The 576,716-nt window shown below is 36.5% G+C and overlaps 1 protein-coding gene and 1 pseudogene across 6 annotated transcripts; both read right to left on the reverse strand.

The window, feature by feature from the left end:
* Positions 1–53,976: 53,976 nt before the first annotated feature.
* Positions 53,977–275,490, reverse strand: CBLB (Cbl proto-oncogene B). Of its 6 annotated transcripts, none has more exons than XM_036930770.2 (19): positions 275,332–275,490; positions 273,810–273,984; positions 261,248–261,498; positions 174,327–174,473; positions 161,612–161,768; positions 156,261–156,382; positions 152,777–152,914; positions 149,648–149,735; positions 147,987–148,118; positions 137,063–137,266; positions 119,998–120,183; positions 118,083–118,448; positions 110,698–110,792; positions 103,708–103,854; positions 100,553–100,650; positions 100,306–100,437; positions 97,612–97,752; positions 71,339–71,458; positions 53,977–56,252 (listed from the first exon to the last, which is right to left on the reverse strand). In XM_036930770.2, exons 2-19 carry the CDS (start codon positions 273,975–273,977, stop codon positions 55,993–55,995), a joined length of 2,952 nt encoding a protein of 983 aa, XP_036786665.2. In that variant the 5' UTR covers positions 273,978–273,984; positions 275,332–275,490; the 3' UTR covers positions 53,977–55,992. The 6 variants fall into 6 exon arrangements, with proteins under 6 accessions (XP_036786665.2, XP_036786661.2, XP_057358391.1 ...); XM_036930766.2 differs by lacking the exon at positions 275,332–275,490 and adding an exon at positions 274,723–274,857; XM_057502399.1 differs by lacking the exon at positions 53,977–56,252 and adding an exon at positions 67,823–70,106.
* LOC118934862 (elongation factor 1-alpha 1-like) lies at positions 200,093–201,774 on the reverse strand (annotated as a pseudogene).
* Positions 275,491–576,716: the final 301,226 nt, after the last annotated feature.

Here is a 576,716-nt window from a genome sequence, read left to right on the forward strand (position 1 = left end):
TCATTTCAGAGAAAAAAACTATATAGACCAATTGAAGCATGAACTTGGATTGTATTTAATACATATACAAAGACATTGACAGCAATTCATGGCTCAAGTATTAAGCAGTTCATTCAACCAAGCTGTCACAGGATTTTAGAGAATTATCTCAAGTAAAACAGTGAAATGAAATTGCAAACAGTAACAACAAGTTTTGGCGACCATGATAATAGGTCATATGTTGTATTTGGTTTAATTTTTTTTTCTGTAAATGTCTGCACTGAAGATTTCCTTTTGGTTTGCCTTTTATGTAAATTTTTTACGTAGCTATTTTTATACACTGTAAGCTTTGTTCTGGGAGTTGCTGTTAATCTGATGTACAATGTAATGTTTTTATTTCAATTGTTTATAATGGATAATCTGAGCAGGTACATTTCTGATTCTGATTGCTATCAGTAATGCCCCCAAACTTTCTCACAAGCACCTAAATCCCAAAGGTGGCAGCTTGTGAAGATTGGGGAACACACACATTGCCCTATTCAAAAACTGTGATTTTTAACACCAGGGAGGGGAAGGCAGGGAATCAGATTGACATTCACTGGAGGAGCTGATTCTGTGTATGTACCACCAGCTGACTCTCAGAAGTATATCACACATGCATATGGACACACATACATAATGATAGTACTCCCAAACTGATAATTTTGCCTGTTCTGAAAGTAACATAACAATTTGGGTAGTACTTACCTTTAGAGACACCTGCTAGTAAATTATTTTCTGTCAAAAGAAAAAAAAAACAATATGTGAGATACAGTTTGGAAAAATCATGGATAACATTCCCATTTTCATAAATCACATTGTAAATCACTATAATTAGAAGTTGGTGTTAAATCCTTTGGGTTATCCACTGCCTTAAAATTGTAAGTATTTCCTTTAAAAAACAAAGATATCAATCAGAATTGGAGATTTTTAACAGTGGTCATTATCAAAGCTGTGTTATTTTCCACAGAATATAGAATATATATTTTTTTCGTGTGTGTTTTTGTTAACTACGCTACAGATAATTGAATGCACCTTGAGATAATTTAGTGTTTTTAACTGGTACATAATTTATCAAGCAGTACATGAAAGTGTAATAATAAAATGTCTATGTATCTTTAGTTACATTCAGATTTGTAACTTTATAAACATGTTTTATGCTTGAGGAACTTTTTAGGGTGGTAGTACAAATGGAAACTTTTTGAAGTAGGCTGGATATGGGCCAATAGCTACTTGTGACTAGACTTTTAAACTTTGCTCTTTCAAGCAGAAGCCTGGTTTCTGAGAGAACACCACACAGCCTTTTTTTGTCCCAGGATTTATATAACTTTATAGAAAAAAAAAATGAACATCAGATTTCCAGGTGTTCTGTGTTCTTTGGGAGGAAAAGGAAAACTGGTGTTTGTTTTTTTTATTGTGATGGAATAAAAAATTATGAAGGCAGTGAAAAATCAATTGAAGGTTAAAGTCAGATGGAGATTGAAAATAATATTTTGCCACTTCTGCATTATTTAGAAACACATGTTATTGTACATTTGTAAACCATTTACTGTCTGGGCAATAGTGACTCAGTTTAATACAAGCTTCCTGTAGTGTATTGGTATGGATTAAATAAATAAACTATCCTATTAGACTCGATGCTGTATAAAATATTATGGGAAAAAGCAAATATGTTATTTTGCCTCTAAACTTTGATTTATTGAAGTTTTATTTGGCAGGAAAAAAAACTGAATCTTTGTCAATATTTAAACCAAAGTGAAAGGGGAAAACAACCAAAGTTATTTGTGTTGCATGGCTAAGCCGTTCTGTTATCTCTGTAAATACTGTGATTTTTTTTTTCTTTTTAGAATTTTGTTAAAGAAATTCTAAAATTTTTAAACACCTGCTTTCCACAATAAACTATGAACACTAAAATGAAATTACTTCCATATAAATATTTTTTCTTTTTTTTCTTTTTGGTGTGGGAGATCAAAGGTTCAAAGTCTAACTCCTAAGTTATATTTGCAGAAAGAAGCAATGTGACAATAGAAAGAGGCTTATACTACAACTATTTCTTGGCTTCCATTTGGTATGAGTACCTAAGTCCAAAAACAACTGTCAGAACCTAGAGAGCATAACATCAAAACTCAGAGCTATGGACGGAAAGCAAAAAGTTTGCTGGGAAAAAGGGGACAACATCATTACTATTAAATCAATGCCTGGATAAAAAGGAAAGCTTATTTGTGCAACAGCAGCCCTATGCACAGCGGAGGCTGGGAAGGAAGATAAATGCACCATTCTCAGCTTTTGAGGTTGCATCTCTTCAATTTAACTCTTTGGCAACAGGAGACAGATTTTGCCAATTCAAGTTTCACTTCCTATCTGTGATTACAGGACTTGTATGTGGAAATGGATTAACACACCCGTCTATGCCTAAAAGATAATAAAACAGAAATATGTCTTCACATCTCTCTCACGGCTGTCTGCCTCTTGTCTAAACAAGGATGTTCATGTATAGAAAGTAGTTATCTTTATGAAAGACTGGAAAACTCATGACTGTCCATCTATCTGAAAAGGGAATGCAGCAACATCAAACTGTCTATGTCTTCCTGTTATGTCAGGTGGCCCACCTTAGCTAGTCCTAGATTTTACCAGTGATTGGTTCTGTAAGGGTGTCTCTATCTTAAATGATAGATTACATTTATTGTGGGTGCCCTGTGTGACTGCTCTAGGAACTTAAGAGAACACACTCTTTCTTCACTTCCGCCATTAACACACCATTCAGCTTACCATTTGGAATTAACTGGGCACAAACTTTTATAGAAGTTCTCTCCCTTCAAAATAACATAAAGACAACTATGTACATTGGAGAGAGAAATTAATATTTATTGAGCTCCTAGTATGGACAAGGGACATCCACACATTACCTAATTCTTAATAGTTGTAAATAGTATTAAATATCCCGCATTTAACAGCTGAAAACTAAGGTTTACAGAGGTTGCTTAACCCCCAAGTACATTTAGCTTCTAATCAGGTAAGTTGTGTATCAAACCAGATCTGATTCTGAAGACCATGCTTGCCCCAGCCTACTACATTCCCAAACTTCTTTATAAAGCAGTCCTCCTTTCATAATAGGTAAAATTGGGGAATAGTAATTGACATATGAATGTGTTATATCCTGTATAAAGGATTAATCTAAGATGTTTAAATCATATAATAGGCCAATAATTTTTTTAGTAGTTGGACTAGCTCTTTCTAAATGAATTTAAATGAATTTCATAGTTTGATAGAATATCCTAGGAGGAAAGTTTTATTCTTTAATAAATGGTATCATACAAAAAAAAAAACCTAGCTTGGGGAGGCTATCAAAAGAAATTTGCATTGAGTAATCACAGAATTTTTCACTATATTTGATGATTAGACATAAGTCATATGTTATATACATGTGTATTTTTAAATTCATGTGACGCATAGGTCAACTGTGTCATAAAAATGTGATGTGTCCTGTCATGTGACATGTCACATTTGTAAACATACATATATTGCTATCATATATTAAGTGCCTGTTAAGAGATTGGCACTGTATTCATGTCTTATTCACACTGGTTCATTTGAATCCACTCAACATCTTGTAAGAAGGAGGGGTATCTCCATCTTACAGATGAAGACAATGTGAATAACTGTCCACAATCACAGACATGGGAGGTGGTTGAGCCAGGAACTATGCTCAAGATAAGTTCAAGTTTCTATGCATTGTATTTATGCTTGGGGAGGCTATCAAAAGATAAATTTGCATTGAGTAATTTACATATCCCTTAAGTAATTAATGTCAGTCAAAGTAATATGATAAGAAATATGTGAAAACTGCTTTGAAAACAAGTTATGTCAGTATTAGTTTTTTTATTATTATATGTCTAAAGAATCAAATGGAACTAACTCAACCATTTTAAAAAATCAGTGCAGTAATTTTGGCTTTACAAATATTATACTTTAATAATAAAAAATCACTTAAACACAATGTGTATTTTTTATCTAAGTTAATACAAATATTTTTAACTGCATTGTAGCTGGGAGACATGATGTCAGAGAACAGTGGCTCATTTTTTCTCAGGCACTGTCTTCACCTATTCAGCATCCTCATTCTAATCCAATTTCTTTTTCTTCCCCAAATCTATCCCTTCTTCATTTTTCCTTAAAAATGCTTCTCAAACTCGCAAGTATTCTTTGGGAAATAAACACACAGACATACATCTCCAAAAGCAGGTTACGTTCTTAAATTATCTGTCTTGAAATATTTTATTAGCTAGCTCTGGAAAAGGTTCTACTTTGTGATGGCCAGACAGCTGAGTGAGAGAAAAGATAATTCAATTGCTTATGCATGTGTATGCGTATCTATATGTGCACCTACACACAAGACACACAAACACATTGTGAGCTATTTTATTCCATTACCCTGGAAGGGACAACATAGAATTTGCTTATCAGAAAAAGAATTGGAAGAACTGTAAAATATTTGTAAAATAGGAAACAGCTATGTGGTGAAAATATTCATGATACTTTGATGGGAGACATAAGTATAACAAATAGGTACAATAGCACATAGTGGACTCAATAGTTTCAATCAAATCTATATGAGTAAACCTAATTATATAAACAAATGAGGGCCTCAGCCTCTTAGAGGCACAAAATAAATTATTAGTTTCTTTGATAAACTTGTATTAGAGAGCAGAGGCTATGGGCTGAAGGTACAGCATTTGATAAACGTGCATTTGGAAGCTGACAGCAACTCAACTTGGGATAAATTTAAGGGATAAATAATCAAAATGAAATCTCACCTTTTCTTATATTTTCTTTCTGATTATATTTTCCCAGGTAGACGAGGAAATATGGAGCTTCAATTAGCAGTGTAAATTGATGGTTTGATTCACATGCCATCTGAGATGTTCACATTCACACAAATGATAGTTAACATTTGGGCAGTCCTATACAGTTCTTTGCATTCTCATGAGTAAGAATTATTAGTGCAAAACGATGCAGCTACCACTTGAAAAGTGATTCACAGCACTCTCCCTGGAATGACTAAAGGGAACATTTCTGTTATAAAAAGGTTGTGTCTAAGCACTGGAGTCCTTGGAATGCTCAACTATTACTAAACCAATTTACCCAGAAATTTTGGGCTTCTACATTGTTGGCAATAACAAGTTTCTTTTTCTTAGCTTGATTAGAATTGTCCACCAAAAGCTTTACAATTGTCTTGAGAAACAATGAGATGTTACTGATTGTTGAGTCTGATTCTAAGAGGGAAAGTCATTTTTAAAAATATTTTCAGGTTCGTTTATAGGAGTCATCTTCTGTGACTTTTCTTAATTTAGAGAGCTTTGTTTTTCATACATGATAGTTGCTTATGAAGTGCTTAAAAGATGATGAGTTTTGGGGCACATTGGCAATACCACAAAAACAACAGGTAGACCTTTCCCCATATTCCTAACTGATACTCTGTTTTCAGAGTAATGCAATTTAAAATGTTGCCTGTAGTGACTTACTCCTTCATTCTTTTGAGTTTAATTGTTCTTGAATGTATTAAAATAGTTATTAAAATATCAGATTTGTACTTCACAGTTACCTACACAGAACTCATTATTGTTTTATTGTCCTGATGATAATGACAATGTGTGGAATCAGTGTTCAATTCATAGAGTTGCTCAGATTTATAAATATTAATATTGTTTTTATGGGATTTCTGCAATGTAGATGGAGTGAAATCTACATTGATTCCCTCAGCATCCTTGCCCAGGAATTCTTAGCATTGCACTGAAGAGGAACTGGCAGTGAGGCAGTTTTTGTTGATTTATCTCCATTATTCCCCACTCTCACTATTGAAACTAGGGTATGTATGTGTGTATAGGTTGGGCATGGGGAATCCACTTATCAATTTCTCCTCTACTGTGATTTTTCCAAGCATTTGATCTATTGGGGAAATCATGTGGTTGGGAGAAAAGTCAAATGGGCTTCACCAAAATAGTTTATACTCCAATTTAGATAAGAATGAAAGATCAGAATGGAGCAGCAAAGGTTTAGAAAGTGGGATGAGCACAGGAAGCTGTTCAGTTATGATTTGGTTCTCCAAATCAGCTCATATTTCCAGACTTAAAGTACATATATTTATAATTACAGTTAACTAATTTTTTGCCAAAAGATGACTTTGTGTGATGATGCACGTCAGTAATAGTTTGCACAGGTTTTGGTTTTTGTCCTTGGCTCATATTTTCTTCATAGAAGAAGCCACTACAGGTATGTCACAGTGTAGGCCCTTTCTTTCCACCCCTGTCTGTGTATGTCTCAGAAGACGCTTCCTAAAATTAAACGCTTTTGCAAAAAGCATCCTGTTCTGTTTCTTTCATGGTCCATTTGTTGCATTAGATGTCCTAATTCTTTACCCTTACCTGTCTCATATCCAGTGCACGTGATTTTGCCGTTCTTTCTCCACATGTCAGAGCATATTTTCCCCCACCCCCCTTGACACTAGGTTCAGCCATATGTGTGCTTTAGCCAGTAAAAGCATGTAGGAGTGACAATTGTCTAGTTCTGGGGCTAAGCCTCAAGTGGCCTACCATGTTTCCGTGTGCCCTCTTGTCTCTGTCATTGTCATGGGAAGCCAAGCTGAGGCAGGCCTGTTACTGCCAGGAAGAGTCTGAGAACACCCAGAGGAGCTCTGCACCAGGCAAAGTGCCTCAGACAAGCCCAGGCTAGAGCAGGGCTCCTGGCCAACCTATGACCACACAAGTAAGCGAGCCGAGATCACCCAAGCCCAGTCTACATCAGCAGTCAGTCAGATGATCCACAGACACATGGACTACAATGATGAATGAGTATTGTTTTAAGCCATTGAGCTTTGAGATTGTGAGACCACAAGAGCTAATTGATATACCTCTTCAGGGGCAACTGAGCTCCTGGTTGGCTTATTAGTTCAGCATAATACCAAGAACATTCCTTCCACAAAAATCTAACACATTTTATTAAAGCTGCAATAATTAGACTTATGTGTTCTTGAAATGTTCCCCTCTTCGCTGACCTTTCTGGGACCAACATTCACTAAGAAGGGCCACCAACCTCTCTATATATGCTATTAAATATATTTTGGCATCAACATACAAGAATTATCTGTAGTAATTCCAAGTAGCTGTTTAGAGACTTTAAATATATAAATCATATACAAGTGTCTTAGAAGACTGGGCCACTATGTGTTCTGTCTGGTTCTGGTCCGTATTCATCCTTTGTCATTGTTCTGAAAGTTCAGCACTCAAGACAGGTTCATATAATTGCTCTTTCTGTATGCCCACATAATTATGTGCCAATACCTTTCCCAAAATTAGAAATTATATTCAGGCTAGATGTTCTGCTGACACCACATTCCTCACCAAATGTCAGAGTCTCTTAAAAAATACTTCTCAGCTCAAAAGGCCTAATTAGGTTTTCAGTAATTCATGTCATTGGTCATTAGGAGAATCATACAAATCAGCAAGCACTCAGGTACTCAGGCACTAAATCAGAACATGAATCTAAAAGATCACAGGCAATATCCTAAAAGAAATCAAAGAAGTTTTCTCACTGCTTTCATTAACCTTTTCATTATGTTTTCATATTTCAGTCATAGGTTCTCTGGACCTATAAAACTGCTCAGTGGGAAGATTCAGTATAAGGAGAGAGAAATAGGGATAGGACTACTTAAATAAGAAACAATTAGGGTGGAGTTATTAAGTTTACCTACATATACATGCTTCCTTACCAAACTTCCCTGCAAGCCAGGCAGATTCTGACTGTCCCCTATACCCTGAGTGGTGTAATGGTGGTGCTGGTATGAGGACAGAGGTGGGTACTGTGTATTTTGTGCCTCCCAATGGCACAGGGCATTGTTGAGGGACAGATATACTTACTGGTTTAATGGAAAAATTATAGTCTTTAGAAACATGCAGACTTTGAAGAAACAATTTTATGTTTTTTAAATATTAAAACTAAAGGCAGTATATTTTCCTAAGTTGGGAAATCTAAGTCTCTGACAACTGCTAACTTGCTGGTGGTCTCTGGTCTAATCAGTCCGTGAGCAAATGCTGGCCTACTGTTGGTGGTCATTCCTGGAAGTGGTCTTTTCCACATACATGAAAGTGTTTCATTTTAGCTCACATCAGGTCTGTCTTGCTCTCTGGAGGCTAGATGGCAATGTCAAGGTTCAACAAGGGCAAGAGATAGCATAGCAGGAGCTCAGTGTGTGTATGTGTCCCTTACTGTGTCCTCGTCTCCTGCAGGTAACAGCAGTGCACACGCAGGTGGCCCAGGACAGCTACAATTGATGGAGTGATGTTTGGGGTGGCATCACCTCTTCCAATTCAACCAGTTTAGTTACTTGCTTCATTTGTGTCTTAGTCCAGTGCATCTGCATGACCTGGTACACCACGTTGGAGAAAAATAATCATTAGATAATGAAAACAAACAGCTTTAAATATCCTCCAAGGTCAGAGACATTGAAGCCATCAGAAAATAAGAAACTTCCTGTCTTCCTAACTTTTCTCTCCTCCTTTCCCTTGCTCCAAGTCCAGACCATCCAAGCTGCAGACACAGAGCAAGGATCTGGTAGGAATGGAGAAAAGAGCAGTCACACCTTACTTCTGTGCCCAAGCCTTAGAACAAAATGAATAAGGAAAGCCTTACCTCATAATGCTCATTAAATTGTTGATTAATACTTGAGACTGGACATTCTTACTGAATGAAAACTATGTTTTGTGATTTCAAGTGACAACAGAACTATTATCTCCCAGTGAACCAAAAATTCATGAGTGCTGCCCAAGTTTCCATCCAGGGGCAGGGAACTTAAAAAGAACACTTTTTTTCTTTTTGGGCATCTGGTTCTTTAGTCTCAAAGTCACTGAGTAGATAATAGAGCAACCAAAACAATTGCTAATTTTGTCCCATTATTATTTATATCTATATTTAAGAAAGAAAAAATGATCATCTATGTTCTGGATTCCATAAGTGACATCAGGCCACTGAAATAAACTAAATGGTTATAGATAAGAACTGTGAGTGGTAATTTCTTACTGTTCCTTCCACTTTTCTCCTTTTTTGAAAGTCTTATATACACCCAAAATACAGGATGACATAAATTAGCTATTATCTTCCCAACTAATGAGATGTGTCTATTCTATACAATTACAAATTCGATGTTATAAATAAATCCATCTTCTTTTGTATCTTGATAGGAAACTTTGTAAACAGCCTTATAGAACCCTCACAATTACTGCCCATGATAGTATATTTAAAGGATAGGGGATCATTGATCTAAATTAATGCATGGTCTGATTAGAAAATGCATTGCAATGCAATTTATCCCTTAAAGGATCTTTTCCAAAATTAAATTAACACATGGTTAGAGAATCATTTCCTTGAATTCCCTCTCCATCTCAGGTGCTAATAACATGCAAGGACAATCATTCCAAATATAACATTTAATACCACTGGCCTGTCCCTCTCTTAGAAGCTAGCAATTTTAACCTCCTTACTATTAATCAGATTAATGCAACTGTATGTGGCTGTGAAAGAACAGAGGCAAAGTTAACTCTTTGATTCATTTAAATTTAAATTGCTGAAAATGATATGCTCATTGGCCTGTGATATCAAGCAAAGGAAAAAATAACCCTATATAAAATAATAGATTTGTTCCTACATGAAGAATTCAGGGAAATAATCCAAATTCAAATGACTGTGTGCATTTTGGGATGAGATATATTCTCTGTGGACTTAAGGAAAGAAAAATAAAATCCATGGCATGCATGAATGATAGCACAGTGACAGCACAGTAACTCCAAAGGCAACTTAGTTAACCAAGAACTCGTGCTAAATGAGAGGGTCATCTGGGCTGAAAACAACACCTTAGAGAAATATAACCAAGATAATTTTATAAACCTTGTTTGTATTTCATTTTCCATGCTGTTGCCCTTTTTGCATTTCACTGATCATTTTAGGCAGAAGTTTTTCTTCTCCACCTTGAAGAATACATGATATTCTATAAGAGGTATCTCCATCTGTATTTTGATTTTAAAATGTAATATACACATACACACATACACACAAATACACAACTTATTCATGTAATATGCAAATAAAGAATTTAAAGTTCAGAAAAGTAATTTCTGAAGAGTCTAAATTGATATCAGGGAAAAACACTTATTTCAATTTTGTTGACTAATGGTGTTTCACTCATCTAAAATGTATTTCTTTTTCCCTATAATTATCAAATGCTTCTCTTTAAATGAAATTTAAGCTGCAAAAGGATATGATTCTTATTTTATTTTCTAATGGCTTCCATTAGACCTATACTAATGTCTAGTTCAAGACAGACACTCAATAAATATGTATAGGAAAGAAGGAGGGAAGATGGGAAGACGGTGGAGAGGAAAGGAGACTGCCACTGGACACACAGTAACTAATGGGACAGAGTTGTTAAACCCAGGCAGGCCACTTGCTGTATACTCTAGTTAGATGCTGCCTCTACATGCTCTCATGATGTTTGAGTGAATCTTCTATTTTTAACTACCATATTCTAAGGCCTGCAATCCTAAGGCCTGCATTTTTCTTTCTCACATTTTAACATCTCAGTAATCAAGGTACAGGTTATGTCCAATGATGCTTTATTTTGCCTGGCAGCAGTCACGACCTAGCTGTCGTTTTATAAGAAAACATGAGAAACTCCAGCATTGAAACTTGCAAAATTAAATTTCAGCACATTGTAGGAAAATCAGAAACACTTTTTAACAATACAAACACTTGCAAGAGATGATGGGAAGAACATAGATTAAATGGGTTAAGTTCCAAAGGGAACCCAAAGGTAGGTTACCTCTGTATCATTGAAAAACTGGCTCTGGAGCCCAGCACCAATGTACTTTGATTGTATTTCGTCTTTTGAGCACACAAAGGAAAATATGTGGGAAAACATACACCTTGATGACTGAATTTAAAAGCAATGTGGAAAAGTCAGACTGAATGGCAAGAAATTGTAGGAAATCATAGGCAACATAATTTGCTAAATTGCTGATTTTATATATGATAATAGAGATGTATGATTCAAAATGAATGTCTAAATAATACTTTAAGAATTCCTTCAATCCTTGAAATAAAAACTCTAAATGATAAAACATTGTGCTATAATTTAATCAACAGCATTTTTTTTCTGGTCCATTAAAAAATTGTCACTCTTGCAAATGATGGCATTTTGAATCAATGAAATGCAGTTTCTGGTAAGTAAAAAAGCCAAGGACAAATCACAAAAATGGATATGCATTAACTAGAGAGATATAAACAATGTCCTTGGGGAAGGTATTTAACCTTTCTTAAGCTCCAGGTTCTTCATCTATGAAACAATGAAAATAATGCCTCCCACAAAAGATTGTTATGAAAAGTAATGATACAAGAAATCCAGTTCCTGGTTCCTAGAAAGCCCTCATAAGTGATTGCTGTTATTTTTATTTCTGTCTACACACTTCTCAGTCAGACGTTCAGGGTCCTCCAGACTACAGTTCAATGCTCGTTTCCCACAGGATAATTAATATAATTACCTAGTTTTATCTTAAATGTACCTATTATAGTTTTAAAATAAGAATATAGTACTGCTAAAATTAGTCACTTAAAGTTTTTTTCCCCTGAAGGTAACTTTTGTCTCTGTGTTGTTATACAATCAACAGTCGAGTCTATTTATTTCAGTCTGTTTTTAATTTAAAATTTTTCTTCCTATTTATTTGTTCTTAGTTACATGAAACATTTACACGTTTCCCATGTCAAAACTGTAATGTAAATTCATATTTCAATCCTATCTCTTTCTCTATCCTATATGCTTCCTGATAGGTAATGAGTATTATTGGATTTTTTTAAGTTGTCCTTCCATTGTCCCTTTTTGAAAATATAATATGTTTGTGTATATATATATATATATTTATATAAATAGATACCTATATATACACATATATGTTCCTATTTCCATATTTCCTCCACTTTGACACAAAAGGTGTCATGCTATAAATACTATTCTGCCCCTTGCCTTTTTTCACCTGGAATATACCCTGGCAATCACTCCATATAAGTATGTAGAGATCAGCCTCATCCATTTTTTCTACTCTGATTGTACCATGATTCAGTCAACTGGCCCTATTGGTAAATGTTTTGTTTTGGTTGTTTACAGTTGTTTGATATTACTAATAAAGCTTCTTGTGCACACACCTTCATATTTTTTACCAGTGTATACTTGGAATATATTCCTAGAAGTGGAATTGTGAGTCAAAGGGTAAACGTGCATGCAGCTTCCCTGGGTTTTATTACCAAGTGGCCCAGCGCAGAGCTGTATCATTCTTTTGTTCCCACCACCAATGTCTGAGAGTCCTGTTTCCCACAACAAATGAGTGTGACCCAGCATTACACTTTTTGTTTCTGAATATATAAGAAATCATCTTAATTTAGCTTTAATGTGAATTGTCTTATTTTGAACAACATTAGATATCTCATTTTCTTTTTATGTGAACAATCACAGACCAGTCACTTTTTATTTTTACTTTTGGAGAAGTCCTTGGCCTTCCTGGGCTGGGCAGGCTACTCGAGGCGGAAGAAGCAGAAGGAGAGGGTGGTCCGATGCTAGGCCGCCCTTGCTGCACCAGGACAGAGAACTCACCCAGGCAGTGGCCTATCATCTCAGGCTTGATGTCCACCTGGGAGGAGGTCTAGCCGTTGTAGACGCCCACCATGCGGCCCACCGCCTCAGGCAGGATGTACAGACCCGCAGGTGCGTTCTTAACCACCTGGGCTTCGGAGGCCGTGCCTCCCTCCTGGCCTCGCGCAGGCGCGCTGCTCCCCCGGCGGCCGCGCTCACCGCTGCAGTTCCAGGGCTAGTCCGGCGGAGAGGCGAGGCCCAGCCCCGGTAGGTGAACTTGCGAAGGTCCGCTGCTGCTTCTGCTCCGCTGATGCCCAGTTTATTCATGGGTTATTGGCTATTTTCTTCTCAGTCTTAGATACAGTTTTTATTTCAGGAATGTTTTATTAATGAAGATTCTCTGGAAACTTATGTTAAGGAACTGGTTCACGTGACTGTGGAGGCTCGGGAGTCTGAAACCCCTAGAGCAGTATGGAAATTCCGGGAAAAGCTGTAGCAGTGTTCTGTCCAAAATCTGCAGGCTGGAGTCTTAGGTGGAGTTTCTCTGCTGCGGTCTTGAAGCAGAATTGCTTATTTGAGAAACCTGTCTTTCCTTTTAAGGCATTCAGCCGATTAGATGAGGTCACTCACACTAGGAAGGGTAATCTGCTTTACTCAGTCTATTGATTTGAATGTTAATCACCTCTAAAACATACCTTCATGGAAACGCCCAGAGTGGCCTTTGACAAGCAACCAGACACCACAGCCTAGCCAAATGGAAGCAGAAAATTCACCATCACAAATATGAATGATGTTTCTCCCTAAATGGTCAGCTCTCTTACTATATTTTCTAGCTCAAATCTTACATGTACTAAGTATTCAAATATTTCTTCAAGTGACATCCATTTTCAGATATTAGCCATTTTTACAGAGCCTAACATGTCCATTGTGAGTTATTAAATCTTAGAGTCTTCCGTGTACTTCCATTTGAATATTAATAATTTACTTATGGGAAGATTATTAATAAATAATGCTTGCATTATTTTTTTAATCCTATGACTGAAGTTAAACGAAAACTTTTTACAGAAAAATATTTTTACAGAAAAATATCCACAGAAACATTGGATTTCTTTAAGAAAAATCTGTTACAAGATATTTCTACAAGAGGAAACATCCTTTTAATTCTCAACTCTACAGATAGGTGGTTCTATGGTGAATGAAAACATGAAAATCTGAGAATTCCCACCAAATAGTCTTTAATGTGTTGTCTCCTCAGAACCACACCAAATCTCCCCTTTTTTTCTGGGAAATATATACTTTCCTACCCTATGGCATGTAAGTGGTCCCCACTAGCATCTAGATATTCTGCCTCTTGACCAGTGATTGATTCTGATCAACACAGGATGATCTGTGTCCTTTCCTGGGCCTTCCTGGGAAGGCAGAACCAGTTTCAGTTCCTCTCTAGGATGGGTGATGTAACTGTCTGAACCTGTGTCCCCCTCTGTGTGTTTCAAGGAAGTGGGTCAGCTGGGTTGAAGTGAATAATGTCCTTCTAAAGAAGAAAAAGCCACTAGGTGGAGTGAATACACCTTGGCTGTATTCCAAGTCCTGGTTCCACTTGTCCCCAGGGTACCCAGGTTTCCACCTGTACTTTATTCATTTAAGCTCCTTTTTGGGTAAGTTAGTGTGAGTACTGTCTCCTGCAACCAAGAGAGTTCTCATATACACCAGAAGTTTTACACATTGTTTCAACTTTGTCTGGAAGCCCATCTTTGAACCGTTATCTGTAGTCCTTCAATGTGAATCTCTGTTCAAAGCTATCCTTCAATTCTGTGAACTTTAGTCTCTATATGCTATTTATCCAGGAAAACACTAATTATTATAAACTCGTTCACCTGGTAGATTTCATGCACACGATCCTGTTCAATTCTTATAATCACAATTCAGATGAATAGGTATCTTCGTCCTTGTTTTATGGCCTGAAGTCACTGAGACTGGAAAGATTAAGTAATATTTTCTTCAGTGGTACAGCTGACCTAAACCTTGTATTTCTGTCTCAAATCTAGAGTTCTTTCTCCTATACTAAAGTTGCTTCTCAGCATTATTTGACTGTTGGTTATTTTTAATTATTGTTTTAAGTTACAACTCTGAAATTTGCCTTTAAAAAAATTAATGTAATTGAAACAGAGAAGTATGTGCTGTTGGCAATATAAAATCATAATGGAAACATGTACAAAATGTAACTTTAAAAGAAACTTTTAGATTGCTCATTTGCATATCATTTCACCCCAATTTTTATTGCTAGCTGTGATGACTGGCAATATCCTTCTAAAGCATGCTGAAATCAGGAAAATTCTTAGAAGAAAAAAGCTATGGTCATAAAAGTATCATTATAAATAATTAGAAATGCCTGTCACACATCTGCCTTCAAAGGTTTGTATAAAATTGCTGACATGTAACCCACCTGAATTAATCTCGGGGCTTTGGTTTAGTTTCTACAAGAATCTACTCCAGAGAGCAGAAAACCCACAGAAAAAAACCATGAGAACAAAGCCCACGACTATGTGGGAGGGCTTGAGTCGTTTCCCTAAATGTAAGCCCTTGAGTTGGCTCTTGCAAGTTTCTATTTCAGAAATAATTGAGACAGCAGAAGAAATCATGCTCCACATTATCTCGGAGGGAGCAGCCGGCTCTCAGAGCTCGGCGCTGGCCAGGCGGGAGACAAATCCACAGCAGAGCTGAATACGCTCTTTTGGCCTCTGCATGTCTCCCCTGCCACCCCCAGCCCCTCTCCGGTGAAACAACACATGTTCCTTTGGATCAGTTCAATATCCACAAATGACAAATCAGAAAACTTTAAAAGGACTGAGGAAGAAAAGACAACAGGAAGACTTTGGCATAGCTGGCCTGTATTGTAACTGCTGTCCTAGATTTTGTCCTCTCCGTGAGGCAGTGGCGCTGCGTCTGCCTTCCCTCGGTTTACAAAAGCTTCTATGCACCTTTGTGACTGGAATACATAGTCTCCCTGTTCTCAGCAGAGGTTGCAGTCTGCTTAGCAGCTCTGTGATTTACAAGTCCTCCTGGGTGCTTGGATGTGCTTAACTCCCAATTCCCTTACTCCTGGAATGAATATTTTCTGTGTTAATGAACAGAATACTTGCCAGCTTAAAATTAGCTCCTCTTGAGTGGAATGCATTGTGGTGTGCCATCCTTCCAGCTAACCCTGACTCCCCTGCGTCTCTCAGGCCTCCAAGCCCTTGGCAGAGAGAGCAGCCAGGCAGGAGGCCCATTTTCTCTTTCTGTTGTCATCCCTTACTGAGCCTAATCAGGTGCTGTGAGCCCAGTAGGACCCCCAGAAAATGTGCCACCTCTCCTTCCCAGGAGGGCTCTGTTCTTCCCAACCCCACCGTCAAGCACTGAAGCTTTGGAATTATACAGCTGGAGGCATTTCTTCAGCCAGTTGCTCACCACCTGCTTCTCTGACAGAACTGGTTGACATGGGCGATAGGTTTGGAATAAGAGTTTTTAGCAGAAGGTGGATCAAAATGATAGACTGAGCAGATTTGTGTGTAAAAAAGAGCATTAAAACATTGAGTATCAACTATGTGTTCAGAAATAATTGAGACAGCAGAAGAAATCATTTTTAATTCATGCATTCACTTAAGCATCAATAATTCTTTACCAGAATGCAGCATTATCTGCATTTCACAGTTGAAAGAATTGAGGCTTACCTGATGTAAGTCCCATGCAGATAGACAATAAGGACTTCATCATACTGTAAGCCCTATTCCTTTGCCTCCAGGATCACTGTGCCTCTTTGAGGAATGACTAGTACGGATTCACATTAGTATTCCCTTCAAATCTCACAGCCGACATCTGGGTGGGAAATAGAGCAGAAAAGGGTTGTGGAAGGAGAGACGAAGTCATATAACAGCTTAAATCCAGAGAGCGGCTGGAAATTTCCTGGAAGAAAATGTGCAAAACCAGTTTAGGTATATATTTAACTTTAGAGATAAACATAAAAGCTGGAGGCATTTTAGGTGTGTAATTATGATGAATGGGTTTTTCAGGGCTGGGTCAGCATGCAGAATTGCAGGAAATAGGTTGTTAAGGATGTGATCACTCGTGTATCCATCCGGGACTGTATTTGGAATTGGTGGGCAGCCCTGGTTCACATGCTTCATTTGGGTTCCTCCAGAGAAGTGGTCAGCTGACTGTGGGTAATGAAGCATCACTATCTGCCAGCAGCACGTCCAGGGAGCATTTGTGCAGCAGTCAACCGCAGCTGCTGCTCAGAAAGCGATAACAGGTTTCCATCAATCACTCAGTAGAAGGGAATGTCTGGGGCTACAACCCACTTAGTCAAGTGTGGCATCCTCTTGTCTAGACTGGAGACTGCCATAGCGGAGGTTTAGGAGGAAATGGCAAAAGGCATTGACATTTATCAGTCACCTCCTACTTCCTACTTACTTTACATTAATTCCTTACAACACTGAGGTTGATGTTACTGCCCCATTTTACAGGGGAAGAAGTGGAGATTCGGAAAGGTTAAGTTAGCCAAACTCTTTTGGTCATCAGTAAGTGGTTTCAAACTCAAGCTAATGTGATTCAAGATCAGCTCTTTGCATTATACCACAACTGATTCATTATGCATAATTGTTAATACCTAGATTATCTATTGCCTTGGAACTAGGTAAACCCTGCAGCAGCAGCAATTTTAGTGGGATTCCCCTGAGCTAGGCATTTTATAAAGATTGGCTCATTTAGTAATCGAAACAAACAAATGAGGTAAATATTTTTTGTTAGGACTGAAGACATGAAGAATGTTGTCTTTTCTTCCCCTGGGCAGGGTGGGAGCAGGGAGAAGGGGGAGTGGGGGGAGAGAGAGGGAGATAGGGAGGGGAGGGAGGGGGAGGGAGGGGGAGAGGGAAGGAGGGGGAGGAGAGGGGAGGGAGAGAAGGGAGAGAGAGGGGAAGAGAGGGGGACAGGGAGGGGGAGGGAGAGAGGGGGAGGAAAGGAGGGAGAGAGGGAAGGAGGGGGAGAAGCAAGGAGGGAGGGAGATGGAGAGGGAGAGAGGGGGCAGGGCATGTCTTGCTTATCCTGTAGGGCATTGATAGTTGGGTGTGTATATAATGGTCTTGCTAATTTTATCCTACATTCTGGGCCTGTGTATTAACTGAAGAGTCTTATAATCACAGGTGATTTCTTGTGTTATCTTCATCCTATGTATACACTTTAAAATATTTATATTTCTGAGGGTCATTTTCTAAATAGTCACTCACTAAGCACATCCCACAAGCATTTGTATTGACAAGTTTGTATTACAAAACCCAGGGCATTTTGTGAAACCATTACCTAGTTGCAGAGAGGACAGAGGGTCCCATCAGTGGAGATTCTCCCTCCTCAGTCCCTTTCACAGACTGGGTCATCCCCCAGAGTGGGAGCATTAGGGCCCCTGTACAGGTAGGGTCCTGGCCTTCTTTCCCTTCCTGGCATGGGACTGAGGAGATAACACTATCGTTAGGTCCCTTGTGTTTTTCTCAGCTAATGTAGCATTAGATTCCCGCTCAGTTATGTCAGTTACTAAGCATTTAAAATTCCAACACAGGTCATGTACTAAACTTACCCATATCTGTCTCTTCTGTCCTAGTTCTAGCAGCTGCCTTCTGCTCAGAGATGGGGACTTCCCTGAAGGGAAAGACCAGTACCCGTCTGAGAATCATCCACAAAATCCATTTTTTACTTCCGTTCTCAACTTGCCCTCAAAACACAGATGCTGTGCTTAAAAGACTAATTGAGCATTTTATTTCAATTGCACAGAAATGATGTTGAAAAAGCGAGTAGACCTCAGGCCTTTAGAGCTCAATACTTGGCAAAAAGCTACCTGCTTATCAATTAAAATTAGAACCTCAAATCCCCATTGTTTCCAATCATCATGGTAAAAAAGAAAAAATGTACCCCAAGTGGTACAGTATTGACTACCAAACTCATTCTCATGAAACACTGTCTAACGCAATGCTTATAATATTCACATTGTCAATTACAGCAACCATCTGCTGGCTCTAATAGCTAATAATTTATATATATTTTCCTTAACCACTGTCCATAAGTTAAATGTAATATTCTTTATATGGTATAGATCTGATTCCTTTTTCTACCACATACTTTGCATGAAACCATTTGCCATCATTATCATTTGTGTGATTTAACAACTTTCTCCACATATTGTTTTTTATATTTTACAAATGAAATGGCACTGGGTTCATTAGAAGTGAAAGACCAGGAAATCCAAACAACTTAGAAAAAAAGGCAAGAAAACAGGATTTTTGTGACTGAACTATCACATCTTTCATCTATTTAATCACAGTCACTGATCAACGTTCACTCAGTTCCAGTTAAGTGCCATGCACCATGCTTAGCATTGTAGTTGAATCACAGAAAAATTAACAAGGGCCTCAAGGAAGATAGAAACAGGTGCGACAATTGAGCTTCATAAAAGGCAAACCAGGATCCACAATAAGGTACTTGCAGGGAGTTGTTGGAATACAGAACAAGAAGGGATTCATTCTCATGCAAGGATATTGACAGTATTCGTGGAGAAAGTAATAGAGTCTGGTTGAGAAATGAAAAGGACTTTAATACAGAGAAAAGGGGAGGTTGGAGTCCCCACCCCACCCCCCGCAGAGATGCAGCTGCACTCTGGGGATGGGTTGGGTTTCTAGGTCTAAGGACAAGGTGGCCCCCTCAGATGAGTTAAAAGATGAATCTGGAGAGGAAGGTTTGGCAGATTTTGAAAGGCCTTCAATGCTGGGGCAGATTGCAAAAGAAGTCACAAAACATTCTTATGCCTTTATGTACCCTTCTCTCCCACTCCTTCTTAAAAGAGAATTTTTTAGAGCCTTTTACGTTTACAGAAAAGTTTTGGTGTGGTACATTTGTTACAATTGATGAACCAATATTAGCACGTTATTATTACCTCAGTGAGCCCGTAGTTCACATTAAGATTCACTCTGTGTTGTACATTCTGTGGGTTTTGATAACTGCACATGTCATGTGTCCACCATTCGTATCATACAGAATCATTTCACTGCCCTAAAAGTCCTCTGTGTTCCACTCATTCATCTTCCCTTACTCATAAACTCCTGGTATCCATTAATGTTTTGCTGTCTTTGTAGTTTTGCGTTTTCAAGAATGTCATGTGCTAACATCACACTGGCTTATTCAGGCTGGTTTGTTGCACTTAGCTATATGCATTTAAGTTTCCTCCATGTATTTTCATGGTTTGATTTTTCTTTTTATCGCTGAATAATATTCTACCATATGTATGTACCCTGTTTGCATATCCATTCATCTATTGAAGGACACCTTGGTTGTTTCTAATTTTTGGCAGTTATGATAAAGCCTCTATTACCATTCATGCCCATCCATTTTTAATGTGACTTCATTGTTCCTCTCAGCAAGATATGATGTCTGTTTGTCTACCCCTGTGAAGCCATCTTGGCCACTGAATAGTTTTGGCCTTTGGCTACTAGGAACCTGACAAACACACATTGGGACTTGTCTATTTGCTGATTTTGAAATCCTTCAACAGCATGTGAGGCAGCCTGGGCTGATGTACCCCATAATGAGACAGGAGACGCTCAGTAGTCCTTGGTAGTCTGACTGACAGTCAGTGAGGCCATCCTAAGCCATTCAGCCACAAGCTGACCCGCCAGCTGACTTCAAACACACGAGACACCAGCAGAAATCAGCAAAGCTGGCTCAGACCAGAGGAGTCCCTTGACTAACCCAAGAATCTTTCAACTAAATAAATGGTTGTATTTTAAATCCCTAATTTTGGGGGTGGTCTGTTATCTAGTGAAAGCTAATAGACTGATCCCATGTTAAATGTGCACTAGGCTGTGTTTTATGATAAAAAGAAAAGTTAGACACTAGAAACAATAAGATTATTTAGGAAACTATTGCCATGAGTTCACAGGAGAGACTGAGGGTCAAAACTTTTTGATGATCATCAGAAAAGTGGTGTGAAAGTGACTGCAGCAGAGAAGATATGGAAAAGAACATTTATCCATATCTTCAGAGTTGAAAATAAAGCATCATCCATAAACAGGACAATATGCAAATATCAATGTACTATATATTAGTCTCATTTTTTTCAAGAAGAAACACAGAACTATGATAAGAACATTTCAATGAAACTTCTTCAATCATACTGACCAATTTTTTTTTTGCATACACACACCTCCTTGTATTAGAGGATCCCTGACCCTGAGGGTCTGGAAATAAACACTTCAGCGCAAGTATATGGTCTTACGTAAGAAAATACAGACATAAGAAAGCTCAAAATGCCTACTATGTTTTATCTGGCCAACCTTAGGACAAAATCAGGAAACCAGAGTTTAGTAGTATAAAGAGATTTATAATTATAAAACTAACAGACACTCTGGGCAGGGACTGATTCATGGGAGCGGACTCGGCCACAGATTGGGGGAAACTGCAGTAGCACTAGTGAAAGGTGGCAACTGACTATTGGCATTCTAGAAAGGTGGTTTCTGAAGTGTCAAGTCCAGCATGGACAAATGTGGTACCCTGGTATCTGAGAGTGGACAGAGCCTGGCCACAGAGAACCTTGTGGTCACTTAACAGGTGGATGAATAGAATGGTGTTGGTGATATGGTGACCTGGTTAATGAAAGCCTAGCCACTGGGTCACTGGATCAGATGCTGGGCCTGAGAGAGTAGCTTAATCCTAAATCTCACATTGTCTGGAATGACCTTCCTCCATGTATGTACATGGGCACTCAGCTTCAGTTATGTAGCCACTGAAATGTCACCTATCACAGAGACCTTCTGAGATCCTAAAATGTCCCCCATTCCCCACAGACACACTGTCTTATCCCATAACCTGTTTTATTTTCCTTCTAATCACTTCTGGTATGTTTTTTACATATAATTATTTTCTCTCACATTTTTCCCCATGAGAATGCAAGATCCATGAAAGCAAGGACATGGTTCTCTGGTGTATCCTCAGGGCCCAGGGCAGTACTTAGGTTTAGGCACTCCAGAAATATTTTTGAATTATTGAGCAAATGAAAGAATAAGTTAATGAATGAATGAGTTGAGCCCATGCAGATTGAGCATGGAGCTCTGTCCTGACTCATTCCGGAGTGGCTGAGGTCCTGGGGTTCTTGCAAACCTGTATGCAGGCAGCATCTATGGATCATCTGTAATGAAATAAGGCACATGAAATTGGGCTGTTATCATATTGACAGGTAATGGTAACCAAATGTCTGTTTGCCAGTTTTGTTGATTGTATTGATACTAAGATACATCAAGTGAAAAGGTGTGTGTAGGGGTACCTCTTAGAATCAATAAAGTGCAGTGCTATCAATTTCATAATAATTTTCTTAGTTAATTGTTATTAACGGGAGGTTGAAGACTGAGAGAATTCAGATTGAAATCAGGTACCCAACTATGGTAGAGACTGCCATTGTCCTACGAATATCCGTTCTTCCTGTCCTCCTGAGAGACAAGTCCCTGAGTGTTACCTTGAGCTCTTGCTTCTCAGAATTGACAATTGCATTCTCCAGATTTGCCAGCCACCCTTATAGTGAGATGCGGTCATATGCTAAATTCTCACCTAAGAAACGCAGATGGAAGTGTTGTGGGGGACAGCAAAGAATTGCTAAAAAGCATGGTCTCAGGTGGAAGCGTTCATTCTCAGCAGCATTCTTCACTTCTCTGTGTAACCCGCAGCTAGGAGGTGGTGGTGGGAAACCCTGGAAAACCAGCTGTCTTCTTGGGATATTAGCTGATCCTGAGGATGGCAGCCATGTGCTAGCTCCGTGAGGCAGAAAGGTAGGTGCCTGGTTGTGGGGAAGTTGGGGTTCCTAGGGCCAGGATCCTCACTGAACTTAAGCCACCTGATGATGTAACTGGCCTGTTGCTAGGCTACCGCTTCCACACCTTTAGGCAGTAAGCTATTATTGCGCTGTATGGAGAGCTCGGCCCAGTGCTCTGGGCGGAGGCAGAGACGCTGGGAGAACAAGCCGGTTAATAAACCCTTTCACCCCAAAGAACATTTTGCTGTCAATTTCTTTGGTCACATTGAATCCATAGCACACTTGCCCGGGGCTGCAACCCATTGGCAAGACACTGGTCCCTGCTGGTTTCACAGCGGCACCGTGCAGCTCAGGTGGCCCTCCTCCAGAGGGAGGCAGCAGTGCCCGCGAATGCCTATCCTGGAGCTGCTGCTCTTACGCATACGTAGCTGGACGTGATCCCAACTAATATACCTGGCTTCAGGAAATACAACAAGTAGGTTATTAATGGAAAAAATACTGTTTATATTCAGAAAACATGTCTTCCTATTGCAGGTTTCCCTGTAATCTTTCTGAGATTCTGCTCCTCCATTTTAAAATTTGGAAAAATAATACATAGTTGTGAAGTTGTGGAAATTTTGTGTAAAACTGTGTATGAAAGTGTATTATATACAGTATAATAGTAATTATAAATTAATGAAGGGTCTTTGCTAAATAAAAAAAAAGAAAACAAGTCCTCAGCTGGCCTATTTAAAATCCTAAGAAGTAATCAATCAGTGTCTCATGCAATTGAACTGACAATTAGGAACCACCTACTAAGTGCAAGACAGTATTGGATGCTTTGATAAACAGACAAATTATGCCAGCTACCAATCACCTGAAATCTAAATAGAAAGGAGAATTTTTTAATAAAATTGCTATAACCTCATCATGAATTGCTACTGCTCCTGGCACAAATAGACAAAACGATGAAAACAACAAAAATTAAATTTTGTTTCTATCCACTACAAATCTATTCGTGCCTATCCCTCCCTGAACCGTGGAATAGTGTGATGAGACCAAGAGTCTGCTGATTGTTTTCTGACAATTCCCATGAAGGAAAGTTTTCAAACCACATTTTGTGAATTTGGCAACATTCCACATTTCAACCTCAGGCTCCTCTATAGCATGGATAAAGTATTTTATTGATAATACTTAGAAAAAGGAAACAGGAGACTAAGAAGGGAAAAAGGAGATTATATGGATGGCAGATAGTAAGAACTGTTTTTGCAATGCATCCTTGCAAGTTATAAAATAAATGGACAAGGGGCAAATAGTGCCAAAACCTTAGACCTACATTTATGCTTTTGTGGGGGAGAAAAATGAGAGGTTGGTTAAGAAGTTAGTAACAGAGTGGTAATCATTAGTGATATTTTCAAGTATTTCTGGCTTTCCACCTTCTGGACACACATGTGCCTTTTGGTCCCTCTGTGGATGGGGGATGAGATGTGAGAAGACAGATATCACTTCTGAGCCTAAGCATTAAATTATTGGTGCCAGACACCCCCCTCCCCCCCTCCCCCATCCCCAGAGCTCTCTTTCTCTCTACCAGTGGCCCACCAGTGTTTGAGATGGCCTTTGATTCATCAAATGGGGCTCTGGAGTTTGAAAAGAGCATAACCCCAGGTGAGCCACAGTAGATACATAGAATGAACAAGACACATATTTAGATTTTTCTCCTGTCACTGAGATTTCAGATTTCTTTGTTATGGCAGCATCATTGAGCTTTTCCTGACTAATCTACACAATATTAGAAGTTTGCCATGATATGTCATGGAGAAACCAAAGGCAGAAGTAGAGCTTTACACCATATAATTAAAAAAGAGAAAGAAAAAAATAATTGTTAGTCAGTGGAGATTTGCTCCACTAGCTATGTGTACTAATTAAGTTAAAAATATGATAGAAAAAAATTATGGTGGAAAAATAATCAGGTACTTACTGACTCCTCAGAGGAATGGAGTACAGGGAGGTTGTGTTCTTTGCTGAGCAAATGGTGAGGCTGGGAATGACCTTTGAATTGTTCTATCTAGGGAAAAAGAGAAAAGGAAGAATTATTGCAAGACTTAAGGGTGGGAGTGGTGGGAAAAACTAAAGCCAAGATAACTGGAGGAGTTGGGCTGTGGAAGAGTGGAAAGAAACGACATGACTGTGGATGGGTTAGGACTGTCAGGGAGGCCTGAGATGGCTCACGGGGAGTTACCTTAAGTACTTTGCAGTGCCGTGCGAAGGTAACCCTCTCCTTGTTCCTCAGGATCTTTACTTAATTCCCCAGAGCAAATTTAATTTCATAAAGCCTTAGGTACTTTTACTGAAATGTTGATGCCTGCTCCAAGGTAGGCATAGGATAAAGACTACGAAGTCCTTATGGGGCCCAGGCATCATCGGTACACAAACATTCTGAGAGTGCATTTCCAGCATTCACAGAACTCTGTGCTTCTACAATCACACTGAGACCACTTTGAGATTGCAAAAAAATGAGTCAAGAAATGTATAACTACATAAGTCAAAGCTATAGAAGAAGAATTTATAGGTATCTTTTGATGTTATTCAAATACATTTTTGGGAAAATTTAGGTTGTCTTCCATTTTAAGTCATTATTATTATTTTTTAAATGTAGCAGTGATCTTACTCAATAAAAGCCTGGGTAAACACTGACTGTCTTCAGACCAGTGGCAGCAGAAGGGTAGGGAGGAGGCCCCGACAATGGAGCTCTCAAGGGCCCACCATCACTCCCATCCAGTAGGTGTCTTTGCTTTTATATATTTTAAATATTAAAATTCCAGATGAGAATTCATAGTTTTTTTAAGGAAAATGTTTAAAGGTTCAGTTTTTTGGGAAGGTTTGAATAATTCTGTGTGCATTTTCTTTATTAGACAAAACACAGTCAGTAATATCCAACCTAACCCCAAATTTCGAATACTTGATTGCCTGCTATCTTGTGAAAAATCTCCCCAGTAAGTTCTTCCCATATTTTCCCCCCAACGCCCTCTACTTCACCTGTTACAAAGCTCTCTTTATTGCACCTGCAAGACAAGCGCAAATCTGCCAAGCGGCCCTTCTGTGCTTTGAACATCTGTGGCATTTATCTTCACTTCTGCATCTCTCTCTATTGTCTACTAATGATTTTCATTTCACATTTTGATTTTAGACTTTTATGCCAATCTTGGTAATGTCCCATATGTCTCTGACTCCTTCAGCCTTTCAAGGGATTTGTGAATTTGTCAAGATCAAGCACCATGACTTCAGCTATCCTATCTTCAGTTATAGAAACAAACAAAATAAAAATATTGTCTTTAAAGCAGAAATCAATTACAAGTTGACACATACACTTTATGGCTCAAATTTAGAGCCCTGAGAAGGGCTATATTTAAAGCATAAGCAATTCTCATGCCAGAACAGCTCTGCCAGGAGAAATAGCAACAAAGGCACAAATCTTCAGATCTTCTAAGAGGGCAACAGTAAAGCAGTCTACCAATTTTTATTCTTTAGTCAACCTGTTCACTTTCTCGCAGAACCAAAAAATGTGGGCTGAGAGAAATCAGTGCATCAGGTTTAAGTGTGTCATGGCTATCAGTCACCTGCTAAGGCAAATTTTTTGCAGCACTAGGAGCTGCTCAAGCCCAGTCTTAAATATAACCACTTCCCTAGATAATGGACTTGCTCCTGCACATGCCCAGACATGACTTAGTGGGATGAGTGACAGTGTAAAATGCGTAGTTCAAGTCCCTGGTCACTTGTCCTATGGTGACTGAGTTCTTCAGTCTCTACCAGCACGAGGAACAGTCAGAGCTGTATCTCAAGTGGAGAACAGTTGCTGAGGAGAGCATTTTATCAACCAAAACTCAGAAGCGCTCAGGTGGGGGTTTGCGGCAGGCTCCATTTAGCATTCCAGTAGCCCACAGGAAATGTAAGTGCCATTAGATCCACTGGATGTTAACGCTTCAGTGACAGAGCCCTCGTAAGGCCACCTGGGACAGCTGGGAGGCTTCTCGAGCCCATATCTGAAGTTGCAGAGGTTGCTTGGTAAGTGGTCAGAGTGGCCCACCCAGCTGATTTATAGTGCATTCAAAATCAAGGGGACCCACTGAGTATTTAACTTTTTCTCTGTGGTTGGTCGGACAAAGAGCCACAATGGTCAGTCCCTTGAAGGATATAGCGTGGCTGAAATGACATCCAGAAATTTCACTGAACTGGCATGTCTTTGAATTTTCCTGGGGTTTATCGCCCAGAATCTTGCATGTAATTGCACATACCTGGTATGTGTATTATGCTCACCAAGTCTGATATGCACGATGTCTTTTAATGTAATGGACAGTGAAATGTCCTGTGGAAATGGGAGAAAATTCTTGTGGACTTAGTTATGATAGAGAACCAGAAAATTAACGTAGAGATGAGTTAAGATGGTAAAAAACTAATGTTGGCTCTCACAATTGAAAGAAATTGATTCTGATAGTCTTGGTTTATTATTATACATAAAACAAATTCACTTGCGATCTCAGTAACTTAATACCAGTTTCTAGACGCTTTGTTGATTTTCTTCAGTTAAGTGTCCATATCTGGTAAGTCAGCTCCAGGTGAAGTTATTACCTGATCTGTGAAGATATTCTGTTGTTGTTCTCCAAGGCTCATCTACATTTTCCAGTGATAAAACAGGGAAGTTAAGTGAAGTTTTGAAAGGAATACCACCTGTATTAGTTTCCTGGGGTGGTTGTAATAAAGTACCATCAACTGTGTGGCTATAAACAACAGAAATTGATTGTTTCACAGTGTTGGAGGGTAGGAGTCCAAAATCAGGGTGTGGTGGGGCCATGCTCCCTCTGAGATCTGCAGAGGAGAACCTCTGCCCTCCAGAGCTTCTGGGTGGTGCCCATTGATCCTTGACAGTCCTTGGCTTGCAGCTGCACAGCCTCTGTCTCTGCTTCATCGCACCTCCCTCTGTGCGTTTCTGCTTCTCAGTATGGCTTTCTCTTCCGTGTCTCTCTCCTCTTCTCGTAAGACACCGGTCATACTGGATGAAGGACCCACCCCACACCAGTATGACCTCATCTTAATTTAACTAATTATATTTGCAACATCCATATTTCCAAATATGCTCACATGTTGAGGTACTGTGGGTTATGATACCAACATATCTTTTGGCGGAACACAATTTAACCCATAATGTCATCCCTGTTTATTCTCCAAACTTTGATGTTGGTACTCATTTCTGATATTTCCCCAAAGATTCATTACTGTGTTTTGTGCATAAGGATTATTTCAAAGATTTTAAATATGCCCTTTGTATTTTAATAGCCTCTACTCCATTGGTCAGGGAGCCAATACTGGAGTTGTGCTAATTACAGTTTATGTATATGCCTACTATGCTGTTAGAAATAAGGTAAATAACCTCAGAGTATATTTACCAACTTGCTAGGCCTATTCCAATGTGGACTCAGGCTGAAATGATCTCCTGCCCCCATGCCATAAGTCCTCCATCTGTCTGGTCTCATGGTGATGGTGGTGTTCGGACTCCCAGAGCCATTCACCTGAATGTTGCCCTTTCCTGGTTGATGGAACTCTAGTAAAGAGATGCAGGACCTTCTGGGGAAGGCCATAAAGAAACTGCATATTATATACTTGTGACAATGTCAAAGGGACAAGTTACCTCTTTATTCAAAGACCGCTAGATAAACCAGGGCTGGGCAGTGAGAGAGAGACAATAATTTATTTTACTGAAATAAATGAAGGGAATCAATAAGTATGAACTTTCAATTATAAAATAAGTAAGTCACATGGATGAAGAGTATAGAATAGGAGACTACAGTCAATAATGTTCTAATAACTTTGTGTGGTGGCAGTTGGCAACTGCGCTTACTGTGGTATCATGATATTATACATCTGAAACTAGTATTATGTGAACTGCACTTCAATAGCAAAATTTAAAAAAAAAACCTGCACAGTAAGAACATGAAGTGTGGAAGGGCACTGAGCTCTTCCTCACAGGTATGCTGGTATACCCCCAGAATGATGAGCCTAAGCAGGCTGCCCTAGTTTATTAGTATGGGTGTTGACCATAGGCATAGCACATGAACATCCTTCACCTCTATAGGGCATTCCTTCTGGCAGGACCCTAAGGCACTTACACAATTTGGGGGACCCCTACCCTGGGATGGTAAAACAGCTTTGCAGGGATGGGAAACCCTGACTTGTGTTTTTGGTTTTCAGAGTATAGATTGCCCCTCTGACATCATGGCTGATGCCATTGACATGGGAAGAGGTGTGCGTAGTCAGCTCTTAAGAACCTTTGGGAAGAGGCTCCCGCACTTCACTGACCCTCTGGCTTCTGGCCGAGTCCAGGAAGGGTTCCCTGAGGTACAGCTGCAGTTCACTCTGGAGGCAGAGGAGGCGTGTTAGCATCATGCCCAGTGTGGTTCTGAAGTGAAGGGAGAGAGGAAGAAGGCTAGACTGTAGTGCTTGATTCAAGTTGCTTGATCCAGTCCTCCTGCCTATAAGATAAAGGAAACTGCAGATTACATTTACAGGAAGCATGTCATGTGGAGGAATCCCAGAGCACTTTATAACCTGGTTAGAAAGTGCACATCTAGGAATCAGTGCACCTGCAACTGGAATGCTGCTGCCTCTGGGCCTGTCTGGCAACTATTTAGCAAGACAGCCATGCCACACTGGACAGGGGCAAAGAGGCCCCAGCCTAACCAAACCACACATCGGCTCCCATTTACTGCGGTGGAGCTGTGTCTTACAAAGCATGGTCTTCAAGTGAAAATGTCTAGGATCACATTAGGACCAGCCATCCAAGAAATGATAGTGTTTTTCACTTGCAGCAAAGGGGATAGAACGCAGGCTTGGGAGTCAGACTATTCTTTGGGCAAAGTCCAGTTTGGCCATTTCCCAGCTCTTTTAGATTACCAGCAAGTTATCTAACTGCTCAGTCTCAGTTTCCTTACATGAATTGCTTTTTGTAGTAAATGAGATGATACAAGCTCTTAGCCCTGTTCTTGGAATATAGCAAATGTTCAGTAAATCATTGCTTTCTTCTTTTACTTACCAATTAGAAAAGCTCATTTGTTTTTAAACATTATTATATACCTAAATTAATTTTCTTATTCATGTTGGTGTCTTCCTCATCACCACACTATATTATGTATGATATGTGTTTATCAATACAATTAATATAATTTATTTTACTGTATATGGATAATATATATAATGCACACATATATAACACACACACACATGCACACATACATATAATGTGTGCGTATGTGGAGTGGACTTACATTTGTACTCTTGCCCACATTCCACCATTGTTAGAGGAAAGCTGGGAAGAGAACGCAGTCCGGGGCATGGGTAGAGGGGCTGACTTCACATCAGATCAGAGGCCCCCCGTGCTGTCAGGTGGGCAGGCCGAGTCTGAGTGCAGATGCTCCCAGGGGGGTGGATGTGGTAGTGGGACTCTTAGGGAGGTTTTACTGATTGCTTCAATTTTCTCATTTTTCCAGTGAAATGGAAGCAAAGTCACCAGCTGAGAGTGAAGGTAGTGCAGGAGGTTTTAGATGTTTGAGGAGAAAGATAAATATTTTAAAGTGAGACCAGTCAGCATATTTGTATTTTTCTTTTGCCACGTGCAGTCTCCTGGCTGCGGACATGGAAGGAGGCAGAGAATTTGATTTAACCGGGGTTGAAATGTAATCAGTGATTAATATAGCCAAGAAAATACATGACAAGAGAGGAATAAGGGACTGAGAGCATGTGCAATGAGGGTTATAACGGGTGGCCTAGGATTTGAGCTGTGAGGTAGGGGAAAGAGGGCAGCAAGGGTATGAGGGAGAAGGGCAGGGTGGAGGATCCACAGATGAGAGGTACTGGAAGTGTCAAGGAATCAGGAGGCAGGGTTCCAGAGGGAGCCAATATAATAGAGAACTTGCTGCATGAAATTGAGATTACCCCGGGTCGCAGTTATTAGCAAAGATGAGTTTAGGTGTGACCCTGGACGTGAGGGACACGAGGCACTGAGGTAGAACAGAAGACAAGATCATTGGAACAGAGAGGATCAGAGTGCCAGGAGGCCTCTCTGTTAGAAGGATTGTCAACTTGTGTATTAAAATCATTAAGATTTTTAACAATAGCAGTGAGAGAATTTGATTCAGCTAAGACTAAACATACTGAGAAATGAAGGAGAATGAGCCAGGAGTAAGGTAAAGGACTGCAACAATTAGGGGAAGTCTTTGATTTAGTATAGTTTCATGAGATTCAGATCTGGTGGAATCTGAAGGTCCTTCTTGAATTCTGTTGATGGAAATACAGAGATCTGGAGAAAAATTAAGAATAAAAAGTTATCTTACCACCCAGAAAGGATGTTTTAGAATGTATGTTTGCAGATTTGTAAAGATACTTAGCCATAGTGACTGGAAAGAGTGATAGAGTCAGTAACAGATGGTCTGTCTGTGTGTCTGCTGCCCCCTTCACCTCACCGGGGAAGTCAGGCCCCTGCCAGTGTCTGAAGAAGGCGGCTGAAGAACATGGAGGGCGAAGAGCATCTGGGAAGAAACTGGAATCCTTCCTCTCTCTGGATATTCATGTGGAAGGTTATTTTCTTCTAGTCGTCTTGGCTTAAATTGAATGACCTAAGCTTTTTTTTTTTCTCTGTTCTGTTTCTTTTTGGATGGAAAGGGAAGCTACTTGTAAGATTTTTCTCTCAATATTTGTTTTTCAGAATTGACAATTGTGTGACTTAGTGTGGTTTTCCCAGTGGCTATCTTAGGACTTGTTGAGTCTCTTGAATCAGTGTCTACAGTTTCTACCAAATTTCAGATTTTTCAAGTGGTATTTTTTTCATGTATTTTTTTTTATGTCCCTCTCTCTTCTCCTCCTGAGCCTCCAATTATATACGTTAGGGTATTTAATCTCCAAAAATATACGCAGGTCAACTGATGCTCCTTCTTTTTCAGTCTATTGTTCTATGCTTCATTTAGATGTATGTTGTTGGTATATCTTCAAATACTGTGTTTAATTTGCTGTTAAGCCAGTTCAGTGAAGTCTTCATTGAAGATATTACACTTTTCATGTTTGGAAGTTCCCTTTTTTGTTTTTTTTTTCTTTCTTTAATGTCTAATATTTCTCCTATTTTACTCATGTTTGCCTCTAAGTGTATAATAATACATGTAAAGTTATAATAGCTATTGTAATAAACTTTTATGTTTGTCTGTCATCTCTGGCACCTTTATATCTGATTTCATTGATTGAATTGCCTCCTGCTTATGAGTTATCTTTTCCTGATTTTTTTTTGTTTTTTTTCCCCAGGATGCTGGACTTTGTGATTACTTTGTTGAAGGTCTGGAGTTTGTTGTCTAACTTGAAAGACTGCTAGGCTTTCTTTTAACAAGTAATTGTTATAGATCAGTTTGTTGCCTTTGAGTCTTGGCTTTTACACTTTGTTGAGGTGGGTCTGGAGTGGTCCACACTGTGGGGATAACTCAGCCCTCCTGCTAAGGGTTGATGCAGCTCAGGCTCCCCTGAATAACCTGTTGATCACTGAGAACTTTCCACTCTGGCTGGAACGCAGATAACTACCTACCCACTGTGCTTTGGGAACTGTGCTCCTTGCAACTCCTTGGTCATTCTTTATTCTGGTTTGCAGATTTTATTCTATGCATGAGAGCATGGTCCTTAGCAAAAACTCAAGGAGGACCTAATGCAGATACCTGGGGCACTTCTTCTGAACAACTCTCTCCTTCTCTGTCCACAAATTTCATTTGCATTCATCTCCCTTCACACTGATCTCCAACTTCTCAACTCCATAAGATGCCACAGTCTGTTTGGTTTCTACTTCTCTCTGTCCATGCTCTGGAGACTGCCTGTTGCCCAAGGTCTGAAAAGAGTTGTCTTTCAAACACATGCAAGCTTAGTTTCCTGGTTATTTATTTCAGGAGGTTAAGTCTTATTCTTGTTATGTCTTCATTGCTGGAAGCAGAAGTCAAAAAATTTCTGTCACTCTACGTACCATTTGCGTGTGATTTTACTGCTATATTTACTTTAAATTCTCTTCCATGACCTTTAAAAATTTTACTGCAATGTATCAGATCCACCTTTTGGTTATTTAGTCTCTATGTCTAGATGTTCTAATTGGTCCATATCCAAATTTTTTATTCTTTCTTTCACCTTTAATGGTTTTTATTTTTTCTTTACCTCAGCAATTATTACTCATATTTATTTTGTGCAATTTTTCAGAATATACCCTATCATTTCAAAGGTATTGTGATGTCAAAATCTGTATATGCAGGATTTCCAAAATTCAGCTCTGCAAATTTTCAAGGGATACATGTTTCTGTCTTGAGTCAAGGTTGAGACAGGCAAGCTTCTTTTTCAGTTTCTTGTGTTCATGTGCAGACTTTTCATAACTTGCCTTTTGTTGTGTTTTAGCCCCTTGAGAGCCTAGTTTTATGTAGAAGTTCTAGCTCCTACTTTATAGGGGCCCATAACCCTATCAACTCTCTTTGCATGAGCTTTGTAAAACTAGCCCCTCCAGGATTCAGAGCCATAATAGTCTCTTGGGCAGCGACAGTGTAAGTTCACATGTTTATTACCTTAGTTTTCAATTTCTTTCTTGCACCTTCAGATTTTCTCTCTTGAAAGTTGTTATGAATTCCAAATTATTTTTGTTTTACTGTGTTCAGCATCTCTACTTACTTTTAGAAGGAAATGTTTCAGTTCCATGGATGATCATATGGCCTGGCCAGAAATTCTATATTATTTCTTAAGGCATCAAAAATTAAAATTGCTTCTCATGTGAATCATGTAAAAATGAACGTCACAGTGATAAAGATTTCCTGACTCTACTGTACTTTGGATTATCTACTGAATATCATTTTAGGGAGAGTATTTTCACTACATTTTTTGGCTGATAAAGTATGTTATTGAAGTCAAACATGCCAGGGATGTGCTATCATCAGTTTTTGAATGCCACTGTACAAGCTAAAGGGTGATAAAATGTAATTCCTAGTTTAAAACAGATGTTCGTAAACCTGGCTCTGTGTGAGAAACAGTTTTGATACTGAGGTGATTTTGATATGGATAGAGCTTGATGAAAATAATCTGAGGTTGTGATTCAGTAAACCTGGAGTGCAGCCATGTATAAATGGAATTAAGTCTTAATCCTACTCGAAACAACATGTCCTAAAACCCTCATGGCCTCAAAATCCTTATGCCCCACTGAGTCTAAAATGTTGCTAACCAGCATCCAACCAGCTTCAGAATTTAATAATAGGAAAAAAGAAAACCAGAAAATTATTTTTTTAACCATAATGTTTTTATTTAGGTCATGCAAACTAGTATTTTCTACCCCATCACTCTATGTGGTAAAGTGCAAGTTGGCAATATTTAGTTTTTGGAAGGTGCAGAAATGTAAAATTTTTATCCTGCTGATAACTGAAATTAAATAGCCTGCTTGTTTGTTTTATTCAAATCAGTTTATTTCAGATGGAAATCGGTTCAAGCTCAATATGTACATGCTGAGTTATACTTTGTATTTTTTAAAAATATTTTTACTTTAAACTGCTCTGTAGCACTTGAATTTTTATTTATAATTTTCCATTTAATTGTTTTTTAATCAAGAATACTGTTAATTTCTTGGAATCCAATACCCCGAAATAAATAGCCTTCAGTTCTACCACTATGTCTAGTATAGCACTTACACATGAGTCCTCCATAGATGTTTGACTTCATAGTCTTTATTTGATATGCATTTTCCACATACTTACCAAGTCTGTACTCTTTCCAGTTCATTTACTCATCCTTTTTCTCACTATACACTTTCTCAAAGCCCCAGATACATGATTATTGAGAAGCTCTTTCACATGTATGTCACCTGAGTGCTACCCCTGTGTCATATCTAGCTGTGCTATTCCCAGAAGCACCAAGGATTTCCCTAGTACCAGAAATCCACACTCATTAACACTATTTGACCAAGGCAATAGTCTACCTACTATTAAGCTTCATATTGAATTTATTTGTAGTATGTTTTCTAACTACACTGAAATTAAACTAAAAATAAAAAATACCTAGAAAATTTCACTTGTTTATGAATTAAGCATTACACTTCTAAATAAATAATTCCACTCAAGAGAAATTAATGAATATGTTCACTAAGGACAGATATAAGAGAATTCATAGCAGTTTTATTCATAATACTCCCAAACAGAAAACAACCCAAATGCTCTTCTTTGGTTGATGAAAAAGGAAATTACATGTATATTCATACATAGTAAGTAAAAAGAAGAAAGTTCTGCACCATAGAACCATATGGATGTATTTTTATATATTTATTGTTGACCCAAAGAAGGCTGACACAAAAGAGTACACACTGTATGACTTCATTTATATGAAGTTAAAGGAGAGGAAGAGGTTGTCAGCTAACATAGTGGTTATTTCTAGGGAGAAGATAGTATTGATTGGGATAATGATGGAGCATTTGGGGAAAAGAAAATTTTCTACATCACCTTCTAGGAGGTAATCACACAGGTGTGAATGTGGATTTTTGTGTGTGTAGACTTACTTTATACCCCTGTTATGACTGCATTTGTCCTCCCCAAATTCATATGCTGAAGTCTGAACTCTCAGTACTTAAGAATGTGACTGTATTTGGAAATAGGCCTTTAAAGAGGGAAATAAGGTTAAATGAGTTCATATGGTGGGCCATAATCCAATCTGATTGATGTGCTTACAAGAAGAAATTTGGACACACAGAGAGACCCCAAGCTCATGTGCGTACCGAGGGAAGACCCTTTGAAGATGCAGCAAGAGAATGGCCATTTGCAAGCCAAGGAGACAGGCCTTAGGAGAAACCAACCCTGATGGCACCTTGATCTTGGATATCCAGCCTCCAGAACTGGGAGAAAATACATTTCTGTTGTTTAAGCCAAGCAGTCTGTCGTATTTTGTTATGGCAGCATTGGCAAACTAATACAGCCCCAAAATAGAAAACAATGGCTAGTATTTCAAATGAACATTGCTATATGTTCATTTAATCCTTTCAACAACACTGAAGTAAATACCAGTATTATCCTTATTTTACAGGTAATACTCAAGTAACTTATCCAAGATCTTGAAGGTAGGAAGATGCAGTCCACTGGTTTGATTTACACGCTGCCTGACTCCAAAGTCTGTGTGTTTAATTCCTAGACTGTATTCATCACACAGTTTTGTTTATGTTGTTAGCTAGCAGAGAGCAATGGTTCTGCAGAAAATTTCAGGGAGGGGCACTGAGAATGAGAAAATTCCAGAGCATGGGGGATTGTTAAAGAAGGATTAGAAGGGCCTTGAGCACATGGGTGAGGCTGAGTTCCCCGAGAGCCCCATCCTTTGGGTGCCTATCAGCAGAGGGAAGAGGCATTGCACACTTGTAGGTAGACAGCTGGTTCATCCCATCCTGGCTAGTCACAAATGTTTCCCGCCACAGCCCAGAGCCCCGTGAGGTAAGGACTGTGCCTCATTTTCATTATTTCATTACTTTATATACTATGGGACACTGGATTAACACCCCACAAATGTGTGTTGAATTAAATGGAAAGGACTGACAAATCTTCCCAAATGACTTTGCCCTACTTTGCATTTTTTTCCTTGAAACTAGTCTACTCTCATCTTACATCTCTAATGTTGGAAAATGTATTGCAGGCTCACATCCTACTTCCAAAGTTCTGTTAAGTTTATTTATTAATGTGAATCAAAAATGCTAAATCTGCCAAATGTGCCTATTGAAAATAAAATGTGATCCAGCAGTGAATTTTTGGTGCCATGTTTCCTCTGTCCTTCTCATATCTTTATTCCCCTCTAGAGCTTTGTTTTATCTCTGTTTTGTGCATTCCCCTGCTGCCTTCCTCACTGTGCAGTTGTCTCCCTGTCTTTTTTCTTCCATTTCTCCTGATTTACTCCCTTTTTAGGGGGTTGTCACTGGTTCAGCATCTAGAGATTGATAATAATGTCTTGTTCTTGCACTGTAATTGCTGTGTCAAGGCAGCACACTCAGCAGGCTGCCACATTTTAACACTGAATAAGGAGATTTGCTGCTTGCTGTTAATTTCAGGGAGGAAGGTGGTTGCCGCAAATGAGGATGTGACTTTCAAAAAGGTCCTCCCTTCCTCACTGTAAAGACAGAGTCACAGTACACTAACACACTCATTCACAGTGGTCAAAGCAGTGTCTCTTTCAATATATGATTATGGTTTTGAATAATCTTCTGAAACTCTTCAAGATAATGCTTATTTGATTTTTCCCAAGTTCTTTTAAATAACAGTCTGTACTACCATTTTTCTTTATAGACAAGGAAACTAGGTCACAAATAGTTCAATTATCTTTCTCACTGTCATGTGAAGAATCATGAATGATCATACAGCTAGAAATGCAGGATATTTTTCCATTAAACCAGTTTCATACTACATCCTCCCTCAACACATATAAACCCACATAGTGAGTTAATTTAAAAACGAATAGAGAGATAATTTATAATAATTTATCTCTAATAATTACATTAAAGTTCATCCATAAAATGTGGAAATTTAGTGTGAAATTTTGTTGGGCTAATGTACACATTCTATTACATTAGGCAGTAAGTCCCTAAGGTAGATACTTTTGAGTGAAGCAATTGCCTTTGGGGTCCTTAACAGTAGAAGTAGCATTGTCAAAAATGAAGCATGGTGTTGTAACTGGCTCTATGTTGTACTCATAGTTTGAGCCAAGTTTGAGCAACCCTCACTGACAATATCTGAAATATAGGTAGCCAGAATATATATACCCCGAGGGAAACTTAATTGTGTCTAAATAGACTAAAAATTTGCACATGACCAGAATGTTGGATAGTCTCGTAATATGTCAAGAATATTTCTTTGCTTTCAATTTACATGACTAAAGTAATATTGTGAGTGCTTTGAATTCCTTCTTAGAGTTGGAAGGAATGTTATGAAATGACCAAGAACAGCAAACAGTTCTTAGTCAGAAACCCAAGCAAGCTCAGGTCTGGATTGCACAGGGTATGTGTCTCTCTTAAGACAACGAGGACAAAGCAATGAGGCCAGGAAGCTGAACAGGTTGAGCTCTTAGGGCTCCTTTAAGTCCATCCATCTATGAAAATAGCTTGTCAGTAATGCCTCAAGTAAGTTCACATTTAGTACATAGGCTTTGAAAGTTTCTTCAAGTGAGTAGGTTTGTAGTATGTGCTGTGGGTGTCTTAAGATAACCGGAGAGAAGGCAGAGCCCTCAATAGCTGCTTATCTCTAGGTTCCTAGAATTTAACACAGGGATTTATAGCAAACTCACTGCCCTAATGGAAACAAAAGGTCACTCATCTTGCCCAGAAGTAAACAAGCAAGTGCTTAATCTCCCTAATAACACACCAAAGCCAGCAGTGTGGGAACTGACAGCTAGTGAGAAGTCTCCCAGCAATCCTGCCTTATACTGTGTTGTTGAAGTTAACTGAAAATATACCCTTGCCTACAAAAGTGCCACAGTGTTGTTTCTGGATGATTCTTCTTGGGGAGCCACCAGTCAGATTGAGGTATATAGGGCTCATGTGTCATTAAGCTAGTCCCACCATCCTCTAATGGAAAGGAAATACAAGTTTTTAACCTCATAGAAATGTAAGGTTTGACTGTTTTCATAGTGCTATTCAAGAGATTTAAGCAGTTTATGCAGGATGTTTTTCCCCATATAAATTTATTTTTTCACAAATATGATTTTTTTTCAGTTTTATTGAGGTATAATTGACAAACAAAATTGTATGTTTAAAGCATACAGTATGATGATTTGATATATATAGACATTGTGAAAGGATTCCCACAATTGAGTTAATTAACCCAATGCGTTCCTCACATATTTTACCTTTTCTGTGTGTGTGAGAACAGTTTCTATTCCACTGGCACATTTCTGTTATACAAAATAGTATTATCAATGATAATCACATTGCTATACAGAAGCTCCTCAGATCTTACTGATCTTATAACTGAAAGTTTATACCGTTTCACCAACCCCTTTGCTCCTCAAAGAAAGGCCAGGAGCTGGGGGTTCCCTCGGGATTGCATGGTGCTGTGCTGGCACATGGGGTCTGTTGCAAGAGTGCATCTTAGCCTTTCCTACCTGTGTAGACGTGGGTATTTTTTCAGTCACCTGATATGTAGGAGTCAGTTATCTAGTTTCTGAATTTTTCTCAGAATTGATCCATGTGTATCGATGTGTCTTTGGGAGGAGAAAAATCCAGGAGCTTCTATGTTGCTAACTTGGTGACAGCCACCTCCCTGTATATATTTAGACTTGAAAGAATCTATAGATAAGGTTTGTCCAAACTTGATAATGTTGTAGATGAGGAAATGAGCCTAAAGTGATGACATGACTTGCTTATATGGTTCAAAAACAAACATGGCAGTCACCAATCTGATGAGCATTTTTCCTACATCTTTACATGACAAGGAAGTTAACAGAAGAATGATATCATGGGCTAATGACCTCTGCAGTTATGGGTGAACATTAGAAGCCAGAACTCTTTCTGGGGCCCTTTCCCACTGAGACAATCAAGTTTTTAGAAATTCCCTCTAAGAACTTGGATGAGATGAAACTACATATGGAAGCTGCATATTAGGGAAATTGGGAAAAATAAGACTATAAGCCACCAATGAAAGATAGTTCTGGTTCCTGATCTCTGTAAAAAATGTAAAGAATTGAACAGCACATTCTTTAAAAAATGTACAGAGCATCCCAAAGCCATTTCAAGTTGTTTAAACTTGCCTCTGGATTTTCTCAACATTATGGGGCATATATTAACGCTTCTTTAGAGATGAAGAAATTTGGGCATGAAGTAAAATCTGAGGATGCTAGAGTTTAACTTAGCTAAGGAACACAGAGTTAAATAGAGCACAAGCACCACCTAATCGATGCCATGATTTGCATTTTGTCTGTCATGTTTTATCAAATCCCTGACTGTTCCCCTGAGGAAAGTGAAGCTTGACTCCTAACTGATATCAGAACAGATTTGAATCAACAGTGGAGGGCTTGGATACTTCTGAATTTTCCCAGGTGGACCCATAGTGTGTGAGACCTCTAAAGGGAAGCAAGTGCCCTTGTTTCCATCTTCAAATCCAAGTGAGTTTAACTTAATGGGTTAATATCGCGAAGGATTGACAAGTCACACATCGAAGTGGTAGTGGTCCTTTGAGAGAAGAACAAGGACATTGGTCTTCTCAAGGTGCTGAAATGAGAGGCTTAAGTGTCCTTACATGCCATTAATGTGAAAAGCAAAGTATATTCAAGCTGAATTTGCAGGGTCCTTAACATGACAAGTTTATAGCCTCTTGGAGATTAATAGCTTGGTGGCCAAAAGTGCTTTTGTGTTACACACTGGAGCTTCACAGACGAAATAGATGCTTTTGGATTTAACTTGTGAGAATATGTATGTGTTCCTCTTCCCTGTGTAGTATATTGTCACTGAATCAAGCAATTATCTGCTTTTCTTTTTCTGAGATATGGTACACTGTAACATAATTTTCCCTCTTTTTAATTACACAGTAAAGTAATGAAAATACAGGCATTTATACGCATGGAACATGACTAGCTGGAGTGACCCCATGCTGCTCAGCCACGTTGGAATGCAGATGGATTGATTCCTGAACAATTTAGCAGAATTTGCAGTATATAGTTCAGCTTCAGCTACGTGATTCTGTTTACTTGGCAGGATGGTGTTGACCAATTGCCAAACCATTCTTAATAAAAACCATATGGCCAATAAGTAAGCATGTTTCTCTTTCTGGCCCATTCTGGCCATCAAACCTTACTGAGCTGACAGCCCATCAGAGTTACCATCATGCAATAATGAAAATAGGTGAAAGCCACTTGCTCATTTTCAATTCCCTTTCTTGCTCACAAAAGGATGGCTTAGATCTGACTGATTCTTTTTAGGTCTATTTTTAATGTCTGATGTGTTAGAGTGGAACTAATTGATGGATTATAATTCTAGCTGCTCTTGTGAATTGTTGAGTGACCCAGGGAAAGTTATTTTTGTTCTCTGGCTTATAAATTCTCTTTACATGCAAAGAGAAGTTACCAAATATAATGCACCTATTTCAAAGGAGTTTTGAGAACTATAACTTGGAAAACATAATATAAAGCTTTCCTAAACCCAGAGTGCTATATAAATGTTTAATTATGTTAGCACTGATTAAAAAGCCCAATTGAGATACATTAGTCTTGCTTTTGACCATCTATTCTCCCTTATTTTGCAGGCAATTCCAGATAAATAACATTGTACATGACTTGTTATTAAACATTTATACAAATAAGTACCCTGGTACTGCTATTTTTGATTCATGTCTGAATAGCTTAGGGCCTAGGTACTTGTGGTTAAGTTTAATTTTCTGCAGAGAAACTTTACATCTTCCACTGGAACATTTCTTCAGGGAAAAGTACAGTTCCTTTTGAGAGTAATTTCTGCACAGCCCCTGACATTCTAGGTAAGGTGCTGCCAGGTGTTTTACTTCATGCCCCCTATATTTATGTTATAAACAAGCTCACCAGTGAGGTTTGAATAGTTTTCTGAAGGAGGAGGAGTGTCTGCCAAGGAAGAGTAGGGGATGAGTGGGACCCTGCACTGCTGGGTAACAAAGAGGAGAGGGTCCCTGCTGAAGAGACTGTCAACCAGAGTTTGTGACTTGAGTCCTGGACAGAACAGAGCCTGCCAGGCAGGAAGTTTTCCCAGAGAAATTAAATGGGTCTGCCTGGCTCACAGCATATGCCCAGAGAAGGAACCTCTAGTGATGGCTGACCGACTTTGAATACTTTATTGTTTTGAAGCTAAGGAAACCACCAAAGTCCATGGGAAATGAAAAGATTGTTTTATTTTTAGTAACACGTTTATTGAGCCCTTTGATGGGCTGCCAGCATGGTGAGGTGTGATGGGTTCTCTAATCACTACTTTTGACTATCGATTCTCTCGTGACTGCCTGGTCACCAGCATTCCAGTACAGTCTGTCCCGCCCACTGTCCCCCCGCCTCATCCAGGCTCCAACCTTAGTGACCAGGAGAAGAGAAAGAGCAAGATTTCTTCTCTGCCATCCTCTTCACTCAGGTTTCTACCTCTTCGGCGTTGGGAGAAGATGGGAAGGGTTCAAGGAAGAGAGCAAAACCCTTTTTAGTTCACAGACTTACTGTAGTGCTTCACAGAAGCTGTTTTTTTGTTTCATCTGTGTGGGAAGTCCCCAGATGTGGACACCGTCACCGAGTTCGTGTACGACTTCTCCAGTCGCTCACCGGGTTATTGTCTGACGCCTAAGCTCCCCACCGGCGGACTCCTTCAGGGCCGGTCCGGTGGCATGCGCCCCAAGTTCTGCCGCTCGAGTTCCAGGAACACCCGGCAGGCAGCCTTTGCAGGGCCTGTCAGGGCGGCGGACGCTCGGCTGCCTTGCTGGGGTCTGCTGGTCCCCGGCGCCCTGCTCCCCCAGGGAGGTGGCGGCTTGCCAGGTGATTCTTGCAGACTCCTCCTGACCATTGTCTCCACTCTGCTCACCTACAGATGGCAGATCTGTAAGTTGACTGCATAGGTAGACATCCGATAGAATGAGACGACCCTTTCCCAGTCTCTGTGGTTGGCTGTCCTCCGGAGATACCTGCTTGGATTGGGAGAGGTGGATTCCATCCACAGCATTCTCACCCTCACTCACTTCTCTTCGGTCAGCCCTTGAGTCCATCACTTTCGGCTTACATACTTTTGGGGCTGCGGAAGAGAGTTCTGCCACCAGCCTCTTAATGGGTCCTTGCTAGGTGGGTTTTTAGAATATGGAGGCACTTAACATCCATTGTTTTCAGCTTCGGGCATTAGTCTCATTCTAGAAAAAAAAAGGAACTGTTCTCTTCAACATCCTGCTACGTTTGGTGTGGGGTAGGGGGCAGAGTAGCTGCAGGAACCCACTGGTCATGCCACTTTTCTCCACACAACAAAAACAAAATTAGTTTTTGTTCCTGAACTATATTTTAAATTAAAAAAAAGCCTTTCATCTATTAATAAAATAGCTTCTGAATATTTGTCTAGGAGGCGGTTACTGGGGAAGAATGCAGCCTGGCTGCAGTGGTCTAACCAGCTCCCCATCTCCAGCATTCACCTTCACTACATGGGGCTGAGAGTAGCAGGCAAGCACAGGAAGAGTGCTGATGGGAGGGAGGTTTTATATTAAAAACTCAATTCTGCAATTTATCAGCAGAATGTGCAGCTCATTATTCCCCGAAGTTTCAAATGTCCTCAGTTTTAGTCAGAGCAATCGTTTCCCCTCACTGTGTAAACTGATAGGCCAAGTCGGACAAGCTTCTACTTGCTGTCTACTCTGGGGACTGTGGGAGATGAAATGTGGCTTAAGCTCCTGGATACATGGTATTGAGAGCTGCCTCTCATTGGTCATTCCCTGGTACTAGGTATATTCTAAATTTTTTATCTGCATTTACTCAATGAGTCCCTCTGTCAGTCCTTTACTGGTAGATATGGTTGCTATTCCCATTTTACAGATGAGGCAACTAATGCACAGAGAAGTTAGGACACTTGCCTAAAATCACATAGCTTGGAAGTGGCAGAGGTAAGAATTTATCCTAGGCAATCTGGCTCCAGAGCCTGTCCTCTGAACCAGTATTATAGCATTGTGAGAATTTGTGAGTAGTAGTCTCTTACAGATGTTTGTCATTACCTCTTTGTAAAGAATTAACTGTTCTCTTAGCCTCTAATTACTAGAAACAGATTTGAGCTTTACAAAAATAAATTTTAAAATCTTCTGGCTTTTACTTTGTGAATCTGGTTTTTTTTTTGTTATTCAATAATTTTTGCTCCCCATTTAAACAGTGAACAAAAACTAAGGCATCTGCTATAATCACATTGGTGAGTAAGCTTATGTAACTTCTGGTCCATGGGTGAAGAAAGGAGGATCAGAGGAAAGAGATGCCATTGCACACAGGTGGCTAGTGGTGGAGCTCATGACTGTTACCACTTTTGGCTGCTTAAGGGTGCAATTTTTATTTGAAACATTTTTTTGTGTACTGTGTGCTGGGCTCTATATTAGGAGCTTGGGACACAGACAAAATTAGATATGCTTCCTCTTCTAAGGAAGTTCAATCTAGTCGGAGCCACCTGTGGAAGAAAAAATTGGGAAACCACATGGCAAGTAGTCGTAATGATGGTGCTGTGAGAGACACAGAGGATGGCTGCTCAACCCAGCCTGGGGGTGAAGGCAGGAAATGCTCCACAGAGGCAGTGCCTGAGCTGGGTGTCCAAGACAAAGAGACAGCTGCTGGAAAAAGGGAAAGGAATGTCAGAGGACTAGCATGTACAAAGACAGGGAGCACACGGAAACTGCAAGCTCAGCAGAAGCGAAGTGGGCCTGAGGCAGGAGATAAGGTTGCAGAGGAAAGCTGACATGCAGTTCCTACCCTACAAAGTCATACTTCTTATGACAGAAGTAACATTGGATTTGGATTTCAGAAACTTGATTTGGTTGTGCACTTAGAGCGATGGAAGTTACTTAGAGGCTATTTAAAATTCTACAGGAGTCATAATTCAGACCCAAAAGAGGGTAGTGGCAGTAGGGATAAAGAAGATACAAAAAATGAATATTCAAGAATACTGCCCAGGTTTCCCTTGAAAATTAAACAAAAGAGGAATATGAAGAAAAGGCATGAAAATTGTTTCCCTTTACCTGTTGCCTGATTGTCATTTGATATGGCAATTCCTGGTAGGCACACCCTAATGCCTCCAGGTACTTTCATGGTGCCCAGTGACCTCTGACCTCGAGCAAGTGATTCCCTAGTCCTGTGGATCCTAGGATCTTAGAGTGTCCTGCACAGTCCTTTACCTTCAGGAACCAACATACCTCACTAGTCCCTTCTGTGTTCTTCAGTCCCCACTACTTCTTAACCACGCCTAAATAACAGTGTTTTATCATGTGTGCTGTTCTTAGTTGAAAAGCTTTACCTCTGGAGTTCTTGCATTTCTTGTAGGCTGACAAAATGCTGGCCAGCCTCATCACTTGTCTTTCTAGAAGGAATGTATCATACCCTTCTTCCCTTCCACAGTCCTAGAAGGGCCATGATGTTTGTTGGGTTAAATACTTTAACACTAAATTCTTGCATATAGTAAGGGCTCAGTAAGTTAGTTCTTAAGCACTTACCATAAGCACATGATTCCAGTACAGTGTGATAACATGTACAGCATTTATTGTATTGGACTTATGTGTATTTCCCATTTAACTGTATGTACTTTGAGGGTATAGTGATTACTATGTATGAACCAACTATTTTTACAGCATTCTATGGTTCTTGATACAAAAGCTATTAACATTGTTTTTATTTCCATTGTTCTTGTCCCACTATATACTGGCCAGTAATGAATTATTAGAAAAATCAAGAATTTAGAGAATAGATGTTGCGAGTGTTGATTAGGAATGGCTTTATCAGATATGGTATTTCTTAGAACCTTCCTGTAACTTTGACTTTCAGTTCTAAGACAGGGTGTAGCTTTTTATTTTTTATTTTATTCATTTATTTTTTTATATCTTTTCCAGTTCTGACATGGTTTCAGACCATTTCCTTTTCATTTAAGTGCTTGGAGCCTAGAAACTTTTTCAGAAAGGGTGAGATTGCCTTTTCTTGGACAGTTTTCTAACATGGAAGATTGCTTATAACTCTGGTGTTCCCAAACCTGTTTTTATTCTTAACTTGGGAGCATAATATACAGAAATTTGAGAACAGGAGTTACAATAGCTTACAGATATGTGACCCTCAGTATGTAATTGTGCCCCTAAAACTGAACATTTGTAAGTTAGATAATATATTCCTGTTGTTTTTCATTGTACCTTTTGGATATATGTTTACAAGATTGTGGGGTTGATGATACTGGGGGAATGGTACCAGTTTGTAATAAAAAAAAATCACATTTGAAAAGTCTTACATTTCAGGAAACATTTTGCTTTATTCAGTCCTCATTATACAAGTATTTAGTTCTCGGTACACATCCTAAAAGCTACTCAAAGTTACAGAAATCTCATTTACGTGTGCAGTTTCCCAAAGTCGTGTGTGTGTGTGTGTGTGTGTGTGTGTATGTATGTATGTATGTATGTATCAATCTATCATCTATCTGACTTCTGTTGATTTGTCTTCATGGTCGTACTCTCTGGTCTCATGGGAGCTGATTAATTAAAACCGCCACAAGGGGTATGTATGGAATCAATTCTCTATCACATCTCTTAGAAAGAACCAACCCTATTGACACCTTGATCTTGACTTCTAGTTTCCAGGGCTGTGAGATAATGAATTTCTATTGTTAGAGCTACCCAGTGTGCAAACCTTTTTCTTTGTTGTTGTTGTTGTTTTATTATTACTAAGGTATCATTGATATACACTCTTAGGAAGGTTTCACAGGAAAAAAAATGTGTTTACTACATTCACCCATATTATCGAGACCCCCCCCTCCAATATCCCATTGCAGTCACTGTCCATCAGTGTAGTAAGATGCCACAGAGTCCCTACTTCTCTGTGATACACTGTCTTCCCAGAGACCCGACACACACCATGTGTACTAATAATAATACCCCTCAACCCCTTCTCCCTCCCTACCCGCCCGCCCTCCCACACCCCTCCCCTTTGTTAACGCTAGTCCCTTCTTGGGGTCTGTGAGTCTGCTGCTGTTTTGTATTTTCAGTTTTACTTCATTGTTATACTCCACAAATGAGGGAAATCATTTGGTATTTGTCTTTCTCCACCTTATTTCACTGAGCATAATACCCTCTAGCTCCATCCATGTTGTTGCAAATGGTAGGATTTGTTTCTTTCTTATGTCTGAATAGCATTCCATTGTGTATATGGACCACTTCTTCTTTATCCATTAATCTACTGATGGACACTTAGGTTGCTTCCATATCTTAGCAATTGTAAATAGTGCTGCAATAAACATAGGGATGCATATGTCTTTTTGAATCTGAGTTTTCTTTGGGTAAATTCCTAGGAGTAGAATTCCCGGGTCAAATGGTATTTCTATTTTTCGTTTTTTTGAGGAAACTCCATATTGCTTTCTACAATGGTTGAAATAGTTTACATTCCTACCAGCAATGTAGGAGGGTTCCCCTTTCTCCGCATCCTTGTGTGCATTTGTTGTTCCTAGTCTTTTCCATGTTGGCCATCCTACCTGGTGCGAGGTGATACCTCATTGTGGTTTTAATTTACATTTCCCTGATAATTAGTGATGTGGAGCATCTTTTCATGTGTCTGTTGGCCATCTGAATTTCTTGTTTGGAGAATTGTCTGTTCATATCATCTGCCCATTTTTTAATTGGGTTATTTGCTTTTTGTTTGTTGAGGTACATGAGCTCTTTATATATTTTGGATGTCAACCCCTTATCGGATACGTCATTTATGAATACATTCTCCCATACTGCAGGTTGCCTTTTTGTTCTACTGATGGTGTCCTTTGCTGTACAGAAGCTTTTTAGTTTGATATAGTCTCACCTGTTAATTTTTCTTTTGTTTACCTTGCCCGAGGAGATGTGTTAAGGAAAAAGTTGCTCATATTTATATTCAGGAGATTGTTGCCTATGTTTTCTTCTAAGAGATTTATGGTTTCATGACTTACATACAGGTCTTTTCCATTTTGAGTTTACTTTTGTATATGGGGTTAGACAATAATCCAGTTTCATTCTCTTGCATGTAGCTGTCAAGTTTTGCCAACACCCACTGTTGAAGAGGCTGTCATTTCCCCATTGTATGTCCATGGCTCCTTTATCATATATTAATTGACCATATATGCTTGGGTTTATATCTGGGCTCTCCAGTCTGTTCCATTGGTCTATTGTTCTGTTCTTGTGCCAGTACCAAATTTTCTTGATTATGGTGGCTTTGTAGTAGAGCTTGAAGTTGGGGAGTGTAACCCCCAGCTTTATTCTTCCTTCTCAGGATTGCTTTGGCTATTCAGGATTTCTTTGTGGTTCCATATGAATTTTAGAACTACTTGCTCTAGTTTATTGAAGAATGCTATTGGTATTTTGATAGGAATTGCAATGAATCTGTAGAGTGCTTTAGGCAGGATGGCCATTTTGACAGTATCAATTCTTCCTATCCATGATCACAGGATGTGTTTCCATTATTAATGTCTTCCTTAATTTCTCTCATGAGTGTCTTGTAGATTTAAGGGTATAGATCTTTCACTTCCTTCATTAGGTTTATTCCTAGATATTTTATTATTTTTTTGATGCATTTGTGAATGGAATTATTTTCCTGATTTCTCTTTCTGCTAGTTCATCATTAGTGTATAGAAATGCAACAGATTTCTGTGTATTCATTTTGTATGCTGCAACTTTGCTGAATTCAGATATTAGATCTAGTAGTTTTGGACTGGATTCTTTAGGGGGGTTTTATATACAATATTATGTCATCTACAAACAGTGACAGTTTAACTTCTTCCTTATCAATCTGGATGTCTTTTATTTCTTTGTGTTGTCTGATTGCCATGGCTAGGACCTCCAGAACTGTGTTGAATAGAAGTGGAGAGAGTGGGCATCCTTGTCTTGTTCCCAATCTTAGAAGAAAAGCTTTCAGCTTCTCGCTGTCAAGTATGATGTTGGCTGTGGTTTTGTCATATATGGCCTTTATTATGTTGAGGTACTTGGTCCTCTATTTCCATTTTGTTGAAAGTTTTTATCATGAATGGATGTTGAATTTTGTCAAATGTTTTTTCAGCATCTATGGAGATGATCCTGTGATTTTTGTCCCTCTTTCTGTTGATGTGGTATATGATGTTGATGGATTTTCAAATTTTGTTCCATACTTGCATCCCTGGAATAAATTCTACTCAATCATGTTGGATGACATTTTTGATGTATTTTTGAATTGAGTTTGCTAATATTTTGTTGAGTATTTTTGCATCTATGTTTATATGGGATAATGGTCTGTAATTTTCTTTTTTTTTTGTGGTGTCTTTGCCTGGTTTTGGTATTAGAGTGATGCTGGCCTCATAGAATGAGTTTGGGTGTATGCCCTCCTCTTCTGCTTTTTGGAAAACTTTAAGGAGGATGGGTATCACATCTTCACTAAATGTTTGATAAAATTCAGCAGTGAAGCCATCTGATCCAGGTGTTTTGTTCTTAGGTAGTTGTTTGATTACCAATTCAACTTCACTGCTGGTAATTGGTCTGTTCAGATTCTCTGTTCCTTCCTGCGTCAGCCTTGAAAGGTTGTATTTTTCTAGAAAGTTGTCCATTTCTTCTAGGTTACCAGTTTGTTAGCATATAATTTTTCATAGTATTCTCTAATAATTCTTTGTTTCTGTGGTGTCTGTAGTGATTTTTCCTTTCTTATTTCTGATTATGTGTGTACTCTCTTTTTTCTCTTGATAAGTCAAGCTAGGGGTTTATCTATTTTGTTAATTTTCTCAAAGAACCAGCTCCTGCTTTCATTGATTCTTTCTGTTGTTTTATTTTTCTCGATTTGATTTATTTCTACTCTAATCTTTTTAATGTCCCTCCTTCTACTGGCTTTGGGCCTCATTTTTTCTTCTTTTTCTAGTTTTGTTAATTGTGAGTTTAGGCTGTTCATATAGGATTGTTCTTCTTTGCTGAGGTAGGCCTGTATTGCAATATACTCCCCCTAGCACAGCCTTCACTGCATCCCACAGATTTTGCAGTGTTGAATAATTGTTGTCATTTGTCTCCATATATTGCTTGATCTGTTTTTATTTGGTCATTGATCCATTGATTAGTTAGGATCATGTTGTTAAGCCTCCATGTTTTTGTTGGCTTTTTCATTTTTTGTTTATTTCTAGTTTCATACCTTTGTGGTCTGAGAAGCTGGTTGGTACAATTTCAATCTTTTTGAATTTACCAAGGCTCTTTTTGTGGCCTAGTATATAATCTATTCTTGAAAATGTTCCACGTGCACTTTAATGTGTATCCTGCTGCTTTTGGGTGAAGTGTTCTGTAGTTGTCTGTTAGGCTCAACTGTTCTAATGTGTTGTTCAGTGCCTCTGTGTCCTTACTTATTTTCTGTCTGGTTTATCTGTCCTTTGGATTGAGTGGTGTGTTGAATTCTCCTAAAATGAATGCATTGCATTCTATTTTCCCCTTCAATTCTGTTAATATTTGTATCATATATGTGGTGCTCCTGGGTTGGGTGCATAATTATAATGGTTATATCCTCCTGTTGGACTGACCCCTTTATCATTATGTAATGTCCTTCTTAGTCTCTTGTTACTTTCTTTGTTTTGACATCTGTTTTGTCTGCTATGAGTACTGAGACTCCTGCTTTCTTCTCCATATTAGTTGCATGAAGTATCTTTTTCTATCCCTTCACTTTTAGTCTGTGTATGTCTTTGGTTTTGAAGTGAGTCTCTTGTAGGCAGCATATAGATGCGTCTTGTATTTTTATCCATTCAGTGACTCTATGTCTTTTGATTGGTGCATTTAGAACATTTACATTTAGGGTGATTATCGATAGGTATGTACTTATTGCCATTGCAGGCTTTAGATTCATGGTTACCAATGGTTCAAGCATAACTTCCTTACTATTTAACAGTCTAATTTAATGTAGTATGCTATTACAAGCACAATTTAAAGGTTTTTTTTTTCCCGTCCTTTTTCTTCCTCCTTCATTCTTTGTATGTTAGGTATCATATTCTGTACTCTTTGTCTATCCCTTGACTGACTTTGGGGGTAGTCGATTTGATTTTGTTTCTGCTTAGTAATTAATTGTTTGACTTCCTTTACTGTGGTTGTATTTCCTCTGGTGACAGCTATGTAGCCTCAGAAATACTTTCATTTAGAACAGTCCCTCCAAAATACACTGTAGGGATGGTTTGTGGGAGGTAAATTCTCTCAGGTTTTGCTTATCTGAAAGTTGCTTAATCCCTCCTTCAAATTTAAATGATAATCTTTTCTGGTAGAGTACTCTTGGTTCCAGGCCCTTCTGCTTCATTACATTAAATATATCATGCCACTCCCTTCCGGCCTGTAAGGTTTCTACTGAGTAGTCTGATGATAGCCTGATGGGTTTTCCTTTGTAGGTGATCTTTTTTCTCTCCCTGCCTGCTTTTAATAGTCTGTCGTTATCCTTGATCTTTGCTATTTTAATTATTGTATGTCTTGGTTTTGTCTTCCTTCAGTCCCTTGTGTTGGGAGATCTGTGCACCTCCAGGACCTGAGATACTATCTCCTTCTCCAGATTGGGGAAGTTTGTGGGAGCTGGTTGGTACAATTTCAATCTTTTTGAATTTACCAAGGCTCTTTTTGTGGCCTAATATATAACCTATTCTTGAAAATGTTCCACGTGCACTTGAATGTGTATCCTGCTGCTTTTGGGTGGAGTGTTCTGTAGCTGTCTGTTAGGTTCAACTATTCTAATATGAGTCTCAAACCTCCTCAAAGACACTTTCTATCCCTTTTTCTCTCTCTTCTTCTTCTGGTACCATAATGTGAATATTGTTCCATTTTGATTGGCCACACGGTTCTCTCAATATTCTTTCATTCCTAGAGATCGTTTTTTCTCTCTGTGCCTCAGCTTCTTTGTATTCTTCTTCTCTAATTTCTGTTCCATTTACCATCTCCTCTACTACATTTAATCTGGTCCTAAATTCTTTCATTGTATGTTTCATTTCAGATATTGTATTCCTTAATGATTGAATCCCCTGAATTCTTCTGAGTTCCTGAATATTTTTCTATACCTCCATGAGCATGTTTATGATTTTTATTTTGAAATCTCTTGCAGGAAGATTGATAAGTTCACTTTCTTTTGGCCCTTTTTCTTGTTTGTGGGATTTTGGTTTGAACCAGGTTCCTCTGACTTTCCATATTTGTGTGTGGCACCCTCTGGTGTCCAGAAGCTCTACTCTCTGGAGCTGCTCAGCCCCTGGAGCAATGTCAGGGGTCTCAGGAGAGCAGCACTGGTGCCCTGGGGGGAGGTAAGAGCTGTGTCCTGCTTCCCGGCTGCTGTGCCCATCTCCACTGTGAGAACCAGTGGGCATAGCACAGGTGTAAGCCTCTATGCTTTGCATTTGTAGCTGCCATAGATGGGGCCTCCCTCTGGAAGACCTGACACCAGTGCAGGGGCTGCCAGTTTGAGAGCCAATGCCGGCCAGGAGGAAAGCACCACAGGCTATGTATTACAGTGGGGGCTTTGGAGCTGCATAGCCAGCCAGAGGGATGGAGCGCTTGAAGTTCCTGAATGTTCCCAACCTGCTGGGCAGAGTGTGCCTAGACAATTTTGTCCACATGTGTTTTCTCCTGAGTAGGAAGCTCTGTGCAATCCTTGCCTCTTTAGCAGCCCTCTAGCTTTTAGGAAGTCTCTGCCTGTCTTTCTTTGGCCCAGAGCAGCCAGATGTGAATCTGTGTTTTCCACAAGCGGCTGGAATCTGTCTCTCCAAGTATTCCACCTCTCTGAGCCTTCCAACCTGAGTAATCTCGAGCACCATGCAATGTAGGTTCATACTCTCAGGAGAGTTCCAGGGCTGGGTGTTCAGCAGTCCTTGGCTTCCACCCTGTTCCCGCTCCGTTTCTGTTCCTCCTGCCAGTGACCTGGGGTTGGGGAATGGCTTCAGTCCTGCCGGTTCATGGCTTTGGTACATTACCCTGTTCCACAAGTTCTTTTCTCCAGGTTTATGCAGTATGGCACAGCCTTTTTTCCTCTTGCTCCTTTAGGATGAGTTGTATTAACTATATTTTCATATTATATGTGGTTTTGGGAGAAGGCCTCTGTCTCACCTCTCATGCCATCATCTTTGTTAACTGGAGTAGCTTTTGTGTGTATCTTTAAATGATGTGGTTTAAGTATTTTAATAAATAAATCATCTGGGATGACTACTACCATTTCATCCAGTTAGCTCTTAAATGTCTTTTACTTACCACAAATAAAATTACAACACAGAAATGCTCCAAAAGAAATGTTTGTGTTCACTTGAAAAATAAAATACCAACTCTGGTTTTTTGTTAATATTCATTTTATAAAATACCTTAAAAGAACAGATAAAGTACTTGAGTTTACATAACCAGAACTGAAAAAGGATGAATAAAATATAAATTAATTGAACACATAACTATTTTGCCACATCAGACAAGTTTAAAAAAGACATTAAAAAAATAAAATGGTAATTGGGAAAAAACAAAAAAACCTTCACTCAATTGCTTTTTATAGAAACTTTTCCTAGAAGCACTATAATTCCAGGTCAACAGGCAGTACCTGTATTATTGAAAATATACTGTAATTTGCTTCTAAATCTGTCATCTTAAGAGAACAAAATAAAATTTTAACCAGGCTAGATAATTCAGTGCAAATTAAAACTTCAAATTGCAATCTGAGATGAAAAATAATGTCCAAACTGTAGGAAATGCTTCTGGAACTGAAAAAGAAAAATTCACATTATGAAGAAATATTTGCAAGTCTTCTTAGGTGTGAAATACTGAGTTAACAAATGGGCCCTTTGACCTTGAATTAGGGCTCTATTATTAAGACTATTTCCAATGTGTGCAAGGGGAAATGGACAAGGGCTAAAGGTCTGTGGAAGAAAGTTCAAGGTAAACATAATCACTGCTCTGGTTCAAGTCCAGAAAATCTGGCCAGGATATTATAGACATTGAGGGAAGAATAAAGACTATGCAGGTTAAATTTACTGGACTGTCATTGAGGATACATACTTCCACCCCCACAACATGTTGGGGGAGACGGGGAGAGCAGGTTAATGTTGGTCATGATTTATTTAAATTATATGGATTATATGGTGTACTGGCTTAATAATCATATTACCAAGTCTTGAGAAGTGGAAAGAATGTTTTACTTTTCAGATCACAGTGAAAGTCTGGAGCATTTCCAACCATTAATGGGTAATAACTTTTATAATTAAAAAAGTGTTTTGGTTTATCTCCTCAAAAAATGAGTTTGGTCTGTCATAGGTAATACGTAGCAAGGGGTTTTTCATGACAGCGTTGGTAATAAGATTCCCACTTTCCATTCTATTCTGTAAGCTTTTCATGATAAAACTAATGGTTGCTGTTAAGTACAGGATGCACAGATTTAAGTGGAGGCTAGTCAATTTTCTTTGCAAAACAGATTTTAAGAAAATTTCAGGTCTTAAATTTATCATTACCAGTCTTTTCTTTTTCTAATTCTCACTGGGAATTTTCACACATTATTTGAAAATCAAATGAGAATGTTTTCTAAAGTATGTTTTCTAAAATTTGTGTTTTACATTCATTTCCTAATCTATTAAGAATGTTAGTATTGTTATCACAATGAAGTGGCAACTTTTGGCTTTTAGACTGTATCTATGATCAGAATATCATTAAAAAGCCATAATATGCAGTGCTATTCCAATGTGAATCAGAAATTGATCAAATAAGTGAATAATCATGAGGACAGAACATGGACTTTATAAAGCGATGAGGAATTAGCCAATTCAAGTTTAAAAAGTATAAAAAAAAAACCCTGCACTCATATACCTATTCACAGGAAGAACATCTAAGGTAAATTAGAAATTCTCCTCCAGGGACATTAACCAGCTCAGAATCACCTGAAGAAATTAAAATATCAGCACAAACTACCCACAGCCTGTGATTCCTCAAGTACTCATAGCATGATAGTCAAACTGTCAAGTAAGGGCATGTGTCCCTTTGCAAAGTAATGCATTAGTTCCCCTCCCCAGGTCAACTTGGCAACTACACAAATCTTGTACAACATTGACTTCCATGGGACCTGTTAGATGTTTGGTCGTGTCCTTTCAGATCCCAAAGAGGCTCACTATCAAATGCATCTTTTTACATCACGCTCAAGTTAAGAGAGCAGTGGTAGAAAAGTGCACAAACCTGAAATTAGTCCATATTTAGAAAACCCTCTGTGGGTTCAGTCATTTTACACATACCTGATTTTGTCTCATTTCTCCACTGACTTAAAAATAGAAAAAAAAAAAAGCAAATTTCTTGAAAATTTTGAAGCTGTGGTGGAAACCTTGCAGGCTTTGTCCATCAGAGAGACTTTCACCATTAAAAGCGCAGATAAAGAATAACAAAACATTATACTGGAGTCAGCTTGCAATAGTTTGTGCTTTTAAAACATAGTGGCTAACAGTGCCAAGCTCATCATAGATTTTCAATAAATATTTGTTGACGTATTAAAAGTAGTAACATGGTTTCTGAAGAATCAACCTCCATTTTGCAAAAAAGGCAAAACTACATAAATTTCTTTCACCTGACTGGATGGAGCAATGTGGAGCAATGAATGAGATCATCTACAAATTAAATATGAGGTCTAATTTGATTGCAGAGAGAAAATCACTAAGAACTTTGGAAAAAAAAAACAAAAACCATTTTTGCCACAGTAGCATCAACACTTAATAGTGCATCCAAGATCGAACGTTTCCACCGCTGTATGTGCTGGTTCCTAAGCCAGTTAGGTACCAGCGTGTAATGACTCAATTAGGAAATGCTTTCTTCTCCATTTTTGGGGAGGGAAGACCATAATTTCATCTGGCAGTTATTAATATATTTCAGGAAGATGGCCCTCTTATTCAGCATGCCCCAAAGTAATGCAGGCATCAGCATCGGGGGGCCTCCTTGTATAACTCTAGTACAGCATTGTCAAGGGCAAGTGGATTCCCCCTGCACCTGCAGTAGCTGTTCTCTAGTATAGAAAGTTTTCAGAGTTGTGATACCCCTGGGATGACGAGGACTAGAACATGGCAAATTAAAGATCACAAAACTTAGACTAAAAAGGGACGCTCCTCTATATTATATGAAAACCCCTTATAAAAGACAGTTAATTGACAAAAAAAATGCTTTATACATTCAGATTTTTCCCATCTCTCAACAGCGATGGTATCTAATGAAAAGACTCAGTAGTGAAGGCCACACACTTTTTTTTGCATTAGTTTGATATGTTGAAAATCAGAACTTTTAAAGCATCTTGTAAATGGGAGAAATGGTATCGGACCTCAGTGGTAGTGGGGGGTGGGCGTGACGGGAGAGATCAAAATGAGTATGTGATGCAGCTGCTGATGTGCACAGCAAGGGAGCTGAAGGGAAATGGTACAGCAGACCTGACCACTCCACAAAGGGTCCATCAAGAACACAGTACAGGTATTAAAAAAAACAAAAACAAAACCAAAAACCCAAAACAAAAACAAACTGCAGTTCTGCCAACTTGTAAACAAGGAAAAAGCATTTCACAGATTCAAAGTTCAAGGGAAGTAAACGTCTTTAAATTATTTTTGTCAGTTCAACCCTGATTTAAAAGTATGGCTAGCAAAAATAAGGAAGCCGCACCCGCTGACATCCTGAGCAAGTCTTCTGAGAAGCAGCGCTTCCAAGCCTCTTTCTTCTCAAGATGCCACGTGAAGAGGAGACACCCCCTCTCCAGAATTCCATCTCGCTTCTCTCCTTTCCACACTACTGGAATATTCATGGAATGCTTTACATTTTGGTGTTTACAGTCCTGGTTGCTATAGATTTAGACGTGGGGAGACTGGAGGGGGGAAGGCAAATTCTCGAAGGATGCTACGAGCCACTTCGACATTATTCTGGGCTATCTCTAAGGCTCTCTTCACTTCTTCAAAGGCATAACCCTCTCCCATGAGTTTTGCGATTTTTGCATCTACGTCTTCCAATGCTGCCTCGGGCCCGTGGGGTTTTCTGTGGTGAACTTCCGGTGCAGTCCTGCGGGGTCGTGGTTTAGGAGGTCTGGCTGGTGCTTGTGAACCATCTGTGTAGTTTTTAAGGAGAGATGTGATTAAGTAAGATAAAATAAAGACATTGCAACAGTAGTACCATCCCATTTTATATGACAACACTAGTTTTCATTATCTTTAAAAATAAACTTTTTCCTCCATTTTTATATATTATTGTAGTGTAAGTTATATTGTCTCCATTTTGAACATTAGAAACTGAAGTAGAACTGGAAATCCAACTGAGAAATTGACACAAATTTATTCCCAATTCCACACAGTATTCTTGAAATCACATGAAATAAAAAAGATACAGAAAGAAGAAAAAAATCAAACAATTGTCTGGAAAAGAAAGGCTTTTTCCTTTTGGCAGTACAGTTCATCCTTCCCTACTATGGCGGAGGAACTTTCTTGGTAAGTTTCTACTGGAAGAAACCCTGTTACAAGCTTGTAGGTGGACCCAGCAGACTGTCTCCACCAGATCCCCCATCCCACCCATATCACAGCAGAAAACTGCTCTGAGAAACATGCTTGGAAAAGTCTCCAGCTCTCTGATTTCTCAATTTACTAATGCTGTGAAGTGATGGCTTACTGATGCTAGGGTGGCGGGGGAAATACTAGATACTTCAAGAGTCCTGTCGGTGGACAGGCTGAAAAGAAGTAAACTCAGTGCTTTGCTCGCATACTCTCTTCAGTCCAGTGCAGGCAGGTTTGCCTGAGAAAAGGCAACAGTCCATGGCCATATCACCCTGATCATGCCTGACCTCGGGAAGTTAAGCAGTGTCAGGCCAGGTTAGTAGCTGGACTGCAGAAAAAGCAAAGGGAGCAAAAACATTAGCCATGGAGAATTGGGTTCCAGATCAGTACCTTGAGATAACAGTTTCTCAAAGTTAAACCAAACAAATTGGTGCCCATGAATAGAGAGTAATTTTATTAAGAGAAAAAGAAAATTAATTACAGGTTGCCACCACATACAGATCACCAGAGCATGGGCTAGTAACTTGAGTGGGACTTTTTTTTTTATCATGAATTCCCATGTATCTGTATTTGGTATGTTATTTCAAAAGCCTAGATTTTAAAACAGATTAAAATAAAAATGTTAAATTTATGCCACGAAACACATTTACTGATTGAAGACTATGCCGACATTAAAATATCTTTCTTTTAGACCACTGGCAAATGCAAATGATAAACAGTTAAGTAAAAGAGAAAGTGAGGCTAGAACCCAAATGCCTCATGACCCATCCCGTCCAGTTCCTCCTGGTCTCTGCTGCCTTGCCAAGCTTTCCCAAAGGCTTCAGGAGATAGTGTAAGCTGGTATTTTTAATAATAGTCAAGTGTAAATCATAAAACTTTATGATGCATTATTTCATATTTTTCTTTTAAGTACAATTTTCTATGAGAAGGTAACATATATAAACCATCATCCTAATCATAGTTCTAGCAATACCAATATAATATACATAAAAGAAAAGTCTTCAGGGTGAAAATATTTGATTGCACACCAAATTTTATGATAGTCTTATTTTTAATTTTTTCTTTCTCATAGGGTAATTTCCAGTTTGAAAACTATTATAGTTATAGGTAAAGCTTATTAAGTTATGCTTATATACAAGAACACAGTAATTTCTGGTTCTTGCTGAAGTCTGTACTGTTTCTTATATTTGTAATATCTTGAATTATTATCATCTGCTAAATTGCATTACTTACTGTTTTGAAGTTCCGTTTATTTTTCTATTAAGAATTTCATTATATCATGTAGAGATGGACAATAAATTATATTTTGAATCCAATCTTTCCAAAAAAGATTATAAATTCTATTAAGTTTTCCTTTACTTTAATCAATTACCACAGAATTTATACATTTGCATTCTTTTCTAATCTGATGTAATTTTTCAGTAAGAAGAATTTTGTTAAGTCTAAATTCCTTGCATTCTGGTAATTTTCTATTCCTTGTATTCTGGTAATTTTCTAAGAGGTTTTCTTTCTTTTCTTTTTTTATTTTTATTGCAGTATAGTTGGCATAAAAAATTAGTTTTAGGTATATAACATGGTGATTTGACATTAACATACACTACAAAATGATCATCACAATAAGACTACCTGTCACAATCTGTCACCATAGAAAGTTATACTATTATTGACTATATTCTCTATACTGTACTTTACATTCCCATGATTTATTTTGTAACTAGAAGTTTATAACTTTAACCCCCTTATTCTACTTCACCCACCTCCCCTAATTCCTCCCTACCTCTGTTAACCAAGTTTGTTTCCTGTATCTGAGTCTGTTTCTATGTTGTTTTGTGTTTTTTTAATTCCACATGTAAGTGAAATCATAAGGTATTTGGCTTTCTCTGACTTATTTCACTTAACATTATATTTGTTAGGCCTATCCATGTTGTCACAAATGGCAATATTTCATTTTTTATGGCTGAGAAATATTTCAAAGTCTATATATACCACATCTTTTTTATCCATTCCTCTACTGATGAACATTTAGGTTACTTCTATATCTTGTTTATTGTAAAGAATGGGGCAGTGAACATAAAGGCACACATATCTGGTGTTTGGTTTTCTTTGGATAAATTCCAGAGGTGGAATTGCTGAGTCATATGGTAGTTCTATTTTCAATTTTTTGAGACACTGCCATACTGTTTTCCATAGTGTCTGCACCAATTTACATTCCCACCAACAGTGCATTAGGGTTTCTTTTTCTCTACATCCTTGTCAGTACTTGTGATTTCTTGTCTTTTTGATACTAGCCATCCTGAGAGGTGTGAGGTGGTATCTCACTGTTGTTTTGATTTGCATTTCCCTTAAGATAAGTGATGTTGAGCATCACTTCAGGTGCCTGTTGGCCATCTGTATGTCTTCTTTGGAAAAATGTCCTCTCAGGTCCTTTGCCCATTTTTTTTTATCAGATTTTTAAAATATATATATATATATATATATATATATATATATATATATATATATATATATATATATATACAGGCTATTAACCATTTATTGGATTTTTGATTTGCAAATATCTTCTCCCATATCTGGCATTTTTGTTTTGTTGATAGTTTCCTTTGCTGTGCAAAAGTTTTTTAGTTTGATGTAGTTCCAGTTTATTTTTGCTTCTGTTGCCTTTGTTTGAGAAAGATCCAAAAAAATTTTTTGCTAAGACTGATGTTCAGGGCCTTACTGCCTATGTTTTCTTTTAGGAGTTTTATGGTTTCAGATCTTGTATTAGGTTTTTAATCCATTTTGAGTTTATTTTTGATATATGGTATAAGGTAGTGGTCTACTTTTGTTTACATGTTGCTGTCATCTTTCCAGTACCATTTTTTGAAGAGACTGTTTTCTCCCCATTTTATATTCTTGCCTCCTTTGTTATAGAATAATAGGCCATATAAGCATGGGTTTATTTTGGGGCTCTCTATTCTGTTTCATTGATCTGTGTGTCTGTTTCTTTGTTTTTGTTGCATTTTTTTTTTTGCTGGCACCACACTGTTTTGATTACTAGCTTTGTAGATTAGTTTTAAGTCTGGGATTGTGATTCTTCTTTGTTCTTCTTTCTCAAGATTGCTTTGGCTATTTTGAGTCTTTTGTGGTTACATATAAATTTTAGGGTTATTCTAGTTCTCTGAAAATACATTTTGATAAAGATTGCATTGAATCTACAGATTGCTTTGGGTGGCATGGACATTTTAATAATATTCTTCCAATCCATGAACACAGTATATATTTCCATTTATTTGTGTCATCCTCAATTTCTCACTAATGTGTTACAGTTTTTAGAGTACATGTCTTTCATCTCCTTGATTAAATTTATGCCTAGGTATTTTATTCTTTTTGATGAAATTGTAAATGAGATTTTTAAAAAAATTTCTCCAATAGTTTTAGTATATAGAAATGCAACAGATTTCTGTATTTAAATTTTGTATCCTGCAACTTTACTGAATATATTTATTAGTTCTACTTGTGTTTTGGTGGAGTTTTTAGAGTTTTCTACATATAGTATCATGTCATCTGCAGATAGTGACGATTTTACTTCTTCCTTATCAATTTGGATGCTTTCATTTCCTGACTAATTGCTGTGGCTAGGACTTCTAGTACTATGTTGAATGAATGGTGAAAGTGGCCATCTGTTTTTCTCATGATCTTAGGGGAAAATCTCTAAGCTTTTTACCATTGAGTATGATGTTAGCTATGGGTTTATCATATGTGGTCTTTATTATGTTGAGTATGTTCTCTCTGTACCACTTTGTTGAAAGTTTTTATGATAATGGGTGTTAAATTTGGTCAAATGCTTTTTCCGCATCTATTGAGATGATCATATGGTTTTTATTCTGGTAATTTTGGTAATGTGTATCATTTTGATTAAATTTGTGGATAATGACATCCTAGCATCCTTGGAATGAATCTTACACGATCATAGTGTATGATCCTTTTAATGTACTATTGAATTTTGCTTGCTAATATTTGGGGATTGTTGCATTTATTTACCAGTCTGTAATTATTTTTGGTAGTGTATTTATTTATTTTTTGTATTAGGGTAATGCCGGCCTTGTAGAATGAATTTGGAAGTGTTCCTTCTTCAAATATTTTGAGTTTGAGAATAGTTTGATAAGGATAGGTATTAACTCTTCTTTAAATGTTGGGTAGTGTCCACCTGTGAAGCCCTCTGGTCCTGGACTTTTGTTTGTTGGGATTTCTTCTTTTTTAATTACTGATTCAATATCCTTATTACTAATCTATCTGTTCAGATTTTCTTTTTCTCCCTGGCTGTCTTGGAAGATTGTATGCTTCTAGGAATTTATCCATTTCCTCTAGGTTACCCAATGTGTTGGCATATTATTGTGCATAGTACTCTTGTATCTTTTGTATTTCTATGGTTTTAACTTTTTTGTGGCTGTATTTTTATATTTCTGTTAGTTGTAACTTCTCTCTCATTTCTGATTTTATTTATTTGGGCCCTCTGTTTTTTTCTTTACAAGTGTGGCTAAAAGTTTATCAAATTGTTTTACCTTTTCAAAGAATCAGCTCTTAAGTTTCATTGATGCTTCTATTTTTTTAAATCTCTATTTCATTTATTTTTCACTGTGATTTTTATTCTTTCTTTCCTTCTACTTTTTTTCTATGTTCCTTTACGAGTAAGGCTAAATTGTTTGAGATTTTTCTGGTTTCTTGAGGTAAGCCTGTATTGCTATAAACTTTCCTCTTAGAACTGTTTTGGCTATGTCCAAAAGATTTTGGAACACTGTGCTCCCATCTTCATTTGTCTTGTTATTTTTTTTTTCATTTCATCTTTGATTTTTTTGTTGAATGATTGGTGGCTTGATATTATGTTTTTTATTTATTACAGTTTTTTTTTCTTGTAATTGATTTTGAGGTTCATACTACTGTGGTCAGTAAGATGCTATGACTTCAGTTTTCTTAAATTTACTGAGATTTGTTTTGTGGTCTAATGTCATCTATACTGAAGAATATTCCATGTGCGCTTGAAAATAATGTGTATTTTGATCTTTTTGGATAGGATGTTTTATATGTATCTATTGAGTCCATCTGGCTTAATGTGTCATACAAGGTCAGTGTTTCCTTGTTAATTATATGTCTGGATGATCTACCCATTGATGAAAGTGGAGTGTTGAAGTCCCGTACTATTACTGTATTACTGTCAATTTGTTCCTTTATGTCTGTAAATATTTGCTTTATATATTCAGGTACTCCTATGTTGAGTACATGTTTACATTTGCTGTATCCTCTGGATGGACTGATTCCTTTATCATTATATAATGCCCTTGTCTCTTGTTATAATCTTTCAAAGTGTATTTTGTCTGATATAAGCATTGCTATCCTAGCTTTTCATTTCCATTTCCATGTAATATCTTTTTCTATCCTTTAACTTTCAGTCTACATGTAACTAGGTTGGAAGTGAGTTTCTTGTAGGCAAAAGATAGATGTGTCTTTTAAAAAAAATATCCATTCAGTCATCCTATGTCTTTTGATTGTAGCATTTAGTCCATTTACATTTAAAGTAAATATTGATAGGTATTACTGCCATTTTCTTCATTGTTTTCTGGTTGTTTTTGTAGTTCTCTTGCTCCCTTCCCTTGTGATTTGATGGCTTTCTTTGGTGTTATGCTTGGATTCCTTTACCTTTATTTTTTGTTCATTTTATCTATTATAGGTTTTTGGTTTGTGGTTACTATAAGAGTCATATATAGCACTCTGTGTATAAAGCAATCTATTTTAAGTTCAGGGTCACCTAAGTTAGGGCATTGTAAAAGCACTACATTTTTACTACCTCCACCCCAAACTTTATATTTGGATGTCATATTTTACATTTTTTAATTTTGTTCATCCCTTAATTACCGTAAATACAGTTGATTTTGTTACTTTTGTCTTTTAACATTCACACTAACTATATAAGTTGATCTACTACCTTTACTCTGTATTTGCTTTTACCAGTGAAGTTTTTTTCTTTCATAATATTCTTCTGGTTATGGCCTTTTCTCTTCCTCTTAAAGAAGTCCCTTTAACATCTCTTGTAAGGCTGGTTTAGTGGTCATTAACTCCTTAACTTTTGTTTGCAAAACTCTTTCTCTCCTTCAATTCTGAATAATAATTTTGCCAGGTATTGTTGGTTGTAATTTTTCCTTTTAGCATTTTAAATATATATCACGCCACTCCCTCTGGCCTGAAAATTTCTGCTGAAAAAAATCAGCTGGCAGCTAGTCTTATGGCAGTTCCCTTGTACATAACTAGTTGCTTTTCCCTTGTTGCTTTTAAGATTCTCTCATTATCTTTACAGTTTGACATTTTAATTATGTTCTTGGTGTGGACCTTTGTGGGGGTCTTTTGTGACTCCTGGGTCTGGATGTCTCTTTCCTCTCCCAGGTTAAAGGAGTTTTCAATTATTATATCTTCAAATAAGTTTTCTGCCCCCCACCCCTTCTCCTTTAGGGACCCCTATAATGTGAGTTAGTACACCTGATGATGTTCTAGAGGTCCCTTAAACTATCCTTCTTAAATTTTTCTTTTTTTTATGATAAGCTTTGATGACTTACAGTACCATTTTCCAGATATGTGATCTGTTTTTCTGTATTCTCTAATCTGCTGTTGATTCCCTCAAGTGTATTTTTCATTTCAGTTATTGTATTTTTCAGCTCTGTTCTTCTTCCAAGTTTGGTGAGAATCTTTATGACCATGACTTCAAACTCTTTTTCAGACAGACTGCTCACCTCTCTTTCATTTAGTTCTTTTTCTTAGGTTTTGTCTTATTCTTTCATTTGGAATATATTCCTGTCTCGTTTTGCCTGATACACTGTATTTATTTGTATGTATGTTGGTAGATCAGCTATGTATCCTGAATTTGAAGGAGTGTCCTTACATAGAATTGTCCCGTGGGGCCTGGAAGTGCAACCACCCTGGTCACCAGAACAAGGTGCCCCAGGGTGTCTCCTGTGTGGGCTAAATGCACCCCCTTGTGGTAGTTGGGCTGTGACTGCAGTGGGTGTGCTGGTGGGTGGGGCTGGCTCCCCTCCCCCAGGGGCAGGAGCCACTTTGGAGGGGCTCTGGTCCTGGCTGAGGTCACCTACTGTGTGTAGTGGGGTGGGAGTTATTTTGGAGGGTACTCCTCGGGTGGATGGGACAGAGTCACAGAGGAACATTGGGGCAGGACAAACAGTGCTTGCAAAGTGGATGTAGAATATTAGAAATGGTGCCTGCCAGAACTGGGCCAGCTGAGAAGGAGGGCAAGAAAAACGGCACCTGCCAGTGACTCTGTTCCTGGACAAAGTTCCTTCAGATCTCTGCCCCCAGCACAAAGCCTAAAATTAGTCAATAAATCTTCACATATGCCCCAGGCACTTTTCAAACTACTGTGTCTGTGCTGGGTCTTGAAGCAAGTGAATTTGTGTGTGGATCCTTTAATAAGGGAGTCTAGGTCTCCCACAGCCCTCTTGCTCTCCTGGAGTGAAGCCCTGCTGATTTTCACAGCTAGACATTATCGAGTGGGGGGGTCATCTACTCAGTGCAGGTGCCCACGGTGACTGTTCCCAGTGTGGAGCTTGAATCTCTTGCCCCTCAGGAAAGACCTAGATGCCTGTGATATTCCCCCACTTGTGGGTCACTCCTCCAGGGGATTGGTCCTTACCGGATGGCATCTCTGTCCACCCTTGTCCCCCAACCCTTTTTGATATGGCTTTTTCTTCATGTCATTTTCAGAGAGTTTCTCTGTATGTAGTGGTAGACTTGATGTGTTTGTGGGAGGAGTGAGCTCAGGATCCTTCTACTCCCTGGTCTTGATCCTGTCTGAGTTTTTGTAATACTGTTATTTTGTTTCCAAAATACTGAGAGGGCCAGATGACTGCCAAGCATCTTTGACAAGAACAGCTATATAAGCAACTAAAGAAGTGTCAGCCAGAGACACATCTATTATTGTAACTGGCAATGAAGGATTAAAATTTAGATATTTTAGATTTAATAAATTTATGTATACCTTTGATCTTGGTAGACGGCACCTATCATCAGGAAAAAAAAAAATAAACACAAGAAACCTACCCACTGTGAGGCTGCTGTCCAAATGCAATGGAATTTGCAGATGACTAATTTTATTTCAGAGAAAGCTATTCTTTGCTTGTTAAAATTAGTAAACATAATTCAGGAAGCCTAAGTTAGCAGGAAAAACATATATATATATACACACAGACATAACAATTAAAACTCTAGTTAGGGTACTGGAGGTATTTCTGATCCTGGAACTAGTTATTTTTTTTTTAAACACAAAATATATTTGAAATTTCAACTAGAGAAAATGATTCAAACAACCTCTAGAAGGAACCATCACAGATTCTAAAGACATTTTCATTAAAAAAGAAAAAAAAACTTCTTGAAGCAAAGATTTTTCTAATAGGTAGATTTTCCCTTAAAATTCAAAACTCATATATCCCAATTTATTTAATCCTAGTCCTCACTGCTCTAACTCAAAACTGTTTCCCCAAAACAGTGCTGACACTTCTTCAGAATCTTACAAATGCTCAGAACTTGAACTGTATCATGTATGAGAGCCTATAAATGGAAGCAGAATGGAATCTATGTTGCAACTTTTTGCCACCTGTTACATATAAATTTCTACTTATTGCCAAATATTTATTCAGCTTGGAGTATCTTGATTTTTGGTTTGTTTTAATTGGTCTGTACCAGGCAACTGACAACTACAACTAAGACTTTTCTAGATATGGATGAGAAACACCACACAAGGACTTGAGTGGTCAGATACATCTCAGTTTGGCTACTAAGATTTTGAGTAACCTTGAGCTAAGCAATTTACTTTTACAATTCTCACTTTCCAAGTCTACTTTTGTATTAACATTTTTAGAGGTATTATTTAATACTTCTCAGTCACGTAGTATGCAAATTAATTAATGTAATTTTCAGTATATATGCTAAGGAGACCATTAGAAAGAAAGGGCAAAGAATTCACATCTGTAATAACTACTACACTCAAATGCTGTAGAAGAGCAATTACTGTAAATCAAAAGGAATGCCAGAGAAGTGTGGAAGAGGAAAATCATGGAATTCGTTGTGAGTGCCTAGTTCTATGGAAAGCTTTTAAGCAAGATATTAACAAACAAGATCTGTTACAACCTGAACTAATAATGGAAGCTGCTAAAAAAAGGACAAAACATATCATTTTCATGCTGATTATTAGAGCAAACATTGAAAACCAATTCCTCTTTTTATAAATCTCTTCCCAGACCTCACAGCCAGGCTCTCCTTTCCCCAGATACTCTTTTTTTCACTACCTCTAAAAGTAGTAGACACCAGGTCCTTATTCACTTTAGAATATGTAGGCAATGGAAGGCAGCAATTAAACAGAAGATAAACTCTATCATAGCCCCCTAAGTTATATTGTAGTTTGGAGTAAATTGGAATGACTCTGAATTTTACCAGCTCCATGGCAATTTCTGCACCTGAATAAATCACAGCCTGCAAAGCACGTGTTTGCTCTAGTACTGCTGTCCATGCTCATGCAATTTTTCAACTCCAGTGAGCAATGGCTACAGTATAAAAGTAAGTGGAAGAATATGTACAGCCATACAATATAAGTAGTATATCTTCCTGGTGCACCAGTTTTACTTGAGGCTGTAAGGAAGTTCATACTATTAAGGAGTAAAATGCAAAATTTGCATAAATTTCTGAGATAAAAGATTTTTAAGCAGATTTCATCATGCGATTGTCCACTTTTAGTTAAAGCGGACACTTAACTAAGTGTCCACTTAGTCCCTATGTTGTTCAATTAACTCTCTGGTCGGGAGAAAAATATGAGAAGCACTGTTACATAGGGTAAATCTTGATTCAGTTTTCATTTTTGGAGCATATAAAATACAGACATAGAGAAAAGTCCTAGATAGCAGGGGAATTAACCTGATGAAAACACAGTTAGTCTAATACCCTGCATGATTACTCTAAGTGTGGGCAGCAGTATCATCCTAAGATGGCAAAAATAGTCCTTGAGGGACAAAAAAAGTATCTTACATGCTAAAAAGGGTTTGTGGCCCTCCAGAGAGCCACAGTATATAAAGATAAGTTGGTGATATTAAACTTTCATTCTTGCAGGTGATTAGGGGAAAAATGCTCTAATAAGGCTTTTCAGCAGATTATGATTTAAAAAGGTGAGACACTGCTCTTATGTCCGTATCTACAGGAGCTGGTGATCCTTCCACTTCAGTGGCGACCAAATATTTTACCACAATGGATCCTTATTACTTCCTTCAATATCTGAATTTTGGTACTTTTTTTATTAGTTCATATTTTGAAAGAAGTGTATAATAAGCAAATATCATATTGATGAATACACTTTTCTATTATTTTCTATTTGTTATATTAAGTCTTATTTAATAATAACACCACCAAGTTTCTGTATTTCTAGAGAAAGCAAAGGCACTTATTATGTTAGTTTTCTTGCATATATAATTAGGGGTTGTTACACTTTTAAAATATTAGTGTTTGACAGCACTTAAAAAAGATGGATTACCATATGATAACTTAAAATGGCATTTAAAAAGTTTAATGATGTGGTAAGCTATTTATGATACTATGTTAAATGGAATTGAGATATAATTGACATACTGAGTATGATCTAATTGTTGCGAACATGTACACAGACAAAACATTAGAAGGAGATACTCCAAAATAGCAATAATGTTCCTTATTGGTGATAGGGTTATAGGCAATTTCTTTCTTTTCTTTTTTTTTGGATTCTTTTTTATTATTCTCCACTGTGCATGTACTAGTTTCATAATTATGCAAAAAAAAAAAAAGCCTCAGATACTATCTGCCAGTTTTTAGGTCTGAGCAACTCTAGGATCTATGATGGAGAAACAGAGATTTATTTTTCAATAAAAAGTGTAGAAAGCATATGGTGAGTGGCTATCTAAGGTTATAGGAAAAATGGTCAGAATCCAGGTTTTGAAATCTCTAGTACAAGTGTACAATTTTTAATACCCTTTTTTCCATTGCTTTGTCATCACTACTATCCTGTTTCTGTCTTTACTTAATTTTATTTTTGGGCATCTCCAACATCAGTTTAGCAACTGTTGTTTTATATATGTGTGACTTTTTAAAACTTTGTTAGCAAACTTTATGTTATTATCCCACCAGTAATAAAAACAGGTAAATGTGTGCATAGCTCACAGACAAAAGAACTGATTCAAATCCTATCACACTGATACAAGCTTTGAGACCTTGGTTAAATTACTAAACTTTGATATCTTTCTTCTATAAATTGACACTCATCATACCTATTTTAAATTGGTTGTCAGGAATAAAATTATTTCTGTTATATAGTAAATTTAATTCATAAATATTTATATATAAAATATATTTGTGTATAAGTATTACTATGCAAACATAATTATGTGTTAACTATTGTATTATCTCTATATAATCCCTAAAGTTGTTTAACAATTTAGTGACAATACTTGGGATGGACATCATGACTCAGGTTACTGATTTTCTTAACTATATTCAAAGAAAAAATATAAAATTAACCAAGGCACTAAGGAAGTCTCAAACACATTATCATTTTGACTTTGTTATTCTAAGTTGGATCAATCAATTCTGGAACATTTTATGCCATAAACTTCAACTGCTGCTATGATTGTATATGCCATTTATAGTTTTCACACTAATTGCAAATGCAAAAATCTTCACATACTGTAGTAGATAATTATGATAGTTAAGGCTATAAAGGTTTTTTTTTAAGTACACCCAGAAAATGGCTATAAAAGAATTATGTATTAGGTATGTAAAGTAAAAGTAGTATTGGAATTAATTCCTTTTGCAATGAGACCTCCTTTGTTTTGTTAGTGTATTTGGCAATGAGATCTTTTACTAGTTATGAACACATTTAACACAAGTTATGTGCTGAAATTGTTGCAGTATTTTCAAGTGTTACCTTACGTGCCCTCTAAATACTAAGAATATGAAAAATATTCTCAACAAATAATGCTGCACTTCATCAGCACAAGCAAGAATACATCATTATGATATTGTTATTCTACTGTAAATTGGATCTCTGAGTTTTGAAGGAATGATATTCAAACTAGTATACTATGTCATCTTACAACAAGGGAAAAGCCACCTGGAAAATCTGTGAAAACTCACTAGCTAGGATAGACATGAACTCCATGTGAATAAAATACTCATGTGATGAAATAAGCAGATTGTTAGCAAAAAATGTTTGCCCCATATATAGGTATATATGAATTTAACCTAGGTTGATAAAATCCACTTGTTTCTGATTGTCATATCATAATTTTCTTAATGTTTTAGAGATAACAATTGATATATCAATTTTTTTGGGGGGGAATAAAACATTTGGAAGCCCCTTTGTTAGACATACATACACATGCACACATCCTTTTTAGATAAGAGGATAAGAAAAATACATTTAAATCAATGAAGTCATATTTTCCAATTCTGTAGAAATAATCCTTTCCAGAAAGCTTATATATATAGTCATAATCAATTATTTAGATCACTATAAGAGAGAAGAGAAATTTAATGTATAAGGTACAGTAATTATACTAGAATCCTCAACAATCATCTAAATAAGGCCTATTAGGATCCTAAAGGCACACAGCATCCAGGCTCAAGTTCTTGATGGGAAGATCTAATCCAGAAGGCACACTCGGTCCCTCCGCTGGTGTGACATAAACTAGTAGATAGCCTGGTAGCCCTGTGAGCTGAATGTGAGCAAATATCTTGTTGGAAAAAACATTTTATTTTCTGTGGTGTCCCTGTGTTTGTAAAGACAATTCGGGGAGTTGGTTGAAATAGCTGATGTTACAGCTAACTGAGGCACTCAGTAATAACTGGGACTAATTTATCACTCAGGTAAAAGCAAGTGCAGGTTTCAGGTAAAGGCCTATTTGGGGCTATTTCAACAAGGTTTGTGAGTCAAAGTTCTTCCTTGAAATTTCTAGTATAATGCCAACTGGAATTCCTATCACCTGAAACCATATATGTGAATGATGTTCCTCTGGGCTCTATAACACCCACAGAATATGGAGCAAACAATAAAGCAGCTGTAAAAATAAAGCATTTTGGCCACAACTCTTCCCAAAGCTTAAATATGTTTCTTTTAATCCAGACTTGGTTGTCCTGAATATGTTATTTTGAATCAGTAATGACAGTCTTCATAAAGTTGTATTTTAACATTATTTTCTTAAGGGAATTGCTTCCTTTTCTTACATAGAGGGACGCTGATACATACTGTCTTTTCTTCTTCTTGACTTTCACATTTTTTTTTCATCACTCTGGAAATATACCTTTGACTAGAAATACAGTGTGTCAAATGGATACCCATGGATGTATCTGAAATCTTGGAATGACTAGAAGAAAATGGGTAAAAGAGCATGGACCAAAATTTGTAAAAGTTAATACCATTTTCTATGCTGTCCTGAGTTATACTCAAGTGTTAAAACTTATGAAAACTATAGAGGGATTTCTACATCTCCCAAGCATGTCATCAAGTACATAATGTTGATTAATTCTCAAAGTTGCTCATTAATTATCACTATTAACAAATCTGTGAACTGAGGTTTGAGCTTTACAAACAAAACCCAAAAATCTCAAAATAGGATAAAAACCCACATAGGAAAAACTTCTAACTTTTCAAATTATGAGACAAAAAAATATGCTCGGAAAATGTGTGTGTTGGACATAATACAGACATCAGCTACTCTTCCTTCCTTCATTCTGTCCGTCCACTCATCCAACAAACATCTCCTAGGCAGTCTTTGGACACATGGGGATGTAGCAGTGAGTCAAAAAATGCTCCTATCTTCAAAGCACTAATACACTAGCAGAGGAGATAGATCAATAACAACCAAGCAAATGAATGAAATATCAGGCAGGGACAGGTGCTCTGAAGAAAGATAAAGCACAAGAAGGGACACAAAGTGTGTAAGGTAGAGGGAGCTCTGGTAGATATAGATATGGTGACAGGGAAGGCTGGCCTCTGGAAGAAGCAAGCACTGCCATGTCATAATTAATGGTTCTTAGTATGACTTGTATTTACTAAAATGGTAACATCCTTCTACTTAATGGCTGGCAGTGGAACACTGCATGGTAACCCTAAATAAGCTATGAAAATTAATAGCTTGATGCTAATATTAATTCTAAATATAATATTAATTAATAATTCTAAGAATATTAATTCTAAATAGCTTGATGCTAATATTAATTCTAAAGAGTTGTTTTTTCCTTTAATGGAGAAATAAGGAAATGCAGCATTTTAATGTACAAAGAGATTTCTCTCATTAGTCATATCTGATAAGGCATAACAAAGTTAGTGAATGAACAGATTTTGAATCAGAAGACTGTGCTTTACAGACTAATGGATAAAAATAGTAAGGCCTGATGTTTTTTCCTTTCCATGAGGCAATTTTGAAGGGACTCTGCCCATAACCCAAGCCTCATAAGCAAAATGCAAAGGTGATAAAAATACTATCTTAGGCTGGCACTGCTCATCAAATTATATAATGAATAAAGAGGTGCTCCTAAAAGCCAAAAGCCTTACTCAGTCCTAAGGTAGTATTATTACTATTATTAGCCGACTCACCTGAAGATGAAGGAAGCTGATCATAGTCCTGTGATGTTCTATTGGATTTGACATGTTCACCTGGTAATCTCCTAGCAGGAGGCAAAGGAACTTGGCCACTTGCTGGATCAAAAATGGGATCTTAAAAATAAAGATAATTTTCAAATTAGAACAATTATCTCTACCAAATGGCTGAAGAAAAAATGCTAGAAATCCTCTAGAAGGATCACTGTTTTTGAACATAGACAACTAATGTTATGATTGATATTAGCCATTTTCTAATGTGCCTGTATATTTTCTAATTTATTCTTCACTTGTTCAAATATGTTCTTCCCATTTATTCCTAGATGATAGACTACTAATTTTATATTTATATTTTTCAGGCCTCTTATTTAATTGCAAAATTGATGATAAAAACATCTAATTTTTATTTTCTGTCCCAATCTGTCCTATACAATAGACATTGTCACAAAGTAAAAGAAAAAAATGAGTTTTTAATTTTGCCTATAAAGCTATTATCAAGTCATTTAATCTCTATAAGTATTAGGCAGACATAATCTATAAAATGGACCTGACATTTGGGATTTGTAAGGATTAAGTGTATTCATGTATGTGAAATATGTACATTTAAGGTCTGTTTTAAAATACTACTGTATTGGGTTCAAGATGGTGGCATGAGAGGTGAGACAGAAACCTCCTCTGAAAATCACATATATTATGGAAATATAATTAATACAACTAATCCTGAATAGGCAACAGGAAAGAAGGCTGCAACAGACTGCATAAACCTGGAGAGAAGAAGAGACCTCACGGAACAGAGTAATGTACCAAAGCCTTGATCGAGTGGTACCCAAGCCCTTTCTCCACCCCAGCTCACTGGTGGGAGGAAGAGAAACAGAGCGGGGAGAGAATGGAGGCCTGGGACTATTGAACACCTAGCTCCGGAGATTTGCTCTGGGAGCACAGACCTACATTGCATGGTGCTCTGGTGATTACTGAGGTTGGAAAGCTCAGACAGGTGGAATACTTGGAGAGACAGATTCCAGCCGCTTGTGGAAAACACGGATCCACATCTCGCTGCTCTGGGCCAAAGAAAGATAAGCAGTCAGAGACTTCCTAAAAGCTAGAGGGCTGCTAAAGAGGCAAGGACTGCACAGAGCTTACTAATCAGAAGAAAGGACAGGTAGACAAAAATGTCTGGGTGCACTCTGCCCAGCAGGTTGGAAACTTAAACGAACTTCAGGTGCTTGATCCTCCTGGCTGGCTATGCAGCTCCAAGGCCTCCCACCATGATACTCAGCCTGCTGCACCTTCCTCCCGGCTAGCCCGCACACGGCTCGCAAACCAGCAGCCCCTGCCCTGGCATCAGGCCAGCCAGAGGGAAGCCCTCCAACAGCAGCTACAAACACAAAGCATAGAGGCTTACACCTGTGTGTTCTGCCCACTGGTTATGGCAGTGGAGACAGGCATAGCAGCTGGGAAGCAGGAAACAGCCCTTTCCTCCCCCCAGGCACCAACACCATGTGACTCCCGACATTGCTCCAGAGGCTGAGCAGCTCCAGAGAGTAGAGATTCTGGGCACTAGAGGGCACCACATACAAATATGAAACGTCAAAGGAACCTGAGTCAAAGCAAAATCTCAACACCAGAAAAAGGATCAAGTGACACTGAATTAATGAAACTTCCTGCAAGATATTTCAAAATAAAAATCATAAACATGCTCCTGGAGGTACAGAAAAATATTCAAGTACTCAGGAATGAATTTTGAATGGAGATCCAACTGTTGAGGGACACAGTGAAGGGTACTAAAAGCAGATTAGATACAGTGGAGGAGATGACAAATGAAATCAGGGAAGAGGAATACAAAGAAGCTGAGGCACAGAGAGAAAAAAGGAACTCTAGGAATGAAAGAATATTGAGAGAACTATGCGACAAATCCAAACGGGACAATATTCATATTATAGGGGAACCAGAAGAAGAGAGAGAAAAGGGGATAGAAAGTGCCTATGAGGAAGTAATTGCTGAAAACTTCCCCAATCTAGGGAAGGAGATAGTTTCTCACCATGGAATGCACAGATCTCCCAATACAAGGGACCCAAGGAGGACAACACCAAGACGTATAATAATTAAAATGGCAAATATCAAGGATAAGGACAGACTATTAAAACCAGCCAGAGAGAAAAATAAGATCACATACAAAGGAAAACCCATCAGGTTATCAGAACTTCTTAGCAGAAACCTTACAGGCCAGAGGGGAGCAGCATGATATATTTAATGCAATGAAACAGAAGGGCCTCGAACCAAGAATCCTCAATCTGGCAAGATTATCATTTAAATTTAAAGGAGGGATTAAACAATTTCCAGATAAGCAAAAGCTGAGAGAATTTACCTCCCACAAACCACTTCTACAGTGTATTTTGAAGGGACTACTATAGATGGAAGTGTTCCTAAGGTTAAATAGCTGTCACCAGAGGTAAGAAAAAGGGATAGACAAAGAGTACAGAATATGATACCTAATATATAAAGAATGGAGGGGGAAAAACAGAGGGAAAAAAAGAGAACCTTTAGATTGTGTTTGTAATAGCATACTAAGTTAGTTAAGTTAGACTCTTACATAGTAAGGAAGTTACCCTTAAACCTTTGGTAACCATGAATCTAAAGCCTGCAATGGCAATAAGTACATAACTGTTGATAATCACCCTAAATGTAATTGGTCTGAATGCACCAATCAGAAGACATAAAGTCACTGAATGGACAAAAAACAAAATCCATCTAAATGCTGCCAACAAGAGACTCCAAAACCAAAGACATACACAGACCAAAAGTGAAGGGATGGAGAAAGATATTTCATGAAACTAATAGGGAGAAAAAAGGAGGTGCTGCAGTATTTGTATCAGTCAAAATAGACTTTAAAACAAAGAAAGTTAACAAGAGACAAAGGACATTACATAATGATAAAGAGGCTCAATCCAACAAGAGCATATAACCATTATAAATATCTATGCACCAAACACAGGAGCACCTACGTATGTGAAACAAATATGAACAGAATTAATGGGGAAATAGAATGCAATGCATTCATTCCAGGAGATATCAATACACCACTCACTCCAAAAGGACAGATCAACCAGACAGAAAATAAGTAAGGAGACAGAGGCACTGAATAACACATTAGAACAGATGGACCTAACATTCATCTACAGAACTCTTCACCCAAATGCAGCAGGATATACATTCTTCTCAAGTACACATGGAACGTTTTCAAAAATTGATCATATAGTAGGCCACAAAAAGAACCTCAGTAAATTCAGAAGATTGAAATTGTACCAACCAGTTTCTCAGACCACAAAGTTATGAAACTAGAAATAAATTATGCAAAGAAAATGAAAAAGCCCTCAAAAAAATGGAGGCTTCACAACATGCTCCTAAATAAACAATGGATCACTGACCAAATAAAAACAGAGATTAAGCAATATATGGAGACAAATGACAACAATTCAACACCGCAAAAATCTGTGGGATGCAGTGAAGGCCATGCTAAGAGGGAAGTATATTGCAATACAGGCCTACCGCAGGAAAGAATAACAATCCCATATGAACAGTCTAAACTCACAATTAACAAAACTAGAAAAAGAAGGACAAATGAGGCCCAAAATCAGTGGAAGGAGGGACATAACAAAGATTAGAGGAGAAATAAATAAAGTCGAGAACAATAAAACAATAGAAAGAATCAAGGAAAATAAGAGCTGGTTCTTTGAGAACATAAACAAAATAGATAACCCCCAAACCAGACTTATCAAGAAAAAAAGAGTCTACATACATAAACAGAACCAGAAATGAGAAAGGAAAAATCACTACAGACACCACAGAAATACAAAGAACCATTAGAGAATAGTATGGAAAATCATACGCTAACAAATTGGATAACCTAAAAGAAATGGACAACTTTCTAGAAAAATACAACCTTCCAAGGCTGACCCAGGAAGAAACAGAAAATTGGATCAGACCAATTATTAGCAACAAAATTGAAATGGTAATCAAAAAACTACCTAAGATCAAAACTCCTGGACCAGATGGCCTCACTGATGAATTTTATCAAACATTAAGTGAAGACCTAATACCCATCCTCCTTAAAGTTTTCCAAAAAGTAGAAGAGGAGGGAATGCTTTGAAACTCATTCTATGAGGCCAGCATCACCCTAATACCAAAACCGGGCAAAGACACCACAAAAAAAGAAAATTATAGACCAATATCTCTGATGAATATAGAAGCAAAAATACTCCACAAAATATTAGCAAGCTCAATTAAAAACCATCAAAAAGATTATCCATCATGATCAAGTAGGATTTATTCCAGGGATAAAAGGATGGTACAATATTAGAAAATCCATCAACATCATCCACCACATCAATAAAAAGGACAAAAATCACATGATCATCTCAATAGATGCTAAGAAAGCATCTGACAAAATTCAACATCCATTCATGATAAAAAGTCTCAACAAAAGGGGTATAGAGGGCAAGTACCTCAACATAATAAAGGCCATATATGACAAACCCACAGCTAACATTATACTTAACAGCAAGAAGCTGAAAGCCTTTCCTTTAAGATCGGGAACAAGACAAGGTTGCCCACTCTCTCCACTTTTATTTAACATAGTTCTGGAGGTCCTAGCCATGACAATCAGACAACACAAAGAAACAAAAGGCATCCAGATTGATAAAGAAGAAGTTAAACTGTCACTGTTTGCAGATAACATGATATTGTACATAAAACCCCTAAACAATCCATTCCAAAACTACTAGATCTAATATCTGAATTCAGCAAAGTTGCAGGATACAAAATTAATACATAGAAATCTGTTGCACTCCTATACACTAATGATGAACCAGCAGAAAAAGAAATCAGGAAAACAATTCCATTCACAGTTGCATCAAAAAGAATAAAATACCTAGGAATAAACCTAATGAAGGAACTGAAGGACCTATACATTGAAAACTACAGGACACTCATGAGAGAAATTAAAGAAGATACCAATAAATGGAAACACATCCTGTACTCACGGATAGGAAGAATTAATATTATCAAACTGGCCATCCTGCCTAAAACAATCTACAGATTCAATGCAATCTGTATCAAAATATCAACAGCATTCTTCAACAAACTAGAGCAAACAGTTCTAAAATTCATATGGAACCATGTAAGAAGACCCTGAATAGCCAAAGCAATCCTGAGAAGAAAGAATAAAGCTGGGGGAATTACGCTCCCCAATTTGAAGCTCTACTACAAAGCCACAGTAATCAAGACAATTTGGTACTGGCACAAGAACAGACCCAAAGACCAATGGAACAGATTAGAGAGCCCAGATATAAACCCAAGTATATATGGTCAATTAATATACCATAAAGGAGCCATGGACATACAATGGGGAAATGACAGCCTCTTCAACATCTGGTGTTGGCAAAACTGGACAGCTACATGCAAGAGAATGAAACTGGATCACTGTCTAACCCCATACACAAAAGTAAACTTGAAATAGATCAAAGATCTGAATGTAAGTCATGAAACCATAAAACTCTTGGAAGATAGCATAGGCAAAAATCTCCTGAATATAAACATGACCAACTTTTTTCTGAAAACATCTCCTCCAGCAAGGGAAACAAAAGCAAAAATGAACACATGGGACTATATCAAACTAAAAAGCTTCTGTATAGCAAAGGACACCATCAACAGAACAAAAAGGCACCCTACAAATGGGAGAATATATTTGTAAACGATGTATCCAGCAAGGGGTTAACATCCAAAATATATAAAGAACTAACAGGCCTCAACAACCAAAAAGGAAATAACCTGATTAAAGAATGGGTGGAGGATATGAACAGATAATTCTCCAAAGAAATTCAGATGGCCAACAGGCACATGAAAAGATGCTCCACATCATTAATTATCAGGGAAATGCAAATAAAAGTCACAATGAGATATCACCTCATACCAGTTAGGATGGCCAGCATTGAAAAGAGTAAGAGCAAGAAATTCTGGCGAGGACGTGGAGAAAGGGGAACCCTCCTACATTGCTGGTGGGAAGGTAAGCTAGTTCAACCATTGTGGAAAGCAGTATGGAGGTTCCTCAAAAAACTATAAATATAAATACCATTTGACCTGGGAATTCCACTCCTAGGAATTTACCAAAAGAATATAATTTATCAGATTCAAAAAGACATATGCACTTCTATGTTTATTTCAGCACTATTTACAATAGCTAAGATATGGAAGCAACCTAAGTGTCCATCATTAGATGAATGGATAAAGAAGATGTCGTACATATACACAATGGAATATTATTCAGCCATAAGAAATTAATCCTACAATTTGCAACAACATGGATGGAGTTGGAGGCTATCATGCTCAGTGAAATAAGGTAGGTGGAGAAAGACAGGTACCAAATGATTTCCCTCATTTGTGGAGTATAACAATGAAGCAAAACTGAAGGAACAAAATAGCTAGCAGCACACTCACAGACTCCAAGAAGGGATTAGGGGTTACCAAAGGGGAGGAGTGGGAGAGGGCAGGTGGGGAGGGAGGAAGAAGGGGATTCTGGGGTATTATGATTGGCTAACATTATGTGGCAGAGATCATGTGGAAGACAGTGTAGCACAGAGAAGGCAAATAGTGACTCTGTGGCATCTTACTACAATGATTTGCAGTGACTGTAATGAGGTATGGGGGGGACACGATAACATGGGTAAATGTAGTAAGCACATTGTTTTTTCATGTGAAACTTTCATAAGAGTGTATATCAATAATACCTTAATAAAAAAAAGACTACTATATTGGGCAGCCTATGCTAAAAGGTATTGTTAATTAACTCACCGAAGAGTAAATTTACTTGTTAAAAGTTGTGCTATTGGGGAGAGATCGGAAGATGGCGGCATGAGTAGAGCAGCAGAAATCTCCTCCCAAAACCACATACATCTATGAAAATATAACAAAGACAACCCTTCCTAGAATAAAGACCAGAGGACACAGGACAATATCCAGACCACATCCGCACCTGAGAGAACCCAGCGCCTCCCGAAGGGGGTAAGATATAAGTCCCGGCCCGGCGGGAGCCGAGTGCCCCTCCCCCCAGCTCCCGGCGGGAGAAGAATAGGCTGAGCGGGAGGGAGACGGAGCCCAGGACTGCCAAACACCCAGCCCCAGACATCCGGGCCAATTTTTTTTCTTTTTCTTTTTTTTTTTTTTGCTGTTTTGTTTTGGCGAGCACTTCTTGGAAGTCTTAAAGGGATAGGGACCCCAATACTAGGGAAACAGGGCAGCAAGAACAGTGAGCTGGCACTGGAGGACACCAGAAAAGCGAGCGACCATTTTTTTTTTTTTCCTGTTTTGTTTTGGTGAGCGCTTTTTGGAAGTCTTAAAGGGGCAGGGTGGGACACTTAATCCAGAGGTAGGGAATCCGGGGATCTCTGGCCACCCTAATCCCCTGGGCTGCAGGGAGCAGGGAGGACCCTTACGGAGATAAATAGCTTCCTGGCCACTCCCCCTCCAACGCGACTCCACCACTTTGGAGCAGCTGCCCTGAGCCAGGCCACGCCCATAACAACAGCGGAGATAAACTCCATAGCAGCCGGGCAGGAAGCAGAAGCCCTGTCTGTGTGCAGCTATCCAGCACAAGCCACTAGAGGTCGCTGTTCTCCCAGGAGAGGAGGGCCACAAACCAAGAAGAAAGGAAGTCCTTCCAGCTGTCACTCGTTCCAGCTCTGCAAACTACTCCTATCACCATGAAAAGGCAAAACTACAGGCAGACAAAAATCACAGAGACAACACCAGAGAAGAAGACAGACCAAGCCAGTCTTCCTGACAAAGAATTCAAAATAAAAATCATAAACATGCTGACAGAGATGCAGAGAAATACACAAGAGATATGGGATGAAGTCCGGAGGGAGATCACAGATGCCAGAAAGGAGATTACAGAAATGAAACAAACTCTGGAAGGGTTTATAAGCAGAATGGATAGGATGCAAGACGCCATTGATGGAATTGAAACCAGAGAACAGGAGCGCATAGAAGCTGACAGAGAGAGAGAGATAAAAGGATCTACAGGAATGAAACAATATTAAGAGAACTGTGTGACCAATCCAAAAGGAACAAAATCCGTATTATAGGGGTACCAGAAGAAGAAGAGAGAGGAAAAGGGATGGAAAGTATCTTGGAAGAAATAATTGTTGAAAACTTCCCCAAACTGAGGGAGTAAATAATCGAACAGACCATAGAAATACACAGAACCCCCAACAGAAAGGATCCAAGGAGGACAACACCAAGACACATAGTAATTAAAATGGCAAAGATCAAGGACAAGGAAAGAGTTTTAAAGGCACCTAGAGAGAAAAAGGTCACCTATAAAGGAAAACCCATCAGGCTAACATCAGACTTCTCAACAGAAACTCTACAGGCCAGAAGAGAATGACATGATATATTTAATGCAATGAAACAGAAGGGCCTTGAACCAAGGATACTGTATCCAGCACGATTATCATTTAAATATGATGGTGGAATTAAACAATTCCCAGACAAACAAAAGCTGAGGGAATTTGCTTCCCACAAACCACCTCTACAGGACATCTTACAGGGACTGCTCTAGATGTGAGCACTCCTAGAAAGAGCACAGAACAAAACACCCAACATATGAAGAATGGAGGAGGAATAAGAAGGGAGAGAAGAAAAGAATCTCCAGACAGTGTATATAACAGCTCAATAAGCGAGCTAAGTTAGGCAGTAAGATACTAAAGAGGCTAACCTTGAACCTTTGGTAACCACAAATTTAAAGCCTGCAATGGCAATAAGTACATATCTTTCAACAGTCACCCTAAATGTAAATGGACTGAATGCAACAATCAAAAGACACAGAGTAACAGAATGGATAAAAAAGCAAGACCCATCTATATGCTGCTTACAAGAAACTCACCTCAAACCCAAAGACATGTACAGACTAAAAGTCAAGGGATGGAAAAACATATTTCAGGCAAACAACAGCAAGAAGAAAGCAGGGGTTGCAGTACTAATATCAGACAAAATAGACTTCAAAACAAAGAAAGTAACAAGCGAGAAAGAAGGACACTACATAATGAAAAAGGGCTCAGTCCAACAAGAGGATATAACCGTTCTAAATATATATGCACCCAACACAGGAGCACCAGCATATGTGAAACAAATACTAACAGAACTAAAGGGGGACAGACTGCAATGCATTCATTCTAGGAGACTTCAACACACCACTCACCCCAATGGATAGATCCACCAGGCAGAAAATAAGTAAGGACACGGAAGCACTGAACAACACAGTAGAGCAGACGGACCTAATAGACATCTATAGAACTCTACATCCAAAAGCAACAGGATATACATTCTTCTCAAGTGCACATGGAACATTCTCCAGAAAAGACCACATACTAGGCCACAAAAAGAGCCTCAGAAAATTCCAAAAGATTGAAATCCTACCAACCAACTTTTCAGACCACAAAGGCATAAAACTAGAAATAAACTGTACAAAGAAAGCAAAGAGGCTCACAAACACATGGAGGCTTAACAACACGCTCCTAAATAATCAATGGATCAATGACCAAATCAAAATGGAGATCCAGCAATATATGGAAACAAATGACAACAACAACACTAAGCCCCAACTTCTGTGGGACACAGCAAAAGCCGTCTTAAGAGGAAAGCATATAGCAATCCAAGCATATTTAAAAAAGGAAGAACAATCCCAAATGAATGGTCTAATGTCACAATTATTGAAATTGGAAAAAGAAGAACAGATGAGGCCTAAGGTCAGCAGAAGGAGGGAAATAATAAAGATCAGAGAAAAATCAATAAAATTGAGAAGAATAAAACAATAGCAAAAATCAATGAAACCAACAGCTGGTTCTTTGAGAAAATAAACAAAATAGATAAGCCTCTAGCCAGACTTATTAAGAAGAAAAGAGAGTCAACACAAATCAACAGTATCAGAAACAAGAAAGGAAAAATCACGACGGACCCAAAGAAATACAAAGAATTATTAGAGAATACTATGAAAACCTATATGCTAACAAGCTGGGAAACCAGGGAGAAATGGACAACTTCCTAGAAAAATACAACCTTCTAAGACTGACCCAGAAAGAAACAGAAAATCTAAACAGACCAATTAACAGCAAAGAAATTGAAGCAGTAATCAAAAAACTACCAAAGAACAAAACCCCCGGACCAGATGGATTTACCTCGGAATTTAATCAGACATACAGGGAAGACATAATACCCATTCTCCTTAAAGTTTTCCATAAAATCGAAGAGGAGGGAATACTCCCAAACTCATTCTATGAAGCCAACATCACCCTAATACCAAAACCAGGCAAAGACCCCACCAAAAAAGAAAACTACAGACCCATATCCCTGATGAACGTAGATGCAAAAATACTCAACAAAATATTAGCAAATCGAATTCAAAAATACATCAAAAGGAACATACACCATGACCAAGTGGGATTCATCCCAGGGATGCAAGGATGGTACAACATTCGAAAGTCCATCAACATCATCCACCACATCAACAAAAAGAAAGACAAAAACCACATGATCATCTCCATAGATGCTGAAAAAGCATTTGACAAAGTTCAACATCCATTCATGATAAAAACTCTCAGCAAAATGGGAATAGAGGGCAAGTACCTCAACATAATAAAGACCATTTATGATAAACCCACAGCCAACATTATACTGAACAGCGAGAAGCTGAAAGCTTTTCCTCTGAGATCGGGAACTAGACAGGGATGCCCACTCTCCCCACTGTTATTTAACATAGTACTGGAGGTCCTAGCCACGGCAATCAGACAAAACAAAAAAATACAAGGAATCCAGATTGGTAAAGAAGAAGTTAAACTGTCACTATTTGCAGATGACATGATACTGTACATAAAAAAACCCTAAAGACTCCACCCCAAAACTACTAGAACTGATATCGGAATACAGCAAAGTTGCAGGATACAAAATCAATACACAGAAATCTGTGGCTTTCCTATACACTAACAATGAACCAACAGAAAGAGAAATCGGGAAAACAACTCCATTCACAACTGCATCAAAAAAAATAAAATACCTAGGAATAAACCTAACCAAAGAAGTGAAAGACTTACACTCTGAAAACTACAACTCACTCTTAAGAGAAATTAAAGGGGACACTAACAGATGGAAATTCATCCCATGCTCATGGTTAGGAAGAATTAATATCGTCAAAATGGCCATCCTGCCCAAAGCAATATACAGATTTGCTGCAATCCCTATGACACTACCAGCAACATTCTTCAATGAACTGAAACAAATAATTCAAAAATTCATATGGAAACACCAAAGACCCCGAATAACCAAAGCAATCCTGAGAAAGAAGAATAAAGTAGGGGGGATCTCACTCCCCAACTTCAAGCTCTACTATAAAGCCATAATAATCAAGACAATTTGGTACTGGCACAAGAGCAGAGCCACAGACCAATGGAACAGACTAGAGAATCGAGACATTAACCCAGACATATATGGTCAATTAATATTTGATAAAGGAGCCATGGACATACAATGGCGAAATGACAGTCTCTTCAACAGCTGGTGCTGGCAAAACTGGACAGTTACATGTAGGAGAATGAAACTGGACCATTGTCTAACCCCATACACAAAAGTAAACTCAAAATGTATCAAAGACCTGAATGTAAGTCATGAAACCATTAAACTCGGAAGAAAACATAGGCAAAAACCTCTTAGACATAAACATGAGTGAACTCTTCTTGAACATATCTCCCCGGGCTAGGAAAACAACAGCAAAATGAATAAGTGGGACTATATTAAGCTGAAAAGCTTCTGTACAGCAAAAGACACCATCAATAGAACAAAAAGGAACCCTACAGTATGGGAGAATATATTTGAAAATGACACATCCGATAAAGACTTGATGTCCAGAATATATAAAGAGCTCACACACCTCAACAAACAAAAAACAAATAACCCAATTAAAAAATGGGCAGAGGAACTGAACAGACAGTTCTCCAAAAAAGAAATACAGATGGCCAACAGACACATGAAAAGATGCTCCACATCGCTAATTATCAGAGAAATGCAAATTAAAACTACAATGAGGTATCACCTCACACCAGTAAGGAAGGCTGCCATCCAAAAGGCAAACAACAACAAATGTTGGCGAGGCTGTGGAGAAAGGGGAACCCTCCTACACTGCTGGTGGGAATGTAAGTTAGTTCAACCATTGTGGAAAGCAGTATGGAGGTACATCAAAATGCTCAAAACAGACTTACCATTTGACCCAGGAGTTGCACTCCTAGGAATTTACCCTAAGAATGCAGCAATCAAGTATGAGAAAGAGCAATGCACCCCTATGTTTATCGCAGCACTATTTACAATAGCCAAGAATTGGAAGCAACCTAAATGTCCATCGATAGATGAATGGATAAAGAAGATGTGGTACATATACACAATGGAATACTACTCAGCCATAAGAAAAGGGCAAATCCTACCATTTGCAGCAACATGGATGGAGCTGGAGGGTATTATGCTTAGTGAAACAAGCCAAGCGGAGAAAGAGAAATACCAAATGATTTCACTTATCTGTGGAATATAAGAACAAAGGAAAAACTGAAGGAACAAAACAGCAGCAGAATCACAGAACTCAAGAATGGACTAACAGGTACCAAAGGGAAAGGGACTGGGGTGGATGGGTGGGTAGGGAGGGATAAGGGGAGGAAGAAGTAGGGGGGTATTAAGATTAGCATGCATGGGGGGGTAGGAGAAAAGAGAGGGCTGTACAACACAGAGAAGGCAAGTAGTGATTCTACAACATTTTGCTATGCTGATGGACAGTGACTGTAAAGGGGTTTATAGGGGGGACCTTGTATAGGAGAGAGCCTAGTAAACATAATATTTGTCATGTAAATGTAGATTAGTGATACCAAGAAAAAAAAAAAAGGGCAGTTCCTGTGTGGTAACCTCCAATGAGTTCTACACAAGGGTATAAAGGGCATATAAAAGTGTAGGCAAAGGGTCTGTTTTTGTTTATACAGAGGATCAAAGCCTAATTGGGCTACTCCGAAAATGAACTAAGATACGATATGAAAAAGAACTTCCAACATCAGCACTCTCTGGAAGACTCATGCCAGAAGATGATCATCAAAAAACCCCAACAAAGATCCACGCACTGCTACAGCTGTAGATGCACCCATCCCACCAGTTCCTGGACTTGCCATGGGAATGAGGAAGGAGATATCTAAGCTGGCCTGTGCATACAGTAAAACAACAAATTTGACTGGATCTATACTGTTGGAATTCAATCAAGAATTAGGAGAAGTGCAAATTGTAGCGCTCCAAAATCTTACAACTACAGACTATTTACTGTTAAAAGAACATAAGGGATGTGAACATTCCCCAGGAATGGGTTGTTTTAATTTGTCTGATTTCTCTCAGACTGTTCAAGTTCAGTTGGACAATATCCACCATATCATAGATAAGTTTTCACAAATGCCTAAGGTGCCTAACTGGTTTTCTTGGTTTCACTGGAGATGGCTGGTAATTACAGGTATGCTTTGGTTATGTAACTATACTCCTATTATGTTAATGTGTGTGCGCAATTTAAGTAGTAGCTTAAAATCTATACATGCTGAAGTTACTCTACAAGAAGATATGTCAAAGAAATAATCAATCTTCCCATGCTTTCTTCTGCCTGCTACTTCTGTAGCTTTTCTTCTTCCTTCCTAATTACAACCCTTAAATAGGATTCGTGCCTCATATCAAATTTACCAAGTATCATAATTCTTCCAAGTGGTAAAGATACCTTAAGACAAATGCTGGGCATAGAAGCTACAGGGCATAAATATGCAAAGAAGTAAAAAGCTAACCATTTCAAACAATAAGGCTTCTCTTTCACTTACCAACTTTACATTTCCCTGTATGGCCCCAGAAGATGATTGGTTAGCCAGAGACGGGTAAGATTCCTCAAGGGAGGAACAACCTAAGACAGGCACAGTCGCAGGGGGGCCATCAGGTGAGAAATTGGGGATCAAAAGAGGTGAGGCTTAGAACCTCACCCCCCCTGTTCTGAGAGAAATCTTCTGCATACGTGGATGTTTTATTGCCCTTGTCTAGCTTGGATTAACACATAGTCTACAGGCACACACCTGATCATCTACATTTGCTCTCTTACAACACTAAACTATGTTTTCTACCTTTATCTTGTATCTACCTACCACTTCAGCATTTTATTAAAAATAATAATAATAAAGAGAGAAATGTGGTATTCACATATAAATCAAGTATAAAAATCAAATGAGTATTCATATTTGAACTGACTGTTTATAGTTCATAATGCATGAGCAAAACCGAAAGTTTCTGTGATGACTGCCCTTGTAATGTTCACCATGTAACTTATTCACTAGGTAAGAATTTGTTCTCCATGTAAGAACTTGTTCATTATGCTTCAGAAGATTGGAGACTGATGAAAATTAGGCTTGGGGTGGATTAATGATTGTGCATTGAGCATTGACTCCCCTATACAGAATTTTATTGTTGTTAACAACCATTTGATCAATAAATATGAGAGATGCCCTCACAAAAAACAAAAACAAAACAAAAAAAAAGTACACACTTCCAATTGTAAAATAAATAAGTGACCGGGATGTAATGTATAGCATAAGGAATATAGTCAAAATATTATAACAACTTGGTATGGTGATAGCTGGTACCTAGAATTATCATGTATATAAATGCTGAATCACTATGTTGTACACCTGAAACTAATGTAATGTAATACTGTATGTCAACTACCCTTCAATAAAAAATAATTTTACTTCTAATGATATTTATTAATTGGAACTAAAAGCAAAAAGAGATTTTTGTCAGTGGTATTATATTAAACTGTTAGAAATTCTAACTGCTTTAAAATTTGTAGTTTAAATCCAATGGGTTTAAATCCATGGAACTGATTACTGTTTTGAGTAGATGAACATCCTTGGCACTGATAATTTATTTAGCCACACTTCCATCTCAGTCTTCTCCGTTTTCTTCTCTCATTTTACTTTTTCATGTGTGCCAGTGTCTCAAAGGTACTCTGAGGTTCTTCTGAAGGCAGGGGACTTATCTTACTCATCCTGTTTGAATTCTATCTTCTAACACACAGTACCAAGTGTACTGCTTGGTGAATAGCCTGTACTTCATAAATATTTACTTTTAAATACCAAAAATAAATCCAGACAGATTCAGATATTTCCACAATTCAAAAACAGTGACATTTAAATTGCTAACATAAGGCGAAAATTGTAAATATTAAAGAAAACCTGACTATGCTTCATTGTTAAATGTCCATTTGAATTTGTCAAGAATATTTAAGAATTTGATTAAGAAGGAAATGCATACCTATGTGTACGAAGTTTTGCCTAGATAATGTAAGGCAAGAAGCAAGTTATTGGTTATTTTTTCCCCTTATTTGAGTACAATAATTATCCCCAGCTTTGCTGGAGATTTTTTGTCCTACGTGAGGCTACTTAACTTGCTTTCATTAACTTTAAGATTAAAATGAAAATGAACTTTAGATTTTTTAGCTTTCATTATCTGAAGAGTCAATGGTTCAGCCTCATTAATTTTGCCAAAACACTTTAGGAAGCAGTAAGATAAATCAAAATCCATGCAGCAAATGTTAATCTTTTGATTGGCAGAATAACCAAAGGAACCAAATTTGGTGATTTCTCAGAAATTTAGAAATATAGATTTAAACAGTCAATAAAATTTACTTTCAGTTCTTGTGCATTCTAAAACATCACTTATATAACATTAAGTCAGAGGAAAGATAACCTTTACAATTTAAACACTTTTATTTACTTAGAAGTAATTTATAGGTTTGTCAGATACCTATTTCTAATCATGTTTACGACTCTGCAATGTATCCAGAATCTAATGCTTAGCCTTAAAAAGATTACAAAATATACAGTTATATAGCATTGCCCCATTAGCCTCATTCCCTTAAAAAGTCATTAGGAACACTAAATATGGTACCCTAAATAGCAAAAATACTTATAGTCAATTACAGATACTACCATGTTCTGCCTTGCTTTGTGTTAAGTTTGCTATTGGTCGGATTCAGGGTAAAAAGGGCTTCTGTATCAAGTTATAAAGTTGGAAGTATTCATGCTTCAATGGGAAAAGATATATACAACACAATTACTACAGAGAGTACAATAATTACAACCATGTGCTGATAAGGAAAATTTGGAAAGCAACAAGGTTGAAAAAAAATACTTCAAAAACTAATTGAAGTTAAATTTTATACAAATTGAAAATACCATATCCAATGTACTATTTATATAGTGATAAATGTTGGAGAAATGGATGAATAAACACGATGGGATTAATCTAAAAAGCAAAGTACTATGGCATGTGATTTATAGTGTGGTAATGCTAAATTGAAAACTTAATGCTTCTTTTAGAGGTTATAAAAAAACACTGGGAGGAAAGGTTTGCTAACTGTAAAAGAAGTGGGAAAATATGCATCAATCAAAATTATGCTGTGTAAGAAGAAAACCTAACAAATGGTTATCTCTGGGAGAAGACATCATAGAACTTTTTTCTTAATTTTTCTTCTTAGTTTTTGGAACACTTCCAAAACTTTTACTCAAGTATGGAAAAAGAAGAAAATTAAATCGAACAGTTAAAACAGCAGCATATTTCCTTGGGGGCTGTCCAGACACCATCTGGCAGGTTTATCAGTAATACTGAAACATTTAAAAATATCAAACAGGATCTAATTGCTGGAAATGGTTGAAAGAGCTATTTAGGTTCAACAAAATTCCTCCCTCTCTGCTGCCTTCACTCGTTAACTCACATTCACAAAAGCTGCACCATGTGATCTGGTCACTGATTCAATACTCTTTCGCTGGCCAACTCACTACCTCTGAGACACAAGAATTATTAACTTAGAAGCTTCTTTTTATGATGAAGAAACTACATTCTTAATTCTCACTGGTTTTACTTCTACCTTTTGATGAGACACAGAGGAAAGCGAATCCTTTTTCCACAAATACTGTAACTGAAGACAACTCTAGGAGGTCCAAGGTCTTCTCTCCCCTTGGTCACCATCTCAGTTCCTATAGCCTATGCAGTTTATATGCTGTGGGTCGGGGCCCTGTCACCATCCTCCTGGCTGTACTCTTCTGGGACACCCCAGCCTAGTGTTTCTCAAATTGGATCATGTATCAAAGTCATCCCACAGGCCTGTGGCTCTCAGATTATTGGATCCTACTCCTAGAGTTTCTGATTTAGTAAATCCTGTGTGGATCCTAAGAATTTGCTTTAAATCCCTAGGTAATGCTGGTGCTAGTCTGAATTTCATGATTTGAGAACAACCACTGCTCTAGCCCGTCAATTCTTCAACTCTTGAACAGATCTCTCCACACTGGCTGAGCACTGGGCAGGACGTCACCTCATTCCTCCGATTTGAACTCTGTGGGTACGACCTCAAACGGCATGAGCTCCCTCGGCAGCCACATCATTGTACTGTTTTATAAAGTCACAGTCAACAAAGCCCCCTAAACCCTTTCTAGTAACTGTTGCTAATGATCCAAATTTTCTTCGTGTTTTACTTACACAATTGCATTTGGATCCAAGTGGGAAACTTTCATTTAACTCAAAGCCAAATTTTCTAGCTTTTAGAATTGAATTATGACTAGATAAGGACTTCAAAAGAGATTCTAGGTTTGAAAAACAGTGAAAGGCGCAGTAAGGGCTGCCAAGTACGCTCTGTATTTTGTGCACCACAGCGACTTGCAGTTCTGGGCAGGAGCACATTTACATACAGCCCTGCCTGTATTCCTCTGGCACTGGCCCTGGTGCAAAATAGAAGGAGGGGTGCCTATGCCAAACCCGCAGCACAAAGGAAGTGCCATTTTGTCATTTGGACAAAAGCACACACATGCTAACAGCAGCCCTGGGTTTGGAGACAGCAAAGTGTAAAGCTTTTTTGAGAACTCTTCAGCTTTCTTTAAGATACAACTGGCCTGTCCAGATAGATGGCTCATGTACCGCAGTGGGCATTACTATGTGCCAAAAGAAATTCTGCATGAATACCTAAAGAAGAAAACAGATAAAAGCAGCTTCAGAGCTGGGCCCCTGTTTGCTTCCCCTCTTGACCCTAAAGGAGTCCTAAAGCCCCATTGCAGAGACATGGGAGCCGGCAATCTGAGAACTGCTATTGTAGAGAAGTTATTGTGCTGTAAGGCTGGATAGGTGGACCCGACTCAAGAATGCAGGGCACTGAATGCTGGAATAAAGAGGTAGGCTTGATTAGGTATTTAATACAACATCATGAGAATATCCAATTTCTTTGTCTTTAGTTAGTGATAATGATTTCCTCAAGGAAATGAAATCTCAATTATGCCAGGAAAGATTATCATGGCACTGGACTAAAACCGAACAATAGTGAAAACAATAGCAGTAAAATGCTCTTTCAGGTGGTTTAAATTTAGCAATCATCTTTGTTTACCTTTTAAGGTTCTAAGACTATTGAGATAAACTTTTGCATTTATATTCTTTCATGAAATTTAATTCTTAGAGTGAATAACTGCTTTCATGAATCTTCTATTATACATTAGATAGTATAATGTATTAAACACTTTGCAAAATGATATTTAAATGCTTAAGTCAAAAGAAACTTTTATATTCTATGTTACTATGTAAGAATTAAAATATTTCTTTGAAAAGGAGAGCCAATATATGAGGTTTAAAATTGAATAAAAACAGTTTTTTCAATGGATCTCATAGAGAGAGCTCATCCATGCAAATAAAGGATTTGGCAACAGATTAGAAATGTGTCATGTGCATGATATGAAAAACCAGAGGAGGATAAAAAAGTTGCCATATTTTTTATTAGCAGTATTTTTTATCAAGGGATGCCAGCATTATTGGGATGGAATTAGAAAACTTCTATGGATGAAAGGAAGTCAGGAGAGGGTCAACAGATGCAAATGATACTGCTCTGGCCCTATTTTAGTCTCACACCCTAGGTTAAGGATACAATAATGCTGCTGAGCTCCCTGGCAGACAAGCAAAATCAAACCCCAGCAAACCTGTATGTGAAATAAAGTAAAAGTTACATAATCTTGAAAGCATTGCTTCTAAACACTTTTACATAAAGTACAGTAAATAAGAAAACATTTTACAGTTCTTTTGATAAAAACAGGTAAAAATGTGTATTTGTGTAAAATTTTCTCTTCCAGCTCCTGGAAAACTTGACTTAATTTTAAAAGAAGGTGCTACATTGAGCTTTCATATAATGGGGTTTAAATCACTTATGTAAAAGGTAATAGTTACATTGTAGGAATCCAGCCAGAAGCTATCTGTGAGCCTTGAGAAAGATTAACCAAGATTTAGAATGATTCATTTTTAAAGAATACTGAAGTTCCTGTATAAAACAAAGATTTGAGTAAGAGGAAAAGCTTGCAAACTGTTATTTGTGTTTATGAGTAAGGGCCTAGTAGTTAGCCATGCTTTCTGCTTGGACTAGAAGAATTATAACCCTCACTCTTTGGTAGGTAGCATCCAGTGGATTCATGTGCTTCATGAGGACAGGAAGGCATCTAACAGAGTGGGTGACATGGGGCAATTCAATCAATATTTACTGATGAAAAATTAAACTCAAAACAATTTATTGAAAATAAGCTGTTAGAAACTGAAGTTGTATGTCTATAATTTGTGTCTTATCCATAAATTGCCTCAAACCTTCTAAATTATCAAATTATGTGGGGAAAAAAACCCAGGAATGCTAACATTAAATGATAATGGTTAAGAATCTTGAGTTTTCACTGAGGCATACAGGTGGCCACAGTACAAACTGAACACTTGTTAAAGGGTTTTGGTGACTTATGTCATATGGAAATGTAAGGAAATTGTTAAAAACAAAAATCTTTATGCTAACCGAACCAAATCATGGAGGTCCATATTTCAGAAGACATTACAGTATTACCAACAGGACAGACTGGAACAGTTAATATCAGCAGATTCAACATAACTGAATTTTTTTCATGATAATTCTAAGGGTTCAGTGGATAGTTTATTATGTCTTTTTAAAAAAAATTTCTACTCCTCACTTAAAATGTTGAAGAACTGCAGGAAATTGGAGGAAGGTGCTGTAGAAAGAGCTTGAACCCACCTCCTCCTACTTATACACTGAACTTACACCTACACACAAAGCAGTTAATTTTGAGGAAGAACTGAGGACTAAGTGAATATCTGCATAACAAGGGATAGAAAGATCACATTAAAAAAATGGCAGGAGAGAGGGAGACATGGTAACAGAGGGAGCCCTGCTGCCAACACGGTGAAGCACGGTGGGAACAGATAAGCCTGAGGGCTTAGTGCAGAGAAAAGCTGCACTTTACAGTGTATCTAGACTATAACTAAAGCACCTGCCATTTGGCAAGGAAATGGCTGGAACTCTCTCTGGATTGGAGGTATGTGAGCACCATCATTTGCACTCTTTCCCCAAATTAAGAGTGGGGGAACAGGATTACAGCGCACATTTCAGATTTAGTCTAGGCGGTTTCCTAGCCCCCAGACTCACCAGCCAGAGTGCACTTGGGCTATAGTAGCACTATGGGTACAGAACTGTCACTTCTGCCCCTGGAGAGCACACCCTGGCCACCACTGCTCCACAGATGCTGCCCCAGTAGCTGTGGAGGCTGGGCTTTCCTGGAGGCTGCACCTGGGTCTGCTGTCTCCCTGCCAGTGTGGACACCATCAGTACCCACTCAGTGGTCCCTCTGACTGCATCCCACTCCATCCATGCCCTAAGAGCCCTGACACCAGGGCATCCCCAGCTCACTCATTAGGACTCCAGTCAGCCAACCAGCCAAAACCACCAGGCACATGCAGTCTCTCCAGGGGACTTTTCCTACACAAGGCCAATCCTTCCAGACTGTGAGAGGTAGCCCTTTCGACCAATTCACAGAATCCAGCACAGAAAATCAAACAAAATGAGGAGACACAGCAATATGCTTAAAACAAAACAACATGACAAAACTTCAGAAAAAGAACTAAATGAACCAGTTAAACAGCCTACCAGACTAGAGTTCAAAGTAATGGTTATAAAGATGCTCACCAGACTTGAAAGAGGGGTGGATGAACTTAGTGAGAACCTCTACAAAATATAAAAAAGAACCAAGCAGAGATAAAGAATACAATAAATGAAATGAAAAATACACTAGAAGGAATCAGTAGAAGATTAGAGGATACAGAAAAATGTGCCAGTGATTTGGAAGGCAGAGTAATGGAAAGCACCCAAGCTGAACAGCAGAAAGATAAAAGAATAAAAAGAAATGAGGATAGGTTAAGGAAACTAGAACAATATCAAATGTCCAAACATTCACATTATAGAAGTCCCAGAAGGAGAAGAGAGAGAGAAAGGGATTGAAAGCTTACTTGAAGAAATAACACCTGAAAATATTCCTAACCTAGAGAAGGACAGATATGCAGGTCCAGGAAGCAGAAAAAGCTCCAAACAAGATAAACCCAAGGAGGTCCATACCAAGACATGTCATCATTAAAATGTCAAAGATCAAAGACAAAGAGTCTTAAAAGCTGTAGGAGAGGAAAGCAACAAGGTACCTACAAGAAAACCCCATAAGGCTCTCAGCTGATTTTTCAGCAGAAACTCTGACAGAGGTTCTCAGGACAGAAAACAGTGGCAAGATATATTCAAAGTGCTGAAAGAGAAAAACCTGCAACCGAGAATACTCTACCCACAAGGTTACCATTCAGAATGGAAGGAGAGATAAAGAACTTCACAGATAAACATGAATTAAGAGGGTTTGCCACTAAACCTTATAGGAAGTGTTAAAGGGTCTTCTTTAAGTAGAAAAGACAAGACCCCAACTAGAAGCAAGAAAAATATAAAAGGGAAAAACAAAATATATCAGAAGTAATAGATAAGGTACTTAACAGCTAATATGAAGGTCAGAGACAAAAGTGGTAAAATAAATTACATCTAAACATAGTTAAGGGAATCACTAAATAAAATGGTGTGAAAGAAGGCAACATATACATGAAATATAGAGGAGGGGGTGTAAAAATTGTACTGTTAGAATATGAAGTTAAGCGACCATCAAGTTATTATAGATTGCTATAATAGGATGTCATATGTGAACCCCACAGTAACAATAAGCTAAAAACCTATAATGGATACACAAAAAATAAACAGAAGGCAATCTAGCCATGAAACTGAAGGGATGGAAAAAGATATTCCATGCAAATGGGAATGAAAAAACTGGAGTAGCAATACTTACCAAAGTAGAGTTTAAAACAAAATAACAAGTGACAAAGAAGGACATTATAATGATTAAGAGCTCAATCCAATAAAAAGGTATAAAAATTGTAAATATCTATGTACCCAACAGAGGAAAACCTAAATCTATGAAGTAAATATTAATAGACATAAAGGGGGAGATTGGAATACAATAATAGTAGGAACCTTTAATACCCTACTTAACATCACCCAGACAGAAAACCAATGAAGAAACAATAGATTTGAATGACACATTAGACCAAATGGAATTAACAGATATATACAGAACATCATATCCAAATATAATAGAATACACATTCAAGTGCACATTCTTTTCAAGTGGAACATTGTTCAGAATACCTAAAATGTTAGGCCACAAAGCAAGTTTCAATAAATTTAAGAAGACTAAAATCATATCAAGCACCTTTTCTGACCACAGTGGTATGAAACTGGCAATCAGTCACAAGAAAAAAAGAAAAAACACCTGGAGGCTAACCAGTTACTAAACAACCAAATGGATCATCAGAGAAATTTAAAAAAATACTTGGAGAACAGTGAAAATAGAAATATAATAGTCCAACATAATTAGGATGCTGGAAAAGCACTCCTAAGAGGGAAGTTTATAGTGATACAGGCCCACCTCAAAAAGTAAGAAGCATCTCAAATAATCTAACCTGGCACTAAAGGAACTATAAAACAGAACAAACAAAGCCCAGAGTTAGTAGAAGAATGGAAACAACAAAGATCAGAACTGAAATAAGTGAAATAGAGATTAAAAAAGCAATGCAAAAGATGAGTGAAACTGAGAGCTGGTTCTCTGAAAAAGATAAAATTGATAAACCTTTAGCTGGCTTCATCAAGAAAAAAGAGAAAGGACTCAAAATCAGAAATGAAAGAGAAGTTACAACTGACACTACAGCAATCCAATGACTTAAAAGAGTATTATGAAAAAGTGTGTGCCAAAAAATAGGACCACTTAAAAGAAACAGAAAATCTGAACAGACTAGTAATGAAATTGAATTGATGTAAAAAAATTCCCAACAAACAAAATTCTGGGACCAGATGGCTTCAGAAGTGAATTCTATCAAATATTTACCAAGAAGTTAAAACCTATCCTAATCAAACTATTTCAAAAAATTGAAGAGGAAAAAAAGCTTCCTGATTCATTCTACAAGACATCACCCTGGTACCAAAACCAGATGGGGACAGAAAAAAAAATAACAGCCCAATATCCCTGATGAACATTGATGCAAAATTCCTCAACAAAACATTAGCAAACACATTAAAAAGATCATTCACTATTAAAGTAGGATTTACTCCAGGGACGAAAGTATGGTTCAATATCCACAAATCAATCAATGTGATACATCACATGAACAAAAGGAAGGATAAAAGCCATATGATCATCTCATAGATGCTGAAAAAGCATTTGACAAAGTTCAACATCCATTCATGATAAAAACCCTCAACAAAGTGGGTATAGAGGGCACATTTTTCAACATAATAAAGGCCATATATGACAAACCCACAGCTAATATCATATTCAATGGTGAAAACCTGAAAGCTTCTCCTCTAAGATCAGGAAAAAGACAAGGATGCCCACTTTCACCACTTTCATTCAACATGGTCCTATACATCCTAGACAAAGCAGTTGGACAAGAAAAATAAAAGGCATCCAGGTTGGTAAGGAAGAAGTAAAGTTGTCACTTTTGCAGATGATGTTATATAACCTTAATGACTCCACTAAAAAATGGCTTGAACTAACAAGTGAGTTCAATAAAAGTCAAATGATACAAAATCAATAAACAGAAACTTGTCACATTTTCTATATACAAATGATGAACTAGAGAAAGAGAAATGAAGAAAACACTCCATTTACAAATGCATTGAAAAGAATAAAATAAAAGCTACAGTAGTCAAAACAGTATAGTACTGGCACAAGAACATATACACAGACAGACCAATGGAATAGAATGGAGGGCCCAAAAATAAACCCACACCTATATGGTCAAGTAATACATGACAAAGGAAGCAAGAATATGCAATGGGGAAAAAGATAGTTTCTTTAGTAATGGTGTTAGGAAAACTGGAATAGCTACATGCAAAAGAATGAAACTGACTTATACCATACACAAAAATGAACTTAAAATGGGTGAAAGACCTAAATATGAGAACTGAAACCATAAAACTCCTAGAAGGAAACAAGCAGGAAACTCTTGAACATCAACATTAGTAATTTTTTTTTCCTGGTTATGGCTCTCCAGGCAAGGGAAACAAAAGCAAAAATAAACTAAACATCAAACTAAAAAGCTTCTGCATAGCAAGGAAACCAGCAACAAAATAAATTAAAAGTCAACCTACTGTATGGGAGAAGATATTTGCAAATGACATATCTGATAAGGGGCTAACATCCAAAAAGAACTCATACAACTCAACACCAAAAGAACCAATCTGATTTAAAAATGGGTAAAGGACCTAAGATATTTGTCCAAAGAAGACTTACAGATAGCCAGCAGACACAAGAAAAGGTGCCCAACATCAGTAATTATCAGGGAAATGCAGATCAAAAATACACAATGTGGTATCACTGCATACCAGGCAGATTGGCTAATATCAACAAGACAAGAAATAAGTTTTGGTGAGGATCTGGAGAACACAACACAGAACCATTGCACACTGCTGGTGAGATTCCAAATTGGTGCAGGCAGTGTGGAAAGTGGTATGGAGATTTCCCAAAAAACTAAAAATAGAAATACCATATGACCCAGCAATTTTTCTTCTGGGAATGTTCCTGAAGAAAACAAAATCATTAATTCAAAAAGATATATGTACTCCTATTTTATTACAGCATTATTTATAACTGCCAAGATAATAAATCAAGCAAAGTATATATCAATACATGAATGGATAAAGAAGATGTGGTACATACATAAAATGGAATATTACTCAGCTATAAAAGTGAATGAAATCTTGTCATTTGCAGTAACATGGAAGGACCTACAGGATATTATACTAAGTGGAGTAAGTCAGAGAACAACATATACCTTATGGTTTCACTAATATGTGGAACTGAAAAATCACAGAAAAACAAAACAGAAACAGACTCATAAACAGAGGTAATGAAATTTTGCTTATCGTCAGTTGGGGGGAATGGGTGAAATAGGTGAAGGGGGTAAGGAGGTCTAAACTTCAAACTTATATAAAGTAAGTTAGTCACAGTAATAGAAGTACAACATAGGGAATATAGCTAATAATCTTGTAATGTCCTATATACTGTCTCTAATGACAGTAACTACACTTGTGCTGAGTATTTTGTAATGTATATAATTGTTGAATCACAAGTTATTCATCTAAAACCGATACAATATTGTATATAAATTATATTTCAATTAAAAAAACAGGGAAAAAAGCTGTGCATTTTTTCCTTGAAAACCAGTAATTTGAGTAGATATATTGAGACACTAACAATAGAAATACAAACAAGAAAATGCAGATATTTCAGAAAACCTTCTATTGTTATAACAATGTAACTTACCAAAATACTATCTTTTTGAATAAAATTATGACTCTAAGGCACATCTAGTAATATTTTAAAAACTTATTAGAAAATAGTATTGTACTCAGATAGGGAGACAGAGTCTAAATTGTATCCCTTTCACTATTAGCCACTCATGGCGTCCTTCTGGTTCTCAGGGTGTCTGGTAATCCAGGCATGGTGCTTGCTCTAGGTAATCTCTACTGCACCATTCCAGAATTCTACGATTCCTTACTGCTTTTGCCATTAAACTGACTGACTGACTGACAAACCCACCTGACTGCTATTTTCCACACTTAAGATTTTTTTTTCTAGGAAGCCAGAAACCAATGAATTACTAATATGTACTTGACAGTAGATCTTAGGAATATTTTTGCTTAAAGTGGAAAGTTTTCCTTGGCTTTTCTCCCCTACCTGAAGGAAGAAGGAAGAGGTCCTGTCCTGAGGGTGGCCGGCTACCGGGGCCAGGAGGTTTTGGATGTTCGGTGAGACTGTGCCTTGCAGGGGGTGGGGGAGGCGGGAGGGATGGGGGGAGGGCCTCAAAAGCATCTTCACCTGTATTTAAAGAAAGGCCAGTATTAACAACATAACTTCATCACCCAAAACACAGTATCAGGCCAAAGTAAAGATTTGATTTTTCTCTTGTGGCTTATAAGGAATTTTACCTGCAGCATTTATCCAATTCATCAACTTTGATAATGAGAGCTAATTATTTTGTGGGAATGTTTGAAGAGAACACAGACACAGAAACACACACACACACACATGGGCGCAGGTGAACCTTCTCTCCCAGGCCTTTCTATTAAAAGGCAGCATTGAAGGTTATGAAGCAGCTTATTATTTAGTTGTTAACCTTTATACTATTAAGACATGGTAAGTTTGAACAACAAATTATTATAAGTCACACCACCAAAACAGAATTATTCATATAATGATAAGAGTTGATAGCTTTTAATCAGAAAGTCACATTATGCACAAAGAATTTAATGTCATGGAATTTTAAAGTTTAGTCCATTGGATTTTAATTCACTTAAACTAATGTTCCATATGTTTCATTGTCAAAATATATAGAAAATGTGCCTACAATAAAGAAATATAGTATTTTTCTCCTTATCCACTATCTCTGAAGAGGAACAGTTAAATATAGAACTACCTTTTGTGGTCCCAAAGCTGGTTACTGATATTTGCATATTTCCCAGTATTAGTAACTACAGAATATTGCAGCATGCTTTTATATCTACTTATTTTTCCCTGCCACTTCTTACTCTTCTACTCATATTTTCCCTTATCTTGATTAAAAAAAACCCTGCAGTGTATGTATTTTTCTAAGTGATCTCAAATACCCTGACTGAAACAGGATATAAACAAACACCTACATATTCCAGTAATAAAAATTCATACATATTTAAATTTACTGATTTAAACATGAAGGTGTACTTAAAGAAAAATGGTTTTACTATTCATCCAGCTTGCCTTGTAAAAAAATACTCAACATGTTTTCTTTAATGATTATGTTTTTTCTAATTTAAAATATTTGAAGGTAAAGGGGAGAGAAAGCTTTGTCCCCAATCTTCAACTGTTTGCTGTATTAATCTAATTCATGCAGATCCTTTTTCAGCCCTAAATGTCAGGCACCGCATGAGGCACATGGGTAATGTGAAGATCACAATCATAAGGCCCTGATCCAGGGAACTTAGATTACACAAAGAGATCTAAGTTCACAAACAGGTATGATTCACAGGTGGAAGTCCCATAGGTCCCACAGAGAGAGAGAGATGCATTAAAACAGGTAAGAGACATGTGGAAAGTGGCATTCAGCAAAGTGCTACTGTTACTAAGAACAGAAAGGCCTGGGATATGATGCACTCAAATACATTTATTCATTAAATGCAAGAGTGGTGTCTTTGAGGCAGGGTGAACAGTATAAATAGCATGAGATGTACATGAAGGTCTTGAGGAAGGTCTAGTTAAAAAGACAGGTTGGAACATCTATCTGCATTGTCCAATGTGGTAATCACCATCCGCATATAGCTATTCAGTCTCAATTTATATCAACTAAAAGTCAGTTACATGGTTGTACATGTTAATATATAGATCATTCACATCACCACATAAAGTTCTACTGGACAATGCTGATCTAGATCATGACGACTTGGCCAACAGGCCAGAATCCAGCACACAGAAAGAAGTAGAAGGGGCAGAAAGGGCTGTAGGTAAAGAAAGAAGTTAGGATGCTCTTACAATTCATGTAGGGGAGAATAAGTACTGAACTACAGAAAGAACAGGTACAAAATATATCACAATTGTATAACTGGAAACACTGGTTGATGGGGAAAACTGAAAGGTTCATATTTCATAATAAATTCAGATAAGCTTATAAACAGACCTTCATCATACATTGTTTTGTTATGGTGACTTGTTACTGTACAGCCTTAAAGTGTGTGGAGGTTTTGTCTTCCTCTAAAAGTAGGGTGAGAAGCTTCTTAACCAAGAATTAATGAAATAAACACAGACCCCAGCACCAACCGGCTTTAACATGTACACACCTGTGTGCACCTTCGCATGTGTGTATGTACATACGTTAGTGTACTTCATATTGAAATTTGAAACAAATTGAGATTCTTTGGATTTGTTGTAATTGAAATGATTATAAACATTTATTCTCAGCTCCCACAAAAAAATATATGATTTTCTATAATGTAAACAGCTAAATGGAAATGAGTCATTTTATTGTGAAAGAAAAAGTAAGTACACATGCATTAAGAATTGTACTTAAAAGAAAATCTCAGATGAACACTTCAAATCTACTAGAATATATGCCTGGGGAATGAATGATGCTCTTAAGGTTTTTTAGACTGCATTTAATACATGAAGAGACAACTTGATAAAACGCTGACTGATGATCAGCTATTTATACTGTTGCTTCAAATCATCTAAATAGAGTAATAGTCACATGAACTTGAGAGCCACCATCACCTGGAAATCCATTCTAATTCAAATTCATAACCCTGTGGGTCTGTGTTGCACTGAACTCTGAAATCTGATAATTCAGATATTAATAGAAAGAAGAGCCAGGGTGGCTTGTTTGAAATTTTTAAAGGTTTCAACCTAATGGAGGGATGAGAAGATCATAATCAGAGGGCGTCCTGTTGAGTGAAGACCCATGCTTTGGATTGTCCCGAGTTGGAGGCCTGGCAGGTGGTAATGGCACTGGATCAGAGGCTGAATCAAAAACATCTCCTAGAGGATAACACAAAATCTTAATGTATTTTCAGTACAACAATGGCATGGAATTTTGCCTTTAAATTCTGACCATTAAGATGTAGAACACAAAGAGAATATGATTTATACATACCCTTTAAATATATGCCTAACTCAGGGATGTTTGATTTTGTCATGTCTGAAGATGTACCATGTGTTCCATTTAATATACAGTGACCATTATCGCAAGACCTAAAGCAGGGATCAAAGGACAAAAATCATAAGGATAATCACTTTCCCTTTAAAAGTCACTTGGAGGGGTGATGGAAACTATCAACCCTGCTCACATGATAAAGTTTGAAAATAAACAGAATTTCCTTTTCTGGAAAAAGTATAAGTAATACTGCCTAGATACTCTTACCCAAATACTTTTACAAAGCAGAAATAAATATCCATGGGAGACAAATAATCTCCCTTTTTTTTTTAAGTGAAACCAAGAATTGCAAGGGCCAAAAAATTGTTGATACCCTAAACACATCTGTGAAGTTAACATATTGTTTTGGAAGAGATAAATACTTTGTCAAGTTCTTGAAGAAAGAAATATAATACAAAAAATATGTAACAGTCCCAATGACTTCATTATTTGTTCATGGTATTCAACATTCTATTTTTATTTCTATAATGTAAGGTTTCCTTACAATAAACTAGAGCTCATCAAAGGAGAATTATTAAACATTCCATAAGTCCATTATAATTCTGATAGGCCTATTCAAAGACCTAGAGTCTATGATGTAATTTAACTACTGCTATGAACAACACTGGCACTTCCGACAACTGTAGAAAAACAATTTTAGCAAAAGCCTTGGGTACATGACAAATATTTTAGTCTGAGGATCTGTAAATGATAATACTAAAAACATTTTTGTTGTTATTGGCACTAATACTTTCGGATCATACTATGGACACAGTGGACAAACTGGGTCACGGGGGATATGTAACAGCAGGAAAAGATAATGGAGCATATTTTGTTTTCAGAATATAGCTGTTCAACAATGAACTCTCTGTTCATCAAGTTATCCTGCTCACAAAGAGCTACAGGAAACAGGGTTTATATTTTACTTTTTTCTGATTTGCTCTGAATTCTTGGAGCAAAAAAAGTACACACATAATGGAGGAGACAGTGGATGTCTGAGTAGTTACTGCAGCAGTGCTTCACCTGAAACTCACTTCCATTCTTTCTGGTGGCTGCGTTTCTTTAAGGGGCCAGAGACGGTTCACTTAAAAATAGTTATGAATTGAATTTTCATAATGAGTGATTTTTGCTGAACCTGAATTGAATTAATTCATCTACTATTTAACTTTTTCCACATATTGACAGTATACTTCTGATACTTCAAATGGGTAAAATAAACATAAGGAAAGGAACTGTTTAAGCTTAAAGAGTGCTTAGGAGAGGATATAAGGTAGTTCATCCATTAGCTTTCAAGAAAAAATGAGATAAAAAAATTCACCCCAATTAAGTTTAGGGATTATCAACATTTATTACTTCTCTGTAATAGTCGGAAGAGGGTAATGGTGGTCATAATTCAGATTTATTTTCAGGATTTGGGAGGCCTGCCACCAAAAGTATCCAATATGATGTGACAACTAAAACTGAATATATATAAAATACCCCTCACTTCTCCAGCAATGAAAAAAATGAGATCCCAGGAGACCAAGGAAGCTCATCTTAGTTCAGTTTTTAAAAATTACTACACATTTGTAAGAGCCAAAGGAACTGAAAATTGTAACAATTTATATCTGATGTGAAGGAATAACGTTTTCTGTAATAAGAGTGGTAGACATTTGGTTCTTCTGATACAACAGATTGCCTCTGTGTTTGTCTGCTAAATGATAGTATTTTATCAAAAATGTGTTAAACACCAGCAATTAGCAAGAAATGCCTTGGTTCTTGCTTTGAAATACAAAGCCTTGGACTGCAGTGTTAATAATCCTAGCTAACAATTCTGCAGAATGCTGGTAATTCTAACCAGGATCTCTCATTAACACAGATCTCTGGATAAAAGACAGATTTGCCCCTCTTTTCCACATAATGCATTTTCTACCTCAGTATGATACTAAAAAAAAGCATTGGAACTGTTTTTAGATTTTTCATCTGAAAAGAAGGGAACACTCCACTCATAAAATACTTTCCACTGATTGACTTGACCTCAAAAGAAAACGGAACACTTAGTAAAGATGACAGATGAGTGAAGTGTTCAATGGCTCTCTTGTTCCCTAGTCAGCCAAGGAATACTGCAAGGCAGACGGCTGGACTACCAGTACACAGTGAGCCTTCTTCTATGTGCCAAGCCTAGCTCTGGGGATGCTATTATAACAAAGGAAACTGGGGCTCAAAGTAAATTTTGAATCTGAGTGAGACTTGATTTATTGAATACCTCCTATAAATCTGCTAATAAACAGAAATTATATTATTTTAGATTATGGTTTACTAATTCAATTATATAAATGTAGAATTATCCTTCTACTTAGAGACAAAATAGTATTTCAGTATATACCACCCATTTTCAACAGTTTTTATATACCCCAATGGGGCTGCTACTTCAAAGACCAAGGACGTTTCCATTATAAATGTGAGTATAAATAACTGACAAGAAGACAACACTATTCCTCACATTGTTATTTGATCCAAGGAAATCACATTGTTATTTGATCCAAGGAAAAGTAAGACAGTACCTGACAAACAGTTAAGAGAAATAAGTTTAGGTATTTTCTTTTTTTTTGTTGTTGTTGATTGGTTTTTATTTCTTACAGATCTGAATAGAATTAGGTAGCATATCAAGAATATAAATTTCTACTCTTCACATCATGAATACAAATTCTAAGGTTGGCATAATATCTTAGTTTCTGAGCATTAATTTTTCTTCATGAGATGTATGCTTAGAACTGATAAAATACATTGAAATTAACATATTGAACATTCATGCATTAATCATTGCTACATGTAACCTACAGGAAAGTTTTTATTAGAGTATAATTTGTTTTTTGGGGAAAGAGGGGCAATAAAATGTTCCATTAGATATACTAGTCAACTAATTTAATTAAATGACTTCCCAATTAATGAGAAATCTGCATCTTTTAGTTTTCTCTGAAAGTAGTGCAGAAAACAGTATACAGGAAGAAGCAGCTTTGTGTAAGAAATCAAGGGTTTTTAATTTAACAGATGTGATTCAATTACCCAAAAACAAACACCACAAATGATTATGCTTCTACAGATGTGAGGTGATAAAACGCTGTGCGTTTTCTTACCTAAGAGGGAGCTTTACATTATGACAATGAGATGGTTGCGGATTCAGGGCAACAGGGTGGGATGAAGGCATCTTGTATTCATCGGCATCTTCCTCTACTGGGTCTCTTGTTTTCTCTGAAAGGGAATTTGCTAATGGACCAGTACACCTACCAGAGGAAGGGAAAAAAATCTAGTCAAGTTTCAGCATAATAATTCAGAACAGGCAAGTCCAATGTGACACAGTCAAATCAAAGAAGCTACTTTGCACTAATTTTCATTTCTCAATTACATGGTAACATCAGAAGGGCTGTTCTTACACTAAATACAGAAGAAAAGGATTTTCAATCTTCTGTTGATTCCACTGATGGGATAAAATAATTTTCATAGAATAAGAAAAACTGGTAATCTGACACCAAAACATGTCTTGGGAGTTGTAAGAGAATGCATAAAATTATTCAACCCAAAGTTATTAAAATATTAATACTTTGTTCCAATGTAACTTAAAATGGGTAAACTAAGATGTAATATATATTCATGATAGTTTTATATATTAATGAAATTTTTACAGAAAGGTCCAACTCTCTGTCTCTTGTATTACATAGTTGAAAAAAAAAGTTTAACTAAATGAAACAATTCTGTGAAGTTCAGATGCAATTCAAATTCTTAATTTTTTTTCCAACAACAAGAACTAAAAAATGACTAGAAAATTAGAAGTAGATAATAAGAGAACTTATTAAGTCTTTGAAGTAGAATACTTTTTTTAGACTTTAATTCCCTGGCTAACTAAAAATGAATGGAAATGAGTAAAACAATCACCTCAAATCAAAAGAAGTTTTGAAGCATTTTACTCATTCATGACAGTAAATAAAACAAAACAACCCAAAACAAAAGCCTAGTGTTCTCGGTTATTGCAAATGGAGTTTAATTCTTGCTGATGCCAGTGAAAAATACCAAAGTAGAAATGCACAAACCTGCCTGGACCAACTCCAGTTTATAAGACACTGGAGATACATATGACCCAAGGCTTTTTGTTAATCATCATGGACCTAATGATAAATATGTTTTATTAAAAAAAATTTTTTTTAATCTTTGAGACTGCAATTTTGAAGCACCTTCTGTAGAGGGAGCAAGAGGCCTTTGGTATATGAGTCATCAAGCCTGAAATAACGTTTTCCTTTTGATTTCTCACTAGTTAGAATAAAGACAATTTTAAGCGCTTCTCTTTGTGTCCATTATCTAAAGGTTTTCAAATTTTAACTCCATATCTGAGTCTCTAGGAAGTTGAGATTAAAGAAAAATCTCTCCTAAGATTTTTCAAAAGTGTGTTTTTACCCATTTTTGAAGACTTGATTTCAATACCGATTTTTGAATTCATTTGAGTGACCTCTGATTCAAATGACAGTTTATGGTGAGATGAAAGCACAGTGACAGAAAGTCCACTGTCGCTGCACAGAGCACAAGCTGCCAACCTTACTAATAACCTAAAGGTCACACCTACTGTGGTATATGACCTTGGGAGAAGTACATTCCAAATGAGGCCTGTGGGTATACATTAGGGCATGACAGCAGGAATTTCACCATTACCTTTCTCAGGTTCTTACACACACGGATATCAATTTAGCTGACTTGAGGACCAGAATGGACTCCATTAACAAATGAAATGTGAAAAATACACATCCTTTCTATGTCCTAATATACTCTGATTCCTAATGAATCTTTTTTCCTATACAATTCAAGCAGATACTGTAAAAGACATATTGACCAGATATTTAACAACCTCATCAGTGTCAAGAGTATTCTATAATCTGCCTGCTGCGGGTTACATACATCCAAGATTTAACCGTTTCCAAAGAAGCACTGCATTCTGAGGCAAGAACAGACGGTTTCTGAAATCACATCTATGTGGTGCATTCTGTATTTTCTCTTCAATAATGAGAAAATTCATCTGGGTAATAATCACCCCTTACCTTTTTGCATTACTGCAAATCAACAGATGGGATATTTCTGAAGGAAATGAAAATAAAGCCCATCTTATATTTTATGGAATAATAGGAACTTATTTCTAAAATAATAGATTATTAGCTTAAATGGATTTCAGTGAATTCTGTCCAGAAGTAAAAAAAAGTCTTAAAGTAGTATTTGAATCTAAATCTGAAAAAACTGCTTAGATACCCATTTATCACCATTTTAATAAAATTCTAGAGGGTCAGGTTTTTTCTTCTCCATTATACTTTTAAATGAGAACTTATTGTATCAGTAAATAATTCTAGTTGGATTAAAGATAAGCCGATTTATAACTAACATTCCAGTGCATTTTATTCAATAATAATACACACATTTTATATAAAATTGATCCTATCCAGTTCTGATGGGAAAATAAAAGCAGTTTCTATCATAAAAAAAAGGGAATGCAAACTATGGACTTTGTGTGGTTACGTGTCATTGTATGTTCATCGGTGGTATGAGATGTACCCCTCTGGTGGAAGGTATTAAGGGGGGTAGGAGGTTTATGGGAACTCTTTACTTTCTCCTCAATTTTGCTGTGAATCTAAAAGTGCTCTACAAAATTAAAGTCTTAATTAAAAAAAAATAGAAGAGGAAGTACAAATAAGATATAGTAGTTGTACATAAAATACAAAATTTCAATTCATGCAAATAATTACAGTATTTGTAATTATATGTGGGATTTCTTTCCCCTTCAAAAACTCATTAAAAAAGCAGGTTCAATTTTACTTAAACTAAATAAGCATCTTTCACAAACAACTATGTTGAATATTCTTAGTGGCCTTCAAATATCACTTATTTAATTCCATTTGAGTCTACAAAGAAAGGTTAACAGGAACATAAGAAATGTTTGATCATGGTGGAAAATGTGAAGATGCCCTCACTTAATATGAAAATAAAATCTCATTCCAACCCTACAGTTTTTCTGTCACTGGATCAATATGCTCACGGATGTTGGAGAATATGGTAGATTATGTGTCTGTAGGACAAAAAAGAGACACTGTAAGGAATATAATTTAGATTGTGTATTTAAATAGAACTTAATGGCTCACATTTCTGCCCAAGGCTATCTAATTATTTGTTTTGATAAATCAATTTTGTGGCAAATTAAAAGTAACAGATTTGTAAGACCATTGGGATTAGTGTTAATATAATTTCCCATCATAATTTTTAGTCAGAAAAAATTAAAGATTAGTGGAATTAGTGGCATTCCCAGGACCCAGATAATAGCCATTCACCAAATGTCATTTTCCCACAAAAGATGAGAGGGGGATTACAATTGTCTGAATTTAGAAAATATAATACTAAAGTAAAGAGGAGAAAAATAATGCCCACAATATTTATTTTGTATCCTTTCGACACATTATTGCTCTTTCTGTTGAGAGTACTTCAAAACGATATACTTGCAGCCCTCAATTCTTTTCGTCAATGTGTCTGTCATCTGTAGTTGCTAAGGATCCACCACAAAACACTAGAAAACCCATGTTAGTATAATCAAGCTGTTTTGCAGGAGATTTGAACAAAACTTAATTTTTTCTCCATGATCTCACTGATTTAAAAATTAAGTCTGACTTTCAAATACTGAGCCTCATCAGTAGGTCAGAACCAAACGCACAAGCATTTCTACGTAATACGTCAATGAGAAGAATGCCAAAGCAACCACGGTGACCGGACTGAAAAGCAGGGCCCATCCACATGATCCTCTATCTGTCCTGCTAACTGTTATTCACAGTGGACTGCCACCTTTGATACCAGTGCAACTTTCTGTTTACCCAAGGTAAAACATATGAACAAAAATAGTGCATCATCTTGGCAAGTCTTAAAAACATTTTAAGGTATTAGAATGAAAGCTGGTTCAAAAACTAATAGAAGAGCAACAATGTTCATTCACTGGGGTTAAGAAAATAGAGCAGCTCTAAATTACAGCTTTATCTTCCATTTAAATATAAGAAAATATGATAGAAAACTTTAAAATCAATGATGCCAATTTCTTTTAATTGAGCATAAATTGGGTTAATGTAAAACTGAAGTACAGTTATTGTCTACACAAATCCTCAGGTGAACAGTAACATGTATTTTCCTACTCTTTTGACATTAAGCACAGGTAATGAAGCCTTGAAAGTACGATATACAAGATGACAAATTTCCATCAAGCTCATTCCCCTTAAGTCTTTTAAGATTACAGTGTGATATTTGTTTTAACAGCTCTCCTGTGGCTGAGTACTTTTTTTTTCTTCTGTCATTCGTTCCCTAGTTAAAAACAAGGCAAAGCAAAACAAAACAAAAACTTTCCCCTCTACCATGAATTTGCCCATCATTGCAGTCAAATTGGTCTAGCTTTATAATTTTACCCTTACCTACCTATAGACCATTTCGGCCACTATTCAAAGACAAGCACACTCACAGGCACACGGACACCGACGTTACTTCGAAGTGTGGATCTCTCAGACAGCTCTCAGTGTAAAGGGCAGTAGTTGAGGCTGTGTTCACAAATCCACCTTTCTAGTTTATTTGCCCCCAGTAATTTGGTATATAAAGGGAGATTATGATAACAACCAATAATATATACTGTTTCCTAAAATTTTACTACACGAATGTTTCCAATATCAACATTTCAGGGGTAAATGGTATGGTCTTTAAGGTGATATTTTAATATATACTTTTATAAATCTCACAGAATTACATTCATAAGTCTAAGAGTATATAACCAGTCCACTGAACTTGAGTGCTGGGCATACAGAAATGAATTCATCAGCTTTAGATTGTACCTAATGAAATATTTACCTTAATATAATATAAAGTTTAAAACTTACATGGAATGTCCAATTGTCCCCTCAACATTTCTATCTGGACATGTGTGTGTAATAGGCATCCCACAGTTAGTAGATCCTGTCTTAATTGTACCACCTTGCCCCTTTCCCACACCCACTCCCTCTGCAATCTCCTTCACTTTGGTGAGTGGCACTAAGCATTCACCCAGTGCCTTCAGCCAACACCCTGTGTAAGGGTCATCCCTGATGTGCATACCTCACAGACATCCAGTTTACTAACGGGAACTGTTGGATCAAAGGATGCCCAAAGCTGACCTTGTACCTCCATCACTACCACTCCGGTCAAAGCCCTAACCCCCTCTTACCAGTTACTAGGCGGGCGACTGTACTTGCCACTGGTCTCCCTTCTTGCACTTTTGCTGTCTTAAAAACAGTTTTCCACATAGCAGCCAGTGAAACTCTTTAAAAACACAAACCAGCATCATGCTGCAATACTGATCAAAACCTTTCATTGGCTCCTAAAACTAACCAAACTAACCAAAGTTCTTATCACGGCCAAAAAGGCAGCACAATTGACTCTTGAAACACATTGGTTTGAACTGTGTGGGTCTACTTATGTTATTTTTTTTTTCAATAAATACATTGGAAAATTTTTTTGAGATTTGCTTCCAACTTTTATTCTTCACATTTGGCAATTCCAAGAAAAGCTGCCACTGGAGAGAATGGTACTATTAGCTTAGTTTCCCACTGGGCATGCAGAAATGAATTTATCTCTTAGTTTCCCACTGTTCCCTGAATGACATCAAATTTCACCCTCTTGCTTGTTCTCATGCGCTCCCTCTTCCAACTGTGCCCATCCTCACGACTCAGAAAATGTCCAACCTCTCTGTGAAATATCCTTGCCTTACAAAATCTGTTAACAGCCTTTCCTCCAGGCTTATATATAAACTGACCCGTTAGAATCAAACAATTTAGTGCAAAATGATTCTAGTGATCTCAAGTATGTTATTTTTATTTTCTAAAGCAGAGTGTAAATATCTTGGGAAATTTGGCTCTGGGATCTAGATCATCCTTCTTTTGCATTCATAGGCATAGTGGAAATTCAGTGGCCAACAGAGGAAGGAGTGAAGGTACTCTAACACTTTCAGTTACAAATGAGGATCTTACCTGGCAATAAAGTCAATCAACTAAGAATCAGGTATCCTCAGTGTACTCACTAAACAGCAAAGAAAGTATGGTGGCATGAGAAAAATCAGAGAATACAAGAAGAGGTTTTTCCCTCAAAACCTTGGTCTTTTTAATGTGGCAAGGCAGTTTACAATTGGAAAACAGTGGGGCAGAATACTCAATCAAATGTGTAGAAAATAAACTCTAGGAAGAGGAATGAGCATCAGTCTTACTACTACCATTGTAACTGAATAAGTCACAGACATTTTCATAAGGAAATGAAGCCTGAGACATGGACCTTTAGAGTAAAGATTCTTAAAAGGTGGTGCATAGAAGGTAACAGTATGAAAAACAAAGCCAGAAAAAATTCAAGGCAAGATTAGAAGGCAAGGATTAGGTATTACTGAACAATATTTTAGTTGGGTAAAATTCTGTGGATCTTAATGTTGGCAGAAGAGCACAGAATAACTTAGAAGAAAAAAAAATGCTAGGTTTTGAGTAGGAAAGTGATCTGGGGAAAGCAGAATTTAAATTAATTCAGCTGTGTAAATAAAATATATTGGAGGAAAGGCAGGCGGTCTGATTTAATAGAGCAGGAAAATGAGAATCAGACTTGCTTTTATTCTGGCTTGACATGGGTAGATATATCACTTAACTATCTAATGTGCCTCTGTGTCCCCGTTTTTCAAGTGACACTCTGGTTAACTCATTTTTCAAGCTTCAAAATCCATTGGTACTACTGAGATTCTCTGATCAGGTAATAAGACTCTTATAAGAGAGATCAATTGGAAGGGAAAGCTCATTGTGCTACTCTATCCCCTTCTTGGACATGTGAAGACTTGTTTTCTCCCCCTGTGTAATCTTGGAGCTTAGGTAAGTATCATAGATGCTGGGGTTATCAGCAAAGAATCGGGAGAGCTCCTGATGTCTGGGACTAGTTTATACCTCTGGTGGACCATTGTTATTGACGTATTTATCACCTTGTACTTTCTGTACTGAGAACCTCAAAACTATTGTTTACCCTACCTTTATGCATGGACTAATAATCTACAAATTCAATGAACTCACTTGATGCTAGGGAGAAGGGTGGAAGCTGGAGGAGGAGGAGAAAGCCGGGGAGGAACATCATATTCTTCGTTTCCCAGGTGACCATTGGAAAAGACCTGAAAGGAGATCAAAGGGTTAGATCAGCTTAACTTCTAGAGACGTTAAAACAGTAGCAGCTCATAGGAAATCTGCAGTTTTGGAAAGAATATATAATTTCAGTTTATTTAAACAAGTGAAATATCACATAATTTCCTTAGGAGGCAGTAGCACAATAATGATTACTCACTACCATCCAAAGTAGTAGCAAGTTCCATGAAACAAATATAACATGACTCTTTAACACATTCAGAGGGAATATATGTCATAATTTCTATAAATGAAATATAGATACCTAGATGCACAGGTAGTAAAAGCCCCCAAATATGATAAGGTTTTGTTGAAAAGTTAGCATTCTCTGTAGGATTCAGTAAAGAAAAAAGCAGTACTTGTACAATTCTTTCCAAATAAAAGAGCTCTAAATTACATTTTTATGGCATTAACAGAACATTTTTAATCTTCTCGATTGAACGGTACATGAGCACAACCAGAAATGCCTGTGTTCTTTCAAGGCTGAAGCTTCAGCACTACTGGTAACTAGAGACCTGTCCTGGCTTTCAAAGTGCAGGCGATTCTCAACAAAATTTTCAACGGGTGAACAACAGCAACCAATATTGTTACGTTGTGCGTAAAGTACGACAGAGAGCCAGAGTTTAACTACTCAGAATTCAGGAATTCTAATTTCTGGGTTGCTCAACTACACTACAGAACTGTCTGAACAACTGCTCTTCACTAATCCAATAATTTGAAATTAAAGCAACTTAAAAGAAAAAAAAACATTGCAAAGAGAACACAGATTAAACATATTAAAAAAAAACCTTTAAGTAATCATTAGAGTGTTCATGGAGCTCTTTCCAAAACTCTTAACTGTCTCGTATTTAAAAGGCAGGCTGATGTTCGGGTACACAGGCTATAATGTGATTTGAGTTACCTGGGACAACTCAAATCACATTACAGCCTGTGTTAAGTGACCTACCAGTTTCTTTCCCCATTTCTAAAATGCTGTTAACATTTTCCAATGCAGTATTGACAAGGCCATATCCTTCTCTAACAACTTAAATTAAGAAGAGGAACATATTGAAATAATCCATTTGAAATATATCAATGTTTGCATTTCAAAGCTACACATCTTAATTTGATAGCACTCACATTTTACTCTAAAACTAGGTCTTGTGCCATAGTTTCCATTTCTCCTTTTCATGTCTCCCCTCATTAGATTCAACATACTACAGTTACACTCTGAAAAAATATATCTTTAACGTTATTTCATTCTGAATTCCACGTTCCCACCTGTACCCATTTCATTAGGCTTAAAATCACTTCAGCTGCCACCACCTGAGGGCGTGCAGTAAATTACAACTTTCTGACTACACATATTTTATGTCCTCTGGAAATCTGAAGTGCCTATTTGCAAACAGGAGAAAACAACCGTTCCTCAAAATGGGCAGATCAGCAGTATTAACTGAAGCAGTTCACACGGAAATCTCACGGACTCAGGCTTTCCTTAACTTCTCAAGTAAGGAAACACCTTTTTCCTCTCTCTCCTCATTTCACTGTCCCAAACCTATGCAATTCCACTGGAAAAGCAATCAGCTTAAATAATCTGATTCTATTACTCCTCTGCCAAGAAAATGTTAAAGCTCCATTCCTGTCTACCAAACTAAAGGTAACTGTGTAGAAGTAGCACTCCGTAACTGGTTTCACTCTACACTGCCATCCCTTTACCTACCTTGCCTGCTCAGTCTCTACAACCTCTCCAGCCAAACCGGACTTCCTCCACTTGGCATGTTTGCCCATCTCCATGCTATTCCTTCCCGTCCTGTCTGCAAAACATCAGTCTCGTCATGTCTACAGACAGTGGGCTTGCTTGACATTTGCTTTCTTTCTTCTTTTACCCTGCACAGAATTTTTTTCTTCTTGAGGACCCCACATAATATTTTGTGGGTGCTTCTGTTCCTCAGTTAATCATATACCTGTCTCTTCCTCACTACAGTGTACTTTATTCATTTTGTAGTCCCCCACAAGACTGTAGTCTTAACATCCTAAGTACTCGTACAGCCTGAAAGAGGTTGAAGGAATGAGAATACATTAGGCAAAGTTTAGACTTGTGGAAGAAGTATAATCTGAGTTTCTGAGTTGCTACACAATTTATTATAAATTCTAGGTTATCCTAGATGAGTATTTTTCTACATGCCTCAAGCCAGCATTTAATCCTTCCTAATTCTGAAATTTGAAATGCTTTCTTATGATTCAGATATTGTCTAAAAATGAGGGTTAAAGCATCAGGAAACAGAGATACAGAGAAAACATGTACTTTTGGATTAATCTTAGCACAATTAAGAAAAACCTATTTATTTGTATAAAACCCCAAACATAGCCCCTTTTCCCCATCCCATACATGTAAACCCACAAATACACTACCCCAAGAATATTGCTTTAATTTGTCCTTCAACACCACCAGATGGAACATGAAACCAGCACACACAGAGGCCGCATCTTCTGGGTCAGCCCATAAGATTCACAGATAAGTTTAAGGTCATTCATGTAAACATGTGCCTCTCCACCAAAAGAGCAAAAGCCACAATCTCAAAAAGGGGAATCATTTGATGTATTTATCTACCAGTAAATACATCAAATATCTTCAACATGTTATACTGTACACAGGGTCATTTTAGAATAATGTCACTTTAAGTAACTTAAGTCAGAGATAGTTTTTATCACATAAGAAACAGCAGTATGCTTAATCTTTTAAGAGGAACAAATACAGTTGGACACAATATCAGTATCTAGATATAAGCAGATAAATTTCAAGTTTCAATGATAAAAGGTTTTAAAACATTTTAGCACAAATGTTTTGACCTTATATAATTAAAAAAGACAAACCAACAATAAATACCTAGCTAATGTAATATTATTAAAAAACAGGTTTATATGTGGCCGGAATCTGAGGACTTCAGAGAATGGAAACAGTGCCATAGGAAAGAAACCCCTTACTCATGAAACAAGATAAATAAATCTAGTAACTCTTAGCTTGCAGATTCATGTTCAAACTAAAGTATTACCTTGCTAATTTGATTATGTCAGGTGGAAGGGAGAAGAGAAAAGGGAATAAATGAAAGTCATAGAAAATTCTTACCTCTCATTTTAACTATGAATTAGAGAGCTCTTTTCCTCAGAGCTCTCTACAAGTAGCAAATGGAGTAATTAGAATTTAATTTATTCTTGCTTCCCTTACCATTTATCTAGTGAAGATGCAAATGAAAAGAGCAAATGGTTCAAAGGGATGATGGGCACTGGCACACTGACAGAGGACACAACAGACAGGGGTGAGTTGTCACTCCATTTACAGGGTGTTTAGCTTTAAGTATTCCTCTTATAGTAGTCCATATGGACATTTAATTTTAATTTAAATTTTTAGTGTTTATCCAAGTTTTATGTTTAAAATAGGGAGATAATATTTAATGTGAAGCATTCCCTCTAATGAAAACAAGTCTAAATGATAGTTGTTCCTATTCCACACAAAAATGTACAGACATAACTCATTTAATTGTGCTTTGCACATACTGCACATAAATTGAAAGTTGATGGCAACCCGGTTGCCTAGCAAGTCTATTGGCACCATTTTTCCAACAGCATTTGCTCACTTGGTGTGTCTGTCACATTTTGGTAATCCTCCCAATATTTCAAATTTTTTCCTTCTTGTATTTGTTATGGTGGTCTGTGATCAGTGAGTACAATGCACTGAAAGCTCAGATGATGGTTAGCATTTTTTAGCAATGAAGTATTTTTTAATTAAGGTATGTATATTACTTTTATAGACAATGTCATTGCACACTTAATAGAAAATAGTAAGTGCAAAAATATTTTCATATGTACTGGGAAATCACAAAATTTACTTGACTCACTTCATTGCAGTATTCGCTTCATTGTGATAGTCGCCTCATTGAGATACTCACTTCCTTGCAGTGGTCATAATCTCTCGGAGGTATGCCTGTATTTGCTTACATTTGGAGAGACTGATGGGTTATGTGAAGATAATACATCAGCCCCCAAATATCTAAATCCCCATACCCTTTATTCCCATGATAAAATTGGAAAAAACTGTACACTAGGTATGGAGAGTGAGGATACACTGTAACATTTACAATGTTCATTAAAAAAAGAAACCTTTTCTAAATCAAAATCATCTTCCCTTCCTCTTCATCCCCTCTCCTTTGTCATACCCTCTTTATTGTATGTGATCTACCTAGCGAAAACTACTACTCTTTTAAAGAGAAAAAAAAATCCTATTTTAAACAAGAAAACTACATTCTACTGAAGGCCAGCTGGAAAAATACATAAAAAATGGTACTCCTCACATGTCATGGATGTCCTCTTCCTACAAGCCCTTTCCACTCTATCCTCGCCCACCCTTGCCCCAGCACACACAGACTCTTTTCATCTCTATTAGCCTAAGTTTTGTAATTACTCACCAAACAAGATATCGAGTGCTTACTTAGTATTCATTAGGAACTACGCTGAATAAAAGGAGGAAGGGCAGAAAGAGAAGATGTTTTTGGTTTTAAATTTTAGAAAAAGACTATTAATGTCAACTGTTACAACTCATTTGGACACTCCATGTCTAGCTCTTACTTTTGGTTTTATTCCAGAACTGAGGAGTATGGGGATTTACATATTTAGAGGGTAACTATTCTCCTAGCTGCTAGGTACTGTTACTATTCCATTTTATATAAAGTAAGAAAAGTGAATGGAGTTGGGAACAAAGATGTAGTAAGTTGCTCACATCCACAAAGCCAGTAAATTCTAAATCAGAAAGTAAAATTCAGGTCTGATTCCGAGCCTGCTTAATCTGTGTTGGTAAGATTTTCAGTTCTGGTAAAATGCAGCTAAGAGGTTAGTCTTATAATTTTTAATTCTGCCTAAAGGAGTTGAACAGTTACTCTTCTAAGATAATATTTTGTTCAATTTGAAAGGGGAGAGAACATTGGAATTCGAGCTATCCTGAATATGAGGAGAGTCTTGCACATTGGAAGTGCTTATAAATGTGTAATTAACCAATTTGACTGAGGAGGAACTACAAAGATGTGCCATGAGAAACAAACTTCAATCCAGGATCACAGAAACCAAGAACTACAAGATCCTAGATAGATACAGCCTTGTGTTACTAACCAAAGCGAGCCTCTGAAGTCTCTCAACAGTAAAATGAGAAGAGGAATTAGTTTTTTTCTACTTAAGTTGTGATTTACCCTTGGTCTATCTACTAAAAGGAAACCATTTTTCTTTCATAAAGATAATAACAGGAGAAAAAGAAGAGACATCTGTTTAATAGCATTTAATATATTAACTATAAATCCTTCTGCCTTAGAAATCAAACTAGATTGAAATTAGAAATATTAGATGTCTAATTAAAATGGTGAATTTAATTGGAACATGAAATTAATTTTGAGAATATAAACACTGCATTATTAATACACACAATTCATGAGCTTAGACCTTAAAAACAGAATTAAACAAGATTAAAACCCAGCTTTCAGCAAAAGATAAATTTGCAATTCACTCAGTGTTCTCTGGTAATATGTATCAATGACCAAGACATGAAAGTTCACATTGAAAATATTTAAAGGAATCTTCGTAACAGAAGTCACTATTAGTATTTCATAATTGCAGTTAATATAATAAAAAGTGAAATTTCACACCTATAACCTGAGAAATTGTAACCTTAGTTAAAAATCAATAACATTCCATACAAAAATAAAAAGCCAGCATTCCAGGGCTTCGAAGGGCAGGTTTATATTAGTGTTAAAACTCTAACATATTACATAAAAGAACCGTGAAGTAACAGGTCTTCAATGAGTTGGCTAAGATAATTATTACATTTTGGGTATTTCTGAAGTCCACTCAGGAAATAAACTATAATATGTTGCCAAGATATGACCAGTCAATTCATGTCAGAGCTCCTTCCAACACTTTCCTTAAGACAGGTGTGATCTTGTGTGAATGAAAAGTAATAGAGGTTAGAGGAAAAAAATCACTGGAAAGAAAAAAAAAGCAGGTCCCTCCAATTAAGATTCTAGGTTTTGGAAACACACTTTTGAGGATGATAAACTCTCCACTTTCAGAGAACATAATAAAAATGCTTTTATAAGTGCTTTCACTTCCATTTTCATATTTAGATGGCCTTGTTTGAAACCCTCACAGATTTTTGTATTCACAACAGATCAGAGGCTGAAGGTACCAAGGACACTCCCTGGCAGGACTCATGGAAAACCACCACCACCAGTCCCCTTGGTCTCGAATGCCACACTAGACATTTTGATTCTTTTTATCTTGGTTACCCTAGAATATCACTGAGGTTAAATATTATCATACAAAGTTTTCATCATCACTCTACCTTCACACATGGGTGTGCACATGTGCATGTCACACTTCACAGTTCATTATTTCCTGACCATACGATTAACTCACCAACAGCAAAACATTATTTTGAAGGAATAGGTTACTCCCATCAAATAACAATTTAAGATCAGCAGAGTTGGAACCACTTTTATATTACAGTCCTCAAAAAGGCAAAGCCTCCTTCAGCTGAGAGAAAATGGCAACACTCTTTACCTCAGAGCCAAAATAATCATGGAAACAAATACCAGAAAATATTACAGTACAACTCAGCCAAGGGCCTACGAGGAATTCTAAACTCAATAATTTCTGCTGCTGCCTCTTTGGTTCCCTGTAGATTCAAATCCTTCCCTGGATACATAAATGATAGTAGTGATAACCTTTAAATTTAAACTCAACACGTGTGACAGTTCTCAGGTTTATGGAGAAAGACTTTTTTTAAGAGTGAACTGGACTTGGTGTTTTATGTATGTGAGAAGTTCATTTTACCTGTCTAATGTATATTGGTCCTAGGCAACAATGATTCGTGACTTAATTTATGATATAATTATCCAACTTTTTTTCAAATTAGAACCAGGAGAGTTAAAAAAAAAAACAACAGTTCTGATTCTCCCACCAACATGTTAATGGGGAAAAGAAATTGGGCAGATGACATAAGGGAAAGCGAAATAAATCTCTGGCAAATTGTCTAGTCTCTTCATACTAAAATTAAATCATGACTTAGAACCTTCTTCCTGACATCTTTTAAGTTCAAGTTTTAATGAGCTTCTGATTATTTATAACTGGGAGATAATTAAAGATCTGCAAGGAAGAAGCACGCTAGGAGAAAAAAAGAAAACACTGCCCAACCTTTTATACCAAGTCCTGTCAGGAGAGTTTAAGCAGATTGGTTAGCTTCTGCTTTGCATGTTTCTTACCTTTGCTCCTTCTAAAGGCAACTCATGGCGTCTGTGTTTCCGCATAAGCACTGGGTCAGAGCCCATTCTACTGTGCCGTCCATTTACATTTGAACCGGCTGTGATCCCGGGCTTTGGAGAGCCATCCGCTAGGAGTCGGCATCCCGCGGACTGATTAGTGCCGAACACCTCCCGAGGGCACCAGGCTTCGAGAGGCGTCGGCTGGTCTCTGGCGGGCACGCTCTCCGCAGCATGAAAGTGCCGACTCAGTCTATTGTCTGGAGGGATCGGGGGAGGTCTCTCAGGTGGAGGCGGAGGGGGATCTCTTAAGGGAGGAGGTGGTGCCGGGAGTGGTTTATCTTGTTTTCTCACCATGCAAGGAGAGGACTAAAGAGGCACAAGAGGGGGGAAAAAAAGTTGTACCATGCACGGAAGTGATTTCCAGACAATATATTGTTGCTTTTGTTTTCTAAGGCATATGGAACTTTATATTAGATTCCTATGCCATCCTTTAATAAGTTTCTTTTTATCACCAATTAATGACATTTAAAAAATTTAATGAAAACTTATATGAGTGTCAGAATGTCTTTGTAGAAAATGAGTACCTAAACGCAAATATTAGGAGTATAAAGACTACATAGGAAAAAGCAGAATATCAAAATCATATAATTTTGGCTGACATTAAAATAATATCAGGTCATTAATTTATTTGCACATTTCTTTGACTTAGGTAAGAGAGAAGAAATCATCAAAGGTGTAGCTGTTTTACTTTTTTAAAGAGCAACTTGATTTGTGACATCTCTGGGAATGAAAGTGTTGGTTTGGTATTTTTGTGTCTGCCACTGCAATACGGAGCAACTAATAAGGGGGGCAGCTCCGCTCTGGGTATTTATCAGTTTTTACCAGAACACTGAAAAATCACCAATAACAAAGCAGCATTATTCATAGATGTTACTTGAATTTTATGGACCGTTAGAATGAAAAAAAATCAGTCTGAATCTTATGTGGAAATATGAAGGTATATGCTCCTGATCTGAATCTATATGGCTTTCATAGCTTTTATTTTTATTTACATGGTTCATGTGATGATGATGTACTTTCAGTTTTAGAAAACATTTCAGAAAAAAGAAATTTGCATGTTTATATAATTCTGACTAAGAAACATTCTAAAAAGTCTTACTGTGATCTTAAACCCAAGTTAACTGCAATGTAGAAAAATCAAATACTAGTTAAATATTGTGCTCCAACTAATTTTAGACTATAAAACATATTACCAAATGGAATTAACTTTTTTAATCTTGTATTTAATACAGCAAAATATGCCTTTATCAATTTGCAAAGAAATCTGCAAAGAACTAAAATAAACTGGGGGCTTAGATTTACATTGTTAGAATTATGTCTTTACTATTATACAGTAATGTTCTCTAAACTCTGCAAATACTGTTATTCTTTGTAATTAATTCCTTCAGGTATAAAAGTACTGAACAAATAATTCCTTCTTCTGAGTCACCTTGAAATATGGGTGATAATTTATCACCCCTTAAGCCCTTATGCAAATCTACTCCCATCACATTTTTCCTGTCATGACACTATGAAAATGAGTGTAAAATATCATTTGATAAGAGCATGCAATTTATTTTAATACATATGATGACCTTTTAAATCTATTTTACAGAATAACTACACTTACTCTGCTATTTATTTTAGCAAATCAGGTGGCTGTTACAGATGTATGCTCTCTCTGAATAATTATGTAATTTTTACAGTAATAAAGCAAGGAATATGGTAGTGTACTCACCATAAAAATATGAGAAACATATCAAAGGTCTTCATAAATAATTAAGAGCATATGATATATAAGCAACGGGATTTAAAAGAGCTTGAACAAAATAATTATCATGTAAAATTATCTGTGTTTCTAATAAAATTGATTTACCTTTGGCGAACCAGTTGGGCTGCCACAGGGAGACCGAACTATGCCTTTCTGAATGAGATCCAGGCGAGGTGGCACTGGTGGCAGGCTTAGATGTGGGATCTGGAGAGGGTCTGGGTGTGGCTTTCTTCTCTGTGCAAGGGGAGAGGATCCTGGCGATGTGACTGGTGAATTCTGCCTGTCAGTGCACTAGAACAGAAAAAGAGAAAGATGCTGTTTGTCTGATGTGTTAAGTGTGTGCCTTTCAGTTCTTAAGGAAGACATTTGGCGTTGAGGTGTCCGCCACTGGATATCTGTTATAAACTAAACTCAGTTTACTCTGATTAAAAGATGGAAAGAGTTTGCATTGTCCCTTAATTAAGGACACTGGTGTCCTTCAAGTATTAAGTAAAAAAGTAAACAGATAAAGTTTCTCCTATATATTGCAGAAAGGGCCTATAGGAAAAGCATAGTTCAAAAACAATTAAATACAGACATTCTTCTAGAAATCTGTCTGAACTTTATGGGGAAATCAGAAACACACACACGGTGATGCACAATGCTCTTGGGTTATCTACACTATAGAATTTTTCTAAGTCATTGATTTACAGTACATTCTAGAACTTATCAGAAATCATTTTGTTCCATAGGAAATAGGAATTCAGTGCATAATTTGCTTTTCCTACATACCAATTAAATCAGGCAGGGTTAAAAAAAATGTGTATTTAAAATAAACAGACTTAAGGCCCAATAACTTTTTTTCCAAGTCTTCACATGGACAATAAATTTTCTTTAAAAACAATTAAATCTAGGAAAGTCTATACTTTTGCAAAATAATGGATATATTTCTATACTACTACAGGTTTTCCATCTCACCTGGTAGATAAAATGGTACCAAAAAGCCAGAAACAAGTACTCTGATTTGAACAAAGTAACCCTTTCTATTTTGGAAGTTTTTTTTTTAATGTGACATAACCTGATTGCTATTTGGTATAAAAGTCTTACTAATTAATCAAATAGCCTCACTAGAATAAACAATATTCTCTTTTGAAATATAAGGCAGTTTACCTTTTCAAGGCTAAATTACTGGCTCTTTGGAGATCTAGCTTAGTTTTTATATCTACTACATTAATCTACAATGCTTTGATATTCATGTGTTTTCTAATGCTAGTATTTATAGAGAGTTTAAAGCCTGTTGTTAAGCCATTTTCTTCCTAACATACTCATCTTTATAAGAAGAGTCAATCTCAACAATTGACAATTTCATTCAAACTCCAACAACAGTGAGAATGATTGAGCCTTTCTGTCTTTACCTAACTAAGATGTGCTAATAGATCTGTATTCACATCAACACTTAGTTACACTGTGTAGGGCCTTTTTTCTAATTAACTAAAGTTGGGGTTTATCTGGTGATTTTCTCAAGATTAGATGGGGTGATTGTGTTTCTGGAAAGAAATAGCATGGAGATAAAGTAACATTTCAACATCACATCTAGGGTCCACACTACCAATATAATTCATCATGTCTGTTGTTGACCTTGATTACCCAGCTGAGGTCTTGACTGTCAAGGTTTCTTGACTGTAGTTACTTTTTTCTCCCCCATTCCCCATAGTACTCTTTGTAAGGAAGTCACTATCTGTAGACCACACCACACTTATGCAATGGGGAGTTATGCTGCCCCTTGTAGAGGCTTTTTAAAAATAAATTATGTCAATTGAGTTGAAGTACCCCAACATGTGTTCTAATAAAGTAAAATTGTTATTTTAGCTGCTAATTTCAAACATCATATTTTTTCTTCATAATTTCCTATGTTAACTATACTTTATAACAATGAATAATATCTAAATAAAAAATTCAATATTTAAAAAAATGACATCCTGATTTAAATATTAAGCCCTAAACCAATGCCAACTTCAAAATAAGATATCAATTGTAATTTCTAGTATTATTTTAATTCTTAAGTATGTTGATGTATACAATTTTTAGGGAAATTTCTATTTTTGATTACACATAAAAATAACTTTATAATGAAAAATAAATAAATTAGAGTGGCTAAACAGAAGCTTCTAGATCATACCTCAGATATGCTTGAATATTTTTACATCTTCACTAAACTGTCAATTCTGTGTCTCTTTCCATGGGTGCCAAGTAACTTAAAATACATCAATAAATTTAGACATGATTTTACATCACATTTTAAAAAATCTTTTCTTAATTTCATGATCCTTTTTTATATCTATCTTGTGATAAGGCAAAAAAAAATCAATTGTTACAAAGTTAGAAATGAAAATGTAGAAACTTATAGTCATAATCTGATTTTAATGTAGCCAGTGATTCTTAATAATAACAATTCTACCTAAAAAGTCATGGATGGAGTCTTACATGGTTATGAATGTGAACTTTGTGAAGTAAAACCAATCCAAATGTGTCCATGGACAGAACAGAATTCCTGATGTAAATGATGTGCATCACAATGTCATAGCATTTCAGATCAGATGTCACAGGACATCTGATTCTCCATAATTCCCATTAGGATAAAATACATTCTCTGAGAGCTAGTAAAACTGTTACTTGATAGAAGTGCTTTGTTGATCTGATTATCTTTTACAAAAAAGACTCAAGAAGCAAAGCTATCTACACTGTTCCTATCCCAAGAAGAGACAGAGTGTGTGTGCAAATAAAATATGAGTAATGGAATTTAAAAGAACCTGGCCAATCAATAATTATCATATAAAATTATCTGTGTTTCTAACAAAATTTATTTATTTGGTGAACCAGTTCAGCTGCCACAGGGAGATCTTTCTGAATTAGAGCCGGGTAAGGAGGCAGAGGTGTATATATACAGGTGTGTGCATAGATAGATACAGGGAGAGAGAGAGAGAGCATACACACACACACACAGAATACATATCATTTGTTTAGTTACTTGCAAAGAAATTTTTCAGCATTATGCGCACACAGTGCAAAGATGCTGAACTAGACCTATGCTCATCCAAGCACTTTCCTTTCACAGCTGTTTTCCTGCTTCTCTCATTACCTGAAGCAGAATTCTGACAGAGCCAACAGCCCACATCACCATTAGAACTTGATTTCCACTTAAATTACTAATATTTTGGCAGTTACCAAATTTCTAGTTTGCTTAAATAATGGGATGGATTTTATTTGAAATGGGTGAAATGTTAGATATTGAGAGTATCCTGAAAATCCTCAGGGCACGCCAACCAATGTGTGTGGTACAGCAATAACCTTGAACTTCTAGATATTTCCATACAAGCACCCTTTCTACAGCTTTGTGAATGTAATTGGAAGCAGACCTTGCTTCTTAGCACAATTCATATTGTGTTTTCAAGGTGATTATATATTGTTCCCCTGAAAAATGAATTCATTTTAGGGCATTATAGTATCATTATAAGTTGGCTTAGCTGGAAGAATTTTATGGAGGATATATCAGTATGTGAAGGAACAAAAACTATTTCATCTCCATTGATTATGTGGACTAAATTCACTATAACTTACTCATTTTACTGAGTTCTAAATTATAGCAAAATTCCCATGTAAGAGTAGATAATTAACAGTGCCCTTTAGATAACAATACATTATTCTTTGCTGAACCTCTTGCTATCTCTATGAACAATTCTGCAATTAGAGTACTGAAACTTTGCGTTAACTTTTATTGCTGGTAAAATTTAATTCCAGCTATGAACATTTGTAAACATTTTTAGTAGATGGTTTTAGTAGATGGTCACATAAAAGGTCACCATTTCTCTTTCCTTTCTGTGTGAAAGTCTGAGGAGACAAGATGACTAACACAACACCTCAGACCCCAGCTAATAATCAAATTCTTAGATGAGACATTAAAATGTATATCAAAACTTATCAGTCTAAATAGGAAGTTTCCATTTTTTCCCTTCTGAAAATAAAGCAAAATAGATTGATTTAATATAGATCTAAATTATTTTTCCTTTAACTATACCTGACTCTATATTTGAATATTTAATGGCTTTTTAAAGGACTCATTCCTAGAGTATCAAACTTTTCCCCTGTGTAGGCAGTCATCAGGTACAGCAAATACCTCTAAAGCCTTAGATGTGATAAAGGGGTGTGGCCAGTTATCTTTGTATTGTTTTATATTACTTTTAATGTATTATTTGTATTATTTCACTATCAGACATTTCCCTCAGCCCTTCTCCCTGCCTTCCTCCACAGATCTAACCCTCATTCCAAGATCACTCAGGCCATTTATCCTTCTCTACTTCTTACAGGCAATAAAGAGAGTAACGGCAACACAACCACCATCAAGCAGCTTGGCACCAATCCTCTGGCTCAGGTTTAATTTATGACTATAAACTGTGTTAGCTTAATTACCTCTTACTGATTTATCCAGTGTTCCTCATAGTCACTACCAAATCCATTCTGCATAAAAATGCACATTTAATACACATATATAAAACATCTTGAGTAGAAGAGTAGTAAAGTACTTGTTTAAATACTGAACAATAACAGGTAAGCTTAGTTGATAGGGACACTTGATTGGAATGTGTGAATTCCATGTGTGGCTAGCTGTCAAACTAAAGTTCTAATGCCAACTAACCATAATGACCAAGGATTTTGATAAAATAGCCATATAATCAAGTGTGTAATCTAACCTCATATATACGTATGTCCTATATGTAATATTTATTTCAGCTAGACCTTTTAAATGCCATGTAGTCCTACACCAGTCATCATCTACCAACACTGTTATCTGTGGATGATAGAATAAGGTTAACCCATTTCATGGCGACTTTATGGGTTAATAAAATTAAATGAAATTAGGTGAAATATGATAAAATAAAAGCTGCTGCAAAACATTTAATTTTTATTTGGATGACAGAGTTAGGAATATCGACTATTTTGACACAGAAGTGACAATACAATCTATATACCTCCAAAGATCCAGTCAAAGCTTGCACATCTTCACTATCAAAAGATAGCTGTATTAAAGACATCTTCATACAAAATGTTCCTACCCATCTTATTTCTTATTTTGCCCTAGACAATTCTTCTATCAGGCCCAAACAAAACCAAATATTTAAACAAATAATAAAAGTCTCACAATTCATTCAAAAGTCAAGTAGAAATGCTGTTATTAATATTGTCATTAACATAAAAATCTAGAATTGAATTTAACACAAATTTTTATTTTTTCATCTTGATATAAGAGTGTCTTATGTCAATATAGAAATAACAAGTAACAAGAAACAAGAGGAAAAGCAGCTTAGGAGTAAGAGTAGGTTTGTGAGTTTAAGGGGTATGTATGTTTACCATAACAAATGAGTTTTACTGATTTTGGTACTCCTTTCCTTGGTATCTTTTTCAACTGTGTTTTCATTTCACTTTTTTCCTCCTCATTATAAAGAACATAATTTCACTGCATACAACATTGGCATTACAGGAAAACATCAAGACGTTTTGAAAACATCTAAACACAGCCATTGGTGATACTTCTTAATCACATACACAATTTTTAATCTAGTCTATCTCAGTTAACACTTTAACAAAATAATTCTAGTTGCCATTAAATATTCTTCATAAATATAATCTTAAAGAATAAATTATATGTGTATACCAATATTTACATAATAACTGTCCCATTGCTATGAACACAGGCTGATCTCAGGTTTTCTCTCTTATAAAGTAGTAACATAAAGATATATTTGACTATATACATTTTAATTTTTAAGGGCAGAATCAGAATTTTTTGAGCTTAGGATAATAGATTAATAGATAGGTCAAAATTTATAAATATTTTAAAGATATTTTTGGTATCCAGATAGTAAGTAAACCCAATTTATTCTTCTACCAGTCATGTGAGATGGTTACGACTACACAAGCCTTGAAAGCATACAGTATTTTTAGTTTTGAAGTTTTGTTTATTTTTATACTTGGTTGGCATTTCAATGGTACATGTTGATGGTTAAATCTGAACTTAAACAAATATTACAAAAAATGCAATATTTGCTTGCATGTGTATTTCTTTGGGTTACTGGCTTTTTATGTTCTTTTATTTGGCCCTCGTTGACTGGAATGAGCTCTTTATACGTTAGGACAGTGACCAGCATGCTATCTATATGTTACAATTGTTGTAAATACCTTTTCACAGTTTAATTTATTCTCTAATTATCTTATGGTAGAGATTTTATCTCCCACTCTTCTGGTTTTAATCTAATAAATAAATAAATTCTAATTAGTATAATAAAAGAGCATTTTAATCAAGTATTCTTAACAGGATCATTTGCTTTCTGCCACTGCCTTAAATGAATTCCTTGCTTTGTAACTCCTTCATCTTTCATCTGTTCAGTCTATTAAGTTAGGATAAAGAAATGAAAAGCTATGGAAAAATTAACTAGTAAAGTACAGGAAGCAGGATGTGGACACAGAATTAACTGAATAAAACTTATTGTACAATATAAACAATCATTTATATAGAAATAACTGCAAGAATTAGGAAGGATGGAACCATCTTTTCAAGTTAGAGGACACCTAATTTGTATAATTACATTCCCTTGTCTTGATTTTAGGTAATTCTCACTCTTCTAGTATTACACTTGCTTTCAGAACCTTAAAAATATATCTATCTTTTTTTGTTTCAGCTCCTTTCAAAATACAAAAGCTGGGTGCCTTAATTCCTGCCTGTATTATCATTACCAGTATATTTGTCTAAGTAACAATTTCTCTTGAGTTCCATAATACTGGTAGCTGATGATTATGTCATTAACAAATTGGAATCCTGGTGCTCTAGAAATTTAAAGACTACATTTGATTCTTTTACGTCTACCTACTCACTGATTTCCCAGCTCTTTGCTTCCTGAAAGGAATAAATGCTATTCTTTATTTCTCTGATAAAACTTACAGAATTCTTTGGCACTTACAATAGGATGCTAATGACTACCATAACGAAGAGAAATCCAAACCTACAATTTTAACAATAAACCCTGAGAGAAGAGGCCCAAGAGGTAAAGTAGTCAAAAGCCCATCTCAGCACACTCAGCAATTATAAGTAATAGCCAGGAACTCTTTCTATTTTAGTCACTCTTCATTTTATTGACACCTTTTAAAGAGTGATTTTATAAAAGCTTTAATAAGATTATTATGGAAATGGCAAAGTATTTGCTAAGAAACTTCAAACCGAGGCATGGTATTATTAAAAACAGGACAAGAGAAAACCTCCCCAATTACTACGAAGATGAAAATTTTGACAGTCCTAGAGATAGTCAATTTTATAATATTTCTAACAAGATTTTTGCTTAATGAATAATATCTGAACAAGATACATACATGTATTATAAGGATGATGAGAAGGCTTCTTAGAGTGTCAACATTTTTCTCTAAATGCATGAAAATGAATGACACTGATAAAACTTTTTTGACTAAAACATACTCTTCTAAGTATGTTTTCCTTGCTACCAAGTATACACTTGATTCTTCTTTTCTCATATTAATTTGTGAATGTAACAAAATATAAAGTCTTTAAAATAATAGCCTATACAAATGATTATTCAGAAGATATCCATTAAGAAACATTTATACACACATATCCATATGTAATTTATAGCATAAGTGACTTATGTTATCTTTTTTGGAGTATCTGTACCATTGTTCCCTTTTAGATAATAAACAAAAGTTTATATCAGGAATGTTGTATAAAAGCAATTTATCTAGTAGCCTCAATCTGTAAGAATTTAGGGAGAAACTTAATAGTGAAAAGTAAGCCTTCCTAACTTGATCTACAGATTTAATACAATCTAAATCAAAATCCCATCAAGTTATTTTGTGGATATTGCCAAAGTGATTTTAAAGTTTGCATGGAGAAGAAAGACCCAGAATAACCAAAGTGATACTGAAGAACAACAAAGTTGGAAGATGGACAGTATCTGACTTCAAGACCTACTAGAAAGCTACACCATGTGATGCTAGCAGAAGGAGAGCCAATACATCAGTGGAACATAATAGAGAGCCCAGAAATAGGTCCACATAAAAAAAGTCAAGTGATGTTTCACAAAGGAACAAAGGTAAAGGTAATACAATAGAAAAAACAGTCTTTTCAGAAAATGGTGCTTAAACAACTGGACACCCACATGCAAAAAAGAGAATCTAGACACAGACCTTACACCCATGGATCACAAACATAAATATAAAATGCAAAACTATAAAACTCCAAGAAGATGACACAGGACAAATACAGATGATCTTGGGTTTGGTGATCACTTTTTAGATATAATACCAAAGATGTGATCCATGAAATAAATAATCAATAAGCTGGACATCATTAAAAGTATAAATTTCTGATCTGTGAAAGAAGCTATCAAGAGAGTAAAAGGACAAAACACAGATGAGAAGAAACATTTGTAAGGACACATCTGATAAAGTATGGTTACCCAAAATATACAAAGAATTCTTAAAACTCAACAGTAAGGAAACAAACAAATTGGATTTAAAAATGCACTAAAGACCTTAACAGGCACCTCTCCAAAACATACAGATGGCAAATAAGCATATGGAAAAGATGCTGCACATCACAGCTCATGAGAAAAATGTAAATTAAAACTATGAGATACCACTACACACCTATCAAAATGGCTAAAATCCAGATCACTGACAACACCAAATGCTGATGAGAATGCAGAAAAATGGGAAGTCTTACTCATTGCTGGTGGGAATGTAAAATGGTAGAGCCATTTTGGAAACATGTATTTGGCAAAAGAATAGCCAAACACATTAGTGGAATATAATAGAGAGCCCAGAAATAGGTCTGCATAAAAAGAGTCAAGTGATCTTTGGTAAAGGAACATAAGGTAAAGGTAATACAATGGAGAAAGACAGTCTTTCAAAAAATGGTGCTGAAACAACTGGACAGCTATATGCATAGCTGGATAGTTGGAAAACAGTTTGGTGGTTTCTTAGAAAACTAAACATACTATTATCATACAATACAGAAATCACACTCCTTGATATTTACCCAAAGGAGTTAAAAACTTATGTCCACAGAAAAACCTAAAGAGATATAACTGCTTATATCTGCTTATTTATACTGTTTTATTCTTAATTGCCAAAACTTGGGAGCAAAAAAACGATGTGTCCTTTAGTAGATGAATGGACAAATAAATAAACTGTGGTACATATAAACACTGGAGTATCATTCAGTACTAAAAATAATGAGCCATGTTAAACCACACACAGACATGGAGGAATCTTAAATGCATATAACTAAGTGAAAGAAGTCAATTTGAGAAGGCTATATACTGTATAATTCTACCATATGAGTTCTAGAAAAGGCAAAACTAGGGAGACAGTAAAAAGAGCAATGTTTGTGGGGGTTGGAGGCTGGGGGGGATTGAGTAAGCAAAGTACACAGGAATGAAATTATTCTTTGTAATATTATAATGGCAGATACAAGCCACTACACATTTGTCCAAACCCACAGAATGTACACCACCAATAATGAACCTTAATGTAAACTATGGACTTTGGATGACAATGATGTGTCAATGTAGATTCGATCAATTGTAATAAATATGCTGATCTAGTGGGGGATGTTGATAATATGGGAGGCTACATATCCAGGGGGCAAGGAGGTACATGAGAAATCTCTGTACATGTCCCTCATTTTTGCTGTGAACCTAAACTGCTTAAAACATCTTAATACAGAAACAGAATAAAATTTTAACCAAAAAAAGAAAGAGAATAAAATTCCTCCAAGTGGGGGGGAATTCTGTTGCATTTCTCTTGTAGGGATGAAATGTGGGCACCTTGATAACTTACTAAGAATATTAATATTTGATTTGTGTGTACAATGATGTTCACTATTGTAAATTCCTATTATTATTTATGTTCCACTAATAATTTTTGTCAATTTTTAGATACTACAAATTAGAAGCAATGTGGAACAAGAAAAGGTTTAGAAACCTAGACTTGAAGAAATGTTGACTGGAGTATGAGCTGACTTCTCTTCAAAGTTTGACAGGGAGGTGGTCAAAAAAATTGCACTTAAAAGAAGTACAAGTGGGAGAACCCCAAGGACACTGATTCATTAAACTGTTAAACACTGTTAACTACACAGAGCTACGCTGCTTCTCCTTGAAGCATCTTTCATGTGGAGGACGTAATCTCCTGGCTTGCAATCAGCCTCCATAACCCTGAAATTTCTTTGAAGTTTCATATTTTGAACACTTACATGAATTTTGCATCGTGATCCAAATATATATGTGATTTTAAATTAAATTTATAGTTCCCTTCTCTCCATGAAACCTCCTAACTCCTTTAGCAAAATGTAAGCTTCAAGAAGTTTGTCATGCTGATTGTAGTGGTTTCTTATGTTAGTTGGTTCACTCAGCTGCATAACCAATTTTGAAAGTCAGGGAGGGTGACATATAATTCAGAAACATTCCCACAAAAATGGCCAAGAAACAAGAATATTTTGGGGATTAAAGGAATAAACTTCAGTCACTGAAAAATGTGAAACTCCCGTTGCTCACAAAATACCAGGTACAGCTGGTTTGAACAAGAATTGATTACTATTTAGTTACTGTTGTTCTTCACTGTACTTCAGAGACTAATCAGTAAAATTTAGTTATGTAGAAAATGAGACTGCTGTAAACTCCTCTTAATTATTTAGTCCTTAAAATACTATTTTAGCTGTCATGTTAACAAGTTTGTATTTTCTATGAATTTTAAACATAAAAGATGGTTTTTATAATAAATTATTTTAGTATGTCCATGCAATGAAATCATAACTATGTAGTTACTAATATGGTAAAGTAATTCATCCAACTGCTTGCCAAACCAATACACATTGGTTTCTAATTCTTCCTCAAGAATGATAGGTAAGAAAGAGAAAAACTTCCAGATATCTCAAAAATACTGATATTTAGTTTTCAGAACTACAGTAATATTTCAGGAATCTTAACACTATATATAATGTTAATAACAACTAAGGTTTAACATTTATTATGTGTCAGCACTGTTCCAATGGCTTTACATATATTAACACATTTAATCTCAATCCTAAACGGTGGGGCTTCACAAACACGGTCACAGGGGCACAGGGGGTTGTGTGCAAGGCACACAGATATGCAGCAGCCTGACTAGAATCTGATCCCAGGATGCCAACTCCAGGGACCACAGCTCTCTTCAGAATAGTACAGTTAAGACCAGTGTCACCACTGATTATTCTCCTTGGCCTACTGTGTGTCAAGCACTATGCAAGTCTCTGAGAATGAAGAGAAGAGCTAGGTAAACCCTCTGCCCTCTAGGAGCTCATAATGTACTACAGGAAGGTCATCCCAAACCAAGTACAAGACTTTCAAGTGCTTGCTTCTCCTAAACTATTACATATTCAAACCATTTTTGAAGAATACGTAACTATGTCTTTAAGGTCCCTCTAACATCATATAGCACTTGGGCAAGGAAGTTTTTCCCATTGTTGATCACAGACTAGAAAGAAAATGCCAGTATTTTGCATGCAGAGTTTTAAAGAAAATCAGTAAACAGAATGCAATTAAGTGGTAAACAACAAACCGGTGCCTTTGGATAGCTTACTGTCACCCATGACTAGACCTGTATCGCACAGCAGGAGAGGTCACTACTGGCATATCGTCAGGGTAAGTCCTCTTGGGTGGGACTGCCCTATGCACTGTAGAATGTTCATGCCAGCACTTTCCTCCACCCCTCATCATGAAAACCAAAATGTCCCTGCATACTTCTGAATACCCTTGGCAGGTAGAACTGTCCATACTTAAGGACCGTGTTCTACGTGCTGAATGTCTATTACTACTTTTGTACTTTTTGTGTGCGTGATTTTTGTCCTCACTGCTTCAGCATGGACTCAAGCCATGGAGTTTGGAATCTAAGTCACATGAAACAAGGCAACACTCTTAAAATGCTGCAAAAACACTGATCTGTACACACAAACTCTTTCCTCAGGACCAGGAATACTATGGATCCTTTCTTCAGATATTATCATTAGGAAAAGCAAGAATTAGATGATATATTAAGTGTTTAATAACAATATGTATTTTAACTAATGATGGCAACACTAGAATGTATAAAAAGAGATAAAAGAAGAATTCCCTTAACCTCTGGTCACAGCTATTTTTGTTCTTAAATAACCATTCATTAAAATTTTAAACCCTGTTTTAAGAAAATGTTTAATACCAAAGGAATTAATCTCAGGTCATACATTAGGCCAGTCTGTGAACATTTTTATTTTGTATGCAAATATTTGTTCATGATTTTACATATTTGATGAATAATATATTCTATCAACATAACTGCTAAGAAGCTGTGTCAAAAAGGAGATTTCACAAAATGAAACAAAATTCTGTCTAGCAATAGACACTTCCTTAGCTCTGATCTGATGAAGTCAGAGCAAAGGATATGTATGATCTTACCAATCATACCCTGGACTTCCTCTGAGGGTTCACTCAGATCCTATTATCCTGTAACTACAGACAGCTTGAGAAGTTAGGCAGTGGTATAATTTCAAGCAAAATCTAAATCATCTTCTAATTGAAAATCATAAAATAGCCTATGTATCTAGGAAGACAAACAGTACACTGCATTATAGATTTATAGGCTCTTTCTACTTCTGAAAGATAAGCATTACTAAATATACCTATAAGAGAAAAAATAGAAATTCATTCTATACATTCACTATGCTACTTTCAGCCCCATGTGTGGGATATCGCCATGGTAATAGCAATGTATACACAGCTCCGTCCTCTATGTTATGATGGAAGCATTACTAATTTAAAGACTGCAGCATGTTCAAGACAGGCAGAAATGAATTCACAATATAGGCATCAACCTGCTCATAAAAGAAGAGAAAGATGAGATGAGAACTTGAAATGGCAGATAAAAGAAAACTGAATCATTCTAATAGACAATGGCCAACAGTCACTCTTGGAGTTGAGAGAATGAAATGTTTTTAAAGTGAATGAATAAATGAATGAATAGACAATAGAATGACTGAAAAAACAGAAAGGAAGAAAATTCAGGTAGAAGAGCTATTGTGTGAAAATGGCTGTAGGATATTTGTTTATGGCTTCAGCTATAAGACAACTAAATAGAACCTATAATTCGATATTTTGTACATATATATTCAGCCTTCAGATAGGAAGACACAAAGATGCATAAAATCAGGTCACTGCCCTCAAAAAACATTTGAGCATGCATGTGAATTTATCATTTTATTTAATAAGTACTTACTGAGTGTGTTCATATGCCAGGAAACACAAAGATAAATAAGACATTCACACTGGCCTTAAGAATTAATACTCTAATGGAGAAGACAGTCCTCTCAATAAAACATAACAATTTAGTGTAACCCCTGAAACAGAAATACACATAAAGTGCTATGGGAACATAATGTCACAGCAATATGTTCCCCAATCATTCAGAAACAACTGATGCTTGCATCTACACAAAAGTTTAGGTTTATTGAAAGTTAAGCGGCAGTGATTAATGAAATATTTTAACATTCACAATCTGTTTAATTACTAGAAGCAGATTAGTGCACACAATGACATTTAATTGAAATACGATGCTTAAACTTAAAAAGTTACAATTTCTTTAAATCTTTCCCATATCTAAGTGCTACAGGAAAGGAGAGAAATAGCACTGACTCTAGTGAAGGCTTTATTAAATGACACTGTTGCCTGCCAAGTAAGCCACTGAAATGAGACTGCCGGGACAATAATGTCTGAGAGCACCATTCTTTTCTTGGGGAAACTAAAGAGAGGATCAGTGTAAAAATCTCTCAGCTCCCTTGACAGAAAGCTCACAGTGAGCCAGAGAACAAAACATGCATGGTCTTGAGAGTGGCTGAAAAGATCAAGAAAAAGCCACTAGAGTCACCTCTACACATTCTGCTGCTCATTTTACGGTACCAGTGGTTCCTTTCAACTGTCAGTGCCACTGCTGAAACAGAAGCTCAGCTTGCCACTTCATTCGGTGGAAAACAGTCCTAGTCTACAGCTTTTCCCAAACTCATATAGGGCAAACACTGTTTTACCCCACGCAGTAAGGTATACAAAGTTCTTCAAAGAATTACTCTTAAGGCCCCACTCCTCTCCCCTAACACAAATCACTGAAAGAAGAAAAACCCATTTAGTAAAAAAAATTGAAATGCCTTTTCCTAGCTAGAAAACATTACCATTTAGGCCTCCTTAAGTACCTGAGGTGTGTATGTGTCTGTATGCTTGTTAAATACTTTTCTGTTCTTCCCTATTATCTGTGCATTCAACAAACATTCTGTAAATGCTTACTGTGCCCTAGACCTGGGGATGCAATCTTTTTCTTAGAGGGCCAGATAGTAGATATTTCAGACTTTGCAAGCCAAAATGCAAAATCAAAGAAATTATGTAGGTGCCTATAAAATCATTTAAACATATAACCATTTAAAATGTAAAATCTTTCTTAGCTTTCATAAAAACCAACCAAAAGAGGCCATAGTTTGCTGATTTCAGTGCTCAACTGTAGTTAATTACCCAGAACAAGCTAAGACCAGTTATTAAATAAAAAGAAAGGTCTTTTGCACCAAGACAAGGCTTCTTCCAGTAAGAACTTGAAGGAATGAGCTAATAAATCTCTATCCAATAGAATTATCTATTGGATAATTATCCATCAATAATAGGTATTTCAATTGCTGTAGAAAATGTTCTGTATGTTCATTATGGTAGCTCCTAGACACCAGTGGCTATAGAGCAAAATGTTGAATGTGAATGAGAAACAAAATTTTAAATTTTTAATATTTTAAATTTACATTTAAAAGCCACATAGCTAGTATATTGGAAAACAGATTTAATAGCCACCTATATATAAATTAGCAGGGCCTAACTGAATTTGAGTGTTTGGTGGCCCATTATGCAGGTGTAGGACATAATATTTTTATAGGTTAGTACCAACAGATCATAATTCAAATTATTGTAAAATTCTGATTAAAACTTTATTGTGAGTTAATAATTATTCATGATGTATATTATATTATAGAACTGAAAAGACCTTTAGAAGACAGGTGGTGATGCTCTATCAAGTACAATGTGTGTGACACATTCCAAAGAGGCTAAAGGAGGCATACTACATGACAGTTCACAACTAGAACTCTGAAGTTAGGAAGACCTGGAAAAGAGCACCAGTTCTGCTACAGAATAGTTCCAGGATCTTATGCAAATCTTAGGTAAATTATTTCACCTCTTTCTTCCTCCATTTCCTTCTTCATAAAACTTTACAATAACAGTAACTTATCCATTGGGTTGATATGTTGATCAAATGATATCAAAGAATTAAGAACGTGGAACAGTGCCATGTCATTAAAATCACAAATGTTATTATTTTATTACCAGTATTAATTAAAATGGATAATATTATATGATAAAAATTCTAGGACATATTCCATAATTTGACTTAGAAACCATTTCAACACTCCGCATGTGAGGGCGCTACACTGGGGTGTTGGATATATGGATGTGTCATTATCCAGAAAACAGCTCTTTCTATTTTACAAAGTTTGCATGTAGTAACTCTACCACCTACTGATGTGTCATGACTAGTCTGAGCCTCATTTCCCTATCTGAAAAAATGAGAAGAGTATTTACCTCTCCAAGTTGTTGAGAAAGTATGTGAAAAACTTTGCCCATCTAAAGACGTTAGTACTAGTTTACCGATTAAGAGTTTATCTTAAAACTTAAAATCAAGTCTCAATTCCCTGTATCAATTTAAGGTTTTTTTTTTTTTCCTTGTTCATCCTTTAGGATTACTGAGGAATAACTTCCTCTCTTCCATCTCTTGGGTCAAAGTGATAACATACTTCAAAAGTAAAAACTAAATGTGGTTGCCATGACTAAAGGGTGGAATCAAGAGTAGTTTCTCTGAAAGTTAAGTTATGACACTGATGGAAAAAAAAGAGGTTGGAGAATAAAAATCACCCCAGACCAAAGCAAAGTTTGAAGTAGCCATGTTGGTGATGGTTCATATGAAAAACCCATATGTAAAAATCTTTGGGTATGTCTTTGATGAGCACGGAACCTTAGAACAAAGAAAATGCAGGAGACCAAGAGATAAACTTTGATACCCTGAAGTGGTAACCCAAAGAAATGTATCATCAGTTCTCTGCACCAAGTGTTTCCTACCACAGAGACAGATGCACACGGCAAATACAGTTTGATGCCATAACTCATTTCCATCACTCCACCTAGACAGCACATAGGTTTCGTGTACCTGCCAAATCTTCATGAACTGCAGTGAGGGCTCTATAGGGCTGTGTGGGCCAAGTCTGAACTCAGCAGGGATGAGTGCCATGACTGATCAGCCATATCTGCCTGAGTTGGAGGGTAGAGGGGTACCTGCACACAGTATCTGCAGACCTTTCATAGGACTCCCTGCCATTTCTCTGACTCTGAGAGCACAAGATTTCTGAGTGTAATCTGAATCTCACATATCTTTCTGATTCTAAAAGTCCAGCTCTCTTGATAGTTATTTCTGGTTTGTAAATGACTCAACTGGCATTCTGGTTCACTGATTAGTCTCTTGTGAATGGGGTTACATAAACTCTAAGTGGGCAGTAGCATTCATTCTCAGTGAACTGACAAAGTCAGTTTTCTCTGTCAGCAATATTGATAAGCAAGCGCCAGACAATGGAAAAAATTCAAAGCCGTAGATTTTATGTGACCACTTAGTAGCCAAAAGGAAGGCTGGTTTTTCCTTAAAAGAGAATAACTCCATCAGACACTTCTTTTAGACTTCAAGAAAGACTATTTTTAGCCAATTTCATCATCTCCAATTTTAATAGTTGTCTTTTTCTTCACAGATCTACTATTGCCAGTCTCAGATGATCTTTAATGCCATATAAAAACTCCCACCACCTCTCATTTTGAAATTTAAAACTCTACTTTGTGTCTTGATTTAATCAGCCTGTCGACACTATAGCTTCACCTTACTTTTGGTTTCTGAATCTTTCCAAACCCAAATATACTGTCACACCCCATTTAGACAGCATCACTTCTTCTGCAGATCCACATGCCACCCTAAATAAACCTATACTGTCTAGTTTTACCTTTCGAACATTTGCCAACCGATTCATCATCAAGGTCTCTTCACGGTCATCGTCATCGTCCAAGTCCAGCACGGGCATGCCAAAGGGGTCAATGATGCTACAGCACCTGGAGCCTTCATCTCGCGGGTCAAATGGGTCCACGATGATGGGCTCTGTTCCTTTTATTTCGCAGCGACAGAAGGGGCAGCCCTGGCCATCTGATTCCTGGAGAAACAAAAAATGTGACTGATCTTTGTTTAAATAAAACAGAACTGAGAGGGGCTGATGTTCTACAACTGTAACAAAATTTTGCCAAACAGGTTTTAGGGTAGGTGTGGGAATGAGGGAAGATCTGTCTTGAAGAGGGAGTGGAGCAGAACAGGAAGTCAACAAAATCCATTATAAGTGTTTAGTATTTCAAATTTTCAAAGAAAAATTTCTCTCAAAGTTTGATTTGCCAAAGAAAGGAACCTAACTTTATTGTCCTGAATGCTCACGTAGTATTTTAATGTATCAAAACTTAGAGTCTTACAGAAAACTAGAAATTGAGTCATGTTCCTCTTTACCAAAAGGCACCACTGCTAATCAAACATTCTGTAAAAAGAGTTTGATTAAAAATTCATTATTAGGAAAATAATTGTATCAATTAGAACAACATATTCTGCAAAAGCTCCTGGGTATGTAACTTGGGCCAAATATTTCCAGTTTAATTGCATACATCTTTTAAAAAGCCATCAGTGTGAAAAAAGTAAATTTATATTCAGAAAACATCATTTGTCCTGGGAGCCTATCATTCTAACGCACCTCATCTGGAATATAACACTATGTGAAATATTGTTTCACCCCTCCCTGTGCTTTGAAACTAGATACTGCAAAAAAGATTTGTGCAAACACTTTTGGGTCAGAAATTTATTGGTAATAATTGAAGGTTTGTTCAAAGTCTCTTAGTTCCCTTTCTCAAAACTGCATTAAGAACTCACAATTGGCAGGGAAATGGGACAAGACTGTTTTCTTGCCCTATAAATAATGCTGCCTTCTAGAGATAGATGGTATATGATATTCACCACTTTATTTTTGCTTCTGCATTATACACTGACCTTAGTAGTGTGTTAAAAAATAGGAAAATCATAAAATCATTTTAAGGTAGAAATGAGATGTATTAGAAGCATTTTAGAGATGATAAAAGGGATGCAAAGAGAGCAAACACCCTTAAAAAAACCACTTAGTACTTAAGTCATGACTGTCGCATCTACATGGTAAGATGGGGAAACTGGTGATCGGCCTGCCCTATGCTAATATTCTGATCAGTGGTGGAATAACACCCCGCCTTTCCTTTCGCTGTACAATTACTGAGTAACCACTCTGAGGCAGGTCCTGTGGTAGGTAGATCATTCTTTCCCAAACATCACTCAGATTAAAAAACTGAACCTTTCCTTTGCCACAAAAATTGTCAAAAGATGAAAAACACTTTTGGACTGCTTAATGAAAATAGATTGCAATATATTCTTATTCATCTACTTTTAAATAATTCGGGTAAGGAAACTAGAATGGTTAAATAGCTGAACTAAGTTGGTATGAAGAAATACAGACATGCTAACACAAAATCCCTTGATGTTTATTGCCACATATATGCAGGTCTGGTGGGCTTCAAGGCAACTTCAATATTTTGTTCCATTATTTTATATATGATAAAACTGAGACTTAACTCTTCTGTTACATTCATATTTTATAACACAGGAGTAAACAGAGAAAACTAAACCTTTTTCCTATCTGTCACTAACAAGAACATTAAAAGAAGTGCACATTCAATATATACTGTCATCCAGGTAAAATCCTCTTATTATAAAAGTCAAAAGAGGTCCCTATTGTGTGACCATAATGGAATTTCCTTACAGATCTATGTAAGATAATTTCAAAAACATAGTTCTGATATGAAAGAGCAAGATGCAAAAGAGCTGATGTTTCCTGTGTCTTTAATGAGTAAGGATGGAAAGTTGTACTCTGGGCCCTACATAGACACTTGATTCATTCGTATGTTTAAAAAAATATATCCAGAAAATGTCAAACATAAAAAAGGCAGGGACAAAAGTGTAACAAATCCATATGTCCCTAACATCCAACTTCAACAAGGATGAATTCATGCCCAATCTTGTTTCATCTACACTTCCACCCTTGGATTATTTTGAAGCATATCCTACCCATTACATAAATTCATCTGTAACTGTTTTAGTGTGCATATGTAAAAACAAAATCTTCTAAAACCTAACTGAAATGAAATTATCATAACTAAAATTAATCCACTCTTTCTAAACATTATAGTTATAATATTTTTGAGTGTAGTGGCTAGAATGTGTAAGCCACTGTGTCTGGCTACAAAGGCTTCTTTTAGAACTTTCAAGGAAATTTGCATGATTAAGGACGACTTCTAGTTTATGTCACCTATTTCCTGAAATGGCTAACTGAAGACATTGAATTTGGAAATGGGGAAGAGGTGAAAGGCAATAACAGCATCTTGATGATACAAGAAAAAGTCTGGGAATAGTTCATCTAAAACCAAATTGAAGTTTTTCTCCATTTTTTCTATCTGAAAGTTTAATGCTATACAAATTACTGATGTGTTGGAGTAGCTGTTTTATGAGTACCTGTCACAAAAGACATTTTCTGTTCAGATTTATCTTTGAGTTTACATTACTCACTAGATCAGAAAAACAGATGCAATATACATCCATTTTGATTAGCAAATATAGATCATGCTGAATATGTCTCCTTAATTGTATTTACCCTAATATGACTTCACTCATTGTGCTTTCTCTGTAAAATGACTACTTTCATGTGCAAATAAAGTTTAACCATAAATTCTCAAAAGCCACTTTGGTATTCTGCTTTAGTTTCTGTCAGATGGTTGATTGAATACACATGAAAAATGTCATCAACAGACATATAACTCATCAGGATTGTGCCTTAGTAATTAAAATACTTTTTCTGTCAACACATGCCTAATATAAGATCAAGGAGCATATGGTAAAATAAAAAAAAGCCCAATAAATAACTCTCTTTCTAGTCCCTAATATGTTCACATTCCAAGAATGTAAGAGGAAGTACTTGGGATTCCATCCATTCTAATTGACTCTGTAGATATCACTTCTCAAATAATAAATACTTCCAAACCAAAGAATACAGAAGTTATCAGTGAGTACTATAGTCATCTGAAACATAACAATAATATGCTCATGATAAAATAATTTAGACACATGTGCCAACCATATATGTTCATGATATGCTATACTTAATAATACACTATAAGTTAATGATATTAAATAAATATAATGTTAGGTAAACTGAGAACAAAATAGCTGACAGAAAAATAGAAAAAAATGTTACCATCCAAAAATATTTGTAATTCCCCAATAACACCCTATGTAAAAAATCTGAATAAATATTATCAGTATCATCTCATCATCATGCAGGCACTTTCCATATTCTGTTTAAGTATCATTTAGATGGATATTATCTCTTAAATATCTTCTTTAAATTTTTAAGATAAATATTTTACATAGCAAAATTTATTTACTCTCAGGATAACTAATTGAGTGCATGCTTTAATTTAAGGTCAATCACTTCATGCCTTCCCACATATATAATATATATGGAGGGCCCTAGAGAATACACAGGACTTCATGAGTTTCATTTTGGAGTACATTTCGTATTTTTATCCATGTGCATATGTGTGTGCTTTCCATTATCAGTAATTTTTAATTTATATTGCCTTGCTATTTCATGCAGATTTGAAGTTACTGTCTTTTTTAAAAACATGTAACAATTATAAAGAAATAACTGGACAAATACATACATTGAGAATAAATTGGGTCCATACTAAGCATTTTCAGTGCACAATATTGCCCACAGAAACTTAATAATTTCTTGTTAAAAGAATGAATGAAAGAATGAGTGAGGATGGTTAATAGCAATCTCATACTAAATACCCCAGAGCAGGAAAGGTCTTTGGTTTTGGTGCTTTTCTGATGGGCAAGGGAAGATGACATCAGTGAATCTATCTAGTTTTATTTTGGGAAATCCATGAAAACCATGAATCAGAAAAAGAGCACAGGTACTCTGAATCAGGACACTTGGACTGGAATTCTACACCTGTCAATTACAACTGTGTGACACTGTAAAAGCCACTTCATCTTATATATAGGATATAATGAGAGAATTTACATTTCAAGGGACTATTTAAAGATGAGATAAATTAATTCAAAGGTTTCTAATGTACTATGCAAATTCCAGTAGGTATAATTACTATAAAAAATAGTTTCAAGAACAAAGAAATATAGTAAGGTAACTATGGAAACATAACATTTGAAAAAAAATGCATATATCTGTAAGAATTCCACCTTGTAATGAAATGAATACAATTTAAAAACCACAGGATTATTAGTGCATATAGATTAAGAATAATCAGAAATATGGGATATCTTCCTAAGTGATACTAGCATTTCTTATCAGTGCATATAGACTAAAAATAATCAGAAATATGAGATATCTTCCTAAGTGATACTAGCAGTTCTTATATTAGGAACAGTAATAACAACTAAAATTTTAGGCACTGTTTTAAGCACTACCCACACACTAACTCATTTACTCCTACAAGGTTGGTACAGTTATCCCGATTTTACCATTAAGAAAATTGAGAGTCCACATAATTTGATGGAAGTCACAGTGAAGCAATACTGCATAGGAAATTATATCCAGGAGGTCTGTTTTAAGAGCATAATCTTTTCATCACAACACTATCACTATATTATACTATGTATTATGAGTGTATTTTTGTTCCTCCATCTCAGATTCATAGCCTAGGTTGAAATAAAGCTTAAAAATAGCTGCCTACTATTGATAACTCAAAAATGGAAAAAAAATAACTATTTTGTTCAAATTGCAAGTTTTAAAATCAAACTACTATTATCAATGAATATTGTTTGCTGTAACTGAAATGTTTCAGATTTAATAGGAAGATGCAAAACTTGTCCTAGTAATTACAGTATCCCTTGGGATATATTTTTAATATAGTAAGAAGCTTCTTTTTCATTATTTGTTACTAGAATTCATTTATAATTTTAACGCATGAAGTTTATGAGTTTACATTCTGACGATGTTTGTTTAATGGAGTAAACTTTCAAAACACCTAATTAAAGGCCTTGCTAGAGTCAACTGAAAGTGTTTCCAGAGTGCCAATACCTGCTATTGTCCAGGCACATCACAATAAAGTGTCCATTTAATTTAGACACTAAACTCAGAGTCAAGCATTTGCTCTGCCAGATTCTACTTTCTCATATCTGTCATCTCCTTTTCATTCCTTCTGTCATCACTGTAGTTCATGACACCAGTGTCACATTTTTTGGACACCTCTAGTAGACTCTACATTACTCCCAAAGTGAAAGTGGAGCACCAGCATTTTATTTTGTTCACATTTATACAAAAGACATAACATTTAATGAAAGAATACCAATTTATAACAGTCTTAAAGGTAAATAATGTTTTCTTATTTGTAGTAATAAGGTTACAAAATTTCACTGAAGCTAGAAATTTGAAGGTTGGCTGTTTTTGAAGAAAGATATAGTAAAAGATTATTTCTTAGGGCCTTAAATATATCATTTGAGCTGGCTTCTCATGTTTCTCAGGCAACTACATTTTTTCCAACCATGTTCTCTAAAAATGGGACATACATAAACCTCTATAATCACACATCATATTAAAATCCAAGCTTACTGATTTTCATCTATTGACTTTTTTTTGTGAATTACTATTTTGAACACTTCAATACCTTTCCTTTAAATCATTTTGAAAAAAATATGCAGAAAGAATAATGACAGGAGAAAATTAATTTTACTTTTAATTGAGTTAAAGTCCTTGGCAGTGATTGAAAGCAAGGATGCACATCCAACTGACACATGTGTATCCATTTTTATTTTGAGAGAAAAGAAGATTTGAAAAATGCATTCTAGAGTTTGGCCACTCATGAACTCAGAAGCCATTTTCTAGATTTCTGGAGAAAACACAGAATGAAAACAATTCCTTACTTGACACCTTATGTGTCAACCCTGCAATATGACTGCTGCATAATACATTTTTGGTAGCAATATCACTAATACGAAAAGAAAGATGTGGAGGATTTCAGGGTGAAGAGGAAAGATGTTTTGTTAATATCCATGGAATAGTGTGGAAGTGAAAGAAAACTCTAAGTTTTATTGCCAAAAGTAGAACAGAAATGCTGCACCCACAGCAATGTGACTTCAAAGAATGCCTCTCGAGAGGTGATTATTCAACTTAGTATTCTGAGCAATCTCTGGCTTGCTTATTCAATTTATTAAATAACATAGATGTTTCAGAAGGAGAAAAAGAGTCTGACACCTCTTCGGAAGCATGACTAATGGGCCATTATGATACCAGCTAGAGAGTAGTCGCTTGCAGCCTGTAACAACTGACTGACACTACCACTGTGCATTTCCTAGGGTTTCCATTAATTACATACAATTTAAGTCTCCAATGAACTTCAATTAAACCAAAGTAGGGCATCGGAAGGAAAAGTTGGTGAAGAATGGCTTGCGAAAAATGACACAGACTGAGTGCACAGTGTTTCATGGTCAGGGTTTACTATTTCCTCCTGGACTCTGACAGATTTATCAGAGTTTCTTGGCAGACATGCAAGCCTTTAAAATCCTTTTTATATCAGCATGCCCAACCAAAGTAGCAGAAAGTAACAAAAAAAGTCTCAAATCCATAATTAAATTAAAAGGGTAACAGGATGCTCACTTCATATAATTATTACATATCAATAATTTCATGTAATTATTAACACCTGACCTTTTGTAAATCTTTCTGACTTAATTTTAACTTCCAGAGGGTAGGGGCTATGTCACATCATTGTTCTTAGCCTGCAGACTAATACAGAACCTGGCATATGGAGCTGTTTAAGGAATATTTCCTAAATAAATAAACAGATGGATTTGAGGTTCTAGGGAATGATGGATGAAACAACCCATGTCTGCTTCCACCAAACCAGTTACGAAAAACAAAATAACAAATTATCCTTCTGTATAATTAAGTTTGAAAAGTTCAACTTTTCCTCTATAAAAAGAAACAGACAAGCACATACAACAAAAACACTGGCTTTGAAGTCAGAAAATATGGACTCCAGGCCAGCATCGTTTCAAATAAGGAAAAAGTTGAAAATGACATATATTACTACATGTATTCATATCCAGAGACTTAATATGCACATAACATTTCCCATCACATCTACAAGTGTAGATACTATGTTTGGCAATGTATTGAACTATGGAAATGTTCAATAATTTTGTTCTGTTTTGAAATTCACCATTAATGAGGTTAAGTTCAATAAGCAGTTCGTTGAGGCTATGATATGAGATTTTTAGCATATCTAGTGATTGTCAACTGTGTTTCAACTGGATTAACTATATAAGACGTTTATTTTTATTAAATAATGGGGCATTTTGCAATAACATGTCTAAACACTGCTATTCATACAACAATATGAAAACTGCCAAAACGGTTGGTTGGCAGCACCATGTGAAATCTATATATCAATGTAGAAATATTCAAATTACCCAAAATAGTTAATGTTTTGAAGTTGAAGCTTTCTTTAACCATTAAGGTCCCACTGAGATGCAGACTATGGAATATCACTTTAGAATTCTCCAACCTTAGCTTAAGAACATTTTCTTCAGGGTAGAGAAAACCTGAACCAGATATCACTGGACATGCTTTTGGTGTAAAAAAAGCAGTAATAAGAAAGTCTTACTGCTTCTAGATTAGTACTGGTATTATTGCAAGTGAAAAGATAAACTAACAGTCCAAAAATAAGTGGAAAAAAAATCAAAGTGTGAAAAGCTGAAGGGAATCACGCAGCAGCTACTGAATGGAACCAATGATCTGAATTTAAAAATTCTTAGGCTTCAGTCTCAGATCTTGAGCATGACAGCAGGTCTGAAAAGATCACAGATACTTCTCAGAATTGAAACGGACAGAACTAAGACATTACAAGGGCTTTTCACAATCTATTTACAATATTAGCCTTTTTGTATTTAATGTAATCTTAGTGTTCTTTTTCTCTTCCCTTTACGTTATATAGCATATTGTCTAGGAGTATTTACTGAGTTACTATCTGTTGTAGGAAGGTAGTATGCTATAAAAGAGAGGGGTTCTAAAATATGTAAAGCAATCCACATTCTAGAGGAGAAGGAGATAAATGTGTAAATGCTTACAACATGAATAAAATGAGGTAAGAGTTTGCAAGAACATACAAAAAGTAACAGAAGACAATCCATGTTGAACTTAAATGCAAATTAAAAAATGGTAAAATAATGCCTTTGAACATTTTTTCATTAATCTATATGCAAAATCCTACGATCAGAGTAGGATAACATTGTTCACTAATGACATGAGAGTAATCTAACTGGATTATTATTTCACCCTTCTGATTACTTCTGAATTTGTCAATTTTGTTACACTTTATTAGTAAACTGCTATTTTATTATTACTTTCTCATATAGCTTCTTCTAAAATTTTACTCAGACTGTGTTCAGTGCTCGACAATTTATGTACTTCCTCAATTTCTAAAAGTAAAAGAGAAGTACATCAAAGTAAAAAAAAAAGCAAATGTTAACAATTTATGAATATGGCTGGACATAACTTCATATAAGGCCATTAAACCAATATGAAAAATCATGAAGTGAATCAAGGAATTGGTTAGCTACTAGCAAGAGGAAATGAACCATCTGGAGAATGCTCAGTAATATATAGAAAAGCTGTGGAGATATAAAATGTGACGGATTAATTAAAGCCATGACAACTGGAAATATGCTTGTGTCTTTTGCATATAACATACCTTTGCAAATTGTTCACAAACTTACTAAATGAAATATTAATTATTGGACCTCAAATTTAAAAAAATAAATTTCTTTCAAGAAATTAAAGAAAGTAAAATAAATAAACTCTTTTTGCTTGCTTTATATTCAGCCATACTCTTTTACTCACTCTGGGCCACAAGGTAAACAGTTATTTTGAAATATGCTTTATTCAGTAATCTTTACTAATCAAAGATTTATGTCAAATAACGGGAGATTCTGACTTAACACATATAACTTCCAAATACTAGGTAAGTATCAAGTTAAAGATACCCATTTCTGCAGTACTTATGTTTGTGTATGCACCAGGGACTTGGCCCTAAGAGAAGAGACTGAAATACACAAGCCATGCAAGGAGATAGAGTACTGGGAATTTGTACCAGCCACAAATTCTGGTTTCTTTAGGGAGAAATGCAAAGCTTTTAGTTTCTCTGTACCTGTAAGAACCATACTACTACACTGCAGGCACAGGTCAGTCCAAAGGGGTGAGAAACACAATGGCCTCATTTACCCTGAAATGCTGACCCAGGGAAAGCAAATCATTCTCAAATAGCCCCTTCCCAGTCCAGCACTGAGTCAATAACGTCCCCATAACACTTTCTACTGATACACTTGAAATACAAGTGCAAACATAACTAAATTTACTGAAATTTATTTACCAGCATGACTAAATTCATTGAAATTCGCTTATACAGAGGCATTGCTAAATCTGCAGAACTCTTATTGTCAACGTAACTTAAATCAAATCCCTATATGTTGAGAATGAGTTTGCTGGTGCCATACTGAGCATCCCTCTGCCTCCAACTTCCTGTATTACACAAAATTCAGCATCATGAAAGGATAAAGGAAAATCAGGAAACCCTAAAGTAAAATATGAATATTGAAAGAGGGAAATGGATGGATGTTGAACAATTTTTCCTGAGGTATCAAAGATGTCTAGGAGTTCAGAAATAGCTTTTGTAATGTGGATTAATTATAATTCTTTTCCTAGTTCTTCCTCTATTTCTTAAATCTCTCCAAAGGAAGAAGGAGGTCCTTTATATAGGATTACAAAAATGGTATTTCACTACCAAGTAATAATGAGCTCAACAGATGTCAGTGTGCCTCTGGTCTGCACCCCCTTCCTGGCCCTCTAGGGCCAACATCATTCTGTAGGCAAAGCAGAGTTTTGTGCATGACCAGCTGAAGGATTATGAGGGTCAGGAGTGGGAGGTGATGGTGGTTATACCACCAGTAGCAAACTTTTCTAAAAGACTTGAAAATTTAATTATTTGCTTTCTAACCCTATCAACATTACTGACTTCAATATTGGCTGTCTAAAATATCAGTTAAAAATGGCTTGATCAAAACATTCTATGAATCCTCCAAATACTTAAAACAGGAAATCTGTCCAAAGGTCCATTTTAAAATCCCCAACCTCTGCCACAGTTAAAGAAATACAAAAAAGTCCGTCAATTTATATTTATTCAGTGTCTGCCTACAGGGGGAAAGGCACTTTGTCCTAACAGTCTGCTTCTGTACACTAGAAAATTTAATGCCTGTTTTTGTGGGAACTAGATGTATTTGAGCAGTTCTTCCTGTCTGATTCTCCTATTTTAGCCTTACACAGCAACTGTAGACATATGTGAGACCAGCCATACCTCCTCAGGAAAACAGGGATGGTTGAAATAACAGCATAAGATTTACTACTAGGGTTTGCATTGCTACAGAATCTGACCTATAAATTGTATAAATACAGTTAGCAGTAAGATTGATAAGTAACATTCTAAAATAGTGTTACAGAACTATTTATGACTGATAACATAACATTATACATGTAAAAGAAACAAAATATAGAACAGCAAAAAAAGAAATCAAATTATACAAACAAAACTCAAACACATGATTTTTTAAAACAAACATTCTAAGAAAGCACTTTATCATTACTTCCTGAATCATTAAGATGGAGAAGACCGAAAATAGAAATATTAATAGGGAATATAAGGAAGGTATCAATTTCGCTAATTAAGCCTTGATTGTACCTGCCAGGCTGTAAGGCACGAGGTGCACATCAGATGCCCACAAGGTTCAATCTTGACATCTTTGTCGTTCTCAGCACAAATTTTACAGAGCTGAAAAGTGGAGCCCATTTCACAATATAATTCATATTGTTCCTGGAGTTTGCAGAAGAGAAAAGTCAATGTTAATGTATTTCTTGCATGAAATGTTAATATTGAATTTTCTCAAATTCATTGACTTACAGTAAATGCCTCACACTTGATGCTATCAGGATTATTTACCATTTAAGACACATTTGAATTTAATAATCAGAATTTGGTCTACAGACCAATTTGCAATTACAAAAAAATTTAAGTAAGCTAAAATCATAGATGCAGAACTTAATGCAACCTAAGGGGTATGCTATTCAAATACTTATGAGAAACTTAAGAAAATGCTACCCCTCCTGAATATATATTTTTAACTGTGGCTTTCTAAAAAATTGTCTTTTTGAGTGTTCTCCTGCATATCTTAGAAAATACAGAATCACTAATTAATTCAAAAAATGGCAATCACATATTAAGTTTTTAGAAATGTCCACAAACTGTACATATGAAAGAGTGTTTCATATAATAATACCACTGAGACTGCAATCTGGAGAATTAGAAAGAAAATGAAAAATTATCTCGTCTTCCCCAAAACCTATTAATGTCTGGGTTTAGTTATTTATTATTTATTATAGGAAGCACAAAAATGTCTAAGTTATAAAATATCTTCTAACTAGATTATGTGTCAAATAAAATATTCAAGTTCTCCCTTTCAGTCTCTCCCTGATTTCCCAAAACTTTTCACTTCATCCATTAAACACTGCTATTAGTTTGGTGTATTTTTTTTAAGTATATTCACATGTTCATATATGGTAATTTCTTATTAATTTACAGAAACTGAACTTCCATAATGGAACTTCACAAAATGAAATGTTATGTAATTGAGCTTTATATAAATAGAACTTTTTTAGGTAATAAGATGTAGACACTCCCATTTGAGTATATAGGACTCCCCTTCCGCCTGTTAATGACTTTACAGTGGAGGGCAGTATGAGTACACTATGGTTTAATTAACCAATGATTGAATGTTTCGGTATTTGGTAATTTTTCATTTTTCTGAAAAATGCTGATAAGAGCACCTAGCGTGCAGACCTCTATGTGCATATGCCAGTGACACATATGAAATGTAGAGTAAAAGATGTATTTAGATTTTCATAATTAATGGAAACCCCCTCAAGAAAGGCTTTATACCAAGTTACACTTCAATTCATAATCTACAGGGTTGCCAACAATGATTTGTAAGTATATAATTATTACCTTCAATAGGCTTTAATTACTCATTTGACTCTAAAGCTAATCCATATAATTATTCTAATCTTCTAGAGTTTTCTAAACCTAAAGCTCTCTCCTCCTATCTATCTATGATCTATGTACATACAGATTTATCTATCTGTGCACATATATGCCATTATGCTATTGGAAGCAAGAATGTTAGTAGCAGAAATTTTTAATTTAAAAATATAATGTAATTGCTTTTCAAACACACTTAGAATTCCTCAAGTACCTTTTGCATTAAATACTTATAGTACAAATAGAGAAACTTATTCAAAAGCATTACATTTATTAATTATAAATACATTTCCAGAAATTTTCCTTACCTGTGTAACTTTGATATGATCATGGGGTGTAGGTTCACATAAACCAGTTAAATCGGGATTGTAACTCCTTCCGTCAGGATAAAGATAGCTGGATTATAAACAGAAATTTTATTGTTACAAATATACAAGTTTTAACTGCATTTAAAGCTATTTAAGTAGGTTCTTCTACATGCTAGCACACATTTTGATGTTTCCTTTTTATGTAACTTATATTAAGAACCTATTTGTTCATTGTTTCCATATTATGAATTATTTTTAGAACATTTAAAATCTAGAAATCATTTTAAGAAATGAAGAATATGGACTCAGACACTAAGCAACCATTTTCAATTACATACACTTATTACATGTCCTTTAGGTAAATTATAATTTTTATTTTACCACTTATGTTCTATTCCAAAACATTTCCAAAATACTGTGATTATACACGTATTTGCATTTACTATACCTGTCATCTGCAGCATGGTTAATGTTAACAGTATCATTTTATGCCATGCTTAACAGCACAAGGAGAGAAAAATGGAATTAAAGCCCACAGTTTTCCCACAAAGTTATGGAAACACTTCTGTGGTGTTCCTGTTTTATCTAGTTTCCCATCCTCTTTCTTTCAGTCTCACCTTCCACTCACTTCAAAACACACACACACACACACACACACACAGTCTTAATAAAATGAGAAAAAATGTTACAATTCTGTATTTCAGTTACTTTAAATCAAGCTACAAACACAGAATGGTTTATAAGCTTGAGGTTCCATTATTAGATATAACTGAAATAAGAACTAAAAGTAGACTAATAATGACATCTTGCTGTGCTGAAACAGTTTTTACTCATTCATAAATCTACTAAAAAATGAAGTTTACTGTATTGGTAAATACCTGTTTTAGACTAAAAAGGTAGTATTACTGCTGGATCTCATCAGTTTATTAAGTTGTAGTTAATTTGTTTAATATCTTCCTAGTCTAGATAGCTTGAATGAATAATTTGGACCATAATACTACAGTGAATATTTTAAAGAGCAAAACTATACTAAAACTATTCTGTGAAGGAACAAGAACTATTTACGCTTAAATAAAGAGTTGATAAATATGTTAGTAACTGTTCAAATTTACCCAGGGAAAGCAGAAAAAAATGAACTTAGGGGAGAGGTAATTCTCACCTGGTCTGGAAGAGATCAGTGAGAGAACTTTTTTACATGATATAGAAAAAGGAGTCAACTACATCTGAATATGATACAAATTAGTGTCTTTATGAGAGTGGTTAAAATTCTACAAATATTAAATGAGGAGTGATAAGCAAAAGTTGGTAAGTAATTTTCTTTTTATACCCTAAAATGGCCAGTTTTTAAAATTACTATGTAACATGTTATTTATCACACTTCAAAAACATATAGAAATTCTAAGGAGAACTCAGAAAGGAAAAATTACAAAAATGAAAATAAGGCTATTAGAGGAAAACTTTAAAGGTTCTGTTTAATGTATAAGGGGCAATTCAGTAATTATTGTACTTGGGAAACTAGGGTGCTACTGATGAGCACTTTTTAATGACAATGAAAGAATAATGAATCTTGGCTGGTTGTCAAAGTAAACATCACTTGTGTCAGACAGCATAAGATCCACTGTAAGGAAGGGACCCTGAAATAGCTGGACCAGACATCTTATGCTTTTATTGATCTTAGGAGAAAAACTTAAAAAAAAAAGCCTATCTAATGAATAGTATCTGTTTTAATCTAATCTAAACATCTGATTTCCAAAAAGATTAAAATTTTAACATGATCTATTTTAATGTAAGCTATCAAAGTTTACTCTGTGTGTATAAATATTAATAAGTGATTTGCATAGGAGTTCAAAGGCTAGACTACTGATTACAGTATGATTTCTTATGTTTTGATTGACTTTAGAAAAATAGCTGCAGAACACTGTAACAATTTAAATAAGATGTCAAAATTACTCCATTTAGATTACCTGCTTGTAATTTCTATTTATAATTTAAAACTTGAAAGCACATTTTCTTAAAAGCAAAAATCCTATAATCATAGTGAATCAAAAGCTATACATCTGAATCTTTGATGAAAGATATAAATAGCAGAATAGCATATTTATGATAATTATTAAAAAGATAAAATACACACTTGGTATCAGTTTGCCATACAATTCTTATGTAACTATTTCTTGAAAGTTCACAACTTTTTAAAAAGCATTCTTTTTCTTCACACAGTTCCCATCACTTTTTCTTTTCTTTCCTTTTTTTTGCAATTACTTTGGAAAAGGTAAAACTTAAATCGTTTGCTCTTTGCTAACTCTGGTGGACTTCCTCCTGCTAGTTTCCATCACAAGCCATGCTATAATAGGTGAAGCACATATGTCTCCAAGTTACTCATTAAGGGCAAGGGGTAAGAAAGCAGGATGAAGTGGCACAGAAAATACAAGTATGAAGGGGATGGCACTGACTAAAATGAATGAGAGATTATATTTACTAAGAAGGGATCTGTCACATTGTTTAAACTTTGAGTGTGGAGAAAAAAGGCATTCTTAATCTAAAAAACCAAAAGAGAACTAATCTTTAAATGTAAAAAAAGTTTAAGATATACTGTATTTGACTATTAACATGTAATTCTAGAATATGGATTTATTATTAACGTGAATAAAAGAAGGAAGGCATGAAGAGAAAACGAAGTGAAGGCCTGAGAAAAGGATAAGAAGAAGAAAAAGATAATCTGGCACTATTTGTCAAAATAAAAAGGAAAACTAGCAATTTGAGGGGCCTCTGAAGCAACAGAAGTCAATTATTTTAAAGAATTATCTCTTAACACATACACACTTCTACATCTGTTTTTAAACTACTTTTAAGACCTAACTTCTTTTCCTATGAAAGACACAAACTCATGTTGCAATTTGATGTTGGGATTTATTTGCTATAATAATTAGTTGAATACAAATAATTGGGTTACCTTAGCCTCTTAATTAAGAGAAGAATAAAACATCCAGAGCATCCATTTGTCTTGAAATAAAAAATTAACAGCCAAGTCATCAGCCTCACTATCCATTCTCTCCATCATGAAGCAATCTTTCTCTCTCTCTTTTAAATCTGTGACTAATAAGCACTTTGACTCCCATTTCTCATACTCACAATCCTTCCCTGCTCCCGTCAATCAGGGCTTGAAATAAGGGCTTATTATGTGGGATGGTCTGTAAGATATTGCCATCCCCTGTCACATAGCCAATGGCCCACTGTCCCAATCTAGTGCAGCTTAACCGGAAAATGTAGCTGGAAAACAGGAGAAAAGTATGTTTTATTACATTCAAACTGTAAGTGACCTACTAAACAATTTGTCAGATTTTTTAAAAGTAAAAGAATAAATAGAATCATTTAGAATTTCTGATACAAATTTCTGTCTTCTAACTTATTTTAACATCACTGTCCTTTTCCATGTACTGATCTGTAAAAGAGGCACTGGCAAGGCAGTACAGCACAGGGAAGACAAGCAGCGACTCTACAGCATCTCAACACGCTGATGGACAGAGACTGCGATGGGGTGGGGGGTGCGGCTTGATCATATGGGTGAATGTAGTAACCACAATGTTGATCATGTGAAACCTTCATAAGATTGTATATCAGTGATACCTCAATAAAAAAAATAAAAGAAAAAAAGAGAAGGCACTGACAGCAAGTTCATTTAAGCATCTCCAGCCATGAGAGAAAGTAATTGTTATAAACTATCATGGTTTACTGTCACCACCACCAAGGGAGGGTTGTCTCTGAAAGTGTTGGTGGTATGTCACAACAATGACATAAATCATTTTTGGAAAGTAGAAAGTAAATTAAAGGAGTAAAAATTTAATTTATCTACCTCAGACAGAAATTGAGCTAGTTTCTACTGTGGAATTCAATATAGTATTTTGTTATATAAAAATTATGCATTTTTAGTTGCTCATAAGTTGTTTTAAAAATAATACTTGTTCTTTCAAGCATTCTAGCCATTCATATTTAAATAAAATAACTGAACTATGTTACTGAGAAGGCAAACTAGATAACTTCATGGCTGCCAGCTAACCCTGTTAAGTTCAATGTCTTGTAACAGGAAGTTAAAATAGTTTAAAATATAAATCAAATTAATGACAATGACAGGAGATACTGACTTGATTTTTAAATTGTTATTTATTTATTTATTAGTTTGGTTATCTGTGTATCTACTTATTTCATTTTTTGATCATTCTTCTTTATTAAAGTGTATTGCATTCAATTTTTCCATCAAGACATCCATATCTGGAATTTATAATCCCTTCAGCAGATCAACTTAAATCTGTTGGTTATATTTGAGTACCCTGATTGCTATCTGTATGTGGCAGAAATAAGTATTTCTTAATATACATTATTTATTGATGAACCAAGTAAAAATAACTTTACAAGAGAAATTAGCAAATATAAGAGCTACAGTCATTGGATTTAATTAACTTGCATATTTAGTACTGTGTGTGGCTTCATCTTGGAAGAAAACTGTATTTTTTAAAGAAAGGAAAAGTTGTTATTTTTAAAGAACATATTGGTTATAGAACCTTTGGAAAGAACTTTTCAAGAAAGTCTAAAATTTAAAACATATTCTCCTAGAAAGCCTGAAAATAGAATATTACTCTGTCAGTTACTGGCATCCTTAATTAGAATCAGACAAAATACTTCCTCATGGACTATGACTGTCAGTTGGATTCCAAATAAAGCAGAACCTGAGGAACTCAAACGTCCTTGAAATAGGCTCAGCTCTTTTCTTACATGAGGCCAAAGAGAGGAAACACTTCCCAAGAGAAAGGACTAGTTAAACACAGACACTCCACAAAGCAAATCAAAATCATTTGATTTGTTCACTTGGTTTTCCTAAACATATTTTAAATACCACATCACACTTTACATATAAGAATTTACCATAGATCAATCACTTCATCTTTACCTAAAACTCAGCAGAATAAATTGTTAATAAATGGTATTAGAAGAAAAAGGTAGAGCAAGCTGGGAAGACAGAGTATCTTTCAGAGGTCCCTATCCTTTCTAATTGTAAGGCACTTGGTTTTGCTCCCAACAATGTCATTAATTATCTCCAATGATCTTGAATATGAGAACACAAAAAAGACTCAGTTTATTATAGTTACAGAATTGGAAAAGACAGTTTCCCAAATAACTTCCATATTAAATTTGTATCACTGCATAATTCCAACCACATCACCTCTTTCAAATTATTATATTCCAGGAACAAGAAGATACTTTTATGCCAATCAAGAGAGTAAAAGCTATAGAAAAGTCTATTTAATAGAGATCCTTGAATGAAAAAAAATGACTCCTCTAAGCCACTGTCAATATGCAGAACATCTGACCTGCTTGCATGGTCACAAGAATCAACTCTCCTTAATCTAAACAGAGACTTCAACAGGAGACAAACTTTTCTGTGCCCATGACCTTCTTCTTATATACCATATAAACTCTTAAAAATAAAAAAGATAGAAATGTCATTATGACAAAGGAATCAGCAATATCAGCTTGTACTTGAAAAGACTTTATTAAAGTATGAACACCATTTGCACCAAAAATCAAATAAAAATGGTATTAGAAGAAAAACGTAGATTTAAAAAAACAACGATATTCATTCCTAAAATGAAGTGACCTCTATGTGATGAACACTGCACTCTTGGACATTGGAGTGACATCTCCTACTAAAATATAAGTGTGTGCAGACACATCTCCACTGTCATTACTGCCATACCCTGCATGCTGCTTGCCACAGCACAAATGGCCACTATGTACTTAGATATGAACTGGGGAAAACTCATGAACCAGGAAAGAGTCAGATTTGCCATTAATAAAGTGCAATTTCATGGCCAAGGCCAGAGGGGATGAACAAACAGCCAACTTCTGTGAGTCTCATGCAATTTCACTCTCTGGAAAATAAATTCTGAAGCTATAACAAAGCAAGATGTATTATGGAAGAAGTTCTCAAGACATGAAATTGATCTGGCTTGCAACAATGGGATTATATATGTTTATGTACTTCTATGCATTTATCATGTTTGTATGTGTATACTTGGATATACTGATGTGTTTATAATAATTATACATTTATCATAGAATGAAATGAGTATCTTGAAAAATACCCTAAAATAATGAATATGAAACTAATTTGTCTTTAGCATAATATTCAAGTGTTCAAATATACACATACAGTTTTGAGTACCATCATCAGTGTCATGGAAACAGTCATGCTGATAGTCTACTACAGTTTGAAAATTGGAACTCTCAGACATAATGAATCTCTAAGTTCACCAAACTGCATAGTACCATATCCTCTGTCACTTTATGAACACTAAGTTTCAGAAAAAATACAATGAATCAATTTAAAGGTTCAATTAAGAAGCACCATTTGGCCTATTAGCATTTTCCTCTTCATACCCATGGGTGTTACTGATTTACTTAGGAATGCACCAGAGGACTTTATGTATATGTGTGTGCATGTGTGTGCATGTGTGTGTGCGTGTGTGTGTGTGCGTGTGTGTGTGTGTTTGTGTGTGTGTATATATGTATAAATATATCTTTAGATATATGACAAAATATTACTGCTTAAAAGTCTTACCTTCCAGGTTTGGTGCTGTATTTCTGTAGTCGTGCTTTAACTTCATCATATGTGAGAAATGCCATGTAACCCGGATGTGTTACAGCTAAGAAATTCCAATTCCGTAAAATAGAGCCCCAAGGCTAAAAAATATAAATAAATGAAAAGATATCATCTAGAGAATATCAGCTATCAATCACATGACAATTTATCATTTGATATACTTAACTAAAATTCTCCTGGGTATTTTTTAAGTGATTATGAGCTTAGGTAGCTTAGGTCAACCTTTATTATCTAACAGCAAATATGCAATAGCTTCTCTTTTTGGAGAAACGTGATTAGGCAGAGAACAGATTTCTTAGGAATAGAATATAGAGAGCAAAAAGGAAAACCACATCATCTCTTCTCTACAAATTCTATTCTCAATACATCACTTGTGATCATTCTGAAACAAACCACATCACTCATCTGCTCAAAAGTCAAAGTCCTTATGAATAGCCTAGAAGGACTGTACATAGTTGATCCCCAGTTCCCTTTCTGTCCCCCTCTGCTGTGACTCTCCCACTTTCTGTCTCCTCTCCAGGCATCCTGGCCTCTTTGCTGTTGGGCTTGAACACAGAGGTACTCTCTCATTGCAGAGCCTTTACATTTCCGATTCCCCTACCAGAATTCTTTCTCTAAAACAGCTGTCATTCCTCTCACTTCTTCAATGAGGACTTCTCAGACCACCCTATTAAAATGATTTGTTCTTGTCACATTCCTTATCTCCTTGTGTGTCACTAGTGTACCTGTAGGCATCTCATTTTATAGAAGAAACCATATCACAGAATTTAAATGATTTGGCAAAGGTTATACATTAACCATAGCTACATAAGAGTAAGAACATGCCTGTCTTGCTCACCAAGGGACACCAGCACTGCTACACATGTCACAACACAGCGATCAGACAGAAGTCATTGTTGAACAGCTCCTCTAGTTAGTGACTTTTCTAAAGGGTCTTGACTCCCAGCCTAGTGTCCTTTCCATGATAGCATACTACTGTGCTCACATTTGTTTAATCCTTGCACAATTGTAAAATTAGAACAGGTTTATGGCTTAGAAGTGAGTTATGTAAAAATCTTTCATGGTAACACATACACATAATTTGTATCATTCTTTAATGTGCTCATTTGTCCCTCCAGCTACCAAGGCAAGAGAAAAAAAAGGCAGTCAGTGACCGACAATTTTGCTTCAGGGTGCAAATCAATCACCTCTGCCATATTTTTAAGGAAAAGTTACATTTATTCCAAGGAATTGGCAGTACCCTCTATCTGATGTGCCAGACTATAAACTCAAATCTTCCACGTTAAAAAAAGGCATTTTGTATTTCCAAGTGGAAGTTGTTTAAATAGTCATCCTTGTTATGATTATTGGTAGAAGGTTCCTGCTTTTGTTTTTCAGGTTTTTTTTTTTGAGACTTGTTCCTCATTATTGTTAAGCAAGTTTCAAATGTACAAGGAGGAATTCTTCTAGGATTATACCCCTTGAGCTGAGGATACCAAGGGAAAGAACAATTTGGTAACAAAGTTTTTAAACCTTTTCTGACACATGAAAAATCTTCAGGGTATTTCCCCATCACACTAAAATAACTAATTGGGCAAAAAGAAACTCTAGAGAACACTATTATGAGAGGTTCTGTCTACATATTTGAAAAAAAGAATGTGTTTTTAATTTTCTTCTTAAGTCATGACTAAAAATTGCATAAACAGTACTTGGAAGAATATCAGCTTATGTTTAAAAAATTGAGAAGTAACTATTACAGGCATTGGGTTTTGTTTTGTTTTGTTCTTCCCCATCTACAAAGGACTAGGACGGAAAGAATATAAGATAATTGGGTCACCTCCATTGAAGTCAACACCAATTAATGGAAGAGCTATTAAAAAAAAAAGCTGAACTTTACAGAGAGCCAATGCACGTATCAAAATACAAGTGAAAAAAAAAATGAAATTGGGGTTTTCAGCCAACTGCTGCAGTATTTAGCAATCGTTCCTTAGTACATTATCCAGAGGGCCAGCTTCTAATTGCAAAAATATTTATGTAATAGAAAGAGTCTGTGTACTGTTTTCCTTGTGAATGCAACCCACAGGCAGAAACACATGGCAGTTTATGTCATTAGGTTTCTTTTTTAAGTATTTTTGCCAATTAATGGCTTATAGAGGGCAAAATAAAGTACTTCGGAGAATAAGAATTATTTTGCAATTTGTCTTTAAATTAAAGGAAATGTATTCACACACACCAACACAAAATTATTTGGAGATTCTTAAATGACCACAGAAATTAATTAAGTGAATTAAGGAAGCTCATCCCTTCATTCTCTCCCAAATGCTACTTTTTTCAAGCATAGCCCTTTAGTGACTTCCAACTTATGCTGAAGAGGGGCCTCAGAGGGCCTGCACAGATCCTCTTAGTCCTTGCTACAGCAGGTGACTTTCCCCCTTTTCTTTTGCTCCCTGTTCCACTGATGCTTATATTCCATAGTCACTAGCATATTCTGCCAAATCATTCACTATGCTGCCACTCCTAGTTTACTGCTCCATTTCTCAACAACCCAGTCTTCTCTAGAAATGGGGAAAGTGGAGGAAGAGGAAGGGGACCAGTAGCCTCAGGGAGGAGGAAGAGAAGAAAAATCCCTTTATTTCCATTCCAGGACGTGAGCACCTGCCAGTCCCAGCACCTCTGAACTACCAGAAAAGGAGGAAGATAGGGTTAAAGACAGAAGTAAGAAGAAATGAGGAAAGGAGCCATCACAAGATTGTTCCAAATACTCACTGACATTTGTTCAAGTTCTGCCAGGATATCAGGGTGAGGGAGGAGAGGAAGAAAGGGTAACTAGTAGCCAGCTTCCTTCCTTCTTCCAAGCCCTAGGCAACTCTCCACTGCATCTCCTGGCCCCTGCCGACTCCCTCTTCAAACCCTTATGCTAGTTCTCTACATCAAACCCCAGTCCTGTGAGCGCCTTGTGCCCACTTTCAGAACCCACTCTGCTAAATGCTCCACTCCCAACAATTTAGAAGAATTGACTGCTAATTAACTATCAGTATCATGGCTGCAGCTTATATGTTCCTGCAGTTACAGTACTCACGGACATATTTTCCATGTAGAATATATAATTATAACTTTAAAAAACTATTACTCAATTGTTAAAGTTGTATAAAAATAAAAGATCAGTGAAAGTTAATTCATCTTTCTACGCATAGAACCAATTTTACCATATATTAAGGCACATGTAGGATTCATCAAAGCATTTGAGTAATGAAACCAAAAGGGTGAAGAACTTCAGGAGTATATATGGGCTAAGGAGAATTCTTTAGCTAATTCTGTAGTTACGTGTTTTAAAAAGACTAGACATTCTCTGGTCCACAAGTAAGGTGTTGGTTTTGTTATCTAAAACTTTCACAATAGCGCTACTTAAAAGGCTCATTTCCTCTCCCATCCTAAAGAGCATAAGTAAGATACACATAGAGTATTAAGATTACTCGGGTTGTTTTAAAAGTCAAACAGCTTGTAAGAAAATATGTACAGATATTAAATAGCAGATTGAGTACATGTTTAACCAACATTAAGTTGCCTTCATACCTTTAAAATATAACTGAGGCTTTTTAACATTTAGTATTCACACTAAAAAGTCATCCATTCTCTCCACAAAAACACACACTTTCTAGAGTGAACAGTTAGCTTAAATGTCTGATAGTAACCTTTTTTCCTCACGAGGGGAAGAAGCAAAGCTCTTACTACTTAAAATGTCTTTGTATCATGTTAAATAAAGCATTTGTAAATTATCAGAAATCTTTAAAGAAAGGAGAGGTTCCATTATAAAATCATCAGTCTCAGGTAACACAACCTTTTCCTAAAATGTATCTTAAAATCACTGAAAAAATTACTTGATGACCTATATATACAAAGGGAATAACCATGAAACTGCTGTAAATTGAAACTAAGCAAAAGCACTCTCTCTGCAGGCACTTATGCTAACTTCCCACCTGGTACGCCGAGGTAGAATTATGATTTTAAAGTTGTGATAAAGTAAAATGTATTCTATAGGTATTGTTGACAAGAGGCAATTTGCTTTCTGTTAACAGGTTCTTTCCTAAATTGAAAGTTACTCCCATACAACCTTGTCTTCTTGCATAAATCAGTCACCCAACCCTAGTGCCAGGCAGAGTCTTAAATCAGGAAAGCAAAATTTCTGTAACACAAGAAACCTGAAAACCATTATTATACACTAACTTTTGTTGAACACGTGTTTCAAACTGAATAAATATTACTGTCGACTAAAATAATTAAAAAAATGTTTTAGAATATAAACAAGCTTGGTTTTTGATCAATTCACCTCAATTACTATATAATTTGTTTTACTAGAATCATAAAGATTTCAAGTGGAACTCTTTCATTTTGTGACTATTTGAACTGAGTCCTACAGATGATATACAAATTAGTGGAAAAGCCAAATTCAAAACACAAATTTCAAATTTTCTGCTTTGGGGTAATTCCATCAAGATGTACAAAAGAACAAATGACAGCATCCAGCTTTCATCATATAATGATACCTGCTTCTGAATGGCCATTCTGAAGACGATTAGAAAGAAATTAAACACAAAGAGTAAACAGGACAAGAGAGTCTCAAAGTCATATTTATGAGAGAAAAAACAGAAACAAAAATCTAAATTTTCCAAAAGAGATTTGTTAAATTAGTAACACACTATTTTGATGGAATATTAGGTGGTAACTTAAAAATGACAGTTATATATTGATAAAGTATTTACTTATTTACTGGCATGGGGAAACATTTATAACATATGATTGAATGAGCAAAGTAAATTGTAAAACAGCACACACACCAGCAATCTCCCATACGTGACATGATAAATTTGTTATTTATGTCCAAGTTTACTATTTTTCTTCTCACCTAATGAAGGTGGGAGGCAAAGGGGAGAAGTTGGGATACAACCCCAGCAACTGCCCATCTGTAAAAGTCATATTCCCATCAGTACTGGGCTAAAAGGACAAAGTGAGAAACTAATTAGGGAATTTAAAACAGAGCTCCTTTGCATGAATCTTCTCATAGTTAAGAAGCAACTGCAGGTTCACAGTACCAGATATGCCAAACTTAAACTCTCAACTTCCAACAGTCACCAAAAAATGTATACCAGTGACTTGTTTTACAATTCTGACTACGAAAAATGAGACTACTTCCCATATGTCTGTGTGTGTTGAGTGCACATGTATGTGAGAGACACACACAGGTATGCATACAACTGCACATGTGGGCACCACATGCACATGAGGGAGGGAGGGCATGAGAGAGGGAAGGACCAAACAAATAGAAAACTTACCTGAAATAGCCTGGTAAAAATATCAAATTCAAAAACTGAAATGTAATCATTACAAGTTAAATCAATTGTTGATTTCAGAGCCATTGCTTCCAGGCCAGAGCTAATCTGATGGACCTCATGAAGGCACTGCCTGAATACTTTCCATGGTACAATAGTTCTGTGCAAGGAAAAAAGGGAGTAATTGAATTAAGTATCATTTAAGACATACCTTCCATTGAAACAGCACAATTCAATCATGACATTAATATAACTGCATTTGTACTAAAAGAAAAATAGTTGAGAATATTGTTCATAATTCAGAACACATGTAATGGGCTTTGCTAACTGGATTATTTTCCACTTGCTAAGAATGTGACAAAAATCTAAATCAATTTTTCTCTCGAATGGTCCTTGGCTTTGAAGATATCTCTAAAAATACATCTGAAAGAGGAGTTAGCTCAAAGTTCTGTGACCTCTTCATTTGTGTATTACAAGACTATTTAACTTTGAATCAAGTTAAATTCTCCCCTTCTATTTTCTTAAAATAAGTACAAGGTTATGGGTTCATATAATACTAAGAATTCTTTGTTCATGGCACAAAGAATAATTTATAACCACCATTTCGAGAAAGCTCAGGTGGAAAGTCATCTAGACATTTTGGCCACTACCCACATGTGTTCTGCAGAGATGAAAACCACATGTTATCTAACATTTCATATTAATGCAAAGGGAAATTTTAATATTTTTAACCAACCACACTGGCTAGCATACAGACATGTATTTATTTACTCAACACTTACTAATTTATTACTAAATCAAAATTTTCATTGGGTAATGCATTTACATAGTTCAAAAATACAGAAGAACATAAAATGACATGCAGAGAAAAGTCTCCCAACCTGTCCTCTACCTGACCAGTTTTTGACAATCACCCACCTCCTCCCCATGAAAATAAGTATAGTCATTATTCATTCCTTAGTTTTCTTTCTATTGAAATGTTTAATGCCTATTCCTGAATAGATGTAAGAAAGAAATCATTCACATTTTAAAATTCTAAGCTGTAGTTTTCACTTAGGACAGCATTTCACTTAGGACAACTTCTTATAAAACTGTAACTATTTAAATCTCAGGTTTTTCTTTACCATATCACTTAAGAAATAAAAGGCTCAGGCAGAATGGACTAAATTGGCCCCATCTTATACCATTCTCCCAGTGAAGCATCACCATAAATGGGCAACTTTCATATTCATTAATTATCTGTTGCAGTAGTTGTCAACCTTTAGCATGCACCAGAATCACTGAGGGACTTGGTAATACAGAATGTGCTGGTCGCCTATGCCTGTTTCTTCAGTGTGACTGGGGTGGGCCTGAGAACTTAGGAGGTCTAACAAGTTCCCAGTGATGTTGATGCAGCTGGTCTGGGGACAACACTTTCAAAGTCACTGATCTGTTGTATCTATTAGCTGCAAAGCAAGTCACTGTGGAGGAATATAATTATGGAAATACAAGATACTATCTCTTGAAGAACACACTTATAAGGTAGAAATAAGATTTGTAATGCTAATATAGAGGCAGAATGTTTAAGGAAGTGCTGGAGGAACTCCAGAAAAGGAGAATAAGATTAATAAATTAATGGTGAGACAGGCTTACAATACTATGCTGTATTTATAGGAAAGTTTAGGTTTGATATACCACTAACAGAGCAAAACTATGAGGCTGAGTACATCAAAAAGTTTCTATGTATGAAAAAAACAGGAAACCACAGAGAACTGAAGGGAACCACCACATCAGACGCCATTTAGAAGAAACACACGTCAGGCTCTGATTAAGGTTAACAAAATGCTGCATTTTTAAAAAAACAGGGAAACCTTCTGATGATGCTAGAAGGCTACTGATTTATGGTGAAGTGTAAATATGCAATTATATCCAGCTTCATTACAGTTACTGAGGAAGCAGTGCTTAAAAAATACATTTTCTTTTTCAAATTAAAGTCTCAAATATTCTACACACAGAAATAATACAAACCATAATATTTAAGTAAGAAAATTTAAACAAAGAACTACTTGTTTAAGAAAGGTATATGTTTTATCTTTCGTATGGAAATGTTAAAAAAATTTGTCTTATGTGTAAAGCATAAAAAGTAAATAAATTGGTCAAGCAGAAATCGTTATCTATATTACCATAAAAATTATCCTTATACCAATATTGATTAAGGTACATGCAGATCATAACTCCTTTGAATACCCAATAATGATTTAATTATAAAAATAATGCTTTTTATGAATTAGAGCAAATTATTCAAAACTGTACAAACTTCTAAAATTGCAGTGTAATATGCCACTTGGGAACAACAATTTACAAAAGGCCAAACTACATTTTCATAGTACTTATACAAATAAGACTTTTTCACAGTTCACTTTTGATAAACCTAAGGCCAAAACAAGCAGTCACTGGAACCCTTAATTAAAGGTAGCAACAAGGATTAAGAAGAAAGGGCACCATTTGGTTAACTTATTATATACAAAATTTGTACATTGATACCTTCCTTTGATCAGCTGAGCCAAATGCCCACCATGGGGAGAAGATGAGAGAATCATGGGGAGGAGGAGGTTTCATGAGTGAAGAACAGAAATAAAAGGCAATGACTTCATAAAAAACAAACAAAAAAACTTACAAAACTACTGCATTAAGGCGCTAACCTTTCCAAAGAGGATTTGGAGTTGCTATTACATTCTTTTTTGAGGTATGTGGGGGCAAGGGGAAAAAGGAGAGGATGACTTTTCACACCTTTAATTAAATTGTAGCAACAAAACAGAATGGTGGTTTCTATTACTTCTTCCACTAGAAAGCAAACAAGTGAGAGAAAATGTTAATGTCAGATTGTTTTACAAATATGCAGAAACTTCAGTGTGCTGGCAGAGACCTGGGGAAAAGAAAGAAGATGAAAAAGAAAAGGGCATTAAAGGGCCAACTAACCTCAAGCTCTTACACATTCAAAAATATTTCAACCTGTCCTTTTGTCATTTACAATCACAACTCACTGTAATTAAAAGTTCAATTAACTTTAAAATCCACTGAGAAGCACAAGTAACTATAAATGCACCTAGAATGGAATAAAGACTAATGGTTAGGCACCTGTAATAATAATTATATGATTTCAGGATCTTTATATTTCCAATAGGAAAAAAAGCTGCCACTGATGGCTTACTGTCTGTGAATCACCAAGTTAAGGACTTAATCTTATGTCACAGTAACACTATGAGGCAGATAATGTATTCACCTTCATAATATAATGGAGAAACTAAGGCTTAAAGAAGTTAAGTGATTTTCTCAAGAAAAACCCTGTATGTTCCAGGCACTGTACTAGGTTCAGAACAGAAATATAAATTAAGTCACAATGTAGGAAGTGTAAAGACATAAATAAATTATGTTGTATCATGTCCTAAAATTATGACAGAAAAAAATGCATGCACCACGGGAACCTCAAGGGATGCAGTACCTTAAGAACAGTTGTATCTTACTTACCTCTGCCCAAAACAAAGTAGGCAAGTAAAATTTGTGTAGTTAAATTGTGTCTAAGGAAGGCAAGGGAGTGCTTCAAGGAGGAGGAGCCTAGGAATTTTATTGTGCTATCACTAGCTTATTACACAGAAATCTCTTGATGACTTATGTGATAGTCTGTTTGTGTAATGTCAGGAGAGATAAGAATGTGATAAATATAAGGCTATATTATAATTTTGTCTCTAGGTTTGCTTACAAAAAAAAAAAAGAGCAATTGTCCTTATTAAGGTCTTAAAAATAGGATGCCCTTTCAGAGAAAACAGTATTAAAATGATACAGGGGAATGAAGCTGAAAAGGTGTCAGCAGGTCAATGACTGACAAATCACTCAGTCTTCCAGGCTTGACCCCTCTGTAAAAGCAGAAGATTGTATTGGATATTCTAATTTGAAAATCCTGCAGTTTTAAGACAAAAGTAAGGGAATGGAAGACAAAACGTTATAGATGGTTGCCAGTAAAAAAAGGGGCAAAATATTTTCATGAAACCACAATTCATAAAAGGCTATATATTTTATTTTTAACTCATATAAAAAAAATCCATATAATAAAAGTGTGAATCGCAACAAAGACTAGGATGTTTGGAACCAGGAACTTTAGTATATACTTTTGGTGTGACTGAGAATTTACATAGCATTTCTAGAAGGCAGTTTGGCAGCAAATTTCAAAAGCCTATATATTTTGACCCAGAAAGCTTACATCTAAGGATGCCACCTAAGAAAATTATATCAAAAAAACAGAAGTGCAAAGACTTACCCATAAATCTGTTCAATATAGCAAAATATTAAAAACAAATATGTTCAACAGTAATAAGACATACCATATCCATACATTAGAGTAGTGCATTACAGTTAATGACTGTGCAGAAAAATATTTATTCTCATGGAAAAGTATTAAATGGGAATAACATTAAAAAAACTGTATGTTCTTTATGATTCAATGCTAAAAACTATCTAGAATGTCTGGAGAGATCAACACAAATTTTAATTGATAATAACTGTATCAGTGTATGATCATAAGTGATCACAGTTTTCTATATTTCTAATGGCTTAATGGAATAAAAGATATACTAAAATTATCTTAAAATGTGTTATGTAATCAGAATTAATTAAAAACAAAATTATAATAGTATTTGTCTATGACATGGTTTCATATGTAGGAAATACAAAAGAATTTACAGATTAAACTATGAGCAGCAGTTAAGAGAATTCAACATGGTTGCTGAATATAAGACCACTATACAAAAATCAGTTATATTTCTACATATAAGCATTACATAACTGTAAAGTAAAACTGAAAAATACTTTATTTTACAAAGCATTTGAAAATATAAAAAAATAAGAATAAAGGTAACAAAAGATAAGCAAAGCCACAACATAAAACACAAACACACAATAAGAGAAATAAAGACACAAACGAGTATAACACTTTAATAGATTGGCAGACTCAATATTATAAAATGTCAGTTTTCCACAAATTGATACGTAGATGTAATATAACCCCCAATCAAAAGTAATCAAGCCAAGAGTAATCAAGCTAATCTTCAGTAAGAACAACATTGGCAAGCTTATATTTGTTACATTAATTAAGAAAGTATGGTATTAGCACAAGGATAGACAGATGGAGCAAAACATACATTTTAGAAACAACTGCAACCATATCTGGACACTAAATATGTAACACCAATTATATATAAACAGAAGTGGAGAATAGATAATATTTTTTCTAAATGCTGCTGAGTCAAATGGATATACAAATAGAAGAAACTGAATCTTGACTCTTACCTAATACCACATAAAAATACATTTTAGATGAATCTTAGACCTAAATATGAAAGAAAATAAAGTTTTTTAGAAGACACATACAAGAATATCTGCATTACTTTGGAGCAGGCAAAAATTTAAACCAGACCTAAAGTGCTCAAAGGATGAAGGATAAATTAAAAACCTGTGTTCAAGAAAAGGAATGATTAGAAAAGTAAAAAATAAAACTGCTTTGGGAAAAACTATTCACATACATAAAATCAACAAAAGATTCACTTCTATAATACACAAAAACATCTAAATATTAATAATGATTGCTATTGTGGGTGGCTGTAATTCATCAACAGTCTTGGTAGAAGATCAGAAACTCAGTGCACAGCAAAATCCAACAGGGTGAACCTCATAAGCACTCACCAGAACCCAACATATGTACTCAGTGCACACCAAAAAAACAACACATCTACTCAGTACAACATGTGGAGCCTCGTAAAGCTTTGGTTATAAAGGAGACTTAATACGTTTTTTGAAGAAGAAATAAATTAGGTTATAAATACCTTGTTGTTACTACATCTAATGAATCTTTTCTGTTTTCATCTAGTTTGATCTTTCAGTACTATTATCTGCTTCATCTCTCTCTTTAAATCCTATCTTTCTTTAGCATCTATAATACAACACTCCCCAGGGTTTTACTCTGGGGACTCCTCCATTTCCTTCAATTTCCTCTGTGCATACTTCATTCATCAGAATTCTTTAAAGGTCTGTCCTCTTCATTTCCCTGTACATTCTCCGTGGTCTGTATCAGTTAGTCCAATGGCTTCACATAGCTTTCAGAGATTATGAGCTCAAATATCTGGGGACCATGCAGACAATGTAAATGAGTAACAAGGTTCAGGTAAGGAGTGCAGTGAGGAGGGGGAGAGCACATCTAAACTGGGCACCTGGCACAAAGGTCTAGCCAGTTTTTGTCCTGTCAGAATTCAGATCTAGTTTTGCCATCACTCCAATTTTTCAATGAAATTCAGTATTCTCATGTAAAACCATTAAGTTTAAAAGGTTACCAAATTTTCAAAAATTTACATAGAGCATGAGGCCAAGGAAAACATTCCACAGACTGTCAATCTGCCAACTCTCATAAATGTTCTGTCAGTTCTAAAATTATCCCTATTCTATCTTCTTTCCACAGGCTCAGGATTGTATACTCAAACTACTAACAGATACTCCACGTGGACTTCTCTAGGTGCATGCCAAATGGAACTCACCCGGCTGTCAAGTCTCGTCTTCTTCCTGTTTTTCTTCTCTTGGTGATTGGTACCCAGTTGTTCAAATCATGGACAGAGGTATAGCATTTGACTCTTCTACTTCACATTCTTAATAATTAAGTATGATGAAGGTGATCCTCATATCATCCTCAAATTAATGTACTTCATATATATATATATATATTATTTGTATATTGATTATTTTATCTATTTTTATTTTATATAGTGATTATTCTAAGTATATTATTATAATCCCATCTAGTTTCCTACAAAAGCCTCCTACCTATTTCTCTACTAATTTATCAATTTCTAAAGTGTGTGGGAAGGCCTGGGGAGAAGACAGTCATGGAACCCAGGGGCAAGATGATTCTTTTTCAGGATGAGAATACTAAATTCTACATGTTTGTTATTTAAAAAATGTATAATATATCCTTTGTTTTTATTGTATATGAGGTTACACATTATTTATATACAAGTAGATATGTATTTATACATACATACATACATATATGTATGTATGTATGTATGTTTGCTGATAATAAATAGATGATATGCCCAAAAAGTATTCAATAATAAGTTAGTAATAAAAAGTATAACTGAATAGGTTTGGAAACCACTGCTAAAATTCATTATTCATACTTCAGTAAGAGTGACTCACCTAAAATGCAAAGGTGACTTCTTTCCTACTTAAAGCCCATCAGTGGGTCCCCACTGCTCTCAGGGCTCCAAAGAACAGAGATTTAAAAATGTAACTTTGCATATGGAAAAAGAAAATCCAAAAGGGCAGAAATGGATAGCACTTTCAAAGCACAGTCCAAGAAAGGTAATAACAACTTTAAGTACTTTGGTTTTGGTCCTTGAAGCAGGGGGATTCCTACAGTGCATCACAATCCACCACCCCTTATTTGAATTCCATGTTCACCAAGGGATGTTCTGGATATGATATGGCTGCATATATGATTTATGTACAGTGACCCAAGCATCCTCATATGCCCGACAACAGCATTAATCATAAAGGTTTTTTAAAAAGGAAGCATTATTCTGGGTTACAGATCAGTTTGAGAGCTCAGTTAAATTGGCCCATTCTCTAAACATACTCTTGGTTCTAATAAAATCAGGTTTTAAGGACAAGAACCAAAATCTAAATCATGGTGATTTCACTGAGGTAAATGTCACGTACTGAGGGGTTCAAAGTGAAGAGAAAAGTGAAAAGAAAAAACAACAAAAAGGTGAAAAATGAATGGCATTTCTGTAACCTTGAAGTTACCCTTTACCTTTCTTTAAAACTACAGCAGATTCCATAAAAATTCAGTTACAATTATAACATTCTCCACTAATAGACTGCTAGACTCTTTATAAACGTATGAGTAACCTATACAAAACTCTAGCTCCTCCACTGAGCCTGAGCCTTCCTCTGACTATTGTAGGAAATAATTAACTTATTATTTGTGACATTCCTTAGGTGCTTTTCTAGTGGGATACATATTGCTTAAAGACAGAAAATGGTCATTTGGCATCTTATTTGTTTTTTGTATCTAGAATCTTGTTACCCTGAGTTGAAAAAGACCTGTAATTTTATTTGCCTTATTTTGAAAGACACAATTTTTAAAGCAGGCAATAATAGGGATTGACTAAATAATAGAGTAGAATACTAAATAGCATTCCTTGAGTTCTATTTCACTTTTCTTCCTAGAACTGTAGTTTCCCTGTGAAAGTCCTTAATTTCTATTGCACTCCCCCTCTTTTAATGAAATATGACTAAGTTACCTTTTCTTTAGAGAGAAAACTGGTTTATTTTGTATGCTAGAAAAACACATATCTCACTCACGGGAAAGGTAACAAAACCATTGTCCTCTGTTTCTTATTAAAAGTGAAAGGAAAATACAGGAAACCAAAGAAGGTCCATACCACTTCCCCAGGAAATCAAAGGCAGAGTTCTAAAGTGAGCTTTAAATAGATCATTTTTTTCCATGGTAAGTGGGACAGTTTCTTACATTTTTACCCTACTTTTATACAGGGATACACACAATTTTAGAAAACTTTTCATTTTTATTTTTTGGCTTCTGCATTTCTACGTACTACAGAAACTCCATCATACAAAATTAAATATTTATTATATTATTTATAGAATGAATATATTCATGTCATGTTGGGCAAGATTAAAAGTTTAAAGTGGTTAATTATTCCACAACATATACTGTGTGCCAGACAGTTATGGGCCTTATTGGTAGATTTGAACTCTTTTAACCTTCATGAGAACCCTAGATGGCAGGTATCATTGTCATTATCATCCACATTTTATAGATGAAGAAGAACCTGATGCACGGAGCAAGCAAGTAGGTTGCCCAAAGTCACAAAGCTAGCATGTCGGAGGGTGTATATTAGTCAGAACAACCCAGAAGGGAATTTCTGAACAAGACTTGACAAATTCTGGGATGGCAGAAAAGAAAGAAGAGGCAAGAAAAGCATTCCAGGGAGAACTCTGGGGACTGATGATCAAAAAAATAAATAAATAAAACCAATTTTTAGATAATAAAGCAGAGAATAAACATCATCCATTCATCCACCTATCCATCCAACTGTTCATACAATATGTTAACATTTATTAGTACCTACATTTTCCAGGAAATGTGCCAGGCTATGAGAGATAAAAATCAGTATGACATGGTTCCTGACCTCAAGGAACCTTTCCAGTCTATTGGGAAATGCAAACACATCAGCATTCTTTGCAGTCTAGTATGACAGATGCAAGCACAATGACTGGCAGCAAAGAGCAGGGCTGTGCACCTCAGACCAGGCTGGTCAAGGGAAACTGCCGAAGGGGCAGCACCGGGTGGGGCATGGGTGACAGGCTTCCCAAGCAGTGGCTGCAAACTAGGGAAACACAGACACTGCTGTGTGAAGAAAAGAAGCATCTTAGGAAGTCAGTATACTTTGTTTCTTTGAGGATGAGCTGAGTTCAAAGAGATGAGGCTAGAAAAAACCATTCCTAAACCTTGTCAGGTAAATGAGAATTTAGACTTCAACCTAGAATCAATAATGACTTATAGAAGTATTTCAAACAAAAAATTAGAATGATTAGTCCAGCTTTTTAGAGAGCTCACTGGTCTCACTAAGAGAAACAACTGAATAGGTTGCTACTGAAGATAGGAAGACCACTCAGAAAACTTGCAGAAATCCAGGGAAGAACTTGAATTTGAACTTGAAATTGAACAATAGAACTTAAAGTAAGGATGGGGAGGAGAAGATGTATAAAAAGATTCATGAGTTAGAATCATGGTTCTTTCTGAATTACAATTTGGTTGGAAATGCATGTCTAAATCTCCTGAATGCCAAGAAGCACTGAGCATGAGTGAGCCCAGGAACTGCTACCTGACTTGCTTAGAAAAATGTCACCCGAAGTCTAGTCACATTACTAGATATTTTCTTTTTAAACAGCTAGTAATACACTTCTTGAGCCTCCTGATGAAAGTTTCTGGATTATAAACTACTAATCCAGAGGGCAAACATTCAGTTTGGTATTGGTCTCATTTTGCAGATCTACTTAGACATATTTATTCAATGATGTCACTTCTCCTTTACTACTTATTTCTACTCTTTCTTGGTCCACAAACTAAGAAAGCAAAACAGGACTCAACTATTTAAACATTCAATGAATTTTCATAAAAATACAGCAGATGCAGAACTTCCCAACCAGTTTATCATGACATATAATGTGTTACTGATGCCCTCGGGACTCCAGACAGGCAGAGCCTCTTGGTAGTTGGGCTGGGGTCCTGAGTAGAAAGGTGGGCCCTGCTATGGCTTCCAGAAGGTTGAGAAGCACAGAAATGAAGCCTATGACACCTAAAGATTTTTGTCTGCTGCTTCTTTTCATGATGTCTGAAACCTAAAATTGGTCATCTGAACAGTAGCTTTCCCTCAATTCTAATCCAATCTTAATATTTTGTTCTTGCTGACAATTTCTTTAGGGAAAAAAGTGACAATTATACTTAAGCTAAAAGCTACTTTATAAAAATCATAATCTGCTTTACTGTTTTTAGAACTAACCTCTCAATAGTTGTTTTTGGGAACAATACAGCCTTCAAGTTTAAAGGCACAGTTAGGCCAAATGAAAGCATTCTCACATGGCCTCAATGTGTACAAGATAAATGACAGGATTGCTTCTGTGTAAGAACTAAGTTATGTGAAAATATAAACCACTATTAGAACATAAGGAAGATGAAATAATTCAACCTTTTGAAATGCTATATCATTCATTCATTTACTCATTCATTCAATAAAATATTATTGAACTGTAAGCTGAAACCCACAGAGAATATAAAAATGGTTTCTCCAATGATCTAATAAAAGAATCATTAATTTTGATGACGACAGAAATATGTCTGAGTTCCAAGAGGATCTTTAAATTTGGCTCTCATTCCAAAAGTAAAAATTTTATAGAAAAATTAAACAGTTTTCTCAAGTGAAGACAGAAGACCACGGTACAAAGGTTTAGGAGGTAGGGAGAGTATTTAACCAGTATTTCAAGAATCCCGCATTTGATTTAGTAGTGATTTCACTCATATAGCAGTTGGACAGGAATTTCAGCCCCTCGATGTCTATGGTTATAAATAAAGGGAAATAAAGATGCCTCAAATGCATAATTCCCTGTGGCTTGAGGTGGCAGCAAAACAAACTCCTCTCTTAAAAAACATGTAAGTAATCTCTCCATTTGTTACTGACCTTTCGACAAGCAGAGAATTTTATAACTCACCATAATGTTCAGTTTTCAAAAAGAAACACCATAATTTGTCCTACACAGTCCTTTTTAATTTTAAGATAAAATTTATCTTGAAAATTACTAACTGTTTGCATTAGGCCCACAGTGTTAATAGATGAGCTGTAATTTCAAGAAATCCTGCAGTTCTTACTCCCAGAAGTCGGTAATACCTCTCTGCTCTCTAATATTTATAAATATTTAACTAGAATACCTTTGAATGTTTTAATTTGGATGGGGATGAACCTTTTCTTTTTAAACTCCTCATTTTTGAAAGGATAAAGGAACATTATAAAAGCTAGATCTGTGGAACACAGAATATCCATGTTAATGACAGTAATAGCATTTCCTCCTATAGGGCCTAAACATAACTCAGAATACATTTTATTTAAGAAGTGGAAAAAAGGCTTTAATATATTCAAAGCCAAAAATTATGTATCTAATAAAATGTGCACTGCTCTGTGTAAGTATATTCTAATCATGGTGTAAACTGTAAACATAGCACTTCATAAAGGAAAAAAAAAGGAAACTCAATGTTACAGTTAATTCACCAGCAACAGAGGAACAATACCATCAGAAGTATATACCAATAATTTTTACATCTCATTTCACCAGTTAATGTGTAAATAAAGACTATTAACTAGAGAATGAAAGCAAAATCTATGTGTAAGCAATCATTCTTCTTTTTTAATACTCAGCCAAGGTTCTGCCTGCATTCAAGAACATTCTGAGGGTGCTCATCTGAATTTGTGCTTGGGCAAAGGATATTTTTATCTAGCTATTTTGTGATATAATGTAACTTGTCAGAACATTATCCTCACTTCTGCATCTTATTTACACACGTATACACTCTGTGCATTGGTATAAAGGAAGCCTGAATTGGGATGCTAAGGCCTCCTTCTACCCTCTATTTCAGATTTTAACCAAGCTAACATGCTACCTCCTCCAAGCAGTCTGCAGTCCTGAAGCAACTACTCCCCTCTCTCACTTGACAGAGCAACTTATTTATGCCATTTCTTAAGTATCTATCCCTTTCTGCCTTTAATTTTATATAGTGTCTTATGTGTATACTCAGTTATAAAGTTATGAACTGCTCATGTATAGAGAGTCTATCTTATATACCTCTGCTCATTGTAGCAGACTAATTCAATGAATGCTCAAACAAATAGATTTTGTAAAGCTGATAGTTCCCTTGCAATAAAATCAAACAATTCTCTTGGTGGGATATAGTTTTGGTGGCTAAATAGAAAATTAGCCAAAAGTTAGCAATCAAAACATTTTCCAAGAAAATTCAAGCACATTCTCAAAATATGCAAGGAAGATCTATACCATATGGAACTGGAAGCAGTACTAGCTCATTCTTCAAAGACGGATCCAAATTATAATGACTGGTACTTACTTGTCTCCAAAAAATTTCCTCCAGAATTCAGCAGCATCTGCTTTGGTAATACGAAAGTTATCTCCCTGGAATTGCCCATTGGGAAAGATTGCTTTGATTTCTGCCAGCATATGACTGAAGATAAGGGACAGTTTCGTGAGATTTCGTCTGTAGACAGAGGGGGGAAGAAAATGAAAGCAAGTAAATAAATAAATAAATATTTAGATATATATGAAGGTAAATTTTAATAGGTATATATATTACAAAAAATAAACATGAAAGATAGAGTAACTGTTTCCACAGCGGGGAGTAAGGGAAGATTTGTCCTTAGAGGAGAGAATGTAGGAAGATTAAGTAGTTGTTTGACAGATGAAAGATGTGGAGTGGAGAAAAGGGCAAGAAAGGAAAAGAAAGAGAATGTGTTTTGGATAGTAGGAGCGCTTGTATAAAGGATAGAGGTATGGAGTAGAACTGTTTGTATAAAATCTAGGTTTAACATGGCTAGGGAGGAGCAGGTGACTTAAGAAAACCATAGGATAAGAGAGTCTGATGGGATACGACATAAAATAAACAATGAACAAAATTTTTGCCAAATACATTTTCCATTCCTGCCAAAAAATCAGAGTTTCTGATGATGGGTTCTAGAAAAATGCACATTTTAGAAGCTCCTGAAGCAATTTTAATGTATGACCCTTCGTAAGAGCTTCTGCTATAAGGAATGGGGAGCCAAATGGATTTAAAGGACTAAAGACATGATCAAATCTCTGTTTTAGAAAGATAAAGTTATAGTAGTATGAAAAAATGGTTTGGAAGGGAGGGAACTGCAGGTGTCATCTCAATTCAAATTTCTACGTTAAGTTCTGGGGATTCTGACATGACTCAAAATATGACTCACACTTCAAAATAATAGTATCATCTGCATTCCCTCCTACCATTTCATAAATTTACGATATTAATTATGTTTTCAGCTCAGAACTGATGGCAAAATAGCAACTGGAACACAAAATACTAAAGAGCTATTTAGGTTTGAACTGACCTTGCTTCCTTTATATGCCTATTTACTCAAAATCACCAGAACTCAATAAGTACATATGTAGTATCTTTCCATTTTGACACTTTAGCTGCTTCTATGTGTGTTGAGGGGTCAGGGTATTGGGTAGGGAGGAGACAACTGTTTAGAACTAAAAGTAAACATAGAGGAAAATTATCAGAGAAAGCCATCAAATCTGAAACGCATGTAAAACCATACAATGTTTCAACAGGTTTTTGTGGTTGTGGTTTTTTGCTTCAATTTAATCACAAACCTATGTTTATTAGCTCTCAAATAACATGCAAAAAAACATGTTAGGGTACCAAAGAGATTATATTATACAATGTGCACCTGTCACATTATATAAAGTCAGTGGGTGCCAGTCTTTCAAAAGAAACATGTAACCTCTAAGATAATTACAGAATAAATGAAGGTTTTGGTGCTAAGAAATGGGGAAAGTAGTAATGAAAAGAAAGCAATAAAGCAATCTGTATCTCAACAAATTCACCCCAACTGGAACACCCAAAATGTCCCAAAATCCATAGCCTTTACTATTCATAAGATGATTTATAGAAAAAGAGGGGTCAGAACTTAGGCCTTACTTCAGTGCTTGACCGGCAACCATGAACAATCTGAAAAATCATTAGGGTTTATATCCAATGTTCCATCAATTTCTTAGATTCAGCCACACTTCCACACAACTCAGCCTAATTCAAATGTAAAACTTTTTAAATGTGTTGAATCTTTTGATCTTCTTGTTTATGTCAACACAGCCTCATTTAGATGATGGTAGATATAAGAAATTAAGTCTTAGGAAATGAGAAGTCTTAGGAAATATCAAAGGAAAAAACTGTGGCCAATACAAACTGCAACTGACTTTTGAAATTTGAGTTTAAGGAAAAGCATAAAGTCACTTTTGAAAATCTGCAATGAATTAATTTTTATAATTAGGCAAATGGTTAATTTTCCACCAAAATTCCAACATACATACAGAAGAAAAAAGAAAAATCAAGATGGCTATAATTAGGGTAAAGCAACTGTTCCTTATTTTCTGAATTGGTTGCTCTCCATCTCCTTGTTTCTTTGTTCTTTAATCATATCCAAATGTTTTTCATTTTTATTTGTTAGATCTAAAGTCTGAAGCAAAATGCCAATAAAAATCGGGTAATTTTGATCCACTGGCTACATAGGCACTTAACTTAAAAACAGAAATAGTAGCATTTTATTTTTATAGTTTATAGTCTAGAAGTCTAGTAATCACTAGTACCTACATAATTAATCACTGTTTACTTAAAAATGTGTGCATAGTTCACTTTCCTTGTTCCTTCAGGTGGATCACCACATATTCATGTGACTTTTTGCATAAACTAAGGCAATGAAAGGATATTCTGCCTTTTAAAGAAACTCAAATTCAAGTTGTTTAAAAATGTGAATGCAATAGTTTCATGTTACCTTATTTTGCACATACATCAGAATATATAATTTTACATCTACTTTTAAATATATACACACACCACAAATATGTAAATGATGGTTTTGGAAATCTATTACTTAAAGAGATTAAAAGCTGCAATCCACAGGAAGATGTGAAAATCCCCAGCTAATCCTGCTATCTGATGTCATTTAAATTTATTATCACAGTAAATAGGTTTTGTCTTTTATATGATTACACAGTAGTTTTTTTTGTTCACTATATCCTTGCTATACATTATGTGCTTTAACTTCACACACTACTCTGTACCCTGAGATACCCATTTTTATTTTTAAATAGCCTCCAGCTTTCAAAGTAAAATCCCAGAATACAATCATTTCAAACCATCTAAACACAGAGGAAGAAAGGCAACAACTATACATCTTCTTTGCAGATGAAATGTTTTTCTTATTATGAAATTTCTCCATACTTAGCCAATTTTCTCTGGGCCCACTTTATTGCCCCTCATCATAAGACCAAAACTGATGACTATTTAATAAAGCACTTGATGCTACTAAATAAGGGAAGGTTCTATCACTAAAACTCCCTTATCTAAAACAACTAAACAAATTAAAAGTTTGTCCACAAAGAAGACTCAATAATCTTGTAGATGTAACTAATTTTACAAGAAATTCTGCAACACTTCCTTTCATATGAAAGAGATGTTTTATTTTGACTAATTACCACAATGTATGTCCCATTAACCATCACAAACTAAACCATTAAAAAAAAAGTTGTGCGAATTTGGTTAAAGACATAACTTTGTAATAAAAGTGTTTTGAAATTCCAGATAATCAAAAAGTAGCTTCCAAATGGCAATACTGGGTGAACCAGTAAAATGTTAATATTCAAGAAGCCTTGAAGAAGAGCTTCCTTAGGAAGGGAGAGAGAAGCAAAGACAAAGCAGAGGGGAAGAAAAGGAGGAGAGTTGGCGAGGTCAAGAATACCACCTTTGAAGCAAGGCACCTTTGTTTATCCTGGATTTAGTGACCTAATACTGCATTTCTTTAAAATGGCATGAATCAAATTCTCCAAAAGCCAAGTAAAATTACCGCACAGAATGTGAGGTTGAAACAGAACAAATTAGCACAATTGTTGGAATGATGGTGTCCTACTGTTTATAATTACATCTTAGTAATTTAAGGTGCCTACAGCCAACATCATAAGGAGATTGGAGGTATAGAAGGTTTGATGTAGGATGACACAACTCTAGCCTTAATAAATTTATCACACCGTATGGGAGAAAGAGACATGAACAGATTATTATGATACAATATCGTGGGGGCAATGCACCAACTATAGCCATCTAGATGTGATTAATTAAATGTGAAACATGAGTAAAAAGTGTATCAAGATTCGATTAGGGGCCTCCACTAATGGGAAACACATAGAAAATGTAATCTAATTAGATTGCATGTAGTCCTTGCATTTTCTCCAGTCAAGAAACAGCTATGTCATAAATCAAGGAAAAAATATAAAGCTTTGAAAGCTGATTTAGTGAAAAACTTTAAAAGACACTCTGTATTAGTGAGGTCTAATATTTGAGAATGTACTACTTTTGGTAGAAGAAATGGGAGACCATTTTTTATCCAAAAACTATTAATAATTTAATTCTCACATTTAAAAACTAGAACATGCTCTTCTTAATATTTACAAGGTAAAACAAATTCAACATAAAAAGAAACAGGACATAAAGAATATAAACAATGGCACTTAAAATGTGACTCTGTCCAGTTAAAGAGCAATTTCCATTTGCTGTATTTCTGATGTAGTGCCCTCTAAGATGGGTTTAAAGAGTTACTTCTCATTCTTTTTGATCTTGGGATTTGGATTCCTAAGAAAATGAGGAGACCAGGCTGATGTAAAACCACTGCCTTTCACATCTCCCTCTTGGGAACAAAAACTATAATTAAGATGGATCCTGAGAGTCTTAAATAAAATTGGATTTTACCCATTCCCCTTGCCCAAATGCTTTAACGTTTTCAATATTTCTAAAGGAGTATAAGGCAAATCTTAAAAAGTCCAAATACAAATGAAGTCTCAGAATCTACCCCAAATCATAAGAGAAGTCAAGAGTATGCACAGAAACAATTTAAGCTGAGATGTAGGCAATATGATGATTTTTTAAGCTGCTCCATGTTACTTCTTAGAAATCGAACTGCTCACTTAAAAAGGAATTTAGCAAACAATGTCAGTCCAAAACTGCACTAAAATAGATAACCAAGGAAGGTCTCTTTTCTTTGTTAAAGAATTTATCAACCACCACTAACATGAGTAGGGAGGCCAAGACCAAAATTATGGCTGGGAAAGATGAACCCTGGGCATCTTCTGATCTCTCTGGAGTATATTTTTCAATGTGTTAAGTGCTAAGGTCTATAAGAGCAAGAAGCTCTTCCTCAAAATAAGAATGCTGCTTTCAGGATAAATGCATTGGCTTTCCAAAACAGTTTTAAATGCATAATTTATAAATGCTTTACTTAAATATAACTCAAACATGAAATATGCCTATCATGTTCTAATGCAATATTGTTTGACAAGTTACCAAGAGATACTCAAAAGATATTCTGCTTAATTTCTCAACTATCCTATATTAAGGAATTTGGCCTTGAAGTTTGGTAGTACTGAGTTTATATCCTTACTCTGCTGGTAGTTGTGAATAAGTTACTTAATCTCTCTCTGAATCAATTTCCTCACCCTTAAAAATGTTAAATAATGCCTGTCTCACTGAGTTGTTGTGAGGTATAAGTAAGGCCTGTAAGAGTCTAATCCATCTCATTTTAAAAACACTTAATGCATAAAAACATTCAACTGATTCTACCTACCATTTCTGTTTAAAAGTAGACATATTACAGTGGTCTTCTTTTTCCTGTGATTGTCCACTAAACTGATGGCCACCTTAATAAAGTTAAAAGTCATCATTTTCACTTAAGAGCATCGACTGCCATGGTGGCCTTTTATAATTCCACAGTGAGCACTGAACAAGTATTTGATTCATCCATTCAGTCATTTATTCCATGTGTCTTGATTGACTATTATATACTAGATATGGTCTAGGCACTGACAGTACAAATATGAAGATGACACAATCTTACTCTTAAGGCATTTAAAGGGCACAGAAATCTCCAAAGGTACAAAACAAGCTAGTATGAATAAAGCTGAGATAAACAGAACAAAGGTGGTAATCAGTGAGAACAAACAGAAGCGTTTACAATTTCTGGGGCGCTGCAGTTCTGACCAGAACATGGCCCTGCAATGGGAAGGTGCAGCAGGGCAAAGGTAAATTTGGCAAGGAATTAGCTAACTCCAAAGTGAAATGGGGTCATTCACATGGATTTTGAAGTTCCCTATGATTATAACAGGAGATTGTGTGAAGATAAGGACTACAATAATCGTATGTCAATATGTTTAATAAATCTTTCCAAATAATTTTTTAAACTGTTATTTTAACTTACAGCAATGCCAAAGTTGGATTAACAACACCCCTTTGTGATTTCAACAAATAGTTTTTTATAGAAAATTTATTATGAGAACCTACTATACAGTATTATATGATCACAGGTACTTTCATCTGGTTAAAAGGCTAAACAGTATCTACTTCAATAAAGAAAACTCTTTTGTCTTTAGTATTGGATTTCTTTTGATTAAACATCATCTGTAATAAGCATCACTTCGTAAAATAAATCTTAAAAATGTAGACCAGTCTATCACTTAAGAGAAAAGAAAAAAGTCCAGTGTTACACATTTCTTTTTACTTAAGATAAATACAAGAAAAGTTTTATGAACTGAGCAGAAAGTCATCATTGTATAAGATCCATATAGAAGCAACCAGAACATTGCTTTCTTTTCTTTGTTGGATTTTCTTTGTCAGGTTACCTTTAAAAAGAAACAATTAAGATGTTCAAACTATGCTTTTATGACCTGGGGTTCTTTGATAAAAGAAGTGTCTCATCAACAAACAAAACAAAATTGACCTTGAAGCAATAACATTTTTAACCTACAAGCACTTTTTGTTCTTTGCAATTCCCAGAAGACCAACTTAAAAAAAAAAAAGTATAGTGAAGTAACAATCTGAATTATGTCAATTAGTATGTATTGTTTCTAACAGAAAATTATTAACTTTCTTTTACTTGTTTCATTCCCTACTCCACTATTTTTATTTTTAATCACCTTTGACACTTCAAGGATGTCTTTTGTTTTGTTTTTACGCAATAGAATACAGTTTAAATTTCTCTGAAATGGTATTTTCTTCAAGGATTCTTTCTGCCCATGGGACCAAGCTGCCGTCCCACCATTTCTCACACTACCTCTTGTGCTCCCTCAAGTTATTCGAATAGTCTCCTGTTTTTCTTGATCCACACCTTGGGTTAATGATCCATCTCTTCCTCCTCTTTGATACAAAGTTCCTATGCTTCAGCCTGTTGAACTTTCACCTGCACCAGTTTTAAGCCAAATACTCTTACGATATGTTTTTCATACCTTTCCAGATGTGATCTATCAAGCTATTAAATGCCACACCACTTCTGCCACTTCACGTTACCTGCTACAGCACAACGGATTCTCTGAAGATCATCATTGTTATTTATATATATATTGCATTTCACTTTTATCAGAGCAAAAGTGTTTGTTGAAGAAAAGTCTTACAATACCCACAACAGCTTCTTACACATAATATATATCTACTAAATGTTAATCTTAAGTACCATGAAAATATTCAAAGAACTATAAATATGAAAGGATTTCCTAACCTCAAAGCTGCTAATGAGCAGCCAGGAGTATACAAAAAACAGATTAAAGAAACACTACACAGTAAGACATCAACTTTCTAAACTCTGATGAAAAGGAATTTTACCAAAAGCTGCTTTCATAGAAAATTCAAAACCTAGGGTTTGACTCTAAATTATAAAAAATCAAACAACTTTGCTCTGTGAGTTCTAAGATCTTTTTTCACTCCCTATCTTTTTGTAAGATTTCCTTTGTAAATGGCAAAATATAATATCAGCAAGCTAAAGGAAATTAATGCTATTCTCCCATGTGCAGTTTCCAGAACCTCAAGTAAATTGAGCATATCTGTCATATTTTCTGAAGAAGTATAAAGTAGTTTCCCATCATGCTACCTTTTCCCTGACAGCTACTTCCTCTTTTGGTTCTGGAATTTTCCTTATTGATACCTTTGTCCCACTTCAACTCTGCTCTCTTGGAGTGGAGCCAGTGAAAAAAAAATGAACCACAGATAGTAAAAAGCTCTCATCTCTCTGGTGCTCATGTTGTACATTACTGAAAGAAAACTAAAATCATGAGATTTATTCCAACTCTTCCCATGGGGTTAAAATTACCTTTATTCAAATGATTAGGGCAAATATAAAAATAAAAACAATTTTGCCAAGAATTCTCATTTATTTTTGGTATAGTCACTTCACACTTTGTTTTTACACACATAAAAACAAAGTGTGAAGTGAAAAAAGCTAAATGGTGTCCCCAGTGGTTTAAGTTTGATGATAAAGTTAAGTATCACAGTATAGATAAATAGAAAACGATTTAGGATATACACAAGAGATATAAATAATAATTGCTAGATAGTTTATAAATGGCTTTTTCTTTTTCTTTCTTTCTTTAAATTTTCCTATTTTCAAGAAGAGACAAAAAATGCCACTAAAAAGCCATTACACTGGTTTCCTCAGGCACATTTGCAGTGAGCCTGCCAGAGGGCGGCTACACTTAACACCCCCTGCAATGGCCCCAGCCTCGGACAGGCCCCACCAGCATCCAGGCTGCTTTGACTTTTAGGTGAAGACAGCACCTCTGGTGGAGTAACACTGATCTTTTACTTGACCACTGATTGTCAGTTTTCCAAAAAGCATTACCCTTCTGCAACAGTACATTCACCAAAGGTACACTGGTATTTTTCAAATCATTCCCTAAAAGGACTCGATGATAATTTTTTAGAATATAAACAATAAACACAAGGGTCAAATAGTCCAGTAACTGCTAAAAAGGATCAGAAGTCATCTCATTCTGTTTAAGTCTCATTATCCTTAAATCTAGCTAGTAATAGTCTCCCAAACACCACAATATAAATTGAATTATTTTTAGGAGCAAGAGGTTCCTGATAGCTATTCAGATAAATTAGCATGTCGCATGGGTCCTCTGTCATACAGCATCATAAAAGAAATCTATAGCTACATCTGAAAAATACATGAGTAGAGGACTCACTAATCCACGTTTTCTTCAGCTTGCCAGGTACTTTAGCCTTCCAGAGAAATACTGGAGGTTTTTAAGCAATGACAGTATATCAAGACTTTTTTTCTTTCAAAATGAAAGCCAACAAGGTAAAGAAAGTAATCATAGAAAAACAGGGCTGTAATAGTTGTTCGCTGTACAATTTCCCTGGACCACTATAAACTTCTTAAACTCTCTAAATAGAGCAACAACTACGTTTTTTGTTTGTTTTTTTATTTAAAAAGGTCTAAGATTTTCTTAAACTGGAAAAAATTAAACTGGATGTAACTCTTCTGTAGCTGAGTGGTGGTGACAGGACCGCCTAGACGCATGGTTTCTATACCGCCAGTAACAAGCTTTACTACGGAGATACTGGGAGACAGTGGAGGAAAACATACCACCGGTAGCATGGGCTTCAAGACATGCGCCTTCTCATGACGCCATTATAGGAAACAGAGTCGAAAGCTTCTCATGTAAAGCTTTTTCCTGTATAAAATGAGGTGATTGTGGTACATAATTTCTGAGGTTCCCATAACATTCTACAGGGCTATCGTCGTTTTTATTCCAGCCAGTAGGAGGTCACTAGATAGATTTGGCACTAAAAAGCCTATATGGTTTAGGAAAAAACTGAATCCATTTCATTACTTGAGATTAATACAGAAGTACAGGGTGCTATAAACATTTTCAATGCACAGACTTTCCTTAGGATGCCTCAGTCTGAGATTGAAGAAATCCTGAAACCAGGATACAAAACTTTAACTTAGAAAATTGAAATTATAGTAAGTATAATAATTCATTAATATATTTGGAAGCCTTTTAATTTTGTTCTTTACTATAATAGGCATCTCTGACATTTCTTTTTTCCTTTTTTCAACAAGAAAAATCCTTGAATACTGGCTTTCAAAATAAAGAAAACCACAAAGCTAGCAGAAATAAAAATAAATAAATAAATAATAAAAAGCTATTTAAAAGCTCTGTGTTTCATGTTAAAGAACAGTAAATGCTAGAATATTGAAGCCATATGAATAATGTAGACTAGAACAGAGTATGCCACTGAGAAACTTATGGTTTAAAAATTTCATTTTATTTATTTGTTCTTGGTAAATGTGCTAATATATATAGTAAGCATAGGATAATATCAGGTTTAAGAATTTTAACTTTCATCTCAACCAAGAGTTTAGAAAAATCTAAATTTACCACATGAAGGCTAATCAATAATATGAATTAAATCCCTTTATTATCTCAGTCTGACTGCAAATGGAATTACCCCCACATCAATAACACCACCCTCAGATACTGGCTTTGGAGTAGAAAGACAAATACCTTATCTGTTTATACCCTGAAGGCAATAGTTACAATTAGTTAAAAGGTCCAGCTCTACAGTCAAATTAATCTAAACTCCAGCTTAAACCACTCAGTAACTGAAAGACCTTGTATACTTAGTTAACCCCTCTAGGCCTTAGTTTCCTGATTTCTAAAATATGAATTCTAACAGTACTTATTTCACAAGATTTGTGGAGGATTACCGATGGCCCAATTCTCTGCCACCCTTTCCACCACAGAGTGGAGTCTATTTCTTGTCCCCTTGTACCTGGGCTTGGTTGTGCCCTGCTTTGATCAATAGAATATAGCAGAAATGACACTGTACATTCTGAGGCTAGGCCTAAGAGCTCTGCAGTGTCTGCCTTTGCATCTCGGAAACAGCTCTTGGAATTCAGCCACCATACTGTGAGGAAGCCCAGTCACACAAGCCCCAGTGAGTCCCCAGCTGCAAGGTGGGAACAACGCTAGGCCTGAGGCCACTGGACCTTCCAGTAGAGCCACTACCCGCCAGCACCACATGAAGAAGTCAATCCACAGAATCATAACAAACAGTAATTGTTGAATTAAGCCACTAAGTTTTGTAGTGGTTTGTTACACAGCAGTAAATAACTGGCTTAAAAACAGATACATAGCAAGCATTTGATAGATGTTAATCATTACTATTAGTACTATTAGTGCTATCCACTTACTACTATTATCATTATTGTCATTAATGATAGCAGTTGAAAGGATAGGACCCTCTTCTATCAATATGAATAAGTAAATAACCTGTGGATAAAAAAATCAAATACATAATTTAAAAGTTGTACTCCTACCTAAGAAAGTAATTTTACATTGGAAATTACAAGATTTATGTTGTCTGTATTTTTCCTGATTCTAAAACAAACTAATGAAGAGAGGTTTTTAGAAGAAGTCTGGATAATACTAATTGGAAAGCAGTCCATTCAGAGTTGGATCAGAAGGAATTTACTACAGTTAATTTCCAAAACATACTTCTTTAGATAACCACACAATGAATTGAACTGTGGAAATATCATTAGGGTAATCCACTGACGTACAGTGACAAAAGACTTGATTTCTACAAGTCTTAAATGTTCAAAGGTAGTGAATTTCCTTAATATCATCTGTATGTAAAATGAAAGCAAAGGCATGGAATGTTTATAGACTATACAGCAGTCTTTAAATTGGGCTGCCATTTAAATCACATATGTTCTGAAGACAATTTAACATAACCAGATTTTACATATGTCTAGATAAGCAATCACTCTGGAGTTTGACTTTTCTAGTTTTATTCATGGGGGTATCTGTTTAAAAGTCAACCACTATTAATAATCCCTTATCAACAGTGAAGTATACGCACTGATTTTTTTCTTTTAAGCATAATTCATTTGACTCCCAGCTGAACCTAAACCATCACTATAAAAATCTGGAGAAGACATTCAAAAATATTGCTGTGCAGATCACTGTACCTGTCTGCCATATAAATGCTTTTAGTGAAATAGTTATTCAATAGCTGTATTGCTATTCCCAACACCTGTAAGATTTATACACTAAGCATGAGAATCAATCATTATACCTCTCCTGGAGCTAACTACAACTTAAAACATAATATGAATAAGAACATTCAAATATTTTAAAAGAAGAAACCATTTTTAATATTTCAGTTAAACATTAGAATGATGGGAAAAGGACCATGTATTTACTCATAAAAATTTTATTTCCTGCTTAATTATTTCCTGATTAATTGAATATTTCTTTAGGAATCAAATATTAAGAGAAAAGCTACATATGACCCACAAAGATATGGCTGTAAAAGCTGTACCTGTCACCCTTTTCATTTTCTGGCCTATCTTTCCCAGGATCCAACATGCTGCTTTTCAGTCTGAAAGTCTAGCTTATTGCACAAATGTCAGTTCTCCCTGTTTTTTAGAATAATTTCATATGCACAGAAATTATGATCTACATAAATGGAATTCCAGGGATGTTAAGATAAAGTTTATTGAACTCTAATATTTTTTTGAGACTCTGCTATGATGTGCTATGACCTGCTAGACAACAGGGATAATAAGATGAAAACCAGCTATGTTCCTGGCCTTCTGGGAGTTTATAATCCAAGTGGACAATTATATAGGAAAACACACATTAAAATACAGTGCAATTATATAGTTGAAGTACATTCAATGTGCTTCAGGAATTCAGGAGCTAAAGAGAGAAAGTACTCAGTTCTGGGCCTCTTAAAAAGGATTGTGAGAGGCAGGGGAAAGGGAACAACATTGCAGATAAAGGCAACAAGCCTGCTAGAAAAAGCCTGTGGGTGTAGAGCAGTTGGCAACATGACAGATTGCAGGGTCAGAAGTGATTGGTGTTCAGGGAAGGGCTGATGGGGTAGCAAGACCATGCTATAGAAATTAAACCACTTTCCTTCTCCAGGCCTGCTCATTCTGCCATCCAGGCCCACCTCTACCTGGGCTGCTCAAGGATGCAGGAGTCTACATATTCAGTCATGATTCTACCAGGGAGGACTGCATCTAGGTTGAGTTTGAAAAAGAAAACCACTTTCCATAAAATGTATCACAAGGTATAATTTAATGACTAGGAATAGTTAGATCTTCATCCATACTTAAAGTTTTTGTTCAAGATTTCTCTTTTGTTAAGATAATAATTGAATTTTGAGCGTTTCTTCCTTGTGTTCTGAATGGAATATAATCTACATTTAACAAATTGAGAAAACAAGCAAAAGAAAAGAAGAGCACACAGAGAGGAACACACCAGCAGCCTGTCAGGAGCAGATGTTCCACTCTGGCAGACTTTCAGCCCATGGTGTATTACCATTTGAAACAGTCCCACATCACACTGCTGATGATCACACTGCTGATGCACATCTGAAAGGATTTGTTTCCATTTCAAAATACCACAGTAATTCCCTCACTTCCAGAAATGATTCGCCCATTAAATATTCAGTGTAGTAAAAAAATGTATCCTTTTTCTGTGATCTAAAATAGAACACTGGGCTGAATATGGCCAACCCCAAACACAATATTATCAATAGCCAATCAAATACCCTGCCACTAGGTGACACTCCCACAGAATTCTCTGAGTAGGGAGACTCTGCCAAAGCTCTCAAGAATAGGACCCATTTGATTCCCTGAATGCACTGCAATCTGCAATCTGTTCTTTAAAAATGGACTGTAGTTAAGCAATACATTTTTCCATCAAGTTTTATGGAGCCTGATGTATTTCCTGTGTCAAAATCTGTCTCAAAAATCTGTTCCTCACACATGTTTAGTGTAACAGACATGCAAATATGGTACCACACAGAAAAGTCTACAAATAGCAACGTATAGCCTAACATTTGTTTTCTAATCAAAAAGAATTTCCAGTATGTTGGTTAGTGAATTTAATTTGGACCCTATTTGTATCTATCATTTATCATGGTTCTTACCATAATACACCTTTAGTATGTATGCCACAGGGAAAAAGAGTGTTTGTTATTTTCTTCATTATGAACAGTGTTTTCACAGTCAGGTGTAAAGAAAGACCAAACAACAAGAAGAAGAAACAATAATACTTATGTACTCGGTCTTAAAGTTCAATTTGGCATTGAAGATCCAGGGCAAGAAAAGAATAAATGTCTAAGAATTATACTTGTAAGTCCAGGGAGAGGAAATTCTGGGGCAAAATATCTCTAAAAACCAAAATAAGTCAAAGGGAGAAATAAAAACCCGTTTATTGCTTAAAAACTGCAGTCCAGAGCCTTCTCTCTCTTCTGCTCCTAAAGAAGCATGCACATAAGCAAGCCAGCGCCTCCCTTTAAACTCTCAGGTTCAGACACACCCTGGGTTGCCCAGATAATTACCCACTGCCATGGAGATGAACTTCTCTCCATCCCTGAGGGTATGCAAATGCACTAAAGTCAGGTGTGATATTCTGGAAATGTTACAATTTTACCCACAGGCCACCCCTACAGAAATTTCACCTTACAATCTACTCATTCCCTTTCTTCCACAATGGTCCCTGGACGAGAAAACTGGAGCATTGTGACCAGACTAATGACATAACAATAGCAACAAAATAAATTATGACAATCCTCAAGCCAGAGGATTCAGCTAGGTTCAAAGTCTTATGCAGATTAAGTCCATGGCTCATCTATTCCATAGGCAGGCAGTAGCTGAAGGTTCGTTCAGAGCAATCATCATGCGACAGACAGCTGCAGTCAGGAGGCGCGTTCAGGATGCAAGGACTGTAGGAGAAAATAACCTTAAGAGCAATAAGATACATGTTTTAACGACACCAGCATAGGCAAATCTTGTCCATCAGGTAGGATACATGCAAGAGAGTGGTCCTGTGATAGGACAGTGGCAGGAATGGGATCTCATCCTGGTCTAGTATAACAGACTTTCACCCCACCTCCCGGTGGGAGTTACAGATAGGTATATGTATATATATAGGGTTACGGGAGGTACACGCACAGGCCATAAAGATAAAACAAAACTTCCCCGCAAGATGTTTTTACCTCCTCGACATTTGGGGTACACTACCATGACCTTTGAGGGCCATTCAGCTGTTATTCCAGGAATACACAGGAGGCCAGCTTCCGGGCCTTTCCCCCAATGTGCCAAAAGGGCCAGCCATCACTGGTCCATGTGTTGAAATGTCCAGGGCCAGGTCCATTTAACAGTGTCTCCAGGGCTTAATGCAGTAGGGGCTGGCAGCAGGATGTTGCTCTGCTAGTCATATCCTGGCTTCAATAGCTCTTCTTTGGTTTGGATGTAAAATTGTATAGAAGAGGCAGCAAGGTGTCTGAGCATATCCACCGGGCTCAAAGCTCCTTTACGTGGCTTCTCATTCAAATGCTGCAGCACCGTCCATAGGCAAACCGACCAACTCTGTAGACTACCGGTGTCCGACTTCAGGCCAGATTTCAACAAAATGTTGTACCTCTCTATCATGCCTGCCCCAGTAGGATTATATGGTACATGATATATCCACTTTATTCCTAATTGCTGCACCCATTCTTGTAGTGCATGTCCAGTAAAGTGGGTGACTTAACCACTCTCAATCACCTGCAGCTGGCCATAGGCTGCAAAGAGATCCTCCAGGCCCCTCTTGGTGGTTTGCTGAACTGCACAACATGCAGGAAAAACAACCAATAGTCCAGTAGCCGTGTCCACACAAGTCATGGCATACTGATATCCCTCTGATATGCGCAGAGGCCCAATGTAGTCTGTTTGCCACCTGACAAGGGGGATTGGTCCCATTACTACTGTCCCATGTGGCTGTGGGACTCAGTGTAAGTCCCTCTTAGAGCACATAAGGCACTCCTTCAGGCTCTGCTGACTTCTTCAAAGGTCAATGGCAAGCCCCACCTATAGACTACAGCCCACATTGTCTTTTGCCCCGCGTGCAACAAAAGCTGGTGTAGCCATTGGGCCACATCAGAGGCAGGCTTTCCTTCTAGCCAGCACACCTGGGCCAATGTGTCTGCTTCATCATTCCCTGGGGATGCCAAAGACAAACCGCCAGTCACATGATATACAGTAACAGTCTTAGTCTGACCAGAGGCCCAAAGGTCTTGCCACAACTCTTGCCCCCAAAGGGGCTGGTGACCAACCATCCAATTGGCATGATACCATGTCGGTAGGCACAGGGTGAAGCCCTGATAGATGGCCCAGCTGTCAGAGCAGACAACTATAGGGGAGGGCTCCTGGGTGATCACAAGTGATACTGCCCACAACTCAGCCCACTGACTGCTCTTCCCCTCTCTATCCTCCATCCATAACGTCTCAGTCTTAGGATGGAAAGCCACAGCCCTCCACTTCGGGGTCTGCCCATACCATCTGTATACCAAGCATCTTCAGGTATAGGGGCTTTTCACTCCTGATAAGGAGTCTTGGCTACCAAGGGTTGAAAAGCAACTTCTTCCTGCTTCCCACTGGTATAGGTCACTGGCCCCAATAAGCATTGGAGTTCTCCACTAAAGGGGCTAGTAGAGAGAGTGCTGTGCTGCTTTAAATATGTGCCCCATTTGACCATTGTAGGTGTCTTTGCCATGCCACTCCATGGCCTTTGGGTCCAGTCTTCCACCCATCCCACGATGGGATAGGTGATTATTACCTTGGTTGGAGCTTTTCCAGCAATGGGCTCAAGGTATACTGGACCTCTGCTCCTTTCCATAGTTGTGACCAGAATCCAAAAGGTAGGCATGTCCGTTCAAGCCTCTGCCAAAGAACCCATCCATAACCATCTTCGGTTACATGAACATCTAGTTCCCAGGGCCTTGATGAGTCCATTACATTCAAGGCCTGTACGGCCTTGGCTGGCCACTTGGCAGCAGTAAAAGCAGATGCACATATTGCATCCCAGTCCCGCCTGATGCCCTTTCATACCAACTGGTATAAGGGCTTCAGAATTTGTGCCAAGTGCAGGATAAACACTCTTCAGTAGCCCAAAAGACCAAAAAACTCTTGTAACACTGCCACAATGGTAGGGGTGGGGAAAGCCTGGACCTTGTCTATAACTGCTTCAGGAACAACTTTAGTTTTACCTGACCAGACAACCCCCAAGAATTTCACAGACAAACCAGGTCCTCGAACCTTGGTGCTGTTCACAGCCTATCCTTTCTCCTGTAGATGTTGCAACTGCCCCTTCTAAATCTGAAGGAGAATCAGATGTGAGCATAATACCATCAATGTAGTGATAATCGCATTGTTTGTAGTTTCCTCCATGTGGCCAAGTCCTGGGCTACAAGTCCATGACAGATGGTGGGACTGTGGAGATATCCCTGTGGAAGGACAGTGAATGTCTACTGCAGGCCTTCCCATGTGAAGGCAAACTGTTCCTGGCTTTCCTGTGCTATGTCAATAGAGAAGAAAGCATTAGCAGGGTCTACTACATAATGATACGTTCAGAGTTCATGGCTGAGGGTGTCCAGAATGTCTGCTATAGAGGGCACAGCAGCATGCAAAGGGGGTGTGACTTTATTCAATTCCCCTGTAGACTGTAATCTACAGTCATTGGCTAGGAGCCATCTGGCTTTTTCACTGGCCACACTGGGAAATTAAAAGGACTATGAGTGGGCTTTATGATGCCCAGCCTCTCCAACTCCTGTAGAGTTTCTCCAATTTCCTTGTTCCCCTCAGGCAATTTATACTGCTTAGTATTTGTCACCCGCCAAGGTTCAGGCAGAGCTACAGGTAGGTGCTTAGCATGTCCCCTCAGAATTGCCTTTACCACACATACCCTCAGTCTTAACTCACCTGCAGTGGTCTGTAACCACAGGCTCTGAAGGATATCCACCCCAAAACATATTCAGGGATGGGAGAAATGTACACAGTATTCTCCTTTAGTGGTAAATGTCCTATCCCCAATAAGATTTGGGCTTTCTTCATTCTAATTACCTTACACCCAAAGCCATGTATTACAGCAGAGGTCCTGGGAAAATGCTCTCGGTTGCTATTAATCAAAGAACACTCAGCTCCTGTGTCCACCAGTGTAAGGACACATTGTACATTCACAGGGGACCAATGAACTGCTAATTCTACATGTGGCCTCTGGTCCTCATCATGTCCCCCAAGGTGGGACATTGACACCACCCCTCAGTCGAACCAGGATGCCCAATCAGCCTCCTGTGGGGGTGAGGGCTCAGGTGAATCCTGAGTACTGTCTCCCATGAAGTTTTGCAGGGACACAGGCCGGATATGAGGCCTTGACTCTTGTTTCGGTGTCCTGGGCCTCAGTGGCTGGAACTGCTGCTCTGGCTCTAATTGGTGCCACAGTTCTAAAAATATTCTACTGGGCTGCCCATCGAGTTTTTCTTTCCACTACCCCAGCCTTTATCAAATCATCCCACATCTGGGTCCTCGAGACCTTCACATGGCCCTCTGCACTTCTCCTTTCTGTCAGGGCTTGTACTTCCCTCCATGCCTTTATTGTTTCAACCTCCCCCAGATCTGTTAAAATACAAGTAGCCTCTCTTATGGGTTGCCTTAGGTGGGGGGGCAAGAGTATTCACTAGGGACCCAAAGAAGATGTGGGAGCTGTATGCAGCACCAGGTTTCTCATTCCTATAGTGAACACCTCCTCATCAGGGCCCTAGGGGTCCATATTATAGATGTTTTTCATACCCAATTCCCGCAGTACCTGTTGGAGTTCCACATACGTTTTCCAACTGCTGGGAAAATATGGTAAATCACCCCGACTAGGCCAAACTATCCTGATGGCAGCTGTCAGCCATTCCAGGAGTGCCTGACTCTCTGAGGCGTGACGGGCATTTTGCACCCACTGCTCCAAGAAAGAGTGAGTCATCAGGGAATCCATCCTACTCATCTGAGTACCTGACACAGCAATGTTTTCCACCCCCATATCCCAGTGATGTGAAGGTCATGTAGGCAGAGATTCCGATGGTCTCTGTCTATACCAGATGCTCATGTTCACCAGCTCATCCTGGGTATAGGGGCAGAGCACGGAGTGCTCCACAACCTAGGGAGGGGGCTGTTCCTCCCCCTGAGGAACCTGCGGTTGTTTCGTTTTTATTTTCTTAATTACAGCTGGGCAGGCCTTTAAAACAGGAGAAGATGTCACCTCCAGTGGTAGCCTGAGTAGCAAATCTTCCAATGGCCCAGCCTCCTCCTCGTCTCCCTCAGGCTTCTCCACCAACGGCTCCTCCTCCACCATTTCGGGGGCCAAAGGCACTAGTCTTTCCTCCCCCTTCCCCACGGCCTCCTGCAATGCAGCTTTTCCTGCTGTTTCCCCCCTCACCGATGCTAAGGAATCTTGTAGGAGCATAAAGTGCCTTTTCAGTAACTGACTCTCTTCTTCAACAGCATCCCATAGGTTATCGCCCAGCTCCTCCAGGCGATGCTGAAGTGTGTCTCTCTCCTGCCTAAGTCCCTTGATAATCCTCTCTGTCTCCTGTATAACATTTTCCACTATCTCGATGAAAAAAGACCCTACAATGCCAACCGCTAGACAGCCCCCTAAGGTCTCCAAGCAGTCTTCCAACTCACAGAGGACTAATTCTGCAGCTTCCGGTGTTTCCACCCTTCCCCACTTCTGGGGAAGGCCCCACTCCTCTAAGAGGTACTTTACCCTAGACTAATTCCCCACTAGAGGTTCCCAACTTGGAAGTCCCACAGCTGGGGGAATAATAACAGGTAAAGCAGCACCCTCTGCCACTGCATCCACTGGGGCCTCCACACCATCCACAGGAGCAGCCCTCCCAAAGGTCGCACCCATTATGACAGATTTCGGGTTCAGAGGTACCCTGACAACTGCCGCCAGATATAAGTCTGGGTAGAGGAAATTCTCGGGCAAAATACCTCTAAAAATCGATATCAGTCAAAGGGAGAAATAAAGTTTAAAACTTGTTTATTGCCTACATGCAGCAGTCCAGGGCTGTCTCTCTCCTCTGCTCCTGAAGAAGCAAGCAAGCAAGCAAGCCAGCTCCTCCATTTAAACTCTCAGGTTCAGACACACCCTGAGTTGCACAGGTAATTACCCACTGATACAGAGATGAACTTCGCTCCACCCCTGAGGATCTATGCAAATGTACTAAAGCCAGGTGAGATATTCTGGAAATGTTACAATTTTACCCACAATACTCAAACTTCAGTGCTTGGACCAGCAGCACAAACATCACCTCACAGCTTATTAAAAATGCAAAATCTCACCCCTCACCCCAGAACTGCTGAATCTACACTTTAATTGGGCCCCCACCACTACCTCCAGAGCATGTTTTGAAAAGCACTGGGTTAGCAGGTACCTTAAAAGTTCTTTTATTTTTCATTGCTCTGCCTCTACAAACTGCATCTCAAGCAGCCTCAAGATCTACGTACCTATTTAAAGATTTGTGAAAGATTCCACTCTGTTGTCCCATGTATCTATCAGACCCTCTCATGACATCACCAGGGTGCTGGGAGTCAGCCAAAAACATTCCAGGGCTAGTGCATCATTGCTTAAGGGTGATTTAGCTCTCCTAAAGGACAGACTCAAGGGCAGCCTTGTTGATGGGGCTTTGTCATCTCTCTTGCCTAATAACCCTAAAGAACCCACCCTCGTATTTGATGGCCCAGCCCTGGGACAGTCTGTACTTTTCACATTTGTAAATAGCAACATCAGACTGATAATAACCTCATCACCACACCCCAGTTCAGCCCCAAGTCTCTATCTTGGGAGAAGAACTGAACTCTTCTGAGTGGCTAACATATTGTCAGAGGTCAGAGAGAGGGCTTGCACTTGCTGCGACAGGAAACTGAAGATGACCACACACATCGCCAGGTTGGTGACAGTGTGACTCACCTATGCACAATTGAGAAAGGAATCAATTGGTTCCCCCTTCAATCATCTCCCTCCATCACCATTAGCCTTGGAGATTCCTACATGCAAACAATGCCTTTGCTATGTTTGGTTCTATCCTTAAGAACAGCAAATGGGGGAAAGAAAGTAGAGAAATTTCTGACAGCTGAGAAATAAAAAAAAATATCTTCTCCAAATGCCACTTAGGTGCTTTCTCCACTTAGAACTGATTTTTTCCACTCTGTTATCTCCTTGTAACTTAATAATTAAAGAGCAATCAGGGCCTCCCTGCCTACCCACTGCATAAATACCCTTGGAAAATGTTAATCAAACACCACTAACTAATTTTATCCTGAGAACCTCTAATCACAGAGAAGATCTTGGCACTGCCTGAGGTGGAGTGATGGCTGAACCCACAGGCTGGACCACGGCCAGGAGTGTCAACATTTGAAAAGAGCAGCTGCTGAATCCTAAGGGTGATACTGCTCCATTCTGACACCTGAGAGAAGGAAAGTGAATGGCAGAGCCTCTCTTGGCAGAGCACATAAGCATGCCTAGCACTCTTCAAGAGGCCAGCTTGGAGTGATAAATCAAGGGTAAAATTAACTAACTCTGACAAACTGTGGTGCAGAGAAGCTACCCATGGGTAAAATTGTAATATTTCCAGAATATCTCACCTGGTTTTAGTACATCTGCATATCAACAGGCACTCAAAGGTGGAGAGAAGTATAGCTTTAGTTCATTTGCATCATTCCTCAGAGGTGGAGAGGAGTTATCTCCATATCAATGGATAATTACCTGGGCAAAGGAGGGCTTATCTGTACTTAAGAGGTGAGGGGAGGGCTGGTTTTGCTTCTGCAGGAACAGGAAAAGAGGGAAGGAAGGGCCCAGACTGCAGTTTCTAAGCAATAAACTGGTTTTAAACTTTATCCCTTTGACTGATTTTGGTTTTTAGAGGTATTTTGCCGCAGGATTTCCTCTCCCCAGACTTGCATCTGGCGCAGTCGGTAGGATCCCTCTGAACCCGAAATCTGTCATAATGGGTGCGACCTTTGGGAGGGCCGCACCTAGAAATGATGGGGAGAAGTGGCGTTCACGCCGAGGGACATGCGTATACACTCATGTGGTCATGGAGGCGCCAACACTACTGCTGGCCATGCTGACTCCAGCCCGTGGCCTGAGCCTAAGGCTATTGCTTCTGCCACTGCTGCTGCTCCTGCTGCCAGGTGGAACCTGGTCACAACTATGGAAAGGAGCAGCGGTCCGGGTCACCTTGGTAGAAAAGCAACTGGATGCTATGTACCACACTTTGCTGGCTATGGAGCCCATTGCTGGAATAGCTCCGACCAAGGTAATAACCATCTATCCCATTGCAGGGTGGGTGAAAGACTGGACCCAAAGGCCATGGAGTGGTGTGGCACAGACATGTACTGTATATCATGTGACTGGCCATTTGCCTTTGGCATCCCCAGGGAATAATGAAGCAGACACATTGGCCCAGGTACACTGGCTAGATGTGGCCCAATGGCTACATCAGCATTTGTTGCATGCAGGGCAAAAGACAATGTGGGCCCGTCGATGGGTTTGCCATTAACCTTTGAGGAAGTCAGCCAAGCCTGGAAGGAGTGCCCTGTATGTTGTGCAGATCAGCAAACCACCAAGAGGGGCCTAGAGCATCTCCTTGCAGCCTACAGCTGGTCACCAGTAATTGAGAGTGATCAAGGCACCCACTTTATTGGACATGAGTTGCTAGGATGGGTGTAGCAATTAGAAATAAAATAGACATGGCCCTGGACATTTCAGCACATGGACCGGCGACGGCTGGCTCTTCTGGCACCTTGGGGAAAAGGCCTGGAAACTGGTCTCCTGTGTATTCCTGGCATAATAGCAAAGTGACCCCCCCACAATCACAGTTATTTGCTTCTACCATCCTTGTGTCCTGGATGCGCCCCCTGGCTGCAGCTGCTGCACGATGGTTGGAATGGATGAGCTTTGGACTTAATCTGCATGGGACTTTGAACCTAGCTTAATCCTCTGGCTTGAGAATTACCATGATTGTGTTGCTCTTGTCAAAAAAAAAAAAAAAATATTTAAAGAGAGGCCTGACTTTGTCTAATGTTCGGTAAAAGTTTTGTGAGTAATCTAGCATGATTGTTAGGAATGAGTAAACAAGTGTAGAAACATTTTGTGCTTGGTGAGAGATTGTGCTGTAAAGTACATTTACTTAATCTGCATAGGCTGAATCCTCTGGCTTGAGGATTATTATGATTTTATTGCTGTTGCTATTGTATGTCATTAGTTTAGTTGGAAGAGGGGGAACAAGTAAATTGTAAGGTGAGATTTCTGGAGGGGTGGCCTGTGGGTAAAATTGTAATATTTCCAGATTATCTCACCTGGCTTTAGTACATCTGCATATCAACAGGCACTCAAGGGTGGAGAGAAGTATGGCTTTAGTGCATTTGCATCATTCCTCAGGGGTGGAGAGAAGTTCATCTCGACATCAATGGGTAACTACCTGAGCAAAGGAGGGCTTATCTGTACCTGAGGGGTGAAAGGAGGGCCAGTTTTGCTTCTACTGGAGCAGGAAAGAGAGAAGGGCTGGGACTGCAGTTTGTAGGCAATAAATGGGTTTTAAACTTTATTTCTCCCTTTAACTGATTTCAATTTTTAGAGGTATTTTGCCCCAGGATTTCCCTTTTCAATATGAAAGGATTGATGGAGGAAGATATTCCATAAACCACTGGTTTCCAGAAATTGTTATTTAAAAGGTCTTGAAATGTTTAACAACAAACATAGGGAAACTAACATTGGTGCCCTATTTATTTCACTAAAAGGACATTAACACAAAACCTAGCATCTATTTGACATTAAATAATATTTTCATACAACAACAAGAGGGATATAATTTCAGAAAAAAAATGTATTCCTTTAAATTGAATAAATTTGACTTCACCGAAGACTCACTAAAATGCCTGCTCCCAGTTGCAGTTTCAGGCCACAGAGAGGTCTGAGGCACCCTTGCAAGGAGTTGTTCAGAGAAATCACACTGAGCATAGAAGTTTTTCTCTGTGGGGCCTCCACATGTCTGAAAAACTGAGCTAGGAACACCACCAGCTTTGATAAAGAAATGAAGCAAAAAGTGACAAAGAAGTTACTCACAAAAGTGAATTAAATAAATACGGCCTAATAACTAGTTACCATTCACCTATGAAATATTAGCTTATTTTTCCCAACTCTGAAACTGACTTGCAAATACAGATTATACATGGGAAGAGGCCATGAGGGAAAAAGAATAGTCCATTAAAATATACCAATCTGACACTAAAAATAAGACTGCAGACAATGGTTCCTCATTTAATTAATTTACTTCAACTGAAAGTTTAACACAAAATACAAAGATTTCTTTGGACATTCAGAGTTCCAAGTTACTGAATCATTTGGACAGCAAAGTTTAGTGCTCTATGTAATTTCAAATATTCTCTGTCATTACTGTTACCATGTCATTATTATTCTAAGATGGGTTATTATTCTAACACGGGTCTTGTGTGACTTAGCCTATTACTAAAAGTCATGCCTACTTACTGAATATCCCAAATAGATTTCTACTACTTAATTGTTGTGAAAATTATGTGATCAGAGATTAAGTTTACTAGGTAGTTTTGTTCCTCAAGTGAGCAGATTATCAAAAAAGTACACTTACGTAACATTCTTTTAGGTTACTTCAAAATAATTACAGAAACATGGAGATGAAGGAACATTAGAAATCAAATAATTACTTCTATCTTCTCGTTTATAGAAGTGGAACCACAAACTTTTAAAAGCTGTGACAAGCGCAATGTCACAGACAAATTAGTGGTTAGAACTGAGTCTTCAAACTCCTGGTCATACTGAAACCACACATACATTTTGCCGCCAATATAAAAAGGTACTATTTTCTTGTGGACTAACAACTAATCAGTCATAACTCATTTTTAAATAATCAAAAAATAAGAGATACCATATAAATATAATGAAATAAGTTAAATATATATATTCTCCTAAAATGGAATTCATACATACCTTATGACCCAGCAACCTCACTCTTAAGCGTATATGTCCATCAAAAATGCATGCAAGGGAATGTTCTAGAACCTTCACAGCAACATTATTCAAACCAAACTACTCAAATGTGCATAACAACAGAATGGATAAATTGTGAGATATTCACAAAATGTTATACTAAATAGTAATGAAAATGCACAAATTGCAGCAACATGTAGAGGTATGACTCTCATATGCATATTGTTGAGCCAAAGAAAACACTCTGAAGTATCTACCATGGGCTTTCAGTTCTTTAGTAATAATTACTTATTGGGATTATATGTGAATATGTTACCTATTGATGGATACAGATAACTATAAATATATAGATAGTGTTGATTGTGCACATAGAATATAAACAAAAAAATATATACATGTTATTTATTCCCCCATTCTCTGGGTAAAGGGGGAAAAGATTTCTACTCTTTGCTTCACATTCACTCCTTGAATTACAAGTGTAGGATCTCAAGAGACTTACTTCCCCACTAGCTACTTTTTAGTCCAAGGCTACCTCCTGTTAAAAACAAGACAGCAGGCCCAAAATGGAGTTGCTTATGCCAAGCCCCATGTCACCAAACCAAGACTTAACTACAGTTTCAGCTCTCCCAGAAATGGAATCCTAAACAGGAATTGCCTGATAACACTAGTGAGGTCACCTGCCCAGCAGACCCCTGCCATCCCCTAAAGGAAAGGAACCTTACAACAAACAACCCACTTTTTTGCCCAGGTTAGTTCCTTGTACCTCCTGCCCTATGCCTGTCAACAGTCTTACCTCTTGTGCAGCTCCTTTCTATCTTCCAGGTTGGACACTGCAGATTCAAACTGATTTCTGCTCAAATAAACTCTTAAAATTTTTAATATGCTTCAGGTTATCTTTTCACACCCTGAAGCTAAACATGAAACTGCCAAAGTCCAAGAATTGAGGCTACTGTCAGAAAGACAGCTGTCTCATCACTTTTCCATCCTCCATTGTGGATCCTATACTTGGTTGTTTTTTTAAATTCACCTTCCATGGAAAAATCCAACTACCAACTTCACATAATAAATTCAGAATGCCAAAAGCAATTCAGCTTTCCAACAAAATACTTTTGAATTTCTTATATAAGTATGCAAAATAATGTAGGTAAAATCAGGCCTAATTAAGTTTTAATTTATAATCTCAGATATCAGAACAACTTGAGTTTCTTGAGTATGAATCTGTCTCCCGCCAGGCATCCGCTAATCCTGTACATTGACGCAGAAAGAATAATGGAAAGTGGAAGCTTTATCCTTTTCTTTTTTTCTCACTAAACTTTTGTTTTAATGGGGAGCAAAATTCTGTGACAGATTTTAATGGGGAGCAAAATTCTGTGACAAAATTCTGTGACAGTTTCCATTAAAAAACACTGATTTTAAAAACTAGTAACTTAAAACCGCCACAAACACACACATAAAAAAAGGTTCACAAAATATCCTCCTTTCCTGCTGAAGGTTTTTCAATGTGTTGTCATCAACCAGTTTTCTACTATTAAACTTAAATGGCCAATTGAGACAAAGAGTTCTGAGACTGTCCTCCCACCGCTGATTGAGACTGAGGTGACAGGGACTGGAGATACTACTCAGCCTTCTGAGCCTTCTGGGCAGACTTGGTGGCCTTGCAGCTCCAGCTGCCTGCTTGTCCACTGCTTGGATGACACCCCAGCAACTGTCTGGCTCATACCATCAACAGTAAAATAGCCCAGAGGAGGACAGTCAGAGGAGCTCTCAAAGCACATGGTCTTGTCAGGGGCCATATCAATGATGGCAGCCTCACCAGATTTCAAGAATTGGGGCCACGTTCCAGCTTTTTTCCAGAACGATGATCAATCTTCTTCAGCTCAGCAAACTTGCAAGCAATGTGCGCTGTGTGACAATCCGGCACAGGTGCGCATCTAGCACCGATTTGGCCTGGATGGTTCAGTGTAATCACCTGAGCTGTGAAGCCAGCTGCTTCCACTTGTGGGTCATTTCTACTATTGCCAGCCACACTGCCATGGGGAACATCTTTGACAGACATGTTCTTGACATTAAAGCCCACACTGTCCCCAGGAAGAGCTTTGTTCAAAGCTTTGTGGTGCATTTCAGCCAACTTCATTTCAGCTGTAACACTGACTGGAGCAAAGGTGACCACCATGCCAGGTTTCTGAACACCAGTCTCCACTTGTCCCATGGGGCCATTACCAATACCACCAATGGTGCAGACATTCTGGAGGGCAGGCACAAGGGCTTGTCAGTTGGACAAATTGGTGGCAGGATACAATCCAGAGCTTCCAGCACTGGATTCCACTGCCATGACCATCTTTAGGGGTGACTTCCTATTCCTTGAACCAAGACATGTTAGCACTTGGCTCCAGCATGCTGTCACTGTTCCAACCAGAAATTGGCAAAATGCTACTTGTGTCAGGGTTGTAGCCAATTTTCTTAACGTATCTGCTAACTTCTTTATCAATTTCCTCACCTGACTTCTGGGTGTAGTAGTGTGGCTCGGTGGAATCCATTTTGTTAACACCAACAATCAGCTGTGTCACACCCGGTGTGTAAGCCAGAAGGGCAGGCTCATGGGTCTGCCCATTCTTGAAGATACCTGCTTCACATTCACCAACATCAGCAGCAACTACCAGGATAGCATGATCAACCTGCAATGGGCCTGTAATCATCTTTCTGATAAGGTCTCTGTGTCTCAGGGTATCAACAATGGTCATGTAACACTTGCTGGTCTAAGGGAGATATCAGTGGGGATACCACCCTCATGTTCTTCTTGCAGTTTCTCCAAGACCCAGGCATTCTTGATGGAGACCTTTCCCATCTCATCAGCCTCCTTCTCAAACTCTTCAGTGGTTCTTTTGTCGATCCCACTGTACTTGTAGATTAAATGGCCAGTTGTAGATTTGCCCAAATCTGCTTGCCCATTGACGACAATGTTGATGTGAGTCTTTTCCTTTCCCATTTTAGTTTTGATTTAGCAGTGGTTCACCTGTGTGCTGGCAGCACCCCCATTGCGAAAAAGGCTTTATCCTTTTCATGAACCTACTCAAGCTCTAGCAAGGCAGTCTGCCCACCCCCACCCAATTTCCACTGCCATGGAAAAGCACAGGGCTAGTTACTGAACTGTGCTCAAGTGCAGCTGAGGAGCCACTTTAGACCACCTCATTCTGGACATTCCAAATTTTAAGGTGACATCCATTATCAAAAAACAAGTTTAGTTTTTATAAGAGAGAAATGAACCTACAGAATAATCTCAAGAAATTATAAAACAATTTTTCAAAATGCTACTTTAAACTTATTATATTGAACAAAGACATATAAAACACTAGTTGCTTTTTTTGAAGTGGAATTCAAAAAATAGATAACCCACAGCAATGTTTGAATTCTGTCCAATTGAATTACCTATTCAAAATCTAAAATAAATTAAAATATAAAAGTAAAATACCATCAGTAAATTAATGAAACATGTTTTTTGTTGTTTCTAAAACAAGAAACACATAGGGTTTCCTTCCTTCAAAGTTTAATGAAAGGATTATTAAATTTAACTCTACTCAGAGATTTGACATGTTGGCATGTTACATTATAACCACACAGAAAAATATAAAGACTTAGGCACAACCTTCAGATCTCCTGTTACAAGTCATTAACCAAAACATCTGACCCTACAGACCACAATAAAAACAGAAATGTTATCAGAAATCAAACTCTTTGTGGGTGAGAGCAGCCTGCATGGGGATTTGAGTCTGTTTCTTCCCCATCTGTAGTCAGAACCAGATGTAGGGGTGGGGAAAGAAACTTCCTCTTTTAAAACCCGAGAACTACCCTTTTTCCCCTCTCACTGCTTATTTTGAGTGACATGAGTTTATGCAAACATACAAGTTTTCAAATGAAAAGTTGCAGCCTAGATGTTAAAATCTCCTAACTGCTAGTGAGTGAGTGAGAGAGAGAGATCAGGAATTTAAGGAGGTACTTATGTTTTTGTTTTGTTTGTCTGGGGATGGTAGGGCATCACAGAAAAGCCTAAAGTGAAGCTGGACTCCTCAGAAGAGTACCATGTAGTAGAAGGGCTAAGCAGCAAGGAAGTACCCAGTTCCTTTTGAAAGAAATATCAGTACATCCCAAAAGAAGAAATGGTGAAATAAAATGAGATCCAGGCTGATAATTTGTTGGCAACCTCTCAAGATCTAATAACATGTCTAAATTGAAAAATAAAATATGTAAAAATGACCAGAGTAATGGAGATGGAAATGTAGGAAAGGAGAGCAGCAGTAGGAAAAAAGAACATATGATAAATAAGAACAAAGAAAGGAAAAAGTCCTTGCAATTCAGATAATGAAGAAAGAAAGGAAAAACACCAAGAGGGAATTAACAAAATAAACAACAACAAAATGAAGGGAAAAATGAAGGGTAGGGAAACACAAACAATAATTTTCATGTAAAAGTTATGAAACAGAACATTTAAACATGGAAAAGCTACCTTTTAGCAGTCTTCATGTTTTTATTAACTGCATATAATGGGCATACTCAGTACACATTTGTTAAATAGACAAGGCAATAGCTGCATGTGGATAAAATGAGAGTTCCTGTAGCAAGGATTCTCATCCAGCCCTGGTTGGCTAGCTCACTACACATGTGTGGGCAATATGTTGCTATTGACTCTATATAAGGAGCTCCACGCAGTGTTCTGCGCAACACAGTGGCAGGGCTCCAAGGTTGCAGGAGAGCAGAACAGAGATTGGAGTGGTGGCAGCGGCAAAACAGAGGCTCAGAGGACAGTTGTGTGGGATGACTGTGCAGGCACAGAGGCCCAGGGGACAGATGTGTGGGACAGCTGTGCGGGACGGCTGTGCAGGCAGAGAGGCCCAGAAGCAGAGACCGGCTTGCTGCATGCAGACTCACTCTGAGTGAGCAGGATTTTAGTGAGTGACCTGACACCGTGGAAGTAAAGCTGGGTATAACCCTTTCACCCCAAGAACATTTTACTGCCATTTCTTGGTCAAACTGAATCCACAGTACTCTTGCCTGGGGCTGAAACCCACTGGCAAGACACTGCACCAAGAAGTTTATTTCAGTATCTTATAGATACAGACTAGTCCTATCCACAAGTAAAATACTTGCACAATAACCGGAAAAAAAAAAGACATTTAAGACAGCATTTGATTCAGAAATAACATTTGTGCTGTGTTACCTCTGGGTGGTAAGATTATACAGATGTGATTTTTACTAATCATTTTGCTTATACTTCAAAATGTTCTAGTCACTCTACAATCAACAGAAATGTATTTTTGAACAGTTTGGACACAACATAAAAGAATGTTCTCCTAGCAACTGGGGTTTTACTGTGTACCTTGAATGGATGTCTATACCAAGCACCCTTCCCCACCCTCACAGCCCCTACTAAGAATTAGGTGTGTAGTAGTCTTTAGGCTACTGTTATATCTGAGAAATCTGCTCTAAGACTCCAAAAAAATCCATATAGTCATATTTTTTAAAGTATGCTATAATGGAACATCACAAATTTGAACTTGTCATTTATTATACCCATTTTTTAAAAAAATTATGTCTCCAAAGACATTTCCATAGAAGGTGGAACTAGAACAATTCTCCATGACAAAAAGAGCAAGATATTAGCAACTGGTCACAAAGGTAATTCTCTTAAAATGTCCTTTTGTTTTCAAAGAGTATCTTGTACTTTTAGATCATTAATATTCCATGGAAAAAAACAAGTTGTAATCCACTGAAAAATATTTACTGAATAAATTATAAAGCAACTACAAATTCCTCCCATCCCTGTAGGCATGTACCTTTGCAATGTAACTGCCCCTTCCATCAAAAAGTGGAATCTCTTGCTCCACTCCTTTCTAAGCAAGGTTTGGTCATGTGACTTGCTTAGGCCAATGAGCCATTAGTAACAGAAGTGATGTTTATCCATCTCCTGTGCACTGGTGGGTCCTCTGACTGCTGAGAGCCATTATGCAATCATGTGAATGTGCTCAGGCTATCCTCCTTGAGGATGGAAGACACATGGAGTGAAGCTCCAGCTATGTAGGTGAGACCCTAGACACACCAAGTGAGTCCATCCTAGGCTGTCCAGCCACAGCTGAGCAGCCCAGACCACAGGAACCACCCAGCCAACCCAAAGAATCATGTAAATATATAATCGTACTCTTATGTTGCTAGGTTCACCATGCAGCAAAAAGCAAACTGATTCTAAGTCCTAAACATTGTAATAGCACCTGTAAAATACCTACTATAGTGGCATCTATGACTACTTTATAAGTAATAGAATCTTATTCTTTGCTTTTGGTCCTTCAGAGAATGCAAAAAGGCATGGTATCTCACCTTATGACAGCATCAGAAAATCTGGAGGCTTCTTAAAACTGGTGACAGAGCTCCACCTCCAGAGTTTCTGATTCCCTAACTTTGGAGTAGAGGCTGACAATCTGCTTTTCCAAGTGTCCCAGGAGTTGCCGTTCCTGATCCCACTGGTCTGCAGATCATATTTTGCAAAATACTGCCCAAGAGCTTACAGTCTACCTCATTCATTCAACAAATACTTCTTAAACATACACTATGTCCATGAAGGTGCTAGGCTAAAGACTACAGAAAAACAAGGGTGATAAGTAAAACAAGGTGCAGGTGTTATGGGGTGAGAGGCGCACCGAGATAAAGGCTTGTGTATTTAGGGATGTAATTAGATGCGGGCTAAAGAGTAACAGCTACTTACACCCTCCTTCTGTCCAAGGAGTACCAATTACACATTTGTTTCCCAACTATGAGGCTAAATAGCCTGTCAGCCTGCAGTGTTTTCTCAGTATGTCCCTGTCTTGCCAATGGGTTTCAGCCCCAGGCAAGTTCGCTATGGATTCAGTGTGACCAAAGACATCGACAGCAAAATGTTCTTGGGGTGAAAGGGTTATACCCAACTTTATTTCCAGGTGGCAGGTCAGTCACTAAAATTCCATTCACTCAGAGCGAGTCTGCACGCAGCAAGCCGGTCTCTGCCTCTGGGCCCCTCTGTCTGCACAGCCGTCCTCCAGGCCTCTCTGCACAGTCATCCCGCACAGCTATCCTCTGGGCCTCTGCACAGTAGTCCCACCCAGCCGTCCTCTGGGTGCGCTTGCAGCCCTGCCACCGTGTCGTGCCCAGAGCACTGGGCAGAGCTCTTTTTATAGGGTCAACAGCCATGTATTGCCCATAGGTGTGCAGTGAGCTAGTCAACCATGGCCAGGTGAGAATCCTGGCCACAGGAACTCTCATTTTATCCACAATCCCCTTTCCTGACAGTTCAAAAATTATATTTCTAAACCACTGCTTCGATTTCTACCTTTGCTAGTAAGGTTTTTGATAAAGTTCACTCTGGCCAGGTTCACTGTGGATTCAATGAGACTGAAAAATGACAATGGAATATTTTTGGGGTGAAAGGTTTATATCCAACTTTAATCCCATGGTGGCAGATCAATCACTAGAATCCCATCTGAGTTTGCATGCAGCAAGCCAGTGTCTCCCTCTGGGCCTCTCCGCCCCCACAGCCATATCAGTCTCTATCCTTGGCGCTGCCACAACTCCAGTCTCTGCTCTCCTACAGCCGTGCAGCCCAGAGCACTGGGCGGAGCTCTTTATATAGAGTCAATAACAAAGTATTGCCCACACGTGTGAGTGAGCTAGCTGACCAGGGCCAGGTGATAATTCTGGCCATAGTAACCTTCATTTTCTCCATAGCAAACTACTGCACAAATTAACTAATCTGTACAAATTTATAAAATAAACATAAAAGCAAACTATGAAAGAACAACGCATGCTTTATTAAAAAAGAATGTTGAGAAATTTGGCTTATTAAACCACTTGAACTGAGAGAAGGAGAGGAAGAAAATGCTACCTGAGCATGTTAAAAAAAAACAAGAAATTTAAAACACACTTCTTGAATGTTTCACTAGAATTTTCATGAAAAAAAATTTTTAATCACTCATGACCTGAGCAGGCTTCTGAGAGCTGGATTTTAGAGAATATTTACCTCTCTCTAGCACAGAAAAATTGGCTTAAGAATAAAAATAATCTTGAAAGCACCCAGGAAAATAACATAAAAAGTAGCAGCAACCATCATTAACACATATATGGTCTGTAACTTTAATAGGCTGCAAAACCCAAGGAGAGGAAACTAAAGTGATACTGAAACACTGTCTTAAACACTGTACTTATAAAAAGTGGGAAAAATAGGATTTTTAATGAGAAAGCATATCATATTTTTAATATTTCCATGTATTATAGACTATGTAAAATATGTTTAGCCATTTAAAAGATAATGAACTCAAAGGTTAAAGTGAGTAATTCTCTAACAAATGGTCAAATTAGTCACTTAGCTTTTTAAGTGAGCATTAAGCATTAAGATGGGTCTGAACAATTTTAATTTTCATTTTATAAAGAACTTTGTTGCACTTAACCACATCACTGAATTCATTTACATGAAATGGTCTTCCTCCTTCAGTCCACGTGGCACAGTGAACAGCAGGGGACTTCCTAAAACAGGCTGTGCCTTGCCCGGTGCTCATCCTGATGGTGTCTTCGTAATTTGTTGTCATTTGGCATGGGCAAGGTACAATTCTAAGCTAATGACAGCCACCACCAACAGTTTTTTGGAATTCCTAAGGTTAAAAATTAAGAATAGTAGGAATTCCTCAAAAGCATGCTTCAAAAATTGTGACAAGCTCAGGACTCTACCTCTGTCAACAGGACACTTTGAGCTGTAATTTAGGCCAGAATCCTGAAAGATCCCAGGGATTTTGAGGGAAGATGAAACAGTTGCCTGAATTATAAAAAGGATTAGAAACAGCGTTCTTACAATATATAAATGAACATACACATATCTGAATCAAAGATGATAAAGAATGTCAATTTGCCAAAAATAATTAGCTTAATCATATTAGTAATTCCCAAGATAATCCTGTAAGCAAGCCACTAATGTGACATAAATCTAAAGTATTTCAAGGAGATATCCACACACCCACCTACACCACATCACACCACACTGAAGGCCAAATTCCTGCCCTTCTTCATCATTTGGCCCTACCCCTATCCCCATTCCTTCCTGCCACCTTCACACACACAATTGCAGTTACTCAGGTGGTTCTGTTTCAGGCACCAGTGATCCCCCTTCTCACAAGCAGTACTTTCCAGCTTGAACAGTTCCCAGTTTACTTCTCAGTCTCATTAACTCCTCTTTGGCCTTATGCAAAATTGTGCATGTGCTCAGGTACATTTTCTGTAGAAGAGAATCCACAGATCTCTACTAATTCTTAAAGGTTCGTAAGCCAAAGAGGTTAGGAACCAGACTTGCCAACTAAAAATTCCAATGAAAGTTCTATAATGCATGGGTGTCAAATACCAAATTAAGGGTCCAACACTAATGATTACTACCAAGGCAGGTCTCATACAGTTTCCAAGAGACTCATAGACAGAACCAAAAACAATTTAAAAAATGTTCAAATCTCTAGAGCGTCTACCCAGAGTCATTTGTCCCATGTTTTGGGAGGAACAGTCAGAAGAGGAGGAAGATGTTTAGCTGGCTCACATCTTCAGGCTCTACTTCAGGATATAACTAGCTCATGTGAAGCAGCGCAGACATTTTATAAGATCAATGGATTCTACTATTAAATTAATTGCTATTAAATTAATTGCTATTTAATTAATTGCTATTAAATTAATTGCTCCCTAAAACATATAAAAGACATAGAAATTTTCATTTAATAATGGGAAAAAGAAATAATAAACTTCATGAAGGGATTAAATTATGAATGAACTAGTTAATATTTTGTTGGAATTTATAGATACATGTATATATGTCATTTTAATATAGTATATGCTCTCACCAGTTCACTTAACTGCTTCATTCTAAGAATAGGACAACTTTATGGCTTAGATACTGAGGCAAGTAACATTTAAACCTGTACTGTTGATGAAAATTAAATTGGACAAATCAGTGAAGTCTTCATACCAGCCAATACTAACAGCACTCTGTTATAAATAGCTCTCATGCATAGTCATTTTATGTACAAATTTTGGTTACTAAAAGATATTCACTAAGCAAGCAATTCAGGTGATTTGCTAGTTGTGATTACTGTAATGTGTAATTTTTAGTTGTGATAATTACCCAAGAGATTTATAATACACAATTTGTAGAATAATTATGGAACCTCTATTTATTTCTTTAGGTTCAGTATTCGAGGAGAGAGACTGAATTTATGAGGCCTGAGATTTGTTTTTCAAGCCCCTGCTGAGTTACCTTTGTAAGGCCATTTGTATGTATCCAATTCCCCACCAAAACTGCTATTTGCTATTAAATACAGCTCCTTTCAAAGTGTCAAGTGTATCATAAAGACATTCAGAGTTTATTTTCACGAAGTTAACTGCTTCCTCACGATTCTCAAAGTTCAGTAAAAAGAGGCCTCAGGGCACTCTATTCATGCTCCTGTCTTCCAGGGGTTAAAGTCGGGGGAGAGCATAGTGGGGTTGTAGCTCAAATGTTCCCTCCTCAGCTGTCTCCTAAAATTCTTTCCAGGGCTAGTTTTTAATTATTTGTTTTATTATACTAATGGAGGGGGGTGGGTGGACTGTCAAATTAAAATGATCTGGGAGCTGATTAATATGACAAAGTCAAACTTGGGCATATATTTTTAAGATAATGGTATGAACTTAAATTTATTATGTTACTTGAAGAGGTTATTATTTTTTCATTATGCTCTTTTTTAAAGTTACATTTTCCTCTGAAAATGGTATTGATGGCTTAAAAATTTTTCAAACTTGCAACAAACAGCATAGGAACTAGAAACACATTCAATAATTTGAGTACTTTTAGAGTAATGCTGAAAGGAATCTTCCATTCACTCAATCCGTGGCTTTTTTTCTTAAGCTACAACTTTATATCACAAATTAGCAGTTCTCATATAGCATATTGCTTGCACACTTACACTCCCTAACTCCAACATTTTTAATCTGTGGAAGTTATAGACAACTTAAAAAAATGACTTCCTAAACCTGCACTGCCCTATAAGGGCAGTCACTATTCAACACTTCAAATACAGTTAGTCTAAATTAAGACCTGATGTCAGTGCAAACACCTACTGGATTTACAAGACATAGTGTACAAAAAATAATGTAAAATATTAATTTGTCATATGGATTATAAATGAATGTATACTGTTGAATTTATAATATTTTAGGTATCTTAGGTTAAATAAAATATTATTAAAACTAATTTCAACTACTTTTTTATATATAGCTACTTATTTCAAATTACACGTGCCTTGCCTTATATTTCTATTAGTGTTGTCCTTTGAGCTCATCTACTTGCACCTTGTTGTATTAACTGCTTTATTTCTATTTTTCTTTAGTTTTTCTCTCCCCTTTAAGGATCCTTGAATCCACTCGGATATTCTCCTACAGAAGAGCTGACCCTCTATCCTCACTGCAGTGACAGAGCATTCCATCCCTAATACCCTTCGCTAACAACTATCTCAAAAAAAAAAAAAAAAAAAGCAACACTAGATTCATCAGCTCCTCTTCCTCACCACACCATAGCTTCCACATTTGCCACTACAACTGTTCCTCAGCTCCTCAACAACTCCCATCCAAATGATAGCCACAGACACCTACTGGTTCCCCTGCCTCCATTCCATTCCCTCTGATACATTCCATACTTTCCCATGATCAACTTTCTAAAGCACAAGTTAGATCACTTCACTCATCTTCTGACATAAAGGTCAATAGTACCCTAATCTGTATAGTCCACATTTCTGTGTACTGCATTCATTCTCTCTAGCCTGAACTGACAATCTCAGCCACAGTTTTCATTATATCTCTTTTTAAAACATCTGACCTAACTTATACTATTACTTGGAATTCCCTGGAATGACCAGTACATCCTGAACCCCCTCTTTTTTATGTATTGCTATTGCTTTAGACTGCAAGACCCTCCCCTCACAGGGTGCCCGCCTATCCAAATCCTACTCATCCTTATGAAAACTATCTCCAGGCCCCGAAGCTGCAATTAATCACCCAACTCTCTGAAGCCCCACACCACTTTGCCAGTATCAATAGTGCAGCATTTATAGTTTTCTTCCCTTAAATTATATTCAGGTATCTGTCTCCTCTACAGTGATTTTTTTTCTAAAGAACAAAGAAATGAAAGTGTGAAGGGGAAAAATAAAGAGATTCTTAAGGACAGAAAGCAAGTCATGCTAATCACTATGTTTCCATATTACCTATTCCCATGATTTGCACATAGCAGGGACTCAATGGGAAAATGTTTGCTACACGAAAAACAGTAATATGAAATTTGTTCTGGTATTAAAAACTCAGAAATTCAAAGAGATTTTTAACTCTCACCTTAACATGGCATTACATGTAGCATGTGTTAAGTTAATTAATAAATGAAATAACTTCTATGTATGCTGTTGGATACCTTGGCCTGGAAAGGTCCCAACAAACATGACTATCTTTACCACACATATAAAATTTCAGGAAAATGAACAGCCCTCAAAGGGAAACTGCCTATATTCTCGAATATTCCCCAAACTTCATTTCAAGGCAAAAGCAGAACTTGTTATCTTATTTAGATGGTCTAATGACCTGACTCATTAAAACTTCTCAAAAAAGGCAGATACAGCAAGTATGAGATCCCTATCTGTTATCAGCAAACAGACAGTCTTTTTAAAGGTCACAAAGATATGATGAGCCTTAACCCCCTCACTAAGCTTCACCAAATAGCTGACTGAAAAGCAACTCAAAGAAAACAAGAGATGCCACAGGAGGCAGCACATGTTATACCAGGTTATATTTAATTTTAAGTAAAAAATTAATGAGTAGAAAATTCCAAAAAAGCAGCAAAAAAAATAAACTGTTACAATATAGAGCAATAATACAGAAATGTTTAGAAATGAAATCTTAATTTACCAGAATTAAGGAACCTTAACCGGCCAATTCTAGCTATGGATTTGTGTAAAACATTCATTGTTGCTTCCAATAATTTTTTCAAACATTTTAAAACAACCAATTCTCATTACAACCCTAAAAATGGAACCATATGAATTACTGAGCTACTGTTATTGAGCTATTCATAAACACAAATGGAGATTCTTTGATGCTTACTCATTGTCTATCCATGGCAATGAGTTAATTGAGTTAATTTTTGATTTAAACAAATACTAAACTAAACATTTAAGCCAATTAGTACTTAGAACAGTACATCATACATATATTTAGTAGAATTCTATTATATAAAGGGAAACTTTAACTTTTCTAAGCGAATTTCTATTTATACATCCAAATTCCACTGAAATAAATTTTACCAAAATTTTACAGAAATATTAATCACTTACTTTCCTAAGATTCTGCTTTTATCAAAAAATCATGATAGGTTGAGATATCTTTCATTATTGGCAATTTAATTACTGTACTAACTAGCAACATAATCTTGTAAAGAACCCTGAGAATTTGGTAGATGCCCAGTAAGCATTTTTAATAGTTTGATATATAGTTTTATTTATGAAATTACATCAATATTCAGGAAATTACAATATTCAGGAAAACACATGCAATTAAGGATAAATATACATATTAATACAAAATAATATGTATATCATATTATAAATATATAAATTACATATATATGTAACAAAGAATAAAAATAATTTATAGCCAAAACAAAAAATCTTATTTGCTTTAAATTAAAAAAAATCAATTAGGATCTTTCTCAAGATTATGCTGTTAGTACAACGATTATTCAGAATTACTGCTTTTGAGGTGGCATCTAGTATATTAATACAGAGCTGGAAAGGACCAGATGTCATGTGGTATAACTCCATGAATTTATATATAAGTAAAGAGGCCCAGGAAACTTGTCTGACATCACACAACTAGTCGGAAGCAGAACCAGGACTAGAATCAGAATCTCAAGATACCTCAGTCAGTATTCATTCGTTACACTATCATTGTCTGTGTAGTAAATATGTAACTGCTTTATGTAATAAAATCAGAAAACAAGCCAACAAGGAACCTATAATTATAGAACTTTTCCCAAAAGATATTACTGATCCTTTGTCTGTTTGGCCAGCTTGTTTTTAGGTTTCAGTACTAACATTTTTCTTCTACTGAACCTTCTAGGAGCAATAGGAAAAGGTTTTTCCATATACATTTAAAAAGAAAAAAAGTAATTTCTCATCTTTCTACAAAAAATACTCAATTTTTCATCTAAAGTGGTACTTTGTTAAAATGCCTAAAGACCTCCCAAAATAAAATCTATTTGAAACATCCTTAGAAACACATTAAAACTACAAAAGGCTAAGTAAATTACTAATTTTATTCTCCCCAATCTACCTGGTTATTATGTCCAATCCTGTCCCATACACTTTAGTAATATTTGTTTCTCTAAAGATCTGTATGTGCATTTGTTTTGCAATCTATTTTAGTGGTGAGCTGTTCAAGTAATCATTCATTCACCAGAGACCCCATTGGGGCAAAGTCTGTGATTTCATAATATAAACTTCACATCAGTTCCATGCTATATGCCTTTCTATGTCACTGTACCATACTTATCCAACTATGATAAGTTTCTTGAAGATAGGAATTATAATTTCTGTTTCTTCTGTTTTGCCCCACATGTTCTGTACATAGTAAATACATAGTAACTTAAAGATAAAAGAATCTATGACTTAGATCTCACTCTTTGAGGCACCAACAATAACATACATTCAGGTTAAAGTACTTTAAAGCTAAGAATAGCATTAGTAGATATTATACATTGCCAATATTTCCAAAAATTGAGTTACTTGTTTATTCGGTTGGTTTTACTTTGTTTATGTAAACTAGAACCTTTTGATGTAAATACTTTCATGTGACATTTTAAAAATCATTTTAGGACAAACTCAATACTAAATTATATCCACTAGGAGCACTGAAAGCAAATGAAAGAAAATTCCTAAAACTGAGTAATATGTTGACTAACTTAATTGTCGATTTTAGATTATAAGATCAGAATCAATGCTTTGCTGGCTTCTTAAATGAAAACAAAAATAACCCAATAATTCATTAATTGATTAATTCATCAAATTTTTATTGAGTTCAGCTATCTAACATGTACAATTCTGGGCAACAGGGATACAGCAATGAACATATAGACAGATATTGGATAAATGAATGAATGGAGAGTCATATGTAAATAGAAAAATATACACATGAAACAAAGTTTTAGGAAAATAACTTTAGTTTAATTAAACTCTTACATTGTCACAATAATATCAGAGTAGTTAAAAAATATAAGTATATAAGCAACACATTCCATGTTGGAAGAGCTCAGGAAATAAACACACCCAATATTTGAGTTTAACCGTAGACGACTGTTAATATAGTCTAACTGAATGAAACAAATGGTCTATCACTATTTTATTAAATACTGATTATTGAATATTTAATATTATTATTTAAAATTGTGTCAATAATCATTTGACTTCTATATGGAAGCCTAAAAACTGATGGAGAGTTAGGACAACATACAGCCAGCTCAATGGGATGTAACTGTCACCTGTAGACCTAGAAACAGCACCTTCAGAGTTTAACTTACTTTTACACATACACACAGTCTGACAAGAATAATAAGCAAAAGAATAACCTAAAGAAAAACTAGGGAGACAGTAAGAAAAATTAAGGTTGCTAAGAGTTGAGGTTGGGAGGATGATGAATAGGCAGAGAACAAAAGATTTTTAGGGCAGAAAAAATACTCTGCATGACACCACATGATGGATATACGTGTGTCCAAACCACCAAGAGTGAACCATAATGTAAACTGTGGATTTGGGGTGATTATGATGTGTCAATGAAGGTTCAGCAATTATAACAAATGTGCCACTCCAGTGGGGGATGATGACGACAGGGAAGGCTATGCATGATGAGGGCAGGGAGTGTATGAGAAATCTCTGTAATTTACCCTCAATTTTTCTGTGAACCTAAAACTTCTCTAAAACGTAAAGTCAATGAAAAAAATAATAACCTCACCACCATCTTGTATTTTTAAAACTCCAACATATCTAATAAATGGTCTGCTTTATGCTCACTCTTGTTACAGTTCTTAGAGTCATAAAATCAAGGACTAGAAGATAATAATGTGTACAGATCCCAGGCAAATCCAGAGAATGACCAAACACTGTTCTTATTGCTTTCCTTTGCAAATCCTGGTTGGTTAACTGCTTCCTCAAACAGATGAGGGCTCAACTGGGGTAAAGGTCATGTACACTGTTTTTAGTATGTAGCAGACCATGAAGGAATGGTAAACTATACATATGGTTTTAATGTCCCATTATTATCTTCTGAAATGAAGAGATTCAGTAAAAAATGAAGATGGGACATTTAGAATAAGAGAATCATCACTTGCTAATAATGCAGTATAAGCTAATATAGCAAAAACAGCAAGTCTAAAATTCCTAAAGAAACACATTTGTAGACAGAAGGAAAAAGAAAAAGAAACTCTAAAACTCTCCCGACTTCAAGAAGAAGCAATATAAGCTAATGATCCGCCAACTACAGAAAGTACACACCCAGGAACATGCTCTAAGCCTTGCTAGAAGCTCTACAAATTAAGTGAAACTGGTTTTGCTACGGATTTATGCCCATTTAAAATCAATGATTACCTGGAAATGGTGCCAATTCAAAGACATTTTCTTTTGGGGAATGTTTTTTCCTCATGTTTATTCAATGACATTAATGATATAGTTTATATTTCTAATTATATTCACTACAGCGTTCTCTATTTTATTTCTAAAATAAAAGTTTCTTGACTGAAATCTTTTTTATGTCCTGTAAAAAGTTTAAACATTCAATTAAAATACCCAGAATTATTATTTTTTTTGTGAATCAGATTTATTTAAAGCAGTTTAATATTTTTATTCTAAATTCATAACATTCAACAGTTGAAAAACAGGGTAAATTCTGTAGTCTACCAACTAGCCCATTCTTGTGAAATTATAAAAACAAATTTGGTATAACTTGAATTTAGGGGAGAAAGAGCCAATCTTGGTCAAACTTTATTTCTAAATCTCAAAATTAAAAATCAGAGACAGTTTAGAAAACTGAACCACCCTAATCAAAGATATTCCATAGTTTGAGAAAATAACCAATAGTTATAAACCACTTTTTGTACAATCATAAACTGTAGAAAGATTAAACAGAATTGCTTGCAACATAAGAAGAAATTTGATTTTTTATCAGAGTCCAGCACCAAATCAAACTCTTACATTAATTTCTTTATACTTCTTGGTAGACATAAAGGCCTACTACTTTCAGGAAATACTAAGGCTGCCCACTGATCAATTATACACCTTAAGTACCTCATAGGCATAAGTTTAAAACACTGCTTAATGTATTAAGCATATATATTCTAAAACATATATAGTGCAGAGACCACAAGTTTAATATCCATTAAGCCTCCACTTCTATTACTACTTTTTATTAGCAAAGCAATTAGCTATCAGAAGAAAAGCATTAGCAGATATGTATATGATTAAATACATTTTAAAAAATTCTAATCCAAATGATTAAAGAGTGATTTCAGGAAACCTTAATTAGGCCTTTTCCTGAATACTAGAGAACTCCTGCTGGGCAAAAACAAAAGTAGGGCTTTAATCCAATTTTTGACGTAGATCCTAGTTGATAAATCTAACTATTTGAGTCCATCTGAACATAACTGGCTAAGGGGCATAGTTATTTAGTACTTCCCAATTTAGGAAGACTAGTCAATTTTGGCACTAATGCTAAAGAACAGTCTCTAAAATTTACAGAATTCTATGATAAAACTCCAGAGCAACATGGAGTTTAAGAATCAATTATTTTGTCTCACAGTTTAGTGACCTTGATCAAATCACTGAAATATCCCTATACACATCTATCATTTCATCTTAAAAATAACTGACCTACACACCAACATGCACACTCCAACGGGGCAGACGATCCTGGAGAGAATGCAGAGAGCGAAGGGGTGCTGCCTGCATCCTTTCCTGCTGCTGATACGGGGCTATGGTTTGCAACACTGTGTGGAGTTTCAAAGTAAAAAGTTGGGAAATAAAGATTTGCCTGGACATATTCTAATATTTTAACTAGCTCTGAAAGTCTATAACCCTGTAAAAATCCCTTCCTTTATTTTTTAATACTTGATTTCCCTCCCTTTCTTCCATTCCCCCTTCATAAACTTTGTTTGTTGTTTTAGCTTAACCGCCACTGACTTAAACCTACCAGTGATAGCCACATTACGCTGTAAAAGACACCTAGGTAAATGAGGTCAGTATGAGATAGTCAAGAATCAAACTATCATGCAAACAAATGAAACTATCAGCGTGACAGTGCTAGGGACTACTCAAAGGAATTTGGCCAAGTGAAGCCTGGAACATCTTTCCTGAGGAAGATGAGGCTGAAGGAATAAACTGGAGTACTGATCTCGAAAGGAAGTAGTGAGAGCGCTCAGCAGAAATGAGCATGCGCAAGCCCTGCGGCAAAAGGGAACACAGTGATTCTGACGGACTGGAATAAAGGGTCAGTGTGGATGCAGCAAAGAAAAGGAAAATCTGGTGTGAGATGCAGCTAGAGGGATAAGAAGGGACGGACTCAGGAGGACATTGAAGGTTATATATAATTTTTCATTAAATTTTTTATTGTATGTCGACTATACAATTTAATTAGTTTCAGGTGTACAACATAACAGATTCCACAAGTATATGTATTACAAAATGCTCACCACAAGAAGTAGTTACCATCTGTCACAATACAAAGTTATTACAATATTATTGGCTATATTCCCTCTACTGTACTTTTCTGAATTACTCAATTTATAATTGGAAGTTTGTATCTCTTTATCCTCTTCACTTATGTTCAATTTTTGAGACCTTATTCTTTGTTCTCAAATATCAAAGATTTGAGACTGTTAAACTTTGTTCTTCCTATTTCTATAAAAATTTTAATGTAGGATAACTGGTAAGCTTCTCCTTGATTACTGTTTTAAATAAAATCATTATCTTAATTTCAGAGTCCTAATTTCTTATTTCAACTCAGCCACCTAAGGCAGGTCATTTAAACAGTCTATCAATTTTCTTATCTATAAAATATAAATAAAAATCATCATGCCCATTTATGTCTTAGTTTTATTGAGAAAATTAAATGGCAAATTGTATTTCAAAGGATGAAGCAAAGAACCAAGTATAATATAAATTCAAAAGTGACACTTCAAATACTATTAAACTAACCTACCAAAGCAATATTATCGAATGGGTAAAATTTGTCTAACTCAGCAGATACAAGGAAGTCATTTTCTCTAGAAGGAAGAGGAGGGACAAAATGATTAAGAAAAATCTGTAGAGAATATATTACTAATTAATAACATGCTTTCTAAGTGACAAATACAAACTTAAAACAGGAAGAAGTCAAATTAAAAATCTCCAGTATGGGTATCTTAGAGCTTATCTCTGTTGTCTTGTTTCATAGAGTAAAATATTTTAAAAGATTGGTTATGACAGACATTAGAATAAAAGAAAACCCACTTTGTGGACAATAGTTCTTGATTATTCTGTTATTACTGAATACAAAGTGGGTGCTGGGCTCCTTAACCACTTTATTATATTTACAACATAATTTCTATGCAGAGGTTTTTTTGAGTAGGTATAAAAAGCCATCATTTCTCCTTCTTCTAAATGTCAGCACTTTTTGACTTTGAAAATATTAGGCCAAATTACAATTATAAATTCATCTTTCGAGGTCTTATGGTTATATCGCCAACAGCCAAAAATAATATTGCATTTATAATTTATCACAGAAATATTAGAGAATATATAATTTTGTGAAGAAAGATTCACATCTGAGGCACAAGTAGGCAGCTACAGAAGTAACAGAGAACCAGTATTAGGAGATAACTGGTAAGCCTACCCCAAAAAAATTCAGTAACAGAAACTCAACTTCTCAACCACTTAATCAATCAATACTCAACCACTCTCGGAATACTGTGACTACTCACTTGCCTGCCCTACTCGGGCCAAGTCTGTGTTTCTCCTCCCTCTCATCAAGGCCAGCATTTCAGTTAAGAAAATTTGTCTTATGCGCTGCCTGCAAAGCCTGTTAAACTCTCCCATGAAGAAATATCCTAGGACAAGAAATGCTGATTGATAGTATTGAAACTTACGGGCAGTTTGGCTTAAAATACAGTTCAATTAAGTACTTTTTAAAAAAATTATCTCTAATGAAAATAAAAACAAAGATCTGACTTTTATGTTAAAACACTCGTGCCCCAGAATTGAAGACATCAAGGAGTGAGACTCAAAATCTGAAAAGCATTTTGGATAAAATTAAATTGTCTCAACCAAAACTTTTATATACTTTATGTTTATTTGTTCATTGATGATATAAGAAAAATACTATAATTTGATGAAAAATAAAACAGGATAGAATGTACATATGCAAATTTGTCAATATACCTAAATCAATTAGCAAACATCACTGAGGCTAAGTAAACCATTGCTTTCATTTTGCTTTGTTGTGAGCAAAGTAGTATATTTAACTTGATTTAAATTCTGTAACAAATTTGATCTAAGTTATTTGTCATGAGTAACCAGACTTTGATGCTACAGGTAAAATCTTTTAATCAATTACATATCTTCCACTATTCATCATATTTGAGGTGAAAAGCATAAGTGTATAATATATGCCCCCCAAAATGACTAAATGAATCCATGGAAGCATAAATGTGGCACCAAGTTTCATTGCTTCTTCTGAAATCACTCTTGTGACCATTCCTTCTTTCTCATTCTCACTCCGTTTAATTACTTATTTATACTACCATAACAGTCTCTATAGAAGTGTTCTCAGCAGTTTCATCAAACTCCAATTTGAACTGCACAGTGTTATCAAATCTTCATAAGCACACCTCTGGTAATGTTACTGCTCTTCAATTATTCCTCATGTCCTCATGTCCTAATGACTTTAAGATTTATTATTCCTTAGTCTAAGATTCAGGTACCTCCAAGATCTGGTACTACTACCTCCAGAGCCAAATTTTCTCCCTCTCCCCACTACACCACCACATAACCCTGAATCTGCTGCCATGTGCCCTGTACAATACAGTCTCCCCATCTCCCATCCTCTGCCCACTAATACTCATTTGTTGACAATGATATTAAATGCTCTCCCCAAATGCTCCATGACCAGGCCACCCAGGCATAAGAAATCGCTCCCTCTTCAGGAGTTCTTCCTTCATACTTCTTTCAAACTTTCCAGTACCCTTCTATGCAAAACCATAATGTCTTTTGCATACCCACATTATTTCCCTAATTTGATAACTCCTTCAGAGCAGACTGAGTTTTAAATCTAAAGGGAGTGCCTCATATACCTGTGGGTACTTATGTCTTTATTGAATGGATGATAAAAATGTCATTGTTCTCTTTGAGTGTAGTAGTGAGAGAGAAATGAAAGCATCTATCCCATTCAAAGAATGAAAAAACCACAGGAAGAAAGGCTGTTAATGGAGTTATATTACAAAGGAATATTAATGATAATTTTGTCAGGTCCACTGAAACATACACAGATCACATGGTGTCATCTGTTTAATCTTGCTTTCTACTTTATTAAACTATGAAATTAATAAGAGCAAGCTGACTGTCTCAAAGCCACTTGAAGTGACCCTATTAATCAATTTCATCTAAACATTGAGACAACTACTAAGCCGGTTTGCCTAGTCTTCATATTTAGTACTTAAGCTTCTCTTTCTTCAGAAGCTTAATTTTGATATGTTAAATTCCAGGATATTTAGGTGCATTAATAGAACTCTTACAAATACTACAAAAATTAGAGAAGCAAAAAGTGTCTTTTAAAAGTACCTACAGGAATGAATATGTTGTGCATATTCTTAATTCTACTTTATGTGTTGGCATACATGGACTGTACACCTAATGTCAAGCTAAGTGCCTTTTAAGAACAAAGTTTGTATTTGAAAATTGAACTCTTACCTCTTTAGTCAGTCAATTCAATCAATCAAGTTTTCTGAGCACTAAAACATGGGCCCAGCACTACTGCAGTGGATACCAAAACATAAATGATCTCTGCCAAAGACTCTAAATTTCAACTGAAGTGACAAGTCCCCAAAATTGCAAGCAACATAAAACAAAGTAAATACCTCACTCTTAAGAGCTAAAGCAAGTTCAGGGAAAGGAGAAAACAGCAACATGGAAAGACTCATTCATGGAAGAGCTTGGACAGGAACTGGTGGGTAGGATGAAGAGATTCTAGATGGGTAGGAGGGGAAATCGTGACCAAAGACACAGTAACAAGAATTAGCAATATGTAAAGCACACCATATTACAAAACATTTAATCTATTGCAACAGAGGCAAATTCCCACAATGGGGATTAAATGTTAAAGAATACTTCCCTTGCTTTACAATGGAGGGACAAGATTCTGGAAGGCCAGCCATTAACAGTAATCTAGCCATGAGTGAGGGAAAGCTGAAATAACACAGTTGCATCAATAGGGAACAAGAAGAAAGAGCAAAGGTTATTTTTAAGGGAGAGGAGCTTCTAAATGAAGAGGGAAAACAGATGAAAAGGATGAGCAGTGATAGATGACCTGCAACTTGATGACACTAGAAGCAAGGACATTAGGCAATAAAAGGAGTTCAGGTTCATTAATTTGAGACACGTCATGATTTTCCAAGCATACAGATTAACAGGCTACATGGATCTACAGCTAAGTTGAACAGAAAGAATTAGACATAACAATAACAGTAACCATAACCATAACCATAACCATAACCTAACAACAATAATTGAATTCAGTGAAACGGCCAAGAAGAGGATGGACTTGGGTCAAGCACTGAGCCTTAGGGAATACTGGCATTTAGGAGGAAGAGAATCCAATAAGAGGAATGCAGATGGAAAGGTGTATAGTTAAGAACGGAATTGAGACAGAGAAGTAACTGAAAACCAGAGAAGTGAATATTTCAAAAACCAGTGGGAGGTGCAGCAGAGACCAAACCACTGGGTTCAACAATAAGATCAAAAAAAAGTCTTAAAGCAAGTTCTGAAAACTGGAAAATACCAAAGTCAAATCCAAGAAATAACAGAAGGCATTGTTTAGGAAAAATTAAAAAGTTGTGTGCACCACTAGTCTGACAACAGAGGCAGGCAGAAAAGTGACTAATGCATTTTCAGGTTGATGCGAGAAAGAAGGCATTTAATAAGCAATCTGAGTATCCAGGGTACTATACACACATATATAAAGCAAGGTACATTGTCAAGCCAATACTGTCTAAGTTGCATTAAGTTTTATGTCTACTGATTTATCATTTTAAATCATTATGCTGAAACATGTTTCCTGGAATAATAATAGTACACTTCTGAAAATAAACAATTATTATTTCAAAAGGCTTAATTATATTATCTCTTGTTTAAATATTGTGGTTTCCAGAAATCCATGTGCTTTCATTTAAATATGTCACAATACTACTGAAGTGTCTTTTTAAAAAAAATACCACAAACTTCACCAGAATTAGTGAAAACTTGTCCTGAAAAAACTTCAGGCAATACTCTTTTCAAAGAATGGAAACTAATAAATTGGCAATAATAAAATGTGTTTACAGATACAATCTTGTAAAATCAGATTCTAGACCTAAACAAAAAAACCCTTAATTTCATAACAATTCAATTTAGTAAATAAGCCATTAATTTTAATGGTTCATTAGCAATGTAATCATTGAGATTATATTCCTGTACTGATAAAAAGGTTTGAGGCATAAAATCTCCAGGTACTTATAATGCAGTTGAGGAAACTGGAAAGACATTAAGAAGGTAATGAAATGGATTCAGGTTGATAGTATTCCCTATTGAAAGAAAGAGAGCAATTTTTTTTAAACACAAAGACTATAGTTTTTTCACATCAATAAAAATGCTGAGAAACAGCACTGACAATTTTTAAATTAAGGCAGCAAATTAAATCTCAAAATTAAATTAAAAGCAAAACAATCATGTGTGATTTGGATTACTTTCGATAATATACCATAAACACAACTTTGAGTTTCACCATTGAAGTGCTTCACCATTGAGTTTAATGCAAATACTCTTTAATTCTTCAATTCAACAGAATACTTTAATTCAACAGAAACTATAAGAATTCTTCAACCAATAAATTAAAATATGAAAAGTTTACAGAAGTTTAGAAAAATGGATAATTGTGAAGGTTAGTTTAAATTAAACAACTATAAACAATATATGGCTATTGTAAGGTACTCTATCACTTCAAGATCTTTAGTAGTTTATGAAGTACAGGGTATAGATAAATTCAAGTCTAGAGATTTAGATTTAGCAAAGTGAGGATTTGCCCTGTGCTACTGACTTATAAAAAAATCCTGAGAGAAACTAGTTAGGTATGTGAGCCGAAGGAAATTTTAAAAAGTGTGTTTCAATTCAACTCGCTCTGACTTAACTTCACAGCGGCACCGGTCAGTCTGCAAAACAGAAATCCTTCCACTTACATGTAGATAGTAGCTCCAATATGCACCAAACATACTTGGTTAGCTGTAACTTGACTAAGTCTAGAGTCTTCTATCAACTAAATACAGTGAACTGTGGTGAAAACTACTTTAAAAGTATAAATATAAATAAACTGGAGCATAAAGTTTCTATGAAAGTCAAATTAACAGATTCATCAAAATACATAATGGGGTGAAAGGAGGTTTAATACAAGTTAGTTTCTACATTCTGTGGTTGCACAACTCAACTTTTAGTCAAAAGTGATCACTAGTATAGTTTTCTTGTGTGTCTTTGTTTCCTTGCTCCTGAAACGTTTCGACTCTCATTTCTAGAAATACAGTACCATTAGAACTTTGAGCTAATTGCTGTACAGAAAAATTCTTTAAATGGATGCCATGCTTCCTTTCAGTTTTACTCATCACTCTACATACAGAATACCAAACAATTCCAAAATTCTGTTGGTATACTATTTTCCTATTATCACATAGAAATAAAAATACTGAAGTGAAAACATTATCTATATATGAAATCCACTTATCCTAACTATATTAGGGTTCAGAAAGAAGAATATAACAGAAAAAGTTTAAAGTAGTAGAAGCAAGAGTTGGAATGAGTTACATTTAATATGATTCTATGAAAAAATACATCATATATAAATGGTAAGATATCAATGCTCGTATTCATCAATTAGCAGTTCTCCCTCCACCCCACTCATCCCCTTCATTGTTCTTAAAGTAAGGAAGGAAAATAACCTGTTCCATTAGAGAGAGGGCAGCTCATTTGCTTTATACCCATCACCATAATTAAGTTGCATGAATTTCACACACACAAAATTTAAAATGTGGAGCTTCAAGAGGTTCTTTGGATAAAGAAATTCTTTAGGATAATTCTAAAGAATTTTATACCATAAAATCAAGGAAATATATACAGAAAAGCCAGACTTTGTGCCACTGTAAGGAAATCAACAGAACTGATGACCTGAAAATTCACGTGGCTTAAAAAGTCCTGGACAGTTTGTTTTCCATCTTTGCTTCTCACCACTCTATTTTGTTCTTTTCTAGGGAAAGTGAAATTTTAATTTTAGAAAAACTAATAATTCAACAATTGTAATGGAGTTTCTTAAGATCTACTTTAAAGAAAATATTTAACCATACATCCTTAAAGGCAGGACAAGATTAGTGATGGTTTTGAGGTACCATAAGATGCTATAATCTCCAATACTTAAATTGTTACAAATGACAAATAAGAACTAATATAACTCATTGCTTCTATTTTCCTAATTCTATAGGACTTAGAAAATTGATCTAGGTATTCATTATCTCCCTTACATCCAAAGTTAATAAAAATTCAGGTGCCTGCTTAACATTATTCAAAAATCCAAGTCCCTTAAATATTAGAGACACATAACCTACTATTCAAATGGTGACTGTCTGCCTAAAAGACCCATCAGTTTTTAAATGTCAAACAGTTCAAAAGTTTATACATTCACCTTCCTAAAAGTCAACTGCCAGAGCAAATGTGCTAATGAGTAAGTCCTTTCCAGTTCTACCATTGGGTAGTAGCCTACCACAAAACACAGTCTACAGACAGGATAGTCATAATTCAAAGTAAGAATACAGATTCATACAAATGTTACTGCCAAAGAAAGACAATTCCTTGAAAGCAGGTGGAGAAAGAACCTGATTACCAAAGTGAGTGGCCCTTCAGCATGGTGGGTAAGTGTGCCTTTGTGCTCTCCCCCCTGATGGAATGAGAAGGTGCTGCCATCACCCAGCTGGGAACCCTGCTGTCTCCAGACCCCCAGGTATCAAAATGTACATTAAAAAAGATACAGGATTTGTGCTCATTTTCCTTCCTTGCTTCCTCAACTAATTTTTCATAATTTTAATAGAGCTTCTCATTTCAAGGGTTATCCTTCCATCCAATCTCACCTCTTCTCATGGATCAAATATAAATAAGCAGAGATATGAACATGTGTCTGTGTCAATTCTGTTCACATCGTACTACCATACTAAACACACTTGTCACACCTTGTTTTATGTTTTGATAAAACCTTGAAAATTGTCCCACACTAGCATATACAGATATAACCTACTATTTTTATAGACAGAAATATTCCATTGTATGCTCGTACAATTTCTTTAACTGATTCTGTCATTTGCTATTATAAATTACAATTACAATTTTTATTTACAATTATTTTATTCACATACATTTTTATATGAATCCATATGGTGCATGCACGCTCTCTCTCTCTCTCTCTCACACACACACACACACACACACACACAGTGAAAGTGTTTAACCTGTTTAACAAATTACACTTTTGAATGGGCTAATGTGTTAAGTATCTCTAAATGTGTAAGAGGCACAGGAAAACTATTCAAGAAAAGTTAGCAAATGTGAAATAAAATGCCTTACCAGCTCTCAGGCCTGCCAATTCTTTCTCCAAGAGCTCAGGACCTGTTCTTAGGATGTGCTTGCTGAAAGGCAAGGATTCTAGGTCTTTCCATGACTGGTCATTCTGAAATGAACTCGTACTCTCTATTTTGGGAACTGTGAATGGGATCTCCTCCCTTTGAGAATGAACTAAAACAACGTTCTCACTCAGATACATTTGCCAGGGAGGTAGTATCTCTTCAGGCACACTCAGAGCCAAAGTAAGCAAGCAACTCTAAAATAGATGGAAGGGATAACAGTAGGACTCTTTCGGACATGGATGGGAAAATAAACCTCCCATGCGACAGGATTTAAGATTTTCTTCAAAGTCTCCTCTGCTATTTTTAGTACCCAAACAATTCAACCCATTTTGTTTTGCCTTTCCATCTTGTGGTTTCTTTAAAAAGCAGCATGTGTTTATTCAACATATAATACTATTCAGATTTACCCAGCAGCTCTGTCTAGAGAACTGAATAATGGCAGTTAGGTACATCAGCATTTTCTGATGTATAACTTCACTGCTCCTTAAAGACAACAGAGATGCTTTTTTCCCATTGGGAGCACAGTTCTCCACAGCCTTAAGCCATGTCATCACATCCCCTATCTTGTTAACATGTTATCTTTGTGCTGCTTGTGTTCCTGTTTATGGCTTAAAAAAAATGCTTGTTTATAGAACCCATTCAATGCCCTATTCATCCCCAGAAGTTAAGTGTGTTGAAATTAAAAGGCTGTGTTTGAATTTGATAAGTGAAAAGACAGAGGACAGAGGTCTAAACAGCTTAATCTTAGACCCTTACAAAAGGCCCTAGAATTCATACATCACCTCTGACATTCTTCCTGCTTCTACTGAAAATAGATGGCAAATTTGAACTTCACTTAAACAGCTGTTTCTGCCTATGATCAGTTTCACTGACAAACAAAACCACACAGAACAGAAGGCTCCTGGGCCTGATCTCGTCTCTGCTTCTCTTGGAGACCTTCCATCCACACCACTAAAGGGAAAGGGCGAGAAGCAGCCCCCTCCAGACTCAACCACTAGGATTTGCGTTTCACTCGGTACATCAAAACCCCCTCAGGCCATAGCAGTTCAGCACAGACATTTTCATATCCAGAGACTATTTTTACATCACAAGAAAATCTTGAGCTCAAAGTAATCAGTTTAAGAAACATAGGAGGTTTTGTGTCACTTGATTAGCTTATATCCTACTTCCAAGTCAGTCAATCTATTCCAAATCCCCCTATTCAATCGCTCTTGATAAACAGGCTATCTTACCTTTCCTAGTGGGTTACTCTTCCTACTTTTCAACATGGACTGAGCCATGCACCTCAACAATCCTGACCTCTGAAAAGGAGGATGCTTTTTAATCTCAGTGACAACTACACTCTTTGTTTCAAGCTTCAACTGATCTTCTCTTGCACTGAGCTTTAAGTTGCCAAAGCCCCCATAACTCTGCACCCAGAAATTCTCCCCTGCCCAGGGTAAAAAGCACCCTGTCAGGCTCCCTTGAGCTTCCATTTTTATCATTTCTCCATTATTCTCCTTCCTCAATGACGCCCTCTCCCCAAACCCTGGCCCTATATTAATTCTAAATGGCTGACTCTAGATCTCTCTCCCCACTGTTTCATTTTCTTCTTTAAAAAATCCAAATAAGCTCCTTTCTTCCCATTTCTGCCTACATGGTTACCACTCAGAGGTTCTTTAAAACTCCCCCTGTCATAACTCTTGTTCCCTTATCAGTCCTCCTGAGGAATAGGCAGGTCATGGGGAACCTAAAACATAAGCCTACTGGTGGTTTCCTCCTGTAGCCTCAGAAATGCCCCAACTCCCCTATCACCAGAATCCCCTCTGTAGTTCTGGTCTCTTCAGGGATGAATATAGTAGTAATCTTCTTTCTTTAAAATGTAATTTTATGTAATTTGTGGAGACTGTCACCACAGGCTCAGATTCAAATGTCAGATACTTCTGCTGCTTATGAATGTAAAACGGACTACAGCTGGTTTTCTGCCATCCAAGCAAGGCTGTTTTGATTAACAAATGTGTACCCAGAACCTAAAGCAAATACCACATGTGTCTGTCATCTTCCAAGAGCTGAACCCACACATGATATTGGCTCACGGAAGCAGTGACGTATACCCAGACTGTCTTTAGTGAATTCCACCCTCCACCCACTGGGCCCCTTTCATTCATATGCTTCCGTGGTGCCCATCACCTAGCCCACTCGTACTCATAACTGGCTTAAGATAATACCTATTTCAAAGAGGATTCTGATATCAACTGTGGAATCAGGGCTGTGGAAATGGAGGAGGACGCTTACACTTCAGCCTGGTACAGTGACCCTGAGAAGGTAGCAAGGCAGCTGAGAAAAGAGGGTGGTCTCCTACATCCTTTCACTTACACCAGGCACTGAGAAGGAGGTTTTACTCTTTTGCCTTTCTGATTTAGACCTCCAGAAGAAGAACTGCTCCTACTCCTCACAAAATTGTTAGGAAATGACAGAGCCAGGCACGCAATACTAGAGTATAACCAGAACAGTACCTTGAGCATTCCTATAAAGACTTCTTCTCTCTTTCTATCCTCTTACCTTAGACTGCTCTTCTCCATAGGACTTAATATGAACTGCAATTAGAGCATTTTGTGTCTGTTGATTTCCTGGTCTGCCCTCCACCCCCTTGGAGTGTACACCCAATGAGGACTGGAGCCGCATCTGGTTTGTTTACCACTGGCACCCTCGTGCCTGGACTACAGCTGGCACAGTGAGAGCCCTCAACAGGTAATAGTGGGATGAAGAAATCATCTAGTCATGGTCATCTCTTCCTTTCAGAGTTTTGCGGCTAATGCCTTACCTGACAATGTGCCAAGATTCAAACCCAGGGTGAGAAAACCATTTCCTTAAGCCAATCTTCCACTCCAAATCCCATTTTCTCATCTCCTTGAGCCATGAGATGGGAGGAGAAAGGAGAAGCTGGAATGGAAAGGGGAAAGGAAGAGGACAAAGGGGAGATGGAAAAGGAAAAGGAAAGAAACATTCAAAGCAAAATGTAGGTATTGTTAAGTTTTCCTGATATTTTCTGTCTGCTCTCTAATCCATATAGAAGAGGAATCAGGTTTAATAATTCATAATTATCCTGTGTGACTAAAATAGGTCCAGGACAGACTAGGTACTCAACAAATGATGTTGAAGGAACCAATGAATAAATAAATTACTTAATACAAATTTGAGAGTAAAGTAAATTAACAATAGCAGATTTTACTGCTATGCATCTTGTGCCTCAGTTTTCAGATTAAAAACAACTCCTCACTGAATTATTTTAAAGACACAAAATGCTTTGCCATTAGTTGAAATTCTAGATGGTTCCAGGTGAAAAGGCGTGAAGATAGCAGTTTAAGAAGGTATTATGTCACCAGCCTAGGCTGATGTTAAGCATTCACTTTCTAGGATAAAAAACAATGCATTGCACAAGTTAACTACAATTATTTCCACTCATATTTCATTTCAAATCTGAATGGCATCCTTGAGAGTATTCTGATAATATGAATTCATGGAAATTAGAGAAAACTGACTTAATAAGATTTAAATTCTTGAGAAGATTGCTTGAATTAAGCACCTAAACAATAAATCCAAATGCTTTTGCAATTTAAAGCCAAGCACATTGGGCTTCTAAATGGCTCTATATGTCCCCAATTTTGTTCATGAGATTCAAGTTCATGGCACAACTCAATTAGGGCAACAAGATAGCAGATACTTCAAAAGAAATCCATTACTTCTTGACCAGTGAAATGAACTCACATTTATCACACATAAAATATGCTCTATTAAGTCATTTATAAAGAAGTAATAAAGCCATGCAGCAATACAGTATAAAACATGATCTACTTTAAAAAGAAATAAAATATTAAACAAGACACTAACCTGGGAACACCATAGCTTCAGTATATAATCCAACAAATTCCTTATTCTGTTCTGTAGTCTTTACCACTATCACATAAGCTGAATTAGAGTAACCTTTCCTGTGAATTGAGCCTACAATGGTTCTCCACAGCTTTTATAAGATCAAGTCTATATTTCTTAATCTTCCCTTGCTTTGTTCCCAACTTCATTCACCTTTTCATCTTCTACCATTCTCTCAAATAATATTAAAGATAGAAGCATCTTCCATGAATAACCACCAATTGCCTTGAACTACTTTAGGCAGTCAACCAATATTTTTCTATATACTCTCAACCACTCCACTAGATGGATATTACAATATTCTTCTTACAAGGAAGGATACTAAGATGCAGAAAAGTCAGGTTAAATTAGTTAAGTTATAATTAGTAACTCGGAGAGCTAGAGCTTGAACTTAGATCTGTCTGGTTAATGATTAATGAGATCCAAACTGGGTATGGAAATGAGTGAAGCCTGAAGAGAATCAAGAGGCCAGAAGAATGGAATAGCAATAGCAGAGAATACCAATGAAGTTTAAGAGCAGATTTCATGGGAACAAGGAAATAAAAGAGGTGGAAGGTTTGGAGGTGGTTTGCAGAATGAGATTTTGGCATTAAGGATTCCAAAGATAGCAGCAAAGCTTGGCCAGGGACACACATGGTTGAGTGGAATAGTGGTTACAGTCCCTGAGAGTGAAGTTAATGAGGTAAGAATCACAGTTTCCCAGAACATGTGGAGTGGAAAAACATGGCAGAAAGTTCCCTGCAAATGCTGGAGCGTGCTATGAAGACTAATACTGACATCTACAAGGATGTGTCTCCTACAAGAGTCAGATCAGAGTGAAAGTCTTGATATAGCAGTTTTTAAAAAATAAACAGAGGAACAAGGGTACGTACATGGCTCATCAAATAAGGGACTTCCAATACTGCTCTTATGATCAGGACATGGACTGTGGTGCCAAAAAGTTGTGTACATTGATATGGAAGGAAATCTTCCCTCTACTTTTACATTCATATACAAAATAAATTTTAAAATGTGGAAGAATCACAGGCAAGGAAGATTACATGTGGCCATTCCCTAGTTTTCCTTAATGCAAGATATCTGGTATTTGTAAGCAGTTACATCTATGCATACAGAATGTGATGGAATTAGGCACAGCCAGAGAGAGCTTGGAAAGGCCACCACCAGAAGGATGCGCACTGTTCTTGTAGTACAGTACTGCCCTTCTTTCAGCTTGCACACTTAAGAGCTTCACACGTAATTTACAATGATTCTGCAGGGACTGAGTATTTCAATAAAATGTGATATAACTAAGTAACATGGGAGCAGATCATATCATTCAAAGAAGCTGTATCTCCTCCCCAGTGAAATGATGTAAGTTGCCTTTTGGACTGAAAATGACAACCTAAACAATGCTTACTGAAGATCTCTCACTCATCTTTATGAAACTTTTTTTTTCCTCTAGTACTCATCTCCTACATAGAGGTTGGTTCCTATGACATTCACAATTTCTTGTAAGTTTTGTTACTTGGTCTAAAAGGTCACAAAATACAGGGCATGTTTCCATCCATTATAACATAAGCCCACAAACTCCTAAGCAAGTAACTGAATTTCACCAGTGTGTGTGCTCAGGAATGATGCCAGGCACCCGGTCTCTACAAAGGTCTGAGAGCTCTGGTGAACTGGCCAGGCAGAGCTGCATCAGAGCTTCCCCAGACACCAGCCAATGTAGACGGGAAGGGCAAGACATGGGGGATAAAGATAAGTAAGGAAGGAGAGTAAGGCAGACACAAAGACTATAAACAAAGGAAATCTGGACTAGTAACAGATAATATTCTATTTAACCCTCAATGGGTCATAAAATCCAACAGAATTAGGGCCAGTCACAAAATGGTTTCATGTAGAATAACTGCATAATATAAATCACAACAATATAATATTAAAGATCCTAATTAGCATGAATTTAGTGCTTGCTTTTAGCTAAGCAAGGTGTAGTTACTAAAGCTTTATTTCACAGGGCCATGCCCTCACTTATTACTATTACACAAATTTGAAACTTAACTCTCAAAATAATGGAGCAGAAATGGTGAATACTTGAAGAACCATGGTGTATTTTAAGCATGTAGTTTTTTGTCTGTGTGTGCCAGAGATACAGAATAATAGTGGCTCAGATGGATGTTTACTACCCTCTCACCTATAAGTACAGCAGGTCTGGTCTCTAAGATGGTCAGTGACAAGGCTCCTCCTCCCTTGAAGTTCTGCCATTCCTATGCCATTGCTGTCCTCCACATGGCCCAAGGTGACTCATCACCATCTCCACGTTCTAGCCAACAGGGAACAGGAAAAAAGGGGGAGGAAAGGGCATGTGGCCTCCCTTTAAGGGCATGATCTAGAAGCTGCACACCTCATCTACTGACATCCAATTAGTCAGACCTTACTCAGAGGTCCACATCAGCAGCATGCCAGCACAGGAAATACTCAATACTATAGTAGATAAAAGTGGAGAAAGAAATTATAAAAAATGATAAAGAAGGAGCAAAATGAATTTTGGGGGCAATTAGCAATCTTTAATAAAGATGACAATGGAAACTACAAAATAATTTCAGTAGTTATTAAATGAAATTTCACAGAAAAAGCCAAATTAGATCATCTTTCCTTAAAGAAGATAATATTAAGATAGAAACCAAGACACATTAAAAGAAAGAGTATAGGAAATACTAAACATTTTTAAAAACTAACACCAAAATGAGTATTTTTCCCATTTTAGTCTCAAACCTCTGTTTTAGCATACAATGGAAAACAGATATGCACAAGTTTAAATAATATTACTCTTGCACCTGGGACAAAATACTGTCTTTTTTTCTTTGAGTAATAAATTTACAGGCAAGAGATGATTATATATGAAATATAAACTGAAGTAGTTTAATAAATAAACATACTTATCTGAACACAACGTACTTGATTTTGAAAAAAACCCAGCAGATCTAAGGTAGCTTAGCCCTCAGTCCATTAAAGGTCAAAGGAAGTTTTACACAACTTTCTCTAGGCAAATTTCAAGATACCGCCTGCATCAGCAGTAATGAGGCAGTTCAGAAAGGTGAGAAAACATTTTGACCACAATGGAACAGAAGCTTCTAGGGAACTTCTATACCACATTTCTAAGACCAGAAAATTTAACAGGCATAACTTGTTGCAATTCTTTTTAGGTTATAGTCTTCCTGAAGATAAAAAACAATTTAAGTAATAATCATTTTTTTATCTTCTATCCTGCTATGTAATAACTGCTAAAGAGACACTGTAATATCCTCTAATATAAAGATAAAGTGATATATTAAAATACCATTTTTATAAAGCTCATGAAATATGCCTACTTCAGGAAGTACAGGTTACTTTTCCAATCTGGTTGTGTATATTATGACAAAATAAATTAGTATCAAACACACAGGTAAAATAAATGTAATGAATACTGTTTATCTATATCTATATCTAAACTATTTTCTCACAGTGAAGGTAGAGCAACTCCTACACACAAAACGACAAGTATCTTTATGACATGGAAGATATCCTTCCAAAATCAAATATTTCTTTTTCTTTAATAAGATTCCTTTATCAGTTATTCCTCATTCTGTGTCACTTCACAATTTCCCAAATTATCTTTAGGGTGAACGAAAGAAAATCCTTATGTTAATTTGCATTTATTTAAAAATTTTCCATCACTTAGCCTAGCATGTCACAAAAATTTTTAAAAGATACATCATTATAATTTTGAAATATTTCTTCACATTTCTAATTGATTATCCCTCTGCAGGAGAAATTCCTGCTATTGAAAGCCATTCTGAATAGAATAAAATAACTTATTATTGCTGAAAATTTAACTCAGTATAGCCCCAGTAACAGTATTTGGGGTTCTAGTTCCAAGCGCTGTTCTGACTTAAGGGGATGCCTCAATCTGTATGGGAGTAGCTGTGTCTAGACCCAAGAGCTCCAACCATCAGGTATATTTGCCGTGACTCCATTTTTACTTGGAAAACTTGGGAATTTGACTGTTTTAGGTGGTAAGAAACAAGTAAGAGATGGATAATGGACAGTTATAAACTTTACTTTCTACCCCTCCCCCATGTACTGCTGTCAACATCAAAACAACTTGTAAGGCTGTCTGTGGTATAATCACCTGATAAATCCTCAAGAATCTTCGTGGGAAAAAGCTTTCAAGTAAAGACAGAATAGGTGTCCAAAATATCCTAATAAGGCTGTCCCTTGTTTATGTGACAGACATTTACATCTTTGTACTTCATTTCCTAGAGGAAGCAACATTTCCTATCACAGGCTTTTCCTCTGTATGTAATACTTTCCCCAGAGACAACAATACAAAGATCTGAATGTTTTTCTTCTGTTGGTATCCTTGACACAGGATCAATCTTATAAAGCATCATATAATAACAAGGAAGATTAATCATATTTTGTTACAAAAGATAGGAGACAGATGACAACTACATATTTTTTCTTTTAAAGAACCATCTGTCGCTAAAAGTTATAAAAAAAAAAAAAAACACCCTACATTCTGAATTTTGAAGTTAATGTTACAAGGTAGGAAAATATCTGGTTACATAATTTCAGAGACAAAGGCATTTTTTGGGTAGCCAAGTAAGGCATACACCTGCAAATCATCAAATACATCTCATGAGCCTAATGTGAAGCACAATGTTTACTGCAACTTAAATTAGGGCACAATAAAGAAAAATCATCAAACTTAATACCAAACTCAGTTCTCAAACGTTGACAATTTTTCAGGAGTTAATCTGAGTGCTCACTGTACATCAGGCACAAGGTCTTTGGTGAGACTAAAACAAGTGAAGCACCAAAACTATGAACCAGTAGCATCCAACTTCAAAATGAACAGCTAACATGTGAAATGTCCAAATGCCAAACTTTGTCATTTAAATATGAAACTATGTGGAAGTAACAGAGTAACTTCCTTTCTTGGTGTCTTTTTTTCCTGATATATATTCCCCCTTCCCCCATCAGAAACATACCTATGCTCATAGTTGAAAAGTCAGAGGAACAGAGAGAGAAAGTTTAACAAGGAAATCCAGATCACCCAATGCCCCCCTGCTAAGAGCCCTAAAGCCACAGACCCCAGCACAGTATGTTTTCACATACTCCTGAGCTGCGTGTGTACTTCCCACTCCTTTAACATCCCTTCCACTACACCCTCACCCTGCCTGAATCTAACTGCTCCTCAGCCCTCAAGCATCAGCTCATACATAATCCCCCCTAGAAGTCTTCCCTGACCCCCAGGTGGGCTTGGGTGCCCTCCTCTGTGAGTTCTGAAGACCCCAAGGGTCCCTCAACTAGAGGTTACCTGACGAACCCAGAGGGAGCTGTTTTTACACCACCAACTACTCAGTGTTTGGACAAATGATAAAAGCTCAAAACCAAATTCTAGCACTCAATTATTCACAAAATGCTTCAAGAATAAGAATTTAAATTAGCCTTGAAAGTAAGTGGGAAAAGAAGCAGCAGTCAGCAAACACTCAACATATTAACTGGAACAACCTATTTTATATAAGGTAGTCAAAGAAGACCCATCTAGGGAGAGGATACATACACTTATATCTTTGTCCCTATCCTAAAAATGTGGAGTCAGAGGTAGTGCTTTTAAAGAAAGGGAAGCAGGAGGGGCGGAAGATGGCGGCGTGAGTAGAGCAGCGGAAATCTCCTCCCAAAACCACAGATCTATGAAAATATAACAAAGACAACCCTTCCTAGAATAAAGACCAGAGGACACAGTACAATATCCAGACCACATCCGCACCTGAGAGAACCCAGCAGCTCGCGAAGGGGGTAAGATACAAGCCCTGGCCCCGCGGGAGCCGAGCGCCCATCCCCCCAGCTCCCAGCGGGAGAAGAGCAGGAAGAGTGGGAGGGAGACGGAGCCCAGGACTGCCGAACACCCAGCCCCAGCCATCCGGGCCAGAGCGCAGACACAGTACGTGTACGGGGGGCCCTGGATGCTAGGGAAACAGGGCAGCAAGAACGGTGAGCGGGCACCGGAGGCCGGGCGCCGGAGGACATAAGAAAAGTGCGCGACCATTTTTTTTTTTTTTTTTTTTTGCTTTTCTGCTGTTTTGTTTTGGCGAGCGCTTTTTGGAAGTCTTAAAGGGATAGGGCCCCCAATACTAGGGAAACAGGGCAGAAAGACCAGTGAGCTGAGGCCTGAGGCTGGCACCAGAGAATAAAGAAAAACGAATGACCACAGTTTTTTTTTTTTAATTAAAAACTTTTTTTTTTTTTAATTTAAAAAGTTTTTTCTTTTTTTTTTTTTTTTTGGTGGTCATTGTTTTGTTTTGGTGGGTGCTTTTTGGAAGTCTTAAAAGGGCAGGGCGGGTCACTTAATCCAGAGGTAGGGAATCCGGGATCTCTGGGCACCCTAACCCCTGGGCTGCAGGGAGCACGGAGGCCCCTTACGGAGATAAATAGCCTCCCAGCAGCTCCTGCTCCAACGCGACTCCACCATTTTGGAGTAGCTGCCCGAGCCAGGCCACGCCCACAGCAACAGCGGAGATTAACTCCATAGCAGCCGGGCAGGAAGCAGAAACCCTGTCTGCGCGCAGCTGCACAGCACAAGCCACTAGAGGTCGCTGTTCTCCCAGGAGAGGAGGGCCACAAACCAACAAGAAAGGAAGTCCTTCCAGCCCTCACTCGTCCCAGTTCTGCAGACTATTCCTATCACCATGAAAAGGCAAAGCTACAGGCAGACAAAGATCACAGAGACAACACCAGAGAAGGAGAAAGACCTAACCAGTCTTCCTGACAAGGAATTCAAAATAAGAATCATAAACATGCTGACAGAGATGCAGATAAATACGCAAGAGAAATGGGATGAAATCCGGAAGGAGATCACAGATGCCAGAAAGGAGATCGCAGAAATGAAACAAACTCTGGAAGGGTTTATAAGCAGAATGGATAGAATGCAAGAGGCCATTGATGGAATTGAAATCAGAGAACAGGAACGCATAGAAGCTGACATACAGAGAGACAAAAGGATCTCCAGGAATGAAACAATATTAAGAGAACTGTGTGACCAATCCAAAAGGAACAATATCCGTATTATAGGGGTCCCAGAAGAAGAAGAGAGAAGAAAAGAGATGGAAAGTATCTTAGAAGAAATAATTGCTGAAAACTTCCCCACACTGGGGGAGGAAGTAATCGAACAGACCACGGAAATACACAGAACCCCCAAAAGAAAGGATCCAAGAAGGACAACACCAAGACACATAATAATTAAAATGGCAAAGATCAAGGACAAGGAAAGAGTGTTAAAGGCAGCTAGAGAGAAAAAGGTCACCTATAAAGGGAAACCCATCAGGCTAACGTCAGATTTCTCAACAGAAACCCTACAGGCCAGAAGAGAATGGCATGATATATTTAATGCAATGAAACAGAAGGGCCTTGAACCAAGGATACTGTATCCAGCACGACTATCATTCAAATATGATGGTGGGATTAAACAATTCCCAGACAAACAAAAGCTGAGGGAATTTGCTTTCCACAAACCACCTCTACAGAACATCTTACAGGGACTGCTCTAGATGGGAGCACTCCTAGAAAGAGCACAGCACAAAACACCCAACATATGAAGAATCGAGGAGGAGGAACAAGAAGGGAGAGAAGAAAAGAATCTCCAGACAGTGTATATAACAGCTCAATAAACGAGCTAAGTTAGGCAGTAAGATACTAAAGAGGCTAACCTTGAACCTTTGGTAACCACAAATTTAAAGCCTGCAATGGCAATAAGTACATATCTTTCAATAGTCACCCTAAATGTTAATGGGTTGAATGCACCAATCAAAAGACACAGAGTAACAGAATGGATAAAAAAGCAAGACCCATCTATATGCTGCTTACAAGAAACTCACCTCAAACCCAAAGACATGTACAGACTAAAAGTCAAGGGATGGAAACACATATTTCAAGCAAACAACAGTGAGAAGAAAGAAGGGGTTGCAGTACTAATATCAGACAAAATAGACTTCAAAACAAAGAAAGTAACAAGAGATAAAGAAGGACACTACATAATGATAAAGGGCTCAGTCAAACAAGAGGATATAACCATTCTAAATATATATGCACCCAACACAGGAGCACCAGCATATGTGAAACAAATACTAACAGAACTAAAGGGGGATATAGACTGCAATGCATTCATTCTAGGAGACTTCAACACACCACTCACCCCAAAGGATAGATCCACTGGGCAGAAAATAAATAAGGACACGGAAGCACTGAACAACACAGTAGAGCAGATGGACCTAATAGACATCTATAGAACTCTACATCCAAAAGCAGCGGGATATACATTCTTCTCAAGTGCACATGGAACATTCTCCAGAATAGACCACATACTAGGACACAAAAAGAGCCTCAGTAAATTCCAAAAGATTGAAATCCTACCAACCAACTTTTCAGACCACAAAGGCATAAAACTAGAAATAAACTGTACAAAGAAAGCAAAGAGGTTCACAAACACATGGAGGCTTAACAACACGCTCCTAAATAATCAATGGATCAATGACCAAATCAAAATGGAGATCCAGCAATATATGGAAACAAATGACAACAACAACACTAAGCCCCAACTTCTGTGGGACACAGCAAAAGCAGTCTTAAGAGGAAAGTATATAGCAATCCAAGCATATTTAAAAAAGGAAGAGCAATGCCAAATGAATGGTCTAATGTCACAATTATCGAAATTGGAAAAAGAAGAACAGATGAGGCCTAAGGTCAGCAGAAGGAGGGACATAATAAAGATCAGAGAAGACATAAATAAAATTGAGAAGAATAAAACAATAGCAAAAATCAATGAAACCAAGAGCTGGTTATTTGAGAAAATAAACAAAATAGATAAGCCTCTAGCCAGACTTATTAAGAAGAAAAGAGAGTCAACACAAATCAACAGTATCAGAAACAAGAAAGGAAAAATCACGACGGACCCCACGGAAATGCAAAGAATTATTGGAGAATACTATGAAAACCTATATGCTAACAAGCTGGGAAAACTAGGAGAAATGGACAACTTCCTAGAAAAATACAACCTTCCAAGATTGACCCAGGAAGAAACAGAAAATCTAAACAGACCAATTACCAGCAACGAAATTGAAGCGGTAATAAAAAAACTACCAAAGAACAAAACCCCCGGGCCAGATGGATTTACCTTGGAATTTTATCAGACATACAGGGAAGAAATAATACCCATTCTCCTTAAAGTTTTCCAAAAAATAGAGGAGGAGGGGATACTCCCAAACTCATTCTATGAAGCTAACATCACCCTAATACCAAAACCAGGCAAAGACACCACCAAAAAAGAAAACTACAGACCAATATCCCTGATGAACGTAGATGCAAAAATACTCAACAAAATATTAGCAAACCGAATTCAAAAATACATCAAAAGGATCATACACCATGACCAAGTGGGATTCATCCCAGGGATGCAAGGATGGTACAACATTCGAAAGTCCATCAACATCATCCACCACATCAACAAAAAGAAAGACAAAAACCACATGATCATCTCCATAGATGCTGAAAAAGCATTTGACAAAGTTCAACATCCATTCATGTTAAAAACTCTCAGCAAAATGGGAATAGAGGGCAAGTACCTCAACATAATAAAGGCCATCTATGATAAACCCACAGCCAACATTATATTGAACAGCGAGAAGCTGAAAGCATTTCCTCTGAGATCGGGAACTAGACAGGGATGCCCACTCTCTCCACTGTTATTTAACATAGTACTGGAGGTCCTAGCCACAGCAATCAGACAAAATAAAGAAATACAAGGAATCCAGATTGGTAAAGAAGAAGTTAAATTGTCACTATTTGCAGATGACATGATACTGTACATAAAAAACCCTAAAGACTCCACCCCAAAACTACTAGAACTGATATCGGAATACAGCAAAGTTGCAGGATACAAAATCAACACACAGAAATCTGTGGCTTTCCTATATACTAACAATGAACCAACAGAAAGAGAAATCAGGAAAACAACTCCATTCACAATTGCATCAAAAAAAATAAAATACCTAGGAATAAACCTAACCAAAGAAGTGAAAGACTTATACTCTGAAAAATACAAGCCACTCTTAAGAGAAATTAAAGGGGACACTAACAGATGGAAACTCATCCCATGCTCGTGGCTAGGAAGAATTAATATCGTCAAAATGGCCATCCTGCCCAAAGCAATATACAGATTTGATGCAATCCCTATGAAACTACCAGCAACATTCTTCAATGAACTGGAACAAATAATTCAAAAATTCATATGGAAACACAAAAGACCCCGAATAGCCAAAGCAATCCTGAGAAAGAAGAATAAAGTAGGGGGGATCTCACTCCCCAACTTCAAGCTCTACTATAAAGCCATAGTAATCAAGACAATTTGGTACTGGCACAAGAGCAGAGCCACAGAGCAATGGAACAGACTAGAGAATCCAGACATTAACCCAGACATATATGGTCAATTAATATTTGATAAAGGAGCCATGGACATACAATGGCAAAATGACAGTCTCTTCAACAGGTGGTGCTGGCAAAACTGGACAGCTACATGTAGGAGAATGAAACTGGACCATTGTCTAACCCCATATACAAAAGTAAACTCAAAATGGATCAAAGACCTGAATGTAAGCCATGAAACCATTAAACTCTTGGAAGAAAACATAGGCAAAAACCTCTTAGACATAAACATGAGTGACCTCTTCTTGAACATATCTCCCCGGGCAAGGAAAACAACAGCAAAAATGAGTAAGTGGGACTATATTAAGCTGAAAAGCTTCTGTACAGCAAAAGACACCATCAATAGAACAAAAAGGATCCCTAGAGTATGGGAGAATATATTTGAAAATGACACATCCGATAAAGGCTTGACATCCAGAATATATAAAGAGCTCACATGCCTCAACAAACAAAAAACAAATAACCCAATTAAAAAATGGGCAGAGGAACTGAACAGACAGTTCTCCAAAACAGAAATACAGATGGCCAACAGACACATGAATAGATGCTCCACATCGCTAATTATCAGAGAAATGCAAATTAAAACTACAATGAGGTATCACCTCACACCAGTAAGGATGGCTGCCATCCAAAAGACAAACAACAACAAATGTTGGCGAGGCTGCGGAGAAAGGGGAACCCTCCTACACTGCTGGTGGGAATGTAAACTTGTTCAACCATTGTGGAAAGCAGTATGGAGGTACATCAAAATGCTCAAAACAGACCTACCATTTGACCCAGGAATTCCACTCCTAGGAATTTACCCTAAGAACACAGCAATGAAGTTTGAGAAAGACAGATGCACCCCTATGTTTATCGCAGCACTATTTACAATAGCCAAGAATTGGAAGCAACCTAAATGTCCATCAATAGATGAATGGATAAAGAAGATGTGGTACATATACACAATGGAATACTACTCAGCCATAAGAAAAGGGCAAATCCAATCATTTGCAGCAACATGGATGGAGCTGGAGGGTATTATGCTCAGTGAAACAAGTCAAGCGGAGAAAGAGAAATACCAAATGATTTCACTTATCTGTGGAATATAAGAACAAAGGAAAAACTGAAGGAACAAAACAGCAGCAGAATCACAGAACTCAAGAATGGACTAACAGGTACCAAAGGGAAAGGGACTGGGGAGGATGGATGGGTAGGGAGGGATAGGGGTGGGGAGAAGTAGGGGGGTATTAAGATTAACATGCATGGGGGGGTAGGAGAAAAGGGAGGGCTGTACAACACAGAGAAGGCAAGTAGTGATTCTACAACATTTTGCTATGCTGATGGACAGTGACTGTAAAGGGGTTTATAGGGGAGATCTGGTATAGGGGAGAGCCTAGTAAACATAATATTCATCATGTAAGTGTAGATTAGTGATACCAAAAACAAAGCAAAAAAAAAAAAAAAAAAGGGCAGTTCCTGTGTGGTAACCTCCAACGAGTTCTACACAAGGGTATAAAGGGCATATAAAAGTGTAGGCAAAGGGTCTGTTTGTGTTTATACAGAGGATCAAAGCCTAATTGGGCTACCCCGAAAATGGACTAAGATACGATATGAAAAAGAACTTCCAACATCTGCACTCTCTGGAAGACTCATGCCAGAAGATGATCATCAAAAAACCCCAACAAAGATCCACGCACTGCTACAGCTGTAGATGCACTCATCCCACCAGTTCCTGGACTTGCCATGGGAATGAGGAAGGAGATATCTAAGCTGGCCTGTGCATACAGTAAAACAACAAATTTGACTGGATCTATACTGTTGGAACTCAACCAAGAATTAGGAGAAGTGCAAATTGTAGCGCTCCAAAATCTTACAACTACAGACTATTTACTGTTAAAAGAACATAAGGGATGTGAACATTCCCCAGGAATGGGTTGTTTTACTTTGTCTGATTTCTCTCAGACTGTTCAAGTTCAGTTGGAGAATATCCACCATATCATAGATAAGTTTTCACAAATGCCTAAGGTGCCTAACTGGTTTTCTTGGTTTCACTGGAGATGGCTGGTAATTACAGGTGTGCTTTGGTTATGTAACTATACTCCTATTATGTTAATGTGTGTGCGCAATTTAAGTAGTAGCTTAAAACCTATACATGCTGAAGTACTCTACAAGAAGATATGTCAAAGAAACAATCAATCTTCCCATGTTTTCTTCCGCCTGCTGCTTCTATAGCTTTTCTTCTTCCTTCCTAATTTCAACCCTTAAATAGAATTCGTGCCTCATATCAAATTTACCGAGTATCATAATTCTTCCAAGTGGTAAAGATACCTCAAGACAAATGCTGGGCATAGAAGCCACAGGGCATAAATATGCAAAGATGTAAAAAGCTAACCTTTTCAAACAATAAGGCTTCCCTCTCACTTACCAACTTCACATTTCCCTGTATGGCCCCGGAAGATGACTGGTTAGCCAGAGACGGGTAAGATTCCTCAAGGGAGGAACAACCTAAGACAGGCACAGTCGCAGGGGGGCCATCAGGTGAGAAATTGGGGATCAACAGAGGTGAGGCTTAGAACCTCACCCCCCCTGTTCTGAGAGAAATCTTCTGCATACGTGGATGTTCTATTGCCCTTGTCTAGCTTGGATTAACACATAGTCTACAGGCACACACCTGATCATTTACATTTGCTCTCTTACAACACTAAACTATGTTTTCTACCTTTATCTTGTATCTACCTACCACTTCAGCATTTTATTAAAAATAATAATAATAATAAGAGGGAAATGTGGTATCCACATATAAATCAAGTATAAAAACCAAATGAGTATTCATATTTGAACTGTTTATAGTTCATAATGCCTGAGCAAAACCGAAAGTTTCTGTGATGACTGCCCTTGTACTGTTCACTATGTAACTTATTCATTATGTAAGAATTTGTTCTACATGTAAGAACTTGTTTGTTATGCCTCAGAAGATTGGAGACTGACGAAAATTAGGCTTGGGGTGTATTAATGATTGTGCATTGAGTATTGACTCCCCTATACAGAATTTTATTGTCGTTAACAACCATTTGATCAATAAATATGAGAGATGCCCTCACAAAAAAAAAAAAAAAAAGGACAGACTTCCAATGGTAAAATAAATAAGTATCCGGGATGTAATGTATAGCATAAGGAATATAGTCAAGATATTGTAACAGCTTGGTAGGGTGATAGCTGGAACCTAGAATTATGTATATAAATGTTTTATCACTGTGTTGTACACTTGAATCTAATGTAATGTAATACTGTGCGTCAAGTACCCTTCAATAAAAAATAATTATTTAAAAAAAAAAAAAAAAAAAGAAAGGGAAGCAATTTTGAAAAGTCAGTAAAGTGGAAATGATCTCGGCCCAACCCAAGAATTGAAACTAGACAAGTGACACTGAGGTTTAAATGTTATTCAAGAGTAAGCATCAGAGTAACATGTTATTTCTTAAAATTATTTCAAATGAAGGGAACCAAATAAACAAAGCTATAAGGACCAAATACTTAGTATGGGACAGTGAGTAATAGAGGAGATAGAGAATATGGTTCAAAAAAGTAGGAGCCAAAAGTTAGGCAAGGCAGATTCAGGTTGATACAACTAGGAAGAAGGAATCATTAAAAAAATTGTTATAAAAATAATTAGGCATGCTATAATTATTGAACAAAAGATGGAAATTCTTTCAAGAAGGTATAAAGTAATGCCTAAATACTACTCAACTAATTCATGAAGACATATGTGTATCAAAAACTCATGTATACATTCATAATATTATGTTCATTAACTTGAGTCATAACCAAGAAATTACCCAATAGCACCCTTGTTCTAGGGATTTTGAATTTTTAATTTGCATCAAGAAGAAATACAGCATAGATGCATCAAGTTCCAGTTTCATGCTTCTCAGCAAAACCCTCAAATAAGCTAATTTAAGCAGTAAAATAGAACAAATAATTAAATATGTGGAAAGTGTTTCACTTGTCATCTGACGTTTCTATGTTGTTTAGTTCTATGCTGAAATAGACACTGGTTCTAATTACAGATCAGCAGGCAAAAGGGGTACATGTGGCTCCCAAGGTCCTTTTCATCCTTTCTGAAATGTCACATTAAATAAAATCCTCAGCTAACCAAAAAAATATCTCTGGACCATATAACACTAACAAACACAAATTAATTTTCTCTGGCTTAATAATTATTAAATTTTCTGTCCATATACAGGTTTAATAATACCTTCCAAATTTTATGATGCTTCTTAAATAGCAGATAGCTTGAGATTCATGAACTTCACCCCTTCATTCCTTTACTACATGGTTATTGAATACCTACTCTTTGTAGGAACTAGAGTAGAGCCTGGGGAAAGAATGGTAGAGAAAAGAAAGAACCTTATGTAGATTATGACAGGATCTGGAAAGAAGAGAACAGAGTGCTATGAGAGAAAATAATGTGCAGAATAATTTAGAGTGACTGGTCAAGGAGGCCCGTTTGAAGAACTGGCATTTTAGTTATGGTTTGAAGGATAAGTAAGAGTTAAATAACTGAAAAAAAATTTTAGGTAAATGAAGCTGCAGTGTGGAGGTCCTGAAGGCCTGAAAAATTGAAAAATGGTGAGTGGAGAGAGCAAAGACCTGAGGGAGATTGGGGCTGGAAAGCAGATAATGAGGAATACAAATTATAAACCACTCATATGAATAAATAGTGCTTTTTGTTGTGTTATTACTCAAGGTTTTAGCCATCAGTTTCCATGCACTTCAACCATATGGTCTTGTGTAATAAGAATAGATTCTGAAGTCAGCAAATAAAAATGACAACTCATTAGGCATGTTTCTGGAGAGCATTCCAGTCCTGCTTCAAGCAGAGAAGTGAAAGCAGACCAAATACCTTTCTCTAGGACAAAAAGGCTTAATAATTTTCAGTTAAAAACCAGTTAAAAGAAAAGACAAAATTAAAAACTTCAATGTAAGTTAAACATTACTGATCCTTTTTTACATCTCATTTGGCTTTCAAACACTCAGTATGATATTTTTCCTTCTGCTTACAGTCAATTTCATTTTCCAAATAAGAAATGTTGTTAAGGTTATTTTCAGTGTCCAGGGGTATTGTTCAGCATAAATGTTTGAGTTTAATTCTCATTAAAAAAAAAAGACACACAATCCTAGGCATTTTCTTTATAATTCAAATAATCTTATTATTCATGGAATTTTCAAAAATCTAATAAGCTAAAATTTTAAATCTACTGATGCTAATCATGAATAATTTAGAGATTAGGCTTTCCTTTAATCTTGGAATTGCATAAATTTGAAAACAAAAATTATAAACTTTATATAACAATTTCCTCTGAGTCAGATAAAAAAACACACTAAAGATCAGTATCCTAGAGGAATTAGAACTTGATAATTAAGTAAAACTTCTAATTTTTAAAAAAATCTGAAAGTTACTGTTTTCCTAGATTTTATGATTGTCAGGTCCAGAATAAAGTGGCCCTCTCAATCTATCCATTCAATAACCCTTCTCTGTTTTACAACTGATGTTTTTGTTTGATTTTCTTTCTGTTTTCACTGCAAAAGTCATCATTAACTCTACCTCCTTAAAAACTACATTGATCAAAACTTCCCCACTGTATATGAAAAGGAGCTCAAGAATTTGGAAACAAAATGTTAACACAGTGGTTAAACTCTGATAATAAAAGAAAAGATTACATAGGGAAGGTAGAGCCTGAGTAAGAATGTCAGGCCTCTGGACTTTAACCCTCTTGACTTCATCTAGACAAACAGCTCTTAAAACTTCACAACATACAGCAGACTTCATGATGGTGATTCTTCTAGGGCTTTCACTCAGAATCCAAGAAAGTATTTCTTACACAGTTGTACACAGTAGATGATATTTTCCAATAACACAATGAATGCTAAGTGCTACTTAAACCAACTAAAGAACTGAAGGAAATACAAATATATTTCCAGCAATTGAAGAGAAACAAGAAGATTAAAATAACCAAATGAAAAAAAAAAACCACTTAATACTGATACCATGTTTTATTTATAATAAATTTTAGCACAAAGTTCGCTATATATAGAAGTTGATTACAAATCCAAAATTAGAAGGAAAAAACAATGGACTTACTCATCTTAAAACAAAACAAAACATAATAAAACACATACTGTATGCTGGTTTTTCTCAAAATTCTGTTTTCTTCTCTAAGTTTATACTAATTAAAGAAAGTCGCTTTTCAACTTCAACTTTACTACTTCTATGTCACGAGACTGTAATTCTTCAGTAATGCTATAATCTCGAGGGGAGAAAAATCATCTATTGGATCTTTAATTGGAAACTTTTCTTATTCACCAATTAAACTATGAATACATGCTGTCCCCAGAGCTGGTGAGTTGTACAAATTGCAACACTTTGCAACTGAAGGACAGTCAGTCTTTTCCATATCACTTGGTAACCTCATGAACTATCAGTACCAGTTGCTTTCCAACACCCTTAATTTTTATTTTAATGATGAGAAGCAAATATTTTTCCAAGACCTTTATAATTACTTATGCAAATGAAAAAAATACATAATTCTACAAAGAATAACCTGAGAAGTCTTCATATATGAATTTATTTTCCTATATTATGAATAGGTCTAAAAACTAGCTTCAATGGGAAAAAAAAATTCTGAAGTCATATTTCATAGAAATTCTTTGTGAAAATTAAAGAACTGGATTTTGAATTATGTGTAACAACTACTATATCACAGTGAGGAAAACCTCCAGTAGAGCTGTGGGAAATTAATCACCATGAAGAAAAATGAAAATGAGCTTATTAAAAAGGAGAGGTAAAATATCAGAATAAATTTTTAAATCTTTAAACTAAACCAACTTGATTCTGAACTCCAACTAGAAGTTCAAAATAGCATTCAAATTAAGAAGAAAAATAGTTTTGCTGGGCACACTGGGACCCAGTAAAATTTTGGCATTTTTAAAAATATGACCTACTCATTCCAGATGAACTTAACAACCACATGTAGTAGACTACTGATATATTAAAATACTTGGTATGCATTCTGCTTCTGTCTAAGCTTCAGTGACCTGCAGTGAATTGGAAACTTCCTAAAATAACATCTGATTAAAATTCTTTACAGTAGTTTGAGATTATAATACAGCAAATAAAGTCCTGCTCTTAACTTGTTTCCTTGCTATCTCTTTCTTAAATATCAAGTACTGAAAATGCCAAAAGAATTCTAGTTATTTTAACACCACATAAATGATAGTTTATAATAAATGCTTAACAAAGAAGAATTTAAGTTGCTGCTGGAATGATACCACACATATAGTAGAGGAAGTAAATAAAGAGCAGTTACATAATGGAAAGTAAGCAGGGACTCAAGTCATCTATGCTGATCTTTAAATGACGGTTACTTCAGGTGACTAAAGGAAAACATTGTTTGCCTTTTGTGTCTCATCTATAAAGCTTTGCTCCGATAACCTTAAAGTTATGTCAAAGATATACTCCCTAGACTGCCATTTCTTTTAGGAAACAATAAAGGGGTCAAGACAGACCTGCCTAAGCTACCTTCTTTTTATACATTCTTTCTGAAATCAGAAAACCTATTCAGTCAATTCCAGGAGCCCCATCCTCTCTTTCAGGTAGAGCTACCAAAAACTTCCTCATCCCTAATCAAAACAACCTACCATGGTTATCTGTGAATAAAACCACCTCCCAGGAAATGAAATATGGATTTGTCCCCAATCTCTCCATAATAAATTAAATTACGTTATGTAAGAAAAACTTTTCAAGATTACTTGAAAAGGACAACTCAAGGAGATTCCCAAATTAGTATGGGGAAATACCATGAGCACATCACAAATACAACATGAAACAAAAAAAGACTATGTATCTTAAGGATCAGGTTTCTACCTCTAGAGCTATAGGAAGAGAAACTATTTGGCAGTATTTTTAGGGCAAGTTTCAGTACTAAAATATGGCCTAATAAATGGATGGATCATGGCCAATCAAAATGGTAAAGTTGAGATTACTGACATCCCACACTAGTTAACTTACAAAAAACACACAAAACCACCCCCCACCTTGATACAGTGAGTCAAAATAAACTGCTGACAAATCCTCACAGCTATGTGAGGGGGCTCAACAATAATACACAGTGAGAACACACATGCCTCTGTTTTCTTTCAAAGTCTGTTTCTAAGTCTACTTGGTTGATGTAGGAGAACAGCAATTCCTTTCTTTAAAAGCCCTGTCTACATACCAAAATGTCTCAGATGTCCCTCAGAGATGGTATTCTCATGCCAAAAGAAAAAGAAAAAGAAGGGAGGAAAAAAACAGCATATACAGCAAGAATACCAGATCCAACCATCCAACCTTGCCTTTTAAAAGTAAAGAAAAAGACATAGCATTTAAATATATACATAAATACAAAAAAAAAAATCTTAGCTAATACCTGAAAACTAATTTTCAAGTTTGGAAACCTTATCTCTGTCAGGGAACTACATCAGTAAGAATACAAGATGATTACCATGATAAGACCACTTTTATCTGTGCACATGTATAGATGCACTCCCTGAAGAATCATGAAATAATGACCACTGGCTGCACAGCAAGCTATAAAAAGCAAGAAACACTTATGTCAGTATTTACCAAACAAAATTGGACTATTCATGTTGAAAGCATAGATTTTTGGAGGATTCCCCAGTTGCTGAAAGGTCCTACGCATTCAGAGTCATAAATACAACATAGCAGAGATACAAAAACAGTCTTTGAAGAAATGTTAAAATAAGAATAAGAGGAAGTGAAAACACTCATCAGAGCACAGATGGAGAACTAATAAGTCAATAGGAAAGCCATGAAATATGCTCACTGCCATGTGTAGTTTGTGGATACAAGCAGAACTGTGAGGCTGTAGATTTTTCAGGGATTTAACTTATAGATGCCAAGGGGTAGCTACAAGGACACTCCATTAAAGAAGTGATTCCAAATCATAGCTTCCAAAAATTTATCCAAAATCAGCACCACATTAAAGACATCTTATATAAACACAGAATTAAAAAGTGCTTTAAAACATAATTATAATAAATAATAATGGTGTTACTATGCTTATGGACATTCTTCCTTCTAAAATCAATAGCACTCATTGCCAAATCTGAAGCTGATATTCAGAATTTATCTACAAATTCTAAAAGCTGGCCTTTGGACACTTCACTGGACAATTTTCAATGTAACATTTTCACTTTCTCTTCTTTCCAGGCCTCAATAGCTCATAATCAAAGAATAAATCAGGATTTTCAAATAATCCTACACTCACTCTAGAGAAATAATCACCTATTTTTATCAGTGTTTGTCAACCAGGAAGCAGTGCTCTGGATACTGTGGGAGATACATAGGAGCAGTGACATTGCCTTCAAAGAACTTGTAATGAGACATTTAAAATGACCTGTCCTAACACCGTTTTTAAAATAAACAATATTTAACAATATAAAGCTAAGCACCCCGTGAAAGGCCTTGATAAATGTTACAGTCAGACAATAAGGAGACATTTTGGCTAGAGTGATCAGAAAATGCTGAATTAAGATGGGGATGGGGCAGAGTTGGAACTTCAGCTAGGTCAATAATAAGAAAGAGGCTCTGCATAAACAGGGGAAATAGGAAAATGGAGGGAAAATGGCAGTACCAAAGGCTAGCATGCAAAGGTAAACTCTAAGGACATAATTATCCCAATAGGAAATGAATATAAAATGATAATTTCAATTATTTTCTAACAAAATTATTTCAAAGCCCTTACAGAAACTGACCTTTTTGGAGATCCTTTTAAAGGACTTACAACTGAGAGTGGATCCCTACAGTGGTGATAAAAGAAGCTTAGTAAAGAAAAGGAGTTTTGAACAGATCCAGGGATTCTGGTCCCACCTGGGCCATCTCAATGGTCCCTGATAATTGCATACATGAAGTGGGATGATGTGACTCAGGGGGAGTCTAACAACAGGCAGGACATCAGAAATAGCTAGGGCATTTTTAGAAATGTGGATACTCAGATCCCAAACGGTAAAGACAGAGGCATCACACAATGGCAGGGATCTGCGTTCAATCACTCTAGAGGATTAGAAAGTACCATCTAGTCCACGGACTATGTAGGGAAACCACTAGATTAGATGACTGCCAAAGATATTAGCAACATATCTTACGTGAAAAAAAAACCTATGAAAGGTTTACATTTATTGCACTTTAAAATTGTCATATACATCAGAATTACCTACACAACATAAGAAACAGAGATCTCATAGGGCTTTTAGCTCTCAATCATTGACTACCTGCCATTGACATTTTATTGCCCTTACAAAAATCATAAAGTATCACTGACAGAGAAGAAAATAAAAACAAGGAAATTGTTTCAGTTTAAAAATGCCAAGTTTCTAAGACTTCCATAGGAAATTATATCAACAGTGCAGGAGTTGGCAACCTTTTTCAATAAAGGCCCGATAGTAAATATTTTCAGTTTTGTGGGCCATACACTCTCTCTTCTCTCAGAAGTGAGCAACTACTCACTTCTGTCATTGTAGCCATAGAAAGGGCATGTCCAGGTGCCAATGAAATTTTATTTACAGAAAGAAAAGCAGGCTGGATTTGGCCCACAAATTGTAGTTTACTAAATACTGATAAATTAGAAAAAATCATTGTGATAAATTACCTTCAAGACTTCAGTTGTTTTATAAAAACATGATTTTTACATATCCAATTTGGGAAGAACAAACTAAAATCAGAATTACAAAGGAAAAAACCCACAAAAATGTGGTAAGGAGAATTTGTTGTTTCTTAGGACTCGAATCCATACAAACCCATTTTAATTGGATAAATGACACTTGAATGGAATCTTTAGTCAAGTTAAAGTTTTCTGAAATTTCTGGTAAAAGAGTAAACTTGACAGCTCCACTTGTCACAATCATAAAAAAATCAATATACCCCATGAAAAACCTTTAGAGCAAAAATTGAAGTGTTTGCAGCATCTGTAAAATGAGCTAACATTTTATTTTCATTAATACATTTCAGAATAAAAAGCTTAAAAAGGCACAGACATTTCACACACACACACACACACACACACACACACACACACACACACGCACTGAGAAATAAAACTTAGTCCTGGATTTAACTAATAAATATAAGCTGTCTTGTAGAAAAAAAAAAACTTGCATTTATTTACCATTTGACTACAACATTAATACTGGTTTAGTGAGGATGAGAATAAACCTCATTTTCACAAGTATAAAATGTGCTAATTGTTCAAATGAGTCCTGCTGGAGCAAAGTTGAAAAAGGGTTTACAATAGTGATACCCTTTGAATGCCAACCAGTAATGAGACATCATTTAGAAATACATCACTTGTGAATCTATACAATTTCTATTAACTCATGTAACTGCCAATCAATTTAGCCTTTCCAGATAAAAAATGGAATTGGAATATTTACCACTCATCTCTGAGGTACAGACATTGATAACAAAGATAAATAATATATTTCTTATAAAACATTCTAGTCTTCGTCATCTACTGGAACAAATTATTTGTCTTCAGTTATTTGGGTCTAAACATAAGTTTACAGCAATCAAAGTTTAAAGGAAAATAAAGTATTGCTCAATAAAATAAGGAAATTGAATTGTTTTCTCTTTTAAAGAATGAGTCTGAGATGAAATTTAGTATATTTATTCATTCCTTTAAATATTTTTTCCTATAAAGCCAACAGGAATGGAAAAGTTTACACTAAAAAGTTTTCGCTATTCTGGATGTCACAATTATTTCATTATTTCATATATATACACATATATGCATGAGATTTTAAATATATATATCACATATTTCATATATGTACATGATATATTACATATGGTAGATAAGATTTTAGTCTAACAATATGAAAATACTGTCATAACATCTTAATCATAAGTAAGACTCAAAACTTCTAATTTAATATATAATGATAGTTTCTAGGAAAGAAATGAAAACCTATTTTGGGAGAAAATTCTCTGTGGGTCTTTCACATGTCTGTCTTGTGACCAGAGATTCGGACACTCTTTGTTTGGGACTATCTATCCTCCTTTCAGGAACATTCGTATAGCAAACAGCCTTGGTGTTAGATGTAGTGTCTCCTCTGGGAAAAAAAAGAAGTTTAATATCCAGTAAAGGAGTGGGGCAAAGGCTGGCCCATTTTCTAAGATGCAGGTTCCTTAAACTCTAAGTTCTTCTGTAACGCAACCCATTGCATGGGCAGATGTCCCCTCCTTTAGGAAACGAGAACCAGGCACCAGGCACACACATGATGATACCCTTGGTAATGCTATCACCATGAATAATAAACAGTCCTTTTTCTCCAGCCAAAGATTCTTGTGTCTTCTGCCAGCAGCTATGAAAGTGTGGCGGATTAACTTCAGAATCTTCACAGTTCTTGACAATGTATTTTTAAAGAAATAAGCTCTGAAGCCAAGTCATACCATAAAATACGTTTGAATAAATTTTGTCTGTGGATGTCTGGTTATCTATTTTGACAGATTATATAAACTGACTAAAACTCTTTCCCTTGCCTGCATTTAATATAAAGGCTGAAATCTAAAATTTTCTATAGCTCAGCCACCTATGTCACAAGGGGAGACTAAAAAAACCTACGAGAAACCTGCTGGAGGGAGGAAGTCAGGCAGAAAGGTTCCAGGTGGCTTTTTGACCTACAATAAAAAGACAGACATATGCTGCCCTTCATTCCCCCGTCATGTAGCCTTAAAGAATAGGAAGCTGCATCAGGAATCCTACAGCCATGAGGAGATGAGAATGCGGACAAACTCACACAGTAAGGAAGGAGATTATAAAGCCAGAAAGAGCTTTGGGTCTCTGACAACACTGAGAAGAAATATACATTCCTGCAGTTATAAACTACTTTTGGTTGGGTATTGTGACATCCAGCCAAACACAGTCCTAACTGATTCAACTTACATACTCAGTCCAGGTTGATAAAAGACTTTTAAAATTTTACTGTTCAAAAAATTAAATTAAGACTAAGTCAAGAGTTGGCAAACTATGGCCCATAAGCAAATTCAGTATACCTCATGTTTTTGTAACTAAAGTTTTATCGGAACACAGCCATACCAATTCACTTACATATTGTCTGTGTCTGCCTTCCTGCTATAAAGGCAGAGTTGAATAGTTGCCAAAGACCATTTGACAAAGTCTAAGATATTTACTATTCAGTTCTGAACAGTTTATAGACCCCGGTTTAATCTACTTTTAGAAACATTATTTACTCTTGTTTAAACTAAAATCGTTGAATTGATTCCCTAAAACCTTAATTTCAAACCATAATATTTTACATTCTAATATTAAAAACACAAGTAGCCTTCTCTATGCCACCACATAAAAGACACTTACCATCTCTGTTTTTTTATTTGCAATAGAGAACTTTGTAAACAGATTTAATGATGATGATGTAAGTCATAATTAACTATTTTAATTAAACCTCCAGAGCTTTTATCACAAAATAAAAGAATAAAAGAGGTATTGTTAAATCAGAGGATAATCGGGACCATTAATATTATAACTTTTAATTAAACATACATATTTACAGAATTAATATCTAAAAGAGCATTTTATACACTGAAATCAAAGAAAGTCTGTTATAACAAGGTAGCTATAAGTTCATTTATGTCAATATATGTGAAAATTTTATTGAAGACTGGTGAATTCATGTTTCTCAATATATACATAAAAATTAAACAATAAATTCACCATGCTTTTAATATGCATCTGAAAAAAACTACAAAAATTATTTGAGCTATAGGCCCTTAAAAAATAATTTAAGTAATTTTGTTGTGCATTATTTTCTATGAGGCAAAGTTTTTCACACATTCATGACATATGCTCTAATGAGTTGCCATTTTCTTCCCCTTCTTAGCACAAATTTTATACCGCCATATATGGTCACTGTTATGGATTGAACTGTATCCCCTAAAAAGATAGGTTGAAATCTTAACCTCAACCTGCGTTGTGATCTTATTTGGAAATAGGGTATTTGTAGATGTAATAGAGTTAACATAGGGTCATTAAGCTCTGTCCCGATCCCATAAGACTGATATTCTTATAAAAAGAGGGAAATCTGGCAATGAGCAGAGAGGAGAACACCTGTGACCACAGAGGCGAAGATTAAAAGTTCTGTTGCCACAAGCCTAGGAATGCCTGTAGCTACTAGGAGCTGAACAACTACGAGCATCCTGCCTAGAGGGTTTGAAAGGGCAAACCAGCTGATACCTTGATTTCAGACTTCTTTAAACAACATACACTCTGGTTTAAGCCACTCAGTTTGTGGCATTTTTTACAGCAACCCTAAGAAACTAATACAGTCACACATCTATGATTATATGTGATTATATGACCACATGATCAAAAATTCAAATATATTTCAATAATAAATTGAAATTATCTTTCAGTTTAATCTGTTTCTCAATGGTTCTATCAAACAAGACAGGCAGCTTCAGTCTTTATTATCTGAATCTATCAGTAGGTACTTTCTGTAATGACCTCACACTGGTATCCTTCTACAATAGCATATCTATAAACAATTGATGTATAAATGCAAAATCAAACAAGAATTCATGCCCTACCATTAATGCTTTTAAAGAGACAAGAGATTAATATTGGAAATGGATTTAGAAAACTGAATATTTCTGAAGCATTTTATTTCAAAATAGTCAAGACATGTATATTATTTTACGACCTACCCAATTAGTGCTGGATGCTAATCTGTTTGGATTCCTGGAAACTCCACTTCTTTGTTAAATCACTGGGAAAAAAAGATGCTTCTTGGGCTAGATTTCCAAGCATTTTTCAGGCTATAAGATTATCATAACTGCAGCTTGTCTGTTTTATAAACAGACTTCAATTTAATTTTGTAATGAACTGCCAAAGGGGCTTTCTTTAAATAACAAATCTGCCACCTGAAAGACATCATTCATCAACCTTCTTCGTAGTAGAATTGTTATTATGAAACTAAAAACAGGCATTCTTTCTTGAGTGCTTCCGGATTTTAATTATCAAATTTGACTGTCACCAGATATTTACTGAAAGAAATATTAATTTTAATAAGCTGCCTGAAGACTAAAAAACATGAAAGGTATTCAACCATAAAGCCAAGCCAACCTGAGTCTTATGAGTTGGCTTACTGTCTTGTAACACAATGGCTATCATTCTCAGGAATTTACAAACATTTAAGAAACTGTAAACTGCAGAAAAAAAATTCCCCAATTTTAAAATCAAAATATCATTTGTGTATAATATATAATTTGACTTGGAAGGAACTTAAATAAGCTGCAATAAAATTTTTAATAGCTATTAAGCCAGGATTGAGGGTCTGCATGGTATTAACATAGGACTAGAGAAAAGTAAGTAAAAGGATTAAATGTAAACATTTGAAATTAAGTAACAGTGAATTCAGTTTTAAATTATACCTGAATAATTTGTTTTCTTCTGTATCTTAAAAATGTACCCCAAGAGGAAATTGCTGGAAATACCCCTTTCACTTTTCACTTACATGAAAATTAACAAGAAAATTACTTAGTATCTAGTTAGCAAAGCAGCACGGTTACAGTTTACTGTAAAGACTTAGAGAGTCAAAGATTCAGCAAGCTTTCACCTGCCCACTTTAACAGACTCCCTTTGTTTAAGTTTGGAAACATTAGTCAAAATCACTTTCTTGTGGCCTCTACTTTCACAGTATGTTAAAGAATTAAGCCCCTTCATTTCCAAACTTCAGAAAAGTATATTCACATTTCTCAGATGCTTGAAATGTGAATGAAAGCATTCTTACCAAGACTAAGTAAACTTTCTATTCATTTATGGTCAGGTCTTAGGAAGATATTCAAGTTTTCTAAGAAAAATCCATTTCCTACCTAGTAGACATACTTTTACTTAAAAGACTGACTACGATTTGTCCTCTGAATCCAGGTTTGCATACTATCATTTTAAAATTTCAAAAATTAATCTTTTAATTCCTCTACTCTTCCACTTGACAAAGTGATTAGAATGCAGACAAATGTAGAAAAAAATTAATGGCAACTTATTTCTCTACATACATCTCAGTATGAGAATACTGGTATTCAAAAAAATAGGTTCCTGTGACCTACTTTGATTTATTCATATATCACTTCTCTACTTGCAACTTGTCTCTTGTCCTCATGAAATGGAAAGGGCTGTAATTTTCACCATTTGTAAACAAAAAAAAGAGACATAAAAAAACAGGATAAATTTTAGGATGTTAGATTGTATTTAAAAAGCACATAAACCATAATCCCTCTCATGCATCATTAAACAGATATTTCATAAAGTAAGTGGGATGCATTACCGTACAAATAACTTACAAAAGACATGACTTCCCTAAGAGTAAGGAGTTCAAGTGATCATCGTAGTAACAAAAACAGTATTTTTACTAGAAAATACTACTGGATTTTAAAAATTATTCAACGGACTAATATAGCAACAGTAGCATCCAGGCTAAAACAAACTACATCTTCATTTTCTATTGTTGAAATGTCTGAGCCGAAAATACTGTGAAAATAATTTAAAATATCCACAAAATAACTTAAAGACTGAAAAAAATAGGCTGGAGTCAGGAAACCAACCAAGGTTTCAAAGAACAGTTGGAGCAGAAATGGTGTCAGACCATGAGATTCCTGCCCTCGGTTCTTTCCTCGTTTCCTTCTCACGCTGTGCAGAGCTGCCTACAAGGAATGCAGAGCTCAGTGTGGCATGATAAGCAAGGCCGTTAACCTGTGAGGTCATGTCATAATTAAAATGATTATAGAAAGCCCAAATTGTGCATACATCTCTTCATGTGGTTAAACTGAAAACCCAAGAACTTCAAAACTGCATCCGTGACCACGTAATCAACATGCATTTGTGTTTATACAAATCCAAATTTAAATTAATACCACATTATTCTTTGGCCAAAGCGACGCTGTCCTACAGCGTCAGGAGGAAAGCAGGTAGGTTGGTTCGCAGCTTTGTGTTCTGTTGTTACTATTATTGTAGCTGATGTTTTTGATTTAACTATGTACTTTTAATATCTCGGTTCCAAAATGTTCGTGGCACATTAATTCATAAATTACAACCTAGCCACAAACAGCAAGCATAGTGACCTGTAATCCTTTCCGGGGAAAGGCACTTTATTAATGTAGCAGGTTATGTATTTTCTTTGTTCAGCCAAAGGTCAATGGAGAAAAAGATTTTTGCCTGATACTCCTGAAGGACTTTTAAATAAAGGCTAGCATCTTCAGGTCTAATTTTCCTATGTTGAAATACTTTTTAAAAAAAATCTTAATTGGAATGAACATTACTATACAAGCTAAGCAAACTGTAATTTGTTTTCTGTAATACATGTGCATTAGGAACCATCTAGGGGCTCTGGAATGACATTAATAACAAGATATCTATGTATCATTACTCGCTGGCATGAATTTTTAAAAAGCCTTTATTTCCTTCACAGATAGATTGTTGAACGCAGAGCTATTTTCCACCTCAGCTGACTTTTGGTTTTGTTTCAGTGGTTGTAAACCAGAGTGTGGGAGGGAAAATGGGTTGTAGCTCTTGGTTCACTGAAGCAGTTCTGAAGTTTGGAAAATCTGAACACCATAGAACACCATCACCCCTAGGTGTTCTAAAAAACAATATCCAACATCAGGCCTTGCAGAGCAGAGGATTAACATGACTTTTTATATGAAAGAGTAAATCTGACTATTAAAAGGCTCAATTGATGAAACTGCCAGTCAAATCACTGCAGAAAGGCACCTCCTGTCAATTTTGCATTTGTCAGCTATAATGACCTTCACACCCATTTTGACCTTTGCAACTAGAATTTTAAGCAATGTGATTTAAAGTTTCTCCTCTTCTCTGTGCTGGAACTATAAATTCTTCCTTCTCTACATGATCCCTAACCCCCACTCCACAAATACACATGGAAAACTTTATGCCAGATATCACTGAATTACTGAATTACTGTTCCCAGAAACACCAGCTCAGAATGGAATAGACACTCAGCTGAAGAAGCACCACCTCAATGTGAGGTTTAATTTTTTTGTAGGGGAAAAAGAAAAAAAAAAATCCCTTGGGAAAAGTGTTAGTACAGAAGGAGGAGGTTTACTGTAAAAATCAACAGGCCATGGAGCATGCCTCAACCAGAAATCATTATTCTACCCACTCTCAAAGTAAGAGGCTTGCATTATGCCCATAATATATATTTCAGTAGCAAATAAATTTATCTAGCTGTAATTCTTACCTCTTGCCTTCTACATGAGACATACATTGTGTGCCATTTGCTTCATTTATTTCTTATATTTATCATATTTATTGTGAAATTGCTTTAAAAATTCAGGCACTCATAGTACCAATTAATTAAAACAGACCTAGCTCAAAACTGATACCTAAATTTTTTCCCATTTGTCCTTACATTTAAAACAAATCCACAAGAAGTTTATTTCTGACACAAGAGGAACATCAAAATAAACATTTGACTCATGTACACACTCAGCATAATTTTCTTCAATGAAGTACATAATCACTCAGGGCAGTGCTAGTTTACTTCTTCTACCATTACTGTCCCCTGTATTCTTACCTTAGTAATACTAATGTCCCCATCACAGTATTCACAGAATCAAACATTGCTCAGAGAATTTATAATATTCCCAATAGTGTGTCATACATGTTAGAAAAGAGTCATTCTACTAAACAGAATACTCTTCTGACTAACAACCATGAGAGCATTCTAAGAAGTTTCTTTTATAGTCTGTAGAGCAAATGTCCCAGCGCTCCAGTACAATGGCACATTTTAGCCTCACTCTGTATTTTGGAATCCTAAGGGAACCTAGAAGTGAACGTATAAAAATATATTACTACCAAAAAACAAAATCAAAACTTTATATCCTTGTTATGGTGTACCAAGAACCATACACTATTATGAATTATGATCAAACATGTATCCAATCCAAGTTCTGCATAAACACAGCTCGTCACAGGACACTACCAGAAAATGGAACATGGCTGACAGTAAACCTCAGTGAGGTATACACCATGCCAACACAGGAACTAATAAACTTTGTCTTAGGGTTGAACTTAGGAGAGTGTGACAAAATTTACTTGGACACTTAAAACAGAATTTACAGAATTGCCTCAAAGTGCTCAGTCAACATTATGAAATCTACCATCATTTGTGGAATCTACACACAACCAGCCAAAATTTAGAGAGATTTCCCCATGATATTCTCCTACATAAAAAGCCAAAAATATCAAAACATACAAATGAAATAATAATTACAAGACATCTCCTCAGTTAGAAAATGTTTCCAGTTTCTAAAAAAAGATGTAAAACTGGTGTACAAGTTTACCGCATCATATATTACTGTATCTCATTAAAATACTGTATCCACTCAAATTTCTAGACCTTGAAGCTATACACTTTCTCACTGTCCTGATACTCTAAAAAAAAGTAAAATTTAATGGATTACTTTGCTGGAACAGAAAGAACTTCTGGGCTAATAAATTTGAATAAGTAAAAAGATATTTATAAAACTACTTTTACTAAACCAATGGTAGAACTACAAAGTGAAAACATAAATAGGTGGTTTTCAACATCAAATAGCTAGCTTCCCATAACCTTGGCCATTCTTGAAAGATGCATTAAGAAGAAACAATCACTATGACATTTCTCTACCTTACTTCTGGGTACCCTTTGGCCATTCAAACTCTCTTTAGCAGTCCCAAGTCTTAGAGCTTTAAAATGAAAAGGCAACTGGAAGATTCACTCCCCTTAGGATGTGTAAACTATGGTCCAAGAATATTGAATGACGAGCTCACAGTTATAACTGGTTAGACTACTGCCATTATGTTAGGAGTCATTGCTGATTTAGAGAGCAAATTACAAATAAGTAAACACTCATGCCACTTTACATCTGGCAGAGGGTTTTTTAAAGTTTCAATCTGATGGTTTTACTCTGGGTATTTGGCCAGTATTCACAGACAACTTCAGAGTCTACATACCTGGATAACTGCATTTTCTATTATAATGACCCTATTTAACTAAATAGGGTTAGTTTTTCTGACCTGAAAGAACATTATAGCTTTCTTAGAGGTTTCCTACCATGCAAGGAAACTAAAATGCAGAAAGGTTAAGTATTTTAAACCAAAATTCAACTTAACTATGTTAAAACATTATCTATTTTCATTAATATTTGTTTTCCAATTTGGAAATTTATACTACTACCAGTGAATATTCTAGAGATATTTAAAATATCTCAGAAATAGAAAACTAATTTTCTTTATTTGGTTTAAAACAGATCATGAAATTTAACACTGTAATGAAACAACAAATTTTGATGAGGAGTCTTTAAGTCAAGAATCCTGGCTATAAAATAAGGACTTAGTCGATGTCACTTCAGTTTTTTCCACTGCAAGTTCAGTTTCTCACTTACTAGTCAAACTCTGGAAATTTAGCTACATTTCCCACCCACACATACCACAAGCAATATCCAATCAAGACTGTGTCTTAAAGACATTTTCTCCAGTACTAAATGCTGAAGGATGTGGAGCAATAGGAATACTCATTCATTGCTGTGGAAATGCAAAACAGAACAGCCACTTATGAAAACAGTCCTGGAGTTTCTTACCAAGCTAAACACAGGCTTACCATCAAATCTAGCAATCATGCTTCAAGGTAGTTTACTCAAATAAGTTGAAAGTTTATGCCTGCACAAAAACCTGGATACAGATATCTATGGCAGCTTTATTCAGCGCTGCCAAATATTGAAAGCAACCAAGCTGTCCTTCAACAGGTGGATGGATAAACTGTGGTACATGTAATGGAGCGTTATTCACTGCTAAAAAGAAGTGAGCTATCAGTCTACAAAAGGACAAGGGGAATGTAGATACATATCCTTAAGTGAAAGAAGCCAGTTCTGAAAAAAGTTACATATTATCTGATTTCAACTATATGACATACTGAAGAAGGCAGAACTACAGAGATAGTAATGAGTAGTTTGATGTTAACATTAAGAAAAGTAAAATCTGAAATATTCTTACCTGTCCTGTGATTGTTCTTCATACATCCTCTCCTTGCCTTCTTTAAAGAGTCTTATTGCTCGTTTTGACTTCTTCATTAGACTATCAATGTAGATTTTAAAATATTCATTCTCACTGAGTTGGGCAAGTTTCTGGTTGTCATCATATTTACTCAGTATAAGTCGCAAATGCTGATATGTATCAGGTAAAATGTCAAGTATATATGGAGGGCTATTTTTCAATTGAAGTTTGGGATTTTGGCACAGTCTGACCTAAAAACAAAGAAAAAAAAGACATTTTCATATGAACCTCAGCAATTTCTTTCACAGAAAAATGAGAAATTTATGGAACTATGTACTGTTTATTTTTCATAACATGATTTTTATCTTAAAATTACTGTCTAATCTACAAAGAATTGGCAAATATTTGCATCTGTCTTAATACGATTAAATCCTATTTTCTTCTCCTCCCATTCAGTTTTTCCTATGTCATACCTTTACTTTCAATCACTGTAATTTTCATTCTCTTTCCTACAATGTCCTACTGTTCATGGCTTAGTAGAACTCCAATGTGCTAATTATTATATCCCACTAATGGTCTCTTTTTAAAATTAAAATGAGGATATGAGCCTCTTCTGGCAATCAGTGTCTCATATTTAGATATTATTTTACTACACTGAATTCCCAGCTAAAGCTCTTTCACAGGTTTTAATTAAGGCTTTAGTGTATTGTTCCTGAATCCTATGGAGAATAAAACAAAACAGTCAACTGTAATAACTGAGTTACTAAGTACTAAATGGGTGTCAGGTCAGAATGAGTCTTTTCCACCACCCCATACTACCTCTCTTGCCTGTAAACATGTGTTTCATAACGGTCCAGTCATTCTATCAGGTGCCACCCAACCACTGGGGCGTTCAGAGCTGCCTGCAGAACTGAAAACATCTTCTGCTGGCAAGAAAAGGGAGTAATTCAATGACTGTATTCCATTCTACTTATTCATGTGACTTAGTCAAAAGTAAGTTAACCCATCTCGCTCTTACCCCTGGAACCAGGTCATAAGGAACCATTTGATTAAATAAAGTTTTAATGAAGTCATGGGAAATTAACTAAAGAGCATACACAGGTGTCACACTCTTCTAAAAGGCAAAACATACACATGACAGACTTACTGAGAAGCTAGTGAGCACAAGCTTGAGGGTCCCTCAGATACTTGGCCCTCTTCTAAGGCCTTCGGCATATGTCTTTTTGGAAAATTTTCAAGAGAAAGGTATTTTAAACAAGTTAGTTGAGACTTCTGTTTCTAGTATGCCTTACCTTCCATCACATTTAACCTCCTGTTGGGTAGCACCAGAGCCATGAGCATTTTTGGAATGTGGCTAATGGGAATCTGAGTTAGAGATACATTTAGTTTGGCATACACATGAAGTGCACAGTCACTTCTGAACCTAGTTAAATTATTGTCAGCCACTGTGATAAGAGAATGGCCTCAAGAATATTCCAAGGGCCCAAGGTGCTGATGACTCCAGCACAGGGGCAAGAAGGTCCAGTTCAAATCTGGTGATTTGAACATGTCCAATGGTACCCATGACCAGAAGCATAAGTGGGAAATAGAAGAGAATCAAAGTATAAAATATATAGAGTTGAGATTATTTATCTGATGTTTGTAGATTAATCAATTGTTTAAAATTTATAACTTGCTGTGACTTTATCATTCTAAAAAAATTCACTTTCATATACTCACGCTCAATTTTGTATTTGCATTTTTGTACTATTTTTCTTTAAAAACCCCTCTAAATTTCAAGTTCTACAAATCATGTATCCACTCCTGGGTACTCATAAAAGTGCCTGTGCCAAATAACCAAAAAGAGTTGAACAATAATAATTTCAATAACCACAAACACAATAAATCAAGGAAACAAAAAAAGTACTTTTAAGCTTACTATCTTAATTGCTTTCTTTAAGAAATAACCATATTGTATATTTTGTGTGTGGGGAGAAAAGTCTGATTAAAACTATCAAGCATCAGCCCCTAATTTAAGACAACCATTTCTTACATTAACTGAGGGCATTATCCTATCTTCCTCCTCTTCATATACAGTATCTAAAACATAATTGTCTAGTTTATAGTACAGAACTAAAAAATGGAAGTATAGCTGGCTTGGTTGATTTTAGAATACTTTATGTATTTTTTTACACATAAATAATTCCTTATTACATAAATAATTCCATATTACTTTCTTATTTTATGATTGAACTGTATTAGTTCAAATCACTAACACAAAGGTGTAAGCATAGTTTAAATGTAAGATTATTTTGTTCTCCTAAAGAAATTTTCAGAAAGGTAAGATAGCATCTAACTTATTAAATAGTGCCAAATCTTTACAGAAGTATAGCTGAAAGGGCTGATAAGGCTTTTTTACCCTCTTTTTATTTTTGTGGCACTTTGATATAAACAGAGAAGCTCATTCTGCCCTAAAGACTGAGGAAGTTCCAAATATGTCAATGAGTTAACAAATCCTGGTTGCCAGAAAATAGTTTTTCAAGTTTTAAAACTAAAAGATAGTATCACAAATGCTCACAAATTTCAAGAATATTCTCACCAACATCCTACAGCAGGCACAGTTTAATTTCTGCAACATAAAACTTGGTACAACATATCAACTATTGGTAAATTATTAACTTGTAGTTAGGGGACTAGGCAGTTTTAAATTCACTTCCTCCACTGGTGAACATTTTGACAGATAAATAAAGGATTTCTCTCAGGTGTTTTTTTCAGACATTTCATTTAACTGTTATTTAATAGATTTTTTTAGAGTGTTACAAATTTTTAACTTACTTTTCTCCACATGACCTTTTTCTCATCTGATTTAAATTGTAATTCTACCTGGTAATTTATTGCTTTATTCGGTAAAACTGTTTAAATAACTACTATATGCCTGGTACTCAGCTCAGTGCCAGGAAATTATAGATGACTAGAACATACCTCCTGCCTCAAGGAGTCTGGCAGAAGAGACCTAGTTCTCTATAATTAACTTAGGAGCAATGTAATTCTTGCTCTAAGGGATCTTAGTAAAGATCCTGTCCCATCCATTCATTTTCAGATAAAGAAACTAAGAACTACAAAGATTAAGGAACTATTAAAAAATCATTAATCCTACACAAGAGCCTGCATCTTCTGAATCTCAGGCTGATCTTCCTTCTAACTATATCACAATTTAATTAGAATTAGGCATATAATTAATGATCCCTGGCTAAATTCATTTCCATTTTTATTTTATTTCATTTGCAAATTTACATGAACTTCAAGACCCATTTGTTAATTCTACAAACGTTTATGTGTCAGGCATTGTTTCAGACCCTAGGGAATACAGAATGGAATAAATCATAGACCTGTCCTCGAGGAGTTTCTAGTGAAAAGACTGGTGGCTTAAAAAAGAATTACAGGGGACTCAGTGCTATAGTGGAAGACAGTACAAAGTGCTAAAGGAGAAAAGCAGCAGCTCACTCTCATCTTGACATGGGATCATCAGGAAAGGCATACCTCAATTTGCAAAAGGAATATTCCAGGCAAAGGTGTATGCAAAGGCTTGCGAGGCACCAAAAAGCAGGGTTTGTTAAGAGATGAGTCACTGAAGTCAACAAGGTCATTCTAAAAGGTAGGAGCATTGGAAGCTTGTGGGTGAGTGATACACTCACCCACAAAGTAGATTTGAAATAGACTAGAGTTAGTTCATCAAGGCCCTTGTGGACCACACAGTTTTCTAAATTTGCACGTGGGAATGTGTAACCTACAGTACTGAACTATGATAGGCTGCTGAGTATGCAGTCCATCAGCTGGATTAGTATTAAACTCCTGTGATTTATGACAGCTCCTGCCCAAAATGAATAACCCTACACCAGAAGTGACTTTGAAGCAGGTCAAATTCAATTCAATTCAATAAATATTTATTGAGTGCTTGCTATGTGCAAAGAACTGCGAAAGCCAGGGAAACAAAAATTGCTTTTCTAAAAACAGTACATTAAGGAGAAAAATCAAGCTCACCACAAAGGTTCAAGATTAAATTCAAACAACTTAGACCTCTTCTACAAATATCTAAATCACTCCCTAGAATGAAAATGGGTCCCCAAACAGAAGAGCTTTCAAAAAGAATAACCCTGCAGCCACATTATACAATGATGAACTTTTTAGGGCTCAGACTAGTACATAAAAGGATTGGTTTATTAGCAATGTTACTCTTTGCTTTTGAACTAAAAGACAAAACATTTGGTATTGGATATATTAGGATATAAATTCCATCATAGTTATTGACTCAAAGGATTTTAGAGCTAAGAGGACCTTGCTGAACTAACTCTTGGAGATCTCCAAAACTAACTCCTCCTTTCGGCACAATGATGTTGAACACAGCAGGGTGACCTAGCTGTGTTTACTGCTCAGACCCTGATGCCCGCATGTAAGAGTCAGACGCTCACTCCTGAACAACTGCCTGCTGTATTTGTTTAAATATTTTTAAGGATTTTTAAGCAGACCTCTCTGTATATGTCTGCACTGTTTCACCTACATAAAAACATATATCTATTCATACCACATATGTATTTCAAAAATGTAATGAATATGAATTCACACACATAATACATGAATATGTATTCACATACATAAAATATATATTCAACTATATCAAAGCACAGGCACAAATATAAACACAGGATTTACTAGTGCTCTAAGAATTCTCAAAGCCATTAATTATTCTTTGAACACTCTTGCATTTAAGAGTTTCCTCACTGTGCTTTAATTAAAATTTCCAGCCCAAAGGTAACAAAGAGATGTTAGGCCAGTTAACATATTTTTCAAACACAAGGTTTCAACCAGTCCCCAAAACACATCAAAGAAATTCTACTGAAACAAATGGAAGCTTCAACAGTAAGGAAACGTGTCTACATGAAAGCAGAAGTTCATTATAAAATACACCTCACTTCATGGAGCATTCAGTTTTATTCAATCAAGTAATGTACCCATGAAATGAAATAGCCCATTTTTTAAAGACAGTATGGAAAAGCTGGAATAATCCCTTGTCTGTGCTCCTCACGTAAATGTCACAAGAGGATTCCTGATTGCAATTACATGAAAGTATGTCGTTTTGATAAAAACCATCTATGGGTTCCTTGGGTTCTTTCCATTTTAACTCAGCAAATCATCAGTAAGTACATAATAGTATAAAAATGTACACAGTAAAAAATGTAAAAAGTATAAAAATAATACAAAACTCTACATCAAATATTAATTGGGCAAAAGAAGAAGGTTAGCATATAAAATTGGTTCTGAGTCTACCATATTAATTAGAGTGGGATTTGGGAAAAATGACCAATTCCTTTATGGTTTTCAATGAACGTTACTGTAGAAATTATTGTACAATTACCATTAAATAACTGACAGATTGCAATTAAATTATCAAATTGTGTATTCATTTGTTATCTACCTTTCTTCCACATAAGAATGGAACTTCCTTAAATGTGGCGACTCACATTTAATAGCTATCTTACTGTTTTGTCTACACCACCTAATGTAGAGTCTTGCAAACAGTAAATGTGCAATAATTATTTGATCAGGGGTAAGAGAAATAGAAAGAAGAAAGGAACAAAATAAGGAAGAACTCTGCAGAAGAGGTAAGGCAATATTTAAATAGGATATCCATATCTATATTGAGTAAATCTGTCTAAAAATGAGTACAGAATTTGCAGAAGAGTTTGATCTTTAGGGGGTAAAGATCCTTTTGAATTATTTCACATGGAAAGAAGAATCAAATTATTCCTTGGCACAATGTGCCTGAATCTTCATACTATGAAGGCAGGCATTAGAACCAATCAAATCTAGGATCTGGTTCTTCTATTTGCTATCTTACACAACTTTGGGCCAGTTTCTACTCTTCTGGAAACCTCTTTAGATGTTGTAATTTTTAGAAGAAGAAATGTAAAGTACTCTACACGGTTACCTAGCATGTAGTTGGCACTCACTATTTCTCAGTATTTCTTCTCCTTCCATATTTCATATTATATATCATAACATGGAAAAATCCCTTTGGGTATTGCAAAGGTATGAGAATTAGACCAAGGGCACTGACCACTTTGGTGGGAATCACTGAGTTCTTTTAGCTCCTAAAGCTCCTTAAATAGTGTAGAATATTTTGTGTAGGAAAACAGCAAATAAGGCTCATAACCCCAGGTCAGTATTTCTGATAGGGAATGAGCTACTGTGGAATCTTTTATGGGTAGAACATTCAATTTAATAATTGTTTTTGTTACTGCTATTGGAATACAGTGTAAGTGTATAACAATTATGTAAGTATTAATATGCTAAAGAGCTAAAAATTTAGCCAGATATTCATAAAATGCTTCTTTCATTACTAGGAAAAAATCAGCAACTTACAAATACGTTTGGAAAAAAAGCCTTTAATATATGCCCAGGGAAAGTAGATAAAAATAGCATCGAGGCATTTTTTAAGTCATAGTTTGTTTCTAAAATGATCCTAATATACAGGATGGAAACTAATTTCCATTTCAATTTTTTACTTATTTACCCATTTAACTGCTAGAAAACTGGATAAAATAAGTATTACTTATTCTATAATATACAATTATATTAAAATATGGTTTAAACATTACAAATGTTATGCCTTAAGTCAATTCCTGACAAACCAACATAAAATTTACACATTCCCTCAAAACTTCTCTGTATATTTCCTTGTCTATGTGGAAGTTCGTTATCTACCAAGGTTTACTTTTCTACTTCTTCTTAGCCTTTTCCTCCCACACTGTAATTTGGGATGCTACCTTATCAATGGTTTCTTCTTCCCATACATCTTAAATCATTCCCTACCTACATCCTTTCCCCCCAATCTATGAACCACTCCAAAAGCTGCCACACACAAATTTACACTCTGCTCAAATCCTGAAGCTATCTGCCAGAACTTTCTTGCTTTTCACTAGTTATAGCACCTCTAGAGCAATTTTTAAATAATCCACACACTCTTTTTAATCCAGCCCCCATCACATAAGTGAAATTACTCTGGGAAGTCAACAATGGTCCCTTACTCATGGAACTGAATGACTTCTCACATTTTCATCCTGCTTGGTTTTCTCCACTTGAACTTGGAATTGGTTTTCTCAGAATTTGAAATTATCTCCCTGTTGAAAAGCTGTCTCTACTCAGGAAATCAATATATGCTAGTTCTTTTCCTATCTCTCTCACCACTTTTCTTTGCAGGATTCTCTTTACTTCATAGCCATCTAATTATAAATGCAACCCAACACACAGCCAAAAATTCCAATCTCTAACTTTTGACTCTCACCTACTTTGCCTTGCAAATCTCTTGCTGTTCTGTCACTTGAAATGCTACCTCTATGGGTATATCCACCAAACATATGTCTCTAGTTTCAACTTCTCTCTTGAACTGCACATTCAATTTTCTGCCTTCAAAACGGATTTCACTCTGGCATTTCAAGCCCAACATGGCTAAAAACAAACTTACCATGCACCAACTCCCAAGCTTCCTCTTTTTCTTCCTATTTTCCTTATCTCATTAAAGGCATCACCGCCTTCAGAGTCAACTAAGCTGAAAACCTCAAGAGTCACTTTCACTCCTCTGCTCTTTCGTTCTCTCTCTCTGAAGGGTCACCAGACCTACAGACTTACCTCCAAAATGCCTCCCACGTTTGAACCAACACTTGCTATACCTGCTGTCAATTCTCTAGCTCAAGCCTCCATTATTTCTTCCCCCACCTGTTTTAATTCCTCTTGATCATTTTTCCTGCTTTTAAGTTTCTTTTCTCTTAAACCATTGCTTGTACTGTCAAGAGAGTAATGTATCACAGCACAGCTTTGAAATTTTCCCACTCTGCTCAAAGATTTTAACAGTTCTTTGTCTACCAAGTAAATAAAGTCCAAATTCTTTGACAGAGAAGTCAAAGCTTCTCGATCTTCTCAAACTTACCATGTCTCACTCAACAATCTCCCTCGACCTATCCTTCCTTCAGCCTGCTGTATCCTCTACCTCACTGAAATCCAACAAAACACCTTCTCAAGTACAGCTGGGTAGTCTCTGCTGAGCTGCATTCGACACCACCTTTCCACCCCTGGCATGCAACACTCACCCCAAGTGCATACTCTGTCACAGCCCTGTATTTATACCACATTTACAGCACTCGCTACATTCTACAGGATAGCATGGTTATTTAGAAATTTCTATTTTTCCATTGTTGGGACATGGCAAATGAATGATGAAATCAAAAGATGGCATGTAAAGCAACTTTAAAAGAAGAGAAGTTGATTTAAAATCTGAATGGTAACAATTTCATAAGAGCTAAAAGATTACTAACTCATTAAGGCTTCTGTTAAACATATGCCCTCTTTCACAAGAATGAACCAACATAACTTTTGGTAGGATTCCTTTAAATCTTTTACTTTATTATAAGCTTTTCCTAGAAGTGGCAAGTGGAAAATGTGGGATCATTTCAGTTATCCAAGTATAAATTCAAAAACTAACTCAGCGCTAAACAAAACTGTACAGACACTGACTATGTCACCACCTGTCCCGGTGTGCCAGTGGTCCAGGATCCTGCTGACACGGAATGACCTCTCTACAGGGAAGGGAATGCGTGAAGGGTGTTCCCTAGTCTGAGGGCCCATGGAAAGTGATGTTCTCCAACACAAACACAAACAATGGGCATCCAAGACCTAACTTTTACTCCACCATTAATATTTTCTACCAGAGGTATGAGGAATTTGTCTTAGAAAAGAATACCTACTCTTCATTTTTTTTGTAATAGCTGTAATTAATCCAAACACCTTTGACAGACAAACTTTAAAAATATATTATGGTCACAGTGAAATTATAGAGAATGAATTATGTTCAAGCTTGACAAAAGTACTAAATGTACTGAAGGTAAAAGGCAGGAAAAGGCTGTTTGGCATCATCACTTCTCAAATGCTTTTAAAACTCTTTCAGTAATGTAATTTCAAATAAATGACAAGGACAGCAAGACAAAAATGTCGGCAGGTACTCAACTTGCTTTGCTCCTTGGCATCAATTCATTACTTTATAATTTCCTAAACATCCATTTATGCTCAGTACATTTGTATCTATTAGACAGAAAATTATTTCTTCCATTTTCTATCACCTGGCTACGATGATGAAAACCACGCTCCAGAACCTCACATTAATAAATTACCATTCCTACCATACTGATTAGCAATCATTTCCTTCCCCTCACCTCAGCATTTCCAACAAGAGTACAATAATCTGTTCTTAGAGGCAGCGGCCAGCAGAACCCAGACAGACAACTGTCTGAACAGTAGCCAGAAAAACAAGGTGGAAGTTCTCTACTTTGCGCCCACCATACTCGGTATAGGTCTATATTACAGCCTTTCCATACTGCATGGCGATTATCCATTTACCTGCCAGGCTCTGGATAATCAGCTCTCTTGAGTTCTTTGACAGGTCAAGGGCAAGGGCAGAGTTCTATCTTATTGAGCTTTGCATCCCCAGTAATAAGCACTCAGTGGGAACATGGTAGGCCCTCAATAAATGTTAATTAAGTGCTTAAGAAACCCCAAGTTTGTAATAGTTTCAGGAGACACACCACATTGCAAGTGTGTTAAACCAAGATGTGTATTAATGAGCAATAGTTCTGTCACCATATCAAATAGGCATCCACTGACTTGAAGAGTTTGGGGTCAGGTATTGACATACACTTAGCTCTATGTAGAGCTAAGGCTAGAAATACATCTAAATGGGATGATCAGAGATATGCTACTAATCTTTGTCTCAATAAATATACTATGCTAACTGTGTGCCTCTGATATTTTATTAAGAAACACTTTACATCTTATAAGGAACACAACTGAGCAATTATTACTCTCAGTGACCTTTTCTAGAAAGTCTGACTTCTGAAAACATAACAGTTATTTGGAACTGGAATCTCAGTTGATGGTTTAAAATTCTAGAGGCCAGGCAAAGAACAAACTACACTTACTAGGTAATTTCCTCTACAGTCAGATACTGCTTCATATGCCCTGTAAAATAAGTTACTTTGTAGTAGCTGAGACATTCCAAAGAACATGAAGCTTTTCATATTTATACTCCTAAGATCTACCCTTGCTGAAGAGGTTAATAAAGAAAATATGCTAACTTAACACTTAACCCTGTCTTTTATTTACATAACAACCAGTTATTCTACTATTTTCTGTTACAAGCTCAACTCATGGTATTGCAGTCATTTTATAAAACATGTAATGTGTCAAGGGATTAACATTTGGACTAATAATAGAGTTACTGATGTAATCACCAGGACAATGTTGATATTATCAACCACTTCCTTCACCACTGACAAAGAAGAAAAGATAAAACATATGTGGGGGATGCTTCTGCATTGCACAATTATATAAAATATACTTCCAATTAGTAATTATCAATGCCTTTTTGTTTTTATTACTGTGTGATAGAGTAGCAATAAATATACTAAACTCTCTTATAATGATTTGATTCCCCTCCACAAAGCCCACATATACGCATTCATAATGTAGACTAATATGGAAAGCCATACAGCACCTTTGCTAACACTGGCACCCACATTCCACTAAGTAGAGACTTTAGATAATAGGTTTCCTTGTGAGTGAAGTTTCTCAATTGGAGAGGCTAAACGCAAACTCACAAAAGAGTTAATGAAATAAACAATGGCAGAAGCTTAACTATCAAATAGCCATCTATTTTACCATTCCTCATGGTGAAGTAATTAAAAGTGGATAAAACTTATGTTAACAATCAGTTACAGACCAAAATCATGCACACATTTTTTAATGTTTCAAAACAATGGGTTTATGTTAACTATAGCTGACCACTTCTGTATATAAATATTTCTCATTTGATACTCTAACATTCACTCACAGATGTACAAATTCTTACCACTCAAAGAAGGGGGCGGGAAATGAAGAGCAGCTCTTTGGTAGAATCTTACCCATTTGTTGCCTACTCATATAATGTATTAGAGAAAGACCTTGAATTCCTTCTTACACCCAACTGATGATTTGTACAATGAGAGTGACCTTAAATTGCATACTCTTCAGAAAAACAAAGACAGCTAGTATTGTGACTGCCAGATATATGCAATTTTTCCAACTGCATACTTCTCATTCTTAAGTATCCAATGCTAAAATCAAAACCTGACCTCAAGCAGCAAGTTGCAGTTTTCTGACACTATGACATCATTCTGTCTGGGGCACTTTAATATCACAATTTGAATAAACTGGCTGAAGCTTAAATAGGTCACACTGAAGCCCAAAACTAAGGATATTTATCTGGCAAAAATATTCTGGCTCTGCTTTTAGCAAGACCAACCATAGAAAGACAGGCCTATCATTCATCTAACCATCTGTACTCTCCAAAAGGATAAATGAAAATTAAGTAAATCTTATCACCTTCCTGTATTGATAATACCACTATCAGTGGCTTTTTGTGGCAAATATTTGCACACAGGTGCAAACCAAAGTAAAGTGACTGCTACCATATGACATTACAGGGGCATTAGCACATCCATGCCAATAAATATTTTTTAAAATCTCCATTTCTGCTGTTATAAAGTTACCAAGAGCATCAACTGAATTTATAATAAGCCTCAAATATCTATGAAATAAAAACATGAGGTGCTACAAATATTTAGCGATATACAGGGAACAGTGCTACTGCTTCAAAAGCAAGAATTATTAATTATGCACAGCAGCAAGCTATATGTTAATCATATTTATTTTATAATCCTACTTAGTCAGAAAGGACACAGACAGCTACAGTTTCTCAGTAGACCCCCCTATGAAATATTCCGGTAGTGTGGACTACTCTGGGTACTGACATCCAGCTTGATTTCTTCTTGTGAAATTGTAGTTCATCTGAAAGCAACATGCAGAAACCACAGAGGTTTCTGATACTCTCAGCCCCACCACCTCCATCATAAATTTTCCTTTCACAATAAACAATGTGCAATCGAAAACGTTTCCTGTTTCAAATGGAATAGATGAAAGAAACTGTAACTCTACCATTAACAACAAAACAAAGTTTCTTAATGAAGACGAATTCTCAAAGGTGAAAATGGAAACTCTCAACTACTGCTTCCTCACTCAAGGACTAATCTGGCTCCTTCCCCAGGAAATATCTTCATCATCACTGTAGTTGTCACAGTGGTCCATCACAGACTGTTTTTAAATTGTTTGCAACACAACCTCACATAAGACAAAATAAACACTTCTAAACTACTCTATGGTGGTGTACCAACAAAGAGCAGCCAACAGTGAAAACTTTGCATATCTGAGTCATATAGAGGAACTCTGAACCTTGAAGAGTAGGACAAAAGGTAAAAAACAAGTCTTTGCCCTGAATCCAACTTTTTCAAACAGACTGAGAGGATATAAGAAAAATAGTCAATCCAAATCAAAAGAACTGTTGTCATAACAAGAGCTTTATTGATTAATAGTATGAATAAAACTGGATGAAAAAAACCCAGGGTGAACAGTGCTATCTATGTTCAGGCACAATCAGACTCACCACTTTGTCCATCAGTTTCCAAGTTTTCTCCACAGTCCGGCGATCTGCTGCTGCTTGCTTAGGGGGGCCAACTGCATCTTGGATAGCATCAATAATGCCCAAAATTCGTCCTTTTCGGGGGTTTCCTCCTCGACCACCAGGATTTCTGCCATTCATAGAATTTGCCATCTGGGATCTTAGTTATTTGAAAGGCAGATTAAAAAAAAAAAAAGTTAGTCAGTCATGAAAATATTTACCCAACAAAAAGCTGAACAGGTTAACCCATTACATCCTCCTCCATCAGTAAGAACAAAATTTAGGGTCCCAGATGAAACTTTTCAACAGCATGTGAATTTGCATTCTCAATCTTTACACATAGCCAACAGGTTTAGGGGCAATGACCTCACATTTGCTTTTGAAACACTAAGAGTTAATGATGCATCCTTCTCACATTTCACGTAGCAAACGCTCGATTAATATCCAACTCATAACAAAACAAACCACTTACACAGGTTTCCTCCAACTAGATTAGAACACAATGTTCTCTCCCTCCTTGCCTTAATCCCATTCAAAATACTAGAATCGAAGCCCCAAGAACACATTTTACGAGTTCACTCAAGAACCGCACTTTCACTCTGGTAGATTTCACCAAGTTATATAAACGTAAAGATTATTCTACTCCAGCAGAAGGGACACGTCTGTTGTCAACAAAGGCTTAGGACTTGGATTTTCCCCACTAAAACCACCAAGTTACGGACACAAGAACACGGGCATATGAACACAGTTTTTTAAACCAACGCGGTGAGGATTATCCCCAAGTTAAAAGCCAAATAAACCAACAAATAACCCTTTTTAAAAGAGAGAGTGAGAAACTGACAGAAGTGGGCACAGAAGGGAAGAGTTCACTTCTTTGGCTCCTAGCCTCTCGCCTCACCCAAGGGGTGCGGGGTGGTGGTGGCGGTCCACGCTTTGTTCTGGGACAGCTGTGCCCCCTCCCGGCTCAGGCCCCTCCCCTGCCGCTCTCGGACCTCGGCTGGGGAGGGAGCTGGACAGAGAAGGACAAAGTATCCCCTCGCGCCTCCAGCGCCCGCAGCCCGGTCTGTCCCCGGCGCTCCGCTCCGTCCGGCTCCCGGGTGGAAGCGAGTCCCGGGTTGTCTGCAATACCAGCCGCCCGTCTCCCTTTCCTGCTCCTCCCCTGGCCCAGCTGGGGTTCCGGTCTTTAAATACCCCTCCTCAAACTGTGACGGCGGCGGCGACAGCAGCTGGGAGCCGGGGATGTCCCCTCTTCCTCCGTGACCCGCGCCTGGCTGCCCCAGGGGCCCCGGGCTGGAGTGAAGCGTTGAGCCTCCCCGGCGCCCCCTTCCCTCCCGGCCTCTGGGCGCCTCAGCCGACCCGAGACACGCGTGTGCGCGGGTCCGACTCCACGCACGAGCCCAGCATGCGGGTAGCCCGGGCAGGCAGTGTGTAATCGCCGAAAAGCACGCTCGCGAGGAAGAAGGAACCCGGAGCGCAGGCCACCGAGAAGGGGAAGCGCAGCAATTACCGTCAAGACCAATCCACACCCGCTCTGCCCTCCCGCCCGACTCTCCGAGAGGCCGCGGGACGCGGCAGCCGCACTGGCTGGAGGAGGAGACCACTCACTGGACACCCCACCCCTGGAGGATACACACAGGGAGACCCAGGAGCGGGGCGGGGTAGTGGGCGGGGTCACGCGCGGCTGGGCCAATCCTGTGCGCCCTTGCGCTGCCCGACAGCGGGTGTCACCAATGGGCGGGAGGCGCCCGTCCTCCTCACCCTACCCGCTCCACGTCTTCCTCAGTACACAATGGCCCCTAAGGAAAGCCCGATGGCCGTTCGTCCCAAATGGAAAGGGATTCGGAGGGAAAGAGGGGGATGAACTCCCCCAAGAACAAAAATTGAAAAGGGAAGGGAAATGGATACAAGGCACTAGGAAGCTGACCAATAAGGAGTGGGCGGGTGGGCGTGGGCGTTGGGAGACAGAGCCAAAGCCAACTGGGGATAAAAGGCGGGACTTCCTGCTTCGCTCACCTTCCTAGTCTTTGTTTCATAGCAACAGAGTAGTTAGTGGCTGAGAGGGTGTTGCTTCTCAACTCTGGGCGGGTCCCAAGCTGAAGAATTTCATCTCCTTAGGGCTGCCAAGCTCTTCTATCCAGGACAGCAGCCAAACAGGTCTAAGGCACTGCTTTTTGTTGGCTATCAAAAAAGAGCAGCAGTCACTCAGCTACTAAGACGAAGTATAAACCTCGCATAGAGTAGACGAGGGCTAACACCTGATTGCTAACCAAAACTTCCTAAATTTCTTAGAGTTTTCCTTTTACTGTTACAGAGGGATTGCAGATCAAACATCAGGCTGATAGAAAAGCAAATAGTTCACAAAGCTGGCCAAATATATTAAAATCATGCCAGGGCAGTGAAAGAACCAGACCATGGGAATTGCTAGTGTATGCACTGCATCTTTTAATTTAGTACAAGTTTCTACATAAATGACTGAAGAGGAAACAGCTTTTGTATTTTGCCGAGTCTTAAAAACAACCTTATTGTATCTACCCTTCTCTCCCAGCATTTGTAGTTCTCTTTGTGGCTCCATCTCTATTCCCTTAGAAAGGCCCACATCTGGCGAGTCTTAAGAATAAAAAAAGGTACTGTGCTGGGACCCTTCTTTCAACAAGATCCTTTCAACAAATGCCTTCTACTTCTTTCTTTAACTTCCATCCTACCACAGCTGTTACTAACAACTGCTCTGGATTGTCATGCTTTGGAATTTTATTTCCACTACAGTTGGTAGTGTTGAATACACTTTACACCTTGTGCTTTTCAGATGTTGTGACATTTTGTGTCTTTATTTAAAAAATTATTTCTATTCTTTCTCTAACCAGTTAACTTGAGAAAATGTTTCTAAATGGTTCTACTAACCACTTTCTAAATCAATTTAGTACTGTGATTATTACTGTCAAGGATCCTGAGTTGCTACAAACATACTTTACAGCCCTAAAATCAAACGGTTAAGATTTTCATTAGATTAAAACAGGCAAACATGCTCTTTGCAACTAGTCAGGTGAAAAGATGTCATTCAGGAAGTAATTTTGGTTTTTTGCCATTTCTGTGTCAATAACTAAAAAGTAGTTCCTTGTTTTCACACTGTTTACCTACAAAAGTGCTGGCCTCTCCATATCTCCCCCACCTATGCATATCTCCTTTACTCATAGTAACAGTAGCTACGTTTACTAACGGGAGGCTGTAAAAGGGGAAAACTTATTGGGTCACCTTTTAAGTAAATTCAAAAAGAATATCAACTCTGCATAGAGGTTTTTCAGAATGTCTGAAAACAGTGGCTTAAGGGAACATTTTAACTAAGTTCATTACTCATGTTCTTATGTGGATAAATGTGGAATAAATAAAATACATGTTATAGCATGTGGCATTCCTTTTATATTAGTTTGGCAACTGAGAGAGATGACTTAATGAGAAAATGACACTGCCTATGGTTTCAAGTACATTGCGTTGATACAAATTAGAAGTTTTGTGCAATACTGTAATACATATATGTGTATATACACACATACACATATAATATACACATATAATATCAAGAAGTTATGGTTTCATTCTCAACTAGCTATTCTGACAAACCCATCTAATGTTCAAGTTAAATTCCAGTGGAGCAGGGTTCCTATTTGGGCTCAAGTTGGAATTCAGTGTTTGGTTATGTCTGATGAACAGATTGGGCAGTAGCCCTCCCTGCAAACGATTAACATAAGTTGATGCACCTTGGAGAATAAAGAACTACTGGGATAAAGATTAATAAAAACCAATGGACACACAGAGATGGAGCATAATGAGGGACTGCATATTTAGATGCTATAAATAAGAGCACAAAGAAATGTTTTCATAGGAGACTGTGATCCTCAGAGCATAAGGAGTAGTACTTCAGCACAAGGGTTGGCTAGAGAAATACTGTCTTTATTTTGATGTAAAACAAGTCAATCTCCAACACAGTGCAGTTGAAACATGAAAGCAGCACCCTTTGGCAGTGTGGTGATTTATCACCTAGAAAGAACATGGATATAGCTTCTTTATAGGACAGCAGTGTTCTCCTGGAAGATCTTGACATGAGGCAAAAATGGTGAGACTCCTACCTAAGAGCCTCAAGCATCATAACAGCCAGTTAGTGAGTGATATGAGCAAACTGATCATAAGCACATGCAAGACCCTTCCCCCAGGACTCCCAGAAGAGACTGGGACACTTTGTGTCAAGGCAACTTAGGAATTTTGTAATGACAGCTATGTACTGACCCTTGTAATCTGAGCTTTAATATTTGACATTAATATTTATACTCACAGCCTGGTGCCATCTGAGAAAATGTATATTAAAACCCTGTCCTTAAACACAGGAAATATTTTTTTTAAAAAGAGGACAACTATTTGGGGCAATTGTTTAGACTTTTTCCATTGGTTTCAATTTTTCTTCATTTCTTTTTCTACTTTCTCCAAATTCACAGATTACCCATGTTATATTGGGCATGAGTTGACTAAATAACAAAGTCTTCCCATAATTTGTTTGACTCAGCTACTTAAAAAATGTTTGTTGAATGAATGAATTGACTATTTAAGGTATTACTTAGGAAATATAAGGCAGTTTCCTGTTTCTGTTCAATGGAGAATCCACTTTATTCACAATTCCAAATAAGATGTTACTTTTCCTACAGGGTGAATTCACAACACCCCTCCTAACACAAAAACTGAGAATGACACAACACAGAAAACTAATCTCCCAGAAAGAATGTATACACAAAATCACAGGCTAGAGAGAAATAAGAGCATTATTACCTAGTCAGTTATATCTGGATTTAACACATCACTCATAACAAGTCATTCCTGTTCAAAGGAATAGATTCTCATCCATCCTTAATAACACATACTAATGGCTGGTAGTGAGGGATGCTGATCTGTGGATTCATCAGTATAACCAGACTCTGAATACTAGTTTGGACTCAACTGGAATTGCTTAGCAAAAAAACTATAATAATGACTTAAACAAGATAAAACCTTATTTCCCTCACTTATAGAAAAAGTCTGAAAGTAGGAATTACAGGTAGAAATGGTGAGCCCATGATTTTCTCAGAACTCAAATTCCTACCTTTCTTTGGTATCTTCCCCTCACCTCACTTCTTACTCAGTCACCTTCTGTCCCAAGAAGGCTTCTGGGGCTCCACCTGTCACCACTGACTTTCAAGCTAAAAACTAAGAGTAAAAGTGGGAGGATATATATCAGACTTCCAGCTGAGTCAATTCCCTTTAAGCATTTTTCAGAAAACTCCCACAAATATTTCTCTTTAAAAGCTCAAAGCTAGAACTCAGTCTTATGGCCAAACTCAGCTACAAAAGTATCTGAAAGATAATGTGCTTTTTATTATGGGAAGCATATAACCTTCTAAAATTTCAAATTTTGTTTCTAGAGAGAAAGTGGTGAATAGATGTTTGGCAAGAAACTGAAAAATCCTGCCACAAAGACCTTGTTCTAAGAAACTTATGATGACTAAGTCAGTTCTTAAAGCCAAAAGTAGATATTCCAAAGCAGGTAATGAAAATTTGGAATACCCAGTTGAAATCCAGAACATACATATAATATACATATGTCATATAAATAGTATATATAAATACATATGTTATCAACTCCTTAGCAGAAACTAACTCTGCTTTACCAGACACATAATGTGCTTAAAGATTATTATATGTAAGTATATATAGTAAATTATATACAGTTCTCATTACAGGAATGGGCTAAATAATCCTGAACAATTCAATATCACAGGGTGCAGAATTGGCAAATTAAGTAAGCAGCAGTCTTAGTACATTTCTATCATAAAATGTATTATCAGGTTAAACAGTTAAATATCAGAAAAAATAACATCTTCAAAATTATTTCTTTGTGATTTTTCTTTCCCAGACAATTGATTTTCAGATCAATTCTTTTCCACACAGTCACTTATTTTGCAGTTATCCTTTGTAATAAAAAGGATGTATACCAAAGTATTAAATAGCCTCTTCAAAACTTGGAATAAACCTACCACTTTATCTCAGTTCTGTATTCCTTCATACTCCCATTGCATTCTTCATATTTCATGCTACATTTTCCATGTTCCCCTAACATGCCTTGATTCAGAAAAATGTAGATAATTTTCTTTTCTCTCAAGAGTTTGTATGAGGAATATAAAATTTGATAGAATTTGTCACAATCATTTCTTTATATTTCCTATGCATTTTGATTCATACCCCATTAATACACTGCATTTTTATTTTTCAATTAAACAAAATATAAATTCACAATTTCAGGGCTGAAGGGGACCTTGGTACTGATATCATTCAGTTTGGCAGATTTGGAAATTGACAATTTTATCTAGGGTGATTGGACCCTAAAAATTAAAATAAACCCAGTTCACAGTAGATTAATGTGTAGTATAAAAACTATAAATTGTGTGAAAAAACAAGAAGCTAAATTAAGACCAGATGAGTTCCAAAATGAATGTATAAATTAGAAACAAATTACCTACAGGATTAACACTAATAAAGTTTAATGCAGATTTAACATATTCTAAATCTACAGAAAGTCTTCTCTTTTGGTTTCTGACTTCCCCATTTTCAATGTACAAAAATTAAATCTCTGGATTGTTTCAAGACACAATACCTATTAGACATCCAACTTTATTTTATTAGTTATGACTTTTCACTGCTCATTCACTTGTTTATTCAACAAACCTTTTTTCAGCATTTAATGTATTCCAAAAATTATGCTAGACACCAGGGAATATAAAGATGATCAAGCACCGGTCATGGTTTCCAAAGAGAAAGCAGGCATATTAAGTGATCATTAGAAACCCAAATAGTAAAAGCAATAATTTATTTAGGCAGAGATCATTATGAGAAATTGAGGGAGGACACCTGTCCCAGCTTAGAAAATGTGATGACATATAAGCCAAGACATATAAGATAAATAGGACTACCTGTTAATCATAAAAAGGTCATTCTCATCAGAGAAGACTTCATGAGCAAGGGAATAAGAGAAAAAAAAAACTATGTATGCACAGGAAGTAAGCATGTACATTTTCTGGGAAGTAAAGAAAGATAAATAAAAGGTAAAAAGTGGCAAGGTGAGAAAATTAAAATAAGGTCTCAAGTGCCCAATTAAAGATTTTGCATTTGATCCTTTTTTGATGGAAAGCCACTGAAGTGTTTTAAGACAGGGGACAGTGCATAGGATTAGAAGAGCAAGGGAGATGGCATTGTAACATTTAGTTGGGAATGTTCACCCTGATGGTCATACTGGTAATCAATTGGAAAGGGACAAGACTGAGGGAAGGGTGGGCAGTTAGGACATGGGCAGCAAGTGATGATGAGGACCCAAAAGGGGCAGTGGTGATGGAGGTAAAAAACAAGTGACATATTTGAGAAAATGTTGCTTTTTATACATTTGTGTATTTTAACCACTACACTAATTTTGCATGTGCCCTTTCACACCAAGTGTAACAATAATCATATAGAAAAGTGGCCTTACAAGATGACATACAGAAACACAGGACACACATGGACAAATACACGCCTGACTATCTGCCATTTTAATCTCTTCATCTATGGGTAAAGGGTATATATTCACTAGTGGGATTCATTTCCATTAACTTGGTGCTGCATGTTGAAGAATCAGAAAGGCTATTAATTGAGCAGCAGCTCTGTTAAAGCATCATCTAAAAAAAAATCAACACTTCTAAGTCCAACACCAAAGCTCGTTTCTGTAAACTCTCACCATCTCTCAATAGAAATTTTGCCAGCATATGACATTTATAAGCTAGATTTCCAAAATTTGCAATCAGGGTTAGACCAGGATATGATGAGAGTCAACATATTACTTTCAATAGTTCCCCTACTTTGCACTCCTTTCTCACTTCGTGGTGTTGCCCCCCACACATTTGATGTGTGTATACATACATGCACATGTATGCTTTTATGTGGCCATCTGACCAAACCTGGATTACTTAACCAATCTCAAGTTACTAACTCTCAGCTGTCTGTACTCTTTAATGTCAGAGTTTATGCACATTGTACATATTGTTCTCAGATTGTGCTCAATATTTTCAGGCAAGTTCCTGTTCTCTCTCTCTCTGCCCTTATCTCTTTCATGTCTCTCCTAACCTCCAGTTGCCTGGTTGAAAAATTACAACAAATTTTCTCACATGGTTGTTACATAAGTTCAACATGTTAATCTTTTTACAAATACTTACATTTTGTTCCAGGATAATGGTCTTCATTGGGAAGTGCTTTGTGAAGTATTGGGCTTAGGTAGGATTGATGACTTCGGTTATTTGTACCCAAAGTCAAAACATCAAATACTTCCCCAGAAGGAAGTCACTTGGTCCACTTACATACATTCTTCATTTTTTCCCAGCCACATCTTGTTTTTGTTTTGTGTGTTGACTAGAAAAAAGTATCTATTTACAATATTAAAAGAAATCTGGAAAGCTTCATGTTGCTATTTAATCTTTGGTATTAATGGAAAAACAGATGTACCTTTTAAACATAATTTCATGACCAGCAAGCAAGGATGAGAAATATGTGCAGCTTATGTCCTCTATAGTAATGGAAAGGAATAGTCACATGAATAATACTTACCTATGAAATATAGATCACAGTGTTTCTTGCCAGCTAGAGTTGCATCCAAATATGAAGAAAAATGAATTTTAAAATAAAAGGTGACATTTTGGAAGGCATCCTCTAGGAAAGGACTGAGGTGATGAATACAATTGCTTTCCTATTCTTTTTGCCCCCTGCCTGCTCGGTAAATGACCCCTTTTCAGTTTTCCATCTTACTCTTACAAGTCAGCAGAAGATTTCTGAGAAGACAATCAAAATTGTGAACATTGATCTTTTTAAATGTACATAAAAGGATAAATGAACACCTAACTACCACCTACTGAAGTCAGTCAGTTTCCTAAAGAAACATTAGAAAAGAATGTTTATGAAAAATCTTGGGGAAATAAACACATCAGTTTTTCCCAATTGCTAAATCTCTTGACAATCTTCCCCCACCAATCTCCCAGTTACAAATAATTCTGTGAAAGAGAGAGAGAGAGAGAGGAAAGGAAGGGGGGATAGAGGGAGGGAGGAAGACACATGGAAAGAAAAGCTGTTCTTACCCTACAAGCCTCTTCTTTTTCTCATATGCTTCCTTACTGTGTTTTTTAAAGCATTATATAATTCTGATGTTGCATCAACATATATAAAGAATGGAAAGAAAGTCTTTGCTCTGTCAGGTGCAAGGTAATTCTTGCATGAAATCAGCTACTTCTTGGCAGAGCTAAAAATAACAAACTGCTTGAGATGTTACCCTGGCTCATCCAGCTTTCAAGCAAACTTCTTTTCTAAATTCCTACGTGGATAGCTTATCCTCTGCCTCTTTGCCATGAGGCACTGAGGGAAGCATTTTCTCCTACCTGTAGATATTGACAGAGAATCACCACATGTTCTTTCAGGGTCTGATAGGAAATAAATGTTATTGTGGAACTGAGATTACATATGCACAGTTAAGCCATATTATTAGTAGAAAGTGAACAGGACAACATGATATATCTGGAGCTTCTCTCATACTTACTGTAAATTGGCTACTATAGTTTATTCAAGTGTTTGATGCAACTATGTAACAGTGGCTACTATAAAAATTAGAAAAAAATGCATGTTTAACTTAGGCAAGAGATGTGAGAGAATATATCACATGGAGAAAGTAAGCTAGGTCCTCAAAGATGCCCCTCATAAGTTTGGAGATGGGGGTTAAAGGTTGAGGAATGGAGTGCACACATGAAGCATAACAATTAATCAAGTCTGTATGACCAAAGGCAGGAAAGGTATCAGCTCCTATGCCAGGAATTTCACATTGAAAATGACAAAATTCAATATATAATAAAAATTAAATTATGGGAAGTTTTAAATGTTATGATTGCAAGTTTGTATTAATTCTGTAGTTGAAAAGGAACTTTACAGGTTACTGAAGAGAGTAAAGGTAAAATAAAATCAGTACGTGAGGGAAATCATTATTAGTATTATGGACTTAGAAAATATAGAAAGAAGGAAACTAGTAACACAAGCTTTTTTTAGTTAGCAGTTGACCTGGTTTGGGGTTGTGTGCCTTTGGGTCTGGAATGATGTGATAGTTCTTCACAGTGGGAAGAAATTAAAAGGATGGACATTAGACACAACTTTAAAGAAGGATCATGACTTTGATTTTAACTGAATATGACCTTAAAAAGAAATTTAAAAATGTAACATATTTATCTACATATATATGTGTGTGTATTTGATAAAAATAGAGAAATTAAGAAAGGGAACAGACTAGGAGTAATAATGAGTTCATTTTCATATTCACACAAGTTTTTTTATGAGGCCATCTATTAGGTGATAAAAAGATCTTTTTCATGGAAGTTCACTAGCTTCTATTTCACAATATCCAACAATATCTGGTTAAATAATCATTAATTTGATATGCACACACCTGAAGTCTATAGATCGATATAGGACCATTTAATACACAGCAGGCCCAAATCCAAGAAAGTTTTTTTTTTAAAAAAAAGTATACCTTAAAGGATGCCTTTACCAGGATCAAAGGAAGAAGCTTCAACTCCACTTCAGATAATTTCTCTTACCGATTAAATTTGACATTTATGTAACATGAAACGTCAGATGACATTTTGCTGATGATTGAAATGGGTAATCCCTGTTAGGAATGAATGCCTCGACATTTTTTTTGAAGTGTCATCAAAGGATAAGCTTTAATAAGGAATAGAAATTCAAGGAGAAAAAAATTTACCATAACTTCATATGTAACACATAATGAAAGAGACATTCTGAATCAGGATTTGACCAGACTGTTCTTATTCTGTATATTTTAGGTTTGTAGTTTTCAATACCCAGCAGCTTCTAATATGTAATACTTAACTAGTTAAGGAAACACCACTGTGGAAAAAAAATGTTTATTTTAAGTCTGAAATGGAATGAGTGGGATTCATTCCAAAGAGGCCATAATGTTTCTTGTATCATAAAATCCACGTTAAAAATAGAAAAGGAGTTAGCGTAGTCATTAAAGCACAATGTGTGAAAATAAGTATTTAATAAATGCTAGCTTGTTCAAATAGTGAAAAAAATAGGGAGGGGTATTGAGAGTGAAAGAAACTGCTTTATACTAGTATAAATGTAATTAGTAACCTGACATGGAAAAAAAAACTTGATCAAGTCAAAAGTGCAAAAAGAATTTGAATTAATAACTTCTAATGGAACAAAGAAACATAGTAGTAGAAGGAATGAGCTATGCAGTGACTAAAGTTAACTATAGTGCTTGTAATTGGTAGTTCTTGGGCTTCAGTGGAACCCACCCTGTTCATGGCTAGACACCAGATTCATTTATAGTTTCTGATGCCAAGACTTTAGAAGTATAGAGAACATGGAATGTAGAATCACAATATTAATAGGCACTGGAAGTGGGCACTTACAAAAATAGAATCCATAGGGTGTTAACATTTTGCTACCTCTGTCCTTAAGATAGTCCCAGAAAATACGGGATTACTTTCCCACTGGTAATTAAAAATAAAGTGTCTATAATGTCAGAAGGTAAATTAAAAAAAAATAATAATGGCATGAAGATGATTGGCACTATATTCACAGATGGCTATAGTAGTCATATTTTTTCATTCTGATCCCAGTGAAATAAGGAATATTTGAAAACCCTACTGTAATCTTCACTCAATGGAGAATCTGTACTTCTAATTTCTGTTACTCACAAAATAGATCAGTACAGGCTTACAGAAGTAGAATTTTCAAAACAACTGGGTATAATAAATAACTGTAACACTGGTTGTATCAACAGACATAATAATGCTAACTTTTTTTCCTTAAGTTTAAACATTTATTTGCAATTTAGGGATATAAAAGGATTGCTACCAAACACTTATGGTGAAGACCAATTTATCAGGTTGTATTTCAAGAGGCAGCAAACGTAAGAAAGAAAGCCAATGTGATAGCACACTAAAGGCTAGACAGAAAGGCCAATGAAACCATCAGGACATAGCCCTGAAATATTTACTCATGTATCTGTCAAACTCTGAAAATAAAGGAGAGGGGAAAAAAAGAGAATTTTTAAAAAGGCTAACATTTTGAACTTTGAATAGACCAACATTTTGGTTGAAACAATTTTTCTCATGTAACTGGATCTTTTTGAGTAGTAATGAAGAAAAGCTTTTAAAAGCCATTAATTTGTCTATGTTAAATAGCTAAACTGGTTGCCTAATCTTAAATCAAGATACATAATCATTAATCACTGACACTCCTATTTTATTTAACGTACAAATGGAGTTATGCTGGTATATACAGTAGACAAGAATAAGCTTTCTACTAGAAATTTTTTGGTTTTAAGTGGTAAAAACCTAATCCAAACCAGTTTAACTAAAATAACAAGGGTGGGAATGTGGGGAGTGTGCTTTTGGCTTAGGCCCAGAGAGATTTCCAGGGTCTCAAACAGCCACTGTATTGCCCCTGTGTGCTGTTTGTAAGCTGGTGCTCCCATGGGTAGCAAGCTAGCCACTGGCAGTTGGAGACTTTCCTCATTCTCACAGCTTAGTATCCCTTTGAAGAGTCTCTCCTTCCCAACAGTTTGAGGAAACTAGTAGGAAAGGCTCTGATTAGCTTGGCTTGTTTCACTAATCCATTCCCAAAACAGTGACTGGAACCAGAAGCTTGTAGGGGTGATTCAGGGGCCTCACTCCAGGACACAGAGTGAGAATGGAGTGGAGAGGTCTAGAGGCTAACTAAAAAACCAAGTGTCCTCTCGGTGTCTCGTGGCTACGAGACTCTCTAAGATGATTAAGATCTAATTTTAGTCCCCACTCTACTGATTCCCACCTTGTAATTTATCACCCAATCAAATTAACTTTTGGTTTCTTCTCAGTGGATACAAATAGCTGGTCTCACATGATGATGGAGAACTCTGTTCATTGAATGACAACTCCAAGACAACTCTCCTAGTTTTACTTCTACCTTGCCAGCTATTCCTTCTTGTTGTCTTCTGCTGCATCCTCCTCTCCTTATTGATCTCTAAATGTGGAACTGATGAGCCCTATATCCACCTCCTGACCTTCCCCATCCACAACATCTCTAAATGACCTCCTCCACTCTCATGGCTTCAAACACCATCTACATGTTCAATCTAAATATCTGTCTCCAAATTCTGACCTCTCCCTAAAACTCTGGACTCAGATACCCGAATATCTACTTGATACTTCTATGAGTGTTTAATAGATACAAAATAGAATTTGCTACTGTAAACTCTCAATCCCTTGTGTCCCCCTTATTAGCAAACAGCATTGCAACTGGTGCAAATACAGGAATTATTCTTTCTGCTGTTTCTTCATTCTTCAAAGCCACATTACTGGAAAGTCATGTAAATTCTTTCAAAACATTCCAAAATTCATCCTCTTTCTCTATCGCTACTATTAACAGCCCAGCCCAAGAAACCATTGTTTCTTGGCTTGACTGTGAGCCTCCTCACTGATCTTTCTTGCCTTCCTATAGCCTATTCTCTGTAGAATAACTAGAATTCTATTATTCTGTAGGACATGGAACTTAGCACGAATCACACAAAACTCTACCTCATGCAGCTTCCCATCTCACTTGGAGTGAAATTCATCATCTCCAGTATTATTTACAAGGAGGTACTTGATCTGGTCCCCATTACCTTCCAGATTTCATCTCTGGCCATTCCTATCCCACACCCAAAGTTCATTCTTGCCCTAGGGGTTTGATTCCAGCCTCTCCTTTGCCTACTCTTTTCCTTCATCTTCTCAAGTCTGACTCTTTCTTGTCAGCTATCGGTTTAAATGTCAGTTGGGTAAAATGCTTTCTAGGAAAAACTCTTCTGTTATTTCACTTCTACTCACTCAATATTCTGAACCCCAAATGTGTGCAGGTTTTCTCTCACATTAAGCAATTCTCCAGTTCTGACAGATACCAACTAGGTGTCCTGTAATTCAATTCAGTTCTGACTCAAAGTTCAAATCACCACAGAAAAACCAAAACAGCACCTCAGTGTGTTTACCTAATATTTCATTAGGACAAGAATGATTAGGAAATTATTGCTATAAATAGATGATTTTACTATTTTAAAGTTTCCATTTATTCTTTAGGTACACCTATGCCACATGACAGAAAGACAAAGGGAAATTTAATCATGTTTCCACAGTATGAATTTTACAAATTCTATTCATTTTTATTTTACATTAAGGCACTTGTCTTAGGCCATTCTCAACCTGGTGTTATTTTGCTTCCCTAAGGGTGCTTTTGGCATTGTCTGGAGAAATTGTTGCCAGTACCACTGGTATGTAGAGGATAGAATTTGTACCACTGGCATGTACAGGAGAGAAGCCAGGGAAACTACCAAATATCCTGTAAAGCACAGTACAAACTCCCACAGCAAAGAATGATCTGGCCCCAAATGCAATAGTGCTGAGGTTAAGAAACCCTGCCTCAGGCTTGTTTTCCATGAAGTTAGGTCTTTGTTTATAAGAAAGTTCTTACAGAATTTCAGGATGCTACCTAAATCTGTAGCCTTGTCTAAAAAATTTGTGAAGAAAACAGGTTGTATTCCTTAAAAGCCAAAACTCTTGTATGAGGTGCAAAGCAATTCTGAAGGGTACATTTCACTTGGGGGAAAAAATGACAAACCTCACTGTAACATTTGTATTCCAAGAACATTCAGCCAATCTGATAACCTCCTTAGAGGCGTCAGACTTCAGACCGCCTGCTTATGGGTTTACACAAGGTTAAATGCCTACCACATTTCATGATATTCACTGGCCAAATGACAGCAATGACAGTAAATTACAGCTGACATCCTATGGCAGCAACAAAACAGGAAAGGAAGGAAAGAGCATTCCAAGGGCAAGAACAATACAGCAAGTATCCTTTTATAGTTTTCGTGTAAGCCTGTGACTTTGTGGTTACACGCTGATACCACCCATTGTTGAGTTAAACTGGCTCTATGCCACAATATCTCTAGTTAAGCTCAGAAAATAGCCATAATTTCTTGATACTTAATGCTAGAGGTAATTTTTCACTTACTTCTTTTTTTTTTTTAATCTCAAGATAGCAAGAATTGTTGGTCTAAATGCAGACCTGTTACTGAGGACTATAAAGAGTAACTTTCATAACCACTTTCTCAGGCTTACCTACCACAGCAGGGGAGCAGGTATGTGTGTATGCATGTATGTTCAAGTTGAGGGGAAGGATATCTAGAAGACAAACAAAAGCAGTGTTTGCACATTTTGATGCTGTTCATATCATTAAATAAATATCATGAACTATGTGGGCATTTACATCTTCATGAGACTCAACAGTGTTTCATTGTTCAGATTCTACTCCCGTCTCTGTGATGATTCCTTTTCTGTCCCCTTCCCAGAGATGTCTTCCTTCTCTTTTCTCATGAGAGTATTTCTTTTTTTTTTTTTTTTTGGTAGATAATAATTTTTTATTGAAGGGTAGTTGACACACAGTATTACATTACATTAGTTTCAAGTGTACAACACAGTGATTCAACATTTATATACATGATAATTCTAGGTACCAGCTATCACCATACCAAGTTGTTACAATATTTTGACTATATTCCTTATGCTATACATTACATCCCGGTTACTTATTTATTTTACAATTGGAAGTGTGTACTTCTTTTTTTTGTTGTGAGGGCATCTCTCATATTTATTGATCAAATGGTTGTTAACAACAATAAAATTCTGTATAGGGGAGTCAATGCTCAATGCACAATCATTAATCCACCCCAAGCCTAATTTTTGTCAGTCTCATGAGAGTATTTCTTAAAGTTCTGTCTTTGGTCTCCCTCATTTAATTCTGCATTCTATTTTAGGATTTCTTCTACTCAAATGGCTTCATCTCTCACTTTCCTGCCAGTGGCTTTCAAATCTTTACCTCCCTTTTTCACCTACCTCGGGAACATCTATTCTTCAATTTGAATAGCTATGGATATATCTATTTGGAAATCTTGGTGCCTTAAATTGCATATCATCCAAAACTTGCACATACTTGTCTCTTCTTATGTGGACTTTCCCACTGATTTCCATCTCATCCATTTTGCTGGGTAATTCAAAAATATGGAAGTTACTTTGACCCTCTATTTTTCCAATGCATAACTTCCTATCAATCATAAAATACTACTCATTTACCTCTGAAATATTTATTAAACATGTTCATTTCTCATCTGTCTCCTGCCACCACTTTGGTCTATGTTACCACCTCATCCTCTGATTATGGTACTTTAATATGTAAACACTTTTGATGTCTTCCTACTGCTCTAAGGGTAAAAGACCTTTTATCACAGACTACAAGGATCTGCATGGCTTAGCTCTTTCTTACTCCCCATCTAGGATGATGCCTCCCCTTCTCAAACTTTCTACTTCAAAGACATGGCCATCTTTCCATATTTCATATGTGCCATCCTCTTTCTACAAGATACTATAGCAGTGATAGTGAGTGGTAGTTTTACATTTCTCTTTCCTCTCTCTCTCTGCTTTATTAGGGCCTTTGCTCTTTTCTTCTATTTTACTTCCACTACTCATCCTTCAGATCTCAGACTGAGTCATTTTTGTGGGAGAAGCACTCCCCTAGGATCACCTAAACCACACCTTTTATGGCAGCCTTACGTGTAACTAGGTAGCTTCCCTTTATGGTACTTGTCACATTTGTTACATTTTTAAGTTTACATTTGTTTGTATTATCAAACAGCCTGGCTGTCTTCTTTAATAAATTATTACCTATCTGTTTATGCTTAGCATTTTATCCCTAGCCTTTGACTCAGTTTCTGGCACATAATAGGATATTAATAAATAATTGTTAAAAGCATGAATAAAACTTAAACTCATCAATTCACTCCCCAAATGCTTACATATCTGATTTTTCTAATTCTGTTAATGTTACCATCACCTAGACTCTAGGCCCCAATTTTTGGTTTCTCTCTGTCTCCCTCTTCTTGCTGCCTACATCCAACTGTTTGCCAGTATCATTGATTTTACCCCCAGAGCACATTTTCCGTAAACCTTCCCAATGCCATTACTGCTCTTTCCTGGGGCAGCTCTCCCAATCTTGTCTGTAGGCTATTGCAAAATCACCCAACTGGGTTCTGCATCTAATCTTTTCTTGTCTCAATCTTTCTTCTGGGTTTCCGCAAACACTGCTCTTATTGTTCCTATTATCAAAACGATTTTAGGATTCCCAAACATTTAATACAGTATTCAGCATGCAGATTTTCTATGATCTTGACTCAATGAACATTTTGCCAATTATCTCTAAACATTCTCTTTTTTCACGTTTTATATTCCAACTAAACTGAAATATTTCATGTGCCTAAGCCTTTCCTTATATTGACTACTTTCAGGACTTTGTCTATAATGCTTGCCCCCTAGAGCTTTTTGTCCTTCAAGCACAAATTCTACTTACCTTTTCTACACTACCTTCTTACATTCAGGGGCTCTTTCTTATAGTAATTAATGTCAGGGCTTTGAACACATGGTGTGCAATGCATATATTTAAGAAATTGCCTTATTCCATTCTCTTTTTACTATGTAGCTTTAGTCTATGAAGGGTAAATATTTTATAAGGTAGTTTATATTGTTCTTTCAGTTTTTCCATGTCATTTTTTTAAAGAGACAGACAAAAAAACCCAAAAGATTTTATGAAGACTGCCTCCTTTGCCTTTTAAGAGCACCCCCTTTTTTTTTCAAAACTGCAAAACAGTAAGAACAAGATTTTAAAATTATTACCTAGGAACAATGAGCACAAACACTTGTTAAAAATGTGTGCTTTTCTATATTTGAAGATGACATGTACTTTTTAAACTGGTCAAAAACTGGAGGAAGATGAAGTTTATCTAAATTAATAATACATACTATAAGTACTAAAATAGTAGCCATGGAACACTAAGTTGGCTTTTGCTTCAATAGCTATCTTTCATCTCAGAAAATATCTCAACTGTTTCTTGAGGATATTAACCATGGGTGTTCTTGGCACTATAAGCTAGGACAACTTACCATAATAATGAATTTTTAAAATTTTATTGGTAGTCAACCTAGAAACTCTAATTTTGAATGGAACATCACAGATATTTTTCTTTTCTGCAAAAGTATGAATAACTGAAAAAAAGATTTTTTTAACAATTATACATATACTCTACCAAGTGCTTTGCACATATTTTCTAGTAAGACTTCTATATTTTTAAAGCAGTTTTTGTCTTCCATTTTAAATATCCCTTCTACATAAACCATATAGTGATTACAATTTTTCACTGCTTATTTACTTATAATTTTTGTACCTTAAATGTCTTTTTTATAGCTCATTTCTTCAAGCCATATGTGTGCACAACATATAGCTCAGTATAGTTAGTAAGGTGCATACAGTATAAAAGATTTATAGATTAAAATGAAAATACAAAAGTGTATAGCAAAAAGTTCAAACGCCATCCTTAAAGAGTCTTCTCTGAAAATCATAGTGGTAAAATCATGAACCAACCAATGCCTGGAAATCTTTCTTTTCAAGTTTCAAGGCTTTTCCAAACAGAATTTAAAGCCATTGAAGGCTTTCCTGTGCAGTAAACTTAATGTGCATGTGTGAGTGTCTAAAAATAAATAATTCCATCCTTGCACCATTTTAAATTAACTCTTATGATCATGAAATCTAGAGCAAATGTCTTTCAAAATGGAGATATAGTATGGGAACTATACCATTTAAAGACCGTTTAAAGACCTATTAAAATACATGGCGAGAGGAAAGTTTACTTAAAAGTGAAATTATAATAAGGAAATCCTATTCTATAAGGTTTATTTTAACATTTATTTATTAATGCTTCCTCACATAGGTAAAGATAATTCATGAGAAAGAAGCATTAAAATATTGGCAATCAGTTAAATGTTGAGAGAAAGACTTTACTAGCAGCTGAATTGAGCTAATGGACTATCTCACTCCTTAATAAAAACAACAGTGGCAATTATTACTCTCACTGTTACTTATGCATTTGGCAGCATTTTATAGTTTTTATGTTTTAGTTTATGGAACTATGGAAGTAATTTTGTAGCATACAAATTTGCCTTTGGTAGGTCATGTAAACTTATTAGCTTGCACTTATTGAATATTTAATGGGTATCACGCACTATGCAAAGCATTGTACTTGTATTTTTTCCCCATAATTCTTTAATTCTTACAACACCCTATGAGGTAGCAGCTATTATCCTGATTTAAAGGAACACATGTTTAGAAAATCAAGTTTCCCAAACCACAAGCTAGTAAGCAGCAGAACTTAATTCAAACCCAGGTCTTCCCGATTCCAGAGGCCAGGTTTCCAACTTTCTTACAACAGTGCCTCCCTAAACTGACATTTCCTGACCTATGTCTGTTACAATATTTAACCCTAGCAACAATGACAAGAAGTAGAAAATGTTACCTCTATATTAAAAATAAAAATTGTGGCCCAGATAAATTAATTAGATTGTAGTGTTAAAGCTGAAGATAGAAACCAAGGTTTGCTTAAATTTAGAGCTCATGCTGTTTTCAGTGTAGCAATCCAGTCGGATGGCAGTGATGGCTCTTGCATCTCCAATGAGGTGCTACTAGCCACATGTGGCTATTGAACATTTGAAAGGTGGCTAATGCTACTGAGGACCTGTGTCTTAAATTTTACTTAATTTTAATTAATGAAAACTCAAATTTGAATGCTATATGTGGCTAATGGCTACCATCCTACACGGTGCAACCAGAGTTGAACCCTATTATCCTGACCTCCTAAGCAATATATAAAGAGAACTTTATGAAAAAATTTTAAATGGACTTAATTATTAAATAAATTCAATTTTAAATAAATTCAATTATTCCTCATTAGCCAATCCTTTAACTCAATATAAACTGGAATTTCCAAGTAACCCAGCCATATCCAACATAGGATTCAATTTTTTCCTTCTCAATTCTTGCTCTGAGATGAATTCTTTTCTAGCTGTTTATTTTCTTTAACTTCCTTTCAGATTGCTTAAAAGAAAAAAAATAGACATTTTAAATCACATTGGAAAAATATTTTACCATATGTCCTTGACAGTAAGGTTCTTTTATATTTTTATTTTTTATTTTTTATTTTTTTTTTTAATAATTATTTTTTATTGAAGGGTAGTTGACACACAGTATTACATTACATGAGTTTCAAGTGTACAACACAGTGGTAGAACATTTATATACATAATTCTAGGTTCCAGCTATCACCCTACCAGGCTGTTACAATATCTTGACTATATTCCTTATGCTATACCTTACATCCCGGTTACTTATTTATTTTACCATTGGAAGTCTGTCCTTTTTTTTTTTTTTTTTTTTTTTTGTGAGGGCATCTCTCATATTTATTGATCAAATGGTTGTTAACGACAATAAAATTCTGTATAGGGGAGTCAATGCTCAATGCACAATCATTATTCCACCCCAAGCCTAATTTTTGTCAGTCTCCAATCTTCTGAGGCATAACAAACAAGTTTTTACATGTAGAACAAATTCTTACATAATGAATAAGTTACATAGTGAACAGTACAAGGGCAGTCATCACAGAAACTTTCGGTTTTGCTCATGCATTATGAACTATAAACAGTCAGTTCAAATATGAATACTCATTTGGTTTTTATACTTGATTTATATGTGGATACCACATTTCTCTCTTTATTATTATTATTTTTAATAAAATGCTGAAGTGGTAGGTAGATACAAGATAAAGGTAGAAAACATAGTTTAGTGTTGTAAGAGAGCACATGTAGATGATCAGGTGTGTGCCTGTAGACTATGTGTTAATCCAAGCTAGACCAGGGCAATAAAACATCCACGTATGCAGAAGATTTCTCTCAGAACGGGGGGGTGAGGTTCTAAGCCTCACCTCTGTTGATCCCCAATTTCTCACCTGATGGCCCCCCTGCGACTGTGCCTGTCTTAGTTTGTTCCTCCCTTGAGGAATCTTACCCGTCTCTGGCTAAGGTTCTTTTATATTTTAAAGCAGTTTTTACCTCCCATTTTAATTTATTTCCTTTATTTTTCTACATCTAGAAAATATGAACTCAGTCTCCAGTCCTTCTACAGTAAATCTGTTTTGTATTTTACTGATCATTTTGTGACATTCACAGATCAGTAAATCCAATTTAGTGACTAGGAGTTATAGATTAGGCAGTTAAATCAAGAGGGGATTGAGTTTAATGTCACAGTTCCTACTCTGGGCAAATATCCAAGGCCCAAGGCTTTTGGTTTTTCACTCTATCAGTAACATGGGAAAACAACCCAAAGGTTACAGAATTAAATGATTCCCCCGGCTAGGGTCTGCAAGAAAAGTTACTTGCAGGTGAGCTGCCTCAGCAACAGCTTAAGCTGTCTGCCTAAGACGGAGGACTCTGAAGCCGACCCTGCCCCCTTAGTACTCTCACACACATTATAGGACCTGAAGCTATATCAAGATGTTATTTATATCTTAAAACTGGTTTTAGAATATGGTAGGATAACATCTGGACTTCTGAGAATCTGCAAATAAAATAATTTTTTTTAGTTAGTTGAATTGCTACAGATCCTGTCTAAGTCCCTTTCTTTTCCTCTTGTTCTACTCTGTTTCCAGAATCCAGACAGGCCTCCCAGAGTCGCCTGGTCCGGAAAAGGTACTGACCTATATAGACTAATACACATTCATACTAGCTCAACAGCTTCTACCATGCACATTTCCTTGATTTTTAGAATCCAAGTACTTTAGTGTAAACTGTAAAATCTTTAATCATTGGAAATAACATCTCCCTATCTTCATGATTCAAAAACCAAGCACCTTTCTTCCTATCATAATCATTTCCTTTAGGTCTATTTTTAAACACCTGACTCCAGTTTAAGATATGCAAAACTTTCATAATATAGCTCATATATCAACAAGGTGGAGATGATTTTGAAATCATTAGCCACATTTCTTCTCGTCACTCACCTCTTTGGACCTCCTGTGAATTTTATTGTGAAATTAGACTGATTAAATGTGAACTTCATCAGATTTCTGCTTGGGTGTAAATCCTGACTCTGACGCTCTTGAGCCACGGCCTTGTTTAGGTTGCTTTTGTCCTCTGAGCCTTGGTGTCTTTATCTGGAAAGCAGATGTATACATAGTACTTGCTATATGGAGTTGCTGTAAAATTAAATAAAATTATTTATGTGGATGACTTAACATAGGGCTTGGCATATTGAAAATATGAAAACAACAATAAATATTATTATGTTTCTATTGTTCGTGTAAATAGATGTAGTTTGTAGACAAACTATTGACAACTAGTAAGTACACTTAGTCTATTTATATGTAGAGCAATGTACAGTAACGCATAATTCAGCCAAAACCAAGGAGAATTTAAGTTGACTAAAATGACCACATTTGAATTTTTCTCATAGTTCTAAGGTTAAGTTCTTACCTAAACTAACAAATATTACTTAAGTATTAGTTGTAAGGAAAAATAGTTGAGAGCATCTAGCCTCTATAAAGTGTTGAACCTGAAGACAGGCTGCTAAATCACTAAAAATACATTTTTCCTACTATTTAAGAATAAGCAAACATGAATTTAAAAAATTACAATGGTTTTTCCTGAGGCTTTACTTGCAGCTAGTTAATAGCAATTTGTATATTTTCAAAAAAGAAATAATTCTCAATGTATGAATCAGAAAAGCACTACTTCTTATTAATCAAATAACTTCTCTTTTCTAGTTTCTTTATTTTTTTTTTATTTGCTCAAGAAAGACTTCTTAAAGGCTATATCATGAGTCCCGAGTTGAGATGACGTAAAAACCCAACCTCTTGACTACATGAAGAGAGGAATTAGAGTGAGCTTGTCTGTGTAGTTAGCTCTCAGTCAACGTGATAATAAGGCCTATTTTGACTACATTCTGAACTCAGAGATTATCTCAAAATGACATTTTTTAATGAATTTCACCTCAAATTATTAGAATTTTATTTTAAAGCTTCCATAACTCAATTCTTAAAAGTAAAATGGACACAATGTAAAAGTTGTGGCAATACCAAAAATCTTGAGTGACCCTACAAATTTTTAAATAAAAGTAGAGAAATAATTATATGTTTAGACCCTTGAATATCATCCAACTTATCTATCTATATCTATCCACATAAACATATAAATAGGCTGTCAGGTAATAGTGCTCTTCCATCTGACCCTGGGATGGTGTATGGGTATGGGACTTCTACAGCTTATTTGCTCAACTAAAACACATTTCTATGTTTTCCCCTTTTTCAAAATGAGCTCTGAACACATTTATAACATTAGCAGTATGTCTATGTTATGCTTTTATATCTATGGACAAGAAGAGATGAGAACTCTTATCCTCCACCTTCTTAGAGACACATGCTACAGAGAAGTGAAAAATGGCAGGTAATGCCTGGGAGCATTTTGAAGCATTAAACATTTTTTATAATAATTAGTGTTCTTCTTCAGGGTGTAATGATATGTTTGGTTTAGGCATTAACTATTCTTTTATTTTTTTTAATTTTGTTGTCATTAATGTAGAATTACATGAGCAACATTATGGTTACTAGACTGTCCTCTTTATCAAGTCCCCACCACATACCCAATTACAGTCATTGTCCATCAGCATAGTAAGATGCTATAGAATCACTACTTGTCTTCTCTGTGTTATACTGCCTTCCCCATGTCTCCACACACACATTATGTATGCTAATCGTAATGGCCCTTTTTTCCCCTTATCCCTCCCTTTCCACTCATCTTCCCAGTCCCTTTCCCTTTGGTAACTGTTAGTCCATTCTTGGGTTCTGTGAGTCTGCTGCTGTTTTGTTCCTTCAGTTTTTGTTTTGTTCTTATACTCCACAGATGAGTGAAATCATTTGGTACTTGTCTTTCTCCACGTGGCTTATTTCACTGAGCATAATACCCTCTAGCTTAATCCATGTTGTTGCAAATGGTAGGATTTGTTTTCTTATGGCTAAATAATATTCCATTTTGTATATTTACCACATCTTCTTTATCCATTCATCTACTGATGGACACTTAGGTTGCTTCCATTTCTTGGCTATTGTAAATAGTGCAGCGATAAACATAGGGGTGCATCTGTCTTTTTCAAACTGGAGCGCTGCATTCTTAGGGTAAATTCCTAGAAGTGGAATTCCTGGGTCAAATGGTATTTCTATTTTGAGTTTTTTGAGGAACCTCCATACTGCTTTCCACAATGGTTGAACTAATTTACATTCCCATCAGCAGTGTAGGAGGGTTGTTCCCCTTTCTCTACATCCTCGCCAACATTTGTTGTTGTTTGTCTTTTGGATATTGGCCATCCTAACTGGTATGAGGTGATATCTCAGTGTGGTTTTAATTTCCATTTCTCTGATGATTAGCGATGTGGAGCTTCTTTTCATGTGTCTGTTGGCCATCTGAATTTCTTCTTTGGAGAAGTGTCTGTTCAGCTCCTCTGCACATTTTTTAATTGGCTTGTTTGCTTTTTGTTTGTTGAGGTTCATGAGTTCTTTATATATTTTGGATGTCAACCCCTTATCAGATATGTCATTTATGAATATATTCTCCCATACTGTAGGATGTCTATTTGTTCTACTGATGGTGACCTTTGCTGTACAGAAGGTTTTTAGTTTGATATAGTCCCATTTGTTCATTTTTGCTTTTGTTTCCCTTGCCCAGGGAGATATGTTCATGAAGAAGTTGCTCATGTTTATGTCCAAGAGATTTTTGCCTATTTTTTTTCTAAGAGTTTTACGGTTTCATGACTTACATTCAGGTCTTTGATCCATTTCAAGCTTACTTTTGTGTATGGGGTTAGACAATGATCCAGTTTCATTCTCTTACATGTAGCTGTGTAGTTTTGCCAACATCAGCTGTTGAATAAGCAGTAATTTCCCCATTGTGTATCCATGGCTCCTGTATCATATATTAATTAACCATATATGCTTGGGTTAATATCTGGACTCTCTATTCTGTTCCACTGGTCTATGGGTCTATTCTTCTGCCAGTACCAAATTTTCTTGATTACTGTGGCTTTGTAGTAGAGCTTGAAGTTGGGAAGTGAGATGCCCCCTGCTTTATTCTTCCTTCTCAGGATTGCTTTGGCTATTCAGGTTCTTTTGTGGTTCCATATGAATTTTAGAGCTATTTTCTCTAATTTGTTGAAGAATGCTGTTTGTATTTTGATAGGGATTGCTTTGAATCTGTAGACTGCCTTAGGCAGGATGGCCATTTTGACAATGTTAATTCATCTTACCCAAGAGCATGGGATGACTTTCCATTTATTAATGTCCTCTTTAATTTCTTCTAAGAGTGTCTTGTAGTTTTCAGGGTATAGGTCTTTCACTTCCTTGGTTAGGTTTAATCCTAGGTATTTTATTCTTTTTGATGCAATTGTGAATGGAATTGTTTTCCTGATTTCTCTTTCTGCTATTTCATTGTAGTGTATAGAAATGCAACAGATTTCTGTGAATTAATTTTGTATCCTGCAACTTTGCTGAATTCAGATATTAGTTCTAGTAGTTTTGGAGTGGATTGTTTAGGGTTTGTTATGTACAATATCATGTCATCTGCAAACAGTGACAGTTTGACTTCTTCCTTACCAATGTGGATGCCTTTTATTTCTTTGTGTGGTTTGATGGCCGTGGCTAGGACCTCCAGTACTATGTTGAACAAAAGTGGGAAGAGTGGGCATCTTTGTCTTGTTCCCAATCTTAGGGCAAAAGCTTTCAGCTTCTCACTATTAAGTGTTATGTTGGCTGTGGGTTTGTCATAGATGGCCTTTATTATGTTGAGGTACTTGCCCTCTATATCCATTTTGTTGAGAGTTTTTATCATAAATGGATGTTGAATTTTGTCAAATGCTTTTTCAGCATCTATGGAGAGGACCAGGTGGTTTTTGTCCTTCTTTTTGTTGATGTGGTGGATGATGTTGATGGATTTTCTAATAGTATACCATCCTTGCATCCCTGGAATAAATCCTACTTGATCAAGGTGAATTATTTTTTTGATATATTTTTTAATTCTGCTTGCTAATATTTTGTTGAGTAGTTTTACATCTATGTTCATCAGGGATATTGGTCTGTAATTTTCTTTTTTTGTGGTGTCTTTGTCTGGTTTTGGTATTAAAGTGATGCTGGCCTTGTAGAATGAGATGGGAAGTATTCCCTCTTCTTCTACTTTTTGGAAAAGTTTAAGGAGGATGGGTGTTAGGTCTTCACTAAATGTTTGATAAAATTCAGTGGTGAAGCCATCTGGTTGAGGGGTTTTCTTTTTAGGCAGTTTTTTGATTACCAATTAAATTTCGTTGCTGGTAATTGTTCTGTACAAATTTTCTGTTTCCTTCTGGGTTAGCCTTGGAAGTTTGTATTTTTCTAGAAAGTTGTCCATTTCTTCTAGGTTATCCAGTTTGTTAGCATATAATTTTTCATAGCATTCTCTAATAATTCTTTGTATTTCTGTGGTGTCCATAGTGATTTTTCTTTCTCACTTCTGATTCTATTTATGTGTGTAGATTCTCTTTTTCTCTTAATAATTCTTGTTCGGGGGTTGTCTATTTTGTTTATTTTCTCAAAGAACCAGCTCTTGGTTTCATTAATTTTTTCTCTTGTTTTATTCTTCTCAATTTTTCATATTAATTTCTTCTCTGATATTTATTATGTCCCTCCTTCTGCTGACTTTGGGCCTCCTTTGTTCATCTTTTTCCAGTTTCTTTAAATGTGACTTTAGAGAATTCATTTGAGATTGTGCTTCCTTCTTTAAATAGGCCTGTATTGCTATATACTTTCCTCTTAGAACTGCCTTCGCTGTGTCCCACAGAAGTTGGGGCTTTGTGCTGTTGTTTTCATTTGTCTCCATATATTGCTTGATGTCTGTTTTAATTTGGTCACTGATCCTTTGATTATTTAGGAGCATGTTGTTAAGCCTCCATGTTTGTGAGCCTTTTTGTTTTCTTTGTACAATTTATTTCTACTTTTGTACCTTTGTGATCTGAGAAGTTGATTGGTAGAATTTCAATCTTTTGGAATTTACTGAGGCTCTTTTTGTGGCTTAGTATGTGCTCTATTCTGGAAAATGTTCCATGAGCACTTGAGAAGAATATGTTTTCTCCTGCTTTTGGGTGTAGAGTTCTGTAGATGTCTATTAGATCCATCTGTTCTAGTGTATTGTTCAGTGCTTCTGTGTCCCAGCTTATTTTCTGTCTGATTGATCTGTCCTTTGGAGTGAGTGGTGTGTTGAAGTCTCCAAAAATGAATGCATTGCATTCTATTTCCTCCTTTAATTCTCTTAGTATTTGTTTCACATATGCAGATGCTCCCGTGTTGGGAGCATAGATATTTACAATGGTTATATATTCTTGTTGGACTTACCCCTTTATCATTATGTAATGTCTTTCTTTATTTCTGGTTATGTTCTTTGTTTTGAAGTCTATTTTGTCTGATACAAGTACTTCAAAACCTTCTTTTTTCTCCCTATTCTTTGCATGAAATATCTTTTTCCAGTCCTTCACTTTTAGTCTGTGTATGTCTTTGGGTTTGAGGTGAGTCTCTTGTAAGCAGCATATAGATGGGTCTTGCTTTTTTATCCATTCTATTACTCTGTGTCTTTTGATTGGTGCATTCAGTCCATTTATGTTTAGGGTGATTATCAATAGATATGTACTTATTGACACTGCAGGCTTTGGATTTGTGGTTACCAAAGGTTCAAGGGTAACTTCTTTACTATTTAACCATCTAACTTAACTCACTTCTTACACTATTATAAACACAGTCTGATGATTCTTTATTTCTCTCCCTGCTTTTTCTTCCTCCTCCACTCTTTATATGTTAGGTGTTTTATTCTTTACTCTTTTGTGCATCCCTTGATTTTATTTTACATTTATTAGTGTTATTTTGGTCTATTGTCTTTGCTGTGGTTTTATTTTCTCTGGTGACATCTGTTTAGCCTTAGGAGTACTTCCATCTAGAGCAGTCCCTTTCAAATATACTGTAGAGATGGTTTGTGGGAGGAAAATTCCCTCTACTTTTTCTTATCTGGGAATTTTGAAATCCCTCCTTCAAATTTAAATCATAATTTTGCTGGGTACAGTATTCTTGGTTCAAGGCCCTACTGTTTCATTGCACTGAATATATTATGTCATTGTTTTCTGGCCTGTAAGTTTTCTGCTGAGAAATCTGATGGGTTTACCTTTGTAGGTGATCTTTTTTCACTCCCTGGCTGCTTTTAATACTCTGTCCTTGTCTTTGATCTTTGCCATTTTAATTATTATGTCTTGGGGTTGTCCTCCTTGGGTCCCTTGTGTTGGGAGATCTGTGGGCTTCCATGTCTGAGAGACTATTTCCTTCCCCAGCTAGGGGAAGTTTTCAGCAATTATTTCTTGAAAGACACTTTCTATCCCCTTTTCTCTCTCTCCTTCTTCTGGTACCCCTATAATGCGAATATTGTTCCATTTGGATTGGTCACACAATTCTCTTAATATTCTTTTATTCCTGGAGATCCTTTTATCTCTCTCTGCCTCAGCTTCTCTGTATTCCTATTCTCTTATTTCTATTCCATTAATAGTCTCTTACACCTCATCCAGTCTGCTCTTAAATCCTTCCATTGTTGGTTTCATTTCTGTTATCTCCCTCTGGAATTCATCCCTTAGCTCTTGTACATTGCTCTGTAGGTCCATCAGCATGCTTATGATTTTTATTTTGAATTCTTTTTCAGGAAGGTTAGTAATTTCAGTATCACCAGATCCTCTTTCTGGGGTTTGAGGTATTTTGGACTGAACAAGGTTCTTCTGCCTTTTCATGGTGATGGTTGTGTTTGCCGGTGAGAAGCATGTGTGTTAGCAGATAACAAAGTCCCTTTCTGCTTGCTGATCACCTTGCCCATCTCCGTTGTCTGTGCCAGGCAACTGCACACAGGGAACAGCCTCTGAGTTGATCCCCTGAGCTGCCTTGGATGGGGCACAGTCCTCAGGATGGCTTAGGGCACTTGTGGTGGTTACAGACGATCAGTGCATGTTTGCTGAAGAACAGAGCTCCTACATACTTTCCTGACTCTGCACTGGCTTCCTTTGCCTGTGCCAGTCAGCCACGCACAAGGGGCAGCCTCTGGGTTAATCCCCTGAGCTGTTGTAGGTGGGGTGGCCCTTGGGATGGTCTAGAGCACTGGCAGGGTTTGCAGGTGAGCAGCACATGTTTGCTGTGAAATTAACTACCTTTTATGCCTTCTGGACTCTGCATTGGTCTCTGCTGTCTGTGTTGGTCAACTGTGGGCAGAGAGCAGCCTCTGGTTCTGGCACAGTTAGCTGCATGCACACTGGGAGAGCCTCTGTGTGGTTGCTGTGGGTGGGGCTGCTCCCCGGCTGCTTCCCTGGAAGGGGGGGGCATGAAATGAGCAGCAGGCTGTTTATCACTGTGAGGGGCTTAGGTGCTGCCTTGCCACCCAGGGGTTAGTGTGCCTGAAGTTCTGGTTATTTAGCAGTCCTGTGCTTCTACTCCCTCCCCACTCTGATTTTTTTCTCCCACTGGTGAGCTGGGGTGGGGCAAGTGCTTGGGTCCCCCTGGGTCACGGCTTTGTATCTTACTCTTTTTGTGAGATGCTGAGTCTCACAGATGTCGATGTAGCCTGGCTGGTGTACTGTATTTTCTGGTCACTCTTTTAGAAATATTTGTATTTGCTGTATTTTCAAAGTATATATAGTTTTGGGAGAAGATTGCTGCCACCCCACTCATGCCACCATCTTGAGAATCCCCCCTAACTATTCTTTTAATATAGAGTTTTACTGCTCTATTCTGTTGAAAGAGTCAATGGTTAAGTTATGTTTACTCAAAGGAAGGAGATTTGCAACCTGTCCATTAGCTATGGCAACTGCATTCTTCTGCTCATTAAATTAATATATGCAAGGAAAAGATAGAAATTTTGTAAATGATTAAGGCAAAATATATTTATTAAATAAAATTTTGGAAAGTACTAAGTTGTATTAAAAATGTCACCCCCATAATTCTTTCACCGAACATACTGTGTTAATATTTTGAAATGTTTCCATTTTAGTTTACTGCACATTTTTCCTTGCGGAAGTTGAATTTGAATCACGTGTGAAATTAGACATTTTTATATCATTGTTTTTCAGCTAACATTGTATCATACTTTTTCATTAATGTTATACATCAAAAAGAAACAAATGGGCACAAGGCACATAGGATTACATACTTTTTAAGTATCCTTTTGCCATCTTGCATGTTAATGCCTTTAAAACAATCTGTGATAAAGTACATTTATATTCCTTCTCCAAATGTTTTTTCTAACACATTTTCTCTCAAAAATTACTCCATTTTCTGGTTCATAATCCACCTCACTCTACCACCACATATCATACTGCCATATATGGCTATGTTTATGCAAGTTTTACTCATGGTTATGTGTCAGACTAACTTGTAACACAAATATACTTTTGGAGAAATTATCTGCGGTGGCTACACCACATCTCTATTCCTGTCTGTTTGTTCATGTCTCTCTATGATTGTTCTTTATCCTTTGGCTCCAACTTCCATCCATTTACTCATTTGGCAAGTATATCTGGAGCACGTTTGGGCCAGGCAATGTGCTAGACAATGGTCTATAATGGTGAATAAGACACAATTTTTGACAGTCAATTACAGTATAATGTGGTAAGTGCTGATTGGCATGAATAGAAGGTATTATGGCTGAAATAGAACAAGCAGTCCTAGGGGATCAAGAAGAGCTTTCTTGGGAACATGTCTTTGTCAACTGGAATACTGCCAGCCAGGATATGATTGATGGCCAGAAAAGGAAGATTTAGTTGCAATGAAGAATTTTCTTAAATATAAATAAGGTAACTCAGGTAGATTCAGGAATAAGACATTCTACAACTGGGATAATGCAAGGTGTTAAGAAAAAGGTAATCAATCTCCCATCAAAAATTAAGTCTGGGAAGGATTTTGGCAAACTCACTTAGCCACAGATGCTGTTTCAGAAAACTGCCCCATGCATCAGCTGCACCAAACATAGTGCCTAATGCAATAGCAAGCTCTTGTGAACATAACGTGTTCATTGATATCAGGCAGGTTAGCCTAGAGGGTAGGATGGTGCAATAGAGAATTCTGAATGCAGCACTGGGCATTAGGAAAACTTCTTATATACATAGGAGAACTGTGGACACACATATGAAGACAGGATCCAGACTTAGGAAAGTGCCACAGTCCTCAGCTTTAAATTCAGTAGACTTCATTGCCAGATGGATTAGCATTGGAGTTCTGAAGAGTTAACATACAATAGAATCCTAGGGAAGGAAACCCAGGCTGAATCCTGTGGATCAACACATGGAGTATATGGAAGATGGTTTTCCTGGGAAGTGGACACATTTCAGGTACCAGCTATACTAAAATGCACGAAATGGTAAGGGATATTCTTTCCTCCCAAAACAAAGTCTGCTTGCAGGCATACTAATTCCTTCTGTCTGTAATTCTTCATAGAGTCTCACTCTATCAAGTTTCAGTAATATTTTCAGTAAAATGTTGTGAAATGATTACTCTGAGAGTCAAGATAGGAACTTAAGTAGAAAAGCATTATCAGAAAAAAACAGTCCCACAAAAATTCCCAGTTTCATTAAATTGGAGGAGTGTGCTGGGTCCTACTACAAGCTGTCCTGTAGGAGCTGGGATCTTTGGAAGGAAGCCTGTGGGGCTTCTAAGAAGTGGCTAGGAAAGAGTAGGACTCTACTCTCTGCTGTTTACACTGGTTTGCAAGCTCTGATGGTAGCTGTTGACTTTGTGAATCATGACATACAAACTTAGGAACTGAGTAAACTTTTGAGATCAATTCTCTCCCTAAGTTCTACTATGGTAAATAATTTCTGCTGATGGTCTTCAAAAAAGTATCTGAGAAGGACACAAGAAATTCCCACAGACTGTTAACTCAGGAATTCACTTCCTGACTCAAGAATCCCAGTCTACTAAACAAAAGGCAGAAGCCTATGGAATGGTTTCTGTGACTCCTGTGAGCAGTCAGACGCACAAACTTCCTCTGATCAAGATTTTTCCCTGACCTTAAAATCCTCTTAAAGTCCATAATTTTATTATTAACTTTACAAAAACTAGTTTTCCAATTAATATATGTTCAAAATAAAACATTTTGAAGGTTCAGGTTAAATGAGAAAGAGGGAAGAAATATCTATCTATAATTATACTGGCTTTTTCAATTTATTATGTCAAGGATCTAAGTGTTTTGAGAGTCTGTTTTCTTGAGATTAAAACTCACCAAGGCAGAGTATCTGAGACTCCCCCATTTTTTTGATAGGGGACTCTTTACCTATAAAATTATTCAGAGAAGTGAAATGGAATTTAGACTGATTCAAATGCAAGAGGATTTTCTAATCTAAAGCCTTCAGAGGCCACCACAGTTTCTAATTAAACATATATCATGTTTAGGAGAAGGCTATTTCTAAATTATGGCTCATTCATACAATGGAACACCATGTTTGCACTATGAAAAGGAAAAAAAAGTGATTCTTTACTCATTAGTATGAAACAATATTCAAGATAAATTCATTGAAAGTAAAATTAAACAGCATAATGATGTGGTCATACTTATGTTAAAAAGGAGATAGATAGACCTATAGATAGTTTATGCGTATCTAGAAGGTTTTCTAGTAAAATATAAAAAATCCTGATAACGGATAACAGTAGTTCCTTAAGGGTGGGCTGGGAGAGAGGAAGGTTGGGGAGGCTGCATTAAATGGGTACCGGGTGGCTGGGGTGGGAGGAAGACTTAATTCTCATTTAATTGTCTTTCTTCTGTTGGATATTTTTAGTATATAACTATATTATTTATTTTATTAAAAACTAGTTAAATAAACATATCACTCCAGATGTTTTATGGCATGGTATGGATTTAAATCTGTAACTTACTCCTTCAGCATATGAGCGTTGTGACATATCCAAATAACTATTTAACATTGAACCTATGAATTAAGACTGGGATGTTTGCTCATTTCCAATAAACTACATATGTGTAGAAACTGGATCTATGGGAAACTACAATGCAATCTCAGGGAATAATATAGTAAATTTTATCTATTCTTTCAGGGCAAAAGTTACTATAGTCCTAAAAATTATTATTAAGGAATTTAAAACCTTGCTGGAGTTCTATACTATGTAGCCATTCTCTGTTTATTCATATTTTTTATACTCTTGGGCATTTAGATAAACTTAATTTATCCTTCACTTGTACTGCCAAAACAGAGGTCTCCTTGGAACATCATCCATTGCCCAGTCTGTAAAAACTCTAAGATACAATTGAATTCCTTTTGGAAATGCAATATTTATTGGATGTGAATAGTTTCCCTATAGCAATTGATGACCTTAACTACATGAATCAAGAGAGAGGTAGAGCATGTTCATTTACTTATTTTTAATTCCCTGAAGAAAAATACAGCATTTAAGGCTTTGTCATTAGTCATGTAGATAATTGCAATTTAATATCCTGAGTAATTCTCCAAAAATTTTTGATGATAGCCCAAGAAGTAGGCTATCTATAAAATCTTAAGATATTGGTGAGTTTCTGGATTTTTATGTTTAAGGATATATTTCTCATCTATTACTTAAAGTTTTCTTATTTTAGAGTCCATAAAAAGGAGACAGATCTTAACTAAGGAAATTTTATCTCATTGTGGAAGATATGTTGAAGCATCAAGAAACAATGTTTCACTGGAAACACAACCTGATACTTGACAGAATAAAAATATGTCCTGGTACTGAGTAAGCACAGAAGAGGGAAGTGGAAGAGATTGGCCTGAAATAGTCTTATCTTTCCACTAAGAATTTGTTCCTTTATTTCCTGGCCCTGGACTTTCTAAATCTTATTTTTGATTGCATACCCACCTTTCATGGATCTTTAGTCTATGCCAAGTTTCCTCAACTTGGGCTAAAAAGTAAGTCACTCTATAGCAAGCTTATAAATAACCACATACATAACTGATTTATAATCACACTCCTTGGAAACAAAAATAAAAGAGCAATTTCACACCAACTACATTTTACATAGCAGTTCTACTTTCATGTAATTTTGTAAGATTTTGAAAAATCTATCTACTCCTACAGGACCTTTTACTAGCTTTGGAAATATTCCATAAGAATTGTGATCTTATTGTCCTGTTGAGGCCTTAAACTAAACATGTCCCAAATTAAATTCAGTATTTCCCCCTACTCACTATCTGCTCAACTCCTTTTCCTGCCATGTTTCTAGTCTCAGCAAAGGGCTCTACCCTTCCCTAGCCTTAATTACTCCTCCACGGAGCCTTAATTACTCCGTGGCCTCCACCTCCTCCAGGAGGTCCTCCAAACTGACCTCCTGCACATCTCTTAGATCTACTCCTTTCTTCTCTTCTTTTAACCTTTTCCTAGTTGAAGTTCATGAATATTGCAGCAGTATGATAATTAGTCTCCCTTCTTGTCTAAAGTCTTTCCACTAAAAGTCCATTCTACATAATTTTTTAAAGACGTAGAAAGGATCATGTTGCTTCCTTCAAATGACTTCTTTACAAGAGTTCAAAGCTCTTAATCAGCTGACACTTGCCTCATTTTCTCTGATCAAATTTTGTCCTATTTTCCACACATATTCTGAATCCTCAGGCATTTTCAAGTACACTCATTTTCCCACATTTTTCAAGTAAACATGTGACCTCTGCTTTCCTGAATGAGACAATTTCTCTTGATTTCATGGAGTTTAAAGTGTAGTTGAACAAACGAGTCCTAAGAAAGAACTGCAAATATGCCCAGGGATAGACTGAACAGCAAATAATTAAAAAAATAATACATATGGGAAAGATTGGGCTTACTTTCTAAACAAAATGAAGTATAAACATAAGTAAGCCTTTGTCACCCAAAGATAGATATTTAGTAGAAGACTACTGAGAAATAAATCTTGGCTTTGCAAGAATGTACCTTTCTTTTTGTGAAGAGAAAAATCCACTAAACAATAATATGACTCCGTTTCTGTTAGTGTCTTGACCTTGAAGGGGAAAGAGGGTCCAGTATGTAATTTGTATAAAAGTATGAAGTCATGTCCTGGGAAGGAAGAGGCACAATGGTAACTGAGGCAGAAGAAGAAATCCACCTTTTCCTTGCACCTTAAATTTCAGGCAAACCACACTCATTACCTGAAGCTCCCTGTGGTAGAGCTTTCCCACACCAGGCGTGCTGCTCTCTCTCTGCCTGGAGTATTTCTCCCTCTCTTTGCCTGCCAGCTTAGCTCCTATTCATTTTTCAAGTTGCTGTTTCAGTATTGCCACCTCTGTGACGCTTTCCCCATCACTCTGTCCTGCTGTAACATTTCTTACCGTGTACTGAAGCTGTTTACTCATTTGTTTATCTCAAGTATATCATGCTTTCCTCAAGGACACTACCATGTCCTTGATATCTGTCACGAGGTAAGAATTCTATAGCTGTGGAATGAATAAAGGACTAAATCCGCCACAAACTCTGAACAAAGAGACAAATAGCATTACTATTAAAATTATTAGAGTAGCTCAAGGTTTTATAATCACTAATTTGAAAAAGTTAACATGTAGTTCATAGTACAAATTCACTTTAATTTGCTGTAAGGTGTCAGCCTCATTACCATTCTAAGAGAAACAATCAGCAACCTCTCCCCATGTTATACTTCGTTCATAAAAAAGGAACTTCCACTCTCTCAAAAATACAATAATGAGACCATTTGCCTTTCTCTGACCTCTCACCTGCTCCTTTCCTTGGAAGGAGAAGTGATTTATATGATGAGTGTGATAGTGGGAGTCTGACTTATAATGATCTGTATCTCTTCTTTCTATTGCTCAATGTCAATATGCTCAAGGTTGCTAAGCATGTGTGACCTTTCCTCCCGAGCTCTCCAGGTGTAGCTCAGTGTGAGGCAACTTACAGAATGTGTGCTAATTTGCAGACCCAACTTGCTCCAAATATAAGTCCCAATGCCTAGACATGTGAGGAAGCCCATTTTGGTTTCAGGGGTAAGAGAGGTTTTCTAATCCAGCATAATCAAATATAAATCAATCACATGTTTTCATCTAATCTGGACCTTCTGTTTATTTCTCATTTGGGACAGTGTGGGGCGAGAATCTACTCTCAAAACCAAACAACTTAATGAACCTCATAAATAAACATGTTTATATGTGGTAAAGCAATCATTTGGCTTCCCAGATGGCCCAGCCAGTAAATGTTGAAATCAGATTGTAACTAGGGGTTACTTTGATGAGTTGGTGGGAGGTAGTCCATGGAAATAGGATAATTAGATCCTACTCCCAAGAAACCTATTCAAACAAAAACAGAAATCGGAGCTGATAAAATTTAGGCACAACTCTTCTCCCGCAGCACCACACCAGTGAAAACCACTTAGGCATTCCAGCAGTTACTCTCTGTGGCTGACACTGCAGTCAAGACTTGGCTCTGCTTATATGATGCTTCAGTTGGCTCCTGCACTTTATTAGCACTTTACTAGCAAAATCTAGATTTTGGTGAGCTCTTATTTTCCTGACCTACTTTCATGTAGCATCTCCTTCCTTCACAAAGGCCAGACACCTTCAAGTGACCAGGATAGTAGAGAAAGGTGGGATAGTATCTTGATCTGAACATGATCTTCACTTATCTCATTTTGGACAAAGGTAAGGACTTGGGGATGGTATCATTTGTTTTTCTCCTACATCCTAAGGAAGGGCCATTTGGGTAGCTACTTGGTCTCTGTCTCTTCATTACATGATCAAAATCCCTCCCATTCAAGAATCCACACTATAACTCAGATATGGGAAAAGGCACTGTGGAAAAATATATCCAGGGAAAGGATTGTGCTAAAGTTCCTTGGAAAACAGTGAGTGAAGATTAGCCAAGAGAAGTTTTGGAAAAGGAAGCACTAGAAGGGACAGCTAATAATCTTATCATGAGTGGGAGACATGAGTTGGGGAGCATGGATGGGTCTCTCTGAGTGGACTCCCTTGCAAAGAACTCGACTTTTATGTTTTCACTTTGGAAATTAAGAATATACTACTTATCATAAGCTTTAGTTTTTCTCTTTTGCTTAGTTATATTGTCTTAAATTACACCAACACTTCTGTAAAGAAAATCATAAAAAGCTGCATATATAGCATGATGGAACTGGGAGGCTAAAAGAATGAAGTGGCAAAAAGGGAGGATAACCCGGTTTATCCTCGTGAGAGGCAGCAGCTTCCCATGCAGACAGCGGCCATGGCCTCAGGAAGAGTGTGACCTCAGTCCTTTCCACTTGTCCTTTTCTCTGAAGGACAGGGTGTGATGCACCCTATCTGTCTCATGGGTAAAAAGATACATAAGGCAGAAAGTGTAACAATGAATTTTAGAAAATAAAACTATGGTTAGTTTTCAGGTGAAATATTGACTTGAATGAACATGAATACATAAGTAAAACACTGACTTCCTTCACAATTGAGAAGGAGCTAATGATAATGTAATATGGAATCACAGAATTTAGAGCCAGAAAAAGCCTTAGAAATTATTCAGTCTTCACTCCTGGTTTTGAACCTGAGGTAAAAATCTTGTCCCAAGATCACACAGTGTGATGAGGGGTAGGGATGTAGTTAAGCCTGGAAACCAAGATTCCTGTCTAACACCTGTGACCCTTGCAAACCATCCTGTGCTTACTCCCAATTGGCCCTCATTAGCTGTGGCAAAAACCAATTCATACCTCAAATCAGCAGGGTCCAAGAATGTTCAGTTTTCTAAGTAACTCTGCCTGGTGAGCTCTATGACCTGGATTTCTCCTGTGATGTCTCAATTTTTCCTTGCCCAGTTATTTTTATGACCTACTTAATAAGTCATAAAATTATATACTAAGTTAAAAAGACTATAGCTAGTAAGACTGTATTATGAGGATAATGACATTAGTAAGGAATCCTAAGTAGACTGTTAATTTTTTAATTTCACAGATATCTATAAGTTCTGCTTGGGAGAGCTGGTTTGAACTTGATACAAAGAAATTAGTCATATAACAATTTATCTCTTTGGCAAACCCATTTTCTAGTTGCTTTTAACCACTCTCACTTTGGAAATGAATACATGACCAAATCCAGTGTACAAATCTAATGGTCATTACAATACTCTTGCAAAATATCATCTGACCTGCCCAATACATATTTTTAGACAGGTCTATAAATGGCTCCTTCCCAGGGGATACATATTTCTATTCCTTTTTTGTGAATGAATGTTCCCCTGTCCTGCACCCTTCATTAACAGGAAGAGGAAGAAACATTGGAATTACTAAATGGTGCATGACTCTTTTTCCAGACAGCAGGCCCGACCATGAGAATTAGAATGTCACTTGGCAGCCAGATCCCTTTTCTATCCTCAGAGATGATGACACTTCAGGAAAACTTCCTGGAGCCTTATAAGGTCAGGAGTGTTTTCTGAGAAACATTCATTTTCCTCTGCCCAATTTAAAGGCATCACAATCTTTTTTCAGAGACGTTTCAACTCTACAAAATAATTCAATAAAGAGACTTTGGATCTAAGATTGGTCATATTAAAAAGTACTAAAATAAGTTCATTGTAATTTGCTCCAATTAAAAATAGTTGCTATGAGAGTATGGTTCTCATATTTTTGTGCAGGTTTTTAAATCATCATCTTTTAAATTATTTTAATACTTTTTTATCCTAATTATATTAAGATTAAGAAAAGGCACAGTTGTTTTTAAGCTTAATTGGCAAAAATGGAGAAGAGTACAAATTTTAAAACATAATTGATATTCAGAGTAAACTATTAAAATAAAATGTTCCATTCATCTCATAAGTAAACTGTTATTTGCTTATAGTCTTTTAGAAATACAGCAGGAAACCCTGTCCATTAATCTGACTTGACTGTACATTTAGGGTCCTTTATAGGAACTCTGCCTACTTAGTTGTTTCCTAATAAATGCCAAATCCTCACTAATAAATCTTGATATCAGAAGAAAGTCACTGTGAAGCAGAAAAGGAAAATATGCATTTTCCTTTTTGGGTAAAATTGTAACATTTCCAGAATATCTTGCCTGACTTTGGTGCATTTGCATATCCTCAGGGATGGGGAGAAGTTCATCTTAATGTCAATGCCCTGGGCAACCGAGGGCATGTCTGAACCTGAGAGGTTAAGGAGAGGGGCTTGTTTGCTTTTTCTGGATCAGGGAGAGAGACGGCCTGGACTACAGTTTCGGTTTTTCGAGATATTTTGCCCCAGGATTTCCTCTCCCTGGACTTACATTTGGTGGAAGTTAACAGGATTCCTCTGAACCCGAAATCTGTCATAATGGGTGCGACCTTTGGAAGGGCTGCTCCTGTGGATGGTGGGGAGGCCCCAGTGGATGCAGCAGCACAGGGTGCCTCTTCACCTGTTATTATCTCTCCAGCTGTGGGGCTTCCAATTTGGGAACCCCTAGTGGGGAATTGGTCTAGGCCAAAGTACCTCCTAGAGGGATGAGGCCTTCCCCAGAACTGCGGAAGGGTGGAAACAACAGAAGCTGCAGAATTAGCCTTCCGTGAGTTGGAAGACTGCTTGGAGACTAAAGGGGTCATGTGGCGGCTGGCATTGTAGGTTCTCTTTTCATCAAGATAGTGGAAAATATTATAAAGGAGAGAGAGGGACTTAGGTGAGAGAGAGACACTTCAGCATTGCTTGGAGGAGCTGGGCGATAACCTATGGGATGCTATTAAATAAGAGAGACAGTTGCTGAAAAGACAGGTCATGCTCCTAGAAGATTCCTTAGCAGTGGTGACTGGGAAGACAGCAGGATAAGCCCTGTTGCAGGAGGCTGTGGGGGAGGGGGCAAGAGTAGCACCTTCAGCCCCAGAAATGGTGGAGGAGGAGCCATTGGTGGAGAAGCCAGAGGGAGAAGAGGAGGAGGTGAGGCCATTGGCAGATCTGCTACCAAGGCCACCGCAGGAGGTACCATCTTGTCCTGTTTTAAAGGCCCACCCAGTTGTATTAAGAAAATAAAAACGAAACAACTGCGGGCTCCACAGGGGGAGGTGCAGCTCCCTCCCCAGGTTGTGGAGCACTCCATGCTCTGACCCTGCACCCAGGATGAGCTGGTGGACTGGAGCATCCAGTATAGGCAGAGGCCATCGGAATCTCTGCCTACATGGCTTTTACATCTCTGGGATATGGGGATGGAAAACATTGTTGTGTTCCAGTCACGGGGAAGGCTTCCCTGACAACTCACCCTTCCCTCTGGGAGCGGTTGCAAAATGCCCATCAGGCCTCAGGGAATCAGACATGCCTGGAATGACTGACAGTTGCCATCAGGGTAGTTTGGCCTAATCAGGGTGATTTACCATATTTTCCCAGTAGTTCGAAAACATATGCAGAGCTCCAACAGGTACTGCAGGAATTGGGTATGAAAAATATCATCTATAATATGGACCCCTAGGGCCCTGATGACGAGGTGTTCACTATAGGAATGAGAAACCTGGTGCGGTGTACAACTCCCACATTTCTCTTTAGGTACCTAGTGAATACTCTTTCCCCCCACATACAGCAACCTGTAAGTGAGGCTAATCGTACCTTAGCCGATCTGGGGGAGGTTGAAACAATAAAGGCACAGAGGGAAGTAAGGGCCACGACTGAAAGGAGAAGTGCAAAAGGCCCAGTGAAGGTCTCGAGGACCCATATGTGGGTTGATTTGATAAAGGCCAGGGTAATGAAAGAAAAACTCGATGGGCCGCCCAATAAAATATTCTTTGAACTGTGGCACTAATCAAAGCCAGAGCAGCAGTTCCAGCCACTGAGGTCTGGGATACGGAAAGGACTCATGCCCTGCCTGTGTCCCTGCAAAACTTCATGGGAGACAGTACTCAGGATTTGCCTGAGCCCTCACCCCCACAGGAGGATGATTGGGCATTGTGGTTCAACTGAGAAGTGGGCCAAAGTCCCCACCTTGGGGGACATGGTGGGGACCAGAGGCCACATGTAGAATTAGCAATTCATTGGTCCTCTGTGAATGCACAACATGTCCTTGCACTGGTGGACACAAGAGGTGAATGTTCTCTGATCCATGGCAACCCTGAGCGTTTTCCCAGGACCCCTGCTGTGATAGATGGCTATGGGGGTTTGGCAATTAGAGTGAAGAAAGCCCAAATCTTATTGGGGATAGGGCATTTACCCCTAAAGGAGTATACCGTGTACATTTCTCCCATCTGTGAATATATTTTGTTGGTAGATATCCTTCAGAGCCTGTGGTTACAGACCACTGCATGTGAGTTAAGACTGAGGGTACGTGTGGTAAAGGCAATTCTGAGGGGACATGCTAAGCACCCGCCTGTAGCTCTGCCTGTACCTCGGCAGGTGACAAATATTAAGCAGTGTAAATTGCCTGGAGGGGGCACAAGGAAATTGGAGAAACTCTATAGGAGTTGGAGAAGGGGGGCATCACAAAGCCCACTCATAGTCCCCAGTGTGGCCGGTGAGAAAGCCAGACAGCTCCTGGTACATGACTGTGGATTACAGGGAATTGAATAAAGTCACACCCCCTTTGCATGCTGCTGTCCCCTCTACAGCAGCCATTATGGACACACTGAGTCATGAGCTGGGAACGTATCATTATGTAGTAGACCCTGCTAATGCTTTCTTCGCTATTGACATAGCACAGGAAAGCCAGGAACAGTTTGCCTTCATGTGGGAATGCCTGCAGTGGATATTCACTGTCCTTCCACAGGGAAATCTCCACAGTCCCACCATCTGTCATGGACTTGTTGCCTAAGACTTGGTCACATGGAAGAAACAACAAACTGTAGTTGTATCACTACATTGATGATATTATGCTCACATCTGATTGTCTTGATTTAGAAGGGGCAGTCCTAGACTGCTGCAATATCTGCAGGAAAAATGATGGGCTGTGAACAGTACTAAGATTTGGGGATCTGGTTTGTCTGTGAAATTCTTGGGGGTTGTCTGGTCAGGTAAAACTAAAGTTGTTCCTGAAGCAGTTATAGACAAGGTCCAGGCTTTCCCCATCCCTACTGCTATGGCAGTATTACAAGAGTTTTGGGGTCTTTTGGGCTACTGGAGAGTGTTTATCCCACACTTGGCACAAACTCTGAAGCCCTTATACCGGTTGGTATGAAAGGGCATCAGGCAGAACTGGGATGACATATGTGCAGCTGCTTTTACTGCCGCCAAGCGGGCAGTGAAGACCGTACAGGCCTTGAATGTAATGGACTCATCAAGGCCCTGTGAGCTAGATGTTCATGTAACTGAAGATGGTTATGGATGGGGTCTTTGGCAGAGGCTTGAATGGACATGCCAACCTATTGGATTCTGGTCACAACTATGGAAAGGAGCAGAGGTCTGGTACACCTTGATAGAGAAGCAACTGGCTGCTGTTCACTACACCTTGCTGGCTTGGGAGCCCATCGCTGAAACAGCTCAAACAAAAGTAATAACCACCAATCCCATCATGCAGTGGGTGCAAGACTGGACCAAAAGGCCATGGAGTGGAATGGCAAAGACACCTACAATGGCCAAATGGGGTGAATATTTACAGCAGTGCAGCACCCTCTGTACTAGCCCCTTAAGTGAAGAATGCCAACACTTATTGGGGCCAGTGACCTATTACAGTGGAAAGGAGGAAGAACTTGCTTTTGAGTCATTGGTAGCTGAGACTCCTTAACAGAAGGGAAAGCCCCTATACCTGAAGATGCTTGGTACACAGATGGCTCCAGTCATGGGCAGCCCCCAAAGTGGAGGGCTGCGGCTCTCCATCCTAAGACTGAGACAATATGGATGGAGGATGGAGAGGGGAAGAGCAGCCAGTGGGCTGAGTTGTGGGCAGTATGGTTTGGGATCACCCAGGAGCCCTCCCAATAGTTGTCTGCACTGACAGCGGGGCCGTCTATCAGGGCTTGACCCTGTGGCTACCGACATGGTATCATGCCAACTGGATGGTTGGTCACTAGCCCCTTGGGGCCAAGAGTTGTGGCAAGACCTATGAGCCTCTGATCTGACTAAAACTGTTACTGCATATCATGTGACTGGCTATTTGCCTTTGGAATCCCCAGGATATGATGAAGCAGACACCTGGCTCAGGTTCGCTGACTAGAAGGAAAGCCTGCCTCTGATGTGGTCCAATGGCTACACCAGCATTTGTTGCACATGGGGCAAAAGACAATGTGGGCTGTAGCCTGTCAGTGGGGCTTGCCATTGACCTTTGAAGAAGTCAGCAGAGCCCAGAAGGAGTGCCTTGTGTGCTCTAAGAGGGACTTACACTGAGTCCTACAGCAACATGGGACAATAGTAAGGGGGCCAATACCCCTTGTCAGGTGGTAAATAGACTATATTGGGCCTCTGCCCATAACAGAAGGATATTGGTATGCCATGACTTGTGTGGACACGGCTACTGGACTATTGGTTGCTTTTCCTGCACATCGTGCAGATCAGCAAACCACCAAGAGGGACCTGGAGCGTCTCTTTACAGCCTATCCTGGCTGCAGGTGATTGAAAGGATCAAGGCACGCACTTTACTGGACATGCTTTACAAGAATGGGCACAGCAGTTAGGAAAAAAGTGGAAATTTCATGTACTGTATAATCAGGGCAGGCATGATAGAGAGGTAGAATGGTATGTTGAAATCTGGCCTGAAGTCAGACACCAATAGTCTACAGGGTTGGTCAGTTTGCCTATGGACAGTGCTGTGACATTTGAATGAGAAGCCACGTAAAGGAGCTTTAAGCCCTGTGGATATGCACACACACCTTGCTGCCTCTTCTATACAATTTTAAGTCTAAATCAAAGAAGAGTTACTGAAGCCAGGATATGGCCAGCAGAGCAACATCCTGATGCCAACCCATACCGCATTAAGCCCTGGAGACACTGTTGAATAGACCTGGCCCTGGACATTTTGACACATGGACCAGTGACAGCTGGCCCTTCTGGCACCTTGGGGGAAAAGCTTGGAAGCTGGCCTCCTGTGTATTCCTGGAATTACAGCTGAATGCCCCCCAAAGGTCATATCATCCAGGAGGTAAGAGCATCTTGCAAGGACATTTTGTTTTATCTTTATGGCCTGCGCATGTATTCCCATAGTCTTATATATTGACCTATCTGTAACTCCCACAGGGAGGGGGTGTGAAAGTCTGGTGAACTAGATCAGGATGATGAGATCCCATTCCTGCCACTGTTTTATCACAAGATCACTCTCTTCCATGTATCCTACCTGATGGACAAGATTTGCCTATACTGGTGTCATTAAAATGTGTATCTTATTGCCCTTAAGATTATTTTCTCCTACAGTCCTTGTGGCCTGAATGCATCCCCTGGCTACTGCTGCCACATGATGATTGCTTTGAATCCTCAGTTACTGACTGTCTATGGAATGGATGAGCTATGGACTTAATCTGCATAAGACTTTGAACCTAGCTAAATCCTCCGGCTTGAGAATTGTCATGATTTTATGTTGTTGGTATTGTTAATGTCATTAGTCTGGTCACAATGCTCCAGTTTTCTTGCCCAGGGACCATTGCGGAAGAAGGGGAACAAGTACATTGTAAGGTGAGGTTTCTCTAGGGGTGGCCTGTGGGTAAAATTGTAACACTTTCAGAATATCTTGCCTGGCTTTGGTGCTTTTGTATATCCTCAGGGGTGGAGAGAAGTTCATCTCATGTTAATGGGCAATTACTCCGGCAACCGAGGGTGTATCTGAACGTGAGAGGTTAAGAGGAGGGCCTGGCTTGCTTGCTTGTTCGCTTTTTCTGGATCAGGGGAGAGAGGCGACGCTGGACTGCAGTTTGTAAGCAATAAACGTTTTAAACTTTACTTCTCCCTTTGACTGATTTCGGTTTTTCGAGGTATTTTGCCCTGGAATTTCCTCTCCCCAGACTTACAACACGTCATAAAGATATTAGGATTTACTTGGAAAGACAAATATAGAAAGCAAATTAGTGGTTTATAAATATTGAGAGGTCTTTAATGACTGAAGTCTCATATATTTAAATGTCATTACCACAGATGCATGCTGCTGGGAAGCCAGTTGCTGGTAGGATTTGTTGAGCTCTTATGATACGATGTCATGAAAGCTTTTGGAAACTTTAAAACATGAAAGTCACCACCCCACTTTCTTCTGAGAAAAATTCTAAATACCACAGAAAGTTCAAGGCATTAAAATGCCCTGACCTCTTAAAGATCTTCATTCCTGGAATAAAGAACCAGAATATTTCAAATGTTACCTGGTTAGATTGACAAAAATAATCCTTGTCTTAGAATACTCTTGATGTTAAACTTATTTCTTAAACTCTGTCATGTTACAGTGTTATAAAACCACATAGACACTGACTGTATCCTCACAAATAGAAACAGTTGAGCTTAATGATTAAAGTTTGATTAAATTTAATTTACCCTTATTATTTTTTATTTAATTCTTTTTGACATGTGTTAGTGAATTTATTTTATAGGTGGTTTTCCATTTTAAAGCAAAAAATAAAAATGAATCTGAGTTTCTTTTTGGAGATATTTTATGAAAAAGGCAATTTCTATGTCTTTAAACAACACTGTATTTTAATTTTTTAAATTATAGGGACCTGTGGTATTGAATGGTGCTGTTTCACTGTTTCTTCTAGAGACAGGGCTACTGACCATGTGTGGAATTGGAGCTGAAAGTTTGGATGACCTCAATTCAAGTAATACAGTTTTGTTGACTGGGCAGTTTTAACTTGATATCACTCAAAGTACATCATTTGTCTTTAAATTCAGGTCCTGCCCCTACCAAATATTATTTGCTTCATTAAAATTCTTTCTTGGCTAATGAGGTTTCTGTTTTACAGGAAAAGAGATCCTTAAGATTTTATCATTTAACTAAACTGCACAGTTCCTACCTATATTACCTTAATATTATCTTAGTCAGAAGGCATTCCCCTACTGCACATTAAATATATATAAAAAATATATATATAAATCTAAAAAGAGGTTTTTAGTAAATTGTTTTCAAAATTTCTGATTCTTTGTTGTTTCTTATTTTCTCTGTAGCAGTCTGTATACCTTCACACATAAAGTAGGGAAACTTAAAGAAATTTAAAGTAAAAATTAAAAAAATTTACCTTGGATAAGAGGCTGGGTGCAGAAAGAATCTACAATTAGCTAATAATAAACTTTTAGGTTTTCTGTGTATTTTTATCATGCATTCTTTCACTTAAAATGTCATTTTATCACTATCATAATATTTTTCATTATCATAAAATTGTACAATTTTTTTTACAATTTTATAACATCATTTTATATTTCCATATGTTATGGCAGGAGCTTTTCTAGAAGAAAAGCATAATGGCTCAACATTAATTTATTAAAATCAACCTTTATGATCGATTGTAGAAGAAAGTCAAATAATAATAGCTCTCTCAAAAATACATAGAGATAGCTAGATTTAGAGCAAAATAGTTCCAGAGGAGATTTGAGGTTAAATTTGCTACATCAATGTAGTTCTTATACAATACATTTATTCATTCATTCATTTTTTTCAAATATTTATTAAGTGTTTATCAGGCTTTGTGCTAGGTAATGGAAAACTATGGCTGCTGTTCTCAAATAGGGCAAGGCCCAATGAGGAGCTAAGCACAGCAAAGTACAGTGACTGAGTGTTTGGGAAGAGACTCTGACCTGGATTCAGGATGATGGGGAATACAGGAGGGGCATCTTCATAGGGGGGTTTTTTAATTAAGGAATTGGTCAGATAAAAGTTAGTAGGCATCTGAGACCAGGAATTGAGTCAGCAAAGATAGAGAGATTAAAAAAAATGATTCCTAGGGAATTCCACTAATTTTACTAAAGCATTAAGTAGAAAAGCTAAAGTGGATGACTAGAGGGAGGGGTAGAAGGTGAATTATGGAGGACCTTCTACGTCATGTTTGGAATCTTGGTTCCCTTTCTTATAAGCAATGGAGAAACGTAGAAGGTTTATAAGCAGGTGTAGACATATGGAGGATGAAATAAGTAGTTTAACTTGGAGCCTATTGGGATGCTGCTTAAAGAACCCATTTTAAAGATAATGCAATAATAGTGGGAAAGAAAAGGACTAGATAAATTTGAGAAATATTTTGTTGGTAAAATCAGCAGGATATTTATTAAATGGGAAATGATAGAGGTTAAGGAATAATTAAAATAAATATTTATATTGGTTTAAAGACCTAAATATAACATCTGAAACCATAAAACTCCAACAAGAGAACAAGCAGTAAAGTCTTGAACATCAGCATTAGTAATTTTGCTAAATATGTTTCCCCAGGCAAGGAAAACCAAAGCAAAAATGAACAAGTGGGATCACATCAAACTAAGAAGCTTTGCAGAGCAAAGAAAATTATCAACAAAACTAAAATACAACCTACTGAATGGGAAAAAGTATTGGCAAATGATATGTCCAATGAGGGCTAATATCCAAAATATATAAAAAACTCACACAATTCAATACCCAAAAAGTCAGATAATCCAATTAAGAAATGGGCAGAGAACCTGCTTAGACATTTTTCCAAAGAAGACATGCAGGTGGCCAACAGACACATGAAAAGATGCTCAACCTTGATAATCATCAGGGAAATACAAATCAACCATAATAAACTATCACCTCACACCACTTGAAATGGATAGTATAAAAAAACAGAACACAAAAACCAAGTGTTTCTCCAAGGATGTGGAGAAAAGGGAAGGCTCAAAAACTGTTGGTGGAAATGTAAATTAGTGCAGTCACTATGGAAAGCAATATGAACTTTTCAAAAAACTAAAAATAGAAATACCATATAACCTAGTTATTCTACTTCTAGTAATTTACCTACGAAAACAATATCACTAATTTGAAAATACATATGCACTCCCATTTTACTGTAGCATAATTTACAATAGACAAGATGTGGAAGGAACCTAAGTATTAACTGATAGATAATTGGATAAGGATGTGATATACATATGAAAAGAAATATTATCCAGCCATAAAAAGACAATGAAATCCTCCCACTTGTGACACCTGGATAGAGTGAGAGGGTATCATACTAAGTGAAATAAGTCAGACAGAGAAGGACATATGATTTCATTTATAAGTGGAATCTAAAAAATACAACAAAGGAACAAACAAAACAGAAATAGACTCATAAACACAGAGAACAGACTGGTGTTTGTCATGGGGAGGGAGGTGCGTTGTGGGCAAAATAGGTGAAGCAAAATTGGAAATAGATACAAACTTATAGATTTAAAATAAATTAGTTATGGGGATAAAAGTCCAGAACAGTAAGGAATAATATTTACTTATCCTCTGATAAAGAAGTCATTACTATCTTAGTGACAGATTGTCCAGGGTTGTGATGGGAAAGTATCCTTATTTCTGTGCAGTAGGAATGATTGCATGGATGACAAAGTAGAGATGGAAATATACACTAATCTTTTGAGAAGTTTGAATGAGAAAGAACTGAGAAAGATTAGATGATTCTTAGAAGGAAATATTGCATTAAAGGGAAGCTTATTTGTTTATAATGGAGAAGACCTGAGCATATTTATAGGCTCAGAGATAAAAGTTGAAAGGGGGAGATTGAAAAAATAGATGTAAGATGTGAAATAATCCTTAGTTAACAGAGCAAGTTTCCAGAAGAATCAGGAGGGCACAGACTTAAAAACAGATGGGAAGCCATTGAATTCTTACATACATGGTGGAAAAAATGAGCTTGGGTTTTTATTTAGACAGATTTGCAGTTCTGGAACCTGGAAGTAGAGACAGGTCATATCTGACAGCTTCAGTAGTATCAGTGTAATTGGAAACCAAGTCCACTGCTGGAAAGAAGGTGGGATTTGATTTACAAATTAAGAAGAGAGATTGGAATCTGGAATAATCACTGATGGAAATGGAAAAAGGAATTGACCAAGAACAAATAAACACTTTAACTATTGTTACAGAGGATCTAGCAGAGATTTAAAACTACTAGAGATGGTCACAGTCTGCTGGGTTTGGTAGTTTTCTGCTTGATTGCCCAGTGTCTTGGGTATAGGAGCACAGAAGGCATATTGTAGCATTAACTTAATTTGGACTGTTTGAGCAAAGGGAGCAGAGGAAGAAGAATGTAAGGAAATTGTTGGTAATCTAAGAGTCATTTAGATAATCAGATAAAGAGTTGGAGATAAGTAAAGAAATCAGAGATTGTAGGAGAGGCCTGATAGCTTCAGAGAAAATGGAGGGAGATAAGAAACTAGAGGATCAAAATTGTTAAGGACAGATGGACATAAAGAAGGGAGCAGCCTAAAAAGAAGAGTTTGTGGCCAGATTAGAATATTGAACATACTATGACTAAGAGGTAATTTGGCCAAGACCATAATACTATCTACCATTTGTAATATTCATGTTTCTAGGGTGCTTTGTTCTCATTAGTTACTTCTCACTTAACTTTTGTTCTATGAGAAAAAAAAGGTATTATTTTACACATAAGAAGACTGAGGTAGTATGTTCTGTTAAGAGGCTTACCAAAGATATTAGGGGGTTAGTGAAAAAGGAAAATGTAGTCAAGATGTTTTTTGGGAAATTAGGCTAAAGGTGTCACTTAAACACTTGAATAAAATTTCACAGTTTTTTCTTGTTTGTTTGAGAAAGACAGTTTTTTTCATAAAACAGCTATAGAACTCTACAGCAGTACTGAACTAAGGAGGCTTAAAAGGGTAGCACAAATAAAGATGTCCATGTTATGCTTGGTGAGGTATTTAGAAGAAATGGCAACACTACTCCAATGTTAGAAAGAAAGAAAGAGACAGAGAAACAAGAACAATCACTGAAAAGTCTAACAAAGTCTATCAAAATACTACAAAATAGAGAGTTGAGGTACAATGCAGGATTTCTTTTATATCACAGAACAAAACAGCCTAGAGTTCTATGCCTCTACCTTACAAATCCTTTTCCATCCCTGTCCTCCCTCTCAGCAAACTTTAAAAAAAACAACAAAAAACCCTCCTCCCCAAACTCAGGCTACAGTGGCTAATCTCTTTTTTCCCCATAGACCTTCTATTCTGTTCTCTAAGGCAACTCTCGGCCTTCCTCTCCACTAAAATTCATTTTACTGGATTGCAGATAACTGAGCAGGCAAGTAGGACCCACCAATGTAGTGGATTCTGATTGTAACTGTGGAAAGGAGCAGAGGTTCATACACCTTGATAGAGAAGCAACCAACTGCTGTGTACCCCACCTTGCTGGCTACGGAGCCCATCACCGGAACAGCTCTGACTAAGGTAATAACCACCTATTGCATCGCATGGTGGGTGCAAGACTGGACCCAAAGGCCATGGAGTGGCATGGCACACATGCCTACACTGGGCAAATGGGGTGCAGAGTTACAGCAGTGTAGCACCCTCTCTACTGCCCCCTTATTGGAGAATTCCAACACTTATTGGGGCCAGTGACATAAACCAGTGGAAAGCTGGAAGAACTTCCTTTTGAGCCATTGGTAGCCGAGAGTCCTTAACAGGATGGAAAAGCCCCTGTACCTGAAGATGCTTGGTATACAGATGGCTCCAGTCATGAGCAGCCCCTGAAGAGGAGGGCTGCGGCTCTCCATCTTAAGACTGAGACAATATGGATGGAGGATGGAGAGGGAAAGAGCAGCCAGTGGGCTGAGTTGTGGGCAGTATGGCTCGTGATCACCCAGGAACCATCCCCTATAGTTGTCTACACTGACATCTGGGCCGTCTATCAGGGCTTGACTCTGTGGCTGTTGACATGGTACCATGCCAACTGGATGGTTGATCACCAGCCCCTTTGGGGGCAAGAGTTGTGGCAAGACCTATGGGCCTCTGGTCAGATGAAGACTGTTACTGTATATCATGTGACTGGCCATTTACCTTTGGCATCCCCAGGAAATGATGAAGCAGACACATTGGCCCAGGTGCGCTGGCTAGAAGGAAAGCCTGCCTCTGATGTAACCCAGCGGTTACATCAGCGTTTGTTGCACACAGGACAAAAGACAATGTGGGCTGTAGCCTGTCAGTGGGGTTTGTCATTGACCTTTCAAGAAATCAACAGAGCCCAGAAGGAGTGTGCTGTGTGCTCTAAGAGGGACTTACACGGAGTCCTGCAGCAACATGGGACAATAGTAAAGTATCCGATACCCCTTGTCAGGTGGCAGATAGAGTATATTGGGCCTCTGCCCATATCCAAAGGATAACAGTATTCCATGACTTGTGAGGACATGGCTACTGAACTATTGGTTGCTGTTCCTGCATGTCATGAAGATCAGCAAACCACCAAGAGGGGCCTAGAGCATCTTTTTGCAGCCTATGGCCAGCAGCAGGTGATTGAGAGCAATTAAGGCACCCACTTTACTGGACATGTGTTACAAGAATGGGTGCAGCAATGAGGAATAAGTGGGAGTTTCTTTTATCATATAACCCTACTGGGGCAGGCATGATAGAGAGGTACAATGGTTTGTTGAAATCTGGCCTGATGTCAGACACCAATAGTCTACGAAGCTGGTCAGTTCATTTATGGACAGTGCAATGAGAAGCTCTGAAAAGGAGCCTTGAGCCCTGTGGACATGCTAACACACATTGCTGCCTCTCCTATACAACTGTATGTGCAAACCAAAGAGGAGTTACTGAAGCCAGAATATGACCAGCAGAGCAACATCGTGCTGCCAGTCCCAGCTGCATTAAATCCTGGAGAAACTGTTGAGTAGACGTGGCTCTGGACATTTTGACGCCTGGACCAGTGATGGCTGGCCCTTCTGGTACCTTGGGGAAGTGGTCTGGAAGCTGGCTTCATGGGTATTCCTAGACTAACAACAGAGTGGCCCCCAAAGATCACGTCAGTGTACCCAAAACTTCCAGGAGGAAAGAGCATCTTATGGGGAAGTTTCCTTTTATCTTTATGGCCAGTGTGTGTACCTCCCGTAGCCCTATATATTGATCTAACCTTAACTCCCACAGGGAGGGGGGTGAAAGTCTGGTATACTAGACCAGGATGAGATCCCATTCCTGCCACTGTCCTATCACAGGACCACTCTCTGGCATGCATCTTACCTAATGGATAAGATTTGCCTATGCTGGTATCATTAAAACATGTATCTTATTGCCCTTAAGGTTATTTTCTTCTACAGTCCCTGTTACCTGGGTGCACCCCCTGTCTGCAGCTGCTGCGTGATGATTGCTCTGAATGCCCTACCTGTTCAACTACTGACTGCCTGTGGAATGGGAAGCTACGATATTAATCTGTTTATGACTTTGAACCTAGTTGAATTGTCTGGCTTGAGGATTATCATAATATTATTGCTGTTGCTACTGTATATTATTAGTCTGGTTACAATGCTCCAGTTTTCTCACAAGGGGGCCATTTTAGAAGATGGGGAATGTGTAGATTGTAAAGCAAGATTTTTGGAGGGGTGGGCTGTGGGTAAAATTGCAGTATTTCCAGAATCTCTCCCCTGGCCTTAGTGCATCTCCATATATTAGGTGTTTCCAGGGGGTAGAGAGGAGTAATCTATCTCCATATGAATAGGTAATACAGGGGTGAGCAACTGCTTATTGGACTGGGGAGGTTAGGTGGAGCCTCTTCTTCTACTGCTTGGTCCTAAGAGACATGGGGGAGCAAAAGTGGATGACTACTTGTTAGAAATAAACTATATTTCTCCATTTGACTGATTTCGGTTTCAGATGTATTTGCCTGGGATTTTCCCCCTGGAGTTACAGAGCAAACTCTCTTATTACTCTATAATAAGTAACAAACCAGAATAGCTGCTTCTCTGAATTAATCCTTTGGTATTCCAGGCCATTTGTTACTCACTGTTTATTGTTTTGTACTATCATTAATTTTCTTTGGTTTATTACTAGATTCCTCATATGATACGGAAGTTCCTTGAAAGCAATATTATGTGGCCCCTACTGGTTATCTAACATGCCACTTTATACTTTAAGCGAGTTTGAATCATAAAGAAAATAAATAAACATTTTTACCTACAACTGTTTTTTTTTTCCTGTTTATGCACTCTCTAAGGGCAGGGACTTCACCTTCATGGGCTCAGTATTCAGACCTGGCACCATGCACACACAAAATAAATGTATTAGGTGTGCAGAAAGAAAGTATAACCATTGGAAGGTTGCAATTTAAACAGTATTCTTAAGCAAAATTATGAAGTGGATTGGTCTTTGATGTTTCCAGCCTTCCCTTCTCCTACTCTCCCATTTCAGAGACCTCTCTTTTCTATCCTTAGAAGTAAAGTGGCACAGACACTGAAAAAGTGGGTCAAGTGTCACTTGCAAGTGTGTTGGCCACTAGGCTATCATACACTAGAAAAGGAGGGGAAATTGTAGAACCCAGTGCCTAAGCATCTTTAGATTGAGTCAGGCAAGTGTGAGCACTTGCACCAAAGAAAAGTTGAGTTTTTTCTTTCCAGGTCTATTTCATCGAGGGGAAGTTGCTCTGGATTTTAATTTCTCATGGGGGTGGATAGAAGGTTTTGTGTATTTTTTACCAAAACAGATAGAACATCACAGAATTCTAAGACCTCCAGGAACTGCTGGTTCTGTTGCTTGACATTCAGAAGAATATGTGGTCAGTGCTGCAGCCAGCATGTCCCTTTGGGAGACATTAAGTGTTATCATTTTTACTTAATTCATATATTCTTGACATCTATGAAGAATAAACATGTTTCATATGTATATCATCCACTTGGATTTGCTCTTCCATGAATCATCTACTTGTATCCTTTTCATTTGTCTTTCAGGTTAAGCTTTTTGTAACCATTTTGCAAAATTTCTTTATGCCTTATTGATATTTAGTCTTGCCTGTCATCTGCATTGCAATATTTTCTAAACTAGTGTTTTTCTATCAATATTAATATATTTTTTCATAAAATTTTTATATAAGATCTGTATTCTTTTTCTTGGTTTGAGATCTTTTCAATCTCTAGGTTGTAAATAGAGTTTCCTAAATCCTTTTACGATTTTTTATTGGGTCTAAATTTGTTGGTCATTTAAGTTGCTTCCATTTTGTTTGCTTTTATAAATAGCAGTGTGTACTTAAATAAGTCATGGTGTACATCTATGATGATCACCCCCTAAATCATTACAATGGCTAGTTATTAACCCCTCCCAAAAAACCCTCTAAATCATAGCAACTTCTCATATTAATGTATTTAAACATTATTTAAAAGTCTACCCTGATTAAGTCAATGCTAGGAGAATTTCTAGTCATTATTGTGTAAATGAAATAGTCATGAAATTTCATGACATAGAATTATCTTAAAAGGTTACACAGAAGAAGAATAAGTAGGTTATAATTTTCATTACTCCTTGAACCTATCCCATGATAAACCATCATTAAATTTTCTATAATATACATTATAGAAAATAAAATTTCTTGAAATTCTTTTTTTGTAGTATTGGCCACCAGAAGCATATATGAAATATATGCATATTTAGGGGGAGGGTGCATTAATTATCATAGAGAGAACTTCCACTTTATTTGATAACATAGTAAACTATACCATTCAAAATATGACAGGTTTAATAATACTTGTGAAGATAATACTGTTCCACTGTAAGGTTGCCAGCTATAAATTTAAAAGACGAAATAAGTGCTTAATACTTATTAGCAGATAATGATGAATATAATTGCCAATACATGTAATAAGTATTGTTGGAAAATTTGTAAGAAGTATACCATACCCTTTCAAATGATAAATTGATTTTTAGATGTGACTAATAATAGTAGCTGACATTTATTTCATGGCACTATTCTAAGATCTTTTCATGTGGAAATTAATTTTATAGTCACAACAACCAGAGAAGTAGACCCTATTTTTCTCATAATTTTGTGGATGAAGAAACTGAAGCAGTGTTGGGTAGAAGTCACACATATAGCAAGTAGTGTAGTTAAACCTAACCAACACTCTATTACCTGTCAGAAATACTAAACACAATACATTATCTAGATTTTTAAATAGTGCATGAATTAAATCTCACTTTAACAAGGACTAGAATAAACTGAATATTTCAACTAAAAAACTTAAAAAGAATCTATAGTTGTTGTTTCTATGTACTTAGTGTAATTATATTTGCAATACAAGATTTCATTATTTGCACTTATCATGCTATAGAAGTTAATTTTCAGAAATACTTCTAGAAAAAATTGTCATTAACACTTAATTTTGAAAAAAGTGAAATATAATTAACAGAAACTTTACTGAACAGTACTAGCTTTGGCAGTAATTGCAACATACTCTTAACTTATAAAAGTTAAGACTTTCAGGGAAAAAATTTAGACTTTAAGGGAAAAATAAAATGACCATTGTTCATGATTATTAATTTGATTAAAAGTTCTGAGAAAATTGGTTTTATCATGAGCCAGAGGACAAATCGATTTATAGAAATATATTGTCTTCATTTAATATGTAAAAAATAAAGCCATTGTAGTTTTTTTCCCTAAACCACAATATTTTAGAGGACTCAGATTTACAGAGGAACCCTGATGAGTAGCATGTGTTGATTTATAAAGCAGGGTTTGGAAAATTATACAACATACACAAATTCTTTCATACAAAGCAAAACCTGTGTATGCTTACATGAATAGACAATGAATGCTTATATTAATCCTTAGAGCTCCACCTTTGTTAAATGATGGAAAAAAGAGTATTATATACTATTATAGAATTAGATAATACAAAAGTTTTTCAAGTTCAGAATTTTAGTGAAGAAAATGGTTCCTCTGTATCTACAGGATAAAGTCCTAACTTCTTACTATACATGAAAACCTCTGGCATGTGAACCTTTTCTACATACCTTACCTGCTGCTTCATAGCTGCTTCCCAATTGCAGGAATAATAAACTCGAGGAAGTAGTCCTGGTATTTATAATGTGTTTCAAGGAAAGTCTATATTTTTCACAAACTCCTGCTAAAATTTTGAATCAAGACCTGGTTTAAGAAGCTCCTTCTTTTAAAATTTTCCTTAAGTTGTTTAAGTAGAGTGAGTCTTTATTTCTTGGATCAGTTTTATAAATAGCCTGTGCTGCTATTGTTATATTTTCCCAGATATTCTTAGTTATATAGGATATATATGCTATGATGTGTATCTAGTTGGTTGTAAACTTTTTTATGTCAAAACTATGTTTTATTTGTCCTTGATGTGAGAACTATGTTCTGTTTGTCTTTGACTCCTAAATGAAACATATGAGACAAAGCAGTATATCAATTTATCTTTGTTGATAGGATCATTAGAGTTATTTCCTTTGGAATAAAACTAATTAAGAAATTCCAGCCATCACTTCAGGTCATTCTCGGAGGAACTATGATAGAGGAGACCCACCTCAGTGGGTCAAGATCAGAAATCCTGGATTATTGCTTGGCTCTCCCACTAACTCTCCATGGCCTTGGGTAATGACACAAAATCTTGAACCAAAATTAAAACATCTATAAAATATGGATACAATTTACAACTTTAAATGTAGGTGATCTTGGAGTTGATAAACAATGTATAAATACAAGAGTTATTTAATTCAATAAAAACCAAGCACTTTCCTGGAGGGATAATTTGTGAATGAAAATTTAAAAACTATATAATAAGGATTAATATAATTTAAGATTTTTGATTTTTAAAGAAATTAAATGTTTTGAATGTTTAGCATAATTATTCCATATGAAATTTCTTGAAAATTACTCAATTTATATATTCTCTGAAAAGTTTTATATCATGTAATAAGACATGAAGTCTGTTGTATTAATCTCCTTTTCATCTATTAAATTGTTATGTAAATTTCAATTGCTATGACTTGATTGGGCATAATAATAAATCTTAAGACCCTTGACCTCAAACAAAACATTTTTTATAGATATTCCCATTTATTGATGGTTTTGACAGGCTTCCTTAAATATAGCACCTGTCTTCTCTGCTTGTGTTCTGAACCAGTTGAGTTAAACACAGATGAATAACAAAATATTAGTTTTTTATGACCAATATAATTTTGGGAAAGTATGGTTTTAGGTCTGTTACTGTTAGGCAAGTAGATTTTGCACACACAGCTCTTCAGAACTAACTGAACCTACTAACCAAGGTAGACAGAGGTGGGAATCCACAAGCCTTTCATTTAAAGAGGACAAAGGAAAGGGGTGAGCTGTTTCATGTCCTGTTTCTCTTCCCAAACTATAACAGATCTTATCTCCTAGGGAGAAGTGAATGAGAGGGTGGAAAGGAGCCAAGAGCATCATGGTAACTTTCACATAGAGGAAAGTATCAGTACTTGATGCTTGGCCCAAATACAATCACCTATGACCACCAAGCATGTGCAGAAAGTTTACAATAATTGTTTAAAGAGACTTGTTTAAAGAGACAAGTCTGAGAATTTATAAAAACTCTTAGCATGAAAATAGGGTACTGGGAAGTCTTTATTACTGGATGAGCATCATAGAAGGTAAATCTGCTATGCTGTATTTCTAGTATGCTCCTGGCTACCTGTTGCACAAAATCCTCCCAAGGAGCATTAGCAGATGACACAAAGGCAGCAACAAATGGCAACTTAGAGCTCCTAAGTCTTCACCTCTGACCTCCTCTACTAGATACTTTTCTTCAGAATTCTCCAATTTTCTGACCACACAGGGCAGGGTCCTGGGGGACAATATGTAAATAAGGACTTTCAAACCAGTGGCTCACAGACCAATTTCAACTACTGACATGTTTTTGTTTGTTTGAATCATTACTGTGCGTTTTATTTTAAGTACATTTATTCATTTACTATTGGATCTTAGGTAAAGGAAATTGTATAATCATATTCCTTAGTCCATAGCATATTATCATCATAGGTCCATGTAGGACTCTTCCTGATTAAAATTTTTTTTTATATAAGATTTCTCTCTCATTTCTCATAGTCAGTTTTGTCTACCATAACCAAGGCAGGATACTAATGTGCTTATGTCATTTAATGCTCATGAAACCTTACAGAATATTCTATTTATTTTCTATGAATGTGTTTTTAATTTATATAAATGACATTATGCCATACATCTCATTCCTTTTCTTTTTTCTCAATGATATGTTTTATAAATCCATGTTGCTGCAGCATAAACTATTTTTATAAAATGAATCAGTTGGATGAATCTACCAATTGGAAGACTTTACATACAGATGCAGAGTGTTGGCTTCTCTCTGAGCCTGGCAAATGATCATAAGCGCTGAATTGACTGCTGTCTTTAGAAGGGCATATGCTTTCTATTTTCCCATTAGGCCCCAGTCACTTATTACCTGTCACCTGTAAGCACTTCGATTTTCAGCTCCGAGAAGCCATGCAACATGAGCACGGCTCATGTGACACAGTGGCCTTTTAAACTCATACTTCCCTCTGTCTCCCCTCTCTTGCCTCTCCCACAGTCTCTAGTTCAACTTTGAACCAGCACTATCTTCTTGGTTCCTAACATTTTTCTCTAAGAACAAAGAGTGCCTCTATAATTCCTTTCCATTTTCACATTAGTATGTAATTCACTCCTCTGCATTCATTAGGCCCTCCCATTGTGTTCTATGTAAACACCTGTTCCTTTGTCTTTAACTCAAATGTGTGTGCTTTGTCCTTATGAACCAAGACTTCCCTCTGCAAATATCATTTCCCATACTTCCATAGAAGCCCTGCCTTTTCTCACTTTTCTATACTCTCAATAGTACTTCCTGTTTTGTCACTGCTTTTAAAACCTGAACCCTCTACACGCTCACACATTCCTCTTGATGTACAACATACGTTCTGCTTTTACCCCCCATTCATTCCTTCAGTCAGCCAGTCAGTCAGTGAACAAATATTTATTGAGCCACTAGCTGCTAGAAACACTGTTTTAATTTCTGGGAAATGAACAATGCCCCCCCACACACATACACACACAAATAAATCTTCACATCCTCATGACTCATAGATGATATCAGTAGTTGGGAATAAGTGTTGGCCCAAACACCATCACTCTCCCACACTTTTATGAGGTCTTAACAACTGGTTCAAAACATTTGAATGCACTAATTGACTTTTATAATTTTCATTTAATGCTTAAAAAATAAGCAGAGGACTTGGAGTCAGAATGGCTAGTATCAAAGAGACAAGAAATAACAAGTGTTGGCAAGAATGTAGATAAAAGGGATCCCTTGTACACTGTTGCTGGGAATGTAGAACATTCTATTTTTCATGGATCCAGCAATTCCACTCTGGGTATTTACCCAAAGAAAACAAAGACACCAATTCAAAGAGATTCATGCACCCCTGTGTTTACTGCAGCATTATTTGCAATAGCCAAGTTATGGAAGTAATCTATATATATATATAATGAAATATTATTCATCTATTAAAAAGAAAGAAATCTTGCCATTTGTGACAACATGGATGGACCTACAGGGTATTATACTAAGTGAAATAAGTCAGACAGAGAAAGAAATACCATATGATTTCACTTATATGTGGAATCTGAAAATAGAAACAAATGCACAAACAAAACAAAATAGAAACAGACTCATAGATACAGGAAACAAACTGTTGGTTACCAGAGTACAGAGAGGTTGGGTGGATGAAATAGGTGAAGGGCATTAAGAGGTATAAACTTTGGGTTACAAAATAAGTGTCATGGGGATGTAATATACAGTATAGGGAATATAGTCAATAATATTGTAATAACTTTGTAGGATGACAGGTGGTAACTACACTTATATATGGATCATTTCCTAATGTTTAAAAATATTGAATTACAAACCAAGGATATTTTATGTCAAATACACTTCAATAAAAAAACAGGCTGAATTCAGATATTAGATCTAGTAGTTTTGGAAAACCACAATGAGATATCACTTCACACCAGTTAGGATGGCCAACATCCGAAAGACAAACAACAACAAATGTTGGTGAGCATGTGGAGAAAGGGGAACCCTCCTACACTGCTGGTGGAAATGTAAACTAGTTCAACCATTGTGGAAAGCAGTATGGAGGTTCCTCAAAAAACTCAAAGTAGAAATACCATTTGACCCAGGAATTCCACTCCTAGGAATTTATCCTAAGAATGCAGGATCCCACTTTGAAAAAGATATATGAACCCCTATGTTTATCACAGCACTATTTACAATAGCCAAGAAATGGAAGCAACCTAAGTGTCCATCAGTAGATGAATGGTACATACACACAATGGACTATTATTCAGCCATAAGAAGAAAACAAATCCTACCATTTGCAACAACATGGATGGAGCTAGAGGGTATTATGCTCAGTGAAATAAGCCATGTGGAGAAAGACAAGTACCAAATGATTTCACTCATATGTGGAGTATAAGAACAAAGAAAAAACTGAAGGAACAAAACAGCAGCAGACTTACAGAACCCAAGAATGGACTAACAGTTACCAAAGGAAAGGGACTGGGGAGGATGGGAGGGAAGGGAGGGACAAGGGGAAAAAAGGGGGGGCATTACTATTAGCACACATAATGTAGTGGGGGGGAAGGGAAGGGCAGTACAACACAGAGAAGACAGGTAGTGATTCTATAGCATCTTACCACACTGATGGACAGTGACTGTAATGGGGTATGTGGGGGGGACTTGTTAATGGGGAGAGTCTAGTAACCATAATGTTGTTCAAATAATTTACATTAACGGTACCAAAAAAACCCAGGCTGGAAATCCACTTAACTGTCAACATTTATTGGAATTCTTAATCAGTTCGGAGAATGGTAGTTTTAGATTAGGTTCCAGGTTAATTTCACTTCAGTTTACAGCAAAAAAGTAGTGGATACGATATACTCAGACTAAGGATAAGTGTGGAAACTTCTCCCTATGTCTTCTTCATGAAACTAGACTCTAAGTTCTGCGGTCACTGCAGCCAAAATGGAATGCGGAATCTGCCAGGTGAGAGGATCCAAGGACTGGTTCTGCTATACTCTCAGGCACCAGGCTGGGGGAGGAGTGGCTTGCTCTGCCTCAGTTACTTACTTTTCTTTTCTGTTGCCAAAGTGTCACTATACTCACAGCAGGCCTGGCCATGCTATCATCAGATCCTTCCATTCTCTTTAGGTGAGAGGACATTTGACTTGAAAGTGCTTGAGCTGAAAAGGGAAGGTCACTGATGAAGTTGTAGAAGAATGCATTGAATGGTTTATCTCTTCCTTAGAGTAAGTAGATACACAGACATGAGAGTTATCTGACAATTTGCCTTATGCATCTGGCAATGCTATCCTTGGCCTTAGTCATGGATGACCAGAAGCAAGGTATTTTCCTTTGAAAGCCCTGTGTCATGAAATAATTTCTTTTCTTCATCTGACTCTGTATCTTGTTTGTAAAAGTCCAAGGCAACTTGCAAGATAAAAATATGTATATGCCTCTTACTACACTGATGGACAGTAACTGCAACAGGGTCTGGGGGGGTACTCAATAATATGGGTGAATGTAGTAACCAAATTGTTTTTCTTGTGAAACCTTCATAAGCATGTATATCAATGATACCTTACTAAAAAAGTATGTATATGCCTATAGAAAAATGTATATACCTATGTAAAATTTTTATATACCAATTTTAGATTGGATTTTGATGATGTATTTTGTTACTACTACAGCTTTAATTGACATGCTTCTGTAATGTACATAACATAATTCTGATATTTTTAAATTAATTTCTTTGTTTTGAGAGCATTGTTTAGAGTAAGAAAGTCAATGAATCAATTTAACAAGACCACACATGTTGACCAAATGGTTTGTTCAGTGTGTAATTGGATTATATTTTTGTATTTTATTTATAAAAATAAAATTTTGTTAGTTTCAAAGAGACAGGTACATAAATAAAACTGCTTTATATTCAGTGAAAGGATCTAACATTTATTGACTATCTGTGTATGTGTCAGGCACTATACATGTTGCTATACATATTCTATTTAGATTAATTCAAGTTAAATTGACGGTAGGACTATCTTTCCTACTTTAGATTTGAGAAAAATAAGTCTCACAAAGAATAAGTAACCCCAAAAGAAATCACACAGATAGAATATGGCAGAACTATAATTAAATAATAATATTTTTAAAAGTCCCTCCCCACCACTACACACACTTGAAGATTAAGCCAACCATTCAGAACTGGGTAATGAACCTATCTGATTCCAGATCTCATACTTTCCCTACTTGAGCAATGATAGTGTTACAAGAAAGGGACAACCTATTTACTTCTCCTTCTCCAGAGCTGGCATGGCAGGGTGAGCATAGCTGGTTTGATTTATTTCAAGAGCATGAGGAAGGAAGCTTACTCAGACCCAGACTAGCTCCAGTGCAAATCCTCATCTGAAAGGCCACAATTTAAGATGTATTCCTAGGGGGTATTTCCCGAGGGCTTCTAAGTCTTTTCAAGTTCCTTAGTAAAATGTAAATATTCCTAGAGTATTATGCTTTGAGTCAACATCAATAAAACCTCAGGGGATTTGTTGATCCAAGCCATTTCTCGTGGTGACAGATAACAGAGAGTACAGTCCCCAAGGATTAAGACACAGGATGCAATATGGGTTTTCCTATGGGAAGGCAAGCATTAAGTAATAGAACAGAGCCATGCAACAGATGTGAGGCAGCAAATAATGAACTGTGCTTATTCATAGTTTTCTCATGTTTTATCTGCTCAGGACATAGACAGCCATCAGTTCTGACCTTTAGGTAAATATTAAGCTAATATGATATTGTCAATTTTCCATAGTAATCATTTAGGAAAGTAAATACAGTACCCTACAATGTCTTGCTTTTAAAAATGTTCAAAGTAAAGCATACCTGCTTCAGATGTCAGAAGTGTTCTCTTCTGGTAATGTGTGTTATCCCAAGGTCAGATGAATCCCAGCAGGGAGACCACAAATACCCAGCATTACAAATGACCTCAGGAGAACAAAAAGCAAATATTAGTCAATTTTAAGCACTCCAAGACAGCAGGAGATTATTTTGGCTAGATTGCATGACACTTTTAATGGCATGACTATTTGACAGCTCTTTCATTTCAGGAAAAAAAAGTTGGACAAAGAGTCATGGAGGTCGTAAGTCAAATCAGAATCTCAAAGGAGAAATCAAACCCTAGAAGTACTCTTTAAAAAGATGGACAGTGTTATCCAATATAAAGGCATATTACACTGTCTCATATTTGATTTTAAAGTGTTATACAACCAGTTATTGAGCATCAATATCAATTGAATGAGGACAATGAAGATCTGGCAAAAAGAAAAACAAACTAGAAAGACTGCTCAAAGCATCTAGTACATTAGAGAGAGCAAAACAAAGAGGAGTAGTTAGAGTTTTTATTTTTATTTCCTCACCAATAACAATACAATGATTGGCATTCTCTGTTGAAAGCAAAATTCAAGTTCCTATTTTAATACTCATTCATCCATTTATTCTTTCAACAAGCACAAAAAGTTAGCTCTACCAAAGTCACTAGGATTATACAAGTACCAGAAGATGGGAACTGGAAAGCCAGACAAGAAATGGAAAGTTTAGTCCCTGGAGAAGGAAGCAACGTGTAGATCAAGAGAAAGAACATTAACTGAGTGCCAGGGGATCAAGGGTGGAACCCAAAAAACAAACAGGTGAAATGGTTTAAGAACTTCCTGCATGTCTGGTTGCACTTTTGAGGTCTTGCCTGCTGTGGTTGCTGGGTTCCATATACTTGTGAAAGTTGTACAATATCCTGCCTCAAGGATTTTGTCATGTATCTACGCTGTGTTAACCCCAGTAATTGTCAAAGGCTGGTCAGAAATGCTTATAATTTTAACAATGTAAATTGGATCGTATTAACATCACTACTTTAAAAATGCTTCAAAAGCTTCCCACTGCATTTGGAATAAAGTACAAACTCCTTAGCATGACCTGTTAGGTCTTATGTGACCCAATTCTGGACCACATCTCATCTCATTTCATTCTTTATCGCTCACTCCTGATTCTCCTTGTTCACTTACACTAGCCTCCCTTTAGTGCCTCAGACATAGTGAGGCCTCAGTGCTCCTCCCTTTACCAGGAATTCCCACTCCTATGCCTGCCACTCCATTTGACTAACCTCTATTCATCTTTGTGATTTGAGTTCAAATGTCCTTTCTTTGAGGAAGCCTCTTCTGACCATCAAGTTTAAAATAAATTACTAGTTAGTCCCTCCTTATTTACTCTCATTGACTTTGTTCTTCTTCTTTATAGTGCTTATCACAAACCGAAATTGTGTGATAGTGTACACTGCAATCATACCACATAACACCTAGAGGGATGAAGACAGGGATCCTGTTGTTTTTCATTTACTTTAATCATAACTTATAAGAAGTACTAGACAGATGTTAAAAGAGTAAAAACTGGACAATCACAAATGGCCTTGAAGAATATAGATTTTGGAGTCAGGATGTTATTTTGAACTCAAGATCTCTAGAGAGAAATAATAAATACAAGCCCCTGGTGGTAAACACCTGAGCCAGATGACCTCCAGCTGTCCCTGGCACAGGCTCCCATCTAGGAGAGCTGTGTGCTGTCCTGGCTCTGTGGCCCTGCCCCATGACTTCTCTGGGTCTCAGTTTTCCAAAGTGTTAAGAGTAGTTGAATTGGATGGCCTTTATGACTTCTATATTACAAATTAAAGAAAATCATATCTTTATGTAGGAATGTTAGAAAAATTTAGAAAAACCCCTATGAGGCACTAAGGATTTTAGTGTTCGGCAGCCTCTAGCTTTATCAGGCTGCTGGCATGATGTCTGAAAGTTAAGGACCCAAGTCCACTTACTTACTTTTCAACCATTTCTCCACCTAAAGAGCACATCTAATTTCTCCAAGCAGAGAGAAGAAACACGTATGGGCAAGTATTTTTTTTAAAAAGCAACCATTTAACTTTCTAAGCATCCTTATCACTTCAATCTAGGTTTGGCCTGAAATCAGAGAACTCTCTACACAGCAGCCGCCTTCACTGTCATGTGTGCACACTGCCGAAGAGATTTCTGCTTTACAAGAGCTATTTCAGAAAGTCAGACATGGAGCTGCTCTGTCTTTGCATGTCACTACCTTAAGGAAGTCACTTTATAGATGTTTGTGGACTTTTTTCTCTTTCTGGTCTGCACTCACAGATCGGAAGTGGATAAAATCAAATATATGATCCCATACTTACAACATGTGTTTGTTATTGCTACAGTTAAGTCTTTTGATTCTAAAAGTACCATTCTGCCAACACAGTGGCACTACCATTTCTCAAAGCATCAGAGAGTTGTGGAGTACCTGCCAGGTTGTTATGCATGGTTCTGTAATCACGGTTGATAAAGTTCAATTTATAGCCATTAAATAACAGCCTTCAAGGAAGGTTCACAAATATGAGTCTGAGAGTAAATCTATTACTATAGTCACCTGTAACTGAACATAAAGAAACTTTCTAAGCTGAAGCATGGCTTGCCCTGAGAACCAAAAGATGTCACAGACTCATTTTATAACGAGAGGGAAATGAGTTTTGTAAGGAGAAGGATATTTCATTCTTAGTCTTTCTTCCTTCAGAAAGAGAGATGATGTCTTGCCAATGGGTTTCAGCCCTGAGCAAGTTCACTATGGATTCAGTGGGACCAAGGAATGACTATGGAATGTTCTTGGGGTGAAAGGGTTTATTACCCGGCTTGTTCTCCCGGCGATAGGTCGAGTCCTAGAATTACGTATGCGTCCAACAGTCTGCAGGTCTGTAGTCCTCCTTCGTCCCTGCTTCGGCCCAGAGCACTGGGCAGAGCTCTGTGTATAGTGACTCAGTCAATAATAGCTTATTGCCTAGGGTGTGGAAGCAGTAGCCTGGCAGCTGGCCAGTTACATCATCAAGTAGTTTAGGTTCACCTGAGGATCCAGGCCGTAGGAACCCCAACTTTCCCCACAGATGATAATATCAGATACATGTCCCGGATGCAGAAATATTCATTATATTTGTGAATTGGTGGGCTAAACCTTGACCTGACAGATAACTTATGACTGTAGAGCTGAAAGAGCATTATGGATAGGCTAATGGATGTCAGGTGATTAGCTTGGCAGTGAGACAGTTTAACAAATTACTGTATTAGTTATGAGTTGAAATTGAATGAAATAGCACTGGAGGTACACCTGGGCTCTGGTGAGACTCATGATTTTAGCTTATGCTGCTTCACCTTTTGTCTGGAATGCTGTTTGCTCTTTCTCTTCCCAACATGAGCATCACCTGTTCTGCTTTACAAAGACTTTCTTGACCTTGTTTCCTCCAGGTAAGTCAACCCTTTCACTTACTTCTTTTTCTGTATTCCCTCCATACTCTGCACATGCCTGTTATAAACTTTAACTACTTTGTTTAATTGATTTCTTTTTGGCACTTCTTAAGTTTCATGAAGGAAGTCATCATTTTTTCATTTCTGTTTACCTTTGACTTATCTCACTACCATATGCCAGGGCTAAAGAAGATGAATAAAGTATAAACTTTGCTTTTAGGTTTTTCAGGAATGCAGAAAAGAAAAAAAGACTGATTTACTAAGGTATTGTGGATAGACGAATAAAAACAGAAGCCATACATCACCTGTATTTGAATTTCAGTCTTAGATTCCAGTGCAGGGATATGCACATGGACTGTTATCCTCTACATTGTATAGGTCAGTGATGGGCATTGAGTCAATTTCCATTGTGTGACTGTCATAATTTATGGCAGCTGTATCCTCAATGATTGGCTACTTGTTCCATGAAGTCATAAAGTCTTGGTTGACTGTAGTATTATTTGACTGAACCAGTTTTGGCTCACGGTCCTACAGCAGCACCCCTCCTCCTCAGACCCTTTCAATGCCCCCTGTGCTTTAGCCATCCTCAAAGCCTTGTCCATCAAAAAGTAGATTTTTCCCCTCTAGATCCACTGCCCCAGTTTCATTCTTTCATTCCTTACTAAGATCCACTTTAAGAAATGGTTATCCAATATCATCATGGAAATTTATTTGTTCTTACAAAGACAAATATCACAATAGTTTATAGGGGGAACTTAAAGGAGGAATTGATTTGGATTTGTTTCATTTAATATTATATCATATGCATTTTCTTATATTATTTAATATTCCTGTAAGAGATCCTCTTGGTGTCCTCATATTCCATAGTATAATAAAACATTCCAATTTACCAATTTCATAGTGTTAGACATTCAGTTTCTCTTTGAATGTTCAGTTATAACTAATATTGAGCAAAATTAAAATATTGAAACTATCATCTCATTTCCATGCTTTTTTTATTGATGACTTAAATGTAGTTTACTTACAAGGCACTAATTGGAATACTGAAAATGACCTTGGTTAGAAGGAAACTCGTGTCCAACTATGAATTTGCCACCTTCTTGGCAATTGAAAAGACACTATGAGGCCAAAAGAAAGTTGCCTTTATTTACTTAATCTTTTCAGTTTACCAGCATTCTTAGTGTCCTAATAGTGTGCCTTCAAAGCCTTAGCAGATTGAAGTAGTGAGAAACCCATATGCAGAACTATCCTTTTAGTCATGTGTGTAACTTTTGAGAGATTAGTGGAGTGTCAACTACATACTAATAAAAAACAGAGGAAAGGTTAATTATAAATTTGATCGCCAAATATAAGAAAAAGGGAACCATTTCATCTCTCTATATCCATTCATCTACGTCATCTATTGCCTTGACAGGTATTTAAACAGGACTCTTCTGCTCTTGAGAAAGACCATATGCTTTAACATACAAACCTCCAGAAGGTCAGAAACATAGCATTTCTGTGGAATACTGCTTTGCATAGGGCTATTTCTGTTGGAGCCAGGAAGCCTGATTTTAAGGACCCAGGGGGACTGTGGGCCTTTTCTGCTGGATCAAGCTCCTGGTATCACTTTCACTGTGTTTCTGGCATTAGCAGAATCTGGAACAGACTGCAGGCTGGAGTGTGTTGGCACGTGTATGCAGCTCTACCATCTGTTTTGCTTCTTTAATTCATCAATTTCCTCTATTTATGATCTCGCCCATCACTTAATCCAGTTATGAAAAATATGTAGTCTGAGTATTTTGTCTTTAATTACTTTTATAGATCTTTTCAAAAGAAACTGTGCTGTAGTATGTAAGGATAAAGTAAAATGTAATTGCAAAAAAAGCAGTAAATCATTCAAATTAAATATTTAAGCCTTAACTAATTAACAAGTCAATGGAAGTTGTGGTCTTGCAGCCTAATGAACAGTTAAGAAAAGGAAGCTGGGCATCACTTTTGTCTTTGACAAAAGCAGGGTCTGCTACTGTTCTGCTGTAAGCTTATCTTTTGTTAACAACTTAAGATTTATGTTCAAATCTTAGGAAGCTATTTCCTCTATACATATTATTTGAAATATTTAAATGTGAATGTGGACTATATCTGTCTCTTACAGAAGCCAGAGTATGATAGCTCCCTTGAGAAAAGAACCACTATCATTTATAATATCTGAAATAATTGGTGAAGCCTGAAACCATTTTGACATTTTGGAAGGCATATATCTATGTTAACATAGTAATTATATTTCTGTCATGATCACACAAACGTAAGTGCCACTCTGCCAGGGAATTTTTCCAAACCTCTTCACTTCATTGCAAACAACTGCCAGATGTGTAGTATTATAATTCTTTCATAGAAAAAAAAACTGGGACAAAGAATCAGCTGGAATAATCAGAGAGAGTGAACAACTATAAAGATAAAAAAAACGGGCACATGAATATATTTTGGATTCTGTAAGTATCCACAGAAGTTGCCCTGTCATAGTAAAAAGTATTTTAGAAGGATATTAATACGCCACCCACAGAACTGCCTGACAGAGAAACTGTAACTTGCCAAATATGATGTGATCTAATGAGTCTGCAGCAGAATGAAAAATACAACCTGAAATTCCTGACAGAAATCATCAATTACCAGAAACTGCTCCCCTTCACATCATTTTAGTTTTAGTACAAAGAATGCCTTGTGGCCACAAAAGCTTAAATTAAATTACAAGGTGATGAAAATTCTGAAGGCAGTTACATTTGTATTTTTCCATTCCTCATAAAACTAAGAAAGGAAATGAGAAAAATTGCATTGAAATCCCTGAACTGTTCTAATCATTCACTAATAATTTTAAGTAAGAGTTTACAATTTGGCTTCGGACCTGAAGGCAAGCACAGGATGTAAGTATGTATTTTGCTGACCCCTTCAGACACACGCACACTTCCTCTGCCTGCTGACATTTGCTGCAATCACTTGAATAGATTGTTCTTTTGTCTTATAAGGTGAAGCTTATTAGATTCAAAACCAATTTACTCTACTTCTCCTCAATCTGCTTACCATTTCTCTTTCTTTATTTTGCATCAATTTGCAGAAGATGAAAAAGCACGGAGGATTGTGCAATAAGGTGTTTTTAACAAGTCAGGCCTAACAGGTGGCACATCAATTCCTTTCACGTTTCATTGACTAGAACTCAGTAAGATGACCATACATGACGGCAAAATTGGCTTAGCTGCATGCACAGGGTGGAGAGAAAAAGGTTACTCTCTGTCTTAGGTGAAATTGGTATATCCCTCCAAATCCTGGAAAACCCTCAGTCTGAGATGGAGAGAAAATATTAGTAACCAGAGCTGATTTGGAAACTTAGATAGTGATAAATCAGTGTATCAATTGAGAAGACAGAGTCAACAGAGACTAAAATAAGGAATAATAGACAGTAGTGTGCATTGAAGTCAAGAGCATGCTTTCAGGATTCATAGAATAAAGTGCTAAGGTATTTCTCACTTTGGGGCACAAGTGTAATGTGATGTCATGGCAATAGGTACCTAAGGAGTCTGGAATAGTCATTGATGAGTCCATTTGAATTTGAATCTCTTCTTGCCTCAACTAGTTTTATGAGACCAGGTATGTGTGCAATGAATGCTACTGTTCTCTGTACTGACATTAGATATTTACAGACCTATCTTCTCCACTAGACTGAGAACTCCACAAGAGCCAGAAGTATGTCTTATCAATCTCTATGTTTGGAATCTGACATCTCAAGAAAAGAAACACTTTGTAAACTAAATTGAACTGATTCTGTAGGTGTATCTTAAACATGTCATGTGGCCTCTGATAGGCATGAAATAGGTTGGTGTCCATAAAATAACTTCATTTTAAATAAAATATTACAGAACTTTCAGCTTTCAGAATTGTTTATAAAATTTGGATCCTCAATATTAAAGCACATTCAGAGTATATTAAAATATGTTATCACATCCAAAAAAATACTGAGGTCCTTGTCTATTAAGTATCTTAAATACCTTAAGTTGACATTTATTGACATTAAGTACAGAATTAAATCCTTAAAATGGGGAAGGGGAAGAAAATAGAACTTCTGGGTAGAAGAATAATAACAAAGAAGATATCTCAGAATCTAGAATTATGGTGAAGAAATACAAAGTATTAAAGATGACATAAAGGTTTATGTGCATTGACTGTCTTAATCTTTTTACTAAAATATTTTAATTCTAAATATTTTACTTGGAAGCTCAGTTCTAATTTTATTATAGAAGAGATCTTGCAGATATTCCCTGGATAACCAATTTTACTACAACCTGTAGCCTGGAAGGAACTGACAATCCTATAAAAAGTTCTGCTAAGGTGTCTTGATTTTGAAGGTGAATATATAGTGGATGTAATAAAACATTTTAGTGTATATTCTCATAAAAGCCACATAAACCCATATTCCTGTCTCATTTTTAGATGGAGTCATTTTGGGGTGGTGCAATCTACATTCAGTTCAGAGTTATGCTTCTTTTTGGTCTGGGGAAATTTCTGTTGAGTCTCGGCGAGTTTATTATACATCTTTTAATTTGCAGATTAAGGGTTTCATTCTCTTTGAGATATCTCAGTGGATATACATCCAACCAATTATTTCTTCATTTTCTTTTCTCATCCCTCAAGAGTACAAAAATTGTGGAGTGTTCTGCCTAAGGCACTAAAGGATTAGGAGTCTTTACAATCCCAACTGTAATTCCCCTCTTCTCTCCAAAACTGACTTCCTGTCTCTACTTCCCTCTTAAAGCCCTAAAGACCTGATCATTGGTAAATATGTTCTAAGAATTCTCAAGAAACTTAAGACAGCTTTTCAAGGTTCCTTTGTGAAATCACTTAGTACTTAAGCAAAATGTGTATCAACAAACCTTTCCTTTCTTCCTTCTTTGTTTTTTAAACTTTTTATTTATGTTATTATTATTGGATTGAATTTTAACAAAATTCATTAATTCATTTTTTTAAGTAAATAGAATTGTAATTATTTAAGTATATATTTAAAGATAAAAAGGAATGGAGTGAAAAATCTCCCTTATACTCCTGTTCCTCCTTCAATAGTCCACCCAGCCACTACTGTCATTCTACACTTTTTAGTATTTTTCTTTTATTTCTTAATATAAACCTGACCTACAGACTTTGGCATACAAATGGACTACTTCTGTGCCCTTCAACTTTATTTTTATTGAAGTGGCATTGAGATTTACTCAGATATATATAATATTTTCATAAACAAAAAGTAAATTGGAAGGATTCATTGTGTGTGATAGAAGATATATTGGTAATAAATTTAAGATATGCTGAATCCTTGACAAGAGCTTTAATTTAATATAAAAATTTATTCCTAATATAAATTATTTCAAGATTAGGTCATAATGGAAGAGACTATAAAAATAAAAGCAGAGTTGATATCAAATCCATTCATTCCATGTCAAACTGGAGCTGATATCTAATCCATTCTTTTCCTTGAAACAGAGGCATAGTTGGAACATACATGTTAATCAAATGGTGGAAAGAGACCATATTATGATATTTTAATACCTTCTGGGCACATGGAAAAGCATAAAATCCTTGATCAGCAATATAATATTGGATGGACAGAATTTTGCACTTAAGGAGCTTATGGGTTTAAGAAATAAGTATTATCATTATAATAATATTTTATTAACTCTTACAGAGAAAGATTTGTAAACTCAATAGAAGAAGAAAAAAGGAGGAGGAATTTCTTTTTTTACTGTACTTATTTGTAATCAGGAAGACCTGGGTTGGAAAACAAATCTCCCATTTACTAACTGATAGTATTTAAAATTAATCTTCAGTAGTTTCATATTTAAAATGAGAATAATCATAATACCTATTTTATATATGAAAAAGTGCTTTGCAAACGATAAAGTGTTAAAACATTATTTTGAAAATGTAATTCTATTCTTTCCAACTTATTGTAGTAAGCTACTAAATTCAACGTGAGGAACCTAGCATTAGAATCACTGTCATGCTAACTAGCACACATGGCATCTTTATGCAAATATCTCCTTTCAGTAGACATTCACACTGTGGAAGGGTAACTCAGCAAATATGGCATCTTTGTTTGATCTAGGTACCTCATTCCCAGCCAGATCTGCATTATTTTGCAGGTTGAAAATGGTCCAAATTTCAGTCTCTACTCACCTCATTGGCTATGTATGGTTTTGATCAGGACGAAACCTGCAGAATTGTGGGCTGGACTTTGGCAAGAAGACTTTGTGGAGGCCAATCTGGTTCTTTCCCTCTTGAAGGCACAAGTAGAGTGAGGGACTCATTCATTGCGTGGCCACTTCTGTTTGTTACTGACTTGTTGTATATTCACCTTTAACTTCCAAACATTACTCTTTGATTCCCTTCTTCAAGTCAAAAGATACATTTCCATATGACAACTCCTAAATAATTGAAAACTACTATCAAGTTTTCCTTAGGACCTTATGTGGTGGACCTGGTTGGTGTCCTCTTTATTTCTAACATAACTCTACATTTTGCTCAAATACCTGTTTCTTCCCTCATATATCACTATGTCTCAGAGCAATATGACCAGTCCCCCTTTCTGGGGAGTCCTGGCTACTTTAAAAGTGGTATGTCAAGGAATGGTAATGAGACACAGTTTTGACCAATGCAGTCACAAGAGAAATCTTCTTGAAAAAGTTTTCTTTCTCTTAGTAGTGAGTCAGAGGAAGAAGTATTGCTTATTGGTTGTATTCTGAGTCTGATGCCTTGATCTGTCTCTATCATGTGAAAGCTACTTTAATTCTGGACCTCCTATTGTGAGAGAATATCCTATTTCTTATTTTTACAATCTGAGTTGGAGTTGCTGTTACTTGCACTGAAGGGCATCATAACTGAGGAGCACATACTTCTCTGCCGGCAAATAAGTCTCCATGTTTTTTCCATTAAAGCTTCCATTATATGCTTTTTTTCTGAGCCTAGATTATCTTGGTTGCTCTCTTCTGAACACTTTTTAACTTGCCAGAGCCCATGATTGAATGCAATAGTTCCTTGTTGGATGTCCAGTTCAGAGCGTTCTGCTGACTCATGTTGAAGTTAGGTCAAATTGAAGATCCAAGACATTTTGTGCTTGCTCTTGGGGCACCACATCTCCTTCACCCTGTAAAAGTAAAGTTTCTTGTTTGTTTAACCAAAGTTCATGATTTTTTACAATTTATTTTTATTATATTATGCCTGGTGAGATTCAGTTCATCATCCTATTCTATTGCGATACCATGCAAATACTTCCTGAAAAATTGTGATTTGCTATCTCTTCCACATTTAATCCATTTTAAATATAATAAACATATTCTCTATATCTTTGCTGATAAAACTTTGATCCAGATAGGTCTGAGAGGAAATCTCTGAATCAGGTCATTAAAAACTTTCTTCTGATTGACATTGCTCTATCAGAAAACTCTTTTCATAAACACGCACAGCCACTTTAAACTCCAGTGGAGTATACTATTCAGTCCATGGTCTTTCCTCCATTCCATAATTCCATAAATGTTGTCTATCTATCAAAAAGGATTTTTTAAGCATTAGCATTTATTTTAGTACATTTTCAATTTTATTTTCTCTTTCAAAAACTTTAATAGAAACTTTATAGGATATTCACTTTCTAAGAGAATCAGTCTAAGAGTTCTTTTAAGTATTGTTTTCACAATAGACTTGCTCATCTCTACATTTACTACTAAGCAACATGATAGCATTAAAGCATGATTATAGAAAAGGAAAAAACAATTCACTTGTACAAATAGCATCCTAACCCAAAATGTTTATTTTTCTTTGTTCTTTCCCAGGCCATATTAATTTTTACAAATATTTTAACATAGTAGAGCTCACGCAGCATCATTAAGTGCCATTTACTGAATGCCCACTGTGTACCAAATGTGGCAGTACACATTTTGCTTTTTCTGTTATCTTTACATCAACAGCTCTGCCAAGTAGGTGGTATTACTCCATTTAATAATGGGGAAGTAGAATCAGAGGAGGTAACTTGCCCTAATCTAGGTCTCACTGGTTGTACTGGTATTTGAGCCCAGGTTTGTCAGGTGCAGAAGCTTCTAGTTTTCTACCTAGGTTACACTTTTCTGATATTCTGGTTCACCTCTCCGTTTAGAGCTTCTGTTTACTTTTCTTCTTTTTTTTTTTTTGTCGACTGTATTTAATTAAATTATTTTTATTTATTTTTATTTTGTTATCATTAATCTATGATTACATGAAGAACATTATGTTTACTAAGGCTCCCCTCCTTCACCAAGTCCCCCCCACAATCCCTATTACAGTCACTGTCCATCAGTGTACTAAGATGCTGTAGAATCACAACTGTCTTCTCTGTGTTGTACAGCCCTCCCCATGACTCCCCCACATTATACATGTTAATCGTAATTCCCCCTTTCTTATTCCCCGCCCTTATCCCTCCCTTCCCATCCATCCTCCCTAGTCCCTTTCCCTTTGGTAACTGTTAGTCCATTCTTGGGTTCTGTGATTCTGCTGCTGTTTTGTTCCTTCAGTTTTTCTTTGTTTTTATACTCCACATATGAGTAAAATCAGTTGGTACTTGTCTTTCTCCACCTACATTTTCAATTTTAAAATATAAATACTCTCATGTGTCATGTCTCATTCTTAATAAATAGAAGCTGATCTTTACTGACCAACTTATACATTTTTAACCTTTATTGAAAGTTCATCTATACTTTTTCCTAGGTTGTACATAACATAAATAGCCTGTTATTCATTCAACATCAAATTGCCCATTATTCTGGAAGCCTGCAACAGCATTTATTTGACCCTAGTCTTTAGGTATGAGATGACTGTTCCAGCGTTCTTCATAGATCACCATGAGAAGTATAGTGGTCTCCTTGGTATGTTAAATTAGTTCCCTGAAGGGTAATTAATCTTGACTAGGGGGCTGAAATTCATTTAAAAAATCTAGATGCCTCACAGGTGTCACAGACTTCAATACTCATACTCATGGTTGTTCTATCATCTCCATTCTGAAGAATGATTTCTTTTGATGCAACAGATAATAGAGTATAGTACCTAAAAGTGAGTTCTGGAGTTAGGCTACTTGACTTCAAATCCTGTCTCTGCCACTTACTAAATGTGTGTTTATGGACAAGTTATATAACCTCTTTAAATTTCAATATTTCTCTATTTGTGAGAAAAGTGATGATAATATTCATATCATTGTGTTGTGTTTAGATTTGAATGAGATAATTTGTTGAAAGTACCTAGTCTGATGTCCAGCACATGAACATCAACTCAGTAAAGTGTAGTTATTACAAAGAAGATAACGGAAGTTTACCTTCTAGTTCTAAGTAACATCACTGCTTTAAGCAATAGATTGGTGTTTTCTTATTCTTGTACCAAGCAAATATTTTTCACTAGTTGCAGCTTATTCTTATAATTTGAATCCCGTCATGATATCTGCCCATAACTTTGGGAAATGTGCCTTCCTAAATTAGACATATTACATGCCCAATGCCCCCCCTTATTTCTAAGTTAATATCTTATTTACCCATGGTTTCTATCTCCACTAGGACATTAAACAATTTCTCATGGTAGGTCTAAATTAAGTCTAGACTGCCTTTTGTAACTCAAAACATACACCTGTGTAGAACAAAACTGTTTATTAGACATGTCAAAAAGTTATCAGATGTGAGTTTTAGCCAGATTCCAAATGTATTTTCCCAGAAGGCAAAGTCCCTTACCTCTCTGCAGCAGCTCAATTACTACTGAGCAAAGAAAACTCTTTGGTTGCTGTGTTCTTGGCAATGTGTGTCACATCTCCAAGCTCTAGAGAAATGTGTTTGTATATTTAATGTCCTAGAATTAGAAGCTGGATTATTTATTTACTATTCCTTTCATTTGCTTCAACTTTCAGCTGTCTGGGACCATAAAATTTGATTCCAATAGTTTTCTCTCTTTCTGTTTTCTCCTATCAAATATTGGATAAGTCTTAGTTCATTTTTTATTATATAAAAAGTCCTCTACTTCTCCTTAAAATATATTTAACCAATACCACACAGTCTTGATTACTGTAGTTTTATGGGACGTCTTGAAGTCAGATTGTTGGTCCAGCTTTGTTATTCCCTTTCAGTATTGTGTTGGTTATTCTGGGTCTTTTGCCTGTCTTTATAAACTGTAGAATCAGTTTGTTGATATCCACAAATAACTTGTTGGGATTTTGATTAGGACTGCATTGACTATAGATCAAGTCTTGGCAGTGTTGACTGATTTTTGAGTATTAAACAAAACCTTACATTCTGAGGAGAAACTTGTTCATGATTTATTATTATTTGCATATATTATTTATTTGGTTAAAATTTGTTAATTTTTGTATCTATGTTCACTGGAGATATTAGTTTGCAGTTTTCTTTCCTTTTAATGTCTGTCTAGGTTTGCTGGTGAAGAATGCCGACCCCAATGCGTGACTGGGTAAGTATTCTTTTGTCTTCAAGTGTCTGCAGATATTTATGTAGAATTGGTATTATTTCTTCCTTACATGCTTGGTAGAACTTCTTTATGAAGCAGTTTGGCAGTTTTCTCTGGGGAATGTTTGAACTACAAATTAAATTTCTTTAGTAGATGGTAGGCTATTCAGTCTTTATCTCTTCCTTTTTGATTGAGTTTAGGTAATTTGTATCTTTCAAAGAATTTGTCTACCTAATTTATATTTTTAAATTTATTGGCCTAACATAGTTCTTGGTATTTAAAGATTCTCTTTTAATACCCATAGAATCTATTGTGACTTCAACTCTCCAATTCCTGATATTGATAATTTGTTATTTTTTTGCCTCATGAGTGTGGTTAGAGATTTATACATTTTATTGATCTCATTTTCTGTGTTATGTTTTTGTTTTCTGTTTTATTGATTTCCATTTTCATTTTGATTATTTCCTTTTTTCTGCTTCCTTTGGGTATAGTTTGTCCTTTTACAATTTCTTATGGTGGAAGTCATTGACTTGTGACCTTTCTCTTTTCTAATGTGGGGAGTTTGTGATATACATGTCTCTCTAATCACTCTTTCAGCTGCACCCTACAAATTTTTATTTGTCATGTTTTCATTTTTATTTGTTAAAAATACTTTGTAATTTCCTTTTTTATTTATTCTTGGACCCATTTTTACTTGAGTGTTACTTCATTTTCAAATATTCAGGGATTTTCCCAGATAGCTTTCTGTTGTCTATTTCTAACTTAATTCTATTATGATCAGAGAACATGTTTTGCATGCCTTTAATTCTTTTACATTTATTGCAATCAGTGTTATGGCCCAACATATTGTCATTTTGGTAAATGAATTTTGTGATAATATTGTGAATTACTGCAATTAGTGTTTTGTTTTTGCTTATCCTTTTTCTGCTTCCACAAAAGTGATAAGGGAAATATTTAGAATATTTACTTCTTTAAAAAATGTATTTATTTTACAAACCAAAAAAATCACTTTGTTATGAAATTCCTGTTAATATTTTTGAATTGAATTAATATATCTTGTCTCCCTTAAGATTTGGCTGTTTTCTTTTTGCAGCTGATGTCATACCTGTTTTTATACTATTTTATGTTGGGCCCCTAGTAATACATGATCTTTTTAGAACTATAATTTACATATGGTATTGGTTCAGTTAATAATCCCTTCAACTCTATAGCAAACACCTTTACTTGGAAATTCTACCTGATGTTATATTCCAACCACTATTTTTAAAATTTTTCCTTCAGGTATCCATTGCTTCACTGATATATAACCTTCCCAAGGTTAACTATAATTTAATTTCTTCAAAAGAAATGTAAACAAAATGGAGTTTTAGATGCCATATTAGGATAATTTTTAAGAAATATATTTTCATAGGTTTTTTTTGTCCTGAACTATTTTTTCATAGTAAAACATAAGTTACTAAGAAATTCTTAAAAAAAGAAAAGTCTCGCCATTCAATAATTTTTTTTGCTATTGAAATGATATATATAAAGATTTGAAAAAATCTGCAAATATTACATGGTATTCAAAATAAAAACTTTTTATGAATCTAATATAAGCCTATTATTATTATTCACTATCTATCAGGAGTCCCATATCTTTGATATCTGATATTCATAAGTCTTTTCTTCTTCTGTATCAATGAAATAAAATTATCACAAACCAGGTGTGCCTGAATACAAGTACTATAGGTGTGTGTATGAATATATATTACTTATAAAAGCACAAAGACAAGATTCAAAGTTTAAAGGGTGCTGCGTTCACTTTTGAAAATGAGAGTGAATCATGCTTTTGATTTTATCTCTAGGATTCAGAGAATTGCTGGAGGCAGTGCTATTTAAGAATAGAAGAAATACATCTTCAAAAAGCTTCACAGACTTTTCTCATTTTTCTTTGTCATGGTTTTATCTCATTCACCAGCTAAAACTTTCTATGGTATTTGAAAACTAATATCACTAAAACCGTTGAACATATAGTATTGTTTTAGTATCATTTATCTTCAAATTAAGGAAATAAAGGAATAGGATCAATTACTCTAGTTTGCTTTTTAATCCCACAAATCAAAAAGGTCCCCTTTGCAGCAAAAATGTTATCTTGACTTACATAAAATACAAGTGACCAGGGACATTTTTTTCACATATCTGAAACTTTAAAAAATTGTATGAGTGATATATTTGCATTATGAATAAGCAAAATACAGCAAATAAATATTTTCTATAACTACACCATTAGAAATGACCACTAGTAGTGTTCTGGTTTGTAGTCTGTTATAGACAAATAGATAGATGCATTCACTTAAGCATTAATTCTAGATAAGCCTGCTAAATTAGTCATTTTCCCAACATTTTAATTCCCTCCCTTTCTCTGACATAATACATCCATGTATTACACAGCAATGTTTACACAGCAAACATTGTCGTGTCCACCTTTTAAATATATCTAGTACCTGACCAATTCCCTATACAACCCCACCATCCTAATCTAAATCACTGTCATCGATCAATAATACAATAGCTTTCTATCTGGCCTCTCCAATTCTTGACGCTTGCAAAGTATTGTTTGCATAGCAAGAAACTGACATTTAAAAATATAAGTCAAGTTACATGGTTCTGCTTTCCTCCTTCAAATGGCTTTTCATCTGACTCAGAGTAAAGACAATATTACAATGACCTGGACAAGCTTGCATGATTAACTAACTCTTAGCCATTTCCATAACTTTAGATCTATCCAACTTCTCTCCACTTACTTCATTCCAGCTGCACAAGCTTCCTTGCTATTAGAATGTATCATGTGTGGTCCTCCTGAAGGAGCTTTTCTTGGGCTACTCCCCCTATGTGAAGTGCTCTGAGGCACACATGGCTGAATATACCTCACTCCTTCAGGTCTCTGCTGCAGTGACCTGAATGAGAGAAGCTTTCTCAGAACACCTTATATAAGCTAGTTCCCTTCCCCCATTCTCCTTCCCATGCTTTCTTTCTGTATCTGATTGATAAAGATCTCCTTGATCTTGTTTTTCTCCTCCCTTAGTTTGTCTTACTTTTGTTTTCCTATACCTGGAACATTGTCTGTTACATAGTGGGCACTGAGAAACTATTTGTTGAGTAAATTTAACTATTATAGATACAAGGACTATATGTGCTGGTTTTGATAAATATGAAGATACTTACAAGGAAAAAGTAATGGAATAGTTTTAATATTAGTAGTTTAAACAGAAACTAATCCAAAACTCTTGGGAGTGCCATTACCAGGAAAAGAACCAATCCAGACTCAGAAAAGGTATCTGAAATCCAGCTATCTGGATAATGGAATGAATTTTCTTGTAGAAACAATGTGATAAAGACAATAAGATTAGAAGCCAGGACACAATATTCCTGTTATAGCTCATTTTGTAGCTGTAAGAGTATGGTAGCTCCAAATAGCATCTTATCTTCAACTTCAGGCTCCACAGGATTCATATCCCACAGCTTTTCTGGGACCTGAGTTCCTTAAAACTTGAGCAGTAAAGTGCTATTAAGGTTTTAGTGCCTGGAAGAGGGTCTCTTGAACAAGGAATACCTAAATGAACTTTGAAAAAAAATGTATTTCAAGTGAGATTTGAAGAAAGTCTGCATGAGTTGCCATAACAAAATAACATGGACTGGGTGGTTTAAACAACAGAAATTAATTTTTTCATTGTTCTGGAGGCTGGACCAAGATCAAAGTGTCAGCAGGGTTGGTATCTGGTCATGCCTCTCCTCCTGGGTCACCTCATTCTTACTGTGTCCTCTCATGGCCTTTCCTCTGTGCTCTTGCAGAAGAAGATCTCTTGTGTTTTGTCATTTTCTTATAAGGACACCAATCCTATCAGAATAAGGTGTCACTCTTATGATCTCACTTAACCTTTATAGCTTCCTTATTTTCCCAATCACATTGTGTGGTTGGGGCTTCAATATATGAATTTTGTGGGGGACTGTGGTGAAAATATAAGTTCCTATGGCAAGGATCATCACCTGAGCATAAACAACTTGATGATGGAATTGGCCTACTGCTAGGCTACTGCTTCTGTACACATTGGCAATAAGCTATTATTGACTGAGTCACTATGCAAAGAGCTCCACTAAGTGCTCTAGGTGGAGGCAAAAGATAGGGGTGGATTATGGACCTGTATGCTGCTGGATGCAGATGTGATTCTAGTGCTTGACCTACCGCCATGAGGATAAAGCTGGGTGTAAATTCTTTTACACCAAGAAGTTCTATTGTCATTTCTTAGTCTCACCGAATCCATAGTGAATTTGCCCAGGGCTGAAGCCCTCAGGAAAGACAGGGACATAATTCAGACTATAACCAAAGGCTTTTGCACAAGAAAGAGGGAGAGGTCTGAGAAAGCAGTTCAACAACTGGGGACAGGGAAATTGTCTGCCTGGGTGAGGGATGCCTGCTGCAAATGGGTATCTTGGGGCTTGGAGCCTTCAGAGAAGTTTGGCAAATCTACCACTTGTGCTTAGTTCCTCAGACATTTCAAGTATAAGCAGCCACTGTTTATCATCCCTCCCTTCTCAGCTGGCAAATCTTGATAAGCACAGGCTGTTTATTAGGGACAATATAAACCTGCAAAACTTCTTGAAGTGTAGTTCCCCCAGGCTATTGACACCAGAAATGCCTGGGGAGAATGTTAGAAATGCACATCCTAGAGACCTAATTCAGACCTGTTGAATCAGAATTTCTGGGATTGAGGTTCTACAATTAGCAGCTATACCAATTATCCATGGTGTCATGTATGCACACCAAAGTTTGAGAGCAACTGAAGAGTTTTAGCCTAATTGCCATTTGGTTGCACTGCAGTTTTGTCTTCCTCTCTCTCTCCCTTCCTCCCTTTCTTTCTTCCTTCCTGCTTCATTGCTTCCTTTGTTTCTTCATTTCTTTTCCCACTTGAAGTCCTAAGCCAGGAACTTAAAACAATATATGTATTTTACTAGAAAAATAAATAAATATTCTGTGTGTTAATATATCCACAGTGACTGTCAGAGTTAAGAAAGTGAATGTGCTGCAGCAGTGTTGGGTGATGCTGAGCAGCTGGCAAAGGGAAGGAGAAACACTCAGAGAGGGGCTACAGATTGGGAGAAAACAGTGATCAAGGGCGGAGTAGGAGGGCTGGTCAGAAAATGCTAGTCTCATCATTAATTAGGAAGCAGGTAGTTCCTTTTTTGGAAAGAGGGTAAAAGCTTGGAAAGAAAAGCTAAAATAGACACATTTGATGTATATTCCATTTGTCTGATTTTTTTTCCAGTTCCTGTTTGTGTTTAGAAGCTCTCAGGAGGAAGGACCCTCAGTAGAGGGAATAAGCCTCCAGCTGGCTCGTGTGCAGGACTTCTGTTTGTTCATAAAAGCCCCTAAGCCTCAGGAGGGTCAGATCAGTTGCTTAGAAGAAACACTTTCCTCTAAGGCTGGAGGTATCAAGCTTCATAGATAAAACAAGTAGTACTTTCCAACCAGAAAGAGAAAACTGGGTTTGGAAAAGCATTCTAATCAATTCAGACAAAGCCCCTCTGATGGCTAGAATTCCGAGCTATCGTGTGTGATTACAAAACAAATCATCTGTTTGACAGGCCCTTCAAATTTTGTATTATTGCACAAAGGCTTTCTGATGTATGGATTTTATCCAAGCCCTTTAAGCATAATTTGGAAAATGGGATGAGGCGGGAGCTGAGGCAGTATTTTCTATTCTTTTTTTGACCCAGAATGAAACACAATTTTAAATGATTTGGTTAGCTAAGGGAGCTTCTCTTTGCTCTGTCACCTAGCTTTTGTGACCTCAATTCCGCTTATTAAGTGAAGCCCAGGGAGCCTGCCTGAATGCTGTCAGCTTATGGTTTATCCCAGGAGATTCATTACAAAGAACCAAGGATCATGCATAACTGGCTAAGACTAAACTCCAGGCAAACCATAACTGTATAGCTGGGGTCAAGAGAGAATTACGTGTAGAAGCACACTGCCCCAGGCTCCCCAGGCTTCCCATGCCACTGACGCAGGGGATTCAAGCAATTCAGTGACTTTTGGCATGACCATCAATTGGATTGTTTCTCTATAGTGATTTTTTTCCCCTAAACCAGTGTGTCCTTTATGGTGCTATATGGAGTAATCTTCCTAAAAAATTGTTCTGATTAATGGCCCTCTTCTTGCCTAGAAATTGGATTTCTAACATCTTTCCAGGCATCTCTGATTCCCAAAAACTGGTCTTAAAAATCTTGTTCACAGACCAATAGCATCAGCTGACACTTGGGTATTTTTTTAAAAATGAAAAAACTTAGGTCTCATTTCAATAATACAAAATCAGAAACTCTGGATGGGGGCTAGTGATGTCTATAAAGGGCCAAGTGATTCTGACATGGTGAAATTTCAGAAGCATTTCTCTAAGCCCTAGCAGCCTACCTTTCTGAAGTTTCATATTCCACTTCCTCCCCACTTAAAAATTTGACTATTCACAGTTCTTTAAATGACCTCCATATTTTCTTATCCGTTTGTCTGCATATGGCATTTCCTTTGACTGGAAAATTTTTCCATGTATGCCATACAGATTTTACCAATCCTTTAAGGTCTAACTTAAATGCCAGTCTTTCCCCAAGGTTTTTCAACCTCTGTACTATTTACATTTGGGAATGGGGATGATTCATTGTCATGGGGTGCTATCCTGTGCATTTTAGGGTGTTTCACATCACCCCTGGGATCTACCCACTAGAAGCTAGTAGTATGCCCAGTTATGACAGCCAAAAATGTGTGCAGACATTGTCAAATGTTGATAAGGAGAAAAATCTCCATTGGTTGAGAGCCAGTGGTATATCCTGTCATTCTATCATCTACCCCAGACCCCAAAGTCAGACTAAATCTCTCCCCTCTCTGTGCTTCTAGAGAAATTGGGCTCTTACTATTTTGCTAAGCCAGAATCAGAAAGTTGTATCTTTTAAAGACTAAAAAAATTAGTTTGTATATATAAAAGTCTTCTATAAACTATAAAATGGTATGAACATGCAAGACATAGACATTTTTTGGATGCTCCTTTATGTCATTATTCATTCATTCAAAAAACTGAGTACTTATGTTTTAGTTACCACATTATTTGGCATAATTAGGTTCCCTAGAGCAGAATGAATAGAGTGGATGTAGTTAAGAGCTGTTATTCAACCTTCTTTTAGTATGAGACAGATGCTGGGAGTGGAGATGAAACCCATTCAAGTGGGCAGATCATGGTGGCTGGGGCATGGGGCATTGTGATGGTTAATTTTACAGGTTAACTTGGAGGGTGTTTTTAGAAGAGATTAACCTTAAAATTGGTGAACTTTGAGTAAGCAGATTCCCCTTCTGTAAAGTGGATGGACTTCATCCAATCAGTTGAAGGTCCAAATACAACAAAAGACTGGCTTCCTTGAGTTACAGGGAATTCTCCAGCAGACTGCCTTCAGACTGGAACTGCACCATCAGCTGTCCTACCTCTCCAGCCTGCTGGCCCACACTACAGATTGTGGATTCACTAGCCTCCATAATCATGTGAGCCAACACCTTCTAATAAATCTCTTATATCTATCTATCTATCTATATCTATCTATCTATCTATCTATCTATCTATCTATCTATCTATCTATCTATCTATCTATTTATCATCTATCTATCTATCTATCTATCTATCATCTCTATCTATCTATCTATCTATCTATCTATCTATCTATCTATCTATCTATCTATCTATCTACCTATCTCTATCTATCTATCTCTATCTATCTATCTATCTATCTATCTATCTATCTATCTATCTATCTATCTATCTATCATCATCTATCATCTATATATCTCGGTTCTGTTTCTCTGGAGAACTCTGAGTAATTCAGGCATCCAAGGGAAGTTGGTAATTAAAACTGGCAGAAAGCATCAATGTATCCCATACTAATTGAGGAGTGAGGTTCTATTATGAGGCTGGTGGTATACAGTCATAGGGATTTCAGAAACAGGAGGCTTTTAGAAATCCAGATAGTTCACTGGCATCACAGCAGTATTTCAGTAGGTAGCAATACCCCCAACCCTCTTTCATGGGTAAAGAAACTGGCAAATTAGCTATGGTCCTCAGGATTTGTCAGAGTACTAACTTGGATCAGGTAACATATGATAGACTGAGGGTTGGATCCCTAAAGAACAAGATAGGTTAATGAGTAAAAGAAACTTGAAATCACATGATACTGGGTGTGTCGTAATTGTTACAAGAATTGTTAAACAATAATTCGAATAGTGACTTTTAGAGTGGACATGAGAGTCAGACACGAGTAGAAGATAAATTCATACATGCCTGCCTAATATAGGGTGATTTCTCAGTGGTAGATGTAATATGTTTTTTCAGAGGAGACAAAAATGAGCTGCTAACTTCCTGTTGCCCTGTACTGAAAATGTCTTTGCAATTCCTAAAATCCCCACTGACAAAACTGTCCTTTTTTTGGGAAAACACCAGAAAAACCAAATTTTTATTTGTTCAAGTTATTTTATGCAATTTATTGTAAGTCTTGATTTATAAAAGCAAAGATCAGCCTCTTATCATAGCCTAGAATATTCTCAAGTCTCACTGTTAAATATCATAAAACTTAGTTATAAATAGGCATATTGAACTCAGTTTATAAAGAATCTGATCTTTTGAGACTCTGAACTACTAATAATATGTTCTGAAGTAGTCCACTTATTTGCAAAAAGAAGTGATTTCTGGCCTCACATTTTGCTTTCTGGGTGCCCAGTGACATCAACAGACTACCAGTGGACTTACCTGTTCTATTTGTTGCTACTTTCCCTGGGCTTTACCTACTTTGTTACCTTTCTCTTTAAACTGTTGTATCAGTATCACCTCCTTCCTGTCATCACAGAATTTAAGAGAGTGGTTCCCAGACTGAAAAAGACTATGGAAGCATGATAAAAATAGATTTCTGAGCCATATCCTTTTGAAGATTCTGATTCAGAAGGTCTGGAACAGTCCCAGCATTTTGCATTTTCACCGGTCACACTAAGTAACTTTAATATTAGAGGATGTTGAACCATAACTTACAACTCAATGTAAGTAACAGTCCAAGCTCCTAATATGAAAAGCAGCAGATAAAACCATTAAAGGCTTTGGCATAAACATGTCATAGATCAAATGCCTACAGAAGGGAAAACAATTTATTTTAGCCACTAAATTCTGTTTTTCTTTCCTCCTCTTTTTTTTTCTTCTTTTTTTCAAAGCCTCCCAAATTTATAGCTGTTTGGAAAGTTTTAACATAGCAAAGAAGGTTCCATCACTTCAACTATTTACAATTATCACTTCAATTATTATTTTGATGCCAATACATATTCAACCCGAGTTGATACCAAAACATAGCCTTGGGTTATTAAGTAAAGGGACAGGTAAAATTTCCAATTTAAAAAAGAAGAGCATCTCATATATTTCATTTTTCAATTTGCTTGATGCTTTGCATCAAGGAAGATTTGTATGTCACTACTGCACAAATTTAACATTCTTAAGTTTAATGAGTGGGAGGAAAATATTTCAGTGTGCAAGCCAGAATGATTGCTTGTCGGAAAAGAAGAGGAATATTCCTGAAAACTCCTTTCTAATACCAGTGTGGTATAAGGCCAAGGAATGAATAACATTTCCAAGAAAAACAATTAGCATCAGGCAGTAAGAAAGGCATTAGAAAAGGAAAAATCACGAACACAGAGACATACACAGTAAACTGTGGAATTTTGAGAGTGGTTTGTATGCCTACATAAAAATACATAGAGATGTAATGAGTACTCCCAAACAAAATAATTAATTCTCTGGGCTTGACAGAAGATGTTTGGTATTAATAGATAGGAAAGAGGAAATACTGGTTTTTAAGAGCAACAAAAATGATCTGTGTATCAGTTTGCTAGGGCTGCTGTAATGACATATCATAGACTGGGTGGCTTTAACAATAAATACGTATTTTTTTTCCAGTTCTGGAGGCAAGACATGCATGATTATTGTGTCAGTGGGGCTAATTCTGTCTGAGACCTCTCTCCTTGGCTTATAGATGGTCATCTTCTCCTGTGTCTTCTTCCCTCTGTGTGTGTTTATATCTTGATCTCTTCTTATAAGGACACCAACAATATCATACTGAATTAGGGCTCACCTTAATGACCTCATTTGAAAAAACGATCATCTCTTTAAAGACCCTATCTCCAAATATGGTTTCATTTTGAGGTACTCGGGTTATGATTTCAATATATGAATTTTGAGGGAACACAATCAGCCCACAGCAGTCTGTCACAAATGTATGCCTTTTAGTATCATCAAAATATGCTCTATGTAAAAACAACCATGAAACTGAGGTCTTTGATGAATTCTGACAGTTCAGTTTTGGAATGTCAAAATGCCTATCAAAATTATTCCATTTGTACCTTTTTCCGCTGCTCCTGTTACTTTGTCCAACAGGATCTTGGCATAATAACAATTTGGCTGCCACAGACAGATTTCACAGCAGGGATAGCATACAAGAGTTAATTTACTATAGTCAGGCATTAGACAGCCCAACAATGCAGAAGATTAATTTCTTGCCAACAAACTCACAGAGGTGCTATCATGATGACTTGTCTTATGGGGCATGATAAAAGTTTATGGTCATGTACACTGTGCTATCCACTATCAGTGGGGGGTAGAAAGAGAGTCTATACCATCTGTTACTGTGTAAAGAAGCCTGGAGACTCTCAGCCTTACTCATATGCTGGGTAATATATTAGCTTCTAACACACAAGTATGCCATTTAATCTAGTGCAACAACCTTATAAACTTGATGGTTTTTATCACCACTTTACAGGTGAGTAAACTTAAGGTTTAGTAACTTGCCCAAGGTCATATAGATTTTTTAAAACAGGTTCATGAAAGTATAATGACATACAACAAACTGTACATATCCAAAGTGTACAATCTAAAACACTTTGACATGTGACTACATCTGTGACACCACTAGCATAATCAAGGTGTTGAACATATCCTTTACCTCCAAACATTCCCTCATGCTCTTTTGTAATACCTCCGTCCTTTACTCTCCTACAACCACCACCTCTTGACATATCCCCAGGCAACCACTAATTTGTGTTCTGTCACTATATATTAGTACGCATTTCCTAGAATTAAAAAAAATGTAATGTTACAGTATACACTACTTTTAAGCATTGTTTGGCTTCTTTTGCTCAACATAACTATTTTGAAATTAATTCATATTATATAGCATTAATAGTTTATTCCTTTTTATTGCAGTGTAGTATTCCTTTGCATAGATGTACCATCATTTGTCCACTTACTTGTTAATAGAATTTTGCGTTGTTTCCTGTTTTTCTTTGTCACAAATAAAGCTGGTATATACACTTTTTAATACATGTCTTTGGATGGACATATGGTTTCACTTCTTGGAAAAATACCTAGAAGTGGAGTGGATAGATCATATGGTAGGTACTATATAATTGGGTCTTGCTTTTTTAACCAATTTGACAATTTCTGTTTTTAATTGGAGTGTTTAGACCATTTATACTCAGTACGATTATTGATATGGTTATGCTTAAGTCTATAATCTTGCTATTTGTTTTTTATTTGTTTCATCTGAACTTTGTTCCTTTCCTTTCTTTTTCTGTATTCTTTTGGGAATAACTGAGCATGTTTTATGCTTTAATTTGATCTCCTTTCCTCCTTATTACCCATCCCAGGGTAAAAGTAACTCTTACTTCATTTATTTCCCATGTATCTTATGATGCCTGATGGCCTGAGTCAAGAAAACCACTTATTTCATCTGTTTTGTTTGGGAACGGTTTGTTCAGACAAGACAGTTAATTCAGTCCATTACTCTATCTTGGCTGGAAGCTTCTTATGGCTGCAAGAAAGATTTTAAGTACCAGATTGGAATCAGAAACCATATCTCTTATCTACTACATTATACTGACAAGCACCATCAGAGCCAATTTCTACTCTAGTGTCACTCTGCTCACTTTTCTGTGGTGTTTATTCCCCCCAAAAGTGACTTTTGCAACTTATTATTGCCCTCTATGTGCAGGTATATGTCAACATAAAGTATTATTTCTTCCTACCTTCTCTCCTTAAGACCAGTGTGGCTAAACGTTGAATGTGATAATAAATAAGTGATAGGTTTGTTAAAATAAAAAATGAACAGAGCAAACTTGAAAATTCCCTAAGCAGACAGTTTAGTCATAAAAACAAAGCTTAATTTAGCTTATTTTGTAAGACTAACTTGACAGGGGTTATTCTTTGCTTATGCCTCTGAAAATCTTAAGTGAAACTAACTATTTCCCAAGGTTGATATGAGGTAACCACTGACCAATTCTCTATTATTTAATAAAATTCTAATGTTATAACCAATCACCATGAAGAATAAACAGCCATTGCTTTCTCACTATGTAAGCTGCTTTATAACAATATACCCTTGACTTATTTGGTGCATGTTTTGGTTTGAATACTCCCAGTTTACAAACTATTTTTTGTGGTGTGTGCACAAAAAACTTTTGCTAATTATTACATCAGTGATACATTGGTTTTACTTCAGCTATTTCTGATCTTTTGACAGGTGTTTGCTAGGAATTCATGTAATTTATAGCTCTCTTAAGGATCCAATTAATACAAACAAATGCTGGAAGGTTTTTATGAAAGTTCTTATAAAATTGGGTTAACAATCATCCAAAATTTTCTAAAGAAGGATACCATGTGAGAAAGTGATGAAAATTATGAGTTATCAAATACATGCTATGAAAATATCTTTAACAGATCAGAATTTATTATGTAAACATTAGGAATATTTCTTAAATTCAGATATAATTTTTATCTGACACACTTGAGAATTTATTTTTAAAGGATCATTAGCAGTGCTGCTATTTACTGAAGCATGAACACAGCTTCTCTTTTTTTCAAGAGGAGACACGCACATATTAAGAGTTCTCTCATTGTTTTATTTCCACATAACTCTGTAGGTGCATTTTAAAATATGATAAATTTCTCTATTTCCATGGAAACCGCAACTGCAGGTACATCTGAGCTCAGGCTACCATTTGTAGTCACACATGGATTTTTACATGTTCATAGAGTTGGAAAGCATTTAAAAATAGCAGTACCTACCCAAGGACATCACTCTTATTTAAGGCAATGTGAAGAGCATAGATAGATAAGCTGGATATAATGGCCTTCACTAACTGCTTTGCAGAAGCTGTGAAAGGCATCTTTGAAAAAGATGTATCTTTATCTCCCTTATAGTAATCGGAGCATTTAGTTTTAGAAAAACAAAACAAAAACACAACAAAATGAGAGAATACTCAGTCATCGGACAAACTGCATGCTTACTCTGAGTGAAGGACCTACATGGTCACAATACAGCTATATTGTGAAATGGTTTGTGATGAGAGGTAGAAGACCTCAGGTGTCAGTCACTTACCAGCTTATACTATTAGGCAACCACTGAGTATCTTTGAACATCAAGGTTGATAAGAGGTTAAACTGAAGTAAGAGATATGAAAGTATTTTGTAAACTGCTGATTATGACAGAAAGGAAAGGCATTTTATTAGAAATTACCTTTTTCTCACTTCACATTAGGAATTGCACATTAATTCCCCCCCTAAATTTTCCATTCTTTAGTCCTAATTGTGTGTGTGTGTGTGTTTATAAATCAAAAGGTGATTTGATGGATTGATGGAGGACTTAACTCAAACTGATTCTGGAAAAAATATCTTTTCAACCTGATCTTTCTTTCCTAGTAGCCATGCATTATATCCTCCCATGCCTTTATATACACGTTGTCCTGACTTTTTTGTAACACTCTTTACTCTTCCAGTTCTCTTCTCCCTTTATACAAATTTTACCTACTCTTCAAAAATAACTGAAATCCCACCTCTTTAGTGAAGATGGTTTTTATGTTTCTGGTTAATGATAAGCTTTCCCTTCTTGGAATTCCTTACAGGCTTAGCTTCCATGCAACTCAGTTTTGTACCTAGTATTTACTTCTTTTCTCTCCCCAACTAGAATACCTAGACAATTCTCCTGAGAAGTGCTTAAATGTATTTGTCACTGACCACCACCATTCAGAAGTCCTGTAGACACTTTAAACTCAGTAGAGCACATAAGGTCTCCAAATCTATGTTTCTTCTTTATTTCCTCTCTCAGTGTATAGTGCACATGTCCAACTAGTTTTGCAAGCCAAGACACCTCAGAGACATGCTTGATATCTCCATTACTTATGTTTTCATTTCAGGATAAAAATTGATATTTTTAGCATGGAATGCAAAACTCTTTGTGATCTGACCTCCACTTCTCTCCACATACCTTTTCTTAACTCCAAATTTATTCTATTCACTACTGTACCACTGTTATGCTCTTAAGGATCAAACTCCCCAAAATATTTTTCTTCCTCCTCATCTTAGCTTTCTCATCTCTTACTCATACATTTTAATGTCCCAGTTGATTTCCATATCCATGATACCAATGAAATAGTCCTTGACAAGACATAATTGCTGTTTAGTAAATCTAGCAGACCCTTTTTAGTTCAATCTTTATTTGCTCTTTCATCAGATTCAATGAATCATTGTACCTTTCTGAAACATTACCTGACTTTGACCTCCTTGACCATACTTTAAATCTGGATTTCCTTACACCTTGCTAGTTGTTTCTTGTCTATTTCTTCTTCCAACTCATTTTATTTTATTCGAAGTGTTGAAGATTCTCAAGGCCCTCTTTTCATCATCATTTTCCCATATAGGTGATTTAATCCATTCTCTTTTATAAACTTACTATCATTTATCCTTTAATGACTCTCAAGCTTTTATCTTCAGAGGCAGTCTTCTTGAGTTCCTGAACCACACATCAAAACAGTCTATTCAGCATTTCTACTTGACTCTCTCATGGACAGCTCAACTTAATACATCCAAAATCAGATCACTGCTTTTCCTCTAAGTCCTCCCTGTTTTGGTAAATGATGAATGACCTGTTTACTGAAGCCAAACCTGAGGATACTAAACACTTGCATCTTTCTCACTCTTTAGATCCAGTCCACCACTGAGAATTGTTGATGTATCCTCCTAAATGTTTTTTAATCTTTCCACTTATTACCCACTCTATGGCTGCCTTCCTTGTATAAGTTATTGTCTGACATATTGACATCCTTCTAAATAGCACCCCATATCCACATTTGCTCAACTACAATCTATTCACCACACTGTGACCAATAGATCTTTACGAAATTGAAAATTGTATCATATTATTCTCTAGTTAAAAGTCCTTCTGAGTCCTTCAAGGCAATCTGTGAATCATGCCGAAGTCTTAACACAGTCTATGAGGCTTTGCATGGATGGGGTGCTTGAGCCTTCCTCCTGTGCTTCCTTTCCTCTAAGGTAATGCCTACTCATTCTAAATTAATCAGCTGCTTTATAATTCCAGACTGGTTTAACCACCTCTCCTTTTGTTGCCTTTTTCTTTATTATAAGCAATAATTGATTTCTATAATTACTTACGTAAATTTTATTTGACCTGATGTTTAACGTTTCCTAAAGCCAGGGATTCTCTATTTTACCAGTGTATCCCCAGCATTAGTGAGGGTGCTGGCCTACAGCCACTTCTCAATATGTATTTCTTGAGTGAATGAATAAATACCTGGATGCGTAAGTCTCATCTCTGGCCATTTCCTACCTCTCATTCTCAAGCCTGGCCATACATATACATTTGTTAGTTCTGAACTGTGTCATGTTTCCCCTAACCTTGGCACCTTTTCACAAACTATTCTCTGTGTCCAATGCTCTTGTTACCTTTACTGGCTGATTGATGCCATCTTTCAACCCTCATTCCATGCCTTCCCATCAGGAGGCTTCCAGCAAATAGGTCTCACACTCTTCTCACCTCACAACCCTCCCACCTGATGTGACTGCCACCAGGGCTCACAGTGCTAACTGCTGCCTTAGCCGCTCACCTCCTTCTGGGTTTGGCTACCTGTGCTTTCTTTCTCTCCTGAGCATTGAGTTTCTAGAGAGTGGACTAGTGCCTTCTAGACTTGCATCTTCAGGATCTAATACTGTGTCTGGCACTTAAACAATGACGAATCCATAACTATATCATACTTTTTGAATAAACAACAGCTGGGACAACATATTTGACATCTTTAACATCTACCACTAGGCTTGGTGAGGTTCTAAATAAGAGATATTCAGTTAATATCAAATGGTTAGTTATCCACTGATTTCTTTAGTATCTGTGAAGAGCTTCTCATTCTCTTCCTTACTCTCTGTATTTTTCTCCTTCGTATTGTCCCTATACATCATAAAGCTCTTTACGCAAGGAAAAGGTTTTGCAAGAAGAGAAATGCCAAGGAAAAAATATAAAACTACCAGTAATCTAGAGATTTATGTCCTTAACAGTTTGTCTATTTAAAAAGGCTCAATAAAATATTAAAGCTAGGCAGACATTTGAGGTGTATTTATATACCCAATTCAACCTAAAAGATGTACCATTTTTGTCTTATAAACCCATATTTTTTCTTTTGTTATAAATTCATACTACACATTGTTTAGGTTGGTTTTTTCAACACATACCCAGATATGTATTATCTCCCTTAATTTTGCCACGAGGGCTTTAAAAGTTTCTAAAAGTCTTCTGAAATGTGACCCAATGTTACCTTCTGTTCCTGTCTCTCGTGATCTGTGTGACTTTAGTGGCCATTTATGATGGCTACGGAGAGCTAGCATTCTCTGTTTAAAAATAAAAGTTGCTGATAATACAATTTCAAGTCCCTGTATGTTTGATCAGAGGTGTAATTTTATAGTAAAACATAAAAATTAGTTGCTCTTAAAATTACAGAACCATTGAGACTGACAGATTTCAGTAGGGCCATAATCTAAAAATTCTATTTTATAATTTGATCATTATTTATTCAGCTATGCAATCACATATGGTATCTTAGTAATCTTTAAAGAAAGATAATTTATTGAAAATGTGAAATATAGCCCTAATTATTTCTTAAATAGCAACTTTTAAATCTACTGAGACAGTTTGTATGCAAAAGTCTTTAAAATGATAATTTAAACATTAAAAAACTATCACATTGAACATTAAAAACACTAAAACACTAAACACTAAAGCTCTATGTCAAGCCTCTCCACAACTAACAAATGAATTTTGATCCTATTTGGTGCCAATATAACTTGGTTGAAACTTTCTAGGCACTATCAGAGTTTTTCCACTGAGGTTCCTGAACTTATTCAATTTAAAAATGAAATTTCCAAAGTGCAGAAGTGTTTTTCTATCTTGTTCCTACCTCATACAAAAATCCAAAGTGAATGCTTATCCTGGTTAGTCTATGCTCTTATTTTATATAAGGCTGGACTTTTCTGGCCCCTGTACATTTTGGAATAGCTCCTGAATGAGCACAATTGGCCCAAATTAGTGTGAAATATATTGGTTTATTGAAATACATTCCCCTTGGGACATTTTCTTGGCTAGAGGAGCTGAGTTAAGTGGGCCTAGATATTTGATATTAGTAATGGAATTTAATGTAGAGTCAAACTCACTCATAGGTGTTGTGTAATCCTTAAGAAAGACACTCTTTAGACTAGAACTGTAAATGGATTGATAGGATGAGGGAAGTATGCTCCTCTCCTCTTCCAATTAGTGCCCCTTACTTTCATCTTGTATTTCCCTTCTTTGGAGGTGCTTGGTGGACCCACAGATAGAGTAACCCTCTGGAAATCCACCTGCAATATACTGAGCATAAAAACTTTAATCAGATTAATTTACACGGAATAGAGTTATTCATTTGGACTGAAAAGATGCATATTAACATCTGAAGTTTTACTCTTTCTTGGTATTAATTTTAAAATCACCTAAAATATCTTCAGAGTGATCTTTTTTAATGAGTTCAACAACTGAGGGACCCCTTATCCTCAAGCAGTGAGATTTTAGTAAGGGGGTAACTGAGTAGGTTTGTACTAAGTATGAATGTATAAATAAAACTTGTAATGAGTGTATACTGAGCTGCCCAGTGAATCCAAAGTGAAGGCTGCTGTATAAGAAGTAGTATGTGGCAAAAATGGAGAAAACGTGTTGGAGCCCCAGGCCTTCAGGGGTTATGACTTTATTTCTTAGGTAAGGAAGAGAACTTTGGGCAAGAGGGGTGATGTCATAAAAGCAGTCAAGTATTTCATTGCCCTCAGCAATCTTCAAGTTCAACAATGACTTTTTATCATGCTGTGAAGCAAGATGTTTTTAATTCAAATGGCTCCGGAAACCTCATGAAACCACTTGATAAGTCTGATCATTTCAAATTGATTTTAAAATTCATAAGTCCCACCCTGGGATTAATAGCTCTACTTCAGTTTTAATCTCTAGTAAGATCCAAGAAGCTCCTGCTTGCTGAAATAGATGTACACTTGAAGTGAAAATGAATGACAGGAGGAAATTTCACAAATTACCCAGCAGGAAAGGTTGGAAAGTGAAAGCAAGAAGTCAAGGTTAAGGGATGTGAGCACTGCCAACCTATTCACAATAAGAGAGGGAAGATAAAACCATGGTATATAATGACATAAAGTGATATTAAAAAGAGGCCAGGGAGCCATTATTTCTTCTAGACAAGGGGAAAGGAATAGGATGTAATGGTCATGTGCTGCATTAGGGAATATTTAGGTCAAGCACAGGGAAAATTTCAACTTAAAAAACATTTAAACATGTATTTACTGGAGGATTGAGAAACCATTGTTATACAACATTTTCAAGATACTTGACATTTCTTCTTAAGAAAAATTAAACAATAGTCCCCTACATGCTAAACTGACTCTAAGTGTCTTTAAAAAAACACTCCTTTGACTATTTCATTATCAATAGGATGGTGGATGGAAGGAGAGCACAAATTTTATAAACTTAATTCTTATGAACTTTCTCACAGTATGATTTAGATTTGCTATCGCTAACTAAAACAGAATTCAGAAGCAGAGACTGTGACATTATAGAGCTTCAGTCAGTAAGAAAAAAATAGCACAAATGCCCAGTGGAAACATTAAAAACTGAATATAAGCCTTATGATTTTCAATATCTGCTAATCTAATTTGGCAGTTTTTTTTCATTCACTAGAAATTGGCATGAATCTCAGTACATAACTTGGTTATAAAAGAGAGATCCTTTTATTTTCTATAATCACTTAATTTCTGACCTTCAATTTCAAGGACTTATTGGAAAATGTTAACCTCAGTTCCTCTTGGGGCTCTTCCACTTGCCCAGAGTTGGGCTACCACCCACTTTTTGAAGCCTTATTCTTTGCCTCTGATCTGCTGCTGGGTCTGTCTGCTTACCCACCTTGCTGACTCAGCTGGCTAGCTACACTGCTAGGGGACAAGTCTGAGTCCTGAGTTTTGGAGAACCAAAACCCCAAAGAATTTGTTTCTAGGAATGACAGGAGAGGTTAAGCCCCCTTGCTTCTTCAAGACACAATTTTTTATTCCCAAGAAACCCCCATTTCCTCTTTACTTCCTTCACAATTAAACTGTTTTTTCTAAGGGTTTAGCTGTACAGTGTATCTCCTCAAAGCCAAGATAAAGGAGATCCATTATAGCTGAATGGCAGGAAGGGAAAGGAAGAAATACGTTAAGAAATAAAATGTATCTCAATATCTCCAAATATTGTTCAATCTCCATTTAATAGCTATAATTGAGTGCCAACAGTATGCCAGGCACTGTGCTGTTAATTCAGAGATAAGGAAGGCATTCACCATGATTGGTGTTTCTCATAGTCTTAAGTAATATAAAAAAGAAAAAAGATCATTGCTGAGGAATGACTTTATCTTCAGAGTGTATTTTTTGTAGTCTTATTTAGATTGGTGAAATTTTAGGACTAAGTGGAGTCAAACTATTAGAAACACTTCAGAGCCTATTTTCACAGAATCTCAAATTCCAAATGGGATTGGATCTCAAAAGTCACTTGGTATACTCCTTATATGGTATCCAAATGCCCTCAATATCACCCATAAATTATCACACAATCATTACTTGAAGATTTTCAGTTTTGGGTATGTCCATTCAATTTTTCCAACATTTCTATTTCTTAGGAATGCCTTTCTAAAAAAAAAGAAAATTGTACTCTTTATAATTTCACTCCCTGGGCTTTACTCTGCTCCCTGGAGCCAAACAAAATAAGCCTAATCATTCTGACATTGTAGAAGTCTTATAATTAATTATGGAGCTATGTTTGACACTAACGTATTTCTCAAAAATTGTATGCTTAACTAGATGTTCCCCAAATGCAGAAATTTATCATGATGATTTGCCTAGTAATGTCTCATAATTAATGTTTAGGAAATAGGATGTGATTTATTATTCATTTTTGCATATTACTATATCAATATGAAATGCATTATGATGAATGTTCTGAATGAATATCATTAACATATTCATATGTGATAAAACAGCTTTTATTGTAGCCAGAGATTCACTGTCACTTTTGTAATATTTATGCTTTCCAAAACCCAATAATATTTTGTTCACCAAATTGGGGAGTATAAAGATTCTAATATATGTATTTTTAATTTCAAAAAAAAGAAAATGTACCAAACTGCTGCCTAAAAAAAAAAAAAGATGGTGAACAAAGGGTTCACTTAGCTTGCTAAGTCAGGGGCTCTTAAAGTGGTGATAAATCTGGTATCATCATCAGGGCACAGGGCATAGTATATGACTCATAACTTTGCTTTCTCCAAAACACAATCTTGTTAGCCCCAAATTGAATAGCTTTTGGAAATGGAGTTTCATTAACCAAATTCTCAAGATGGGCATTGAAAAGTGGTTCAGAGGGCATAGTCCAAGAGAATTTGCTTCTAGGAATGATGGGAGAGGTTAAGCCCCCTTAACTCCTTGCTTCTTCAAGACACATTTTCTATTCCCAAAACACCCCATTTTTCCTGTTTACTCCCTTCATAGGCTTTAAAGTATTTTTTTTAAGGACCTAGATGTTTCCACATGTCTCCTCTGAGTCAATGCAATAGAGATGCAGTTTCTAGGTAATTGGCAGAAAGGGAAAGAGGGAAATACAGTTAGATTTTGTAATGTTAGAAAACCTCCTTTTCTTGTGCATGGAATCCAGGCAGGTATATCCCCAGGAGCCATATGGAAAGAGAAAAAGTGGAACCTGATTGCATTTCTCAGAGACGTGGATCTAGCCTTGCCTACAATGTATTTACAAGCTGGGTCTGTTCAATTATCACTCTTCACTGAACCCAGATGTAATGTTAGAGAACCAGGGTACTGCCATTATTCTCTCATGGCATCCAGAAGGCCAAAACAAATAATCAGAATAAAGCTTAACTCAAGAAAATCATTTATTCACATTCTTACCAGGTGTTTTCTAAATACTAAGGTTAACCCTAATGGATTCTCCCTGTTAATTAAACTACTCCTCTCTAGTGTCTTATGTCTACCAGATATATTAACCTCATTTTCTGGACAGTACTGGGTATCAACATATTATTACCCTTCAATTATTTATTTTTGTTTTCTTCATCCAGACCACCTCCCTACTTAACTCAGCATCATATTAAGAAGGTAATAACCCAGCTTTCTTCTTCCATGGTTAAATTGCAGCCTTGAGAATCTATTCTGGTCACTTTGAGACACTTCAGGTCTTTATTAAACATAGGATATGACTTGCTGGTTTTTGCTGAATTTCCTTAATATCATCATATAGATGGCTGCATCTATTCATTTTACATTGATTTTATTAGGTTATATTTCAAGGAGTGAGTTTTCTGACCTGACCTTGTCACTAAATTAAATATATGATCACATAGTCTTTCTGGAGATTCTAGTCAGAATCAACAACAGTCATTAGCAAGAATGACTAGATGATAATTGGGAACTTCGTGGTCAATCAAGCTTGTATTTAGACTAATCAGACTTGTTATTCCAGCCTTTCTTTATATATTTTCCTTGAAATCTCATCAAAGATTAATGTAATCATTTACCTTGTGATTCATGTAACGAATGAAATATAAAAATTATTACATAGTTGTTTAATGTTTAATAAATTATTAAATAATAATAATACTAAATGAAAATAACCAACATTTTAGAAGTTGCACGTTTAAGATTATCAAGCACTTTAATACATATTATCTCCTTTGATCCTTGCAGCCCTGGTAGATGATGATAGGTACTTTTAACCTTTAGACAAAGGGTTCTTGGCATATGGTGCCCCTACCCATGGGGCCAGCATCAGCTGGGAGTTTGATAGACAGCAAAACTTTGGTACTATCCAGATGTACTGAATCAGAAACTCTGTTTTTCTTTGTTTCTTTGTTTTGATATCAGAATGTTTTTCTTCGTCATGAGGTATTCAAATCTCTTGGCACAGGGTGAGAGATTCCCCACCAACATGCCTTCCCATATGTAGAAGACATCTGTTGTATTTGCCACTCAGCATTCGTTCACCATCTCCTTTTCCCAGTTTCCTCCTGTGAGATACTCTTAACCCTCACTTACTTTGAGTGAGCTACATTCCACAGCACCCCCTGCCCACTAGCTTAGGTGTAAGGATTTATCTAGCCTGAGTGAATTAGTCCATCATATTCCCCTAATGCAATGATTGTACGTCAAGGGGCATATGGGCAAATAAAATCCAGTGCATAAAGGATTTTGCTGGATGGTGCTCCTAAATATATATACTAGGGAGATTTTCTTGCAGATCCAAAAGTTGCCATGTATAAGGATGTTTATTGCAGCCACATCTGTTTTGTTCACTGATGTGACTCAAGTGCCAAAAATCACTGGTGCATTGTAGGGGCCATGATATTTGTGAATAAGTAAGTTATTTATAACCTAAGTTATCTGGGAGCAGCCTGAATGTCTATCACTGAAAGAGATAGGGAAAATATGGGAGATATGCACTGATTGATGCTATATAGTAAAAAGAATAAACGGAATGGATGCTAAAAGTAACATAATTGGAACATAGAAATTGAGTGCTTAGTGAAAAATAGGATCTGTAACATCTATTTAGTTAAGGTAAAGCACAATTACACAAAATAGTACACATTTTGTAAAAGCACAATAGGACAAAAAGGTATACATTAAATAAATTTAAAAGGTTTTCATGGACAGCAGAATGGGATTGGCACATAGTGATAGATATACATAGATAAGTACATAAATATATACTTAAAGCTTGGGCACCTGATTTTTAAAAATGTTGTTGTAAATTCTGAGGAAGTTATTTTCCTTTTTCATCTGCATGGAATCCAGGCAGGATATATCCTCAGGAGCTACACGGAAAGAGAAAAACTAGAACCTGATCTCATCTCTCAAAGACCCTGGATCTAGCCTTTCCTGAAATGTGTTTACAAGCTGGGTCTGTTCCATCACTGCTCCTCACTCACCTTTTCTTCTTCTGTTAAGATCATTTGAATAATGTTTTCTTTCACTTGTAACCAAGGAAATTTGGACTGATATATCATCACTTTCTTTGCTTCCCCTAACCAACTTGTGAGAAGAGTATCGGCATTTGCTGCCTCCACTGTACCATCACATGCTCTTGCGCATGGCCAAGCCATCTCATCTGGCACTGGTCCCCTCACCTCTCTTCTGAAATATTTTTTATTGTTACCAAGACTCCCCTACATTTGATACCTTCTTAAAATGCTCTCCTCTGATTGTTATTATTTTATTGATTGTTTGTCCGAAGACTTCATTACTGCATCCTATATGAGGATTTTCAGTCCATGGTAGCTGAAGATAAATATTCTCATCAACTGTGTGTCTCATGCCCTGTGAATCCGAGCAGACACACCAACCAGTGGGAATAGCCACTGACCTATAAACAATGGGCATGACCTTACTGGGTAGTGCTGGTGGGATATCAAATTGGGTGGGAACTATTTTTACTATTACTTTTAGTATTAACCTCCAAGCTACTCTATTTGCCGTCTATTATATTTTCTTCTTCAACTAAACTACCCAGTGAAATAAATTACTTTAACTTACCTCAAAACTAAGGACTTCCAGATCCATACTTTTATCCCTGACTTATCCTGAACTTCAAACCTGAATTTCCTGCTAACACAGAGACTAAGATTGAACACTTTAACTCTTAGCATCCACTGGAAATCTCTCCCAGGCTGTGACTTCTCTGGTAATGCCATTATCAAGGCCCCAGTTTCAAAAGCTATAAATACTAGTTTTTCATTTTTCTATTTGCTTCAACTTTCCATAACCCTCCCACCCATGAAAATAAATCAGTAGCCATATACTAAAGATTCTACTTTATTTTTCTAATGGGTATGTCCTTTTGTCCACGCCTCACTGCTATTATGCTAATTTAAACCTCACAATTTTTTGTTGAGCTATATGCATTAGTCATTTAATAATCTCTCTTTGCTTCTAATCTCCTGACGTTCTAATTCATCTTTTGCATTGTTATTGGGATTTTTTTCCCCTAAATCACAGGTTGGATCTTGTCATATGTTACTTGTAGTCTCAAATAATATTCAGGGGTTGCCTACTATCTGCAGAAATCTATACACTCTCATGTAGTATTCCAAACATTGTCAGAAAAGGCCCCAAAGGAAATTTATCTTCTACCACATTCTTTCATGAACTCTAGAATTCAGTTGTATTATGTTGCCATCCTGGAGGATAATGAAATTCTAAGGCAATGACTTTTTAAAAAATATTATTTCTTTCTTGAGTCTGGATTGTTCTTCTTCCTTTGAGTTAAAGAAACCTCCTTGCTCTCTAAGGTCCAATTCATGTTTACTGTTCCTTTATGGCTCCTCCAGACAGTCCAGCCACAAAGATAATTTCTTCACTTATAATCCTATAGCACATCTCTTCTGCTCCCCTTAGCACTTATTCAAATTAACCTTGTAATGTGGCTTTCCCCCTCATAAATATCCTTACCCATACTCCATGAGAACCAAATTCTAAGAAACTTTATGATCTGTCTTATGCATCTTTAGGCCCCAATTCCAAGAAAAGTACTTGGCATATAGATGCCCAGTAAATATTTAATTAAATTTAACATTTATAAATGTTCATTAGGCTTTCCTGGATCATGGATCCACTGAGATTATGAGTAAAGTTATATCTATATTTATACAAATATTACTCTATATTCAATGAAAATATACTATAGATATATTTTATATTCTATAAAATATTATATATATTCTATAAGAAATAAATAGACATAGACAGAATTTTGCATATTATTTAGTGAGATTTGTGGTGAACATTTGGCCTGGCATACTCAACATTTCTCTTAGACCCATTCCAGTTTATAAAGGCTAGAGAAAGTTAAAATTATTTTCTGTAGGCTCCTTTGAAGCTTTTCATCTCTGATTTTGGACTTCTATTTTTCAAAATTTACTATCCACTCTCCCTCCTTATTATAGTCATCCTCAGATGCTACTGGCATTTCTTAAAGATTTTAGCTTCTGGCTTTATTGTCATTATTTCTAACACAACACACTTTATAACTCATAATAATTTCAATATGATAAAGATACTCTTCTCATATGTTTGATGTTACCATTTCTCAGCCTTCTGTCCTCCAGTGATTTTTCTCCTTGGCCTTGTCTCAGTCCCTGATTATTAAGGTCTTAACGCTAGATTATTTCACTACCCAAACTACCTTAACACCATGTTCTTAATTTCAAACACCTCACTCTGTCCACTCCCTCCTATATTTCTAGCACACTACTTCTATTGTTCCAATTGCCAGAATGTTATATGACTAGGACATAAAATGCAATGATCCCATCAATGTGCTATTATTATAGCATGGTTCATCTTTCTGAGAGCACCTTTGCTTATGACTTCAACTGTCTTGCTTCTCTATTTGTCTTTCATTCACTTGGAAAAGTACTAGTGCTGTCCAACTCTCTTCATACTCTGCTAGAACCTAAGCAGTAAAATGGTTGCAGAAAATCAAATAACCACGTCAGTAAGTTTTACTTAAATTCATGACCATTAGCCTCACTGTCCTCTTTGTGCTGCCTTGTAATTCTACATTTCACCATCCTATTCACTCTTCAACCTAGATGGGATATTACATACCTTTGCTCCTCAAACCTCAAAAAAATCACCACCTCCACCCTCTCACATCCTCACTCTTAGCCCACTGAATATACAGGCAATCAAAAAAGATTTTCTAAATACTACCACCATATAGACTCTTCTTGTTAGTTTGAATGCACATGCATTCTTTGACATTTTGTCTTCTCAATATTCTTTTAACTTTATCCCCCTTTATCTCTGGCATCATCAAATTTTTACTCTACTGAATCATTACATTAGAATATAAACATGTATAATATCTCCTATTTTAAAAACTCATTTGATTCACATCCCTTTCAACTATAGCCCCTTGAAAGAACTGTCTATACTTGTTGTCTCCTATTTCCATTTCTTCCTTTCTCCCTCGTAGCTACTCTAATCAAGATTCCATTCTTATAATTTTCCTGACTCAGTTGTCAAGATTACCAATAATTTCAACATAGCTGCATCTAATGGTGAATTCCCCATTATTGTTTTATTTGACTTGTCAACAGCATATCATTTCTTCTTGAAACATGTTCTTTACTTAGTGTTCAGAAAATTACTCACCTTGATGTCATTCTTTGTCTCATTTGCTAGGCTTTTCTCCATCCCCATAGCACTAAACCTTACAGTATCCTGGAGTTCAGTCCTTAGGTCACTCTTCTATCTGCATGTACTCCCAGGTAATATTATCTAATTCATGGCTTTAAAAACTTTCTATATGCTGACAAAACCCAAATTTGTATTTATCTCCCTTGAACTCCAAATGTATATCCAACCACTAATTTAACATCTCTACTGGATGCCTATTAAACTTCTCAAATTTAACATGTCAAAATGGAACTCTCATTATTTCCTCTGTCTCGAGCATGTTCTACCTCCTGTCTTCATCTCAGTTAATGGCAATTTTATCCTTTTAGATTTTCAGGTAAAAAATGTCAGTGTCACACTTGATTAATTTCTTCTCTTACATTTAATAGCCAATTCTAAAGACTTTACCTTCAAAATACATCCCAAACTGATGCTTTACTGCTTGCATCATAACTACCCTAATCCAACGCATTGTGACCTATTGACTAGATTACCTCACGTCTTCACTTGCTCCTCTATTTCTCTGCTGACCCTACAGCTCTAGTCTCCACAGAGCAGTCAGAATGAAATGACTTAAAACTGTTAGATGATGTCACTCTTTTACTGAGGGTCTCCCAATGCCTTCTTACATCATGCAGAACAGCTAAAGTTCTTAGAATGGTTTAAAAGCTACTACCTAATCCAAACCACTTACATCTCTTCCCTTCACACTTTGCTCACTCTGATCCTCCTCAACAGGATTTCTTCACTATTTCTTCAACATAGCAGGCTTTTGCCTCACAACCTTTGAATATGTCCTGCTGTCTTCTGAGAATCCTCTTCTGCACTTATCTTTAGAGCTTATTCCCTCACTTCTTTCAGGTCTTTCCTCAAATGTTACCATAATTACCACACATCACTGGTGCTCTCCCTGCTAGGGCACACAGAATGGTAATAACTCCTTTTAAAACAGGTAGTCCCTTCCTGTATCCTACTTCAATTTTTCTCTGAATCACATATTATAATATGGCATAGTATATAAACAAATTTCTATTTGCTTATTTCCTGCCTCTATAAGAAGAGATTTGCTTGTATTGTTCACTACTGTAGCTCCAGCACTTTGAGCAGTGACTAAATATATGGTGGATGTTTTAGGAATAAATAAATTAATGGATAAAGGAGACACAATCTCCAAAAATTTAATTAGGAATTGTATCATGTTAAGAAGGGGAGAGGGTAAAGTATCCATTTTTTTCTGGCCTGGATCGTGGCAGTCAGAGTCTTCAGTCTTTTTGATGGGGAATTCTAGATAGTGAGGGTTGTATTCAACTATTTCCCTCCATTAAATCCCTTCTGTTTGAACTACCTAAAATGAAGTTTGTTGACCATCTGCAAATGAAATTTGAGTGATGCAATAATTGTTTCATCAAGTGGTCACAGGTAATCAAAATTCAAAGAAATGCAAATCTTTGCTTGGATATGTGACTAGGGTTTAGTTATCATTAGAAGTTGGATATGTTCCCATGAAAACCAGTGGTAAAAAAGTTATTTAAATTATTTCTTCTTTTGATCCAGAATGCAGTCCTATTGAAGACAGACTGAGTGACTAATTGGGATAGTCTATTAATGCTAGCTTAGCATAAAAGGACTGTGTGGGTAGAATGGTTAACTCTAACTGCACTGTAGAGCTTTGAACCTCAAAATATCACCAGATAATTCAGGAATTTCTGTGACAGGTTTAGGATGAAATCTTACTCTTAAATCAGCAAAGTTGAAGCAGCAAAAAGATAAGAAGATTTTTGACTTTCCAGTGTTTTGCAACTGTGCAAAGTTGGCCTCTATATATTAGTCCTCTGTTGTTTACTTGTTTATAGCAGACTGAGTCCATTGGCTCAAAAGCCCACCAGCACCAATCTCAAACTTTAACACATCAAATTACTTTAATCATAACCCAAATGAGCATATTTTTGACTACTGAGATCCTGTCTGCTTTCCATACCTCATGAAACTATACACATAGCCACAGATAAATCCTACAGGTATGAAAGATGCCAAGCTCCTGCTGCCCTTCAAAGCTCTGACTCAGATTCCATGTTGGTCTGTTGAGTGAAATTACCTAAACAGGCAAGCGTCCTGCACCTCCAGCCCCAATCTCTTTTGCCCCTGGGGAGTTCTCTTACCCTCCTATCTTTCTGAATAGTGTCCCTGATGGTCTCATGCTATGATGAACTTCCCCCACATGCAAGTCTGTCAAAGTATGATCCAGGTAAAATTCATTGTATGGTACTGCCACCTCATTGTCATCTTTTTTCTTATTTTGATCAGCCCCAAATCCCTCAAGCTTACTACACCAAGAGAGCTGAATTGCACTGTAGATAGAATTCACAGCCACACCAGGTCTCTTCAGTGAAAATTAAGGCAATGCCTGGAAATGAGAAGGGCCTGGAATGCCGATCAATGACATTTGGTGCACTGAATGACTGTGAGTTCCTTGGACCCCCAACTCCAGTCTGTCTACCGGGACAGCACAAGCAACCTCTCCTTCTTTGGCTCATTTGTCTGGTGCTTTCTTGCATTGTGACACAGCAAGTGCCTCACATGAAATAGTTATCTTGCCAAGTCTCCTTATATCAATATATCTACTTCCATCCTTTGCCTCAAGGCCTGCAAGAGGAGTCAAGTTTCAATATGCCCCAGGGAGGCAGTCACAAAGTAAACCAGGAGAAATAGGTTTTCCACATAAAGCAATTGAAAGATTTTTTAAATGTGTAAAGCAAAAATCTGGAGATATTTATGGAAACAGACTCTAAAATTCTAGGGAATGGGAAGGATATCACTTTTTGATAGCCATGATACTGTTAATATGGGTTTATATCAATAGAGTGTACTTAACTAGAAATTCTTGATTTAGAGCTTCAGTCTGAGCAGCAAGGAGTCTTCTAAATATTTACTTAGTGAACTTATTAAAACTAGGACTCAGTATTGGCCTCTGATGAATGAAGCTGGGAATGTCAGAATTTCTTTAGTATAATGTAGAAAAAAAATCCAAAGTTTTAGGGAAATGGGACTGATGAAACGAATTATTTTTATAGGCAACTTGCTCAGTCACCCCTTAAATATAACTTCTGAGAGGGCCTAGTTTATAATCCCTTCACCATAGATTTGAGAAATAAGTCTGTGTAGATGAATACATTAGCCAAAACCCTGTACTGTCTGTTCTCTAAAGGACATGGATGAAGGTGGGAAATGATGGCATTGAAACAGACTCTGATTCCACTGGGGTTACAGAATCCACGGGGGACAGAGGCAAAGCAGCGCATAATGAAAAGGGACAAGATTGTGATAGTTACTTGAACAGGCAGCAGAGCCAAGGTGGAAATAAAAGTGCTCTGATCTGCAGTTATTTTTGGTGGTAACTAATTGTACATGGCATTTCTATAACTGAAATAGATGAGCAGTCCATTAATTCCCTCTTTCATCTATATTACAAGAGGGGAGCAAAATTTATCTGTATTAGGAAGGCCAAAGTGGAAGTCTTTGCAACTGGAGAAATTGTCAGAAGTACAGGTTTATGGTGATTCATGAACAGAGAAGAATTTCTTTGACCAGATGGACATGGAAGTGAAGAGAGGGCTATAAGATTGGTGACAAGGATCTTTGGGGAGGAGATGCATGAAGGGATCTTGTAATGGGACCAGATAGAAGATGATTTGTTTTCAGTGTAAATAATCATCAGTGGACCCCTCTTCTGATTATTCTCAATTAGGTAGACCATATGATTCACACTGTCAACGTTAGTGTCTTTCTTGAACCATTCCAGTTCATGCACACTGGGCTTGTGAACAAAATGGACATAATGGCAGGGACTCAACAATTCTTCTCATTGAAGTTTTTATCTGATGGCTTATCATATAGTTTACCAAATACAGCATTAATTGAGAATACTGGGGGGCCCCTGATATAGCAGCATATCACAGGGGAACCAACCAGCCACCTGGGGGAAAGTGAACTCATTTCATTATATTAGGGACAGACATTTTTCATCCTAGAATTGACTAATATCCTGCAAATGGATGCAACCACTGACAGGATTTATTGAATACCATAAAGCATTCAATAACTAAATGAGAACAATTCATCTTGTCCCCACAAATCTAATGAGCATTATTACATGGTTCTAAGTCAATCACTTTATTTAATATCAAATTACAGTCTAAGAACTAGAGTGAATACAGGTTCACAGTTGCTTGAAGCATTGGAAAGTGTTCGTGAGGACTGCCCTTTAGTTCTTCTTACCCAAGCTGGGTATCTGTAGTAGTCACGAGAGTATGGGTTATGCTGCCATAAAACACAACCCCACATCCCAGTGCCTTAAAATAATGTAAGTTTATTTCTTTCCCACACTGTTTAACAACTGCACATTGCCAGGTACTCATCATGGGTCCTCAGGCACACAGGCTAAGTTGAATAGTCACTAGTTTGAATATTGCCTATTATGCCAGAGGGAAAAGACCACTCTGGGGAGTCTCACTGTAGTCCAGAATTGGCATACTTACTTTAGCTCACAGTTCATTTGCCAGACTAGTTAGATGGCCCTAGACAACCATACAGAGTAAAGAATTACAATCAGGTAATGAAGTTGGGGCAATGGGCATTAATATTATTCTGGGAAGATAGCTGATAGATAGCTTTCAAATTTTGAGAACTGACAAATTCACTTCTCTTATACTATTCTAAAGATTTTCTTGGACATATACTGCCTTGCTTGATTTTCCTTTTTTTTCCTTTTTCTTCATTTTCCTTTTTCCCCTTTGTCTGGGGCAGTCATTCCAAGGATAACAAATTCAGGGTGAAAGCATAGGCTGACTCAGTAATGCAAGGGAAATGTTTCCGTTGAGAAAAAGTCAAGGCCTTAAATAAAACGATTCTGCAATGGCCTTTATTGAAGGGTGAAGAGCAGTGCCTAAAATTTAATGCTATCCTAGCTATTTTAAAGGACTTTAAGAATAAAGAATTAAAAGATGTGTTAATAGAGTGACTGTGGAGGAAAATGTGGCCTCCATTATCCACTTAGCAATAGTTCAAACAGAGATGTGGATATTAGAACCTGGTTTTATATTGCATTATGAGATGCTAGCCAGGCCACCTCAGTTATTTCAAAGTGCCATGGATCTCTTTGCTTCCATCTGATACCCAGATGGGCAGGAAGGACTGTGCAGATGGGGTGGTAAGTGAGGATTATTTTGGAGTATGTTTTTCTGGGAGTGTGGGAAAGGGAGAGAGACCTAAGGAATGTAATTCTGCCATAGATTGCTAGAAGGCCTAGATATCCACAAAGCACGCTAAATTGAGGACATTTCACTTGCATATGACTTTATTATTGTTTCCTTTTAATATTACTGTTTAAAAAGCCTTCATCCTAACATTTTATTTAATCAATGACTTAAGGGATATTTATTAAGTATTTGTTATACACATACACGTTGTAGTGGTCAAAAATGTTTCAGCTTGAGTTGTCCTAGAACTTCATCAAGTCTGGGAACTTCATGGAAGTGCTGCAAAGGAGATCACATACTGCAGAACTGCACTTACTGAATTAGGGTAACAAAGATAAAGACTGGAAGCATGCTCCCACTACAGAAAAAGAACAATGGGAACTGCAAGAGGAATGCAAAGCTATACAGGGGCCAGATTTGAAGTGAATGGTATGATTTCCCCAAGAAATCTTAAAAGCAATGGATTCCAAACTGTTAAAATGGGCTATGTGGTCCTGAATGTGTACACTAGCTGGAATCTTGAAGCCTTGAACCCTGCCATGACTCAGTCACACAGCTTTCGACTTAACACAGTATCTCTCATTGGATAAACTCAAACACATTCATTTTATTAATGTTTGCTCACAATATACTTAAGAACCACAAAATGGGGGATTAAACCTTCAAATTAAAGACCAAAACTGAGACCAGATGAGAGTTAGTGGCATGCCCGAGATCATGAGAGCACCACCTGAACTTGAAATAGAATTAACTTTTGTTTTCCCAAACAGCAATCTTCCCCTGCGTCCTATTGTCCAAACAGTTCCCAAATGACTCACTCTGCTGATAAACTGAAACAGTGTTGAATTCCATATAATTATGCTAACCAAACAAGATTTAATGATTGTGTGATATCCATCCCTCCAGAGATGTGAAGGACATGCCATTAACATTAGAGCAAATTACTAAGCAGCAACTCAAAAGGAGTATAACTCTAATTGCCATGCTTTGGAGTTGATATTGTAAATTCTGTAGTTCCATTTTCCATCCCCAAAGATTACCGAGATGCAAGGGAAAAGAGTTGCCAGAACAGTCTGCAACCTGATGAAAATGACAATTCTAATGAAAAAATCTGAAACAGTAATTGGCTTTTAAAGTTAAAATCAAACTAATGCCCATAAGTAAAAATGACTCCTTCTTGGTGCTTTTTATGGTGTACACTGAATATTGTTCTCTTTTGATGGTGGAAATTTAGTTTCTCTTGCTAGATTCTGAATTGCTTTCACATAAACTACCTGATTGATAATGAGAAATAGAAACATTTGAACCTTCACCTACATTAACTCACAGGAATAAGTTCAGTGAGTAGCCTGACATTTCATGGAGGGTACCTGATTATCAGATAACATTTGGATAGATTTTAAATTATCATAGTTTGTGATTATGCGGTCAGGTGAATTATAGTTAGAAGATGTTTAAAATTCCCATTCAATGATGGTCTTACTTTAATAACAAAAGTTATTTAACTTGTAATGGCTTACAAGGGATCTATGTAGAAAGGAGGCATTCATTATCATAAGCGGGAAATCCAAGCTTTGGCTCATGTCAGGTGCACAATGGCATAAGAATAAATGTTTTATGGTTATTATACCATTAAAAACTAGAAGTTGGTAAGTGCTTCAGAATGTGGGTGACAGATATCCCTAAGTCTATAGAGATAAACCTCATTAGTAAAGTTTAAGCTTAAATTAGTGAACTTTCAACCTAAATAGTGATTTCACATATCTACAGAAAGTATCCAGGCCCTTCTAATAGCAGCAAAATGTATGAAAGTTGACATGGTGAAAGTGAAAAAATATGGAAATAAAAGACAGGAAACCTGAATTTTAATTGGTCTGGATATGTCACCTTGGATATTAATTATCAAACATATTTTCCTCATCTATAAAATGATGAAAACGAATATAACAATTGTAAGTGAAAATAATAAATGCATAAATGCTATGCAAATATAAAACATGATACTAGTAAAATATATGTGTCAATGGGACATTAACACATAGTTTTGTCATAATTATTTAGGCTAATGGTTATTTTTATTTTTATTTGAATTACAATTACATTGCTTTACCTGTTTTCAAAAACATTTCTCCAAAAGAAAGTTTTCCAACAATTGATGCATTTACACTCATTTACCTCAAAGACTCTGTTGGAAAGATAGAAATGTCGATGAGTTAACTGTACTTGTCTATATTTTCCATGTGGGATAATAAGGTGTTACTGCTAGCAAACTACTAGCAAACTCCAACAAACAGATCAATTTGTTGTTTGTTGAAAAATACTATTTGACACAGGTAAAATTTTGCATTTCTTGTACATATCATCTTACAAGTACTATGTGAATTTGGGAATGGTGTTTACTAAGTGTTTTAAAATTTCCAATTATAAATAAAAGTTTCTGATTGATGAAGCATGAGTATGTAATCATGTGATATATGGGTCATGTCACTTATTCATATATCTGGAAGTGACTGATTTATTTATCCTAGGACTTGTTTCCAAGTCATGCAACTGCTTTGAGAACATGACTGATTTATAATCTTAGGAAATAGTGAATGGTTCATGCACTTGATTTATAAGATGCATTACGACTTATAATTCCTCTGGTTGAGGCAGAAGTCAGTACTTTATACTTGGGATATAAGTATCTGTTTTATTAATAAAATAAGACTGATGTATTACTTACTTGTGTACACAGCCTTTGAATTTTTAGCTATAGTCATCTCTAAATCCCTGTGATTCTCAAACAGGTCTCTTCTGTAATATAGAGATTGTATAAGTACAGTGTAGTTTGTGGAAATATCTACTGTATGCTGCACAATGTTCATCCAGAATATGCTCTGACCAGATGAAGTCTTTGCTCATTTCTTTTTCCTTTTTGGGTTAAATGCATAAGTCTTTGCTTGTTTTGCCTGTCACCTCTTATTCTCTGTTACTATTTTTTTTTTTAATGTATACAAACATAGCTGACACTTTTGGGCTTTAGCTGCTGTGTCAGAAGCCAGAGGCTGGCTTCATGGTGGACTTGTGAAGGTCATTGCTGCATGTAGGGCTGTCTCATGAAGGACAGGGTAATAGTCCCTTGGAGAAACATGGCTGGCAACTAGCACAGAGCAAGCTGAACATGTAGGGGTCAGGGACAGAATAAAGTGAACTGGTGGCAGATACTCACCTTGAAAAGGGCAACAGGGTTCTGGACCAAGAGTTTAAAGGGATCCAAGTCTGAATTTTTTTCCAAAATTCTTGGACAAGAGGGCATCTAAATTCATGACTAAGGCACAGCATATATAGCAGCTTAAAATGCATATGGTGATCAGGTCGTTGGAAGGAAGGTGTTGACAATTCTGAGAAATAACAGTGGTTAATATTCGCTGAGTGCTTATTGTATGCCAGATACTGTTCCAAGTGCTTTACATATACAAATTCAGTCCTTGTAATAATCTTTTGAGGTCCATATTAACAAGACCATTTTCACAGAAGGACAGAGACCCAGAAGTGTTATGTATCTACCCAGTGCACCCAAAAAGAAAGTGATAGATCCAGGATCAAATGCAATCTGTTCTCTGCTATCTCTCCTAAGGGCAGAGAAGATGGGTAGTGGGCCTCAGATCCAGAAAAGCGAGTTTGAAAGAAAGAGTAAGCATAAGAATTTCAGAATATTAAACCTTTAGCAAAATGCACTAATAATTAGCATAGAGGTTAATCCTTTGGAGGGAGAAGAGTTTGAATTGTGCTCAAGATAACCAATTAGAACTAAGGAAGAGAACTGTAGCCTGCTGAGATGTGGGAATTTAAAAGCAGGCTTTGAGTGAAAAGAGTTCACCAGAGTGAAAAGGGCATACCAGAGCTCAATCAGAAGATCGTTCATTCCTGTAAGTGAAGAGCACCAAGTACTGTGCCTGCAATAGAACTGACTCAGTAAAACTTAACCAAACAAATATTGATGAAAGAAAAAGACTTGGAGAGAGTCACCACAATCTATGCCAGGTATTTTGAAGCCTCACGAAATCTGTCAATTTGTACAACTATGAGTTGGCTGAGAAGCTAGGGAAGGTAGAAGAAATGAGTTAGGACAAATGTTTACCATAAACAATTTGAAAAATACACATATTATAATGTTCTTATAAAATACCCATTGATAAATATTAGCTGTTTAAATTGATCATTTAAATCCTAAAATTTGTTCATTACTATGGTAAAAATAAATGTCAATGTTTAAAGACAGAACTTTTGTCTTCCTGCCATAGAATAACTGGGCTTGGATCTAACCTCTCATCATAAACAATTAAAAAAATGTTCAAAATACATAAAACATCTGTTTTTCAGATATTGGAAGAAGGGAGAACAGATCTGTGGTTGCTGTCAGAAAGGAAACACAGATAAAGTAAACTTTCTGTCTAAAAGTTCTTTCCAAATCTCAAGCAAACTACAGTGGGCCTGTGGAATTGAAGAGATGGAGAGTAGACATAGAGGAAACAGAGGTGACTTGAATTTTCAGGACAAATTACAAGACAAGATGGAACTAGGAGAGAAAGAATTCCAGAAATCCACGGAGGAGTTATTTTGAATCTTTGCGCAGTTCTAATACATGAATGCATAGGGTATTGCTTAACATATATAGCCAAAAAACAAAACCAAATAAATCAAAAGCAAGAACAGTGGAGCATGAGCTGCTGAAGGTGGTCTCCTTAATAAGTAGTCATGATCCTTCACTCTGTTCCCATATTTGAGCCAGTTTTCAGACCCAGAACCCATTGACTGAAAAGATACCTAGGTTTCTGGGAGGAAGGCCCCTGACCTGACAAGACCATGGCAAGTACACACCAGCACAGTTCCCCCAATCCTTCCCCAAAGGGGCCTATGGCTGTCTACTGGGATGCACATCTACTTTAGGGAGTTTTATTGGACACAGGGTCTGAGATGACTTGATACCCAGAGATTAAAAAGATCATCACAGTACCTCTTCATAGTGGGTACCTAAGGGAGCCAGGTAATAGAATCCTGACTCAAGCCCAGCTCACAGTTGGGGCCACTGTAGTTATTTCCCTAGTTCCAGAGTGTATACTTGCAGTTTCTATATTTGACAGTTGGAGTAGCACCAGCAGGAAGCCCCTGGTCTCTGGGTTACACTCTATCATAATATGGAAGGCATAGCTGTGATCATGGCTATTTCGTGTTTAAGTAAGGGATAGTCTATGGTCACTTCCCAGGATCCATCTGTTTTGTTCAGGGGTCAAAAGGCAAATCAGATGAGAACATGACTGGGGCCATCACTCTTGCCTCCATTTATTTTTAATGGTGAGACCAATCTCTATCACAATCCTAAACTCATACTGGACTATAATATTGTTTTTGCAAACCACTGAATTACCTTTACTTCAAGTTGACTAGACAGGAAAAGTAAGAGATGTCTAGTATGCTGGTAACCTTAGTAAGACACTCTAGAGGGTGGGACATAAATCCTACATAGATACAGGGAATAGCCACTTCAGTGAAGTTTTAAGGGTCTAGTGGTCTGTGCTAAAATATCCTTTTCAAAGTAAAAGACAAATTGTTGTGTTTTAATCCCCTACTACAAAATAGCCTGGTAGACGTCTTTGGGATCTGGAGGCAATATATTCCTACCTAGAAATATTACTCCACCCCTTATGCCAAGTAGCATGGAAAGCTGTAAGCTCTGTGTGGGGCTTCAAGTAGGCCCATACTCAAGTGCAATCATACTACTGCCTGAGCTATCCAATCCTGCAGACTTTTGGTGTCAGAAGTGTTAACTTTAAGAAAAACGCAGCATAGAAATTATGATAAACTCTAGTGATAGGGGCTGACTCCTGGAATTCTGGATCTATTCATGTTATCCACAATGTTTATGTGTATAGGACCCTGGTAGACATAGGTTATTTAACTAGGGAAAAATCAAGTGATGTATTGTTGAGAAGCAAGTCTCCATGAGTCTTTGCATTTCTGCGTATTTTAGCAAAGGCACTGAATACATGTGTTCTGGACTATCTTTACAAGGATGTTTTTATAGCAAAAAGTCATGGAAAATGGAGATAGCCTCCCCACCCCCTCTCTCTCACTTTCATGTGCAAAAGACAGGTTTGCTTATTGTCTAGTATAATAAAGATAATGTTTCCTTTCAAGACAAATTTCAGGCAAGCTTACTATCTATTACAAGATGTTTAGATTCTTTAACCTCAGGATCCCTCTCATGCCACTGCCATATACAGGTGTGACCTGGTCTTCTATATATTTCCCTATGAGAACTGGAGCTCTGGAAGCCAATGCAAATGTTGATTCTTTGGCTACTGATATTACTGTGAGCAATAATATCATTTGTCTCTTATCCAGGAATCTCACATATTCTGCCAGAACTCGTGAAACTGTGGCAGGATAACATGTTAGCCTGCATAGAGAGTAAAATCTCATTTTCTTCATCACTTTTGACAGCCTGGATACTCATTTGTTGTTTATTCCGTGAGTACATTATATTATTGTTGACTCACAATATATGTTTCAAGTTTTAGGGATCTCTGTGGTTTTACGAAACACTCATTTCAACTAGGCCATCTGTTAGGGCATGAGACCTTTAAGCTCATGTCATCTTGATAGTAGAGATTTTTATGTTATCTTTTCACACATCTCTTGGTTATATTCTTCCTCTCTCTACCAAATTTAACAAGTACGGTTTCACACCACATAGGTCATGAAAATGCTTCACCAAGACTGTGGGAGATTTCCACTTCTCTCATACTGAGGTGAGGCAGACCTTTTCTGTTGAGGTCTTGTACAACCCTGAGTTGTGTTTCTGTTTGGTGATTCCCCTCAAATAAAGAATTCATGTGAAAGATGAATTCATGTAATCAGTGTCTTCTAAGTTTGAGGACTTTAGAAAAGCCATTTTGGTGAACATTTACTGAGAAACCACAGATGATTTGGAACACTTTCCCAGTTTTTATGATTTTTAATCATATATTGGTATATAATGTTATTTAATCTTAATACATATTGATGCAAACTAGAACACAGATGTGAAAGAATACTGATAATAGATAACAGAGTTCTCTGGAAGAAAAAAATAGAATAAGCATTAAAAACTTCAGATAAATACTTAAATACTGAAATTCCACTCATAGTTATTTATCAAAAAAAAAAGAAAATGTATGTCCTCAAAAAGACCTTTTTCTTTTTGGAAGTGTTTGTAAGTGTTCATAGCTGCATTACTCATAATAGCCCTAAATTAGAAACAACCAAATATCTGTCAAAAGGTGAACAGGTAATCAACTGTGGTATGTCCAAACAGTGGAATAGCATCAGCAGTAAAATAAAATCTACTGATACATGCAACATGGATGGATCTCAAAAACATTACACTGTTGAAAGGAAATGAAAGAAGGCAGATAAAAATTACATGCAGTATTATTCCATTCATGGGAATTTCTAGAAGAGGCAGAACTAATCTATGATGACTGAAAACAGACCAGTAATTGTATGAGGATGTGGGGTAATAATTGCAAAAGGGCAGGAGGGAGCTTTCTGAGGTGATACAAATGTTCTACAACTGGATAGTTGTGGTGGTCACACATTTAAACATGTTTGTTAAAACTCATCAAACTAGAAACTTAAGAGATGCATTTCACTGTGTGTAAATTATACCTTAATAAAATTATTCTCAAAAGAAAAATGTTAGGATTATAAAAAAAATAAAGATGTTAACTGTCTTTATTTACAGTGTTATATACTTGGAGTTAGATATATATTTTTTATTATGCAAGAGAAGTTTCTGAGATAAGTGCTGGACAGCAAGAATTGTGGTAACTGTGATGTGATGAAAATGGGGAGGTAAGTCTTCATCAACTGAATTTCAATGAATTGAAACACATGCTTAAGGAACAGAATAATTTGTGATGCAAAAGCACTTTTATGTATATGTAGCGGCTTCTACTTTGTAAATTCATTTTTTTTCCTATTAAAAAATTTGCTCTTACTTTAAAAGTGTGAGGGCTAATACTTCAGAAACACTACTGTCACATATGTTCACACAGGTTGTGCACTGTAAAACTCCAGGAACACTACAATTTTACCACAGTTTTACTTGGCATTAGAAGTTTTTTCCAAGCATTAAGATGAAGACTGTCCCTGACATTCCTGACTTCAGGGTCCCTTGGGATCAAATGCTCTTATAAGCTTTCTTAAAGTAAGGCCTGAGTTTCCTTGCAAGAATGCTGTTAGCTTACAAGTTAACTGAGAAAGTTTCTATTTGTTCTTCCAATGTTCAGTCTCCTTTTTTAAACTTCAAAAAAGGAGAGGAATTACAAGAAGAACTGTATTTCAGTTGATATAGATTTCATACTTCCTTATTGCAATTTTTACATTAAGTAGGGAGAGAAGGTTCTTCATTACATGTGACTAATTTGTTTTAAAGTCTTTCAATCTTTTCTCATTGATAACTTGATGCTGCATATAATGTTAAATTCAATAAATGCTAAGTTGCTATAGGTTACCTGACCCTTTGATATCTGGGTCTCTGAGAGAGACCATAGAGTTAATGCTCTTTTCTCATCAGATATACGAGTTCAATTTTATTTTAGTACAAAGGGGTAAAGACAATTTTCTCATATATTTATTAAGGTAAAGCAAACCTGACCATATTCTTGGAATTTTAAGATATCATATAATTATCAGTTTCTCTGGAGCTGTCTCCAACAATGATAGAAAATGTTAAATATTTTGTGTTTTGCTTTTTATATAAAACATAGGGGATAAACGAGATCACAGCTCAGCAAATCTTTTCTTAAAGGGCCAAATAGTAAGTTTTTCAAGCTTGTGGGCCATACAGTCTCTTGTTTTCTACTATTCAATGCTGTTGTCATAGTGGGAAAGCAACCACACATACTGCTTAAAAGAATGGAGGTGTCTGGGTTCCATTAAAACTTTATTTACAAAAACAGGTGTTTGGCCCATAGGCCATAGTTTTCAGAACACTGATATTAATATTTAAATTCCCCTAATAGTCCAACATATTACAACTCTAATGAAATAGAAAATATTCTAGAAAAATACTGTGTTGTTTGATAACAAAAGTTGTTTGTCAAAAAACCAGAATTGTAAGTTCATATGCCAAGATTTTGCTTGACAAAACATTAAGCATTTAAGATTGTTTTAGAAGCAAAAAATTCAATTTCTTATGTCTATCATTATGAGCACTTTCAGGAAATGTACTACACATACTCTGATAGGAATTAAGACTGGATATTATTCAAATTAAATGAGCTTGAAGTGCAAGGTGTATTTTAAGAGGGCTCTGATCAAGAGCCATGTTACATTATAAAGGTAAGATGCTATTATGAGTAATTTATGGAATAAGAATTTAATACTCCAGTGTGGCAAATTTAGGGCATAACTCGCTTGACATTGTCACAGAATATAAGTGACCTTTCTGGGGTGGTATTTTTTTAATAAACTATGAAAATACATACTGTTCTTTATAAAATGCAAATTCATTTCAAAGTACATTAAACTTGAATAAATACATTTTTAATGAAACAGAAGGATTTTTTTGAAATTCACTGTTCTCCAACAGACTCTAACTGGTTTCATTTCTCTGTGCTTATCCCTTTTTCATAAGGTGTATGACTACTATTTTATGATTATTAAATTCTGGGCAGTTTCTTGCATCTCACATACAGTTTGAAGAAGGAATTAATGAGCAACATGCCTGCAAGTTACTTGCACAACTTCTCCTATTAGGACAAGTCATCAGATCACTCACAACAGCTGTGCACTACAAGTCATAAATGGTAGGGCATGTGTGGTGACTAAAGGATGACTCGTAGTCAGTGTTCATGGAGAGGTACTCATCAAGAGTGATATTTTCACTGTGGGAAAAGTTAATTCTAAGGGACTTTATCATGACTGAGTTATTTGAACCTTATATAGCCCCTGACAATTTAAAAAATGACCCAGACAGGAGTTCATTTACTCTTTCCAATCACAGGAAGATCATAAACCAATTTAGGGCTCCAAGATCTCCATGGACAGGGTTCATCTGTCCCTTAAATCCTTTTCCCCTCTTTCTGGAGTCATTTGCCTTATAGATAAAATACAAAGTTATAACAGTGTCAGTAACTGGAAGCAGAGCAACAGTCTCCATTCTCCACCCCAATCTTCATTAATCTTTGATTTAATGTAAGTAGATTCATCTTGCCTGAAATTCTATCTCAGGAGACTTGGAGTTAGAGCTTTGGATGGCAATAATGCTTGGCAAAATAATACTGTAAAACTGGTTTGGAAGACTCAAGGGAGAACTCATTCACACTTAAGACTTAAGACCAGCTATTTCCTGGTTCTAGTCAGGGCTGAAACTCCCACAAATATGAACACTTTTCCAAATTGTGTTTTGGCACATGCTCTCCCAGTTCCAGCTGGATTGAGGTCATGTGCCAGAAAGAAAATAAAACGAATTAGAGGAAGATTTTCTTTCTTTGATTTTTCTTTTGTCTTAAAGAAACTTCAGGACATTGTCAAACACAGAGGCATGTTTGCTTTTTTGGGGCACACATTACATTTTTAGAATTACATTTTCAATCTATGATAGAACTCAGAGTCAGGATGGTGTGTGGGGGTAGGCTGTGTGTATACCGTATGAAAAGTGGGGGAAACGGGTGTTTGTAAATGGTAGCTGACTGGCAGTATTATACTATCTACATTTCATCCTGGCTTATGTCTTCAAAGTACAGAATGTAAGGCCAGCCCAGAAGATACCCAGGACATACACTTACACATGTGACCTATGTTTTTCCTTCCTATCAGAGCTGTGCATCCTGTTTTTCTCTTGCAAGTGTCATATACCATCTGTAGGACCTCAGCCTTGCCAATGGTTACCCAGCAAGATAGGATGTTACCAGTTTAAGAAGATAAAATTTAGGAACAGTTTTAAAAACTGGAATGGCAGCTTCTTATAAAGGTAAACACACAGTCACCCTAAGACCCAGCAATCTTGTTGCCAGGTATTTTACCCAAGACAAGTGAAAACATGTACCCAGTAAAAATCTTGTGCACAAATTTTATAGCAGCTTTAATCTTAAAGTCAGAAACTGAAAATAGCCTAAATGTCCATCATTTGGTGAATAAATAAACTGTATTCAGACAATGGAGTCCAGCACTCAGCAAAAGAAAAAAAAAAGAAAAGAAAAGAAAAGAAAATCAAAGCCAAGGTGGGAACTACTGACATGTGAATTACAGCTACAGCATGAATCTGAGAGGCAGTATGCTAAGCGAAGTAGGCCAGACTCAAAAGTCTATTATTTGATTCCATTTATATGACATTCTAGAAAAGTCAAAACAATAGGGACAGAAAACAAATCAGTGGGGATGAAGGAAGAGACAGAGAAAGAGCAATGAGGGAAATTTGAGAGGTGATGGAAATGTCTTCTATCATGACTGTGGTGGTTATGCCTTGGTGTGCTTGTCAAAAATCACAGAACTGTATACAATAAGGACGATTTCTTGCAGTATGTAAATTATATCTCAATAAACTTGACAATAAAAAATAGAGCTCCACTGCAATACTGAGAAACGATGTACACTTCCTGTGTCTCTTCTGGTTTCCTTTATTTGAAATTCACCTTCTTCCCCTGTCTCTCCTTGAACCAGAAATCTCATCCCCTTGCCATTAGGACAAGCCAAGCAGAACATTAATTATTCTTGACCAGTGCTTAATGTATTGCTTTCTTTTAAGTCTCCACTTAATCTCCTATTACCCTGTTGTCTTTTTTCAGCAACCTGCTATTTCTGAATTCCCCCACCCTCTGAGAACCAGCACGGGATTTAATTTTTGGTTCTGTCATTTAAACTCTCCAGAGAAGATGGATTGGACCCAAAATAATTCCCTTTGTCTTTACAGTGGCTGTGAAATGTAGATACAGCCAATTTATTGAGTCCTTCAGCAAATATGTATTGATGACACACTGGGTGCCAGACAGTGCTAAGCGCTGGTAATCCACATATGTAAGAGAGTACATCACTGCCTCATGTTGCTTCCTGCCTAGCACTAAAGAATTATAGAGACAATTATGATATGTACCAGGACGGGAAAAGAGAGCAATGTGAGTGATTAGAACAGGGTTCACAGCATTTTTCCTGTCTAGACACACTATTTGGGGTGATAGTAAATTATGATATGTGATTAGCAGCTAAAATCAGCAAAGAGTGAAGGAGGTTAATCCTTCAGTTTATCAGCAACTCATGTTAGGCTGCAGCAACTGGTAGGAAACCTCTAGCTTTGAGGACTCATCCTGTCTGAGACAATAATAAGGCTGAGACATGAAGGACAAGTCTTAGCAATAATAGCAGCAGTGGTCTTGGTGGTAGTGATTGGTTGTACTAGTTGTAGTAATAGTGGTTACCATAGTAATGGCAACAGTAATAGGGGGAAGCTGTGTAAGGGGAAGCATTTCGGGCACAGAAAATACTAAGTGGGGGCTGTCCTAAGATTAATAAGTATTATAATCAAAAACCCGTGATGGGGCATATTATGTAAGAATTCATATGTAAATCTTTAGAAAATAGCAGTTAAACTAGATTAGATATTGTACTAACAGATCATTTTTCATTTTTACTCAAATTAAGGTATTACACATATGATAACTTGCATGATTTGTATAGACATTTCCTACTATTAAGGCATGAAGTTACTGGGAAATAAAGAGATACCCACAAAGGAAGCAATTGAAAAATGAGATAAAGTAGAACTACTTACACCCTAAAACATCTGATAAAGAAAACAGGAAAGAATTAACCAGTGAGAAGGGCCAGAATAGCTTTATGGGCCAGAAGAGCACTGTTGCAGGGTGTGAGACAATCTATTTGGTTAGGTGAAGTAAAGTATAGGCCTATCCAGTCACAAGGTTCTCCTGCTACAAGCCCAGAGATGCAAGAAAGAGAAACTTACAAAAGGAGCTTATTTTGCTGAAATTATTAAGATAATTTGTTTGTCTGCTATTTCAAAATGGGTTGTCCAGAATACCATGTTCCATTTGCATTAGAATCTTCATACTGCTTTTTGTCATTAGGTCTTGATCCTTCGGGGGAAAAGGCATTATTTTCCCATTATGTGTGTTCTTTATAATCTCACCATAAAAAGCACTAAATGTTGTGATGAAATTAAAAAGATTAACATCTGTAGCAATAAAAGGTACATAAGCACCAGACTGAACCACTTTCATATTTTTAATATCATTTGGCTTAGACCTCCTATGAGGAATGCACATGTGAGAGGTGTTTTGTCCTGGTTTGTTCTGTACTTCCTGCTCATTATGCAAAAGAAAATCAGAAGCCTTTCCAGGTATCTTCCCAGAGCCTTGGTAGTGGTTCCATGTCTGAGCTAAACTCCATGTTGATGGTCTTTAAAGGGCCTTTACTCTTCAGGCATCAGACCCAGGAAGCACAGGAAAGGGTAAAGTCATATTGCCCGTGAGTGAAGAGTTTGTGATCAAGGCCAGAAACCATTTTCAAAGAGTTAACAAATCAACTTCAGAACCCAAGGCACCAGCAATGAGAAAAAATAGCTTGCTGACTGAATGTTTCTCTGAAGAGTTCATAAGACTTTCTGAATGATAAATTTCTGATTTCTCCTAGTACATTAAAAATTTCTCCTCAAAAGACAGTGACTCTGGAATCCTACATCCTCTCAGCAAAGTGGCCTTTCATAGTTGGTCACTGTGCAAAATGATCACATTATGTGAACCTTAAAATACAAAGAATATATAAATATGTAAAATGAGGCCAGTCCAAATTTTAATCTCATTTGGCAAATGTTAACCTATAAATTAGATTCTTGATATCTTCTGATGTAACCCTTTTTAATTCATGTTTTTCATCCTTAGCCCTTATGAAGCTCTCATAGGGCTGGTATAAATTTTTTGTTTAATCACAGGCTACAATTCCTTCTTAAGAAAAAATTACACTTTTTCTTCTCAAAGGCTTCTTAATACTTGGTCACCCACTTAGTATATATCTCAATTCAATTCACTTAACTTGATTTCAACCTCAGCAAAAGTGTATTGAGTACCTACCATGACCTTGGAACTGAGGGACTATAGAGATGACTGATCCTCATTGCTTTCTATTGAGGAGCAAAATCTTCTTCTTTTTTGAAGAACATTATGTTTACTAGGCTCCCCCCTTCACCAAGTCCCCCCCACATACCCCTTCACAGTCACTGTTCATCAGCATAGTAAGATGCTGTAAAATCACTACTTGTTTTCTCTGTGTTGCACAGCCCTCCCTGTGCCCCCCACACACTATACATGCTAATTGTAATGCCCCCTTTCTTTTTCCCCACCCTTGTCCCTCCCTTCCTACCCGTCCTCCCCAGTCCCTTTCCCTTTGGTAACTATCAGTCCATTCTTGGGTTCTGTGATTCTGCTGCTGTTTTGTTCCTTCAGTTTTCCTTTGTTCTTATGCTCCACATATGAGTGAAATCATTTGGTACTTGTCTTTCTCTGCCTGGCTTATTTCACTGAGCATAATACCCTCTAGCTCCATCCATGTTGTTGCAAATGGTAGGATCTGTTTTTTTCTTATGGCTGAGTAATATTCCACTGTGTATATGTACCACATCTTCTTTATCCATTCATCTACTGATGGACACTTAGGTTGCTTCCATATCTTGGCTATTGTAAATAGTGCAGCGATAAACATAGGGGTGCATCTGTCTTTTTCAAACTGGAGTGCTGCATTCTTAGGGTAAATTCTTAGAAGTGGAATTCCTGGGTCAAATGGTATTTCTATTTTGAGCATTTTGAGGAACCTCCATACTGCTTTCCACAATGGTTGAATTAATTTACATTCCCACCAGCAGTTTAGGAGGGTTCTCCTTTCTCCACAAACTCGCCAACATTTGTTGTTGATTATCTTTTCGATGATGGCGATCCTTACTGGTGTGAGGTGATATTTCATTGTGGTTTTAATTTGCATTTCTGTGATGATTAATGATGTGGAGCATCTTTTCCTGTGCCTGTTGGCCATCTGGATTTCTTCTTTAGAGAACTGTCTTTTCAGCTCCTCTGCCCATTTTTTAATTGGATTATTTGCTTTTTGTTTGTTGGGGTGTGTGAGCTCTTTATATATTTTGGACGTCAAGCCTTTATCAGATCTGTCACTTATGAATATATTCTCTCATACTGTAGGATACCTTTTTGTTCTATTGATGGTGTCCTTTGCTGTACAGAAGCTTTTCAGCTTGATATAGTCCCAACAGAAGCTTTTTAGCTTGATATAGTCCCACTTGTTCATTTTTGCTTTTGTTTCCCTTGCCCGGGAAGATATGTTCATGAAGAAGTCACTCATGTTTATGTCCATGAGGTTTTTGCCTATGTTTCTTTCTAAGAGTTTTATGGTTTCATGACTTACATTCAGGTCTTTGATCCATTTCGAATTTACTTTCATGTATGGGGTTAGACAATGGTCCAGTTTCATTCTCTTACATGTAGCTGTCCAGTTTTGCCAGCACCATCTGTTGAAGAGACTGTCATTTCCCCATTGTATGTCCAACATGGCTCCTTTATCATATATTAATTGGTCATATATGTTTGGGTTAATGTTTGGAGTCTCTATTCTGTTCTACTGGTCTGTGGCTCTGTTCTTGTGCCAATACCAGATTGTCTTGATTACTGTGGCTTTGTAGTAGAGCTTGAAGTTGGGGAGTGAGATTCCCCCTCACTTTAATCTTCGCTCTTTGGGGTCTTTGGTGTTTCCATATGAATTTTTGAACTATTTGTTCCAGTTCATTGAAGAATGCTGTTGGTAATTTGATAGGGATTGCATCGAATCTGTATATTGCTTTGGGCAGGATGGCCATTTTGATGATATTAATTCTTCCTAGCCAGGAGCATGGAAAGAGTTTCCATTTATTAGTGTCCTCTTTAATATCTCTTAAGTGTGTCTTATAGTTTTCAGGGTATAGGTCTTTCACTTCCTTGGTTAGGTTTATTCCTAGGTATTTTATTCTTTTTGATGCTATTGTGAATGGAATTGTTTTCCTGATTTCTCTTTCTATTAGTTCATTGTTGGTATATAGGAAAGCCACAGATTTCTGTGTGTTAATTTTGTATCCTGCAACTTTGCTGAATTCTGATATCACTTCTAGTAGTTTTGGGGTGGAGTCTTTAGGGTTTTTTATGTACAGTTTCATGTCATCTGCAAATAGTGACAGTTTAACTTCTTCTTTACCAATGTGGATTCCTTGTATTTCTTTGTTTTGTCTGATTGCTGTGGCTAGGACCTCCAGTACTATGTTGAATTACAGTGGGGAGAGTGGGCATCCCTGTCTTGTCCCGATCTCAGAGGAAAAGCTTCCAGCCTCTCGCTGTTCAGTATGACGTTAGCTGTGGGTTTATCATATATGGCCTTTATTATGTTGAGGTACTTGCCCTCTATTCCCATTTTGTTGAGAGTTTTTATCATGAATGGATGTTGAGTTTTGTCGAATGCTTTTTCAGCATCTATGGAGATGATCGTGTGGTTTTTGTCCTTCTTTTTGTTGATGTGATGGATGATGTTGATGGATTTTCAAATGTTGTACCATCCTTGCATCCCTGGGATGAATCCTACTTGGTCATGGTGTATGATCCTTTTGATGTATTTTTGAATTTGGTGTGCTAATATTTTGTTGAGTATTTTTGCATCTACGTTCATCAGGGATATTGGTCTGTAGGAAAATCTTCTTCTTTATCTCTTATGCTATATCTTGGGTGCTTGCAAATTAAATTTACTAAAGACAAATCAGCAAAAGACATAGATTTTTATTAACATAAGTACATATGAGAATTCACAGAAAAGTGTGACTCAAGGTGTATTTAGGTGTTTAAGAAAGATAAATGGGCTCTTGGGAGAATAGTGGGAGATATGATAGTTTTCTGACAATGTCTGTTCAGGTGTGGTATTAAGACCACCCATCTCTGGTAATAAGAGTCAGTCTTCTCTGCTCCCAGGGAGAAAACTTATGCTAATGGAGTTCTTCTGGGAGATGCTACTCTTAGGAAGATAGATTCAGGATCTCAAGTGTCTTCTGCTCAAAAGAAGTTTTACACCACAGTGGTATATTCTGGACCCCTTCAATCTAGTTGGGGAGAGAAACACACACAGATCACTGTGTCACAAGTGCAACATGAGAACAAAGGAAGGAAAGATGAATTTTGACTGGAAGATTTTTGGAATATTTTATGAGAGTCATGGGATTTCTAAACAGCCCATAAAATATTGGGTAGGACAGAGGAAGTTGGGACATGAGTCAAAAGAAGGACAAGAGGGAAGGGAGTCTGTTGGTTTCCTTGGAATGAGGTTCTTTTGAAATATACCATCTCCTTGATACTAATTCATAGAATTTTTTCTAATCCTAGTTTTCTTTTTTGTTGTATTGTTCTGTTTTATAACTCTCACTTTCTCTATCCAACACAGTTTTCTTCTCAGTCCTTTTTTTGAAGTAACATTGGACTTAGCTCTGCCACTTTCCTGCTATGTGAACTTAAGCAACTTTGAAAATTGTAAACTAATGGCATAGTGCCTCACACACACAGCACACAGAGTACATGATAGCTAAAATTCACTGCCACTTATGCATCGTATTTAAATGATTACCTTGTAAACATGTATACTGTCTAATAGTACTTCATTAATATTATGGGTTAGTCTCGATTCCAGTTGATTTCAATATTCTTATGTACAGTGAAATATAAACTTTTATAGCCAACTAGGTAGGATTAGAAACCAGAAGAATGACTGAGATGAATAACTGTGAAAAGGAACGACAGACTGGTCGGAGGCTGTGTCCAGTGCTGAGGGTATTTTTAAAAGTGACTCTTTAGGCTGCTTAATGTAGTTGAAGAAGTCAGTCAGTAGTCCCAGCATTTGGACGAGACTGGTCTCAGTATAAACCACAGATTCTTCTAACCCAGGCCTCAAACTGCAATCAAATATTTCAACCCACAGGGATTTACAGTTCAGCAAACCACTGCAGTCTGATCATGCTTGAATTTTTCCAGTCCATTCCCTATGTGAGTGACACTCCAACTTGTAGCTGGTAAGTCTGAATTCCTAAAATAAGCCTGATCCAGGAAGAAATCCTACATATGGCTCAGAGAGAAACTCCTAAGAACCTAGACAATACTTATTTCTTGTGTAGATACTGTAGTTGCCTTTACACAGTTCTTTTTTTTTTTTTTTAACTGTCCTTTCGTAGATGAGAGGAGTTTTTGTTCCAGAATTGCCTTTCACTCCAGAGGCAGGATGCCCCTGCCTGCATGGGCATGAATAGAAAGAGGAAATGAGTACAATTGGCATTGTGCTTTTTCTTGTCACCTTAACACACCCTATGAAAATAAAGTCCATATGCTAGTAGTGTTTTAACTCAGGGATGACTTCCCTAAGGTTTAAAACTGAGCTTCACAAATCAACTCAAACAGTTTATTTAATGCACCACCTTCCCCTTAGTACATATTCAAGATACTTAGTACATATTCAAGATATTTAGTACACATTCAAGATAATCTGAATTTGCCATGTTTTGCCTAGGTATATCTAAGTATTGATAGGTTGAAACTTAGCAAAATGACAATGGTCAACCTAATAATTTTTCCCCTTTCAAAGTGAGTTGGTCTTGCAAAAAACTCTTTGCATAAGTTAATATCCTTTAAGTAAAACAGTGCATATGAATTAGAACAACAAAAGGATTTTGGATAAGAGCAGATATTTAAGCACAGTTAGGTATGGAAACTATCCATCATGCTTTTTCACATGCAGCTGGGTAGCATCTTAGCACCATCAAGTCCAAATAGTGCAAATCCAGGTCATTCATCATCAGTGACAATTCATCCAACCTGCTACCAATATGCCCACTTGTGTTATTCTCTCTTTTCATTTTGGCAAGTAATATGCAATCCTTTTCATACACATTATTTTTAACTGAATAGAGGTCGCCTGGAACTAATGGGTTGTGGATATCAGCAGAATTGGGACCTGACATGACCTTGTACTCAAAATGATGAAAGAAGTATATTCTTTCATAAAAAAGAAAATATTTTTACTTATTAAGAAGAAGATTCTTTTCTCTTGATATGTCTTTCTCATGTTTAGATTACTTATGCCTACTGTAGGGTTTAGAAATTGAGCTAAAGACATTTGTTGAACTAAAAGGAAGAGAGGCTGAATCTTCTATGAAGAATCTGACACAGTGCAAGTCAGACAAAGATAGGCAGGGCTGTGTGTGTGTGTGTAAGCTATGCACAAAAATGTAAAAAATGTATGTGTATGTGTGTATGGAGGAGGGTGAATTAAAATCAAGATATAATTAGAGCTCTCTATTCTTCCTTATGATATAAAACAGTGAAAGCATATTATCTTTTCCCTTCTTATCAATGTGTATGAAGAGAACTTGTGCATTATATTATAAAAGAAATAATATTATAATAATAAAAATAACATATTAAATGCCAACTTGGATATACATCATGGTTAAAGGCTCAAATATCAATTTAGATCTTGCCTCTACCATCTACCTCCTGTGGGAACCTGGACCAATCACTTTATTATTCTGACACTTGCCTTCCATATTTGTATAATAGAAATAATAATAGTAATTCCTATTTCTTAAAGTAGTAATGAGATTAAATGTAATGATTCATATAAGGTACATAGCATAGTCCCAGCACATTGTAAGTCCTCAATATATGTTAGACTAATATTTTGTGTGAAATTAGGCAAATTAATGAACTTTGGTCTTCACTGTACTTGCATGAAAGGCCTACTTCTTGGATGCTGAAGAGAGCCCAAATACCTTTCAGATACTTGAACATTAAGAAGAGCATCAATATTAATAGTTTTCTGGAAAGTTTTTTTTAAATTCACTTTTTTTAAACCTGAGTATATCCTGAGGATTACTTGGCCTTAGAGAACCACAAGAATATTTTTTAAATCGGAAGGAAAGTACAGACTTTTAGGTAAAATATATTTCAATAAATACATTTTTATACCAATGCAATCATAAAATAACATTTAAAATGCTTTTTACAGATGAAGGGGCCTAAGAAGGCAAACCTGCTGAAGGCCTATGACAGTCTTAAAACAGCTCTAATGAAAATGTGATTCCAGACTACAGGTGGCAGAACCTCCCCTAGGTGACCTAGGAGTCCACTGAAAAAGGAAACAGCAGAATTTCCTTTGTTATTTTTCTGGTTGATTGCTGGTGGAGAGGGGTGGAAAAGTGGTGATGGCTAGGTGGAGTGGTGGGCTTGTCTTGTTAGAGTGGACCAGGCATATTTTTCTTAGACTGGTAACACTGGCATATGGAAGAACACAGTAGAAAGAAATGTAGGTGAATAAGGCCAGAGCAAGTAATTCAGAAAATAGGGAAAGGGTAATAGAAAAGAAGTGATTTTTATTATTCTTCAGATATAAGGAGCAGCACCTCATTTAAAATTATACACATACAAATTGGAGAGCTGAAATATAAAACCATAGAAATATGGCCATAGAATATAAAGCCACAGAAATATTACAAAATATTTTTGAGGAACTAAGTTATATTTAAAACATGCTGACATGCAGATCTAATGTCTGAGCAGAAAGAATCTGAACTTGTTGTTAAGGCAAGCCCTGTGTTTAATCCTTTGGTGTAGTTATTTGGGTTCATATCTGATGTCTCATGAGATAATTTTGGACATATCAGGACATGTACTTAACCAAGAGTAAGGAAGACTTTCTTTTCTTGTGCTTGGTTTTGCAGTATTGTACAAAATTATGTTCACAAATTACTCCTAATACTAGTTTGGAGTTACTTTTAACAGGTTGTGAGGTGCTAAAAATCACTAAAAGAAGAACATAAATAATAATTTCTTATGAGACAAAGGCTCAGCAATCACTAGTGTTCACTACATGCCAAAAACACACATTTCAATTGTAGTTCAAAACAAGAAGCTTCCAAGAAATCTTAAGAATACTCTTTTGAATACAGTGTATAGCAGTCAGTTCAGTAAATCTTACTCATAACCTGCAGTTAAAAATTAAACACCCACAGTGTAGATGACATTGTGTCAGGCACTGGAAATTTTGATCAGCCATTCCAACTATAATACAGATGAAGGAGCTCCAAATTACTTGATAAAATAATGTCACTTCTTTCAACCTCAGTTTCCTTATCTGTGTGCTAGAAGTAGTAGTTCCTACTTTATGAATTTATTCTGAGGCTCTAGCCAGACAATGCCTATAAAGGTGTTTTAGAAACTGCAAGGAACTTTGAAAAAATAAGCTGTGGTTATTACTATCCTTTGGGCTTAGTTTGATACCTTGGCAAATAATTATGATTATTTCTTAAGAATAGTATAGGACTGGGGGTTAATTTGTGGGCTTAAAAATATATGAATGTGTAATTTAAGATTTAGTTCAATGGCAATGTACAGGGCCGGCCATGTTATTTCTCGGAGGACTAATTAAAGCAAACACCTTTACCTAGCAACAAACTCAGTTGCCCTTTGTCACCTACTTAGCCATTTTACAAAGTGATTTGTTTTGCTTTTTTGCAAACACGTTAGTTCACAGAGTCTCCACTGGAAGTTAACTGTCAATGAAAATAAGTAATATGCAATGACAACAAATTGATTCAAAATATTTGATTTCAGTGACAAATCAGTAATCTAAACCTATTCAATTTGAATGTTTTCCTTTGCAGCCATGATTATAAGATTTTTAACTAACAGGCACACCTAAAATTAATAACCAGGTGTCTAATTTTTCAGTAAAGGATCTAAATTATTTATGTAGATTAGCTTTATGGAATTTGTAACCAAAATGGGCAAAACTAAGTAGGTGACTTTGGAAACCTCTTTGAAGCTCCAGGTTTCCCTGTCCTGTTTATTACTTTCTATCTTTCAGCTAACATTGACTGAGTACCTAATATAAACAGTGCTACATGTACCATTTAATGGTAATCTTCATACTGATTCCATTTTAGAAGCTAAGGAAACCCAACTTCATAGAACTTAAAAATCTCTCCAAGATGGCACAGCTCTAAGTGATGGCACTCCTACTTACTGACTCTAAGACCAGCATTCTTTCAAAAACAACACTATTTATCATCCAAATCTACACACTAGACAGAGGGCATTCTCATATTTTTTTGGTCCTTCTAATCAAAACTTGATCTCAGGAAAGAATTTGACAAACTGATTAATAATAAGGCAATAGTACATAAATGATTCATGAAGCTTAAATTCATATCTAATACAGAAGATGTATATTTTACCAAGAGAAAAGACTATTTGTAATTTTATGGCATTTGCTTGAAACTCTTCCTGAAAATTCAGACATCAGGGTGCAAGTGGGTTAAAGGAACTAATCAATACTTTGAAATCATATTACAAAAGTGATCCTCCCCAATTAGATAAGTGGCACCCAGAATTGTAACTGTGACAGAAGGACTGATCCTTTACTACTTGCATGTAAAGCTTATATTTGTAACTACTTCTGATGGTCTTTACTTGTTTAAAGTCACCTGCAATGAAACTGCTTTTCAAGCTACCACTAGCAGTTTGTATAGAATGATTCCCCTGCTCCTCCTCCAAAAATCATAACAAGTATTTTAAAAGATATGGCTACAATCAAAAGATACATCTCTGAAAACCAGGAGCTGAAGAAAAACACGTAACAGTAAGTGTGATTTAATCTCAGGACAAGAAACAAATAGTAGTGGCCACGTATTCAGCTCCTGAGGATCAGAACTGGTGGGAGAACAGAGCCAAGTTCAGTGTGTGAAATTGGAAGCTAGACCAGGGTACTCATGGTCAAAGGTCAATATTAAGTTATTTCCTGGGAGGCTGAGGAAGCATAAACAGTTGCTCGAGCAAAGCTGGGCCAAGCCCTAAGCAGCTTAGTAATGCAGCTATAATATCCTTGTGTTATGAGAGCTCTGGTTGCCAATAAAAGGGCAAGGCAGGTAGAGACAACGGTAAGACAGTCACACATGAAGAGGTGAGAAAGGAGAGCTTAGAAACAAACAAAGGAACCAGGAAAGCCACTTTGGAGAAAACATACTAAAATTTCAAAGCGTACAAGAAAAAAAGTTAGTCATGAAATACAGTCATCAAACAGATGTTAATCTAATAACATAATTATGTCTGAGCAATTTGAAAAAGACTTAAATTTGTCTATTTAAGATCTTAAAATGCATGAGTGAAGGAAAAAACAAATGATTAAAATACTAAAAGATGATTAAGAATCAAAAACACATGGCTATAAAAAGTACTCAAGAGAGATCTTAGTGATGAAAAACATAACCCTTGTAATTAAACAACAATAACCAACAAACCTGAGTAATGGATAGAGCTGAAGAGAAGATTAAGAAATTAGGAAGAATGTGGAGGAATTTACCTAGGATGTGTAAAATAAAGATAAAAGAAGGAAAACTGTGACAACAAGGTTATAAGACACTTGGAGAATAGTCTGACTTAATTTTTCACAACAAAATCTTCAAAAGAAGAAAAAATGACAATATGTAAAGAGATAATAACTTTAAAATTTCCAGATTGAAGAACTGAATCTTCAATGAGAAAATGCAGATAAGCAAGATAAAAGTAAGCAATTCTGTACTTTGACAGACATAGTGAAACTAAAATATCATGGCATAAGAGAACATCTTAAAACTTGCCTGGGAGAAAAGCCAGTTATCTGATAATTAGGGTGAGAGCAGGCATTTCCTAGAAACAGTAGAAGTTGGAATGCAATGGAGCAATAGATTCAAAGTGCTGGAGAAGAAGACACCAATTACAATTATGCAAACACCTCTAAATTCTAATTTATAAGCAAGGATGCTAGGATAACATTTTTAACACATAAACGAGTAATGAGATTTTTCACCCATAAACCTTGACTTAAGAAATTCTGAAGCATTTACTTTATCAGAAAGAAAAGTATACCTAGATAGGAGTGGGATGCAAGAAGCAAATGTGAGAGAAAAAAATATAATACATGTTTGTACATTATATTAAAAATACATAGTTTCTGTTGAACTTACTTTTGTTTCTATTTTTAAAAAGCTGAAACTAAAATTCTAGATAGAATTAATATACATGAGGTCTTCTTTGAGAGGAGGAAAGAGATATTAAATTGCTTTAGATTTGTTAGAGAAATCTGAAGTTTAGAATACATAGATTTGAATTCAAGTAGTTCATTTGCTTAAAGTGGGCTTTACTTCCTGCTAAATAGCACAGGCCAATTCAAGTTCTCTGACTTTCCTCGTTTCCTACAAAAAACAAATAATAACAGACAGATGTTGATAATAGTAAAGAAAAAAAAAACAGGTAACTCAAGAGTTATAACATAGTAATTATGTATCTAAATATATATCTAAAATATGTAACCACTAAAACAATAGAAATACTATTAAATCCATACAAGCAAAAATATAAAATGCAATTTAAAAACTTAATCAATGCAACAGAAAGGAAAGAAAAGAACCTAGGAAAGTCAAAGAGAAAAAGAAACATATGCCATATAAGTTAAAATCAGTAATATACTCACCTATTAAAGTACTGAATCTTATCAGAATTATTTTAAAATGTCCATATTAAATGCTGTTTTTAAGAGACACAAATAAGGTCAATTAATACAGGAAGTTTGAAATAAAAGAGCATAACAGGAAACAGGAATAAAAATGATAAGCTTATGTTTATTATACTAGTCACAAGAAAGCTGATATAATATTATTAAATAATGGAATTATTTAATTAACTAGATTTTAAAGCAAAAGCCCTAACAATGATGAAACTCTCCATAATGATCAAAGTATTGACAAATACATACAAATACTATAAATTGTGATACTCTAACAATATATAATTAAAGTACATAAAAATTAAAATTGACAGGATTGTAAGAAGGAATGAACAAATCCACAGTCATAATGGGGAACTTTAAAATATTTTCCAAGAGGTTCACTGAACAAAATATGTTATCAAGGCTATATAAAATATAAGCATCATCTGTTTATCTCTGTATACCTGCCTACCTATCAAATTCTACATCCAAGAAATAGTGTACATTCTTTCCCGCTCATAGGAAACCTTCTTAAAAAAAATCAGTCAGTACAAGCCATAGGGAGTCTCAAATCCAAAAAAATCAGTTTGTATTATCTGACCACAAAGCAATAATAAGAAATCAGTAACAAAAAGGTAGTAAACAAATACACTAACAATCACATATATGGAAATAAACACACATATACACACACTCTGTAAATAGCTCAGGTTAAAGAAGACATCTGAAAAGAAATCCACAAGTATTTAAAAATAAATAGCAGCAAAAAAAATTACATATCAAAATGTGTGGAATATGGCTAGAGTGGTAACTAGCAGAACATTTATTGGCATATATATATATATATGTGTATATATATATATATATATACACGTATATTTATGTTAGAAAAAAATAACAATTTAAAATACATGAGCTATGTGGTTATCTTAGAAAGTTAGGTGAAGGTAATATAAAGGAAATATATTCAAAAAAATAGAAGGAAAGTAGTTGTCAGAACAAAAATATAATAAGATACCAAATAAGGAAATAAAAGATCCAAAACCACAAGCTAGTGTTTTGAAAAGAAAGTAAATAGAAATTGAATCAAAGCTATTTAAGAGAGAAGGCCTAATAATCAAATTACGAAAGGAAAAATGGAGAGTATTTTTAGAGTTATAGTGGTGACTTAAGAATCAAAAAGAAAAACCGAATGACTTAATGCCAAAAGGAAAACATTTTGAAAATATTTACATTATAAACATGAATCAAGAAGAAATAGAAAATGCACAGAGAAATATACCATTAAGAAATTGATTCATCCTCTCCCCACTTCCCTTCTCACGCAGAAAAAGAAAAGATGTCAAGCCTAGAAAATTAAATAGGTAAATTTGGTTAAATAGTTAATAAACATAATCTCTGATAAAAACTTCATAAGAAATAAAAATATAGGAAATCTAACTAAACCATTTCATAAGGCCAATATAACCTTAATAGAAAAATCAGGCATAAATGTATGAGGAAACAAAAAAACCAATCTTACTTATAAGGATGGAGAAAATACTAACAAATGAGCCCTAGCTATGCAATAAAAATATTACTATGTCTCAATCAACTGGGGTTACTTCAGAGTAACGTATCATAATCTATTAAGGAATAATATAATATGGTTATTCAATGCACGCAAAAAAAAAGTCAATAAAATTTAACAGTGGTTCAAGATTTTTAAATCTTAGATTTCTATAGAATCTTACTTTTTTGGTAGATAACTAAATAATTTACTGCAAACATCATACTTTTCTAATATTTAAAAATTTCTTTTTCTAAAGTCAATTTTGGTCTTTAAAATTGCAGACAGTATATTGTGTTCAGAGAAAATTCAAGGAATTCCACAGAGAAACTTACAGTGAATTAAGATATTTTATTAAGTGAATTGGAATCTTGATATTAAAATCAATAGTATTTCTATATATCAGCTATGCCAATTATAAAATATAATGAAATAACCCCACTAATAATAAAAATTATGATTCAGAATAATAAATCTTATGAAAAATATACAATGATTTATAAAAAATATTTAAAAAGTGAATAAATAGAGATATGTACCATGTTATTGAAAAAGGAAAACTTAATATCTTAAAGAATTTTTCAACAAATTAATCTATATAGGCATTGTAACTGACAAAATCTTGGATCCTGACAAAATATTCTAAGTCAGTTTTGAAAAGTAAGAAAACTGGAAAGAAGAAGGACTTGATCCATTCCCTATGATTATTTTAAAGCCACAATATTTAATAACATTTCCTTGGGACAAGAGTCAGCAAAAAGTGCCTAAAAAGAGACCTAAACCCATATGGGAAAACAAGGTATCACAGAGGTGTCAACACAAAACAATCGTAAAAAGATGAACTGTGCAATAATTGGGGTCAGGTCAACTAGCTTTGCTTGTGGTAAGAACATAAGATTCACTATCACAAACTGTATCCACCAAAATAATCCTGTTAGATCCAAGACCTAATGATGAAAAGCAAAATTTTAAAACTTAGAACAATATGTATGAGATTATTTTTCTTATAATATGGAATGGAAGAATTTCTTAAATAAGACAAAAGAATCATGAAGGAATTATATATAAATTTGACATATAAAGACATGGAAGAGAAATTTTTACTAATGTAACTAATATTAGGTAACTATAATGTTAAAAAGAACTCATAAAAATGAATAAGAAAAAAAGCATAACCAATCTAGTATATAAACAGATATACATGGAAAGCAAATCAGAGAAGAGCAAATTGAATGTTGAAAAAAAAAATTTTTTTTAATAATGCTCAATCTCAGTAACTGCACCATTTGGGGTGAGGATTTAATAAAGCGGGTAATTGTTGAACCGCTGTGTCATATACTTGAAACCAATATAAGACTATATTAACTATACTTCAATAAAATAAATAATGGTCAGTCTTATAACAAGAAACTAAAACAGACAAAAATGCTTTTTTCACCAAAATGGAAAAAATTTTAAATTTGACTCTTCCAAGTATAATGTAGAATGTAAGTAAATCAAAACTCACATACTGGAGCAATTGTACACTCTAGGGACCAGTTTTGACTGGCAATGTATCATAAAGATGAAGATGCTTCTGCCTGTGTCTTAGCAATTCTCCTCATACCTCTACATACCAGGGAACCTGCACATTTCACAAGGATATAAATAAGGAGGTTTATTATAGAGTTATTTGTAGTAGTAAAATATCAGAAACTAATAAATCAGTATCAAAAGGGGAATGGATAAAAAAAAGCCAATCTTTACAAGTGACAACATGAATAGATCTCAAAAATATAATATTGAATGAAAAACAAAAACAAGTTGCAAATTAATACCACACAATCTAAAATGATAACATTTATGGACATTTAAAATATACAGTGTTTTGATAGTGACAACACAGTAGTTTACCATTATCTGTGGGGCATATGTTCCAAGACCCCCAGTGGATGTCTGAAACCACAGATAATACTGAACCTTATATATACTGTTACTTCCTACACATGCATTCCTATGATAAAGTTTAATTTATAAATTAAGCACAGTAAGAGGTTAACAACAATTATTAATAATAAAATAGAACACTTATAACAATATAGTGCAATGAAAGTTATGTGAATATGGTCTCTCTGTCTCAAAATGTCTTATTGTATTGTACTGTATCTTATTCTTCATGTGATGTGAGATGATAAAATGCCTAGTGATGAGGTGACATAGGTAAGGTTCAACCTACGTGAGGTGAATGACGTAGGCATTGTGATGTAGCATAAGGCTACTATTGACCTTCTGATGATAAATCAGAAAGAGGATTGTGTGCTTCAGGATTGAGGTTGACTGCCAGTAACTGAAACTAGAAAGAAAAACTGTAGATAAAGGGGGACTACTGCATATGAGATAAAAATGCAAAAACACCAACTAACTGAACACATAAGGCAGCCTCTGGATAGTTATGGGAAAAGTAAAATGATGGGGGAGAGGAAAGGAGACCAACTTTATTTATAATAATTTCATTTCTTTAATGAAAACGTCTGAAGCTAATATGACACAGAGTAAATAAATATTTGTCATCCTAGTATGTATGTGTATGTTACTTTCTTAACTTTTTCTTAAGTTTAAAATTGTCTTAAGAGTTGACATAATAAACCAAATAAATCTACTAGGGCATTTGCAAAATGACGTGCTTATAGTCAGTCAGAGCACTCTTTAGTTGTATCTCACACTTTCCTTGAGTGATATCTTTTATTAGAAGAAAGTAATTGTTGCTTTATTCCTCTGGTTTTGAAGGAGAATTTTCTCCAAACATTACTGCTTTTTTGTCTCAAACTCTATTGCCCCTCACTAGACTATAACTCAACTGCTTCTCCTCTTTCTCTTTGGAGCCAGTGCCCTGCAGTGAATACACATAATATGTTCTCCTTTCATTCATTTTCTGTTTTCTAGGTTGTTAAAGCTATCTTCAAGTTTGTATGTTATGTAAGAATATTTCCTTTCAGGCTTATGATCAGAAATTTTATATAAATGAGGGGGAATGGTGCGCAAGGTAGTATAATAGTAATTTGATCTCATGTTTCCTGTAATTCTCAGACAATTGGTATTTCAGCAGCCTTAACAGAACCTGAGTGTTGCATATAAAATGAAGAAAATAGCCACACATTCAGGAATGTATATAAGGATATTTGTGCTACCTGTAATTTGTATTCAGTTCTAAAAAGAGCCTTAAAGCTAGGAAGATATACAAGGTTATCTAGGATAAAAAATAATTTTCTTTCAGATCTATTATACATGTTGTAAGCACTTAGGAATTTTTTGAAAATTATAGTAACTCATGTTCCTATGCATTTTGGTTAGCACAAATGGAAACATTCAAGATTTATGTGATAACACCTTATACATTATGTAATGACTTTTTCTAAAGAATGCATTTCATTTTGTGAACATTCTTTCAAAAAGTCAAAAAATGGCACATATTCGAATAACAGTTTTTAGTAACGAGATTTGATCTAAATATTTTGGTATGCCAAATTTTGATGTGATAGAAATATTCTAATGAATGCACGAGATTTTTGTCATTTTTTGCCCATTTGTGGTATTGTAAGAAATGCCAAAAGTGATGGAATTATTTTAAGATCAGAATTCATTCCAGAAAAATAAAGGTATCTTTCTTTCTATTTAAAAACTCTGATCATGGGATAATACAAGTTGGGGATCTCCATATTAGTTCCCCCCACCAAAAAAAAACAGATAAAGCCTATAATTTCTATCTCTCATCCATGAAGAAGTTATTAGATTAACTACCAGAATCTTTTGCCACACTATTTGGATGATCAATCTGAAGGGAACCACTTTTAAGTAGGATTTATAGATAGTTCTTTGTTTTTCCTAAACTAATGCTCTTTTTTACAAAAAGCTGCTGGCAAATATTTTTTTGTGACATGCACAATGTTAGTATGGATGAAAAGAAACATTAACGTGTTGTATCCTCATCCATCCCACAGTCCCAAAGTCTTCTGGCAAGCTGCGCCTCCGATGCTTGGATATGCTATCCGAAAAGGGTCATGTTGGGAGGAGTACCTTTGGAGTGCCTTGTGCTCCAGTGCCAGTACCCTTCAGCCTGTCCATACAGGCCAGTCTATGGACATGACAAAGGAGATACACAGGGCTCTGGCTGACTACAAAAAAATCTGGCAAAACAATCACAGATCCTCCACTCATTCCCATGAAATTCTGTACATCTTCCACTTTCTAACCCAATCTTCCACTTTGTAACCCAATCTTATACTCCTTGCAACCTGTCAAACCCTCCAACTTTGTTACCTAAAACTTGAGCCAGTCATCAACTTACCCTTTATGTCCAGCCTTTTGTAGAGTCTTCATTCCTATACTTAGCAGAAAAATGGCTCACCCCTGGGGACTCTGCTTTCCCTGTGACTCCTTCAAGTAGTGGTTGTTTTCTCTCTTATTTTTTTCATCCTTCTTCTTTGTGACCTTTTCTGAATATTCTCTCTTCATTCTTCCCCAAAACCCCTAGCATCTTTGAAGATTATGTTATCAGTGTCATTCTTCCGACTGTGGTCATCTCAGTCGCTGAAGATTTAACTACCCAAATTGCAATCTCAGTCTCTCTCATTCCAAAATTTCTCCTGGACTACACTTCTGCCTCCTTTGCTAGTGCCCTTGCCAAGCTCCCCAGTCTCGCTGGAATCCAAGTTGAAACCCAGAGCCTGTATACTCCACACACTGTAAACACTATGACCCTTCTATACCCTACTGCCTTCACTTCTGCTCTTGGATGGATGGCTACTCTGTTTAATAATAAATATTGGAGCTATGGGGGTCAGGTCCCCATGATATGAACCTTGACCAATGGGAAAGGAAGGTGAGAGAGAGCAGGGCACATAAATACCCCTTTATCTCTCCCTTTCATGGCCTGCTCCAATGTATGTTTTCCACTTGCAAACTTTCCAGGGAAGCTGCACATAATAAGTGAAAACACCTGCTGATTGAGTCTCTCTTTCATAGGTGTACTTCTTAGCACTGCTTCTCACTATATCACTTGCATTTTTCTTTGACTCATCTCTCTTATATTTTTCATCTTCACTGTCCTAGACTTTCACCAACTAATAAAGTGTAGGCACTTTAATCGGTTTCATGTTCTATTTCCTGAAAGCTTCAAGCAATGACAAATAGTTAATATCTGTGAATATATTCTGTGGAAATCAGAGGGAAGTCAATAAGAAACTTCCAAGATGAAATAAAAAAGATACCATATTCTGTTCCAGTGGACCCTTCATTCTTCATTATGTGATTAAGAAAAATGCCATTCAATGCTTAATGAGCCAAGACACCATCCTTTTTGTTTTCCTTACTAGCAGATATTCTTTGAGTTCTCACTGGGGATTACATGTTATTATTTATTGTTTTCTTAATAAAAAAGGAGTAAGAGTCTTGTAGGAAATGGATCAATGTAAGGCTGGTCACTGGGATCTCTCTGCTTCCCACTGCCAATCCAGCACAGATTTTGATATAGCCATTTGATTGGAGGTTTCATTTTCTGAGTCACAGAAGCCACCCAACTTTATGTACTGTAGACCCATGCTGTGCAATAGAAATTTTGTTGGTGATGTATATGTTCTGTGCTGTTCAATATCAGAGCCACTGGCCACAAGTGGCTCTTGAACACTTGAACTGTGGTTAATGACAGTGAATGAAATTTTTAACTTTGAGAAAAATTTAATTCAAACATAAATAAGCACATTCAGCTAGTGGCTATCATGATGAACTGAACAGTTATAAATTGGAAGAAGTTATGTTTTTGTAATCTGAAAAACATGACCCAAATCACCTATTTCAAGCCCAACTCTGAAGAAAGCCTGATATTTCTAGCATACAGCGTGCATTAAACTACAACTGAACAATGAGAAAAACCTCTAATATAACTGAAAAAAATGATTGTGTTAAAGCTCTATAAGCCTAACCCTCAGAATAAAATAATTTGGTAGACATTTTCTCTATCAAAGATTGCTGAAAAGATTAATAAGTTGAGTACCTGCAATTACTTATGTGCTTTGATAATACAGGTTTGCAAGGTATCCTGCTCATTTAACTTTCTACAATGCAAATTAAAATAATACAACTGACTAATCAAAACCTAAAAAATAGCTAATTCTTTGTATTTCTCAACAATAATGTTAAAGTCATGTTCTTAGAAAAGTTTTACATGGAACCTCCTCTCTCTTCCTTTAGAGCCAGAAGACTTTTTTATATAATATCACAGTATCACATTTATTTCATTCAATTCACTTTTCTTTTTACAATTATATATTCACTACTATGATTATTTGATTAAAATCTGTCTTTTTTACTAGATTCCAAGCTCTATGTAAGTAGGAGCATGACTCTTACACTTGGCACAGGGCTGACATGTAATACATGATCAATGAAGTGTTCAATGTGTGAGCAAAGTTTATCACCCTTTATGGGGGTGGGAGGGTTTGGGGGGTCCAGTTTATCAATTTAACTTATCTTCCAGTATGCAAAATACTCCAAATGTTTCTCAATGGTTCTTTTCAAGAATATGCTTTGCCAGTCAACTATATTTGCATTTTTACTTGCTTCCCCTCATTCCTAATAAAATGGGTAAAGAACCCTCTTCAAATTCAGTGCTAATTAATGGGAAATCTGAGGAATATAACCTGAATTAGCTGAAAGGTTTAAAAAATAAATAGTTGCTTTGGAAAACTGAATGTCTATTAAGTATTTATTTTATAAAAACTGGCCAGATAATTAGCTTCAGAATTTCCAAGATTAGTAATAGTTTCTTGGTGTTGTAATTCTTGGGAACTTAACCTACCCACTCAGGCTGGAAAAAGACCACAGACAAGATTAATATTTTGTAAATTTTCCCTTTGTCCATTTATACCTCCTTGTTTTATCCTATTGGATAGTATTTTATCATTGAAATACTTTAAAATATAAGTTCTTTACAAATAATAAAGTTTCTAAATTTTGTTGGAATGAGTTACTGACTATATATAATTTCATAGCCAAAATAGCCAAAATTCTCATTTATTTTTTCTTTCTTGAATTTTTTTCTAATCCTCTCAGTGGCTGAACATAACTAAATATACTTCAAATCAATAAAGCCAATATTGGCTAAGAACACTCTACATTTCAGGACTATAATTTTATAAATCTTCAAATATAAGGCTAAACTGGACTAGTTAGGTTAAGATTGAAGATACTGTCTTTTCAAGTGCTGGTTGCTAGTAATCTCTTGAAATAGGCCTTGCTGCCCTACATGTTCACATCTTTTAACTATCCCAGATGTATTTTTCAATAAACTTTTGAACTCCTACTATGCCAAGTCCCCTGTTACTCACATGAGATAAAGAGATAAACAGGAAAAAATCCTTCATGAGCTTATAACATAGTAAGGGATAATAGCATAGACTGCTAGGGACCAAGCTGATAGCCATTTTGTCTTCATTTTATAGTAACTGAGCAATCATTTGGACAATAAATTTTTGAGCAAAAGTCTATATTCTCCAGCCTTACTTTTAACAAAGCCCTGCCATGTGATTCATTTTTGGCTGCTGACATGCATGCAAAAATATCCTGCAGGACTAGCTGGAATGCTCTATAAAGATATCTGGGATATGTATCCTTTACCATGATTATTATCTCTCTTCTTGCAACCTGAAAAACAGACATAATAACTAGAGCTCCAGCTAGCTTGAAACAACAGGTGGCTTTGAAAATGGAAGCCACACAGGATTAGAATAGAAAGATGATAGATTTTGATGATTTACTGGAAACTTTTGAAGCCACAACATAGCCACAACTTATATCCTGAAAAACTTGCTTTTGTCTAATCCTGTTATTTTAAAGTTGTCCTATATGTGTATATTGAGATAAAATTAACTTATATATGTTAGAAAACGGTAGATACGTAGTTTTTAGGGCTGCATAAACAAAATGTTGGGGGAGAGAGTATTTATATCTTCTTGGTAATGTCAGGAGTGTCTACTCAGAAGCATGACCATTTAAATTAGTTCCTGAAGGCTGAGTAGGAGCTCACCAGGTGGAAAACAGAAGAAATGACATTACAAATTGATGAAAGAGCACACAGTAAAACACAGAGATTAAAAGAGTATTGTTATTTTGATAACTGTAAGTACTTTAGTAGTGAGTGGTTGGCTTAATGACATATTAAACAGTTATATAAGGAGGTTAAATCATCAATGACTTTACATTTGAGATTTAGCTATAGGTTATAGAAGGTTTTTAAATCAGAAGAGTGATTTGATCAGTTTGGGATTTTACAAAGATGGATTGTAGTTATATTAAGCTAGAGACTGAGATAACAGAAGACTAGTTAGTGTAAAATCTAGGGCACTGTAGTAGGAGAGATGATGACATATGAATTAATGTATTATTCATGGAAATGGAGATGGGTGTTTAAATGAGGATAAAAAACAATAAATCAGTTACTTTAGAGGTTGTTTTGTTAGAGATGGAGGAATGAATCCTAATATTCATCCATTTTATTTCTATATGCCATCAATAAATAAATGGAAAATAACAATTTTAAATGTTACTGTTTTTAATCACCAAAAGTAAAATTAAAACATCTCAAGAAAAATGTAAGAAAATATGTATAAGACTTATACACTGCACATAACTAATGTTTACTGACAGAAATTAAAGACAAAGAAATGAAGGAAGACAGCATATTTACTGTTTGAAGAAGTAATGGATGCCAATATTCCCTAGGTTACTTATGGAGTCCATAAAATTACAATAAATTCTTAATACCTTTTCAGAAATTTTTAATTTTATATAAGTAGGTATGAAATTATCCAATATAAGTTTGAATAAAGAATTGTACTACCAGATATCAAGATGTATTTTAAAGCAATAATAATTAAGACATTATGTTATTGGCACAAGGTGAGACAAATAAACCAGAATAGAGAGAAAACAGGTCTGAGATTATAAAAACAGACCCAAATATATTAAATGATGATTGCAAATATAATATTACAGTGTAATGGAGGCAATAATGGTCTTTTCAGAAATGGTGCTCAGTCAGAGAGCCATATGAAGAAAAATGAATCTTGATCCCTACCCTTATACCATACATAAAGATCAAATATGAAAGGTAAAAAAAATTAAACGTTCTAGCAGACAATATAGGAATATCTTCATGAACTCACAGTACTTAAAGATTTTGTTAAAAAGTGCACAAAGCATTAACTATAAAGTCAAAGACTCATGTATATTATGGTACACTAAAACTGAGAACATATTTGTCAAAAGAGTAAAAAAGCAAGCCATTTAGAAATTGGAGAAAGACTGGAAAATATATTTACAATATAAAAAAATATAGTCCACAAAAGACTCATATCCGAAATATATAAATAACTTCTACAAATAATAAAAATGAAGAAAATTCAATGATATGGGCAAAAAACATAAGCCGTCACTTCCCCAAATTGTTCAATAAACCTACATAAAGACATTCAATTTCATTAGTTATCAGAAAAATGCAATAAATCCCAATTTGTCATTATATACCAACTAGAATGACTAAAGTGGAAAAAAAAAAAAAGACCAAACAACTATTGTATGGATCTGAAATGATGGAAACTTTGAAACATGGCTGTTAAAAGTGTAAAATTGATAGAATTATTTAGAAAACAACAGTACCTACTAAAGTTAAATTTGTTTATCCAATGACCTAGCAATTTCAAGTATAGGTATGTACTCAATCAAAATATGTATAAATGTGCACCAAAACACATGGACAAGAATTTTCACAATATTTTTGTAAGCATCCAAAACTAGAAACAAACTAGATGTTCAATTTAAGTGAATAGGTTAAAAAAAAAGTGCCACTTAATACAATAGAATACATCAAAGAAAATGAATACATTGCCGCTACACACGACAATATAAATATATACTGTATACTGTGTACTGTGGCAAAAAAGGTGAGAGAATAGCTTCTGTATGTTTCCATTTATACAAATTTCAAAAACAGCCTAAACAGACCTCTGTTGTTAGAAATCAAAATAGTGCTCTGGAGCAAGATAATGACCACAAGGAGGCAAAAGGAGTATCATCTGGGGCTCTAGTAATATTGAGATTTTTCTTTGTGGTCTGGTTAAACAGGTATGCTCACACTGTGAAAATTCTTTGAGCTTTGCACTAGTCTTTTATTTGAAAAGAGAAAATAATTCTGTTTTATTTGAGGTTTCTGATATGGGTATTTCCTCATGGTCGTATTGGAGACAGAAGTAAAATGTAAAAAACATAAACAATTTAAGAATATGGAAACAAAACATTTAAGATTTTTGGATTCTTAGATTATTAGTCTATTGTCTCTTAGATTTGCTAGACTCATGAACGCCACATTGTTGAACAATTCAGTGACATTTTTTCTTTATCAACATAAAGATAAAAGAAAAAATGGTAGATAAAAGGTCCTTCTTTATGGAATTGCCTTGTGATTACTGCTTTTACTTCTCTAGTTCACAAAAACTGTTATTGAGCATTAAGTAAACAAATAAAATTTTCCATCAGTACATGAGGGTGGGGGTGGGATAGGCAATTAGTTCCACAGCTGTTCTGAACTAAATATAGAAAAATGTTGCCTCCCAGCTATCACAGTGACTGGGATTTATTAATCTACAATTAAAGCTGTACAAATAGACGCAGACTAAGCTCCTATCAGATGATACCTTTGTGGAAAATAACTAAAAAATCTGGATAATACAAAAAACAACACTCCGTAGGCACATCTGAGGGAGAGTTAACAGAAGAAATCATACTCTGCTGGAGAGTTCATGCTCACAGGGAAGAGGGAAGTCTAAAGTTAATTTCTCTCTCCAGTGCTTTTGGTCTGGTGCTCAGGGAAGTCCACGTGGTGAGCAAAGCTATGGCAAAGCACACATGGGAAAACTGACAATTTTTCTGGTTGGAGTTCAGAAATCTGAAGCTTGAAAGTTGTGACTGTAGAAGAAAGTAGAGGAATCCCAAAAAATGATGAGTCAAATAATAAATTCCTCAGTTCTGCTTTCCCCACTTCTTTGACCCCTGAACTATGCATGTGTGAGACAAAGGTTAAGCAGTTTCAGTAAAAAAGAAAAAAATTCTGAACAGAAGGGAGCTACTGCCCAAGAAACAGAGTTGGCTGATCAAGCCAGGTCAAGAATATTTATCTGCTAAAACAAAGTAAACAAATTTTATCTAAGAAAAATAACAGAATCCAGAATCTCTAAAATTGAACACTGACAAAATCCAGAATACAATGCTAAATTATCCAATGTAAACAAAACCAAAAATATCACAGCCTCAAGAAGAAGAAATGCAACAAGCCCAGCCTCAAAATGAAACAGATGTTGGAACTAACAGACAAGGTTTTTAAATGGTTATGATATCTATAATCAATAAAGAAAAACTAAACATGTTTACAATGAATGAAAACACCTGAAATGGAAATTTTAGGAATAAAGAACACATTTTTTGAGAAAAAAAAAATGTCTGGATGGACATGCCAGATGTAAATGAACATGAAAAAACAATAGAAATTCTCCAAAGTAAAAAATCAAAGAGAAAAAAGATTGAAAAAAGAATGGACAGGTATTTCTGAAAGCTAAGAATGGTTTTTACCTTTCTAAAGCATTGTTTGTTTGTTTTTTAAATAAAAAGCACTGTGTTCATAGCAGGATTATTTACAATAGCCAAAAGGTGGAAGCAACCTAAGTGTCTTGTCACTGGGTGAATGGGTTAAAAAAATGTGATATACATGTAATGGAATACTATACAGCCTTATAAAGGAAAGAAATTCTGATACATACTACAATATAGGTGGAACTTGAGCACATAACAATAAGTGAAAAAAGTACTGCATGATTCTACTTATACAAGATTACCTAGAGTAGTGACATTAATAAAGAAAGTAGAATTGTGGTTATTAGGAATTAGGGGGAGGAGGAATGGAGAGCTATTTTTTAATGAGTGCAGAGTTTCAATATTCCAAGATGAAAAGGGTTCCAGAGATAGATGATGGTGATAGTTGCACAAAAATTTGAATGTACTGAATACCACTGAACTGTACACTTACAAATGATTAAGATGGCAAATTTTATGGGTGTTATCAAAATTAAAAATTTAAGAAAATAAAAATATATGACAGAGATCATATGCATCCTGCGAAGTCTATATTATTTATTATCTGGCTCTTTACAGAAAATGTTTGTTGAACTTCGATGGTCAAATATATTAATTTGATTCCAGAAATACAGGAAGGAAAGAATGAGAAAATAATTGAAGAAATAATGATTTAAAATTCTCCAAATTTGATAAAAAGCAAAATTTGAAGCTACAAGATATTAGCAGGAAACCAAACAAGATGAACACAAAGAAGCCTAGCTAAGAAATGTCTTAGTCAAACTGTTAAAAGTTAAAAATAAAGAGCAAATCTAACAAGTAGCAAGAGAAAAATGACATGTTATATGAGAGGCAACAAATATCTAATTTTTCATCAGAAACTGTGGAGACTGGAAGAGAGCAGAATATCTTTATAATGTTGAAAGAAAGCAGTCAATGTATAAAACAGTCCATTTTACATCCAAAATATTAAAAATATGAAGGTGAAATAAAGACATATTCAGATTAAAAAAAACTAGAAGCAGATCTCTACAAGGAATAGTAAAGGAAAAGGAGGTTCTGCAAAATGAAGCAAAAGGATATTACATGGAAAACTTGGAACTTCAGAAAAGTATGATGAACATTGGAAATGGCACATATCTGGGAAAATGCAAAACTCTTTTTGTTTCTTTCTGTCCTTTTCCTCTATTTTTTAAAATAAACTATACCCGACTTGAAAACATTATAATATTGTGGGTTTTATAATGTGTATAGATGTAGTGCATATAACAATTAGAAAGAACAGGGGAGATATGGCTCTACCCCTTTGTTAGATTTCCATATTTTACATGTAATAGTACACTGTAGCACTAAACATGGTCTCAGAAGAGTTAAGGATATATTTGTAATACCTAGAGCAACCACCAAAATAAAATGCAAAAAAGTATAACAAAAATCAACAAGGACATTAACATGGGATTCTAAAAACTACTCAAACATTTTTGGAAGTTAAAAAACAAAGAAGAAAAAAACAAAGGAGAGAAATATTCTCTTTCTTCTACCATCTGAAATCTCTCAGTATTCCTGTAAAAGTTTGTTACTTTTACGGATAAATGTGATTAGGTTAGTTAGACCCACCCAGAGGATCCAGTATGATACTCTGATGTCAAGGCCCTTAGCCTAATCACATACATAAAATCGTTTTTGCCATGCAAAATAACACACTCAACAGGTTCTGGGATTAGAACATGGATATCTTTGGTGGCTATTATTTTGCCTCACAGTGCCCTCTAGCCTCCAAATATTCACATCTACCTGATGTGTAAAATACATTGTCCTCATTTCAAGATCCCCCAAAGTCTGAAACCATTACAATATCAACTAAAAGCATAAATTCTCATCTAGATTGCATCAGTTCAAAACCTCAAAATATAATCATTTAAACAGTCTAAATTACATATGAGAGAAGTTATGGATATAATCCACCCTATGAAATAGTTCTCCCTCTTTGGATCTTTGAAGCTAAAGAGCAATTATCTGCTCCCAAAATACAATGGTATGACATGCCACTAGAATTACAGTCCAAAAGGATATTGAAATTGGAAGGGAAAAGTAATCACTTATCACAAGAAATGTAGTAATCCAATCAGATAAACTCCATTTGGTTTGAATGCCAGCCTGAATATATACCTTTTGGCAATAGGCTCTCAGAGCCATATTTTCCTTTTCATGCAAAGTGGTACTTATTTGTAGCTGAGCAGTTTTTATCAGTCTGTTTCCTGATTATGGAATTTCAGAATCAGACAAACTTCTGTCATTTTGCACACTTTCCCACTTAGTTCAGTCTGGCAGTGTTTCTGCTGATATAAAATTCTCAAGAAACTTGCAGGTCTCCTTTTTATATGACAGAAATTTTATCCATCAGAAAAGAAGCCTGTTCATAGATTTCCCTAAATAATCCCGTGTTTTTTTTGTGTGTTTTGCTGAGATGGTGGTAGTATGAAACCCTTCAGCTTCTAAAATGTGTTCTTGTTTGAGGGATTTTGTGAGTCATTTCCTTAATCTCTTCAAAGAACATTTTATGTCATTGAATACTCTGAAATTCTGATCTTTCTGAGTTATTAGCACATAGTTCTACAGCTACAACCTCAGTTTTTCATTAGATCATGCTTTTCTGTCAGTGAATCTCTTAGTTTTGGCATTTTTTTTCATCTAGATAAGTTAAGAACTTCCAAAACCATCACATCACAGTTCTATTTTGTTTAATGGTTTTTCCCTCAGTTTCTCTCCTTCCACATTTCACTCAAAGTGGCAAAAAGAGACCCACATATTCAACATTTTGCTTGAGAATTCAGCTAAATTCTGATTCCACTTTTTACAAGTACTGCTTTCCACATAAATCTGGGACACAATATTTAGTTTTCTGTCACAATATAATAAAGATCTTTTCTTCAGTTTCTAATAATATGTTCATGTCCTGCTGAGCTTTCACTGGCAGTACCTTCAAAATCTATATTCTGATAACAGTCTTTTCAAGACAGTCTGTGCTTTTTTTGTATTCTCTTCCATGGTATAGTTTTTAATTTACTGATCTGTCAGATATGTATCCCAAAAAATAAAATCAAAAGCAGCTTTTGTGCTCAAAGGTGAGCTAGCTAGGATAGATTATAAAGTCCAATTTATCAGAATTTTAAAACAAAAAACTGTTTATTTCCTTTTTCCTTCATTTCACTTCACCATGAAAATATATGTGCTCAATTTTTTTGCAGCAGAGACCAGTAAGCTTTGACAACACAAGATTATAAAATGCCACCTTCTATTTCTTTCATGTGAGCATATACACTGAATTTTCACTTTCTGTATCATGCTCTTCCAAATTCCCCATCTCTGTTCAAATTCCCTATTCCAAAGCCAGTTCCACTTCTACATTTTTAGTATTCATTACAGCAGCATCCCAAAACCTGTATTAATTTTCTATTGTAGTTATACAAATTACTGAAAACTCTGTATCTTAAAACAACACAGATTTATTATCTTAGAGTTCTGTAGGCAAAAAATATGGCTTGGGGCTCAATGAACTAAAACAAAGTGTCAATGGGCTGCATTTCTTTCTGAAGTCTCTAGCAAAGAATCTGTGTCCTGATCATTTGGGTTAGTTATAGAAACCAGTTTCTTAAGGCTGTAGCATTGAGTTTCCTATTTACCTTCTGGCTGTAAATTGAAGGCTGTTGCTAAAACTAGACGCTATCAGCTTTTGGCTCCTTTCCTTCATCTTCAAATGCAACAACAGTGGGTTACATCCTTCTTATGTCACATCTCTCTGAATCTTCTTTCATTTAGTTACATCTCTCCCTGACTATATTTGAGAAAGGTTCTCTACTTTAAAGGATTTATGAGACTAGAGTGGGCCCACCCAAATAATCCAGGATAATCACCCAATTTCAATGTCCTTAAACTTAGTCACATAATAAAGTCCCTTTCACCATGCAAGGTAACATATTCACAGCTTTTGAGGATTAGAGATTAGATAACTTTGAGGTCATTTTTCTGCCTACCATACCAACCATTTCAACAATTATATTAATCCTAAATGACCAAAACGCTACAATTAAAACACAAAGATTTCTAAGTGAATATGAAATATCCAACTATATGTTAACTCCACAAAAGACACTTTAAATTTGAAAACAGATAATTTGTAAGTAAAGATATGAAAAATACATACCATGCAAATAATAAGAAGACCACAGTCATGTCAGTTTTTGGAAAAGGTGGCAGCATGAGAAGTGAGGGAGAAACCTCCTTCCAAAACCACATATAACGTGGATATACAATCCCTTAAACACCAGAAAGAGGGCTAAGTGAAACTGAAATCACCAAATACAACTAATCCTGAAAGAACAAATGGAAAGAAGACTTCAATAGATAGCCTTCATCTGGGGAATAGAGAAGACCTCACAGAAAAGGGTAAAGTAACTAAGCCGTGATCCTGAAGGACCCAAGCCCTTCCCCACCCCAGCTCAAAGCAGGAAGAAGAGAAACAGAAGGAAGGGAGTACAAGCCCAGGACTGCTAAACACCCACCCCTGAAGATCTGCTCTGGGAGCATGAACCCACATTACATGATGCTCTGGAGAAAACAGGGGTTGGAAAGCAAAGACAGGCAGAATACTTGGAGAGACAGAGATTCCAGCCAATAGTGAAGAACAGGTACCCACAAACAGCCACTCTGGGACAAAAGAAAGGCAAGCACCTTGAAAGACTTCCCAATAGCAAGAGGGATATTAAAGGGTCAAGGATTACACAGAACTTGCTGCTAGGGAGAAAGGACAGGTAGACAAAATTGTCCTGGCACACTCAACCCAGCAGGTTGGGAACTTTCAGGAGCTTCAGGCACTCCATCTCCATAGCTGGCAATGCAGCACTGAGGCTCCTCACTGTGATAGGCAGCTGGCCACTTCTTCCTCCCACAGCCACTGGTCTGCTCACCTGCTGTCTCTGCCAGTGTTCCAGGCTAGCCACAGGGTGGCCTGCCTATGGAAGCTACAAGGGCATAACTCAGAGGCCACTCCCTGCACACTTGGCCCACTGGTCCTGGCAGTGGAGAAAGGAACTGCAGCTGGGAAGCAGGAAAGAGCTCTTACTTCCTGGCAAGCATTGGCGCTGATTGCCTGTGACCCAGACATTGCTCCAGGTGCTGGGAAACTCCAGAGAGAGGGGAACCACCTACACAAAATTATTATCCATAATAATCATTAGAAATACAAAATGGCAAAAGAGTCTTGCACAAACCAAAAATCCCTCAGACACCAGAAAGAGGGCTAAGTGAAACTGAAATCACCAATTTTCTTAATCAAGATTTCAAAATAAAAATAATTAACATGCTCACAGAGCTACAGAAAAATGTTCAAGACCTCAGGGAGGACATCCAGAAAGAGATAAACCTTTGAAAAATACAGCATCTGAAATGAAACACAAAATGGATGTATTTAAAAGCAGATAAGATGAGGTAGAGGAGATGGTAAATGAAACAAAAATTAGAGAACAGGAATACAAAGAAGCTGAGGCATAGACAAAAAAGGATCTCTAGGATGAAAGAATAATAAGAGAACTGTGTGATCAGTCCAAACAGAACAATATTTGCATTTTAGGGGTACCAGAAAAAGAAAAGAGAGAAAAAGGGATAGAAAGTCTATATGATGAAATATTTGCTTAAAACTTCCCCAATCTGTGGAAGGAGATGCTCTCTAAGGACATGGCAGTGCACAGATCTTCCAACACAAGAGACCCAAGGAAGACAACACCAAGACATAGACATATAATATTAAAATTGTAAAGATCAAGGACAAGGAAAGTATATTAAAAGCAGCCAGAGAGAGAAAAAAGATCACATACAAAGGAAAAACCCATCAGAGTATCATCAGACTTCTCAGCAGAAACCTTACAGGACAGAAGGGAGTGGCATGATACATTTAATGCAATGAAACAAAAGGGCCTCAAAGAAAGAGTACTCTACCTGGCACAAATATCATTTAATTTTAAGTAGGGTTTAAACAATTCCCAGATAAGCAAAAGTTGAGGGAATTTATCTCCCACAAACTATCTCTACAATGTATTTTAAAGGGATTGCAATACATAGAAGTGCTCCTAAGGCTATTTCAGACACAATATAAATGGTTTTTGTTTCCTTTCTTTTTCTTCCGCCTCCACTCTTTATTTTTTAGATGTCACATTCTATACTGTTTGTGTATCCCTTGACTGTTGGTGAGGATGCAGAGAACAGGGAACCCTCCTACATTGTTGGTGGGAATATAAATTAATTCAACCATTGTGCAAAGCAATATGAAGGTTCCTCAAAAAACTAAAAATAGAAATACCATTTGACCCAGGAATTCCTCTCCTAGGAATTCACCCAAAGGAAACAAAATTCCAGATTCAAAAAGACATATGCACCCCTATGTTCATCACAGCACTGTTTACAATAGCCAAGAAATGGAAGCAACCTAAGTGTCCATCAGTGGATGAATGGATAAAGAATATGTGGTACATATACACAATGGAATATTATTCAGCCATAAGAAGAAAACAAACCCTACCAATTGCAACAACATGAGTGGAGCTGGAGGCTATTATGCTCAGTGAAATAAGCCAGGTGGAGAGGACAAAGACAAGTACCAAAGGACTTCCCTCATTTGTGCAGTATAACAACAAAGCAAAACTAAAGAAACAAAATAGCAGTAGACTCACAGACTCCAAGAAACTAGGGTTACCAAAGGGAAGGATCTGCAGAGGGTGGGTGGAGGGAGGGAGAAGGGGATTGAAGCACATTATGTTTAACACACATTATGTATGTGTGTCATGGGGAAGGCAGTGTAGCACAGAGAAGACAAGTAGTGACTCTATAGCATAGTGTTATATACCACTAAGATAAAAATTGTCAGTTCATCAGGAAGATATAGTAATTATAAACAGAACTACAAATTACATGAACCAAAAATTTACATAATTAATATGTAGGTAATTACACAGTCACCACTGGAGATTTTAATATTGCTCTCTCAGCATTTGATAGAACCAGATGGAAAAAAAATCAATATAGACATATAAGATTTAAACAGTACTATCAACCACCTTGACTTAATTGGTATTTAATAGATCACTACATCAAACAATTGCAGAATACACATTATTTTCAAGTCCAATGATACTTTTAGCAGCAAAGACCATATTCTGGGCCATAAAACAGTCTCAATAAAACTTTAAAACATCTGTACAGCTTATTTCTAACAAAAGGTAATAAAAATGAAAACGAGGAAAGCAATGCTACATGGATCAACAGGGAGAGCAACTACCATTTGTCTTCTTTCCAATTACGGTGGAATTTATTGTTTTTCCTCATGAAACAGTGCACTTTTTAGCACTAAGAATTCTAGTGAAGAAAGGTAAAAGTGGCAGACAAGGGGAGTGGAGGTGGAAGAAGGAATGTGTCTTACAAGCAACGTGGTAGTTTTGAACACATGGATATACTTCTCTATATCAAATAATTGGAAACAATAAACACTTTAACATTTTCCAAACACGTTTTTTAAAGGAAAATGCCTCATAATTTTTTGTCTTTTTAGTTGCAATCATTCAAATAAAACTTTGCCATCCTAATGGCTATCCCAATTCGTATCTCTCTACTCCCATCAATTAGAAATAGCACCCAAACACCATCCACAAATACTAAATTAAGGTTTGGCATTCCCATTATTTTTGTCACCACCAGAAAAATTTATCTCCAATAAAATGTTTTTTTTAAGGTAATTACTTCTTAGTAATGAAATATGTTATCATCAAAAACTAGTAGCCCAAAAGTGAGATAATGTAGGTGAGAACATTTATAAATTGTATAGTCCTGTGGAAACAAAATTATTATATATTCTGCTGATATAACAGTAATATGCCATTTAAGACCTTCAATTTTATGCTGTTTTCTCTAAGATTTTAAACTAACTTAATGAAGACCCAATGATTTTCCCCTAGAAATGAAAGAAAACTTTGCATTTTTGAAGACACTTATATTTTGTATACTTTAATGTATAATTTAGTTATGAGGAAATAATAACAATGTTCTATTTAAGAGATACTATCCTTCAGTGTTCACACCAGGTTTCCCTTCCTCCAGAAATCTTTCTTGATCTGTGGTGGTTAATTATATATGTCAACTTGACTGAGCCATGGGATGCTCAGACATTTGTTCAAACATTATTCTGACTGAGTCAATAGGGTATTTCTGAATGAGATTAACATTTGAATGGGTAAAGTAGAGTAAAGCAGATTGCCATCCAGAAAGTAGTGGACCTCTTTCCAATCAATTAAAAACCTGAATATAACAAAAAGGCTGAGTAAGGGGGAACTTCTTCAGCCTGATTGAGCTGAAACATTGTTCTGCCCTTGGCCTGGAACTAACCTGGGTTCTAGCTTGCCAACTGCAGATCTTGGGACTTCTCAGTTTCCATAACCATATGAGTCAATTCCTTATAATAAATCTCTTTCTCTTTCTGTATCTATATAGATATATTTATATGTACTTATCTAAATCCATATCTCTATCTACCTAATCTCCTGTTGGTTCTTCTATTTATAGGGTGGCTTCATCTAAGAATTTATGCTCTTAGCTCCCTCTCTCTCTCTCTCTCTCCAAAGAATATATCACTCTACAATATGATTGTATTTCAGTTTTAAGTTCTGAGAAAGCAAAAATAACCCCTTTATTCCACATTCTTTATCCATAGTCGTTAGTATGGTACCTGACATCATAAAATTGTTGTGAATAATATTTATTGAATAAATGAAAGAATAGATCGTTTTCGGGGAAATATCTAGATTCTTTTCATTATGTAAGCCATTTCTTTATGTATTTTAGCTATAATTGGCCTATAGATAATTAATGAATATGATTCCTAAGTTATTGAACCCTTCAGTCTATGTACATAGCAATTTTAGGTTTGTGTTTTCCTGTTTAGTTTATAAATTTATGAAGGGAAATTGACTTTTGATACATATTACTCTAGAAAAAAACTAGATATTGCAATGGATTTGGGCGTTTCCATTCCCAGTTTGGTATAAAAAATCAGGGCCCAAGAACAGAAAAGGGCCATCACAGGGAAGGAGAATGTTCCTTTTCCATTCTACTCAGCCACTTGTAGAAAATAAGACAATCATCTTCCCATAATAATTAAAGGGAGAGATCGTTACAGGCAAATAATTATCATGGTTGAAAATTCCTATTCTTAAAATAATTCCAATTAGACCTCTTTCATAATTGTATGCATTGCTCTAGAGAAAATAATGAAACTTAAGTTAGGAAAGGTTTTAGCATGTAGACAATACAAGATTTTTCTTTTCTTGGGGTATGTGTACTAAGAACAGAATGCAGTTTTTAAAATGTAGGTCAACAATGGCTAAAATTACTTGTTTGCTTTATTCTTTCTGTAAAACTTTTTTTAAAAAACAACACTTAAAACCAAATGTCCAGGTTTTGTACAGAGCAATAGAAAAAACAAACAAGAAACTTATCCTTCTTTACACAAAAGGAGGTTTTTTTTGGTATTGGCTTTAAAAAGTGGTGCTACCCTGATCCCCTCACCCTCTTCAATAAAGAAGCCACCAATTCATTGTGTTTGAACTAGAGCCGCAAGGAATTACTGAAAAAGAACTAAAGAAAAAAGCATTATACTAACAAGAGAAACACATTTCAAGTCATACTTATCTACTCTTTGGGATTTAGGCACACACATCTTTTTCTGGGTGCTGAATGAGTAAGGGTGAATACAAGCCTGTGTTGATGGTGCCTTGCACCCAACTACATTACTGAAGTCCATTTTCTATAGAAATTGCACAGTGTTCCATTCCTTTTATTCTCCACATTGTTGTAACATAAATACCTAGTTTATACTAGCGTGCAATGCAATTTTAGTAAGCCTTTGGAGTGCTATTCATTTAAGTACATGTTATAGCAAAAGGAACAAACTGGCATCCACTATGCTAGCATACACAGTCATGTAAATAATGATGTATTTATAGCAAAAGCTGATATTTATGATTCTAAATATTAAACTAAACTTTTAATAAGAAAGCTTTCCTTTTTTTCCAAAGACTAGTACAGTGTCTCCAACTTGCATATAGAAGTGTCACTGATGTATTTATGGTACACATTTACCACAATGTATTACAATTTTTTAAAAAGCTAATATTCACAACTAGTATTCTTTTCTGTTTTCCTTCATTGTCCATTTTAAGTAGAGACAGTTTTATAGTTGACTTTCTTCACTTAATACAGTATTATAGACATTTTGCTCTGCTGTTATATGCTTAATATCCCATTACAAGCATATGTATGAGTTTTATAATCATTCCAGCTATTTATGTTGTTTCCATTATGAATAACACTGCAACAAATCCAATTGTGTATTTTAGTTTTCCTAATTTAAGTAAGATAAATTCTTAGGAATAGAATGCTCTTTTAATGACCTTCTTTCCTGAATGTAAGAAATTTAGTCAGTATCCTTATTTAGTTACTTCCTTTATAGAATGGATAAATAAGAATCCTAGCCTCCTTTTACACAATTACAAATAGATTAATAACTTAGGGCTCATAGGCCCAGAACTCAATTATATCTCTAACACATGAGTGATCTTTGGAAAATGACTTCTCCCATATAGTTCTTAGTTTTCTCATCTTAAAATGGGAAGGTGACTTCTGGTTTCTGGACCAGCATGTAAGGAGCTCAGAAGTCAGCAGCGTATCCTAATAACGAGTAAATATCTGAAGAAACCGAAAGTTCAAGAACTCTTCTTAGATTGTCAGAAAAATGATATCACATAGCAACTAGTATGCTTTTCTGTTTTGCTTTGGGAAACAACTGTTGCTCCTAAAATGGAAGTTAGACAGGACTCTGAGAATCACAGCTTACTAGAGCAGAAACCAGTAAGCATAGAGGAACCAGTGCTGGGGTAAGAAAACCTGAATTCTACTTGAATTGCTGAAAGTTCAATGTGGATAAATTTGAGTTAAAACATCCAGGGAGACCCCATTGTGAGGGAAAAGGAAACTTTTCTGAGATTCACTTTTGGGAGCTCAACCATGTGTATTCAGTGAATATCAGAGAAAAATCCGTACAAGTTCTGGCAGGAAGAGAAGAAAAGAAAGCATTCTGAAATGCACCAGACGCTCTGTACTTAAGAAGGTCTGCCTTCAGGAGAAAGTATTTTACCAGAGCCTAACCTGCTGGTGTCTTATCAGAGCCTAACCTATCCAGGGGCAGGGAAACATGCAACTCCAGCCTCCTCTAGTCATCCTGTTCCAACTGAGGGCAGAAACACCTGAGAAGCTTTGGTGAGGTTCACAATGCTGGACTGCACAGGCTCTCCAGAAGACTGAGACTTAACAATAGGACTACAGAAGGCTTCCTCTCTTCCCATGCTTTACCACTACATTGCTAAAGGCCGCTTCCTATCGTTCTTTTTACCCAGTATATTAGGTCTTCATTTCAACAAAAAATGATAAGGCATGCTAAAAGCAAAAAAAATTTTAAGAGACGGAGCAAGCATAGAGGCAGAGTCCAGCTATAGAAGGAATGTTGGAATTATCAGGAATATTTAACAAGTATGATTAATATGTTAAGAACTCTAATGGAAAAAGTAGACAACATGCAAAAACAGATGGATAATGTAAGCAGAGAGGTAGGACTCTAAGGATCAAAAAGAAATTCTGGAGATCAAAAATACTGTAATAGAAATGAAGAATGCATTTGAAAGGCTTATTAGTAGATTGGCAACAGCTGAGGTAAGAGTCGTTGAGGTTGAGGATATGACAACAGAAACTTCTAAAACTGAAAAACAAAGAGAAAAAAGACTTAAAAAATAATACAGCATATCCAAGAACTGTGGAACAACAACAAAAATGTGTAACATATGTGTAATGGGAATACCAGCAAGAGAAGCTTATGAAAGAAAGGAATAGACAGTATTGAAGCATAATGACTGAGAATTTTTCCCAAATTAATGCCATTCACCAAACCACAAATCCAGGAAGACCAAAAAGCAGGATAAATACTTCCCCAAACCCTATACCTAGGCATATCATATTCCAACTTAACATCTCAAAGATAAAGAAAAAAATATATTCATGAAGGAAACCAAAGGAAAAACCCTTCTTACCTATTGAGGAGCAAAGAATTACATCCAACTTCTTAAAAAACCATGCAAGCAAGAAAAAAGAGTGTAGTGAAATGTTTAAAACACTGGAGGGAAAACCCCACCAACCTAGAATTTGGTTGGTACCCTGCAAAGTTATCCTTCAAAAGTGAAGGAGAAATAAAGACTTTCTCAGACAAATAAAAATTGAGGGAGTTTATTTCCAATAAGTTCTTCAAAAAGAAGGAAATAATGTCAGAAACTTTAGTCTACATAAAGAAAGGAAGAGCATCAGGGAATGAATAAGTGAAGGTAAAATAAAAACTTTTATTTTTCTTATTCTTAGTCTAACAGATAATTTGTTAAAAAGAAGTATCAACATGTATTAAATTATGTACATATATTGTGTCTGCTTATATGTAAGTGAAATAAGTGAAAGCAGTAATATAGAGGATGGGAGGGAAGAATTACAAATATTTTGTTATAAGGTATTTGGGATAACTGCAAAGTTATATAGTATTATTTGAAAGTAGACTTGGATTAGTTGAGTATTGCGAACTCTAGGACAATCACTAACAAAAGTAAAAAAAAGGAGTAAATTGATATGCTAAAGAGAAAATATGGAATCATATAAAACACAGTTAAAATCACAAAAAGCAGAAAAGAATAGAGAACAAATGAAAACAGGAACAAAGAACAAAGGCAACAAATCAAAAACAGTTACAAATATGGTAGATATTAGTCCAACTATGTCAATAATCACTTTGAAAATTAATGGTCTAAACATACCAATTAAAAGAAAGAGATTGACAGAGTGGATTAAGAAATGAGATCCCATTACAAGTTGTCTATAAGAAACCCACTTTAAATATAAAGACAGGAACACTTATTCTTTGATGGTGGGAATGTAAAATGGTACAGCTACTTTGGAAGACAATTCTGTGGTTTCTTACAAAACTAAACATACTCTTACCCTATGATCTAGCAATTGCACAGCCCAAAGGAGGTGAAAACTTATGTCCATACAAAAATCTGCAAATGGATGTTATAGAGGCTTTGTGCACAACTGTCAAAGTATGGAAGCAACCCTGTAGGTGAATGGACGAATGAACTATGGTACATTCACACCATAGAATATTGATCAGCACTAAAAAAAAGAACTCTCAAGCCATGAGAAGACATGCAGGAAACTTAAATGCATACTATTAAGCAAAACAAGGCAATCTGAAAAGATTACTGTTTGATTCCAAATATATGGCATTCTGGAAAAGGGCAAAATTATGAAAACATAAACATTTCAGTGGATGCCAGAAGTTGGAGTGGAGGAAAGAATGATTAGGCCAACTACAGGACTTGTGTATGTGTGCGTGTTTGACTATTTTTAGAGCAGTTTTAGGTCCACAGCAAAATTGAGAGCAAAGTACAGACACTGTCCATATTTGCCCTATTCTCACACAAGCACAGCTTCCCACATTGTCTGCATTCCCTCACCAGAGTGGTACATTTGTTACAACTGATGAACCTACATTACACATCATTATCACCAGAGATCATAGTTCACGAGGGTCCACTTTTGGAATTGTACATTCTATGTGTTTTGACAAATATATAATGACATGTATCCACCATTATAGTATCACAAAAAATTTCGCTGTCCTAAAAAACCTCTGTGCTTATGGGATTTTTAGAGCAGTAAAAATATTCTGTATGATGTTATAATGATGGAAACACCATACATTTGTTGAAACTCATTAGGCAGCAACACAAAGAGTGAACCCTAGAGGAAACAATGGACTCTGGTTGATAATGATGAGTCAGTGAATGTTTATCAACTGTGAAAAATGTACCACTCTGGTGGGGGATGTGGATAATGTGTGAGGCTGCGCCTATGTGGGGATAGGGTGTATATGAGAACTCTGCACTATCTCCTCAATTTTGCTGTGGACTTAAAACTGCTCTAAAAAACGAAGCTTATTAATTATTAGAAAAAATGAGAATAGTAATGCTTACTCACCTATGCAGGTGATTATACATATTAGAAAATGTGAGATCAATACTAATATAAATCATGTTGCTATATAGTAAAGGTAAATAATATTTGATAAATCAGTGAACATTTGGATAATGCAGAAATAAAAAAGAAATTGATGACATATTGAGAGTATTAATGCAGCTGTATTTCATTCTAAATTAACCATAAAATGAGATGAACATGTGCTGGTAGCTATAAAGTTGTTCTGGATAAAAAATCAGAATTTTTATGAATTATTTCTGTGTTTTGGAAAATTGATGATTCCAATTTGGAAAAATTACTACTAGAAAAAGATGTCAATAGAGAAACAGCCCACTGGTATTTACATTGTGTTTTCAGCTACCCTTGGGCAATAATTTCAGAAACCTTGACAACCCAAATTTTTCTTTATGAATTCTGAATATCTCTTGCAGAACCAAGAATCAGAAGCATTTTAGACAGCTAATGAGTTATAGCCTTTCTACTCAAGGCTGATGTCTCTTTTAATTAGGTACAACTTTCCCTTTCTTTAGTTTGAAATGTGACCAGTTTCTAAGACTTAAAATATGTACAGTAGTATCTGCTCTAATACTATGCTAAATACAAACAGTGTTTTTTTTCAGTGAGGCTTCCACTAGATTTATTTTCCACTTTTAATTGTTGAACTCTATTATTTCCAGTGATTTTCATCTTCAGAATTAATGACTAATAAATAATCATTTGGAATGTTTTATGACATTTAAACATTCTACAGATATGACGTGGTATTTATATCTATGCATATTTCCACATGAAGTTTGTGTTTTTATTTTTAGAAATAACTGCTTATTTCAATTAAAATAGACTTCATGACAAGTGACCAAATGAGTTATTTCTAGAAGCTTGATGTGGTGGGGGAGGGAAGTTTGTGTGGTAAGTACTCAATGGCCTAACTATACTACTTTGGTGGAATAAAAAGCTATTTAACTTCATTTTTTATTCTGAAAACAATACCAATTGAGTTCCCACTGTTAAAAGATAAATTGAGTCATATTAAAAATTCTAAGAGTTTTTTTGGTCAAAAATCTACTTGTATTGGGTAGCACTGAACTGTAAGTAGTTAGGAGCATCCCACCAACAGGAGCTTGGGAGAGACTTTTATTGAGAAAAGTAGAAGGAAAGCAAAGAAATGACTGATTGGCTATAGCTTAAACTCTACTTGGTTCTTTGTGACTGCTGTCCTTGGGTTTTTGATTTCATAGTCCTGAGGCCTCCTTGTTTAATTAATTTAATATCACATGTTATCAAAGTCATGTCAGATTGTTGGTTATGTTCAATTTTAAACGTTCTAAGTCTGGGGAATCAAGAGATAATTTTAGAATTTAACAGAATCCTCTTGCTTGTACCTAACCCAAAATAAGAAAAATCAGGGAAAAGATGAACAGAAGAATCAGAAATATGGAGTTGTATTTGAGGAAACATATCATATGAACAAAGTATTATCAGTTTTGGTTAGAAGACTATGTAGCATTAGGACTTTGTTCAAACAAAAGGCAACTCATGTGGAAGTGGGAAAGACTGCTGCTCCATTAGCTCTTTACTTCTCTATTTATAGGTAACCATATTTATGGCTACCAAAGGGTTCTGGAGACTGAAAGAAAGACCACAGTGGACTGCATGATGCCCACTTAGGAATTCAGAGATGATCACAGGTTATCTGGAGCCCAGTTTTCATGATTACCTTACTGGCTTCCTGGGAGCAAGGAAAAGAGATTTGTTGCCTCTCCGGACTTCAGAGAAAGAAGAAATGACTGTGAGGAGGTTATGTAAAAGCATGTCATGAGGTTGGGAATGGTGTGGGGATTTTTTAGTCTGTTTTTGGCCTGAGGCACTAGCCTTGTGATCAATGAGGAAAACATGCAGCATGGGGTTATAGCCTTTAATTCTCTTTGACCTTAAAAAAGAACTCCTTTTACTACTTAATATGCAAGACTATAAATTGAAACTAAAGGCGGCAGTTTGGTAACTGAAGAGCTGTGAGGGCTGAAAGGAAAAAAAGGAATGAGAAGAGATGGGGGAGTGTCTGCTTATTGAGAGGAGTGAGAGGACAGACAGGAGGCTCCTGGGATGGTGAGCCTGGGAAAACGCAGAGGGGGACAAGCTAAAGGGTTCAGAGGCCCTGCCATAATACAAGGGGAAGACTCAGAAGAAACAGCACTGCCTGAAGCAAAAAGCACACAAAACATGTACTAGAAGATGATCAAACACTTGTTGAATTGAATTGTTACAATTTTTTTTGACTTTTCATCAGTTATATTTAAGGAGTTAGTGTTACACAGTGCCTTGGCTTACCTTTTACCTGTAGAAGAGAGACATTTATTATATCAAAAGGCCTAAAGCTTATTAGAGATGAACAAAATTTTACCACAGCCTTCTGCAGGGTGTGGAAGGTAGTTTTCACTGTTTTGGAGAGGCCACAGTGACAGTGTTAAACCAGCAATGATTTGCTTACATAATAATCACTCAAAGGTACAATGCTTTGATCATTTTCTGGGTCTCATTTTGAACAGTTCTTTAAAAAGAGACAAATATTTGTGTATTTTTCTTAGATGATTTTTTGTTAAACTGCATGGGAATTTATTTACCCTATCTTGAAATTTTAGCAAAACTTCCCCCCAGGAACTGTTGGTCAAAAAACAAACAAAACCTCACTATCTCTACTAACACCTTCTACTTACCAAGTTAACATTTTTATGATAAATTGTATCAGATGCTGTATGCTTAAGATTGTTTTGAATAACTCAGTTTTCATTATGATGCTCTCTAAATATGGAAATACGAAGTGTTGTCAGTAAAGGTAGTTTGCTGGATCATTAAAATTCATAGGAGTCCTAAAAGATGCGTGTCACTGGATCATCAACATTTGAAGCTTCCAGTTTCTTCTTACAATATTTAATGATTATACAAGAACAAAGGATTCGATGGAAGGTGGGAAGTTTTATCTCAAGTTGCCCAGGTATGCATCACTGAGAAAGGCTGTGTAGATTTGTGTGTATGATGAGGTAAAGTGGGGAGGGTTGTAATGTGATGCTTTTTAAAACAAACTGAACTAGATTTTATCTTTCTTGCCGCAAAGAGATAAAATAGGTTGTTATCAGAATGAAAAGTCGCCCGGAAGAGTTAAGTTGCAGACCTCTCACTTCAAGGAATCTCATCTAATCGGGGTTGCAGCAAACCAGCAAATGAGATCTGAGGCTTGCCATACAGAGGGACTCTTCAAAGACTTGCCTTCAAACCTCTGGGGCTCTTCAGATCATTTGCTCCCTGAGTGACTTCTCTAGCATCAATATTAGTGTCCTCTCTTCCTGCTGGGTGCCACAAACAGCTCTGCAGTGGAGTGGAAGCAATTGAAAAGCAAACTTAAGAACAACCACCTCATTCAAAACGGCAGAATGAAAATGCACATAAAAAATGCATTTAACTTTTTCTCCTAGCTTTATTGAGATGTAATTGACATATAACACTGTGTAAGTTTAGGATGTACAATGTGTTGATTTATACACTTACATATCATAAAATGACTACCACCGTAGCATTAGTTAATACCTCCATCACATCACATAATTGCTATTTCTCTTTCGTAGTGAGAACATTTAAGATTTATTGTCTTAGCAAATTTCAAGTATGAGAAACAGTATTATTAACTATAATCATCATGCTGTACTTTAGATCCCTAAAACTTATTCATTTTATAGCTGCAGGTTTGTACTTTTTTACTATCAACCTTAAAAATAAAGCTGTCAGTTATTTTGCCAGAAAAAATGTGGGTTTATTTAGGATAAAGAATCGCAATTCTGGACCTTCAAGCTACAGCAAATCATGGGCAAGCTGGAGAACAAGGGACAGGAGCAATCTTTTGTAGAAGAAAGGGGGAAGCTGGGAGGGTTGCTCTAAGGAAAAAATCCATTGGAGTAAACTGGGAGTTCCAAGTATAGTGGCTTTTCATTGGCCGAGTTGTGATAGTGTCTCACTGGTTGGGCTGTTACTGCCCCTGGTAATATAAAAACCTTTCTTCTCCTAATGGGTTAGTAAAGTGGTAGCTTAAGTAGAATCCACTGGCAAGGTAGTCTCTTCCGGTTGGGGTTTGCAACTAACTGATGACAATGGTAGGGTGTGAGAGCTCCCCATTCTGGCATCCCAACTCCATTTTAGTGAGGTTTCCTTTTATAAATTTTCACATGACCAACACATGCCCATTTCTCCCACCAACCAGCCCTCCGTAACCACCAATCTAGTTTCTGTTTCAATGCATTCAGCTTTTTAAATTCCATATATAAGTGATATCATATAGTATTTGCTTTTCCCTGTCTGATTTATTTTATTTCATTTAACCTAATGCTCTCAAAGTCCATCCATGTTTCTCCAAATGACAGGGTGCCCCTCTTTCTTATGGATGAATAAAATTCCATTGTGTACATACACCACATCTTCTTTATCCATTTGTCCATTAACAGACACTTAGGTTGTTTCCATATCTCAGCTACTGTGAATAAGGCAGCAATAAACACGGAAGTGCAGATATATCTTCTGTATCTTGTTTTCATTTCCTTTGTATATATACCTAGAAATGGGACTGCTGGATCATATGATAGTTTTATTTTTAATTTTTAGAGGAACTTTCATACTGTTTTCCATAGTGTCTGCACCAATTTACATTTCCACCAACAAGCACAGTTCTCTTTTCTCCACATCGTTGCCAACACTCAATACCTCTTGTCTTTTTTGATGATAGCCAATCTTGGGGGTGTGAGTGTGAAGTAATATCTCATTGTGTTTTTTGTTGCCAATTTGCATTTCTCTAATGATTAATAACCTTGAGCACCTTTTCATATACCTGTTGGCCATTTGCATGTCTTCTTCAGTTCCTCTGCCCATTTTTGAATCAGATTGTTTGGGTTTTTTTCTGTTGAGTTGTATGAATTCTTTACATATTGTGATATTAACCCCTTGTTGGATATATGATTTGCAAATATTTTCTCCCATTTTGTAGGTTGCCTTTTCATTTTGTTTATGGTTTCTTTTGCTATGTGGAAGCTTTTTAGTTTGATGTAGCCCCACTTATTATTTTTCTTTAAATGCCTTCACTTTTGGTGTCAAGTCCGAAAAATTCATTGATTGATAAAACCAATGTCAAGGAGCTTACCTCCTGTATTTTTTTCTAGGGGTTTAATGGTTTCATGTTCTACATTCATATCTTTAATCCATTTTGAGTTGACATTTGCGACTAGTTTAAGAAAGGGATCCAGTTTAACTCTTTTGCATTTGACTGTCCAGTTTTCCCAACAACGTTCATTGAAGGAATGATCCTTTCCCCATTGTGTTATGTTCTTGGCTAATTTATCCTAAGTGAATTGATCATATTATGTGTGGGTTTATTTCTGGGTTCTTTATCCTGTTCCATTCATCTATGTGTCTGCTTTTATGTCAATACCATATTCTTTTAATTGCTATAGCTTTGTAATATAGTTTCAAATCAGGAAGCATGATCTTCCAACTTTGTTCTTCTTTTTCAAGACTGCTTCTGCTGGCTCTTTGAGGTCTTTTGTGTTTTCATACAAATTCTAGGTGTTCTATTTCTGTGAAAATGTCATTAGAATTTTGATAGGGGTTGCACAGAATCTGTAAGTCACTTTGGGTAGTGTGCACATTTTAATAATATTCATTCTTCTAATCCAGGAGCATGAAACATCTTTTCATTTATTTGTGACCTCTTTCATTTTCAATTTCTTTCATCCATGTCTTACAGATTTTAGTGTACAGATCTTTCACCTCCTTGGTTAAATTTATTCCTAAATATTTTATTCTTTTTGCTGCTATTTTAAATTGGATTCTTTTCTTAATACTTCTTTCTGACAGTTTGTTGCAATTGATTTTTATAGAGAGATTTTACTTCTGCCTTTCCAATTTGGATGCCCTTTATTTTTTTTCTTGACTAATTGCTTCTGCTAGAAGCCCAGTATATGTGTTGAATAAAGATGACAAATGTAGGCATTCTTGTCTTGGTCCTGACCTTAAACAAAAAGCTTTTAGCTTTACATCACTGAGTATGATGTTATCTGTAGGCTTGTCATATGTAACCTTTATGAGAGAGAGGTATATTCTCTCTATGTTCATTTCTTTGAGTTTCTATCATGAATGTCAAATTTTGTAAATGTTTTTTATGCATCTCTTGAGATGATCATATGATTTTATCCTTCATTTTTTTATATCATGCATCACATTGATTTATTTGCAGATGGTGAACCATCCTTGCATCCCTAGAATGAATCTCCCTTGATCATGGTTTATGTTCCTTAAGTGTGCTATTGAATTTGGTTTTCTAATATTTTGTTGAGGATTTTTTTGTATAAGTTCATGAGAGATATGGTCTATAATTGTCTTTTCCTGTGTCTTTGTCTGGTTTTGGTATCAGGGTAATGCTGGCCTCATAAAATGAGTTTGCAATTGTTCCCACCTCTTCTATTTTTTGGAAGACTTAATATAGGCCCTTAATTAATACAAATACTTCTCAAAATGTTTGATAGAATTCACTAGTGAAGCCATCCTGTCCTAGAGTTTTCTTTGTTTACAGGTTTTTAATTATAGATTCAACCTCCTTACTAGTAATTGGTCTGTTCATTTTTTTTATTTTTTCATGATTTAGTCTTGATAAGTTGTGTTTCTGGGTGGCAAATTATTGTTTATTGTAGTCTCTTATGATCCTTTGTGTTTGTGTCAGCTTTAATGTCATCTTTCATTTATAATTTTATTTGAGCTCTTTCTCTTTTTTCTTGGTTAGTCTAGCTAAAGGTTTGTGTATTTTGTTTATCTTTAACAAACAGCTCTTAGTTTAATTGATTTTTCTTATCATTCTTCCAGTCTTTATTTCATTTATCTCTGATCTGATCTTTGTTATTTCTTTCCTTCTACTAGCTTTGGGGTTAGTTTTTCTTTTCCTAGTTCCCTGAAATGTAAAGTTAAATTGTTTATTAAGGTTCCTTATTTTTTCTTAATATAGACATTTATCATATACTTTTAGCTTTGGAAAGGACCGTACAGATCATGTGTTCAGCTTTTCTCAAATTGGACACCTGCCATTTGTTCATCCAGTGATGGAAGTTTATGGACTTGAAATTAAACAAATCTCAATTTTGAGTAATTAAAAAATATAAGAATGTGCTCCTTGATATTGAAAGGAAGTCTCCTTCTAAACTTTTATATGTCACTCTATGCTCTAAGGTTACCAAATATAAAGTAATTCTGTTACTACTTTTACAAGAGCTTTCTTCTAATATTTTATGACAGCTCTCATATCCTTAGTAAGTATTTGAATTCCAGAATTAAAATCCTGGGTCATTTAGAAAGTTCTTACATAATATGGCAAGGTCCCATTTTTATTCTAGCCAGCATCCTCAAAACTTTCTACAGCTTTCGCATAGTGCATGTTAAAACAGGTAATCAGACATAAATATAATATAGTATATGTAATCTGACTAAGACAGTGTAGTGGTCTAAGTATTTTCTTCTCTTAGTATAAATTAGGATTTCATGAGTGTTTTTGGCAACTCATTACACATGTTGCTTATACTGAGTTTCAGTTATTTAGGGTGCTTACTTCTTTTTCCAACTGAACAGTTTAATTGACTTTCCTGAAGAGTAATACAGAATTTTTTATTCATCTTTGCTAAATTTTACCTCAATAGTTTTGACCTTGATCTTGATTCTTATGATTCTGGATGATTCTTTGTCTATGTAATTATATAGAAACATCATACAGCAGTGCATCTTTTGCTGTCCCATTAGAAAATGACCTATAGGCTGTTGTTAATAATTTTACATAAAATTATACAACTGCCTATAGTCTTATGTAATTGCATATGTTGTTCTAGCTTATCTTCAGTGGAGAATTTTCCACATGCCTTTTGAAAAGATTGTCATGTCTTTAGTGAATCTATTCTGCTTCCTAGTGAGCACCAGCTTCCTTTGCTAAATATTAACAAGCCATGTACTTGAAATTCTACTCTAAATATTTTCAGGTATGTATGTCTTGTTTTGAGAATGTTTAGCTAGAATTCAAATTTATCATAATAAATATTTCACCTTTTGTGACACCAAAAAAATAAATTAGGAAAAAACCCTTAACAAACTATCACTAATGGGTTTTGCACAATGATGTATGCAAATTCCTTTCCATATCCTGGAATATAATTCAGCATAAGTTGCATAAGGAATCCAGACATTGTGTCTTAATATAGGAGTTTAAATTTGGGATCACTTAGAATGTGTATGATCTTAGTTAAATGACACATTCTTGGGGCCTTGGTTCCTGAGGATGATGAATATGAAAGCACTGATAGCAAAAACCATCAATCTTGGGTTCAAATGCCTGTATGATGTATAACATACCTATATTCACACTTTTTCTTAAATTTTCCCAGGTAATTAGTTTTATGGATATCACTAGCTGACCTGTTTCCTCCATCTACCATGTACTCTTTGAATATCTACTATTAGCAAAACAACAAAAATATTTAATTAAATGAAAATGGTCTCTAAATTATCAAAAATTATCAATCATACATAGGCTCAAAATTCCTGGAAAAACTCAGTTTGCAAGTCAATAAACTATTGAAACCAATGGTTTATGCTTTTTCTCATGTAGTTTAGTTAGGTTTGATATGCCTTCACTTTATTCAGTTGCTTAGCATTTCCTAGAATTTTACTGTATGTCCTAAATGCAGAAATTTCTCTTCTTTTGAATTCACTTCAGCTGAATCCAGTTCTGTTTTTCACACTGGTCCTAGATCATTGTTTGTTTGTTTGTTTTAGATTGCCATCCCTTCCCTTGCCAAAGGTCACCAATCACCACTATCTATGCCAAGTCTACAAAGTCCTTTCTAAATCACTAAAGAGAGTGGACTATAACTCCTTTCAACAGCAATGGCCATCATCTTACTAAAATTCCCATATTATTTTTTATTGGGAGAGAGGAAATCAGTACCTTAACATAACATTTTAGAGCTTAGCTACAAAGCCATCTAAACTGCTCACAGTTTTAGAGCTTATTACTATGTTTTGGTAGAATTCCAAAAGAAGGAAGCATAGCTGATGTTAACATTGGTGAAATTTTAGACAGTATTGTGATAAGTAATTCTTCCCAGAATGTCATATATTATGAGAATAATACCTCATGTCATTCTCTCCCAAGCATCAGTTTCACAACTTTGGCAAGCATCTTTCTTTTCCCTTTGACATCTCCAGGCACTCAATTACAACAAATAGAAGACTATGTTTTGAAAGACAAAAAACCATATTCAGCCCACACTTTTGGCTTGCTTTTTCTATCATTTTCCCTCAGAATTTTGCAATCTTTGGGTTGTTCCAGAAAATATGAAAACGATCATCGTTATTATAGGACCTTGTCCAAAATGCTTTAAGACTTTGAATCACAATACTGCTCTTGTTCAAGTTTTGCATGCAACCTCCACCAAGCTAGAAAGAGATAAGTACTGAAGGACGGCAGTGGTCTTCTTACCTGACATCAGGAAAAAAGAAAAATTCTTTTGTTATTTTCCCCAATGTGAAAATTCTTTAAGTTGCTTGAAGTAGGGCTTTTTGGTATTATGAGGGACACTATGAGGTGTATGCCTTTGATACAAGCTAAAATCTTTTTAGTAAAATATTATTTCAGCTGATTGAACTATGGTTTATTGGTTATATAAAGGGCACAATGAAGTTGTGTGTCTATTACAAGCCTAAATCTTTTTTAATAAAGTGTTTGGACCATTACATTTTCACATTCACTTTTGTATAGGTAATGACTACTAATCATGCTCTTCTATGATAAATTTTCAGTATGATCCTTAAAGCCCTTGAATTAAAAGGTGAGAATGAGTGGGAGTGAGCTGTATGTTTGACTATTATTATCATTAGCACTAGATGATTCCACTTAATACTTTTTATTTGAGTAGCTATTGTAAAACTATAATTTTCAAATTGAGATTTAAAAAATCACAGAAAAAAGAAATGGGGTGAACAAAGGTAGAAACCACTCATGCAGGAAGCACTTTTCTTGCCTGGGAAGCTCTTTAATTTTCTGGGAAATATTGCCATAAAACATTTGATATTTTTAGGATATTTTCACCATCAAAAGCCTGCTACCTTTTAATACTTCCTCTCTTATTTTATTGCAGAAAGAAAATTTCAAAATTCATGTGTTTTAAATAAATGATTACCCTCCCCCTCCCCTTCCCCTGCTTCCTATTTGCCAAGCTTGATATTACCTGGATCTTTCTTTGTTCTCTTCTGGAGCATAAAATTCTGCCTGGCTTTATTGGACATTTAAAGTGGAGCCATTAAGTCTTAGATACTGAATGACGTCATCCCAGATGATGATGCTGGTTAAACAAGCACACATAGTTGATATTGGCTTTGGAACTGCATTACAACACTCCAAATTTATGTCTTTCCTGTATATATGATATAAATACATATATTTCTTTTTTAGAAAACACACCATCAGAACTTAAAAGAGTGGGTCTTATAAACACAGAAATCAGGGTCATTATGAATATAAATTTTCATTTTAAAAAATGGTGATATAAAGATCAGGAGCAAACAGGGACTTTGTGATTTTGAGAATGGAAACCCATATGGCAGGAGACAAGGCCTCTAGGGACAGTATATATATCAAAACAGTGAGAGTGGAATTTTCCTGAGTTTTACTTCTATAAATAATTAATTGAATGTCTTTGTATAAATAAGCATTTCCCTCTGGGAATTACAGCACATTAGGAATTTCTAAGTACTACTTCTAGTTTTGGCATCTATTCTCTATTCTCCTTTTTAACATCTTTCTGCTTGTCTTTTAAGAAGACATCTCCTATTTTCTGAAGGAAACAAAAGAGCATAACAGTCAAAACTAATTTGCATTATTAAGAGCAAATTACTTTTTATTAATAAGGGATTACTTAAGGGGAGGAATGACAAAGGGGCAGGGAAAAATAGATTTTTACCATTAAAAATCTATAAACCTCTAGCATTTATAAGGAGCCTCTCAATCTTTTTCTCATCTTGGGCCTTTATTCCATATCCCTTTTTTTTGGTAAAGGAATGTCACTAAACTACTAGAGGTGGCTTGTATCAGTCATATTCCCTTCGTTTTTCAAACTAGTTACTGTTCTTTTTAATTTGTAAAGACCATCAGGAGTTAGCCCACAATTCATCTACCAAAAAGTTAAAAAAGACAAGTATTCATCTCTGTTTCCAAAATCATGACAGCCTACTTTTTCATCTCCATATGATTCAACACAAAAAACAGATGAATGATTGTTGAACACTTATACCAAATCAAGACACTTACATAGTGCTAAGAAAAAGAAAGACTGTGTTTGTTTGAGAGCAAAGCATTCAGTGTTTCCATCTAGCTGGGCAAAAAAGTTTAAACCCAAAACTACTACAGTTATTTGTGTATTATTTAAAATGCAGAAGAAATATATTCTTCCATTACAAAAGGTAAGTGTAACTGGAAACAATCTGGCTTTCCAAGATTCCCAGCACAAAAAGCAAACATGAAAATTTGGACTTGTAGTTATATTATTTTCTTTGAATTATACATACCATAAGCCCTTACTGTCCTACAAAATTGCCTTGTTTCTCAGAAATAAGAAGGCTAGACTACAGCTGGGTTTGGTTTCTTGCTAGATCCAAAATAACAATGGAATAGTAGATAAAAAATATTTACTGGGTTGCATCATTTCTGATGTTTCTATTTTTCAACTCTAGGCATTTGTATAGCCACTTTTTACCTCTTCTTCCTTTCCACACCTATCTTATCTCTACTGTTAGATGCAAGCTACTGACAGAGGAGGAAATATTAAAACCGCATGTTGGTGAAGAAACCTCATTGTATCCTTTGAGGCTTGCTTTCTTTGCCATGGGAGATAAAATTGCTTTTTTGCTTAAAGCAAAGCAATCAAATACTCGACAAATACCGGCTGTTATGTTTTTAAAGTACATATTTTAGTGATTGTAAAGAGGATTTTCTGCACTTCATTGGTATATACTCAAATGATACTTAATTTCTTAACTTGCCGATTTAACCATCCATGCTGTTTTCATGATAAGAATGAAAATAGTTAGCTGTGGATAAAATGAGAGTTCCTGTGGCCAGGATTCTCACCTGGCCATGGCTGACTAGCTCACTGCGCACCTATGGGCAATACATGGCTGTTGACTCTATAAAAAGAGCTCCATCCAGTGCTCTGGGCACATCACAGTGGCAGGGCTGCCAGGCTGCAGGAGAGCAGAGCAGAGGCTGGAGTGGTGGCAGTGCCAAGGACAGAGGCCCAGAGGATGACTGTGTGGGACGACTGTGAGAGGCAATTGACAAGACAATACCAAAATTCAAACAAGGTAAGTTTAGGGGTCAGGCCCAAAGAAGAAATTGGAAAATAGTTATTTCCCATTGGTTGTTTCTATATACTCTTATCTTCCATTGAAACTTACTAGTTTACCTGCCCCTATGCCTTTGTTATGGTACCTATTATATGCATGAATTCTGTCTAGGCTTCAAGAACTAGTTCCATGTTTTCTTAAGTATTAATATTTTTTACAGTATGTTACATCTACATGTTGTCTTGCCAATGGGTTTCAGCCCCGGGCAAGTTCACTATGGATTCAGTGTGACCAAAGAAACTGACAGCAAAACATTCTTGGGGTGAACGGGTTTATTACCCGGCTTGTTCTCCAGCAGTAGGTTGAGCACTAGCATCTCTGCCTCTGCCAGAGCACTGGGCTGAGCTCTCTATATAGCTCAATAATAGCTTATTGCCTGCAGGTGTGGAAGCGGCAGCCCAGCAACAGGCCAGTTACATCATCAGGTGGTTTAAGTTCAGTGAGGATCCTGGCCATAGGAACCTCAACTTCCCCACAATGTGTTCTTTTTTTCTCTCACAATAAGCTCTGAGTTCCTTGAGGATAGACTCTCTTTCTGGGTCACTTTACAGCCATAAGAAGATGTAACCAGATATATAACAGTATATAATATAGAGATGTTCAAGTGTGTTTGGATAAATTATGAATGAATACAGTTTAGATTCTCTTGATTTCACAAAAGGATTATACCATTTTAATCAGATATTTACTTTTAAATGACTTTAAATCCTAAAATAAGGAAAATATTTAATCATTAATGATAAGAAAGATCAGTGTAGATAAGAAAAAAACTTTTCTAAAAGGATAGGACAACTCATTCTATGCACCACCCCTCAACTCCTAAATTACTTGAAAAGAGTGCAGGACAAATTAAATCTTGATTAACTTATATGTCAGTGTTTAGTCTACAGATTACCTAAACTTCCTTGCTTGTTTTAGGTACTCTTATTTTTTACCTCATTATCATTAGCAGAAACAAAGCAGATATTTCTTTCTACCAGATGCTTTCATGAAATATTTAATGAATTTTTTAAAAAGTAATAAACAGGGATTTAATTTATTTCAGTTCCTTCTAGTACAAATCTATGAGTCATGGGGGGAAATATTTAGTTTTTTCTTCTTTGGTCTGAGCAAAAGATCCACACAACTGGAAAAATTTGAAAATTCCTATACCAAAAGAACTTTGGAACTGAAAATCATGAGATCTATAATTTAATATTGTTATCTTGGTTAAGTCATTTATTTTCTCTGAGTCTTTCATCTCAAATGTAAAATCATATTGGATAAGTGTGGATAAAATGAAAGTTCCTGTGGCCAGGATTCTCACCTGGGCATGGTTGACTAACTCACTGCACACCTGTGGGCAATACATGGCTGCTGACTCTATAAAAAGATCTCTGCCAGTGCCCTGGGCAGGGCTGCAAGGTTACAGGAGAGCAGAGTAGAGGCTGGAGTGGTTGCAGTGCTGAGAACAGAGGCCCAGAGGATGGCTGTGCGGGACGGCTGTGCAGGCATGGAGGATGGCTGTGTGGACAGAGGGGCCCAGAGGCAGAGACCAGCTTGTTGCATGCAGACTTGCTCTGAGTGAACGGGATTTTAGTGACTGACCTGCCACCTGGAAATAAAGTTGGGTATAACCCTTTCACCCCAAAGAACATTTTGTTGTCATTTTCGTTGGTCAGATTGAATCCATAGTGAACTTCCCCGGGGCTGAAACCCATTGGCAAGACAATTGGTGAAAGTTGGCAGGGTTCATTGTTGACCAAGGAAAAAGGCAGGCTGCTCTTATGGGAGGGGTGCTTCAGCAGGCTGCCCCTGTGAATGGGGAGACAGTGGATTGTCCCCCAATGGGTATGTGGTCTGAGGTGGCTTGCCTCCTAGAGGACTGGGCCCCATCCCAGGACTGGAGGAAAGTGGAGGTGACACCTGAGACAGTAGGGGTGGCCCTTGGTATAGTAAGTAGATACTTTGAGAAGCAGAGTGCCTGGGAGGCAGTAGGGTCTGTCAGTTGGCTGCTTCTCACAGTATTAAAAAAGTCTACAGAAGAGACCCAAGAAATGGCAGCACAAGAACAAGAGCTGCAAACTTCTGTGGATTCCCTGAGGAAGGAGATGGCCTTGATGAGGGAGGGGGAAGCACGAGAGCGCCTGCAGCAAGGTGCCATTGGAGACAAGATGGCAGTGCTTCCAGGTGTTCTGAAGGAGGAAGAGGCCATCAAGGAAAAAGATAAACTCCTGAGGGAACTACAGGTGGAGGTGGCACGAGAACGTCAGCTGCGAAGCATTGAGCTAAAGGTCAGAGACCTTCTGAAGACTGAGCTGGTATTGTTGTGAGGCACTGCAGCAGAGGAGGCACTTGGGAGAGTGGAGAGAAAGGTGCCATCAGCCTCAGAAATGGAGGAGCTGGGGAAGGATGAAGGGGTGGTGCCAGAGGCACTGAACCCTCCTGTATTGAAAGCACGCCCAGTGGTTGTAAAGAAAATAAAGACCCAGCAGCTGAAAGTTCCCCAAGGAGAGGAGCAGCCCCCTCCCCAGGTCATGGAGAACTTTATCGTCCACCCCTATACTCAGGCTGAGCTGGTGGCTGTGGGACTTAGGGGTGGATGGAATTGTTCTTTTGGGATCCAAGATGGGAAAGCTGTCTTCCCTGACAGTGCAGCCTGCCTTGAGATAGCAATTACAAAATGCGAGGTGACACCTACAGTAGCTGAAGCAATGAGAACCTGGAAAGAAATAAGACCCGTTACTCACAGGAAGAATTTGAGGGGCCTTGTGAGGGTTATGAGGACCCAGATGTGGGTTAATTTGATATGGGCAGGAGTAGTTGGAAGGAAATCAGATGGGAAGACAAATAGGATCTTACTGGAGCTATGGCAACAACTGAAACCAGAGCAGCAATTCCAGCCATTAAGACCAAAGAGGCAGAGGCCAGAGACAGAGCCAGGAGTCTGGCCTGTGTGTCTGCAAGACTTTTTGCTGGAGAGGCTGGAGAACAATGTTTGAGTTTCCTTGCACAGGGAACATTGCAGAGGACTAAGGGCACATAGATTGAGAGGAGAGAATCCTGGAGGGGTGGAGTGTGGATAAAATGAGAATTTCTGTGGCCAGGATTTTCACCTGCCTGTGGTTGACTAGCTCACTGCACACCTGTGGGCAATAAATGGCTGTTGACTCTATAAAAAGCTCCACCCAGTGCCCTGGGGACATCACGGTGGCAGGGCTGCAACGCTGCAGGAGAGCAGAGCAGAGGCTGGAGTGGTGGCAGCACTGAGGATGAAGGACCAGAGGATGGCTGTGTGGGATGACTGTGCAGAGGACGGCTGTGTGGACAGAGGGGCCCAGAGGCAGAGACTGGCTTGCTGCAGGCAGACTCGCTCTGAGTGAATGGAATTTTAGTGACTGACCTGCCACCTGGAAATAAAGTTGGGTATAACCCTTTCACCCCAAAGAACATTTTACTGTCATTTTCTTTGGTCACAATGAATCCATAGTGAACTTGCCTGGGGCTAAAACCCATTAGCAAGACAATAAGAAATTTCCAGTGTTTTATCTAACTCTAACATTCTTATTTCCATTTTTAATCCTGAAATAAAAAGAAATGATTGGAAAATTGTCCTTTGTATAAATATTTCCACACATTATTTCATACTCAGAAAACATCGCTTAAAATGGATAAGGAATGATAGAGAAAAAAATTAGGCCTCAGAAAAGATTATTGAATCATTTACCCATGGTCACACAATCCAGTTAATGAGACTCAAGAACAGAACACATGCAAAAACACAAGTTTCTTGACCAGTGCTCTTTCTGTGTCAGCAATCTGCTTCTCCAAAAGCCAGACACTGCACACACATATAAACACACATACACACAGACTCTCTTTCTTTATATACACAGTGAGCTTGTATTGATGTTGACATCCATAAGCACACAGCTGTCTGGGTGAATTACTCTTTACCTTGCAGAGAGATGGAAGTATTTCAGTTATTGGTTTTATGCCAATGTGTAATCCAAAACCTTACACATGAGGTAATTATTTGAAGAGCTGTAACATGTACAAGGTAGTGCCTCTTCCCTTCTCTAGACTCCTTATACTCCCAACAGGTGGCTGTCATTGCTGCAGTCGAATGAACCCAAGAGTTGACTGTACTCCATTGTTAAATATAGGTGAGAATAATTTTTGCATATATTGGCCCATGGAAATAGGTTTAAAGTATGAGATGTCATAACTGTCTTTAAGATTTTGCTATTTATGATGCCCTATATATTTCGGTACTAATAGCCCATGTGATATTCTTGGTTTAAAAATTTTAGCAATATTTTTTACTCTATAGATGTATAAATGATTGCTCTTGCTATTGTACCAGAATATTGTAGCTAAAGAAATTGTTTTAATATAAATATTTTGGTACAATATTGATACTTATCATCTTGAAATCAAGAGGTCTATCCTTTTCCCCCACCTTAAGCAGAAAGATGACTTAAGCTAGGAATATGGAAATAAAAATAAGGAAATTTGGTCTCCCTTAATATATTGTTTTATTTAAATAATAATTTAAGGCAGCTTATATTGAGTTATAAAATATAGGAAGATGTAGTACCTTAAAATAAGATAGTTCCAATGGGAAGTAAATTTAAAAAAAGGAACTGACTATATTAAACAAACTTATGACAAAATATACACCATTGCTTCTGAATGAGACAGGAGGGAATTATTGTTTATAAGACAGCTATTTTTGAGGGCTGTCTATCAAAACAATGCATTTCATTTATAATTAATTTGAAACCATAAGTAAGGACACAGCCCATTAAATGTTATGACCAGGCGCAAGTTCTTTGTTTTTTTTTTTTAGCTACCAAAATAATATCCATAGTAAGTTGAATGGTAAAAATATAACATCTGGGTATAAAATAATATCAGTGTTTATGGCAAAAAAGATGTGTGTTGATTTTATTTTAAAGGTACACATATCAAGAAATTAAGGGAAAATACTAAAAAGGTGGAAAGAAGAAACAACACTTCTGGAAATCAACTGATTAGCAGGTTAAGGGAGGGATAAGCTCCTGGTGAGGGAACTTAAGTAGCAGTAATGATTAGAGATCTATATTGAATTCATGCAGCTTTACTAACCAAGCCAATTAGAATCCAAAGGCTGAGAGAAGGTCAAAATAACCTTCAAACAGTTATTTTGTTGTGGTAACTATTTGGTTCAAGTTTGTAATATATAGTGGAATAGCTATGCCTAAAGCCTATATAATCAAATTTAAAAGATTGACCTGATAAATCCTTTTGGTATTATAAGTGGTCCTGGAACAGGTCAATGAGTAGTATATTTTCTTGAAGGTGTTATTTGAGGTTTGACCAATTTGAAGGACTGCTTCTAGAATCAATAAGAGCAGTCTAGGATCCACAAAATTAGATGGTTAATTGTGACCTATAATGCTAGTGAGTTTCTCAGGTATAGCAGTTCTGAATTGTCACAACTTCAGTTTCTAGGTTCAAACTGTGAGTAACTGATCCAGATTGTTGAAAGTTATAGTCAGTGGATAGTTGTGCAGACTTTGCCGAATAAACTCATGCTTCTCCATTTAGTTCCTTGTTCTCAACAGTGAAAAATGAAGTTTTTGAGAGGGGTACCTTCCTTGGGGATGGATATTAAATATAAACAAATCCTTTAAGATAGTAGAGTTAACCACCTTGGGGACACAAGAACAGTAATATTGAATAATCCAATAGGTGTTGTTTCCTAGACCTGGAATTAATGCCTATAAGTTCCAACAAGTAGGAAATCCCTCAATTTACTCATTCTATGCAGTATTTCTTAGATGGCTATTCAAGTATTTACATTTATGGAAAGATAAAAACAAACAAAACCAAAACCTCAAAAACTTTTTGAAAAAGCGCTCCTTAATGTGCACTGTCAAGTTGCACTTGGAAAAAATATGACAGGCTACATTCTCACCAAGAGTGCATGAAAATGCTTTTGAAACTTTTATTTCTTGAAAGACTCCATTGGGTGCTTATCTGTCTTTCATGCCTTTCTTTAACTCTTTATAATTTTTTTAAACAAGGAAGACAGAATAAACTACATATGGTAGTAATTGGTAAATAACAGCAAGTAATAAAGCAAAGTTGTGTGTTTGACAGTTCTTGGCATAGAAAATGTCTAAAATAGTGAGGAACTGAATCCCTGAATCCCTGAATATAGAGAATGTCTAGACCAAATGAATGGGCAGTTACACTCAGTGAATGAATACTGTTGTCTGAATTATAGAGAAAAATATGAAAAGAAGAATTGTTACTGAGATTAATATTATTCCAGATATCCATTAATGAGTTAGAGATTGAAGCAAATTTAACACTGATAAAAATTTATAGTGATTAGAGAGAATAAAGCTGGAGCAAATTTAGTCATTTAATAAAAAACACTTATGAGTGGGCATAAATTTGAAGCCTTTGTTAATATAATACACTGATGTGATTGGCATACAAAAGAAAGATTTAGTGCCTGTCAATGATATACACTGGGGATGAGTATAAAGAAAGTGGTGGTTGTAAAGAAAGATGGGACAATTATCAAGCAGAAAGTGAGTGTTTCTTGTATGTCATTTTTGAAAAGATAGTATTGTACGGTCAGAAGTTGCAACATAAAATTCACCATGATATTTTTTAAGTGATTTATGAAAACTACTTTTTAACAATAGGAAATTGGGTTGCACTTAGTATCTTCAACAGACCTGTTATGTTGAACATTTTAATCACATTTTGAGGTAGGTCAGTTATCATTCCACTTTGTATGGGTATTTGTACTTCTAAACAATCAAATCACCAGCATTCACTAATACCCTACCATGTGTTGAGTACTGTGCAAGATACTATAGTAAAAATTTTGCTGAACGTGTATTAGGTGCAAGACTAATAGTTTAATATATATATATATATATAGGGACTCCAAGTGTGGCACAGATACAAAATGAAGGCTGGTATGAAGTAATAAGTTGTAAAAAAAGAAATGGAATAATTAGCCATTGAAAAGGATATGTGGAAAGTCTTTTCAAAACCAAAAAGGCCAATTTCATTAGGTTAAGTAAATAGAGGGGGATCATTCATGCAGTATGTAAAAGTAGGTGAATCCAAGAATACTTCATATCAGTAACAGAAAATGTTTAGAATTCGAGAATTCCCACAGAACTTCATTTCCTCCCAACAAAAAGACTCCAAATTCTCCTCTTCCTTCCCCACACATACATGTAAATGACCCAGAATATTTTTTGGAACCTGAAGAAGGAAGGAAGAGAGGCAGGAAGGAAGGGAGGGAGGGAAGAAGGAAAGAAGGTCTAATTGAGCTGAAAATCCTATCTTTTTCTTCACACATTCTACCACCAACCTTAGGGAAAAAAATACAGTTGTATTTTAGAGATTATCAACCATAATCTAACCTCTTTAAAATAAAGAAATTAAATTATTGAACTAAACTCTAAATTTACCATTTGTTTTAAATTGGTTTTGAATGAGCATTGCCCTAGTTCAGCGTAGTCCAATAGATATCTGTGATGATGGAAATCTGCATGTCAAATATGGTAGCAACTAGCTGTGTGTGCCTATTGAGCATTTGAAATTGGCTTAGTTCAACTGAGTAGCTGAACTTTTAATCTCATTAGATCTAAACTTAAATAGCCACTTATGGATAGTGACTACCTTACTGGATGGCACAGTTCTACATTACAAATATTTTGGAGGTAGGGCCTTTATAAATGACTACATCTCTCACTGAACTTGCATAAGATGGAGCTCATGATAAACACTCAAAAGCTTGTTAACTGACCTTGAAAAGATTAAGCAATCATAAAACTAGAAATAAGTGAGTAGCCACAAAAGAAAATCACTATAAATTTAAATGTGTTTTACCTTGATTGCTTAGGAAATAGAATATATTCCAGCTATTATATCTATTAACATAGCATAAGATATTTTTAACTCACTGCAAAATTGGTCAAGAAGGCCACAAAGTTTTCTCCTTGAGAGCTGTAAGGCTGCAATTAACCTTTGACTTTTCAGGGCATGAGGCCAAAAGCAAAGCTATAATTAACTTATATGGATTTCTCTATTAATGTGTGGCCTTGAATTTGAGTTCTCTCTTTTTACCCTGTTGCCACACATGTTAAAATGGCAAGTTTCCCCATCTCTCCTAAGTTTTAGATCCATTGTTATGAATTCCTAATAGCATTTTTGTACAAATGGTCTACCACAGGACTTCTTACAAGATATTTTTAGGAGGCTTAAAAGAAAGGATGAATATTGACTTTTATTATGCCCATAGATTTGCCTATGTTTGAATGGAAACATAGATGTTATTCTGAAAAAGGAAAACAAGCAAAGCATGATAATATTTGAAAGTTTCCTTCTATTCACTGTGAATTACAAACCAGGTGGTAGGATCCTCACAATCATACCACTGTAGAAACTGTAAAAAACATCAATTTCACTTCGCACCTGAAAAACCTAGATCCTTTACTTGCAATCATGATAGACTGTTAACAATATTAAGAATTAAAATGCTCTATCAATAAATGAATACAGTTCATGATGAACAATGAAGTCTGAATCTTACATCTTATATATTAGCCTTACACTTAGTTTCATTTTCATTATTTATTAAATTTCTTTAAAGAATTGGAGAGGCTTAAAGATGCTGTTTTGAGAAGTAAGACAGAAACCTCCACCCCAAAACATATAATACGAAAATATACCAAATACAACTAATCCTGAAAGAGTGACAGGAAGGAAGACTGTGGAAGACTGCCTACATCTGGGGAAAAGAGAAAACCTCATGGAAAACAGTAAAGTAGCAAAGCCACAATCAGGCAGGACCCACACTCTTCCCACACCCCAGCTCACTGGTGGGAGGAAGAGAAATGGAGCAGAGAGGGAGTGGAGGCCTAGGACTGCTCAACATCCAGCCCTGGAGATCTGCTCTGGGATCATGAACCTACATTACATGGTGATTTGGAGATTAGTGGGGTTGGAAACTAAAGACAGGTGGAATACTCAGTGAGACTGAGGTTCCAGCCACTGGGGAGAAGAAGTATCCACAACAGGCCACTCCAGGACAAAAGAAAGGAAGGCACTTTGAAAGATGTCCCAACAGCAAGAGGGCTTCTAAAGGGGCAAGGATTACACAGAGCATGCTGTTCAGGAGAAAGGACAGGTGGAAAAATCATCCCGGCACACTCAGTGCAGAAGGTTGGGAACTTTCGGGAGCTTTTGGTGCTTCGTCCATACAGCTGGAGATGCACATGAAGGCGACCCACCATGATATGCAGCCTGCCAGTCCTTCTTTCTGGCTGGCATCAGTTTGCAAACCTGCTGCCCTGGCCATTGCACCAGGCCACCAGAGGGGGGCCCTGCCTACAGTGGCTACAGTGGTGTAATGCAGAGGCTCCTCCCTGCATGCTTGGCCACTGGACCTGCCAGTGGAGGCAGGCAATGCAGCCAAAAAGCAGGAAAGATCTCTTTCCTCTCTGCAGGCACTGGTGCTGCTCTCCTGTGACCCCCGTCATTGCTCCTGGTGCTGGGCAGCTACAGTGAGCAGAGCTACTGGGCACTAGAGGGCAACACCTACACAAAATAACTATTCCATAGTAATAAATAGAAATATGAAATGGCAAAAGAATCTTGTACAAACCAAAATCCCTCAAACACCAGAAAGAGGCTAAGTGAAACTGAAATCACCAATCTTCTTGATAAAGATTTCAAAATAAAAATCATAAGCATGCTCACTGAGCTACAAAAAATGTTCAAGACATCAGGGAGGACTTCTAGAATTAGAACTTTTGAAAGACACAACATCTGAAATGAAACATACAATGAAGAGATTTTAAAGCAGATTAGATAAGGTAGAGGAGAAGGTAAATGAAACAGAAATTAGAGAGCAGGAATACAAAGAAGCTGAGGCACAGACAAAAAGATCTCTAGGATGAAAGAATGATAAGAGAACGGTGTGACCAGTCCAAACAGAATATTCACATTTTAGGGGTAACAGAAGGTGAAGAGAGAGAAAAAGGGATAGAAAGTCTATTTGTGGAAATAATTGCTTAAAATTTCCCCAATCTGAGGAAGGAGATAGTCTCTCAGGCCCTGAAGGTGCACAGGTCTCCCAACACAAGAGACCCAAGGAAGACAACATCAAGACACATAATAATTAAAATGGCAAAGATCAAGGACAAGAACAGAGTATTAAAAGTGGCCAGAGAGAGAAAAAAGATCACCTACAAAGGAAAACCCATGAGGCTACCATCAGACTTCTCAGCAGAAACCTTACAGGCCAGAAGGGAGTGGCATGATGTATTTAATGCAATAAAACAGAAGAACCTCAAACCAGGAATACTCTACCTGGAAAGATTATAATTTAAATTTGAAGGAGGGATTAAACAATTTCCATATAAGCAACCATCTCTGCAGTGTATTTTAAAGGGACTATATAGATAGATGTGTTCTAAAGGCTAAATAGCTGCCACCAAAAAATAAAACCAAAGTAAAGGAAGTAGATCAATTAATTACTAAGCAAATGCAAAATAAAATCAACTACCCTTAAAGTCACTCAAGGGATACACAAAGTGTACAGAATATGACACCTAATATATAAAGAGTGGAGGAGGAAGAAAAAGAATGGAAAAAGAAACCTTTTAGATTGTGTTTGAAATAGGTTAATAAGCAAGTTAAGTTAGATTGTTAGATGTAAAGAAGCTACCCTTGAAACTTTGGTAACCACTAATCTAAAGCAGGAAATGGCAATAAAAACACACCTATTGATAATCACCCTAAATGTAAATGAACTGCATGCACCAATCAAAAGAAAGAAACAGAGTTACAGAATGGATGAAAAACCAAGACTCATCTATATACTGCCTATAAGAGATTCACTTCAAACCTGAAGACATATACAGACTAAGTAAAGGGATGGAAAAAGATATTTCATTCAAATAATAGAAAAAAGCAGGAGTTGCAGTTCTTGTACCAGACAAAATAGAATTCAGGACAAAGTAACAAGAGACAAAGAAGAATATTACATAATGATAAAGGAGTCAGTCCAACAAGAGGATATAACCATTATAAATATCTATGCACCCAACACAGGAGCACCTACATATGTGAAACAAATAGTAACAGAATTAAAAGGAGAAATAGAATGCAATGCATTCATTTTAGTCAACTTCAACACACCACTTACTCCAAAGGACAGATAACCAGAACAGAAAATAAGTAAGGACACAGAGGCACTGAACAACACATTAGAACAAATGGACCTAACACACATCTACAGAACACTCCACTCAAAGGCAGCAGGATACATATTCTTCTCAAGTGCATGTGGAACATTTTCCAGAATAGATAATACACTAGGCCATAAAAAGAGCCTCAGTAAATTCAGAAGGATTAAATTGTACCAACCAGCTTGTCAGACCACAAAGGCATGAAACAATAAATAAATTATGCAAAGAAAATAAGAAAGCCCACAAAGACATGGAGGCTTAAAAACATACTCCTAAATAATCAAGGAATCAATGATCAAATAAAAACAGAGATCAAGCAATATATGGAGACAAATGAAAACAGTAACCAAACACTGCAAAATCTGTGGAATGCAACAAAGGCCATGCAAGGAGGCAAATATATTGCAATACAGGTTTACCTCAGGAATGAAGAACAATCCCAAATGAACAGTCTAACTTCACAATGAATAAAACTAAAAAAAGAAGAACAAATGAGGCCCACAGTCAGTAGATGGAGGGATATAATAAAGATCAGAACAGAAATAAATAAAATTGGGAATAATAAAACACTTGAAAGAATCGATGAAAGCAGGAGCTGTTTCTCTGAGAAAATAAACAAAATAGATGAACCCCTAGCCAGACTTATCAAGTAAAAAAGAGAATTTACACACATAAACAGAATCAGAAATGAGAAAGGAAAAATTACTATGGATAGAACATAAATATAAAGAATTATTGGAGAATACTATGAAAAATTACATGTTATCAAACTGGATAACCTAGAAGAAATGGACAACTTTCTAGAAAAATACAACTTTCCAATGTTGACCCAAGAAGAAACAGAAAATCTGAACAGACCAATTACCAGCAATAAAATTGAGTTAGTAATCACAAAACTATCTAAGAAAAAAACTCCTGGACCAGATGGCTTCACACCTGAATTTTATCAAATATTTAGTAAAGACCTAATACCCATCATCCTTAAATTTTTCAAAAAGTAGAAGAGAAGGGAATACTTACAAACTCATTCTATGAGGCCAGCCTCACTCTAATACCTAAATCAGGCAAAGACACCCCAACACACACAAAAAATTACAGACTAATATCCCTGAGGAACACAGATGCAAAAATACTCAAAAAAATATTAGCAAACCCAATAAAAAATACATCAAAAAGATCATCCATCATGATCAAGTGGTATTCATCCCAGGGATGCAAGGATGGTACAACATTTGAAAATCCATCAACATCATCCACTACATCAAGAAAAGAAGGACAAAAACCACATAATCATCTAACTAGATGCTGAAAAAGCATTTGACAAAATTCAACATCCATTCATGATAAAAACCCTCAACAAAATGTGTATAGAGGGCAAGTACATCAACATAATAAAGGCCATATATGACAAACAAACAGTCAACATTACACTTAACAGTTAGAAGCTGAAAACTTTTCCTTTAAGATCGGGAACAAGATAAGGATGCCCATGCTCCCCACTTCTATTCAACATAGTACTGGAGGTCCTAGCCATGGCAATTAGACAACACAAAGAAATAAAAGGCATCCCGATTGGCAAGGAAGAAGTTAAACTGTCTCTGTTTCCAGATGACATCCACTCCAAAACTACTACATCTAATATCTAAATTCAGCAAAGTTGCTGGATACAAAATTAATACACAAAAATCTGTGGCATTCCTGTACACTAACAATGAACTAGCAGAAAGAGAAATCAGGAAAACAATTCCATTCACAGTTGCATCAAAAAGAATAAAATACTTAGGAATAAACCTAACCAAGGAAGTGAAAGACCTATAACCTGAAAACTACAAGACACTCTTGAGAAAATTAAAGAAGACACCAGTAAAAAGAAATATATCCTGTGCTCATGGAGAGGAAGAATTAATATTGTCAAAATGGCCACCCTGCCTAAAGCAATCTACATATTCAATGCAATCCCTGTCAAAATACCAACAGCATTCTTCAGTGAACTATAACAAGCAGTTCTGAATTTCATATGGAACCACAAAAGATCCCGAATAGCCAAAGCAATCCTGAGAAGGGAGAATAAAGATGCGGTGATTATGCTCCCTAACTTCAAGCTCTGCTACAAAGACACAGTAATCAAGACAATTTGGTATTGGCACAAGAACAGATGCATAGATCAATGGAACAGACTAGAGAGCCCAGATATAAACCCAAGCATATATGGCCAATTAATATATGATAAAGAAGCCATGGATATACAATTGGGAAATGACAGCCTCTTCAACAACTGGTGTTGGCAAAACTGGACAGCTACATGTAAGACAATGAAACTTGATTATTGTCTAACTCCATACACAAAAGTAAACTCAAGATGGATCAAATACCTGAATGTAATTCATGAAACCATAAAACCCTTAGAAGAAAACATAGGCAAAAAATCTTGAATATAAGCATGAGCAACTTTTCCTGAACACATTTACTTGGGCAAGGGAAACCAAAAACGAGCAAATGGGAGTACATCAAACTAAAAAGCTTCTGTACAGCAAATTACACCATTAGTAGAACAAAAAGAATCCTACAGTATGGGAGAATATATTCATAAATGACATAACCAACAAGGGGTTAACTTCCAAAATATATAAATAACTCACATGCCTCAACACCCTAAAAGCAAATATCCTGGTTAAAAAAATTGGTGCAGGATCTAATCAGACTCTTCTCCAAAGAAGAAATTCAGATGGCCAATGGGCACATGAAAAGATGCTCCACATCACTAAATATCAGGGAAATGCAAATTAAAACCACAATGAGATATCACCTCACACCAGTTCGATGGCCAACATTCAAAAGACAAGAAACAGCAAATGCTGGCAAGGATGTGGAGAAAGGGAAACGCTTCTTCACTGTTGGAGTGAATGTAAATTAGTTCAACCATTGTGGAAAGGAATATGGAGGTGCCTCAAAAAACTAAAAGTAGAAATATCATTTGACCCAGGGATTCCACTCCTAGGAATTTATCCAAAGAAATCAAGATCCCAGATTCAAAAAGACATATGCACCCCTATGTTTATTGGAGCACTATTTACAATAGCTAAGATATGGAAGCAACCTAAGTGTCCATCAGTAGATGAATGGATAAAGAAGATGTGGTACATATACACAATAAAATATTATTCAGCCATAAGAAGAAAACAAATCCCACCATTTGCAAAAACATGGATGGAGCTAGAGGGTATTATGCTCAGTGAAATAAGTCAGGCAGAGAAAGACAAGTACCAAATGACTTCAGTCATTTGTGGAGTATAACAACGAAGCAAAAATGATGGAACAAAACAGCAGCAGACTCACAGAGTCCAAGAAGGGACAAGAGGTTACCAAAGGGGAGGGGTGGGGGAGGGTGGGTGGGGAGGGAGGCAGAAGTGCATTGAGGGGCATTATGATTGGCACACATGGTGTGGGGGCATCATGGGGAAGACAGTGTAGCACAGAGAAGACAAATAGTGACTCTGTGGCATCTTAGTACGCTTATGGATAATGACTACAGTGGGCTGTGTGTGTGGGACTGTACAATATGGGTGAATGCAGTAACCACAATTTGCTCATGTAAAACCTTCGTAAGATTGTGTATCAATGAAACCTTAATTTAAAAAAAGAAAGTATAAGAAAATATTTGAACCTAACAAAAATTTTTTTTCAAATAATTTCTGTAGAGGTGATATTTTCATTTTTCTATAAATCTGTAGGGAGGCTTCAGTACCAGAGAAATTAAGTCTGGCTTACACACTAAAATAAAATGCTCAGTACTAAATATTAGGAATTGAAGGGAATAGGCTTTGAGTCCTCAAGGTTATGAGACAGGGAAAGGTCAGGGGCTTAGAACAGGATAAGGGGTCACAGGAAAGAATAAAAGCAGGAAGCTTACTAAGGGCCTCAGGAATATACAAGAGCAGGATGCTTGCATGGGAACACCTGTGTTTTTTTCTGCTAGCAGTAAAGGTTGTATGAGTAAAATTGCAATATTTCCAAAATCTCTCATCTGGTCTTAGTGTATCTCCATATCAATAGGTATTTCCAAGACATGGATAGAAGTAGTCCATCTCAGTATCAATAGGTGATTACAAGGGTTGAGGCAGCAAGGGCATATCTGGACCAGAAAGGTTTGGTGGGATCCCTTTTTGCAGCTGGGTCATGAGAGACAGGTGAGCAGAAGTGGATGACTGCTTGTAAGAAACAAATGAGTTTCACCCACTTTATTTCTCCCTTTGACTGATTTTGGCTCAAAGTATTTTGTCCCCACAATATTTGCTCCCAAGAGTTACATCTGGTGGTAATAGACAGGACCTCCAAATCCAAAGTCTGTCTTTATGGTTGTGACCCTTTCGTGAGCTGTCCCTAACGATGGTGAGGAGAAGCCCAGAACACCCCTTGTGGATGGTGGGGAGGCCCCAGTGGCTGCAGTGGTAGAGGTTGCAGCTTCACCTGTGAGCCCCCTTTCTGTGTGCCTTCCAATTGGGGAGCTCCTGTGGGGAATTGTTCTAGGGTAAACCACCTCCTAGGGGGGTGGGGACTTCCCCAGTACTGGGGGAAGACACCAGAAGCAATGGAATTAGCCCTTTGTGAGATAGGATACTGCTTAGAGGCCCTGAGTGGCCATGTAGCAGCTGGGATTGTTAGATATCTGTTTCTTGAGATAATGGAAAGGGTTATTGAGGAGAGAAAAACACTTTGGTGCTGCTTGGAGGAGGTGGACGATGACTTATAGGATACCCTTAAGAAAGAGAGACAGTTATTGAGGAGACAGGTTGTGCTCCTGGAGGATTCATTAGCAGAAAGGTAGGATGCAGTAGGAGAATCCATGTTGCAGGAGGCCGTGGATGATAGGGAGGAAAGAGCAGTGCCTTCAGCCCCAGAGATGGTAGAGGAGATGTTGAGGGAGAATGATGGTGTCACCTCTGCTTACATGAGTTTTGTGTCTTTGGGATACGGGGGTGACAAACACTGTTATGTTAGTTTCTGAAATTTGTAGACTAGCTTCCCTGACAACTTACCGTTCCTTCCCGCAGCAGCTGCAACATACACATCACACTTCAGGAAATCAGGCACTTCTGGATTGGCTGACAGCAGCCATCAGGGAAGTTTAGCCTAATCAGAGTGATTTACCATACTTACCCACTAGATGGAAAACATATGCAGAGCTCCAGCAGGTGTTGTGGGAATTGGGCATGAAAAATATCATGTATAATATGGACCCCCAGGGCCCCAATGAGGTGTTGTTCACTGTAGTAATGAGAAATTTGGTGCTGCATACAGCTCCCCCATCTCTCTTTGGGTCCCTAGTGACTATTTTTGCTCCCCACATAGGGCAACCCATAAGTGAGGCTACTCGTGCTTTAGCAGATCTGAGGGAGGTTGAAACAGTAAGAGTTCAGAAAGAATTATGGGCTAATACTGAAAGGAGAGGTGCAAAGGGCCCTGTGAAGGTCTCGAGGACCCAGATGTGGGTTAATTTGATAAAAGCAGGGGCAGAGAAAGAAAAACTTGATGGGCATCCCAATAGGATCTTTTTTTAAAAAAATTTATTTATTTTTATTTTTTTGAAGAACATTATGTTTACTAGGCTCTCCCCTACCCCAAGTCCCCCCAACAAACCCCATTACAGTCACTGTCCCTCAGCATAGCAAGATGCTGTAGAATCACTACTTGTCTTCTCTGTGTTGCAAAGCCCTCCCCTTTTCCCCACCCCCAACATTATACATGGTAATCATAATACCCCCTTTCTTCTTCCCCGCCCTTATCCCACCTTACCCTCCATTCTCCCCAGTTTCTTTCCCTTTGGTAACTGTTAGTCTATTCTTGGGTTCTGTGATTCTAATGCTGTTTTGTTCCTTCAGTTTTTCTTTTGTTCTTATACTCCACAGATGAGTGAAATCATTTGGTATTTGTCTTTCTCCACTTGGCTTATTTCACTGAGTATAATACCCTCTAGCTCCATCCATGTTGTTGCAAATAGTAGGATTTGTTTTCTTCTTACGGCTGAATAATATTTTATTGTGTATATGTACCACATCTTCTTTATCCATTCATCTACTGATGGACACTTAGGTTGCTTCCATTTCTTGGCTATTGTAAATAGTGCTGCGATAAACATAGGGGTGCATCTGTCTTTTTCAAACTGGAGTGCTGCATCCTTAGGGTAAATTCCTAGAAGTGGAATTCCTGGGTCAAATGGTAAGTCCATTTTGAGCATTTTGAGGAACCTCTATATTGCTTTCCACAGTGGTTGAACTAATTCACATTCCCACCAGCAGTGTAGGAGGCTTCCCCTTTCTCCGCAACCTTGCCAACATTTGTTGTTGTTTGTCTTTTGGATGGTGGCCATCCTTACTGGTGTGAGGTGATATCTCATTGTGGTTTTAATATGCATTTCTCTGATAACTAGCGATGTGGAGCATCTTTTCATGTATCTGTTGGCCATCTGAATTTCTTCTTTGGAGAACTCTCTGTTCAGCTCCACTGCCCATTTTTTAATTGGATTATTTGCTTTTTGTTTGTTGAGGTGCATGAGCTCTTTATATATTTTGTATGTCAAGCCTTTATCAGATCTGTCATTTACGAATATATTCTCCCATACTGTAGGGTACCTTTTTGTTCTATTGATGGTGTCCTTTGCTGTACAGAAGCTTTTCAGCTTGATATAGTCCCACTTGTTCATTTTTGCTTTTGTTTTCCTTGCCCGGGGAGATATATTCATGAAGAAGTCATTAATGTTCACATCCAAGAGATTTTTGCCTATGTTTTTTTCTAAGAGTTTTATGGTTTCATGACTTACATTCAGGTCTTTGATCCATTTTGAATTTCCTTTTGTGTATGGGGTTAGACAGTGATCCAGTTTCATTCTCTTACATGTAGCTGTCCAGTTCTGCCAGCACCATCTGTTGAAGAGACTGTCATTTCCCCATTGTATGTCCATGGCTCCTTTATCAAATATTAATTGACCATATATGTTTGGGTTAATGTCTGGAGCCTCTAATCTGTTTCACTGGTCTGTGGCTCTGTTCTTGTGCCAGTACCAAATTGTCTTGATTACTATGGCTTTGTAGTAGAGCTTGAAGTTGGGGAGTGAGATCCCCGCCACTTTATTCTTCCTTCTCAGGATTGCTTTGGCTATTCGGGGTCTTTGGTGTTTCCATATGAATTTTTGAACTATTTGTTCCAGTTCATTGAAGAATGCTGTTGGTAATTTGATAGGGATTGCATCATATCTGTATATTGCTTTAGGCAGGATGGCCATTTTGATGATATTAATTCTTCCTAGCCAAGTGCATGGGATGAGTTTCCATTTGTTAGTGTCCTCTTTAACTTCTCTTAAGAGTGTCTTATAGTTTTCAGGGTATAGGTCTTTCACTTCTTTGGTTAGGTTTATTCCTAGGTATTTTATTCTTTTTGATGGTGTTGTGCATGGAATTGTTTTCCTGATTTCTCTTTCTATTGGCTCATTGTTAGTGTATAGGAAAGCCACAGATTTCTGTATGTTAATTTTGTATCCTGCAACTTTGCTGTATTCCAGTATCAGTTCTAGTAGTTTTAGAGTGGAGTCTTTAGTGTTTTTTATGTACAATATCATGTCATTTGCAAATAGTGACAGTTTAACTTCTTCTTTACCAATCTGGATTCCTTGTATTTCTTTGTTTTGTCTAATTGCCGTGGCTAGGACCTCCAGTACTATGTTAAATAACAGTGGAGAGAGTGGGCATCCCTGTCTAGTTCCCGATCTCAGAGGAAATGCTTTCAGCTTCTCGCTGTTCAATATAATGCTGGCTGTGGGTTTATCATAGATGGCCTTTATTATGTTGAGGTACTTGCCCTCTATTCCCATTTTGTTGAGAGTTTTTATCAGGAATGGATGTTGAATTTTGTCGAATGCTTTTTCAGCATCTATGGAGATGATCATGTGGTTTTTGTCCTTCTTTTTGTTGATGTGGTGGATGATGTTGATGGATTTTCGAATGTTGTACCATCCTTGCATCCCTTTGATGAATCCCACTTGGTCGTGGTGTATGAACCTTTTGATATATTTTTGAATTCGGTTTGCTAATGTTTTATTGACTATTTTTGCATCTACGTTCACCAGGGATATTGGTCTGTAATTTTCTTTTTTGTTGGGGTCTTTGCCTGGTTTTGGTATTAGGGTGATGTTGGCTTCATAGAATGAGTTTGGGATTATTCCCTCTTCTATTTTTTGGAAAACTTTAAGGAGAATGGATATTAGATCTCTGCATGTCTGATAAAATTCCGAGGTAAATCCATCAGGCCCAGGGTTTTTTTTCTTGGATAGTTTTTTGATTATTGCTTCAATTTCTTTGCTGGTAATTAGTTTGTTTAGATTTTGTGTTTCTTCCTTGGTCAGTCTTGGAAGGTTGTATTTTTCTAGGAAGTTGTCCATTTCTTCTAGGTTTTCTAGCTTGTTAGCATATAGGTTTTCATAATAGTCTCTAATAATTCTTTGTATTTCTGTGGGGTCTGTCGTGATGTTCCCTTTCTCATTTCTGATTCTGTTGATGTGTATTGATTCTCTTTTTCTCTTAATAAGCCTGGCTAGAGGTTTATCTATTTTGTTTATTTTCTCGAAGAACCAGCTCTTGGTTTCATTGATTTTTTCTATTGTTTTATTCTTCTCAATTTTGTTTATGTCTTCTCTGATCTTTATTATGTCCCTCCTTCTGCTGACTTTAGGCCTCATTTGTTCTTCTTTTTCCAATTTTAATAACTGTGATGTTAGACTATTCATTTGGGTTTGTTCTTCCTTCTTTAAATATGCCTGGATTGCTATATACTTTCCTCTTAAGACTGCTTTTGATACGTCCCACAGAAGTTGGGGTTTTGTGTTGTTGTTGTCATTTATTTCTGTATATTGCTGGATCTCCATTTTAATTTGGTCATTGATCCATTGACTATTTAGAAGCATGTTGTTAAGCCTCCATGTATTTGTGAGCCTTTTTGCTTTCTTGGTACAATTTATTTCTAGTTTTATACCTTTGTGGTCTGAAAAGTTGGTTGGTAGGATTTCAATCTTTTTGAATTTACTGAGGTTCTTTTTGTGGCCTAGTATGTGGTCTATTCTGGAGAATGTTCCATGTGCACTTGAGAAGAATGTGTATCCTGTTGCTTTTGGGTGTAGAGTTCTATAGATGTCTATTAGGTCCATCTGTTCTAGTGTGTTGTTCAGTGCCTCTGTGTCCTTACTTATTTTCTGTCTGGTGGATCTGTCCTTTGTAGTGAATGGTGTGTTGAAGTCTCCTAAAATGAATGCATTGCAGTCTATTTCCTCCTTTAGTTCTGTTAGTATTTGTTTCACATATGCCGGTGCTCCTGTGTTGGGTGCATATATATTTAGAATGGTTATATCCTCTTTTTGGACTGAGCCCTTTATCATTATGTAGTGTCCTTCTTTATCTCTTGTTACTTTCTTGGTTTTGAAGTCTATTTTGTCTGATATTAGTACTGCAAACCCTGCTTTCTTCTCTCTGTTGTTTGCGTGAAATATCTTTTTCCATCCCTTGACTTTTAGTATGTGCATGTCTTTAGGTTTGAGGTAAGTCTCTTGTAAGCAGCACATAGATGGGTCTTGTTTTTTTATCCATTCAGTGAATCTGTGTCTTTTGATTGGTGCATTCAGTCCATTTACATTTAGGGTGATTATCAATAGGTATGTACTTATTGCCATTTCAGGCTTTAGATTCGTGGTTACCAAAGGTTCCAGGTTACTTTCCTTACTATCTAAGAGTCTAACTTAACTCACTTAGTATGCTGTTACAAACACAATCTAAAGGTTCTTTTCTATTTCTCCTCCTTTTTCTTCCTCCTTCATTCTTTATATATTAGGTATCAGATTCTATACTTTTTCTCTGTCCCTTGATTGGCTTTGGGGATAGTCAATTTAATTTTGCACTTGCCTCGCAATCAGCTGCTCCATCCTCCCTATCATAATCTTCCTACCTCTGGTGACAGCTATCCACCCCTAGGAACACTTCTATGTATAGCAGTCCCTCCAAAATAGACTGTAGAGATGGTTTGTGGGAGGTAAACTCTCTCAGCTTTTGCTTATCTGGAAATTGTTTAATCCCTCCTTCAAATTTAAATGATAATCTTGCTGGATAAAGTAATCTTGGTTCCAGGCCCTTCTACTTCATGGCATTAAATACATCATGCCACTCCCTTCTGGCCTGTAAGGTTTCTGCTGAGAGAAGTCTGATGTTAGGCTGATGGGCTTTCCTTTGTATGTGATCTTATTTCTGTCTCTGGCTGCTTTTAACAGTCTGTCCTTATCCTTGATCTTTCCCATTTTAATTACTATGTGTCTTGGTGTTGTCTTCCTTGGTTCCCTTGTGTAGGGGAATCTGTGGATCTCCATGGCCTGAGCGACTATGTCCTTCCCCAGATTGGGGAAGTTTTCAGCAACTACCTCCTCAAAGACACTTTCTATCCCCCTTTCTCTCTCTTCTTCTTCTGGTATCCCTATAATACTCACTTAGTATGCTGTTACAAACACAATCTAAAGGTTCTTTTCTATTTCTCCTCCTTTTTCTTTGTTCTAATATTGTTCCTCTTGGATTGGTCACACAGTTCTCTCAATATTCTTTCATTTTTAGAGATCCTTTTTTCTCTCTGTGCCTCAGCTTCTTTGTATTCCTCTTCTCTATTTTCTACTTCATTTATTGTCTCCTCCACCATATTCATCCTGCTTTTAATACCCTCCATTGTGTTCTTTAACGATTGGATCTCTGACCTGAATTCATTCCTGAGTTCTTGGATGTCTTTCCGTACCTCCATTAGGATGTTGATTATTTTTATTTTGAACTCCCTTTCAGGAAGAGTCATGAGGTCCATATCATTTAAATCTTTCTCAGGAGTTGTATTAACAATTTTACTCTGGACAAGGTTCCTTTGGTGTTTCATTTTTGTATATGGCGCCCTCTAGTGTCCAGAAGCTCTATACTGGAGCTGCTCAGCCCCTGAAGCAATGTCGGGGGTCGCAGGGAGTGGTACTGGTACCTGGGGGCAGGAAAGAGCTGTTCCCCACCTCCCAGCTGCTGTGCCTGTCTCCACTGCCTGAGCCAGTGGGCCGGGCACACAGGTATAAGTTTTTGTCCCAGAGCAGCCGGATATGGATCCCTGCTTTCCACAAGCAGCCTGAATCCCAGTCTCCCCAGGAACTCTGCCTGTATTAACTTTCCAACCCAGTAGTCATGCGAGTCTCATGAAAGCACCATGAAATGTAGGTTTGTGCTCCCAGCGCAGATCTCCGGAGCTAGGTATTCAGCAGTCCCAAGCCTTCACTCCCTCCCTGCTCCGTTTGTCTTCCTCCCGCCCACGAGCTGGAGTGGGGGAGGGGCTTGGGACCCACGGAGCCACAGCTCTGGTAAGTTACCCCATTCACTGGGGTCTGCTCTTTTCTGCAGGTGTGTGCAGTCTGATGCCATCCTCTTTCCTGTTGCTCTCTCAGGATTCGTTTTGCCTATTAAATTTTCTAGTTGCATCCAGTTTTAGGAGGAAGCCTCTGTCTCTCCTCTCACACTGCTATCTTTAATCTCCAACAGGATCTTATTAGAACTTTGGCACCAGTTAAAGCCAGAGCAGCAGTTCCAGCTGCTGAGGTCCAGGACATGGAAACTGGAGGCAAAATCCCATGTCCAGCCTGTGTCCCTGCAAGACTTCCTGGGGGACAGTATTCAGGATCTGCCTGGGCACTCACCTCCACAAGAGGATGATTGTGCGTTGCAGTTTGACTGAGGGTGGGGTCAAGGCCCCCACCTTGGGGAATGTAGTGGGGAATGGAGGCCACATGTAAAATCAGCAATTCATTGGTCCCCTGTGAATGTACAATGTGCCACAGTGCTGGTGGACACAGGAGCTTAATGTTCTTTGATGTATGGCAACCCTCATCTTTTTCCTGGGACCCCTGCTGTGATAGATGACTGTGGGAGTAAGACAATTAGAATGAAGAAAACCCACATTGGAATAGGACATTTATTCCCAATGGAGTATATTGTATACATCTATCCCATCCCTGAATATATTTTGGGGGTAGATATCCTGCAGGGCCTGTGGTTACAGACCACTGCAGGTGAGTTCAGACAGAGGGTTATGTGTGGTAAAGGCAGTTTGAGGGGACATGCTAAGCACCCATGTGTAGCTCTGTCTGTACCTTGGCAGCAAATGACAAATACTAAGCAGTATAAATTGCCAGGACGGCACAAGGAAATTGGAGGAAACTCTACAGGAGTTGGAGAAGGTGGGCATCATAAAGCCCACTGATAGCCCTTTTAATTCACCAGTGTGGCCAGTGAAAAAGCCAGACAGTTTCTGGCATATGACTGTAGATTACAGGTAATTGAATAAAGTCACACCCACTTACATGCTGCTGTCTTCTCTATAATAGCCCTTATGGACACACTTTGTCATGAACTAGGGATGTATCATTATGTAGTGGACCTTGCTAATGCTTTCTTCTCTATTGACATAAGACAGGATAGTCAGGCACAGTTTGCCTTCATGTGGGAAGGCCTGCAGTGGACATTCCCTGTCCTTCCCACCATTGGTCATGGACTTGCAGCCCAGGACTTGGCCACATGGTAGAAACCACAAACGGTGTGGCTGTATCAATATATTGATGATATCATGCTCACATTTGCTTCTCTAGCAGATTGAGAACGGGTAGTCCCTAGACTGTTGCAACATATAAAGAGAAAGGATGGGCTGTGAACAGCATCAAGGTTCAGGGCCCAGGTTTGTCAGTAAAGTTCGTAGGGGTTGACTTATGGGGTAAAACTAAAGTTATCCCAGAAGCAGTCATGACAACATCTAGGCTTTCCTTAACTCTACCACTGTGGCAGTATTACAAGAGTTTTTGGGTCTTTGGAGCTACTGGAGAGTGTTAATCCCACACTTGTCACAAATTCTGAAGCCCTTATACCAGTTGGTACAAAAGGGCACCAGGTGGGACTGGAATAAGATGTGTGCAGCTGCTTTTACTGCTGCTTAGCAAACAGTCAAGGCCATATAAGCCTTGAGTGTAATGGACTCATCAAGGCCCTATGAGCTAGATGTTCATGTAACCAAAGATGGATATGGGTGGGGATTTTGGCATGGCTTGAATGGTCACACCAACCTACTGGATTCTGGTCACAACCATGGAAAGGAACACAGGTCTGGTATACTTTGATAGAGAAGCAACTGGATGCTGCATACCATACAAACATGCCATGTTTAGAAATATAGACAACTTTCAATGAGATTGGTCAAAACAAGGAACAGCATTCCAGCAGAAACCAATAGGAATTAAACAACTCAGCTAAGTCTGAAAGATATAACCCTAGACACAGCCCAGACAGGGGCACTCTTGCCCCCTCCTAGCAGGCAGCTGGGAGCTCTGTACTACCAGTTTCTCTAAATAAAAAACCTTTCTTATCTGCTTGCCTACCTTGATCATTTGTGAAGTTTGTTCTTCAACTCTGTGAACAAGAACCCTGGTATCAGTTACAAGACCCACTAAGGCAGTGGTCAGTTTTTCCAAATTTGGTGGATTATTGTGTGACTATCTATAAAGTGTAAGCTCAGAATTTGTGAAAAAAGTGCACTGAAGGGTTCAAAATTTGGAAATTAAGGATATTAACATTAGGAGGTGAAATGTTTGAAGGCCTTTGGGAAAGTGCAGCAAGAAGTTGGTGGAGGAACTAAACAGTTGATCCTCATTAATTGTGGTTCTGTATTTGCGAATTTGCCTACTTTGCCACAGTTTGTTTGCAACTTCAGAATTGATCTTCATTGCACTTTCACAGTCATTTGTGTTCATGTGCAGAGCTGTGAAAACTTTGAGAAACCTTCTGCTCACATTCCCAGCTAAGTCACAAGACAATGCTCTGCCTTCTTGTTTCCACTCTCATGCTTTAAAGTATTCTCTTTACAGTCTATTTAAGTGCCCGTTTTTCTGCTTTGTGTTGGTGATTTCACTGTTTAAAGTGGCCCCCACATATAGTGCAGAACTGCTGTCTTCCTAAGTGCAAGAAGGCTGTGCTGTGCCTTAGGGAGAAAATACATACTATAGATAAGTTTTGTTCAGGCCTGACTTACAGGGCTGTTGACCTTGAGCTCAATTCAACATTAATGAATAAACAATATATATTAAGTAAGTTATCTTCAAATAGAAATATTCATGAAACAAGGCGGTGTACTGATTGGTTGATGTAAATGCTGTGATCAGAGACTCAGGGGAACCTAAACCTGTATTTCTTTTAGGGGCAACTGTTCAGTGTTTGCTAATTCAGTGTTCATGGTGACATAACAACAATGAATAATGAAAATCAACTGTATATATTAGAGGAGTGGGGATATTAGAGACATTTTCTGTTTTTCAGGAAATATTATTTATGTCCATAAAGGGCTTTTGGTCCTCAGCTGTGTATTAGGTTGGGGAGGCCTGAGAGCTTCTACATGTTTTCTTGACTTAGGTGCATGGATTAGCTTCACTGAGTCCCCAGATATCCTGAACTGAAAGACTATAATGAACATCTATGCATTTTTCCCAGGGTATGGTCCAGAATTTCCAGTAGATTTTCAGAAGTCCATGACTCAAAAAAATTTAAGAATTATTGCTCTGTGATGTGAGCATGAGGCTTATGGTAAATATATAGAGCTTCTGCTGATATAGGTCTGGGTGTGGTGGAAAAACAGAGCTTGAATGGTCCATTGAATTCTCAAGTAAGGAAGATCATGAAATCTTTTATACTTGATAGCACATAATGACTGCTCAGTATGGAAGGAAAATCCTATAATGAACTTGGAGACTTTGAATATTCAGTTATATGTTACAAAAATTGGAGGGTCAGAAAGCTCTTGACATAAGAAATTTTTATATATACATTTTTAGGTAGTAGTTATAAATCTGTATGTTATAATTTATAGTTAAATCTGAATTCAAAGAAAAAAAATCTTGGCTTAGGAATTGAAGGGCCCCCACCCATAAGATGGTGAAATTCCTGCTTCTCTTCCGGGTCCTCGGTTCCCACCGGCGCCACCTGAAGCCCAATCACCCCTCGCCCCCCTCCCAATCCCAGCACCTAGCCAATAGCCACCAGCCCCGTAGAAGTGACACCACAGTCACCCCATGCCCCTTCCTATATAACCCAGCACCTTTCCCTAATAAAGCGGAATTCTCCAGTGAATTGCTGCTGTGTGTCGCTCCTTTCCTTACATTGGTGCTGAAACCCGGGAGACGGGACACCCCAACTGGGCCCTGTCTTCCCCCAACACCAGCAGCAGCTTGCCCTCGTCCTCTTTTTCCGGCGCTGGCTCCTCACACTCACCACTCCTCTCTGGCCTTTGGGTAAGTTTTCCCCCGGAGCGGGCCGCTCTTCCCCGAGCTATCGCAGCGCCATTGACCGTGATCGTCCAGCAAGGCCCTGACGCTCGGGGACAAGGGGAGAACTCTCCCCGCCTCAGGCCTTCACGGCTGCGGCAGACCCTCAGGCCCCTCCTCCAACAGCCATAAACGAGGTGACTCCTTTGCGAATGAGAACGCTCCCTCCCCCCCCTTCCGTTCCTTCCGCCGAAAATTCCTTCTGCCAAAAATTCCTAGTACTGGGTACCTCGGACTCCGGCACTCTGCCTTCTTAGAGAAGTCTGGGTGACGACCCACACTTCCTAAGAAACCGACTCGTATACGAGTTTCCGCAGACCACCAGGGATCATCAGGGACGCCCTTTTGTCTCCTTGCGGTCTGCTCCCAGTCCGAGGATCTCCGTTCGTCTTCCCGTTTGTCTCCTTCTCTGTCCTTTAGCCATGGGAGCCTCCTCATCCCTCCCTAAAAGTTCACCTCTTGAATGCCTGCTCAGGCATCTAGCCACCCTCTCCCTGACACCTGATATAAAACCAAAACTTCTCCGTAAACACTGCTCCCAAGATTGGCCGACACACCCCCTAGACAATAACAACCAATGGCCCGCAGGGGGAACTCTTGATCCTAACATCACTCGCGATCTCTTTAACTACTGCCAGCGCCTGAAAAAATGGAAGGAGATTCCCTATACCGAAGTTTTCTGCCTCCTCCCCCAAGTTCCTGCCAGCCTCTCCCCAAGTTCTCCTAGCCTGCAAGCCGTCTCCCCCGCAAAAGCCTCCCATTCACTCCCTTCCCCCTCCTCTCCTACAACAACCCTTCCCCCTTCCTCCACCACCATCTCCTCCCCGACCTCACCCCCCTGCAGATCAAGCCTGAGCCTTTCAGCCCCCCTCTAACTAAGTCCCAGGAGCCTCCTCCATCTTTGCCCCCATCACCTGTTTCTCCCCCACAGACTGAGCCAGAACCCTTCAGTCCTCCTCAGACTCGGTCCCGAGGGCCTCCCAAAATTATTGCCCCCCCTCCGAGAGGTAGCAGGATCCGAAGGCATTGTGTGCATTCACGTCCTTTTCTCCTTAAGAGATTTAGCCCAACTTGAGAAATGCCTACGTTCCTTTTCCACTGATCCCACAACATATATCAGAGAGTTTCAATAAACCCTCCAATCATACAGCCTCACACATCATGACATTTTCATGCTTCTAGCCAATACCCTCCTTCCTGAAGAGCATAGATGAGTTTGGGACTTCGCCCAAACGCATGCCACCTAAACCCACAGGACTGACCCCACCTATCCCCCTGGCCCCACCGCTGTCCCCGAACAAGACCCACACTGAGATTATAACACCACCGTGAGTCTCTGCTCTCGAGATATCTTCGCCTGCTGCTTAATAGCAGGTCTGAAAAAAGCAGCTTGTAAATAGTCACTTTTCAAAAGCTCCCTCCGAGTTCTTAGACAGACTCACTCAAGCCCTATTACAGTATACCAGCCTGGACCCAGAAACGCCTGACGGAAGACATGTCCTTATGACATACTTCCTAGCTCAAAGCTACCCCGACATTAAAGCTAAACTCAAAAAGTTACAACAGGGCCCCGCTACCCCACAGACTGAGATCCTAACAGTGGCCTTTAAAGTCTTCCATAACTGGGAGGAGGAGAAAGAACGCCGTAAACAAAAGGCTGATCAGGCCAATTTCCAAATGTTGGCCCAGCTGATAAAACCACAACCTGGGCGCCCCTCTACAAACAAGCCCCCCACCAGGAGCTTGTTTCAAGTGTGGAAAAGAGGGACATTGGTCAAGGGCTACCACCCCATGCCCCAGATGCCACAAAAAGGGCCACTGGGGTCTGATTGCCCAGCCACCCGAAGGGGAGGCCGGACAAACAACCCCCATCCTAAGCCCGCCGTAGTGGGGCTGGCAGAAGATTGACGGGGCCCGGGGGCTTCTTGCCCAATCATTTCCACCACCAAACAGGAGCCCAGGGTTACTTTAATAGTAGATGGTCGCCCCATCTCCTTCCTCCTAGATACAGGAGCCACCTTCTCAGTCTTGCGGGAATACCGGGGCCCTACCACACCTGCCATTACTCCTATAGTCGGGGTAGGAGGTAAACAGATTTTCCCATTAAACACCCCCCCCTTTTATGCACAATCCAAGACAATCCCATACTTTTCTCCCACTCTTTCCTGGTTATGCCCCAGTGTCCCATCCCCTTACTAGGACGGGACATCCTTTCTCTCCTCCATGTTTCCATAACTATATCCACTCCCACAGCCCCCAGTACTCCCTTTCTGATGGCACTCATAGCCGATGACCCCCCTCTACCCAATGAAAGCTCCAGTTCTGCCCTCATACACCCTGTAAATCCCAAAGTTTGGGACATTACAAGCCCCTCCATGGCTCTATGTCCTCCTGCCTCTATCAAATTATGTGACCCCTCTCAGTATATCTGTCAGGCGCAATACCCCCTAACCACTTCAGCCCTCATAGGCCTCCAACCCATCATTCAAGATCTTTTAAACAAAAATTACCTCAGACCCAATCACTCCCCATTTAATACCCCCATATTAGCTGTTAAAAAAAAACCAACAGATCTTTCCGCCTCGTCCAAGACCTTCGCCTCATCAACATGGCCATCGTCCCTATCCATCCCTTAGTTCCAAATCCATACACCCTTTTATCGCAGATCCCTGCCTGGGCCTCCCACTTCTCAGTCCTAGATCTCAAGGACGCATTTTTTTTCTATCCCTCTGGACCCCTCCTCCCAAGATTTTTTCGCCTTCACCTGGACGGACCCATACACAAGACATTCTGAACAACTCACTTGGACAGTTTTGCCACAAGGCTTCTGAGTCCACCTTATTACAATACGTGGACGATCTACTCTGCAGTCCCTCGTGGGAACAGTCTCAACTTGACACTGCCTCCCTACTTAACCTTCTAGCTTCCAGAGGTTACTGGGTATCCCCCGTCAAGGCTCAAATCTCTTCCCCTTCTGCCACTTACCTCGGATTTCTTCTACCTCAACAAAGAAAGTCCATTACCTTAGACAGAAAACGGCTCCTCTCTGACCTGCCCATTCCCAAAACCAAGACAGAAATCCTTTTCTTTCTAGGCCTGGCTGGGTATTTTAGAGCGTGGATCCCTAACTTCTCCCTGTTGGCAAGACCCCTATACGACCTCAGCAAGGGCCCCCCTGAAGAACCATTATCCTCCTCACCCCGACACTCCTTCATTAAGCTCCGTCGTGCCCCTGTGGAAGCCCCTTACCATTCTGTCCCCACATCATCTAAAGGATCTCTTAACCTACAAAAGTTTACAGACTCTCCCTCCCTCCAGACTCCTGACCTTACTGTCCTCTTTCCTCCAAAATCCCGTTCACCCCCTTTGCCATCCATACCCGAATCATGACTTTTTCCTCCTTTACTGCTCCCTCGCGCTCTCTCGATTTTTTTCCTCATTCCTATTGTCTTCCCCGCCACCCCAGCATCCTTTGTATGGCGATTCAAAGTCAGACAGACTTACACACAGCATCAAACAAAAATTACTGCCCTCATTGCCACATCAGACTGCCCTCTGAAAGGCTGCTCCGAGCCTTTATACCTCCACTTTCCTCCCTCCACCGAAGTGTTCACTAGCAGCTACCTTTATTCTCCCTACCTCTGCTTCCTCTATGACCAAAAACAAGCCTGTTGCCGGCGATGGCCAGACACCTACGGGGCATGTCCCTACTGGTCTTGCGCCATTCACTACATGGGTAACTCCCGGTACCCACAGTATTACTCCTCCAACCCATTCTCTTCAATACTAACAAACCCCTTCCTTACCTGGCTTTGGCCCATTGCAGGCCCTATAATAATCATTCTTCTCGCCTGTCTCTTCTTATCTTGTATAGTAAAGTTTAGCAAATCCCAAGTCGGTAAAATCTCTAATCAAACTTTCAACCAGCTTTTACTCAGGAACTACCAGCTTTTAGCCACAGAAGATCCCTCACCCTCACGTAACCTCCTCACCACACGCTGAGATGGACCCCTCTCTCCGCTGGAAACTGTTCCTGGAAACAATGGCCGCAGACGCCTGGCTTCTGGCACCCGTATCCTCTTGGCACCATTAGAATCAACAAGTCCTCGACCTATGGTTACAGGGAACGTTCATTGATTTCCAACCTGAAGAAGTCCACATCTACTCGTCCTGACTGTGGGGAGTCTTATCAACCCTTTCCTCCTAGTCCTCAAGCCCTCACTCCCTTCTCTACCCCCGTTCAGCAGAAAGCAGTCAGAGAGAAAGCAATGTCCACAACCCCATAGAGGAGAAAGGGGGGAATGAAGGGCCCCCACCCATAAGATGGCGAAATTCCTGCTTCTCTTCCGGGTCCTCGGTTCCCGCCAGCACCACCTGAAGCCCAATCACCCCTCGCCCCCCTAATCCCAGCACCTAGCCAATAGCCACCAGCCCCGTAGAAGTGACACCACAATCACCCCATGCCCCTTCCTATATAACCCAGCACCTTTCCCTAATAAAGCAGAATTCTCCAGTGAATTGCTGCTGTGTGTCGCTCCTTTCCTTTCAGGAATCAGTAGTCTAATAGAAGTGTTTTGTGGCTTTCTAGGTCTCCAGAAGACCTGATGATCCTGGAGCTGAAGGAAGCCCCTTCTCCTCACTAATTGGCAGTTCTTTAGTTATCCTTTTCATTTGTTCCTATCTCATCTCTAGACTACTGAACAGCTAACAAAGAATTCATGACATTTACCTAGCAAATTCCTAGCAATATATTAAATGCATTAATCCTTTTAGACTAGAGTTTCTTTTTAGCAGACTACTGCCTTAGTACCTCAATTAATAGCTTGCATTTGTAGAAATCTTTTTACTTTTAATCCATGTTCATATATTAGACTAAAATTTATCCTGTGCAGAACAAGTAGTTGCATCCTGGAATGATTCGAGTAGTGATCAAAAGAACTGGATCTGGGATGACTCAACCACTTATTACACCAAAAAAACAGAAAAATAATTCCTACCTTATACAATTGTTGAGAGATGTAACTCTGGCGGGGAAGTGTTCCCAGCCCAGGGCAAATAAACCACAAACCACTGACGCTGAAATTAGTCGAAGGAAAAACTAGATGGGGAGAAGTCCTTTAGTTGCTTACAAGAATCCTGGCTCCATTTGTCTATTACCAATTGCTCTTGTCTGTCCCTGTTCTTTGGTCCTTGCTTGCCTTTGCCTCTTCCCCTGCTCCTCATAAGCACCTATTCATATGGAGATGAACTACTTCTCTCCACCCCTTGTAAACACCTGTTGATATGGAGATAGACTAGGGCCAGGCAAGAGATTCTGGAAGTACTACACTTTTACCCACAGGAGAATTAAGTGAGATAATGTAACAAAAGTATTGCTTAGCCTAATGCTTACAGGTACTTAGGTATTGATACATGTTAATATCAATATACTATTATACCACCCATTCAATGCTTTTTTTTTACTTTTTTACAACTGAGATCCAGTGAAGTACTTGCTCCAAATCACAAAACTAATTGGAGATATATTTGAGATAAGAACGTAAGACCTTTACTTAAAGGATAGTGGTCTTTTATGTTAATTACTATCAAATATACACATTTGTCTCAATTTGAGCATTTGCTCCCTGAATTTTGATAGTCTTGGTATGCTTTATTAAAATGGAGACCTTGACAAAGCCTCAGGGGAACCAGCATCCTGTTAATTGAGGCTGGAATTGTTTTGAAATCAATGGGTCTTGTTTTTATTTCCAAATATATCTGTAGATCATTAACTCTCTGAAAAAGACCATTATCAAGGAAAAGTTTAAAAGCCTATTCCTCCCTCAGGCTAAAAATGAGAACTATGAACACATAGCAGACAAATTTATCATTTATTCTTAATTTATTGACTTGCTCTGTAGGCATAACTCTCATGCTTATAAATCAAAAAATTTCTCATGAGATGGGAGAGTCCATGATGTCTGATACCTAACTGGATTTACTGTTATTCAAACTTAGTGATTGCTGAGCATTGGTGTGACTGGATGGCACATGGTTCATTTAAATATAAAGTTATACTTTGAAATGACATTAAGTTTCAAATATACTTCACCATTATTAATGAATTTGGATATTCTTCCAGTGGCATTAGCGTTTTCCTCATTTTTACACTTGAGCAAACAGAGTCAATAACTAGCCCAAGGTCATACTGTATATTACTGGATAATTAGGAGTAAAAGCCAGAGTCCTTAGCACCCATTTTAGGATTCAGGTCTTTTTCCCTTGTTTCAATCATGATGGTAGAGAAGGAAATAGATCATATTAAAGCAAATTATTGTTGTTTTTTTCCTTTGACAAAGTGTGGGCTGAGAGACTGTGGGTAAAATTGCATTTCCAGAATCTCTCACCTGGCTTTAGTGCATCTCCACACAATAGGTGTTTCCAAGGGGTGGAGAGAAGTAACCATCTCCATATCAATAGGTAATTACAAGGGCAAGCAAGGGCTTATCTGGACTGGAGAAGTTGGGTAGGGGCCTCTTTTTCTACAGTCTGGTCATGAGAGACATGATGGAGCAGAAGTGGACTGCTTGTAAGAAATAAATGGGTTTCTCCTACTTTATTTCTCCCTTTGACTGATTTCAGTTTCAATGGTATTGTGCCCCAGGATTTTCTCCCTGGAGTTACAGAGCCTTAAAGTTAAACCTGCTACTTAAGAGTTGGTTTCCCAGAAGCATGATGGCTAAAGTCAATAGAGTTAGATAGGAGAGTTGGACACAGTTGAAGACAGGACCGTCCTTGTTCATTGCCCAGTATTTGGCCCTCGCATTAATTGCAATTAACTTTCCTCACTCATTGTGAAAGTCATACAATAGTGGTCCTCCTATCTCCCCCTATATTCTCTAAAGGCCCTTTTGAGAACCACTGATATCAGCCCAGAGAAGTCACCAGAGAAATATACGTAACAAAACTTGGTAAAAACTAGCCTTTATCTACAATTTATTTTCTCATTTATTTACCTTCCCACAATTTACTCACTAGAAGCTCAGTTTTTTCCCTTGTCTTGTCGCTTCCCTAAACATTTATTGTTCTTTTGTTAAGATGTTTCTAAGTCATTTACTCAGGTTCTAACTTCCTGGTTGAGTTACTCATCTTTGAGTGTTCCCCTACTATGTGTGATGCACATGTTAGTAAACTTCTGTTTGTTTTTCTTTTGTTAATCTGTCTTTTGTTAGTCTAATTCATGGAAGCCCTCACCAAGGAGCCTAAGTGGATAGAGGGAACATACATTTACTTTCTACAAAACTAAAACACTAACTGCCAGTAAATTAGACAAAACGACTTTAGTGGTTAAGCAGTTTTGCTTCTCACCTACTTTAATCTATAGCTGTCTCCTGTTCCTTTACCTTTTTCATGGTGCAAATACCTTGCACTTAAGATCACGCTCACTAAACAATGCATACATATAATTCTTAAAATTTATAAAATTGGACATTCCATATAAACAAGAGAAGAAACAAAGAGCAATGGTAATAAGACAGAAGAGTAGCCTTAAAGTAATACAAATAATGCAGGAAATACCAATACTCAGAGTTAACAATGCATAAGAATTCTGAGAGAATTAATGTAGTTTATGCCAACTATAGACTGGCAAAGCATGGTGTTGTTCTTAAGGACAGAAGACTTCACTGAGTCCTTGTATATGTGAAGAAATGCTTTTAAAATTGAAGTCAAGCCAAATTCCTACAATTTATGACTATAACTCTTCCTATTGTGCCCTTAATCCCTTCTCTTAAAATTAAATGAAGAAAGATCTTCTTTTGGAAAGAAATATTTTTAAATATTACTTTAGGAAGAAGCCATTCATCTTAGTAGAAGAGTTCCAATTATGAGGTAAGACTTTCTGAGTTTTAATTTAGTTTCTTTGGGACGCAGATTCATCATGTGTAAAATGGGGATATTAGGAGTACTTTCATTTTCATGAAGATGTCATGAGATATTGAATAAAAAGATTTAATATAGATCTGATGCATAGCAAATAAATCTGATATTAAATATATACATACTTATATGTACTTAACATACAATCTATACATAGTTATTATATATAGTTAATTAATCTGGTGGTAATGATTACACAATTCTGCCCTGTGGCAAGATCTTTTTTTCAACAAGTTGTCATTCACTTGAATTAAATTTTTTTTAACTTGAAAGTTTAGATGATTAGCTATAATAATGAATGGAAGAGTCAATATTTGAAATTAGTTCACTAGCTTTAAAAGATGGGTTAAAATCATTGAGATGTATTTTGACAGGAATAAATAGAAAGGCCTGTGTGTCAATTCAGATGATTAATGGGGCAGTTAGAAAGATCTAAGAGTTTTAATTTCCCAAAACTCAATATTGAGGCATCATAGTTAGGAATTAAAACATAATCTTGGAATTTAGTTTACAAAAAAGTTGCCCATTTTGAAAGTAATTCTCTGTGCTTGTCATATCATACTGTGGGACTGTATTCTGTTCTGGGCTCTATGCTTTAGTGGTAACATTGAAAAACAAAATAAAATAGTTTATAAAATAGTGTCCTTTATCATATGAGAAACAGCTAGAATTGCTCTGATTTAGCCTAAAGAAGGGTAAGCTAGGGAGTTCATGCTTTCCAAATATTTGAAGGGATACAATGTAAAAAGACAAATTTATTGGGTACTACTTTTCTAATAGCTTTAGTTGTAAAAACAATCAGAACATGTTTTTGAAATGCTCAGGAGTTAAAGGCAAAGAAAAGGATCCGTGGAGAGCTAAATGACTTAGAAAAAGGGGTCCAAAATTTTTTCCTAAAAGGCCAGACATTAAGTTTTTTAGACTATTTGGGCCATGTGGTCTTGGTTGCAATATTCAACGATCACTGTTGTGTGAAAGCAGCAGTAGATAATACATAAATAAATAACTGTGGCTCTGTTCCAATAAAATTTTAAATAAGCCAGCCCTGGGCTATGGTTTGTGAACCTCTGACTTAGATTGTGTGTGTGTTTATATGTGTGTGTGTGTGTGTGTGTGTGTGTGTGTGTGTGTATACATATGTGTATATATATATATATAAAATGGTAGAGCTAGAATTGTAAGATTCACTATCTTCAGTTCTATAGAAATAGTGAATCATTTTGAATCATTAAACAAGATTTAAAACTGTAATCCTCCAACTCAGGGTATTTTCAACATATTCTGACCATTTATTGGAGCTATTTATTTATTAATTCACTCATTTATGCAAAAAAATACTGTCTACAGGAATTGCCAACAGACTTCTAATTGTAACTCATTGGCTGCAGCTGTGTCACATGGCCACATTTAGCTGCAAGAGACCCTGGAAAAGCAGAAATTATATGCAAAATCCAAATTCTCCTTAAAAATAGGAAATACTGAATAATAAACTAATATTTGTCATACTGAAAGATAATGTTAAATAATAGTAGTATATATGAAATCAGAAGGTGGAAAAACTTATAAATATTGGACTGGATCTCAGAGATGATTGCCAAAGAAGGTAGAAATTGCTTTAACAGGGATTTGTGTGTTGACAAAAATATTGAAAACATGACAATGAAATTTTTTTAAGTCATAATTCATTATTTAGAAATTTAGCAAGATGACCATAACACCTAGAGCAGTTTATATGCTCAAATGATCTCTTCTTAAACTCTTTTCTGAAAGCTATCCAATGAGAGTGGCCTACTGACAATGTTTAAACATTTCAAAAGTCACATTTAGCTAGGAGTAAGCAGAACTAAAGTAATATTTCATATTTACTTTTAGAATTTGAAAAAAATGCTTTTATGGCAAAAAAATAATAGATTAAATAGACACATTTAACTGTGCTTTCTCTGGAAACCATAATACAATGGCAGGTAAAGGGGTTTTACTTTAAATGGTATAAACCCACAAAGAGTAAGAGGGGGAAAGCAGAACACTTGTGTTCAGCTGCTAGGTACCTGTATAGGAACTGGCTAGGGTCCATTCTGATTAGCCAGGCCTCATTTCTGACTGGTTGGCTACCATAAGATACCATTTATCAAATAGTTTTATATCATTCATCTGGTACCAACAAAATTTTGGAACTGGGAAAGATGAAAGAAAAGTTTTAATTGAACGGTTCTGAAAAAGTTCAGTTCTAAGCTGACAGTGGGAAAGAAAAAGATACAACATGGTTTATACTGTAGAACCTCTAATAGGTTCAGGAGCTTGCATCACCTGCTAACTCTGAAGGTGGGGGTGAATGTGGAATTAAAAAAAAGAGGATTTGTACAGTGATCTTAAGAAACAGTGAGGGGCACAGGACCTCAGTCACACTCTGAACGCTGAGCAATTCCTTCTTCCCAACTGTTATGGACTGAATGGTGTTCCTCCCCCAAAACTGAAGTCCTAATCTCCAGTGTGATTATGTTTGGAGACATGGCCTTTAAAGAAGTAGCCAGCTGTCTACAACACAGGGAGAGAAGGCTTGGTTGAAACCAGCTTTACTGGTATCTTGATTTTGAACTTCTATCTTCCAAAAGTATGAGTAAATAAATATCCACTGTTTAAGCCACCTGGCCTGCGGTATTTTGTTATGGACGCCAAAGCAGACTAATTTACTAACCAAGATAGAAGACTAGGCTTATTATCTGGGAAATGTAAAGCAGAGGGTCTTTGGGTTGGAATGAATACCCACAGTTGAGGGCAAGTTATGGGTTAGAGGAAGTCAGTATTTACATAATGAATGCTGAAAATCCATTAGCCCTCTTCCCTTTCTCAGTTTCCAGAATTTGAGTAGGCAGACATATATCTGGAATATTGTGGGTAAAATTGCAATATTTCCAGAATCTCTTGCCTGGCCTTAATACATTTCCATATCAATAGGTGTTTCCAAGTGTTAGAGATAAGTAGTTCATCTCCATATCAATAGGTAATTACAAGGGTGGGGGGAGCGAGGGTATATCTGGACCAGAGAGGTTTGGTGGGGTCCCTTTTTAGAGTGGGTCATGAGAGACACTAGCAAACAGGAGTGGATGACTTCTTGTAAGCAATTAATGGGTTCCTCCCACTTTATGTCTCCCTTTTCTGATTTTGGTTTCAAAGGTAATTTGCCCTGGGCTGGGAACTTACAAATATGCTTTTCTAGGAAATTTAACCAGACCAAAAGAAAGATTTAAATAGTAAAATTCCAAGTCTCTCAATAGAGGAGTCCAGCCAGATAATCCTGCTTTCTTAGTAGTATGCAATAGAAAAATTATCCCTATGTCTTTTCCAAAAGACTTTTCAATCTTATAATAGAATCAGAAATAGAATAATATAAAGTGGAGGAGGATATATTATATAGATTGAAGGAAATTTTTAAATAAATATGATTAGTATACTAAGAGTTAAGAAAAACACAGCATCCATGAAAAAACAATGAAATGCTACATAAGCAAGCAGAGAATAATTGTTCTTGAAAATTAGAAACAGCAAAAAAGAAACTTCAGAAAAAGTTTTGAAAGGTAAAATGAAGAAATTCTCATAGAAAGTAGAGCAAAAAACAGAACAAATTAAACAAAAAAACCCTTAAGATAGAAAATTTTTTTAAGTATAAGAAAATTAGACATCCAGTTTAGGAGCTCCAAAATCTGGCCAATAGGAAATCCAGGGAAAAAGAACAGAAAGACTAGAAGGTAGAAAATCATTAATAATCCAAGAAAATTTCTCAGAAATGAAGGATGTGTAAGTTGCTAGACTCTGCCCAGCCCAATAGCTGAAAATCACTTAATGGTATAATTTCAGGACTTTAGGAATAGTAGACTATTGTAAAAGCTGTAAGAGCTTCCATAGTCAGGAATTAGAAAGGATTTAATCTCTTAAAGTTACACCAAAGTTAGAGGACAATGGAGAAATGCCTTCAAAGTTTGGAGGAAAATTATTTTATATCCAGTGAAGCTACCAATCAAATATGAGGGTATATTTTTTAGATATTTTGAGGTTTGTAAACTGTTTATTTCCCATGTTGTCTTCCTCACAAAGCTCCTAGAAAAGTTGCTCCATCCTAATAAGAGGGTCAATCAATAAAGAGGAAACCATGATATGAAGGGAATGAGGGCTCCAACTCAGGAAAGAGAGAACAGGCTCTCTCTAGGTTGGACCTAAAGGTAAATCTCAGGTTCATCGCATTTCCAAGGCATAGAACGCAACCAATCCAGTGCGAGCCAATCAGAAGCCTCAGAAGACTTGTCTCCAAGAACCTGATATAATCCTAATGAATTTGGAACTCAGAAATAGGACACAGAAAACCAAGTCAATAAAAAAAAAGTACGCTTATGTAACTCTGGGGAGAAAATATCCTCCCAGCCCAGGGCAAAATACCTTTGAAACTAAAATCAGTCAAAAGGAGAAATAAAGTAGGAGAAACCTGTTTATTACTTACAAGCAGTTGTCCACTCGTTCTTGTTCTCTCTCATGTCTCTCCTGACCTGGCTGCAAAAGGACCACACCCAACCTCTCTGGTCCAGATATGCCCTCGCTCCCTCATGTAATCACCTACTGATATGGAGATGCACTAAGGCCCAGCAAGAGACTCTGGATATATTGTAATTTACACACCTTAATACCAATAAGGCGTACAAGAGTTATGGAAGAAAGGAAAAATAATCCTAGTATAAAATATAGCCCAGTTAACATCTACAAAAACATAGTAATGTGAATCCTGAATATTGATCCATCTAATGCTGTAACTTTTAAGTATGGGGAAATGCATACATTAGGGAGGGTTAGAGAATGAAAGAAAAAGTTAAATCCGCATTTTCCCTGGCATGAATATAACAATGCAATTTGACAGTATGGAGGTAAATAAACATAAACAAGTTAATTCTGGGCTGTGAGAAATGCAGGAGTCAGGGAGAAGAGATGACCTCCCATTGCATAGTTCTTATGTAACTGTTTGACTTATTAAGTCCTGTATACATATATTTGGTGAACATAAAAACTTAATTACAAACTTAGGACCAGATAACAAGGTTATGTTTTATTATAGTATTTTCACTTGAGTTCACCTGCATCACATTTTGTCTCATTATTGCAAACACTAGAAGCAAATTAATCTTGGTATTTGTCACATACATTTGAGGAATGTCTTGTTTTACTTATAATTAGGTGCTTTACTTTTTATTGAATTATGGTCAACAGTTATTTATGGTCTAGATAGCACAGGATTGCACTGTATTAAAAAACAAAACAAAACAAAAAACCTTTACTTCCCTAAACTCTCATACCAAAGGCCAACTAAAATAAATTTGAGGCATTTGTAACTTTGGAAAAGACCTAAGGATGTGCTGATGTTGCATGCAATAGAGAAAAAGTCAGTCAAGCCACCCTCATTTGCACTATACTAAAATGAGTGATAAGGGACTACGGATTATATTTCTCACGTTGACACAAAATTTGACTTCAAACAATATTTACCAAACTTGAAAAGATTCGCTGGCACTTTACTTACTTCTGTAAAATATTTAAAATTTTTATCTGTAGGTTTCCTAAATGACTTCATTGCTCCTTTTTATTTGAAGATCTAGTCCACATTTTCCTCTGATTTTAAATCTCATTTGAAAATATTTTCTTCTCACCTCATTATCACTTTTTTTTTCTTTGCCTGCTTTTTTATTTCTAAACACTTTGCTGAGCCTTTTTTACACTTAGTTTGTATGAGAGATGATATGCTTGTTCAATAAATTGCTGGAATTTGGAGTACAGAAAAAAATGACAAAACTATTAAAAGATAATATTGAACAAATTATTGGTATAGAAAAGTCGAAGCAAAAGCCTTGCTGTTCTCCTCATTGCTACTTCTTCCTCCACCCTCTCAAACATATGCTTACTTCCTGGTCCTCCTCAGGCATTGCAACTCAATTCACTAATCATCATTTTTTTCCCCTGAATAAGATGACTTACAGTTTCTGATATTTTACCATGAAATGAGAAACAATAAAGCAAAAACTATAAAAGATCAATGAATTTAAAAGACCAACAGGAAACAACAGCCTTTAAAGAACAGTCAAGCTTATTATCTTGATTTCAATATACTTTAACAATTTCCAAGCCGTTTTGGTCCTTTCTATCTCTTTAACACACATATATACACATAGCACCGTACACAAAGACTTATCCTTAGTGTCAGCACGTTGACCATTGCGTAAATGCCCCATTTTTCTGTTGGGCTTTCTAAATACATATACTACATTTGATTCAGAAATTTACCTATGTTACATTTGAGCTCCAATATATAAAAAGCAACTAGCTCTTGCTAGGACCTATTCCATCTTGATAACAAGATTTTACTATCAGTTTGCCAAAAGATAACATTGTAAACAGGTTGCTTTTTAGACGATTAAGAATGCTCTTTCAGTAGAACACTGAGTAAACTCAGTGGCTCAGGCATGTTTGACAAGGACAATACAACAGTTATTTGCTACTTTTTGGTATTTGTAATAGTGCCCTCATTTCCTACTGACTTATCCCCAGTGTGTGTGGTCTGATGGCAGAGAAGTCAGCCTGCTGGTCCTCCATCAAAGATGCAGAAGTGCCAGCTCCTTCCTTTCACAGCTCTAGTCAGCCAAGGGGAGAGCAAACAGCTGAAGCTCAGCCAGTTGACTGAATGGAGATACTTCTTAAATCATCAACTGATGCAAAGAGAGAAAAATGGGTTGGAGTTTCCTCTTTACAGAGTGTAGGGGAGACCCCCACCCCATATCTCATACAAGGTGATTCACAGATGTCCTTCAAACACTAAGATCCATGTCCATGTCCACTACTCTGTATGGCCAGCATACATGGGGCAGGAAGGAGCAATGTTTCTTCCAGCAACTGTGGCTGCAACTCAAGGGGGCCTTGTTTCAAATATTTCAAGACATATGGGTGAGCCACCAACAACCTCTCTATGGAACTTTCCCTAGTTTTCCTTGGTTGCTCATTCAGCAAGTGTACTGCTATGGGTAAGTGCTTCACCAACTGCATCCATCCTAAATGTTTCAATTTGTCCTTTGACAGCTCATTATACATTTCTATCATTCCAGCCGCTTGTGGTCAATATGGCACATGTAATTGCCATACAGTGTCCTATTGTTGGGCCCATGCTTATATCTCTATCCTGTAAAGTGGCTCCCGCAGTCATTATTAACCATTAACAGATGCCCATCACTGGCACATAAGTGCTCCAAGGCCCTTTGAGTAGTTTCTTTAGTAGCCTGGGCCATGGATTGTGTAAAACCCAATCCTCTAGCCATGTCCACTGCTGTGAATGCATATTTACAACCCTGACTACTGGGCAAGGGCCCTATGTAATCTACTTGCCACACCTGTAAGGGTTCTGGTGGGTGGGGGAGCTGCTCCTCTTGCATGGGTACCCAACAACAATGCGGGTAAAAGTGAGTACATTGAGTGCATTCTTGCACCGCTTGTTTTGCGTCAGCAAATGTCAGTGAATTTGCCATGTCTGAGCAACTTTACACATGGTTCTAGGACCTACATGCCCTAGTTTCCTATGCAACCATAGTCCCATGTCCATAGGGGGCAGTTCCCGGAGCATAAGAGCCCTGGCCAAGGCATCGGACACATCCTTCCCAGGACTTAATGCTGGGTGGTGTCCTGACACACGATATATCAGGGCACCTTCCTTTAACCCACAGGTCCACTGGTCTTTCCACATCATTTGTCCCCACAGTGGGCGATGGCCAATTTTCTTGTGCTGCCCACTGAGGCAACCAGTGAGGCCACAAAACACAGCCCAACTGTCAGTATAGATGGTTATCTGATATGATTCCATAGTCAAAACAAGCCACACCACCCATAATTCAACCCACTGACTGGATTGCCTTACCCCAGACTCATACCAGAACTCTTCCTGAAAGGGCAGAATGGCAACAGCCACCCATGTCAGTGGGTGGCCCTTTGTGGATCTGTCTGTATACAAGGCCTCCACTGGTGGCATCCCTGTCCCCTCCTCACAGGAGCTTACTGTTGGTGCTTCCATGCTAAGGTGGGTGCGGGTTCAACCACAAAGGTTAAGAGTCCCAGGACTTGCTGCAGTCCCTGTGAGAGAGGGCTTTTGAAGAATCTAACCCGTTATTCTAAATAGGCTCCCCACTCGGTCAGGGTGGGTGTCTAGGCAGCCCCAGTCTGGGGAGCTGTATCCCAGGCTCACGTGCACCCCTCGACTGGGAGGGCAGTAATCACCTGTACTGCTTGCATTCTCATGATTCCTTTAGGAGCCAGTAAGGCAGCATTCACTGCTGCCAGCCGGTTTTTCAACAGCAAATAGCGAAGCGAAGCTCCCTTCCACAAGTGAGACCAAAATCCTGTTGGGACTTTGCAGGCCCCGTGCTTCTGCCATAATCCCCACCCATACCCATCCATACCCAGACACCATCAGCAGGAATAATATGGAGGGGTCAGTGACTCACAGTGTCTGGGCCTGAGCACTGCTCTTTTTGTCTCAGCAAAAGCCTTTTCTACCTCTGGCATCCAGTCCCATGTTTCCCTTTGCTTTGTAAGGCAATGCTGTGGCTTTAACAGCATGGCTAAGTGAGGGATAAATGTTCTTGAATACCCCAGCAAGCCCACATATGTTTGTAGCTGCTTAACAGTTTTGGGGTGGGTGTACTGTTGTATTTTATCAATCATTGCTTCATGAAACACTTTAGTCTTCTCCGACAAGACAACACCCAAGAACTTGACAGAATAACCAGGCCCTTACACCTTGTCTTCATTGGTGACCCATCCCCACCCCTGGAGGGCCTGGTGCTAACTGCAAGCCATAGCTTCTAGATCTGGAAGAGAATCAGAAGTCAACATTATATCATCTATATAATGGAACACTTGAACCGAGGGTGGATGGAACCAGGAGGCTGGGTCAATAGCCACCAAGGCATGACACAAAGTAGGACTGTGCAAGTAACTTTGTGGGAGCACCACAAACGTCCATCGGCAGCCCTCCTATGTGAAGGCGAATTGATCCTGGCTTTCTGGTACAATGTCGATAGAAAAGAAGTCATTAGCCAAGTCCAGCACAAAGTGATAAGTCCCCAAAGTCACAGTCAGTTTATCCATCAAGTCAGTAATGTCTGGTACTGCAGCATGCAGTGGGGAAGTCATTTTCTTTAGTTCCCGATAGTTCACTGTCATTCTCCAAGTGCCATCAGGCTTCTTCACAGGTCACATGGGCGAATTAAAGGGGCTGTGTGCTGGGCAGATGATGTGTGCTTCCTCCAACTGCAAAATGTTTTGGCCAATTTCCTCCTGTCCACCAGACAGCTGGTATTGTTTAATATTCACTATGCAGGTGGCTTATGGCAACACCAAAGGTGTGTGGTGGGGATGATCTTGCTGCACCGTTTTCACAACACGGACATGCAACCAAAACTCCCCCAGAGTTGTTTGCATTGTTAGACCATGCAGTAAACCCACCTCTAGAATGTATTCCACTATAGGAGATACATAAACCACATACTGATGTGGAGGCAAGTGTCCAATTCCCAAAGTCAGAGTCAATCACCCCACCTTCACTCTTTGTCCACCATACCCCTCTATGACTACAGAGGGGCTCCAGTACCTATCTGGGTTGCCATAAAGAAGAGTTGAGTCAGCATCTGTATCCACCAGAGCCAACACCCACTGTACATTCTGTGCAGACCAGTGAATGGCAAGTTCAACAAATGGTCTCCGGTCCTCAAGTGTCCCAGTATACTGGGTACCTCGGCCCCACCTCTAGTTGGGGAGGAAATCAGCACATAAGATGCAAGTTCTTGGTCCACCATAGCACTCACCAGCACCTGCTTCAGGGACAGTGGGCAACCGTGTTGGTCTGGACACAACTGTATCCATACCTCCATCAAGACCTCTAAGGCCTGTCCATCAAGCTTTTCACAAGTCAAACCAGCAGCCAAAAAGTCAGTCCATACCTGTCTGTGGCTCACTTTCAGCAGTCCTACTGGGCCATCTCTGGCATCATTTTCATCACAACTGTTTTATTTTATTTTTCCTTGTGCTGCTTCACCATGGTAGTTCTCACTTTGTTGGCTTGAGGCCATTTTACTTGTGCGTCTCCCAAGTGAGCTAACACTGACACTGCTTCATATACTGGGTGGTCAGTGTATGGTGCTAAAAATGCAATGGTTCCAAAGGTACCTGCAGGACCACTGGCTAGAACAACATCTTTCATACAAGATGTTAACAGTTCTTCATCTGGACTGTGGTAATGGGGAGCAAACATCATCTGCCTCATATACATTTCACAGAGCACATGCACTAACTCCAGACACACGCTCCACTTTGTTACTCATTTCAGCATGTCCCCTAGAGTATCCCAGACTGCCTTTGTGACAGCCATTAGCCAATGTATCAGGGTCTTATTGCCAGCATGTGGGTTTGTGCACCTAGTGTCCTGCAACACACACTGCATAGAGGGCACGGCCATTATGCTGGCGTTATGACACCTCCGAGGGTGAGAGCTCAGTATTCTCAGTACCCTCATCTCACAGCCTCAACAGTCCAGCAGGCACAGATTCCCCCAAGTGTTGCTTACACTGCTTGGCCAAATCCTGTAATTCCATGGCCATATATGTTGTGTATGTTGTTTGCTGGGTAGCTATTGCAGGTCCACCTGGCTGCCCTCGTCCGTGTCTATGGGTTCTTGTATCTCCACATGTTGACGCATGGTGGGGCAAGCATGCAAATCAGCGGTGCTGAGCCGCACCCAGGGCTTTCCACCTGTAGTAATGGGGCAGTACTCACTGATTCCCCGTAACATATGTTCAGCAGCCTCCAGCTATTGCTCCAAGTCTTCCTCCCTCCACTGGAGACTCTGCACTTCCTGCTGCAACTCCACAGTTTCACAAGTGGCATGGTGAATGACTGACCATCAGGAATATCCATGCCACTTGTCCAGCCGATTCCCAATGGGCTGGAGGGACTAGGGACTCTAGCATCTCCAACGCCATCCGTATAGCCTCTGGCACCACCCAAGTGGTCAAGTATGCTGCCACTGGGTGCCAAATAGAGGCTGGAATCTCTTCCAACCATCTCTCTGTGTCCAGGGAAGCCAAAGGACCATTGCTTTCATGACCACCTACCTCATCCTGCTCACAGTGCCAAGTGTTGGGGTCCGGAGGTTGCTTTGAGGTTTTGGGGCAATCCCAAGAGCAAAGAAGGCAGCAGGAGTCATCATGGAGGGTGCTCAAGAGAGGCCACTTTATTCTGATAAAGCTGTACTTCTTATACTGCTATACTGCTAATTCATGGTTATATAAGTATTGAAGATGTGCACGCATGTGGCCTTCATGGCCAGGTGTCTGGCCTTCAAGGCCCTTATCTAGCTCCTTTCTCATGGGTACAACATGCTGTGTTTTCAGGTTTCTCAAGGCCAGACATATTTGGGGTGAAGTAGAAGACAGCTGTCCTCATAGAACAGCAGGGAAAGTGGCAGGGTAGTGGGGGGCTTCCCTACACAGAGGCAGTGGCCTTATCAAACTGTTCCTGTAACCAGCCCGACTGAGGTTGGTTTCCTAGTTCTCTGAAGCCTCCTTGGGTCTTGTAGTCACCAAGTCTAGTTCTGTAGCCTGCCATCTCCACTATGCATCCTTAGTATCTTTCTAATAAATCCTCCTTTCCTTCGGTTAGCTGGCATCAATTTCTGTAGTCTATAGTCAAAAACTTCTAAGTGATACAAAGGACTCTTGGCCAGTTACCATGTACTAATTCTTATTGTACAAACTACCTTTTATTATCACACATGCCCTGCAAAAATATCGTTAACGCTGATATTAATCTTCAGAAGGAGATGTTAGCAATAAAATATTTTGATAGTCAGAAAGAATAGGATCAGAAATCACTTTTTTCTCAGTCTAGGTCTGATTTTGCTCTGATGCCACCTCTCAAAGAAATCGTTACTTGAGATGTTCATTAGTGGTTATTTGTGTCCTACATGGACAAAAACTGCTTATGTTCAGTGTAAACTCTTGTGATACCCAATCCAGTGTAGTTTAGTCATCGTCTATTACCACTGCTGAGAGGGAAGCAGCGAGTTCCTCATTCTTGTATTTTGTCCAGCTGTGAGGCTATGGACAGGCCATTTCTCATTTTGGATCTCAATGCCCATATTTCCAAAAGAGTTCTAGTGTTTTATGATTCTATAATTCTATAATTTCAACATGATTATTTTTATAAATACAAACATCTGTAATTGCAGATTGTGGATGACATTGGTAACCTTATATCAGCCTCTGTATTCAGATTTTTGCTCAATTTTATATTTATTTATTGTTAGTTATTTGAGAACAAAAAGCCCATTTTACATGCCTAAAGTAAATTGGTAATCCCACAATTTTTGATGAATGGACATATGCATTGCTAAGTTTAAGAATGATAATAACAGTGCCAAGCTATAATGTTTTAATTAATGGCCCAGCTACATGAAGTTGCACAATGAGAATAGATATTTTAAGAGTAGTTGTATTATGAGATTTCTATAAAAATCAATTACCCTATCTACACAAGTTAATGAATCTCTAATTATTAAAAATGAACATATTATGATTGTCAAAGTGATTTTTGCACATATTTGAAAGAGTCAAGTGATTCTACAATTCTTTAAGAAAAATAGCAATGCCTCCCTCCTTCCTCCCATTTCTATTTTCTGAGAGGCAACCTTCTTTCAACTGTTGCAGCATTTTAGCTCTTATTTCCATAGTTTTCCTCCCCTGGTGTTAGTAGAATAACAATGTATCTATTTCTTGGTCTTTCCATTTTGGACAGTATCTATTGACTTCCACCATGGAAGAGCTAAGGATTTAGCTATCTTTCACTCACTAGGCCCCAGAGATAAGCGTACATACTTCCCAACTTCTCCATTTTTCTACTAAAGTTGCTGCATACTTTTGATTAAAATTATTCAGGGTAATTATGCTTATGCAAGCACTATTCACAAAGAAGCTACATATAAACCATAAACTATTCTTCCTTCTTAAGCAACTTTCTGCTTTCTTTGTAGCTAATAATTGTCTTATTTTGTTTTTGGCTTTATTTTCCATTGTCTAATCACTGAAAAATGCCCAAACTATCCCAATTACGTTAGAAACTTTATCCATTTTATTTTCTTAGAGACAGTCTTCCTGGAACCTTCTGAGATGCTCCATTCTTGCTCTTGTTACCCAATGACTTGTTACATTCCTGGTATATTCCATCATCTTTATCCTGGAGATATTCTTTGCCTCTTTCTGAAAGAAAAGAAAATTCCCATTTTCTGGATTCTATGTCTTTCTTGTCTTGGTTACACCATCATTTTTGTACAGCATTCTTTCAGAAGTTTCCTAAGAAAGGATGCATGGGAGGTAAATATTTTGAAGCCCCTGAATGCCTGAATATTATCCTTACCCTTGATTTGTTAGTTTATCTGGTAATAGAAACAAAAGCAACTAAAATTAGAGTCAAAGTCTTTTTACTTCAGAATTACAGTTATGTCTTAATTGTCCTTCATCTCCCAGCACTGCTCTTGAGAAATCCAAAGCCATACTGTTTTCTGGTCCTCTGTGTGTGGCTTATTTCATCTTTCCAGAAGTTTTAAAATTTTCTATTTTACCTGTAGTTCTGAATTTTCACTCTTCAGTGTTCTGAAGTAGATCCATTACATCCATTCAATGGGCAGTTTTAATTTGACACTTTTCAATCTTGGAATTCATGTCTTCTAGTTCAGAGAAATATCTTGATTGTTTATTTAAATGATTTCCTGTGCTCTGTTTTCTCTGTTCTTTCTTCATTGAACTCATTACTCAAATGTCATTCCTTTTGGACTGGTTCCTTAATTTTCTTAATGTTTTTTTCCATTTAATTCTTATATTTTTATCCCTTTGCTCTACTTTATGGGAAATGTCCTTGATTTTTATCTTCCAACAGTTGGACTGAGATGTTCTTTTTGCTACCATATTTTACATTTTTAACTAGTTTTCTCATTCTCTGAACAAACAATATATTTCTAGTCTTATTTCATGAATGTAATGTCTCTTTATTTTTCTGGAATTTACTAATAAACATATTTTTTTAACTTCCCTTCTTACATAATCTGCTTCCCCCTTGTGCTTTTCCTTATTTGTGTATTTGTACATTTTGATGTAAAGCTCATTTTACAGACTTGAATGAAGTGTCTACTGATCTTTTGTTATTTAGTCATGAATTAAGGTGAAGTAAGAAAAATTGTTTAAAAGCTACAGGTTTGCTGAATTTAGGCCTCACTGTCCTGTTTTGGTTGTGATCTTTTGTTGGGAAACCCCCAATGATAGTATCTGTTCTTTAGATCTGGTCAGATTATCTAGAGAAGAATCATTTTGCCTAAAATTTCAAGTCTGGCTGCCAGCCTTCTTCTAGCCTTCTTGAAACTCATTGGGAAAGACACATGGTCAGTTTCAATGTTGCATATTACTCATGGGATGCCCCTGTTTTGGGTTTAGTATATTTCCCACTACATTGCTTACTAAAAATCTCAGGGGCTTTCCATTTTACTCTTATTAGAGAATAAGCCTCCAAACTTCTGCTGAGGTGTATGGGATCTAGACTTGTAACTACTTCTCACAGGCTTTTATCAAATCCCCATTTGTTTTAACCCCACCTTTACCTTCACTTTCTATTTATACTGTTGTCATTTCTTAGTTTTTTAGGATTCTGATGTATAATCAAATCATTTCTTGACTTTCTTCACTGTTTGATTAGGTGTTAGCATATTTGAGCCTCCTAAATCAATTACCATGTATTCTTATACATTCCATATTCCAAACAACCATTCCTAATCTGCTTTGTTTTATACATTTTATCTTTTTGAGTTTATGTTTTAAAATCTCTTTATTGTTATTTTCTATTTTAGGGAGTAAAAGAAAGTAAATATACATGAATAATCTGTCCTGTTTAACTGGAAGTTTTTGTGCTATGTTTTTGTTCCAATACAACTAGTATTTAATTTTGCATACATATATGTGTGAAACTTCTTATCACTGTTGAACCCTTAGGATCCATAGAACAGAGAGAGAGAGAGAGCATAACAAACTCTTTAAAAGACCTCTTTGAAAGGAAATGATCTTTGGAGTAATGCTCCCCTGGATTTGAATCTTGCCTGGTTGATTTCTAGAATGAAAGAAAACAAGAGTTAATTGTGTAGTCACTTGTAATTGCATTCACCAGCCTCTTTCTGCCTTTGAAAAGGAGTTAGTCCTGAAGCCCCTTCACTTTACTGAACTACAAAATAGGCAAAAATTAATGTAATTAATTAAAAATGGTATTTATTTATCTCTAAGGTTTACAACTATTCATAAGCATGGGTATCACTTCCATTTTACATAAGAGGACACCAAGTCTCTGAAGTAATTTTCTCAGGTTTTCCCAAATACTTGAATCTGAGTATAAATGATATGTTGTAACATTTCTATATAACACACATACACATGTATTTATAATTGATATATAAGATATTCTATAATAAGAAATTGATAACCAGGCCCATCAGTGGTTTCCTATATATTGGGAATTTTTTTTAAGTGAGAACTTGTAAAGAACTTTAAGGAAAAGAAAAATATTTAAAAGAAACATTTAAGAAGTTTGTGGTATTAAATATGCCTCTTCATTCCCAATAATATCTATATCATCCATAAATACTTATGGGATGTATTTATTTTTAATAAAACAATTAGAATATGTTCAATGTTAGAACATACCAACTATATTCAGAGGGCATTATTTTGAAAAATTTGTCAATTTACTCCCAATCTCACTCACTTTCTTCATATGTAAAATGAGGATATATCTTCCTTGTTGAATTGCTTACATGATCAGAAATAAAAACTAGAAAAATACTAGAAAAGGACTAGAAACAAAACAGAGTCTTCAAAACTTCTACCTGTTGTTAACTCAGGTATTAATGACTATAAATTCAAAACCATACTTAGATCTGGGAGAGGTTGGATTCATTATGTGTCCTTCTTCTTGTTTTGCAGATTCTAATTCTGAGAAGATACACTGAGTTATAAGAAGCCTTCTATTCTGACTACAGTGCACTTCTTTGCCATTCTCTTGCTAGGAATAACCAAAGGAGAACTCGTTTTCAGTCCTTTACTAGTAAGAACTGGACTAATGTTTACACCTGTTTTAACAAATTTGTTTATCTCTAACACCTCAGTTATTGAGAGAGTGTAGGTAGGGCTTCAAAATATTTACTGAGTGAGTGAAAGAACCAAAAATATTGCTAAAATTAAACCATTGTTTCTCTGGCTATGCTTTTAATTTACATTATCATTCTTTCCTAACTTACTGTTAGATCTACAGCTTATATTACAGCAGAGGCAGGCAAACATTTTTAAAGGGTCAGACAATAAATATTTAGACTTTGTAGGCCACATGGTCTTTGTTGAAGCCACTAAACTCTACCATTGTAAATGAAAGCAGCCATAGAAAAGACATAAGTAAATACACATGACTATATTCCAATAAAACTTTTTATTATAAACACTAAAATGTGAAGTTATATAATTTTCCCATGTCACAAAGCATTCCACTTCTTTGATATTTTTTATTCATTTAAAAATTAAAAAACTATTTTTAGCTCAAAATATTCAAAAGGAGGAAGTGGGCCAGATTTGGTAAACAGACTGTACTTTGTCACTCCTTTGTTAAGGTACAGCTCTTTGTTAACGTATGCTTTGTTTCAAAACATATAGAGAAAATCAGACGAGTAATTTCCTGTAGTTGTCAACATAGAAATATAGCAAACATAAGATATTTTTATTAGAAATTATAGTAGGGTTTCTTTTCACACTACTTTCAATAAGACTGGTATGGTAAATTTGAAATCCAGCTTTTGCTCAGGTATCACGGGTCCCATGTTAAGACAATGATGTTTATCAAAACATTTTGCTCATCTTCCAAAGTTCTCATGGGTTTCAAACCAACAAATAATTATTATTTCAATTCTTTTACCTCACTTAAAACCCTCATTTACTTTGTCTCCTCCCTCTCGTTGCATCTTCCCCCATCCCTCAAAGCAAATCAATTCCCAAATGTCAGTTTTTCTTTTCTTTAAGTCTTAAATGTGTTCTTTTCTATTCCCATTCACAGTCTAGTTCAGGACCTCATCAACGGTTATATTTTGTAAAATAAACATTTTATATAGTCTATTTCTCTTCTGTCAATCACCTGTCATCATAATCCTCTGAACTGTGAAGATGATACAAATAAGGACTCTCATTAGAAAAACTGCCACATGGTCTTTTTCTTTAAAAGGGCAGGCACAGGGCATTTGTCAAAATTACAAGACAACTAGCTTAGAAATAAATAGAAAGAAAATAGTTTTCAGTGTCATAGGTCATGACAGAAAACAAATTGCATGGCTAGGTTACATTTAACCTGAACCACGTATTCACAGAATTTGCAACTGAGCAATTAAAAAGAGAGAAAGATAGCAGGCAAAAAAATCATAGATCAGAAGGAATTCTTTGATCATCTCTCTGTTTTTTAGACTTATCTATGTGAATTTTCTTATGTGAAAGTCTTCTGATTAGATCCTGAACATAAGTCATTGATGTTCAAACACCAGGATATTACTTTTGAAGTTTCTGCTACTGAGATTTCTAAAACTTCACCAAAATCAGTATTACTACATATGAATTAATGTGCAACTGGCAACTTTTTTGTGTCCAAATTCATAAGATCATACTACTTTTCAATTTTCTGTTTGCAACCATAAATGTGAATTTTCTTATGAAGCCCCTGTCAAATATAAGGAATAGAAGAAACAGGATGCTGTCACATGTCTCTGATACAATGAATTTTTAGAACAGTCCAAACATCCTGTGTGCCCAAATACTTTCTCTCAAGCCCATAAGGGCAAGTTAAATATTCAAGGCAGTTGATCACATTTTGAAATTCCCCTGTCCCTAAACAATAGTTGGCTTGATCTTTTCTTGACAAGGCTCTAAATTCAAGAATTCTCCATTGCCAACCTTAATTCTCATCTCTGAACTTTCTAGATTTTATATTTATAGATGATCTTTTCTGTCTGGGGACCTTGACTTTATACAGTGGATTGATGGTTTGTTTCTCTTTTGCCTCTTCTGGGAAAAGCAAAAAACAAACAAACAAACAAAAACACAAACTTCTGCCCAGAGCCAACCCAAATAACTCAATCTTCCTCACCATTTTTGTGCCATATCAAGCCCAGACCTGCAGTTCTTAATCCCTGCCCAAAGCCCCAAGTAAACAGACACCCCATCATAGAATGAAAAGTTTGTTGGAACCACATGTTGTACTTTAATCTCTATCCATTTGCTTGATAATTGCCAAGAGAGAAGCTGAGAGGAAAAGCTGGAAACCTGCCTAACACTATTAATTTTCTGATTGTGTGAATAAAGTCTCAGAAAGCTTATTTATCAAATTTTCAGATGATTCAATTCTAGGTGTTCTAACATGAAGGGTGACAGAATTAATATTCAAAATAAATAACTGTCTGTGAATAATAGGTATGGGGGTCATTTTTGTTTCCTTGCCTTGTTTTTCAATATTTTCTAGATTTATTATTTTTTTAATAAGAAAAATTATTTTAAAAGATTTTAAAAGGATCAGAGCAGATTTAGCACTGGGCTAAACAAATACAAAAAATGGGATCTAAAAGAAAGATATAAAAAATATTACATCTGTTTTTTATTTTTGAAAAACCTGTTATAACAATACTAAATAATGGGGACATAGCATGTCATCTGTAAGGAACAGACTTATTAGCTGTTAGTATGTGGGGAATAATAGGGATCTTATAGACCCACAAGATGACTTGAAAATTAATGCACATAGGCTGAATTAATAGAAATAGTGTCCAAATAAAGAAGCAATAATTGTTAATGAAAGAAGACACCCAAGTCTTTCTATGCTGACATATTTGAATGTAAATGTTAATATGAATATAATCTAAACTTTGTGATAAGATAGATTGAAAACAAGGAAATCAAAACATATTTCACCTTTCAGATGACCAAGATCAAAGAGTCTGATAAAATATATCAGTGAGGGAATGGGGAAAACACTAATATTTTTTATGAGTTTAAATGTATAATATTTTTAGAGAGGACAATTTGGCATCTACCAAATTTATAAATATACCTACCCATTATGGTGAACTGTGCTGGTATTATAAATATTTGCTTCCTGTCCTCATGGAGAAAAAATTATACATCCACACCATTGATGTCAGGCTTGGCCATTTGACTTTCACAGTGAACTCTGAGTAGAAGTAACATGTATCACTTCTAAGCAGATGCTTTAAGAACTAATAAATGGGTACAATGTTCTCTTTTCCTCCTACTAAAAACTAGTTATGTCCTGTAAAGGGATTGCTGCTTCAACCTAGGTCCTAGAATGAAAATGTAAGAAAGAGACAAAGGGATCCTGCAATGGAGATGTAACATGAGTAAGAGATAAACCCTTATTATTGTAGCTACTAAAATTTTGATATCATTTGTTATTATGGCAAAATTTAATCTATGCTGACTGACTCAGCATTTTACTCAGTGGTTATTCTTGTAATTTATCCTATAGTTATACTCATGAGTGTATAAAATGATAGAAAGATAGATACACAATTGTTGCTGTTACTATATGTAATAAAATGATTAGAAACAACCTAAATAGAGAACTGGCTAAATAACATATCATATGAAAATACTATAAAGCTGCAAAACAAAACAAAACAAAGGATGAGGACATTTTTATGTATTAATAATAACTAATCTTACACATACATTTATAAATATGTGAATAAGGAGACAAAAAGAAAGTAGTTATGTGTTCGTACAAAAACTGTCTCTGAAAGGTGATACTAGTTTGACTCTTTAGGAAAACAGGATGACAGATGAATATGTTTGGGAAGGTGACTTTTTTATTGCATATCCTTTTGTACATTCTTAATTTTGAATGTTTTGTGAATGTATATTACATATTCAAAAGAAATAAAATTGTAAATAATAAAAAAAGAAAATATAGTATTTGAATAATATCTAGATTTTGGTGTTTTCTTCCCAATAATTCTATACTATTATATCCTACTAAATCTTGCCTTCATTTAACATAATACCTTTCTATTTCAGCTACCAAATAGCTTTAACCATTTATTATGTCTAAGCTTAATTACATAACATGCAATTTGTCTTGCCAATGTAGTCCTCTTGGATTTTTTCCCTTTCTCTGTCTGAATTTTGTAAACCCAATTGGCTCCCTGCCTAGAATTACTGGATTGATGCATGCATCTTGCAGCTACTATGAATGTTGGCTGGTAATGACTCACATCTTCACCCTTCTCCGAGAATTGTCTTTGACTAACAGGAGCCATCTTATCTTGGGATGCCTGGGTGTTACGGTACTGTCCCTAAAGGTGGTTTAGAGCCAGAGTTGACTGATGCAAGGGTTGAAAACATGCTCAGCTCTCACACATCAAGATGAAACATGGTTCATGCTCCAGAGTCCTCCCTGGAATCAGGAGCTAAAATCACATATTGATTTAGCTTCTTTCCCTAACCTAGCCTGAATTCTTTACTTCCTCACCAGTTTCTCCTGCTAACTTTCACTGGGAAGGTCCATAGGACATCACATTTAACAACATAATAAGAAATACACTGTGTGTGTGTGTGTGTGTGTGTGTGTGTGTGTGTGTGTGTGTGCATACACAGGAAGGAATCAGCATCATTGAGAAGTTAGTGGTGACAATCCTTTGTAGGCTGGACCTTCAGGGAAGGCATGCTATTACAGATCTAAGCTACTTGGCTGCAGTGAGAATGTAAGTCTCTTACTATTAACTATCAAAATATCATTTAACTATCAAAAGTCAAGTAAGCATAATTACCGTAATGGGCAGCTTGGTCATCATGCAGCCAGGAGGTCCTGAATTACAAAGATTTATTAAAAATATATACACTGTTATAGGGGTAAGGCAGAAGCACAGCCAACAAGGATATTGCTTTATATACAATCAACAGATGTTAAGACCAGATGAGCAGTCAAAATCCCCTTACTTGTTTTCCAGAACTTATTTAGGGTTTATACTCAAAATCCATTGATTGAAGGGGACCAGTTTCCTATGTTCAAGGTCCTTACAACTCATGGAACAAATATACAGTAGACAGTTCCCTAGTTCTTACATAAATAATCTATGTAATTTACTTGAGTAGTCCTATACTAAAAATAAGGCAATGCCCAGCTATTTTGAGGACCTATTTAAATCATCTATTTCATACTGAATGAATTGTAGTAGTTTTCATTTGGGTCTGGTTTTTTAAGGAATTGATTTATTTCATTTAAGTTGTCAAATTTATGTGTGTAGAGCTTTTTGCTGTATTCCCTTATTTTTCTTTGATGTCTGCAGGGCTCATAATAATATCCTTTGTTTCATTCAGATAATGATAATTTCTGTTTTCTCTCTTTTTTTCTTCATCAGTTTTGCTAGAGATTTGTCATTTCTTTAGATCTTTTCAAAGAGCCAGATCTTTGTTTATTGATTTTTCTATTTTTTTTTGTTTTGACTTCATTTATTTCTTCTCTTGATTTTATTATTTCCTTTCTTCTGTTTATTTTGTTCTTCTTTTCTAGAATCTTGGGATGGAGCTTAGATTATTGATTTGAAATTTTTCTTCTTTCTAATACATGTATTGCATGCTATAAATTTCCTTCTCAGCACTTTTAGTTGTGTCCTGTAAATTTTGCATGTTGTATTTTCATTTTTAATACATTTGTATAATATCAATTCTTTTAACTTTTCTGAGTTTTATTTTATGAGACAGGTCTATCCTGATTTATGTTCTATGAGCACTCGAAAATAATATGCATTATAATGTTTTTGGATGGAGTGTTCCATAAATGTCAATTAGTTCCTGTTGCTTGGTGGTATTACTGAGTTCTATATCTTTGCTGGTTTTCTTTCCCATTGTTTCAGCAATTGTTGAGACAAGGGTACTGTGGATTTTTTTATTTCTCATTTCAGTTCTATTGGTTTTGCTTCACATATTTTGTAGCTCTTTAGTTTGTTACAGACATATTTAGGATTACTATATGTTCTTTTATCATTATGTAATATCCTACTGTGTCTTGCATAATTTTCTTTGCTCTGAAGTCTACTTTATTTGATAATGATTTACTTTCTTTTTGATTAATTTTCTATCCATTTACTTTCAATCTGCCTATATTATTACACTGAAATGAGTTTATTATAGAAAGCATATAGTTGGGTCATGTTTTTAAATCCATTGTGTCAATCTGTGTATTTTAATTGGTATATTTAGAACATTTAACTTCATGGTGAGTACTGATATGTTAGAGCTTAAATTTGCTCTTTTATATTTTGTGTTTTCTGATTTGTTCTCTTCTTTTTATCAGTTCCCTTTTTCCTACCTTCCTGTAAGTTAGCTAAATATGTTTTAGAACTCCATTTTTATTTGTCAACAATGTTTTGCAGAGTAACTCTTTATGTAGGATTTAGTGCTTGCTCTAGGTATTACATTTTGTATATAAAACCATATTTTACTGGTATAATTTTGTTAACTCTAGTGAAGTACAGGAACCTTACTTCCCTTTATGTCCTATTATTCTCCTTTATTTGTAATATCCTTGTCTTAAATATTTCCTCTATTTACATTTAGAACTGCATTATAATTTTTGCTTCAATCATCAATTATAATTTAGAAAAACTCAAGAGGAGGACAGCATATTGTACTCACCCATATTTTTGCTTACTGTGTTCTTTCTTCCTTATGTTTGAAAGTTCCTTCTTCTATTGTTTCTATTCTGTTTAGAAAACTTTGTTTAGCCATTCTTTTCCTCTAGGTCTGCTGGTGACAAATTCCCCCCATCTTCCTTTATCTGAGAGATTATCCTTTATTCCAGATGGATATCTTCACTTGATATAGGATTATGGGATGATTTTTTTTCTTTTAGGACCCAAATAATATTGTGAAACTTCTTTTGGCCTCCATAGTATCTGATGAGAAATCTGATGTCATTGGAATTGGTTTTCCCTTTTAGGTATGGTGTTGTTTCTCTCTGGCTGCTTTCACAGTTTGTACAGGCATACCTTGGAGATATTGTGCGTTTGGTTCCAGATCATTGCAAAAAGTTTAATACCACAATAAAGCAAGTCAAGTGAATTTTTAGGATGCATAGTGCATATAAAAGTTATGCTTACACTATACTAGAGCCTATTAAGTAGGCAATAGCATTATGCTTTAAAAATGTACATACCTTAATTTAAAAAGAATTTATTGCTAAAAAATGATAACCACTATTTGAGGTTTCAGCAACTCACAGTCTTTTGGCTTAATCATTTCTAGCTTTTGGTTTAAAGGGAGAGATGTGCAATTCCTTTCACTTGAACACTTAGAGGCCATTGTAGGGTTATTAATTGGCATAACTTCAATGTTGTCTCAGAGAATAGGAAGGGAATGGGAACAGCCATTTGGTGGAGCAGGCAGAACACATACAACATTTATTGATTAAGTTTGTCATCTTATATGGCTGCGTTTTATGGCACCCCAAAACAATTTGATTATATTAAAGATCACTGATCACAGATCACCATAACAAATATAACTGTAATAAAAAAGTTTGAAATATTTCAAGAATTACCAAATTGTGATACAGAGACACAAGTGAGCAGACACTGTTGGAAAAATGGCACCCACAGACCTGCTCAATGTAGGGTTGCCACAAACCTTCCATTTGTAAGCAGTATCTGCAAAGTGCAATAAAATGAAGTACAATAAAATGAGGTATGTTTACACTTTTTCTTTAGTTTTGACAAAGTTAATTATGATACATCTTGGTGTGTATATCTTTGAGATGATTCTGTTGGTGTTTGCTCAGCTCTTTGAACCTGTAAGTTTATATCTCTTGTCAAATTTAAGTTTTTGGCATTAATGCTTTGAGTACTCTTTCAGCCGCACCTTATTTCTTCTCTTCTTCAGGACTCTAATAACACAAATGTTAGGTCATTTACTTTGGTCCCACAAGTTGCTGAGGCTCATTTTTTTTATTTTTGGGCTTTTCTTTTTTTGGCTTATTTTCTCTCTGCCATTCATATTCAGTGATTTCTATTCTATATTATATTTCACTGCCCCTCTGTCCTGCTACTGAACCCTTCTGAGGTTTTTTTGTCTTTTTCAATGATAAAATTTCCATTTTGTTCTTTATTTCTTCTGTGTCTTTATTGAGACTTTCCATTTTTTTGCTGATACTTCCTATTTTTCAAATTTGTTTCAAGCATGTTCATAATTGTTAAAGCAGTTTTATTGTGGCTGATATGAAATCTTTGTCAGATAATTCTAATATTTCTGTTGTCTTGGTGTTGGCATGCACTGATTATCTGTTTTTCATTTAGTTTGAGATCTTTCTGGCTTTTGATGAGTATTTTTTTATTGAAATGTGGAAATTCGATTGATAATTTTAAGCAATAAAACTCTGGTCTTATAATTTATAAGGCTGTGGACCTTATTAATTTCATGTTATAAGACTCTGGATTTTATTTTAACCTTCTGATTTAGCTGGGTATCTTGACAGTGATCCAGTGTTGCCTTCTTACTGTCAGGTGCCAGGTTCCCTATTCAGTCTCCACTGCCACCTGGGATAGGGGGTCCTCATCATAGAGCTCTGGCCCCTCATGGGTACTTTTCACTAACACCACAGTGTGAGTGGCCTCATTACAACTGGGTGATAGCGAAAGTGCTGACTTTCCACTAGGCCTTCTCTCCATCCCTCTGGGGAGTGGGAGGAACACCTCATTACTGTTGGCTGACATGAAAGTGCAGGCTTATCATGTGGTCTCCACTGGCACTGAGATAGTGGCTGGCTTCACTACCACTGGTGAGGGGTGCAAAAGTCCCAGGGTCCTAGCCGACCTTCTCTGGCATGATGTTGGCTATGGGGTGGGGACACCTCATTATAGCTAGGAAAGAATGGAGCCTAGATTCTTTACTCAGCCTTTGCTGGCATAGGTAGGGGTGGGACTGCAGTTTTCTATGTTGTTTGGCTAGAGGAGAGCAGTTATTGCCAAAGTTTTCCATTTTGCTAGTCACCTTATTCCTGATCCTTTTAAAGAGTAGGTTTTTGTTTTGTCTGTACTCATTGGTGTTTCTGTGTTGCCAGGTTCCTCAGCTCCAAGTCTGAAATCCCAAGAGAAATCCCAAGGAACTCACCACTGTGTCATTCCTTGGGTTCTGAGGTCAACTGATCAACTTTCTTCTCTATACTTTTATGAGACTTCTTATATCTGATTACTTTATAATGCTCAGAGTTCTTTTTTCCTGGAAGAAGAAGTCTTAAGACTCTAAGAAATAAAGCTTCACTGTTTTAGGACTTATGTTTCCCCTATTCAATCAAAAGCAAGTTTCATATTGTATTTCACTCTAGAAACAGAAATCTTCTCATTCCTTTCTATTCCCAGGGATTAAAAAATAATCCTCTAGCCCTTTTCTATTCCTAAAACTGATATTTCCCTATTCTGACTCTAATAAATGCTTTCATCAAGTAAGTTGATCACATGGTTTATGTGACCTGGTAGGGTGACACAGAACCTCTTTTCAAGCTGACAGAATATTCAAAGCCTTTACTCTTTCCACCAGTAAAGCTGCTTTGTAAATGCCAGATTCTTTTAAAATTGTGTTGCTTGCAAATGCATGTATTATTCATCTGACTGAAGCATCCCACACTGTCAAAAGGGAAAAGAGTGAGAAATCTATCTCTGAGCTTCCCTTTGAAGTTGTGAGAAGATTCAGAATGAGTGGACTGGAAGGTGATTGTGTTTTTCCTTTACCTTCTGGTTAAACTGACAATATCTGCCTCATGCTTTATATTACCCTATGACATGTCACCAAGGACAATGACCCCAAGAGCTTGAGTCCCTAGAAAAAGAAATCTGGTTGTGTGACCCAAGTGTCACTGAAGAGATACCTATGGCCCCACACATTTTAGCTCTGCACACAATGCTTTCTGAATGGGACAACAAATAACTTGTTTTGTAAAGTAGCAACAGCAGCAGAAACTAATAGGAGTCTAGATGTGTTCTTCCCAGCACAGGATCTATAAGGCCAGATCTGAAATGTAATAGGATTGTACAAAAGTAAACCTAGAAAGGACTTCAGAGATCATTGAATCATTGTTCCTTTCCCCCTTCTGTTATTAAGGTGAGGAAACATGGTAGCTTCAGTGATTCACCCAAGCTAACGAGTGGCAAGACTAAGGCTCAAGGATAGACACCTAATTTTTACCCAATATTCTTTTATACACATCAAGTGGTCACCAGTAATAACTTTTAAAATCCTGGTTGATTATTTCTGAATTAGAGCAGAAAATTTGAGCTACCACAGAATTGCAATGTATGTGAGCCTTGGGAACTGATTGCCATAAGAGACAAGACATTAATGACTAAGTCATTCAAAAATGCCAAAGAACTGCAGGAAATAGACTGGGAGTCATCCGTGGGTAGTGCTCTTTCTTGTGATAATCTACTCTCAAGTCTTTATGGTCAGCTGAAAAGTGAGCCAAACCTGGGCCTCTCTGAGGTCTCTACAAATCACAGAGTACACACAGCACAAGTTTATTCATCTTCCAAAGTGGGTCCTAGTTGGGCAATAGTTTTAGGACTCCTCTCTGATTCCATTTTGCAGAATGACCTCTAGCTGACCTATATTCTCCTGAAAGCTTAAAGTGGATGTGGTTTCCAGCTTCCTTTGCTATCCTAAATTATGCAGCTCTTCTATGCAGCTGTTTAAAAAGTTGTAGATTCTGTACAGACATATAAGAGAATGAGTAGTTTATAAAAAAGGACATATAAAAAAAAAGTTGTAGATTCTGTACAGACATATAAGAGAATGAGTAGTTTATAAAAAAGGACATATAAAAAAATGAGTAGTTATTTTATAACTAAAGTTAATGAGAGGGGCATTACCCAGATAAATGCTGCCATGAACCCAGCAATTACATCCTTTGCTTTCCTAAGCTCTGGGTGTTCTCTCAGTATATAACTCAGTATATAACTTACATACATATGAAAGTTTCAATACAACATATGAAGTTTGTACAACCTAGATATGTTTTATGAGATATATTGATATTAAAATCCACTATAGATTAGTGTTTCTGCTGTTTACTGTCAGAAAAGAAAGAGGACTGTGAAAATGTCATATAAAGCAAGAGATTAAATATTTTTCTAATAACTACATTTTTCTAAATGTCAAATTAGGTCACATAGTAAGGAAATATATTAACAGATAAAACCTGGACTTTGGAAAGATCCAGATCTTATGATTGTCAGAGACTTGGGAACACCAAGATCTCATAACAAGAATCATTAATTTCTAAAATTGTGGGAATGACCAGAATTTGTCTCTTAATTTTTACCCCAAGTACTTTTTGAATCTTTCATTTCTATTAAACCTTAGTTTTTGCAAATATCTGATAATTATAAATATCATAGCACATAAAAATAAATCAATAAATGTGGATACAAAATTGAGAAATGGAGGAGCTTACATAGTAGATAATAAAGGGCCAGTGAAGGATTTTAATACAAGGGTGTTGCAAGACATCTTTCCATGAGTCACTCTCACTTCTGCACATTTTCTGAGCAAAAACACTGACAACTTTTGTTCTTCCTAAATACCTTTTCAAGGGTGTCTGTATGGAACACTGCCTTGGAAGACAGAGAAGTATCTCCTCCCTTCAGGGTAGAGGAAAGATTTGTTTGCTGTTCAGGATAGTAAAAATAATGTCTCCCTCCAGGGTAAAGGTTGGGCAGATTTACTACCAGACCTTTTGGGAGACTGAGATTTCCTTAACTTGAGATTCCTCCGATGTAATGTGCACTCATTGTGTGCATAGAGTCCACTTGGGCATCACCCCATGGAAATTGGGGGATAAAGGAAATTGATGAGAATATGTAACAAATGTAATACAGTCCTTTTTCCCTGACCCAGGAGTTTCATGTAGTTTGCCAGCATCTAAGAAACTATGGCAAGCTAACTTAATAGCTTGAAAACAGAGTAAAATCTCAGATCCTTCACAATTCTTGACAAAAGGTTATGCCATCAATATTCAAATGCTACATTTCCACTCTTCTTAGCTATGACATCTAACTTAGTGATTTAAATGAGTAGGCCTATAAGGAATCCCAAGGAAGACCATGACTAGTCAAGGAAACAAGATTAAAAATTATGTACATGGTTTACCTCCTAGTCAATGAAGACATGGTCCCACATTTCACATTCTTGTCAAAGAAATATATAAATGTATGAGGACCACTGTTGGTGGTCTTGAAAGGTAATGAGAGGGGCATTACCCAGCTAAATGCTGCCATGAACCCAGCAATTACATCCTTTGCTTTCCTAAGCTCTGGGTGTTCTCTCAGTGGCTTACAGAACCCATTGACATTTCCTGTCCAGGACTATAATTTTATGTTGCCATCATGGCTCTTTTACCCTGAATATTAAATTTTTCTAAATACAGTTAATAAGACATATCAAAGTGTGGTGGCTTACAAGTTGAAATAATGAATCTAAATTCAAGAAAACTGAGCCCTACCATGTCGTCTCTGACATCAGGACATTTGGACACATACTTCTCTGTTCCATGAAATAAGGGAGACTGAATTGCAAGGGTAAATGCAGAGGGTGAACAGTTGAATAAGAGACACATAATTGAAATATATAAACTATTTAGTGACCCAGAGGAAATGCCTGAACTAATGCTGTCACTACACTAGCCACTAGTGTACTGGTGGCTATTAAGTACTTGAAATGTGGCTACTCCAACTGTGATATGCCATAAGTATAAAATACACACTGAAGTTTGAAGACTGAGTGCAAAACAACATGTAAATACTATTAATATATTTTATATTGATTACATGTTGAAGTGATAGTATTTAAATATGTTGGATTGAATAAAATATTAAAATTAGTTTGCTTGGACTTTTTTACCTTTTTATGGCTACTAGAACATTTTAAAATTATCTATGCAATGCTTTTCTATCCTATTTCTACTGGACAGTGTGTATTAGACTGTTCTTTGTCACCTACCCTAGTGATGTGAACTGAGTGGGCCTATAAAGAATCTTACAGCTGACCCAATAGTTATAAACTAAGTGGTGTCAACTGTTATGCAATAGATCAAAGAATTAAATCACTTGAAACTTGAATCTGCATTTCTTGAGGGCAAAGGTCATGTATTGTCATAGCCTTTTCTTTCCCCCTATCTTTTCATTTTACTTTCTCACTTGGCTCAATAATTTTTGCCAGCTGAATGAATAGTAAGGAAATCCAGGATGAAGAAAACCTGTAAGTGTAGTGGTTCAGTTTGTGAAGAGAACGTACTGCATAGGATGCCTGTATATCACTTCTTTTAGCAGTCATTTATATAGTCTTCATTTAAAAATGCAGCCTTGCTGTGCAATTTATCTTCCAATAAGTCTCACTGCATCTCTAGATATCTAGGCTGGAAATGCTTTTTTTCTTATGTTTATTTTTTTCTCTTAGAACGTACAGAGCAGTCATGAGGGTTAATTAAAGTGGGAATCACTTGTGCACAAGATGACTAACTTAGTAGATGACTTAGTTTTAAATTACCTTAAAATGATTGTGGCTTTAAAAGAGCATTCAATATTTTGTGTGTACAGAGACATAGAAAGTCCTAATAGAAAGAATAAAGCCTGAAGAGTCTCCATGATGACAGTGTACTGTCTCCAGATCTTCCTTCATCAGCTGGTAGGGAGTAATATCAGTGAAAAGGGAGAAATATCCCCAAAGTGTAAAGTCCATGGCCATGAGTACTGATACATGTTGCAGTAGAAACTAATGGCTGCCATGTGAAGGACAGACAGGGATAAAAAGACCAGTGGATTCTAAGACATGAAAAGCATATTTTGTATGTTAAGTGTAATTAATATTGATGCTGGTAGATGAAGGGTGATTGCCACATATCACTTATAAATAATAATACTGTGGACTTACTCTGTGCTAGGTAATTTACACCATAACGTGCAGCAACTGTGGAGAAGAGATGTTATCCTTGTCTTATAATTAAAAATAAACTAAGTTTGAGAGAGATTAAGTAAGTTGCTGAGGGACATAATAATGCTCATCAGTGGAAAAGTCAGAATTTGAATCTGTCTAGTCTAACTGCAAAGTCCATTTCTATTAACGCAATGAGTCATTGTCTCCAGCATAACAATCACATTATTATAATAGTAATGACAGAGGAAACACACAAGTGGTGTAAAGGCATTACCCTTTTCACCCTCCTGTTTCCTGCCCCCTTCCATCTCTCCTTTTCTCCCCCTGACCCTCCGAGTTTCCTGTTTGTCTCCCTCTCTCTTCCTCCCACTCTGCACTTCCTTACTCTCCCTTTTCCCCTCCTTCTCTACCTAACAACACTTCCTTTCTTTCTTAGTTCCACCAGTTTTCCGTCTCCTCTTTTCCAGTTTTTACTACTAAACTGTGAGTCCTGCCAATGACTTCAGAGAAGCTTGCTGTGTGATGAAGTCTGACTCCTAGAGAAATGCAAATGGCAGCTGTAATATCTGAAGAGGCAAATACAGCCCCAGAGTTCTTCAGACTTGAAGATAATTCTTTCACCAAATACCACAAATATTCCACTAGCTTGGAATCCAAATTTGGAGACTGATACCCTCATCACACACCAGATGGAACTCCAGCCAAGGGCAGCTAAGGGACCGCCCAACAGAACCAAGGCTAGGGCAAAGCCAGACTTGGAATCCTGGAATTCTTATGTTAGTTTCTAGGAGGGTGCATAGAATATTTAGCAGGAATGTGAAAATGCAAATCAATTGACTAGAGATTAGTAAGGCCTGAAAAGTTGAAGTTCATTTCCTCATTTCATGTATTTGTTGAGAAGTTAAATGAGATAATGTGTGTAAAAGTGCTCAGAGCTCTTAGGGAGAGAGGCCTGATTTAAATGTGAGGCAATGCTTACAGCCTGAATATTAAAGAACAACCTTTCATTGCCTTAAACCAAGACTGAAGAAAGGAATTGCTGGATCTAGACCATTTTATGCTGTTGAACTCAGATGGTAAGAAGACCTCTCTTTATATATAATAAATGAGTATTGAATGGATGCCAAGGAGATGTGTGTTTCTCCATTGTTTCTGCTCAATAAAAAAGCTTTTTCCACGTAAGTATATGAGGTAGTGCCTGGACCCCTGCGGATGCAATAGATGGATTTCAATCTTCCTCTTTCTTTATCCCCGGCTGACCCTAAAAGAAACTTTATTGCTGCAATCTAATCTGACTCACAGTTAGGTCCATCTTTTTAATCCAGTGTGGAGGTAGCATATTTTACAAGAAAGAAGCCTGGACCAAGAGACAGAACTGGATCTCACACGTGCTTGTAACCCTAAGTAGTCAAGTGGTTTGTACAAAATGTCAAATCATTCTCTTCTCTACTTTCCCATCTGTAAAATGCAGCTAATGTTAGAACTGATCTCCAAAAATATTAGCTGAGATAAATGTACATGTAGTTTTCATAGAGTCTGGCACTGTGTGAGGCTCCATAAATATTAGGCATTAGTACTGCTTTTATTTAGATAAAAGTTTATCTTAAGGTGTTAGGAATTAGACCGTTAATACTTCTGCCTTTTTAAAAGCAGCTTCAGAAAATTGTGTTTATCGCTCAGCAGATCCAAGCTCTGTAAACTGGAATTGTGTTTCAAAAATAAAAAGATTGATGCTTCACACACAGATGTCTTTCCCCATCCCCCAACCAACAGAGTAAAATGTTTTACAGATTGGATGCTTAGCACGGAGTAGAATTCTGAAATAAAACTCCTATTGTTTTTCCTTCTTTCTTTTTTTAAAAGTATTTAAAGGGAATTTCAACCTTGGTTATTTATTTTCTTCCATGGGAAGAAAAAAAAGAGCACATCTGTTTTCAATAGTGGACTGAAAGGTCTAAAAATAAATACGCTTTAAAGAAAAGAGAAAAAATTTTGTTGGCACTCTAAATCTAATCGACGCAGATGAAAATGTTTGTTCTAGAAATGTTTGGCTTTTTTGAAAAAAGTGAAAAAGAGCAAATAATGTAGAATTATACAGTTCTAGTTAAGTGGTTCACCACATAAAAATGTGTTATTTTTACTCATCTGGTAAATACTTTTTAAGTGTGACATAATGTCTTAATTTTTACTTAACAATTCTGAATATACCTATATCTGTCATTTTCTCTAAGAAGAGATGGATGAGATATAAAAATGATTTCTTCACTCTAATAATTTGTAATTAAAAAGCAAAAACCCCAAAATATCAGTTTGTGTTAGTTCTGATCTTTGGAAATTTAGTTGCTTATGTGATGAAAGTGCTTTATTTTGGTATATGTTTTGAATTGTGTCACCACCATTTTTTCACTTCATATACAAAATAAAAATCATCCATTGTAAAATAGGCTTAGAAATACTGCCATGACCATTTCACAGAGAAGGGAACAATCCTGCCAAATGATTTACATGGCAGTTGTCTCTTGGGAAATCCAGATAAACTAAGATTAGGGAGGGACAGCGGCAGGGGAACGATTAGGGTTGACAAGTAAAAGGAAGCTTAGAGGAACTGGAATATAAAACAGATGGAGTAGATAAATATGTAAGGGCTGCTGGGTATTTTGAAAGACAAACATTGGTTGCTCAGAAGCAATTGAGCCAGAAAATACTTAAAAATGAGCTACTGAAACTAATTTGTTCAGGCAAAGAAAGGAGACCAGAAAAGAGAGAACTGGGTTAAGGAGGATTTCTATAGGTGAGAGCACAGGCTTGCTAGTTATAAGCTTGCTGAAAAGGATACTTACAGGAAAAATGGCAGTGTCTGGCCTCACTGATAAGCCCAAAAGTAAAACAGACTGTTCTATTTGGATCAAAGATGTATGCTAAAACATTAAATTGAAACTAAATCTAAATAATGGATTAATATGTTAAACAATTGAAAACATGAATATAGTTTGAACCTGAAGTTTTTACATCTTTAGTTAAATAAATAGCATTAATACTGGAAGTGATGTTTTTAGTTAAATAATGCACAGCATGAAATGCCAGGAAGGTAAGTATAAATACTGAGCCCTTGAGTAGTGGACTTTATACTTCCATTTTTCTAGATATACCTATCTAGAAGAGGGTAAATGCATTACATATAACATACATTGCATATATAAATATGCCTAAGTGGCTGAGAAGGCAAAGTGTCTTGTAATAGGGTACCTTAGGCTATCCCTGAGGAAACCTTATAAATAACTCTAGTTCTTTCCTGATAGTCCAACTTTTTTACCTTCTCCCTCCCCATCAAAATTCACTGGTGTCACATTTCCTTGAGCTTAATAATACTACGGGGAGTGTGTCAGTACCCTCAAGGCTAGGGGCAAATGTGTATTTTAACAGAGTCCTTTGGAAAATATGAAAATCCTCTATAATGGTAACACAACCTGAAACTGTCTCTAAAATACATCTTCTGTTATTTCTTTAGCTTTTATTATCATTGCGATATGGACATCAAAAATATCAATTCAAATAATAAGTCAAAGAGCCATCCCTATTTGCCATATCTTCACTTTCTCCCCTTTTCTACCCTTTGTCCCACTGAACGAGCTGTCTCACTCCATCAGAGCTGCCCTTCGAAGGCCACCTGGGCCTCCATTTTTCATTCCTTTTCTTACTTGCCAACTCATCAGCATTTGCCACAACTTTGACCTTTAAAAAATCTCTTCCTTTTGATTCTGGAAATCACTTTCTATTTGTTTTCCTTCTACTTCTTTGCTTCCTTCTTCTCAACATCTTTTAGGGGTTTTCCTTTTAAACCTAAACATTTGAGCTTTTCAGGACTGTGTATCACTATCTTTCTACATTTTCCTTCCAGGTGATTGCCAGCCACTGTCATGGCTTCATTTGTAGCCTCAGATTTGCATCTTCAACCGAGACCCCTCTCTGAGTCTCTAACATATAGATCCAACTATCAGTTTAACCTATCTATACTCTACTAAATGGTCTAATGATATCCTCAGGATTTTCACTTTGATTCCTATTTTAGTAAACTTTCACTTTGATTCCAATTTAGTAAATGATTCCTATTTTTGATTCCCATTTAGTAAATACCAGCATTTATCTGCTTGCTCAAGCAGAAATCTGGCTGCCAGCTTTGTGACTTCTTTCTTCTCCATGTCCACTCAATCACCAAGGCCTGTTAAGAATCTTCCAAAATAGACCTTGAACTTGTCAAATTTTTCTCAAGGTACCAACATCTCTCATCCTGATTTCCTTCAAGAGTCTCCTAAAAGGTACTTCATTTTTTTTGTTACTTCCAGCCTATTTTCCAAATGATTACTAGAAAACAGTTTTTTAAAAGACATGTAGTCTTATCAGTCTGCCACTTAAGACTCTTCTGCATCTCACTCTGTATAAAGATTACAGCTCTATTTGGACTTATTATAAAACTAATAGTCCTTCTTGTGGTCCTAAAACTCTGCATGACCTCTTCCTAGTTTACCTCGAAGGCCTCATATCCTGAAAATCTCTGAATGACTTTCTCACCAGCATTTCACACTTGGGGATCAATCTTTGATTGCTTGACTCTCTAAGTTCTTCTTGCATTAGGACATGACTCACATTTAACCCCCTGTTTCTATCCATTTGCCTGTAACATGATGAATTCCACTTTATTCTTTAATTTTTAATTAAAACCTCATCAGGGAAACTGCACTGCCTACCCATACCAACACAAGGCCACCTTGTTTTATTTTTTTCAGTATTTCTAGGTAGTTCCTTTCATTCCTTATATAACAATTATATTGAAATAATTGATTGTGCAATAATTTGTTTAATTTCTGTCTCCCTCACTGGGATCTGCTCTAATAGTTTGATCTGTGTGTTTCTTATTCAGTATTATATTACCAGTTCTATCTCTTTGTATTTCTACAATGTCTTCAATTCTGTATTTTCACTGCTATATCTGGCATCATGGCTTTTTGCAGAAGGTCTCAATATATGGTTTTAGAATTAATAAATAAATACATAAATGAATGCATGAATGAGTAAAATTATCCTCAAGATGCCTAAAATGTGATAAGCTGAAAGTTTCAAAACACCAAGTTCTGTTACTTATTCCTGAGTTTTAATAACCAAAGCAATGGGATCACATTCATTATATTGTTTGTTTGATTACCTGTAGGGTAAAAAAAACAAAAGTCTTTCAATATCAACTCTATCACTATTGTCTTATATCAGTAGTGGCAGACCAGAACAACCCTTGGAAAGCATTTTGGCAATGGGTATTAAGAAATAATCTTATTATGATTAATAATCCTTTTTATAAGCATCCTGTTTTTTAGAAGGACTAAAGATTTTCTAAGGAATTTTGAGTACCTTCATTACACTTTTCTTTTTTCCTAATATCAACACTTTCAAGGTATTTTCTGAAAAAGCTGACAATTTGATGATTCCATACAACGAGACTAAGACTGACATAATAAGGACACATGGGATAGACTTTCCCGGAACTTTTTGTTTTACTCTACATGGGGAAAGTTTTTCTCCCAAACCAGAGACACGCATGTTCTCCTTTAACTGAAGTCAATTCTGAGATTTTAATCCAAACACATTTACACAAGAAAGAAAAATAAAAAATTCAAAACTTTGGTTAAGAGAAATGTCTTTGATTTGCTTGCTAGACTTTGATGACTTGGGCAGATTTTGTAGGAAAAGAATGTAAAGGTCATGTTTAGCATTCAGATGTAACAGGTAATTCTCTCTTTAAGGATACTTTTAAATGAACATTTGAACTAAACTAAACTCTTGCTTAAAATGTTCTATTCAGCTATGATGGCAATTTTCACATAAGCAAGAGATTGATAACTATTTTGGTTTGGTTTTTATGGTTTTCTTTTCAATTGACATAATTTCCAGGAAATGTCAGGCCTTTGTCCTCATTTGTCATTCTGCTCCAGAGTAGACATTTTCTTCTTTAAATATTCATCAGCTTAAAATGTTAAGAAAGTTACTCATGACTTCTTGAAAAGGTTTTATTCCCTTTCTTTTTTTAAAATTTTTATTTTTAAATTCCCTCATTCTCATTCAAGACAGCCAGAAATTCTTAGGAAGTGTGTTTGCAGCCAGACTGACCTTCATTGAGGCATATTTTCTCCTGCGATGGGCCTCCAGTCTCACAAAGACATTCCCTATAGCTTGTTCAAGACAAGTTTGACCACTTTCAGCCAAGCATCTGATACCAAGCAAAGAGCATAACTTTTTATGTATTTAGGTATTTAATGTATGAGAGCTGCAGTTGCCTGCTGTGTGTGAGACTTGTGAGGTACACATCCATTTGGATTTATAGCAATGTATTTTCTTAAACTGCTGGCTCAGCAAACTTAGTGCCAGGTCTGCAATGCCCGACGGTGGTTCCATACTGGATCACAGGCTCCAGAACCTGAAGGACACTTATTGAGGCTCCTAAGGCAAAACAGTGGGATTTTATAAAGCTCAGAGCACACTCTTTTTCTCAAGCAGAGGCTAAGGGATTCTTTACACTGAGATCGTCTATGATTACCCACAGCAGTAAAATTCCCAAATTTAGATTAGAAATTGGATTATAAACTGCCTCTGGGCAGGTAGAAACAGCTTTAATCAGTTAGACCAGATGCTTCCATCCCGGGGGAATAACTGCTGAACAAATGAGAAAAGGAAGTACATTTTCCAGGCTGGCCTCTTCTGTGTCATATGAATCTCAATATATATATTTTCATTAGCTAAATGTCTAGGGAACAAGAACACTACCAGGAAATTCACCAAAGCTAAGCCCAAGAACAAAAGCTTACTTGGCAGCATTGGGTATCATGAGCAGAAATTCTTTAAAACAAAAAACTTCAAAATATTTTCTGTGAGAAAATTTGGGAGTTCAAGTGATTTTATAATTACTTTTTCAATGTAAAAAAAAATATGTTTTTAGAATGATAAAAACATCTGTCTTTAAAACAGTGACATTACTATATGTTTTCTAGAGACATTCTGTGAGTTTTCAAACTTTTCCTGGTATACTGTCAGAACTCTAATAAAAACAAAAGTTCTCCAGTATTTGCTTTAAAAATTTTAAATGTTGGGTGGTGGGGAGGAATACAGAGAAGAAAAGAATAATGAAAGTAATTGGTATTTGTATAACATATTGGTTTCATCTGCTCAAGGCTTCAAAAGAATTCAAAGTCTGCTTTGTATGCATGTATGTGAACATTTTGAAACAAAATTTGAGTCTTCCTCAATTAAGTAGAAATAATAAAGTCTCTTTTTAAATGTTAAATTATAGTTTTCTGTGGGGAAAATCAGTATATAAATTGTCCACTCACAAGCAAAATACTAAACTTCAGTTTTACTTTTCCTCTTGACCTTTCTTTATACATGTGATAAAATGTTTTTGGCCCAATATTTGTGATCCTCTAAGTCAGGTACAGAATTCACAAGGAAAGAATTCTGAGGTTGAGAGGAAAAGAATAACCAATTTAGTGTATACTATTGGAATTTACTGTAGTTTTTTGTTTGTTATATTTTATTTTGTTTTCCCAATTTTTCCTTTAGAGTACACTTTGCAGTAGAAAATAAATGGACTGTGAACCATTGTGTTAGTATATTAGCCACATGTTAATCATACAATTAATTGAAAGGAATGGTTGAAAAACCTTTTAGAAATCAATTCCTAGAATTTAGAATAATATATCCTTTGCTCTCTCTCTCCCAATAGGTAGTGCACACCCTTAAACATACAGATATTTTCCCTGTCCTTTTCTTCTCAAGCTTTTCCAACACTAGACAATGACACATTGGAGAGTTATAATAAATTGTAAGTTTAACAAGATGACCTAGTGTGGTTAAAATTACTTGAAACTCTTTAAATTACTTTAAATCCTAAGAAAAACAAAAATTATCAAATTTGCTATCTAACATTCACATTCTGCCACTAAGGAACTGTGTCATTTTGGGCAAGCTACTTAGATTTCCTAGAATGTAGCTTTCTCATTGGCAAGTAGAGTGTTGGATTAAATTACTTGTTTTCAAGCCTTTTTATTTTAAGGCAAGGGAGCACAGCATACACAACTGATAAAATCAGGAGTTTTGTCAGTGGAAGGATTCCACAGGTTGGGAGATGTGGGATGCAGTTTACTTAATCTTTCACTTCCCAAAATTGCTGTGACCTCTGAGGGATTTCTTTGCATCATAGTCTGAAAATTACTGGGCCAGATATTCTCTAAGGCCCCTTCTACCTCTTTATCCCTAGGCTTGTGGTTTAGGATTATGCTGAGGGTCAGACACAAGGGAATAAATTTGAGAAATCTGATTAGACCAAACTGTTATCCCTTTGTGAAAGACTTGAAGAAAGTCAATTTACCTTGTGGCTGCTCTAAGGTTTTGAATCTGTTTAGGGGTGAAATGTTAGGCCTTCAGACAGGGATTCATAATCTCAAGGCTTTATTATCCAAATCACGTTCTATACACATTTGGATCCTTCTTGACAAAGGTCATTTATGAAATTTTTGTGAGTTAATGGAAGTAATCTTTTTATCCCAGAATATTCTGTATGTGTAAATGTACATTTCCTTTTTAGATTGTCTCAATATGGCATTACTGTCTTGGGAAGAACAAAGTCTGAGACAGATAAGAAGTACCTGTGAGAACTTCTACTTTGTGGACCTAAAGTGAAAAACAAAAAGCAGTTACACTGGTGTACTTTTCTAGAACCTTGCCCAGTATTTGATAGTTCTGCAACCCAGACACCACTTATAAACTGTATCTTCATTCTAGTATTCAATGCTTTAAATTGGAAGATAAAAAATAAGGTTTCTAATCTCAGTCCCAACCTATATGTGCTATGTGGTGCTGGGCAAATCAATTAACCATTGCCAGCTTATTTATACATAAAATCAATACACTAAAACCTACTATCTGCTAGCCTGTGACAATAAAAACAGACATTTTAAAGGGATTTGAACACCATAGCCAAAATGATATTACTTTAGAGAAATCATATGTGCAAAGAATTTCATGATTACTGGCAAGAAATGGTGAATTTCATCTATCATGTCTGCCAGTAAGCAGTTTCTATTTTTACTTCTATGGAGGACATGATAAGATGTAACAATAAACATGGAACAGAATAGCTCCAGGGAGAAAATTGCATTTTGATCAGTTCCTTCTGGACTCTAATGATGAGCAAATATTATTTCAGTGGAGATTGACTGACTAAAAACTAAAACTCAGGTTGTTCAAAACAATATTTAACCTTCAGAAGGATAATTAATTACATTTCTGGGAGTGCTCTAGGAAATTTTCTAATTGGAATAATGTAATGCTGGTATCACTCCCCTTCGTCCTACTGTGCTCATGTCTTAAGACTGTATCTTCTTAAGAATATGGACTCATGCCAAGCACTTGACCGGCGCTCTATCAATGCTAATTCACCGAAATGTTGGCATGTTATATTAACTTAATTATGGGGAGTGGGGAAGAACCAAGCTATTTGATAAGCTTGGGTAGGGCATGGGTTAGACAAGTAGAACATGTGAGCATTGCTCTTTCAACAATACTAAAATTATCTATTCCTTGTTCAGAAAGGAGAAAGGTGAGGAAGAAAATGGACCCATGGGGTTTTACAAACATGATTTTCTGAGGTAATTTATTAAGAAAGCTTCTTTCTCAAGCACAATGTATAAAAATTATACTGTTGCAAATTTACAAAGGAAATAGTATTTTACTTATTTCTAGTCTCTGTGAGAATCAGCCGTATTTCTAACCCTCTGGTCACCAGAGAAGTTACCTTACATCCTTACGATGTAGCTTTTTCTTAAGCTAGTTTCTATCATTTACAAAGTAAATGATAACTGACAAAAGCATTGAAATTCCATAAAAGACTTCCTTAGACAACTGAATTAAAATCTTTTCGTAATTAGCTGTCGTAGTTCAATGGTCCCATGCTACAGTGAAAGAAATTGAAGCCCAAATAATTAAAATAATTTATCCAATTTCTTACCCTATTTACTGGTGGAGTCAGAACCAGTTCCTAAACTTCTAATAGCTCTTCCTTAATATTAGACATACATTTTTCCCTCAACAAGTCAAAATAATGAAGTTTTCTCATAACTTAGAAAAGTAGGAAATAATATGTAGTGGGAAAAAAACAGCTCTGTACTGCAGGAAGTTGAAAAGTGAAACCACATAGAAATCCCAAAGAAATCTATGTAATGGCTTTGTAAAATCTTGTTTTTCTTAGCCAAGCATTTCACTCCAGAGGAACATGAACTTGAACCATTTCCGAATTTATTTTTTTTAGTTAAGAACATGAATAATATCTATATCTTTCCCCAGAGATGTAGAGGTAAGATGATAAGAAAATTTGCCTAAAAATTTTTTAAACAATGGCCTTGGCAGAGAGGAAGCTTTATAAATAAAATTATAATCTGAAACAATGAAAACACCTAAAATTACAATTTTTTGTCTGCTCTTCCTTTTCTTCCCCTAATTCTTCTCATGTCTGGGTTATTCTTATACCATAATGCCTTCTCAGATAGAGTTTTCCTGCCTATCTATTTAAATACAGTCCCCTTCTTTACACCTGTCATTGTCTAATGAATTACTATATTAATCCATTAAAAGCAATAATCAAATCTAAAGATTCTAACTTTTTGCTTACTTGTTTATAATTTGTCAGTCCTTACTAGAATTAAATTCCAGGAGGTCAGAGACCTAACCTCTCTTATACATGACTAAATCCCCAAGCATATAACATATGCTTCTTGAATGAATGAATGAATGAAGATAAAAAGAACAGAGTAATTAGCTGATTTCTATAATTACACATAGCAGGCCAGTATAACAACTAAGCCAAGAACCAGATTTCCTAATGGTAGTCCTCTGCCTCTGCTCTTTCTACTCTTACTACTTCTTCTTTGGATATCTATATCTATATCTATCTACATATAGAGAACTATACATTATATCTATATGTATACATTTATATCTATATCTATCAGGCAAGCAGCCAAAATAAACAAGTTTCCTTTTTCAAGGAAGCTCTGAAATTGTACAAAGTTGTCCACCCATTATAAAAAAACAAACAACAAAATTTAAAGAAAGAAAGAAACATATCTGGAAAGAGTTCAGATGAGAAACAAAAGTCTTTAAGGTGCTTGAGAAAATGATACATGAGGAGAGACCAAAAGAACCAAAAAGGCCAGTATAGAGTCTAGTTACTAGATGACTATCTCAGAACACTGACCAAACACAGAGAGCAGTAAAAAGTTACCCAATGTAACTCCAAATAGAACAGAACACTACTAATCCATATATGTGAACACTTTCACAAAATCCTGGCAGTATTAGAGATTGCTTAGCACCACGTTTATACTAAATACGAATATCCATCCTGAAATTGGCCATCACAATTGACACAAAGGAAAGTAACAGAGGGTAAATATAATTGCTGGCATAAAGTACTTTATTTCCATGTTGAATTTATTCAAATATTATTTAATTTGCAAAGTATTTCCATTCCCTGCAGGGTGCCTCACAAAATAAAGGAGGGTTACTATAAGTCCAGTATAAAGAAAAACAAACAAAAAAAGCTTGCCACCAAGACATTTTTCCTGGAAGTGAATCTACTGAATTGTGAAATAATCAAGTCAAGTAATTATGCTTAATTTTCAAAGGAACAAAGATGGCTCTTAGTGTCTTGAGAACTTTTTTTTTTCTGAAAATTTCAAAAATTTCAGGCCAAAGTCTAATTTGAATCAATGAATTCCAGTGAGAATTTTTACCTTTCTGTTATCTAACTCCAAGGATAAGAGGACTTGAAGAAGAAATGATGAAGCAGAGTTGGTTTCAAAAATCACTTCCCCTCTTCCAGTAGAGAAGCCCACTGATATTTTAGGAAGGGAGTGGTTAAGTGAAGGAGAAAATATATCTTTGATTTAAAAGAGCTAGTCATATTTAAGATTTTAAAAATATTATTCATTTTATTGTTTTTTTGTTTGAAAAAGATGAAATTAGGGGGATGTATATATGCCATAGTGGGATAATCAAGATTGCTAATTTTATGCACCTTATTTTCACAACCTCCTTCTGGAAAGGTACTAAAACAGTATAGAACCCAATTTGTAGATAATTTTAAAAAGGATTTGTGATAGCCATTTTAAAACTACTTTAATTTCAGGTGACCCCTGTCTAAATTTTTGTCAGACATTTTTAGATGAAAGATAACAAAGCAATATATGTACTAGGAGAACTTTAGGGTGTCACCTATGTTTGTGTCTAGGAAAAAAAGTAGTGGATTCTCAAGCTTTCCAATATTCTCATGTGAAAATGATAAATTTTACATTGTTTATTTACTATAAACAATTATCAAAATTAAGAGTTCAACTGTTATTTTGCTGTTATTCATAATTTGCTTTGAATAGCTTTTTTCAAAGTAAATGAAATAGATCTCTTAGGTAGTGTAAGAAATGACTGAAACAAAACTGACAGTAGTATTATTTTCTATCAGAGTTCGAATTGATTGCAGCCAGTTTCTATGAGTAGAACATCAAGATCTGATTTGTATTCGAATATTTTCTGTGGGAGGAAATGTACTGGCAGTAAAATAGATGCAGAAAAAGAGGGAAACTTTCCTTTCAAACATTTATTTGTTACCTGTTCTTCAAGTCTATGGAAAATCCCCCAATGGGTTCTGAGTTTCCATGTCAGCAACTGACTTTGTTGTTTATTAAGTACAGTTCTACAAAATTTCTGTCTTCTTTCTGAGATAGGCTAGATATCTGCAATAAAGGAGAATGTGTAATATCTGTACATTCCCTTCTTTAGAGAATTTCTTTGTGTACAAATCACATTGGCCAATGTTTGATGTTTCTATAAATGAATAAGACACTCCTCTTCAGTCCAAAATGAGTAATGAAGTTGTCATAGAACGTCCTGTGGAAAGTGTTAAAGGGTCGGAATACCCACTTAGAATAGCCACCTGGTCTAACTGTCAGATCTCTGCTACACCATAGCCAATCCCTTTGGCATGCATATTCATCTTTATATCTTCATATGTCAGGCCTATTTATAAAGAATCCCCATGTTGTAGGGGGAGGGAAGGCAGGGAGAAGCACATCTGATAATAATGGCTATTGCTTAGTTTTTCATTTAATTATAAATTAAGACAGAATTAAGTCCTTCTTAACTGGTCTCTAAATCATTGTATTCTTTAATTTCTCCCTTGGTGAAATAAAAGCAGTACTATTTTCCTCAGCCAACAAGTTAAATAACATTTAATTCATTTGTGTTAGGCTTCTTTTTAAAATACAACATATATTTTATTGGTTAGGCCAATTAGGAATTTATATTCTGTGTACATTATTGGGACCAGGCTATCCTGGTATGTTTTTCTGTATACCTAGTTAGAAGAGAAGGGATAAAAATGTTGCCTTTAGGGGAAGGAGAGCAATTTGGAAGAACTGTGTGGCATTGCTGGAGGAAAGGGAGAGAGCTTTGTCTCTGTGGAGGTTTTGACAGCCACAGCCACAGCCACATGAGGATAGTGAACATAGGGTGTTAGAGGTGAGTGGAAAGACGGCCGCAGGTGTGAGAAGAATAAACAGAACAGTTGCTCAGTGAAGGCAAACTGTGTCCAAGATTCAGGTGGTTGTAATTGTTAAAAAAAGGTTTCAATGGGTAGGGCAGAAATTCTTGGTGAAACTTGTCCTTGGGTACTCAAGAGTACAAGACAGGGACTATACTTTTAAAATTTGTCATTTCCTTGTTACCTCTCTGAATGGTAAGAATGTGGATACTCAGAATCAAAGGCATTCTTCCACTAGACCAGGCATAAATGGATGGAGTTTTAAAGGAATTTGGCATGGTCTTTCTACCTGTCTTTCAGTGTGTCCTCAGGAATCAGAGGAATAAAGAAACAGGAAGCCAGAGGACAGGGCCTTAAAGTTGGAAATTGCTCAAATCCAAAACACCCTCTGGGCTGAAATGTCTATCAAAGCACATTTTCTCTCTAGTATGGTTTCAAAACTGTCCTTAAAAGCCCTTGTTAATGACATGGTAATTGTTTTAATGCTCTTCAGTCAAGTGTGAAGCGCTGTAGTTGATATGCCAGCAATGTATGAAGTATGGCAAAAGTTCATTCCCAGGGTATCTAGATTATCATTAAGCATTCCTGCTTACATTTTGGCTTACTTAGCAATAAAATTTATTTACTGCATCCATAAAACTCATCTCTAGCTACCTAAGGAAGTCTTTGTTCAGGCTGGGTCTGAGAGAGGAATATTCAAGGACTACTTGATGAGCAGTGCTCTTCCTTTTTTTGAGCAGCTTGTTCAGTGGGTAGTGGAGTCATTTTGTTCAAACTCTCTCTGCTCCCTTCCATTCATGGACAAACGTCCCCAAACCCCAGAGGAAAAATAACCTTTAAAAAGCATTGTTTGTCAAGATTTATAGTCAATTGATATTCATACATTTGTTTATTTTGAAACTATTTATTGAATACCTTCTTTGTACCAAGTACCACATTAGGCACTGAAGATACAATACTGAATAAAATCTATGGCATTAAGGCAAACAGTAGAGAGAAATAAGCAGGAGTAGCAGTACTTACGTTGTACAAAATGTATTTCAAAACAAAGAAAGTAACAAGAGACAAAGAAGGACATTACATAATAATACAGGGATCAGTGCAAGAGGATATAACAATTATAAATATCTATGCAACAAACGTAGGAGCACCTAAATATGTAAAACAAATATTAACAGAATTAAAGGGGGAAATAGACTGCAACTCACTCATGTTAGGGGACTTTAACATGCCACTTACATCAGTGAACAGATCAACCAGACAGAAAACAAATAAGGAAACAAACAGATTAAACAACACACTGTATCAGATGGACTTAACAGACATCTACAGAACAATCCACCCAAAAGCAACAGGATACAGATTTTTCTCAAGTGTACATGGAACATTCTTCAGAATAGATCATATAGGCCACAGAAAGAGCCTCAATAAATTAAAAAAGACTGAAATTTTATCAAGCATCTTTTCAGATCACAGTGGTAAGAAGCTAAAAATAAATTACATGAAAAAAAACACAAACATGGTGGCTAAACAGCATGCTTCTAAATAAATCAACAGATCAATAAACAAATCAAAGAAGAAATCAAGCAATACATGGTGACAAATTAAAACAAAAATATAACAGTTCAAAATATGTAGGATACTGTAAAAAGCAGTTTTAAGAGGGAAGTACATAGCAATACAGGCCTACCTAAGAAACAAAATCAATCCCAAATAAACAGTCTATACTTACAATTACAGAAACTAGAAAAAGAACAAATAAAACACAAAGTTAGTAGAAGGAGGGACATAATAAAGATTAGAGCATAAATAAATAAAATAGAGAAGAATAAAACAATAGAAAACATTAATGAAACCAGGATGTGGTTCTTTAAGAAAATAAACAAAATAGATAACCCCCTATCCTGACTTATTAAGAAAAAAAGAAATAGTACACAAATAAACAAAATTAGAAACAAAACCATGAAATATAAAGAATTATTAGAGAATTATATGAAAAATTATATGCCAATAAATTTGATAGCCTAGAAGAAATGGACAATTTCCTAGAAAAGTACAACCTTCCAAGACTGACCTAGTAGAAAGCAGAAAATCTGAACAGACCAATTACCAGTAACAAAATTGAATGGTAATAAAAAATATTCCAACAAACAAGAATCCAGAATCAGATGTCTTCAGAGCCAAATTCTACCAAATATTTAAGGAGAACTAATATCCTCCTTCTTAAAGAATTCCAAAAAGTAGAAGAGGAGGGAGCATTTCCAAATTCATTTTATGAGGCCAGCATCACTTTAATACCCAAACTAGAAAAAGACACTACAAAAAAAAGAGAAAATTATAGACCAATATCCCAGGTGAACATGCAAAAATCCTGAACATAATATTAACAAACTGAATTACAGAATACATTAAAAGAATCATCCATCATGACCAGGTAGGATTCATTCCAGGAATGCAAGGATGGTACAACATTCATAAATCAATCAACATGATACACCACATTAACAAAAAGGACAAAAACCATATTATCATTTCAATAGATGCTGAAAAAGCATTTGACAAAATTCAACATCCATTCATGATAAAAACTCTCAACAAGATGGATATAGAGGGTATATATATCAAGATAATAAAGGTCATTTTTTTTTTTTTTAATAATTATTTTTTATTGAAGGGTAGTTGACACACAGTATTACATTACATGAGTTTCAAGTGTACAACACAGTGGTAGAACATTTATATACATAATTCTAGGTTCCAGCTATCACCCTACCAGGCTGTTACAATATCTTGACTATATTCCTTATGCTATACCTTACATCCCGGTTACTAATTTATTTTACCATTGGAAGTCTGTCCTTTTTTTTTTTTTTTTTTTTTTTGTGAGGGCATCTCTCATATTTATTGATCAAATGGTTGTTAACGACAATAAAATTCTGTATAGGGGAGTCAATGCTCAATGCACAATCATTATTCCACCCCAAGCCTAATTTTTGTCAGTCTCCAATCTTCTGAGGCATAACAAACAAGTTTTTACATGTAGAACAAATTCTTACATAATGAATAAGTTACATAGTGAACAGTACAAGGGCAGTCATCACAGAAACTTTCGGTTTTGCTCATGCATTATGAACTATAAACAGTCAGTTCAAATATGAATACTCATTTGGTTTTTATACTTGATTTATATGTGGATACCACATTTCTCTCTTTATTATTATTATTTTTAATAAAATGCTGAAGTGGTAGGTAGATACAAGATAAAGGTAGAAAACATAGTTTAGTGTTGTAAGAGAGCACATGTAGATGATCAGGTGTGTGCCTGTAGACTATGTGTTAATCCAAGCTAGACCAGGGCATTAAAACATCCACGTATGCAGAAGATTTCTCTCAGAACGGGGGGGTGAGGTTCTAAGCCTCACCTCTGTTGATCCCCAATTTCTCACCTGATGGCCCCCCTGCGACTGTGCCTGTCTTAGGTTGTTCCTCCCTTGAGGAATCTTACCCGTCTCTGGCTAACCAGTCATCTTCCGGGGCCATACAGGGAAATGTGAAGTTGGTAAGTGAGAGAGAAGCCTTATTGTTTGAAAAAGTTAGCTTTTTACTTCTTTGCATATTTATGCCCTGTGGCTTCTATGCCCAGCATTTGTCTTGAGGTATCTTTACCACTTGGAAGAATTATGATACTTGGTAAATTTGATATGAGGCACGAATTCTATTTAAGGGTTGTAATTAGGAAGGAAGAAGAAAAGCTATAGAAGTAGCAGGCGGAAGAAAACATGGGAAGATTGATTATTTCTTTGATATATCTTCTTGTAGAGTAACTTCAGCATGTATAGGTTTTAAGCTACTACTTAAATTGCACACACACATTAACATAATAGGAGTATAGTTACATAACCAAAGCATATCTGTAATTACCAGCCATCTGCAGTGAAACCAAGAAAACCAGTTAGGCACCTTAGGCATTTGTGAAAACTTATCTATGATATGGTGGATATTGTCCAAATGAACTTGAACAGTCTGAGAGAAATCAGACAAATTAAAACAACCCATTCCTGGGGACTGTTCACATGCCATATGTTCTTTTAACAATAAATAGTTTGTAGTTGTAAGACTTTGGAGCGCTACAATTTGCACTTCTCCAAATTCTTGGTTGAGTTCCAACAGTATAGATCCAGTCCAATTTTGTTGTTTTACTGTATGCACAGGCCAGCTTAGATATCTCCTTCCTCATTCCCATGGCAGGTCCAGGAACTGGTGGGATGAGTGCATCTACAGCTGTAGCAGTGCGTGGATCTTTGTTGGGGTTTTTTGATGATCATCTTCTGGCATGAGTCTTCCAGAGGGTGCAGATGTTGGAAGTTCTTTTTCATATCGTATCTTAGTTCATTTTCGGGGTAGCCCAATTAGGCTTTGATCCTCTGTATAAACACAAACAGACCCTTTGCCTACACTTTTATATGCCCTTTATACCCTTGTGTAGAACTCGTTGGAGGTTACCACACAGGAACTGCCCTTTTTTTTTTTTTTTGCTATCACTAATCTACACTTACATGATGAATATTATGTTTACTAGGCTCTCCCCTATACCAGGTCTCCCCTATAAACCCCTTTACAGTCACTGTCCATCAGCATAGCAAAATGTTGTAGAATCACTACTTGCCTTCTCTGTGTTGTACAGCCCTCCCTTTTCTCCTACCCCCCCATGCATGTTAATCTTAATACCCCCCTACTTCTCCCCCCCTTATCCCTCCCTACCCACCCATCCTCCCCAGTCCCTTTCCCTTTGGTACCTGTTAGTCCATTCTTGAGTTCTGTGATTCTGCTGCTGTTTTGTTCCTTCAGTTTTTCCTTTGTTCTTATATTCCACAGATAAGTGAAATCATTTGGTATTTCTCTTTCTCCGCTTGGCTTGTTTCACTGAGCATAATACCCTCCAGCTCCATCCATGTTGCTGCAAATGATTGGATTTGCCCTTTTCTTATAGCTGAGTAGTATTCCATTGTGTATATGTACCACATCTTCTTTATCCATTCATCTATTGATGGACATTTAGGTTGCTTCCAATTCTTGGCTATTGTAAATAGTGCTGCAATAAACATAGGGGTGCATCTGTCTTTCTCAAATTTGATTGCTGCATTCTTAGGGTAAATTCCTAGGAGTGGAATTCCTGGGTCAAATGGTAAGTCTGTTTTGAGCATTTTGATGTACCTCCATACTGCTTTCCACAATGGTTGAACTAACTTACATTCCCACCAGCAGTGTAGGAGGGTTCCCCTTTCTCCACAGCCTTGCCAACATTTGTTGTTGTTTGTCTTTTGGATGGCAGCCATCCTTACTGGTGTGAGGTGATACCTCATTGTAGTTTTAATTTGCATTTCTCTGATAATTAGCGATGTGGAGCATCTTTTCATGTGTCTGTTAATAAAGGTCATTTTTGACAAACCCATAACTGACATCATACTCAATGGCAAAGAGATGAGTTTTTCCTTTAAGATCAGGAACAAGACAAGAATGTCCACTCTCACCACTTTTATTCGACACAGTACTGGAGGTCCTAGTCACAACAATCAGACAAGATATAGAGATAAGAGGCATCCAAATTACTAAGGTAGAAGCAAAACTGTCACTATTTGAAGATGACATGATACTATATATAAAAAACCCTAATCAATCCAACAAAAAACTATTAGAACTAATAACTAATTCAAAATTTCAGGATACAAAATTAATATATTCCTACATACTAAAAACAAGCTATCAGAAAGAGAAATCAGGAAAACAATTCCATTTACAATTGCATCAAAAAGAATAAGTTACCTAGGAATAAACCTAACCAAGGAGGTAAAAGACCTTTACTTTGAAAACTATAAGACATTATGAAAGAAATTAAGGAAGACACAAATAAATGGAAATCTATTCCATGCTCATCATAGGAAGAACTAATCTTGTCTAAATGGCCATTTTGCCCAACTCAATTTACAGATTCAATACAATCCCTATACAAATACCAACAGCATTTTTCAATGAGCTAGAACAAATAATCCTAAAATTCATATGGGACCACAAAAGACCCCAAATAGTCAAAGCAATCCTGAGAAAGAAGAACAAACCTGGGGGTAGTATGCTCTCTGACTCATAGTCTACTACATAGCTACAGTAATCAAAAGTGTGGTACTGACACAAGAACAGACCCATAGATCAATAGAGCAGTATAGAGACCCCAGATATAAACCTCTGCATATTTGGTTAACTAATATATATGATAAAGGAGCCATGAATATACAATAAGGAAAAAAGTCTCTTCAACAACTGGTGTTGAGAAAACTGGACAGCTACATGCAAGAGAATGAAACTGGATTACTGTGTAACCCCATACACAAAAGTAAACTCAAAATGGATCGAAGACCTGAAAGTCATGAAACCATAAAACTCTTAGAAGCAAACACAGGCAAAAATCTCTGGAACATAAACATGAGCAATTTTTTCCCGGACACATCTCCCCAGGCAAGGGAAACAAAAGCAAAAATGAACAAGTGGGACTACATCAAACTAAAAAGCTTTTGTATAGCAAAGGACAACATCAGCAGAACAAAAAGGCATCCTACAATATGGGAGAATATATTCATAAATGACTTATCTGATAAGGGGTTAACAACCAAAATATGTAAAAAACACATATACCTCAACACCAAAAAAACCAAATAACTCAATTAAAAAATGGGTGGTGAACCTGAAGAGATGTTTTTCCAAAGAAGAAATATAGGCGGCCAACAGGCACATGAAAAGATGCTCCATACCAGTATTTATCAGGGAAATGCAAATCAAAACCACAATATTACTTCACACCAGTGAGAATGGCCACTATCCAAAAGGCAAGAAATAACTAATGTTGGATGTGGAGAAGAGAAAATCCTCCTACACTGTTGGTGGTAATGTCAACTGGTGTAGCCACTGTGGAAAGCAGTATGGAGGTTCCTCAAAAAACTAAAAATAGAATACCATACAACCTTGTATCTCCACTTCTAAGAATCTACCCAAAGAAAAAAACATCTCTGATTCAAAAAGATATGTTTATTGCCACATTATTTACAATAGCCAAGATATGGAAGCAACCAAAGTGTCCATCAATAGATGAATGGATAAAGAAGAGTTGGTATATATACATGATGGAATATTATTGAGCCATAAAGAAGAAAGAAATACTGCCATTTGTGACAATATGGATGGATCTAGAGGGTGATATACTCAGTGAAATAAGCCAGGCAGAGAAAGACAAACACCTTATGATTTCACTTATTTGTGGAATCTAAAAACAAAACAAAATAAACAAAACAGCAATGGACATATAGACACGGAGAAGTGATTGGTGTTTACCATAGGGGAGGTGTTTGGATGAGGAAGAGGTTGGGTGGGTGGGTAGGAAGGGGGAAGGGGATAAAAGGGCAAAAAATTCTCAATCATAATATAGGGTGATTACAGGGATGGTAATACAGCATGGAGAATATAGCCAATGATTCTGTTGCTCTTTCTATGTTGACAGATAGTAACTGCACTAGTTGGGGTAAGGATTTAATAATGTGGGTAATTGGTGAACCACTGTATTGTATACTTGAAACCAATATAAGATTGTATAATGACTATACTTCAATAAAAAAAAATCTTAGGTCCCTGAAGATGCTCCTGCATCACTGTGGTGCACCTTAATTACCACCTCTAGAGGTTAAAAATGTTTTTTTTGTAATCATTTTAGACTCACAAAAGTTATAAAAATAGCAAAGAGTTCCCATATACTCTTTATCCAGCTCCTCCCATTATCATCTCACATACCTATAATATAATTATCAAAACTAAGAATTCATATTAATATAGTTTTAACTATACTGCAGATTATATTTGGATTTTTTCCAGTTATTTCACTAATTTTTTTTTTTTTTTAGTTATTATGTCCCTTTAGTATCCTTCAATCTGTGACAATTTTTCTTTCCTTATTTTTTTATAGCCTTCACACTTTGGAAGAGTACAGGTCAATTATTTAGTAGCATGTCCACAGTTTGGGTTCATCTAATGTTTTCTCATGATTAGATTATAATTTTGGCAGGAAAACAAAGAGCAATGAGCCCCTCTCAGTGTATCTTATTAGGAGCACATGACATCAGTGTGTCTTATTATCTAATTACTAGTTGATAATAGTATGATGGTAACTTTGATCTCTTAGTTAAGATGGTCTCAGGTACAAACTGCTTTGATGTGAAATGCTTAAATATCTCTATCTCTATTATTTAAGCCATTGTTAGTTGGTATTATCTTACTTGCAGATGGATACATCCAAACAAATACACCAATCCTACTTATTTCCAAATTTCCCAGGTAACTTACTTACTGAATGACAAACTGAATAACTTTATCCAATGTCCTTGAAATGTATATGTAAGACCAGTTCATATAGTCAATTCATGGAAAACCAAAGTGACAGAATTATCTTTTCATCTCATTGTCCTTTAAATTTCTTGAAACAAAATAAGTGTATGATTAAAATAAGAAAACATTTACTGATGAAATTGAAGAAACAAAAGTTAGAAGGTATTAGAGAGGAATTATTAATCCAACCTCCTGTATAATTATATAATCTTTTCTGACAAATTGAATGACTCTTTATCTGTTGCTTTACCACTTTTGGAGAACATGGTGCATTGCAAGATAATTGTTTGGGCAGCTGTCTATTTATTTTTAATTATTTTTTGTGCTAAACTGAAATCTGTCTCACCAATAGTTACTCTAGTGATTCTCTCCACTGGGACTTTTCAGAAAAAAAAAAAATCCAGAAGAACTCTTCCAAGTACAACCTTAAAACATATAAAAATGACTAACTGTGTCTCATAGAACTGGTTACTAGACTGGGAACAAGGATGCAAAACTCTGTGGTATCCTGCCTCTTCCACCCATGTTGGCATCAATTATCAATTGACTAACCAACCCAGTTTGAACAGTTGTTCAATTCTAAATCCACTGAAGGATTTTTATGTCTTCACACTGCCTTATCTTTTTCAGGAGGACATCTTAAGAGTGAATAAGTTAAAGAAACACTAATAAACAGTCTCCTCGAGTTTCAATAATACAATAGAACTTCATTTTTTACTCAGATAAAAGTGGTTCTGCAGGTAGCTCCCTTCCACATGTAATCTAGGGACCTGGGTGCCTTATATTTTGTGGCTCTGCCATACCTATGGTCTGTTGGATAAAATGAATAGGAGACTAAACTCTTACTTCTTAACAACTCTGTCCTGCAAATGATGCATATTATTTTCACTCATATTTATTGGCACAAGCTTGTCACACGGTCAGACCTAGAAGAAAGGAGCCTGAGAAATATAATCAAAGTGGGCAGGCACCTCCCAGGGATATGTCCAGAATGTAGAGGGGAAAGTACTTATGTTTTTGTTCCAGAATGATCTGGTCTGTCACAGGTGGCTTTATTAAACACTTTCTAAATACAGATATAATGTGTCTGGGGTGTTTCTCTGACTTAATATTCTAATAGAGGTATAAACTTTTTCTGTAAAAAAACCCAATAGTAAATATTTAAGGCTTTGGAGGTCATATGATCTCTGTTGCAACTAGTAAACTCTGTCATTCTAACAGGAAAGCTGCCTTAGACATAATGCAAATGAATGAGTGTGGTTGTGTTCCAATAAAACTTTATTTATGGACACTGAAGTTTCAATTTCATATAATGTGCTCAAGTTATAAAATATTCTTTAAGTTTGTTTTTTAAATACATAAGCATAAAAAACCTTCTTGGTTCACAGTCCATACAACAGGCTGCAGGCCAGATTTGTCCTGTTGGCTCTACTCAGCTGACCCTTGATCTAGCATGACTCTTTATGAAGGAAATGAGATGAATATATCATGATTTGATTTCAGTGAATACTTACTAAGTCCTAATACTCACTTATTTCCCTTAAAGTTTTCATATATCATTTATTAGTTAGATATACTCTAGGAATCACATGGTAGTTAAATCAACAAGTTTTGACTTCATACTTTATTATACCTACAATTTATTTAGCCCCCATGAAGTATTATCATGTGATATACATTATTTAACTCTCTAAAACTCCCTCATATATATATGGCTGTTACTATGCGCATCTCATCGCTGAAGGTAACAAGGCTCAGAATAGCTACGAAGCATTTTGATCACATTTCACCTAGAAAGAAATGCAAAGGCCAGAATTCAAAACTGAACTGGTACAACAGTCTGTGCTCTTTAACCACACGATATTTTTCTGGATTTAGAGGTATGAGCTCTTTAAAAGATGATAGCTATTCTTTTATTCTGTCTTTACCTGTGTTTTGGGTTGATCATACCGTTTTTTTTTTCAAAGTATTATTGATATACACTCTTATGAAGGTTTCACATGAAAAAACAATGCGGTTATTACATTCACCCATATTATCATGTCCCCCCCATACCCCATTGCAGTCACTACCCATCAGTGTAGTAGGATGCCACAGAGTCACTATTTGCCTTCTCTGGACTACACTGCCTTCCCCGTGATCCCCCCCAAACCATGTGTGCCAATCATAACACCCCTCAATTTCCTTCTCCCTCCCTCCCCACCCGCCCTCCCCCACACATCCCCTTCGGTAACCGCTAGTCCATTCTTGGAGTCTTTGAGTCAGCTGCTGTTTTGTTCCTTCAGTTTTGCTTTGTTCTTATGCTCCGCAGATGAGTGAAATCATTTGGTACCTGTCTTTCTCTGCCTGGCTTATTTCACTGAGCATACTATCCTCCAGCTCCATCCATGTTGTTGCAAATGTAGGATTTGTTTCTTTCTTACGGCTGAATAGTATTCCATGGTGTATATGTACCACCTCTTCTTTATCCATTCATCTACTGATGAACACTTAGGTTGCTTCCATATCTTGGCTATTGTAAATAGTGCTGTGATAAACATAGGGGTACATATGTCTTTTTGAATTTGAGAACTTGTATTCTTTGGGTAAATTCCTAGAAGTGGAATTCCTGGGTCAAACGGTATTTCTATTTTTAGTTTTTTGAGGAACCTCCATATTGCTTTCCACAATGGTTGAACTAGCTTACATTCCCACCAGCAGTGTAGGAGGATTCCCCTTTCTCCGCATCCTTGCCAGCATTTGTTGTTCTTAGTCTTTTTGATGCTCGCCATCCTAACTGGTGTGAGGTGATATCTCATTGTGGGTTTTTTGCATTCCCCTGATAATTAGTGATGTGGAACATCTTTTTATATGCCTATTGGCCATCTGAATTTCTTCTTTGGAGAATTGTCTGTTCATATCCTCCACCCATATTTTAATCAGGTTATTTGCTTTTTGGGTGTTGAGGCATGTGAGTTCCTTATATATTTTGGATGCTAACCTCTTGTAGGATATGTCATTTACAAATATATTGTCCCATACTGTAGGGTGCCTTTTTGTTCTGTTGATGGTGTCCTTTGCCATACAGAAGCTTTTTAGTTTGATATAGTCCAGTGCGTTCATTTTTGCTTCTGTTTCCCTTGCTCAAGGAGATGTGTTCAGGAAGAAGTTGCTCACGTTTATATTCAGGAGATTTTTGCCTATGTTGTCTTCAAAGAGTTTTATGGTTTCATGACTTACATTCAGATCTTTTATCCATTTTGAGTTTACTTTTGTGTGTGGGGTTAGACAATAATCCAGTTTCATTCTCTTGCATGTAGCTGTCCAGTTTTGTCAACACCAGTTGTTGAAGAGGCTGTCATTTCCCCATAGTTTACCCAGAGTTCCTCTATCATATATTAACTGACCATATATGCTTGGGTTAATATCTGGGCTCCCTAGTCAGTTCCATTGGTCTATAGGTCTGTTCTTGTGCCAGTACCAAATTGTCTTGATTACTGTGGCTTTGTAGTAGAGCTTCAAATTGGGGAGCATAATTCCCCCAGTTTTATTCTTCCTTCCCAGGATTGCTTTGGCTATTCATGATCTTTGGTGGTTCCATATGAATTTTAGAACTATTTACTCTAGTTTACTGAAGAATGCTGTCGGTACTTTGATAGGGATTGCATTGAATCTGTAGATTGCTTTAGTCAGGATGGCCATTTTGACAATATTAATTCTTACTACCCAAGAGCATGGGATGAATTTCCCTTTATTAGTGTCCTCTTTATTTCTCTTAAGGGTGTCTTGTAGGTTTCAGGGTATAGGTCTTTCACATCCTTGGTTAGGTTTATTCCTAGGTATTTTATTCTTTTTGATGCAGTTGTGAATGGAATTGTTTTCTTGATTTCTCTTTCTGCTAGTTCATCGTTCATGTATAGGAATGCAACAGATTTCTTTGCATTAATTTTGTATCCTGCAACTTTGCTGAATTCAGATATTAGATCTAGTAGTTTTGGAGTGGATTCTTTAGGATTTTTATGTACAATATCATGTCATGTGCAAACAGTGACATTTTCACTTCTTCCTTACCAATCTGGATGCATTTTATTTCTTTGTGTTGTCTGATGCCATGGTGAGGACCTCCAGAACAATGTTGAATAAAAGTGGAGAGAGTGGGCAACCTTGTCTTGTTGCTGATCTAAAGGAAATGTTTTCAGTTTCTTGCTGTTAAGTATCATGTTGGCTGTGGGTTTGTCATATATGGCCTTTATTATGTTGAGGTGCTTGACTTCTATACCCCTTCTGTTGAGAGTTTTTATCATGAATGGATGTTGAATTTTGTTGAATGCTTTTCAGCATCTATGGAGATGATCATGTGGTTTTTGTCCTTTCTGTTGATGTGGTGGATGATGTTGATGGATTTTCTAATATTGCAACATCCTTACATCCCGGGAATAAATCCTACTTGATCATGATGGATGATTTTTTTGATGTATTTTTGAATTCGGTTTGCTAATATTTTGTTGAGTATTTGTGCATGTATGTTCATCAGGGATATTGTTCTGTAATTTTATTTTTTTGTGGTGTCTTTGCCTGGTTTTGGTATTAGGGTGATGCTGGCCTTGTAGAATGAGTTTGGAAGTATTCCCTCCTCTTCTAATTTTTGGAAAAGTTTAAGGAGAATGGGTACTAAGTCTTCACTAAATGTCTGATAAAATTCAGCAGTGAAGCCATCTGATACAGGGATTTTGTTGTTATGTAGTTTTTAGGTTACCAGTTCAATTTCATTGCTGGTAATTGGTCTGTTCAGATTTTCTGTTTCTTTTTGGGTTAGCCTTGAAAGGTTGCATTTTTCTAGAAAGTTGTCCATTTCTTCTAGGCTATCCAGTTTGTTAGCATATTAGTATTCTCTAATAATTCTTTGTGTTTCTGTGGTGTCCATAGTGATTTTTCCTTTTGTCATTTTTGATTCTGTTTATGTGTGTAGACTCTCTTTTTTTTATTGATAAATCTTGGTAGCGGTTTATCTATTTTGTTTATTTTCTCAAAGAACCAGCATCTGCTTTCATTGATCCTTTCTATTGATTTATTCTTCTCGATTTTTTTTATTTCTATTTTTATTTAGTCCCTCCTTCTACTAACTTTGGGCCTTATTTATTCTTCTTTTTCTAGTTCTGTTAATTGTGAGTTTAGACTGTTCATATGGGATTGCTCTTCTTTCCTGAGGTAGGCCTGTATAGCAATATACTTCCCTCTTATCATAGCCTTTGCTGCATCCCACAGATTTTGTGATGTTGAATTATTGTTGTTATTTGTCTCTTGCTTGATCTTTCTTTTTATTTGGTCATTTATCCATTGGTTATTTAGGAGCATGTTGTTAAGCCTCCATTTGCTTGTGGGACTTTTCATTTTCTTTGTGTAATTTATTTCTAATTTCATACCTTTGTGGTTCAAGAATCTGGTTGGTACAATTTCAAATTTTTTGAATATACTGAGGCTCTACTTGTGGCCTAGTATATGATCTATTCTTGAAAATGTTCCATGTGCACTTGAGAAGAATGTCTATCCTGCTGCTTTTGGGTGTAGAGTTCTATAAATGTCTGTTAGGTGAACCTGTTCTAAAGTGTTGTCCAATGCCTCCGTCTCCTTACTTATTTTCTGTCTGGTTGATTTGTCCTTTAGAGTGAGTGGCAGTGTTGAAGTCTCCTAGAATGAATGCATTGCATTCTATTTCCCCTTTTCATTCTTTTAGTATTTGTTTCATATATGTAGGTGCTCCTGTGTTGGATGCATAGATATTTATAATGGTTATATCCCCTTGTTGCATTGACCCCTTTATCATTACTTAATGTCCTTCTTTGTCTCTTGTGAGTTTCTTTGTTTTGAAGTCTGTTTTGTCTAATACAAGTACTGCAACTCTTGCTTTTTCTCCCTATTAGTTGCATGATATATCTTTTTCCATCCCTTCACTTTTAGTCTGTGTTTGTCTTTGGGTTTGAAGTGAGTCTTTTGTAAGCAGCATATAGCTGTGTCTTGTTTTTTTATCCATTCAGTGACTCTATGTCGAGTGGTGCATTGAGACCATTTACATTTAGGGTGATTTTCAATAGTTATGTACTATAGCCAGATGAGGGATGTCTGGGAGGAAGGTGCAGCAGGCTGCGTATCATGGTGAGGGTCCTTGGAGTCAGGCAAGGGGATGGAGCACCTGAAGCTCCTGAAAGTTCCCAAACTTCTGGGAATTGTGCACCTGGATAATTTTGCCTACCTGTCCTTTCTCCTGAGCAGTAAGCTCTGTGCAATCCTTGCCCCTCTCGCTGTTAGGAAGTCTCTCAGACTGCCTGCCCAGAGCAGCCGGATATGGATCCCTGTTTTCCACAAGCAGTTGGAATTCTGTCTTTCCAGGTATTCCACCTGTTCTAGCTTTCCAATCCCACTAATCACCAGAGCACCATGCATTATAAGTTTGTTCTTCCAGAGCAGATCTCCATGGCTAGGTGTTCAGCAGTCCCAGGCCTCCACTTCCTCCCCAGTCTATTTCTCTTCATGCCACCAGTGAGCTGGGGTAGGGGAAGGGCTTGGGTCCCTCCAGGTCATGGCTCTGGTATGTTACTCTGTTCCGTGAGGTCTGTTCTTTTCTCCAGGTGTATTCATTCTGGTGCAGCCTTCTTTCCTGTTCCTCTTTCAGGATTAGTTGTATTAATTACATTTTCGTATTATATGTGGTTTTAGGAGGAGGAGGTCTCTGGGTCACCTCTCATGCTGCCATCTTTAATCTCTTGATTGTACCTTTTTATGTATATTTTATCCTTTTCAACTTGAAAATAATATTCTTTCAATGGAGCCAAAACAGCATAGGTAATGCCAGATGATAATAAATATGGCAAGTAGTTCAGTATGAGGCAACATTTCTTACTGTGGTTGGTGGCTCTGAAATCATAATGCCCATTATTAATAGAGCAGGGAAAAGCCTCATAAGAAAGAACACACACTCTCTGAAGAAAGATAAAAGCAAGTAGGAGTTCAGTGATTCTGCCACTGAGCTCTGCAGAAGTGTAGCCTTTGCTGTCACTAACTAGTATGTCCTTAGGTAATATACTTAATCTGTCAGTTTTCTAATCTCAAAATTGCTTTTTGAATTTTATACTCTGACCTTTTTACAAAGGAACTTGGGGTAACATGGGTGAATCAAATTTAACACCTATTTTGTAAAACTTACAAAGTTGCTAACTGGCATAAATTACAAGTTAAGTGTGTGAAAGTGCTTTGTGAATTGCAGATACTTCACAAATAAAAGCAATTGTTTTGAATATTCTAGATTTCATCACTAACTATATTTAGTTAAGGTCACATTATATTGGTGCTTGTTTTACTGAATGTAGAATCTTTAATCAGAGGAATGTTATTTGTCCCTTCCCCCATTCTATAAATTTTAAACTGATGAATCTGTTAATCTGTTTATATTTTCCCCTTTGGATGAAATTTTTCTTTAATAAAAGCCTCAGATTTCCTTAAGAGCAAAGATTACATTTCATAATAAATCTATGTGCTTGACAAAATACATGAATATCTAAGCATAGAAATTAGTGAAATATTATTTTGGAGGATAAAAGTATCTGTTTTACAGCTCACTGATCCTTCAATGGTGTTTTCACAGAGATGTTATAGGCAAAATGAGATGATGCAGCCATAGCAGAATAGGTGAAATCAATGTGTCTGCCATAGCCTTTCCCGTATCTCATGCAGTAGAATGCAGAGAAAAGAAAATGGATATGTTCAATATTAAAGAACTTAGCAACAAAAAGCTACAGAAATTCTTTGTAGCAACACATCCTGCAATCTGCAGGTCTGTTCTTTGGCAGCCCATTTCCTTGCAGCCATTTGAGGCTTCTCACATTTCCGCTGCAGCTGGAGTGCATCCCAAGACACTTCCTGCCTCTCAGGGTTTTTGGCACAGGGCCTTGCTTTTACTCCACTTGGCTCTTCTCGAGGCGCTGAGCTGTTGCTAGGAGGAGTTCTGTCTCTGTTGCTGTCTTCACCATAAGTGAAAAACGTCTACTCTTCTGAGACAGCTTGCCTACCTTTGATGTGTGCAGGGGATGAGAAAGGAATAGCAGATGCCATTCTTCTTTATTTTTTACACTGAATGGTTTAAACTTGCACTTAGGGAGAGTGCAACCAAAGCATATTTTCTTATTAAATAAAGATGTCACATTATTTTTAGAGAACACTCACCAAGATCTAACCAGATGTATGTTTCACCTAAACAGCAGAGGAAAGGCTTAAGCAGTAATAACAATTGATATCTTCTGTTTAGCCATATCAATCAGAACCTAAAATATGTGTTTATATTGACCAAGAAGTACAACCTCTATGTACAAAGTCTATCTTACAGACAGACTGACAAATGTTCATTAAGAAATATGCATGAAGTTTTGCAATACTGGGTCAAAATGGCCCCATGGCAGCAATAGCCCAAGGCTAAGGGACGTGTTCTGTTCACCTCAGTGTCGGCTCTGCATTCTTTATTTGCTGCTGATATCTTCTTGTTCACCACAGCTAATTATGTGTGTGACATACATATATTCTTTTCAAAGGGCAACTGTTTCTTTAACTATAGGAACTCATGAAAAAGAAGGAAAATGTAGTATATCAAAGAAGGCAAGAAACTCTTCCAAGATTATTTCCTTCTTTGTTGTTGACCTGTTTGAGTCAATAAAGTAGTAAATGAATACATGCAGAAATATGAAGATAGAATAAGTACAGAGAGGATAAAATTAGAAATCCTCTTTTATCTTTGTCCCAAATTCTCAATTCCTACATTTCCTAGCTGTAACTAATAAACAGTCTTATCTATTTCATTCATGTATATACTCTGTTTATATATTTCTAAGTGAAACTGTAGGTGCACATACATATATGCACTGCTTTCGTAACTGGTATCAAAATATACATGTTGTTACATGACTTATTTTTTTCACACCTCAGAATGTGACTATTTGGAAATTGGATTATTGTTGGTCTAACCAGTTAAGATGAGGTCAAACTGGAGTAGTGTGGGCACTTAATGCAATATGACTGGTGTCCTTATAAGAAGAGGAAAAGGAACACAGAGACAGACACACACAAAGGAAAGACAATGTGAAGACACACACCATTTGAGACTGGATGCAGATTAAAGGGATGCATCTATAAGCCAAGGCTTGCCAACAACCACTAGATACTAGGAGAGAGGCAGGGGATAGATTCTTCCTCTGAGCTCTCAAAAAGGAAACAACACTGCCAACCACTTAATTTTGGATTTCTGGCCTCCTGTACTGTGACAGAAAAAGTTCTGTTGTCTTAAGCTACCTAGTTTGTGGTACTTTGAAATAGCAATCCTAGTAAACTAAGATACCCACCAAAACCACACAAGTGGATGAGGGGTCGTTTTTCAAATAATGTATATGCTATTATAAAATTGCTAAGCAAAAATATTGATATTGACCAAACCAAACAAATGAGCACCCATAACAAAAACAAAATTAAAAGTACCTGGTGGTACAACTTTGAAATGCTCCCAAAGCAGTTTTCAATCCCCATATGTTTATTTATCTGACATTTTTATCCTTTCTACTTCCACAAACAATTCAAGGAAATTTACATAAAAAGTCACAACATAATAAAACTACAAACTTGTATAAAAAAGGCAAGAGTCAAATAATAATGGAAGGTAGGAAAAGTGGAACGATTTCAGTAGAATACAACACTTCAGGCTATTTTTCCACTGCTTGTCATCAAATAGAAAACTGAGTCCATCTAACTTTCATCACCCATTAAAGAAAGCATACATAACTATTTAGAAAGAAAAAACTTTTTCTTATTCACAGGAAAAAAAATACGTATTTCAATACATCAGAATTAAAAACTAGCACTCAGGAAAATCAAAACTCAGTCTCAAATTAAATTCCAGAAGTAAGAGATAATTGAATCTGGAGGAATGTAACACCTTCCAAAGCTTCAAGACATCATTTCAAGTTTCCATACATATTATCTGACATTCAAAAGAAAAAAATTTCAACTGTACCAGGTCTGAGGATCAAAAGACCAAAATAAAATAAGCAGACATTAAAAAAGACCCATAGGAGAACTAGATAATGCAGTTACCAATCAGAGATCCTAAAATAACTGTGAGTAATAGGCTTAAGGATATAAATGACAAGATGGCGAATTTCAGGTAAACACAAGAGCCAGAAATTAAAAACACGGACAAGTCAGGATAGTCATTGTGCCTTTGCAGAAGGAGGATGGAATCTAGATATTACAAGAAGAGTTTTGGAGTTATTGGTATTGTTTGATTTCCCAAACTAGTTGATGATTTCCCAAACTAGTTGATGATTTCATGGATGTGTTTTCTCTCTGAAAATTAATAGAGAGGTGCATTTTCTGTTTATGTTATACTTCAATTAAAAAAAGAAATTGAATTACAGACTAGTGGGTATCCAAAATAAGTGCATATTGTAGTGTTGACTGAAAGGAGGGAAGCCTATAACTGTCAGTGAATTTTAGATATGAAAGCAATTTGGTGAGAGAGGCCCAATGTCTTGCTCGAAAGGTTAAGTGCTGAATAGGTAGAAAAGGCAGAGATTATAGGCTGAAGTAGTAATTTAATAAATGTTTATTAAAAGAATGAATGAGCTGCCTATTTATTCTTCTTACTGAAAAAATACGGCACAAATACAGGATTGAATAAAGAAATAGAAACATTTGTTTTTCAGATCTCTTTAGGGTGCCCAGTTCTTTTACATATGGGGATGGAACAAATTTTATAGTATTTAAATTAGGAGGAAAGAGGTAATCTTTTCATATTAGTCCCTGTCTTTGATTTACTATGTGTTATCTGGGAAATTTTTTTCCCTGCTCCTCTGAAAATGCATTATACATATTCCCTGGCTTATAGCTACACAAAGATCAGCTAATGGAAATATTCTACTTAGGACCATATGGATGGTGACCTTGGGAACATGTTGGGCATAGTTCTGAACATTCCATGTCAATGTCCAAAGCAGTTAAGCAAAGCACACGATTTAGCAGATTTTCAAAAGTGAATAGCTTCTATTTCTCTTGTTTTCTCAAGACAAGCTAGAACAGTCTCTTATTCTGATTGAGGAACATAAGTATCGACAGAAGGAAAGCCTAATGGCCTGCTTGAGAACCACAGAGTTGAGTGAAATTTCCCTTTTCACCATTTTTAAATGAAGGGTTCCCTTTAGGGTTCAATATATGTTTCCAGTGTGGTTAAAGTGAATACTTAAATAACATTTTAAAGGAAAAATAAACACTCTTTGTTATTCTACTTCATAAAAAATTCACAAAGGGATCACTTTAGAGAAAATAAAGATTAAATAATTGTGGCTGGGTTGTATGCCAGAAAAATGGGTCACTTATGCATACATGTTTAATTGTTCATTCAACAAGTAGAGAGAGCCCTTGCTGTTTGTAAATTAAATTATATGGCTCCCTCAACTGCCTATAGTTTAATGGGAGAGAGGGTGCACACAGCACTAAGCTAATAACAGTACAAAATGATTGGAGAAAAATACTAAAGGAAAAGACAATAAAGTGCATGTTTAAAAGTACAATTGGATGTTCACAGGGAAAGTTATGGAGGACAAAATCACAAATTAAAGTGTGCCTTGGAAGATGGCAAGGAATTGGATAGGAATAACAAAGACATTTGACTGTTCTTTCCTTTTCTTGGGTGAGGAGGCAACATATGAAAACCCGTGTGCATGACAAATTTGGGAGAGAATAACAAGTTAACTCCAGCTGGAGCAGAGTCTATAAAAAGGAAAGCATGGAAGACAAAGTTGAAAAATCTCAGTGGGGGAAAGCATTTGTGCAAGGTTAAGTAAAGTGTTCGGATTTTCGGCAAAATGGCAAAATGAAGACAACTTGGAGTAAGAGAAAGATTATAAGCATTAAAGAAAGACATGGATGTGAATCCCAGTTCTCCTAAATATGTATGATTCTCTCTTTCCTCCTTAAAAAAAGGTAATAATATTATGATATAGGTTTATTATGAATCTTAACTATAATAATATGTATAAAGGGGCTGAACCATATAAACCCTCGATACATATTACAGCATCAACTCTTCTGTTTTACACTCTTTGTAGTTGAGTACTATAAAAATTTTTGAGTTGGCTGATGGCTGACAAAAACAGTGTTTAAGGAAGATAAATCTGACAGCAATCTGCAGGAAGTCTTGTAGGAAAGGAAGCTAGTTGATAAGCCATTTTATTGGGGTGGGGACTCTGAAACCCCTTAGAAAACATATGTATAATACTGATCCCCTGGAGAAGGATACATGGGCTCTGATATCAAAATAGTCTGTGATTCCCAAAAAGGCTAAAGAGCCTTGCAAGTATTACAGAAGATGCTAGACTATGAGGGACTAAGGAAGAAAAGTAGGACATAACAAATAAGATTATTTATTGTATATGCAAATTAAAAGATTAATTGAAAATAGCCCTGGAATCTTATTAACCTTGTACCATTGAGAGCATCATGATACCATTTCCAGAGAGAAGGAAGTCAATTTAGAAGGGAAAGTTGCATGTTTGGCTTTAAATATGTTGAGTGTCAGGTATTTGCCAGAACTACTAAGTAAAATCCCTATATGAAGAGTTTTGCCTGGGCTTGGGATGCAGGTCAGCACTGGAGATAAGGATAATTTAAGGCAGGGCTTCTCAGATGGTATTTATGCTCTAAGGGTACATGGCAAGAGGCCAGGAGATGCATAAACCACATATATAATAAGACAGCTTTTGGGAGCATATATCAAGATATGGGGAGAGTGTTTAAAACTTTTTGCAATTCAAGAAAAATTGTCATGCACACTTGCAATAATGCATTATGAAACAGAAAATAAGTAACACTTTAAGGTAAAACACAGGATGGAAAAAATCTGCATTAATTCACTGTTGCTGCCAGGAGTAATTCAAGGGAAAAAAATTGTGAGAAAAATGCTGCAGCAAGAGGATAATTTTCAGGTATGAAAATAAAATGAGCAAAAGAGCAAGGACTAGGCCTTCAAAACACCCAGAGTTAGAAAGTAGAAGGAAGAAGATTCAATTAAGGAGAACATGTCAAAAAGGCAAGTAGATGTACCAGAAAAATAAAGTGCCAGAAATCTGGAAAAGAGAATTTGAAGAATCGGCTTCAAATAGTATTAAATGCAACAGGGAAGTCACATAAAATGAGGAAGAGTGATTGTGCATGAGAGTCCTCTTTCTAAACAAGTCTTTAAAGTATGTAACTTTACAATATCAAGGTTGTATATAAAGAGCACGTTCTATGATAATGGTTTAGATCATGTTCTAGGATAAGGGTTAATGCAGAAACTTTCTACTTGTAGAAAGAAAGATCAAGAGTTCAATAATCTATCATAAATGTGAATCCCTTAGGCAGGTCATTTAGCTTACATGCTTTTTACTCTTCTCATCACAGCAGCATGTGATTCAACTCAGAATCTGACAGTCTCAGCCAGTTCAGACTTAATTAGTAGTTGAATATTCTCAAGAACAGAATAATTTATAATCTCAGTTTATAATCTGCATTTATAAATTTAGCACTTTAGGGATAATTATGGGACATACCAATTTTCTACCATAGGGGTCTTTTGGGATAATCAAATGACATATACCACTATGTAGTACTTCAGGCATTCATATATAATAAATATGAGACAGAGAGAGAGAGGGAGACACAGAGACAGAGATTGAGAGAGATACTGAGAGAGATTGAAAAAGGCATGTCTCTTAATAGGAGGTTATATTGAAAGACTACAGAGGGGCCTGAGCTGAAAGACAGCTTAATGTCAGACTGAATAGAGACAAACTTTGGCAATTCCGTAGCTCCAGAAATGGATGAAATATTAGGGATGATTTCATATTTGAGAAGATCTCGAAGTCCTTGAGATTGAGATAGTCACAGCTGGGATATATATAATTCATCCAAAACTGTCTTCCATGAAAATGATGAGCAGAAATAATAATGAAGTGACATTTAACTTTTAAAAATATCAATAACTCTGATTTTCTAATAAGTAAGGCTAACCTTCTCTTTCAGATGAGACTGTAAGGGGTCATTTATGCAAGATAACATGTTTTTTTGCCAAGCAAAGAATACAATCAGTTTAAACTGTTTTTGACTCTTATCCATGTACTCAAAAAAGCATAAAAAAATACTTAGCCATTTTGTGTTCAATGCATTCTGGTATTTTCTGCTATAAATGGCTTTCTCATCTTGCTAATGAATCATGATCTGTACTTTTGAAAAAACCCACAGCTTCTTTGGTAGTTCCTTTTACATATAAACACTAAGTACAGTGGTATCAGAAAAGAACACTTGTTTTTTCATTACTGATCAGAATACATTTTAAGTAGCATTTTGGTATCTAGTTTATTTGTTATAAAGTTATATATAAATTTAGCCTGGGGCTAGATGACATGAATTGTTATGACAGTATTTCCTGCAACTCAGATTCAACATCCAACCATGAAAGGTCTTTTGTTATGAAAGGTGTCTGGTGATAGAGTGATCCACATGTTCAAAAGATCATCTTGTCAGAAAAAAAACAAAAACCACCTCAAAGCATATGTACTCTGGCTTTGCTGTACAAAAAAAAGAGATCAAAGAGGTTCTAGTTTAGATTTTCCTTTAACTCCAGTGCTCAATATCAATTTTTTGAAATTCACTTGTGGTAATTAAGAGAAATATATTTGAAATGAATTAGAATTAGGGGTGTTTTATTATTATCAAGGATTCTTAGATGTTTTGTAAATCTTTAGAAAACATTTTTATTTAATCTAGAGACTCTGATACTGATAGATGGAAAGTGAAAACTACAAAACATAAATGAAAAATTATATTATTGCCAGGGAGTGGTATTAATACAAGAAAAATAGTATTTAACCAAATGAAATAATACACTTTACTGTGTGCTCACATAGGAGTTATGGTTGAGTGATATGCATCTCAGATTTTCATGAGCATCATTATTTTCAATATTTTGCTTATTTATCAGATTATTTTCAGAGTGTGCATCTTGAATTTTGATTCAAGAAAATAAGCATGCTGTTTGCAGATTTACAAGAATAGGAGCATTTGCCTATTCCCTACCATTTAAGCAAACTTGTGGAGTAGATAGAGAGTGATACTGAATTTGAGAAAGAAAAAAGCTTGGAGCGCAAGGCCAGTACCCTAATCAAAATGGTGAAATAGGCGGATTTGGTCCCAGGACTCACTCCTTTTCCCTTTCTGCACCCCTTGTTTACCTTACAGGGCAGTCTAACCCCACCATCCCCATCAGCACGGATTCTGTGGTGAAATAAGCCAGTGTTTCACTTCAAAGTTGATCATTTATTAGCTACGTGAACTTGAACAAATTACAAATTCTCCTAAACTGTGTAAATTTGGATTAGAATATATAGACAGCCTAGAGTTGCCAGATGAAATATAGTGTACCTAATTAAATTTTAATTTCAGATTAATGATGAAAAACAACAAATAATTTATTTCATATGTTTCAAATAGTGCATGGGACATACTTACACTAAACAATTATTCATCATTTATCTGAAATTCAAATCTAACTGGGTATCCTGTATTTTGTTTGCTAAATCTGGCAACTCCCCACCTAGTATGATCCCTAGCATATAACAGGAGCTATAAAATATCTCCAGCAGCAGAAAGTTGTGGCAGAAAGAGCAAAAAGTTTTGCAGATAAATCTGTATTCAAATTCTGCTTCCACCAGGATATTATTTTGGACAAGATTTTCAAAAGATTTTAGTCTGACTTTTCAAAGTCAGTGTTATGTGCTCTTAATCTCTACTTTCTCTTCATCAATATTACTCTGCTCTCAGTGGGTTATGGCTTTGGATATAAACACATTTTCTTTATAATAAAAGACTCAAAGATCCTTCTACCTAAACTCTTAGAAAGGAGGGTCTTTCTCTTTTCACCTTTTCAGTAGTTTATTAGAGATGAGGGCACTTCAGAGAAGGATCCTCTCCATAAAACCTGTGTTTTCCTAAATGTACAGGCAAGGGAAAGTCCCCTGGTGCACTGAGTATGATGGGCAAAACCTAAAAAAACTGTCATTAACATTAACACGTGGGGTAGCCAGAAATTTGAACATGTAGGAAATTTGCATAACAACATTTGTTTATGATCTGGTCAATGATTTTGTGTGGTATTCCCCATAGGCTGTCCCTTATTAGCAGTGCATAGATCTTCACACTGTGTGAATTACAACAAAGGCAGTGCAAAACATTGGCACTATGCATATCTGTGATGTAAATATTTCTCAGATTTATTCTAAAGAAATCCGTACCATTAGAACATCCTGATGGAGCTCAAATTTGGTGTGTGTGTAATCCATTCACCATGGCCATAACAGCCAATGCAAATTTGGCCACACCATCTAATTTGTCCTTCATCATTCTAGCATAATGGGGTGGTACACCTTCTTATGGGAACCCCTCTAAGTGACCTTCCCATAGCTTGTCAAGTGCAGGAACTCGTTGATTACTTAGTATGTTGGTCTTGTATGGAAAACATTTCATGTTTCCAGACTTTATGACCAAACTGTAGCTGACATTCATTACTAATATATATACATATGCTTTGATATTTAAATTTATAATACTCTTATGTAATATCCTTGTTATTTACATTTTGCAGATGAAAAAACTGAAGCAAAGAGGAGGTATAACTTATCCAGGATCACATAGTTAGTAATGATGGAGCCAGGGTTTCAACTCATGAAAACTGAATTTAGAGTCCATATTCTTAACTACTAAGCAATGTTGCTGGGTAATACTGGAGTAATATATGGTAATAATGAAACAATTTCCTTGTGTAAGTATCACTTCCATGTAATGAAGTCATTATATACAGAGTTGTATCTTCATTTGTAATGGGATCTAAGCTAGTATTTCATTTTGAGAGACACTATTCATCACCTCAGGCGAAGAGTTAGATGGATACCTCTGCCAAATGTCACTGATTCAATTTATATTTCAACAGAGGTTTTATTCAGTCATTATTTTGAATTTGTTTTTAAAGCTGTACTTTTACTTGCAAGCTATCACACTTTTTTTTGTTCGTTTATTTTTATTTTTTATTTTTTTTACAAAAGGATCAACGTAGTAGATATTTCAGTGTTAAAGTCTTATTTAAGACTAAATATAGAAACTTGATTTGGAAGGCTGAAATTAAATATCCATAAAAAGCTTTCTTTATAGAATTCAAACACTCATTCTCACTTCAATTTGCAGAAGAGAAGTTAATGAGCAAGAATATTTAAGTGATTTTAATTATGTTCTAAAAAATACTGTGATACTAAAAAGAAAAAAAAGCAATTGCTGTTCCTATTATACATTACATGGCCATAGGGGCACCTCCCCTAACTAACTAGAGGAAGTTAGCTGTTGGTTTCAAAATCGCTCTTTCCAGAGAAGTAGGATGTGTGACTCAGATTTCCACACACCAAGGTTGTCCTTGAGAGAAGACTTTAGATGTAGAAGAGGTTATGTTAAATTCTTTATACCACTTATTTCCTTCAGGCAAACCACATGTCAGAGAACCTCAGTCTGAAAATGACACATTATATGTGTTTCTTTCTCTTCTTTTTTAAAAGGTCTTTACATGTTTCAGTTCTGATGTGTGCTCCTGATTATCTTTCTCTAAATAAATGTACTTATCAGAATGAAAAAGTCCAATCCACAGTTGAGACATCTTCTAGATCCATCTCCTGGAGAGATGAGATAAAATGTGATCTGAAATTAAACATATACAAATTGGCATATAGATTTCCACACTTTCCAAATGTCAAATGAGACAAATGAGAAAGAAAAATAAGAGGACAAGAACTAGCATTATTTGGGAAGCCAGTGTACCCCTCACACTATGGTAGGTATTTTGGACACAGTATTAAATTTAGTCCTATTCCATTTTATTGTTGAGGCATCTGAAGTGTGGAGAAATGAAAATAACTTTTTTCAAATTATGCATGCAATATAAGCACTCACTAGGATTAAAATAAAATCAAAATTAAAATAAAAACTCAGGATTTGTAATGTGTCCATGATACCACTCTTAGGAAGTTAGGCATAGTGTTGAATGCTTAATACTAAGAAATCAACTAATGAAAAGGAACCCCTTCCCCACCCTATACTTCTAGAAAACTGAAATTTAAAAAACACTAATTTCTAAAAAATACTTTCAAAGTTAATGTCCCAATAGTGGTTTGGCATCCATAAAATATATTTACTAGGAAAGTATGTCATTAACCTTTGATATATGAAATTCCTGAAGAATTTCACACATATTTAGGGTCACATGTTAAGCATTTTGTTTCAGATATAAGATAGATGCTTGGACATTAGTTTGGTTGCCCCTGAGTTTAGGTATTTTATTACCCAAAGAGCCTCTTGGATTATAGCCCATCGGGCATTATGCCATGTTTCATAACTGTGTTTTTTTAATAAGAGCCACTGTTTCCTATTAGACAGGAAGTGATAGATTACTGAAATCCATGCAGTAGTTGCCTGTCAGTGTGACATTTTTCATTAACATTTACTGCAGTGCAGAAGATTTAGGTATGCTCTAATTGTGGGATTTCTTTTTAAAGTTTCATATACACAGGAATTGAGCCTTTTGATTTATTAATTCATTCAATTTATATTTATATTTACTTTATTGAGTGTTTTATTGAGAGCTAGACTTATACAAGGCACTAAAGATATAATGGTGAACAAACACAGTCTAGTGGGGGAGATATTAATCATATAATCAGCAGTAACTATGAAATTCCAACTGTGATAAGTGTTAAGGTATATAGTGCTCTGAGACTGAGTGGTAGGGAAAGTAACCTACAAGAGATTGGGAAAGGCTTCCCTAGGGGAGTGACCATCTGGTAACTGACGGCTGAAGAGGAGTAAGTTAAAGAATGAGGGGAGGAAAGGGTTCCATGCTTTGAATCCTGGTCAGGGTTTGAAGTGGGGAGGGAACAAGCCAAACAGCACGCTGGGTTGTGGCTGAGTAAGCAAGGGTAAGCAGTCGCAGGCGGTGGGAAGTGCAGGCAATTATGAGAGGTTGGGTGGGAGATGAAAGACCTGGAAGAGGAGGAGATTCAGGAAGGAGTGACACAATGAGATTTGTGTTGAACATGATTGCATAGATCTCCTTCGATGTTGTGGGGAAATGGATAAGAGGAGATCAGAATGGATGTAATGAGACAACTTACAAGCAGTTTGCACCAGGCCAGTCTAGGAATCTCAGTAGCCTGCCAAGGATGGCAGTGAGGATGAAGGAACAGGTAGAACAGATTGGAGAGATGTGTCTTAGATTATCTATGAAAAGACATTGGTGATGAGTTCTACGGGGAAGGATGGGAGGTGAAGAAGTAGACTTTACTTAGGATGACTCAGGTTTCTCACATTGTGCTCCTCATTTATTCAAAATGGACCAAACTGAGATGAAAGTAAAGGAAGATGCTGAGTCTAGTTTCATATATACTGAGATTGAGATACCTTAGTGATATCTTAATAATGATGTCCATATACTTTTGACAACAGTCCATGTTCCTTGAGTCTCAAGTAAGGTTTGTGTAAGCTGTTTCCTATAATTGAATTTGTATTTTATAAAATAAGTATATAGTCCTAAGTAATTTAGCAAAATAGATACATCTTCAGTTTGGGTGGCTTAGAACTTATACTTTTCAGATGAAGTCACTGCTTCTTAAATGCTTCCCAAAAAACAATTTATTTAAGAAAATGAGTAAGTTGTATTATTAAGAAATATAGATTGCCAATGACAGATATAATGCAACCTGATGAGAACTTGCAAAGCAATGATTCTGGCACATTAGGAAACAAACTGCAAATTACCTTAAATTAAGATGTCTCTTGTGATGAGGGCACTTACCTCAAATTCTCATATCTGTTCCCTTTACATATTCCTCTTCCATGTACCATTTATGGAAAAACAACAAAAGGGCAATACAATTCTTTAGCATTTTTACTCCTGTAGGTTTTGCTTCCTTTCATTAAGTAAAGAGAACTATTCAAAGCAGAATGAACATTGTCATTATGAATTCTGTTAATTGAGCAGTCACTTGCCACTGGGTACAGTGGAGGCAGAGGTAATCATCTTGCCTTCTTTTAACCTGAATAGTTAAAAGAAACTTCATCTTTCCTAAGTCTTAGCATTTGTATGCATCTGCCTGCCCTGGGTTTAAGGCTCATAGATGGCACTTCATCCCTCTGTGTCTGGAGGTGTATCAGTGAACTATCTTGGTCCTCCTACTTATAAAGCATGGTAGACAAATCCAGAAATAAGAATAATAATTTAGCTGAAAATAATACCTGTGGGAAATCTAAAGTAGTCACAAACCACTGTACAAAATAAAATTATTGCATATTTGTTTAGACTAATCAGGGGTTTCTAAGTGCATTTAGGCAATCCCTCAGATAGTACAAGTTATTCTACTTTGTAGAAGGAAAGCAAAAGTTTAATAATGGGAAAATTTAGGTCACAAGCAGAAAGATGAGACAGAAATTACTACTCATCTAAAGTTGAGCAAATAGGAAAAATAGACTTTTGTGTTCAGGAGAAAAGTTTGAAGGGTAGTAGAGACAAAATTTGAGTTTTGAAGACTTCCTGTTAGATGTCATGTTTGAATTTCCTTGAAATCTGCAAACATAGTCAAATCTATATTTCTTTATAAAATAACCAAATGCATCCAGCTTTTAAAATATTAATAATGTAATATATGCAAGCAATACTTCCAGCCACAAAATAATATGGTCAATAGGATAAGAGAAGAAAGTACTATAGAATTGAGATAACATAGAAGATGGGTTTTTTACTTCTAAAAAAATGTCAATGACTGTTAAGGGCCACATTCCCAGAAGTCATGGTTTGATTATTTAGAGATGAGATCTAGGAATCAGTATTTTTTTAAAGCTCCCAGATGATTCTAAAGCATAGGCTAGCTAAAGAATCACCTATGTCAGAGATAATTACACTAGCTATAAACAATGCATAAAATGAATCAGATATGCCCTGTATGGCCATCAATCTACTGCTAAAGCTTCCTGGATATGGTGGGGCTATACAGATTCTCTATTTTGATGAAAACTGTATGGATTTGATAAAAAGAAATTTTGTTTTTAATTTCTGTTATAATAACCTTAAAAGAGCAAAGACATTGACATTAGTATTATTCCTATTTTAGAGATAATAGGCAGAGGATAGAGGATAAAGATAAGGCAAAAGAGTCTAATTTCCAGGGTCATACACCTTGAAAATGGTCGGTTGGAAAGTCGAACCTAATCTCCCTGATGCTGATAGCTGGGCCTGCAGGCTTTCCTGGGAGGTGATACTGTCTACCCCTTGTGTGTGTGTCTTGGAACACTTTTTCTCAAAATGACAGCAGTCTTCTAGAGAAAAAAGATATTAAAATCAAGAGAAAAATGAAGAATGGGATGAGTGTTGATACTAATATATTTGTATAGTGGTTCACATATTAAAAGCAATTTTTCTTTTTAATTTTCAAGGGAGAGAGGGCAACTGCAATTTTCTTCAATAAACCCAAGGAATAGTCCTCAGAAAAAGAAAAGCATGTTTATGTGAAATTTTACAAAGAGCTGGATTTAGAGGCCTCTTCTATGTGGGTTCTCCTTTTCAACATCTAAACTCATCAACTTCAATAGAAAGGCACATAAAATACCTGATATTTTTACATATGGGCTACAATCTAGATTTGAACCTTGGTATCAGAAGAATTCAGTTGCTTTCTGACTTATGATTTGAATCCTGTTCATTAAAATTGCACCTCAAATCCTTTATAAACAGATTAAAAGATTGAAACTAATTAGTTCATAGCCTAAATGCTTATATATTGTGTCATGATTAGTTATTACATTATAGCACCTAGCATGATGCCATGTCTATGCAGGCATTTCATAAATGTTACTTGATTGATGATTTTTTTATGATTAAAAAACTTAGTACAAAAAGGTGGCTTTTATTACTTGAAATTTGGGGAAATACAAGATTTTGCAAATAAAAGGCATATCTTCTTACATTCTTTACATGGTTTAACTTTCATAGAACATGTTTCATTTTCCTTTTTAGCCTTTTAAAACTATGCAGAATCTAATGATAGGCTAAAATTAAAGTCATATTCAATTCTGAATTGAAGAAGCATAAAATCACAATTATTATAACTCATTGAGAGCATAGTGTGTGATAGTGTATAATCCATCTAATTACTCTTAAAGTCCACAGCTGCTCATGAGGTAAGTACTACTATCATTTATTCATTTTCAAAGAGGAAACGGAAGTTTGAGGGCATGTCGAAGGTCACCCATTTAGTTAAATGGCAGAGCTAAAAATTCAACTCAAGGCTAATCTGAACCTATAGTCCCAGCAGGTTCTGCAATTAGGGGAGTTACCTTTAAACACACCATCCCAGGAAATTTCTGACATTCTTTCTAAGGTTACATAACTAACTGCCTGTAGCTTTTACAGTCTACTTAGAAACAGATGTGAATACACAGTGTTTCTTATATCTGTTCTTTGGTTGATTAGAGATTTCAGTAGTTGTTATCTGCTTATACAGAGGGCGGAGCGACAATTACAAGGATGGTTTGAAATAAGGCCAGGTTTTTCCTACCCACTGACCATACAAAATCCAAATTCTTAATGTGCATAATGGAGCCATTAATTCACTCTACTTTATAATTTCTCCTAAAATGCACACAAACTATTAGCTCATTCAAAATGGCTTGGGATACAAATAGCAACTGATGTTTAAATCTTACAACCAACCCAGACAGCTATCTGTGTAAGAGGCTATACTGCCTTATTATTGCCTTATTTTGATTATATCAGCAAGTGGGAATCAATAGGTCAGACAAGACCTGTAGATTAGTGTTTATTTGTACACATGCTTTCTAGCTGAAAGTGGTAATGTTGTGATTATTAGAAACAATGGTGTCATTATGCAAGTGACAGTAGTATCTAAAATATTTTGAATGCTGAGTACTGAGCACCAGTTTACATGCTCCACATGGATTGTCTCACAACAATCCTATGGGGAGGGACAGTTAACGATCCCATTTTACAGATGAGGTAACTTGCCCTATAGGGCACATGTAGCAATTGGCAGAGCCATCCAGGCATCCTTACTCCAGAGCTTTCTGTAAACCTCTAAATGATCTTGGCATGAAACTTGGTTATTCTTGGAAGTCAAAGGGAATTACTACATTATAAGCAATGTAATTTATTTTAGAATCAGAAGTTCCTGGATTCTATTTCACATACCACCATTTATCAGTTGGGGTGTAGGGTGAGTTAATGACTTCATTTGTTAACTGAAGATAATAGTAATACCTACCTCATAGCTTGGTGTGAGGTGTAACAAACTAATCAGCCTAAAGCACTTTAGCATAGTAACTGGAAAATAGCAAGCATTTATTATTACTATCATCATTAAATTTATCTGACTTTGGGTTTCCTGAGTGGATTCAGGCACTGAAAATACACAACAAATGCATTAGGTATGCTTGCTTTAACTCTTGACTTAGCAGCTCAGCATTATTCAACAATTTTGTACAATTTGGTATTTGAAGAGGTCCCTTCCCATAAGGATAACTGATCACACCAATCATCAGCCTACTTGTGAGCTGTCACAGAATTAGAAAACCCACATTTCACATGAGGAAACAGGCAGGCAAGTGAAAACTCTTTCCCTAGGACACACTTGAATTCAAGAAGGGCTGAGGATTATCATTGAGGCATATTACTTAACCAGAGGAACCACTTGTCTTTTCTGAAAGTTCCTGACAACTAAGGACTCAAGGAAGCAAACACTCAGTGACTCCACAAAGAAAGAAAATACATCTGAGAAAGAAAATATGGTCAGTTTTAGAGACTGACACACATTCTTGCTTGATGCTGGATATTTTCCAACACATTAAAGTTCTCCAGACTGGACTTGCACAGTTGTGTTAGCAAACTGTGTCTTGGATGAGGCATCATGTAAACCATGCTCAGTGGAGAGAAGAAAAATAGCAAGATCACTGTAACTGGCTGTGTTTCATTAATCCAAAGGATCTAAGTAAAAACAAAGTTTTTCTTGGTTTGTGTGATAATCTAACAAGTCAATTTTAGAAGAGGATATTTTTTCATTGACTTATTTTTTACAAAATGCATTGTGATATGTAGGTTGACAGCTACATTTACATAAAAATAAATCCACATATGTGTTTCTGTGGTATAGAGGCCTCATTGCAAGATGTTTTGTTTAGTTACTGAATGCATCCATCACGTTGGGTCTGGCTTCTCCTTTCTCCCTCATCTCTGCCCTCACCCAGAACACTAAAAACACTTGTTTGCATGACTTCATTGGGAACTAAAATAGAATGATAGCAGCTTCATGAGTTAAATGAAATTGGTGAAGTGGGAAATTTTTTTTTAATGTAATTCAAAGACACACACACACATACACACACACACACACACACACACACATACATCTTTGATTTATTTTGGATGTAGCTAGAAAGTAGAAGGTCATCAAATATATAAACTTGATAGTTTCATTTTACCTAAAAATAAGGAAAGAAAAAAGACTAAAAGCTATTTGCAATAATCAACACACTCACAGAGGATAGGACCTGGGGTTAGATAGTATACTCATGTTTGGATGGGATTTCAAATCATGTTTTCTAATTCAACCCTAAGCTTTCTTGACCTTTAAGGTAGAGTGTTCTTTCCAAAGGGCATGGAGTAAGAGGAACTCTTAGTAAAGATATTCCAGTAAAATTGTAAATGAAAATGCTTTGGACTGAATGTTTGTGTCCCTCCAAGATCCATATGCTGACATTGTAACCCCCAAAGTGATAGTATTTGGAGGTTAGGCCTTTGGAAGATAATTAGGGTTAGATTAAGTCATGTGGGTGAGGTCCTCAATATGGGATTAGTGCCATTATAGAAAGTAAGAGATAGGAAATCTCTCTTTTTCCTCATGTGCATGTGAGGTCATAATGAGAAGATGGTCTGCAAACTAAGAAGAGAACAACACCAGACAACAAATCTGTCAGCTCCTTAATCTTGGACTTTTCAACCCCTGGAACTGTGATAAATAAATGTTTGTTAAGTCATTCAGTCCAAAATTATTTGTTATAACAGCTTGAACAGATTAAGACAGGAAGCAAGACTTGTTTTAGGCAACATAATAACTAAGATAAAGTTCATCTTTTCTGGGTGCTCATCTACCTCTGTCAGGACAGTTTCAGTCTTCTGATACTTCCTCTCCCTTCCTACCTTTACTAATTCATGTCAAAATATTAAATGAGCCATAAAATGTTAGGCATGATAAACTTAAGGGTTTTGCCTTTCAAAGATTTCTTCAAATTCAGAAAATCAAGATTTTGGGAAGGGAACCACTAAAAAATGAAACTATATAGCTCAGTATATATATGTTTTAAATCCCAGTTTTGACACTTTCAAGTTTTATGGCCATGGGCAAATGACTTGAACCTCTTTTGAGCTTAGTTTCACAGTCTGAAAAAAAAGGGCAGGTGGGATAACAATAGTAGTTCTTTAATACTGAAAATTAAGTGAGAATACCAGAAGTACTGAGCATAATGTCTAGCTCAAAACAAGGTCAACAGATAGTAAAGCTGATGTTTTGCAGAAGGTATCTGACCCCTTTAGATAATAATATATATGACCAGAAACACAATTTGCTGGTGGAACAGCTCACCATACTAGTCACAGATTGTCAGAACTTGATGGAACCTTAGATATCAGCCACTTCAAGTTACTTTGGAAAAAGGACTCAGAGTTAGGACCCAATTTATCTGGTCATATAGGAGGTAAGAGACAGTTCTCAACAAGACTTCTTATTGCAGTTCTAGTTCTGTTCACTGATAATTTTTTTTCCCATATTACCATATACTTTAGTGTTGCCCTGAAACATCTTTATTCATCTTTAATGTAGATTTGTGTTTAGCTCAGTAAGCATATAATCTTCAATTTCAGTGGTAGTAATTTTAAGTCATACTTTTAAAAATTCATATTTCCATCCCTGTTCTGGGCAAGATTTTTTTTTATTAAAGTATCATTGATATATAATCTTATGGTTTCACATGAACAACATTGTGGTTTATTACCAAGTCTTCACCACCGCCATTGCAGTCACTGTCCATCAGCATAGCAAGATTCTATAGAGTAATTACTTGGCTTCTCTGTGTTTTATTGCCTTCCCTGTGACCTACCTATATTGCAATTGTGAATTATAGTAATCCGTAGTCCCCTGTCCTCTCTCTCCCCACCCACCCTCCCCTACCCCTTGCCTTTGGTAACCACTAGTCCGTTCTTGGAGTCTGTGAACCTACTGCTATTTTTTTCCTTCAGTTTTGCTTTGTTTTTACTCACTGATAATTCTTTACATTTCACTGAGAATTCCTGAGTCTGTAGGGAGCTGAAGATGAGGACTTTCAATATGAAGTAAAGTAGGCATGATCATTGAATATGTGTATTTTGCATAAGATTTAATGTTCAGACTCAAATTTGCCATTTTACCTAATCATTTACAAATGATCAAACTATATAATCATTTGTTTATACAGTGTTCACTGAGCAATATTTTGTTTAGTATCAAAATGTTATCTTTCGTGGTAAACAAAATAACTTTATGAAGGGTTTCCCTGCCTTTTCTGAGTCTCAAATCTGTTGAAGTACTATGATGAGGTCCAATTCTACACATACACACACACACAAACACAAACATAAATATTCCAATGCTAAAAAGCATGTGAACTTGTAAGTTGCTACTTACATACAGTAAAGAGACTAATATACATTTTTGTGTTTATTGTTTTTAAACATTCTGAAGTCCAAATGAAAGACATCTATTGAGTGAATCCAACCTTTAGACAAGGGGGTTCACAAACTTTTCCTATAAAGGAACAGATATAAATATTTTAGGCTTTTCAATCCAAGAGGCAAAATCAAGGATATTATTTAGTTAGTTCATAATAAGGCAGAAAATGAATTTTACAACTTTATTGGTAAATTTTACATATTATAATAATAATAAGGGGATAATCTTTCTGTAACATATGTCTGTTATTGAGATAAACAATTATTTTATGAGGGGATAATATTCTGTGTAACTGGGGTTCAAATTAGTGTTATCATCAATCTGATTGCAAACATTCATTTTTAACAATCACTTTCAGCTAACAGGCCCCTAAAAAAATAGCCTAGAGAAGAATGATACAGCAATAAAACAAAGTTAGTCCACTAAGGGAAATGAATATTATATAGAAGGTGAATGATTGACCCTTGAGGGGAAAAAAAAAAAAACCTGGAAAAAAAAAGAGTAGAGAGCAAAGTCACAGAAAGAACATATAATGAGGTGGCTTCAATAAGAGATTTTATATGAGAAGTTCATGAACTAAATTGTACTAGGTCACAGATTAAAATATAATTTCTGAATCTTGCCTTCTATTATAAATTTTTTTACTTTTAGAATATATATGTATATATATATATATATGATCATATTCAAATCTATCCCTTCAATCCAGGACTAAAAAAGACTTCTAAACTAAACAATATAATAAAGTTCCTGCAAGTTCAGAGTCAAACTGGACAAAAGCATGTCATCTGAGTTTAATATTTGGGGAAAGAGTGGATTATAAGAAAATATTAGTTTCTGAATTTGAGTGCAGAAGTATGGAAGCTTGTGCATGATGGGGATAAAAATGTGCCACTCTAAAATATTTCACTTTGTTATACGAGTTATTTTGAGCTGAAGACAACTGAAGAAAAAAGAAACCCAAAAAGAGCTCTCTGTCCTCCCCATATCTGCCTAAAAGTAGGGCATAAATTCCCCTTGTATAGGAATCATTTCCCCTACTCCTGTACCAGAAAAAGGACAATCCTTATAACCAGAGAAGAAAATGATATTAATATAGGTCTGCATAAACAAACTTTACTAATACTTACTACCATTAGTTCCCCCCATTTATTTACCTTACCACAACTTACTGTCTCTAGAAGCCCCAAAACCTTTTTCTTTTGTCCAGTCACATCTCCACAATTTATTGTCCCTTGTTAAAATGATGTATAAGACCTCAAATCTAACTGCTTCTTTCATGGCTTTCCTGTAGAACCTCTGTGTATGTAAAATTTGTTTTTCTTTTCTCCTGTAAAACTGCCTTTTATGAGTATAATTTTCAATTTCCAGTCAAAGAACCTAAAAGGGTAAAGGAAAAACTTTCCTTCCCTACATATGCTTGTAAGTAGTATACAAAATATAGCAGAATAAAAAATAATACTTACGAAAAACCTCTTTCACTATTAGAATGTGAGGTCTGAGGACAAGCAGCAAGTGCTGCAGGATGAAGGCCAAATCTTTAAGAGATGACCACAGAACATTTTGATTTTGTCAAACATTAAAACTTCTAGTCTCTTAGTTGTTTGCACTTTTCTTTCCTAGCTTGATTTTCCATCTATTGTTTTTTGTTAATCTGAATAACTAAACCTTTTTGTGTCTTCCAACACTAAAATTTTAAGTAAATTATTTCCAACCAAAGTCTCATTAAGATAGTGTGACTCCCAAACATACACACACCATGCTTTTCATTTTTAAAAAACGTTGTGATGTAGTGAATAAGACTTGGATCTTTTTCCAGGTAAAGTTGGTTGTAAATCTTGGGTACATAACTAATCTGTTGAGTGTCCTTCAACAAATTTTTCAATCTTTTTCCAATTTAGAAAGGAAAAAAGATCTAATGTAAAGTCCTAACTTCTAGGCTATTGTAATCAAATAAGACAATGTATGTTACATATGACAAAGTCAAATTTGTTAGGCAATTTCAAAGATGAGATTCTAACTTTTCATCTTCTAAAATGCAGTGTGATTTTATGTAAACTACATTATTAAAAAAGCGCATTCAAAAATTAAATATTAAAAATTAGAGTTATCATGACAGAGGACTATAGCAGTCATTTACCTAAGAATATTCTAAGTATTAATTTGTTTTTCCATTAAATTTGCTTTATGGGAAGTGCCAACAAATCCAAAAGCCTCTGTCTCAATCAGGCTATTCCTTCCTGAATAGAAAATTGATGATCTTGGGTGGCATTAAATAAGTCCTATGTTAAAAGGAAAAAATCATAGGTATAATTTATTTCTAATTCTGCCATATAACTAATTACATAGAATAACAATGTATTTATAAGAAATAGGAACAAAGGTGGAGGAATCACACTTCCTGACAACAAATTTATTACAAAGCTATAGTAATCAAAACAGAATACATTTGGCATAAAAACAGATACATATATCAATGGGACAGAATAGAGGGCTTAGAAATAAACCCATGCATACATAGTCAACACATTTATGACAAAGGAGCCAAGAACCCTCTCTCCAGTAAATGGTATTGGAAAACTGGACAGCCACAAGCAAAAGAATAAAATGAAACCCCTATCTTACACCACACACAAAATTTAACTCAAAATGGACTAAAGACTTGAATAAGACTGAAACCATAAAACTCCTTAAAGAAAACAGGGGTAAGCTCCCTAACATTGGTTTTGGCAATGACTTATTTGTTTATTTTTTGATTTGACAGCAGAAACAAAGGCAATACAAGTAAAAATAAACATGTGGGACTACATTAAACTACAAAGCTTCTGTACAGAAAGAAAATTATCACCAAAATGAAAAGGCAACCTACAAAATGGGAGAAAATGTTTGCAAATCATATGCCTGATAGGGGTTAATATCCAAAATATATTTACAACTCATACAACTCAATAGTCAAAAAAACTCAAACAATCTGATTAAAAATGGGCAGAGGAACTGAATAAATATTTTCCAAAGATACACAAATGGAAAACAGATACATGAAAGTGTCTTCAACATCACTAATCATCAGAAAAATGCAAATCAAAACTCAATAAGCTATCACCTCATGCATATTAGAATGATTGTTATAATAAAGACAAGAGATAACAAGTGTTGGCAAGGGTGTAAAGACAAGGGAAACGTTTTGCACTGTTAGTGGGAATGTAAATTGATACAAACAGTATGGAGGTTCATCATAAAATTTAAAATAGAACTACCACATGGTCAAGTAATCCACTTCTGGGTAAATATCTGAAGGAAACAAAATCACAATTTCAAACAGATAACTGCATGTGCATGTTTACTGCAGCATTATATATAATAACCAAAACATGGAAACAATTTGCTCATATCTTGTCAACAGATGAATGGATAAGGAAAATGTAATATTTATATAAAATGGAATATTATTCAGCCACAAAAAAGGAAAAAAGGGAAATCTTACCATTTGCAGCAACACTGATGGACCTTAAGGATATTAAGTGAAATAAATGAGAGGGGGAAAAATGAATACTCTGTGATCTCACCTGTATGTGGAATCTAAAAAAATACAAAAACAAATGCACTTAAGTGGAGTGATCATTTTAAGAGGTCTATTAAATCTAAAAGATATCTGGCCATAAATATCTGGAAACAGAAAAGATTGGCAGTTGCCAGACGTGGGGTGGGAGGTGTAGGGGTGGTCAAATTAGTGTAGGTGGTCAAAAGGTACAACTTTCCAGTTATAAGTTCTGGAGAAGTAATGTACAGCATGGTAACTAAATAGTTAACAATATTGTATCATACATTTGAAAGTTGCTGAGACAATATATATTAGACATTCTCATCACACACAAAATAATTTTAATGGTGAGGTGATAGATATTATCTAAACTTATTATGGTTATTATTTCTTAATATATGCATATAGCAAGTCATGTTGTACAGCTTTAATACAAAGTTATATATCAATTGTATTTCAGTAGAACTGGAAAAGTAATTAGTGAAGAAGGGAGAACTGTCACACATGTGCTCCTTCTTGATAAATAGTATCATGATTTCTTATGTGAGCACTGGTTTAAAAGGGGGGTGGTTGGGAAAGAAATAGAAGAAAATCCATCATAAATTTGAATGTGCAACTCTGGTTTCCATTTTCATCTCACAACTGGGATTGACCTTGTATAATTTGTGTTGCTAAATGGTTTCTTTATAAATTGAGCAAGACAACTCACTAACATCTCTAGGAGTTTTGTGGACTATCAGAGGGTGGTAAAGATCAGAGATATTATATAAATTCTGACTTTCAACATTATAAAATGTAGGACTTTCTTTTCTCTTTTCTGCTAGCCAGCCATTTTCTGCATTTAAAAAAAGAATTCTTACCTTGTTATCGACCAACTTCCTTTCAGGTCATTAGCAGTTCTCAGTACTTACTATTCCTTTGTTTGTTGGTTTTTCTTATTTCAATAAAACAATTAAACAAGTTCTGTTTCCCCTAGGCACTGTTGAAATTTTTCCAGTTGCTTAAATGAGTTCTCTGCAAATTGTTGAATTCACTTAGGTGGAGTGATTATTTTATGAGCTCTATTAAATCTAAAAAGACATCCTTGCCCTAAATATTTAGCAGTGTTAGCAAGGGTTAGTAAACCCTTCAGGAGAAAACTGACTCTAAATTTATTCTGTTACAACAAATGTAGGTACACAAGATCATCAGGGAGTGTGCAGGTAGACCTGGTTGTAGTGAGTGTTGAGTAGAGATGGAGAACTAAACTCTTTTTAGACTACAACTCTCCATCCAGATAGAGACCAAAGGATTTTTTTATGGCAGAACTACCTATAAATTTTGCTTCAAACAGATATATTTTTCTCTATATGTTCCCTGATTCCTTGAAAATAACTTGAAGTATTTAGGATAATATGGGAGGTAAGATAGACAGGAAAGTTTTCATCCTTCTTGATAATTAGACTAAGTAGCCCCAAAATATTAGAGTGCTTTTTATCCTGTCCCTTCACTCACATTGTCCCCTCCTTCCAGGATGTTTTATTTCACTGTTCCCTCAACATTGCTCAGATAGAGCAAGTAAAAGGCTAATCAGGGAATATTCTGGAAAGCGTTTTCAGAATGCTTCTCTACTCCCAACCCTCCTCTCTGTTTCTGTCATTGATGTCTACCTTCTCTACTTCTTCAGGTATCTGTGTGTGTGTGTATATATATATATATATCTGTGGGCTTATATAAAGCAATATAATGATTGCTTTATGTAAGCCCACAAAATCAAAATATCTTTATTCAACAAATAGTTGTTAAGCACCTGCTGTGTGTAAGTAGTCAGAACTTGGATATTCCAACAGTATTAACTACGTGTTTCCATTGGAACAAAGCGCTGCTGTCCACTCTAATGGGACTAGTGCTCTGGGTTGTTAATCCAATGGTTGGGATTGAATGATGTGTGGAGGCATCAAACTTTTTGTGCCATCGCCTCATGCTTTCGTGCTTACAAAACAGTGTTTTGAAGTTAGAGAAATGTCTGTGAAATGGCTTTTACCATTGCGCAAAGTTTAGTGACCAATATAAATATCAAACCAACAACTTTTGATTCATTACCATGAGGATCTACTGAATTGATTCAACTAGCACAGATATTTTAAAATGTTAATCTCTTTATCAATCTGAAGCACTCAGCTTCATTTAGATGGGATAATCTACCACTCTCTTTTTCCTCTGCCTATTAGCCTCATAAGTATATTTACATGAAAATAGAGTTTACCATCCTTTGGGATCTTGGCTTTGATTCTGAAAGAATTTCTCCCTTGTGAAGCAGCAATGCTCTCCTAGTGAGCTGATATGAAATCAAGGACATTGTCTAAAACAATTGAAATTCTAAAAATATGGAAATGCTGATTTGATGCAATACTCTGAAGAATTCAAGATATTGGATTATTAAAGAGGAAAGTCATTTTATCATTATCAAAAATTCACTGCATATTTTCTTTTCCACCTTGTACTGTTTAGACTTAAGTAGCAGCAGCAAAAGTTTAGCAATGCAATAGTAACAGACTGAGGAATTTACAAGTGCAAAAAATGCTTTATTATCACCCAAGACTTATAAAAAAAGAGTGGATGAGAGAACTCTGGTTCCCTTCCCGGCAAATAAACAACATAGAATTGCTTAAGCATAGTTTAAAACATTTCATATACTTTTTTGCACTTCAAAGGCTGAGCTTAGCAAAATAATTGTGGTATGAGTTACATTCTGCTATCATAATTTTACTCAATTCTTTTCATGAGGAAAAATGGGGACTACTAAAAGTCGACACCCCAGTGACTAATGTGCACACTTCTGCTGAATTACCACACTTAAGCACATTTTAGTAGGGGCACTTATTTCCCAACTATTGTAACTTGAAAGGTAGAAATTTACCAGAAAGAAAACAGGGAAAGAAATGTTTTACTTTATTTATCCCATGGAACAGGGAGCAATTTAAATGTACGCAATTAAAACACTGCTTTGGAGCTAGCTGTAGGTAATTGCTCCTGTCTTTAAGTAACAGACTATTTAAAGTGCAACAGTCATGCACTCACTGGTCTAATTTGTATTGCAAGATATTATAAATACATTAGTCTCCTAGAGTAGAAATTCACCATCAGTACGCTTTGAGGTTCTGGTGGAGACAGAGGGAGGTTATGGTGACAACTGCTCAAGGTGAGGGTGCAGTTACCTCCCACAGTTGCTCTAATGGATTGAGATTCAAGACAGTAATTACATATAAGAGGGTAGGAAACATGTTTGCTAATAGTTTAGTAAAAAACCTATGGAGACCATAGATCTACAGTTGCAATTGCAAGTAAGGCACAGTAGACAAGAACCTGAGGAATCAGTCTGAAAAACTGTGGGGTAATGGCAAAATTCCTAGAATCTCCTGCCCAGCCTTAGTCTATTTACATGTCAGTGGGTGTTTACCCTGCAGCCTCCCACAGCCTCCAGTGGATCAGGGCAAGGGGTGGAGAGAAAATGGCGATCTCTCCTTCCCCCTCTTCCTGGTACATAATTGATCTGGCACCTGCCAGTCACCAAGGACCTGCCCATGGAGTTCCTCCTGGAAGGGGCCAGTGGGGTGAAGAGTGAACACGGGGACCAGAGGGAATGCACAGGATGGGCCTGGCTAGATATTTGAGCAAGCTGTGAGCAATAAAAATGTTTTTTTCCTTGCCTTATTTTGTTTTCACCAGATTCACAGGGGAATTTGTTACCAGGAGGGGAACCCCTTTCCCTGAGGAACTACAAAAATACTAAAATGCACTTTGACATAGGAGCTCTAAACTTCCTCTGGCAGGGTGTGTGTGTGTGGGGGAAATGCCTATTATATAGGATTCCAATATTCAGGGGAATTCCAATATTCCCCAATATTGGAAAAGCAAGTGAATAACTACAGGATGGATGAACTTTAGATGCTTGGGAAAATATACATACTCCAAACCTATCCTTTCTTTTTTCTTTTTTTTTAAAACTGGATTAAAGAAAAAGTAAGAATTAAATAAATAAACTTATAATGGAAAACAGAAATAACTGCTTTGCTGATAGTGGTTCTTATAGTCTGGAAGGCATAGCCACAACTTTGATTACCTCAAAGAACAGGGTTTTATGTTAAAAAAAAAAACCCACAAGTAACAGAGGAAACACATCTGTAAGAAACTGGGGGGATGTGGACACAGTTCACCCTACCCTAGCTGCTCTACCATCAGTCAGGAACTTGGGAGTTCAGCATTTCTGGCTTTAGATTTCTGCTGCCTCTATTTCCCTTCAGCTCTGCTTCTTTTTCAATGTTGCATTTCTCTACCGATTGGCTTTTGATTCATCATTAGTGCTGTGGTCTCATGGCCTCTGCTGGGTCCCTCTCAGCTTTCCTGCTATCTTTAAACTTTGTGTATGCCATGGTCAGACTCCCCTGGTGGTGATCTGAGTGGGTCAGTCCCATCCTAGACTAGAACATCTCCATTCTGCAGATATTTTCCTACAAAGACATTCACTGGACACTGGGTTTAGACAATAATTCCTAATCCCATTGGTTTTGTCCAATCCTGTTTAAAATTTAACTCTATCTTTCTAATATTTTCCCATGCACAGGCAATCCTCTTCCTTTTTCCTTCTACTTCTTCATTTTTCTTCTAAATATTAACATAAGACAAATCATATAGTCTTCTCATTTACCTTGTATATTGTCTGTCTCCCTCTACTAGAGGGTAAGTTCCACAAGTACAGCATTTTTCCCCCATTACTGTCTACCAAAAACCTAGAATAATGCCTGCCATACAGTAGCCACCACCAAATATTTATGGATTTAATGTATCCAGATGGAATAGGTGCTGCAGCAAAAATTAAAGATGGAACTAACATGGGAAAAGAGTGAATATAAGTACCAGTATATTATAGAAAATCTAGAGAATAACTAGTGCAAATAGGAGAGAAGGGAGGGGTATCCAGGAAGATCTCTGGAAAACAAAACTCAATATAATATCTGATTGGATATCAATGTTTTTGGTGGGGGTGAAGAGTGGGTGTGATACAAAGATAGTACAAAAAAAGAAAAAGAATTAGAAACTTTGGGAAAATTATAAAAGTAAAGGGACCTAATTGAAACATAATGGCTCTGCAGAGAAAAATGTAATTCATGATAGAAAGACAATAATATGACGGCTCACACTGATTCTTGCCTCCTGGTACACATGGTCCCATATAATCCCATCCCTTGAAGTGAGAATGATGACTTACTTCTAACAAGTAAAAAATGGCAAAAGGAATGGGATACCACTTCCATGATTACATTATATAAAACTGTTGTGTCTGTCTTGCTAACTGACTCTCCATTTCTGGCTTTGATGAAGTAAGTTTCCATGATCTCAGTTGCTCTACAGAGTGGCCCATATGGTGAGGAACTAAGGGCAGCCTGTGGCAAACTCCTAGCAAGAAACTGAGACTTTCAGTCCTACAACCTGCAAGGAATTAAATTCTACCAACAATGTGAGCTTGGAAACTGATTCTTCACCATCTGGGTCTTCACGGAAGACTTAAGCCCTGCTGAATGCCTTGATTGCAGCCATGTGAGAGACTCTGAAGCGAGAACCCAGCTAATCTGTGCCCAGAGGAGCCCAAAGAAACTGTGAGATAACGATGTATGTTATTTTAAGACACTAAGTTTGCGGTAATTTGTTATGAAGCAATAGATAACACAGAGCAATAATAATTAAACATGTTGCCTTGATTTCTGTCTTTGAGAATCAGTCTATAGACAAAGTACAAAAAAAAATGGATGAGGAAATACAATATTTAAATCTTTCAAACTTGACATTAAAAAGTAAGAGATTAGGATGTGGAGTAGAAGTGCGAAGGAGAAAAGTAAGGGTAGGTAAAAATGTTCATAGCTTCATATTATCGTATAGAAGTCAGGTTTGTACAAGGAATAAAGGTGTAATTTTATTACTTAAATTTACAAAAGGAATGAATAGGGGAAAAAACTATGGTTAACTATATTGGCTAAGTGAAAGAGAAAACATGGCATACTTTTAATTAATTAAATTACTATGTTGGGAAGAAGTAAACATGATAAAGCAATAAAGTAGGAACATATTATTTAGGGATATGGAGGTAACCAAAAGTAGAAACAACTGAAAGGGTTGGAGTGGTCGCCTCTTGCCATAAGAAATCGAAGCAATGGAATGCTGATTTCCATTTTCCTTCCAAACTATTTAATTTGAAATCTTGGGTATGTCTTACATAGAAAAATTACTATGAGAAAAAAAGAAATACATATAATGTGAGTGACATTCTTAAATAAATTAGAAAGAATGAGTATTTTTTATTATTAATCTGAATATCAACTCTGGCTCACTAAAAACTTCAGGATTTTTCACTTCTTTCTAAAATTTTGTTTAGCTTTCATTTAATTTTTTTCTGAAGATATAAATAAATGCCCATCTTAAATAATTTAAAAATATATAAAACCATTATAACTAATAGAGTAATTGAAATTTTACCATCCTGGGATAACTGCCATTGGCATTTTATGAATATTTTTGTTTGCTTCTCTTTCTGCACATTTAAAAATACATACTCATTCATCTCCTCTGAATAATCTTAACACTTCTTAAATGGTATTATATCATGAAATTGCTTTTAGTGTTGGGAAAGATACTCCTCCACACTCCACACTTTCCATCCTGCTTACCTTTTCATTTTACTTTGTTGGGGAAAGTATGCATAGACATATTGTGTTTTTCTAGTAAAGGTTCTTTATTTTGTAACCAAGCTAATGCATGAAGATAGTTGATCTGAATTTCTCTCATGGATATGAAGAATTAACTGAAGAAGTGAATTAAAATAAACACATAAATATATAAAAATATGTATATACATGTAATTCCATGTATAGAGAATTTGAGGTTAAGAGGAATTCTTCAATATGTGTATGTTAATTAATACACAGGTCTACTCACTTATACACCATCTGGCAATCTCAGACATCTGAAAGATAGTAAACAGTCAGGAAGGAAGTAGTTATGATTCCTCATCTATCCCAATAAATGTCACAGAACCTATGCACTTTATTCAGAGTCTATTAAGTTGTACTTTATCTACATGTATTTTACCACCATTCTAATATAATTGGTTATCTGATTTCAAGCAGATTGAAAGAAAAGTCTTAGGGGCAGTCATGAGAGAATACTGTAATCAGCAGATAAAACATGTCAATCAGTAGAGAAATTTGTCTTTAATTAGTGTTAAGGCTTATACTTCTAAATGACCTTTGAAAATATGAGCGAGCCCATTAAAAATACTGATGTTCAAATGATGATCCTGAGTCACTAATGAAGGTTAAATTATTTTCAGTCTCTTTTGTTTAAGAAAATGATGAAATGACAGATTTCAGAAAGATTTTAATTCACAGGAATAACATTTTAAACAATGTTCTTACTGCTTTAATGGGTAAAACTATCTGGTCTGTGGAAATAAAATCACCACCACCCATCACCAGCAGCAGCCCTACCATTTCTACTGCTTATTAAACTTCTATTTGCAAGGCACTATGGGAGATAGTTCACATGTTCACTTAATTCTACATCTTCCCCAGGAAGATATTATTGTCCTCATTTTCAGATAGGGAAAATAAGTTAAAAAAATAATAGAACTACAACAAGAAGAAAGAATGAAATGATTGGCCCATATTCTCACTCTCTTAGGTTCTACAGTAAGTTTGAGTTTATGTTGACCTTTTAAGCCTATGCTTGCTCCTCTTCTCACTCTTTAGTCTCTCAGTAGTTTCTCTCAAGTCTGTAGATGCAATGAAGATCTACTCAGATAACTTACACATTTATATTTCTATCAACAACTGCTCCTCTAAACTCTAGATTCACATGTATAATGCCTATTGCAATTTTGTCTTGAATGTATCTTACAGCACCCTAAACTCAATGTATCCCAAACTGAATTTGTCATCTTCTCTTAGCCCCTGGTCCTCTTCCAATGTCCCTTACCTCAGTGAATGGCTAAACCATGAATCCTTTTCAAAGCCAGAGATAGGGGTTGTTCTGATAGTACTAACAGATCCTTCTCCCTCAGATTTCTTATACAACGCACCACCAAGTTACATCAGATATTACCTTCTTAATATAGTCTATCTCTACCATCACCTCTCACAGTTTAAGCTATTATAATCAATTCCTTGTTCAGTTACAATCACCTCTTAACTAGTATATCTTTTATTATTCTAGATCCTCTTTGGTTTGGTCTTGAGATTTACCAGAGCAATCATTTTCTTTAAAGCATATTTAATCATGTCACATCTCTAAATATACAAAGCTGTCCATTGCTCTTAAGATAAAGATAAAACTTGTTCTCGCAGCCTACATAACCCCATGTAGTGTTGGCCCTGTCTACTTCTCTCATCTTCTATCACACCACACTCTTTCTTTATTCTCCAGGTATACAGATCTTCTTTTTGTACTTTTTCATCTTGTACCCTCTCACCACAGGATATATTTTTCCTTTAATATAGCAAGAATCTATTTTTCTTTATTTAACTCTTCTTCAATTTCAACACACTCTTTTCTTCATAGAAGACATCCTTAATCTTCCTAAATAAGTCAAATTCCCCCTTAATAGAAATTCATAATACCAAATATTTCTACTTTACTTCACTTGTTACATTTGAGTTTTTAATTTGTATGATTATTTTATGTTTGTCATCCCCTTTAGGTTGTAAAGTCTGTGAAAGAGGGGCACTCTCTGTGTTTATTATTTGCTATCAATTGAATGTTTGTCCCCCCCCAAATGCACATGGTGAAATCATAATGCCCAATGGAATAGTATTTAGGAGGTGGAGCCTTTGGGAGGTGATTAGGTCATGAGAGTGGAGCCCTCATGAAATTAACACCCTTGTAAAAGAGGTTCTAGAGAGCTAGCTCACCTCTTCCACACAGACATCACAGGGAGAAGTCAGCAGCCTGTAACCCAGGACGCCTCACCAGACATCAAATCTGACAGCGCCATAATCGTGGATTTGCAGCTTCCAGTACTGTGAGCGATACATTTCTGTTGTTATAAGCCACTCAGTCTCTGCTTTTCAGTGATAGCAGCCTAAATAAACTAAGATACCATTGTATCCCCAATGTCTTTTTGATGTACAGTACCTAGCACATAGAAGATACTCAATAACAATTTAAATGGTGTTAAAAGAATCAAACTTTGAAAATCCTATACTGCTTATTTTAAACACTTTCCAAGATGGTGGATTCCATGAGTTGTGTATATCTACTATAGATCTAGGTAATATTGATGAATTATTAATGAGGATTGTTTATCTCAAAGAGATACTGAAAACATGTTGCCATAGAAAAGGCAGAAAAATGGGAATCTCATCTCCCAGGTTTATGTGTATCTTTTTTTTACTCATTTACAAATTTTCAGTCTTACTCTTAAAATCAGTTTTCAAGTCAGCTACTCAAAGAACATGTGCCTTTCTTGACTGTTTCCTCAAATCATTGTTTCAGTTGGGAATCAGAGGGGGACTGAAGATATCTGATGCTTCATCTCTGGCTTTGATTTGACTATTCCTTTTTGTTCTATAAATCATGTAAAATCATAACAAGCAAACAAAAAAGGGGAGAAATAAATAAATAAATAAAAGCAGAAACAAATCTTTGAAAGCATAGTGCTTGATTATCCAAACTAACATGGTTGAACAAAAAACTTTGCAAAAATTTGACTCAACTGTATAAAGTTCTTGTAAAAACATGTGAGATTTATTTTGGTCTGAGACATAAACTAAAGTACCTATTGTGATTGAAAATAAAGTTTATGATCAGTTGTATTTCCCTACATTTGCTATCAAATGCTACCAATGTTACCAATTCATGAGCTCTGAGTAAATGGTAAGGCAGGCCATGTCAAGTGTATTGGCATGTTTAACTGATGCAAAGATATTCATACAGGTTTAGAATATCTAGCCAGTGATTTAAAACAATTTGTGAATTGTAGTTGTGAAAATAAGACAAAACAAGTAAGTTCTACCTTTCACCCCCAAAAATATCCAGCTGTGCCAGAAAACAGGATGGATTCTGTGAGGTGAACTGAGGCCCAAACAAAAAGGTGTCAGCCAGTCATACACTGAGGAGGAGACCATACACATATTCTGTGCTCTCCAAAAAACCAGTCTCTGTTGTGTAGTTGCGAACCAGTTCCTGAAAACCAGGTGCTGCCATGTTCATGCTGCTACTGCAAAACCAGACCACAGCTAGGAAGTTAAATAATCAGTTGCAACTCATACCAACCAATCAGAACTGAACAAGCTTTCATCTTTCTTTTGCATAAATGGACCTTACTGGGGAATTGGGTGAGAACTTTTACTATAAAAAAAGGTCCCTTCTCTGTTTCCTCTGCAAGCACTTTTGGTTTATAGCCAGAGACTGCATTTGCCCAGTTTACAAATTGTTTTTTTTTTATATATCTTTTTTACAATAAAATTTTTCTTAATTACATTTCCTGTTTCACAGAGAAATTTGTTGACATAGAGAGGAAAAAGAAAGGATGGAGTTTTATAAATTACATTAATCTGCAAAAAGCAAACAACATAAAGAATAGCCCTCCTTTGTTTTTGAGATGACTTTAAAGTGTTTTTCAGATGGTTTTGGCAAATGTGAAAAACATTCAAGTCATGTCTTCTGTGAGTTCCAAACAATGCAACTGTTGAAGCTTTAGTTTAAATGGTCTTTATATGATCGTAAGTAGGCAGAGTAGGCCCAGACACTTACCAATTAGAATTCATTCATAAATTCTGTGTTCTGTGTTTTGTAGGAAACATTTCTGTGTACAGAGCTAGGCAGATGCTGCAGATTGATGAGACCAACTTAATTTCTAATTTGTCAGTTTGGGAATGAGGAAAAAGAATATATTTATCATAGCACAAATGAGCAGATTAAGTAATTTGAGGAAATATTTGACATGTATTAAGGATTCACTAAATATTAGTTTCTTTCCTTTTTTCTTAGTATGAGTCTCTGAGAAATGACTGTTTCGAATGTGGGTCAGATCATAGGTTCTTTCATATATGATTATGAGTGAAAACTGAAAACAACACTTCACAGAGGGCAACCAAATGACATTTTTCAAATTAATACAAAGTATTATTATCACTGTAATCAATTAATTGCTGTTACACAAATAAAAACGTTATTTTTTACTACAGCCTAATAAAAAGTTACAATTAGAGCAATCATCTGTCAAGACTGAATTCATTTTTCTTGCAGCAAAAACAGTGGTTCTCTCAGAGATTAAAAAAAAATCATGTGTGTAGGCATAAAGGAAGGAAGGAAGGAAGAGAGATATGAGGTAGTAGGTGATTTTATTCCTCATCTGTTAGTTTTGTCAGTGAACTCACAGTACTCATTTTCTAATTTTAAGTCAGTGACATTTGTGAGGAGAAACAGTTTGTAACATATTTGAGGAGAAACAGGAAAAATAAAATTATTTCTACAGTATTAAAGTTGAAGTCTTCTGTTACTCTTTGCTTTAAGATCTCAAGGTTACTTTATATATGTGCACATTCTGTAAAAGGAGTCAATATTAATACTATTACTTTTTACTATGTGGACTTCCAATTTAAGAATGAAACATAACATTCTGTTTAGTGTAATTCTCTGACACACCCAGTGTTTTATCAGTTAAAAAAAAGTCATCTGAGAAATACTAATAAAGAATAAAGGACAAGTAAAAGAAAGACAAAGTTAAACTAGAGATTGAGATATATAGTTAAGATATGATTTTTTACAATGACATTGAAAGAATAGTAGATACAGAAGCAAAACCTCAAGAGATGTGTGTACAGAAACCAGAACACACACACACCAAAAGGAGCACAGAAATTGCACCTATATGCTGAGAACATATATTAAACAAAACAAAACAAAAATTTAGAAACAGACTTTTGTATTTAACTAGAGACAATTTGATCTTGTAAGTTTTTAGAATATAATTTATATTATTAAGCTGCAATTCTGGAAATAGAGGTATATCTTCTTTTGTACTTGTTCTCATGGCTAAATAGAATTTAATCAAGGGATGAATCTTCCTTTATGTCCCCAAGTTCCCAACTTCAAGTCTACAAATAAGTGCAGTCTTGTATTCAAAAATCAGTATTAAAATGGACTTCTGTTAAATTTTAGCATAGGTTTGTGTTTGTTTTAAATAAAATGAAATGAGATATGTTCATGTGTTTCTTCATCTATATTAGGAAATTTCTATAGCTTATTTTCCACCCCTTTCCATCCCTAACAGTTATATAACTCTGTGGTGAGTTTGGTTAAGTCCTCTTCAATTGCCAGGAACAGCTGCTCTCAGGTTGTATGTGGTGGCATGGGTTGGTTTACCAATTATTCAGGAACCAATTACTCAGGTGGCATGGGTTGGTTTAAAATTACTAAGAAACATTTCTTATCTCAGCACTTAAGTCATCAAGTCTCAGGGAAAAGTTAGATTTTGTTCTGGATGCTATAGCAA

The sequence above is a fragment of the Manis pentadactyla genome, chromosome 1 (genome assembly GCF_030020395.1).
Source record: "Manis pentadactyla isolate mManPen7 chromosome 1, mManPen7.hap1, whole genome shotgun sequence".
NCBI lineage: Eukaryota > Metazoa > Chordata > Mammalia > Pholidota > Manidae > Manis > Manis pentadactyla.

Bases quoted from the DNA above. Each gene is read 5' to 3' on its own strand.
- CBLB (XM_036930770.2), bottom strand. From the start codon at position 273,977: ATGGCAAATTCTATGAATGGCAGAAATCCTGGTGGTCGAGGAGGAAAC. The intron at 261,499-273,809 runs GTGAGTCTGATT...CTTTGTTTTTAG, and splicing joins GGAAACTGATGGACAAAGTG to GTCAGACTGTGCCAAAATCC. The intron at 152,915-156,260 runs GTAAGACTTTTA...CCTGTTTTCCAG, and splicing joins TACAGCACCAAACCTGGAAG to CTACATTTTCCGGTTAAGCT.